The sequence below is a fragment of the Odocoileus virginianus genome, chromosome 32 (assembly GCF_023699985.2).
Source record: "Odocoileus virginianus isolate 20LAN1187 ecotype Illinois chromosome 32, Ovbor_1.2, whole genome shotgun sequence".
In the NCBI taxonomy this organism is placed as follows: Eukaryota; Metazoa; Chordata; class Mammalia; order Artiodactyla; family Cervidae; genus Odocoileus; species Odocoileus virginianus.
In genome coordinates, this window is record NC_069705.1 from 12,589,854 (window position 1) to 13,166,569 (window position 576,716).

Consider the following 576,716-nt stretch of genomic DNA (forward strand, 5'->3'; position numbering starts at 1 on the left):
ATTGCTATGCCTTTAAGATTGCACTTAAGAAATGAAGACTCTGCTACTGATGAACTTTTTTTTTTTTTTCCAGTTCAGATGAATTTTTTAACATGCCAGTGATTTCATTAGAAAAATAGCTTCACTTTGTACACATCTCTGTAACTTACCTCTGGGCACTCAAATATTCTGGAAAAAAATTATACTTTATAATGAGATTGAAAAATGTTTCATTTAAAAAATTTGCTCTCTTCAAGAAGCATGCATGTGAGAAAGTAAGAACTTCATTTTTTAAGTGTACAGAGCGACACTCATGAACGTGTGTGCGTGTGTGTGCCTAATGCTTCTAATGCTTCTGAAAATAACAAATCATGTTGCAATTTTATCTTTTAAGGGCCTAAAAGCATCCATTCCAGTTAATGATTCAACCCTACCTTCCACTTTGACAAGCAGGGGTTTATTTCACACCCCCAGCTACATCCACAGCAACGGTCAAACACACTGGTCAAGACTTATTAGGCCTCAGTTCAGGCAGCTAGTCAATGACAAAACCAGGCCTAAAGTCAAAGATGAAGATGGTTTTACCTCCAGAGGACACTCACTCCACAGAAGAAGCTGTTTCTGAGATAAGAATCTTCTTGTTGACTTAATACATCCATCACTTTGGAAATGCTACACTGTCTCTCAAGATGTTTCCAAGAAGCTATTTTAGTCACCAAATCTTTACCTTTCACCTTCTATAATTTTCATTTTTGGTTTAACTCCTCTCCGTAAATTTTCATGGAATAGGCGAGATAGTAGATGAATCAATTTTAAGGAAAGCTTTCTTTTGAGGAAGTAAGATTTAATCCATATTCTATTTACATCTCTGAGCTATTGAAACCCACCCTTTAAAAAAGACATTGCACTTTTTTCCTTCACTCTGGTGTTCCCCATTTTCTTCTAAGTGGACAGAGCACAGAAGATGATCCACTGTGGCAGGGATTTTAGCCTAACAGAATGCCCATTCTATTTTTGGTGAGCATATGTTTTTAGGAATTATTTGTTTTTTTTTAATTATATATTTTATAAACAATGTACTTGTATTTAAAACCTAGACAGAAACTTCCAGTTTTGTTTTTTGTTGTATTTGTTGGTTTACTTCTGAAGTGGAAGTCTTGCCATGGGCTTCTAATGCACCTCCAGTCCTAACCATTGCCCCAGTAAAGTGAGGAGGCTGTTCTGGCGTTTGAGATTCTACCAGCTTTGACACATTATGAATCTTTAATTCTGTAAACCCAGATTAGTCCTCTAATAGACTGTAAACATCTTTCCCTAGTCCACTCTCTGACCTCATTTCCCATATGGATTCTTTTTCAAAATGAACAAGAAACTCATACAACTCAATATCAAAGAAACCCAAACAACCCAATTAAAAATGGGCAGAGAATCTGAATAGATTTTTTTTCCCAAAAAAAGACTTACAGATGGCCAACAGACACATGAAAAGATGCTCAACATCACTAATCACCAGGAAAATGCAAATCAAAACGACAATGAGATACCACCTCACACCTCTCAGAATGGCTATCATCAAAAAGAAATTGCAACCGACTTCCAGGGCAGTCCAATGGTTAAGACTTGACCTTCCAATACAGGGGGTACAGGTTCGATTCCTGCTCTGGGAGCTAAGATCCAACATGCCTCACAGCCAAATAACCTAAACAGAAGCAATGTTGTAACAAATTCAATTAAAACGTTTAAAGATGGCCCACATAAAAATATCTTTAAAAAAAAGAAGTAGCAAGGATAAAAGGAAACCCTCATGCACTCTTGGTGGGGATGCAGATTGGTTCAGTCATTATGGAAAACTGTATGGAGATTTCTCAAAAAATTGAAAATAGAACTATCATATGGTCCAGTGATTCCGCTCCTAGGTATTGATCCAAAGAAAACACACTGCATCAAAAAGATACACACAAGCCTACATTCATTATTTACAGTAGCCACAATATGGAGGCAACCTAAGTGCTCATCAGTAGATGAATGGATAAAGAGGAAGTGGTGAGGGAGATGAGAAATAGGTGAGGGAAATTAAGAGGTACAAACTTCTAGATGCAGAATACAATAAATGAGCCACAGGTACAAAATGTACAAAATAAAAAAATTAACAAGAAGTAAGAAGCATCATTTCTGAGTGATTTTTTTATTGAAAGGGTATCTCCTTTAATAAGTTAATTTGGAAAACAATTTTATTTCTTTTCAGGTCTCATGGAATTACTTTTCTTCATAGAGGAAATATGGTTACCTAAGCTATAATCTCTGAATCCAGAACCTTGTTCCCTGGGCAATTTGATTAGAAAGATGATGTTTTGGCAGAGAGGCCATCTCTTCCTATCTCTCTGCCTGGTCTCCCATCCCTTCTCACTAATTTGCTTTCTCTGCAGACTTATACTTCATTTTGGGTATTTACGAACCGTATACATGGCTCAAATACATGGGGTAAGCAGGTTTACTTGGGTGAACTGCTAGGTTCAAAGCAAAGAATTTCCACAATATCTTTAAATTTCTGATTTTTGATTTCTGGTTATTGTACTAGACATTTGGAGAGTGGTCTTCATAAATCCCAGTACAAGTAGAATGACAGAAGTGTTGAGACATGAGCCTTCCCTGTTTGGCCAGTAGATGGAAGTGTTTCATAAGGAAATAGGCAAAAGCAGGGTTTTTTTTGTTTGTTTGTTTTTGTTTGTTTGTTTGTTTGTTTTAATTGGTTGGTTCTGGTTTTGTTGTTTTTAAGAGGATGGACAAAGATGCGGACAAAGGTCCACCTAGTCAAAGCTGTGGTTTTTCCAGTGGTCATGTATGGATGTGAGAGTTGGACCATAAAGAAAGCTGAGCACCGAAGAATCGATGCTTTTGAACTGTGGTGTTGGAGAAGACTCTTGAGAGTCCCTTGGACTGCAAGGAGATCCAACCAGTCAATCCTAAAGGAAATCAGTCTTGAATATTCATTGGAAGGACTGATGCTGAAGCTGAAACTCCAATACTTTGGCCACCTGATGTGAAGAGCTGACTCATTGGGAAAGACCCTGATACTGGGAAAGACTGAAGGCAGGAGAAGGGGATGACAGAGGATAAGATGGTTGGATAGCATCACTGACTCAATGGACACGAGTTTGAACAAACTCTGGGAGTTGGTGATGGACAGGGAAGCCCGACGTGCTACAGTCCATGGGGTCACAAAGAGTCAGACATGACTGAGTGGCTGAACGGAAGATGGAAGACGCATCCCAGAAAAGAAGTAGAAAGGAGAAATGAAAAACAGAAGCTCAGAGACAAATTCTATAAAATACAGAGCTTCTAAACTGACTAAAAACCCATTTTCTGTTGAGGTTTTCTCTATCCTCTGTGACTGTCCCTTTTGAAAGAATAGAAGGATAAATTAAACAGTTCATAACTCTGGAATTGTTTTTTTTTTTTTTTTTTAATACAATCTCTATGGATTCTCAAAAATCTGAAAAAAACCTTTTCAGGAGAGTGTACAATGCAATCAGCCTCTCCAGCAATCAGGCCAGCAGAACATGGAGCTGGTGACTTCACTGGAATGCTTAATGCCCACCAGCAAGAGCGGTGTGAGAGTAACAGGGAGGCCTGTGTTGGCAGCTCCAACCAACGATTCTGGCTGGGGTTCCAGTGAAGGAATCATGAAGCCATCACTTTGTCCTTCCTCTCACCTGCTCCTGTTAGAACTACTGGTCTACCATGGACAAGCTAAGGTGGATTGTCCCAGCAGCTGGTTGCATGAGTTCTCTGGTACTATGTGAGTGTGTTTCCAGTATCCCAATCAGTGACTGTGTGTTCGACTTCCTAGGCAAACTCATATCCAACTTGGAAATGAGATGAAAAATGGAGTTGTCACCAACAGCAGAGGAGATGAAAGCCATCTCCTGTATCAGCTCCCACTGAATTGGTGCACTCACCCACACACCCCTCTCCAAATACCCCAGTCTCCTTGTGAGTTTCAGCAGGAGATGAAAGGACTGGATTTTTAGCTCCATCTTTGTTTTGGAGAAACAATCCAACAGTTTTCCAAGTATGTCAGGAGAGAAATGAAAGCTCTATAGATAAAAAAATAACTTCTAGAAACCAAATTGCTTTTCATCTACATATTTTTAAAGAAAACCCCACAAATAACAAGCATGCATGAGGCAACTGAAATGCTCTGAGACTGGTTGACATCTTCTAAAACAGAGCTCAGCTTATTCGCCCAGCTCTATTATTTCTCTCATCAAACGGTAATGTTGCCCTCGTTATTAGTATTTCTGACTTTTTTCATCAGCATTGTGATTTTAATTGCATTTGTCTAAAAACTGCCTCTATAAGCAATGCCCTTGATATAGAGTTTCAATGTAACTGCTGCATTAATACACTTATTTTCTTCTTGTAGTATGTCCTTGAAGTAAGGGCTTTTTAAAATATAATATGCAAAAACTATGTAGATAAGCATTGAGGTATAAGAATTATTGAGCATTAAATCTATTTATCCCCAAGTTCTTTTTTTTTTTAATGAGAAAATCGAGATCGAGGCAGAGGAATATATTCTTCAATTTATGAAAGCAAAGTTACCACCCCACCCCCCCCCCCCCCCCCCCCCCCCCCCGCCCCGCGCCATCCAAATGCACAGCATTTTGGAAGGAAAGAGATAAACCTACAAGGGTTAGTCATCATCAAGCTCCAATGGGCAGTTTCTTTGGTAAGATCTTTGGGCCTCCTATTTTAAAACATCTTTTGATCTCACTTCTAAGAAGCATTGAACTTGTTTGGGGGGTGAAGCAGGAGAATGCTATAGAAGAGCAAAGGATCGCAACCTTTCTAGCCAGGACAGACAGGGAAAGGAGAAAGCACTTTGCTGGCAAGGTATTATTCGCTGGTTGAGAAAGCCAAACTCCATGGAGCAGCCACCGCTGGGCAAGCTCCCTGGCCCCCCCTCATTTACACTGTCTATAACCACTAGTGCCAAGAGCTGGGGCCAGATGCCCCTGCATGTAACAGTCAGCCCTCCGTATCTGCAGATGTGCAACTTGGCAGATTCGAAGGGCCGACCATTCCATGTCATTTTATATGAGACTTGAGCATCCGGGGCTTTGGTGTGAGTGGTCCTAGAACCAACTTTCTGGGGACACCAGAGACCACCGTACTCACCAAAGCAAAGGTGTGTGTGTGTGTGTGTGTGTGTGTGTATTAGTCACTCAGTCATGCCTGACTCTTTGTGACCTTATGGGCTATAGCCTGCCCGGCTCTTCTGTCCATGGGATTCTCCAGGCAAGAATACTGGAGTGGAGTGGTTTGCCATTCCCTTCTGCAGGGGATCTTCCTGACCTAGGGATCAAACCCTTGTCTCCTGCATTGCAGGCAGACTTTTACCATCTGAACCACCAGGGAAGACCACAAAGCAACGGTAGCTCTTTGGAAATCTTGCCATTACGGAGTAACAGCGACTAATTTTTGCCTTCAAGGCCCTCTCACCCTTACTCCCCACCTCCCCTTTTTAAAAAGGGTTAGGGTTTTGTGTGTGTGTGTGTGTGTGTGTGTGTGTCTGTGTGTGTGTCTGTGTCTGTGTGTTTTCCACCTTGGAGCACAGGTGAATGAGCCCTTCTAAAGTCACACCTTTGCAGTTACTGCTCAGAGCAGGGGAAGAAATGGTGTCCTGAGAAACGGTGGATAAAACAAAGCCTGTGTTTCTCCCTTCGTTTGTCAGTGCTGCCTTGGCTCAGCTCAAGGGAGCTGGAGAGAGAGGATGTTTGGGGCCTTACACAGGAATCTCATGAGTTTGGGAACGGGTTGCTCTGGATACCTTTCCCCTCTGGATTTTCAGGAGTCAGACAAACTGAATTTAGGTCTGCAAAGTTAATCCTTGCCCTGAGGCACCATCCTTGGATTAATAAATCTAATGAAAGAACCAAAATAGTAAATCATTTTACTGCATTTCCACCCAAAATGGTTTCTTCTGCTTGGACCTTTCTTGCTGCAAACACTATCTTATGAGTGATCTCAACCGCAGATAATCCAGATCTCCCCCAGAAATTAAGAAATAGGGGAATCTTGCTTTCTGGGCTTCCCTTGGCTCAGTTGCCAAAGAGTCTGCCTGCAATGCAGGAAACATGGGTTCAGTCCCTGGGTCAGGAAGATCCCCTGGAGAAGGAAATGGGAGCCCACTCCAGGATTATTGGCTGAGAATCACATGGACAGAGGAGACTAGTAGCTACAGTCTATGGGGTCGCAAAGAGTTGGACATGACTGAGCGACTAATACTTCTTTATAAGAATCATTAATGAGATGATACAAAACAAAGCATCAGGGGTTGCCAGAGGGGAAAGATGGGAAGGAGGGATAGACTGGGAGTTTGGGATTGACAACGATTTTGTTAATTATTCAAAGTAATTGCACCCTTTATACATTTGCTAATTGTTTCCTATTTTAGAATGCATATTTGGCTACCACACTGTGTGCTGTATGATCCATTGTAAACTACTGATACCAGTATTTTCAAGCTTAAGAAGAAATGAGTTCAGTATCTTCTCACCCCATTAAAATCTAAACATTCAAAGTACATGAAGAGAAATAACATGAGTGAGTCTCCCTTGTGACTCAGCTGGTAAAGAGTCTGCCTGCAATGCAGGAGACCAGGGTTTGATCCCTGGATCTGGAAGATCCCCTGGAGAAGGAAATGGAAGCCCACTCCAGTATTCTTGTCTGGGAAATCCCCAGAGGAGCCTGGCAGACTACAGTCTGTGGGGTCGCAAAGAGTTGGTCACGACTGAGCGAATTCGCTTTCTTTCAGCTTCTTCATTTGAACTAGTTTCATCCATCCATCCAAACATCGTTTCATCAAATAGATATTTCTCTGTTCTCTATGCTTTTCCTTCTCCTGATGTTACACTAATATTGGGGATACTAGAATAAACAAGAACAAAAACAAACCAAAGGAGAGAAAAGTAGACGAAATTCAGCAAGTCTCCCCTAGAAAGACAGGAGTGCCATAGGAAAGATGGCCCAGGGCTCTTCCTTGGCTTTGAGAGTCCTCCCTAATCCTTTCTGCAGCTGAAGAATAAGTTTCTGGGAGCCCTTTTGGTTTCCAGACTTTTTTTCTAAACCTGCCACACATTGGTTGCTATTCTTTCTCATCCTAAGTCCCTCACCAGCTTCTGGACTGAGGCAGCAGTTGGCAATGGGGATGCCCAGAATCTAGTACCCCAGCCTGGCCAAATCACACTCTGATAATCATATCATTAACCTTGTTATTGAGTGCAGGGATGGGGATGAGCCAGGTCAGCTTCCCTGAGTGCTGAGGCTCCCTACTTTGAAAAACATGCATTTCTATCTAACAGGCAATCTGTCAGTTGCCTTCTAATAAAAATCAGTTGCTCCTAGAATAATCATTAAACTGACAGCATGTGAGAGCTGGACTTCTCAGCTTCAGTGCTGCCTGGCTGAATCAAGCACAGGGAATGGAAACAACCGCAACACATCACGCACATCCTTTAGAAACGCACTAGTTGCAGGAGAATCACAGCCTCTGCAGATGCTGGCTCTTTCCCCCTGGCGAGTCCAGAGGTTCTTTGTGGCCAGGGGCCAGTGCCCTGGACCCCAAGTGATGGCTTTGAGTCCTGACTTTGCCACCTAAGCGCTAGGGCAAAAAAAGTCTCCTGGGAGACACAATACCTACCTCCAAAATGTCTGTCTCATGGATTGCGTGAGAGTTAAGTTAGCTGCTATGAGAAAAAGCACCTTGTGAATTTAAAGAATTAAACCCTCAGTGTGACGACAGTTTGGACACTCGATAATCACAAGCTGTCAGGGTTCCATATTAAACACTCTATGCAAATGGTCTCACTAAATCATCACAACAGGGCCTGGTAGGTATCAATTCCCCTACTTTAGAGATGGGAGATTTGAAGTCCAGAGAAATTCAACACTTCACCCAGGTCCCTGAGCTAACAAGTGGTGATGATGATTCAAAGCCCAGTTCACAGTTCAGCTGACTCCAGAATTCTCATTGACGGGGTTTAGGACAGGTCACCCCAAAATATGGCAACTCAGCATATTAAATATCTTAAGGAATTCTTTTTTTTTTTTTTTTTTAATGGGCAGAAGCAGTTTTTTAAACTGCCTTGTCATCCTTCCCTGAAACAGGTCATAAAGCTCGCCTGTAAAAAGTAACTCTCCCTATGCAGGGCAGGACAAAGACATTCTTATCACCAGAGACAGGATATTTAGGGCCAGAAAGGCTGTATAAGTGGACCTTGCTAAAGTCACCCTTATCTTTCTAGTTACTTCTTCTCCATGAATCATCCCTGGCCCAAATCCCCTTGTGTCTTTTCCATTCTTCACAAATTCACTATTTCTTGGACAAAATGGCTTTTGGATCTGGTGACTTCCTCTGTTTCCCTTCTTCGGTGATCGCCTTCACCCACATGTAAACATTCAGTTCTCTTTGTATGCTCTTCTCTGACTGTCTTGGTCAAATTGGTTTCCAGACCAAGCCAGGGACCCTAAGAGGACGGAAGGAAATTTTTTTCCTGCTACATCACTGTTTTCTCCTCCACCTCAAGAGGATTGAGGGAACTTTGTCCCCTTCTGAATCACTGTTCAGCAATGCTACCTGACAGTTGGCCTGTTATAGACAGACTGCTGCCTTTATCTTGGGGGGTGGGGGGTGCAGATAAAACCCTTGGCTTCTGAAGCTGCTTCCCTGCAGAGAGGTTAAACCTCCTTCCTCCTCTTGGCCCTCCTCTTGGCCCTCGTGATTCATTACAAAGGGGCACTTGATACTAATTAAGGCTCTTTAATGGCCTTATAGAGCTATCCTGATTGCCTCCTGCGCTCTGATTTGGAAATCTTGTTGTTTCTTAGGGGAGCTCTTCAGACTAAGGAGGAAAGAAGTGGGCAGGAGTTGGAGGCAAAGAGAGGAGGGTACACTGTGGGATGAGGCCAGTCCCCACACCTAATTAGCAGCATTTTGCAGCCACACGGAGCAGAGCTCTTCTAAGGAGAAGTCACAGTAAGATGCTGTGATGCTTTAAGATGATGTGATGGCATGACCATCTCCTGGGAGACAGGAAAGAGAGGATTCTGGGTGACTGACCCTGGTCCTGTAGAAATACTTTGATTTGAGGTCTCAACCCTGGAAACTGTTCGTAACAGGGAAAGAGCTCTGATACACTGAAATGCAAGGGGCAGCAGGGGATATAACCTATCAAACATCATCTGCCATTGAGTATTTGAAGTGTGTAGCTGGAATTATATATCATTTCTTTTAAGGTACATGATACTTGTTTAGGGTAGGGTTGGCAGTAGGCATTTACTTCTTGCATATTTGTTTCATTTTGATTAAAAAAAAAATCAGCAAGCTGAGATTTCCAGATCTTCTTTGGCTCCTCCACTGCATTTTGCAGAATCTGTTCACACTTTAAAAGATGGGTTTGGTGGAGGAGATGGCTGTGCAGAAAAGGCAGAGACACAAAAAGCAGAGGGAAGCTATGAAGAAGCTTTCAGTGCTTAATTAGAACCTCAGGTGTGCAGCCCTAAAGAGGGTCATGAGACCAGAAGATTTTTCATGGAGGAGATAGTAATAAGGAGCAGGTAGAGTTCAGAGGATTAAGGAAATAGAGAAAATCATTTCAGTTGAGAAAAGGTCATGAAATTCAAGAATGGACATACATGCAGAGAGGAGGGGGAGCAGAAACATTGTAAGTGGACTCAGACCACTTGGCAAGTTTGGTTCTTGGGTCTGTTTGCATATTAGTCACCTGAGATGCTTTAAAGTCGATGAATGTCCACTCCCTACCGATCTTTTAGTCCATCAGCAGACGAATGGATGAGGAAGCTGTGGTACATATACACCATGGAATATTACTCAGCCATTAAAAAGAATTCAGTTGAATCAGTTCTAATGAGATGGATGAAACTGGAGCCCATTATACAGAGCGAAGTAAGCCAGAAAGATAAAGACCGTTACAGTATACTAACACATATATATGGAATTTAGAAGGATGGTAATGATAACCCTATATGCAAAACAGAAAAAGAGACTCAGATGTATAGAACAGACTTGTGGACTCTGTGGGAGAAGGCGAGGATGGGATGTTTCAAGAGAACAGCATCGAAACATGTATATTATCTAGGGTGAAACAGATCACCAGCCCAGGTTGGATGCATGAGACAAGTGCTCGGGCCTGATGCACTGGGAAGACCCAGAGGGATCGGGTGGAGAGGGAGGTGGGAGGGGGGACTGGGATGGGGAATACATGTAAATCCATGGCTAATTCATTTCAATGTATGACAAAAACCACTGCAATGTTGTAAGGTGATTAGCCTCCAACTAATAAAAATAAATGGAAAAAAAACAAGAAATTTATCTGCAAATCTCATTTATCTTTTATAGAATCTAGCACTGAAATTTGGAGAAAGCAATGGCAACCCACTCCAGTACTCTTGCCTGGAAAATCCCATGGACGGAGGAGCCTGGTAGGCTGCAGTTCTTGGGGTCGCTAGGAGTCGGACATGACTAAGCGGCTTCACTTTCACTTTTCTCTTTCATGCATTGGAGAAGGAAATGGCAACCCACTCCAGTGGTCTTGCCTGGAGAATCCCAACAGAAGAGCCTGGTGGGCTGCCATCCATGGGGTCGCACAGAGTCGGACACAACTGAAGTGACTTAGGAGCAGCAGCAGCAGCACTGAAATTAAGAGGAGACACAGTTTAAAGGAAAAAAAGAAAACAAAAACATGCTTTCATGCTTTGAGATCTAAAGGTCAGTGCTTCTATCTGATCAGGTCTATGATCTTAATGACAAGGTAAAGAGCATCCTTGAGTAAACTGGGTGTCATCTAGGACTATTATATAGGAGACATTGGAAAATCTCAATTTTCCAACTGAGATTGGAAATAGATCTCAACAGATCTCTATAGATCTCAAAGACACTGGCCTCTATGTAAGCTGTTTGGAAATAGAATAAGGTGTGTGTGTGTGTGTGTGTGTGTGTGTGTGTGTGTGCGCGCGCGCGCGCTTTTTCACATCAGACTCTTTGTGACCCTGTGGACTGTAGCCTGCCAGGCTCCTCTGTCCATGAGATTCTCCAGGCAAGAATACTGGAGTGGGTTACCATATCCTTCTCCGGGGGATCTTCCCAACCCAGGGATTGAACCCAGTCTCCTGTATCTCTTGCACTGGCAGGCGGATTCTTTACCACTAGTGCCACCGATGGAAATGGAATAAAATATATAATAATAAAGACTATAAAGTATCTTTCTGGAAATCAAGAACCACAAGACAATAAAACAATGGCTTCTTGACTTTTGTGCATAACATTTAAGATTTCGACTATTTGGGAATATATAGCTTCATTAGTAATTTTGCAGACCTTATGAATTTGAACTTGATGTTCTAGAATTGGCTAGGATACTGAGTCTCTTGGTAGGTAAGCTTAACAGATGCTCTATATATAAATCTTGACTCTGTTGTCTGCCTGGCCCTGTGTATTCACTACAGTTCATGATTAAAGTTAAAAATAAAGCAACACCAAAAAAAGCTACACTTTTAGATCTTTTGAAAAATGACCTTGAGAGAAAGTCAACAACTAAGTTTGGGATAAAAGTTAAGGTGCTCAAACGTTATGTTTCTCAGCCAGAAAATAATGTTAAGGACTCAAATAGTGAGTTCAACTCAGAACTATAATGTACTCTACAGAGAGACAAGAGTAAGCAATCAGTGATAACTATCTCAGCAATTGCTTCCACCAGGATTAATTTTAATATCTGTATAAAAGGCATTAGTACTGAATTTACAGAATCAGTCATTGTCTAAGGGGGTTACTTAAAATTTTACATTATATTTCATAATATTTTATGGAGAGAATGATAGATAATGGTGGTATTTTCAAATGTGTGGATTTAAGAAGGTCTTGGGACATTTCCCATTGGAATGTGTATTTCTTTAAGTATTGATGATATGGTCCAGATAAGAAGAACAAAAGAATCTAGAGAAGAGAGGATGCAAAGCAGTTTAAAAAAAACATTCCCTGAATGCTGTCAGATATGGATCTGGAGATAACAGTCTGAAGGACCACAGTCTTAATAGGTTGATAAGGGTAATGCGGATGAAAAGACAGAAATGTGCTGATGCAGGTAGGAGGCTGGAAACTCCTAAAAATGCATGACATGAGTTAGGAAATTTATGTGAGCAAACTCCAGGAGCTATGAATGGGGAGTTTCCAAGACCAGGGCTAGAATTCCAGTCCAGTCCATTCCTAACTCTGTGACTTTGAAGAAATCCTTTATTCTCTTTGATCTGTAACTTCTTTTCCAATTGGTTGTGACCCACAGCATGTGGAATCTAGTTCCCTGACCAGGGATCGAACCCTTGCCCACTGTAGCAGAAGCCAGAGCCTTAACCACTGGACCACCAGGAAAGTCCCTTAATTTCTCATTTTGAACCTACATTTCTTTATGCGTAAAATGACTGCAGGGGCCTGGGTGATATCCGAGATATAGTTCAGTGATTTTATGGCTTATATATAATCATACTATACACAGGTATGCATCTATTTTTCTCCTTCTACTGTACATTACACAGTGAATATTTTCCATGTCACTGAAATTACTCTAAAATATTGTTTCAAAGACTGTGTAACATGCAATCTATTAATTAGCCATTTCCTAGGTATTTGGGTTTTCAATGTTTTTTATTATAAAAATGCTACCATGCATATCTTTGTAAATATTTGTCCCCTGCTGTAGTGACTTCCTTGGAGTGAGTCTTAAAAGTAAAATTACTATGTCAAGGAATATGAGCCTTTTCTTAGATGTTTGATATTTATTGTCAAATCTCTTCTTGGAAAGCTCTTATCATTTTTATTCCCTCTGGAACTCCTGGGTCTTCTCTTTTCCACCTACATTGCTGTATTTCACATTTTCTGTGTGTCGGTTCAGGTGATAATTTCATGTATCTTATCATTTTAATTTTTATTTCTTCTTTCATTTTTAAATGGAATGTTTATACACGTACATTTATAAGTCATGGTTCTTCATGCAGGGCAGAAAAATATTTTTTCTCAACCTTCTTAGGGTCCCTGGCTGGGTCTGAAAATTAAACTGACAAAGACAGTCAGAGAAAAGCAGACACTTCTTATTGAATTTTTACATGCACAAGGGAGTCTTCACAAGAGAATGAAGACCAGAAGAAGGGACCAGAGCAGGAAGCTTTTATGACTTTTAGACAAAGAATCGATGCATTTGCAAAGAATTGACAAGACAAAGGGTTTGGACTAGAGGTAGTAAACAGTGAAGAAGTAACTAGGAAAATAAGGGCTTAACAAAGGTTTGTCTGCAGAGTCCACTGGTGACATATCTCTGCTAATAAAAATCTATTTCCAGAAAGGAGAGTTTGTATTCTTCCTTCAGGTGAAAAAAGGAGAGCTTTTTCTGTGTTTACTGTTTCTTAATTGCCTTCAGCTCAAAATCATTTTTAGGTCAAAGAGGCATATTTTGGGGGTGACATATTCTGGTTTCCTACATTCACTAGTAAATTATCTGTTGATATTCACTGACCCTTTTTTTCCCCCAATGGAAAGACAGTGCTTTGTTTCAGTATTAAGAATATTTTTTATGTTAGTGATAATTATTGTCTTTGTCTCTTCTGTTGGTAATCCATAGGTGTCTTGGTCTCACCTATCACTGATGACAAATTTTCTGCAAATTTTAATGTTCAGAGCCTCAAGCAGTTCTGGGGCCCCCCTCACCATATTATTCTTTAGGAACCTGGTAAGGGAAGGGGAGGAACACCCGTAAGGATCAGATATCCATACCTTTTCTTGATGGCTGCTCCTTCTGTCTCCAAGTCCCTGACAATCAGCCTGAAGCTTTTCACCATACTCCTGAACCAACGTGGGGGCTCTTCTCTCTGGTCAGTCTGATAGGTTCCTCTACATTTTACCCTGCTCCTTGGAAGAGGTTACCCACTCCAGGGTAGTGAGATTCCCCAACTATCCAGCAGGCTGGGGTCCCCCTTCTCAGACAGCACAGGTGTGCTGTGGGGGCCAGGCCAACTTCAGACTTTTCTTAGAAGCCATCTCCCTACTGATCTCGAGGTTCTGACACTTTCTTTCAGCAGACATACTCACACAATTTTCCCCTTTCTGTCCAGTCTACCTGCCAGATCTGCAGACACATTGGAATGTGTCCAATAGTCATGTTCCTCTTTCAGACTGGCTCCCAGAGCCCTCCGATGCAAGGCAGGTTGCAGCATCCCTTTCCTCTTGAAGCATCTCCTGGCAGTTGGGTAGCTTGTCTGCAGGTAGAGGCTATTTCCTCCCAGAGCAGTGAAGGAAGTGCTACAACCTGATATCAGGAGGACTCACAGTATCTGTTAGACCCCTACCCAAATACTGCTACGTGGCATGCCAATGCTTCTCCCAAGTTTGTTACTGATTTAAAAAAAATTTTTTTGTGATGTGGACCATTTTTAAAATCTTTATTGAATTCGTTACAATGTTGTTTCTGTTTTCCATTTTGCATTTTGGGCCGCAAGGTATGTGCAATCTTAGCTTTCCCACCAGGCACCCCCTGCACTGGAAGATGAAGTCTTAACCACTGGACCACCAGGAAAGTTCCATTACTGATGTTTTCCAAGTACAGAGGTTCATATTTTTATATAAACAAATTTAGAATCTTTCTCCCTTCATGATCTGTTCCGCTTTCATTCTACATTGAAAATGCCCCCAAGTCTGAAATCTGTTGTTCATCTGGAAAAGATTTTCAATGAAAAGCTTAAGAGGGAAAAAGTAATAACTTGCCCATTTACTGCAGGCTTCTTTGGGGGCTCAGTGGTAAAGAATCAGCCTGCAATGCAGGGGGTGCTGGTTTGACCCCTGGGTCAGGAAGATCCCCTGGAGGAGGGCATGGCAACCCACTTTATTATTCTTGCCTGAAGAATCCCATGGATAGAGGAACCTTGCAAGATACAGTCCATGGGGTCGCAAAGAATCCGGCATGACTGAACCTACTAAGCATGTAGCTCATCATTTATTGCAAAATTTATCAGTTCACAGTGATAAAAATTGATTAATTTGCCAGAACTATCAGGCATATGCATCCAAGTGACAGAGAGAAAAAAATCATGAAATAGACTATATGTAAGAATGCAATGAGTAATACAGAAAACACTGCATGTGAGTGAGAAGGAATCCTATTATTCTATGAATAGTATGGAAAATTGGCTACTTAGGTAAAACACCAGGTAGAACTATGAAGTACATGTATAGCTATTTTAACCCAACTTCAGGTAGGCAATTTTACTTAAGGTGTCAGATACTGCTTTGGGTATTGAGGACACAACTGTGAAATAAATAGACCAAAACTCTGATTTATTCTAGCCAGAGAAATATATTTCAAGTGAATGAAAAAATAAGTTAATAAACAGTTTTACAATATAAATGCTACAAAGGAAATGAATATGGTGAAGAATTAGAGAAGAAGTCGGGTGGGGAGGAGGCAGAATGACTCGTGATGAGGTGGTCCTAGAAAGCGTCTCTAAGAAGATGGAGTCTGAGCAGAGGCCACAGGAAGCATGTCTTCAGTGAAGGAATGAGAAACAGCAAGATGTCTGCAGGTGACGGCGGCTGGAGGGGCGGCCCCTCTAGTCTGTGCTGATGGTCCGAGTGTCAGAGGGGCTGGGATATTATGAGAAAATCAAGGAGAGATGTGGAAGCGGCAGAGAGGAGAAACACACCGCCTCACTGTCCTGCAGTCCTGGGCAGGAGAGGGAGATGAAAGGCCTCCCCTTGAAAAACAACTTGGCAGAAATGGAGTTCCTTGGAGAAAGATGGTTTTCAATAAAGGTAAAGCTATGAAGCTGGGAAAGATTGAAGGCAGGAGGAGAAGGGGACAGCAGAGGATGAGATGGTTGGATGGCATCACTGACTCAATGGACATGGGTTTGGGTAAACTCTGGGAGGTGGTGATGGTCAGGGAGGCCTTGCTGCGGTCCATGGGGTCACAAAGAGTCAGATACGACTGAGCGACTGGACTGAACTGAACTGAACTGAAAGCCATGAAGAGTTAGAAGAAGATTTACTTTTCCCAGAAAAGGAAATCCAAGGTGCACAGTAGAAGCTTTGTAGGGGCAGGAAGGTGCGGGGAACATACGGGATGATGAGATGGTCCAAACAGGAAGAGGACGGCAGTGGAGACAGCAGTAAAGAGATGAGAGCACAGATGGTACTTAAGTAGGTCTGGAAGCAGGGCATTGTGGGATTATCTCTAATCCTCCCCTAGAGGAAACGTAAAAGTGTTAGTAATTCAGTCATGTCTTTGAGGCCCCATGGACTATAGCCTGCCAGGCTCCTCTGTCCATGGAATTCTCCAGACAAGAATACTGGAGTGGGTAGCCATTCTCTTCTCCAGGGGATCTTGCCAACCCAGGGATTGAAGCCAGGTCTCCTACATTGCAAGCAGAGTCTTCACCATCTGATCCACCAGGGAGAGGAAGGGGAATGCTTATTTCTACTTATAGTCCCAAGAAATTAACCAAATGAAGTGGAGTGATGGTTCTCTATAACTCCAGATGATATTTGTATAATTTGTGTAACAGTCTTGAGTGGGGCTCAGACTGAGGCATGAGGAGCAGGTTTTAAGATTCTCCCTGAGAGTGAGAAGCAAGGTGTCGGTCTCTGGGTGCTTATTTCTTCAATCATTTTCTTTTCTAATGGTCAGTCATGGATACAGGGATGACTTCATAAGCTAGAGTTATAGTCACTGATAGCAGAAGTCTGAGGTGGAACTGTCCAACAAAGAAACAAATGCATCAGTTGTTGGTTCTACTAAAGAGTAGTTAGCCAGGCTATGAGCTGTAATAATTTGGAAAAGAATTTTAAACCCTAGGAAATGTCACTGGGTATTTGTCAACACTGCTGAAAATCATGTGTCAGCTTTAGTTGCAAGAAACAGAAAATGACCCTTACAAAAAGAAAATGAAAAAAAAAAAAAAACCAACAACAACAAAAAAAGAAAATGAATTTATATTAGAATATTAGCTACTCACAGTAGCTTGAATAGCTGAGCATGCTGGACCAGTAAACTTGTGGACCATGTAGTCAAAGCAATAGAAAACAAAAACAACACACAAATCTGGTCTGTTGGGAAACCAACATCATGGCCAATTGTAATTGGCAAAATGGAGCCCCAACGAAGTCTGCATCCCAGTCCCCAGAAACTATAACTAGAATACTTTATGTGGCAAAAGGGGCTTTGTGGATGTAGTTCTGATAATGGACCCTAAAATAAAGAGGCTACCCTGTTTCATCCAGGTTCATCCAGTCTCATCATATAAGCCTTAAAACAGAGAACTTTTCTGACCAGAGGCAGGAGAGATATGGCAGGGGGAGAGGTCAAATTCCAAGCAGGAGTAAGACTCTGCACCACTGCTGATTTGAAGATGGAGCCAGAAACACGAGGGGAAGTGCAGGTGGCCTTAGGGAGCTGAGAGAGGGTCCCCTGTGACAGCTAGCTAAAATGTGGGGAGCTCAACCGACTACTACAGAGAACTGAATTCTGCCAACACTCTGAATGAGCCTTAGAAGTGGATCAACAATCAAACCCAAGACAAGGCAACTGCTTCAACCTGCACTTCAGCGAACACTTTGGGCTTCAGACAGTTTACTACTTACATAAACAGCACATGGAACATAAACAGCACATAAACAGCACATGGAAGATCAACCAAAGGCTCTGGTACCACACACCAGAAAGGACGACATTCAGCAAAAGGGTCCAGGTGACTATAATGCAAACTGTGGAATATATCATTGCTAAGGTGCCAATTCAAGGCTACAGCTTAGCAGTTTTATATCCTATAACTATTCTGATGGAGGAAAGGAGCATGGAAGAAAGTCCCATAGCTCATCATAACCTGGGAGGTGATGAGGAAATGTCTTACAGGAAGATTAGGTGCAGGGGAAGATGATCTCGCAGAAGTTTCCTGCGAGGCTCCCAAGCTTTCCTGCTCTGGGGAGATCACAGGCACCCTGCCGAGGCTGAGAAGAGCTGCGCTTCGAGCCTTCACCTGCTTGGTCTATGCGGAAACCTGCAGGATCAGCAAAGTGCATGGCAGAGCCATTCCTGAACATGGATTCTGTCTCAGAGTCTCCAGATAAGAGCTCGGGCAGGCCACCACCTTGACTGTTTTTTCTTATTAGACCCAGACTGGAGAAATCAGTCATGTCATCCTAAACTTCTGACCTACAGAACTGAAAGAGAATACATTTCCATTGTTTTAAGGTGCTAAGTGTTACTCTCTCAGGCACGTCTGATTCTTTGCAAACCCATGGACTGTAGCCTGCCAGGCTCCTCTGTCCATGGAATTCTCCAGGCAAGAATACTAGAGTGGGATGCCATTTCCTTCTCCAGGGGATCTTCCCCACCCAGGAGTCAAACCTGGGTCTCCTGTATTGCAGGCAGTTTCTTTGCCATCTGAACCACCCGGGAAGGTTCCAAGGTGCTAAAACGGCTGCCATTTGTTACACAGCATTGGAACACATATGGGCTTCCCTTGTAGCTCTGCTGGTGAAGAATCTGCCTGCAATGCGGGAGACCTGGTTTCCATCCCTGGGTTGGGAAGGTCCCCTGGAGAAGGGAAAGGCTACCCACTCCAGTATTCTGGCCTGGAGAATTCCATGGACCATATAGTCCATGGGGTCTCAAAGAGATGGACACGACTGAGCAACTTTCACTCACTCAGAACACATATGAGCTCTATTCACCAGGACAGTCAGGGACTTAACTGAACACTGTTGCTGGCATTTCAGGTGATGGTGCTCTTGGAAAATGGATGCACCCCACATCTACTTTCAGAGAACTTCCTCCTGCCTTGATTTTTTGCTTTACCAGGTCCTTCTTCAAGGTCCAGTGGTTGCTTGGTATTGGGTGTGCAGTCACGTGCCCATGTGCTGACTACAGAGGGGGCTTGAAAGGGAGTGCCTGAGCCTTTGGGGTGGAATTAGTCTCTGCTTCTCTTCCACTCATAATGTGAGAAATCCCCCAAATAGTGAAATGAGATTCAAATTATCAACAGGAAGAAAGTGTTGTTATTGTTAATTATCACTCTTTTGTTGTCCAATACTGAGATCGCAGGCTCCTATGGTTTCCAGATTTCGCTATTTCAGAATAGTGCTTCCACTAAGAGACTCAAGAATAGTCCCATTGAATCTGAAGCTGTAACACACCTGGCTACCCTGAGCTTTCCCAGCAACTGACTAAATCAAAATAAATGTCTGTGATATGGGAATATCGATCAAGAACATGGGTGTTGATTAATCCATTGTGCTACTGCATAAGATGAAATTTGTGAGATGGTTATTATGTGTGTAAAACTAAGAGGGGATCCTTTCACTTTGATCTCTTGGATCCTGCACCTGTGGCTTCAGGAAGAAAAAGCTCCATTTCTGGTTGTTGGTGTGGAGTGAATTCCAGTTCTAAGCACAACACCACTGTCTTGTTGGGTGTTTTCCCTTAGTTAACAGAGAGTCTTCACGAAGCACTCAACTGACTTCAACAGAGTTAGCTGCTCCTAGATGATGGATTGGAGGGTAAGATCAGTAAATCCTAAGGGATTCTTTCACTGTAAACTGAATCCACTGAAAAGTGAGTTTCTTGGAATATTACTCTCTTTTCTAAAATTTATTTGAAGTGCTTCAACTTCGCAGTGTGGGGTGTGTGTGCATATATAAATTAACATTGATCTAGAGTGCAGGAATGGCTGCATAGCATGTGAAGTATGTTAGTTGCTAACTTATGTTTCAGAATATATCAGAATGGGTTGGTTAGAATCTGAAAACCTTACTGTATAGTTCACGCTCTGCTACAGTAAGTGCCTCACATATCAGTCTGATTTGGCACTAGAGGGTTTATTAATTAACATAAAGAATATTAAATTATGTCATTGGAGAAATGAATAGTGTCAATATATGTCAGGCAGAAAGATTTGAACAGAAAAAAATCTATGCTTGTTTGATTAACACTCTGACAATCCCAGCAGGCTTGGGCAGTACCCTAGATTTCAAACTCTCCTCATTCCCGAGTTCCCCACTTTACAGAGAATTCTTGGCTCTAATAAAACTAGGAACATAGCTGTTTCTGCCATCAGAATACTTGTTGGGGCTGGATGAGCCTTTAGTGCAGGTGACTTGCAGAGTGCGTAGAGAGGAGAGAGTGGAAAGGGTGGAGAGTGGGGCTTCCCTTGACTTGCAAGACCACATTATCCAGATATCTTAAAACCTGCTCACCAATCAATATTGGTACTTGTGGTAATATTACAGCAATATCGATGGTACTTTTGGTAGCATCAACATGGCACTTAGGTATGGTTTTTGCTTTCTTTAAAGCACAATATCTGGCAATGATATTGCAGAGAAAAAAAAATGGCTCCAACCATCACTGATCACTGGAGGCAACCAATATCCACCCAAAAGAACCTAACAACTCTGAAGAGCTGATTAACCTAGGTCAGCCTTAATAAAAGTACCATTAGGGTGAGTAATGCATTCTAGTAGGGCCATAGCGGTGATAGTGGTAGGTATATGGTGGCCAAGGATCAAACTTTTCTGGCTATCCCCTGGGTCGTTTCACTGATATACAGGAATGAGTTGGCCTAGGTCAACCCGGTCTCCTTGTGGAGAGTCCTGCTGCCAAACGTCTCAGAAGAGGTCATTTGTCACCTCCAGTGCCATCCTCCGTAAGATGCTGAATGCCTGACCCAACCTACTAAGAACCACCACATCCTTGGGACGCCAAATGAAGCTGTGTTGTCTTTGAGTCTTCCAAGGGCCGGAGCCATGTGGTAACTTGAGGAGTAGCAGAAAGAATGACCATCTTCCTGACTCTGTGTTGATGTTCTCATCTGGGCGCTCTTTGGGCTGAGGGTCTCACAAGATCTTTCAAGGAAAGAACCCTTTTATCCTGTGGCTTTTAGCACTCTTCTCCATGAGAACTGAAAACCCACCGCTCAGGAAACACTGAGAGTGGGCCATTGTTCCAAGACTGTTTTATACCCAATGTCTCTGCGTAACATGACTTCCTCAAGCCAAACAATCATTCTGTGTATATAAACTCACGCAAATAGACACTGAAAGGAAGTAAGTGCTCAGGCTTGAGGTTATATGTGGGGAGAGCGGTACTGTGGAATCCCATATCAGCCTGTCTTTAGGATGAGGTCATTTTACAGTAATGCACACCAAGGTGAAAACATTATGTTTTGTGAAGATTAGTCATTATTCAATCTAGTGTGATTTCCTTGTTGTGTCTAAGTCTTCTGATACTTGCAATACTTCAGGACATTTATTATACCTTATTTTTTATTTTATTATTTTGCCACGCTAAGCAGCTCTCAGGATCTTAGTTCCCTGACCAGGGATTAAAGCCAGGCGGTTGGCAGTGAAAGGGGTGTCCTAACCATTGCGCTGGCTGGGAGGTCCCTGAACACTTATTGCAAAGTCAACTCCTGCAAAGGCAACATTGCATCTGCAGACAACCTAAGGTAGCTCATAGGGTTGTCTTGTTCAAGCCCAGAGAAATATCCAGTAGGGTCCAAGGTCAGTGTTTTTAAGCTTTAAAAAATAAGTTGCTAACCTTTTTAAATAGATAAATTTCACTTTAAAATATCTGGATTTCTAGATACATTTGAAAAACAAAACCTGCACCCTCAGTCTCAGATGGCAAACAGGCTATGACTTTTAGAAAGGGCATTGGTCTCCAGGTTTTTTATACTTTCCACCTGCCCACTTCATTCTATACGTTTTTGTTTGTATTCTGTGCTTCAGAATCCCACTTAGATGGTGCATTTATATGGAAGAACCCAGACAAATGCTATAGAAATCAATTTACCAAAAGCTCTACAAATACCCTATGACTCTTGACCATAATTTCCTATTGTCCAGTGGGTTCCAAAAATCTGGTCATGGAGCAGCACTTTGATGGCTGCAGGGAAACTAACTGGAGTTTTCTGAATTTAGATGATCAGGCTCCTGCCCTCAGAGATGTCCATTTTGTTTTAAAACATCTAGAGTAATTCTGTTGCACAAGTGTGTTGGGAACCATTGGTTTCCTCCAGTTGTTCTGACTCTGGAGGGAGGGAGGGTGAGATGGGAGGGGCATGGAAGCCCATTGATTACTGCAGCTTGACTGTCTGACAGGTCCAGGAATATTGATACATTGAATTAAATTTACTGGCATTCAGTTCAGTTCAGTTCAGTTCAGTTGCTCAGCTGTGTCTGACTCTTTGCAACCCCATGGACTCCCTGGCACGCTAGGCCTCCCTGTCCATCACCAGCTCCCGGAGTTTACTCAAACTCATGTCCATTGAGTCGGTGATGCCATCCAACCATCTCATCCTCTGTCGTCCCCTTCTCCTCCTGCCTTCAGCCTTTCCCAGCATCAGGGTCTTTTCCAATGAGTCAGTTCTTTGCATCAGGTGGCCAAAGTATTGGAGTTTCAACTTCAACATCAGTCCTTCCAATGAATATTCAGGACTGATTTCCTTTATTAGTAATTTTATTTTGATCTGTTGGAGGAGTCCATTGAATGGAAAGATGAAGATCTAAAAGAAACATGGCTGAAGTCAAAATTACAGAAGCAATAGCAGCTCAGATGTCTGTATTCTAGGTCTCCTCTGTTTTCTTCAATATGCTCTCTGATAACATAAGTACTTTGGCCTCTTGGTTTCCCCAGACTTCTTGTACATTTTCAAAACCCTCAGCAGGGTGATAAGCAATTGAGTGATTACTGGGTTTGAAATTTCTATAATTTTACCTCTTCTATTTTTCCTTTAAGCTCCTCTGTCCATAGACATTTCTTGAGTATTTCCATAGGTATTTCTTGAGGTCTTTGCACAGTATCAAGATGGAATACTGACATTCTGATGGTAGGTCAAGTAAATATTTCTTATCTAAATGTTGATATTGATCAATTTTTTTCAGGTTTTTCTAAGTACTTTTTCTAAGTATTACCAGCTGAGCCACAAGGGAAGTCCAAGAACACTGGAGTGGGTAGCCTATCCCTTCTCCAGTGGATCTTCCCGACCCAGGAATTGAACTGGGGTCTCCTGCATTGCAGGCAGATTCTTTACCAACTGAGCTATCAGGGAAGCCCAAATTTTGATATTAGTCAATTTTTTCACATTTTTCTAAGTATTTTTCACTGGATATTGTTCCACAAGTATTTCCTGATATACATATTTTTTCTACTCAGATGAAAGATATAAGGAGGATGGAGAAAAAGAAATTAGAAGCTTCCGATTAGAGTCCAGGATGTCTGTGGTTTCAGGAACTTGATCAAAGCCTTTACAAAAAAAAAAAATCATCTCACTTACACCTCCATCATTAAAAAGTAAAGCATCACTGTCCTATAGACACAGGGGAATAATAGTGTTTGGGTATGTGGGCTTAGTCAAATGAAAAGTTGCTCAGTTAGACTGAGGACCTATCCTTTGATAGAAGCCAGATGCTGCTTCTGAACTAATGGCATATGAACTAACATGCATATGAACAAATGGCAAATGAAGAAATTTCTCCTGAATTGTACTGTGTTCTTTTATCTGTATGAATGGGGCTCCCCTGGTGGCTCAGCTGGTAAAGAATCTACCTGCAATGTGGGAGACCTGGGTTCGATCCCTGGGTTAGGAAGATCCCCTGGAGAAGGGAATGGCAACCCAATCCAGTGTTCTTGCCCGGAGAATTCCATGGACAGAGGAGCCTGGAGGGCTACAGGCCATGGGGTCGCAAAGAGTTGGACACGACTGAGCGACTAACACACACACACACACACACACACACACACACACACACACACGACTGATCAATTAACACACACACACACAACTGATTAACACACACACACACACATCTGTATGAGTATTTCAAATCTCAAGCTTGATAAAACAGAAGGAATGCAACACAACTTTTGGGCCTGTGCTGAATGCTACCAATGCTGCGGCAACCTTGGTTAAATATAATACAGGATGGAGGACTTCCATGAAAAAAGTGTCCATAAGTTCAGGTCCTCTCTTCTTCCTTCCTGCCTAGTTCTCCCTCTTCTTTTTCTTATTCCTCCCCCTCATTCCTTGCATCACTTATGTTTCTCTCTGCCGTACATCACCCCAAATAGAGTAATTTAAAACAAAGAGCATTTATTTAGCTAACGCTTCTGTGCATCAGCACTTCTGTTTTCAGTTTGGTTAGGTAATGCGTCTGTGGCCAGCTTCCAATCGACAAGGAGCTCAGACCTGAGGCTTCGCCGACAACAGCAAGTATCTGTTAATACACAGCAGGCCAGCCTGTGTCTGAGAGACACAGCAGGCGTTGCGAGGGTCTCGAGAGGGAAAAGAGGCATATGCAGGGCGTGTGGAGGAGGCTCAGACCCAGCACAGCAACATTCCTGCCACGTCCTCCAATCAAAGCAAGAGCAGCCCAGATGCAGACTGAGGAAGAGGTTCTGCCTCTTGCAGGAAGTCCTGTAAAGTCACATCGCAAAGAGGCATAGATAAAGGTCAGAGTGAAGGATTATAGCACTTTCTGTAATCTATCATCTTCCTCTTGCAGGTCCCATGAGTCTCTTGGTGACTTACAATTACTGCAGTATCTGTGCGTGGGGGTGTGTGTGAGTGTGTGTGTGTGTGTGTGTGTGTGTGTGTGTGTGCGCGATCAGTCACACAGTCATATCCAAGTCTTTGCGATCCCATTTACTGTAGCCTAGGTGGATTCTTTACCACTGAGCCACCTGGGAAGTCTGTGTAGGTGTTATAAGGAGTGACAAAAGGAAGAAAACATATTGTTGCTATATTCAAGTTCCTAATAATCTACTGGGGAGATAAACATCTGCCTCATCTGAGATCTACAGAGGCATGCATCCCTGGTTTATAACCATCAAACACACATGTACTGGGGAGACATGCATGAGAGGCTATTGGAAGTGGGGAGCATTTGAACCACAGTCAAATTTGTTCAGCTACTTCAGCTCCCTGTCTATTTCAACCATAGTCTAAGCTCTTTTGAGGGGTTTCCAAAACCCTCTTTAATCGTGCTCCACTCAACTGAGACAACCTTTTGAATTCTAAGAATTTTAAACATATTTGAAAGCAAGGAGAACAGTATAACCACCCTCCACATACTCACCACCTAAATCAAGCAGTGGTCAATATTTTGCCATATTCTATCATATATACACCCCACATAATCATACATACACAGATATATGTATAATATTTAAAAATAAAATTCATATATACATTTTAAAAATCAGACATTTTCAGCTGAGAGAAATTTATAGTTTTAAGTGCTTATATTAAAAAAGAACAAGTGTCACAAATGAACAGCCTAACTTTATACCTTAAAGAGCTAGGAAAAAAAAAAAAAACTAAAAGCTAGAGGGAAGAACATAATAAAGATTAGAGTAGAGGCAAATAAAATAGAGAATAGCAAAGCAATAGAGAAAATCAATAAAACTAAGATCCTTGTTTCTCCTTCAAAAAGATCACAGAATTGATCATCTTTAGCTAGATTAACTTAGCAAAAAAAGAGAAAAGTCTCCAAGAAGTAAAACCAGAAACAGAAGTGGGGACATTACTACTGACTTTACAGATATAAAAATAATCTTAAGGGACTACTATGAAGAAATGCATGCCAACAAATTTGATAACTTGCAAGAAATGCATAAATTCCTAGATGCATACAACCTACTAAGTCTATATCATCAAGAATTAGAACATCTCAATAGACCAATAAGGAATGTGGAGATTTTATTGGTAATTTTAAAAAATCCCTGACAACAACAAAAATAGTTCTGGGTCAGATGACTTCATTAGTGAATTTTATCAAATGTTTAAAACAACAGAATCTCAGATTCTTCCAAAAAGTTGAAGGGGAAGATATACTTCCTAATTCATTCTATGAGGCCAGAATTATCCTGAATCCAAAGCAAAGAAAACTATAATATATACCAATATTGCTAATGAATATTGGTGGAAATATTCCTTCTAAAATACAAGCAAACTGAATCCATGTTAAAAAAAAATACCCACAATTAACAAACATTTATACCTGGAAGGCACGATTGGCTCAATATACAAATATTGACTGATGTAAAACACTACATGAACAGAAAGGAAAAAAATCTTTATTTAAACTGATGTAGGAAAAAAAAAACCTTGCATTTGACAAAATTTGAACATTTGAAAAAATTTAACACATTTTCATGATAAAGTCACTTAACTAACTAGGAATTCAAAGAAACTACCTTAACATGATAAAAGTCATATATGAAAAATTCACAGCTAACATCAAACTTAGCATCATACTTAATGGTGAAAGATGCAAAGTTTTTCTGCTTCAGCATTGAAACAAGTATACTATCAAGGGTGAAACAGATCACCAGCCCAGTTTGGATGCATGAGACAAGTGCTCAGGGCTGGTGCACTGGGAAGACCCAAAGGGATGGGATGGGGAGGGAGGTGAGAGGGGGGATCGGGATGGGGAATACATGTAAATCCATGGCTGATTCATATCAATGTATGACAAAAACCACTACAATATTGTAAAGTAATTAGCCTTTAACTAATAAAAATAAATGAAAAAAAAAGATTATTGAGACATGAGGTTAAATAATAAGTGATATAATGGGTAATCCCTTGCCATCTAATTTTATACAAATTTACATTTGGTGTTTGTTTAGATTATTTTATAGTGCTATATAAATATTCAAGATCTTACAAAGAAAAAAAAAAGAATAAGACAAAAAGGCCCACTTTTGCCACTTGTATTTAACATAGGGTTGGACGTTCTAGCCAGAGAAACTGGGTAAGAAAAATAAAGAAAATAAAGCTATCCAAATTGAAAAGGAAAAAGCAAAATATCTTAGTTTACCAATCATACAATCTTTAATCTAGATTAAAGATTTGTAAATCCATGGCTAATTCATTTCAATGTATGACAAAAACCACTGCAATGATGTAAAGTAATTAGCCTCCAACTAATAAAAATAAATGGAAAAAAAATAAAAATAAAAAAAATTTTAAAAAAAGATTGTATCTTAAAACAAATAATAATTGTATTAAATGTTTATAAGTAGTTTATATTTGTATTCAATAGTTTATATGTAGAAGACACTAAAGATTTTTTAAAAACCTGTTAGAAACAATAGACTAATTCAGTGAAGTTGCATACTACAAAGTCAACATGCAATAAGTATTTGCATTTCTACATGAGAACAATGAATAACCCAAAAAGGAAATTAAGTGAACAATTACACTTTCATGAGCATCTCAAAGGATAACCCAATAAACTTAAGCAAAGTGTTAAAAGACTTGTACATTGAAAGCTATAAACCACTGCTGAAAGAAATCAAAGAAAACCCAAAGAAATGGAAAGACATTCTCTGTTCAGGGATTAGAAGGCTTTGTATTGCTAAGATGACAATACTACCCAAAGCTATCTACAGAGTCAAGGCAATCTCTATAAATATCCCAACAGTTTCTTACAGTAGAATCCAGTAGGTCCTTGTTGATTATTTCATATATAGTAGTTTGTATATGTTAAGCCCAAATTTCTAAATTACAGATATAGAAAAATCTACCCTAAAATTTACAAGAATTTTTAAGGGACCCTGAATATCCAAACAACATGGAAAAAAAGCATGATTGGCAGTCTCATCTTTGAAAGTGACACTGTGAGTCACTCAGTCATGTCCAACTTTTTTTGACCCCATGGACTGTAGCCCACCAGACTCCTCTATGCATGGAATAATGCCTATCAATAAATAAGTGGATAAATAAAATATGGTTATATATACATATATATATATATATATATATATATATATATATATATATAATGGAATGCTATTTAACCTGAAACAAGAAGGAAATTTTGATACACACCATAACATAGATAATACATTTAATGACATTATACTAAGTGAAATAAACAAGCTACAAAAAAGCAAATATTGTATAATTCCACACATATGAAGTTTCTAAAATAGTCACATTCTTTTTAATTGAATTTTATTTTATACTGGAGCATAGTTGATTTAAATATTGTGTTAGTTTCAGGTGTATATCAAAGTGATTTAGTTATACATATACATATATCAATTCTTTGGCGTTCAGCTTTCTTCACTCTCACATCCATACATGACCACTGGGAAAACCATAGCCTTGACCAGACGGACTTTGTTGGCAAAGTAATGTCTCTGCTTTTTAATATGCTATCTAGGTTGGTCATAACTTTCCTTCCAAGGAGTAAGCATCTTTTAATTTCATGGCTGCAATCACCATCTGCAGTGATTTTGGAGCCCAAAAAAATAAAGTCTGACACTGTTTCCCCTGTTTCCCCATCTATTTCCCATGAAGTGATGGGACCAGATGCCATGATCTTAGTTTTCTGAATGTCGAGCTTTAAGCCAACTTTTTCACTCTCCTCTTTCACTTTCATCAAGAGGCTTTTTAGTTCCTCTTCACTTTCTGCCATAACGGTGGTGTCATTTGCATATCTGAGGTTATTGATATTTCTCCCGGCAATCTTGATTCCAGCTTGTGTTTCTTCCAGCCCAGCATTTCTCATGATGTACTCTGCATCTGAGTTAAATAAGCAGGGTGACAATATACAGCCTTGTATATTTTCCTATTTGGAACCAGTCTGTTGTTCCATGTCCAGTTCTAACTGTTGCTTCCTGGCCTGCATACAGGTTTCTCAAGAGGCAGGTCAGGTGGTCTGGTATGCCCATCTCTTTCAGAATTTTCCAGTTTATTGTGATCCACACAGTCAAAGGCTTTTGAACTGTGGTGTTGGTGAAGACTCTTGAGAGTCCCTTGGACTGCAAGGAGATCCAACCAGTCCATCCTGAATGAGATCAGTCTTTGGTGTTCACTGGAAGGACTGATGCTGAAGCTGAAACTCCAATACTTTGGCCACCTCATGCGAAGAGTTGACTCATTGGAAGAGACCCTGATGCTGGGAGGGATTGGGGGCAGGAGGAGAAGGGGACGACAGAGGATGAGATGGCTGGATGGCATCACCGACTCGATGGACATGGGTTTGAGTAAACTCCGGGAGTTGGTGATGGACAGGGAGGCCTGGCATGCTGTGATTCATGGGGTCGAAAAGAGTCAGACACGACTGAGTAACTGAACTGAAATGAACTGAACTGATGCACATATCTCTATTCTTTTGCAGATTCTTTTCCTGTAGAGGTTATTACAGAATACTGAGTAGAGTTTCCTATGCTATATGGCGGTGGTGGTAGTGGTGGTTCAGTCGCTCAGTCGTGTCTGACTCTTGCAGCCCCATGGCTCCTGTAGCCCACCAGGCTCCTCTGTCCTGGGATTCTCCAGGCCAGAATACTGGAGTGGGTGCCATTTCCTTCTCCAGCTATGTGGTAGGCTTTGTTGATTCTTTTATATATAGTAGTTTTTGCCTGAAGAATCCTAGGGACGGCGGAGCCTGGTGGGCTGCCATCTATGGGGTTGCACAGAGTCAGACACGACTGAAGTGACTTAGCAGCAGCAGCAGCATTATGTTAATCCCAAACTCCTAATTTTTCCATACCAACCTCCATGTTTCCTCTTTGGTAATCGTAGGTTTGTTTTTTGAGGTCTGTGAGTATGTTTCTATTATACAAATACGCTATTTTATATCAGCTTTTTAAGATTGCATATATTAGTGACATCATATGATATTTTTCTTTCTCTGTCTGACTTAACTTCACTACAGACAGTGGGCGGTATGGTTGCTCCCAGGGTCTTGCAGAGGGGAGGACTGGGAAGTCAGAGTTTGGTGGGTACCAGTTTCAGTGTGGGACAATGAAAACGAGTTCTAGTGATGGATAGCGGTAAAGGTTGTTGAATAATATTGATTGTGCTTAAGGCCACTGAACTGTGTGCTTAGAAATGGTTAAAACAGTTTTATGTTCTGTATATTTTATAACAATTTTAACAAAATAAGTTGTTGGTGCTGCTGAGTATTTTATGTTGCATCACATCAAGAAGCACACAATGACAAGCTGACCTGTTATGCATGGTGGAGACAAACCATTGCTCCATCGTGAGGGGATATTTTCCCCTTTACAAGTGGGACTTAACCTGAGTGGCAGTGTTTTCAGCGAGTCACTTTTCACTTAATGATTTTGGCATTCATCAATGATCCTTGACTGACTCGAGCTAGTCCGTGGCAGTGTTTTTCTCCCTGTCATTTCATCTATAATCATTAGCTTATTCTCTTTCATAATGAGATATTGTTTCCCCATCAATTAGGGCCATTTGGTGACATTTTATAGTCAGAAAAACAAAAAAGTATAAATGCCTAACTAATTCTTTCTTATTAATTTACTTTTAAAGTAAGAATTTAGTATAACTGTCATTTCCAATGAAAGCCTTTTTCACATGTGTGTAATTTCAACTTCAAATGTCAACCCGCAGTGTTTTATATATACATATATACATATGTAGACACAAACACACACTCCCCTGGAGGTTCAGCTGGTGAAGAGTCCGCCTGCAGTGCAGGAGACCTGGGTTTGGTCCCCGAGTTGGGAAGATCCCCTGGAGAAAGAAATGGCAACCCACTCCAGCATTCTTGCCTGGAGAATTCCATGGATCAGCCTGGTGGGCTACAGTCCATGGGGTCACAAAGAGTCAGACACGACTAAACGACTAACTTTCACTTTTTCACACACACATGGGCTTCCCTGATGGCTCAAGTGGTATAGAATCCACCTGCGATATGGGCGATTCTGGGTTTGATCCCTGGTTTGGGAAGATCCCCTGGAGAAGGGCATGGCAACCCACTCCAGTATTCTCAGCTGGAGAATCCCTGTGGACAGAGGAGCCTGGAGAGCTGCAGTCGTTGGGTCGCAGAGTCGGACACGACTGAGCGACTAGGTGCACACACATGTATTTCAGAAATTGTATATTCACAACATGCTACAATGAAACACATTTATTATTATTATTTTGCTCACATTGTTTCAAGTTTGAACAGTAGAATCTCTTTCAACTAGGTCCTGGGTCCTTTTGACAGAATTCCATTAGTCTTTGAATGCCTTTTTGTTTTCTGGTATGAAAAGATGTGCCAATACCTTTTCCTTGCCCTAGCAGATCTGGAGACAGTCATTTTCAGGAAAGAACATTGTCTCCTTTAGTGGAGAATGGTATTGAGAAAACAAACTTTGGATACAAGTGGTGCTCAATATTACTTGGATATTACTGATCATCAGCCCTTTCATGAATGCCTTAAGTTTTCAAAAAAATCTTGCATCTATCTATACAATTTTCATTTCAAGTATGACATAAGAAAAGAGTTACTTAATTTCTTGAATGTTAGATCTGTGTCTCTTTCCCCATACACTGAAGTCATGATACATAAAAAATAATATGGAAATGACTATTTGTAGCATAATACAATATTCACAAGAAAGTTTCAAAATAAAATAAATATTATTACTGAAATAAAATTACTGAATAAGCTTTAAGATTTCCTTGTACTTCTTTTTAAAATAAGTTGATCAATTTCTTTTAAATTGTGGTAAGAACATTTAACATGAACTCTATCCTCTTGGCGAGTTTTTCAGCGTGTAATGTAGCACTGTTAATTATAGACACAATGTTACAATGATTCTGCTGTGACACCGCTTAGTAACCTCACACAGACTCACTTTAGCCATGAAGTATTCCAAGTCTTCTCCGGAAATCTCCAGCCTTTCCCCTGTTACTTAGAGTGCCGGTCATTGAACACATACTTATGAACCGTAGGACATCATTCCTCTGTGACTCAGGGCAGCCCTTGCTTTCCAACAGCCTGTTCTGCCGGGTAACCCATGGAAAGAAGGGCTCGTGGGTATCGCCTGCCATCCCCTGTTGCTTCTGTTCTTAGGAATCTGGCATTGGAATCCACATGATTGATTTCTACCTTAAAACATCTCACCGTTGTGAATCCTAAAGATTTTCTGAGCTCCAGGTTATCAAACTCTTCTGTTCTTCTGCAGCTAATGGACACAGCAATTCTCATGAATCCTCACTGAGCCCAATCTGCCTAGTTCTGGGAAGAGAAGAAATCTTTAAAGTGATTGGATCTTACTGGTTCAGTAACACTTGAGCACATAGGCACGGATCTCAACCAAACAATGATTCAAACATTGCTTAACTTGCTGAAATAGCGTTTCAAATTTGAAAAAGGAACCGCATTTGGATTATTCCAAATGACTTCTATGATTCAATATCATGGAATCCTTGACTTGTTAAACTCTGTATTTTAGGATACATGAATTATGTTCTTTTAAATATTTATTTCACTTTAAACTTTAAGTGAAGAATATCTTAAAGCAAATTCTTCTTTTTTCTTTTTTTCTCGGAAAAGGTGGTATGTATTGATATTTTAAACTAAGAATTTGTTGTTCTGCCATGAGTGGAGGCTCCTAACTCTTCTTATCAAGTTGTAATCTCAATTATATGTGTAACTTAAAAACATTGAACTTCCAAAAACAGAGAGTAGAATGGTGAGCCCCGACAACTTGAGGTGTTGGAGAAATGGGGAAATATGGGTCAAAGGGTACAAACTTTCAGTTAAAAGATGAAAATATCCAGGGATCTAGGGTACAGTGTGGTGACCATAGCTAACAATAGTGCTTTGTCTACCAATACAATAACAATACTACTTCACAGACTGTTGCTATGAGAGTAGAACTTTAATGTTCTCACTGTAACATAATGGAAACAATAAGAAAATGGAAATTACACGAACTAACCTTGTTAACTAACCTTATTGCTGTAAACATTTGACAATTGATACATGTATCAAATCATCACCTTGTACAGATTAAATTCACACAATGTCATTATGTCAATTATACCTCAATAAAGCTAGAAAAAAGAATTCAGGAAACTTCAGGAAGATGTAAACACAATAACTAATTTGGTCAATATTAAGGGACACTGCATGATAAATGCTTATAACTCAATTAAAGACAGTGTGATCTCCAAGTTCTGAGTATTATTTCTTTAATAAAAAAGCAATCATTCAGTTCAGTCCTGGAACTCAACCCACTATCAAGAAAATAGAAGAATTCACTCTGGGTAGGGTAGGAAAATTCCCCTGGAGAAGAGAATGGCAACCCACTCCAGTATTCTTGCCTGTAGAATTCCATGGACAGAGGAGCCTGGTGTGATACAGTCCATGGGGTCACAAAGAGTTAGACACGACTGAGTGATTAACACTTTGGACTTCTCAGGAGGTGCTAGTGGTAAAGAACCTGTCTGCCAGTGCAAGAGACAAAAGAGACCCAGGTTCGAACCCTGGGTCAGGAAGACCCCCTGGAGGAGGGCATGGCAGCCCACTCCAGTATTGCCTGGAGAATCCCATGGACAGATGAGCCTGTGGGCCACAGTCCAGGGGATCGCAAAGAGTCAGACATGACGGAAGCAACTTAGCACACATTCACAGGAGCTGCCCATGTTCTGAAGAACAGAAAATCTGTATACACTGGATGTGTTGATTCTGTCTGCTTGGTTACTCTACAAATCTGATCAAAATCCAAATGAATTCTGAGTCTGGACAAGAAGCATGCCACAACAAAGATGAAAGATCCTGCAACTAAGACCTGGTGCAGCCAAATAAATTTTTTTTTTATTTTATTTTAAATGCCAGGTGACAGGAAAACTCAGAACTGGCTTCTAGTTTGGCATCTGTTCTGGATTATGATTTCTTCCAGATTGGGCAGTATTCTGGATAAACCCCAAGTCCCATTTTATGCAAGAATCTAAGCTCCTACCTTGGTCTTCCAGGTCCTTTGTTTCACAGCTGAGTCAGGAGACCAATGTGGAGGATTAAATCCATTCAAAGCTTGTGCAGAGACTATTTTCATTTTCCCCTGCTGCATTTTTCAAAAGAGCATAAGACCTATTAAGAGAGATTTATATTCTGTCAAGCTTTATTTGAGAGAATGATATTCAACATTCCAAACCATTTTTGCTAACATATCTGAAGAGAAAGAATTTTTCCCTTTTAACATAGTGAACTCATTCTTTGGTTTAAAATCTTATGATGAGGTCACAGACATCTGATGAAATCTTAGACCAAATTAAGCAAAGGAAAGAACCATTTCTTAAACAGGATTATCGATAGTGTTGTGATTGAATATGTATTATTTTACTATTTCAAACTTTACTGCATGCATCTTCTGTACCACATAAATTTTCTTCCCACTCACCCAATCTTGAATTACAACATGGGACAAAAAACACATCTCCTGGAAGCCAGGAGGCTGAAGTTCCATCTAAAGATTGTTGCTGTTGTTATTTAGTCTCTAAGCTGTGTCTGACTCTTTTGTGACCCCAGGGCTGTAGCCCGCCAGTGTCCTCTGTCCATGGGATTTTCCAGGCAAGAATACTAGAGCAGGTTGCCATCTCCTTCTCCAGGGGATCTTCCTGACCCAGGGATCAAACCTGCGTCTCCTGCATTGGCAGGAAGTTTCTTTACCACTGAGCCACCTGGGAAACCCCCCAGCTAAAGATATTTCTCCTAATTATAAAAGCATCTTCTTCCCATCTTCAGCCCCTGACCTCTCACGTGCCTAGAGAATCTAGCAGAGCTTCCGAGGAAACAATATGACCATGGCCCATGCTTTCCTTCAAGTTAGAAGGACAACCAGGAAACTGTTGGCAGCTGGGGAACTCCTAACTCCTCCCTGCTGGGGAAGCAGCTTCATCTGGGCAGAAGTCTCTGGAGAGTGACAAAGTGCTAACCGCCCTATCTCTTTTCTTCAAGACATTTTATTCATCAGTAAGTGCTTTTGGATGAAGAGATTCCTTTCTTGGTTCTTCTTGTTAAATGTAACATCTCTCATAAGAATTAATTACAGTGACTCAATACTAGGCAAGTGACTAATGAATAACTTTGGCCACCTGCCACAAAGAACTGACTCACTGGAAAAGACCCCATGCTGGAAAAGACTGAAGGCAGGAGGAGAAGGGGACGACAGAGGATGAGATGGTTGGCTGGCATCACCGACCCAGTGGACGTGAGTTTGAACAAGCTCCAGGAGTTTGTGATGGACAGGGTGGCCTGGAGTGCTGCAGTCCACGGGGTCGCAAAGTTGGACGCGACTGAGCTGAACTGAGCTAATGAATTATAAAACTATTTTCTGGGAAATTATAGAATGGAGAAAAAGGGAAAATTAGAGTGACGGACTCTGATTGGAGGAATCTGCTTCACCATGTCAGAAGTGCCTTGGCTCAGGCGACCGACTCACCTTGCTGATAGTATCAGCAAGCAGAGATGAGGCAGTCAGAGGAGGGAGAGATGGAAACTTTCCAAAGACAAATCGGGCAGTTGCTTCGCCCTCCATGGGGTTGTGCACAGTAGTCATGGGATGTAAATATAGAGTGGGGTGCAGGATGGCTTTTTCTTACCACCCCAAAATCAGGGTGAGAAGACATCAGCCTAGGGGAGGAAAGGGCCCTTTAACTTAGTTTTCCTCTGGGGTTAGAGGAAATTGCCATTTTTGTTTAAAAAATCCCATGGATAATTTTCTCCTATTTCACCACGGTGGGCATTTTCAGTGGCTTGAATTGAAAAGCCATGAACAGTGATGAGAGGAACATCACATTTCAGAAAATCGTGGTAAGAGATGAAAGAAACACGGGGACTGGCCACTCAGGTGGACAAAAGGGTGTGTGTCAGTGATACGATGACGCCGGGGGACCCTGGAGCTGCCTCTCCTGCATCTCTGCTCTTCTCTAGCACTGGCCTGGCTGCACTTTGCCTCATTTTTTTTTTAAATTGTTTTTTATTGGAGCGTAGTTGTTTTACAGTGTTCTGTGAGATTCTACTGTACAGCAAAGTGAGTCAGCTCTGCATACACATGCATTCCCTCCCTCTTGGATTTCCTTCCCATTCAAGTCACAACAGTGCATGAAGTAGAGTTCCCTGTACTAGAAAGTGTGTTCTCATTAGTTACCCACTTTATACATAGTATCAATACTGTATATGTGTCAATCCCAATCTCTCAATTCATCACAGCTTATTTATCCCCCCTGGTGTCCACACACAAGTTTCCTATGTCTGCGTCAATATTTCTGCTTTGCAAACACGATTGTCTATGCCATTTTCCTAGATTCCATGTATAAGTGTTAACATGTGATATCTGTTTTTCTCTTTCTGACTTACTTCTCTCTGCATGACACTCACTTCCTTTTGTGCCTACTGCATCCGTGACCTGGACAAGTAGCATGGTTTTCTGTAGTTAGAAGGTGCAGGTCTGTCCAAGCCTTGACTGTGATGCATTCCTCACGTGTAACCTTAAGGGAATGTCTTTACCTCTTTGAGAGATGATACCACATGACTACCACTCATTGCTGGAGACATTAGGATCCTATCACCTGAATAGTGTTTTCTCATTGACAAAGCCTCTTCAAAGGGTATTTCTTTCCTTTCTGCCCTTGTTCCCCCAAACTGAGGTATAATGAAACGTTCTCTGAATTTATCTTTCACAAAAGCTCTGTTACATTAAAATCTATGAGTCCGGTAAATACAAGCAATGGAACTAAAATGGTATATTTTACTCCACTGGTGCTTTATATTTTTTCTGTGATTGATGGATTGATTGATGCATTTTTGCTTTCAAATAAACAAAACTTTTCCTATTGCACACCCCTGGCTTTATTGTGCTTTGCCTTGAAGATTTAATAAAATTGTGCCTTTCAGCATTTGTTTTGGAGCTTCCATCCTGATATTGCACTGGTGTGGGTGATGCAAAGAAAGCAAAACAAAGCCTGTTAACCTTGTTCAAAATTGTTACAATATCAGTTTCTTCTTAGAATAGATACACTGCTCTGCTTGATCAGTTGTCCAAGAAAACTTTCCCCTACCCTGCAGCTTTCAGCAGTGAGAAGTTAGGAGATTTAGGCTCAGGGAATGAAACCACATTGACATCAACCACAGTAGCCTGAAGCTGATGAGAATTTGCCTCTCAAATATTCAGAGCAATGGGCTGGATGTGAAGGAAAAAAAAAAACAACCAGATATTTTCTCAGGGAATGGGACAAATTACCCCTTGGATCTAAAATAACACCCATTCATGTGAACCAGAATTATAAAGCAGAACTTCCCAACCAGCCCTAGGGCGATGGTGAGCGAAACTTTCAGTGTTAATTTCCAATAATTCTCAGCATGTACGTATCTTAGAATTCTTGAAGTACACTTAATGCATTTGAATTTGCATTTTCCTCCTAAGCAAATTATCACTATTTACCAATATGTATGGCATTGTGAAATAAGAATTAGGTCAGCCTCTTTCACACTTTGGGATCTAACATGGTAGTAATGCTTGTTAGACATTGCTAATTCCGTCCCCCCCAATATCTGGTCTCCTCTTCTTTAAATGGGGACCTCTGACTTTTATTGAGCACATTACAGCCAAGAATAAAGGACTCTCTTCCCAACCTTCTTTACCAGCTAGCCATGGCAAAGGGATGAATCTTTACCAGGAAGATGAATGTGGGAATGTGTCGAACTGTGGAAAGGCTGCTTGAAAAGCAGTCTCAGCTGAGAGAGGACCCCTCTGTGCTCTTCGGTCATTTCTCCTCCTCACTTGTCACAGTCATGCTCATTGCAAGGTGACCCTGGGGGAAAAAAACACAGTCTGAAGATGGTAAGATAAAAAGTCAGGAGCCCCAAGTCCTCCCCACGTATCAAGCTCTTCCACAGCCCTAAGCTTCTTTCTCAGGACCTTCTCTACTCAAGTCAGACATTTCTCTCTTATGGAAGCCACTGGTTGCTTTGTCTGCTCTAGGAAGGTAAATCTTAAACTTTAAATATAAAGTATGTCAATAACAATGCTGTGGAGGGTCATGTTGGAGCCTGAAATAAGAGGAAATTCAGTAAAACTGATCTTGTCTTTATTTAAAAGTTCTACCTTTTGTTTACATGGATTTCTTGGCCTATACTTTGATTTGTTTAAATACTACATTGGGATTGCTGCTTCTTGGAAGATAAATTAGACAATTTTCCCTATTCCTCCTAAGTACAACTAAGACTTTTGCATTATATATATATATGCATATATATATATATATATATATATATATGTAAACCATGGCCTTTGGATTATACTGATGTGTTCATGCAAGTTCATCAACTGTAAAAAATGCACCACTGGTGGGGGATACGGATGAGGAGGGAAGCCATACGTGTGTCAGGACAAGGAAATTATGGGAAATCTCTGTACTTTGTTTAATTTTTCTGTGAACTGAAAACTGCCCTAAAAAAATAGTCAACTTTAAAAGAATTTAATAGAACTGAAAGGAGAAATAGCAAAAGACCAAATCATACGTGGAAAAGTCAAGACCCTTGTCTTAATAATTTATAAAATGATTGGACAGAAAATTAGCATGAATACAGAAAAATTCAGTATGATCAATGATCAGGATATAATCCATTTTCATAGGAAAGAAACCACACTGGGGCCATACATCCAACCTCAAATTTAAAGAAAATTTAATTCAGATTGACTTAATTGTTGACTCAATTGACTGTGTTGACTGACTACAAATGAATTATATATTACCCCTTAGTAATATTTATTAAAATCAATATATTTAGTTTTCCTCACTCTTCAAAGTCTTTACAAAGACAAAAAAAAAAAATGTCAAGGACATATCTTTTAGGACCAATGCAAAAATTAACCAATTAGCAAATATTACTTAAGAAAAATGTTGCATTAATTGTATTGTGTGCACGACATGCTAGGCAATGTATACATGTTAAACATTAAAAATTTTTTAAATAAATCATCACAGAGGAAAATTTCCACTTAAGGTAGTACGTTCCTAGTTAGTACATTCACTATCGTGTGTCATAATAACTGACTCTAAACAGCTGATGCAGATAGAAGATGTGAACTTTGAATGATCTCAGTATTCTAGACCCTTACCAGACCTTACTGGGTTTCTCTGGTGGCACAGATGGCAAAGAATCTGTGTGCAATGCAGGGGACCTGGGTTTGATCTCTGGGTTGGAAAGATCCCCTGGAGAAGGGAACGGCTACCCATTCCAGTATTCTTGCCTGGTGAATTCCATGGACAGAGGAGCCTGGCAGGCTACAGTCTATGGGGTCACAAAGAGTTGGACACGACTGAGCAACTAACATTACTGGACCTAACTGAAGACATTGTCCAAAAAAGTGAACAATGAGGCTTATTTCAACTAATCATCCTGGATCCATGGACTCATTCTATCTATAAATCTAGTCTTCAGTTAACAATTAACTAGCAGAACCACCATTAACTCTGACTTTCCAACACTTAAAATCCCTTGATTTCTTTTTCTAACCAACGAATAAATGAATTTCTTCATTGCTGTATGTTCCCTTGTTGGCAAGTTAATAGACTCTGATTTGCAACTTAGAAAAAAGATAAATTTATTTTTCTTCCCTTCTTTGGTAACTGGATAAATCAAGACCTGCGTATTCTGAGCCCAAAGTTCTTGTATTTATCCTGTACTGCCTGAGTGCCCACCACTTCCATGGACTATGCATAATTCACACATTTAAGAAATCCAGCCCTGATCCCTTAAGAGGCCATTGATCTGTTGAAGTAAATAGAGATGAAAATAATAACATGAAAATATTTCAAGAAAGCAAAAAAAATGCAATTGCTTAAGAGTGGAAGATACCAAAAGCCCTGGGGTCTTAAAGGGAGAAGAAGCAGAGTGAAGAAAGACCCTGGGCAGGAACGTAGAAAATATGCAAGTAACACCAAGATCACTAATGCTCCTGTATCAGAAGCTGATCAAGCTGAACAGGAAGTTATAGGGTCAGGTGTGGCTGAAGTTAGCACTAGGAATTTGTATTTCATTCTCCAATCTGATACACCAGGGGAATGTGCCCTATTCATCTCAATAATAGAAGATGACACAACAGTGGTCCTTCAAAAAGGGATGAAATGGGAAGAAAGTGAAGTTTCTCAGCTATGTCCAACTCTTTGCGATCCCATGGGCTGTAGCCCACCAGGCTCTTGCATCCATGGGATTCTCCCGGCAAGAGTACTGGAATGAGTTGCCATTTCCTTCTCCAGGGGATCTTCCCGACCAAGGGATCAAACCCAGGTCTCCCGCATTGTAGGCAGAAGCTTTACCATCTGAGCCTATGAAGTCCTATGAAAGGGAGTCCTATGAAATGGGAGAGGAGGTTAAAAATTGACCACAGACTCACTGCTATAAGCCATGGGGATTTGCTGGATACCTTTGAACCAGGAATGACATATAATGACAGTGATGTTTTATGAGATTAGAAAGAAAAGGAGCAGAGGGCAAAAGGAAGAGGGATGAAAAAACTGATTGCACATTTTAATCAAATCCAAAATTTGTTCTGAGTTGCTTATATCAGTCAAAGAATTAGAGGATGGAATTAGAACTGCTAAAGCGATCTGAAAGAAGTCCTCTGATGGAACGTGACTTCTGTGATACAGACCTGGGTGAGTTATTCACAGCTCTGTCTGCAGAGCCTGGGTCAGTGCCTGGCACGCCATAAATATGCAGCAAATAGTTTTAAAATAAATGAAAGTTAAATGATTGAATTAAAACAACACTGGGGAACTTCTGGGTTGGGTTTGTAATATGAGAATTTGGCAAATCAAGAAAGTTTACATTATCCTATACTGGGTTTTCTTTGAGACTTGTGTCTGCAGATATTCGAGTGGGGACCTAAATTTGAGAAAATAAGAGTCTTTTAATTTTTAAGTTGAGTTTCTTACCCTGATTTTGAGGTTTTATTTCATTACAGAGAGTTTGGAAGTGTTTCAGCAACTAAAACTAATACTTTCAGCAAAAGCTAGGTTTTTGCATCATCAGATAGTTATTGTTTTTAAACTGAGAGAATTTGCTCAGAAATAAAAGTCATTTAATAGTTAGGATCTGACCCCGGATCAGACCAGCAAGATCTGGATAACTACTGACCTAAAACCTTTTCCTTTCATAGAAGGCTCACCTAAGTTCACTGTATTCCACCTTGCATGCAGAACCATCTGGGAACTCTTCAAAGACCTATGTCTGCAGCTGCCCTCGGATATCCAGGTATCATGTGGTCTGGAAGTGGGGGCTGAGACATTAGTATTTTTTGCAAGCTATTGGGTGATTCTGATATGCAGACATTACAGAGGACGGCTCCCCTGGTAACTTTCTCTCTCCCACCCACTGTACCCCATGCTTCATTCCCCTCTAAAGTCACCACGCCCGTTCACGTTTCTATACCATAACTCACACTGCCCCTGTCACTCTTACTTCATCTGATGAATACCTGTTTATTGTCTTTGTGACTCAGATTAGATCCATTTATGACTTCTACTCTGCTCTCATGGCCAGCTCTGGCATCATCCGTGCCTCTCTATCTGATGTTGCCACAGCTCTCAGCTGACTTATATACAGTTGTCCATTTAATATCCCCCGCACCCCGCACCGGGTTATGAACTCACTCAGGACAAGAAAGTAGTTCATTTCTGGAAGTATCCTGATCACTTGCCACTTGGCAAATAATTAATACATATGTATTTGATGGAACCAAAATCATTTGAGAATATAATAGACAGTAATGTCCAGATTATGTTAAAGTCCCATCCAAAGTTTCTTTCTTTCTTTTTTTTAAAGCATGCTTTGTGTATTTTGTGTAGCAGGACATAGAACTGAAAGCTGAGGGTCCTATTTTCTGGTCTGGACAGTCCTTAGGTTTCCCTGAATTTTAGTTTCCTCACCTTTGAAGTGAGAGAATGGTTTCAAATAAATTCTATATTCTCATTAATTTTTAAATCAATTCATAGCTTATAGAATATAAAATTAGGAAATAGCCTAATGGGGTGGTAAGAAAACATACTACTTTCTGCTTGTAAGCTATTTATATGCTAAGTGCACATTCACCTCCTGAAATCATATCTTCATGGACTGGAACACTCTCTGGAGCACAGAAAATCAAGAAATGTGCTGCTCTGTCAACCTTGAATAACCATCACTTAATGGATGCTTACCAAACATCAGGAAATTCACAGCTGGGATGGTACTGTAGGTGTCTACTTTATTTATCAATCATTTGTCTTCAAGCTACAATAGTATTAACATACGCTGTGTTCATGCTAATAGTATTTGTTGGACAAGCAACATGGATTTATCCTTCATTACCCTAAAAAGACGAATGTTAAGTGAAGTGACTTTCAGAGGATCACACTGTTTATTCTAAGAGAACTCATGAGTCCTTACTCAAGAACAGAGAATTCCCAGTAGGAGAATAATATTATGTAGCATTTACTGAGCACCTTCTATGTACCTTACATTGTACTTTACTTGTTCTCTCATAATTTTATACTCATTAACATGGCAAGGTAGATTTTTTTAAATTTTATAAATTTTATTGTTTTAAATTCATTAAAAATTTTATAATGAAAAAAATTTAAACATGTAAAATAACAGTTTAGTGTAGTAAACACCCATGTACCTATCACCGAGATTTAATACTTTGTCAATGTTTTTCCTTTATCTGTTTTTTCTAGGTTTTTAAAACTAGAGATATTATGACAGTTTACCCTAAATTCTCTAGTATCCTCTCAAAAAAATAAGCATCGTTCCTGAAACAATCATTCACAATACCACTACAGCGCCAAAATATTGAAACACCGCCTTCATATCATCTAACATTAATTTCACAGTGTATTCATGTTCCCAGTAGTACTCAGAATGTGTGGTATTAAAAAAAATGCATATTGTCCGAAGTAGCTCTGGGCTGGGCAGAGAACTGGGCTGGGCTGGAGGGGAGGAGGGGATGGTAAGCACAGGAGCCAAGTGCGTGCTCACACCCTTCTGCCCCACTTTGGGGGGAGGCTAGTCTGAAACAGGACGCCCCTTTGAGTCACCAGCCTGCACGATTACCCCCACTCCCGTGTGCAACCTGGCACAGGAGAGACACTCAGCGCACACACCAGGCCAAGCCAGTCCTGACAGGGATATCCCGATGGGATGCTTCTGAAAGCCTGCAGAGAGCTAAGGCCACACACTGGTGCAGATGAAATGCTAGAACTTCGTGGAGCACAGTGGAGGGCGTGATCAAAATGCCCAGGCAGATGAGCATGCTAGAGGAAGCCCAGATGCATTCTAGAGGGTCTGAAGGCCACTACAGTTGCCAGTGTGATAAGGAATCCACTGGAGAACTGAGCAAACGTATCATGGGAGCGCTGAGTGGTACTGCCTCCTGAAGCCCAGGGAAGAAGAGCAGGCGAGTTATACAACTGGGCCCCTTGATATCAGTGGGTTAAGATCTGATCTTATATATAAGATCTGATATATAAGGTGGCTGCTCTTAACAGTAAAGTCAAGTGGGCACAGTTATTGTAATGAGTGTCAAGATATGAGCAGTAGCTGAGAGTCCTGGGCTGCAGGAAGCTATGAAACGGTTACCAGGATACAGTATTCTTGGGGGCAAGAGAGACAGGCAGCCACCAAGGACAAGACTTACTTCATACAACAATAAGTCGGGAATAAATGCCCAGGAGGCTGAGGAAAGCTACCCCATATGATACCAAATGGTCAGCATTCTTGCTTAGTTTCCAGACACGAGCCAGTTCTCGGGCCCAGAATCCATCTAACGAAGAAGAGGTGAGTCAAAATGAAGAAGGATTCTGCAACACTCTGGCAAGAACATATGAATTTCCCAACCCTCCCTAGAACCTACCATCATTTTCTCAGGTAAATGTACGCTGAGGAAAGACATATAGTACGTAGGCCTTTCAAGAACTGTTAGATACCAGGTTCATGCTGACAGTGATATTCTGAGATACAAAGTTATCTGGTGCTCCATTAAAGTGGGATATATGGGGTTCTCATAATACATGGAATCTTGATCTAGGCCGGGCTCAAAGTGGATCTACAAGGTTCTCATCGTGGTTAAGAGCAGGATTCCCAAGCGGGAACATGCTGGCTTCAGATCCTGAAGAGCTCTAACGGGCACCGAGCTTCCCCTTTAGTGACAGAGGTCCCAGAGGCAAACTGTTTTCTACTTTGGAGAGAATTTCCTACCATAACCCCGACCACTAGATCCGTAATAACATGACTAATAGAGGAGGCCTTAGTGTTCATAGGGTTTATCTTTCATCCTCTGAAGCACGTTCTTACCAAGACTTCCAATGTCATTGCCCTGTTTTGGCTCACTTTGATCAATTAGCATTATGCCAATAAGATGGACCAATGTAATATTCTGTGAAAAGGCCAGATAGTCCAGGGCCTTTTGGAATGGAGGGTGAAAGAGATGACAGGTGACAGTGGAAATCTATTCTGTGGACAGTCAGTACCAGTTGAGCCAGACCTGCTTCTGAACTTCCTTCTAATAGGAAAAATAATGCATTTGCCAGATCAATAGCATGGATGCTCTCTGGACATGATCACTGGCCATATCTGGGAAGGAAGCAAATTCTTGGAAGTTCCCTGAGGTCAAGAGGTGGGCATCTGTGAGCAACCAGGGCTAGTGCTCCCCTTCAGCTGCTGACCGGTGATGGTCCTGATGAGGAGCTCCGAGTGGGGACCACTGTAGCCATGCTGTGTGCTTAGACACTTGGTCATGTCTGACTCTTTGCGACTGCTTGGACTGTAGCCCGCCAGGCTCCTCTGTCCATGGGGATTCTCCAGGCAAGAATACTGGAGTGGGTTGCCATGCCCTCCTCCAGGGGACCTTCCCTACCCCAGGGATCGAATCTAGGTCGCCCACATTGCAGGTGGATTCTTTACCGACTGAGCCACCATGGAAGCCCAGGAATACTGGAGTGGGTAGCCTATCCCTTCTCCAGGGGATCTTCCCCATCCTGGAATCAAACCAGGGTCTCCTGCACTGCAGGTGATTCTTAACCTGCTGAGATACCACTGTAGCTATAACAGTAACTAATCCCCACCGTCTAAGTGAGAATAACTTATGCAAGTTATGTAAAACCCAGAAAGCAATATTAAGATTTTAATACTACATTTAGTTGCTGGATTGGAGAAGAAATCTAAATCTATTAAGTAAAACTGATTTTTTGGAAAGTTCTGTTGTTTCTATCAGTAACTTTTCCTCAGTCAAGTGTATCAGAGTGTTTAGCAAGACTGTCTTCATATTTTTTTCCAGTCGTTTTACACTCTTGGTGTGTGTATTTTAAGTTAATTCGACCCTGTCACTTGAAGAGGGTTCTCACTTGGATCAGAATCAATATATAGATGTGAGGAGCCTTGTCCATACACGGAATGCTGACCCTTTCCAGCAGGGGAGGAGACTATTACCAACGAGGATTCCACACAGAGGACCTGGCCGACTTTTGTAGGCAGAAGCAGCAGAAACCTAAATTAAGGCTTGTCTGTAACAGTGTTCCAGCCTGGACTAAATGCAATAATACACATATTGATTGACCTCGCTCCTCTAGCCTTGCAGTTTGTAGATGAGAACAATTTTATTTCTTTGCTTCTGCCTTCTATAGTGCAGACAATTTCCTTTGGCCCTTGGGGGACATTTCTAAGAGGAAGAACAGCTTATCTTAAATCTTAAGATAGACTTTGCCTTGGTGAATGAAGAATAAAATTATACTTTGCCCATTTCCCCCACATGCTTGGGATTTAAATGTTGGAGAAACAACTCATTTTCCCTAGGTCTCAGTTTCACTCTTTTTAAATGAGGAAGTTGAACCCATGATAATTGTGTACACTTCCATCTCTGGAATTGCTCCTGAGGTCCTGAGATCACCTTTCTGTGCTGATACTACCTGAAAATCAATTTTCACTCCCATTGGCCAATGCATACCATATTCAATGGTGTTTGAAACAAAATCATATTATTATTTTATAAAAGTAATACACGATTTTCAGGAGTAAGCCTCTCTCTGAATCCAAACACTTAAAAGTAACAGTTAAAACACAAAATTACCAGTTGAAACTAGGAACAAGGGAAGTGAAGTTCCTTTTCCCAAACTCACTTTTCCTTTGTGAAAGGAAACTGGAAAATGCTACTGCTGACAGTTCCATGAGGCTACATCTCTAGCGAGAGGATGAAAGGGCATGGATATAGATTTAAGACCAAATCTGAAAACAGCCACCCACGGGTTCAGTACAAGATCTATGATGTCTTGAGATCACCAATGAAAGACTAAGTTCTGAGCTGGGAGCTTGGAAGAAACTGAGCAAAGACAGATATTGCCAGCTAGGGAGTGGGCATAAGTGAAAAGTAAAAGGCAGATATTCTTCCCTCTATGTGTAGCCACAAACCACAATTCCAAACACAAACACACAACTCACACTAAGAAAAAATGCAAAATTCCAATAATCAGAACATAAATGTTCTTTAGATAATATTAAATAAATAAAACATCCTGAAAAACTGTTATAAAATAATCATATACTCTAGGAGTTAAATGCACAGCAACTATTAACGGGAGGAAAGAAACAGGCATAAAATAAGAACAGGTAGAAAATGAGAAATGTAATTATTGAAATAGATTTTTAAAAAATATTTAAACCCTAGACTGAACACAGGCATAAAACTAGCTAACTGAGAGTTAGTACTAAGGAGATTATGTAGAATATGTAGAGAGATTTGATTAAAATGTAATTAGAGTGTGTTCAAGTTCTTCCCTTTCAGAAGTTAGTTGTTGTTGTTAGTCACTCAGTCATGTCCGAGACTTTGTTACCCCAAGGACTATAGCCTGCAGGTTCCTCTGTCGATGAGATTCTCCAGGCAAGAATACTGGAGTGGGTTTCCATTTCCTTCTCCATCAGAACTGAGATACAGGTACTCAATAATTTAAGACTTTGTTAAGAAATGTATAGTTAATTGCTCAGTCATGTCTCTTTGTGACCCTATGGACTGTAGCCCACGAGGCTCCTCTTCCATGGGGATTCTCCGAACAGAAATACTGGAGTGGGATGCCATGCCCTCCTCCAGGGGATCTTCCCAACCCAGGGATCAAATCCAGGTCTCCCGCATTACAGGTGGATTCTTTACCAGCTGAGCCACCACGGAAGCCCTAGAATACTGGAGTGGGTAGCTTATCCCTTCTCCAGGGGGCCTTCCTGACCCAGGAATCGAACCGGGGTCTCCTGTATTGTAGGTGGATTCTTTACCAGCTGAGCTACCAGGGAAGCCCATATTTTATAATTATAAATATTTATTATAGAAAATTTGGAAAAGAAAGTAATGGATGAAGATAGAAATGAAACTCTCATATAACATTGTCAGCCAGAGAGACAAAAAAAGTCAACATTTGATATAAATCCCTAATATATATGTAATTTACTCCTATATTATTTAATCCTTTCATTTATATATATGGATGTATATAAAGGAATTGGGGCTTTCCTGGTGACTTGGTGGTAATGAATCCACCTGCAATGCAAGAGCTGCAGGAGACTCAAGTTCGATCCCTGGGTTGGGAAGACCCTCTGGAGAAGGGAATGACAACCCACTCCAGTATTCTTGCTTGGAGAATCCCATGGACAGAGGAGCCTGGTGGGCTACAGTCCATAGGGCTGCAGATGATACAAATGAGCAACTCTGTAAAAGTCAGGCCATACCTCTGAGGAAATCATGTATATAAAGTATTAAAAGATAATTAATAAAGTCTCCCATGTCCACTTGAAATGCTAGAGTTCACCTCAAGAAGCTCTGTTATTATCCCATAAGTCTTGAAAGTTCCTAGTACATATATTATTGTCAATGCATACCTTCAAACTCACCTAAACTTATGTGCTATACTAGGTTTGTAAGAAATATGAGTCCTGTCTTTGAGCAGTTTAATATAAAGAATAAATCTGAAGTAGATTTATCCAGAACCTCACCACTAGTACGTCTACACCTAGGGGGAAAAAAAATAGGCATAAGTTAGTTTTTATGAGCCTTGTGGCCAAAAATTCATTTTATGTTTCATCCAAAAGAGATGATAAACAATCTTGTCAACAAGTTAGGACTTGTTAGCACTTCAGGAACTTTACGTAAACTCTGATTATAAAATGTTGGCAAAGTTTTAAAAAAGTATTCATTCCAAGAAGCATTTGGCTTGTTACTAATAAACAGATTGGCTTTCCAATATAGGGTACAAATACGAGAGTTGATTAACTGCTGCCTGTTTCTCTTCTCACCTAAACTTTCCCCCCATAGTCAGATTACCATGGAAGTCATAATAAAATTTGTAGCTGGGTGTTTCATTCACATTTCAGTATTATTTTGTTACTATTCAAGCCAGTGAAGAGAAAACAAATTTACATCATGATAAGAGCTCGGGCAGATGCTATCCATAATGTTAACTACTTGTCATACATGGAGATGTATTTTTCTCTCCCATGGGAACAGGATTTCTCATTTCTCCTAACCATAGAGCAGTAACATTTATTGTCTCTCAGCAAAAACTACAAGGCATTCATTGGAATGATGTCTCTTCTCAGAATAGAGTTTTACAGCTTATAGCTTCTCTCACTGGTTTTCTCTCTGCCTTTAGAATATGTGACAGAGATTCTCTCTGGCAAGGAGTCTGGATAGTGAAGAGAGGTTAAATCATGCAGCTACAATCTCCTCTGTCCTGTCACAGACCACAGGGACCCCATATCAAAACGCTGAGTACCCTTAATAGAATTCCCTGGTGAGCAGGGGGGATAAGATGCTAACCCTGCCAGAGGCCAAGGGACACAACACACACACACACACACACACACACACACACAAAACACTGGCAGATGGAATTTTATCAGTCAACCCTAGTAGAATCCACATACTTGAATTCTGTTTCTCAAAGTCAAGTTTAAATCCAGATAACAGTTTTGAGAAGGCAATGGCAATCCACTCCAGTACTCTTGCCTGGAAAACCCCAGGGGCAGAGGAGCCTGGTAGGCTGCAGTCCATGGGGTCCCGAAGAGTCGGAGATGACTGAGCGACTTCACTTTCCCTTTTCACCTTCATGCATTGGAGAAGGAAATGGCATCCCACTCCAGTGTTCTTGCCTGGAGAATCCCAGGGACGGCGGAGTCTGGTGGGCTGCCGTCTATGGGGTCGCACAGAGTTGGACATGACTGAAGTGACTTAGCAGCAGCAGCGGTTTTGAGCACATCCAGGAAGTATTCCCGCTGACAACTGGGAGCTCTCATCCTATACTCTCCATGCTAATTCCCCTCAGTGACAAGTGAGAGACAAGAAAGCTTTAGAAGAAGTTACTAAAATACTTTTAAGCAGGTAATGGGGATGAGTATCACAGTTCTGCAATTTTTGGTAGCAATGTTGACAAATTTACCTCTCAGTCAGTCAGTCAGTTAAGTCGCTCAGTCATGTCTGAATCTTTGCCACCCCATGGACTGCAGCATGCCAACCTTCCCTGTCCACCACCAACTCTTGGAGATTGCTCAAACTCATGTCTATCGAGTCAGTGATGTCATCTAACCATCTCATCCTCTGTCATCCCCTTCTTTCACCTTCAATCTTTCACAGCATCAGAGGGTCTTTTCCAATGAGTCAGTTCTGGCCACATCAGGTGGCCAGAGTGTTGGAGTTTAAGCTTCAGCATCAGTCCTTCCAATGAATATTCAGGACTTATTTCCTTTAGGATGGACTGGTTGGATCTCCTTGCAGTCCAAGGGACTCTCAGGAGTCTTCTCCAACCCCAGTTCAAAAGCATCAATTCTTCGGTGCTCAGCTTTCTTTATAGTCCAACTCTCACATCCGTATATGGCTACTGGAAAAAACATAGCTTTGACTAGATGGACCTTTGTGGGCAAAGTAATGTCTTTGCTTTTTAATATGCTATCTAGGCATGTCATAGCTTTTCTTCCAAGGAGCAAGTGTCTTTTAATTTCATGGCTACAGTCATCATCTGCAGTGATTTTGAAGCCCCCCAAAATAAAGTTTATCACTGTTTCCACTGTTTCCCCATCTATTGGCCATGAAGTGATGGGGCCAGATGCCAAGATATTAGTTTTCTGAATGTTTAGTTTTAAACCAACTTTTTCACTCTCCTCTTTCACTTTCATCAAGAGGCTCTTTAGTTCTTCTTCACTTTCTGTCATAATGGTGGTGTCATCTGCATATCTGAGGTTATTGATATATCTCCCGGCTATCTTGATTCCAGCTTGTGCTTTACCCAGCCTGACATTTTGCATGATGTATTCTGCATATAAGTTAAATAAGCAGGGTAACAGTATACAGCCTTCATGTACTCCTTTCCCGATATGGAACCAATCTGTTGTTCCATGTCCAATTCTAACTGTTGCTTCTTGACCTGCAAACAGATTTCTCAGGAGGCAGGTCAGGTGGCCTGGTATTCCCATCTCTTTCAGAATTTTCCACAGTTTGTTGTGATCTACACAAAGGCTTTGGCTTAGTCAATAAAGCAAAAGTAGATGTTTTTCTGGAACTCTCTTGCTTTTTCGATGATCCAGCAGATGTTGGAAATTTCATCTCTTGTTCCTCTTCCTTTTCTAAATCCAGCTTGAACACCTGGAAGTTCATGGTTCATGTGCTGCTGAAGCCTGGCGTGGAGAATTTGAGCATTTCTTGGCTAGTGTGTGAGATGAGTGCAAATGTGCAGTCGTTTGAACATTCTCTGGCATTGCCTTTCTTTGGGATTAGCATGAAAACTGACCTTTTCCAGTTCTGTGACCACTGCTGAGTTCTGCATTTTTTTGTAGTAATATTGACAGATTCACCTCCCAAGTTTTGCAATCAAGTGAACTGATTGGTTACATATATATCATTGATGGTGTAGCACAGTTGCCTGTTCCTGAAATGTGAACTGTCAAGCACTTTGGAAGGGCAGAAAGATAATTGAGCTAGAAATTTGGAATCTTATATTTGGTTCTGCCTCAACCATTCATGGGTTTCTCTGGTGGCTCAGATGGTAAAGGATCTGCCTGCAATGCAGGAGACCAAGGTTTGACCCCTGGTTGGAAAGATTCCCTGGAGAAGGGAATGGCTACCCACTCCAGTATTCTTACCTGGAGAATTCCATGGACAGAGGAGCCTGGGGCAAATGGCCTTGGATAAGCCATACAGCTTCTCTGGAATCTTGTTTTCTTATCTGCAAAATATAAGGGTCTAGCATACTTTGCTCATTTGAGCTATAATTTGTAGATTCTGTGACTTAAATGCCTGATATATGTGTAGTAATGAAACTAAACCTCAGTCTGTGACTCAAACCCACATGGCCGGGACTCAAGCCAGGCTAAAACTTCAGTCTTCCAACTGAGTTCACACTTGGTCTCTGGACTTAATGAGGCTCAAGTTCTTGATGTCTCATCACAGAAGGAATTCAGTGAGAGACAAAGTGATAGGTCAGAATTAGATTTGTTTAGAGAGAAACACACTCCACAGACAGTGGACCAGCTTAGAAGGAGAGAGCAGGCTTGAAATATCGCCTGGTTAGCATTTATGGGCTGGGTAAAATTTCATAGACTAATGAGTGGGAAGATTATTCCAATCATTTCAGGGAACGGGTGGGGATTTCTAGGAACTGGGCTGCCACCCACTTTTTGGCCTCTGATGGTTGGCCTGAAACTCTCATGGTGCTGGTGGGTATGGCATTTAGCTCTGTGCTGTGTTATGATGAGCTTATATTTAGGCTCAAGGTGTAGCAGAAGTCACCTTATCCACCATCTTAACCTGTTTGGTTCTAATTAGTTTAAGTCATGTCCTCAGGCTTTGTCATTCTTTTAAAGTTAGTGTCTTTCCCTCTTCCCTGCACCTGCACTGCAGGAGACCTGGGTTCGATCCCCGGAGTTGGAAAGATCCCCTGGAGGAGGACAAGGCAACCCAATCCAGTATTCTTGCCTGGAGAATCCTCATGGACAGAGGTTCCTGGCCAGCTACAGTCCATGGGGTTGCAAAGAGTCAGACAGCCCTTCCCTCCTGTTTCAGAAGTAGCATGGAATAGGAGAGCATGAAAGAAAAGGAACACAGACCTGAGAGGTAGCTTATCTCAGTTATCTTCAAATCCTGGTTGCCCTACATGTTAGTGAGATGGATGCAGTACCTTAACCTCGTTGAACACACTTCTTCATTTGTAGAGAGGAAATAACAATGCATACCCCCAGGTATTGTTAGTATTGAATATAAAACATAAATAAGGAAAAGCCTTGACCATATACTGGCACAGAATATGCAGACTAAAAATGGCAATTTTATTGCTTTTGGTATCTGTTTTTCACATACAAATTTGAGAACCATTCATTTACGTAAGACAAAAGAATTCTGGGATTTAAATGATAAATTCTGGGCTTAATCCTGCTGTGTGGATGACAATAAAAAAGACAATATACCAAAACTTGTGGAAGGAAAAGATGTTCTTCAGAGTGTAATTCATAGTATATATTATAGTTATATTTTTTAACAGGATAAAAATTAATTGTATGAAAGTTAAAAGTTTGATAAACCTAAAGAAAGTAGAAAAAATGAAAGTCAAGGTAAGAGTAGAAATTAATGAATTAGGAAATAAATATATAATAGAGTAGGCAAAATTTTCTTAAATAGGACCAAAATATATTATTCATAAAATAGCTGATTTATACAAGAAAACCTATTAAAAACTAAGACTTTATTTGTCAAATATATATTTAAAAATAATAAGACATTTGCAGTACATAATTTCATCAAAAGATAAACATCCAGGATATATAAAGATGCTAGACAAATCAATAAGAAAGTTCAATAGAAGAAAACAGGCAATAGTCTTGAAGAGATGACTCACAAAAGAGTTATCCATTTGGCCAATAAATATATCTAAAAACACCTGGACTGGTTCAAAATTTTGAAAGGAATGCATCAAGGTTGTATATTGTCACCCTGCTTATTTAAATTATACGCAAAGTACATCATGTAAAATGCCAGGCTGGATGAATCACAAGCTGGAATAAAGATTTCTGGGAGAAATATCAACAAACGCAGTACGTAGATGATACCCCTCGAATGGCAAAAAGAGAAGAGGAAATAAGGAGCCCTTTGATGAGGGTAAAAGAGGAGAGTGAAAACCTAACTGAAAACTCAAATTCAAAAAACTAAAATCATGGCATCCAGTCCCATCACTTCATGGCAAGTAGATGGGGAAAAGGGGGAAATAGTGACAGATTGTATTTTCTTGGGTGTCAAGATCACTGTGGACTGTGACTGCAGCCACAGAATTAAAAGACCCTTGCTCCTTGGAAGGAAAGCTGTGACAAACCTAGAAAGCATAATAGCATAATAAAAAGCAGAGACACCATTGTGCTGACAAAGGTTTTTGTCAAAGCTACGGTTTTTCCAGTAGTCATTTAAGGGTGAGAGAGTTGGACCATAAAGCAGGCTGAGCGCCAAAGAATTGATGCTTTCAAATTGTGGTGCTGGAGAAGATTCTTGAGTCTCTTGGACAGCAAAGAGATTAAACGTAAAGGAAATCAATCCTGAATATTCATTGGAAGGACTGATACTGAAGCTGAAGCTCCAATACTTTTGCCACCTGATGCAAAGAGCCAACTCATTGGAAAAGACCCTGATGCTGGGAAAGATTGAGGGCAAGAGGAGAAGGGGGTGACTAAGGATTGAGATGGTTGGATGGCATCACCAACTCAATGGATATGAGTCTGAGCAAACTCTGGGAGATGGTGAAGGACAGGGAAGCCTGGCTGCAGCAGTCCATGGGGTTGCAAAGAGTCACACAAAATTTAGGGACTGAACAACAACAAAAACACTCAACTTCATAAGTCATTATGAACATGCAAATTAAACTACAGAGAAGCACCATAGCATACTTACCATAATTGCTAAAACGAACAGTTTAAGTGTTGGCAAGAAAGTGGAACAATTAACACTCTCACTTCTGGGGGAACTGTAAACTGGAACAATCATTTTAGGAATCTGTTTAGCAATGCCTCCTAAAGCTGAGTATATGCATACCATAGGACCCAACATCTTCATCTCTAGTTCCATACCCAGGAGATTCACATCACACATGTCCATAGTAGCACTGTTTGTAACAGCCTCAAACTACAAAAAATCTCAATGTCTATCAGCAGTAAGACAGATAAATAAATGGTGGTATATTTTGAATATGAGACAAGTAGAGTGAACAGTCGTCACACATACAACATGTATGAATCTCACACATGCGATGTTGAGTGAAGGAAGCTAGTTACAACAACAACGAAAATACTATATGGTTCTGTTTATATGAAGTTCAAGAGGAAGTAAAAGTAATCTGTGATACTAGTGTCAGAATAATGGTTAATTGGTGGAAAAGTATTTTCTGAGGAAGATTCTTGGGTGAAGGTAGGTTTTTAATTTTTGGATCTGGGTGATAGTCACATAAAATATTCAATTTGTGAAATTCACCCAGATATGATGATGGGTGGATATTTTCGTACCCTTGTCATATTTCAATAAAAGGTTTACTTATAAAAATACTGGCCCTGGGACTTTCCAGCTTTTTGTTCTTTTGAAAATCAGTTTTAGTCTATATCTTACTTCTCTATCTCTAAAATAGATTTGAATGAATAACTATTTCACAGCATGTAAAATAGAATTTTGTCTCTTTTTCTCTTTAAAGCACACCATGGCCGATTAGTCAACGTGTTTTAGGTTCTGTGGATGCAATGATGAACCAGACAGTTCTCCCACCTGCAATAAACTTGCATTTTGCTTGATTATGTGTAGATAAGAGGACAAGGATCACATTTGATCCAACCTGAACTCAACCTTCTCTTTTAACTTCCACACAAAGAATTGCTAAGAAAGTGGCAAAAAGCAATCAAATTCAATTTTGATAAAGGAAAAAATGACATGAATTTCACCTTTTTCCCCACTTTGTCCCCTCACTGTGATTCAGAGAGTATGCATAAGGTAGCTGGGGAAAAGCTGAAAGCAAGAGATCTTGTGGTTACATAATGAAGATGAAAGTTATCAGGGTAGTGTATTTAAAAAGCTTGATGATACTGATGGCACTGGTGTTCTTCAAGCCAAACCTTTGTAGAATTTTAGTATCCTCTTTGTGTTTCAGTCCACTATTCAGCTTGAATCTAACTCTCAAATGCAGTCACTTGCACATACTCACTTAAGCTTACAGCCACCTTCCTTGTGACTTTCCTGGCCAGTTCCCAGCACTTTCAACAAATGCCTTTACTTGCCCATGGCTTGAACCTAAAAAGGCTTCAACCTTTAGCTTGAACCTGAAGAGAAACTGGTAAATTGTTAAATTTCCAAGGCCACCTCTTACAGGGTTTGGAAGATCTCAACAGGAATCTCTATGACATGATGTGAACTGCCCAGCAATATTAGAGCACCATAGTGCATGCATAAAGAAGTGAAGAGAAAACAATCGCTTCTTTAATACCTGGACAATTGACACCACTGACAAAGCATGTGGATTGTCTTTATCCTGAGAGTTGGGCTAGCTTCTTTTCCAGCTCCCCAAGAAACAGTGAATATTCAGAAACTTCTGAGTCCCAGTCAGCATTCAGGGTGGGTGAAAGGGGAGAGGCTTGGGGGAGATAAGTTATTGAGCTCAATCGTGCTAAACTACTGGGGCTCATTGCTGCTGCTGCTGCTAAGTCACTCAGTCGTGTCCGACTCTTAGTGACCCCATGGACTGCAGCCCACCAGGCTCCTCCATCCATGGGATTTTCCAGGCAAGAGTACTGGAGTGGGGTGCCATTGCCTTCTCTGATTGTGGCTCATTAGGAATTATCAAAAGCCTTTCTTGGCAGAATTAATTTAACTTTACACTGAAGAAATTGTGTTTTTCTAAAACAACTCTCACATCGGTTAAATGCACACATGAGAAAGTGTCCTTTGGTCAGGGTTAGTGTTAAGGCTTCGCCCTAGGCTTTGTCAGTGCTGCCATGGCTGAGCACTAACATAAAAAGGCAATTGCTGCAGAAAGTAGAAAGTGATCACTGCAGATTTTACTTAAAGCCAGTGACGACTGTGCAACACCCTTCTTGAAACAATGAAAGTAATAGGAGTAAGATCTTAGCATGCATTGAATGCCTACGATGTGTCAGATGCTGTTCTAAGTTTTCAAGTCTGAAATCACATTTTCTTCACAATATGCCTATGTTACATACTTTTCCTAAAAGCTCAGAACTACCCTGGTAGTCCAGTAGTTAAGACTTTGCCTTCCAATGCAAGGGGTTTGGGTTCAACCCCTGGACTAAGATGCCACATGCCTTGCTGCTGAAAGTCCAAAACGTAAACCAGAAGCAATATTGTAACAAATTCAATAACAACTTTAAAAATGGCCTGCCCCCCAAAAAAGTCTTTTTTTTTAAAAAAAAAAGCTTTCTTATAATTTACATACAATACACTGCACATACTTCAAGGGTACACGTTAATAAGTTTTGACATATGTATACACCCTTGAAACCGTCATCATGATCAAGATGAAAGAACATGGATCACTCCAAAAGTTCTCTCATGCTCTTTAGCAATTTCTTCTTCCTATATTTCCACATTCATATCTCTTTCCAACCACTGATCTGCTTCTGTCCCCCATAGGTCAACTTGAAGTTTCCAGAATTTCACACAAATTAAATCGTATAGTTGTCTGGGGGAATCTGGCTCATTTCACTTAGCATAAATATTCTGGGATTCATCCATGTGGTTTGTGTGGAGCCCATTCCTTTTTATCACTGAGTAGTACTTCGTTGTATGTATAAACAAATTTTATACTTGCAACTGTTGATGGATATTTGAGCCGTGCAATTATTGGTTGTTACAAATGCAGCTGCTATAAACATTTGTATACTAATATTTTTATACATTTTAGTTTTATTGTGTAATAGCTAGTAGTCAAATATTTGAGCCCTATGGTTTGCTTACCATTTAAAAAAACTGCTAAACTCTTTTACAAAGTGGTTGTACAATTTCAATGATAGAATTTTGCTTTGCAACCGTGCATGAGAGTTCCAGTTACTCTACAAAGCTGTCAATGCTTGTTACTGTCTGTTCTTTTTTCATTTCAACCGTTCTAATATGTGTGCTGTATGTGTTGCAGTAGTTCTTTGTTGCTTTAATTTGCATTTCCCTCATGACTAGTGATGTCAGCTGTCTTTTTAATGTGCTTATTTGCCATCTGTTTATCTTCGGTGAACTGTCTGCTCAGATCTTTGACCCACTTTTGGTGGTTATTTGTGTATTTGTAGAGTGCATAGTAACATACAAAGAAAGCTCTGGAAAAGAAGCAAACGTACTTAGTTGTGAACAGTATCAGCAATACTGAGTGCCGACTTCCTTTATTCAGTTAACATAGTACTACTTTACCCCTTTTTTCTCCAGATGCATTTGATAGACTTCATGGTACATGTGACAGTATTACTTTGGTCTTTTCTTGAGATGAGTTTAAGTCTAGGACCTTAACTGTGAAAAAACGTTGACTGTAGGGAAAACCTTCTGTTGAACAGGACTGGCTTTCCTGAAAGTTCAACTGGTAAAGAATCCTCCTGCAAGGCAGGAGACCCCGGGTTGATTCCTAGGTTGGGAAGATCCTCTGGAGAAGGGATAGGCTACCCAGTTCAGTATTCTTGGACTTCCACGGTGGCTCAGCTGGTAAAGAATCCCTCTGCCATGCTGGACACCGGGGTTTGATCCCTGGGTTGAGAAGATTCCCTGGAAAAGGAAAAGGCTACCCACTCCAGTATTCTGGCCTGGAGAATTCCATATAGTCCATGGGGTCACAAAGAGTTGGACACGAATGAGTGACTTTCACTTTCACTTTTAAGTTTGAATATTGGTTCTTTTCCAGCCTAGTTGAGTCACTGTGGGCAAATCCCTTATGTCTGAGTCTTAGTTGCTTCTATCTGGACAACTGGGGGTCAGTGTGGGGTGATGGCACTCCCTTTGCAGAGCTGCCAAGAGTATCAAAAGGAGCTAAGCAAAAAGAAGCATCCAGGACCGTATTAAACTTGTGTTGTTTGCAATTTCTTTGTCTTTTTCTTCCCCCTCTGTATCTTCAGCGGGAGACAAGCAGAGATGTGTACAGGGCCCGAGAAAAGAAACACATGATATACTTCAGGGAATTCTTTTAAATACTTTTAAAGTAAGTGCCTTTATAATTAGAAGAGTGAAAAAATTTCTGTCACCTAGAACCATAGATGTCAGTGAGCAAAAGGTACATTGCACTATGCGCCAGACTATATAAATCAGCCTAGGGAATACATAAGATGAAGAATCTTATTTCAAGTATCTGAAGCCTCACTAGGGACACAGATGATATCCCCATAATTCTTTTCTTTTATTATTTCAACTTATATGAAATGTTTACTTGGAAACAGAAGACCTCCTCTGGCTAATGCTGAATGATGTTGATGTTTTTATGAAAAAAGGAGATGATATTGCTTGCTACAGCTAAGTGGGCGGTAGACTGGGAAACTGGGATTTGACGATCTTCAATAGTACTAAGTATTTTTAATACATTTAAACCTGACCCAAAGTCCCTGTGGTCAACTGTGTTATTTGTTCATAAGTAATTATACATTTCTTAAGCCTAATTTCCCTTGATTAGAATACCCTTCTGCATAGTGTTTTCTAATGGTAAATATGTCATTTTAAGTCTCCAATACTTCAATGCTGCCTGAGTGAACAACAATTCAATTCAATTCTGACACTAATAACCCAAGAATTAGTGTAGGTCCCATGGGTTAAGGGCTCAGTTCCACAAAACTGCCCCCGCTTCAAAGTCAGTTGTAAATGGGGCCCCCAGGTGACCCACACTTCTGCCTACTGACTACCAATTCAGGGGCTCCAACAATCCCCTTGATCAGGTTCAATAATTCGCTAGCATGATTCACAGGACTCAGAAAACCACTTCACTTATGTTACTGGCCTATTAGAAAGGATACACGGTGCAGAGTACTAACCCAATCAAAAAAGATACTATATGACCCTGCAATCCCACTCCTGGGCATATATTCAGAAAAAAATTATGGTCGGAAATGATAAATGCACCCCAATGCTCATTGCAGTACTGTTTACAATAGCCAAGACATGGAAGCAACCTAACTGTCCATCGATAGAGGACTGGATAAAGAAGATGTGGTACATATATACGATGGAATATTACTCAATCATTAAAAGAATGAAATAATGCCATTTGAAGTCACATGGGTGGCCTTAGAGATTGTCATACTGAGTGAAGTAAATCAGACAGAGAAGGAGAAATATTGTATATCCTTGTATGTGGAATCTAAAAAGACATTATACAAATAAACTTATTTACAAAACAGAAACAGACTCACAGCCTTAGAGAACAAACTTATGGTTGCTGGGTGGAGGATGGGGGGAGGGATAGTTAGGGAGTTTTAGGATGACATGTATATGCTGCTATATTTCAAATGGATATCTAACAAGGACAGGGAACTCTGCTCCATGTTATGTGGATATCAATATATATTTCTCCAAAGAAGACATACAGCTGGCCAAAAACATATGAAAAGATGCTCTATTAGAGAAATATAAATCAAAACTGCATTCCGACCTCATACCAGTCAGAATGGCCATGATAAAAAAAAAAAACCTATAAACAATAAATGCTGGCAGAAGGATGGAGAAAAGGGAACCCTCCTACACTGTTGGAAGGAATGTAAATTGGAGCAGCCACTATGGAAAACAGTACATAAGTTCCTTAAAAAACTAAAGATAGAGCTTCTATATTGCCTAGCAATCAGGGCATATACCCAGAGAAAACCATAATTTGAAAAGACACATGCACCCCAATGTTCATTGCAACACTATTGACAACAGCCAAGACATGGAAGCAACCTAAGTGTCCATCAGCAGATGAATGGCAAAGAAGACATGGTACATATATACAGTGGAATATTACTCAGCCATAAACAGAACAAACCAATGACATTTATAGCAACATGGGTAGACCTAGAGATTGTCATACTGAGTGAAGTAACTCAGACCCAGAAAGACACATATCCCAGGATATTCCTTATATGTAGAACCTAAGGGGGGGAAAGGGCACAAAAGAACTTATTTATAAAATGAAAAGTAGAGTCAAAGATATAGAAAACAAACATGATTCCCAGGGGATAAGACAGGGAGGGATAAACTGGGAGACTGGGGTTGACATATACACACTATTGTATGTAAAAGAGATAACTCTTAAGAACCTGCTGTAGACCGCAGGGGACTCTGCTCAATTCCCTCTACTGGCCTGTACGGGAAAAGAATCTTAAAAAAACAAGAGTGGATCTATGTATCTGTGCACCTTGATTCATTTTGCTATACATCTGAAGCGAACACAACACAGCAAATCAACTATACTCCAATAAAATATTTTTTTAAAAGATTGACCTAAGAAGTAAAAAATAAATAAATAAAGGATACAATTCAAGAGCAGCCAAATGGTAGAGATGGGTAGGGCAAGGTGGGAGGGTTAAGTGCAGGGCTTCTGTGCCTTCTCCAGGCATAGCATCCCAGCATATCGACATTACACCAAACCTGAAGTTCCTTGAATCCATAAGAGGGGTTTTTATGGAGGTTTTACAAGAGATTAAATCGTCTGACATCTTTGACGGAACTCAACTGGCCTCCTTTTCTCCCTCCCTGGGGGCAGAGTGGGCTGAAAGTTCTTATGCTACATTCACATGGCTGGTTTTTCTAGTGACCCATCCTCCTCCTAAAGCTACCTAGGACCTCCTTTCCTATGATTCACTTCATTAGCACACGAAAACAGAAAACCCCAATAAAATCCAAGAGCTTGGGGAGTTGTATACCTAGGTCCATAGACTTTGGGTTTGGTTATCTGACTCAAGTGTAACAATGAAATGTGGTCAGCTGTGACAGTGTGCAAGTTCCAAGTGAAGGATTTAAGAGGAATTCCACGGTTTAGCTCATCCTCTTGAATTTCTGCCCTCTGTCACAGAACAGTGCACCCTAGACGGTGTCTGCCCCTTGAGCCTGATTCCCAGAGAAAGGACCAGTAAGTAGAATGGACCTGAACCCAAACTGTAATGTGGAGCCAAGTCACTTCAAGTCCAGTTGGACCCAGCAGAGCAATACTCAATCCACAGAGCCATGAGGAGGAAAGACTTGTTTGTGTTATAAACTGCTGAGACCTGGAGTCTGCCACAGTTGACAAATGTATACATCAACATGCATTACTTCATGCTTATCCTTCGCTTACTGTTGGATTTTAAACACAGTTGTACATGTTTGAAATAAATCATGTTTCACTGAATTCAGAATTGCCATCCATTTAGATTTTTCTTTGCATTTTGGGATTTAAGCTGAACTTTATAAGGTTTCATTGTCACTTGCTCCTATGGATTCAGGCTTTCTTAAACCCACAAAGACCTGGAAATTAAAGGAATAAATAAGTAGGTTACCTGTGGGGCAAAATCCAATGCAAGTGTTGAAAACTCCAGTGTCTGAAAAATATATTCCTTGAGCCTCTCAGTCCAAATGCCACTGGCTTCCTCCATCCCCAGTTGATGGCACATTACGTTCAGGACTTATCAAAAATGCAGCCAGTCTGCAATTCAAACCCGCTCACACAGAGGCAAGGTTCCCAGTGGGAGATGCCTCGCAGAACTGAGTTATCTCTTGACTAAGAAAGGCTAGTTAGGAATGACAGCTCTAAGAAGGAAAATGGGTTCGGGGGTGAAATGCATGCTGAACAAATACAGATGAGAAAGAGGCAAGAAGAAAAAGGAGGGGGAAAAAAAGAAAAAAACCCTGAAAAAAAAAATCTAAAATCTGCCCTGAAGAAATTCAACTTTGTTTGCATGTGCGCTGTGAAACGCTTCAAAGCCTAAAGAATCAAAGCAGAGAAGGTGTTAGCCTACAGTGAGAGATGAATACGTCGCTCGCACTGCCTTGGTGCTAGGCAGGCACTGGATTGGACTAAAGAAGGAGTGAGAATTAACTAGAGCTCCTTCTGAAAGCCTTCCTTGGTGTTGCCTGTTTGGGCCTTTGTGGGTTTGATTTCTCCATGTTCTTGGTGTTTTTCCAGTTACCAGGCTGCTGCAAACTCAGGTCTTGAAAGCAAATCTGACTCTGTAAGTCTACAGGAAAATGAGTGCAGCAACGTTTATCCCTTTGATTCATAATGCTGTTTGCCATGGATCTGTTTTGTCCTACAATCCAAAGACTCATAACAGTTCGTGAACAGCCCATAATATCAAGAACACAGAATAAGTTTCCCTTCTGAATCATTTGTGATTTTGGTTTTGGCAAACTCGTTTGGGGATCCCTGGGTCCAGACCTTCCTGTTGTGGGAAGGGCTGCTTGTTTTTAAGACTAAGTGCAAAACTATTGATAAACTCAGAAGATGTTGGTTGACAAAACAGCCCAATATCAATATACTCAGCCTTAAAGTCTTCTCTTTGAACAACTCATTATGTCCTTTATTGTAATGCAACATTTTAGCCTATTGTATACTTATTTGTCTCTGTGGGCATATGGCAAATTTAAATTTTCAACCAGTTTTTACCTGAGCCATCAATATTAATTTTTTCCCCCAATATTGGGTGGGTGACTGAAATGATTGCTGGAACTTGTCAGGTTAAGATGGATTGACTTCCATTTTGCATCTACTAGAAGTAACAGAGTTGTGATTGGGGTGGAGAGACTTCCTATTTTGCTGTCGTTTGTCTTTCTGAATAAGTTTTTTAAAATGCTTCAAGAGAGCTAAGAGTTCTTATCATTGGTATTGCATCTATGCATTAGAGACAAGTCTTTAACTATACGGGATAAATGAAAGGAGCTTCCTTCTTAAAGGTGGAGACTCTGTGAGTAGACAGTTCATCACTGTAACCCTGGGATCCTGCTTGTCCTTCAGTTTCAAGTTTCTTCCTTTAGAAATAGGATTTACTGGAAGCAGAGTCCAGGAAAGTGTGGATCTTGCTGAAAGCACGCTCTTCGTAAACACCATCTGTCCACGGACAACCTAGGCGAACCAGCACCCTATAAAGTAGGCCCTTCGTTTACACGCACTCTAAGTTCTTAGAGGTTATTTCCGTTGAACTTCCTAAATCAAACTCAGGCATAGGTGTATACCATGGGTAAGTGTTGGCCTGTCTTCAGAGGAGCAGAATATATTAACAGATTTTCATACCATATGACATTTTCCAAACTCAAGAGAAGAATAATTGTGGAAAAGCGGCCCCTTTGCTACCGTGCAGCCAAAAGAGAAGAGATGAAAAGAAAGCAGTCCCTGGGCGCTACCAAACTCCGCTTCCGGCCTCTTTCTCCCGTGGCAAGCATAGATCATTAACATTGGTAATGTCCTCACTAAATCTGCTTGGAGAAAGCGACAAGTCTCGTTTGTTACTGACAGGAAGCTGGCTGGGAGTACGTTTAAAAGGCATTGCTCTTGCTCCTGGGCCCTCTGAGTTGCTGTGCGTTGTCTGTCAGCTAGGCCTGGTATTTGGTTAAAGACTATCTGTGGTTTCATCCATCTCCTCGGAGGCCTCCTGGAGGAAAGACCGGCTGCTACTGCTCCCTTCTTCGTTCTTCAGTTCCAGAAACAGCCTCCGCCAGCCAGCTGGAGGTGACTTCAAGTTCGGAACCTGAGGAGGGAGTCCTTAACCCAGTAATTGCTGTGGATAATCAACAGCACTCAGTCTGGCAGATAATTGCGGCAGATCTGGGTAGGTTTAAACATGTGGATGTGGCAAGGATACTGGTTTTCATGAGCCAGAAAACATAGTTGGGGGTCCCTTTTAATAAACTTTAGAGCGATTTTAAATTAAGTAAGGTAGAGTTTAAAAACCATGATGCAGGGGCTTCCTGGGTGGCTCAGTGGTAAAGATTCTGCCTGCCAATGCAGGAAACATGGGTTCGATCCTTGGTCTGGGAAGATCCCACACGCAGCACAGCAGCTAAGTCCGTGAGCCACAACTACTGAGCCTGGGCTCCAGAGCCCGGGGCTGCAACTGCTGAGCCCACGTACCACGACTACTCAAGACTGCAAGGAGAGAAGCTACCGCTCCCCGGAACCAGAGAAAAGCCTGGGCAGCAACGGAGGCCCAACAAAGCCAAAAATAAACATAAAATTATTTTAAAAAGAAGTGATGCAAATGGAATCTCTCAGGAATGGAGATGAGTGTGCCTCGTGAAAGAAAAGCTTCATCATGACCTACGACCTAAAATTACAGTGAATTTTATGTGGATGATGATCACCTGATCCCAATGCCAACGAAATCCAGAGCTATGGATTTTAAGTATGACATGAAATATTTAGACTCCACACTGGGAAGGCTTCCTCTATGATGCAGATGTTTAGCTTACAGAAGAAGCTACAGTGGAAACTGTATCAGGAATAAACTAGCTATTTACCCCACACTACATGCCTCACTTTTAGTTAGAATGAATGGTGCTGAGTCTTTGAAAGCCATTCATGGCCTTTGAGAATTGAAAGTGAGTTCCCCAAAATGTTAGAAAAACAACTATCTACTGTGATAGATGTGGGTCACATTTAATGCAAAATTCATGTTCTGTGATTTTACTCTTATTGTTCTTTTATTTAATGTCAGGAGTTTCTTCATTTAGTTTTAGAAGTGTAGTCTTCCAAAAGCATGTGCACCACAGGAATGGAATATATATACCAATAATCATCTACCCCCTGCTAATCTACCAGGTACCTTGCTAAGCCTTGTGCATACAAGATTTCATTTGATCTCCTAAACCTGTGAGATATTTATATCTTTGCCTCAATTTTAGATAAGGAAACTGAAGTTCTAGATTTGGTATTTCAATAACTTAATAATAAAACAAGTAGAAGATCATGTAGGAAAATTGTAGCCACATAAAAGTAGAGTCTGGTGAAAGATCATGTGGGACATGATGTGGAAATGGCTACAAGGTATTCATTGTTCACTCTAAATATCAAGGACACCCAGAGAAATTAAGAATTGTCCCCATCATTTTTTTAAAGTATCTTTGATATTAATTTCTCATTTAAATGCTTTCTTCTCTGCAACCACCCTCTATGTCTTTTCAGTCTTCTAACTTTATTGAGGCTTTCAATGGCTAAGTCAAAGATCTCTCTTGGTAAATATCACACTGCACTTGAAAATATATGGGTTGCTTTCAAATATCTTTCAATATTGATTTCTAACATAACTGCACAGTAATAAGAGAACAGACTCTGTATGATTTCAATATCTTTAGACCATGAAATTTCTGCACCTGGTCTTGTATCTCTGGATATGTTCCAGTGTCTCCTAGTTTATAGTCTATGGGAACTTGAATAGAATTTGTATCCTACTGTTGTGGGAAAATTGCATAAATCTTAATTATGTCAAATTGGCTCATAATGCTTTTCAGGTATACTATATTCTTCTACTTCTCTGTACTTTCCTTCTATTAATTTCTGAGAGCTTGATGATTGCAGCCATGAAAAGACGCTTACTCCTTGGAAGGAAAGTTATGACCAACCTAGATGCATATTAAAAAGCAGAGACATTACTTTGCCAACAAAGGTCCGTCTAGTCAAGGCTATGGTTTTTCCAGTGGTCATGTATGGATGTGAGAGTTGGACTGTGAAGAAGGCTGAGCACCAAAAAATTGATGCTTTTGAACTGTGGGTGTTGGAGAAGACTCTTTGACAGTCCCTTGGACTGCAAGGAGATCCAACCAGTCCATCCTAAAGGAGATAAGTCCTGGGTGTTCATTGGAAGGACTGATGTTGAAGCTGAAGCTCCAATACTTTGGCCACCTGATGTGAAGAGATGACTCATTTGAAAAGACCCTGATGCTGGGAAAGATTGAAGGCAGGAGGAGAAGGGGATGACAGAGGATGAGATGGTTAGACGGCATCACCGACTCAATGGACATGGGTTTGGGTGGACTCTGGCAGTTAGTGATGGACAGGGAGGCCTGGTGTGCTGCGGTTCATGGGGTCGCAAAGAGTCGGACATGACTGAGCAACGGAACTGAACTGAACTGATATCGAAACTCTAACTAAAATTCTTAATTTATCTACTTAAAACAAACAATTATGATACATAGTGGAACTATATGTAACTTTGTTCTGTACTTTCCAAGTCTCCTATAAATGTGTTATCATTTTTCATAATCAAAAAAATACAAATAAATACAAAAAAAAAAACAAAAGAAGAAATGGTCCCCATCATTGAGATTGAGTACAGTGGAACAGCTTGGGGGAGGGTCTGTCCCCAGTGGGGTAACCGTCGTGTTGCGCTAGGTCAGGATTGTGGATGGGAGGACATCACGTCAATTCCAGGGGAGAAGCTACACTGATGGGAGGGAAGAGCTTAGCCCTGAGGGAAGGAAGAGAGCCTGATGTTGGTGCAATGGTGAGCAGCACAATGTGGCTGGCACACAGATGGCATCAGTTTGATGAAGGGGAGTGGTGAGTAAGGGAAAACAGGTGTCTAACTGGCAAGAAATGAGGTTGAAAAGTCAGGTTGGAGATGCTTAAGCAGTCTAGTATGTAGCTACATTGCTCCCAATCCCCCTAGAAGAGCATGCCTTTATGTATTCTTTTTTTTAACGTTATTTTTTACTGGGGTATGGTTGCTTTTCAATGCTATGTTAGTTTCTGCTGTAAACAGTGTGAATCGGCTATATATATACATACATCTCCTCCCTCTTAGCTTTCCCTCCCACCCTCCATCCCACCCATCCTGGTCATCTCAGAGCACTGAGCTGAGCTCCCTGTGCTACACAGAAGCTTTCCACAAGCTATCTGTTTTACACATGGCAGTATATCTCGTGTGTGTGTGTGTGTCTTTAGCAATGCGATCTTCCCTTTCAGCTCCAAGCTTGCCCAACCAGAGTCTTCCTTTCATCATGAAGTGGGTCCACAAACCTTTGCTTCTGTTGAGGACAGAAGCTCACTGGTTGTGTAAGACCGAAGGATGGGTTGACCTACTTCCCACACTGGACAAATCACTTCTGGGCTCCAGGACACTGGTTAGTCTTCCCCCTTACAGCTTTATCTTCTCAGTTCTCGCTTGATGTCTAGGAGCATATACATATTGCCACTGGGGCCACCAGTAGTCTATACTGTGTCTGTGTACTTTGGAAAAAAGCTGAGCTTCCTCCCTCCAACACCTGCCCTGCTGCTCTCCTGTTACCACTGACAGCCCCATTGATACCTGGTTTGAGATTCAAAGGTGCTATTGTACCAGGAATCCCCCTACATCCAGGTAGATGCCATCACTTGCAGGGCACAAGGTTAACATATTGGATTACAATCCTCTTTGCTTGGCATGACATAGTCCCCCCCAGATTTCAAGGTGAGGATGTAATCGCATTTTTGTAGTCCTAAGCTCCAATTTCCATATAAACAGCATAATTTGATAAATCACACTGTTACAGGATATAGCTAGTTCTGCCACTGCAAGTTCTAGAACAGACTTGAAATCATCGTCAACACTTAGTAACATAGAAGGGAAGGTCTTGTGATGGTATAGATGGTCTCTCAGATCCTCCTGACCCAGAAATTCTGCCTGTGCTTATAACTGTTAACAGATGAGCGGCCTGTTCCCATTGATTGAAGGTCTGTGAGTATGTGAAGATGGGTGTGAACAGTGCTTGAAGCAGATGGGAAGAACAGATTTCTTAATGGTAATTGGTCCCTTGGATATTAGGCCTCACTTTACACCTCATTTTTGGAGGTCAGTACATCAGTATTAAAAAAAGGAGAGAGATTTTTCAGATATGAATTATTTTGTAGCCTCATATTGCCAGCTTTCAGTTGACTATCTTCATACCCTACTTCGTCTCCTGACATCAAACATACAGAGGCAGAGAATTCAGAGATCTGGATTAAAGTCTCAGATATGCCACTCACTAACTGTGCAATCTCCTGGAGGAGGGCATGGCGACCCACTCCAGTATTCTTGTCTAGAGAATCCCATGGACAGAAGAGCCTTGTGAGCTATGGTCCATAGGGTCGCAAAGAGTCAGACACGACTGAAGTGACTTAGCACACACACACGTATATGCAAGTCAGATACACTGCTTTTCTGGATCTCAAAAAATATATATGAAAAATAAACATAATTGAGAAAAATGCCCCCAGTGCCCTGTTCCTATTTCCTACCACATCATGAGGACGGGCATCAGCCCCCCTCCCACTTGCCAAAGGCATCATCCTACAGCAGACTGGACCCCGAGGCCACTCATAAATCCGCCTTCTTTCTCCTCTTCTGCTAGGAAAGCTAGCAAGCTGGTGCTCTGGCCACTCAGCCCTTTTCCCAGCAAGTGACACGTCCAGCAGCAAAAAGGAAGCTCTGCCTTAAACAGCTAATTAAATTGTTCGTTCTTTGCTCTGATTTAAAACTAAAACTAAGAATCAGTTATAGACCTTGGGAGGTTCTAATGGAGCCTCGTCCAAATCGCAGGCTCCTTCATCTGTTACACATTCGCTTTCACACATTGCGAGCTCTTTAGACAGCAAGATGCTCCCCATCCTGTGGCTTTACTCCGCAGAATGCCCATCACTCAGGTTGCTACATACTCAACACTGGTTCCATCACCTAGGCATCCTTTTGGGCACACTTTGCATGCTCAGTATTCTGCTACAGATCGTCCCCATCACTTCAGTTAAGTTAGCTGATGCTTATTTTAGAGAAAAAGTATAAATGTAGGTACACAATATAGCGAGTGTATTTACGTTCATGGGACACATTTCTGTGACTGTGCATATTAATGACAACATTATTCAAGTGGTTCTTGTACAGATGGGGACACAGACTGTATACAAGTCATTTAAAGTTCATTTGGGTGGAAAATATTTCGATAAACTTAAAGTGGAATCCTGGTAAATGCAACATGGATTCTTAAATTATTCTAGTATTTACTTTCTGACTTTTGTAGCTTGAACACAAAAATTGAGGTATAAATTGCTAAGCAAGAGAAGTTAAGCTAAAGTCACCTTCAGTTTGCATGGACCAGAATCAGCGTTAGGCTCTCATTACCTTAGGCTTTTGTAAGTGATGTAATAAGGGTGAGAGTGGGGTGAGAGGTCACAAGCAGAAGCCAGTACGAGCTTCCTCTTCTCCACTAGGGAGCCTGGAGTCTGTACTGGACTATGAGGGCATGGGATGCTCCAATATCCAGACCAGAAGCTTTAACGTTTCTTTCTTTTTTTTTTCCACGTTAAAATTGTAAAGTGATTATTCACCAAATAAATAAATACATAAATTTTTAAAAATCTTGCTATTTGTTTAAAAAGTTAAGTATTATTGAACCATTACTTTCCTGTACATTTCTGTCCTTTAAGTATGTGCATAAATAAAATTTAAATTAGCAATATTTATTCATCTTAATACATCAAAGTACTATATGTATAGATTTTTTAATTTAGATCTGTATACACTCAAATGGGGCTTCCCAGGTGGCACCAGTGGTAAAGAACCCACCTGCCAAGGCAGGAGACCTAAGAGATGCTGGGAGGTTGAAAGTTTACCCATCCTGGGACTCAATTACTGGACCCTGAGAGCAAGGAGAGCAAAGAGGCTAATTCAATGGTTCTTTTACTCTTAACCTAGACTTTTTAAAATTCTTCCTAATGGAAGAAGGGTATGTCCTAGTGTTTACACAGAGCTGAAGCCTGCTGATGGGGTCAGGCCAAGGACTGAGCTGTCACTCCTCAGCTTGAATCCTTGGGGCGGCATCCTAGTAATTCATGTCAGATTGTTTCCCATGAACTAAATACCTTGAGACATCAATAGGTATGAATTTAAGGGACTTTGAAAAAAATGTATGATTCACAATGAAACAAGCTTCAAGCATAGAACCAGTGACTATTCTAAACTCAATGCCTTTTGAAAGCTATCTTCAGTCAATAGCCCTTAAAACACTAGTTGTATTCAAGCTGCTTCTTTTTGCTATTGTTGTTAATGGGAAAATAGTTGTTTTACAATGTTGGGTTAATTTCTGCTGTACAATGAAGTGAATCATCCATATTTATACATATATCCTCTCCCTCTTGGGTCTCCCTCCCACCCAACCCCCTAACCTACCATCTAGGTCATCACAGAGCATGGAGCTGAGCTTCCCGTGCATTATAGCAGGTGTATATATGGGTGTCCCTAGTGGCTCAGAAGCTAAGAATTTGCCTGCCAATGCAGGAGGCATGGGTTTGATCCCTGGGTTGGGAAGATGCCCTGGAGAAGGAAATGGCAACCCGTTCCAGTATTTCTTGCCTGAGAAATCCCATGGACAAAGAAGTCTGAGAGGCTAAAGCCCATGGGGTCACAAAAGAGTAGGACACGACTTAGCAACTAAACAGCAACAGAATGTAAAATCATCAATCCCAGTCTTGCAGTTCCTCCCACCCTCCCCATCACCGCACATCCACACGTCTGTTCTTTACATCTGTGTCTCTATTCCTTCCCTGAAAATAGGTTTGTTTGTACCATTTTTCTAGATTCCACATATATGTGTTAATATACAATATTTGTTTTCCTCTATCTGATTTACTTCACTCTGTATGACAGACTATAGGTCCATCCACATCTCTATGAATGACCCAGCTTCATCCCTCCTTACGGGTGAGTAATATTCCATTGTACATATGTACAACATCTTCTTTATCCATTTATCTGTCGATGGACATTTAGGTGGCTTCCATGCCCTGTCTTCTTAAAATGAAGAAGCAATTAGTTCTGACTGCACTTTGAACAGAAAACAAGCTGGGCTAAGATAGTTAGAAAGAATGGAACTGCACATCTTGTGTTGTGCCCATTCTTCCCAGATATGTAATTAAAAGTTACAAAACAACAATACCAAGATTTAAAGTAAAAACTAAGTTCAATTTTAAAAACGTTCATTTTTCCCTCCAAAGATCTCTCATTAATGCTTTTCTTAGGAAATAACATCATTACATTTAAGACTTTTCAAACACCTTTCTGGTGCTCCTGCTTTGCAGAGGGCCCTACACATGTGTTTTCTCTGTCAGGTGGGAACCTATGACTGAACACAGCAGGATACCTCCCAAGAGTGGCAGCATCTCTCTTGTACTCTTTATTACTTTTTGGTGACCAGTTTAAAGTCTTTTTTATTGAATTTGTTACAATATTGCTTCTCTTTTATGTCTTGGTTCTTGGCCATAAGGCATGTGGGATCTTAACTCCCCGACCAGGGATCAAACCCACACCCCTGCACTGGAATGTGAAGGCTTAACCACTGGGCCACCAGAGAAGCCTACTCTCTTGTACTCACGGAGGGGAAAAAGAATGAAGGCTCAGAGTCAGCAATCGCTGGGGGGCAAGAGCATGGATTTGCACACCCAGAGAGAAAAAGGTTAATCAGGTACTGAGTGTTGGTTTCCCTGTATCTCTGAGTAAGAAAACCAGGGAGAGCTTCTCCAGGGTTCTGTGGTTACACCATCACGAGGCAGTGCTTCCAAAGGTAACTGATGAGCTCCGTAGCATCTCCTCCTGCAAAGATGTTGACAATGAAAGAACAAAATGTATTTCTGCTCAGCTATTAAGTATGAAGAATCAGCAAGTCTGAGATGAACACAAATGATAATATACATCAAGTCCTTCATGGAAACAAATATCAAAGATCAAATCTGGCAGCCTGGTCTTTTGCCTCCCTTAGTGTTCCTGACTGTGGCAGCAGGCTGGCTGGAAAAGACCTCCCAGCACCTGGTTGAGGGTGGAGTCAGCATACATTTCTAATTCCTTTCTTTAGTTGCAAGACCAAAAGTTACAATGGTTCATTTTTGCTGGGATTCTAGGGGGCGAGAGACCCTGGAGATGAATGGGGGTAAGACTGTCCATGAGGCATGAAAAGGACGTAAAGAAGAAAAAGCAGAGTAAAAATACAAATAATAAAACATAAACTATGAAAACACAGAAAAATAGTAGCAGAATAATAAAAGAGAAAGAAAAAGAAGAGAACCAGTTATTGGCTGAATTGTTTCCCCTAAAATCCATATGTTGAAATCTTAACCCTCGTGCATCAGAATGTAACTGTATTTGGAGATAGGTACTTAAAGTGATGATTAAGGTAAAATGAGGTCATATGGATGGGTCCTAATCCAACATACCTTAAATTTTTATAAGAATATTAGATTAAGACACAGACTCACAAAATGGGAAGACCTTTTGAAGATACAAGGAGAAGGCAGCCATCTACAGCCAAGAAAAGAGGCCTCAGAAGCGACCATTTTTGCTGACACCTTAGTCTCAAATTTCTAGCCTCTGTGATTGAGAGAAAATAAATTTCTGTTGTTGAAGCCACACAGATTGTCAGACCCAGAAGATAAGTAAAATCCTCCAAGGATAAACAGAAAGAATAGAGAAAAGTTGCAGATAGCTAGAAATCCACAAGAATATAAGAGAGAAATAAACAAATAATAGGATGCAAGTAATAAAGATGGGACGAGAGTGCAGAGGGGGAGTGAGAGGATACGGTGGCATTTTTTGCTGAAATTCTAGGGAACGGACGAAAAGAGACCTGGAAGGCTAGCAGGCACAGAATAAACTAATACAACCAGAGAAAGCACACAGGAGGCTTCATGAGTGCACGATGGAGGCAACATGGGAACGTTTAGCTGAACTTCTTCACTTTGTGAAACACCAACTCCAGGAAAGCCTTACAGTTAGTTCTTGCCAGGAAACTTAAGAATGCTTGAGGAAATAATAGACTCATGAGATAATCTTGATTATATATTGTTGCTGTTGTTTAGTTGCTAAGTTGTGTCCAACTCTTTGCGACCCCATGGACTGAAGCTTGCCAGGCTCCTTTGTCCATGGGATTTTCCAGACAACATTATGGGAGTGGGTTGTCATTTCTTTCTCCAGGGGATCTTCCTAACCCAGGGACTGAACTTGCGTCTCCTGCATTGCAAGCACAATCTTTACCACCAGGGAAGCCCTAAAAGTAGAAGAGTCCCGTGTCCCCAAGATCTTCGTGGAAGTGAAAGTGCTGTTCGCTCAGTCATATCCAACTCTTTGTGACCCCATGAACTGTAGCCCGCCAGGCTCCTCTGTTCATGGAATTCTCTAGGCAGAGTGGGTAGTCATTCTTAGATCCAGGGAATCTTCCTGACCCAAGGATCAAATCCAGGTCTGCTGTAATGCAGGCAGATTCTTTACTGTCTGAGCTGCTTTGGAAGTCCTCATATAAGAAGAATTTCAAATAATAAAGGGGAACTATCACGGCTCTTTATTTCTAAAAGAACTGATTGATACAAAAATTGAGCAGGTAATTAAGACTTCTGTTAATGATGTCGTTAACTGGGCTCATTTTCTGGCCTATTTTCTGGTCCTTCAAAAGTGTTTCTAGTGGTTTGCCCAATAATATGTCACAGAAACTATGGAATAATGCCTGATATGGAGAGGCTTATAAGTCAAGTGCTGAGAAGGGAAAAAATGTGTTACAGATTTTTTGCAGATGTTCTCAGATCAAATTATGGTGTTGAAAAATTGTATAGTATGTTCAATAGAGCATCCAAGATGAAAAGACAGTTCAGTGGCTTTGTAATCTGGATAAAAAAAGAATCATGGAGCTGTGCTTATGTAGGGTGTAATTCACAAGTTCAGAACTGTCAATGGTGGAGGTAATGGTGAGGAAGCATTTGACTTTTTGAATAACTTTCACATAAATTTACATATAAAAACCTGGATAATAGATGTGCCAGATTTCTTATTTTCTATATCTACTGAATGAACACTTAGGTTTTATATTTTATTTATATTTATCAACCAGTACATGTTCTATACACATGAAATGCTGAGAACGTGGGGTATATGGAAGAAATTATCCTAAGAATCACAGAATATCAGAGTGCGGAACAGAATCAGGTTTCATGTAGTTTAGGTATTTTCATTTATATTCCCATAAAACTGAGGTTCTGAGATATTAGTGGTTTGAACCAAGTCAGTGCTGGAGACAATGGTGGATCAAAACTAGGAGACAAATATTGCAACTCCCAGATTTGTGGACGTTTGAGATCTTTGTAAAAAGATGCTAAATGTCCCAATCAGCATTTTTGTAACTGCTTTGAAAAGAAAATAACCCCTTTTAGACTCTTTCCCTGATAAGAAAGTATGTTTAGATATAAATCTGGGACATTACAGGATATACCAAAAGTGTTACAAGTCTTTATTTGGGGCTAGCATTCCCTCACTTGTTCAGCAAATCCTTCAGTTCAGTTCAGTTCAGTTCAGTCACTCAGTCATGTCCAACTCTTTGCGACCCCATGAATCACAGCATGCCAGGCCTCCCTGTCCATCACCAACTCCCAGAGTTTACTCAAACTCATGTCCATTGAGTTGGTGATGCCATCCAGCCATCTCATCCTCTGTCATCCCCTTCTCCTCCTGCCCTCAGTCTTTCCCAGCATCAGGGTCTTTTCCAATGAGTCAGCTCTTCACATGACGTAGCCAAAGTACTGGAGTTTCAGCTTCAGCATCAGTCCTTCTAATGAACACCCAGGACTGATCTCCTTCAGGATGGACTGGTTGGATCTCCTTGCAGTCCAAGGGACTCTCAAGAGTCTTCTCCAACACCACAGTTCAAAAGCATCAATTTTTCAGCACTCAGCTTTCTTCACAGTCCAACTCTCACATCCAGACATGACCACTGGAAAAAACATAGCCTTGACTAGACGGACCTTTGTTGGCAAAGTAATGTCTCTGCTTTTTAATATGCATCTAGGTTGGTCATAACTTTCCTTCCAAGGAGTAAGCATCTTTTAATTTCATGGCTGTAATCACCATCTGCAGTGATTTTGGATCCCCCAAAAATAAAGTCTGACACTGCTTCCACTGTTTCCCCATCTATTTCCCATGAAGTGATGGGACCAGATGCCGTGATCTTAGTTTTCTGAATGTTGAGTTTTAAGCTAACTTTTTCACTCTCCTCTTTCACTTTCATCAAGTGGTTTTTTAGTTCCTCTTCACTTTCTGCCATAAGGGTGGTGTCATCTGCATATCTGAGGTTATTGATATTTCTCCCAGCAATCTTGATTCCAGCTTGTGCCTCTTCCAGCCCAGCGTTTCTCATGATGTACTCTGCATATAAGTTAAATAAGCAGGGTGACAATATACAGCCTTGACGTGCTCCTTTTCCTATTTGGAACCAGTCTGTTGTTCCATGTCCAGTTCTAACTGTTGCTTCCTGACCTGCATATACGTTTCTCAAGAGGCAGGTCAGGTGGTCTGGTATTCCCATCTCTTTACTAAGCATCTATTATGGATCTTGGAGAAGGAAATGGCAACTCACTGCAGTATTCTTGCCTGGAGAATTCCATGGACGGAGGAGCCTGGTGGGCTACAGTTCATGGAGTCGCAAAGAGTCGGACATGACTGAATGACTAACACACACACTATGGATAAAGCACTGTCCTGTGAACTATAGGGACAGCAGTGAGCAAAAGTCTGTCCTTAGGTTATTCATATTTTCATTGGGGAGACAAGAAAAACAAGACAATATACAGAACATCAGATGTTAACAGCACTGTTGTTGACAAGAATGAATTGGGAAGAGACAGAGAGTTCAGGGGAGGGTCAAAAGGATCCAATCAGGGCAAGCCTCACAGAGAAAGTAATGGTGTGCAAAGATTTGAAAGGGGAGAGGAAGTATGAGCCTTTCTACTAAAGTGAGCAGTTCTGTGGAGCCATGGAGTTAGATATTCCCAGATTTTTATCATTTCAGAAGATCAAGACAAGTGGCTAGTATTTATTACATTAAGGAGGAAATAAGGGTAAATGATACTTGTCCTTTTCACTGTGTAAGGTGAGAATATTCTCAGGGGCCAAATGATCTTTTCAGATTCCCCTGACATATATAATCTGGTTTGGCAAACTGGATACATTTCATGAAATGGCTGGTTGAAGATGGTGAAAGGACGCCTTTGCTGAATTCAATCAATGACTAGTTTTCTTTCATGGCAGTTTTTAATCTGTGGATGCAGTATGATTGTTTGGGTTAAGAAATATAAATTGGGATAGTGCTTTCTGACAAAAGTGTGATGGATTTATTCACTGTGCCACAGCCAGAAGCATAACCCTTCTGCAGAAATGAACACTTTAGCATTTCTAGGTCACAGGACACTGCGAACTCCACCCTCTGAAGATGATACTTCAGACCTCTTTAGTATAAATGCAAATCTTACCAAAGAGTGGCATGTCAGCAGGGTTTGAAATGATTCTTTTCCTTAAAAAGCAAACCTAACAATTTATCTTTCCTAAACATTCAATTTTTCTGCTGTTAACCTTTACAACGGCTTGATATGTGAAAAAAAAATTGAGAACCCACTGCAGATACATATGAAAAGAAAACAGAGTCTCTTCTTGACACTTCCCTGGCAGTCCAGTGGTTAAGACTCTGTGCTCTCAAAGCAGGGGGCCTGGGTTCAACCCCTCTTCAGGGAACTGGATCCCACACACCACAACTAAGAGTTTGCATGCTAGAACTAAAGATAGCATATGCCACAACTAAGACCCAGTGCAGCCAAATAAAGACTTTTTTCAAAAAAGAATCTCTTATATATATATATATATATATATATATATATAGACACTCCTTGGTTTCTGTATGTTACAATGAATTAACGTATGATTCAGTTTACATATATCCAGTTTCCCTATCAGTTATTAAATACTCAGCTGTTGAAGATACTGCAGCTGTCTTCACTACTGAAATGATACACACAAACCTATTAGAATTTTCAGGGACCCTTCACGGGCTCTATTCAGAATGGGGACAGGTTAGGCATACGTCATGAAGTCAAAACAGGGAGTGAAGCTGGGCGATGGGCAGATGCAAATGCTTTTAAGCACCTGAAGTATGAGAGCACTCTTGTTTTTGGAGACACCAGTTTTTGTAAGTTTCTGTAAGTTCTTGTTTTTGTAAGACCCAGTGAGACTTACACTCAGAAAGTTTTCTTTCAGATAACAATGCAGCGACCCAGCTTTGTAAGCATTTTCTCTACTTACTTAAGAGAACTTCAGTTTCAAATCCAGAGGAGTCTTGTATAGAGAGAGTGTAGGGTAGCCTGCTCTGACATCAGACAAAGGGATTCAAATCTTACCTCTCCTCCTTACTTCTAGGACTTTGACCTGTCTAACCGCTTGTCTTCCTCTGTTTCCCTTTGGGATTATTGTAAATTTAAGTGACATAACAGATAAAATTTCTTTGAACAGTATTTGGTACAGTGGAAAAACTCATGCTTATTAGGTATCATTACTATGCCTCAGTGGCCTCCTGGAATGAAAAAGTGGAAATTGGAAATACAGGACCAGACTCTAAATTGTTGCTTAATACTAATCCTGGTGTGATATAAAGCATGAACTTTATAGACCTGGATTCTAAGGAACTCCAGCTTTCCGTAAATTGTGTGACACTTTTTAGTACACCGTTTGAAGTAAGGGCGCCCATGCCTTTCTTAGAGGCATGACAAAGTGACAAGGATTAAATGCCAATACTCAGTGAGGAATGGCATTCCTCGTATGTACCTTATGGATGTTTAATATCATAGCAGATTTTTATTGAATATAGTTATGATATCAAGAGTCAATTCATATCCTTATTTCATATCAAGATCTGTAAAATATTTGTAAGGCATAAAAAATACATGGGATTTGTTAGCAGCAAAGACCCTGGAAATAATCTAGTTCAATCTTTTTATTTTATAAGCAAATGAACTGAAACTAAGAAAAGGCAGGTGGGCTGTTTTCTGAAGCCATAGTTAGTTTGTAGAAGATGTAAGACCACGCGTCTGTGACTACATATCAGAGCTATTACAGGTTTATCTCAGCTAAATTCCTAGCAAGCTTTATTGCAATTACCTGTCCTTGAATCTGGGCTTCCCCGGTGGCTCAAATGGTAAAGAATCTGCCTACAATGCAGGGAACCCAGGTTTGATCCCTGGGTCTGGAAGTTCCCCTAGAGAAAGGAATAGCAATCAGCTCCAGTATTCCTGCCTGGAGAATCCCATGAACAGAGGAGCCTGGCGGGCTATAATTTTGGGGTTGCAAAGAGTCGGACATGACTGAGTGACTAAGCACACACATCATTGAATCTAGATAGTGAAGATCTTGTACTTTAAATTGCAAACATTTCCACACCACTTCATTTCTTCAACTCCAGTGGCTATAGATTTATAGATTTAAGAATATTAGGTTTGCTTTGGGACAGATATTTTTTGTTTTCAGGCAAACACTTTAGTGATACACCTCCAGGTGTCCCTTGCTGGGTTGGGGTGAGGATAGAGTAAAGGAGGGGCTTCCTTGGTGGTGCTAGTGGTAAAGAACCTGCCTACCAATGCAGGAGATGTAAGAGTCACAGGTTCAATCCCTGGGTCGGGAAGACCCCCTGGAGGAGGGCATGGCAACCCACTCCAGTACTCGTGCCTGGAAATCCCATGGACAGAGAAGCTTGGCGGGCTATGGTCAATGGGGTCACAAAGAGTCGGACACAACTGAAGTGACTTAGCATGCATGCATGGAGTAAAGGAGACATTCAAAAGGACATGACAGATTGAGAGCACTTGGAAAATGAAATACTGACTAGTGTCCATCTTCCCTGTGGCAGGGGAATCGAGGATCAATGTCTCACTCATTATATGGCAAATATCATGAGATTTTAAACATATCTTAGAGTTAAGTATGATCATCACTCTATTTCCAAAGCCAAGAAGACAGAATGGGTTATAAATTGCAGCCTGAAGAATCTGAATTGAGTACATGGATCCTGGCACTGAAATAGTCATGAGATGTAATAATATATCCCGTCCATCCACTGGCTATATAGTTTCTATGGCATCTGCTTGATTACTTAAATAATGTTTGCCTCTGATACCAGTAACTTCTCAGTTCAATAAACTCAGTGAAAGAAAAAAAGAGACAAGATTAGTTTGCTTAACAATTCCCACCACCCCTCCTCCCCAGAGAACTTATTTAAAATTTCTCACTCAGTAGACAGTGGTATATTTTCATCGAAATAGTTTTTGAATGGGAATCAAAATTCCTGGTGTGAATGTTAGTTTACACTCTATGATTTGGGAATCTATATATCTTGAAGATTCTTTAGTGAACCTAAAGAATCTTCAAGATTTATTTGCCACATATATATATATATATGGCCATATATATATTTGTGTATTTGAACCAGTGGATATTGTACAGCATGGTCAATATTAAAAATACTGGCATATTTTTCCTATATTCTCAGTTTAACAACATAGAGATAAGCCAAGCATACCACAGTCATATTATTGAGAAAAACTGTCTTATACATTCACTTAACAAAAATTTTTCAAATGCTTACTGTGTGTCAAGCACTGTGTAATGTCCTGTATTAAGTGACAGGTATATTTACAAAGTATTTTTTATCAAAAGAGGGAGGAATGAATTACTCAGCCATTCAATTTTTATGAAATATGTAAACAAATATTTTCTGTGTATTGGTTTTCCTCTGTCCTGCTTCAAGATAGAAAAAGAAATTGGACAAAGCTCTAAAGTTACTTCCAGGGTTCATGTCCTCGGTTCATTTTGGTCCTGATTATTACCTGACATAAGGTTAATCAAGCTTCTTTTCAGATGAGTACATAGGCTAGATACCAGGAATAAAGTCCTCATCAGAAAAATTTATCAAGTCATAGAATCATTGTTTGTGGAAAACATTTGAAGTCCCATTTTTGGAGTCCTTTAAAAAGAAAAATGGACAAGATGATGTTGCCTTATTGCAAATAACTTAGGCTTTGACTTTGTCTGGTTCTTTGTTCTGTAAAGAGCCTAGTGCATTTTGGGGGGCTTAATAAATGTTGAATTATAAGTTAACATTCTTACATAGCCTCTGGGGATGGACTCTCCATCTTAATAAGACTTTTCCAACTCTCATTTTCATGATTTGCTGCGGTGCAGGTAACAGTCATGAATTCAATGAGATCCATAAATGCAAAGTATTTTGTAGTCTCAATATGTCAAAGATAAGATTTCATTGAAAGTAGCTCTAGAATGAACACTATTGAGTACTTCTAAAATGTGGATCGAAGGACGATCTATAGAATTTCATATAGGGTGAGCATCATATAAAGTGCTAACCCAGGTTAATTTTCAGCTGAGATTGATTGGGAAATAAGATGAAACAGAAATGAGAAAAAAGATCATTATCCTCCCAAATGAAAGGTACTGGAGGATTTATGGTGACACAAAAGCAGAAAATACCAGGACCAGTGAGTTAGGTAAAAGTTCAGTATATATCAAACTGGTCATTTTGGTACTAATACATTTCTGAAAATAATCCTGCTTTAGACAACATATGAAAGAGCATAGTGCATGTATATGGTGGTGAGACGTGAGGTACGTGTGTGGGGTGGGGGGGAGTGAGGATTCAGAGAAATTGAAGTAGAGGTGAGGTTAACGCATCTTTTGGATTAATGCAGTCATAATGTAACTGATGCAAAGAAAGAGTAGGCCATAAATTGTTTCAAGAGAATCAGGGGGCAATAGAGGTCCTGGGCAGACTCTCTGAATAATAGTTTCAGAGCATCTGCTGTGCAATATGGTTAAACCTTTTGAAGCCCCCTTGTATGACTCACTTGTCACTTGGCTTGAGGAAGAGATGACAGATCTGCCAGGAATATTCAGGAAGACTCCCCCCTCCCCGCCCGGGAGAGGAAGAAGCCAGCTGTTCTTGTTGTATTGATATTTTAACAAATGCAGGGATCACAGTCTTCTGCATGTGCCTGGGATTTTAATATTTCATACATAACATGTTGAGGGAAAATACTGCCCAAGCACCTAGGAAGGTGCTCTGAAGAGACAGGATGAAATCCGGCAGACGGATTTAATCAGTACAGAAGTATTTCAAAGAAATATCTCGTTTCAATATTGTATATTGATGAATACATGCGGCATCTAAAAAATGGCACAGACGAACCTATTTCCAAGTCAGGAATAGAGATGCAGACGTAGAGAAAGGATATGTGGACGGGGGGAGAGGAGGGAGTGACAAATTGGGAGAATGAGATTGAGCTAAACACACCACCAGGGGTAAAATAGCCAGTTGGTGAGAAGCTGCCGTATCACACGGGGAGTTCAGCTTCGTGCGGTGTGATGACCTAGAGGGGTGGGATCCTGGGGTGGACGAGAGGTCCCAGAGTGGGCGGATGGAGGTATACACGGAGCTGATTCGCTCTATTGTACACAGAAACTAACAAAACATTGTCAAGCAATTATATCCCAATAAAAGGAGAAATACATTACTTTATTTCCTGTGATATCTTTCATTGTCTTTTCTTTAAGTTGCCCTTCATCTCATGAAATTAATTCAGAAACCTGACCTTCCTTCTCAACCTGTGGAAGAGTAAGATTGCTAAGGCCCCACTTGTAAGAAACTGCAGGGTTTGGAGGAGCGGCGATGGCACCTCAGCCACTCTCCTTCAACCCACCCACACCCCACAGGCACAGCCACCAGTCCGCGCCCGCCCCGCCCCCGGCCTACACGCACCCAAACGCTTCCCCGGTGGCTCAGATGGCAGAGAATCCCTGGGTCAGGAAGATCCCCTGGGGAAGGGAATGGCAACCTACTCCAGGATTCTTGCCTGGAGAATCCCATGGACAGAGGACACTAGCAGGTTAGAGTCCCCGGGGTCACAAAGAGTCAGACACAACTGAGCAACTAATACTTACTGGACCTAACTGAAGACATTGTCCAAAAAGTGAAAAATGAGGTTTATTTCAGCTAATCATGCTGGATGCATGGACTCATTCTATTCTAGTTAACAGTTAATGATCACAGCCACCATTAACTCTGAGTTTCCAACACTTAAACCCCTTGATTTCTTTTTCTATCCAATGAATAAATCAATTTCTTCATTGTTGTATGTTCCCTTGTTGGCAGGTTCATAGACTCTGATTTGTAACTTAAAAAAAAAAAAAGATGTATTTGCTTTCCTTTCCTTCTTTGGTAACTGGATAAACCAAGGTTTGTCAGATTCTAGGGCTTTCCTGGTGGCTCAGCTGGTAAAGAATCTGTCTGCAATGTGAGAGACCTGGGTTCAATAGCGCGCACACACACACATACACACAGACAAACACAAACCATCATTTCTACAAGTGAGCCATTTACATGCAAAGGTGCCCAAAGACCCATGGGGTTGCCTTAGAACTCATCTAAGCACTGCTTTTTCAGCATCTCTATTTTCCAATCAATTCAAGGAGACATTTTTTAAAAATGATGCCTGTTTATATCACTAATTCCCCTTAATGGATCACAGCCTTGTCATGGCAAAGGGGCTTGCATAACTCAGTGAAGCTATGAGCCATGCCATGCGGACTGGTCAAGGTGGAGAGTTCTGACAAAATGTGATCCACCGGAGGAGGCAATGGCAAACCACCCCAATATTCTTGCCTTGAGAATCCCAGGAACAGTATGAAAAAGCAGAAAGATATGACACTGGAAGATGAGCCCCCAGGTTGAAAGGTGTTCAATATGCTACTGGGGAAGAGCAGAGGGCAATTACTAATAGCTTCATAAAGAAGGAAGCAGATGGGCCTAAGCAGAAATGATGCTTATTTGTGGATGTGTCCGGCGGTGAACGTCAAGTTCGATGCTGTAAAAAACAGTATTACACAGGAGTCTGGAACGGTAGGTCCGTGAATCAAGGGGTTCCCTGGAAGGAAACCTATAATGACCTAGTGTTAGTTGCTGAGTCGTGTCCTACTCTTTGTGACCCCATGGACTGTAGCCCACCAGGCTTCTCTGCACATGGAATTCTCCAGGCAACAATACTGGAGTGGGTGGCTATTTCCTTCTCCAGGCGATCTTCCCAACGCAGGGATCAAACTCGGGTCTCCTGCGTTGCAGGCAGATTCTTCACTGTCTGAGTCACTGGCGACGTCCATGACAAGCCCAGACAGCATATTAAAAAGCAAAGATCATTTTGCCGACAAAGGTCCATATAGTCAAGGTCATGGTTTTTCCAGTACTCATGTACGGAGGTGAGTGCTGAACCATAAAAAAGGCTGAACACCAGAGAACTGATGCTTTCAAACTGTGGTGCTGGAGAAGACTCTTGAGAGTCCTTTGGACAGCAGGAGATGAAACCAGAAAATCCTAAAGGAAATCAACCCTGAATATTTACTGGAAAGACTGATGCTGACGCTGAGGCTCCAATACTTTGGCCACCTGATGCAAAGAGCTGACTCATTAGAAAAGACTCTGATGCTGGTAAAATTGAAGGCAAAAGGAGAAGAGGGCAGCAGAGGATGAGATGGTTAGATAGCAAGTCTCAATGGACATCAACCTGAGCAAACTCCAGGAGACAGTGAAGGATAGTGGAGCCTGGCATGCTTCTGTCCATGGAATCACCAGGAGTCAGACACAACTGAACGACTCAACAACAACAACAACAACAAATATCACCAATTTCCTTTAAAAACTTGGTGTCTACTCAATGCCTTTAGTCACTGTGATATGGGTGTAAAATTCAGACCGTTCTACCAGTCTTTCCTCTTCACTCTGCACTACTCTCCATGAACCTTATGACTGGTTTCATGAGTTGGCTTGCCATTCCTGAATATGCCAGATTTTCCTGTCAATTCTTGTCCCAGGATTGCTGCATTCTACCTCTTTTCTCTGTCAGATTTAATCCCAGTCGTCTGCTTTTCATGGCTTAGTTCAATAGTCATCTTTCATCTCTTCTGGGAAGTCTCCCTGAAAAGTAAACTGAGTGGTTCGCTTCTGAATCCTTGGGATCTAACATAGCTCTTGCTAATGGAAGATATTCGTTGAGTAGTTATTGATTGAGCATGGTTCCCATCCCCAAATGAGCTTATATGTGGGAGTCTCTGTTACTTTTCAGGTTTACCCCTTTAAACATTTATTCTCCCACATGAGTTCCAGACATGCAGTTTAAAAACAGCCTGGTTTTGCAACTCTATGGTCAATTCCAAAACTCCTTAATTCATGCATAACTTGTCTTATATGGCTTAAAGGCTCACACTCCTAAGATGTTAAATGATCCCTTTCATGCTGGAACCAAATTCCCCACTGTTTGCCTGTTATTATTTTCTTCTTTTCACACATCTCAAATGCCAACTGTCTTGAGTCTCTAATCTAAGATCTGTTCCCCTTTATTCTCTAGAGGCAATTCATTTGTTCATTAAAAGGGGGATTCTTCACTAAAAGCCAACTACAGTACTAAATGCTAGGGATATAGCAGGTTTCTGACTTCTTTAAGTTTGAGTCTAGGTAAGGGATAGAAAAGCTAAAGAGACAAAGGCAATACAATGGGATAAATGTTCATTTACAAAAAGGAAGGATGGCTATGGGAGCACATGGGTGGGAAATTCAGCGAGGCTTATGGAAATAGTACGTACTTCTTGCAGGAAGCAATATGTACATTGAGAGTGGAAGACTAAGTCATGGTTAGTTAAGTAAAGAACTGGAAAAAACCACTATAGCTAAAGGCAAGAGTAACACATGAGAAGGCCATAGAACAAAGAACATATGTAATTCACATTTTGACAAAACACAAAGAGATAAGGCTTTAGAGCTAAGCTGGAATAATCATCTACACTATCTTATCCTCCATATTAAAGGAGTTTGAATACATCAAAGGAAAAATGAGAATCAATTAAAAAGTGATAAAGCACAGATCTAATTAAATGTGTGTTTTAGAAAGATCAATGTGCCTGAAGTATGCAAAATGAGTAGAATGCACAACTAAACGCTGCGAGACCAGCTAGTCAGTCACATGGGCCATTTCAATGACAGGTGAGGGTGGGTAAAACTTAGAACTTGAAGCAGAGAAGAAAAGTAACAGAAAGATATGAGAAATACTTAGGCGTCAACATGATGCCACCTGATTGATTATATATGAGGGAGGAGAAAAGGGAAGGGGAAGCTGAAGATTCTGGAATCAATGATGATGATCATGTTACAAGCATGGGCAACTATGGGAGGGTGGCAGTGGTGATGACACTAAAAAATGTAAAACTAGGTTATAGGAAAGATGATAAAATAGACTTTGGAGATTTTGAAATTGAGGTGCCTATGGGCAGTAGAGATGAAGACCTGTGAGCTACCACTCAGGATAGCAAGAAACATTTAAGAGGCATTAGCACCATAACTGAAATCATAGAAGGAGATTATTTCACTGAAGACAGAACATGGAGACCAGAGGCAGGAACAAGAAGACTCAGTTCAGTTCGGTCAGTTCAGTTGCTCAGTTGTGTCCGCCTCTTTGCGACCCCATGAACCACAGCATGCCAGGCCTCCCTGTCCATCACCAACTCCCGGAGTTTACCCAAACTCATGTCTATTGAGTCGGTGATGCCATCCAGCCATCTCATCCTCTGTCGTCCCCTTCTCCTCCTGCCCCCAATCCCTCCCAGCATCAGAGTCTTTTCCAATGAGTCAGCTCTTCGCATGAGGTGGCCAAAGTATTGGAGTTTCAGCTTCAGCATCAGTCCTTCCAAGGAACACCCAGGACTGATTTCCTTTAGGATGGACTGGTTGCATCTCCTTGCAGTCCAAGGGACTCTCAAGAGTCTTCTCCAACACCACAGTTCAAAAGCATCAATTCTTCTTCACTCAGCTTTCATTACAGTCCAAATCTCACATCCATACACGACCACTGGAAAAAACATAGCCTTGACTAGACAAACCTCTGTTGGCAAAGTAATGTCTCTGCTTTTTAATGTGCTATCTAGGTTGGTCATAACTTTCCTTCCAAGGAGTAATCGTCTTTTAATTTCATGGCCGCAATCACCATCTGCAGTGATTTTGGAGCCCCCCAGAAATAAAGTCTGACACTGCTTCCACTGTTTCCCCATCTATTTCCCATGAAGTGATGGGACCAGATGCCATGATGTTAGTTTTCTGAAAGTTGAGCTTTAAGTCGACTTTTTCACTCTCCTCTTTCACTTTCATCAAGGGACTTTTTAGTTCCTCTTCATTTTCTGCCATAAGGGTGGTGTCATCTGCATATCTGAGGTTATTGATATTTCTCCTGGCAATCTTGATTCCAGCTTGTGCTTCTTCCAGCCCAGCGTTTCTCATCATGTACTCTGCATATAAGTTCAATAAGCAGGATGACAATATACAGCCTTGACGCACTCCTTTTCCTATTTGGAACTGGCCTGTTTGTCCATGTCCAGTTCTAACTGTTGCTTCCTGACCTGCATATAAGTTTTTCAAGAGGCTAGGACAACACTGATGGGATGGGAGAAAAACAAGGAATCATCAAAGAAGGTGAGCAAAGTGCAGAAGGAAAACCAGAAGCATTTGAGACCATAGCATCTAATGGGTCAGCACAGTTTCAAGAAGGAAGTGGTATCAAATGCTGCTGAGATATCAAGAGAGATGCATGTATGCATGTTCAGTCATGTCTGACTCTTTGCAACCCTACAGACTGTAGCCCTCAGACTCCTCTGTCCATGGGATTTTCCAGGCAAGAATACTGGAGTGAGTTGCCTTTCTTCCTCCAAGAGATCTTCCTGACCCAGGGACATAACTCATGTCTCCTGCATTGCAGGTGGATTCTTTACCACTGAGCCATTGGGAAAGACCATCAAGACAGACAAGGACTGAAAACTGTTCGCTTCATTTAATTACGAGGAGGGCTTTGGTTTTAGTGGGGTTTCCTAGGTGGCTCAGTGGTAAAGAATTCGCCTGCCAATGCAAGAGACACGGAAGATGCAGGTTCAATTTCTGGGTCGGGAGACTCCCCTGGAAGAGGAAATGGCAACCCACGCCAGTATTCTTACCTGGGAAATCCCAGGGACAGAGGAGTCTGGCGGGCTACAGTCCATGGGGTCGCGAAGAGTCAGACACAATTGAGCACTGAGCACATTGGCTTCAGTGGAGCGATGAGAATGGAAGTCAGGTGAGAATGGGTTAACTTGTGAACGGAGGAAGAGGAAGTGAAGACAGTGAGGAGCAAATCTTTTTTTTTTTTTTCCTTTCTCTTTTTTTGAGTGTGGCTGTTAAGAAAAAGATAGAAAGCAGTTGTTGGCTTTCATGAGTTTTCTGGTTCAGGGACCCATCCAAGTTTCGACCACTGTAATACTTTCCCCTGAACATTCTTCCCATTTTTGTAGCTATTTAAATCAATAGATTAAAAAAAAAAAAAACCCACCAGTGCATCCAGTCTAAGGAGGATGGAGGTTAAGAAGGATTGGAGGAAGGATTGGAGGAAGGAGGAAGTCTAAGGAAGGATTGGAGGTTTCCACGTAAAGCCCTAAAGACACTATTTCAAATGTGTTCAAGCGTCTTTTTAGTAATACAACTGTTTTCTTAGAAATCTCATGAATAATTCTAGTATATTAAAAATAGATTAACTCCGAGCTGCTCTGATTTAAGTGAGTATGGAGAGCCTGGAGCCCTACACTCAGTTCCCTCACCTGGTTTTCCAAGGTGGCCCCTCGTGGGCATTTCTAAAGAATCCTACCAATCCAGAGAACTCACGTTTAGAATCACTCCCTCATTCAGAGGTTACTTGGACTGAAGGAGACTGCACGTAAGTCTCTTTGTTCTGAAGTTTTTCTCACATGCTTCTCTTGGACGGTTACTGAGAAATGTCACTGCTGTCAACGCATCTCTTGGGACAGAACTAAATACCAGATTCTGAAGTTAACAAAGACCACAGCAAAATACGAATTCAGCCAAACAGCATTTAAATGGCACCTTAGAATAAAAAATAATATCTTGATAAGCAGCTCCTTTTCTTCCCATATTCCTCTGCTCTGTTCTGTCTCTCCCGGTTGTGACTCTGTAGAAACTTGCAAAGCCAGGGCAGAAGTGAGAGAATGCAGAAGCCCAGGGACACTGCCTCCCAGCTTCTCCAAGGATGCCCAAATGTGTCAGCAGAAGAAATCTGAATGGTGTCCCTGCTCTGACAAAAGTATAAGCTATGTGAAGTCTTATAGAAATGACAGCCACATAAATAATACAAAATAACAGATATTTGTGTGGCACAGAATGTATGAAAGAGCTTCTCAAAGTGGATGGGGTATTCAGGATCGCTTTCTGTGTGTAACTGCTGGATGGCAGCAGAGAAAAATCAATCTACTGATCAATCTACTGGGTGAATGAGTGCAGCCCTGAATACACAGACAGGGAGTAAAAAACCACCTTGTACTGGAATAATAGCATACATGATGTCCTTAAATAGCTTATACTCTTCCCAACAAACACGGAAAAGCCCAGAAAGAAAACGAGGAAAAATACATCACATGACCCTTTAGCAACTCTTCAGTTGAAGATAGGGCTTCCCAGGGGCGCTAGTGCTAAAGAACCCACCTGCCAAAGCAGGTAGACATAAGAGACGTGGGTTCCATTCCTGGGTTGGGAAGATCCCCTGGAGGAGGGCATGGCAAGCCACTTCGGTATTCTTGCCTGGAGAATCCCAAGGACAGAAGAGCCTGCTGGGCTACGGTCCATGGGGTCACATGGGGTCAGACACGCCTGAAGCAACTTAGTATGCAGTTGAAAATGTTGCTATCTTCATCTTACAGAGGAGAAAACTGAGGTACAAAGAAATTGATTGGCATGTCCCATGTCACAGAGCTGTAAAAAGAGAAGCTAGGGTTTTTCCCACATAATTTTCAAAATGGTTTCATTATGACAGTAGGTTTCAAAACCAACTTTCTTCAAAGATGTGACCCAGTATTTATCTTGACAGGAACACAGGGCTGCCTTTCCTTACACTTAATCTTCACAGTAAGCTCTATAACTAGTACTTTTCAGGGCTCCCTTGTATTTGTTGATCAAAATTTGGGTCACCTTAAGAGTTCCCTTTTTTATCATGGAATTTCTTCTAGCGAGCAGAAAGACTAAGGGGACAGCCCCAAGGAGCTAATCAGAAGAGCGCCCTTAGGGACGGCACTGTGGTCCAGCGGTTACGACGCTGCCTTCCGGGGCTAAGGGTGCAGGTTTGATTCCAGGTTTGGGAGCTAAGACTCCACATGCCTCCCAGCCAAAAAAACCCAAAGCATAAGACAAAAACAGTATTTTAAGAAATTCAATAAAGACTTAAAAAACGGTCCACATCCCCCTAAAAAAGTATTGAAAAGAAAAAACAAAGACTGCTGTCAACACATCCAACTTAAAGTGCAAAATTCCAAAGTCATTGCCTGTTTCTACCGTTAGAACATTTAAAAATCCTTGGCTTTTCAGCTTTTGTCCCATTTGGAAATGCAAAGGTCCTTCAGTGAATTCAGCTAATTCATCTTCTGTTTAGATATCAGTAATCTGTAACCTTTTCTTGGGAACCATAGCAGAATTATCCACGACCGAGAACAATGCCTCCCTTCCTTGCAGAGGTAATAGATGGGAGGTTTGGAAGGGAGCTGCCCTATTACTAACTGAGAAACAAAACACAGCTGAGACTCACACGTGAGCCACCCATTAAGACACCTGGCCTTGTTACCATGGCAAACTTAGGGTGACCTCCCGACTTTTCCACATATTTCCCCTCAGCTGCTTTTTGATTACTCCTCTGAAAAAGCCTTCTCAATAACCATTTTATCCGGATTTTGTTAGGGTGAAAATGTTGGCAGTTAGCTTCTCATGTACTAAATGTCTCAGGAATGCTTCTGGTCCTCAGTGATCTCTTGAGGGAAGATTTATGTTATTACCTCAGCGGCTCTAACTGCTGTCCAAGGTTCTGATACACACTTGCCGGAAAGTTAGGAATGTCAAAGAAAACACCTCAGGAAATTCTGCCCTGATGACCAGTCAGCTGAGATTAACTGTTTTCATCTAAGTTTCTTCTCTTGCAGTATATTTCTATTTTGTATTTTACTTGAGTTGTGATTGAGACAAGCTGTCCTAACAAGGAGGACCTCTTTCTTCAAGTGACTCTCAGCAGCAGTGATTTGGTAACATCTGGAAACATTTTTAGTTGCCAAAAATGGAGATGGGAGGGACCTGCAGGAGTCCTACTGGGATACTGCTAAAGGTTCCAAAAGGCACAAGACAGAGCCCCACAACAAGGTGTTATGCCGGCAAAAATGCTAATTTTGCTAAGGTTGAGAAACTTCGCTTTAAATAAATCTTCAGAAAATGGGACATTACTATTCTTTTTCTACTACGGTAAGGAAGCTGGGTTCTAATGTCAGACCAAAAAAAAAAAAAAAAAAAAAAAAACTTCTAAAGAAAGGAGAATTGTAGTTAAAAGTTGAAGCTTTGAGCCAGACAGACATGGATTCCACTCCCAGATCTGCTACCTAGCTGTGTGATCTTAAATAAGTTATGCAACCTCGCTACGAGGCAGTCTTCTCAGGTGTAAAATTAGCAGTGGTACCACTTCATTGGATTACTATGAAGAACCTGTAAACGCACACAGAATGCTTTGGCACAGGTGCTACTAAACACAAGCATGTGTTAGCTATTTAAAATGATGACTGTTACTCTCCAGTGAGACTTTTATCAACTCTCACTTCAATACACTCAGACCAGACAGAACTAACTCTTGGCATAAAAGCAACCCAGAAGCATAAACTTAAGGACACCCTTCAGTCTATTTTCTAGTATTAACTATTGCTTAGCTCACTATTGCTGCCATAAGCTCCTTCTTTTGCAAAAAAAAAAAAAAAAAAAAAAGAATATGAGGATGAAAGTGGCATGATCAACATGACTAGTTGCAAATATTTATTTACTCATTCATTCATCACGTCTGACTAGGCTTGTGGCAGAAGGAAAATCTGGATGAGTAGACTGGAGATGAAGGTGAGACAAAGATAGCTAAGACCTTATCAAATAAAAGACTCATGGGACTGATTTAGAATGGAAGAACTAAGGCACGGACATAGAGGAGCTTGACATAAAGCAGAAAATGATAAAGTGCCGGGGAGACGAGCCCAAAGTGCAGAGAGCTTTACAGCAGTTCCAAGGAGAAGAGACCACCTCCAGGTGGAGAAAATTTTGGCTATCAATTTCTTGAGTAGCAAACACCCTTTATTTTCTATCAATCCTTCTCTTTCTCCAAGCTTAAAGGAATTTTTAAAATTCTAAACCAAGTGATTAATTAAAATGATTTCTGGTATCCTCCCTCTTTCTTTCAGCTTTGGTGGTCATTAATCATCACCATTCCTTGCTTTTAATAGCATTAACTTTGTGTGTTACTATATTATTTTGGTTGTCTCTTAGAAACTCAATTGTGTCAGCATACAACAATGCTGACAATAGGTTCAGAAATGTAAATTAACCCTGATTCACCCCATCTCTGAAAGAGAGCTTCCGAGTCTTTCAGAAGAATGCTTCCCATCATTGAATGTGAAGTCTGTCTGGATTTTTTCACAGTGTTTTCAACAGGAGGCCAGATTATTTGGTCCAAGAGAAACATGTATTTGAGTAATAGTGGACCATTTTCCTACTTAAATAGGCTTTAAGAGCCTCAGACCAAAGGGCAAAAACATCCATCAGGGAATACCACAAGGGTCTTGAATTCAGTAACATAATTTATGTTGAAAAATATCACACATTTTAAGCCCCCTTTCAAAATAAAGTGGCAAGTCTCTTGTTCAAGATGGTGATTTGGCCATTCTCAATTCCCTCAAAATTCTTATGAAAACTTGGAGAAAGAAGAAAAGACACAGTTTTGATTGATCCCCAGTCAGGGAACTAGATTCCAGGTGATACAGCTAAGAGTTTGCATGCCGCAACTAAAGATCTTATGCTGCAACTAAGACCCAGTAAAGCCAAGTAAGTAAATAAAATAGTAAAAAACAAAAGAAAAAGGACTTCCCTGGTGGTCCAGTGGATAACAGTCCATGCTCCCAATGCCGGAGGCCCAGGTTTGATTCCTGATCAGGGAACTAGATCATGCATACTTCAACTAAGACCTACTGCAGCCAAATAAATACATAAAATATTCTTTTAAAAGACATAACATAGGCTTCCCAGGTGGAGCTAGTGGTAAAGAACCCGCCTGCCAATGCACAGATACCAAATCAATGACTGTGACAGTACATATTTTCCCAACACTTGGAAGGTCTATGGTGACATAAAGAGACTTACCATTGATGATAAAGGCTGATACACACATGAATGAGAACGAATATTCTTTCTTGAAGAACTTTAAGGCAGCACTTTGTTCCTCCTGCGTTGTTTGAATAAGAGCCCCAAGATCTGCGACAAGAGAAAACTTTCAGGCTACCTCATACAGGATGTTTGTTTTAAAACAGAAAGGTAGGAAGTAGAAGGGGCCACTGGTAGAACACTGAGTTTGAGGAGTTACAATTCCAACAATGAATTGTGGGGTGGACAGATAGGAGGAGCCTTGCTGAAGGCGGGGGACAACACCTACTCATGTAGCCCCAGTCTCCTCACGTATTTCATCTCTTCTGCACGGTAAAGTAGACTGAAGCCAGAGGACGGTGGCTCTGATCAGTCCTGCTGTGCCTGTGGAGAGGATATATTGGAGTCATAAGATACAGGCTAGCTTGGTGGTGGTGGTGTTTAGTCACAAAGTTGTGTCCAGCTCTGCGAGCCCATGGACTGTGGCCCACCAGGGTCCTCTGTCCATGGAATTCTCCAGGCAAGAACACTGGAGTGGGTTGCCATTTCCTTCTCCAGGGGATCCTCCCGACCCAGGGATCAAGCCCAGTTTTCCTGCATTGCAGGTGAACTCTGTACTGTTGAGCCTCCGGAGAAGCCCATATAAGCTAGTAGCTGGGCATTTTAATTTGTCTTCCCCTGAAAAGGGAGTTCCAGTCATATTCAAGAGTACATGTGCTAGATGTTGTATTTAATATGTCCATTCATTATATGCATGCTATAAAATGAATTGCAGACTTTTGGATCAGTTGAGAAAAGCTGACTTCTTCCCTTCACACACAAAGGACCTTTCTCCCAAGTGGATTCCTCATAACCAGGGAAATGGGCCAGGAAACCACATCTAAGATTAAAAATCAGCAACAGTGACTCGACCTCACTGTCAAATCTCAGTCCAGACCTGGAAAGCCCTGGTGTGACGTCTAGGGCTCCGTGGACACAAAGCCTTTCCTCCAGTATGACTGTGACAGCAACAAGGTCAGACCTTTGGGTTTCCTGGAGGTAAACGACACCAAAGCGTGGGCTGAATTGAGCCAAATGCTGGGAGAAGCAGGAAGAGAGCTCAGGATGGTCCTGCTTGTCATCAAACTGGACAAAAAGGAGATGAGGGGTCCTCCCACCCTGAAGGTCAGGCTGTGTTGTCAGCGTGAAGCCGAGCAATGCTCTGGTGCATCCTTGCACTTCAGCCTCATTGGACGGACAGCCCTCCTTGACACCATGAGCATAACCTGGACAGTCATCGATCCTGGAGCCACAGGGATCAAGGAGGAGTGGGGGCACAACCAGAAACTGGCAGAGTATTTCAGGAAGATCTCAACGGGAGGCTGCAGTTATTGGCTTAGGGAATTCCTAGAACACTGGGAGAACATGCTGCTCCCAGAGCCCACAGAGCCAATAATAATGGCCCCAGATATTGGCCAGTCTGCATCCATCCGATTGGTTACTTGGATCGTCCTATTGATCATCACCCAGTTAGTTCTAACTGCGTCATTGTCATGAATCTTATGAAGAAATCAGGGACCACAGCAGCTATTGCATCATCTGGATGTTTCTCCCTGGACTATGAGAAGGTACAACGTTAAACCAACTCTGGGTGGCAAAAACTGACCCTTGATGACAGTCTGGCTGTTGATCTATTATACTACCTTCTACTTAGAGTGGGATTTAATAAGAAGCTAAAGAAGCTCATGCTTAAGAATTCCTTCACTTTCCCCGACTGTTAATGGACACTTAAGATGTATTGACTTGGTCATTTTGAGGATTTGTGAAAGTCAAATATTTGCTCACAATCAGTTAAGATTTCCAGTTCTATTCTTTCCATCAGACCTCCCTTCATGTAGGGTGGAATTGGGGGGGTGGGGGTTGGCATTTTAAAAATTCTGTTAAAAAGATAATGCATTAGGGATATACTTATGTGATTTAATGAGACATAATTTATGTGTTCACAATCACTTGCATGTATAGTTAAGTTACCACATGCTTTTATGGGCTGAATGTGTTCTTAATTCATGTAATAAAATCCTCACCTCCAAGAAGAAAACGAAAACAAAAAAGCAAAAAAAAAGTGGCCTTTCTTCTGATAAAGGCAGTTCTCCTTTATCACTGCTTTAGGTCTCCTCCACTTCTGTATCTCCTTGTTTCTTGTTCACTGGGACGTTTCTCAGCCCAGCCGGGAGAATACTACCCATTCTTTCCTTCCTTCCTTAATTGGGCTATTTTTCTCTCTAGCCGAGAAGGTGGCCACCAATAGTGAACTTAGCATTTCCTCCGTTGTAAGACAGGAACAGTAGTAGGGCTGTGTTTACAATAATTGGACTGGTCAGAGGACAATTTTGAGCACTGCCTGTGATGATGCAGGCAAAGTACTTACTTCAGTGCCCCCCATACACAAACACCTCATAACCAGAAAATCTAGAAAATTCTATGACCCAAACAGTCTAATTTGGGACCAGGTCACACACATGGCCCCACCAAAAGAGGCCTGGCTTGCATCTAGTGAGAAAGGAAGCAGTCCAGGTGCAAGGACAATGTGGCAGTAGGTGGGAGGTCACTGCCTGGACCACTGCTTACAGGTGTTACGTTCCACTTGACCATGTCCCTCTTGTTCAGCTATCAACCATCCTGTTCTTGCAATAGAGGAAACTGAGCTCACTACTCTCATTCCGAAATGAAAGCAGAAGGGACTTCCCTGGGGGTCCAGTGGCTAAGACTCCATGCTCCACTGGGGGCCTGGCTTCAGCCCCTGATGCAGGAACTAGATCATACATGCCACAGCTGAGACCTGACACAGACAAATAAATAAAAAAGAAAAAAGGAAACCACAGTAGAAACTATAGCCACATGAGCCACAAGAATATTAGTTACCCGATCACTGGGAATTTGGAATTGATTCTGTAGCAATCTGAGAATTGGTGAACCAGCTGAACAGGGTCTTCCTTGACCCTGAAATGACCTTCTAATTGAGAGAATTTCTCTATCTGCTGCTGTGGAAGATGTTGCTTTGGTACGTAAATGTATAATCTCTATCTTATCATATTACCAGAGAGCTGTATCAGGGCAATATTACCTGCTCTAAACCTCAGTAGTTTAACACATAGAAGGTCATTTCTCTTTCATTTTGGGTTCAAAACAGGTGTTCTTAGTTGATGGGTAACTCCCTTCCCAGTTGCTGTTGAGAAACCCAGGCTCCTTCCATTTTGAGCAAGTGGCTTCCGTGCATGTCTACATCAATCCAGAGGATGGGGAAAGAGCAGAGAGTCTTTGACAGACCAGGCGTCAGACAGCAGACACTACTTCTGCTCAAACTTCCTTTGATAGAACTTAGCCACATGACCACACCTAACAAGGTCCCACATGCTGCAAAGCAATGAAGCCCCTGCAAGTCCCCACATGACTAGAGATAAGCCCCTGCTCGCCAGAACTAGAGATAATCTCAGCACAGCAATGAAGAACCAGCTCAGGGAAAAAAAGAAGTAAATAAATAAAATTATCTTTTAAAAGTCCACATTATTCACTAGAGAGTCAAACATGGAATGCCAGAGGGAGTTGTGCCAATGTCCATCTTGCTCCCAATGGCTCCAAAAATGAGAGAGAACAAAATAAGGTCAAAGGATTGTAGAGCATTGAGAAATCCAAACACCCCACTGATCTTTCAGGGTAGAAATCTAAGAAAGCCTCACAGGGCTTTCTCTTTCCTCTCACACTTCATCTCCTACTTCTTCCTGTGCTACCCACTCCTTTCTGGCCACTCTGGCTGCCTTGCTCCTTTTCCAACAATGCAACATTTTTATTTTTCTGTCTGAAAGACTGACTTTATTTTGCATGCTAAGGCACTTCAGTTGTGTCTGATGCTCTTTGCGACTCTATGGACTGCAGCCACCAGGCTCTTCTGTCCATGGGATTCTCCAGGCAAGAAGACTGGAGTGGGTTGCAATGCCCTCCTCCAGGGGATCTTCCCAACCCAGGAATCGTACCCAAATCTCTTACATCTCCTGCATTAGCAGGTGGCTTCTTTACCACGAGCATCGCCTGGGAAGCCCATCATAACATACACTCCTCCCTTTTCTGCCAGAGTTATGTCTAAAGCCAATCAATTTCCCCATGCCAGTTTGCTGGTAGTATCTAACTGTTCTGCTACTCCCTTTAGAGCGTCTCTGGAATAGTTAACAAACCTCTGTGGGTTATAGTAGATATAGTTTATCCAATCTACATTTTTGTTAATGGTAGACCACCTGAATGATACCAACTCACAACCTGCTGCTATTTGGTTTCTAGCCTTGAATTCATTAGGAATTCTTCTAGGGATCCTAATAGAATTTATATATATATAGGTATATATATGGATCAGGCTTTATTTTAGTCTTTGTTTAAAATCCACCATCTCACAGCATTTGTTCCTAGTCACTTTTATACATAATATTAACCTTTATGACACTCCATTCTTTAACGTGCTTTATTTATCATGACCTGAAAATATTATTAATTTATATTATATATATATATATATATATGACATAAATAATACAAATAAACCCACCAAAATGCCAACTGTATGAGGGCAGGCATCTTGCCTGGTGTCATCAGGGGCTTAGTCTAGTCATAGTCCCTGCAGCATGTTTATTACTAATACCAGTTTCTTCTTTCTCATTCATATGTGCATGCACCATGGTTAAATTAATATTCCTAAAGACAAGTTGCAATCACATGACCTACTTTGTTCAATACGTTAAGCTGTAGCTGACTGCATACAGAATGAAGTCCAAATTCCTCACAATGGGGAACTGATGGAGTCCTAGCCTAGCTTTTATATTATGTCTCACCATTCCTCTACTATTCATTTCAAGCAAACTGGACTTTGCAATGTGTTCAAAAGATATGCGTATTCAATATCCGCATTTCCATGTTTTCAAAATTTTATCCAGCTTGTCTCAAATCATTCCCTCTTCATGACAAAATTTCCAATTCTCTCTGGTTGAATATGACTCTGCATCCTTAAAGAACTTAACATGCAAGTCTTTTTTCCCCCACTGAGCAACTTGCGGGATCCAAGTTCCTTGACCAGGGATCAAACCCACACCCACTGCAGTTGAAGCACAAGAGTCCTAACTACTGGACCACCAGGGAAGTCCTCTGGGGGTGACTCTTTTATTGCACCTACCTTGTCTTTTTTCTCCTTCGTTCCACGGCAAGGCTGAGACCGTGTCTGACTCATCTCCATGTTGCCCCAGCAGAGTGCCTGACATCTGACTGACATTCATTTACGGAGCACCTGTTGATTGCAGACAGACTTGGTGAGTGCTGGATCACAAATAAACTAACTATCTGGAAGAGAAACTATTATTAACTCCACTGTACAGAAAGGGCTAGGTAACATGTCCAAGGTCACAGTGATAGAGCTAGAATTCCAACTCAATTCTTTTTCCAGGTTATCTGTATAGCAACAGCGTACACAGGCATGTGATCTGAAAGATTGCAGTGAACCTTACTCATAATAAAGCCACAGAATCTGGAGGATACAACATCTGGTTATTTTGGCTGAGAATTTTTGGATTTCTATTATTCTTTCCTCGTGACTGGTTCCAAGTGTTTATTTCTGAGTCTGACACATCTCTGGGCTGTTTTATCCTTTTGATGGAAATGATGTACTATACAGATTTACAAGAGTGTTCTGAAAAATATGAATTCTATATTGCTGCTCAATTGCGTCACCTGGTATTTTAAGCCAGTCAACACTATGTATTCAAAACAATCAAGGGACCAGGGAACAATTAGTTAGGAGCCTTGACAGCCAGAGAGTAAATTACATTTATGAGCATACTCTGGAGCCATCACAGAAAGCTCTTTAATGAGAACATGGGCTATTTGTTCTCATTCATTAAACCATATCTATATGGACGCGGTTGTTGGTTTGAACAACCCCCAGCTTTTGTTTTTAAGGTCAGAGTGGAGATTCCACACACTGTCATCTGGACCACTTGCAAGAGTCGCTGAAATGTATCAATGTTTCATGGATGTGGAATCCACACTTGAGTTTTGAAAGCACATTAGTTAGTGGTAAATAACCCACCTGCCAATGCAGCTAGATGTAAGAGACATGGGGTTTCAATCCCTGGATTGGGAAGATCCCCTGGAGAAGGGCATGGCAACCCACTCCAGTATTCTTGCCTGGAGAATCCCACGGACAGAGGAGCCTGGCAGGTTACAGTCTACGAGGACACAAAAGAGTTGGACACAACTGAAGCGACTCAGCATGTAACACTTTTTTATTAGATATTTGGCCACATGGTACAATTGAAAGTATATAAAACTTGAATTTAAGAGTCTAGATCTTCTTCTCATTTTACTTTGTTAGTGTAAAAAATAGAGGATAGTAGATTAGATAAAGTTTGCCCCACTTAAAAATTCCAATTGCGTGCTGCCCACATATTGATGTAAAGATGCAAAATGTTATGGCTTTGATAAGACAGTATAGTTTAGAGATGATCCTTTTATATGGTTTCTGAGGCTTCAAGAGGAGATATTAAAATAAAATATGTGAAACAATCTCTGGTTTTATATTTAGGAGAGAAAGTGAATTTGATGTTATTGGTCAAAACCTAGCTCCAGAGTTCATTTAAGAGGGTGAATTAAGGTCAACTGGGCTTTCTTGGTGGCTCAGATGGTAAGGAATCCGTCTGCAATGCAGTAGACCTGGGTTCAATCTTTGGGTCGGGAAGATCCCCTGGAGAAGGGAAGGGCAACCCACTTCAGTATTCTTGACTATAAAATTCCATGAACAGAGAAGCCTGGCAGACTACAGCCCATGGGGTTGCAAAGAGTTGGACATGACTGAGAGACTAATACTTAAGGTCAATCCATGTAATTCTGTTCTTTATATTATGCTCTAATACTGGCAACAAATATGTATAGCACCTCTGGATATGGAGAAATAAAGAGTAGTGTGTTTCCTCAATTACTATAAAGTATTCAGACTACAGAGTATATCATTAGAATATGTTCAATTAGAAGTAAATGAAAATCCAACTTAAACTGTTGTAAAAACAGAGGAATTCATTTAAAATGTTGTATACCTTCTTCCTGAACAATTTTTAAGAAATATGTATGGGTACCTACATATACATATATATATATATATATATGCATGTGTATGCATGCATACTTATATACATACAAATATATGATTTAGATATGTTGTATGATTTAATAGATATGTAGAATAACATAAAAATGGATTTTAACCTTTTTAATCACTTAATGTATTTTGGAGTAGAACTCATTAGGGTATATGAAACTATCTCAATCATTTTAACCATAATACAGTAGTCTATTTTTAACCAGTCCTTATACATATGAGCATTTAAATTCTTTCCACAAACTTGCTAAAGGACAACCTGCCTAGTGACTTATTATTTGCCCCCCAACACAAAGAGTCTTCCCAGTCCAGGCCACTTGGTCAGCATACCTCTCACTTGTTCCACCTGGCCAGGATTTTGCATGAACAAGTCTTCATATCTTTGCCAGAAATACCCAGAACTGCAACTGTTGGGTCTTAGGATAGTTGCATGTTTGGTATTTTAAGATACTGCTAAACTATTTTCCAAAATGACTATATTATTTTACACTTCCACTAGTAGTGTGTAAGTGATTTAGTCTCTATGCATTTGTATTAGCACTTTGTATTCCCCGTATATATGATTTTTTAGCTATTCTTGCAAATGTGTAGGGATATTTCATTGGGGTTTTAATTTGTTTAACTTGCACTTACATTTAATATTATTTTAATTTACATTTATTTACAAGGTTCATGATGAACATCTTTTCATGTGCTTATTTGTCATCTGTATATCCTTTTAGGTGAAATGTCCCTTCATATCTTTTGCCCATTTTCTGAATGGATTGGTTGTTCTGGATACTTGTTCTTTGTCAGCTCCACGGTTGGCAAATATTTTATCCTTGTCTATTTTTTTTCCATTTTCTTTTCTGTTTTTTTTTCTTGTCCATATCTACAAACAAGTGTTACTGGGGCTTTGATACAAATCATATTGAACTGATAGATCCATTTGGGTGAATTTCCTTTGTTGAATCTTCCTAACCATGCAAATGACATGTCTCTCTACATTTTAAAAATTCTTTGGTTTCATTTATCAGAATTTTATAACGTCCAGTATACAGATTCTATACCTATTTTACTCAGTATATATCTAAGTGATTTGAACTTTTTTTTGTCATGATTGTCAGTTCAGTTCAGTTCAGTCGCAGTTATGTCCAACTCTTTGCAACCCCATGGACTGCAGCACACCAGGCTTCCCTGTCCATCACCAACTACTACAGCCTACTCAAACTCAAGTCCATTGGATTGGTGATGCCGTCCAATCATCTTATCCTCTGTCATCCCCTTCTCCTACCTTCAATCTTTCCCAGCATCAGGGCCTTTTCCAATTAGTCAGTTCTTCACATCAGGTAGCCAAAATATTGGAGTTTCAGCTTCAGCATCAGTCCTTCCAATGAACATTCAGGACTGATTTCCCTTAGGATGGACTGGTTGGATCTCCTTGTTGTCCAAGGGACTCTCAAGAGTCTTCTCTGACACAAGGCATCAATTCTTCGGTGCTCAGCTTTCTTTACAGTCCAACTCTCAGATCCATACATGACCACTGGAAAAACCACAGCCTTGACTAGATGGATCTTTATTGGCAAAGTAATGTCTCTGCTTTTTAATATGCTGTCTAGGTTGGTCATAATTTTTCTTCCAAGGAGCAAGTGTCTTTCAATTTCATGGCTACAGTCACCATCTGTAGTGATTTTGGAGCCCCCAAAATTAAAGTCTCTCACTGTTTCCATTGTTTCCCCTTCTATTTGCCATGAAGTGATAGAACCAGATGCCATGGTCTTAGTTTTCTGAAAGTTGAGTTTTAAAGCAACTTTTTCACTCTCCTCTTTCACTTTCATCAAGAGGCTCTTTAGTTTTCTGCCATAAGGGTGATGTTGTCTGCCTATCTGAGATTATTGATATTCCTCCCAGAAATCTTGATTCCAGTCTGTGCTTCATCTAGCCCGCATTTTGCATGATGTACTCTGCATATAAGTTAAATAAGCAGGATGACAATATACAGCCTTTATGTACTCCTTTCCCGATTTGGAACCAGTCTGTTGTTCCATGTCCATTTCTAACTGTTGCTTCCTGTCATGATTATAAACAGTGTTAATGATTTTAATTTAGGTTTCCTTGTGTAAATTGTCAGTACATAGATATGATTATTGTTTGTTGATCTAGAATGCTGTGACATGGCTGATTCTATTACTTCTAGAAGCATTCTGTTTTCTACATATATGATAATGTCATTTGGCAATGGGAGCAGTTTGATTTTTTTTTTTTTTCCTTTCAATCAGCATGCTGCTGCTGCTAAGCCACTTCAGTTGTGTCCGACTCTGTGCGACCCCATAGACAGAAGCCCACCAGGCTCCCCCGTCCCTGGGATTCTCCAGGCAAGAACACTGAAGTGGGTTGCCATTTCCTTCTCCAACGCATGAAAGTGAAAAGCGAAGGGGAAGTCGCTCAGTCGTGTCCGACTCTTAGCAATCCCATGGACTGCAGCCCACCAGGCTCCTCTGTCCATGGGATTTCCCAGGCAAGAGTACTGGAGTGGGGTGCCATTGCCTTCTCCTCCAATCAGCATACCTTTCGTTTATTTCTCTTGCCTACAGGGGCAAGTAAAACTTCTAGTATTATGTTGAATCAGAGTAACAGCAGGCCTCCTGCCTCGTTCCTGATCTCAGGAAGACAGCCCTCCGTGTCTCACATTTACTGTCACCATTAAGTCGCTGCATTTAAATAAGTGTCTCTGCTCCAGCTTCCAAAGAGACCTTTATCTCCATGACAGTTGTTTTTTCTTCCTTATATCTTCCCCTCGTTCTACCAGCTCACTTTTCTTCTCACAGTTGTTCTTTGCTTAAAATATCCCTGAATGCTGGCATTTCTGCTTTCATCAGGTATATTTGAAAGGCAATTATTATGGCATTTTCCTGACAGGTCAGTGGTTCAGACTTCATCTTCCAATGCAAGGGGGTGCAGGTTCAATCCCTGGTCAAGGAGCTAAGATTCCCACATGCCTCATGGCCAGAAAACCAAAGCATAAAACAGGAACAATATTGTAAGAAATTCAATAAAGGCTTTAAAAATGGCCCACATTTAAAAAAAAATCTTAAAAAAGGCAATTGTTTCATCAATTTTTTGGTTATTAATCATTCAATGGTTACTAGTTTTAATGGTTTTTAATCTACTTTTATATAGAAATCCTCTGAAGTGAATGCTCCCTGACACTTATCTTTATCTTAGTTTGACATCTTTATAAGTTTTTTAGTTTCTACTATGTCATATTTTATTTTTATAATTTTTAAATTTTGTTTTGTTTTTAAACAATACCTCACTGTATGGTATAGATATGTCTTGATTAACTGTGTGTTGGGATCATTTTCTTAGTTATTTTATGTTTGAATGAGGTGTGTTTTCCATCCCAGCTGAAGTATTTCAGGTGTGGAGGAGTTTGGCCCCCATTCTAAGACAGGGGCAATTTTCCTTGATTTCCAGAAGTCCTCAGGGACACAGTTTTATCCGTGAAATGTTTATCTTGCCTTTTCCCGCCCAACAGAGATCAGCAGCTGCAGGACTGCTCCAAATTCTTATTTTACCCTCCCTACTCCAGGTTACCTGCAAATAGCCTGCTATAAACCTGGCTTGTATGTGTGGTCCACCTCCCCCACTTTCCCCAGTGCGGAAATGAGATAAAAATGAAAGATGGAAGCTTCTACCTTCCAGCCTATTTTTCCCCAGCATAAGATTGTTGAGCTTTCTCTTTAACATATGGCATCTACTTTGGAAAACTGAGCTCTGCACTGGTGTCTAGACTTCTTCCCACACCTCCACGGGATTCCTCCTGCCTGTCTTAATGTGCAAAAATCAACTAATTTATAGCAATATTGCATTCCTGTTCTTACCCTTCTCACTTGTGGACTAGTCCTGAGAAGAGAGGGCAAAAATATCTTATTCTGTCATCTTTTGAGCCAGAAATCCATGAAATCATGTTCAAACCATAAGAATAATGCTGGTATTGAAGGGTTTTACTGGGCAAAGACCCTGGGGCTAGGGAGATCTGACAGTCACTATCTTGAGTATCTGATGTTCATCTGAAATGAACATCCAGATTCTCATTGTTGGGATTCAAGGTGCGTGATCCTGGGAAGCATGTCCCTACACTGCCTCAGTTTCCATAAGGGGAGCGATCAGTGCCTCCCCAAACCAAACCTTCTCTCCTGGTATTCTAGGATTCCAGATTCAGAGGAGTTTCCCATTGGCTCTGGGTGATCAATCCCACAGAAAATTACAAACTTGTGCCAAAATTTTGTGTATTAATTTCTTGAGGCTGCTATAACAAATCACCATAAACCAGGTGGCTTAAAAACAACAGGGATGTATTGTCTCACAGTTCTGGAGGCCGGAAGTCTGAGATCATCACCACTGGGCTAGAACCAGGATGCAGGCAGCACAGTGCACCCTCCAGAGACTCTGGAGGAGAATCTATTCTGTACCTCCTCCAGCCTCTGGTGACTGTCAGCATTTCTCAGTTGTGGTTGCATCACTCCAGTCTCTGCTTCCATCTTCACAGCACCTTCTCTTCCATGTGTCTAATCTTCCTCTGCTTCTCTCTCTTACAAGGACCCTTGTGACTGTATTTAGGGTCCACACAGCTAAGCCAAGGTGATTTCCCAGCTTTGAGATCCTTAATTACAGCTGCAAACTCTTCTTTCCAATAAGGTAGCATTTACGGGTTCCAGGAATCAGGACCCAATATCTTTTTTTCAGTAGATAGCAGGCTTAATTACTCATGAGGCTTGCCATCTACTGCCTCAAGACAGTGGATCTCATCTCCAGACAGTAGATCTTCATTATCAGAATCTTAAAAGTTTGTATCAAAGACTTAACTGGATTCAGTCATGTGTGTGCATGGCTTGTCGCTCAGTCATGTCTAACTCCGTGTGACTCTTGTCTAGTGCAGTCCAGCTGTGTCCAGCGCTGGCATTTCTGCTTTCATCAGGTGTTTTTAAAAGGCAATTGTTTTGGCATTTTCCTGGTGGTTCAGGATCTTCCTGACTCAGGGATAGAACCCATGTCTCTGACATCTCCTGCATTGGCAGGCAGGCTCTTTACCACTAGTGCCACCTAGGAAGCCCAGATTCAGTCATACATGTGGCCTGGATATTCTCAACACCACATGTCTATCTCCAGGCCATGTAGAACCCGATACCTTTGGGGGCCATTTTTAGCCAACCACACTACGACAAATCCATTTATAAAATCCCAGCAGTTGACACGTCATTCCATACACTCTTCAGACTGGCACTCATTTGTCTATATCTATAAATGGATCCCGCGATGGCTTTCAACTAAAAGCACTGCTGGTTTTAATAGAGATGTATAACATTACATGAGCTAAAATGGAAAAAGAAACTTTAGACACAACAAACAATCTTTCTCCTGTGACCTTTATCCATTAAGATGTAGTTCTTATCAGAGCTGGTCTATAGGAAAGTAGAAACAAACACAAATGAGCTGATCCATCAAGAAACAGATGTGTGGGATACTTGTTGAGAATCATCCACAGTCAAAGCCCTGAGTCTAGGAGACAAACCATTACAACCAGCAGAAGCAATTAGGTAGCTGAAAGGATTGTTACTTACAGTAAGACAGTTCCCTCTAGCTTCTAAGTTATCAAAGTTGAAGTTAAGAACAACAGAAAGTACAGGAAAAAATGAAACTGGCCCAATGACTCAAATGAATGAGTATACTTTAAATTGAAAATTATCATCAAATCCAAAAAATTAACTCACTGAACATAAGCAAAATGTAACTGTAGGATGTTTTCCTTCTCCAAAAAAGCATGCAGAGGTCATAGACATGAATTCCCATTCACTAAATGAGTGTGTAACTTCACGTCTTTGAGAAGTCCTTTCCTTATCTAATGTGGCATGGGTTTGGGGAGATACAGTTACAGTGAGACTATTGAAGGGCTTCTTTGGTAGCTTAGTGGTAAAGAATCCACCTGCAATGCAGGAACCACAGGAGACTTGTGTTCGATCCCTGGATCAAGAAGATTCACCAGAGGAGGGCATACCAACCAACTCCAGTATTCTTGCCTGGAGAATCCCATGGACAGAGGAGCCCAGCAGGCTCCATAGAGTCCATAGAGTCAGAAAGAGTCAGACATGACTGAAGCGACTTAGCAGGAAGGCAGGAAGAGGCAGTTGGAAACATGATCTCTTGCAATCCTTAAAGCTGTAACAGTGATGACACTGTTATATTATGTCTTCAATCTTGCTTGCTCAAGAGTATGAACATTTGGGTTTTAGGAGGTCAATAAGAACAGAATATTGCAATTGGGAATAACCTGAGAGAGGACAATTGGATTAATTATAGCTTTTAATTCTGCAATTGGTTAAAGTCTGGGGCTAATTGAGGTCAATAAAATGGGTTCAATTCGTCTAAGGGCCAGATGACTTTGCTTAGTTTTGGGGCAAGAGGCTGCTATACTGGGTTTCCATCAGCCACCTCACTAATGTGAATCATTGGTCCTAGAAGAGAAAAAAATAAAATCAGAGTCTGTGCCATATGTAAACAAACAGGTCAACATCATTATAGAGTTCAACATTTACAGAATCTTAGGGGTTAATGGAGTCCTGTGGCCTTCGCAAAGTAGAAATGAGTATCACTATTATGATATTTAAAAATACAGTACTTTCTATTGTTAACTTCTGGGTTCCCTTTCTCTGAATGGGAAATTTCTTAGTTTTGGATGATACAAGAATTAGAATTTGATGAGAAAGATAGAATCACTAGGACTGATATGAAGTAGGTGATTGAGTCTGCTCTGATGACATTGTGGGAGCTGGTTAAAGAGTTCATATAAGGCCGTTATTTCTACATCTGCAGCTGGGCCTGAAATCAGCATGGCTGACAACTGTGAAGGAGAGATGATGCCATATGGATAAAACGAGATAAACAGGAACCCCCAAGGTGAGCTGCAGCCTCTGAGGACAAAGTGGAAACTGTGTCTGCTTCTTTCCGCCTCCGGATCCCCAGCTTCACTGATGCAAGTGATCTTCAGAAAGAGCCAGGGTCCTTCTCCATAGAGTTGCACACGAACCTGGCCAGGATTTGGAACAATTGAAGGAGAAGGTCTGGCAGGTGCTGAGGAAGCTGGGGGCTCAGCCCTGGTCACATGGTCAACAAGGTGAGCCAGCAGATCAGCAGCATCAGGTGGGGATTGCACCCCCTCACCTAATGCCCTGTGCCAACCCTGAGCGTGTAAAAAAGTAGTTGCTTCTCCAAGCCTGCCTTCTCCCTAACTTCCTGCAAAATGTCACTTGTGACCTGTGCTTACCCAGAAAGATACAAAGGTGGGGGTTCTGGGAAACATGGTTCTGGCTTAGCTAAGTTGAAAGCACAAATCCATCATAGATGGAAAGATTATAAAGAGTTTTGTGTATAAGCTGTTTGTCACTTTCATGTATGGATACATGCATATGTATATTCTAAATTTGCATATGTATGTAGATACACATATACACACAAAGAGTCTCTTGCTTCAAAAATAATTTTGTTATTTTCTTCCAAGTGTCTGGATGTTGAGTCTCTCTCAGCTGGGGCAGATGGGTAATGGGTGTCTTTCTTTGATTTGTATAAAACAGAGATCGGCAAACTATAGATTGTAGATTCAATATGGACCATTGCTTGCTTTTGTAAAAAAACATTTTCTTGAAACGCAGCCACTTTCATGTATTATGTATCATTGATGGTAGTTTCCCACTACAATGGCAGAGCCGGGTACTTACAGAGACCATGCAGCCTTCAAAGGCTAAAATGTTCACCATCTCTCTATTTACTGCCAACATCTGCTGCCCCTGGTATAAAGCTCTACCTTAGGCTGTCCTTTCGTCTGGTACAGCTCAAAACTGTCTTCAGACAGCTCCCAACACTGCATTCTGGTGCTCAGAGATGGGTATCAAAAAACATCCTCTTACCACTAATAGCTCATTCATCAGACTGTTTTGCCACAATTCTGAAAACTCCATGTGGAGATTAAGGTAAGCTTCTGGAAGTCATGTAATAAAAGTGCCAATATACCACCAGGGTTTACACATTCACATGAAAAGCAATTGGTGTGATTCCATTCAACAAATTCATTACATTCACTTAGTGAACAAGCTTGGAGAAATAAAGCAAAAGAGGAAGTTGGGGCTGGATGTTCAGGATGCTAACTAGTTAGTTCAAATCTCATCAGTTCAGTCTGTGTTGGACAGATTTCCCTGGTCCCTTAAAAAAAGATCAATGGATGCCTGAGCCTGGTGGCCAACTTATGAGAGAAGTGGATAGGGAGACAATCTCAACTTGCCCATGTCATCATTTTGCTAAGGACCAACCTCTTAAGAAGACAGACTGCTTGCTCTCCCAGGGCATGTCAGTTACAGCAATCAGTCCCGGAAGACTCAGAGTTTTAAAAGAACACTTCCAGCTTAAATCAGAGCGGTTAAGTCAGGATGTCTGCACTCCGTTGATGGCTGCATGTCCATGTATTTGACAGGTGACTCTTGACTCCATCAAGTCTGTGTTGTAACTGAGGCTCCAACTCTCTGGGGGTTTTGGGTAGTTCAGCCAGAAAATCAACAGCCGCTCATTTTTGCTTTTCTAATAAAGCTCTAGCACTGGCATCTTCCTGGACTTCTCCTTTTTCATCTCTTACTGTGGTTGCAGCATGGTTCCTTACTTAGATGCCTGATTTTCTTTCTGTAAATGGAAAACTTTATTAATAAGACACAGGTGAAATCTCAGGAGGGTTTCCTCTTGGGAGGTGACTTTCAACTCAGTATGAAGCTAAAAACATGGTAAATAATGGTTATTTTCCAAGGTCTCCTGGGCTTGGAAAGTGGACAAAAATGAGACTGAAGGGAGAGGTCTGGAGGTAACTATTGCAGAGGCTATTTAGCATCATTGCACAACTTATTAAATACTTAAAGTCACTTTACAAGCAAGAATGAATGTTTGTTCTCTTTGATCTGTGGGGCTCTCCATGTGTATTTTGAGGCTGCAGTAATGATGCCACTTGCCCAAGTTTTCCCAATCAGCTGGAACTCTTTGACCTTAATCCTTGCTCTTCATGCTCGCCGATGTCCTTTTACAAATGCTGTGATTCCGTCTTAGAAACACAGTCGAAAAATGCCCAAAGCACATGAGAGAATCTGCATAGCTTGTAACAGTGGAAGCTCACAGTTTCCAAGGGAATGAAATGCCAGAAAGTCACTAAGCTTTCAAGAATGCAGCACTTAATCCAAATAATCCAAAAGCAATCTACTTGGCAATCTAATTATATTTCCTTAGGAGAAAACGGCAATAGTGTTTGTTTACATTTAATTGCCTCCCTTTAATATGTTTGTGTTGTACTCATTTCTGACTCTGTTCACAATCTAAAGGTCCCTTGTAATATTTGACTTAGCCTCCCAGACAAACCCAGAGGATTACATTTGGATTCAAACATAAAATAGGACAAGAAAGCTCTTATTTTGTGTATGTCAGAGCTGATGTCAGTTTCGAGAAACAATCACTTTTCTGATACAGGTAGAAAGGAAAACTACATATTCAAATTGACTCATCTGTTTTGCTCTCATGTACTGAAGCTTTGGTAACACAGAGAAAACTCTATGCCCCTCTCTCTTTCTCTCATTATGTGCTTAATGGTGAGGATGGAAGACACCAAGAAAATGACTCATCTTCAGCCATAAGCAACAGAGCAACACCTCTCTAAGGAGTGGAAATGTTCTGATGGGAATTTCATTCCCTGAGAGCCATGACAGCATTCTTTATACTGAATTGGAAATGCCACATTTGCATATTTCCCTGAATGTTTTCAGAGATCTCGGAGGAGCTGGTGAAGGTTGAGGCCAAAAGTCACTTCTGACTCTCTGGCATGGGAAATCATGCCATACACTTGGATTCAAAGCATCTTGCTGGTTTGTAGAAATGCAGACACTGCTTTTGGTCCCAGCAAGTGTTTCTCCTCTCTTGATCTCTAGCATCACAACGGAATGTCAGTCCTCACTCCAACTGCTTCATTTTTTCCCCTGCTCTTTTTTTTGGCTTGGAATTGTCCCCCAGGACTGCCCTCTCTTCTCCAAGATACAGATGCTGCTACCCCCAGACAGACAGAGGCAAAGCTGCCTTATTGATAAAATCCTACTTGATAAAATATTGCTCAAATGTCACCTCCCCTTGGAATTTAATCCCAATATCACTCCTGACTCTGGAACCATGACATTTTGACATCAACCAACATAAATGCTATAGTAGGATAGCCCTCATGACACTATGAGCCCTTCCCATGTAGGGTCATATTTTTTCTGGTCTCTCTAGCTTCCTAATACAGTGCAGAGCATGTTGCAAACACTCCATAATATCTTTTGAATGAATGAACAGAGACCAATATTCTGCTCTGCAGTGAAAAACTAGACTCTGCCACATTTAGGAAAGGAGAGCATTGTTCAAAGTTGCTTCATCTCTTTTTTAGTTTCCATGGCTCTGAAAAGTAAAAGAGATACACAGAAGCTTTTCTTAAGATTTCCATCTCCCTGCCTGCATTGTCCATATGCTCTTATATGTTGTCTGCTTTATCCATGAGGGCCCTTAGCGTAGTAATCACAGTTGTTTTAAATCCCTAGCCTGGTAATTCCAACATCTACTCCATGTCTGGTTCTTCTGCTGATTCTGTCTCTTCAAGTGGTGTTTTTTGCCCTTTGGGATAGCTTGTCTTTTTTTTTTTTTTTTTTGAGTGCTGGACATGATGTACCAGGTAAATGGTAAATGAATGGCTGTAAATAGGCCTTTATTTCTTGATGAAAGTGAAAGAGGAGAGTGAAAGAGTTGGCTTAAAGCTCAAATTCAGAAAACTAAGAGCATGGCATCTGGTCCCATAACTTCATGGGAAATAGATGGGGAAACAGTGGAAACAGTGTCAGACTTTATCTTTTTGGGCTCCAAAATCACTGCAGATAGTGATTGCAACCATGAAATTAAAAGATGCTTACTCCTTGGAAGAAAAGTTATGACCAACCTAGACAGCATATTAAAAAGCAGAGATATTACTTTGCCAACAAAGGTCCGTCTAGTCAAGGCTATGGTTTTTCCAGTGGTCATGTATGGATGTGAGAGTTGGACTGTGAAGAAAGCTGAGCCCCCTAAAATTGATGCTTTTGAACTGTGGTGTTGGAGAATACTCTTGAGAGTCCCTTGGACTGCAAGGAGATCCAACCAGTCCATCCTAAAGGAGATCAGTCCTGGGTGTTCATTGGAAGGACTGATGCTGAAGCTGAAACTCCAATACTTTGGCCACCTTATGAGAAGAGTTGACTCATTGGAAAAGACCCTAATGCTGGGAGGGATTGGAGGCAGGAGGAGAAGGGGATTACAGGGGATGAGATGGCTGGATGGCATCACCGACTCAATGGACATGAATTTGAGTAGACTCCGGGAGTTGGTGATGGACAGGGAGGCCTGGCGTGCTGCGATTCATGGGGTCGCAAAGAGTCGGACACGGCTGAGAGACTGGACTAACTGACTGACTAATGTGGTGGTGAGGTATGGGGGAGGGGAAGTGCTCTCTGGTCTTGTGATTAGGTCTCAGCCTCTAAGCGAGTCTGTGCCTCCAGCCTGTGAACTTCACAAGTGTTTCTCAGGTGTTTCTTCTCCCCACTGTGTGGGGTAGGATGGTTAGTGTGGGCTAGAGTTGTCTATTTCCCTTCTCCCACGTGGAAGCCTAGAACAGGCTGGTAGCGGTTATTTCCCTTCCCCAGGTCAGTTAGGCTCTAATAATACCCCAGTAAGTTTATTACCTAGCTTCCCAAGGGCAGGTCTTGTTAAGAAGAACAGGGATTTCCTGGTGTTCTAGTGGCTAAAACTCTGTGCTTCCAATGCAGGAGGCATGGGTTTGACCCCTGGATGGGGAACTAAGATCCCACTGCATATCCAAAAAGTAAAAATTTTTAAAAATTAAGTGTACAATTTAAAGGAAAAGAAACAAACAAACCCAGAGTGCTGTGACATATTTCAGAACCATAGGGGTTTTGTTTTGTTTTGTTTGTTTTTTTTCCTGGATATTGACTATAGGAATCTGGTCAAGTCTGGAGATAAATCTCATGGTGTTGTGAGGGTAGTACCTATGACTGCATCCCCCTGGAATTTTTCATTCTCAGAGTTGTCCACACTGCTGCTGCTAAGTCACTTCAGTCGTGTCCGACTCTGCGACCCCACAGACGTCAGCCCACCAGGCTCCCCCGTCCCTGGGGTTCTCCAGGCAAGAGTACTGGAGTGGGCTGCCATTGCCTTCTCCTGTCCACACTGAGCCTCTGGGAATTCAGCTATTGCAGTTTAGGTTTTCCAGTCATGAAAAAACTTTAGTGGTTTCTGCAGGGGAATCTCTGTTCCAGTGAGTTGTGACATCCCGTATTTGCCTGTCTTCAGTCTTGGGGGACAGTGGTTTGCCCTGTGTTCCCCTCTCTCCGTGGATCCAAGAAGAGTTGCTGATTTTTTAAATCCCTTCAGATTTTTACTTGTTAGGAGGCAATGGTGACTTACAAGCTCTCTCCATTCAGAACCAGAAACTGTCAAGTCCTACTACTTCTTGAGGCATCATTTTCTCACTAATGTGGAGAAGCAGTTTTCTAAACCATGAGTTGAGCTGCGCTGTTCCACATGGAAAGTGCAATCACTCACCAGGAGATCACAGGTGTCCGAAGCCGAGAACAAGGAGGCCAGTGCCACAGGCCACTTGCTTCCAAGACGGAGATTCTGTGCTGCTCCTGGAAGGCTGGAAACCCTCACTCCTGCAGTAAAGGTCGGTGGTTCCACAGAATTCATGAGAGAGGCATTGATAGCATGAAGGGGCTTTTGACTTTTCCATCCTGGCTCTTGGATTTGCCAACTTGGAGCCTTCTCTTCAAAGGCTGCAAACTAAACTCCAGATGATGGTGTTAAAGATCGGAGTCTATTTGTGCTGGAAACCTCCCTCATTGGCAGGGCTCTCTTTTGCCTGGTGCAGTATCTGGAAGTCTTGAGCACAGGCTGTCAGAGTTCTGGCAAGTTCTAGAGAGCTTGTCTGGAGTTGCTCGAGACGGGGAGAGTGAAGAGAAGTACATGAAGACAGTAAGGCCGGGAAACTGTTCAACCCTCTGGCATTATCTTCATGCCTTTTCAAAGAGCTGGGGAACTCACCTAGCATTTGTTCAGCAGATCGGTGTCACCCAAAACTCACCATCTTCTCCACTTTGAGACAAAAGGCGTCTCCCTTTATAGCTTGCTCTGACAATTTTCTGTCAGACATTTGCAAAGTGAGTCAGACACGCAGACAGGAGTCTTTGATGGAACAAGGGTGACATTTCAAAGCAAGAAGGATGAGAAGATACCTAACCACACTCTAGAAATAAGCACCTTTGAAAAGGTACGGTGGAAATTTCTGAGCATCAGCCTGGTATTTTATCATGTGGTGCCATCCACTGAGTCCTTTCATGTAGCTCAACATGAGTTAAATTATGTAGAAGTTGCAAATGTCATATCACAGAAAGGTGAATTTCAAACTCCTTATTTTACAGCTCCAAATTAGTGTGGACACTTGCCATCAAGAAGGACATTCGTTTCACTTGAGTTCTTGGCACAAATATTGCTCTTTTATGAACACATTGCAGTTGGAAAAATAATGTTCCCCACAGGTAGAAGGAAAGGATTGCTTTTACATTCTCAATAACTAAATGAATATGTATTTTTGATGGCTGCTTTAGAAATTCCTTCCTTGATGGGTGTCAGGAGCTATAGTTACCACTATTTGAAACTAGGTTTTGAGTACCAAGAAATAGCTCACTGCTTCTATAATACAGAATTGCGGAGGAGAGTAAGACACTGTTAGTGGCTAGATTGATGGTTTGAGAGGCATGTGGTAGTGTGATTGGACTGGATGAGGGCAGAACCAACCCTTTGGCTGTTTTCTTCTCGCTGGAGTGTAATTCTCAAAATGGGAGCCCACGTGGTGTTGGCATATGCCTTCTGAAGTGTCTTGGTTGCTGAAGCATTGTTATACCATCTATTTGCCTGACTTGAATTCACACACAACTGAACAGACCTTTCCCTGTTCATTTCTTCTCAAAGAGAGGTTGAAAGTTTCTTGATTTCAGCTCTGGGTTAAATCAAACACATAATCTTTGGACATTTCCTCAACTTCCCCAGGACTCAATTCTTTAACCAGCAAAATGGGGGAAAGTGAATTAACCTACACATGCCATCATGGAACTCCTCTGCTCATATATCTGCCCTCTTGGAGTTAAAGCTGAAGGTTTGATAATTGTCCACAAGTCCTCGCAGGCTTAAAGTATCCGATTTGAAACCACAACTCCTCTTTATTCCCCGCTCTCATCCTCTGCCTTTCTTGACTTATTTTTCTCCATACTTAACACATCTGACATACTACATACTGTACATTTTATTTATTTATATACATACACACCTACACACAGATAGAAAAAATCCCAGGAGCATACAGGTTTTTACTTTATTATTAACTGTTGTATCTTTGGGCCAAGAACACTGCTTGGCATACAGTAGATGCTCCATAAATATTTTGAATGAATATATGGCCAACATTTTTATGGAGTTTGGTGGTTTCTTATTTAATTCTTACTCTACAAGGGAAAGATCTTTTTAATCCCTATTTTACAGATGAAGACAATAAGATTTAAAAGCATTCACATGTCTAGGGCTTAAGGCCCCATACCTAGTATGTAGTCAGCTAGGATACACCCTCCATCTCTTTTTTGAATCCAGTTCCATTTTCATTGTGTTACATTATTCTGCCTCTTCTACCTTAAAAAACTGCTGTGTGAATTTAATTTAGAATTATCTGAAGTCTTTAAAAACTGTAATGTCCCATTTTAGTGAAAGGCATACTAGGCATGATTTTTGTATCTTTGTTTTTTGATGAGAACACAAGCCATGGCTGTTTATTAGAATCCATTTATTTTTCATCCACATAGATTTTTGACAAGCATTGCTCAAATATACCCTTCATGTCCACTGACTCACTGGGAGGAGCAACGCAAAACACTGTGATATGAGAGAAGGGAGAAGATGCTGGTGGGTGGGAAGAAAAGACGAGGACCCCTATGATAATAAAGGCAGTGTCTTCCTTTTTTGCCTTGAAGCAGTACCAGTTGTTATCCTCAATGGTTTCCATCAACTTCCTTGCATCAGCCTCTGGGTTTGTTGTGTATCACTCCCTGAGCATCACTAAGAGCAAGCACCACACACCACGGTACCCGGCAGTACCTGCGTGTGTGCACACACTCAGTCGTGTCTGATTCTTTGCAATCCTGTGGACCGTAGCTCACCAGGCTCCTCTGTCCATGGCATTTTCCAGGCAAAATATGGGAGTGGGTTGCCATTTCCTACTCCAGTGGGTCTTCTTTATCCAGGGACTGAACTTTCATCTCTTGCATCCCCTGAATTGGCAGGCAGATTCTTTAACCACTGCACCATCTGGGAAGTGCCAACAGTGCCCATGGAGGGAACCAAAGCTACCTAGCACTCACCATTCTACTTTCTTTCTGTCTTTTAAAATATTCCTTTTTCTGCCACACCTCAGCCACAGGTAACCACTATTCTACTCTCTATTACTAAGAATCTGTTTTTATTTTAAATTTGACATATAAATGAAGTCATACTTTTTGTCTTTCTGTGTCTGGCTTATTTCACTTGGCATAATGTCCTCCAGGTTCATCGATGCTGTTGCAAATGGCAGGATTTTCTTCCTTCTTTGAAACTGAATATTTCCCTTTGTGATACACCCATCTATCGATCTCTATCTGTCTATATACTCAGTCACGTCCGACTCTTTGCAACCCCACAGACTCTAGCTCGCCAGGCTCCTCTTTCCATGGAATCTTCCAGGCAAGAACACTGGAGTGGGTTGCCATTTCTTACTCATACATATGTATAGTGAATATATATATACATATATATTCACTAATCTATCAGTGGGTTCTTAGATTATTTTCCTATATTGACTACTGTGAATAATGTTGACAAGAACATGGGAGTGTAAGTATCTCTTCTAGTAATGATTTTATCTTCTTTGGATATATACCCAGAAGCAAGCCTGCTGAATCATAGGGTAGTTCTATATTGAAGCTTTTGAAAAAGCTACATGTTTTTCACAGCACTGCCTGCACCAATTTACAGATAAATGATCGAACGAGTAAATGAATGAATGAACTGATTAAAATATGAAAACAATATTTTAAGCAAATATATTTTTCTAAATTCCTTAAACTTTATGACTTTATGACATTAGAAAAACTTCTATCTGTAAAACATGAGTCCTTGTCAAACTGTAAATAAAGCATTTTCCAATGGCTGAAGGAATTCTATATTAAATTATTGAAAAGTGAAAAACCTAAGAATACTTCGGTAAAAAAATTCAATAAATAATTAACACAGTTGGGGCATCTTAATCAGCTTTTTTTTTTTAATCTGGGTTTTCATAAACCAAAATTAAATTAACACACATGTGATTCAAGATCCCATATCTTTTTTTGTTAGTTAGGAAGTTCAGGTTTACAAAGAAGGAGGGATCATATTTCCCTGTAAACATTTAGGAAGTGAAAGCTGTCAATAGCAAACTAAAATATTCAGTAGGGAAAATAGCCAAAATGTCACATGGGTAAGGAATAACTTTCAATGCTCCTATCAAAGGGCCTCTTCAAGTTATGTATTGATCCTAACACAAAGAAAATATGCCTAGAAACTTAATTTGACATTTATAATCAATAGCACTCAGATGTCACTGGAGCAGAGGGTAGAAAAAAGATGACTTTAAAATTAAAGTCATGAATTTATAATTACAATAATGAATAGAAGTAATTTATTCAATTAATGTTTCCAGAGTCTAAAGAAAATCAGCCTGCCACAACACATTGCTGGAGGAATGGAGAGGCAGGATCTTGGTTCTTAGGGATTAATCTTTATTTACCCATCTATGCCTTCCTTCTTATCCTATTATATGGGCTTTCTGCTTTGCTTTCTGAAGTGTGGTCATATTCTCTGCCCCCCTCCCCCAACAAACTAACTATTGTACATTAACCTAGTACAAAGATTGAATCAGGGGCTTCCCTGGTGGTCCATTGATTAAGAATCTGCCTTGCCACGCAGGGGATGCTGGTTCAATCCCTGGTTGGGGAAGATCCCACCTGCCTCAGGGCAACTAAGGCCCATGTACACAACTACTGAGTGTGTGCGCTGCAACTACTGAAGCCCACGTGCCTACAGCCGCTGCTCCACCACAAGAGAAGCCACCCCAAAGAGAAGCCTGTGAACCTCAACTAGAGAGTAGAGAAAGCCCACACACAGTGACGAAGACCCAGTGCAGCCCAAAATAAATAAATAAATATTGTTTTTAAAAAAGATTGAGCCATTACAGGACTTAACTTCGACAAGAATAAATCCTTGCCTATGTGCAATACCCCATCTTTGTCCAACAGTCTTAAAGAATCTACAGATTTCTGTTTTGGTGGAGAAATATTTTGGTGGAGGAATACAGAATAGATGCTTAAGAATCTGCCCTGAGTGAATAAATCATCCAGGAGTCATTGGCATCAGCAGTGTCTACTGGGAATGACAAATATGTTATTCAAACAGAAAGACTATGACTGCACAGGTTCTACTGTGCTCTTTCTCAACTTGATGAGTTCTTCCTTTTCTCCTGGCCACACTTCCTTTCTTTGTAACACCATTTCTTTGATGATTTATCTGGTCTCAGAGCTTTAAATGCCATCCTCTTGCTGGGGTGCAGAGTTACACCTCTGGCCATGAATTCTACTTCTAATTTTTAATGTTTCTGTCCTGGCTACCCAACACATATATTCTGATATTGGAACAGGTACCTCACACTTGACACATCTCCCATCAAAGTTTGTGATTTCCTTTACTCCAAAGATGCTCTTCTCCCAGTCTTTGGTATCTCAGCTAGTGGCAAATTCATCCTTAAGGCAGAACCATCCTGGACTCCTCTCTTTTATCATGCAATATACAGCAAAGCCTTGTCATCAAATAGGTACAGAATCTGGTTAATGCTTGCATTTCTTCTCTATTCTCTGCCTGAAACCATCATCTTCCACTTGTGTTATTGCAATGACTTCCTGATGGATCCCCCTGCCTCTGCCCTACCCAACACCTGATCCTCACCCACAGTCTGTTCTCAATGTATCAGGCACAGTTGTCTTTTCAAAACTCAGGTAGGACCATGTCCTTCCTTACTCTAAACCCTGAGACTTCCCCCACATCCCACTCAGCATAAAAGTTAAACTTTACCACGGCTGTAGGGGGCCCGTGGGAACTGGCTCACCTGCAACTTTACTCACCTCACCTCCTTCATCTCTCCTTGTTGGTCATTCTTTCTGGCCTCACTAGTCTCCTTGAAGCTTCTTAAACCTAGCAAGTATATCCTCACCTCAGAATGTCTGACTGTGCTGTGTCCTCTAACAAGCATTCTCTGCTTACAGACAATATGACTGGCCTTTGAACAACATAGGTTCGGATTGCATGAGCCCCCTTCTTCAGCAGGAGGACCAACTGTAATGTTATATGTGGATTTTGGACATTGGCACCTCCATTTGTTCAAGGATCAACCATAATTTGATTTCATTGCTTCGTTCCTTCAGCTTTCAGCTCAGGTGTCATTAAATCAGTAATGCCTGACCTGACAGCCCTACATAAAGTACAGTTTTCACCCACCTCCGCCTCTGAGTTATTGTCATGTCTGACTCTTTGTGACCCCATGGACTGTAGCCCACAAGGCTTCCTCTGTCTATGGGATTTTCCAGGTAAGAATGCTGCAGTATGATGCCATTTCCTTCTTCCAGGCTCTTCCCTATCCAGGGATGGACCCTGCACAAGCCTGGGGTTGCCTGCATTGCAGGAGGATTCTTCACCACTGCACCACCCTACCCTATGTGTTTCTTTGTAGCTTTGATCGCCACCTGACCTACTCTTTACTGGCCTGTGCTGTTTACTGCTGCCAGCTTCACACCGGAATGTAAGCTGCATGAGGGCAGAGAATTTCTGCTTTTGTTGCTTTTGGTTTTGTTTCTTTTTATTTTTTCTCAGCTGTATTCTCAGTGTGTAAGACAATGCTTCAATAAGTATTTTGGGTGACTTAAGTGAATTATACTCATCATCCATTCCAAAACATTAAAGAGCAAGACTGCATCTGCCATTCTGAGACCAAGTCTCTGGATTACTCAGCCCTCTCTTGGTCATCACTTCAATAATGTGGGACAATTATGCTCTGGTCTCCACCTTTGGGTTTTCATTTACTAATATATTATCAATGAATTCAACTTAGTTTTTTTCATAGTTGCTCTAAGACATGTTACTGAAAGATTACTGTATGAAATAGCATGTGTTTGCACATAGATAATAGGACTGTTTAAATTCTCAAGTCTCTTTTAGCTATATTGGCTCAAGTTTGGTTTTTTAAAATAATAAAACAAAACTGCAGATCTTAGATATTCTAGAAAATATATCCCCATTTAAAAAAGTGTTTATCAGGCACGCCTGCTGACACTGTTGGTAAAGGACCAGTAGAACCTGGTAGCTCTAGTTGGTATCTGCTTCCAGGAAAGCAATAAGTGTAGAAATGTGTGGTGTCCTCTTGGGCTTAACACTGTGCCCAGCACCATGCCAACAGGTTTACTGACAGGTAGTTTCAAGCAGAGGACACCTGTCCCTTTTGGTCATCAGCCACTTTGGTCTTGCTCCATCCAGGATGCTAAGGAGATTGGACAGTACTGTGTATTGGGTCTTCTCTAATGATGTAGGAAAACACAGAGACATATATAGGAAGCAGACACCTGCTCATGTGTATGGAACCGACTTCAGGGCAGACTTCGAGTCCTCAACGCTACTAAGAACCCATTTCAACGTAGAAAGAGTTCCAGTTCCTAAAATTAATACTTGTTAGCTCTAGACCAAAGGAATATTCTCTGGAAGGAATCAGGATAGAAGGTGAATCAGATTCTTTTGAAAGATTCAGAGAATCTTGCCTTTTACTTGAGTGGCTTTACAACTAAATTTTTCTTTCTATGTTCATCTCAGTTAAAGAAATCTTCAATAGTCTCTGCTCAAGCTGGAATGGACCAGGAAGATCTAAGCATGTTCTATGTTCTGTATCTTCCTTTCTGACATCACTAAAATTTTTTTGTAACTTTTATATACAGGTCAAATATGCCTTGTCCATAAGGTTTTCCCTATCACCTTTATATGAAAATTAGTCTTTTGTTCCATTAGGCTTTCATAATTCCCATAACACACTTTATATACCTACATATATAATATTTAATATGTTAGCTATTTAATATGCATATGTTTATATCTGAATCTGCACGGCTGCAGTCATTAGGGACCAATCATTCCTTCACGGCCCATCCTGTGGATAAGTCTGTTCCCTTGACTCCTTGAACAGGGACTCTCCATTTCTACTTTAATCACTTCTATCACTTCCATTACTGTTGCCATCTCCAAAGCAGCCTGGCTTTTTCAGGTAGATTTGGCTTTCTGCTGACAACAGCTTGAACCAGGCAGAAATACCTTCTCCAGGACTTAAGCTATAGCAGGCTTTTTTTGGGCTCATTTGTTAAAAAAAAAAAAAAAATCCTGGTCTAACAATGGGACAGTGATGACCTACAAAAGGAATTTTTTGTTGACAATTGAGGGAGAAAATGTGCTGTAATTACCAGGAGTTTGAGGGAGACTTAGATGGTGGAGATGATGTTTTTAAATGATTAAGGGATTTGTTTTAAAAAACCGTCTTTCCTTTTTCAGGATTTGGAGTAGTTTAACTGCAATAAATATGCAATTTTCTGGAACAACGTCTCAGGAAACAGCTATTGGGGCTTAAATCCCAAATGCCGTCCTTTTCAGGTGGATGCCTCGGCTCTGTGTCCCACTGACCTGGGACACACCTTCTCCCAACATTTCCCACACTTTGTTGCAATTAGCTGTTCAACATGTACCTTCAATGCCAGACTGTGAGCTAAACAGGTCTAGTAATCAAGGTTGTTGTGTCAATCATTCTATTCCCAGGGCCAGCAATTATTTGCAGAATGGATAAACAGTGGATGTGGTAACAGTTTGGGAAATCATTAGGTTCTTTTAAATATGGCTGCTCACCAAGACACAGGGTCCTGGAGTGAAATGCTATCAAAGTTAGCCTCCAGGGTCCTGGAGTGAAATGCTATCAAAGTTAGCCTCTCTTCTTCTCTACAAGGTGAGCATTTAAAGTGGTATAGTTTAAAACCTTGTTTTAGGACTTTCATGGATGTATTTAGGGAACAAAATAGTTTATCTGAAATGATGTCCAGAACTAAAATCATAGAGAATGGAGGCTGAGAAACAGAATCTAGGGAGCAGTGCAGATGAGGATAATTATAAAAACACTTAACAGATGTTAATTACCTACTTTTATATTAGTGCTCTCTAAAAAATATGAAAGGATATAATATATATGTATATATGCATTTATGTACATATAATGCTGATATAAGTCATGTGTTTGGAAAGCTCAATAATTCAACAAAACAGTAAATTATTGATGAATAGATTGTATTGCTTGGAATAACAGCAAACAGGTTGATGTTGATAAAGTGAATACCTGGAATTATTGCTCTCTACGGTGTGAGCTGATTAAACAAATATTGATTGAGTACTTAGTAGGGTAACCATAATAATAAATGATTTATATCTATTAATTGATTTGATCTTCTCAGACATTCAATTAAGTATTTTTTATTTTCCTTTGATAGATGAAGAAATTAAAGGTCAATTACACTGAGTAATTTGCAAGCAATTATATAACCTGTAATTGGCAGACCTGGGATTAGAATTCAGTTGTGATTTATCCAACATCTATGTATTTTTTTTATTGCATCATAATGGATAGGGAAAAGAGAAGAGCCAGAGCATGTATAAAAGACCTCTGGGTCTTTATACATGTCTGAGGAGTAGAAAACTATTTAACGCAGTATGTGATGAAGGGAGGGGGCAGTAAGTAACTACTGCTGTAGTTAACTGCAGTTAAGTACGGTAGGGAAGAGAAGTTTGGAGAAATACCTGGAAGCACCCATAAGGGGTGCCCTGATTCTAAGTAAGGAAGGGGTGTTCTCTGACTTGCTCTGTAGACAGGTGACTTTGCCAGCAGTGTGGATGCCAGGAGGCTGGTGAGGAAACAAGAGAGGCGAACACTCTGGCGGTGCTGAATGCTGTCACTCTTCATGTGACATGTCTGATTCTTTGCAACCCCATGGACCGTAGCCCACAGTGGAAATCACCACATCCAGATGATGAGACACAGGATACGCTACTGGCCTTCAGAATGCCTCTGGAAGAATCCTGGGTTTGGATAAGCTATGACTCATTTTAATTTCCCTCAATTTGAAGACTGTGACTTTGAGGAAGAGAGAAGACTTAGGGGAACTGAATAACTTTGGATATAAGCCAGTTTGGAAAGCAAATTGTTTTCCAAACCATAATAAATATACCAATGCATATGTTCTTGGCAAGGAAAAAGAATACTTTAAAAATCACCTAATTGATATAAGGACACAGTGTCATTGTACAAAGCACACAGGACAAACAAAAATCTCCCTTCCAGGATCACAATGTGGCTGCAAGATGCAGTCCTTCTTGATGGTCCTTCCCAAGTGTCAGCAGACCTCAAAGCTTCCTGCTCAACTGTTCATCCCACTCCCCGCCCCCCTAATGCCTGGCTCTTCGTAGACTTGCTTACTATTCTCTATGAAGGAAGATTCCTCTCTGCCTAGCCTTTAAGATGCTGGCAGATCTCATGACCTGCCAACTCTCTTTATTGCAACTGTCCTTCTCCCCTTATTGCCATAGTCTTTTCAAGTAAAAACCCTTTTGACTTAAGCCTGAATTCATTTTTCATTTGACTCAGGAAATAATAATAATAAAAAAGAGTCAATGAAAAATAGGAAATCATATGATAGAACAATATTCGACTATAAAAATAACAACAGTAATTGTATACAGACTAGATATATCAATTAAAAAGCAAAGACTAAGATTTAATTAAAAACTAAACAAAAAAAGATCTGCTGACAGGAGACATACTTAAAATAAGAGGAAAACAGTTAAAAAGGAAGGGATATAAAGTGATATCTCAAACAAAAACAAACCAAAGAAAATCAATAGATTTTTTTTATAGGATCTGATTAAACAGCCTTTAAGACAAAAGCAGTATAATGTTCAAAGAGGACACGATGCTCTTACACTCAGTATTCTACAACAGCTTCATATACAATATGCACCTTACAGTATGGCCTCTGCACATATCAAGGATTAACTGGATGGCATGTTAAGAGAAATCAATAACTGCTACTGAGAATTTTTACACCTCTTTCAGAAATTAGGTGATTAAACAGGGAGGAAAAGTGGAGATTTTGAAAACTAAAAGAATATTAATAAATAATAATACACACTCAATGAAAATAGTATTTTTAAGTATACACAAACATTGACCCCCCCCCCAAAATTGGTCTCATATTGACATAAAGGATGTCTCAAGAAATTTCAAAGAAATACAATACAAAAAAGTATTATTCTTGTAAAATCCATTATGTTTGGAAACTAAATAATTACTGAGCTATTTCTCAAATTAATAGAAGAAATATTAATGAAAACTAAGATGTATTCAGAATAAGTGATAATTCATGGATTAAAAGACAAATTTTTCCAGCATAGCTAAATCAGTGCTTAAAGAGAAATGCAGAGTTTTACATAAATTTATCAAGAAAGAAGAAAAATGGAAGATAAATGAACTTAGCACTCAGTTCAGGAAGTTAGGCAGAAAAAAGTAAATCCAAAGGTATAAAGAGTAAGAAACATGAACATAATTAACATAAGAGAATATTCAATGAAATTTAGATAATATATGAATATTAACGTTAATATACAAAGATTAACAAAAAACTTCTGCCAAGGTAAACCAAAACAAGCAAACAAAAACAAAACTACAGAGTGGGGATATGCAAATAAATAAGAGAATGAGAAGGTAGAAGTAGCTAGCTACAAAACAGAAATGTCAAGAGAGATCATAACTCTATAGATTTTTTTTAATGTATTATGAATTATCATAACTAATGAGTTTGAAATCCAGACGAAATGGATAGATTCTTTAAAACTGCGTAAAATGTTAAAAGTATCAGGAACAAGAAATATTACTGGGGTCCATGCCTAGGACAGTGTGAGCAAGTGAATAAGCCTCTATCTTCCTGGCATCTGATTAGCTTGTTGAGTAGGGTAACAAATGAATGGGTGAATAAATGACACTCAGATGTCCCCTGTGGCACCGAAGGAAAGGACAGGGACCACTGCAGAGCCCTGTGTTGATGCTGACAACATGCAGGGTGGGATTGAGATGGCTGAGATGGGCACGGGCAAGCAAAAGGGGTCGGGACATTCTACTCAGGAGGAAGAATGATGCAGGCAGCCAGGAAGGCAAACAGCTCCAAAATTTAAGACCTTCATGAAAAATAGACTTTGAGAAGAGAAAATTGTTCATGCAAACCAAAAAAAAAAAAAAATTCTTTTTATGAACTGCTTTCATTTTGAGATAACAAAAGTAAGCTTTTCCTTTTTGCCTTTTCATGCATTGCATCCTAAAGCCAATTTCCAAGATATTTCAGGATTGGCATTACTAAGAGCAAGGCAGCTTCTGTTGGGTTAACACTGAAAAGCCTGAGGGAACTCAATAAACAAGAAAGGAGAGATAAGAAAGGCTCCTTTCTCCTTCCCATTGCTGAATGACAACTGGCTCTAAGACTGAGTGGGAAAGAAAGACACTGGCGTGGCAACATATTTCAGGAAATTGTTTAAAGGGCTTAATACAATAAATCTCAGATCAAATTAAGGGAGAACAGTTTCGTGGCATGGTCATGGTGTTAATAAGGACTTCCCAGTCGGAGCCATTTCAAGGTGCTTAGCTCAAGTCAAGAGCCATGGTACGCCCTGGAGGCACGAGTCCCTGGGTCTGCGCCAGTTCCCAGGGCGCACAGCTGGCCTGGATCGCCAAGGAGCTGCACAAGCGCCAAAAAGCATGATTTCATAAGAAAAATACAGCTTTTCCTCATCCCAGGTGTTTAAGCTTTGGAGACTTTGCTTTGGCTATTAACATAGTTACTCAACGCCCCCAGGGAAGGCCAGCTCTAAACTGGTCCATGTCTGGGCTGGTTCCTGGTACCTGCTGTCTCATGCTAACTTAGTCTCCTGAAGCTGTTGCTCTTTTCTCTCCCACAACCAAAATGCTCTTTGGGGCTATTTTCTTAATTCCCCAGCTTCACAGAAGTCTTGGAATTCAGTTCTGTTATCTTTAGCATCTGCCCTCCCCCCCACAACCCCCATGCCAACTTCTCTCCAGGTATTACATGAAAAACCCTTTTAAATTTCCTTAATATGATGGCTTCAGAGGAGAGATGTGTGAGGTTAAAGGCTACAGGCTGGAAAAGAAAGTGTCTAAGATGTGAAAGTTGCTCTAATCCCTAACTCAGAAGAGACAAATTACCACTGCTCTATGCTCCGTGCCTCGTCTCTCAGCCATGACTGATCTCGTTTTTGTAGGAAAATTAGCACTCTGTCTGGGAAGTTTGCTTGACTGAATGTTACTTCCTCTTGATCCTGTAAAATCCTGAATCCTTCTTGTCCCACTTGAACTCTATTCAGACATATCCTTAGTTATTCCACCTGGGCCAACTTCTAGCACATTCTATTCTCCAGAAGAAGGCAACTTTTCTACTATACCTTACAGGAGATTTACCTTTGCCTTCAGAACCTCTAATGTGGCTGACATTAGGTCAAACGTTCTTCTAAAACCTATAGATAGAATAAATATTTGAAGCAAATATAATAGGTAGTTGCTTTACCCTTAATACAGAAAAACTGGGCAAAAATTGAGACTGTCACTAAGAAGAAAAAATATATAATACAAAAATGTACAAAGTACAAATGAGGTAATGGAAATATCTGACATATTTATGACTCTCCAGTAATCACAGAAATGCACATGAAAATGCTGAGATTAACTTTATGACCTATAAGTGAACAAACAGTAAAATAAATGGTGTTAATTTACTATTTATTTATTAATTTATTATTAGTGATGGAGGGTGCTGTGAAATGGTTGGGCTTCCCCAGCAGATCAGCAGTAAAACATCTGCCTGCAATGTACAAGCTGCAGGAGAGGCGGGTTTGATCCCTGCGTCGGGAAGATCCCCTGGAGGAGGGCACGGCACCCGCTCCAGTGTTCTTGCCTGGAAAATCCCGTGGACAGAGGAGCCTGGGGGGCTACAGTCCATAGGATCACCAAGAGTCATACACAACTGAAGCGACTTAGCATGCAGGCATGAAATGCTTAATTTGATAGACGATGTGAATATAAGTTACACAAATGTCTTAGGAAGTTAGTTAGTACTGCATCTTGGCAACATTTAATATATTTATCTTTTTAAGTCATTTCCCCCCTTCTAAGAGTTCTTACTAAGGAAATAATTGAAATATTGGGAAAAAACCTGATGCATAAGCATGTTTATTTATAAAATAAAAAAAATTAGAATAAATGTCAATGAACAATAAAATAGTTAAATTAATTATGGCTCCTCTATAGAAAATTGAATATTAGTCAACAGATGAATATTATGTTTATAAAGAATATTAGTTATGTGAGAAATTACAACATTAAGTGAAAAAGCAGACAGAATGATATATAAAGTAAAATCTCAAATATCCTGCTCTATATCTCTGAGGCTTCCATCTAGCTGGTATTTCCTCCATAGAGCTTGTTTATTCCACCTGCTTAAGTACAGAGAGTTGATTTGTTCCTCTATGAAAGGAACATATTTAGTTTTAGTCCTGTCCCTAATTTCTCAAGTAGGGATACAGGGTCTCAGTAATACAGATTTTTAACAGTAAAGCTTCAATAGCAATCAGTCATCACTCAGTCAATCAACAAATGTCTACTGATCACAAGCAATATGTGTCAAATATCAATTGTGTGTGTGCGTGCTAAGTCGCTTCAGTCGTGGCCGACGTTTTGCGAACCTATGCAACCCTGTAGCCCACCAGGTTCCTCTGCCCATGGGATTCTCCAGACAAGAATACTGGAGTGGTTGCCGTTTCCTCCTCCAGGGGAGCTTTCTGAGCCAGGGATGGAACCTGCATCTCTTATGTTTCCTCCATTGGCAGGTGGCTTCTTTACCACCAGCGCTACCTGGGAAGAGCAATTCAGCAGCAAGGGAAACACTGGGACAGAGAAAGAGAGGGAGAGATGTCCTGCTTTAAGGAACTTGGGCAGGTATCTGTGCTATGTCTGTGACAGAGGTGGAGGGGATAATGCACCTAAGAGAATGTTGTGAATCTAGAAGTTCTATGCAGAAGACAGAAGGCAAGAGCAATAATGAGATAGATATGGGAGTGGCTGAGTGGCTTTGGGCTGGATTTGCTGGGAGAGGCCTCTTTGAGCAGGTGATATTTAGATTTGAGATCAGAATAACGAGCAGAGGAAAGAACAAATGCAAAGTCCTTGGGACGGCATACGAGAGAGAGAAAGGAGGTTCGTGCAGCTGATGAGCAAAAGGGGTATTGGAGGCAGACAGAACTGGAGAACACAAGAGGAAAAGTTCACGGACCATAATAGAAAGGTTTTTCTCTAAGTCTGTGAGTCTGACAAACGTATGGTTCCCAGTGGGGAGAGGGGAAGAGAGAGTGAGTTTAGGATCAACATGGACACACTGCTATATTTAAAATAAATAAGCACATGGAACTCTGCTCAGCGCAGTGTGGCCACCTGGATGAGAGTGGAGTCTGGGGAGAACGGATGCCTGCATACGTATGGCTGAGTCGCTCTGCTGTGCGCCTGGAACCATCACAACAGTGTTAGTCGGCTATACAAGACAAAGGTTCTTCTGTTGTTGTTTTTGTATAATTGGAGGCTTTTGAAGGGTTCGTAGCAGTGGGGAGATGTGATCTGAGTTATTCTTAAAATGAACCTGAGGATGTCATGGCAAATGGACTGGAGGCAGCAGGAACAGAAGCAGGAAGACCTGAGAGGAGGCTGTGACAGTCATTCATGCCAGAGACAACAGGCATTTGAATTAGGAGCATGACACTGGAGATCGTGAAATGATGTCAGATTCAGAATGTATTTCAAAGCTCACCTTATGGCACTTGGGACTCACTGATGAATTACATGTAGAAGACGATGAAATGAAAGGACTCTGGACTTTCGGACTGAGTAACTAACTTGCCAATGCACTGTGGACAGATGCAATCAGATAAGTTCCGGCTTTTGTTAGAATCCAATAAAGGGGGAGAATTTGATGCAGAAGAGAAGAGGGTGATTTTAGGAATGAAGCCCTTAATAAGACATCCTGGGGATAAAAACCAGAGTTTAGGTGAAATCAATTGTCTAAAACGTTAGCAAGTGCACGCCTTTCGTTGAAAACATCTCCAATGGAAATGGTGAAAAGGTGAGACAACTCTCATCCGTTGATGTAATTTCCCTACCAAGTCTATGGTGAGCTTACCAGCAGAGAGTATGCGGTATGTGGAGAGGAAGGGGAGACTCAGGGAGAAGAGTGCACAAAGTAATTACCTGAGAGTGTAGAGAATGAATTTAACCAGAAAAGTGAGGCAATGTGACGGTCAGTCTGTGTTTCAGAATCGTAACCAGAATTTTGAAAATGGTTCTGTCATTTTTAACTTTGGCAAAATTCAGTGGACCATACGTGAGAGAATCAATTCCTAGGCAGGTTGATAAGAAGTCCAGGGTTACCAGGGAGGAAAAGGGGGTCTGGAATTCTCAAAGAGAAGGAAAGGACAAACAGAAAACGTGTTTTCTTTAAGCCCAGAACCGATGATTGCACAACAAACTCAGTTTAAACTTCCAGCTTGAGGACAGTTTCTCCTTCCCGAAAACCTTCTGGCTAATCTTGTTATCTTAAAATGTACATTATGGGAGTGGGTCTAGTTAAGATCTTTACAACCTTGAGACATTCTTTTGATTTATCATAACAACTAATTTAAAAAGTATATAACTCCCTTGCTAAGACTAGGAATGGGGACACTCTCCGTCCCCCTTCTGATGTCTATGTCGGAAGCTTTCTATGTCCCTTTTCACTTTAATAAAACTCGGCTACACAAAAGCTCTTGGGTGATCAGGCCTGGTCCCTGGCCCTGAAGCCAAATCTTCTACTTCAGAGATCACGAATCCCACATCATTCACCGTAAGCTATCATGTGCACGTATAAAATAAACACATGTAAGGATTTAAATGAGGATAAAGTTTTGTGAGACAAGTAGAATTGAAGGGAACAGAATATGCAGGGTCTGAGGGGGCAGGATTAGAGAGTTAAAGTCTTTACTATGAATTCTAGACTGGGTACAGAAGAAAGAGCAGAAAATAAAGAGAGTGATGGAACGTAAAAATGTGGCGAGATCAATAGACGGAAGACCTCATTGAGAGCATAAAATCCCTGGAGTGGGAGGACTAGAGTGAGTGAGTTGGAAGGAAGGACAAGATTGACTTTTAAATCAAGATTTTAGTGGAATGTAGTCATTAATGATTGCTCTAGGAGTGGGTATCTTAGATGAGGGTAGATGAAAATTTAACACTAATGAGTTCAAGAAACAAGAGATCTTCTACACATATTTTAGTCTTTGAGAATTAACACTGGAAGTGTGGTTGTTAGGAAGATAGTGAATAAGACTGAAATTCTAAATTAAGGAAGGAGTGTGACTAGGAGATCTGTCAATGAAAGTAAGAAGAGTGGCATGAGACGGTGAAATCTGAGAACATGTACAATAATGGATTTGGGAGAAGAACGTAGGAAAAGCAGTTTGGAAGCCTCTATGGGGAAGCAACGGGGTCATACCCCAATCCTACACCTTGAGGTATGTAGGTCTTGGGGAATAAAAAGCAATCCACAGCTGGGATGCTACAGATGAAATGACATTGTTGGGACAAGTCAGTTTCAGTTAGAGCAAAGATAAGAAAGCAACATGTAGAGAACGCAGTTTGAGAATGTATGTGGTAACTTCATAACAATTCCTAATTATAAAAGGTGCAGTAGAAGAGCTTGGGAAGGCAAGGAAGGATGAAAGGTTAGGGGTCATACATAAGAATGAGGATGCACAAATGTGAAACTGCAGGCTGAGGCTTGGAATTCCACAGATGCCTAAGGATTGGGATGCTGATGCCATTGGCCCTAGATGCCACAGTGTTCAAGCACTGGACACAGTCTTGTTCCTGTTCCATCTGAGGACACAGTACTTTCAATACATATCACTTTAAACAGCTCTCACCAGGAAGCTCTTTTCCTAAATATGACTTGCTCCTCCACTGTTTTGTGTGAGGGAATTAATCCAGGCTGGACAGGGCATCAGAAATGCCAAAGCAAGTCATGAAAGTAGCCAGTATAACAAGTCAGCGTAGACTATTGCATGGGGAATGAAACCCCAAAACTGACAAGGTTGAAAAAGTAAGTAAGAACCAGGAACAATACAACCAGAGTGAGGTTCCCAATAATAATAAGGCTAGTATCAGTATTTATTGAGGGGTTACTGTGGACACGCATGTCACCTGTATTCATTCATTCATTCTTCACACAAGCTTCCAAGGTAGATACTTAACCACAGTTTACAGGTTTGAAAACAGAAGTTAAGAACGGTAAGAATTGGTAAAAGGCATCCAGCTAGGAAGTACCAAAGTTAAGAAGGAAATGCAGAGCCTGGATCCAGAGCCCACTGTCTATTCCATGCTTCTGGGTCACAGCTCCAGGTATGCCCAAGGACAAGCCAGGATCTGGGAAATCATTTCCACTTTCCAGTGATTTCTCATTGAATTGGTCTATAATTGGCGTAACTGGTTCTGACCTCTAAATACCTCTTATTCTGCTCACTGTTTTCCATCCCACTGCTACCACTCTGCCCCAAGCCCCTTTTCACCAGGATTACAGCAATACTTCCCAAAAGGGCTCCCTCTATCTTGCCTTGGCCTCTTAGTGGAGCTGGAGAGACCTTTCAAAAGAACAGTCATATTACATCACTTCCGTACTAGAAACCTGACGACCATTTTCCCTTGCCCTTGACATAGAACAACTGCATGGTGAAGCTGAGAGGCTCTCCATGGCTTCACTCTTGCTAACCTCTACAGCTTTCTTTCTTCTCTATCCCATACAAAGTATGTTTCGGCTGTACTAGACTTCTTTCTTTAATTATTCAAAAGACACAACAAGTTACTCAAAAGATATGTGTTCTTTGGCATTTGGGCTGTTTCTTAGACATTTCTTCTGCCTACAACACCCAGCCCACCTTTTTCCCCCTCCCCCATCTGTTGAGATGTTTTCAGTTTTCAGCAACTGAAAATCCAGCCAACAATGGCTACACCAAAGAGCTATGTCGAGTATCCTAGTAAGAATCCCTAATCTAGATGGTTCCAGAGTTCAAAGAACCAGCCTCTTTCTGGCTTTCCATCCTGCCATTTTACAGCATTGCCTGTTACCTTTAAGCTTATCATCTACAGGTCCACGATGGTGGGTGTGGATTGTGATGAATTCACCGAGACGGCACTCAAATCCCTTCAATGAAAGCACCTGCTGACCCAGTTCTTGTGAGAGCTGTGAGCAGACAGCCTTGAGGTGTCAGTTTCTTTGGGGATTGGCTCAGAGCAGAGAACCAAACTGCATGAGTTACAGACGTTCCTGGGGTAGCTTACACACAACGCGATGTACTGTGTATAATGGCCTGGCCGTCTTGTCCCAACGGGGAACAGTACTGAGAGCTTTTCTAGTGCCTGCGGAGCTCTCAGTTGGCTCCAGGTATTATATTTCAACGTCTTATTCTATCCAATCCAGCTTCTGCTCCCTTTCTTTTACAGGTGTGTTCCCAAGGGCATTCCCAAACATCCTGCATGCTAACCTCTATCTGAGAAAATACTTCTAATCGGCAATAATTGGTATCTGGGTGATCAGGAACAGCAACCAATAAGATGGCATTTCTGAGCGGGGTCTCTTGCTGCTGGCTAGCAAGGAAGATCCCATCAGGGATGGTCAGTGGATCACAAATAGTCCCTATAGAAAATGGGGATCCAAATGCTTCACCTTTCACCAGTGATGAATTGGGTTGGTATATCAAAGGAAGAGAATGTACCAGCTGTGTAATTTATCAGGTCTTTAAGAAATATGAAACAGTAACTATAAGAGCAATATAACTAGATGGTTAAATTGAGCTCTGGAAAAAGGATAATGCAAATTTGAGGACAATTAATAGCCAATTGAAAACTATAGGTGAAAATCAGAGGGCCTTGCTGGAAACATACAAAGAATATCTCATCTCCCACAAAGGCAGGGCAGAGAAAGCTGTGACGAGCCCTAGACTTGATCTTCAGAGTAACAGGGCTCCAAAAAGCTTAAACTTCCAACTAAAGCAGGTCTTTCTGAGATTCAGGAACTGACAGGCCACAGACTCCAAACTTTACATATTCTGCATTAGTAGCAGTTTACATCTCTTATTTAGATTTTACAGCTGAAAATCTTTTGCTTTCTTCTGAGAATCTGTCATCTCCCCAGGACATGTGCAGTTTGGGGATCACCCGAGGTTTTAGGGAGCTGTTGTAAGCAGAATCAGGGCAACCTCTCTGTAGCTTACAGGATTACATGAGGGACCTCCCCTCTCTACTGTTAGCCACCTCTGAGACTGAGGTTTTCTGCTTGATTTCTTTTTTTTTAATTTATGTTTTTAAGATTAATTTTTATTGGGAGTACAGTTGCTTTCACTGCCCAGTGGCTCAGACGGTAAAGAATCTGCCTGCAATGCAGGAGACCTGGGTTCTACCCCAGGGTCAGGAAGATCCCCTGGAGAAGGGAATGGCCACCCAGTCCAGCGTTCCTGCCTGGGGAAGAGCCTGCTGGGCTACAGTCCCTGGGGTTGCAAAAAGTTGGGCGTGGTTGCTTTACAAGTTTGTGTTAGTTTCGACTCTATGGCAGTAAAATCAGTCACATGTACACACGTGCCCCCTCCCTTCTGGACTCACCTCCCACTTAGGTGACCACAGCGCATGATTTCTAATGGTCCAGCTGTGTTCTCTGGGTCAGTTCAGCCCAGTTCAGTTGCTCAGTCATGTCCGACTCTTTGCAACCCCATGGACTGCAGCACGCCAGGCTTCCCTGTCCATCACCAACTCCCAGAGTTTACTCAAACTCATGTCCCTCGAGTTGGTGATGCCATCCAGCCATCTCATCCTCTGTCGTCCCCTTCTCCTCCTGCCTTCAATCTTTCCCAGCATCAGAGTCTTTTCTAATGAACTGGCTCTTCACATCATGTGGCCAACGTATTGGAGTTTCAGCTTCAGCATCAGTCCTTCCAGTGAATATTCAGGACTGATTTCCTTTAGGATGGCTCTCTGGGTACCATCTGTGAAATCAAGGACCTCGCCCAGTGAGATTTCCTTCTTTCAAGGTTGACTCTCCTCAGGCTTCTCCCTACCTTTGGCATCTCTTCAGGGGTCTTACACAGTTGTTTTAGATATTTTGTGCAGAGCTTGCAGCTGCTTTCTGCGGGATGGCTTGTTTCATACAAGCTACTCATGAATTACTAAAAGGAGAACTCTCATTATTAGGATTTCTGAACAAGGAAGGAGTAGAAGATGACTGCTACACCACTCACCCACCATCAAATAACACCACGTTGCCTTGCTCACTTCTACAGTTTTGAATTTTAGCTTAAACACCTCAAACTACAGATGCTCTGTCTTCCTCCTCTGGAAGAGGTTAGCCCTATACATCTCTGTTCTGCAGTCCTACCACTTACTCCCTGTGCCTTCATTATCCCAACACCCATCACGGTTTATGGAAATCACATGTTTAATGTCTTTTTCTCTGGATAGGCTGTCCATTTTCGAAGGACAGCAAATATGTGTCCCATGTTAATTGCTGTATTCCAGGTTCTATCATGTGATAGATAAATGAGAAAGATAAATGAATAAACAGTGGATAAATCCAGACAGATAGGGGACTTCCCTTGTGGTCCAGTGGTTAAGATTTTGCTTCTAATGAAGGGGATGCAGGTTCGATCCCTTATCATTGAACTAGGATCCCACATGCCACTAGGCAATTGAGCCTGAGTGCTGCAACTAGAGCAAAGCCCTCCAGCTCTGCAGCAAAAGATCCTCCTGTCACAGTGACGATCCCACCTGCCATAACTAGGGCCCGACACAGTCATAAATAAGTAAATATTTCATAAAAAATTTAGATAGATAGGAAAAGTCATATAGTTTAAAATTAGAACAGAAAAAGCGAAAAGGTTCTGAAAAATCTTGAACTCTGATTGATGTTGCCTCAACCTACTGAAGAATATACAATTAGTGGTCAACTCTTGAATGTCTCTCTCATCTTCTAACCCAGGAGAACCTGATACAACCTCATGACAAAGCCCATCTCAGTTGAGACCAGAGTTTAAAAGTGCAGGGGTAGGTGCCACTGAGAATGTTTCCTGTATTTACTCTAAGCAATTTGCACCTTCTGTTTTGCCAGAGGGAAGCCAGGAATCCCTTGAAAAGAAAGAGCCCAAAGGCCTTGGAGCTAGGTTGCATTATCTGATTAATTATCCCCCTGTCCTGGCTGAAGAGTCAACCCAATTAGCCTTCCATAACCTAAAGATTCTACACAGACATTAGGATGTTCATGCTTTGAGTATTGCAGGTACATGCATTTTGTGCCTCAGTTTTTGTTCATAGAGTTGGGGGTTGGTAAATATATACATTTTGCAATACATGCTGAAACACTGAAAGATGAATATTGAGAAGTAAAAACACTTCAGTCAGCACCTATAATCTGCCAAGGCAATTAATCAAACACATACTTTGTCAACTTACTTTTGTTCTGTTATGTTTTATGACTCTATTATTATTTTATCAACACAATAAAAGGAATTAATCTTCATTGCATGGAAAATGTTTGGGAGGCAGAGAAAAGGGACTTAGCTGTCAGTCTCGATCCTGTGGTTAAAATCAATCATTGGGACAGACTGAATTATTTTTAACTGTGATGTATTCATTAAGCCTTATTGGAGACACTTTAATGCATTATAGGATTTCCTACATTATCAGAATACAGATTGCCCCTGGCTTGAATTTGTTCAATGACTCAGTTGCCCTTACATTATCTGCCTTCTCTAATAGGAAATGGAAGCTTTCAGAAATTGATGAAAGAATAGCAGTCACATCTTTACCCACAGGCTTACAAGTCCCTTGAGATAGAAAGGCACAAATGTAAACCCAGAAGAATTTCTTAAATCTAGAAATAACTGTTTAATACTAGAAGGGACGCAAAGTTTCTCAGGAGGACGCTTACCCACGATAAGACTTCATTGGTTTCTACAACAGAAGGTTCCTTGGCCAAGGGTTGGTTTTTCTATATTCAGTGTAATTCGGGATGACTGGCAGAAACAGTCACACAAGTAATACTCACCAATGGGTTAACTTATTGAGCATCGGTTATGGCATGAACAATAAAAGGGGAACTGTGGGGGTAGAAAGAATTAAGACGTGTAGTTCCTATTGGCAATGCACTTTAATCTAGTTGGGGAGATTTGTAAGAGAATAAACTAAAAATTGTTTGAATCAGTATAAAAAGAGTCCAGCAGATTGGCAAGGACATATGCTTCATTCATGAAGTGCAGGAGAAGACAAGTTGGGACACAGTGTGGACTTGAGCGGTCCTGCAGATCCAGGAGGCAGGTTAATTGTGTCACATGTGCCTTGGAGTGAAGAGGGAAATGGCTGCTGTCTTAATGAGAATCTTGCAGAAATGTTTGTTTGTAAGTGGTTTCACACATTTTCTTCTCTCTGATTTGGCTGTCAATGAAAAACATACCAGGATAAACCTATGTGAAAAAATCTTAGTTTCAAAACATGTGAGATTTCCTTTAAACTGTCTCTCCAAAATGACTCTATTTGGTCCTGCAAAAAAGCCTGGAACCATCCGTCAGGTCCCTGTGTGTCCTCAGACCAATTATTTTACCTCTTTGAGACTCAGTTTTCTCATCTGCATAAGAAAGCACAGAACTAGATCATCTTGATGATTCTTTACTACTCATGTCTAATGTTATGAACAGTTTTTCATTTTCTTTGGGAGGAAAACAGGGATCAGAAAACCCAGCTGATCTCATTGCTCTGACTTGTTGGTCCATCTCTGCCTTCCTGGTTGGTGTGCTTGCCCCGTTTTGCTTGGCTTGGGAAATTCCCCATTGCTTCTACAAGAGAGTGGAAAGGTGTAGGGAAGTAGCTTGTTCTGTTCTAGTTAGTTATTCAATCCTAAATAATTAATGCCATTCCTGTACTCCATCACCTTGAAGTTGTTGGATGGCCGAGGAGTATTAATAAAGGATAAGTTTCATGAGGTCTAAAGAAAAGACTGTAAAACCTTTCTTAGGGTCAGCCAAGCAGAAGGTGGAAGGAAACAGGGTTAGGAGAAATGAAGGAGGGACAGGAAATACATGTTTCATCCAGTCTCGAAATTCTCCAGTAGGTAAAGAAGGAGAAATATTATAACTGAGAATTCTCCACACAGAATTAAGCCAGTGATAAATTAATATCTTTGAGGAAAAATCAATAACAACAAGGTTTGTATTGAGCTGAAAAATCTCATTATAAAATAGAAGCATTTGAGCTGTGTTTATATCCCTTAAAATTAACCCTCTGCAGAAAAGAGCCATTTGAAAGTGGCAGGAAGTGCAGATCATCTCCCATGGAGAGCTTCTTCTATAAATTACCTCTGCAAGGACCAGGGAGGCGCTGGTTCTGTGATCCAAAACATAAAAATACACTGATGACCCAATGTAGCGAGATTTTCAAAATTAAAGGCAGGCCCTGTCTCCTCCAAGAATGGAGTCTGTGAAGGGCTGGCTACCACCATTGCATTTAGCTATTTGATAGGTATTCTAGATCAGGAGAGAATGCCATAAAAACCCATGTGGTGTGGACGGCAGAGGCTGGCACCATGTCTCCAAGATGCCAGACAAACATATTTTTAAAAGTCATTTTTAGAAAGTGAATTAATTATACATACATATATATATATATATAAAATGAAACTGATTACCATCTATGCTGAATTTCACCAAAGTGCATGCTTCTTTGAGTGTGATGTGTACACAGAACAGCCTCTGCACACACCTCTGAAACTCTGGAAATGGAATACTCTCTCATTCCAAGAGTTGTTATTGATATTTATAGATCAATAAAGGCAAAAATTAATCAAACACTAATTATGTGTCAGATACCGTGTTATGTGCTTTACATACATTATTATAGTAAATCCTTACAACCCAATGACACAGCCACAATTATTACTTCCACTTCAGAATCAGGAATCTAGGTCTAAGTTACCTTCCTCAAGGTCACATGCCCAATAAAAGAGTGGAACCCACCTCTGTCTGGCTAAGGACCTGGCCTCTTAAACACCATCATACATTCTGCACCAAGAATATGAATAAGGATCAAGTTAACAGTGAAGTTTAAGATCCAGTCTTCACTGTAACACAGTAATAGGACTATGGATGTTGGTGAAGGGAGAGACACGTAGCATGATGGAATGAAATGGAGCACTCAGAAATAGTCCTAGACAAAAATGCCTAGCTTATTTTCAACAAAGGGGCAAAAGCAACTCAGTGGAGGAAAGATGAAGTTTTCAGCAAATGGTGCAGGGGAAAGGTGGAGTTTCTGGGCAAAAACAAGGAAAACGAAATACCACCTAAATCTCACACTGCAGACAAAGATGAACCCAAAACAGATTTTGGACTTGAATAAAAACCACAAAACTCAGATAAATACCATATTCTAATGCATATATACGGAATCTAGAAAAATGGTACTGAAGAATTTATCTACAGGGCAACAATGGAGAAACAGATATAGAGAATAGACATATGGACCCGAGGAGAGGGGAGGAGAGGGTGAGATGTATGGAAAGAAACTTACATTACCATATGTAAATCAGATAGCCAAGGGGAATCTGCTGTATTGCTCAGGAAACTCAAACAGGGGAACTGTATCAACCTAGAGGGGTGGATGGGGAGGTAGACGGGAGGGAGGTTCAAGAGAGAGGGGATATATGTACACCTATGGCTGATTCATGTTGAGGTTTGACAGAAAACAGCACAATTCTGTAAAGCAATTATCCTTCAATAAAAAAAAATAAATTAAAAAACCCCCACAAAACTCTAAAATTTGGGGGGAAAGATGATAGAATCTTCAGGAGCTATCATTAAGCAAATAATTCTTAGATTTGACCCAAAAAGCATGGTCTGTAAAAAGAAAAATTGATAATTGGGCTTCATCAAAAGTTGAAACTTTTCCTTTGTAAAACAGCCCATTAAGAGGATAAAAATACAAGCTATAGTCTAGGACAACATACTTGCATACAAAATATCCAGCAATGGATGGTATCTAGAATATGTGAAGATCTCCCAAATAACAACAGCAAAAAGCAAACAATCTTATTAGAATATGGGCAAAAGACATGAGCAGGCATTTCAGCAAAGAGGCAAATAAGCATAAGAAAAGTTGCTAAACATTATTAGCCATGAGCAAAATCTAATCTAAAACCATAATACGATATTGCTACACACTTATTAGAATGGGTAAAATAAAAATACTGAAAATACTAAATGCTGGTGAGTATGAAAAAAAAACTGGATCACTGTGCAGAATATAAAATGATACAGTTGCTTTAGAAAACCGCTTGGCAATTTCTTAAAAAACCTAAACATGCAACTATAATAACAACACAGCAGCTGCATTACTGGGCATTCATCATCCCAGAGAAATGAAAACTTACGTTCACATGAAAACCTATATGGAAATGTTTATGACAGCTTTATTCTTAATATCCCCCAAATGAAGTAATCCAAATGTTCTTCAACAAATTAATAAATGGTAATATATCCATACCATGAAATACTACTCAACAATAAAAAGGAACAAACTATTGACACACAAGACCACCTGGATCAGACTCCAGAGAATTATGCGGAATGAAAAACCAGTCCTAAAGTTTACATTCCATTTACAAAACATTCTTGAAATGATAAAGTTATGAAAATGGCAAACAACAGTGCCTGCTGCAGGTTAAGAAGAGGGTGATGAAGGAGGAAAGCCTACGTGGCTACGGAAGAACAAAACGAAGGATCCCTGTGTTGGAAATGTTCTGTATATTAGAGAGTGAATGTCAACATTCTGGTGGTGATATTGTACTATGACTTTGTGGGGTTTTAAATTATTTTATTTTATTCATTCTTCTTGGCCTCACAGCATGTGGGATCTTAGTTCCCTGACTAGGGATCAAACCCATACCTCTTGCATTGACAGCTTGAAGTCCTGACCACTGGATCACCAGGGAAGTCTGATTTTGGAAGCTGTTCACACTGGAAGAAACTAGGTAAAAGGTCTATAGATATTATTTGTATTATTTTTTCAATTGCCTGTGAATCTAAAATTATCTCAAAATAGAAAGTTAACTGAAAAAAGAAAAGAATTCCCAACTAATATCATGTGCTTCCTGATAGGATGTGCTATGAAGGCTACAACTTCATATCTGTGATATTTTTGCCCCCAAAATGCCTAATCCAAATTTAATCATAAGGAAATCTCAAGGAAAACCAAATTGAGAGATATTTCACAAATAATCAGACAGTACTTTTCAAAAACATCAGAGTAGTCTTGCCTAGAGAATCCCATGGACAGAGGAGCCTGGTAGGCTATGATCCACGAGGTTGCAAAGAGTCAGAAATGACTGAAGCAATTTAGCACACAAGCATTAAAGGTAAAAAACAAAACAAAACTGAGGATTATTCCAGATTAAGGTACACTAAGGACAACGGCATACAATGTGGTATTCTAGATTAGATCCTGGACTGGAAACAAAGGATATTAATGGAAAATTGGTGAAGTTCGCAGGTTTATAGATTAGCTCAAACTATTATTTCCATTTTAATTTCCTTATTTGGGTAATTGAACTGTGATTTGGGAGAATTTGAGTGAAGGTGATACAAACATTTGTATACAATTTCTTCTAATTTTTGTAAAGTCTAAAGTTATTCAAGAAAGTAAAAGCATAAAGAATTTTAAACATATTTAACTTATAAATTAATGTTGGATAAATGTATGAGAAAAAGACTGGTTCTTTTTTATTGCTTAGTGAAATCAAATGCCTAAAATCTGAAACATTCCCCTCCAAATGGCAGCCAAACCTCTGTCTCCAGCCCAGACAGGGAGTCACCCTGGAGCGTCCAACTGCTGGGTTGCAACCAGGGAATGGAAGGTTGTTTTTGTGCATGATACAAAATCGTATGCTTCAAGAGAACTGAGTTATGCAGGCTCAGAAGAAGGTAAGATTTTAAGGCTGAGAATAATTCTAATGTGTATCCTCTCAAACCCATTTGAGTTCTTTTCTTTCAAAGGAAAACTTCCAGCTCTGAGTGGGTTGTTGCTGTGACATGAGCAGGCAGTGGCTGGTTCATACATCTTGGCCTGACAGCAGGAGAATCGTAGCCCCTCAACCTGTCATCTCCACCTTCTGGTTTCATTTATTTTTCCACTCTTCCTCTCTGTTCTGGGCTAAGAGCAGCTACAGCAATGCAGTCTCTAGCAGCAGTCAAAGCGGCATAAATATTAGTGATAATTGTACGGTACAGTAATTGCAAATAGCGGTGATTAATTCTTACAATAATAGCTGTCCTAAGAACAATTGATTTCCCTTCCAGTCATGCCCAAGTTTCCCACGAGAAAGCTTTAAAATGGTTTTATTATTAGTTTAAGCTTTGGGGAGAGAAAGGAAGTAGAGAAGAATGGTGATTACTTTGGTTTTGTTGGCACTGATTCTTGGTTAGTGGGCACAGGAAAGACATCCATGGTGTTGCAGGAAGCACTGTCTTGCCTCCCTTACCAGAAAATCAACTCCACTCTGAACGTGGAGGGGGCCGCTGCAACTCACTGGATGTGGATCACACAGTCACAGCCAAGAATTTGCTTAAAACTATGATGACACAGCACAGGAAATGCAAAGACAAATTCTTACTCAGGTAATAACTCTCTCTTGCCTAAGTCTTATCCAACACTATGTGATTTATTTTTGAAATCTTCCTGATATAGCTATCTAAGCATTATTACCTTCATTTAATGTATGCTAACAGAAATATGAAGCAGTAAATTGCTTCTTTCAGACCACTGAAGAAGTCCATGATGGACTCAGAATTTAAGATGAAACAGCCACGGCTCCCATTTTTATGATCAAATCAGGAAATTAAACCAAAATTTCAGGGCTAGTTTCCCTCAGAGATTACCCCCTCATCACTCTTCTTTTTGGTTAAGCCCACATGTAAATGAACACCAGACAAAATTTATCACTATATGCTTACTGTTCAACTAAAACCAATCATTTTACAGTATATCAATATTCAAATTTCTCTTAGTGATTAAAATTTATTTTATTTCAGTTACTCTCCAAACTAGGGGAAAACTATTTCTAAATTTACTAATTAGGATCTGATTTCCTTTCATATGAGTACATTATTTGATTTCAGGGTGGTATATACTTGCATGCATAAAATAAGCAGTAGCAATAAAGCTTTGAATGTTCAGCATCTAGTTGACATTTCAGGTCCTTACATCCACTTTCACATATTTGTCCTTCAGAATAGGCATGCACTCAGAAATTAATTAGCAGTTTTCTCGTCTTTTCCAGATTTTACTATAACTCCAAACTTCATAAATTCAAGCCCTCCCCTCAGCTCATTCTGGTGTCCTTAGCACCAAGTAGAGTGCCTGATATAGTACCAACTGTAGGTGATCAATAAATATTTGTTGCATGAATAGATAGATGGTTTACATCCTTATTATCTCCATTTATTTCATAGCTCCTGCTACTAACTGTTTGAGAGCTGTAGTAATCTTTTCTGACTACATTCCCTCAGCAGGCAGGGATTTAAAATGTATCAGTCAGCTACTGCTGCATAACAAATTACCCCCCCAAACCTTCCACTTAAAAACAATGAAGAGGGCTTCCCTTGAGTCTCAGTGGTTAAGAATCTGCCTGCCAATGCAAGAGACATGGGTTTGATCCCTGATCTGGGAGGATCCCGAATTCTGTGGGGCAACTGGACCCCTGCAGCACAAATACTGAGTCTGCTCTATAGCCTAGGAACCGCAACTCCCGAAGCCCAGGCGCCCTGCAGTCCACTCCGCACAACGAGAGAAGCCACCGGAACGAGCAGCCTGTGCAGCACACGAGAGAGGAGCCCCTGCTCACAGCAGCCAGAGGAAAGCCTAGACAGTAACAAAGACCCAGCACAGTCCAAGATAAATAGATACACAATTCCTGAAGGTTAGGAATCTGGGCTGCCACGCCTCAGGATTTCTCAATGAATTTCAGTTACGCTGTTGACCAACATTATAAGCTCAACTGGAATCAGATAACCTAATTTCAAGCTCACTTTCAAGCTCACTTCAACCTACTCTCCACCTGCCTGTGGTTGAGAGTTCAGCTTCTTGCCAGGCAGGCTTGTTCCAGTGTTGTTTACAGCCTGTTCCCCCAAAGTAAGTTATCTGAAAAAGAGAGGGGGACCATGTAAGTAACAGAACACACAGAATTGAAACTGTAATTTTTTAGTATCTAATCTTAGAATGACAAATCATCATTTTACTGGCTGCAAAACCCAATCCTGGTACAAGAAGGTGTAAATATCAGGAGGCAGGGATGAGTGAGACCCAGCTTGGAGTTTGGCTACCATAAAGGCTTTGCAAGATTTTATATATCACCTTCTCGATCAAGCATATATATCATGTAGCAATTAACAAATTAGTTTAGATGAGGAGGAAAATTTTCTAAGTGAAAGAGGACAGAGTCATCTTGGACATGAGAACCTCTGTAGTGGGAATTATGCTAAGCTCATCTCACAAGATTCTTAGGCTCATCCTTAATATAAAAGCGCTGGAAGAGAAGTGAGAGATGGGAGGCCAGGGAAAAAAAAAGATGACCAAACGAGAGAGGCGACAAATGTCTATTCGCTTGTTGCTTGCATAAGTAATAATGGGAACTCTTCAATTTCCCAAATTTTAACCTCTTATGAGCAGGGAAATCCTGCATTTCTGACCAAAAGTTGAAAAGGGTAGCTTAACAGTATGAACCAGAGTACAGAAATGGTTGATAAATTAGTAGGATGACTGTATAATTTATTGTCTGAACTAAGACACTATTTAGAGCAAAAAGAAGGGCTATTAATAACGATGCCACAGCAATCAGCATAAATTGAGACTGTCTAGGACAATCTTGGACACATGCTCACCCTATAAATTAGAGCCATTTATTTTGGGCTATTTTTACTGTGAGGAGCCTGGAATAGTGAGTTTGGTAAACAGTCCCTTGAAAATTACCTTTTATGCTTTCCAGAATACCTAACCCAGAAAAAAGAATTAAGAAGGAAGCAGGCAGCACTGTGTACTATTGCTTGACAAAGGACAACTTCTTGGGGAAGGGCTGATTTGTAAGGATGTTGTCTAAGAATTCACGTCCCTCCCAAGGAAATCACCAGTCATGAGGGATTCGAACAAATCTTTTACTGCAGTTTTCCTCATATCAGCTGCAGATAGACAGTCTGTTCAATTTTGCAAAATTTCCTTTCATATGCATCTAATTAAAGTATCTGTTGAGTCCATCATGTTGTATTCAAGTTAATTGAATAGGAAAAAAATTTTAATGGTCCCCTATTAGATTTTCCTGGTTAATGTCACCACCATCTATTGATATTTTTTAATTAGAGATTTTTGTTAATGGATTTGCACAAATTAAAATCTGCCTAATAACTGGTGCTCCTCTGGTAGTTCTCAGGACACTTGCTGAGATTTTGGGGGAGTCTGCATTTTCAATGACAGATTCTATAGAATTCTAAGATGAGATTAGAATTCCTGCTGATAAACTTCATTATGCCATGGATTTTTTTTTCCCTCCTCTGAAAAGTAAGATTTCTAGAGAGGATTTTTAGGGAGACAAGTGTATAAATAGGAACACTCATTTGCACCCAAATATAGATTAAGTAAACTTATGCCTAAGTTTTTCCTGGTGGTTCAGCAGTAAAGAATCTGCCTGCAACATGGAAGACTCAGGTTCAATCCCTGGTCCAGAAAGAGCCTCTGGAGAAGGAAATGGCAACCCACTCCAGTATTTTTGCCTGGGAAGTCCCATGGACTGAGGAGCCTCATGGGCTAGAGTCCATGGGGTCACAGATTTGGACACGACTTAGCAACTGAACCACCAACCGAGCCCCCAGCCCCACCGCCAGTGTTCTATAGCCCAGTGTAGCTGCTGCAGTCCTAGGTAGAGTTGTGCCCCTGGTTTTTAGGCTCTGCCCTAATGGGAAGACAGTCACTCAGTCTAGCATAAATTTTTCGTATGGCTATAAATAGAAGAAATAACTGTATCCAAGGTGATTACATTATAATTCACTCTCCGATTGCCTTTTCCAAGAAGTCAGAACAGTTGTCCAAGGGCGTTGGATTAATCTTAGAAAAGCGACTTTTTCTTTTTTTTTTTTTTAATTTTTAAAGAGAAATGTTCAGTCCTAGACTTGATGCAACAAGGTCCTGTTCCTGATGGTCTGAGAGAGCTTAAAGTCAAAAAGGGGGCTGCGAAATAGTCTTACTGTAACTTGTTTCTTCCTAGAACATCACTTAAAATTCATTCTGAACTTGAGCCTGCCGTAGGACAAAGAGAAGCCTGAGGGAAGCTTTAGGGCAAAAGAGAAACTGTTCAGGGTCAGCGTCTGGTCCTGGAGGAAGGTAAAGATAAGGCAAGAGAGCAAGGGAAAGAGAAACCCTCACCCTCACAGGCTGCTGGGTAGTGGAGGTGCTCCTCCTATTATTCCTTTTAAAAGTGGAAGAAAAGTCCTCCAAAGTTCCTCATCTTCACAGGATCAGATGACAGGAGAATCATCACAGGTAACAGTTAACCCACCACCCAGGTAGCCTTTCAGTTGTCACACAGTCAAGTCTTTACAGACTCAACTCTATCTTACTGCCAGGCAAGGAGCAGGGGTCAATCCAGTCCCTTTCATCCCTTTGAATTGTTTCCAAGGAATAAAATCAGGAATTCACCAAAGACAATAACAAAGCCCACCTGGCTCCACATCGCCCACAAGAATAAAAATCCTTCCATCTACATCTTTCAAGCTCTGCACACCCCATCTCTTCACCCAAATCCCATCCATCCTTCCATTTCCTAGAGCTCCATAAAATCTCTCCTGAAGACTGCCACTAAAGTTCATCTCATCTCTTCTTTATCTGAATACTGTAGTCCACAACATGCAGAGTAAAATTTAGTGCTTAATTATACATCACTTTGCATTATCCTTTAACTGTTTCATGTAAGTAAAAGAGAGATAATATATTTTTGCAGTTATCTCCCACATTTAATAATACTGACCTCCCCACCAATTTCCCATTCTCCTGACATACTCGCTGTCCTTCTTGCTTTCCAGACAACATCGATTAGAATTGTTCCAAGAGAAATTCACATAATATTCAATATTTTTATATGGCTTACTGCATATAAGCACTTAAGCAAATATATAATCTGCACAGCAACCCTGTGAGGTAGTAATATCACTTTGTTTCCTTTCCCTGATCAAAAAGGAGACATTACATAACTTACCCAAGGGCACAAGTGTAGTGAAGTGATAGAGCAAAGATCCAAATTCAGGGGTTTTGCTTCAGATTATGTACTCTTAACCCCTTCATCATACAATGAGAAAGATTTTATTAACTGCTGATATCCAGATTGGATTCTGCAGCAAGTTAAAGTTCTAACCTTCAGGCTAATAGGTGAGAGTAAACCATGAACCAAACCCAAAGGATCCAACCACAAGGTGGTTTCATAGTATAGCGGGGAAAAGCCCTTTGGCCAACAATGGTGGGAACATGGTTTATTTCTCTAAGTAGAAGGATCTTAGATAAAGTAGGGATTCTGAGTCTCTCCCTTTCAACTAGAGGAGTGATGAGGAGAAACAAACAAAGATGCTAATGACCTTGTTCCTGTATCAATTCAACCAGGAGCAAGAGAACAATAAGCAACATCCATAAAGAGTGGGGAGAGCAAGGCTGACTCATGTCCAAGGCTATATCTTAGCGTTTTCCACGGACTTAGGAAAGTAAAAGTCTTTATCTCAGAGCCACGACCGGTATAATGTGGGAAGAGTGGTATGGGGGTAGTAGAAGTTGGGTAACAGCAGATACTGAAACCACCTTGGGGGGGGTCCCTATGGATTCATCATGGTGAACAAGTGACAATGAAGCCCTGTATGCTCTGATGGGCGATGGAGAGGTTGAGGGCAGTGGTGGATCACAAAAGACTTGGTTTGGGAAAAGGGACAGCATTGTGCAGAGACCAGTGGTGATGTGTCCAGCTAACTGTGGAGACCTGATGAAACCACCCACCCCTCACTGGGACTAGACCAGAAGGCAGAACAACCTGGCCACACCACCCAGGGGCTGGGGGTGATCTAGAGGAAGCCAGGTAGATCCAAGGACCCCTCTTCTTACCCAAACTTCCATACAAATGCACCGACCAAGCCCGCCTATTATATCCAAATACCATTTGGCAGTGGTGGAGGAGGCAGTGAAATACAAAAGTCTGAGTAATTGCTCTAAGCTGCTGAGTTACCCACAACCACTATCACACCAGTGAGGCTTAAGAGGGGAACTTTGAAGAGAACAAAAGTGTAAGCTGGAGGAGGACTCTTGAGGTCAGAAAAGCTTGCAGTATTATTATCCAAGTTTAAGTTGCCTCTACTACCCACTGGGAAGGGGGTTTGCCACAAAAATCCGATGATTTGGAGAAAATATCAAGATGATTTCCTTTGCACATCCGACGATGATCTCTGAGCAGATGTCAAACCTCATTACATGGCTACACAACTTGCTATTTTCTCCTAAGTGAAGCCCCTTCAGATTAGGAAATGGCATATCCTTTTGTATTTCTTGTTGGCTCAGCTCATAAGTGGGCACAGCAAGCGCCCAGAAGTATTTGTTGACACACTGCCCCAGCGCGAAGGGAATGAATCTCTCCTGTACTTTCTCCAAGCCAATTAAAAGAAAGAAAATAATACACATGTGTGATTTTGGGGGGCAACAATTTTCTTTCCTCAAATCTAAATGCCTCCTTGGTAAGTGTTGGTTTGGGAATCTAATCTGGCTTCCTCTGCCTGTATTATAACCCAGGGAGTAGCTCCAAAAACCAGACAAGCCAATTAGTAGTGCATCTAATTTTTGTAATTTTCAAAACCCTCCATCACAATGAGGTGATTACAGGAAAATTAACCTCGAGCAGTTGAAATTATTCAGTGTGGAGTTCAGCCAGGGACAGGAAACCAAGTTGACTTAGGAAGAAAAGCATGGCTTCTCCTTTCAAATGACTTATCTAAAAAGTCAGCCAAAATGTGGAAACCTTGTTATTCCACTGACTTGTTAATTCCTTTGGCAACAAGACAGCTGAGGGCAGGCTGACGTGAAAGAGGCAATAGAGTGGAATCAATTTGGAAGGCTTAGTTTTCACCCAGTGGCCTTGGGTGAATGAACATGCAGGACATAAAATAGAACAGAATCCAAGAAAGGAAGAGAAAGACTTCTAAAACAATGCCTAGAACGGACGGGTCGGTGATCAAAGGCTTTAAAGAGTGGATGGAGGTTTGAAAAACGTTTGTGTCAGGCAACATAATAGGTATATTCTTAAGAGTTGAGGTTGAATAGATTTCTTTTTAAATAAATCAAATCTTACGTTCAATGCTGCAAGTGAAATCACTCGGAATGGTCATGTTTTAATGAGGAAAAAAATAACTTTTGATAAATTGGTTTTGCAAATCTGTGACACATTGTGTTCTTCTCTTTTTCTTATTGTTATTCATCCATTCCTTCACTTTTGGCTATGCGGAGTTTTCACTGCCGCATGGACTTTCTCTAGTTGCGGTGAGCGGGGGCCTGCTCTCCAGCTGCGGGATGCAGGCTTCTCACTGTGGTGGTTTCTCTTTTGGGGGAGCACAGGTGCACAGGTTTCAGTAGTTGCGGCTCCCAGGCTCTAGAGCCTGGGGTCAGTAGGTGTGGTGCAAGGGCTTCGGGGCTCCGAGGCATGTGGGATCTTCCTGGATCAGTGTTGGAACCCATGTCTCCTGCATTGGCAGGCAGATTCTTTACCACTGAGCCACCAAGGAAGTCCCCTTCTCTTTTTTTGTTTTAAACGCAGCCCATGCAGTGACCTGATTTTTTTCCCTCAGGAAGTAGAACCCAGTGAGGACCTTTCTACACTTCATACACTAGACCCATTCAGCAAAACCCCTCTGACAACTCCTTCCTTGAGACAGGCATCCAGGGAGCATCCTTCCCTTGCTAGAAGCCTGCAACACATCTAGGTTAGAGTGTAAGGAAACTGCCTTGTCTATGAACACAATCCAAAGTCCTAGGTTGTATTTTGTCAGTTAAAAAAAAAATGTTGCCTGCCACATCAGTAAACAAAAGATGCTGAGGCCACTAAGCCATTCCATTACAGCCTCCCCAGTGTCAGCGAACCCTGAGGGAAGTCAGGGTAGAAACAGGGTGCCCGCCACCAAGCCTTCCGTCACCCTCACTGATGGACCCTGAGGAGACCCAGCGTGAGAAAGTGCAGGACACCCGCCCTGGGTGTCTGAGGTGTGCATCAAGGCAGCCCAGAATCCTGTCTCTTCCACTACACAGAAAAGCACTAAATTTATTGAGATGTCTGGTTTTCTTCAACTAACAATAATATTTTCAAGATCCAACTACCTTGGTCTCTGTTACAAAACTGCCATATATCCTGGCTCCTCCCCTACTTCCTTGGAATAGTCCCTCAGAGCTACCTGAAAGGCTGCATCGTGGGCTTAAGTCCTCAGCTTTGTTCACTAAATAAAACTTAATCCTCAAATTTTAGGCTGTGCATTCTTTTTCTCCAGTCAACTTTTCCTTCAGCAAGTAAATCTGGTTAGAAGAAGAGAATTTAGCAGGGTCCTCCATGTATTCACCGAGTTGATAGAAACCAAACTTCTGTTTACTTGGTATTAAAGGCCCTGATGATTCTCAGGTAAAGAATCTGCCTACCAAGCAGGAGTCTTGGACTCAGTCCCTCGGTCGGGAAGATCCCCTGGAGGAGGAAATGGCAATCCACTCAAGTATTCTTGCCTGGAGAATCCCATGGACAGAGGAGCCTGGTGGTTACAGTCTATGGGGTCACAAAAGAGACAGACATGACTTAGCAACTAAACAACAAAGGTCCTGATAGGATATTGACATTCTTATTGGGATTACTGTTGGATCCTCTCTCTAGAATGTAAACTCAGTACCACTTAAGTCCCGTCAATGAGACCTAAGAGCTAATTATTGTTTCTTTAGCAGTAACCAATAATGATTGACTGGAGTCCTTGCAAAAGCAAGAAAGGAAAGATTTCTCAGAGGATGAACACCCACCTACCCAGCCCATGGTCATGTGTGGACAGAAGAGCTGGGCAAACTCAGAGTATTCAGAGTTTTTCTCTAGAACCTGTCAGGCAGAACACTAAATGGAACAGAGCTTGCTTCTTACACTTGAACGTGAATCACCTAAGGATTGTGTTAAAAATGCAGATTCTGCTCTGGAAGGTCTGGAGCGGGGCCAGGATTTTGCATTCCTAACAAGCTTTAAGGTAATTTTGATGCTGGGGGCCCAGGGTCCAAACACTCTGAAAATTGGGCACTAGATAACATGACACTTAATTTGGAATCCATGCTGAAACTTGTAGAGGTCAAGCTCTTTGTCTTTTCCCCTTTCTTTCCTTATTGCTATCTGTGTAAGCACCATAAATGTCAGCTAAAGAGCACACAGGCTGCAAACAGTTGTGGCTATGGGAGTGGGGGCGGGGGCTATGGGAATAGAAATGGAACTCTTTTTTTTTTTTTTTTTTTGCATCAAATGAACATTACCCTTTACATGGAACAAAACAAGGAAGAATTCTGTGCTCCTACTCTTGGGCTCCATTGACTGAAGGATCTGATGTTCAGAGAAGGAACTGAACTTTCACAAGCCCACTGAGAAAAAGCTGCTGGGATGGGCATTAATCAGAAGGCTACAGGAGGATAATTCTAAGTGACTTTCCTTGAAAACAGTAGCGAATAATCAACAGTTTTCCTTCTGCCTCTGTTTAAAGGCTCCTAAACTACTTCGAATAGTTTATGCCACAAACTCTCATACTACTAAATAATAAAGTGGAAGACAAAACTATCAAGCTATAGGCACTGCCTACACCCATGTTGTGAAATGTGAAGATCAATGTGCAAAACGACCAGCTCAGCCGGTAAGGTCAATAGCCAAGCTATGAATGAACACAGAGGTCTGCCCTCTGACAGGGTCGGGCTTAGAGTCCTTTCCTGAAGCGGCGTGCTCCAGTGCTCAGTTGTGTCCAACTGTCTTCCACCCCATGCACTGTCGCCTGCCAGGCTCCTCTGTTCATGGGATTTTCCAGGCAAGAATACTGAAAAATCTTTTCATTTCCTCCTCCAAGGGATCTTTCTGACCCAGGGATCAAACCCAAGTGTCTTGCATCTCCAGTATTGGCAAGCAGATTCTTTACCACTGAGCCATCTCGAGAGCCCTTTCTGGGGCATTACAATATAAACATTCTCACGAAAACTGCAATCCTTGGTGACGGGTGAATTGGAGAGTAGATTGAGATAGGTCTTGTACTTACTGAATTGTCCTTTTCACAAAAAATATAGAACTAGAATGGGCCCCAGAAGGGTACATGTTGTGAACTATTGTTGGTTATCTGCTCTTACTGAAAATTAAAAGACAGAATGAAAACAGTATGAAGTAAATGCAGATTGAACTCAGAATTATCCAGAAATAAACTCCATTCCACAAATTGGAATATTACGTACTAAGATCAGATGACCCTGCCTTATGTATGCAAACTTAGTTTAAATTAGAGACAACAAAATGCCAGAAGCATGGTTAGGAATGTGTGTGCCTTTAAAACCTACAGCTTTATATTTCAGAAAATAATTCTAATAGCAACTAGAGAGACAAACCACAACAGGGATAGATATGTCTACTCATTCAGTGATGTGGAAATCACGGGAAAAAAAGTAAAGTGAAATCAGTAAAAAACCTGCAACATGGAAAAAAAGGAAAGCAAAGCACTCAAAGTATATCAAATATCAAAGTAGAGAAAGAGAATATGTATAATATATATTTTAAGGCAGAACAGAAAATAAATTTTAAAATATATCACTTTGCACTCAAAAATTTCAAAGAAAATGGTCAGGCTCCATATACTAAGAGATTAGAGGAAAAAGAGTGAAATAGAAGATTAATGTTTAATATGAGAACAACATATTAAAAAGTAAAACTTAAAGATAATTTTTTAAAAATATAAAATTATAATCACAGATTTAATATCAGTGTTGAAGATCATATTTGAATCTAACAGAAATTAAGTTAGTGTTATGCAGGGCAAACTTGAAAATACTTCAGAATTTATTGAAAGAGAAAAGAGATAAAAATGAAAACCTGATGATATATATGGAAGAGAAAGAATGGTGATCTAATGTAGAGATAATTGATGTTTCTGAGAAAGAGGACAAGTCAAACAGAAGCAATAATTTAAAATATGATAGAGAAAATCCTTCCCAGATTGAACGAAGTCATAATCCTGCAGATTAAAAACATCCCTAAGTACATGTGGTAATATATGTAGACGACTAGCTTCCACATAAAAGTTGTTGAAATTTTTAACTTTAAAGCATAAAAAGAGATGGCTACAAGATTTCTTCTGGTTATTTTTGTTTGAGGAAAAAACCTACTTCAAAATTTAAAACAATACCTATTTCATTTGCTCACGGACTCTGAGCATTAAGCATTTGGAAGGGGCTCAGTGTGGATGACATGGAAACAATACACCTGAAAATTAAGGATATGGTTTTGTTCTGGCTTTTGCAACAGAGAGAATGTTCACTAACGAGGACAATCATAGAGAAAATGCAGGGGGATCTGGCGCTTCACAAAAGGGTAAACAGGGGAAGCATTCATGAGCTACATGGGAGTCATGAGGAAAGATGGAGTAGGTCTGATCTTGGAAACTGTGAGGGCAGGGTGGGCCTTTCCAGTTAGCTGCTTCCTGCCATAGCAAGTGTGAAAGGCTTTCTCAATGAGCACTGCCTTCTGGAAACTCCAGGCTCAGTGAAGTTCAACACTGTCAATGACTTAATCTCTGCTCCCAGGGCATCTGGAAATTGAGCAAAGACAACCTGATGGCTAGGGGTGACGCTGTGCCTGGAATCACCTGACGGTTTCTTTATTCACACATCTGGTGCCTTGCCTGGATATCCAAGGGCCGGGATGAAAAATTAAAGTCTATCCTAACTTGGCTTCCCCTCCTGGTGTCCTCAAGATGATAGCACTTGTTTCCTTGCAGTTCAGGGTTCCAAGTGTGCATTTTCCAAGCCAACTAGACAGAGATTGGATTTCCTTTTGTGACCTAGTCTTGGCAGTCAGATTTTAACACTCCTAAAAGACTGCAGGGGTGTAAGCAGGCAAGCCTGCTTGTCAAGCCTGACAAAGTTCCTGGTGAGAGGAAAGAGATGTCTGACTTTCAACTGATAAGAGTGTTGAAGTGTCTGTGGCCTTTTAAAAAATAGCCAAAACCAACACTTTGACTATAAATTATTTGCATCCTGCTGCATGAAAAATAAACTCACTCCCACTCCTAAGATTCCCAGAGTGTGAGTAAGTGAAAGTAGCTCAATCGTGTCCAACTCTTTGCAACCCCATGGACTGTAGCCCACGCGGCTCTCCTCTGTCCATGGGATTCTCCAGGGAAGAATACTGGAGTGGGTTGCCATTCCCTTCTCCAGGGGAGATTCCCAGAGTCTTATCCAGTTGCAGCAGCAACTCAAAGTCTAGGAGTTGCTAGACTGGGTCCAGGTGCTGATGAAGTTCCTCAGGTGTGGGTCTTCAAATAAGGGTCATGTCCTTCTGGAGGTGGGTGAGCACAAGAGCCTAGTTACCTCTGACTTGCCCATGAACAAGCCATAGTGGGACAGGCATAAGATAATAGATAAAATAGTCACATTCAAAAACAGATAAATGGAAGGCACATAGAAGTCACTGTTCCATAGCAAATCTGAAACTGAACTGTATATGTGTTGCTGGTTCCCTGATTAGGGCTCTGTCTTATTCCTTTGGTATTGTTTATCTTAGGGTTCTTCAGAAATACAGAACCAATGGCATGAAGATAGAGATAGATGGAGGGATTTTATATATATATATATATATATATATATAGAGAGAGAGAGAGAGAGATAGGAGGTAGATATGTGTGTGTGTATACATATATATATATGTAGGTATATGCATCTATACACACCAACCTATCTATCTGTAGAGAAAGATCTATTCTAAGCAATTCATTTACGTAACTGTAGGGTTATCAAATCTGAAATCCACAGGACAGGTGGGCATACTGGAGACCCAGGGAAGAGTTGACAGTGCAGTTCAAGCCCAAAAGGAGATTGGAGGCAGATTCCACTTTTTAATTTTTTTTGGAAGAACTCACTCTTTTCTCCTAAGATGGTCAACTGATTGGATGAGACCCATCACATATGGAGGCTAATTTACCTTAAAGTCTACTGGTTTGCATGTTAATCACATCCAGAAAGTACTTTCACAACAACATCTAGACTGGTGTTTGACTTTAAAGTATACACCATAGCCCAGGAAAATTGACACAGAAAATTAGCTATCACATTGTTCTTCCTGGCTCTTGGCCTCACCCTGTAAGTTGTTCTTCCTTTTCCAAAAAAACCCGACTTTGCCAAAGGATAATGTTTTCCCCGGGAGTCCAAAGGTCTCTGTACTGTCTCTTGTCTCTCTATATTTTATACTATTTGTACTGTTTCTGTCTCTTTTGGGTAAGATTTTTGCCTCCTCTTCCTCATCCTACAGAAACTGTCTTAAACATGTGTTTTGTGCAATTCTAAATGTGTTATTTGAATTGATTCATTTCATCTTCACAATAGCCCTGTGAGATGGGTATCAACCTTTTCTTCTGTTCAGGGAAGAAAATAAAGTCAATGAAGAGTAAGCTTATACAAAATCACATATCCTTACTCAGCAGAGCTGGGATTCTCAGCAAGTATTCTGTCCACACACTTGCAGCTATGCACAGCACTTGTCACATATAAGCAGATGCTTCCTGAACTTCTTGCAATGAACTAACTCATTCTCTCTCAATCAACACTGACAGGGCACTAATATTTTGAAATAACTTATTAAAATTAATGAATATGTTGGAAGCAATCATCCTGGTTGTGAAAAACAGACAGCTGTCAACTTTAGTTAGATCTTTTGGAAATGTCAGGAAAGAGCAAGCCTGGTGAACTAATAGATTATCACTACAGGGTGAAGCCAGGGGGAGGGATGGAACAAAGAATCTGGCCCCAATAACCTAGTGACTAATTGTGTAGAGTCTGATCAAGAAGCGAAGTTAGACCTTTCTATTTTAGTATTTCTCTCTGTTCTTTGAAGAGAGAAGAAAAGATATGTCGGCTGTAATAGTGATCATATGTTGTTTAATTACTGTGCTTCTCACATCCAAATACTTGGCCATTCTCCTGAATTTTCAATAAGTGGCAAAATAAGTGAAGGAAGGAGAAAGCAGTGGGACGTCATTTAAGAAGGCTTTCTAGTTTGGGGTCTTGTTTTATTTTTTCTCTTCCACTGTATCCTTTGATTCCTCTATTGTGTATTTTCCTATTCTCTTTACCCTCTTGAAAAAAAAAAAAAAAGAAAACTGTGTGGGAAAAAAAGGAACTTCCCTGGTGGCTCAAATGGTAAAGAATCTGTCCACAATGTAGGAGAGCCAGGTTTGATCCCTGGGTTAGGCAGATCCCCTGGAGAAGGGAATGGCTTACCCACTCCAGTATACTTGCCTGGAGAATTCCAGAAATAGAGGCTACAGTCCATGGGGTTGCAAAGAGTCAGATATCACCCAGCGACTAACACCATGTGAGGGAAAAAAAAAAAAAAAAAAAACACCTCTTTATGTATGCATTCTTCTCTCTTTTTTTCTTCCCCCCAAGAAGTTGACACTTGAAAGTCAATAAGTCAAGAAAGAGATAAAAGACATGTATTTGAGGGAGGTGACCACTCCACAGTGTAAAAGGCTGAAGGCCTCCAAAACCTGTCCCAGATTCTAGAGGGCATTCTCTCAGGCCACCCCCTGCCCTGCCTGAAACCAGAGCAGATGCCTCTGCCGGTCAGCCATCTGTCTGGACATGTGCAAGGGCGTCCTGTGGTCTTTATGTGCGATCTAACTGCCGGCTTCAGTAGTGTGGCTGGCTGGGTGTATAAAAATCTAGTGTTCAGTAGGGGTCTGCCATCACTCATTGCTCTTCTGCGTCTTCCTGTTCCTCTTCCCTGAGACGGGATTCAGAGTGTGCACGCTGTATGTACCTGCCTCAGAACTAAAATTCAGATGCTGGAATTAGGGGCAGGGGAAGTCAGAGAACAAGAAATATACCATAGATCAAAACTACTGGGAAAAGCACACAAGGTGCAAGCCTGAAACAGGGCCCACAAGCAAGCACGTCTCTCAGGAGGCACCTGGGAATACCCGTGAAGTCTTCCCTTTTCCTCAGCAATGCCCCTTTTGCCCTTTACTTGACCTAGACCTTGAGCCAGAAGGTATCTGGTGATATTCCCTGGGGACCTCTTCTGAGGCCCCCCCCCCCCCCGCCTCATTTCAAAATATGTGGAATGAGTTACCCAGGAACACTTGGTAAAGAGCAATTGAACGCCACCCTGCAATCTTGTGCTTAATTATCTTGTTAGGTACACACTGCAGCTCATTGCATCTAAATGCAAATTTGTATGTCTGAGATTTTTATTGGATTTGTTAAGCCTAATGATTGCTAGTTTATACGCAAAGGGGTTGGGGCTGGTGAACTGTAGGAACCCACCTGGGCAGTAAAGAGACGAAAAGTCCTTGATTCATTTAAAGCAGGCCTCCTTCCCCCATGGTCTCTCTGTTCTTGAATTCTGATTTCTTTTTTTGTGTGCTATTGGGCTCATTTGCTGATAAGGAAGATGAAGGTAAATAGCGTTTTGAAGAGCAGAGTGCAATAAAGCAAGAACACGGCAGGACAAGGCAACTTGCCCCCAAGACTTGAGTCTGGAGTCTGGATGCTGATCACTGTATCAGTGATTTTCAAACACTGGACAATATCTTACAGAGTTACACACACACACACATATGTATATTATATACATAGACTTTTATAAATCTATACTTTCCTTTGGGCTTCTCAGGGGGCACTAGAGGTAAAGAACCTGCCCTTGCCAATGCAGGAGACGTAAGAGCCACAGGTTCTATCCCTGGGTCAGGAAGATCTCTGGAGGAGGGCACGGCAGCCCACTGCAGTCTTCTTGCCCGGAGAATCCCATGGACAGAGGAGCCTGGCGGGCTCTGGTCCACAGGGTCGCACAGAGCCATGCAGGACTGAAGCAACTTAGCATGCACACATGCATATTTTCCTTTATTGTTGTACTTTATTTTTTATTCTAGTGTGCTCTATTCTATTCCATTAAAAAATATTTAAATGCTGGTTGCAACCCAGTTGAAGGATTTCACAACCCCAAAACAAATCTTGATTCTTACTTTGAAAAGGAAAAAAAAGAAAAGAAAATTGCATTAGATGTGGCTCCTGCTCACAGTGTTTCTAAGCTTTATTAAATCCCCAGATGAATGATGGAAACAGTGTTCCTGAACAATGCCACCAGCCCAAGGTGCGAATTATAAAGGGTCAGCCTAAAATCAGGTAAGCAGGGGGCGGAGGGGAGGCACATGTGTGCAGTGGGAATTTGCTAAAGATGGCATGGCTGGCAGCAGAATGAATCCCCTGGCGGGTTGGCATTACTGCATTTCAAACAATGCCAGATTCCAAGGGCATTTTACATTCACAAATATGTGTAGGCTCTGCCTGAATGGCTCTTGGACACTACCCCCTCTCCATCACCCCTGCTCAGGCTGTTAGACCACAGGGGTCTTGTGAGGGGAGATGACTTCATGTTCAATGCCACCCATGGCTATCATTTTTCTCACTGCCTTCCCCACTGAGTTTGGGGTCAGTCACCTTTCATCCTTTTATGGTAGACAGGTCTGTTTTACAAACTCTGACTTGCCAACCAATAAGCATCCTTTGTCAACATTGCCCTCAGATCATCTGGAGCCCCAACTATTAATGCCAAATGTTCTATCTTAGCTAAAATATTAGGTTGGTACAAAAGTACTTGTGGTTTCTGCACTGTTGAAATTTGACACTGGAATACATTCTAAATAGATGTGGTTATGTTATACATCATTTTAATGTGCCTTTCTCACTTTATGTTTTTTTGCTAATGACATTACTTGCTGTTTAGTTTATATTTATTTTAGTCTATGGAGATGATGTCAGACCAAAAGCAAATTTGAATGATTTCTTATTTGAGTTCAAAATGGGACATAAAGCAGCAGAAACAACTCGCAACATCAACAACGCATTTGACTCAGGAACTGCTAACAAAAGTACAGCGCAGTGGTGGTTCAAGAAGTTTTGCAGAGGAGACGAGAGACTTGAAGATGAGGAGTGCGGTGGCTGGCCATCAGAAGTTGACAACGACCAACCGAAAGCAATCATCAAAGCTGATCCTCTTAAAACTACATGAGAAGTTGTTCAACCTCGACCATTCTACAGTTGTTTGGCACTTGAAGCAAATAGGAAAGATGAAAAGGCCCAATTAAGTGGGTGCCTCATGAGCTGGCCACAAATAAAAAAAATTGTCATTTTGAAGGGTCGTCTGCTCTTATTCTATGCAACAACAACAAACCATTTCTTGGCTGGACTATGACATGCGACGAAAAGTGGATTTTATATGACAGCTGGTGACAACCAGCTCAGTGGTTGGACCAAGAAGAAGCTCCAAAGCACTTCCCAAAGCCAAACTTGCACCAAAAGAAAGGTCATAGTCATTGTTTGGTGGTCTGCTGCCCGTCTGACCCACTACAGCTTTCTGAATCCCAGTGAAACCATTACAACTGAGAAATATGCTCAGCAAATCAATGGGACCCACTGAGAATTGCAAAGCCTGCAGCCAGCATTGGTCAATAGAAAGGGCTCAGTTCTTCTCAATGACACAGCCTGGCCACATGTCGCACAAGCAATGCTTCAAAAGTTGAACAAACCAGGCAACAAAGTTTTGCCATATTCACCTGACCTCTCACCAACTGACTACCACTTCTTCAAGCATCTCGACAACTTTTTGCAGGGAAAACACTTCCACAACCAGCGGGAGGCAGAGAATGTTTTCCAAGAGTTCGTGGAATCCTGAAGCACAGATATTTATGCTACAGGAACAAAAAAACTTATTTCTCATTGGAAAAAATGTGTTGATTGTAATCGTTCCTATTTTGGTTAATAAAGATGTGTTTGAGCCTAGCTATGATGCTGAAGCTGAAACTCCAATACTTTGGCCACCTCATGCAACATTGGAAAAGACCCTGATGCTGGGAGGGATTGGGGGCAGGAGGAGAAGGGCACGACAGAGGATGAGAAGCCTGGATGGCATCACCAACTCGATGGGCATGAGTCTGAGTAAACTCCGGGAGTTTGTGATGGACAGGGAGGCCTGGCGTGCTGTGATTCATGGGGTCGCAAAAAGTCGGACACGACTGAGTGAACGGAACTGAATGATTTAAAATTCACAGTCCAAAACCACAATTACTTCTGCACCAAGCTAATAGAGTACAGGGAAATTATAAACTTCTGGAGAGAAAGGAAGGGATGGGAGATGAGGGAGGAAGGGTGGAAAAAACATTCATTGAATGCCTTCTCTTTTAGACATAATGTCAGAGGTATTATTTTATTTAATACTAACAAGCCCCATTAAAAAGATGGTCATTGATCCTACTATGTGAAAATGATCTTCAAGAAGGTTGAGCTGGAATTTCCAAAGTCATATAGCTAGTGGGTGTTGTGGATTATAATATAGGTCTGCCCATTATTCACAATAGCTAAGGTATGGAAACAATCTATGTGTCCATCAATAAGTGAATAAAGAAGATGCAAGATACAGAATTATATATGTATATAATTCTAATTTTTTCAGCCATGAGAATGAAGGAAATCCTTCCATTTACAAGATCTTGGATGGACCTTGAGGGCATGATGCATAGTGATATAAGTCAGATGGAGAAAGACAAATACTGTATGATATCAGTTATGTACAGAATCTAAACAGAGAAACAAAGAGTGGTGATCACCAGGGGTTGGGGTGGGGAAGATGGGAACATATTGGCCAAAGGGTGCAGAATCCCAATTTTAAGATGAGTAAGTTTAGGGATATAATGTACAGCAGGTGATTATAGCCATTAATATTGTATAGCTAATATACTTGCCTGTTGCTAACAGAAGATCATAAATGGTCTCACCACAAAAAAGAAATAGTAACTAGGTCATGGGATGGAGACAGTATCCAGTACAAAGGTGGTAACGATTTTGAAACTTAGAAAAGTATCAACTCGACACAGTGAACACCTTAAATTTACACACACTGTTACCTGTCAATTATACTCAATAACAATGGGAAAAAATTTTAAAAATGTCTCCTCTCATCCCCACCCCCACCACCAAAAAAAAAAACAAACCAATTCTGCCAAGGTCTCCAGAGCATGTTCTTCCTAATATGCACAGGGACCTTCTATTTTCACTCTGAACCACAGGGACGTGGTTCAGTTAGAACGTCAACAAAGAAAACCCACTCTCAATATGGTGCTTCCATATTCACCATTCAGAAACTCTAAGGAGACATGTGAGATGGAATGATAGTCAAGTTAGAGATCATGAGATTGAGTTCCTGAGTCACTTGATGCATTGGACAAGATCTTCCCTTTGCAACTGAAGTGGAGAAAATAAAAAGAGAAGAGAAGGGAAGGCAAGTAGCAGGCAGGGTTGTAAAAAAGAGAAACTTCATTAGATATTCTCCTGCTACATGAGATAGGTGCTTTCAGACAGCGAGAGTTATTGTGAAAAAGGTTTGATTCAAAACCAAGGTAAGCAGCTCCTTTGCCCTCTTTCTGTTTGTTCGCCACTGTTTTCCTTAGACTTAATCATAAAGATGAGGTTAGGCAACATCAGTTCAGTTCAGTTGCTCAGTTATGTCCAACTCTTTGCAACCCCATGAAGCTCAGCATGCCAGGCCTCCCTGTCCATCACCAACTGCTGGAGTCTACCCAAACTCATGTCCACTGAGTCAGTGATGCCATCCAACCACCTCATCCTCCATCGTCCCCTTCTCCTCCTGCTTGAAGGCAGGAGGCAACATTAACTTAGCTCCTGATTGCTGCTTTTCTAAATATACACAACACCTTACCTGACCTGTTGATTCCTCTCCTGGATTAGGAGAAAGATGAAGAATTAAGCAGTTAAAGAATGACTGACTCTTGACCCCTTGTCTCCCCTTAGTAAATTTACAGGTGTACCCCACAGGCTCAGGCTGACCACGGGGGCAAGACAGCATCCCAAGGAAGAAGAAAAGGAAAAGTCAGCAGACCTGCACATAATGGAAAAATGATGAAGGATCTGACCTCCTGCCTTAATAATTCACTGAGATTGTTACTCCTTTTTCCCTTAAAAAACTGTCACATCTGAGCAGAATCCTTGGAATTGGTCTCTGAACAGGAGTCCACCTTCTCCCCAGATTGCCAGCTCTTCTGCATAAAGCACATTTCTTCTGCCAAAGCTTTCTCTCTGATTTATCGGCTGTTGAACAGCAAACAGCCGAACCTGTGTTTGGTTACACCAACTGTTAGCTTCTCTTTCTTCTCTGTGATCACGATTCACTGTGTGCATTTGGACTCTGGTCCTGATGGCTTCAAACGTGACTGCTTTGCAGAGGAGGCTCAACCTGCAGAAGTTTTCCATCATATCAAGTTGATGTTTTTATGACCGTGACTTAATGTTTTTGTGTAAGGAAGTTACCTGTTTATAATGGAAAACAAGGAGAAACAGATTTTATTGTGGTTGGGGAAATGCTCCCTGGAAGAGGGGCCTTCTGCCAGGTGCTAATTACTTTCCTATTGTCTTTTGGCTTCATGCTTTCCACACCAGGGAGAGGAAGAGATGGGAGGGGGAGAGCTGGGGGGTGGGGGTGGGGTTCTGGTGGAAGATAATTGAACAAGGTGAAAATGAATGCTCATTAAATTCCAGAATACAGGAGGACTCATTTCATATGATAGGGCTGTAAATATAACTTTTAATGAAGTTATGACATGGTTGCCAATAAAAGTCATTTACTCTGCAGTATTACAGTTAATTATACACAGCTGGAGCCATTTATGGCCTGTCCCTTGTTGACTCTGCTTTCCCTGTGTACTAACCCTTCCAGCACAGACCAACCAGGAACCAGGCAGTTTTAAACCTGATGACACCACGGAATAAATGTCCCAGAGGGCCAGCTGTAGGAGGACACTCTCATCTGCCCGACCCCTCGGTACACCCTCCCTTCCAGGAGCACACTGGAGGAGGCATGCAGATAGAAAAAGAAGGAGAAAGAAGTATGGTTTTATTTTTCCCTTTTTCTTTGAAAAAAAAAAATACACACCATCCTTGATTTGTGGGAAAATTTATAGACATAACAATGTTTTATGACCAATTTTAAGAGCATTCTAAACACCTTTTGCCAAAAGCAAAAATGTTGTTGTTGCTGTTTCGTTTCTAAGTCACGTACGACTCTTTTCCACTTCATGCACTGTAGCCCCGCTAGGCTCCTCTGTCCACAGGATTTCCTAGGCAAGACTACCCGAGTGGGTTGCCATTCCCTCCCCCAGGGATCAAGCTTGTGTCTCCTGCTTTGGCAGGCAGATTCTTTACCAGTCAGCCACCTGGGAAGCCCTGTGACAAAAACACTTGAATAAAATAATCATGAAAAAAGTAGACTTGACATATTGTCTTTAGCAGCCTAACCCTGTTTGACAAAGAGGCTGCCCCTTAGCATGGCTGGAAGAGATTCCCCATTCTGAAAACCCTGCACTCTGAGATGGATCGATAAGGAAAGGAACCTGCAGCACAACAGCAGTTACTAGGTTACTGAGCAGTTACTAAGGCCTCTCGTTGGTTACAGCAAAGCCAGAAAGGTAGCCTATCTAAGAGCCCTGCTTCCTGCTTATGCCATAAAGCTTATGCCCATTTTTAAAAATTATTTATTAAAGGGATTTCAATGAAAGATGCAGCTCTCCATCTTTATTCTGGGGGCCTGGAGGTTCTGAAAGCACATGTACTGCCTTGTATTACTCTTTATTATGGGGTGGGAGTAGGGGACTTTACTCAGTAACCAAAATTGGCATAGGGTTTTAGTTTCGACATCTGTTAACAGTTTTCTTTCCATGAGGATTCAGCTGTTGGAGTCAGGGAAATACAGCACTCAGTACATGGACTTCACAAGCATCTTCACTGGGCCCACTCTTTTTGGCTCTGAGAGTCACCATGGGCAGTCATGGCAGAATCTTGCTGAGTCTGTTTCTAGATTATTTCTGGTTCACAACTGCGTGGCTGTCTGGTTTATTTCTGATTCATGACCGGTCTAAATTATTTCTGTCATTAATTAATGGCCATCTGGCTTCTTTCCACCAGTGTTAAGTGCGAAGAGTTGTGTGTCTGCAGGATTTCATGAAATTCCCATTGACTCAAGCCTCCCTCTGTCTCTCAACCCAGGGTCAAGGGAGCAGCTCTTTTATAAAACAACAGGCCAGTTTCAACCTGATGGGTTGAAAAAATTAGCCAGTGCCAAATTATACTTTATTGATCTTTGCTTGGGGAGGTGAAGGGAAGTGGGGCAACTCTAGTCCTCAAACTGCTTGCCTGGGTTCATCTTCCCTGAAGGGGCAGCTTGCACACAATCCCCCTTATATTGGCTTTGGCATAATGGCTGACTTTTATGATGCTATCAGCTTTCCGTTTGTGTGTCTATAGGTAAGAAAGCCCTCTTGACAGAGGGGAAAAAAATGACAATGAGTGATCTCTTTATAATTATAGCCCCTTTCCATTTGTGGTCAGATTATTTTAAGGCGGCATGCTTGGGCCTTCGTTGACCATGGGAATCTGTCCAGTTTCCACACTGTGTGAATATCCAAGACATACACACATATCTACCATTAAAAGGGAGAAAGCATATGCAAATATTTAAGGAAACTAGAACAGTTTGGCTGGCTTGGAGGGCAAAGGGCTGGCGTGGCTTTCATTTCAGCTGTGTAGACACACCTGGAAGAGTGATGGAGTGGGTCACAGATGGCATTGGCCTGGCCTGTCTGGGGCCCACAGACCTCTCCTTAACGAGCCCCTGACATCCTGAGAAGTCAATGGGTTCTGTACAATTAGGCCTGTTCTTGCTTTTCCCTCGAAATGATCAGGAGCAATACCTTCGAAGGGTAAACTCTGAAATCCTAACCTTAGTAACTTGGTTTCCAGGCAAAAAGGCGTGTTCCCTATCAAGAAAGGACACACCAAACTTTCTCAAACTTTGTTTAAGATTCTTTGAATGTGTAATTTGAAATACTTTCTAAGCACATCTCTGATATTCCTTTGTCTAACTCTGGAGGAGATTAACCAATCATAGTATCTTGAATTTCAAAGGGAAAAGGAAGAAATCAAACTTTTTTTTTTTTTTTAGTTTTCTTGAAATTCCTTTAAACAACAACTGGCATTCATTGTGGTGTTTATGATAAGAAATCAAACTTTTAATGCTTTAAATGTGCTGGCCTTTTAAGAAAAAATTCTCTACCAGCTCGTAAAAAATCAAGCTGTGCTGGCAATGGCAGATTGCTAGATAAGAAACAAAGAAATGCAAAAGGCATCAGCTGGCAACAAATACTCATAAAAATGCACTAATAAAAGATTCTGATAAACATTTGATACATGGCAAATAAAAGCTTTATTATAAGGTATTGGTTTATGTAATATACATATTAATCAAGGTAAATCCTTTGATAAAAAAAGATAGGTTTGATAATTTGGATTTAAAAATTTAGTAATGTGTCTTCTCACATTTTACCACAATGAGGTATAAAATATAAATTTTAATACTTATGTAAGATTAGATTACAAATATTAAACTTACATTTTATGGAGAGCCATTTTATTTTACATATCCTAAATTTCCAAGGGAGTGAGATAGAATATTATTGTCTCCACACTATTTAAGTTTATGAGAATGTACTCATATATATTTAACTGAGTGAATTTATAATAATTAATGTCTTTTTAAAGACTGTTTTCTGTGAACTTTAGACAATACTGTGAATCATCTGGGATTGTTTCCTCTACTTGCGTGGAGTAAAACTGTAAATGTCACCTCTCTAATGAAATATCCTTATCTATAAACAACAAATTTGACCTTTGTAAAACTCCAATTAAGATGATGAGTTCAATGTGGTAGAGTCATTCTCTGATGAGGTTAATACATCTGGAAGCTAAAGTTAAAGGCTTTAAATTTGTCACCTAAATATATATTTGTGTAAAGGCCTATTGATGTTATTAAACAAAAAAAAAGGTTATAAATGATAAACTAATGGAAAATTAATCTTGGTGTCATCAGCCTGATGTTAACACTCGGTAATAAAACTTCTGTGTGATCTGCTGAGAGGAACCTCCTCACAGTATATCCTGTATTATGCATGTGTCTTTTTAAATTTTTTTAAAATTTTACTTATAATGTTTCTTGTTCCTTTAATGCATGTGTCTTTTTGATGAATTTTATCGAAGTATAATTGCATTTTTAAGAAGGACCCATTTGAAGTATACGGTTTGATGAGTTTTGATCAGTGTATACATTTGTATAACCACAATCACATTCAAATTAGCACATTTCCACCCTCCCCAAAGGTTCTCATGCCCCTTTGTAGTAATTCTCCCCACCGTATTGGATCTTGGATCAGTTGGAGTAATTGATGTCAATTGGAGTAATTGATAATTGACTCCATCACTATTAAGTTTCTTTGATCTTCTTTATAGATTCATATCCTTGGGTTTATATGACACATAGTCTTTTGTGTCTGGCTTCTGTTGCACAGCAGAAAGATTTCAAGATTCATTTACCTTTTTGAGTGTACCAGTACATTTTTTATGTCACTAAGCAGTAGTAGTATTTCATTTTACAGTATTTCTGTATCCATCCACCTGTTGATGGCATTTAGATTGGGAGGGTGCTATTTCAAATAAAACTGCTATGAATATTTACATGCAAATATTCTGATGAACATATATTCTTATTTTTCTACAAAGAGGATTCCAGGTCTTAAGGTAGGAAAATGTTTAAACAGTTAAGAAACTGCTAAACACAATACCCAAATAATTTCTGAATCATTTTTAAAATAAAAGTTTCTCATTTCCAAATAAGTTACCACTCCTTTTAACTAATAGGGTATTTCTTCTAGATTTAAAAATATTATCTCTCTGATTAATAAATTAAACAACATACTGATCATTTCTTATAACATATGACCACTTCTGGAAGTCATACTGATTGTCTTCTGACAACTCTTGTTTATATTGCTTTCCCCCAATTTAGGTCCTAAATGAATAACACCACCATCAAAACACCCTTTGCATGTAAACTATCACTTCCCCAAGGACCTCTGGGTGCCCCATGCTCTGCTTTCTCACCTCATCAGAGAAGATACGAGAAAGAATTAGGTCTGTTTGTAATTACAATATTTTTAATTAGTTCAGCACTATATTGATAGTCATTTCTCAGGTGGCACAGTGGTAAAGAATTCATCTGCCAATGCCGGAGACGCAAGAGACGTGGGTTCAATGCCTGGGTCAGGGAGATCCCCTGGAGTAAGAAATGGCAACCTGCTCCAGTCTTCTTGCCTGGAAAATTCCATGAATAGAGGAGCCTGGGGGACTACAGTCCAGGGGGCATAAACAGTTGGACACGACTGAACACATGTGTGCGTGTGCAAGCATACACGCGCGCATGCACACACACACACACACACATATTGACAGTTGCCTGATTTTTATCAAGATCAAAATACAGGAAGAGCTACCCAATCAAAGAGACGCTCCATCTTACCTAGGTGAATTATATGTGGGAAAAATGATATTAATATAAATATGTTTCCCAGCCCCTGTTTACCTCATGGTGATGAAGATTCATATGCAGAGATATGCATGGGAATCTTAAGAGGTCTTATCTCTGAGTAGGAAGCCTTTATCAGCTGATGACCACTATAACATACCCTACTGATGAGTCAGGACTCAGGCTACGTCAGTGCCACAGCCATCGCCAAGGCCATGCTCCTCTCAGCAGGAGAGCCACTGTAAGGCATCATGAAGCAGTCCCGTGTTATCGTCCAACAGGGGGTTCTACCCTCTCTCTCACTTTCATATTGTTGGTTATTGAAATAAATTAACCAAGACCATTCAGTCTTAGTATCAACAGACAGTTCCTGGCTTTTCTGTCACAGGTGCCTAAACGGCTCTGCTAAACAGTCAGCTCAGAAATGGACTCTTATGGAAGAAACATCAAAAGAATCATAGCTGCTGCAAATCTGTGTACTCGGGATTCTTGTTACTGATCCCAGAGGGTATGGGATGCTCCTGACGCTGCGGGACACAGATTCTTTTGTACAGAATCCCAGGGCGGCAATGGGGACCACCATCTCGCTCTCTGTTCACTGCGTGCTGAGCCACTGAGCCAGCTTCTCTGGTGCAGGATGGGAGGTTGCTTTAAGGAACAAGAAAGACATTTCCTGAATCCTTCCAGCAAAGATTCCGTAGCTCAATTTTAGTATTACTCTTATCCACTCTTATATCAGCCTTTCTAACCTGATTAAGGAAACTGCTTGAGACAGCATCAACATAGGTTTTGGTAAACAGAAGATCTGATGAAGGAGTAGAACAGCGTGGAAGGGAAAAAAAAAAAATAAACAAAGGCTACCTGGGATAAATATAAATATAGACTCAGGAATGCATTTAATTACAACCAGCTGTATGGACATTTCTGTCCTACTAGAGTCCGTCCTTCGCTAATGGACTGAGAGGCATGGAAATCAAGACTCTTAGGCTTCCAGACTCGGACAGGGGACTCCCTCTCAACAGGGGCCACTCTGCAGTTATAGAAAGCAGTGGTGGCTTTATCGAGGAACCCATGGTCGCTTTCCTTGGGGCAAGTCTCCAGGCCCTTTTATCATAAAGTCCTGGCCACCTCCACCAAGATTTTCAGAAGAAACAGAAATGTACCGAATCCTTTAACTTAGAAGCTGGGTCACTTGTTCACAGCGCTATAATACACCATGTGGGAGGCAAAGATTTCACCGTTCTACTCAGTAAACAAGAAGAGAAGGAGGCCTCCCTGCCTCCGCTTTTACCACTCTTGTGCACACAGATTCTCTATGTGCTTTCATTCCCCAAATAGAGTACGACCTGCATCTTTTTGTGACCTGCCAAAACCCACCAGCACGTCTTAGAGGCAAAGTGCCTGGAAGGTGAGTTCCCCAGAGGGCAGCCTTTCATCAGTGACTCTGCCGGGTGCCCCAGGGCCTGACCAGGACAATCCTGAGATGTGACCTCCGTTGACCCCAGAGCATCCCTGCAGGGTTGAGCCAGGCTCCATGGGGGACTTTGGTTGATATTTCTCCCTTGGGATGCCTCCTTCTCTTCCTGGTCCCTTTCTCCATCTCATCCATTTTTCCTAGGAATACTTCTCCAGAAGTCACATTCATGCTCCCCAGTGCCTCAGGTCTTGGCGAATAACCCATCCTAAGACAGCTCATCCCCCCACCCCCGCTTTACCTTGTCTCCTCAGGGTTCGCAGAATCTCCTCTCAAAGCCTCATCTGCCAGGCCCACCATCCCATGCCTGTTCCTCTTGACACGAGGAAGAGGTTCAGCTTCTCTCCTGTATCTTGAGAGGCAGGTACCACCTGTTCAGCTGGATGTTCCTGGAAGGCCTCAGGAACAGTTTCAGACGATAAAGAATGGGCTCTGGAACTCATTAGGGGGAAGCAGGCTCTCCACCAGCTAGAGGTGCAGTGGATACTGAATCACCCCAGCAGGTCCTGAAAGGGAAGTGCACCTCAGCAAAGTCTACCTTCCTTCCCTGCTTCTTCTCCTGCCCCCTCCTCCCCACCCACCTTCCCCTCCTCCTCCCCTTTCCTCCTTCTCTTCTTCATTTATGATGTTAAGTAAGAAAACATAGTCTAGTTTATCTGAGAAAACAGTTTCTTTTTTAACCATGTGTTTAATCTTGCTCCTAGAGAGAAATAAATGAAAATATGGCATCATTGACCTAAAGAATCCTATAATGTTTACCAGAGTTTGGGTCCTATGACACGAATCACCACTTTTCCTGCCCTGCCTTACCCGTGGTGTTAGTGTCACCACATACCCACTAAACCCACAGTTTTGGGGAGGGGATTGGAGGAGGAGATGGCAACCCACTCCAGCATTCTTGCCTGGGAAATCCCATGGACAGAAGAGCCTGGAGGGCTACAGTCCATAGACAGTTCATGGGAAAGAACTGGACATGACTAAGCCACTGGGCCTGATTTTTAAAAAATACTTTCTCAGCCTCCATGGAAACTGGTCATGGCCAAGGGACGCAGTTCTGGCTCCAGGGATGTAAGCAGAAATCATAAGATATGACTTCAAAGACAGATTGAAGGAGCAGCCCCAGCTTGCAGTGTCCTCGTGATTCTTGCCATTCCTTCCTTCATACCTGGAACCAGGTACATTTGGAGCAGCGACTATGCAGCCATCAAGTGTCCATAAAAAAGAGTGAGTAGAATTTCAGGAACCTCACATCTAACTAAGTCCTAATGATTCATTGATCTGGTACTTGCTAGCACACCTCCACCTGACTTTGTGGGAAAAATAAAATCCCTAGTTGTTTTAAGCTGCTTTTTGATATTCTTTTGTGTATGATTCTTGTTATTCACAATTGAACATAAATCTCTTGTTGATAACAGCCATAAGATATTTGTCCAAGATTTGAACTGGGAATGCAGAGTCTAAAGATTCTATAATCCAGCTTTATCTCTGTCCAGTGTTTAGACACACCATTCATTTCTCTGTGCCTTATTTTATCTATAAAAGAGACGACACTAACATCATCTCAGCTAAACTGGAAAAACAGGATGCTGCCTCTGCGGTAAGACAGCAGAGCCTTTAAGCTCTTTTGGCAAAACCACCTCCCCATACCCAGCGGCAGACTGATTTCTGTGTTCCATCCAAATCTTCTTTAACAATGGCATCATGTAAGGGGGAAGTAATGGGGTTTTACACATGGACCATTATTCCTTTGTGTAAAATCAGCTTTGTTTTAATTGGGTTATTATTGGAGGGAAGGAAAGAGCAAAAGCAGGATGTAAAGACAGAGCCATAGAGCAGCAAGGCTGTATTAAAATAAGTTTTATCCTCCACACATTGTTCCTCCATCCAACATTTTCCTTCCTTTCTAATTTCCCCCAAATGGCAGAGGCCGAGGTATTCATTTATCAAGCCCATCCATTCTGTCTCTCCTGACCATTTTTGCGTATGTCTGTGGGCTTGGCTTCTTACCATGGATACCCAGTGTCTGGCAGCTGGGTGATGCGTGTGACCCCAAGGATCAGACAAGGACACATCTTCCCACCAGTTGTTGACCATGGGGCCAATGGAAAGGCTAATGGTTTAAAGTTCTCAGGGTGTTCTTTCCACGGCAGAGCTGGAGTCAATTATTCCACGGCTGCAGCTCTCTGCAGGGGAGCTCCGTTCCTCAACGCAGGGAGCTTGAGACGCCGTCTGCTCTGAGGAGCTTGGATTAGTCCATCTGTTTCTGGTTTTCAAAAACCTGAGGTGAAGAAAATAAATAACAGGGAAAACAAAAATGAAAAATGCCCCTGGTTCCTGAATTGCAGAAAGTCTGCATGTGCTCCCAAATCGAGCGCTCCATCCAGATGCGCCAAACCCTGCTGGATTTCCTGGCTGGAAAGAGAAAAGAAATATCCAGATTTTGCCTTTGAAGATTTCTCCATCTTTAGAAAGACAGCTCACCCCTCCCATTACATAAAAAGTGACATTTCCCATTACTTTGGCGAAGAAACAAATGTGGCACTCAACATATAAAACCATATCCTCCCAATCATTTGCTTTTTAAAAACTATTCACAAGTTTTTAACTGAAGCCTATGTGAGTCTGTGTTTTCCATAAGAAGGAAGATACAGCCAAGGAATCAGAGACGTACACCTAGAAATCATATAACCACAGCCTCCAAGTGTTTACAATTAAATATGGAAGATGGTTTAGCTTTAGTGGCCTTAGATTTAGAAGGCAAAATTCAGACCACTAGGAAGAAATGATAGAAAAGGGGGTTTCAGAGCTTAAGACCATTTTAATCAATGATCTGTTGGGTTTTAAGTGAACTGCCTAGGTTAACAGCGGGGACCACACGTGTTGGAAATGAAATCAGAAACAGAGGTTCCCAGACAGGGGCTGCAGTGTAGAGGATGTCCGAGAGTGAAGATTACACATGTCCACTTGCCCTACAGCTCACTGCAACTTAAAAAATATATATATTTTTGGAGTTGATTTACAATGTTGGGTTAGTTTCTGCTATTCAGCAAAGTGAATCAATTATACACACATCCACCCTGTCTTAGATTCTTCTCCCACATGGGTAATTACACAGTATTGAGTTCCCTGTGCTACACAGTAGGTCCTCATTAGTTACCCGTTAATATACGTGGTGCTGTTTTATTGCTAAGTTGTGTCTGACTCTTCCATGTCTATAGTCATGGGACTGTAGCCTGCCAGGCTCCGCTGTCTATGGGATTTCCCAGGCAAGAATACTGGAGTGCATTGCCATTTCCTTCTCCAGAGGACCTTCCCGACCCAGGGATTGAGTCTGTCTCCTACACTGGCAGGTAGATTCTTTACTGCTCAGCTACCAGGGAAGGCATTTTATATACAGTAGTGTATATATGTCAATTCCAATCTCCCAATTTATCCTTTCCACCATTTTCCCCCAATAACCATAAAATCTTGTTTTTTATATCTATGACTCTATTTCTGTTTTGTAAATAAGTTTATTTGTACCATCTTTTATTTTATTTTTTTTCTTTTCATTTATTTTTATTAGTTGGAGGCTAATTACTTTACATCATTGCAGTGGTTTTTGTCATACATTGAAATGAATTAGCCATGGATTTACATGTATTCCCCATCCCGATCCCCCCTCCCACCTCCCTCTCCACCCGATCCCTCTGGGTCTTCCCAGTGCACCAGGCCCGAGCAACTGTCTCATGCACCCAACCTGGGCTGGTGATCTGTTTCACCCTAGATAATATACATGTTTTGATGCTGTTCTCTTGAAACATCCCACCCTCGCCTTCTCCCAGAGTCCACAAGTCTGTTCTATACATCTGAGTCTCTTCTTCTGTTTTGCGTATAGGGTTATCGTTACCATCTTTCTAAATTCCATATATATGTGTTAGTATACTGTAATGGTCTTTATCTTTCTGGCTTACTTCGCTCTGTATAATGGGCTCCAGTTTCATCCATCTCATTAGAACTGATTCAAATGATTTCTTTTTAATGGCTGAGTAATATTCCATGGTGTATATGTACCACAGCTTCCTCATCCATTTGTCTGCTGATGGGCATCTGGGTTGCTTCCATGTCCTGGCTATTATAAACAGTGCTGCGATGAACACTGGGGTGCATGTGTCTCTTTCAGATCTGGTTTCCTCGGTGTGTATGCCCAGAAGTGGGATTGCTGGGTCATATGGCAGTTCTATTTCCAGCTTTTTAAGAAATCTCCACACTGTTTTCCATAGTGGCTGTACTAATTTGCATTCCCACCAACAGTGTAAGAGGGTTCCCTTTTCTCCACACCCTCTCCAGCATTTATTGCTTGTAGACTTTTGGATAGCAGCCATCCTGACTGGCGTGTAATGGTACCTCATTGTGGTTTTGATTTGCATTTCTCTGATAATGAGTGATGTTGAGCATCTTTTCATGTGTTTTTGTGCCATCTGTATGTCTTCCTTGGAGAAATGTCTGTTTAGTTCTTTGGCCCATTTTTTGATTGGGTCATTTATTTTTCTGGAGTTGAGCTGGAGGAGTTGCTTGTGTATTTTTGAGATTAATCCTTTGTCTGTTGCTTCATTTGCTATTATTTTCTCCCAATCTGAGGGCTGTGTTTTCACCTTGCTTATAGTTTCCTTTGTTGTGCAAAAGCTTTTAACTTTCATTAGGTCCCATTTGTTTATTTTTGCTTTTGTTTCTAAAACTCTGGGATGTGGGTCATAGAGGATCCTGCTGTGATTTAGGTCAGAGAGTGTTTTGCCTATGTTCTCCTCTAGGAGTTTTATAGTTTCTGGTCTTACATTTAGATCTTTAATCCATTTTGAGTTTATTTTTGTGTATGGTGTTAGAAAGTGTTCTAGTTTCATTCTTTTACAGGTGGTTGACCAGTTTTCCCAGCACCACTTGTTAAAGAGGTTGTCTTTTTTCCATTGTATATCCTTGCCTCCTTTGTCGAAGATAAGGTGACCATAGGTTCATGGATTTATCTCTGGGCTTTCTATTCTGTTCCATTGATCTATATTTCTGTCTTTGTGCCAATACCATACTGTCTTGATGACTGTGGCTTTGTAGTATAGTCTGAAGTCAGGCAGGTTGATTCCTCCAGTTCCATTCTTCTTTCTCAAGGTTACTTTGGCTATTTGAGGTTTTTTGTATTTCCATACAAATTGTGAAATTATTTGTTCTAGTTCTGTGAAAAATACCGTTGGTAGCTTGATAGGGATTGCATTGAATCTATAGATTGCTTTGGGTAGTATAGCCATTTTGACAATATTGATTCTTCTAATCCATGAACACGGTATATTTCTCCATCTGTTTGTCCTCTTTGATTTCTTTCATCAGTGTTTTATAGTTTCCTATGTATAGGTCTTTTGTTTCTTTAGGTAGATATACTCCTAAGTATTTTATTCTTTTTGTTGCAATGGTGAATGGTATTGTTTCCTTAATTTCTCTTTCTGTTTTCTCATTGTTAGTGTATAGGAATGCAAGAGATTTCTGTGTGTTAATTTTATATCCTGCAACTTGACTGTATTCATTGATTAGCTCTAGTAATTTTCTGGTAGAGTCTTTAGGGTTTTTTATGTAGAGGATCATGTCATCTGCAAACAGAGAGAGTTTCACTTCTTCTTTTCCTATCTGGATTCCTTTTACTTCTTTTTCTGCCCTGATTGCTGTGGCCAACACTTCCAAAACTATGTTGAATAGTAGTGGTGAGAGTGGGCACCCTTGTCTTGTTCCTGATTTCAGGGGAAATGCTTTCAATTTTTCACCATTGATGGTGATGCTTGCTGTGGGTTTGTCATATATAGCTTTTATTATGTTGAGTTATGTTCCTTCTATTCCTGCTTTCTGGAGAGTTTTAATCATAAATGGATGTTGAATTTTGTCAAAGGCTTTTTCTGCATCTATTGAGATAATCATATGGTTTTTATCTTTCAATTTGTTAATGTGGTGTATTACATTGATTGATTTGTGGATATTAAAGAATCCTTGCATTCCTGGGATAAAGCCCACTTGGTCATGGTGTATGATTTTTTTAATATGTTGTTGGATTCTGTTTGCTAGAATTTTGTTAAGAATTTTTTGCATCTATGTTCATCAGTGATATTGGCCTGTAGTTTTCTTTTTTTGTGGCATCTTTGTCTGGTTTTGGAATTAGGGTGATGATGGCCTCATAGAATGAGTTTGGAAGTTTACCTTCTTCTGCAATTTTCTGGAAGAGTTCGAGTAAGATAGGTGTTAGTTCTTCTCTAAATTTTTGGTAGAATTCAGCTGTGAAGCCATCTGGTCCTGGGCTTTTGTTTGCTGGAAGATTTCTGATTACAGTTTCGATTTCCTTGCTTGTGATGGGTTTGTTAAGATCTTCTATTTCTTCCTGGTTCAGTTTTGGAAAGTTATACTTCTCTAAGAACTTGTCCATTTCTTCCAAGTTGTTTTAAAAAAAAAAAAAAATCAATGTTTACATTGAAAAAAAAAAAAAAACTAGAGAAGGAAGAAATGAAGAACCCCAGGGTTAGTAGAAGGAAAGAAATCTTAAAAATTAGGGCAGAAATAAATGCAAAAGAAACTAAAGAGACCATAGCAAAAATCAACAAAGCTAAAAGCTGGTTTTTTGAAAAAATAAACAAAATTGACAAACCATTAGCAAGACTCATTAAGAAACAAAGGGAGAAGAACCAAATTAACAAAATTAGAAACGAAAATGGAGAGATCACAACAGACAACACTGAAATACAAAGGATCATAAGAGACTACTACCAGCAGCTCTATGCCAACAAAATGGACAACTTGGAAGAAATGGACAAGTTCTTAGAGAAGTATAATTTGTACCATCTTTTAAAGACTCCACAAATAAGTGGTAATCATACAATATTTGTCTTTCTCTGACTTTACTTCACTCAGTGTGACAATCTCTAGGTTCGCCCATGTTGCTTCAATTTTTTATTCTCATATTTCTCTGAAAATTATTTGGCCAATGGTCATGAACTATTGGAGAAGGCAATGGCAACCCACTCCAGTACTCTTGCCTGGACAATCCCAAGGATGGAGGAGCCTGGTGGGCTACAGTCCATGGGGTCGCTGAGAGTCAGACACGACTGAGCAACTTCATTTCACTTTTCACTTTCATGCATTGGAGAAGGCAAATGGCAATCCACTCCAGTGTTCTTGCCTGGAGAATTCCAGGGACGGGGGAACCTGGTGGGTTGCCGTATATGGGGTCGCACAGAGTCAGACACGACTGAAGTGACTTAGCAGCAGCAGCAGGAGCAGCATGAACTATTAAGCAGATGCTATTTGTTTTTATAGTTATTTTCCACCAAGAGCCAAGGCTATGGCAGCTTTTATTTCTTTTTTTTTTTTGCTTCTCCCTTTATTGGTGGGAAGATTTTTTTTCTACGCTTACCTTTCCACTAAAGTCTTTCACCTTAATCTCAACTGTGAAGTCCTTTGGCATGCAGAGTAACATGGAAACACATGCCTCAAATTATGATATAAGCATTTGAGGAGTGGGTGGGGACAAGTATTCTCTTCTTTTGGGTGGGAACAATTTCTCTTCTGTCACTAACTAGACCTTGAATTGGCCAAACACAGATTCTTGCTACTATTGTCATGGCTGGATATGTTTTTCTAGAAGGATATGGCATTTCAATATATTTTATAGCTCTATCAGCATCAAAATAGCTATATTGCTTAGAACTTTATTATTACAGAAAGGGATTTTGGAATATAGTGAGTTAATTTTGACTTTTTCTATAATTCTCAGATTTTGGTTTCCAGATCAATATTCCCTTTGTTGAAGCTACTGCCTGGGTGAGTCTAAGTCTCCATAATGAAGACCTTACTAATAACTGCTCCATGACTGAACCACACCGACTCTGAATGGTCAACTCCATCTTACCCCCAGCCAAGATGCCCTACCCACTCCTCTCTGAGTGATTGAGCTTTAGCCTACTCACAAGGAAGGTGCCCAAGCTAGGAAATTTCCCTATCACCTTTTATCCTTGCCTTCATCTGACACAGGAACTGAAAGACTGCCTTTTGCTGACACATATGATTAATGGTCAGGAGGCTCTCAGGGCAAGGAAAACTGTGTTCCCTTCAGTGCTAATCCTTTTCTTAGCTGGTAGTCATGATCTGTTTTTAGCTTTGGCCCCTTTAAGTCCCCTGTATCCCTTTAAGTAGTGCAGAGCACAGCTTTGAATGCCTCTGGACTGTCTTCTCCCCCAACCCCATCCTGCCTGTAAGTTCCCCACAATAAATTTCATAATTGCACTTTATGGAGTTACCCACTTCATCTTTCAGTCTTAAGATTCCCTTCTCAGATCGAAGGAGATTATTCAGTATCTCCGCCACTCAACTGCCTCATCTAGGCAAATTCATGTGTCTGAATTTATTTCCTCTCTTATTTAATTTGCATGTCTTCTAGTTTTTTTTAATTTCAAATGAAACCGTTTATTTTCTACTAGTATTTTAAAATTCTAATCTGCCCCAGGAGAAATGTTTTGGCCAAAATTTATCTTCTCGTGATTTCTAAACTTGAAAAGAAATATATTGTTGTGGGAAGGACAACACCAGGCTGGACATTAAAGAAACCAGGGTTCTATTTCTCTTCTGTCACTAACTAGATCTTGAATTGGCCACTTCATCTTATTAGATTTCAATTTCCTGATGGGTGACAGGAAAGGATTGGGCCAGATCACCTCAGAGGGAGGTCTACTCTGGAAGGGGAACTCAGAGAATTCCAGATTCACACTTTTTACCTTAGAAACTATCCTTTATTTTGGAGAAGTTAGATATAAGGGGATCTATTCTCTCCAGTGGCTCAGATGGTAAAGAATCTGCCAATGCCAGTGCAGGAGACCTGGGTCTGATTCCTGGGTCAGGAATATCCTCCTCCTGGAGGAGGACATGGCAACCCACTCCAGTATTCCTGCCTGGAGAATTCCACGGACAGAGGAGCCTGGCGGGCAAAGAACCTCGGGTCGCAGAGTCAGACATGACTGAGGGACTAACACTCTCCCTTTCTTCCTCCATCAGACCTAAAATCCTTTCTATGCTACTCCAGGACACATTCCTATGTGGCATATGTGTCATTTCCATCTTTTCAAGAGGTAGTTGAAAAAAATTTAAGGTCTTGAGTCTTTTAGGATTCACTTCCACCTGCTTCACCAATTCATCTCCCTCTTCTATCCCAAACACACCTACTTTCTAGCCTCACTGAATTACTCAGAGGATTGTCAGGTACCGAGGCTCTGGCGCTTTGGAGGACTATGGCAATACCATCTGTGAGAAGCCAATCTCAGATGGCTTCCTGAGCAACCAAAGTCGCCAGGAAGGGCAGAGTAGAAAAAAAACAAGGCTCTCAGAAATCCTGGACATGAGGAAATTTTGTGGGAGGTTTGATATTATATGGGTGGTGGGAACTAGATCTATTGATATTTGAGTTTTCATCATAGTAGTAGTCCTTAGAAATCCTGGGGGTGGGGGGGGGGACCTTAGGCTACTTTACCTCAGCTTACTTTAGTAATAGAACTGTCTATAAATCCAGGACAGAGCTCAAACCTGTATAATTCATACTGTATTAGACTTTAAGCTATTTTGAATTTATCTTTGCATTATTCCACCCCCAGCCCACACCCCGACAACCCACTACCATAAACAGCTCAGATCCTTGACAGAACACACATTTAGAAATATACATTAAATAAGCCTTACTCATAGTATGAAATCACAAAGTAAATTTAATTAATCTTTTAATGTTCATTTTAATTTAGCCAAAAGGGCAGCCCCCGACCCTCCCCCCGCCAAAAAAAATGTGTAATGGCATAAAATCTTTTTCTTGTCCAGGAAATACAAAGTCTGACATTCATATTTTCAAATCATAGAGTTGCATAGTCCAAAAACTGGTTTGGTTGCTTTGGAAATTAGGCCTTTCACTCTGATAGAAAAACCAATAATTCAACCCATCTAGGACTCCTGGATGGGACTTCTTCCCTCCTCTCCTAGTCAGGGTCTGTCTCAGGCAGAAAGTCTGTAGCCTGGAAAAGGAGGCAGCAATAGAATCTTTTCTCTTCCACCCTCACCTCCTCTGACCCACCATCTGTTGCTTTCTGGTAGAGCTGGGATGGAGGGTTGGGACAAGAGCCAGGGCTAGCCTTTTAGATTTCCTGGCAGCACTCAGACATCACTGACTGCAGAGACTCATATTAAGCTCTCAGAGAGGTTTGGGTCAATCACTTTTCTCCTGATTGAAGTGCAGGAGAGGGGTCTTCCTAACCCTGGAGATGGGGGCTAAGTGGGAAACAATAAACCACCGGTTGTCTCCAAATACCCTCTTCCCCAAGCCTGTCTTCTGCTGACCCTTCCTATACCTGCATGTTAGTGAAGAGCTGCAGTCAGGGAGCTGTCCTGTGCCATCCATGACGTTCCAGTTCTACAGGGCAGTCTGTCTCGGAATTCACTTTGATATCTGATATTTTCACCAAAGAATCTCAAATGAAACACTCGTGTTATTGACAATAGCCTATTACAGAAAATCAGAGGACATTTGTAGAGCAGGAAGCAATGGTACTTATAGATTTCATCCTCGGGAGATACGGTCACTCAAGTGGAGAAATCAAGACTGTTTCTTGACCCAAAAGAAAGTCAACCTTTCCTCTCTTCCATTCCTTCTCCCTTTGTTCACTATTATCTGCTTATGCATCTAAATTGAATTTTGCGGTTATACTGCTCCATCCAACTTTAAGTTTGCTTTGAGAACAAATGGACAAACGTCCCAACGCACCCATTCCTGGGGAGGGTGGAGGAGCCCTGACTGTTGGGGACACAGAACTTGCCTGTTCTAAAGAACTGTGAGATTTGTCCTATTTCCCCAGAGCCTGCTAATATGGAGACTTTTATAGTGGCAATAAAGGGTATGAAACTACCTCAGAGTCCGCTAGCACTTCTCTTAATTCACTTCTAACCTGCTGGCAAGAGGGGCTTTTTCCATCCTTTAATTGCTAATGAATTCTATAATCTCAAAGTCTTATTTCTCTGGTTTAGAATCTCTAGTCTCCCTAATGACAAGAGCCTTCCTGTCATTCATTATAAGCCCTGTGTTTTTCTTCCTTGCTTAGACTTGATAAGGTGCACCATAGTATAAAACTTGCCATTTTTTTCCCACTTAGAGTCTTTTTTTTTTTTTTTTCCTATTTTTGGCCACACTGCATGGCATGAGGGTTCCTAGTTCCCCTACCAGGGATCAAACCACTGCAGTGGAAAGATAGTGTCTTAACCACTGGACCACCAAGGAAGTCCCTAGAGTTAACTCTTAATTTCCTTTCAGATTTCTTCTTCTTGTCTCTGCAGAATCAATAGAAATCTAGAATAAATGAAAAGAACAGGATCTGGAAATGTGTAAGCAGATTTTCGGACGTGGGGCAAACTGAGGATGAAGTTTGAGGATGTAATAATATCTCATTTCCCAGAGAAATACTATCCTTTTTCTTTCTTATTGAGTGAAAAAAGTTTTGTCTGAGCCCAGAGAAGAGAAAGTCCAATGAAGTGAAAGGAGAAAGAATCAGAATACCAATGCATTCAAATTAAATAAATGCTGGAGAGGGTAGTAATGTAAATTACTAAACACCATTGGTGGTAATGGAAATTGGTGTAGGGCCACTATGGAAAACAATATGGAGGTCCCTTAAAAAAAAAACAAAACACTAAAAATAGAACTACAGCATGATCCTACAATTCCATTCCTGGGCATATATCCAGAGAAAACTCTAATTTGAAAAGATATATGCACCCCAGTGTTCACAGCACACTATTTACAATAACCAAGATGTGGAAACAACCTAAATGTTCATTGACAAATGAGTGAACAAAGAAGATGTGGTGTGTATATATATATATATGAATGATGAAATACTGAGCTATGCTGTGCTGAGTTGCTCAGTTGTGTCCAACTCTTTTCAGGTCTATGGACTGCAGCCTGCCAGGCTCCTCTGTGCATGGGAATTCTCTAGGCCAGAATACTGGAGTGGGTTGCCATGCCCTCCTCCAGGGGAATCTTCCTAACCCAGGGCTCGAACCCAGGTCTCTGGCATTGCAGGCAGATTCTTTACCATCTGAGCCACCAGGGAAACCCAAGCATACTAGAGTGGGTAGCCTGTCCCTTCTCCAGGGGATCTTCTCAACCCAGGAATCAAAGCGAGGTCTCCTGCATTGAGGGTGAATTCTTTACCAGATGAGCTACCTGGGAAGCCCCAATGGAACGCTACTCAGCCATAACAAAAAAAAAAAAAAAAAAAAAGAATGAAATAACGCCATTTGCCACAATATGGACCGACCTAGAGTAAGGAAAGCATGTCAGACAAAGACAAATATCAAATGATGTCACTTACATGTGCACTCTAAAAATGATACAAATGAACTTACATAAATAGACTCACAGGCATAAAAAACAAAATGACAGTTACCAAAGGGAATAGTGGAACAGAGGGATAAATTAGGAGTTTGGGATGAATGGATACATGCTACTATCTATAAAATAAACAACAGAGACCTACTGTATATCACAGGGAACTATACTCAATATTTTGTAACAGCTCCTAATGGAAAAGAATCTTAAAGATTAGTAGAGCACATACAGTAGTTCATTTGAATTCACCAGTTTTTATTTATTCACATGTCCATCTATTTGGCCAGCATGAATTAGCCACCTTTGCTATGCTAGAAATTTTTCTAGACATGGTCAGACTTTCCTGGAGGATATCATCTCAGTGAAGACCCCATGCTCTCTTCCGTAACGAACACACAGGGCTTCAGGGGTCATCTGCAGAGTTCCCAGTCCCGTTGCCTGACCAGAGAACTCACTATCTTCAGAAAAGATGAAGAAAACCCCTCACCGCTATATGTGTCACAAAGGCATTTCTCTGCTTTAAAAACATGCTATTGCCATACTTTACTGAGGGAGAGGGCATATGATAAGGGGCACCTTGATAACAATAAAATACATTTGTTTCCCAAGTTTATAAATTATAACTTTTTTTTTAAGTACTGCAACAAATATAAATTCAGATAGCCAGTTAACAGCATAGCAGTCCATTCAGAGATTCTTTAATGCTAGTTGTGTGTAAGAATTGCCCAGGAAAGTTAAACAATTGAGAAGTTTAGGCAGGTCCTATCTATGAAAATTCTGATGCTCTAAGTATGCAGTGAGGCTTAAGTTAGGAGGGGTTTTAAGGCCCTTAAATAATCCTAATGGCAAACTTCCCTGCTGGTCCAATGGTTAAGAATCTGCCTGCCAATGCCGGGGACACCGGTTAGGTCCCCAGTCTAGGAAGATCCCATATGCTGGGGAGCAACCAAGCCCATGAGCCACAACTAATGACCCTGCATTCCCCTAGAGCCCAAGCTCCCCAGCAAGAGAATCCGCCACAAAGACAAGCCTGTGCATCACAGGAAAGAGTAGCCCCTGCTCATCACAACTAGAGAAAGCCGGTGCAAAGCATCAAAGACCCAGTGCAGCCAAAAATACACAAACAGTAAAAAGAACAACATTAAAAAGAAACAATAATCCTAACAGGTCATCCGAGGGAAGAGCTGCCAGAACCTTTATTGATGAGCCCCCCCCCACCCCACCCCGCCGCCAAATGTTCTTCTAGGAGATATCTCACTGTGAGTAGGAAGGAAGAAAATGGTTGTTCACATTTTGGGTCATAGCTGAGAAGGGTTTTACACGGAAAAAACTATTCATTGTCAGTTAAAATGTTTCGTTTTCTTCTCTGTGCCGTTCTGTTGGAGATGAAAGTGCTTTCTAACACTGGCAGATTTTGACAGCCAGAGAAGTCACATGCCAACCATACTTAGGTGTCTTTTCTCTCAAGTGACTATTGCATTTACCTTAATATTCTGAGACATTCAAACAGTGCTGCCCTCAGAAAAGACTCTAAGAATAGCTTGTCATCTTCCTGTTCTCCTTGACATTTTTCTGATCTGCACATTCTACCTCTAATGTCCTCTAGGTAGCCAGAAGAGACTTGAGGAAAGCACGCATGCGTGCACGCACACACACACACACACACAGACACACACACACACAGACACACACACACACACACACACACACAGGCCTTTCCAACTAGAATGATGGACCAACTTACTCTTTTGTCCAATTTAGTTTTGATTGCTATGATGATTGTATATTTTTAGAATTCAGCTTTTTTTCTGGGCTTCAGAGAATTTTAAATTCCTAGATTGCTCATACAACCAAGATCAATTCCCTCCATCTCTTCCTTTAATGAAGCTTGATGTCCTTTAATTCAATTCTGCTGGTTTCTTCGGGTGAGAGAAACAAGCAGGTCTGGGACATGACATTTCTCTTTATGAATGAGACAGAAAAATGATTCATGAAAGTGTACATTTTTTTTTAAGGGAGAAGAAAAAAGAAGTTTATCCAACAAGATCACCACAGGAATTTTTAGCCACAATCCTTGTAAATTCAAGAATTTACCTGGTTTGTCTTCACCTTCCTATGACTGGGGTTCAGGGCATCAGGGACTTTTTAAAATTCAAAGCACAATTTCCAAAACCTTAAAGGTATGGCTCTCATACAAATGTATATGGACCTGTTTCAAGAACTTTACTCAGCTTACTCATGAACAAGGAGACCAGTAATGAGGCAAAGGCTGGTTTAAAGAGCATCTGGAGTTTTACAAACATTTTGAAGCAACGACAGAACAAGAGTGATAAATTAAATGCGAGCCTGACTGATGTCCCACAGGCAAACCTGCATAGCAGTTATCTTTTCTACCTGAGAGAAACCAACTGCATTTTTACTGGGCTCAAATTTATAAGTTACCACAAATTTTACTGGGCTTCCAGGTGGCTCAGACGATAAAGAATCTGCCTACAATTCAGGAGACCCAGGTTCAATCCCTGACTTGGGAAGATTTGCGGGGGGAGGGCCTGGCAACCCACCGCAGCATACTTGCCCAGAGAATTCCATAGACAGAGGGTCTGACGGGCGACAGTCCACAGGGTCGCAAAGAGTCAGACACGACTGAGCGACTAACACCTTCACTTTTCACATATTTTATTAAATTTTTATTCAACAATAAACAATGATTCAAACCAAGTATATTCCCCGAGAATAAGTGATCCTTGTGTGTGCCTTTCAAGCAGTGCCTCCGTGTAACACTGGAAGAACATGCTGCACACCTTTTTACTCAATTCCTGTGCTTTACATAATTTTCCTTATAATTTAGCGGTGGCAACAGTTTCAAAGCAGCGAGACCTTGAGATAGCTGAGGCCAACTTTCAGGTGATGGTAATGGGTCCATGGTTCTTCCCCCCCAAGGTCACTGCTGTGTATGTGCACACAAGCGTACACGTGATGTACGACACATGACAAGTCTGGCACTGCATAGGCAACGCGAAAACTTTTAAATCGCTTTTGAAAAAATGAATTTGCTTTTCAGAAAACTTAAACCAACCTGATCCTTCGAAGCAACTTTATTAATTTTCCTTTCCTACTGTCTTCTTCATTGGAAAGGGCTTCTTTGTACATTTTCTAAAGAAGCAGCGACATTTGAATCTACTTGGAATTGTTCTGTGGAACTGTTCATGGAATGCATGCCACTAGCCTTCACAAAGGACTTTTACACAGGTGCTTAGAAATCTAGAAAATAAGGAATGGCCTTTCCCAGATGAACATCAAGAATCGGGGCTTTCTTCAAGATTGCTGCAGTTTTAAGTATAAATTTAGATTTAAGTTCCTTTTATTGATGCCGGTTAAGTTCCTTGAGAGGGTTTCTGGAACATAAAAGAGAAAACCTAGCTTTCATGTTTTCCATCATCTTGAGGAATGAGTATCACAGTTACGTCTTCCATTTCCATTTTGTTTCCTTGCTTTCATCTTGAAAGTTTCCTGATCCTCGGAGAGCTCCTTAAAGATTCTTCTCTTATACTGAGAGGATCATAATGATGTAAAGGATCACCCTGACTACATGCACATGTTAATAAGCCTTGGAAACAGTTCAAAAAGAGCTCATAGACTTAGAATTTATTTTCCACTATAGAATATTCAGAATGGAAAGCCAAACCTTTTGGAACTGGATCAGACCTGCTCCTTCATCCCGCCAGTCTGTGGGCACATGATAACATCTCTGGGTGGCATTGCAATTTTCTCCAATTTGCTAACGAAGACTAATTATCCAAATAATTCAGCCGACTCTCTGCTCTTGACCACTGCAAATCTCCCTGCTGTTCCTTAAAGCTCTGTTTGTTCCCCATTTCTTCTCTTGTTTTAAACCCCTCACTGTTTTGAGTGCCTTTTATTTAAAGAGAAATTGGATACCTACTGTGTAAATTTCTGCAGGGAGTCTTTTAATGTAGACTGTAGCAATTTTCTCTAGGAATATGCTAATAATTACAACGGCTAAGGATTTGGACTTTGTTATCTATGGAGGAGGAATTGTGTGAGAAAATGGGGGGAAAACAATCTCAACTCTCTAGCACTGCTGAAAAGAAAACAAGAAAGAATAAAATAATAAAGGAGAAAGGAAAACAAAGTTATTTGTTCAAATGTGGGCTGGATATAGACAGATGCTTAGAAGTAGCGACTGTGACCACTGGTCTTTGTGCAGGCTCTTAGGAAAAGGCACCCATGAAGGGAGAATGGTGAACTTTGGTCCCTAAGGGCCTCTGTAGTCATGGCAACAGAACATCCCCTGGTGATCCCCTGGAGTCAAAATGGGATGTACTAGAGTCCTGTCTGTCTCCTCTGCTGGAGGTACGGGTGTCTGAACAGCAATTTCACAATCCTGAATCGCTGGTTAAAATTAGTTTGAGAGTTTTGGCTTTTTCTTTTTTGTCTTTGTTTAAAAGACAACTTTTTGAAATAAACTGCATAGTTGTAATTCAGAGAAAAGTTTCTGGGAAATAAATATGGTTATTTTAGAACCCAACTTGCACTGAAGTGATGGTACTATACATTCACACAGAGTTTGATCAACAGCCAGGTCCTATCCAAAGGTTATTTGTGAAGTGGATTATTTAAGGTGACCTAAGGTTTTCTACTTTTAATACCAAGCACCTTTTGGTGGTCACAGACTAACTTGGTCTGACCCTTTATCACAAAGTTCTGAACACCCAGTCACTCTGTAAGCTTGTTTCAACCAAAATGAAGGGAAAAAAAGATTACTTTTTAGAATTTCTATAGGAGAAATGAGGCAAAAAAAAAATTATTTCCACATACTGATGTCAAAATAAAAGCACTGGAAATGAGAAAGAATTTGCCCATGATGGAACCAAAATAAGTCCTAAGATTCTTAAATTCTTTGCTAATTTTTATAGGTTAGACTTCTGAAACTCTGGTTTTTATGACTGCTTTAAGGGTTTCTTCTTGGACAAAAGTGTTAAGAAGTTATGCAAATGAAAAAGGATCATGAATTCACTTTAATAAAAATCAATACCTAGCAGTACTTTAGGAGTTTCACAGAAGGGAAAAACAACCAAATAATGTTAATAATGGCAATGTTACTACTAATAATATAAGTAACATTTACTGAACAATGTTTATGGGTGCATTTAATGATTCCATAGGAATTATCTCATCCATTTTTTTCTACTTGAATGATGAAGAAACACAAAGAACTTAAGGATCTTCCCCAAAGTCACATAGGTTATAATTGGTAGAGTCAAAATTTAAACCTAGGCCATCTGACAGTAGTGTTTGTGTTTCTAATCACCCCACTACACTCTACTGTGCTTCTACACTATAATTTAAAACACATATACAAGATTTGTGTACTCTAGAATAATGAAATATTTGTAAGTTACTTAAAAATCTACTAACTGTATCACTAGAATGACCAACCCCCACCCTTGCTGAGCTCCTATGTATCAGCTACATCCCTGGGCACTGTGTATATATTATCTCCACTTCTTACCACAAATCTGCAATGAAAGGAATATTATCCCCATATTTTATATGAATAAATGAAGCCTAGAGATATTTTCATCATCTGCCCAGGTTATAGTTAAGCCACAGGCTTAACTAGAGAGTGAGCTCAAATGTGGGTTTTGCAAAGCATCTGTTTTTTTCCAACGATACTGGGCTGGTTTCTCCAAGTTGTTTTTAGGTGTAGTTTCAGTTTTACCAAAACGGACTAGACACCAAATCTCTCTTCCTAATCCCTGGCCTTACTTTCTTACTAAAGTTATTAATGAGATCATAGTATTAGAAGTACTGTCTCCAGAAAACCTGAATAAACCACACTATTTACCTGAAGGGAAGATGATGGTTTATCTTTCTAAACTGAGTGACCATCATTAGCTGATTAACTTGGTTTTCACTCTTTAACACTTGAACGAATTAAAAATGAATGAATGAATGGGTAAACACTAAGACAACTGCAATCAAAAAATTGTGACTCACCATCCAATACAATAAGAATGAAGTCACTGATCACTGCAGTCGCTGACTTTCAACACCTCCTGGAAGGAGTTCAGGGTGGAGATCAGGAATGAGGCACTCTCTGCTCTGGGAAAAACCAGCAGAACAGGCTCTAAGATAATTAATTATTTTCAGGAGAAGATTTTATGAGCCTGGTTTCCTGTATCTTCTCATACACAGAAAAGCACTAAAATTATTAACACAGACATCTGCTCCTTGGGACTAGCAGCAACCTTCTGCTAAAATGTGTGTCTGAGTGCATGCATCCCTTTCACCAAAATCACATACATACTGACCTTCCCGCTCCACCTCTTCCGAGCAGTTTCTCAGAGCTATCTGATGGGCTGTCTCCCAGGCTATAGTCCTCATTTTGCCCCAAATAAAATTTAACTCACAACTCTCACGCTGTGTACTTTTTTTCCCCAGTTAACACAACCTACCATCTACTGAACATCTAGTAGTTAGTAGGCACTGTGCAATAGCATTTTAATACTTTCCATGAAGGTTGTGTAGTAAAGTGATGATTTTATTATTAGTTCAATATTTAAGGATGAGGATCTGAAGCTTAGATTAAATTAATGGATCACTCAGAGTTTCAGCCAGTGAATGAGCTTGTTGGAAATAGAGCCCAAGGACCTATGGCTCCAAAGTTTGAACTGTTCAATCTATGTTTAAAATTTCTCTTTTAAAAATTTTTAGATATGTTTTAGATACAAAAGAATATTTTAGAAATATCTGTAAGGAATATAGAACAACTGTTTAAGTGAGTACCCAAATATTCATGACCCAGATTTATAAACAAAATATTACCTTAAACTTCCCTGAGTGACTTATCCCTACCCCCGCTTTCTACCTTAGAGAGTTTCTTTATGGTTTCATATTTGTTAATAGTCCTAAGTAATTCACTATTTAGATATACATGCTTTGCACCTTTAAGTTGAATGAAACCCTTTTTATTTTGCTTGCTCTCTTTGCTTAACATCATAACTAAGACTCATCTATAACACTGAATAAAGCTGTGTTTAATTTCTTTTCACTGTTGTATAAAATTCTATATTGTATCTGCCATACTTTTTAAAAATTTAATTATAGCTGACTTGCAATAGAATATTATTCAGTTATAAAAAAAAGAAATACTTCTATTAGTAGCAACATGGGTGGACCTAGAAATGATCATACTAAGTAAAGTAAGTCAAAGAAAGATAAACAAAAAATGATGTCACTTGTATGTGGAATCTTAAAAAATGATACAAATCAACTTATCTACATAATAGAAACAACCTCACAGAAATAGAAAACAAACTCACAGTTACCAAGGAGAAAGTGGAGGGAGAGGGATAAATACCCTTTCTACTTGTGATGAATGTTAGTGTGTTTTTCCCTTCCCACCCTTCCTTCCTCCCTTCCTTTCTTTCTCTATTATAAGGAGTGCTGACAAGAATACATTATACACATCTCCCAGGGTATATCTGAGAAGGTCACAACACCATAAGCTTTACATTGTTGGTCTGTGAGATAATACCATATTATTCTCCTAAGATGATGGAGCAATTTCTACTACAATTTATTCTGAATAACACTGCACAATTATTCATCTTCCCCTACATCCTCACCAACATATGATATCATTATATTTCAGTCTTTACTAATATGATCAGTATAAAATGGTACCTTATTGTGAGTTGATAAGGTTGAGTATCTTTTTAGGTATTTTATTTGCATTTTTTTCTGTGAACTGCCTATCCATTTTTTATTTTTGCCATGTTTTTCTATAGGGTAATTCACATTTTTCTTATGTTTGTAGGTCGGTATATTTTGGCCATCAAACATCACAAATTTAATCTATTAAAAATAATTCTACCAGCTTACATAGGGATTTCACTTATTTATGTGGACTTTCAATGAATTGAAATTCTAAATTTTAATATACTCATATTTGTCAATCTTTCCCTTCATTCTTTGTACACAAAGGCAATCTTCCTTAATCTTAAGTAATGAAAAGATTTTGCTCAAAGTTTTGCCTTTTGCATTTAATATTTAACCCAGCTAGAGTTGATATTTGCTTAAAGCATTATAAACCTAGTTTCCAAATATGTGCAGTTGTGTTCCTGGATTCTCCTCTAATTTTCCAGTTCTTCCATTTTTGTGACAATATTGTGTTGTCTTAATTTTTACAGTTTATGGTAATACTTGATATCTGGGAAGCCAAATCCAATTACTTTGCACTTCTTAAGCAATGTCTCACTATTCTTACACCTTTGATCTTCCCCATAAATTTTAAAATAAGCTTGTTAAATTCCCCAAAGTCTGTTGGTATTTTGACTAGAGTTGAATCAAATCACTAGAGCAATTTGGTGAGAATTTACATCGTTAAGATAGTGTCTTTTCCTTGTTAATTTACAGACTGTGTATGTGGTATGGTTCCTATTTATTTAAGTTTCTGAAAACATTTTCTTCAATATAATTTTCTCCATACAAATTTTTTACATGTATTGCTTGATTAATTCCTTTAAAATTTTTACATGTATTGCTTGATTAATTCCTTGGTACTTTACTTTTTGTTTGAAGCCAATATGAAAGCTATCTTTGAATAACAACATTTTATAAATGTTTTTGAGCATGTGTCAAATTGCAATTGATTTCTTATCCTTTTAAAAATAAGTTTAATTTTTTAGGAGATTTAGAGTTATAGAAAACTTTGTAAGATAGTACAAAAAGTTTTCATACATCTTACACCCAGTTTCCCATATTTCTAAATTCTTATATTAGTATAAGGCATCTGTTGTATATATTCCACCTATATTGGCATACTATTAACTCAAGTAATATTGTATTCAAATTTCCTTACTTTTACCTAATTTCTTTGTCTGTTCCAGGATCCCAATAGGACATCATATTGCATTTGGTACCAACTCTTCTTAGGCTTTAATTGGCTCAAACCGTTTTTAAAAGATTGCTTGACTTGATGACCTGGACAATTTTCAAGAGCACTGGTTAGGATTTTTTAGAGCCTTCTATTGGAATTTGTCTGATATTTTTCTCATGATTATAGTTTTTTGAGAGGGAGACCACAGAAGTAGTATGTCATTTTTCTTTCATCTTATCAAGGGTACATAGTATAGGTATGTAATCTATAAATATATTGAATCACCATGCTATACACCTGAAACTAATATAATACTGTAAGTCAACTGTACTGCAATTTAAGAATTCATGGCACAGAAGTTAACCCCGGGGGCCTGAATGAGGTAGTGTTTGTCAGATTTCACCACTGTAGAGTTTTTCTCTATCCCCTGACCATACTGTAACCTTTAGAAAGAAGACCCCACCCCTGCCTAAGGAGTGGGGAGTGAGTCATGTTCTACCTTCTCGAGGGCCAGATAGCCACACAAGTTAATAGGAATACTTCTGTACATAAGACTCTGCCTTCTCCCACATTTATTTATTCACTTATTTATCTAAGCATGGACTCATGAATATTTAATTTAAATTTTGTGCTGTAATCTAGTACTACTTTATATTGTTGCTAAAATTGTTCCATCTTTAGCCATCAGGAGCTCTTTCAGTTGGCTCCTGTGTTCCATTGTAGATAAACTAGCACTGTGGGCTTTTTTTTTTCCTGACCACTGCCTTTACAATCAATTTTTTAAAATATATTGACCTTACAGCAATTCAAATAATTTCCTTTTTCCTGCAACCATGTTATCTGCAAATAATGACAGGTTGTCTTCCATTCAACTTACTACAATTCTTATACCTTTTACTTATTTCTTTTGCCTTGCTGCATTAACTAGGACCTTTCATATGATGCTGATCTGAAGGTATAATAGAGAATGCATTTGACTTGTTTTGGATAGTACAGGAGATAAGTTCAGTATTTCACCACTGAGGTGGATGTTTGACGTTTTTTTGTTTTCTTTTCAGGATGTTTTTGTTCTTTTTTCTCTTACTTTATTTATCAAGGTAAAGTATCCTTCCAGCTCAAACTTGCTGTCTTGTTTGTTTGCCCTAAAAAGAGTCTAAAAAAGAATTAAAATGCAATCATTTATGTTGGAGGTGATCTCAGGAAACACCATTAAGAGAGTGCTTAGTGAATCAGGAAAAAGAAGGAAACCAATAAAAGGAGCTTTATAAAGGCAGTTATCTTCCAGGAATCAGTGCAAAACGTATTCCTTTAGTTTTTCAGAGGGACAGATGAGAAAGCTGCGAGCCTTTGGTTGAGGGCTGCCAGGGAGAGGGTAGGGTACTGATTCTCTGGCACTTCCTGCCTAACTGGCTTGTAATTTTCCTTTTGTTTATTGCCTTTCTCAGATTTTTAGTTTCAATACTATTGTTGTTCAGTCCCTCAGTTGTATCCAACTCTCTGTGACGCTATGAATTGTAACACACCAGGCTTCCCTGTCCTTCACCATCTTCCAGAAGTTGCTCAAACTCATGTCCATTGAGTCAGTGATGCCATCCAAACATCTCATCCTCTGTCAGCCCCTTCTCCTTCTATCATTTCCAGCATCAGTGTCTTTTTCAATGAGTTGGCTCATTGAATCAGGTGGTCAAAGTACTGGAGCTTCAGCTTTAGCATCAGTCCTTCCAATGAATATTTGGGGTTGATCTCCTTTAGGATGGACTGGTTGGATCTCCTTGTAGTCCAAGGGACTCTAAAGAGTCTTCTCCGAGAAGTAAGTCAGAAAGTTAAAGATCATTACAGTATACTAACACATATATATGGAATTTAGAAAGATGGTAACGATAACCCTATATGCAAAAAAAAGAAAAAGAGACTCAGATGTATAGAACAGACTTGTGGACTCTGTGGGAGAAGGCGAGGGTGGGATGTTTCAAGAGAACAGCATCGAAACATGTATATCTAGGGTGAAACAGATCACCAGCCCAGGTTGGATGCATGAGACAAGTGCTCAGGCCTGGTGCACTGGGAAGACCCAGAGGGATGGGGTGGAGAGGGAGGTGGGAAGGGGTACCGGGATGGGGAATACATGTAAATCCATGGCTAATTCATTTCAATGTATGACAAAAACCACTGCAATGTTGTAAAGTAATTAGCCTCCAACTAATAAAAATAAATGGAAAAAAAAAATAAAGAGTCTTCTCCAACACCACAGTTCAAAAGCATCAGTTCTTTGATGCTCAACCTTCTTTATGATCCAACTCTCACATCCATACACGACCACTGGAAAAACCATAGCTTTGACTAGATGGACCTCTGTTGGCAAATGAATATCTCTGCTTTTTAATATGCTACACAAGTAGCATTTTAAAGCTACTTGTGTCATAGCTTTTCTTCCAAGAAGCAAGCATCTTTTAATTTGAAGGCTGCAGTCACTGTCCACAGTGATTTTGGAGCCAAAGAAAAGAAAGTCTGTTTCCACTGCTTCCCCATCTATTTGCCATGATGTGATGGGACCAGATGCCATGATCTTAGTTTTATGAATATTGAGTTTTAAGGCAACTGCAACTCTCATATTTTGAGATCTGATTTAGTCTAAGTTCATGTTCTTTCTTCCACATTGGTATTTTTCATATGTCCTGAAGAAGACGGTATGTATAATTACAGTGTGTTAGCCTGGAGTGAGGATGTTTGTGATGGGAAACTCTAGGTAGAACTAGGGTCAACATAGGTGTCAGCCCTTACAACACTGATGTTCAGGAATAAGAGAACAGATATAGGTGTTAAATATTTTAGATACCAGTTTTATCCTCAACAACTTGGTTTTACCTAGAGTCCTCTCCCCTCACATACCTAAATTATGTTAAACATCTTTCAAATCTTTGAGAAACAGCTTTATTTCTCCACTTTGCCCAATCTCAAAACATGACCTCAATCCCTCTAAATATTAGAGTATTTTTATAGTTGTCTGGTGTAGGAAAAACTGTAGACAAATCATGTGGAGCTATACCAGAAACTTTTAGAAGCCAGTATGCATCATCCTGGGGTTTTGCATCACATCACCTGCTCAGTATCTCTACAGTAAGCAGCACCATTTATTTTATTCTGTTTTTATTGGAGTATAGTTGCTTTACAATGTTGTGTGAGTTTCTCCTGTACGGCAAAGTGAATCAGTTATACATATATCCCTTCTTTTTTGGGTTTCCTGCCCATTTAGGTCATCAAAGGGCATTGAGTAGAGTTTCCTGAGCTAAACAGTAGGCTCTCATTAGTCATCTGTTTATATATAGCAGTGTATAAAGACATATATCAATTCCAATCTCTCAGCTCATCCCACTCCCCTTCCCCCTTAGTTTCCATGTGTCTGTTCTCTATGTCAGTGTCTCCATCTGAGCAGTACCATTTAGAATGCTACATATATATATATATGTATATATACACATATGTATATAATTTTAGTGTGTATATATATATGTATATATGTATATGTTTTAATATATGTATATATACACACATGTATATAATTTTAGTATCTATTTATATATTATATATATGTGTACATATATATATTCTATAAAAATCTCAGACATGTTACAAAGACAATTCTGTAAGTCAGGATATGAGGCACATATATTCTGTTGTCCAACTTCGGATTCATAATTATTTTGCTCAATTTAATAGTTTTTTAGATTAAAAATTCTAAATGGACTTTGTTTTAGATCACAAGCATACCTAAATCAAACTAAACTATGACCTTTACAAAAGTGAATGCTTTTTGAAATCAAATACAGAGCCTTTTGGATTGCCCATTTCTCTTCTGAAGTCTGTTGTGGACTTGAATCTCTGAGATAGAGCCCCCAGCTCTTAACCCCCCATTTGAGTTGAAATGTTGACCTTTCTCTACTTATTGATGCATCCTGCAGGGGTATCTATGTGAATGTTTTCCTAGCGCTTCTTGTAATCTTCTCTCTTAGACCCTTTCATCTCATTTAATTTTACCAACTCATCTGGATCTATGTCCCAGAGCCAGGCTGACCCTGGACACATTTGTGAAAATACCTGAAGTTACTCTTCTTTTTTTTAATTTGTCCTATTCCTCCATCCTCTTCCTTCTTGTCTCTTCTCTTTCCTGATATCCTTTTCCAGTGCCTGTGAGTTGAGATACTTTCCCCTCACCTCCATCAAATGTTACAGTTTCAAGATGTTTTTCATAAATGACTAGTTACTTCATTTATATACCACTCTTTCCCTGCATTTGAAATTTCTGAAAATCAAAGCTTTAAACTAAAGCTATGCAGAGATGCATGTATTCTATCCTGTGATTTAAGGTTCTTTGAAGTATGTATCTTAGGTTCACTGAGGTTGCAGCTTAAATTGTTACCCATTTGGCTCCTTGACCCAAGCCTGCATGCAAAGATCCTTACAAACTGAAACACCCATGATAGACTAACCCAAAGCCCCAGACTTCACTAAACACAGGCTGCTGTTCCATGGAAAACGATCTGATAGTCAGATAAATATTTCTTTATTTTGTACAATTGAAAGTAAATTTCCTTTGCTAATATTTCTAAGTTAAAAACCAAGACCCAGACCAACTAGGGAAAACAGTATCACACAGTCCAAGGGCTTTGTATTTCATAGAAGTAAGGGTACTATTTTTACCTGGCAGCCTTGCTGCAACTCTCAGATACACAGAGAAGTCTTTGAAGTTTTAGGGCATCTAAGAATCAACTCAAGAGCTTGTTTAAAACGCTAATTTCTGCTCATTTCTCTATACCTTCATTAATATTTGGCAATGCATGATTGGGTCTCTAGAATCTGTAATTACAGCAAAATGAGCAGGAGACAGGCTCTCCAAGAATTGTCTGATATTTTATAAACAGTGTGATATATATAGCAAGCTAGACTTTATCCTGATTTCATTCATCCTCTAGCTGTTCTGGGCTGTGTGTCGCTGAATGGATGGACAGGACCCCCGGGCACTGTTCCCCTAAGAATGTCATGGCAACAGCTCTGTCCTCTGCTGAAGAGATGAGAGGGGGGCCTGTGGGAGAAGTTGGCCTGATCTATCTGTCTCACTGTTCCCTTTCAACCCCAGCTGGAGTGTACTACAACCCACTTCCAACATCCATCACTCAGAGTCAGTGCAGACCCACTAGTTAAGAGCTCTGTCCTCCAGAAGACTGTCCTCACTTCAAATGCCAACCACAAGTGGAGCTCCCAGGCCCCTAGTGCTTCTGATTGACTGGATATCAACTCAAGGGTCTTACAGCCACCTCAGGTTTGATATTTCCCTAGAATGACTCACAGAACTTATAAAAAGCACTATACTTTACTATTACAGTTTTATTATAAAGGATACATAGTAGGTGAGGTCTGGGAGGGTCCAGGACACAGACCTTTTGTGATGTTGTCATTTATAACAAGAAATATATATTTGGGACTTCCCTGAAGGTCCACTAACTAGGACTCCGTGCTCTCATTGCAGGGAGCTCAGATTTGATCCCTAGTAGGCACTGGAAAAGGAAATGGCAACCCACTCCAGTGTTCTTGCCTGGAGAATCCCAGGGACGGGGGAACCTGATGGGCTGCTGTCTATGGGGTCACAGAGTCGGACACGACTGAAGTGACTTAGCAGCAGCAGTAGGAGAACTAGGACATCCCCGGTGGCTCAGACGGTAAAGGGTCTGCCTACAATGCGGGAGACCCGGGTTCAATCCCTGGGTCGGGAAGATCTCTTGGAGAAGGAAATGGCAACCCACTCCAGTATTCTTGCCTGGAAAATCCCATGGACAGCGAAGCCTGGTGGGCTATAGTCAGTCCGTGGGGTCGCAAAGAGTCGGACACGACTGAGCGACTTCACTTTCACTTTCAGGAGAACTAGATCCCACATGCCACAACTAAGACCCAGCACAGCCAGATAAATAAGAAATATTAAAAAATATAAATATATGTTTTATATACATATATATATGTATATATGTTTGGTCTTCATATTGTTTCTAGCACAGAGCCCCTAAAACCATTGGAACTGCTGAAATGAGAATAACAATAAAGGTGTCTTCCATTATATTAATAACGTGACTTTTGGAAAGGACATAAGGATGAAGGTTGGTTGCTAGGAGGACCAACCATGTGATTAGGGAGTAGGAATATTCAGTCTAGGCCCTGATTTGTGGGGAGGGGAGAAGGACTGGAGGTTGAATCAATCACCAAAGTCCATAATTTGGTCTTGACAATGTAATAAATTCACCATAAAGCCATAAAAGGATAAGATTTGAAGGTCTTATGGATTGGTAGACATGTGAAGATGTGGTGAGAGTGATGGTACTGGAGGCAGCAAGGATGTTCTGTGCCCCTTCCCACATACTTTGCCTTATGTAGCTCTTCCAGCTGATAAGATCCTTTTATAAGAAGCTGGTTATCTAGCAATTAAAACATTTTCCTTAGTTCTATGAGCTGTTCTACCAAGTTAAACTGGAGGAGGGAGTCATGGGATACTGTGCTTTATCATCAACTGGTCAAAAGCACACGGAACAATCTGAATTTGCTTTCAATTAGCATTGGAAATGGAGGGAAATCTTGTGGGACTGAGTCCTTAACCTGTGGAATCTGATGTTATTTTTAGATAGCATCAGAATTGAGTTGAATTGAAGTACACAGCTGGCATGGGGTTTCCTTGATGGCTCAGACAATAAAAATCTGCATGCAATGCGGGAAACCCAGATTTGATCCCTGGGTCTGGAATATACGCTGGAGAGGAAATGGCTTCCCATTCCAGTATTCTTGCCTGGAGAATCCCACAGTCAGAGGAATCCATGGGGTCGCAAACAGTCAGACATGACTGAGCAGCTAACACTTAACACAGCTGGCGTAGCAGAACTGCTTAGAGCAGGAAAAAAACACATTTTGGAATTAGAATCTGAATTGTTACCATCTATGTCCTCTCCCTGTGGAATCAAGGGCACGTCACCCTCCCAACACATCAACGTGTTCACCAGTCAGGAAGCTCCACTGAGCTTCAGTGTCCAGAGATTTTATTGGAATTTCATTATGTAGTCATGATGGATTAAATCATTGACTGTGTGGTTGAACTCAATTTTTATTAATGGCTCTCCTCTCCTCCCTGGAGGTAAGGTTGTCCCAAAGTTCCAACCCTCTGAACAGTGGTTGGTTTTGCTGGTGACCAGCTTCCATCCTGACACTATCTAGAGGCCACTGCGTGTCACCATGAGAATAATGAAGATACTCTGAGCATTCTGGAAATTCTAAGGGATTTCAAAGCTCCATTCCAGGAACTATGGACTGAGATCAGATCTATTTGTTTTTTTCAGAGTCGTGAAAAGTAACGATGAGTGCATGTGGGTGTGTGCCTCAGTGCATACTGTGCATCCTGTTGGTTTCTGGTAACAGACAAACAAGATTGACGGGAAGAAAGCTGAAGAGTCCTCATGGGTACCAAACACCTAAGGTGAAAATTGTAAGAGCTTTCTGACAAGCCTCCTAACAAATACACCCTTTCTCTAAAGGCTTGGAGAATTCTTACAAGAATCCTGCTTCAGCTTCCCATTGTTCTCTTTCTTTTTTTTCCCTTTTGGCAATTTCTTCAGTACCATAATTGGTTGGAAGGGACTGAAAAACTCTATGAGCCCATTAGGATCTTAATCACCTGTTCAAGATGAGAGAATTCAGTGAGGAACAACAACATCTAATCCTTTGAGGGGGACTAATTGAAATTTCTCTTTGGAATTCATGACCAAGCAGGTTCTGTGAGGCCTTCGAACAATGCTTGAGCCCATATTCAGACAGCTGCAGAGCTGATGGGCTTAGGGATACGGTATGAGATAGAAAGGCTGCCCTGTGATAGAATGAGAAGCTCAAGTCCAGTTCAGTGCTTTTCTTTTCTCCTAAGCAGAGGTCTGTGTACTATGCATTTTTTAGAATAAAATGAACTATATAAATGCAGAGAAACATTATCATAATTAGTTTTGGCACAGAAATATTTTTAGCTAATGTTATTTTAATAAGAGCTGCTGTCAAGGGGGAAAAGGCAAATCACTTAAAGCAAAAGTGTGTTCTGATGTTCTCTGATTTAATGTTCTCCGCCTATGCTGCTGGATATTCCTGAGTCTCTTAAGCAGCCTTTAGGGGAGCAACCCTATTTTTCAGTCTCAGGAATAATACTGGGCAACTCTCTTTCAGACACTGTGCTTAAAATTGCAAGGAAGCGGGGAAGATAGGATAATTTCTGTCCTCTAGGAACTTACAGTTTAGGGGTCTAGAAATCCAGACTGGTCAAACAATGTATTTCACCAAATGACATTTGGATGCACGTAAATTATATGATGTACTCATAAAAAGCTGTGCTATGCTTAGTCCCTCAGTCAGGTCCGATTCTTTGCGACCCTATGGACTGCAGCCCTCCAGGCTCCTCTGTTCGTGGGGTTTCTCCAGGCAAGAATACTGGAGAGGGTTGCCATGCCCTCCTCCAGGCGATCTTCCCAACCCAGGAATCAAACCCAGGTCTCCAGCATTGCAGGCGGATTCTCTACTATCTGAGCCACCAGGGAAGGCCTCATAAAAAGCAGAGCTTAGATAATTCCAAAGAGACACGGAAACACTACTTCCTGGAAAGGTAGACTTGAGGAGGTCTACGAAGGATGCATAGAATCAAAATCAGGTTACAGAGGAAAGGGCATTCCAAACCAAGGAAAGAGCCTGAACAAAGGCATGGAATCCTGAAAATGCATAAAACAAAACATAAATATCATGAAGTTTTGCCCTCTAAATTAATCTAATAAAGTTACATCCTTATAAAGAACTCTGCAGAGAAATTTTCTGGGCTTAAATACTTTCTTTTCATACTCCATCTTAAAAAAAAAATAAATTAACAGTGGTTCTCAGAATGTGGTCCCTAGAATGTCAGCATCAGTATCAGCTGGGAGCACTTAGAAATCCTAGCACTGCTCCACAGAATCTCTGGGGGGTGGATCCAGCAAAGGGTTTTCACACACACACACTCTACATGATTCTGACAGTGCTAAGGTTGAGAACCACAGGTCACAACGCAGTAACTGTTTTCCTTCTTCCTGGTCAATTCTTCTCACTTGATCACAAGGCGTTTAAAATTCTTTCTCCTCTTCTTAAGTTTCCTATTCCTACAATTCTTTGTTTCAGCAGATGACTAACTACGCAGGCAAGGCTAGGGTGAAATAATATCAGGAATAACTCGTTCAGCTTTTCTCAGTATTCACAATTAGATCACCTCTTAGGACTCCTTTCATGAGTTCCCTTGTATTTCCCTAAGGGAGTGCCCCTGCTTCTCTTCAAGCCTGATGGCCCCTTTCATCATGTCTGGGAGTTCATTCCTTCTGCAAAACCTCCCAGACTTGGCGGGATCAGTTGTCTTCTCTCCCCTGCATGTTCCATCTCCCCTTCCTTACCGGCCCGATTCTCTGTTTATGAATGTGGTCAACCTCCCAAGAAACAAATAATACCAAAAAAAAAAAAAAAAGCAACAACTTCAATAGTCTTTCTTTGGCTCTATCTTCCTAAAAACTCTCACTCTCTTTCAGCTTGCGATTATCAAAGTTCTTGAACTCGGGAAAACAAAGTTGATGCCTACTGGTTCTAATTCTACTTGACATGATTATAGTTTTTGATTGAACACTTCCTGCATTTAAATTTCATCCTCCATTAAGGAGAGAATAGCCCCTGCTCACTGCAACTAGGGAAAAAACCCTGCCCAGCAATGAAGACCCAGCACAGCCAAAAATAAATGAAAGACAAATAAATAAAATTATTTTTTAAAAAGCATCTGTTATAGTATCTTGCAGCTTTTGTTTCCTCTGATCATAAAGATTAGGAAAACCCTGATTTTTTTTTAAACAGAATAAACAGAACCCCCCCCTAGTTCAGTACAGTAAAGAATGAATAGATAAGCTCGCTTAAACCATCACTTGACTCAATGAGGGTGATTTTTGTGTTTCCAGTCCATGCAGACTTTTCTGGGCTGCTGCATTTCTTCTCTGCTGTTTGTCCCCTCGGCACCCCGTGAAGCAGCTGCTTATCTGATTCCTTCTGCTGAGAAAATACACTGCACATTCTGCCTTGCATGTGCTGCCTTGAATTATCTTTCCATTTTACCACTTGCTGAAAAAAAAACTGCATCTCAGCAGTGCCCCAAGTCCCCTGGGAAAGACATCCATCAACACAGACCTGCTTCTCCCCTTAGGTGCCTGTCCGTTTTGGTGCCTCTTATTAAGCCTCATAGGTTCCTATTCATCAAAATCATGCCAAGGAAGCCTTGAATTCTTACCAAGGTGCGTGTTCAGCAGAATGCCAAGGAAGAGCTGAGATACACAGAGAGAAAGCATTCAAAGAGTGTGCAAATTAGGCTACCTATTTTTATTCAAAAGACCCAAAAATGCAAAGGCATGGATCAGAGTTTTAAATAAAGCCCGTTCCTGACTTATTAAAAGTGCCTTGCCTATCCTCCTCTGTCATTAACTGTCCAAGGAACCAGGGAAGTGAGTGACCAAGATATAAGATTATGCATATCCTAAGGGTTCTGACTCGGTAAGAAAGGATGCATGGACTTTGGTTTATGCATCTATCTACCTCTCTCCAGAGAACTAATATTTTTCAAATAAACATGAATGGGGGTGGCTCAGACGGTAAAGAAGCTGCCTGAAAGTGGAAGAACTGGGTTCGATCCCTGGGTTGGGAAGATCGCCTGGAGGAGGGCATGGCAACCCACTCCAGTATTCTCGCCGTGAGAATCCCATGGACAAAGGAGCCTAGCAGGCTACTGTCCATGGGGTGGCAAAGAGTCAGACACGACTGAAAGACTAAGTGCATGGAAATGTGTCACCTGTCATGTTAAAGAAAAGGAGGAGAAAAGGACATTGAGATGAGGACCTTGACCTAAGTCTACCATAGAAATCACTTTGGATTTGAGTATGTGTCCAATGTAATAGATTAGCTGGGAACTGAACTGTAATTAGGTTGGGGAGATATTAATGATTATACTATTTTTAGAAGACATAATTATCTGGTGATGAGGACATGTAACTACAACTCCAGTGTGGCTAGAGGGGTTTGTGCTCATTGACGGGACCCAGTGCTCCTCCTGAGGGGAAACGTAATAAATACACTGTTAAAGAAAAAGGGTACAGAAGCATGGGGTCCCCTTCCAGGAGCTGTGTGTGTTTCATCTCTTTGCAGAATGCACTGACCCTGAATTGAAGGCTCAGTTGAGTGAAGGAAGCAGAGTTGTGTCCCAGGGCAAATAAGCCTAATTCAGGTAAGCATTTGCAAACTCCAAAAGTCACTGGGCTTGATGGTTGGTATACACAATAGATTTTGTCTAAAGAGGATGAGTGGTGAGAGACTCCAAGCCAGAAGGACTGAGGTTCTCCAAGGAACAAAGGAACTGAGAGAGGAAGAGACTTCCAAGTGGAATAAAAGAGGCGTGCAATCTCACTCTCCTTCTGGGCAAAGGTTGAAGATGCCCTTCATAACGAATACCCTCTTTGTTCATAGGACGTTGTGTTGATCAGTGGGTGGCAAACACTGGCAGTGGTGCCCAGGCTTTCCTTTTTGATTAACCCAGTAAGAGAAGCCTAGGGAACATACCTGCAGACTATGTTGGCACAGGGGATTCTCCAGGGAGACCAGCTGGCACATAAGAGACGCAAACCTATTAGAGGCTTTCTTTCTTTCTTTCATTTTTATCCTATCTCAACATAGCTGGTTTGCCTAGAATTTGTTTCCTGGCTAGTGTGGTTTTGAGATGATACTTCCTCCATTATGTTCTTATAAATAGCTTTGGACATTGGCAGCTCATGAAACTAGTTCCAGCCACAGGAGAATCATCATAGATGGCCTCTGCCTGGATCCAGCTGATTTTCTCAGTGCACTCATTGGGGTTATACTCTCTGGAAATATACATTCTGTAATGACTGAGGTTCCTCAGAAGTGAATGCATTGTAGTAATTTGCCAAGAAAGGGGCTATGAGATGAATTTGAGATTATAAAATGGAGTCAAATAGAAAAGGATGAGAAGAAATTGTTTGGTGACACTCATATGGGTTTAATGGATAACTGAACGTGAATATGTATCCTCCCTACCCAGAACACAGTCCATGTTCCGAGATTATTTTGCTCCGTTGTAAAGGTACTTGTGGATTTAAAATTCCTAAACTTTCATCATATTTCACTTAATAAGATGGGTGAGAAAAAAAAGAAAATCATTGGAAAAAAGGCCTTGAAAGCTAGGAAAATAGTCTCTGGGAATAAGCTTCCTTTATATTTCTTTCAGTTTTGCTACTGGGCAGTTACCTAAGAAGAGCTGCAACTGAGGGAGCCTTGGGCTGGATGTGTGTCAGAGGATCCGTGATTCAATTCAGGTTTTGTGTTCAAATTTTCCCCTCACCTGTTTTCTCACTAGCTTCAAAGAACAGTCAACAAAAGTCCTGTAAGTAGTGCTTTTCAAAATAAGGTGAACATGGGCATAAACTTGGCTCTCTCTTTGGGCAGAGTCTGCAGATTTTTTACACCTTTGCTGTTATTCAGTCACTAAGTCATGTCCAGTTCTTTGAGACCCCATGGACTGCAGCCCCCCAAGTTCACCTGTCCTCCACTATCTCCGGGGTTTGCTCAAATTCATGTCCATTGAGTCAGTGATGCTATCTAACCATCTCATCCTCTGTTGCCCTGTTCTCCTTTTGCCTTCAGTCTTCCCCAGCATCCAGGTCTTTTCAGTGAGTCGGCTCTTTGCATCAGGAGGCCAAAGTATTGGAGTTTCAGCTTCAACATCAGTCCTCCAATGAATATTTAGGGTTGATTTCCTTTAGGATCAACTGGTTTGGTCCCCTTGTAGTCCAAGGGATTGTCAAGAGTCTATGGCAGCACCACAATTCAAAGGCATCGATTCTTTATACCTAATACCTTCTTTTTATTTGTAAATGTTACCTGTACTCCAGGTTAAAAAAAAAATTGCTATCTGAGAACTGGAGGTCATTCTGCTTTCTGGCATTCACCCTATTCCTGCCTGTATGATCAGGCCATTCAAGATGGCTGCCCTCTTGCTCTCTGTACATTCCATGCTAGACCAGTCCCTGCTTCCTCTTAATTTTAGGGCCTAATGAGTAACTACCTACATGCTTGCTCCCGGCCCCAGGTGCTGATTTCCCTGGTAACTGATGAGGCACCCTGATGTCAATTCCCACGTAAACAGTAGCCGGCTTTTTCCCCGAAGTGGAGAAGAACGCAGCCATGTCCCGTCTGCTGTCTCCTGTACATGGGGACCTTTTGCTCCACATGTGTAAGATTCTCCCGTTTCTGTCAGTTTCCAGGCTTCTTATTCATCTCACATCTGGGCAACCACAGGTTTGCAGGTTTGAGAGGCGCAGCCCAACACCATCAAATGGCCTTTCATTCTAAATGTTTTTTACATTATCAGCCACATGCGTAGACTAGAAATCAGGAAGCCCTAACTAACCAGCCACATGAACCTGCCTTCTCAGAGCTTCTGCCTTATCTTCTCTTCATTGCAGAGGTTCATCCCTTATGTTTTAAATTATCCCAGCGCTTCCAACCAGCTCGAAACTTATTATCTCATGTTTCTGTGTAATCTAATTGCAGAAGTTTTTCATGTCGGATGTTCTCTAAGAGAAGAAGTGCTAGAAATTAAAGAGGAATAATAGAACACTTACTTTATAGATGGAGCCATTTTCATAAAGGAGATTATAATATAGATTTTCCATTTCAGTCTACAGACTTTTCATAAGGGTGACTGAGCAAGGATTTTTCACTCCCAGTCTCTTCCACTGTGTCTTTTTTGAAGAACCTTGTTTTAAGACAACCCTATAAGTCACTGGAAGAAGGTGTGAAGTTTTCTTATTCTATGTGGATTTGTTGTTCTGGTTGATGTGTGTATGTATGTATGTGTGTGTGTATTTAATCCATTTGCAGATGGAGTCATTTAACATACTGCTGCTTATCTAAGTGATAATCTTTCTCTGGGGGATTTGCAAGGCTTGGAAACCGAGGACTGGCTTTTCAAAGAGGTATTTTATCAAAAGGTTCATACAGGCATAGACACACAAAGGTCTGATGCAAATCCTGTCAGCTGCCTTTCAGCAAGCTCCCTTGCACATTCATATACACTCATGCCAACTCCAGAGAGAACCCTGCTCCCAGGGGTCAGAATTAATTCCGAGAATACTGATTTTTAATTGGTCATTCAGTATGCAGCCCAGCAATGGAGTGAGTATCTGGGCCGGAGGGACGTACCACCTTCCCAGCCCCTGCTGGTTGGCAGCACACTAGAAGCAAGGAGAAAAAAGAAACTAAAGAGAAGAAACAGCAGGGGTTCTGGATTTCCAAATCCGATCAGGTTCCAAGATCCTGTGTTTTGATACAGAGCCTCAGGAGGCTAATAGATGCTGTATTCTCAGTCTGATTTGTGAGATTTTTCCGTTTACTTGCTTCTGCTTTGGGTTTTGGCTTTTCATTGTAGACATTTTTGCTCTTCTCTGAAAAAACTAAAGAAGAAAACTTCCAGAAACTTAACACTGAGGCTTGAGATCAAATGAAAGGCAGAAATTAGCAGTAACTGCAGATCTGAAAATGTGATTTTTAACTTAGAAAAATACAACTAAGTAGGGGAACATTTCTGCTTTTCCCTGAACTACCTGATATCAACTTCTAAATTATACCCCTCTCACTTGAAAATGGATATTTATTTAAATAGTGTTTATTTCACATCAAATTATACATGCGTGTATTTCAAGGATTCAACCTAGTTTCTTTCTAAAAGGTTTGTTACAAAAAACTGTATTCTGCCTTCCCCTTTTGTCAGTCCCCCTAAAGTAGCAACTTTCAGCTCCTCAAGTGATGTTCTCTGAATTTACTTACACATCTCTAGAAAACATGTATATATTCCTGCTTAATTTTTTGGTTATAGATATTATCAATTAACTCCCCTCTATGAAAGATTAGCTCTCTTTTACCACCTCCTCACCCCAAGTACATAAATACATGATAGCCTTCCAGTTCACACATTTTCCCAATACACTTGTATTATAATTCTGGGTACAGTATTCAGTGTTTGTATTATGACTGGGTAAACATTCTCTACAGCTGAACCATGATTAATTTTCTTTTCCTTCACACCATGTTTTCCTTTCCTACAGTTAATAATTACCTTTTCCCACCCTTTTGCTTAGCTTCCTTTTTTTTTTTAAATTAAAAATGATCCTGAGCCTCACATCTAGTAGTAAAGCTCTATAGATGTTCAACACTTTCAGTATCCTATCAATTTCATATTTTTGAAGAAATCTCTCTTGGAGTTTTCTTATATGCCCTTATGTAATTGATATAGAACTGTCATTTGGACACTTCTCTGTGCTGTTATGCTAGTTGTTTCATCTGCTTCTCTTTGAACTGGATTTCCCATTTTCCTGTATTCCATGTTTTCTTCCTTTTTTGGTCATTTGCATAATGGAATATATTTTCCAGTGACTTCCTTGAGAAAGAGTATATTGGAGGTAAATATTCAAAGACATTTTATTTTCAAGCCATAAAAATGACTTTTTTCAACCTTCACATTTAGTTGCTAGCTTATTTCAGTATAGAATTTAAGAATGAGAATTATATGAAAGCTTGGGAATTCATTTTTTTAAAAGCAGAACAATACTTGGATGTAATAGTCAGCTTGTGCTAAGGTAGGCTGCAGCAACAAACAAGCCTTCTAAAACCTCATTCATTTACAACAACGGTAGTTTCTGTCTCACTCAGTTTTTATGCTATTATCTGTAATCATCTCTAATTAGGCTCCATGGGCCTTCTCACTTCAAGATCTAGGAGGAGGCAGAAGTTCCTATCTGAACCATTCCTTTCCTGACAAGGGAAACAGTAAGAGTGCTGGCGGTAGGCTATCAGCCTTAAAACTTCTGCTCAAATGTCACTCGCTACAGAAAGTCCATAGAATGGGGAATTACGTTTCTAACACAGAGCGATATTACAAGTTATGTGACAACTGGAGGGAATCTGATATCCTCTTATAGGAAAGGGAATAGACGATTAGAAAATATATAAAAACCGAACACAGAATGTTAATGTCAGGGTAACAACTATACCTGCCTTCACAGAGGATTTATTATAGCTTTTTTAAAGAGTAATAACGTGGGTGTGTGCTGCTGCTGCCATAGCGCTTCCATCGTGTCCGACTGTTTGACCCCATAGACAGCAGCCAACCAGGCTCCTCCGTCCATGGGATTCTCCAGGCGAGAGTACTGGAGTGGGTCGCCATTGCCTTCTCCAACAACATGGGTGTGTAAGACCTCCTATTCAGTATATTCAACATATTCATCTGTATTTCACTCACTGTTGTATGGTTAGAACCATGTTGATGTCTGTTCTCACCTGGTCTTAAAACTATGTTTTCAAACTTAAAATGGATGGTAGAATACACTTGGTATAAACTATTGATTAGGTATGAATTTCTAAATTGTAAACCTTGGTTCTCTCATTTAAAATTTCTAAATTACATGTTGAAGTTTAGATCACTCATATGTAAAAGAGGGATACTGACAGTTGGTTCACCATAATGTTTTGAGAGTTAAAGGCCATTATATATATATATATATAATTTTTTTTAATAGCCAAGTGGGTGACATATCAAGTACTCTCTTCATACTGGTTATGTGAATTTCTTCAGATTATGAATCAACAGAAGCTCAACCTTGTAGACAGAGTAAAAACTAAATATACATTAGTCCCCAAAGTCACTTAATAGAGATGCTATTATCATTATCAGTAGGCTGAGATAATACATTCTTACTTAGAGTCAGCACTCTCATTGTTAACCCACTTAAACGCAAATTCCCAGAAAATCTGAATCAAAGATTGACTTAAAAGAAAGCCAGCAACCTAAATGTCCATCAATAGATGAATGGATAAAGAAGATGTGATCTTTGTGTGTGTGTTACTCAGCCATGAAAAGAATGAAATAATGCCATTTGCAGCAACATGGATCGACCTAGAGATCATCATACTAAGAGAAGTAAACCAGACAAGGACAAATATCATATGATCTCACTTATGTGGAATCTAAAAAACTGATACAAATGACCTTACTTACAACACAGAAACAGACTCACAGATATAGAAAATAAACTTATGGCTACTGAAGGGGAAACGTGAGGAGGGATAAATCAGAAGTTTGGGATTAAAATATAAACACTACTATATGGTAGCTCACATGGTAAAGAATCTGCCTGCAATGCAGGAGAGCTGGGTTCAGTCTCTGGGTCAGGAAGATCCTCTGGAGAAAGCAATGACGACCCACTCCAGTATTCTTGTCTGGAGAATTCCATGGACAGAGGAGCCTGGTGGGTGATAGTTCATGGGGTTGCAAAGAATCGGACATGACTGAGCAACTAACACTTTGACTTCTCATATATAAGACAGATAATTAACAAGGACCTGCTGCATAACACAGCAAACTATACTCAATATCTTGTAATAACTTATAATGGACGAGAATGTTACAAAAGAGTGTGTGTGTGTGTGTGTGTGTGTGTGTGTGTGTGTTTGTATACATATATATACATATATATATATATATGTAAAAGACCCTGATTCTGAGAAAGATTGAGGGCAAGAGGAACAGTGGGTGACAGGATGAGATGGATGCATGGCATCACTGACTCAATGGACAAGAACTTGAGCAAACTCTGGGAACTAGTGAAAGGCAGGGAACCTGACGTGCTGCAGTTCATGGCACCACAAAGAGTTGAACGTGATTTAGTGACTAAACAATAGAACAATAACTGAATCACTAATACCACACTGTAATTCAACTATATTTCAATACAAGCTTTAGAAAGAAAGCCAAGGAGTGCTATATTATCTTCAACCTACTTTTTATTCCTTTTTACGAACATGGACACCTACTGTTTATGAACGGGGGCTCATGTATATGGGTGTGGCTGTCTTATCACTGGGAATAGACTGAGAAAGTTTTCACCTGCACAGAACACCCCATCCTGGCCTCCAGCCAATTATACATTTGGTCCCACTGCACAATTTGAGGACGCTTCCAGGGCAATGGAGGCAGTTTGTTTAAATCAATCTGAGACACAAGATGGTAATTTTCAAATTACTCCCATCATGGAATGTAAAGTTTGATTTTATGCTTGAAATCTGTACAGGTCTGAAAAACTTTACTGCTTTTGTGGAACTTTTTCCTCCAACAACTCTGATCTTAGAAAACTCCAGCTTTGACCTCTGAACATCCTTTGGGGTTATTGGAAAAGAAGCCTCTTGCTTAGTGCAGATTGCCATGTTGGTAATATCAAAGGTAAATCATAGCTGATCCTACACTAACGGCTGTTGCTGCCCCTCAGTAGTTTCCCCAGGAGAACTGTATTTCCTGGGTGGGAATGATGAAGTTGTTATTTACAGTTCACAAGCTTCATAAGGCACCGACCACAGATCTAAACTCTATTCCTTGATACATGAGTGCCATTTTCTTTCTCTCTCATTCTTTCTCTGTCACTTTTTTTCTTCATATGGAATTCATATTGGTCTCTATCTTCCTTTCTGACATTTGTCTCTGTGTTTGAAATGACAGTAAATAATACAGAACTTAATAGCTTGTGTAAATACCATACCCAAGTCAGGATCAAAAATCCGTTACCTTCAACATTTTTCTTTCTAATAGAAACCTAGACTCACAGTTCTTGGGGGGAAAATTATGTTGGTAAAACCTAAAAATAGATTAGCTCTTGATAAATGATTCTTCAAAGCCTAGGATGTTATTATTACTTAATCTAAAATGCTTTAGACAAATATTTGTTCCTCAGGGTGTGAATGGGAGGGCAGTCAATTGGCCCTAAAGGACTGTGGATTTTAGTTTTCGTTTTCGTTTCCTAGGGCAGCCATCACAATGACACAAACTGGTCAGCTTAAAACAAACAAACAAAAAAAATGCATTCTTTCACAGTTCTGGAGGCCAGAAGTCTGAAAGCAAGGTGGTGACAGAGTTGTGCTTCCTCCAGTGGCTTTAGGGAAGATTCCTCTCTTGCCTCTTCCAGGTTCCGGGTTATTGGGGTTCCTTGGCTTGTGGCCACATCTCTCCATCTTTATGTTTGCCTTCTTCTCTGCCTCCCTGAGAATTCCTCCTGTCTCTCTCTTATGAAGATACATGCTATTACATTTAGGACCCAGCAGGTCCCATCATTGCAGGGCAAATAGATGGGGAAACAGTGGAAACAGTGGCAGACTTTATTTTTCTGGGATTCAAAATCACTGCAGATGGTGACTGCAGCCATGAAATTAAGACACTTACTCCTTGGAAGGAAAGTTATGACCAACCTAGACAGCATATTAAAAAGCAGAGACGGTACTTTGCCAACAAAGGTCCATCTAGTCAAGGCTATGGTTTTTCCAGTAGCCATGTATAGATGTGAGAGTTGGACTATAAAGAAAACTAAGCACCAAAGAATTGATGCTGTCTGTGGTGTTGGGGAAGACTCTTGGGAGTCCCTTGGACTGCAAGGAGATCCAACCAGTCCATCCTAAAGGAGATCAGTCCTGAATATTCATTGGAAGAACTGATGTTAAAGCTGAAACTCCAGTACTTGGCCACCTGATGTGAAGAACTGACTCATTTGAAAAGACGCTGATGCTGGGAAACATTGAAGGTGGGATAAGAAGGAGACGACAGAGGATGAAATGGTTGGATGGCATCACCAACGCAATGGACATGAGTTTGAGTAAACTCCAGGAGTTGGTGATGGACAGGGAGGCCTGGCGTGCTGCAGTCCATGGAGTCGCAAAGAGTTGGACATGACTGAGCGACTGGACTGAACTGAACTGAAACTGAACCCAGGTAGCTCAGTGGTAAAGAATCCATGTGCCAATGCAGGAGATGCTGGAGACTAAGGTTCAGTTCCTGGGTCAGGAAAAGCACCTGGAGGAGGAAATGGCAATCCACTCCAGTATTCTTGCCTGGGAAAATCCCACGGACAGAGCAGCCTGGCAAGGTACAGTCCATGGGGTCACAAAGAGTTGGAAATAATTGAGCACACACACACATACACACAGAGATAATCCACAGAGCTTATCCTCTCCAGATCTATAACTTAATCACATCATGTGCCCTATATATGATATCATTACAGTTTCCTGGAATTTGATGTGGGTATCTTCTGAAAAGCCACTGTTGAACCCTCCACAGTTCTTCTTCTAACTGCCAACAGTTATAAAATCAAGTGAGAATTTTCCTTTGAGGGACTGAACTCTGGAGAACTCTTCCCAATGAGTTTACAACATTCTCTGTTGGGAGATTTCTTTCACCCAAGTTCAGTCTGAGATCATTGGTCCTCACTCTCCCCCTGGCTCCCTCTCACTTGTTTTCACATGTGGACACGTGGGGATTTTCCTAATGCACTGTCTCCTGTTTTACAGTCAATGGTATATCAATGGCCTTTATTTTAAACACACACAGATTTGAGGCCATCGCAGATTTAAGACTGGAGCCAGCACAGGATTTGACGTGCAACGGTGGATTACTGTCTCTCCTGGTATCTCCCAGTGAAGTTTCCTTTCTGCATTTTGTTGCTGAGGGCTTCACTGACTTCCACTGGGGCTTACGGGCTTTTAAGCAAATGATCATGCTTCTCTGGGAGCTAACTGGTATCTGATTCCAGTTTTGCAATCTGGTGTCCATATTCAGGGGTGAGCAAGTGGAACGCCCATTAGCAGGTATAACAGGAAATAGAGAAGGGTAACACCCCTGCCCTCTTTTCCATCACAAGACTTGGAACAATCAGAACAATTGGGATAAGTGTCTGCACATCCTAATAATCTCCGTACCTGCATAACTTTCCCAAACACCAAGTCCAGGACTAGACTGAGTTTTCTGAGTGCCTGCCTGCATTGAGCTTGGCTTATGACTGTCAGTTATTGTCCTGAGAATAACCACATCTGTCGCTTTCTCCTCAATTCATAACAGCTTCCCACTTACTTGTCCTCTGCCAGACTCAGCCTCTCTTTACTCCGAAGCACAGAATGAATTCTTTGTACCCTGATGCACTTCTAAGAATAAGCCTGACAGGGATCTAACACCAACTGCCTAAAACAAAACTGTGATCTCCGGCTGATTCACTCTGAAATGGATCAGGGTGAAAATAAAGCTCTGAGCCTAGTTTAATGCTGTATGTAACAACTTCTGTGGCTACCTCCATCCCCTCTATTGGCTGTGCCTTGGTCACAAGGGAGCTTACAGAATGCATATGGATGGAGTATCACGTATCCTGGAAAAATGATTCAAACTTCATGCCTTATATACGGCCACTCAGTAGCATCTCTTCCCAGCAACAAGCCTCCCCATCTACATCACCAGGCAAAGAAAACCTTGGGTGGCTTGCAGCTGATATAGTCAAAGTCCATCTCTAAAAAGCCTATTTTATAAAATTAGGAGGAAAGATAGAAGAAAGAAAGAGTACCTGAAATGAGGGTGTCTATTTCCTAGGACTGTCATAATAAACTACCACAAACTGGGTGGCTTAAGACAACAGAAATTTATTCTCACATTTCTGGAGGCTAAAAGCCTAAAATCGAATATTGGCAGGAATGTTCTCCCTCTGGATATTCTGGGAGAGAATCCGAAGTTGCCTTTTCCAGCTTGTGGAGGCTGCTGGTGTTTCTTGGCTGTGGCAGCATATTTCCAACATGCGTTCATCTTCACTTGTATTTCTTCTCCGTGTTTGTGTTTTCTTTTTTTTCTCCTGTAAGGTCACTGGACTTAGGATCTGCCCTAAGCCAGGATGATCTCATCTGAAGATTCTTAAGTTAATGACTTAATTGCATCTGCAAAAATCCTTTTTTTCTAAATAAGATGTCATTCATAGGTTCCAGATAGACCTATCTTTTTTAGGGGGTGGGGCAGAGATGAGGGGGGTCACCAGTCAACCCACTACAACAACTATATGATTGGCTCTGACTTCTCACAGGGTTCTCTTAAACCCCAGGCACTAGTATGTTCAAGTAATGACTTGAAAAAGCTATCACCTGCAAAGGAAATGCATTTCTGTCTCATGATGTGTTGTGAGCTAGATTCAGATATGGTGGATGACTATGAAAGACAATATAAAGACAGATGATCATATGAAATGTGGATCCCCTTTATTGCCTTTGAATTTTAAAGCCCAAGTTTCAGCATTTAATACTTCTCCAGCCATACACCCATCGCTGACCCATGTGCATTTTCCTCTGACATCAAAGAGAGGGACCATATTTCTTTGTTAAAGGTGGTAGTTTTTCTGTGGACTTCGATTTTGTTGCCATGAACACAGTTCTGTGAGAACAGTATTTCCAGAAAGAACACATTACTAGACTTACAGGTGGTGCTTAAACACACACCTCCCTATGACTTCCAAATTGCATGGAAATGTTTCTAGCAAATCTCTCAGCTATTGCATGTTGTGCTGTGCCGGGCTGCGTGGCTTGGTCATATCCGACTCTGTGACCCCATGGACTCTAGCCTGCCAGGCTTCTCTGTCTTTGGAATTTCCCAGGCGAGAATGCTGGAGTGGCTTGCCATTTCCCACTCCAGGGGATCGTCCCAATGCAGGGATCGAACGTGCGTCTCCTGTGTCTCCTGCTCTGGCAGGCAGGTTCTTTACCACTGTGCCACCGTTCCCGTCAGCACCTACTGGTCAACACAATGAGTAACCATAGTTTTACTTTGTAGAATCTGTTTTTACATTTTGCACCTTTAAAAAAACATGCTGCCATATGATGTCTGTGAAATAGTGTAGGTGTGGGATTTATAGTCTTGGTTGTGTAAATAAACTCTTCTTTGGAAAATGCCAGATGCTCTTCTAAGAAATGAATAACTTATTTGACCATCAGCTTTGGGATTAATTAAAAAATATATGACAGCATCTTATCCCAAAGACAAAATTATCATTCCCATCTTAAACCTTGTCAGACCTAATGGCTCCTTTCCCATCTTATATATCAGGGATTCAGTCTGTCTTCACACAGGACATTTGGACACTGTTTCTCAAATTTTAATGTGCATACAAATCAATGGGGGACCTTGTTAAAATGCAGATTTGGATTGAGTGAGCCTGACAGGAGGTCTGAGATTGGGCATTTCTAACAAGTTCCCAGGTGATGCCCACGGTGCTGGTCTGTGGACCACAATTTGACTAGGAAGATTTTAGGATGCCTCATGTAATAAAAGCAATAAAAAGATGGTGTTTAGGGAAAAATGCATGGTTTGGGAAATAATTTATTATGTTCAGCTCTAGAATCTTGGAAAACAGAAAGTTTATGATCTATGGGTGCAATCTGAACCCCATAATTGTGAAGACAACCTTTTCCATGTAATTACTTGCTCTTGCCTCCTCTGCATCCATATTTCCATAATGGGACTTTCCCTGCCTCATTTCACAAATTCCTGGAGAGAATGATAATTATAGGGTTGACTTCCTACCAAAAGTCACTGTTCCCAGGGATAGTACCTGCCCCAGGATGAATATACATGCCTCTCTGGATGAATATATAGATTTTCAAAAAAGAAATCACTTTTATCTGCTGAGAATTTTAAGTTGGAGGGATGTGTCTCTGAGACTATTTGTAAAAAGAAAGCCAAGAGGTAAAAGTAAGCAGAACCCACAGTATTTTCATGCCTGGATGACACATAACTGAAGCCCACTCTTCTTAGTATGTAAGGTTATAAATGTCCTAAGATATTTTCAGTTGTGTTTTTTCCCGCTTGCAACTGAAAGCATTTTGATTAATACATTTGCAGAGATTTAGACCAATTGGTCCACTTGGGTTCTTCAGAAAGCAGGATCTGAGGCAAAAGTCTTTCTAGCGCTTCATCAGGAGACTCAACCCGGGGGAGGAGGAGTGAGGATTTAGGAGATTAAGGTCAGGAAGAAAAACAAAGTGAAGGTGTAATACCAAGCTGACCTCTGCTTGGTATCAAGATCATCCGATCATTGAATCCCAGTGGGATCTTTGGCTGAGAGGTTGGAACTCAGTATCTCAGGAGAGTCTGCCTTGTGGGGGAAGAGGCTGGATATATCTGCTCTTCTTCATCTCTCTTGGGCTTCCCTGGGGGCTCAGTTGGTAAAGAATTAGCCTGCAATGAGGGTGACCTGGGTTCGATCCCTGGGTTGGAAAGATCCCCGGAGAAGGGAACGGCCACCCACTCCAGTATTCTGTCCTGAGAATTTCACGGGCAGAGGAGCCTGGCAGGCTACGGTTCATGGGGTTACAAAGAGTCTTCATCTCTTTGGGTAAAGGCTGGCCCCGTGGTGTTTTAACTCACCTATACTCCAGGTAGTGTATGGTGAACTCTCAGTCCCTCGACATTTCAAGCCTCAGCAACAACGGAGCCTCTCGGCAAGGACTGAAAGGGGAGACCCTTTGCACTGTCGTCACGTGAAGTTGGCCGGGCACTGCAATGTCAGTGGTCCCAGAGCAAGTTCCTGGAGACAGGTGAGCACAGAAGGTCTGAGTTGGTGCGTTCTGATGTGTCCTTCTAAATCTGTATGCTCTCCTGTGCATCTTGGTGACTACAAGTCACCTGCCCAAAAAGCTCCCCTGGGCGATACTTCATGCAGTGTAAAAGTGTAGTTTTCCACTGAAGACCTTTGGTTGAAGGGCTTCTGGTAATACTGGGTGTATTAGCTTCCGAGAGCTGCTGTCACAAAGCACCACTAAATAGGAGGCTTACAACAACAGACATTTATTTTCATATTTCCAGAGGCTGGAAGTGCAAACTCAAGGTGTCAGCAGGGCAGCGCCCTACCTCACCTCTTCTAGCTTCTGGCAGTTCCTGACTTGCCTCAGCTTGTAGCTTCTGCCTCCATCCTCATGCGGTCTTCTGTGTCTCTGTCTTCATGATTTTCTAGTTCAAGTTCCTCATTCCATTTCAGCATACTTCTGATCCCTTCCAAGCTCCTTGTGTACGTATTAAAGTAGCAACTCATATCCCAGAACAAGCAGTAGGAGGCATTAATATAAAATGCAAATATATTCTAATGTGTCCTAAGGGTGCTCATTCAGTAATTTCATCTATCCTGGGGGTCCCTGTTCTGCCAGAAGAAATAAAGTACCAACCACTGTTCAGATTCAATAGGTAATTGAAAATCCCAGCTGAAACCATCAGGCCTCCCTCTTACAGAATCCAGGAGCTGGAAGTACCACTGAGGATCAGACCTATTTTCACTAAAATCTGCATCATCAGTTCACTAAAAACAAGGTAAACATCAAAATTACATTGATTATATAAGGCAAATACAGACAGCACAAAATCAACCCTAATCATATCCTGATTAAAAAAGGAACTGTAGTGAAATATAAAAATACAAAAATTAAAAAAGGATAATTCTTAAGATATGTATCAGACTGATAAGGGAGGTTTGAGACTTTCACTGCAGATCTTTTCAGACCAGTGGTGCAATCATATGACTGGCTCCATGTTAGCATCTAGGTGTCATTTTTTAAGTTCCTAATGAATGAGTGAATAAATGAGTGTGTATCTTATTCAGACCCTTTTATTATAAACTTTCCACTCAAGTGTGTCTGAAATTCCCTTAACGGGAATCTTAACTACTCTTTCTTCATTTAGGGAGCAGGCTGAAAATTCATGGGAAAGTTGCCCCAATAGCTTAAATTTACACTCAGATGCAAATAACACATCAAAGTCTTTTCTGAAAGTGTGTGTTAATTGTGTGGTGAACTGGAAACTCATAAGGAATCTAGAGAGAGTACAGAGAGCAGAGGTTACCTTGCTGCTGCTGCTAAGTCACTTCAGTCGTGTCTGACTCTGTGCGACCCCATAGACGGCAGCCCACCAGGCTCCCCCATCCCTGGGATTCTCCAGGCAAGAACACTGGAGTGGGTTGCCATTTCCTTCTCCAAAGCATGAAAGTGAAAAGTGAAAGTAAAGTCGCTCAGTCGTGTCCAACTCTTGGCGACCTCATGGACTGCAGCCTACCAGGCTCCTCTGTCCATGGGATTCTCCAGGCAAGAGTACTGGAGTGGGGTGCCATTGCCTTCTCCCAGAGGTTTCCTTAAGCCTACATATTTACATGGTATAATTTCCATCTAAGGCCCAACTTCAAACCCTCTCATCCTTCAAGAATAGAGCTGTAGCTTAACTCTCTACCATCAAACAGTCTTATATCCTAACAGCCCTGGAGTAAGTGGAAGAAGTAGAATTCTTGAGACTCACTCTGAACCAAAGTTCAGTGATGGAATAAGAAAAAAAATCTAAGAGGATAGTGGTGATGTATCTTCCAATCCCCAAAACATACAAATCCCAATATTACAACAGAGTTTAAACTCCTTTCAAGTGAATTCAGCTGCTTCCACTGCCCACATTCCATGTTGTTTTGATAGTTGCTCCTTCAGCAAAGGGACAGAAGTCAGCATGGTTGCAGAACTCAGGCCAGGGCTGTCAGATATAGTTTTTCAGCTTCATGACTTTTGTCCAAGAGATTGAATATACTCAAACAGTACTGGTTAGAAGAAGTATTTATTGTACCAAGGTCAGTGATGAAAGGAAGAAGGGATGAAAGACTAGAAAAGTAAGAATCAGTGAAATCCCACTTATCTGGAAAGACTTTGAACTTAAATCATTTTAACTGGTATTCTAATTGGCTATCATGTTTTAGAGAATATAAATTCAATTGTCAAATGAGTGCTACTAACTATACCTTATAGAGAAGGAAATTTTAAGTTTATCTTACATACCACATCTTTGATTTCAAGAAAAACTTAAAATTTCCTTCCCTAGGAGGCACAAGTCAGTAGCACTCATGTGTTACTTATAAAGAGAACTTTGAATATTAGAACTTTGAATAAAAAGAAATCAAATAATGCTATTTGCAGCTACATGGATGGACTTAGAGATTATCATACTAAGTGAAGTAAGTCAGACAGAGAAAGACAAATATCATGACATAACTTGTATGTGGAATTTAAAATAAAACACAAATGAACATATCTATGAAACAGAAACAGACTCACAAACAGAGCAGATTTGTTGCTAAGGGAGAGGGAGTGGGGGAGGGACGACGTGGGATTTGGGATTTATTGTTGTTGTTGTCTAGTCACTGAGTCATGTCCAACTCTTGGTGACCCCGTGGACTGTAGCCCGCCCGGATCCTCTGTCCACAGGATTTCTCAGGCAGGAACACTGGAGTGGGTTGCCACTGCCTCCTTCAGGGGATCTTCCCGACCCAGGGATCGAGGGTCTCCTGCTTGGCGGGTGGATTCTTTACCACGGAGCCACCTGGGAAGCCTGGGAATTTGGGATCAGCAGATGCAAACAGTACATTTAGGATGGATAAACAACAAGGTCCTACTGTATGGCACAGGGAACTATATTTGGTATCCTGAAATAAACCATAATGGAAAAGAATCTGAAAGAGAAACTGAATCACTTCGTTGTACATCAGAAACTACCACAACATTGTAAGTCAACTATCCTTGAATAAAAAGTTGTTTTAAAAGAGGTTTTCTTCATATCTGAGTCACAGCACCAAAAAAATAAAATAAAATAAAATAAATAAAAAAAAGAGGTTTTCTTTAAATCAAATGTTTTAATTTGCGCAATGGCAGACCCCAGCTTGTCCCCTCTCACAGGAATCTCTGCGAGTTCCCTGAAATGGGGATGTTATTGCCTTAACGCCTATCCCACTTTGTATTGCTCCGATCACCTCCACTGACTCTCTCAACCTGGCCTTCACTGACCCCCAAAACACTTCTTCTCTCAGCCTCTACTGCCTAGAGTACTTCAAGGTTTCACCAGCATTCAAATTACGCGGGTCCAAGTTTTGGGTGGGACCTCCCTTCTCTTTCTCTCAGTCTTCTTCTTCCTCTTTCTCTCAGGAGAAGACAGCAATGTATGATTATACATGTAAGCTATCAGACTTTCGATCACAAAATTTTGGTGTTGACACCTACCATGAGAAAGCTTTGTTTAAGTGGTAGACTCCTTGCCCCGCCTGCAGACATCCTGATTCATGTGGTCCACTGCCAGAGCTCTCAGAAATCATCCCGATACACATATGTGCGGCTTTGTTCAATACTTCAACGTATTCATTTGCTTTGTTTCTTGTTACCCTCCCCGCCTTTTCTTCTCATCTTTAGTCCATAGCCCCCCCTCTTGTAATCTCAAGGAGGAATGTGGCAGGGAAAGCAGACAAAAACATAAGTTTTCTCACTGCTGATGTTTCCAAAAGCCTTATTTCCTAGACCAGAGGGATTTGAGATGATCATCCTCTTTTTTGGCCACCCTGCCAGGTATCATGTGAGGCCCAAGGGAGAAATAACTGCAGGAAGAATCTAGGTGCACAGACACAGAAAGTTTTGCCAAGAATTTCCAAGTCTGCTGGTGTGTAGAGAACACAGTAGACTCACCAGAACTGGAGGGTCCAAGGGTCCTGGGGTGACAACGTGTCCAGACATCCCTCTGTCCTGTCCCTCTGTCCAAGTGCCTGGGTGCTTCAGCCCACCACCTAGAGGAATGAAAAGAAAAAGCAAAACAAACAGGATTTAATTAAACTTAAAAGCCTTTTCACAGCAAAGAAAATCATAAACAAAACAAAAAGAAAATCCCCAGAATGGGAGAAAACATTTGCATATGAAGCCACTGACAAGAGATTAATCTCTAAAATATACAAACAGCTTATGCAGATCAATATTAAAAAAAAAAAAGAAATGGGCACAAGACTTAAATTGACATTTTTTCCCAAAAAGATATATGGATGGTCAAACAACACATGAAAATGTGCTCAACATCACAAAGTAACAGAAAAATCCAAATCAAAACTACAATAAAGTGTTGCCTACACCAGTCTGAATGGCCATCATCAAAAAATCTGCAAACAATAAATGCTAGAGAGGGTGTGGAAATAGGGAACCCTCCTATACTACTGGCGGGAATGTAAATTGGTACAGCCATGATGGAGAACAGTATGGAGGCTCCTTAAGAACTAAAATAGAGTTCTCATATTACCCAGCAATCTCACTCCTAGGTACACAGCCAGAGAAAGCCATGATTTGAAAGGATGCATATACCCCAGGGTTCACTGCAGCACTATTTACAATAGCCAGGACATGGAAGCAACCTAAATGTCCAATAACCGAGAAAAATGTGGTACATATACAGTGGAATATTAGTCAGCCATAAAAAGTAACAAAATAAGTCATTTGCGACACCATGGAAGAACCTAGAGATTGCCACACAGAGTAAAATCAGAAGAGAAAGACAAATATCATATAATATTGCTTATATGTGAAATCTAGAAAAATGGTACAGATGAACCTACTTGCAAAGCAGAAATACAGACACAGATGTAGAAGACAAATTTATGGTTACTAAGAGGGGGCAGGGCTGGTAGGATGAACTGGGAGGCTGGAATTGACATATACACACTGCTACATATGAAACAGATAACTAATGAAAACCTACTGCATAGCACAGTAAACTTAATGCTCCATGGGGACCTAAATGGAAAGGAAACCTAAAAAAGAGTGGATACCTGTATAGAGTATAACTGATTCACTCTGCTGTACTATAGAAACTAAGTACAGCATTGTAAAGCAACTATACCTCAATAAAAATTAATTTAAAAAAAATTTTTAAGATATGTCTTTCATTAGTCATTCTCCAGGAGTGATAATAACTAACAACAACATCACACTTTTATATTCTAGGCATGGTTCTCAACATTTTAAATAAAATAATTCATTCCTTGCAACAACCCTGTGAGGAAGGGTATTATGAACCCCATTTTATAGCTGAGGGAGAGAGAGAACTTAAATAAGTTCTCACAGAGAACTTAAATAACTTGTCCAAAGCCACACCACAAGCCACCAAGCTGGGAGCTATGGGACCTGTCTTAGTCTGTTGGCTGCTAAAACAAAACACCCTAAACTGGGCAGATGGATTAAACAACAGACATTTACTTCTCACAGTTCTGGAAGTGGGGAAGCCCAAGATCAAGGTTTGGGCTGATTAAGCTCCTGGTGACAGTTCTTTTCCTGGAGTGCAGACCATGGTGGTCTTCTTGCTGAGTCCTCACGTGCAGATTATGCAAGCTCTGGCTTCTCTTCATCTTCTTGGAACACCAGTTCCAGCTGTGGGCTACACCCTCATGGCCTCGTGTGAACCTCATTACCACCCAAAGACCTCAACTCCTAATACCATCACCTTGAGTGTTAGGGTTTCAACATGCTAATTTTGGGGAAAGGACACAAATGTTAAGTCAAAAACTGGAGCCCATGACCTGAGTCAGAAGACTGCTGTTTAAATCAAATCCATGCAATTCTGGGACACCTGAGCTCCTGAACTGAAATGCATGCTTCTTCCACCAGAAAGCACAGGGACACAGCACCCTAGAGCAGCACCTTACAAACTGCCCAGAATAAACTGCAAGCACTGCACACACTGAACCGTCAGTGGCTGTCATCCAAGGGCTGAGGAGCCATCATTTTAGCCATATTTCTCTTAAGGAATTTCCCTGGACCTGGGCTCCCTCCATCCATGCTCAGTTCAGTCGCTCAGTCGTGTCCTACTCTTTGGGATCCCATGAATCACAGCACGCCAGGCCTCCCTGTCCATCACCAACTCCCAGAGTTTACTCAGACTCATGCCCATTGAGTCAGTGATGCCATCCAGCCATCTCATCCTCTGTCGTCCCCTTCTCCTCCTGCCCCCAATCCCCTCCCAGCACCAGGGTCTTTTCCAATGAGTCAACTCTTCGCATAAGGTGGCCAAAGTATTGGAGTTTCAGCTTCAACATCAGTCCTTCCAGTGAACACCCAGGATGGATCTCCTTTAGGATGGACTGGTTGGATCTCCTTGCAGTCAAAGGGACTCTCAAGAGTCTTCTCCAACACCACAGTTCAAAAGCATCAGTTTTTTGGGGCTCAGCTTTCTTCCCAGTCCAACTCTCACATCCATACATGACCACTGGAAAAACCATAGCCTTGACCAGATGGACCTTTGTTGGCAAAGTAATGTCTCTGCTTTCTAATATGCTATCTAGGTTGGTCATAACTTTCCTTCCAAGGAGTGTCTTTTAATTTCATGGCTCCAGTCACCATCTGCAGTGATTTTGGGGCCCCCCAAAACAAAGTCTGACACTGTTTCCACTGTCTCCCCATCTATTTCCCATGAGGTGATGGGACCAGATGCCATGATCTTAGTTTTCTGAAAGTCCCGGGTTAAACGCCACTGAGTAAAAAACACAAGGCATTGTGGATCCTCCAGAGGCTTCACATCTCATTTTAGACAATTGGAGGGCGGGGACAGGAGGCGGGGCCAAGGACAGGAGATGAGGAAGCTAGAAAAGGAAGAGCAATGTGCAGGCGGCCCCAGGACCCTGAAGAGAGAGCCTACGTGGAGGGGAGGCGCGCGGGCACCATTTCATGCTGGGCAGCCGGGCAGTTTGAAGCCAAATAAGGCAGGATGTGCCTCTTTCATCTCAGGTGTTGCTTATTAAAAAAAAAACCTCTTCCCACCTTTTGCATTGCATCTCATCTATCCTCCTGCCAGAGCCCAGAGCTGTCTGACCAGGAAAGCAGATATCAAAGGAGGGCTCAGAGCAGAGGCAAGGAAGCCCGGGGGCAGGCAAGCTCAGTGTGGATGCAGAATCCGGGGCAGGGCGTATCCCACGGGCCCTGGGCGCGGCAGCCGATTTCCTGCCCTGTGAGGTCCACGCAGGACTTATAAGGCAGAGCAGCAAGCGCCTGGCATTTATGAAGCACTGCATGTGGCAAATTATTTACCTTAAACTTACAAATGAGGCAGAGTAGATACATTCAAGGTAACCCCCATAAAGAACTTCCCAGGTGGCTCAGTTGTAAAGAAAACGCCTGCCAATGCAGGAGATACAGGTTACATCCCTGGGTGGGGACGATCCCCTGGAGAAGGAAATGGCAACCCATTCAAGTATTCTTGCCTGAAGAATCCCATCGACAGAGGAGCCTGGCCATGCTACAGTCCATGGGATCACAAAACAGACACAACTGAGCGACTAAACAACCACAGACGCCCATAGTAAGGCATCTCTGTGTTCCTCCAAAACAGGAGCAAAGTATTAATTTGTGGTTACTCTGTGCCTCTCGCCCTTATCGCCGCCCAAATCTGAACCCCTTCCCTAGACCCCTCCCGAGCCCAAGGGAAGTCTGTTGATGACTGCCTCCCCTTGGGCTCCGTAAGAAGGATTTTCCCTTAGTTCATTGACTGTTTCTTTGCTTCAAAATGAACATAAAATATATAATTTGGAGAAAGAATGGTTAACAGAAGAGTGGAGTGGTTACTCAGATTTAATTTGGAAACAACAAAGAACCATAGCAGGGAAAAATTTTGGTAGGTGAAGAAGACGTGAATGGGTGAAGAAGAATGATAATAGGAGCAGTTTGGTCTAGGATTTGGGGATGGATTTTAGTATTTTTGGAGTAAAGCAGCTGTCGCCTACACCTTATGTGAGACATGGCTAAGAGGGAGAGATTAGTTTAAGTATTTGTGGTTTATGAAAGAGACCCTCCTTTAGAGCTTTCAGAAAGATTTCATCATAAATTTAATTTGCTTTTCAATTAATTCCTTCAAATTCAAGCTATCGGGATCCGACTCTGTGCCAAAGCTGCTTCAAAACAAGAGGAGGCGAGCCCAAGTGGGTTACATCTGAATGAGAGAGAAAGACAAGGAGAACCCTAGCGAGGCCCTGAAATTATCCACAGGTTGGGGTCAGTTTTATCCACGCAGCAGCCCAAAGCAGAGCCATACCCCATGGAAGCGCATCATACCAGGACATCCTTATCCGTGTGTGATGGCTGCTGGAAGGTCCGGAGCCTCTCTGGGAGGGCTCCAGGGGGGAGTGGAGGAGGAGAAATCCAGCTGCTTCTCACGGCCGGCTCTTCTCTGCATCACTGCACTGTCGGGATCTTTCCCTGGACGTATAGGGTAGGGTCCTTCCAGCGGGGTCTACATCCCCTCTACTTCCTGAGGGTTAGGAATCTGTCTGGTGCTGAGGCTGTTCGGAGAGCCCTGTTGTTTACAACAACATTCCAGAGAGCTTGGTTTGTTTTAACGGCATCTTTTCCATCCTCAATCTAGAGGTCTGTCATAGCAAGCTCCCATAAATTACTGCCAGCGCTCCCGTTTTACCACCTCCAGCCTTTCAGCTGTGATACAGGGCCCATCAATCTTGTCAGGACCATCTCCCCACACTGGGTGCTCGGCTGCCTCGCCAGACTCCTCCGCCTTTTGCATCATCTCCTCTGCTTCCTCTGACTCGGAGTGGCTCAGCCAGAATGAAAGGGGGCTGCAGTGGGGTTTAATCAAACTCTGGGCGGGGGGACGAGGAGGGAGCTGAAGATGAATGGGATTTGGGACCCAGAGTTAAGGGAGGGGAGGATGGAGAAGAAACAGTCCAGCAACAATTAAGTCTCTGAGGAGCTAAATATTTCAGAACCTAGAATTGGCTAGAGAGAGTTGCCCGGGTGTCTGAGTGTGTGTGTGTGTGTGTGTGTGTGTGTGTGTGTGTGTGTGTGTATGTACTTTCTGCTGATACATAGACCTCAGCAGGTTCCAGCAGCTCAAAGGAGAAAACTTGTTCATTATTGATTTTCCTCCATGTTTGATTAGAATTAGAAGTGGAGGAAGGAGGGAGAGAGAAACTCTAAGCCCTGGGTATATTTTGACATTTGCAATAAATCAAGATCTTAATAGTTTTTTAAAAAGGGAGGGTTTATATCTAATGTTTTTCCTCCTATATCAACTCAGCGTTCATCCTTCATGTTTTTCTCATTACAAGAACTGAGTACCAGACCTAGAAAAATGGGAAATCCCACCAGATGCAAAATGAAATAGATACATACATTAATAAGTAATCTATAATAAAGATAAACAAACACAGCTGCTTTCAGCAGAAGACACTTATGGTTCTGGTGTCCCTTTGGCCTGGCTGCTCTTCCCTGGGTGAGCTGAGCCTGAAGACCTGACATAATCCCGTCTACCTTGCTCTGGTTTTCCAGTCAAAACATGAGCTTTTCTCCTCCCTGACTTTACTGCATCTTTGCAATAAAGAAAGGAGAGGAACAAAGAAGAGGCAAGTCAATGAATCAACTTCCCCTGAACTGTGTGCAGCCTTTGCAAGTTTATATGGTGACCCACTCCAGTATCCTTGCCTGGAGAATCCCACAGACAGAGGAGCTTGGTGGGTTACAGTCCATGGGGTTGCAGGGAACCCAAGTCAACTGAGTGACTAACACTTTCACGTTGCAGGTCTAAATTAGCCATCAGTCAAAGCTGAAGTAGGATGAAGGGAGACAGGATAAATCAGGGGAGGCGGGATGAGGAAAGTTTGGGGAAATGTGTCCCTTTCCTCTGCCACATGTCTTGTGTGAGTTCTGTACACCACTGCCTCGTTTCATCAGACATGATAGGCCATGGCTGAACCTCTCAGGCCCTTTTTCTATTGAACTGGATCCTAAAACTTCCCGAAACTGGAGACTGTAGTACTACCTTCAAGCTCCCTCTTTTTTCCCCACTTCAATCTTGCTTCCCCTTCACACCTCTTACTATTCCTAATTCCCCAGTCCCTCTCCCTCTTCTTTAGGAGCTCACTGCTGCTGCTGAGTCACTTCAGTCGTGTCCGACTCTCAGTGACCCCATGGACTGCAGCCTACAGGGCTCCTCCGCCCATGGGATTTTCCAGGCAAGAGTACTGGAGTGGGGTAGGCGTTCACTAGGTTTGTACAAAAGCCCAGTCTGCAGTGCCCTAGGACTTCCTGACTCCTCTCTAAATTCTACACACCTCACTTCAGAGCTTCCCCCTCCTCTGCAAATCTACAAGCCTCCGCTTTCTCTGCCCCATTGATCACCTTAGCTCTGGGGATGCCTTTCTACTCTTCTCTGGGTATTGTCACTTAGATACCCTGTGATGGAGAACACTCGGCACACTTCTGCTAACAGTGCAATTTTTCTTTAGCTCAAAGTCTCAGATAGATCTCTGATTCTTCTTTTATTTCTTCACTCCCCCCGCCATCATCAAACTCTATGAATATTCTGTGCAAGGTCTAGAATCACCTTCTGCCTTTCTAGTTTCATTGCCATTGCCCTCAACACTCAGCTCCTCTGCCTCTTGCTTAGAGATATAGGCATAGCTATAGATATAGGTATACAGAAACCTATACAGATATAGGTATAGATACAGATATAGATCTTTCATATAGATATAGATATGATTTCCTGGCTATTTATCTAAACTCTGGTCCCTTCTTACTTCTATCCACTCTGATAAGCTGTTATACACATTGACTTTCCTCTACTTCCCTATCCCCTTTCCCAAAATGAGAAACCGTCTTGTTTATAGAAACTCCCAAAGTAATAGTGTAATAGGAAAGACCAAATGTGACTCCATACTGGATCCATTTCTTTAACCTTTGTGTTCTATTGCTTTTGCTTCTAGTTAAGAATGTTGCCTATTAGCCTGAAACATACAGGACAGCCCATTCTCAAGGCTCTGACCTTTAAGGGTATAACACTTTTCAATTCATGTAGAGATAAAAAGTTGGAGAACAGAGAACAACATTTTTCTTGTTGGAGGTTTATAGGCGCATCATGACCTGACCTACGTGGACAACAGCAGAACAAAGGATTCCGACACCAAGAAGTTTGCAGCAGCCAGCCACGCCCCTCCTTCACCTTGCCTTTAAAAATGCTTTGCTGGAACCTTTCAGGGAGTTCAAGGTTTTCTGGGACACGGGCCACCCACGCTCCTCGTAGGGCCCTGTAATAAACCTTTCTTTTCTTCAAACTCAACATTTCAGTGTTACTTGATCTCACTGGCTTCAGGCACACAAACTTGCATTTGGTAACAATAAGAGACAACGCCTGGTCTTTCACAATAGTTGCTTGAAAAACTGAGCATCTGTATCTCTTTTTGGCCCCTTGGAAGCTACAGCATAGGCACGTGACCTGAGTCTGGATAAAAGTATGGCCCTCCCAGGGAATCTGATTCTTGAAGGAGCAACAAAAAGACCCCGGAGGAATTAAAGGTAATTTTCAGCAGACGAAGCAGAGTTGAGCAGTGTGGCAGAAGTGATCAGTAGTGGCACAGCCAATGTGGAGTGAAGATGACCCCACAAAACACCCAGCGCTGCTTCCTGACCAGGATGACCTGGGATGAGGCCTTAGCCGTATTTTCAGTTGCCTAGCCTCTCTGGAATCCTGCCCATTTTCCAGTTTAATCTTTCATGCTTCCTATCTATTCTGTGTGGTACCCAACAACTTTTCAGCAAGTTTCTTTCTTAAGTTATCCAGATGTAATAGCCATGTTTTCTAGTTTTTTTGTTTGATGCTGGAACCTTAAGGACCTGATGACCCTGTAGAGACTGTGCCTCCCAGGGCACATCTGTGAGCACAACTTTCATATGCAAACCAGCCAACCCAGAGCTCATAGGAACAACCACCTTGCACTCTGGGCCCTGTGCCCCTGTCCTAATCACTCCAGGACTAGGTACTAGTCAACTAGAGACAGCGCTAACGTCCCAAAGCCAACTGAAATTATTTAAACTAACCAACCCTAACCCTGCGTACACTGCCTTGTCTGTTCCATCCCATGAAAACCGCAGTCAAGACTCTAGTTCACATTTTCTCTTCACTTTCTTTGCCTCCTGACCCAGCATGGTGCTTCCCTAGGTGGGGTTCCATGTGACATGATGTTTTTAGGAGCCTGTAAGTAAAAATTCTTCCTCCTTCTTAGGAATCATTTTCACATCTATGTGTCCCACCATATCTGATTAAAATAAATCCTATGTAGCTTTAAAAGACCTGATGGGGTTCTGATGTTCAAAACCAAGGACCCCAAATGGTAGAATTTCTGTCTTATCAGAGTTTGGGGGTGATTAGGAATATGCAGCTACTAAAACTAACTTAAGGGGTTTTAGTAAATAATAGCAAAAGACAATCTCATAAATAAAAACGTTGAGGAAATAAAAATAGCCTCATAAGATTCAGACCATAAAAGTTGGGGTCTAAGACTCTCCCTATGATCTATCAGAGTTCTGATGGCCTTTCTTCTCTGTTCTAAAGCACCAAGCTGCTCCTCTATCATTTTCTTTCTGATTATAGGCTTCCTTTGATTAATTGTCAGCATGTGGAGGGCCCCAAACTGATGCAAGTTGATATTTCTGTTCAAACACTCACCATGATGTAACTCAGTGCTCAACGAACTACAGCCCACAGGCCAAATCCTGCCTGGCACCTGTTTACAAAAATGAAGCTTTATTATAATAGCCAATCCCATTCCTATATATTAATATTAATGGTATCTATGGCTGCATGCATGCTATGATGCCAGTTAAGTAGCTGTGACAGAGAACAGATGGCTGACAAAACCAAAATACTCTCTGGTCCTTTACAGGAAAATCTTGCTAACCATTCTACTGACATAACTGATTCAATCTCTCTGCTACCTGACTCCAAACTGCAGATAAAACAATAGACAGACTCAGCTCTGGTAAGATTTTTTACCCCTGCTCCAAACACCTAAGAAAAAGTGGATGCAATATTTTGTCATTTATAGAAATGCCTTTCTGAGTTTGTGGTGAAGGGACAAATCTCTAAGAAAAAGAAGTGGAAGGAAAACGAATGAATTGTTTCTCATTGTTTTCTTAAAGGTATACAAGATAAACCCATCACTTTTATATTTACTATACTCTTCAAGGGCATAGGCTAGTTCCCAATCTCTCATCAAAATAATTATAAAAAATAATGCTATGTAGCTTTTGAAATGATTCCCATTCTGTTGATCTGATCTTATGTGAAAGTGAAGCTCATTTGCCTCCCGTCTGTGATAAATGAAGAACAGACATCGCGTATTTGGGGCTCAATAACTGGAATAAAGAAGAGAGGAGGAGATGGGCTGCTCAGGGTGCTGGAAGCAGGATGGACGCCCCCACCTCTGGAAAGCAGCAACAAGGTCTAGCACTCAGTGCTCAAAGGTACATGGTGACTAGCATCTTGTTTGAGCAAGAGTTAGTATCTAAGAAAATCCGAGAAAAAATCCTGTGCCCGCTATTAAAGGGAAAGACCAAGTATATCTATCTGTCTCCTGAAATGATCCAACTCACTGAACTCACAGGAGTCAGAGCGTATGTGTAAAGCAGGGTCCTAATTCTCACAAGACAGGACCAGCAGTGGCTAAGCAGCCAGGCACACCGAGGTTCAAGGAGAGTCAAATGAGAGACTATAGTCCTAGGAGGAAACCAGGGTGGAAAAAAAAGTGTGGAACAGAGAGTCGAGGGGAATTTTTAATAGGCTGGTATTTGGTCGGTAAGCCTGTGCCCAGTAATCAATCATTCCTGTTATCTGGATACCTGGTTGGATGAAAACAGGGCTAATTCCCTTTCTGCCAGCCAGTTGAGCTGAGCCTTTGTACTTAGGCCCAGCCGGATCAGCTGTGAAATGGAAGGTTGCTGAACCTGCAGATGACAGGAATCAATGGCTCCAGCTGAGATGGGCTGGTGAATGCAAAGTATTATGTTCTTTACTTGTTTTCGACCATTCTACAGCATGAGATTTTCAAAGCATACAGACTAGTCTCCATCTTATCAATATCAGCCATTATGTTCATTCCCACCTAAAAACGATGCTTCTGCTAATTCACTTGCCTCTAATGCCTATTCCTTCATTGTTACCACAGAACAAAGCAAGCACTGACATTCTACTGTGTACAGGCTCTTATCCAAGATGCTAGGTAGCACTGAAGTGTGAGGTTTAATGTAGGAGTTGAGAAATGTCCCAAAGTGACCAAATTTCTTCATAATACGGAATCCTTCTAATGCGGATCATCCTTCTTGAAGGCTTTCAGAAATGCAAATTATCCACTAGTTATTTACATCAGGATTATTTCTTTTGTAAGTAACAGAAATCCAAATCAAGTTGACTTAAGCAAAACAAAATAAAGAAATATAAATATGAAGGTGAATGTGATAATAAAGAAGAAAAGAAATGACTAATTTAACTGAATTTTCCATGGATAAGCTCAGAAATGGGCTGTTTATAGGCATGTTCTCAAGGGCTCAATGGATATTGTATTTTGTTCTCTCTTTTTCTCTCTGTCTCGTTTCCAATTCTTGTCTCTACTTCCTTTTATGTTAATTTCCCTCTTCAGTGGGCTCCTCTTAACTTGGTGGCAAAGATGACAGCAGACAGCTCCAGGTTTACATCTTGCTGACTTTGCAATCCTACTGGGACGCTTCCCAGTAACCCTAACAAAGTGCTCAGAATGACTTGCATTAGCTCAGCTAGGCTCATGTTCGCAACTCTGAATTAATTTTAAGACAACTAAGTTTTGTCCAGGAAGAAATTCTTCAAAAATTCTTCAAAACCTGTAACTTGGGTTTGGGAGTGGAGGTTAGGCATTGGTGATAGCATCTCTTTATTAGAAGGAGCCAACAGGCATCTGATAGATTTGATTTATATTCTTACCAAGAGACTCAGAACTAGAGACCAGAGATCATGACTTGAAGGGCTTTATACAATTCCCAAGACTTCATGATATTCCATATTCGATTACATGTTCCTCCCTGGTAATCAGTGGCATTAAGGCCCTTAAAACAAAGTGAGCTGTGTTCTAGTCTTCTGAGGAAGCATGGAAGGAGACTCAGGTGTGGAGCAAACAGCAACAAGTAGCAAAGTGGGCAGCAAAGGAGAAGGACGTGAGTGCAGATAAGACAGAGTGGCCTTAATAAAGACGTGGTCTTGGATCTCAAGTCATAAGGTCCAACCATTAGCTGGAAATGCCACTGTGGGGTGACCCCCTACTGCTTATTATGAAATGACAAGACTGAACCATGCATGTCCATCAGAGGTGTCCATCCAGAGCTGTGCCCTCTGGGGCTAAGTGAATAACTGGGCATTGGACAAAGGCCTTATTACCATACGACCTCATACCTTGGGATTCGTTGTGTGGGTGTCTACACAAGCCCTGGGTCACCTCTGCTCCTTCCTCTGTCCATATCATTGCCAATGTCATCATGCTACTTTAAAGCAAACATCACCTTGAACAAATGAAATGTGTGGTGTCTTGGCTTTCTCAAATCTGAAGAGCTACAAAATTGTTATAAACAAGTCCTATCCAGGAAGCTGAGAGTGGAAGTCAGGAGCAATATATCAGAATTTAGGCTGAGACTGAGATGAGGGCGGCAGGGAGAGGTGAGCTAACACGGCGCAGAGGCAGACCACAGGTTTTCAGACTTGACCATCTCCCAAGTGGTCCCATTATCTTGTCCTCTTTATCAAAGGGAATTCTGCCTTCAAATGCCAGATCATTTCATCTTTGCTCTTGCTAATTCTTCCAGCCATTCCACCACAAGTTCACATACCTAAATCCTACGCATTTTGCAACAAATATCATGTGATTATCACTCATATGTAGAATCTAAAGAAATGACACAAATGAATGTACTTATAGAATAGAAATAGACCCACAGACAGAGAAAACAAACTTATGGTTACCAAAGGGGAAAGAGGGGGAGCATAAATTAGGAGTATGGGATTAACAGATACGCATTGCTATGTATAAAGTAGATAACCAACAAGGACCTACTGCATAGCACAGGGAACTATATTTAATATCTTGTAATAACTTATAATGGAAAACATTCTGAAAAGAATATATACTAATATTCTGAAAAAAGAATATACATTATATATATATACATATATATATATATGTACAACTGAATCACTGCTGTACACCAGAGACATTGCAAATCAACTATACTTCAATTTTTTAAAAAAATAATTACTGGACTAGTATTTCAGCAAGGAGTAACTTCTTGCCACAACTGAGATTAGAAAGACAATGCTCTTCTTTAAAAAATGAGAGATTAATGAAAATAATAACGATATAATTCATATGTAAAAATACCCTACCCATCTTTCAGATGGAAGCGAGATCCCTTCCAGGTCATGGACGTATGGCATTTGAATTGGGTTTTAAGGTCCCGTGATGTCTAACCTATACTGCTAATATAGATACCCTCCATGAAATGTTTTATTTTGTAGTTTTGTATGCTCAAGTGTGTTATTGTCTTACAAATTAACAGCTCTTGGAGGAAAAAGATCCATGGTTGATTCATGGTTCTTTCCTCTTAGACCCCTCCCTTATTCAAAGTGGGCAGATTTATTGAGTCAGCAATTAATAGAGATTGGTTTTATATTCTTTCTGATCATTATTTTCTTCTTGGAAGCTCCTTCATCAAATTCACAGTTCTGTGTACCTCGTTCCTCTCCTGAGGTGACTGTCTTGCATCCAGCCTCCTGCTCTGAGTCTCCCTGGATTCAGGTAACATACTTTGCTATTTTCCTGCTTCCAGATTTCATAAGGAGGTCAAGCTCAGCACTAATGCATGCTGAGAGAGAGAAGCAACAATACGTTGGCCACAGGGGGCTATGCTGGTGGTAACAGAGTCCTGCTCATGAAGTTGGATAGGTGAACTGATTGTATGTATCACCCACAGCAAGGCACAGAATGCAGTAAGCTTAGGTGAGGTTCAGCTTTCTGTCCTTCAGTCTTACAGAGAAGATATGGAGCTGAACGAATCAAAACAGAGGTCTGTCTATTGACAAAGAGAAATAACTTCATAAATTACTCTGTGACTCATGATGGTGGTGGTCAGGGTGGAAGAAGAGGATGAATTCCTCAGTAATGATTGTATGATGTCAATTAAAAATGCTCCTTATTCTCTCATTAACATAAGTGTGCCTTGCATCCAACATGGATTATAAAGTATCAGAGGACAGAACCATGTGTTCAGACACCCGTGCCCCTACACACATCACATGCCCTTTCCTAAACCCGGAGCAGGGCATTGAACTAGGCGTTGAGCAAGTGATTGAATGAATAATGAAATATTTTTCTCTAGCCAGATCCCCTTCTGGTATCCAGCATGGAGCTGGCAACAGACCTGCTGGAGGGTATGTTCTGGTTCTGTCTTCCTTCTAATTATGTAACCCTAAGCAAATTGCTTAATAATCAGTATTGCTGTTTTCTCATCTGTAAAAGGGGGATTGTAAGTGCCATTAGAGGTTTTAGTGAGGATTAAACAGTGAAATGATATATATCAGCTAGCCCTAGAATGTAGCATTCTTTAGCACAGACCCTGGCTCAGAGGAAATGTTCAGTAAATGGTTAGCCATTATGATTCAGTCTGCATTTTGACATTATTTGGAACTCTTTAATTTTGGCAATGATCAGCGCCTTTGCAATGTGTGACTTATGAGTCAAAGCATTGATGGGGAAAATAGTGGATCTGTATTAACAAGCACAGAGATCCCTAGAGACGGACTGTACTTACATTTTACAGATTTCTAACTTTTGTAATTTAGAGACATCTGGGAAACAGGGAATTTCAACGGAGGTGTTTGCTCTTTCCTATCAAAAGTAATTCTAAAGTGTTCATTCTTCTTCCTCTTCTGTTTTGAGATGGTTGTGCTATTTACTACATCCCTCTCGAAGAACCGTTTTCTCTCAGCTTCAACTTGACTTACAATTACTTCTTTTTTGATCAAAGAACATGACTGGTGGGGGAAGCAAAGCCTTTTACAGCGAACCTTCATGAATATGTTCTCATCACACATCTCAGAGACCATTTGCATCAGTTAAGACACAATGAACATAAAAGGAGGGCCTGGCCAGCAGTCCTCACCACCCTGGTTGGTGCTGTCTGTGATGGCACCCTAGCCCAGCACTCCATCTGAAATACTTCTTTTTATTGAGCCATCCACCCAATATGCATAGTATTATGGATCAAGGTTATTTCTCATAGACTTTGTTTTTCAGTGGTAGTCACAGCTGTGATTTAAAAAAATTTGACTGATTTATTCTTAGTTTTTGTTCTACATTTCCTCTGGAGTCAATTCAATATGAAAAGGGGGGGCAGATACAAAATCCACAAACCCCTGCATAGTGGAATTCATCAGAGCTTGATTCTGTCTCTAGGGAGCATCTATTCCTAAAGGAAAAGTCCTGCCAGGTGTCATGTACCCCCCAGCCAGGCAGGCTGTAGACTTGGGCACCAACTAGGCAACACCCATCTGATGGGCTTCTGGAGCTCAGAGACTTCAAAGAATGAAACACCTCCTCCTAACTTGCCCCAGGGCCATACATTCCAAATCCTGACCACTCTTTTCCATTAAAGCATTGAATACTTCTGCGGAAACATAAAAAGCCATTGTCACATCAAACCTACTCCAGGGAGACCTCCCTGACTCTCCCCAGAATAATTAATTCTGCCTCTTGAGGGGCCTCTTGACTCTCATAAGTCCACACCCTTTCACCCAGGAGGACAAAATCACTGCACTCTATAGAGTGTCCCTGGGCCCCTTTCGAGAGCAACTTTTGTACTAGCAGATAATTAATTTCATTAATCTTTTCCCTTTGGTCTAGCACTTACTAGTTTACCCCAGAAAAGCTGAATCACCAGATATCCAGGTAACATTTTCTTGAATATACAAATTAAAACAACTCATCAACCCCATTTACTAGCCATTTCCTATGATTTTCCATCCCAGATAGAACTAAGAAAGTTCAGAATTAATTTAAAAGAATCTTGGTGGCTTATCTGCTGCCTTCCCAAGAGAACTCCACATGAAAAATCAGGCAATAACATCTTGGTTTGAATTAAGTTTCCTATATTATAGTAGTTCATTGATATGTACCCCACTCCTTTGAAACCAGTGTGCACAATATAATTGATGGATTTGTAACATTTCCACCAACCGTGGCTCGTGGTATTGAATGGCTCTTGATTCTTAGAAGGTGTAGAGGGAAAAGGAAGGAGACATAATGTTTGGAGGTTCCATCAGAGTCTTTGGGAAGCGTGTATGTTTTGAAATAGCCCCCTTGATGATTCTGATATGACTTCACTCTACTTAGATTTATGTGCTTGAGAATCCAACCACAGCCCGCTTCCCTCTATCTCCTAGCTTCTAGATGCCTCTGGCATATAACAGATGTACCACACGTAAGTTAACCTGTGACACTACCACTAGCAAAGGTCAGAAGGAAAAGTTCCAAGAGAAGCGCAGGGATATACTTATTGAAGACAGAAAAGACAATTGAAGGAGATGTGTTTATCCCAGGATGCACCCCAGGAGAGGGAGAGCTGACTCAGGGCAGTGTGGCTTCAGCAGGAGGGAACCTGGAGCCGGAGAAAACTGACTAAAACCAAGAGTGCCTGAGTAGAATACAGAAGACTATGCTTCCCTATTTGACATTTGCTTAGTTCCAAGCATGCATGTGTTTCTGCTTTTTTTCCCCTTTCCCCAAGACCCATCACATGCTTAGATGGTTCTTCTTCCCAGAATAACCCATACATGACTGAGACCAGGGCACAGGCTGCTATTTCAGTTAAAGACACAGTTCATGTGGAAACAGTATTGGGAAGGTCTTTCTACTTCCTTAGTTAGACTTCTAAACATGTTCAATATTCTTCCACATCAGCAATTTTCCTTCCTTATGCCTGTTTCCTTCTAACTAGTACTATAATTCCATCTACTCTTCATACTTTGCCAGCTCTTTAGCTTTTTTTCTTTTAATTGAAGTATAATTGCTTTAGAATGTTGTGTTAGTTTCTGCTGCACAACAAACTAAATCAGCTATTTGTATACATATATCTCCCCCCTCTTGAACCTCCTCCCCACAACATCCCACCCCTCCCGGTCATCACAGAGCACTGGCCTGAGTTCCCTGAACAATATAGCAGCTTCCCACCAGCTATCTGTCTTACGCATGGTAGTGTGTATATGTCAATGCTGCTGTCTCGATTCATCCCACCCAGCTAAAATTCTTGAAAGAACGATCTGAACTGATTTTACCAACTTATTCTTGCCTCAGCCCATCACACTCTGGATTTTGCCACCACTGTGAGGAGAGAGCGGTTTGCTGAGGATCTGCAGGAACATTCAGTCTAGAGAGAGCTTACCATCTCTTGCAGCTTGTCTTTAATACAGCTTCTCCTTGGACTTGCTCCTGCCTCTCGAGGCACTGGGCTCAATCTCATTCAGTCAATCTCCTCATTCCCCCCGAACATGAAATATCAATCTTTTCTACAAGCCTATCCTTGACACTCTCTCTTCCCAGTACATGTTCTACTGGGTTCAAGCCAAATGGTCCTTAAAATCTGATCCCATTCAAACTGTCTAGGAGCATTTCGGTCCATGCCAAACGGTTTCGGTTTTTGTTCAGTCACTACGCTGTGTCTAACGTTTAGTGAGTCCCTGGACTGCAGCATGCCGCACTCCTCTGCCCTCCACTGTCTCCCAGAGTTTGCTCGAATTAATGTCCACTGAGTTGGTGATGCTTCCTAACCATCTTATCTGCTTCTTTTGCTACAACTTTTCCCAGAATCAGGGTCTTTTCCAATGAGTCGGCTCTTCGCATCAGGTGGTCAAAGTACTGGAGCTTCAGCTTCCGCATCAGTCCTTCCAATGAAAATTCAGGGTTGATTTCCTTTAGGGTTGACTGGTTTGATTTCCTTGCTGTCTAAGGGACTCTCAAGAGTCTTCTCCAGGACTACAATTCAAAAACATCCATTCTTCAGTGCTCAGCCTTCTTTATTGTCTAACTCTCATATCCATACATAACTACTAGAAAAACCAAAGTTTTGACTATTAGCACCTTTGTCAGTGAAGTGATGTCTCTGCTTTTTAATACACTATCTAAGTTTGTTATAGTTTTCCTCCCAAGGAGCAAGTGTCTTTTAATTTCATTGCTGCAGTTACCATCCACAGTGATTTTGGAGCCCAAGAGAATAAAATCTGTCACTGTTTCCATTTCTTCCCCTTCTATTTGCCATGAAGTGATGGGACCAGATGCCATGATCTTAGTTTTTTTTTTTAATGTTGAGTTTTAAACCAGCTCTCTCCTTTAGGATTGGCTGCTTTGCACAGGACCAAATATCAAGGATTTTTATTATGGAACAAATGACTTCATGCATGTTCTGGATCAGACCATACATGACCAAATAGTCTCCCTGCTTTTCTTCACTTTCTATCTCTCTGTCCTCCCCCAGCTCCCAGGTCTAGCCAGTCAGCACGCTTTGTAATCAGCCAGGGAGACCTGTTAATGGTTCCATCCTGGAAGCAGACAGTGGATCTTAATTAAGCAGACAGTGGATCTTAATTCTTTGGAATGGATCATCAACAGATAAACAGACTTCACATTTGATAATGTTTATCACTTATCACAGTACGACTTCAATGCATTTTTATGTTAAAAACACCCCTTGTCCAACATGGGGAAGGCTTAAAAAATGAAAGAATTTACAGTTCTTGGCAGTGTAATGTATAATTTCCTAGCATAGTTCCTGATGCAGAGAAAATGTTTAAAAATGATTCACTATTTTAATTAACTCTGCATTTTGACATTTGGGGAGCTATTTACATTTGGCAGTGATCAGTGTCTTTTCATTGTATGGGCTTTGTATTTGAAAGACCAATTCAGCATTTATTGGTATTTATTGGAAGAAGGAGAGGATACCGAATCCTATCACACACATTTCCAGTGACTAATAAGAGTGCTTACACCTGGAGGTACTGCAAAATCTCCATCTCAGTACATGCAACACAGAATTATCTTACCTCTTCCCAAACCTGGTGCTGCTCACCTGCATTGTTCTCTGCCACTACCCAGAGTAGAGGGCATCCTAACCCATACCCGGTCGCCATCATTCACATATCTATTTGGTCACCAACTCCTTTCTATGTCCAAAAGAGTTTGACTCTTCTCTCTCCCACTATGATTGATTTAATCATGCCCTCTAAATGTAGCTGATACTGATTGCTGCCATCCCAGAGCTCAAAAATTAGACTCCATAAATGTGAAGAAAGAATGAGTGAAATTGTGTACCATCATTCAAGCATCTCCCAATCTTAGCTGCGAGCACACAGTTTTCTGGTAAAGGAAAAAATATATGTTCAGTAGTTAAAAGTGTCAGGGTGCCGATTCAGGAGGTCAGGAAACACAGCTTCATTAATTTTTTTGATAACTCAGTTAAACTTGTATTTGAGCTCCCATTCTATTAATATAGGAGAAACCTGATTTCAGTTAATCTAGGATTTTCTTGAAAACCTGGTTGTTTGGGGTGGGGGGCAGAAGATGGGGGAGGAGTGGTTCATTTATGCTGTCCTGTTCTAGGTTGTCCATTCCCTCTGGAGGTCTCTATCTAGGTACCTGCCATCTCCAGAGATGTCCTCAACTCTTTGTCTGTAGAGTTCATTGCTACTCCAGGTGCAAAGTTTATTAAGGTCCTCATACCATCAGCTATTTCTGTGACAATCACTGGGGTCATAATGTTGCTCCTGAACCAAGCCAGGACACAGGAACACCCTGTATAATTGTTTGAGGCCCCTTAAACTAACAGCAGCATTTTTTTTTTTCTCTTTTGTTTTATTGCCATATACACAGTGGTGGCTCAGACAGTAAGGAATCTCCTGCAATGCAGGAGATCCAGGTTCGATCTCTAGGTCAGGAAGATCCCCTGGAGAAGGAAGTGGAAATCCACTCTAGTATTCTTGCCTGGGAAATCCCATGGGCAGAGAAGCCTGGCCGTCTACAGACCATGAGGTCGGACATGACTGAATGACTGAGCACACATATATACAGTACCGAGAACAGTGCCTGTTACAGGGTAGGCGCTCAGTAGATGGAGTCGCTGAATAAAGTTCACTCTCCCTCTGATTTCTTAAACACAGTGGGGATTCTACCTTCCACTCTCAAGGGTCATCCAGGTGTGGGGAAGAGGGCTGCCTCTACCTTCTCTCATCTAGAATTCGTAAGTCAATCTATTGTCCTCTCCAAAGACCTTTGTGACCTCTCTCCAGGGACTGTTTACCTAGATGATGGAAGGAGAGCCTAGCTATTCCTCCTCAGATGGTTTCCCAACTCTCTTTTTTTCAAGTCCTCTGCTTTTTCCTCCAGAGGGGTGAATTCCTGAAAATCAAAAGCCAGACATCAATTCCTTTCTTCCTACGTCTGCTGTTCGTCATCCCATCTCTGAGGCATTAAATGAAGGCTACTCTTGCTGACTGAAAGCAGAAAGAACAAGGAATATAATGGAAAAGGATAAAAACAACATGGTAGTATTCTGAACTATCATCCCACCAATATTAGAATAATGTATAATAAATATTTTAAGTGAGTAAGTGAAAGTCACTAAGTCAGACACAACTTCGCAACCCCATGGACTATACGGTCCATGGAATTCTCCAGGCCAGAATACTGGAGTGGGTAGCCTTTCCCTTCTCCAGGGGATCTTCCCAACCCAGGGATCGAACCCAGGTCTAAGTATTCATAACATTGCTGTTATAAACACTGGTGGGCATGCATCTTTTTGAATTGGTTTTTTCTGGATACATGCCCAGCAGTGGGATTGCTGGATCATGTGGTAGTTGTACTTTAAGGTTTTTTTAAGGAACCTCCCTATTGTTCACCATCGTGGCTTCACCAGTTTACATTCTCACCGATAGGACATGGAGTCCCACGGGCTGTGATTTAACAGGAAGCCTTGTTAGGCAGGATGCACAGAAGAAGAAAGTTGGATTGTCACCCTCCCTTTTTCAGAGGGTAATCATTTCCTTGATTCATTTTTGGGTTTTCGTGTTTGTTCATATATTTCTGAGCTACAAATTCTCTGAAAGCTCTAAGATTTTCTATCAACACATTCATCACCCACTCCTAACCTCCAACCCACCAAGGGATCTCCTAGGTGTCACATTTCCTGGGTTTTGTTGTCTGTTTTAAACAGATGCTGGAATATTTATGCCAACAGGACCTCAATTAGAAAGTCTTAAACCACAAAGGTTTGGAAGAGAGGAGAATCCTTAGCAGCTACACAAAACATTAAGTGGGTATAAGTAAATTAAGACATACCCTACTGCCTCTAAAAGGGTTGTTGCTGTTTGTTCAATCACTGAGTCAGGTCTGAATCTTTGTGACCCCATGGACTGCAGCATGCCAGGCTTCCCTGCCCTTCACGATTTCCTGGAGTTTGCTCAAACTCATGTCCATTGAGGCAGTGATGTCATCCAACCATCTCATCCTCTGTTGCCTGCTTCTTCTCCTGCCCTCAATCTTTCCCAGCATCAGGGTTTTTTCCAATGAGTAGGCTCTTTGCATCAGGTGGCCAAAGTTATTGGAGTTTTAGCTCAGCTTCAGCATCAGTCCTTCTAATGAATATTCAGGACTGATTTCCTTTAGGATTGATTGGTTGGATCTCCTTGCAGTCCAAGGGACTCTCAAGAGTCTTCTTCAACACCACAGTTCAAAGCATCAATTCTTCAGTGCTCGGCCTTTTTTATGGTCCAACTCTCATCTCCAAATGTGACTACTGGAAAAACCAAAGCTTTGACTATACAAACCTTTGTTGGCAAAGTAATGTCTCTGCTTTTTAATATGCTGTCTAGGTTGGTCATAGCTTTTCTTCCAGGGAGCAAGCATCTTTAAATTTTGTGGCTTCAGTTCACTGTGTGCAGTGATTTTGGAGCCCAAGAAAATATATTCTGTCACTGTTTCCACTTTTCCCCCTTCTGTTTGCTATGAGGTGATGGGATCAGATGCCATGGTCTTCATTTTTCTTGAATTTTGAGTTTTAAACTGCTAACCTTCAAAGTTTATTGTGAAAGAGAAACACTGATGTCCTAGGAATAAGGTCCTGTCAGCTCAGACATGCAGCTGATTCTTAAAAAGACATTTCACGATACATTTTTAAAATTTAAAAATATATCTTCAAGAATTGAAATACTTGTTTTAAAAGTTTGCTTTGTTATGTCGCTTTCTCTGTGAGAATCTCAAACACTCTGACAGCAAAGTAAACATGAGCACACAGAGTCAAGTAGTGAGGGAGATGGATCCTTAGAGGATTTAATAAAGCAAGCAAACAAACAAACAAACGAAACACTGCCAGGACCTTTCCTTCTCACTCCTGCCCCTCTAGGAAGGCACTTGTCACCTTGCACCCATGGCTAGAACACCCCAACTGCTTTCTGTGTCTGTAATCAAGACACCTTCAAATCTGCTTGATACTCTCCATGTCCCTTGACAGATCTTCCTAAATTCCCTTGTAAATGTTACATCTCTGCTTTCCTTCCACTGTTCCCCTTTGGAAACATTATTCCTGCTCCTGCACTAGCAGTGCCTGTCGTTCTAGATCTATCTGGTTCAAGAAGGGGTGACCATACAAATTGGTCGGCCCCGCCCTGTTCTGGTTTATGTCTGTGTCGCCCTCACTTTCCTCCCAAAGCTGCCTTAGTTTGGAGAGTAAACTCTACTCCGCTGACTATTCCTGCACATTCTGGTGTGGCCCATGCCGTCACCATCTCTCCCACGCTAGCCCTTCTCGCAGTGCTGCTCACGCTGGGTCTTTTTTATGGAAAGCGCCTCTGCATCCCCCTACCCATTCCTCAAGATTCAGCTTGTGCGTCTCCTCCTCCAAAAGACCTTCATCAGCGCTCGCGCCACACTGTGCTCTTCTGTCTATGAATCTTTACCACTGCTCAGTACCATTCATCTTGACACTTCATCATTTACTACTTTGCATTCTTAATTGGCAAGAATCAAGAAAGAAAAAAACAAATGTCAGGTTATACATTTTCTAGGATAACTCAAATATTTTTTTCTTCCAACATTTTATTTTGAAAAATTTCACACCCCAGTGAGAAGGTCAATGGACTGTATGATAAAAATATGCATATGCTTCACCTGGAATTGCTAATTGTTAGTATTTTACCACATGTGATTTCTCACTCTCTTATTCTATCACTGTCTATCTCTGTGCATGTCTGTGTGGATTTTTTTTTTTTTTTTGCAGCTCTACTTTAAGAAAGACTGTAAACCTCATGGTCATTTACTCTTCAATCTCCATCATATATGCTCCAGAATAAAGCCATTTTCCAATAAAATCACAATATTAACACGTCTAATAAAATTAACAGTCATTCCATAATATCATTAAACGTAGAGATTCGGTTTTACCCAATTGTGCCTAGAATGACCTTTATAGGTATGGTTCCTGTAACTGTTGTAACCAATTAACACAAGCTTAAGTGTCCTAAAAACACAAATTTATTGCCCCATAATCCAGAGGTCAGAAGTCCAAAATGGGTTTCACCCTTTAAAATTAAGATGTTAGCAGGACTGGGTTCCTTTCTGAAGACTCTGGGGGAACATCCACTTTTAAAATCTTTTTCAATTCAAGAGGTGCCCAGATTCCTTGACTTTTGACCCTCTTTCATCTTCAAAGAAAGCAATGGCCTTTCTTACATCACCTCACTTTGACAAAACCCCTCTGCTTTTTTATTATAAAACCTTTTATTTTGAGATAAGTATAGACTCGCATGGGGTTCTAAGAAATGATACAGTGCTCCTTAGTTTCCCCCGATGGCAGCAACATGCAAAATTCTGGCGTAATATCCCCACCAGAAGATGACATTGCCACCACTGAGATACAGAAGATTTCATGGATAAACAAAGTGTGGTACATACATACCATGGAATATTACTCAGTCATAAAAAAGGAACAAGATAATGCCATTTGCAGCAACATGGATATACTTTAGAGCTTGTCATACTGAGTGAAATAAGTCAGACAAAGACAAACATCATATGATACTGCTTATATGTGGAATCTAAAACATGGTACAAATGAACTTGTTTACAAAACAGAGACTGAGTCACAGACACAGAAGACAATCTCCTGGTTACCAAGGAGGAGAGAGGGTGGAGGGGGTGAGATTAGGAGACTGATATTGACATATACATACTACCATATATAAAAGATAACTAATAAGAACCTGCTGCAAAGGACAGGGAACTTTATTCAGTGCCCTGTTAAGGACCTATATGGGAAAAGAATCTATAAAAGAGCAGATATATGCATAACTGATTTACTCTGCCATATCACAGAAACTAACACAACTTTGTAAATCAACTATACACCATTAAAAAATTAATAAAAAAAAGATACAGAGCATTCCATCACGGCTGGATGCCTCCTATTCCTCTTAAGAGACCCGTGGATGCAGTGGACACCTTAATTCCTGCTTCCTTACTAACAGGTTCGGGAAATTAGGACATGGATTTCTTTGAAGGGTCCTTTTTCCGGCCAGGACAATCAGTTTCATCCCCCAGTCTGATTTCCAATACAGTTTTACCACAAATCCCCACCCCACCACCACACCATCTTCAATAAACATACTTTTTTTAGACAGTGAGTTTTATGAAGAGACCTGATCAGTCGTCTTGTAAGGTGGCCCATTATTCTGCCCATGTATCAGTAAATTTTTAATCATTAGATTCAGGTTAAGCATTTTTAATAAGAAAACATCATCTGTTACAGTTCGTATTTTTATTGCATCACATCACCACTCTCAGTAATGCTAAGTTTGGTTTCTTAGTGGTTCCAGTGGACCACCATCACTCTACCATGAAGACATAATTTTCCATGAATTAGTAAGTAATTCGGAGAGTGACACCTGGAGACTGTACAAATATGTGTTTTCTCCACACTACTATGCATAATGGCTACAACTTCCATTAATGGTTCTTCTATAAATGAATTTATTAAGTTGGAAGTTTAAAAACCGTGATGTCCTAATTCTATAATGCCTTCTGCCATGATTATCTGGCACTTTTCTACAATGGAGAACATTCATTCATCTTTTCTCTTCCCTAATTGTTAAGTTCTTAAATATTTGATGATGATGACAAATGCATTATAATTCATTACCAATGGTGTGAGTTTTTTTAATTGTCAAGTTATCCTCTATATAACCACAGTGAGCCCTTCCGATGAGCTGCTGTGTTCCCTTGATACAATTCAACACCTTTTGGAAACCTCCTTGCTTTCTGGAACAATGGAAAGATGCCCAGACCTTTTCTTCAAATTGTGCCTAGAATTGGTTATTTCTCCTAGAAGCCCTATATTATTTTAGATGAAATCGGCATTTGGAAACTAAGACCTGATCACTAGGGATACTCATTGCTCTGCTGTGGGAGTCACCCAATTAATAACTTTCCTACTACTGGTAGCTCAGTACTAGTTTGCAACCTAACTGATGAATGACTAAATGAATAAACAGCAACCAATAAGCTAGAACACACCAGTATGCTTTGAATATGTAAATTATTGTTCAAATTATAGGCGTTTTCTGCAAAGATTCTATAAGGTTTAAAGAACCTTAAAGTCTTGTGGATTAATTTAATTAAGCAAGGGAGAGGAGGAAAAAAAAAAACTCAGTCAAAATTATTGAAGGGAAAGAGAAGAGGAGAAAGCAAACATTTTGATAGCTTTATGAGACCAGAGAGACTTGAGTTTGGCTATGGATTCCAAGTCTGCTGTGAAAGAATTGGACTTATTCCTACTGATGCATTCTGTGTTAACTTTTTCACAAAACACCTGAGTTCTTCACCAGTTGAGCTGAGAGGGTGATGACAAGAAAAGACAGAAGGAAGCATACGGCATCCTGATACTGTGATTGGGTTAGCCTCAGTCTTGGACTTTAAGAAAGGAACCGGAAAGAGCCTAATGGAAGGTATACACATCAGATCTACATCACTGTGAGATTTCTTTACATTTCATCTTTTGAGCTGATATTTTCTATCCTATTCATTTCCAAGCAATTACTCTTTGTTAGAAATGCCATCCTGAAACAAAGTGAGACATATTTAACTTTCCATGAAAACCACGACTGCCTTGTTTCTTAGTCTATGAAGGTGTTGCTTACTGGAAACGATTGTCATTAGGGGGAGTTTTGAGCTGAGAGTCAATTTATAGAAAATGGAATAAAGCGTCCAACAAGCTGAGATTTATTAGGTGCACTGCCCTGTACTATAGACCATCAATTTTCTCTCTTTTCTTAAGTATAATTGAAAGGGAATGTTTTTACAATTTATTTTTAAATAGAACCTGTTCCTACTAATGCTAACAAAAATGCAACAGAGCTACAAAACAAACAGCAACAACAAAAAAAAAAAGTATTCAGTTGGCTCTGGTTTAAATAAATAGATGTATGCTCATTATAGCACCCTAAACGCCAGAAGGAGCGTTTCAATGAAGTAAAATTAAACTTTATAAAAGAATTTTGGACTGCAGCCAAGGCAAAATAGAGAATGTATGAGTATAACATACTTCTCAGAAAAACATCAAGTTTTTGGGAGAGAGCACCACAGAAGGTCCATTTGACACTATGCAGATGCCCCAGTGCCAGGGGATTGCACAGATCCAGTAAGTAAAGGGCTTTCAAATGATAGGACCTATGTTTTATTTATATTTGTATTTCATTTTCCTCCACAAAGGTTGGCACCCAGAAGACACTCAATATTTTTGAATGAATGAATAAATGTATTAAAATAAGGCATTGATAATATAAAAATAATTTTCCAAATTCAACTAATTATGTTAGAATCCATATTGCATATTAGCTGTAACAGAAAACCATTTTTAATTGTTCAGGCTTTTATCTTCCTTTTTAATGCAGAACAAAGCATGTCTTCATTTCAGTAATTAATTTCACCAATATAATAACTCAGCTGCTTCACTGAGTTTGATGACACAGGAACAACCCAGCTTTGACTTTGTGCAATGAAAAAGTGCACTACTTTTCACTGAAAAGAAACTTCAAATGCATGGACTATGGCCCTGAGAGGAAAGAAAATCTTTCTAATAGAAAATGCAAAAAACACAAATATTGAATAAAGGGGTACTTTGTTTTGATGGTTAAACCTATACCTAAGCTGTGTGAACATATGGTAGCCTCGTAATACAAACTTCCTCAGGGTAACTAAACAACGGGGATGAACCTGAATTAAGCAGTATTCTCCAGAAACTGAGCCTTAATTAATTAAAGGATTCAGTAAGCCAAACATTTCATGGTTCCAATGTCATGTTCTGGTGCCATCGCCATGAACACAGGAATCTTAGACATTGGTGGTCATTTTCAGTTAAGAACAATGTTAAATTCTGAGGCTGTACTTACGTGCTGCAAAAACAGCTATTGGTTGCAATTCACTTGAACTCTGAACAGGAAGTTTGGACCACACCTGTTACAACAAGGACCTGAGCACCTGGTATTCATGAACATTGTTAAAGACTGAGTTTCTGCTTAGTTTAGAAGGTCAGGACTTCCCTGATGGTCCAGTGGTTGAGAGTCCTCCGGCCAATGCAGGGGTCACAGGTTCGATCCCTGGTCCGGGAATATCCCACATGCCGCCGAGTGGCTGGGCCCATGCTCCACGACTACTGAGCCTGTACCCTAGGGCCTGGGAGCCCAGTTACTGAGGCCACGTGCTTCAACTGCTGAAACCCGCACGCTGTAGAGCCTGTGCTCCACAACAGGAAAGACCACTGCAACCAGAAGCCCACACACCACAACTAGAGAGCAGCCCCACACATAGTAACGAAGACCCACCGCAGCCAAAATAAATAAATAGATAAAAATTTTAAAAAGCAAAATCAAAGGTCAGAGTTAGCTGGCGCCATCTCACGTGTGTGCATGTGTACGTGCCTGTGATGTGAATGAGAGGAAGTCATTAAATACACAAGCGCAAGAGGCATTGAGAGAATGACAGGAAGACTTGGCTCCTCCAACCTGGCAGGAAGAGGTAAGTGATGGTCGAGAGCTGTGGATGAGCTTTTCCCTTCTGCCCTCCGAAAGGTACTGCGCATTGCTAGTTGGCTGAAACTCCCAAGGTTTTCATTTTCACATTCTATTTGTCATTGTATTTGCACAGTACAGTTAACAGGGAACTATCACAGAAAACTAGCCAATCTGATCACATGGACCACAGCCTTGTCTAACTCAATGAAACTAAGCCATGCCATGTGGAGGCCACTCAAGACGGACGGGTCATGGTGGAGAGGTCTGACAGAATGTGGTCCACTGGAGAAGGGAATGGCAAACCATGTCAGTATTCTTGCCTTGAGAACCCCATGAACAGTATGAAAAGGCAAAATGATAGGACACTGAAAGAGGAACTCCCCAGGTCGGTAGGTGCCCAATATGCTACTGGAGATCAGTGGAGAAATAACTCTAGAAAGAATGAAGGGATGGAGCCAAAGCAAAAACAATACCCAGTTGTGGATGTAACTGGTGATAGAAGCAAGGTGTGATGCTGTAAAGAGCAATATTGCATAGGAACCTGGAATGTTAGGTCCATGAATCAAGGCAAATTAGAAGTGGTCAAACAAGAGATGGCAAGAGTAAACGTCGACATTCTAGGAATCAGCAAACTAAAATGGGTGAATTTAACTCAGATGACCATTATATCTACTACTGTGGGCAGGAATCCCTTAGAAGAAATGGAGTAGCCATCATGGTCAACAAAAGAGACCGAAATGCAGTACTTGGATGCAATCTCAAAAACGACAGAATGATCTCTGTTCGTTTCCAAGGCAAACCATTCAATATCACGGTAATCCAAGCCTATGCCCCAACTGGTAATGCTGAAGAAGCTGAAGTTGAATGGTTCTATGAAGACCTAGAAGACCCTTTAGAACTAACACCCAAAAAATATGTCCTTTTCATTATAGGGGACTGGAATGCAAAAGCAGGAAGTCAAGAAACACCTGGAGTAACAGGCAAATTTGGCCTTGGAGTACGGAATGAAGCAGGACAAAGGCTAGTAGAGCTTTGCCAAGAGAAAGCACTGGTCATAGCAAACACCCTCTTCAACAACACAAGAGAAGACTCTACACATGGACATCACCAGATGGTCAACACCGAAATCAAATTGATTATATTCTTTGCAGCCAAAGATGGAGAAGCTCTATAGAAGCAAAAACAAGACTGGGAGCTGACTGTGGCTCAGATCATGAACTTCTTATTGCCAAATTCAGACTTAAATTGAAGAAAGTAGGGAAAACCACTAGAACATTCAGGTATGACCTAAATCAAATCCCTTATGACTATACAGTGGAAGTGAGAAATAGATTTAAGGGACTAGATCTGATAGAGTGCCTGATAAGCAATGGACAGAGGGTCGTGACATTGTACAGGAGACAGGGATCAAGACCATCCCCATGGAAAAGAAATGTAAAAAAGCAAAATGGCTGTCTGAGGAGGCTTTACAAATAGCTGTGAAAAGAAGAGAAGCAAAAAGCAATGGAGAAAAGGAAAAATATTCCCATTTGAATGCAGAGTTCCAAAGAACAGCAAGAAGAGATGAGAAAGCCTTCTTCAGGAATCAATGCAAAGAAATAGAGGAAAACAACAGAATGGGAAAGACTAGAGGTCTCTTCAAGTAAGTTAGAGATACCAAGGGAACATTTCATGTAAAGATGGGCTTGGTAAAGGATAGAAATGGTATGGACCTCACAGAAGCAGAAGATATTAAGAAGAGGTGGCAAGAATACACAGAAGAACTATACAAAAAAGATCTTCATGACCCAGATAATCATGATGGTGTGATCACTCACCTAGAACCAGACATCCTGGAATGTGAAGTCAAGTGGGCCTTAGAAAGCATCACTATGAACAAAGCTAGTGGAGGTGATGGAATTCCAGTTGAGCTATTTCAAATCCTGAAAGATGATGCTGTGAAAGTGCTGCACTCAATATGCCAGCAAATTTGGAAAACTCAGCAGTGGCCACAGGACTGGAAAAGGTCAGTTTTCATTCCAATCCCAAAGAAAGGCAATGCCAAAGAATGCTCAAACTATTGCACAATTGCATTCATCTCACATGCTAGTAAAGTAATGCTCAAAATTCTCCAAACCAGGCTTCAGCAATACGTGAACCATGAACTTCCAGATGTTCAAGTTGGTTTTAGAAAAGACAGAGGAACCAGAGATCAAATTGCCAACATCTGCTGGATGATTGAAAAATCAAGAGAGTTCCAGAAAAACATCTACTTCTGCTTTATTGACTATGCCAAAGCCTTTGACTGTGTGGATCACAATATACTGTGGAAAATTCTGAAAGAGATGGGAATACCAGACCACCTGACCTACCCCTTGAGAAATCTATATGCAGGTCAGGAAGCAACAGTTAGAACTGTACATGGAACAACAGACTGGTTCCAAATAGGAAAAGGAGTATGTCAAGGCTGTATATTGTCACCCTGCTTATTTAACTTATATGCAGAGTACATCCTGAGAAATGCTGGGCTGGAATAAGCACAAGCTGGAATCAAGATTGCCAGGAGAAATATCAATAATCTCAGATCTGCAGATAACACCACCCTTGTGGCAAAGAGTGAAAAGGAACTACGAAGCCTCTTGATGAAAGTGAAGGAGGAGAGTGAAAAAGTTGGCTTAAAGCTCAACATTCAGAAACTAAGATCATGGCATCTAGTCCCATCACTTTATGGGAAATAGATGGGGAAACAGTGGAAACAGTGGCAGACTTTATTTTTGGGGGCTCCAAAATCACTGCAGATGGTGACTGTAGCCATGAAATTAAAAGCGCTTACTCCTTGGAAGAAAAGTTATGACCAACCTAGATAGCATATTAAAAAGCAGAGACATTACTTTGCCAACAAAGGTCCATCTGGTCAAGGCTATGGTTTTTCCAGTGGTCATGTATGGATGTGAGAGTTGGACTATGAAGAAAGCTGAGCGCCAAAGAATTGATGCTTTTGAACTGTGGTGTTGGAGAAGACTCCTGAGAGTCCCTTGGACTGCAAGGAGATCCAACCAGTCCATCCTAAAGATCAGTCCTGGGTGTTCATTGAAAGGACTGATGTTGAAGCTGAAACTCCAATACTTTGGCCACCTCATGTGAAGAGTTGACTCACTGGAAAAGACCCTCATGCTGGGAGGGATTGGGGGCAGGAGGAGAAGGGAACGACAGAGGATGAGATGGCTGGATGGCATCACCGACTTGATGGACATGAGTTTGAGTAAACTCCTGAAGTTGGTGATGGACAGGGAGGCCTGGCGTGCTGCGATTCATGGGGTCACAAAGAGTTGGACACGACTGAGTGTCTGAACTGAACTGATTTATTCATCAGGATAAAGGGCACTCTTGTCTATAGGCAAAGCACGCTATCTATACTCAAATGATTGGTACCCGTCCTTCAGATCTGTTATGAGCACTGTGCAGGAGGTGGGCTCAAAACATCTTTTAAATAACGAACTTGAAGGTGGCAACCTGGGCCACATTAGTCTTTCTAAACATGACTGGCCTTTTCAATTTCCATTTCTTACAAATGGAAAACAATATGCCAATGACAGGCTGACTGATGTTTCTCCAAGTGCTGCAGATAGCGTTTGCTTCTTTCGAGAGAGCAGTCAGCAGATTTGGCAAGCGCTGGCGTCAGGTTTAACTCAATGCGGGGAGAGTGTTTTTGTTGATTAGGAGGCCTGAAGCAGAGCCAGCAAGAGGTGATTAAATTAAAAACATTTTTTAAGCAAGGAGAAGCAGCATTTGTCTTCTGGAGGGATGCATTATCGACCCATCCCTGATTGGTATGGAGAGGGCGTGGAAGGAATCGTAAATTGTGATCTGTCCACACCTTCATTTCTAAATGTGCTAGACCCATGACAAGGCTTTGCAATTCTTTTCTCTAGATTTGTTCCTCTGTGAGCTCATTCTGGGATCCCAACCTGGGGCGTTAGACATACAGAGACATAATTACCAAAAGCAGGGAAATCTCTAGTCCAATTGCCTTTTACTTGTGACTCAGTTGGTTTCGAAAGCTCACTCTTAAATCAAAACTACAAGGAAGTATCATCTCACATGAATCAGAACGGCCATAATCAAAAAACCTATAAACAACAAATGTTGGAGAGAGTATGGAGAAACGGGAACACTTTGCACTGTTGGTGGGAAAGTAAACTGATACAGCCACTACAGAGAACAGTATAGGGATTCCTTAAAAAACTAGGAATAAAACTACCATAACCTAGCAATGCCACTGCTGGGCATATACCCTGAGAAAACCACAATTCAAAAAGCCACATGCACTCCGATGTTCATTGTAGCACTATAAACAACAGCCAGGACATGGAAGCAACCTAGATGTCCATCAACAGATGAATGGATAAAGAAGTTGTGGTACATGTATACAATGGAATATTACTCAGCCATAAAAATGAATGAAATTGAGTCTGTTGTAGTGAGGTGGATGAACCTAGAGCCTGTTATGCAGAGTGAAGTAAGTCAGAAAGAGAAAATCAAATATCACATAGTCATACATATATATGGAACCTAGAAAAATGATACTGATAAACTTTTCTGCAGGGAAGAAATGGAGATGCAGACATAAAGAACAAACTTGTGGACATAGCCGGGAAGGAGAAGGGTGGGGCAAATTGCTAAAGTAGTGTTGACATATATACACTACCATGTGTAAACCAGATAGCTAGCTTGAAGCTGCTATATAACACAGGGAGCCCAGCCTGGTGTTCTGTGATGACCTAGAGTGGTGGGATTGGAGAAGTTGGGAGGAAGGTTCAACACGGAGGGGATATATAAATATTTATATATATTTACATGCATATTCATACACATAAATATATATGCATTTATATACATATTCATACACACATATATATTTATATACATATTCATACACATGTATATAGTTATGACTGATTCATGTTGTACAGGAGAAACCAACACAATATTGCAAAGCAATTATCTTCCAATTAAAATGAAATATATATATATATACATATATATATATATATATATACACTGTAAGATTAAAACCTTATAAATGCACTGTTACCACTATAATATTATAAAGTAATTAGCCTCCAACTAATAAAAATAAATGGAAAAAAAAAAGAGAGAAGAAAAAACTCACTGTTTCTTTTTGGCTTGGTAACCTAGGTGTTCAGCCAGACTGTCAGATGTCTTTACATTTGCTGGAATCCACACAGGATCCATACTCCATTCTTAGAAGAACCATGTCTACATTTCAACACTATTTGACTTCACATTATTCTCAAGAAAGTAATATCATATATAAAGTTGTCTGTGTGCATGCTCAGTTGTGTCTGACTCTTTGTGACCTCAAGGACTATAGCCCAGCCAGGCTCATCTGTCTGTGGAATTCTTCTAGCAAGAGCGCTGGAGTGGGTTGCCATTTCCTTCTCCAGGGGATCTTCCTGACCCAGGGGTAGAATCTGCATCTCCTGCATTAGCAGACGGATTCTTCACCACTGTGCCACCTGGGAAGCCACGTAAAGGTGGGGTCTGGTTATTCACGTGGTGTGAATAGTTCCTTCTCACCCTATAGGTCTCTGCTTAAGTCATGCCCGCCTCTTCTGTAACCATTTATTGTCATTTATGTGTTTACTTTCCTATGCCTATATCCACATCTACAAGGTCAGTGCCATAAGGTAAAGTGGTGAGAAGCCTGCGGGATGGCTCTCAGTAGCCCCCACACCTGGTGTTCACACGCTGTGCAGTCCCTTCCACGGCGCACCAGGGCTGGTCTCTGCGGACAACAGGATGCAGAAGGAAGGCGTGGCATGTCACTTCCAACACAAGGTCGTGAAAGCCTGGCTTCTGACACAGGCTTACCTCCCCTGCCCTCCTGACCCCTCTCTCTCTCCTTCTCTCTCACTGCCCTGGACTGGGAAGCCCTATGGAGAGGTCCGGGTGGCAAAGAACTGAACCACCTGCTGCCAGCCATGTGGTCCCTCCAGGCGACTGCAACCCTGGCAACAACTTGACCCACGAAAGGCCCTAAATTGGAATGACTCAGATAAACTGCTCCTGGGTTTCTTACTCTTAGAAATTGTGTGAGATAATAAATATTTGTTTTAAACTGCTAAGTTCTGGAGTAATATGAACCACAATAGATAACTAATACAGGGAAGATCAGTGGTTCATTGTATGCTCCAATTTCACAAATATCTCAGTTAACTGCCTTCAAATAGTGGTTTATAATTGCTGACTCATTGGAAAAAGACCATGTTGCTGGGAAAGATTGAAGGCAAAAGAAGGGGGTGGCAGAGAATGAGATGGTCAGATAGCATTACCAACTCAATGGACATGAATTTGCACAAACTCCAGGAGATAGTGAGGGACAGAGGAGCCTGGCGTGCTGCAGTCCATGGGGTCCAAAGAGTTGGAAACAGCTTAGTGATGAACAACAAAAGCTGTTAAACAAAAGGACCCAGACAGCTATAAACTTTGCCCAGCCATGTTCTATAAGGAGGCTTTGCTCAGGGATAAATAGAAGCCTCTTGACTGAAGTTGTTGGTAGAAAACTCTACTTCTAAATAAACTGGAACTTTTACTTTAAGACCTTAGTAGTGACAAGAAGCTCAGTTAATAAAACCTGAGGCTGTACCAGAGTACAAAAGTCATGCGCTGTGCTCAGCAGTTGACACGAACACAGACATTTACAAAATGCAGCATAAAAAGTCACAGGTTTGATTTTGTGATGCCTCCCGATGTATTCTCCTCAGGGTGTGGTGGGGGTGGGTGCTGGGGGCAGGTATGATGAAGGGAAGTGTCTTTCCTGACTTGGTTGGTCTTCGAGGTTTGGAGTCTCTGGGCTGGCTTCTCTTATTCTCTCCTTCCCGCGCCCCACCTCTCTCTCTCTCTCTCTCTGACTTTTCTACTCTGACTTTGTCTCTGCTCCTTTAGAGTGATGCATTTTTTAAAGGGTTTTAAAGGCTCACTTTGGTGACCCTTGCTGTTGGTAGCAAGCAGTGATATCCAGCCTGTGTCGAATCTGGAAAAGTTTCTTTGGTGTCCGGAAATGTATTTACTGATTATATACTTAGGTCAGATTAACTACATAAAGCCTGTTGACGCAAAACTTGTTTTGTGAAGATTCTGCAGTAGCTACAACTTTACAGTGCAGTTAAAGCAGCCCTAAGGAGGAAGTGGACAGATTCATGTACTCAAATAACAAAGATGGCCTGGTCTTTCAGTTCATTACTAAGAAGATGAAGGCAAAGAAGTTTAATGACAGCTAAGGAAGAACATCAATGGAATTGCGAATATGGCACAGTTTCAGTCTTTTCATCTTTTAGTTTAAAAAACACTAGATATTTCTCTGTTTTTTTATAGAGTATCTGAAATTTTTAATATTCCTTTACACTGATTAAAAATCACCTTGGTCACATCTAGTTTTGATTATCCAACCATATTTCTAGCAATACTATTAAATATCTTCTCCTGAAAGTAATTCTCCTTCTGTCTTTACACCCAATGAAGTATTTTGTACTTGAAGTATGAGTTGCTCAGTCATATCGGACTTTTTATGACCCCATGGACTAGAATAGCAGCCAGGCTCCTCTGTTTATGAAATTCTCCAAGCAAGAATACTGGAGTGGGTTGCCATTCCCTTCTCTGGGGGATCTTCCTGACCTAGGGATGAAACTGAGGTCTCCTATGCTGACGGCAGTTTCTTTACCATCTGAGCCACCTTATTTAGGTATTTAGCAAATATTTGAAAACTTTAATTGTACCCAGCTATGGCTGTTCAATTTATAAATATTCTCCTCCCTGGCCCCCACCCCCACCATTACAGGCAAATAAACCACACCGATTTTAATCAAGTTACAATTTCCTAAACCAGTAACTGTTCCCAACATCTACCAATCGATCTACTGCTTCATTCAAAATGCACTTGAAGACTTTATTAAACTTTCATCAACTTCAATGACTGTCTCCTCCATTGTTTATCGGTTTATATTTATACTCGAATGTCTGTTCACAGCAGCTCTTCATTATTTGTTTCCCAAGTGTAAATCTTCTCTTGGCATCTAATTTGTAAGTGTCTTTTGAGAAGGCAGCATACTTTGTGCCTTTTTGACGTTCCTTATAGCACCTTAGCCAATGCAAGGCATCATGTTTTAAAGTATATAATCATCAATCAGTTATACTTAATCTGATCTTCAATTAGAGAATGCGACAGAGAAAAGGAGAACTGCTATTCTCACGAAGTCATAAATAGAGGCAGCTGAACTAACACCATGTGTGGCTAGGAAAGCAATAAGGGTCTATCGGCCACTTAGTCACCAAATGTCATGCCTCTACTCCTCTGCCTTGCCTTCCCACATTTTCATGAGATGCAGGAACTGATTTGTCTTTTTCTTTCTTCCTAAAAAAGACTTTCCTGATAGCTTAGTTGGTAAAGAATCTGCCTGCAATGCAGGAGACCCCAGTTTGATTCCTGGGCCAGGAAGATCCACTAGAGGAGGGATAGACCACCCACTCCAGTATCCTTGAGCTTCTCCTGTGGCTCAGCTGATAAAGAATCTGCCTGCAATGCCATAAACCTGGATTCGATCCCTGGGTTGGGAAGATCCCCTGGAGAAGGGAAAGGCTACCCACTCCAGCAGTCCTGCCTGAAAAGAAAGTCCCTTCAGTAAATAGTGTTGAGTGAACTGGACAGATACATGCAAAAGAATAAAACTGGACTACTTTCTTTTACCATATGCAAAAAATAAACTCAAAATGGGTTAAAGACTCACATGTAAAACCTAAAACTGTAAAACTCCTAAAAGAAAACATAGGAAGTAAATTCTCTGAAAGCCATCTCAGCACTATTTTTTTGGATACATCTCTTGAAGGAAGAAAAACAAAAGGCAAAAAGAAACAAACGGGCTACTTGAATTAAACAGCTTTCGCACAGTGAAGGAAAGCATCAGCAACATGAAAAGGCCACTGATCGAATGGAGAAGATATCTGCAAACAATGAACTACATAAGGAGCTCATACCAAAAATACACACAGAACTCATACATCTTAATATTAAAAAAAAACAAGCAACCTTACTGAAAATGGGCAGAAGATCTGAATAGACTTTTTTTTTTTTTTTAAAGAAGACATTCGGAAGGCCAACAGGCACATGAAAAGATGCTCAACATCACCAATCCTCAGGGAAATGCAAATCAAAACCACAATGAGATATCATCTCACATATGTCTGAATGGCTATTATCATAAAAACAGCAAGTAACAAATGTTGGTGAGGATGTGAAGAAAAGGGAACCCTCATGCATAGTGGTGGGAATGTAAACTGATTCAACCACCATGGGAACAGTATGGAGGTCCCTGAAAACATTTTAAATAGTACTATAATACCATCTAATGTGGGCTCCACAGGTGGTGCAGTGGAAATGAATTCCCCTGCCAATGGAGAAGATGCAAGCAATGCAGGTTCGATCCCTGAGTTGGGAAGATACCCTGGAGACAGAAACATTCACCTTCTCCAATATTCTTGCCTGGGAAATCCCATGGACAGAGGAGCCTGGTGGGCTCACAAAAGAGTCACAGAAAGATCACAAGTACGACTGAGCACAGTTGTGTTCTAAGACGTGTCCTATTCTTTTTCGACCCCATGGACTGTAGCCTGCCAGGCTTCTATGTCCACGGGATTTCCCAGGCAAGAATACTGGAGAGGGGTGCAATTTCCTTCTCCAGGGGATCTTCTCAATCCAGGGATAAGACCCACATCTCCTATATTGGCAAGAGGATTCTTTTTACTGAGCTACTACCATACCATCCAGCAACTCCACTGCTGGGTACTTATCCAAAGCGAACAAAGACATTAGTTGGTAAAGATATCAGTTCAGTTCAGTCACTCAGTCGTGTCCAACTCTTTGCAACCCCATGGATTGCTGCACGCCAGGCCTCACCAACTCCCAGAGATTGCTCAAACCCATGTCCATTGAGTCGGTGATGCCATCCAGCCATCTCATCCTCTGTCGTTCCCTTCTCCTCCAGCCCTCAATCTTTCCCAGCATCAGGGTCTTTTCAAATGAGTCAGCTCTTCGCATCAGGTGGCCAAAGTACTGGACTTTCAGCTTCAGCATCAGTCCTTACAATGAACACCCAGGACTGATCTCCCCCAGGACTAACTGGTTGGATCTCCATGCAGTCCAAGGGACTCTCAGGAGTCTTCTCCAACACCACAGTTCAAAAGCATCAGTTTTTCGGTGCTCAGCTTTCTTTCTCACATCCATACATGACCACTGGAAAAACCATAGCTTTGACTAGATGGACCTTTGTAAACATATATGCACTCTTTTTTTCAGTGCAACATTATTTACAACAGCTAAGTAATGGAATCAACTTAAATGTCCATCAACAGATGAACAGACAAAGATGAACGGATATGTGTGCGTATATATATATATCCCACATCTTTGGATACATGTATATACATATATACAATGGATTATTATTACTCAGCCATAAAAATAACAGAATTTTGCCATTTGCTACAACATGGATAGATACAGAGGATATTATACTTAGTGAAAAAAGTCAGATAAAGAAAGAAAAATACTATATGATTTCACTTTTATGTGGAATATAAAAAGCAAATCAAACAACTAAACAAAAAACAGAGTCACAGATACATAAAACAAGCAGGTGGTTGCCAGAGGGGAGAGCAGTAAGGGGAGGAGAGAAATGGGTGAGGGAGATTAAGGTACAAACTTTCAGCTACAAAATAAATGAGTCATGTGTATAAAATGTACAGCGTTGGGAATTTAGTCAATAGCTAGCCTTGCATGGTGACAAATGGTAACTAGATTTATCTTGGCTATAATTTTGAAATGTATAGAAATATTGAATCACCATGTTGTATACCAGGAACTAACACAGTGTTGTAGGTCAATTATACTTCAAAAACAAGCTCATAGAAAAAGAGGAGGAGATCAAATTTGTGGTTACCAGAGATGAGGGGTGAGGGAGGAGGATTGGAAGGCAATCAAAAGATCACACATTTCAAGTTACTGGATAAAAAAATATTAGGGATACAATGTGCAGCATAATATATTTAACACCACTGTATGTTATATAAAGTTGTTAAGAGAGCAGTTCCTGAGAGTCCTCATCATAAGGAACAAGTCATGGCTTTCTATTTCTTTAATTTTGAATCTATAGGAAATGATGAGTGTTAAGTTGTAGTAATCAAAAAACAAAAACAGAAGCAAAACAAAAGAAGCCCTTCCTCAATTCTTGTTTCTCCAGGTTCTTCCCCTAAAAGTTAAAAAAAATATTTCTTCTTTGCTGCCTCCTTAAAAATATGACACATTGACCTGTTTATTGAAAGTTTTAGCTCTAATCTTTAAGAGTAAATAAAGGAAAGAAGACGGTAATAAATATACTATCTATACCTAGGATGTGAGATGTTTTTTATCTCACAAATGTCACGAGTCCTGTGTTTATGAACTACTGTTTCTGGTTTCTCAGCTTAGATCCATCTGGAAGCCAGATGAATTTCTGTATGCTAGGGCAGAATCACATCAAATCTTCATCTCCCTAGCTTCTCACACATCTTCAGAAGACTTCAGTCCTCTCGGTTTTCCAACACTTTCCTACACAAAGGATTCTTTCTCTAAGTGGATAGGTCTGAGAGGGTAAATACTGTGTCACTTCAAAATTCTGCTCGTCTGCAGCTAGTTGTTTGTGCATTTGAGAATGTCCTGAGAAGCAGATTCTGACTTTAGTTAACGTCCTTGCCTGGGCAGAAATGCCTGCTTTGCTGGGCATGGCTCCTGTGTACACATCAACCTCAGCCCGTGACCTGCACCACCCAACTGAAGATTCATTTCCTCACTGGATTGTGTGGTATGCTACTTTAATCACACTTTTTTTTGCCAGCATGATCAAATTCACATTTTCTGACTCCCATTATTGCATTTGCCCTGCCAAATCCACTTTTGGAGTAACCTACCCACCTACTCTCCCTGCTGCTCCATATATGGGTTATGCTAAGGTAAGAAAGAAAGAAAACTATTGTACAGACTAGAGTCCCTATATTTTATGAGGGAACCTTCTGCTCCACCCTCAGCTAAATTTTTGGTCATATATGAAAACCCTATTATATGTGCTAGAATAGATCTCTCTTGAATAGTAACAGTGGTGGCTGAAAACCTTTTTTTTTTAATTCCACTTAATTTATCTCCTTTTCCTTCACTCCTACCTTTCTTAGAAGTTTCAATGTTTTTGTAAGTAATAAATAAGAAACTGTGTATCAAGACCTTAGCATGGTGCCTAACAGAACAAGTATTTAATCAAGGTTAACTAATTAACTACTGTTATTATTAAATAATTAGAAAATGCAGCAAGTAGGAAATAAAATTACACAGAATACCACTATCTAGAGGTATTTAATTATTCAGCAGTTCTTATTTTAACAGACACAGTAATTTAGATTAATACTATTTCCTCCAAAATATAAATAATAATTTAGCAATTATTTATCTAAAGTTAAACAGAAAGTTTACTAGAAACATTAAGCATTAACATTTAATTCATTTTAATATCATGTTTCTTAATGAGGTTAAGTTTTACACCTATCAGTAAAACTGAATATTCTAAAAAATCAAAGCCCGAAAAAGATGCTATTTTTCCAATTTTTTATGATAAAAGATATAAACATGGATAAAAGTTGAAAGAATGGCCCTATAAAACCCACATACTCACAATATAGATGCAACAAATATTAATATCTCATAGTTGTTCAGTTCTCCAGGTTAGTGTGTTTGCTGAAGGTTTAAGGCATTCTTCAGATATGACATTTAGGAATATTTCAGCATGAAACTCCTAAAAATAAGTATATTTTCACACATAATCATTATTTTATTATCATATGCACACTATGCTAGGTTGCTTCAGTCATATCCGACCCTTTGCGACCCCTGGACTATACCCCACCAGGCTCCTCTGTCCGTGGAACTCTCCAGGCAAGAATACTGGAATGGGTTGCCATTTCCTCATCTAGGGGATCTTCCCAACTCAGGAATCAAACCCACGTCTCATATCTCCTGCACTGGCAGGCGGGTTCTTCACCACTAGCACCACCTTAGCTGTCCTTAGCTGTTTTTGTTCTTTGTTTGAACAACCAGCCCAGGTTGGGTGCATGAGACAAGTGCTCGGGCCTGGTGCACTGGGAAGACCCAGAGGGATCCGGTGGAGAGGGAGTTGGGAGGGGGGACCGGGATGGGGAATACATGTAAATCCATGGCTAATTCATTTCAATGTATGACAAAAACACTGCAATGATGTAAAGTAATTAGCCTCCAACTAATAAAAATAAATGAAAAAAAAAAAAAAGATCCAGTCAAGCTCTCTCTGTTGCATTTTGTTGCTATATCTCTTCAATTTGTTTTATTCTATAATAATCCTCCTATTTCCCTCTCCCATCATTGACTTTTTTGAGGAGAATAGGTCAATTTACTTTCAAAATACCTCACATTCTTTTTTGGGTTTAATTGTTTGCTTTTGATTGTACTTAACCTGTTTACCCAGCTCTTGAAAATACTCTATGTTAAAAATTAGATCTGAAAGCTTAGATTCAGGTTAAACTTTTTTTTTTTGACAAGAATCATTTACGAGTGATCCTGTGAACTTCATAAAACACTACATTAGAAGACACACCGTACTAGATTGCCTCACTATTTGTAATGCTCAGCTTTGTTGATGAAAGCTAGAACTCTTCATTGTGAAGTCAATTTTTATTAATATTCAATTAGCAAATAGTCTGTGGGGTAATTAATACCCTTGCATCCAAGGTGTTATTCAGCAATCTTTGAATGAAATTTAGACATTCTTGCCTGAATCAATTATTTCTATGTGTGTTGTAAAATAGTGATTTAAAAAAATATATTTATTTTATTATTTCTACATTTGTAGTCTAGCCATCTTCTATAGAAAAGAAGACTTCATCCATTAACGAGATATTTCTTAAATAGGAAATCTAAATGCTTAACGCTTTCCCTTTTAGTCCTAAATTTAAAAATAAGTTGATGACGTGATACTTATATTTACTGGGAACAGATAAACTTGATTTTCACCTTTTCATAATGTTCATGGGGTTCCGAAGGTAAGAATACTGAAGTGGTTTGCCATTCCCTTCTCCAGTGGACCACGTTTTGTCTGAACTCTCCACCATGACCTGTCCGTCTTGGGTGGCCCTACATGGCGTGGCTCATAGTTTCATTGAGTTAAACAAGGCTGTGATCCATTTGATTAGTTTTCTATGATTGTGGTTTTCATTCTGTCTGCCCTCTGATGGACAAGGATAAGAGGCTTATGGAAGTTTCCTCTCAGGAGAGATTGACTGTAAGGGAAACTAGGTCTTGTTCTGATGAAACAAGGAATCAGGAAATCAGTCCTGAATATTCATTGGAAGAACTGATGCTGAAGCTGAAACTCCAGGACTTTGGCCACCTTATGCAAAGAATTGACTCATTGGAAAAGACCCTGATGTTGGGAAAGATTTAAGGCGAGTGGAGAAGGGAATGACAGAGGATGAGATGGTTGGATGGCATCACCAACTTGATGGACATGAGTTTGAGCGATCTCCGGGAGTCGGTGATGGACAGGGAAGCCTGGTATGCCACAGTCCATGGGGTCACAAAGAGTTGGACTTAACTGAGCAACTGAACTGAACTGAAGCTTGTTTTGTTTTTCCTCTATCACTCTCCCTTTTCTTTATATCACTACTATTCCACTGATTTCTTTTATTTAATGACTTGTTACTTCTTTTATTCTATAGACTTGTATAAACTGTCCCAGAACTGGCCAATGGCAGTTTATCCAAGCCAGATCCTGTGTTTTTTGTACGTGCTCTTCTTAGTCTTTGAGAACTTACTTGCTTTCTGGGCCATAAGATGTTCTTTATACTCTTTCTGCCCCAGACCTGAAATCAACCATCCTGATAGCATAGGAGAAAATATCTGAAAATTTTATGTCTGATAAGGGACATGTATCTGTAATATATATTCTTACAACTCAATAATAAAAGAAAAAAATTCACTTAAAACTTGAAAAAAGATTTAAATAGGTATATTTACAAAGAAGATATACAAATTGAGGGAAAACATTCAATCCTTAAATATGAAGTTCACTGGTTTTGTCTTATGCTTTTAGTTTTAGTTTTTAGAAGGAAATCACAGCCCACTCCAGTATTCTTGCCTGGAAAATTCCATGGATGATGGAACCCAGTAGGCTATAGTACATGGGGTCGCAGATAGTTGGACACAACTTCACTTTCACTTTATAAGTAGACAAACTTCAGTTCTATACTTATTTGATTGAGTCCTTTTTTCATGCATGAGTGTTGAATTTTTGTCAGTGCTTTTTATTTCAGAGTATATTATGTGATTTTTGTCCTTTGTTTTATTAATTTAATCTATTATACTGTTTGATTCTAACACATTAAACCAAGCTTGCATTCCCAGAGTAAATTTTATTTACTGTTGGTGTATAACTTTTCTCACATGTTGCTAGATTTGATTTGCCTTCAATAGCCAGTCTTAGAAGACCTCTATTGCATTGAAATCCATAATGTTTCAAGTTCAAAGAATGATAATAAGTGTCATTGATGAAATAAAGGCTGGAAAGATGACAGGAAAGATCTGAGTGGGGTCAGTAAGTGGGGGATCACTTTCGTCCCATATTTTAGCAGCAAGAGATGAGAGATGATGTCAAAAAAGGTAAAGGACGTGATGATAATCATGGTGATGGTTACAAGATAAGCAGGGTGGTGAGAGTCAGGGTGTCAGGAGACCAGGGGCTTGTCAGCCTGAGCAGAGTCCAGGGATTCCCCCTTCACTCTTGTCAGTGGTGTGGTGGAGGGTCAGGGAGCTTCTTTTTACATGTTTTGATTCTGTTCACTCTTTGAACCATTTCTTATTTTTGCTATTAATTTATTTCCAGGCATTCATCCTAACAAAATGGAGTATGAAATAAAACCAAGCAATTTATTCCAGATCCAGGAGAAAAAAGAAAAAAAAAGCAGAGATACAGTTTACACTGAAAAAGTCTACCTGTTTTTTTGTCTACATAAAGCCATATAGTCCTATGAAAATTCATAATATATTTTAAATCGTGGCAATTTAAAGCTAAATTTGATCCATCAATTAAATGGTGATGCTGCTGAGGCCACAGAACTGTGACTGAAAAGGTATCATCTTATCAAGGACAAAAGAGAAGGAAGAAGGTGGTGTCTCAGAGAACTGGTACAGAGAGACCTGAGGTATGGGCTTACTGGGAGTGTACACTATCACGTAGCCAACCCAATCCACATGCCCATGATCAAGTTTAGCTCTTCCAGAACATCACTCAGACTTCCATCTAGTGACTTCCTTCAGTGTCAACCTCCCACTGATAGTCAATATAATCTTGATTTTCCAAGATACCAATGTTGGCCATAAATCTCGTTTGGATATAAAATTTCTAAGGAATTCCCTTCCCTATTGGAATGTAATCTCCTTAGATGGAAGAAGTGTTCTTAAGAGAAGTTAAGCCAGAGGTGAGCAGGACAGGGGAGGATCTGACACTCCAACATGCTGACCGGTGTGGGTTAAGCATCAGTGGATCAGGGTTCCATATGCCGGGAGGAAGCACATGCAGACAGATGGCTGCCCTCCTCAGAAGATCTGGGGGCAGTCATGAGGTTCTGACGCTGGGCAGATACTTGCAGCCCGGCAGATGAAGCTGTCCCTTAATTACAGAGGCGCCCTTAGGGAGCCCTAGGCAGAGGACACGCAGGTTCATTGAAAGGAGCACCCCAGCCAGGGATCAGGGACCATTCATGGACTCAGGTGTGAGGCAGACTTTAGAACTGTGAAAACTAATTAGCAAGGCTCTGAGTCCTGTGTGTGTGGGACCTTGGTGACTGTGTCAGTGAAAAAGGCAAACATGGAAGCCAGGTGTATTTCCAGATCGCGATCTGGTCCCAAGGCAAGCAGTTAGTTACAAAAAAAGAGCTTGCTACAGAAAAGTATTCACAGACAGGAAGAGTTGGTGTTGATGCAACTGACCTACTAGTGTTCACCAAAGTCCTGCTGGCTGTGGGTATCCAGGGTCTGGGGTGGAGCTGAACCCAAACTTGAAGGTTGAGTCCAAGCTGAGGAAGGAAGATGTGTAGAACCAGGTGGTATACAAATCATTCACACAGGACTTACCAAGACCTCCCAATTATAACTGATATTCAAGAGTCTTGCACTCCAGCATTGCTCACAAAAGCCAAGATACAGCAATAACCAAAATATCTGTGTGTGGATGAACAGATAAAGAAATTGCAGTGTATACAGACAAAGGAATATTATTTGGCTTTGAAAAGAAGAGATCCTGCCACTTTTAACAACATGAATGAACCCGGATGACATTATGTTAAGTGAAATAAGTCCATTGTTTATTTTTATAATTGTTATTATTTTTCCATTCTCCAACTTTATTTACTAGTATGCTGTCTGTGAGAAGCTGGGAGAAGGACCTGAGGACCATCACCATGCTGCATAAGCCCCAGGGAATGTCAAGTCTCCCCCATCCCAAAATTACAGAAATAAAAAAATGTGTGATTTCACTTACATATGTAATCTAAAAATACTGAATACGTAGACATAGAGAATAGAACACTGGTTACCAGTGGTGGGGAGGTGGAGGACATTGGAAAGTGTTGGTCAAAGGGTACAAAATGTCAGTTATATTAGAGGAATACGCTCTAGAGATCTAATGTACAGCATGATGAATGTAGCTAACAATACTGTATCATACAGTGAAAAAATTGCTAAAAGAATGCTGCTGCTGCTAAGTCACTTCAGTCGTGTCTGACTCTGTGTGACTCCATAGACAGCAGCACACCAGGCTCCCCTGTCCCTGGGATTCTCCAGGTAAGAACACTGGAGTGGGTTGCCATTTCCTTCTCTAATGCATGAAAGTGAAAAGTGAGAGTGAAGTCGCTCAGTCGTGTCTGACTCTTAACAACCCCACAGACTGCAGTCTACCAGGCTCCTCCATTCATGGGATTTTCCAGGCAAGAGTACTGGAGTGGGTTGCCATTGCCTTCTCCAGCTGAAAGAATAGATCTTGGAAAAAAACAAAATGGCAAGTATGTGAGAAGATGGATATGGTAATTAGCTTGAAAGCAGTAATCATTTCACTGTGTATATTGATATCAAAACACCATGTTGTACATCTTAAATATATGCACTTTTTATTTTTAAAAAATCTTAAAAGAGTCTTCACATTTCCAAATAAAAGGGCTCAGTATTGTTAAAATAATAATAGTAATAGTAACAAAAGCATCAGCTGTAATCCATAAGTTAAAGTGCTAATCTCATTTAATACTTGGTAATGTTACATTCTTATTCTGGATGAAGAACCTCAATACCAAAGAAATTTTAAAAGTTACCCTAGATCTTTGAGCTACTAAGAACTATCTTGAGAAGACAGCTTCAAATCCATTTGAACTTCTTCTAAACTCTGTTTTCTTTTCATATAGACCCAGCAATCCATGCACGTGTGTGCTTGCCCTATTTACCATTGCTGAGATATGTGGTCATCATATCTGCAGGAGTTCAAAGCCTCTGACTTAAAGCACATCTCAATAAAATCTGTGTCATTGAATTTGCATATTTGAACATGAAGAAGATGGATGCAAAGATCAGAAGGCTTTAGCTAACTTATGTGCAATGTTGCTAACTCAGAATGTGTCCCTGGACAAATCCTTTTTATATTCTGTACCTCTGTTTCATTTCTTATTAGATGAATAATGAATATCCTTATCTCACTGGAATATTATAAGAATAAATGAAGTGCTGTGGCTTTGGAATGGCTATTGGCTTCTCTGGCCAGAGACCATGGGGAAAATGCCAATTTAAATAATTTTATTTTTCCTTTTTCTCCATCGGGAGGTGTTGTGCGGATAAGTGTGTGGGTTGATATTTTAAGCATATTTTAAAACGACTACAGTAATATAAGTAAAGCAACTTAAACATCTGGAAAGAAAAGTGCTATGTCCACCTGGGGATGATAATGATGCTGGTAGTGATGAGGAAGAATTTTAATAACAATAAATCTGAGTGAATCTTGCTAACCTGCTCACAGAAAATAGCAGCTCAAGGACATAAAGTTCTCCCAAAGGTTAGTTTGAGTAGCTAGTTTTACAAGTAGATTGTTCATGGCTTTCTTGATCCCATATTTTAGACAAAACATAGATGGACCAATACCATCTCTTGCTTCCTGACCTGGAAAAATATTCATGCCAATTGTAGGGATTAAGAGTAACTTAAACTAGTTGTCATGAAACATGTTTAGTTTCAGAAGAACTCTACTTCCCATTCACATATGTGCACTTTCTTTTTCTTAGCATAATGTGAAGTGTAGCTTGAATACATAAAAAGAAAGTCACACTGTTTGGTTGTGGTTTTTTTTTTTAAATACAGTCATGCTTGATTTCATTCCACCTAAGTAAGTACAATCCAGGCAGATGCTATAAAACTGAAATCTTGAAGTCTAGTAGATTTTTATTCATGAACATACAAGCAGCTGTCAGAAGTAAAGTCTTTGAGCATTTTGTGATAGAGATGTATAGCAAAACCAAGGAAGCTCTGGGGCAGCCTTATGGAAGCCTGACGTTACAGAAACCTCAGGAAAGGGCAATCAGGGCACTGACCCAAAGCTGTGGGCAGCAGAACAGAAAGAATGAGGCCTCACCTCTGTAGTCCTGTCTTGGAGAACTATAGGAAGTATTTGCTAATGAGAGCTACCTGCTCATACAAAGTTTGCTAGCCTTTCCACGGGAGCTGGCCCTCCTCAGTATCTCTTAGTAGAAATCCACAGCATCACAAAGTTAACCATGCGTTGTGAGATGCACAATTCCCCCAAAAGCAAAGCATCACCTCCTTCTTGAGAAAGAGTCTCCTTATCTATGAAAGATGGAGGCTGTGAGCGGCATTCTCCCTCCTTGAATGGAGCTTTGGTCTGATGTACTAATGAATGAGTGTGATGTGTGTGGAGTTTTCTCCTTGTTTTTTGCTGGGGCCAAGATGGGAATGGTGATGGAGGTAATGGATGTGAGACCATTTTTAGACCTTACCTAGGATATTTGTAATCCTGGGTATATTTGTAATATAGCCTTTATGTACCTAGATGAAATGTCCTAGTCCTTGAAAATTTTGAATGTTCAAGTATGATGCCAAAACAACTTTGGGAAGATCTTCAGCTCCCCCTGAGTTGTCTTCTGCCCTTGCTCATCCAAATATGCATGACCCACAGCACATGGCATCAGTTTGCGTAGATTCAGAAGGCATGTTTTTTGCTCCAGTGATGACTAGAAAGGCTTTTTCTTGGCTCAAAACACAATGATTTTCTTCCTCTGGTCAGAGGGAAGCACATATCTCACCAGTGGTCTCCACACTGTTTTGATGCCAGGCTCTACCAATAAATGTTAGGAATGTAGCCCCAACAGTTGTATGACTATTTTGTCATACATCATGTACATGTACTACTGTACTACTGTGATGCATACTATAAAAATCTACTGAAAATGAAACATTTAAAGGGATAGAGGCTTCTCCGGTGGTCTAGTGGTTAAGGCTCCACTTTCCAGTGCAGGGTGTGCGGGTTCAATTCCTGGTTCAAGGAACTAAGACCTCATTTGTCACAAGGTGCAGCCAAAAAAGTAAGAAAAAAAATTAAATAAAAGAATAAAATAAGTTGAATTTAAAATTTAAAAAATTATCTAGTAAGTTAATTAATAAGACAAAACCCACTGTGTTCTCATGAATATATTATTGATGGTGTTTTAAACCAGCAGAAATCTGACTGAAGGTGGTGGACATAATTATATCATTTTGTCTTTAATTTTTAATATAGATGATAAAAAGCTCATTCTAAGGTTAAAAGTGCTAACTCCTCTATTTTCTTGACATTTTCTCGTGTTGCATTTTTGTTCCATATTTTCTCTGTCCATAATTTGCAGAAATTGTACTAAGCCACCTGTGATGATTGGGTTAGTTAAATTTGGGTAATGCAATAAAAAATGAAGGTATCACACATATTTGGGTTTCCTTGGTGGCTCAGACTGTAGAGAATCTGTCTGCAATATAGGAGACCCAGGTTCGATCCCTGGGCAGAAAAGATGCCCTGGAGAAGGGAATGGCAACCCACTCCAGTATTCTTGCCTGGAGAATTTCATGGACAGAGGAGCCTGGTGGACTATAGTCCACAGGGTCGAAAAGAGTCGGACACAACAGAGCAACTAACACTTCACTAACACTTCACTTCACACGTATATACGCTGTGCTAACACAATAGCTAAACACAAACAGACTAGAAAGATTGCCACTTTCAATCCTACTACACTCTCTCCCCTGTCCCTCCAGACATCTGCTCTCCTTATTGGAAATGTGAAAGTAGGGCACAGATGTCAACTCATAAACTAATTAGAAGATTAATTTTGTTGTTATTTTTAGGCAAAAATAAACATAAGTAGAAGTTTTAGTATTTTATTTCAGCATCCCAAACGGTCATCTTACACACTTAGTATTCCCATTCCCCACTTTGGAGATCTGTACATAGATTTATTTAACAGAGGACATCAGGTCGATTTCTCAATTTTTTTTTTAACTCTGCTGGTAAAACCAGGTTAAGACCAGTGAGTTTGGGTGAGAGGGGATGGAGCAATGTAGTGAAGAAAAGACAAACCTTTGGCAACCTCCTAGGGGTATAATAGAGAGGGTATCCAGTTTTCTGACTGCCCTTGGCATAATGACCTCTTCCCTCCACAGTCCCTGTGCTTAAAAGGAAACAACTAAGCCATTTAATGCCTTTTATGTTTCCTCCTTTAACAAAAAGAAAAAGAAACAAACTTTGAGCCTAGTCAGTAAAGAAAGGTCAAGTGAAACGGCCATGGTACATTTTGTTCTGGGGAGTCTTTTTTTCCCCTCCATACTGAGCAGCGTAAAGGACCTGGTTCTGACCGCCACACAGTGGTTTCTTAATTGAGTCTTCCATCTTCACAGAACCAGATGAGAGAGTCACTTAAAAGAGAATAAATTCAAAACCATGTGCAGTTTCAGAACAAATTGTCCAAGCCACCGAAAAGCAGAGCTCTTTGAAACCCTGCTGCTGCTTCTGCCACATCAGGTCCTGTCCAATTCCAGCCAAAGAAGAGTGTTTAAAGTGGAGATCCTTGTAATGAAGTGACATTTGACTGCTCACAGTGAATTACAGAGCCTCTCACAGGAGAGTCGTATTCGCGACTGCATTTTCTCAACTCTGTTCAACAGAGAAAACACCATGTGAAGGGTCAGGAAGTCTCACTTATATTTCTGGGGATCACCTGGTGAGACAGAATGGAGGCTGGTCCATTCCAGGATGTCAATGGAGGCCTGATCATGGAAGACAATTAGTGACAAAGGTTAAAAGCAGTGCCAGGTAATAAAAGAAGTGTGTTGAGATTTAGACCTGTTATTAAGTTGGAAGGTGAATGAACAAGGGGCTTTACTGAGATACTCAAAGGTCAGGGAGGCCTAGAGATGCCAAGGTACCCAGAGCAAAGAAAGATGGTGATGCGACATTTGGAGGAGAAGCTGAAAATTCAGAACAGAATTAACTATTGCACTGTAAGGCTCTTCCTCTTAAAATAATCCTATTAAACTTACATCTGAAAACAGAAAATAATTATATTGAAAATCAATGAAATCTAAACATAAAAACATAACAAAGTTCTTGGTATAACATACTCTAAACGGTTATCATGTGATTCAGATAACCGTGGTAGATTCTTACGTAAGCAGCAGCAATAGCAGTGAAATGGAAAGCTAAGATCCATACAGCCAATTACCACATTAAGCAGAATGATTATCTGTTCAGTTCAGTCCAGTCCCTCAGTCGTGTCTGACTCTTTGCAACCCCCTGAACCACAGCACGCCAGGCCTCTCTGTCCATCACCAACTCCTGGAGGCCACCCAAACCCATGTCCATTGAGTCAGTGATGCCATCCAGCCATCTCATCCTCTGTCATCCCCTTCTCCTCCTGCCCTCAACCTTTCCCAGCATCAGGGTCTTTTCCAATGAGTCAGCTCTATCTATCAGGTGGCCAGAGTGTTGGAGTTTCAGCTTCAACATCAGTCCTTCCAATGAACACCCAGGACTGATCTCCTTTAGGATGGACTGGTTGGATCTCCTTGCAGTCCAAAGGACTCCCAAGAGTCTTCCCCAATACCACAGAAAGCATCAATTCTTTGGTGCTCAGTTTTCTTTATAGTCCAACTCTCACATCTATACATGGCTACTGGAAAAACCATAGCCTTGACTAGACGGACCTTTGTTGACTAAGTAATGCCTCTGCTTTTTAATATGCTGTCTAGGTTGGTCATAACTTTCCTTCCAAGGAGTAAGCGTTTTTTAATTTCATGGCTGCAATCACCATCTGCAGTGATTTTGGAGCCCAGAAAAATAAAGTCTGACACTTTCCACTGTTTCCCCATCTATTTTCCATGAAGTGATGGGACCGGATGCCATGATCTTAGTTTTCTGAATGTTGAGCTTTAAGCCAACTTTTTCACTCTCCTCTTTCACTTTATCAAGAGGCTCTTTAGTTCTTCTTTACTTTCTGCCATAAGGGTGGTATCATCTGCATCTGGTGTCATCTGAGGTTATTGATATTTCTTCCAGCAATCTTAATTCCAGCTTGTGCTTCCTCCAGCCCAATGTTTCTGGCAAGCATAAAAATATCATTGATTCAGCAGTTATAAAACTTGTACGTGGGACTTTCCTGGAGGTCCAGTGGTTAAGACTTCACCTTTCAATGCAGGGGGTGTGAGTTCAATCCCTGGTTGGGGAGCAAAGATCCCATATTCCTCGTGGTCAAAGAAACCAAAATATAAAACAGAAGAAATATTGTAACAAATTCAATAAAGGCTTTAAAATGGTCCACCTCAAAAAAATAAATTGAGTAGCCCTAGGTGAATTTGGCCCTTGATTTACTTATCAGTAAAATGAGAGCATTTGTAGACTTATGCTTTCTTTTATTACTATAAAAGTGCTGGAGAAGACTCTTGAGTGTCCCTTGGACAGCAAGGAGATCAAGCTAGTGAATCCTAAAGGAAATCAACCCTAAATATTCATTGGAAGGACTGATATTGAAGCCAAAATATCAGTGCTTTGGCCCCTTGATGTTAAGAGTCAACTCATTGGAAAAGACCCTGGTGCTGGGAAAGATTGAGGGCGGGAGGAGAAGGGGATGACAAAGGATGAGATGGTTGGATGGCATCACTGACTCATGGATATGAGTTCTGAGCAAACTCCAGGAAGTGGTGAAGGACAGGAAAGCCTGGCATGCTTCAGTCCTTGGGGTCACAAAGAGTTATACACAACTTAGCGACTGAACAACAACAAAATCATCCAGTCTGTTGTACTTTGTTACGGCAGCCCTAACAAATTAATATAATATGTTATAAATATCTTTTGGAGAAAGGAATGGCAACCCCCTCCAGTATTCTTGCCTGGAGAACTGCATGGACAGAGGAGCCTGGTGGGCTACAGTCCATGGGGTCACACATATTGGCACATATAGATCTATTTTATATTTTAAAAGTTCTATAATATTCCATCTTATAGATATGATATAATTGACTTTATAATATGAGAAAATACTGGTTATAATTTGCCTTTACTTTTAGTGACCAAGTCCTCAAATCTCTAGAGAAACAAAACACCATGGAGCCTCAAGATTTTTATACACAATAACCAGCACAGAATAAAATGTTAACAGAGGTAGCAGAAGAGAGGACCAAATGCATAAAAACTGAGATTAAAACATGCAGACAAAAGATTTCTATTTCTGATCATGAAGTGTGACTACTACAGCATAGTCTTTAAAGTCTTAAACAACTTGAAAATTGAAGAAAAAATTAGAAAAAACTTTTCAAACACTCAATAAAAGCAGCAAAGGCCTATGATGTGAAAAACAATGGAGACAATGAAGCATGCCTTACAATTGCCCTATCTTTTTTCTTGAAATCAGCCTCTGGTCTGTGATGAAGGAAGGAGGACTCAGAGCTCAGGAGTGTCATTGAATAGAAGAGACAGGTAATGAATTCAGGAAGGCTCAAAAAGCTAGAATTTGCCCTTCAGAGCTTCACAGAGGAGGGAGTTAAGCTGAGAAAGAGCTCCTCAAATCTGTAAAAGAGACACCTTGAGTCACTTGTTGAATGCAATCTCTTTTCTCTGGGGGAAAACTCCAAGAATCCAGGCAAATAACAACATTAGGAAAAGCAAATTACTGAGAACTGCACCAGTCAAACAATTTCCCAGGCTTATGCATACCTGAGAATCTCCAGAGTTTCACCACCAGCCAAAGTAGAGAACCTCCTTTGGGAACACAGGTATTCAGTAAAGATTTTAGAAAAGTAAAACATAACTGATAGGACTTATATAACTCTCAAGGAACCAATACTCTAAAAGTTCTCTTTCAGAAATAAGTATAATAAAATATAAACCAGATTCTTTCACATAACACTAAACTTAGTTCAGTTCAATTCAGTCGCTCATTTGTGTCCAGGTCTTTGCAATCCCATGGACTGCAACATGCCAGGCTTCCCTGTCCATCACCAGCTCCCAGAGCTTACTCAAACTCAAGTCTGTTGAGTCGGTGATGCCATCCAACCATCTCATCCTTTGTCATCCCCTTCTCCTCCTGCCTTCAATATTTCCCAGCATCTGGGTCTTTTCTAGTGAACCAGTTCTTCACATCAGGTGGCCAAAGTATTGGAGCTTTAGCTTCACTATCTGTCCTTCCAATGAATACTCAGGACTGATTTCCTCTTATATATCCCTCTCTATATATATACACAGATATATATGATTGAAATAAACTTTAAGACTTAAATAAATGAAGGGTCATACCATGTTCATGGATAAGAAGACTCAATATGGTAAAGATCTGAATTCTATTTTGATCTAAAGTTTCAAAACAATAGCTTCAACATCCTAATTTTTTTAAGTAAAAATTAACAAGCTAATTCTAAAATGCATATAAAAGTATAATGGCCCAAAAATATCCAAAATAATTTTAAAGATGCCACGAAGTTTGAAACTTTCTTAATATGATTAAAAACTTCATTTATATAAATTTTAAAAATACATCTACTTATGAAATATTGAAACCTTTCTACTGAGGTTAGCAATGAAACAAGCAGTCATGCTATCACCATTTCTATTCAATATTACACTGGAAGTTCTAAAGGCAGAGAAATAAAGCAAAAAAATTACAATGTAGTGTTGATATCCTAATTAAACAGAATAAGGAAATAGAGTGAAAGCCTAGAATAGACCCACATATACATTATCCCTTAATATGTAATTATGTGATGTATAAACGTGATGAACAAAGAATAATCTTTCCAATAAAAGTTATTAGATCAATTGGATAATCATGGAAGTAATTAATCACACTTTTATTCAAGGTAGATCATAGATCTAATGTAAAATGATAAAAGATTCTACAAAATAACAAAGAATGTTACCCTCATGGCCTTTGAGTAAGCAATAAAGCTTTCAAATAGGATATAAAAGAATTGAACATAAAGCATAACTTTGATAGTTTAACTTATTAAAATTCAGAACTCTTGTTCATTAAAAAAATGACTACAAAGAAAGTAAAAAGCCTTACAATAAGGTCTTACAAGCCTTACAATAAGGGAATGCAATATAGACACACATACATGTACACACACTAAAAAAAAGAAAAAAAACAGACATTTTACGCCATCAAATGTATTAATTTTACACTTCATTGTACTTAGTTGAATGTCCTGATTAAGAAGACTCCACTGCCTTGAACATTATCAAACACATAATCAATGCTCATAGAACTATCTTTTGTATAAATTACATATCTAGTTTTATTTTTCCTTATAACTAAACTATTGTTTCAACACCATTTTTTCAACAATTTCATCTTCTTTTTTTACTAAGCAATATTGTTATCATATGCTCCCTTCCCATATGTATTAGAAACCCTTTGTGGACTTAAAAAAAAAAAATTACACCTTTTGTTACTGCCCCACACCTTTAAAAATGCAAGTGACATTGAAATAATCCAGTTACATTTCAGGACTTATTTTTACATTCTCAAGTAGGCTATGCCTCTATATTTTCTGTTAAATCAATGCTGTGATTCATGTGGGGAAATGTTTACAAAAAAGAAAATACTGGGGAGTTTTGTTCACAACTTAAGCTATTCTATAAGTGAGTTTAAAATTTTTCCAAACTTATACCCTAATCTCTCCTTTAATAAACTAATCTCAAGGACCTCTGGAAAGGTTATTTTGTTAGGTACATAAAGAATCCACCTGCAATGCAGGAGACCCTGGTTCGATTCCTAGGTTGGAAAGATCCCCTGGAGGAGGGCATGGCACCCATTTCAGTATTTTTGCCTGGAGAATCTCATGGGCAGAGGAGCCTGGCAGGCTGCAGTCCCTGGGGTCACAAAAAGTCAGACATGATTGAGTGACTAAACACACACACTCATATATATTTATTTATTTATATATGCTTAAATAACTTTTTAGTCATAGAAGTGTGCAGCATCCAATCAATAAAAGCTCAGCTTTTAACAATGGAAATGGGGAGTGAGGTCAGGGGTATTGAATGCTTTTCATTCCGCTAAGTAAAAAAAAAAAAAAGTACATAACAAAACATTTCAGTAAAGCTCACCTGACCTTCCAATTGAATCACAGAATGAACAAACATAAATCAAGGCTGACAAGGTTGAGTCTCTCTCCTCAAGAGCTTTGAAAATAATAATATATCATCCCATAACAACATAACATCCATCCTCCCCACGTTATTTCTCATTTTATTGGCAAAAAGAACCTCTCTTGAAAAACAAACCTTCATTATACTAGATGAATGTAACTTTTATGCCAGAAAAAAAGAGTATCAGATTCCTATTAAAGGGAAGATGGTTTTATACAAGGACTTGCCAGAAAAAGAGATGAATTATGTTGAAGCTCCCTGTGCTCCTTTAATGAAAATTCTAGTATGGAGCCAGATGTTTTATTGGGGAAAGGAATCAAGAGAAACATATTTTAGTGAAACATAGAGAGTTGAGTCCTGCCACTCAACTGAATATTGAAGCTGAAATTACAGTGATTCACAAATGCACATGATTGCCTGGAATATTTATCTTTTTCCCAAAAAAGAGGCATTTTCTTTCTTCCTTTGTAAAATAAAAATCGGACTTGTGAGAATTTAGATCTTGTCCTTGTGGCAGAAACAACTAATACTAGTAATTCTCCTAATATGCGTTCTCGTCCCTTTTTCTTAACAGAATTGTAATCTTATTTAGGATGGCACAAAGTCAGCTTAAAGCAAAGAGAAAAGAAATACACATACAAACAGCGTCTGTCCCTTGAAACAGGAAGTGCTCATGTGATACCATGCGACCCAGTGCTCATGTAACCATGGTTAAAGTGCAGGTAGAAGTCACAGGAAAGTACTCTTAGAAAAGCTCTTTATGGGGACAACATATGGCATGAACCTCTTACCTCCTTCCTCCCTGCCCTCCTCCCTCCCTCTGTCATCCCTATCTTCTTTCCTCTGTATCTATCTAGCTAGCTATCCATCCATCTACAGATCTCTCCTTCTACTTTCTTCTTCACAGGATGAGTACACAAGGCATGATGCTGGAAGTATCTGTGATTCTACTTCCTTGATTTTTAGCCATCTTTCTTGAAAGTGAGCTATCCTGATAAGAGGCCTGGGAATGTCTTCTCTACTTCTGGTGTGAACTTCTATTGCCTTTGTATTTTTTAGGCTGTTTTGACAAGTAGTTGTTCTCAGAGAAGGCTGATATACACTGAGTCTTCAGCTGCTATCAAAGTGATAACAGCTTGCTCTGAAGCTTCTGCTTTCTAGGGTTTCCAGATTGTAAAGCTACTAGTTGGAGCTTGCCACATGTGGAAAAGGAGGCATTCATGTGAAAGCATCTCTAAATATATTCAAATTGCTGCAGCTTCTATAGTTTAGAATTATACATACACAGTCTACAAGGAAAGGGGAATGGGGGATGGTGGCCATGCTCTGGGTTTAGTTTGCTGTTTGGAGCTGGACAAGCCACTCAGCCTTCATTTCTCCTCCTATAAAATGGAAACTTGTAGAAGCAGGTACACTTCTTTTCCAAGTAGTGGAAGCATACACTAGACAAAATGTAGTCACATGATAAACAGTGAGAGATATTTAATGAGTCTCTAGGCTATCTTTAGTTCTAGTCTAGCCCTTGGGTTTTAAAAAGTTTCATCAATGTAAATTCTTCCAAGAAAAGTTTACATGAATCATTCAAGACTCATTACTGACATTTGTGTTCTCTTTTCTTTCTTGAAGTGAGCCTAGCATAAATTACATTCATTTGAAATGTTTATAATTTTTAATCTTTTTTCCTGAAACATAAGTTTCAGAATGCGAACAAAGATATCGGTGCCACTATCCTCAGTTCCCTCTGTCTCCAACTGTTTTGCACGTGTCTCCTTGGTAGACTAAACACATCAAATGTGAAGTGGATACTGGAGGTTTAGACAAACACATGCAATGCATGTGTGCTCAGACATGCACACACACTCACCCTTTTTGTTTTTATCAAGAAGTATTAAAATAATCAAACTGTTCAGAGGTACTCTTTTGAGAATGCCAAACGTGGTAGAGTTATTGATCTGACAGTATGTATGAGGTTACTATTCTAAGCTCTGAAGATAAAGTAGTAATTGAACCATAGTCCCTTCTGTTATAGAGCTTACATTCTAGGTGGTAGAAAAAAGTAAATAAATACTAATAGAAGGTGGCAAAAACATCCATAAAGACAGCAACACAGAATAAGAAGGTAGAGAACAAAGTGCTATTTTAGGTAGCAGGGTCCTGGAAACCTTTCCTTTGAGATGACGTCTGAGCAGAGACTTCACTGAAGTCAGAAAGTGAGCCATGTGAACTTGGATAGCCAGGGACACAATGTCTCAGGAAAAGGGAACAGAAGGTGAGAAAGCAGGCATTTCTTAAAAAATTTAATAAGGTTTACAGGACTGGATGAGTGAATGATGAAGAGTGGTAGGAAACAAAGTCAAATACTAACAAGAGGAAGGTCTCAGAGGGCCGCGTTGACCACAGTAAAAGCTTCATGTTATGTTGAAACTGGAACCATCCGAGAACATAGGCACCCAGTGTGTGCCATAAAATAACAGATATTACGAATTAGAAGTAAACTACATGTATTATATTACCTCATTTTTCTGATCCTTAATCTGTAACATCTCTGCTGAGATGTCAAGGAAATCGCCCCCGCCAAGATTTTCCATTAGATTCTTATATGTTATTTTTTGTCAAAATACTATTTCCCGTCTGCAAACAAAATCTGTTTTCCTCAACCCTTCACCATTACGTTTCCAGTGTATTCACAGTACAAGTATTTTTTCTAACAAAAACCATTCATGTATTTTCCCCCTGGTAAATCTCTAAAATATTTAGATACTGGGTCTTGACCTGACATAGGATTGAATCTTCTGATTATTCTCCTCAGGTCTGTTTTTATCCTTGTGTAAGTTTGGTGACCAGAACCAAATGCAATATTCATTTCTATCCATCTTTATTTATTGCTATTATTCACATTAGTTCAAGGCAGTTTATTTCCCAACATTTGAAATAATGTCATGCTTTCTCCTTGAGTAAACCTATTTTTCTTACATCAGTTGGCTTCAACTTGATGGCTCATGAGAAGTTTGGCAGGTTGGCATTTGGTTCCTCCGCTTTAAGTCAGCAGCAAGCAACCTTTGAGCTGGAGTCAAACAGCACCTACAGCAATTAGAAGGTCTTACTATTTTCCAACATAGGGCACTCTTTTTATTATTTTTCTTCCCCTCCTCATTGTTTTCCTTTCATTTTCCTTTTCTTTTTTTTTTTTTTTTATTATAGCCACCACTTTCACTTTATTTCTTTTCTTATATCCTTCCATTTACTTCTCATCTTGGAACTCTGATGAAAGTAATTCATACTCAGGAACACTTACAGATATTTCCTGGTCTTATTAGAGACCAGAACTATATTCCAAGTATGCAGAAAAGCTGACATTCAATTGAATTACATACTTGCCATGGCTCTAAGAAGGAATCTTTATATCTAAAATTCCACTTGTAGAGATTCTTCTTTCGGCTTAAATCTCAAGGTAACACAACAGTCACATCGTTGAACTGAAAAGAATCAGAGATTTTACTCAGTGTCAAACTTAACTAATAATTTCCAAGGATACAATCAGGAGATACAGGCAGAGCGAAGATAGGTCTGAGATGCTTCACATAATTCCTCTGTCCTTCCCCATTTGGATGCACCCAGTTTGTGTCAAGATCTGAGAAGTCTCCAGCCCAAATGTAATTTCTAAGGTCTTTAATAAACATGTGTGTGTGTGTGTGTGTGTGTGTGTGTGTGTGTGTGGTTCATCATTACACAAAATTAGCTGTTTCAAGCGTGAAGTCTTTCCATTTTTGTCTTCTATAACTACAAAGTTGGGCTTCCCAAGTAGCTCTGTGGTAATGAATCCATCTGCGAATGCAGGAGACGTGGTTCGATTCCTGGGTTGGAAAGATCCCCTGGAGAAGGAAATGGCAACCCATTTCAGGATTCTTGCCTGGGAAATCTCAGGGAGAGAGGAGCCTGACAGGCTGTAGTCCATAGGGTACAAAAGAGTCAGACACGACTTAGCAACTGGACAACAACAACTGCTACAAAGTTGATGATATTTTCCAGAAGGTCATGCTGCCCAAATTCAGTTATTTTTTAATCATAATTTTTTTTTTGCTTTTCCCCCCACATTTATTGAGAAATAATTGACTATTATTTTCTACTCATCTGATCCTTGGGTTTGGAGGAATAAAATATACAAACCTGCACATTTAATTTTATGAATAAATGGCAGTATCATAAATAGCATAAAATGCACTTTATAAAAGTGTATTGAAAACAAAAGAAGCCTGTCTGTTAATTTAATGGTATGGTTTTCATTAATTGGGATCACAGGGATGACAAATTCAAGTTACTGCATAGTGTAACTGAAGTTAAGCCCTCTCTCTGGTTTCACGCAGCCACTCCCACCTTACCCATCTTCCTCTCCCGTCTGTCCTCTGCATCTGTGACTCTGTTTGTTGTCATGTTTTCTCACTCGTTTTGTTTTCTAGATTCCACATATAAGTGAAATCACACATTTGTACTTTACTGTCTGACTTATTTCATTTAGCATAATACCCTGTAGATCTAGTCACACTGTCACAAATGTTGAGATTTCAGTCATTTTATGTCTGAGTAATGGCTCATTGTGTACTTACACCACATCTTCCTTATCTGTTCATAAGGCTGCTTCCATATCTTGGCCACTGTGAATATTCTGGAACAAACTAGGGGTGTGCATGTATCTTTTCAAATTAGTATTTTACTTTCTTCAGGAAAATATCCAGAAGTGGACTTGCTAGATCATATGTATCTATCTTTTTAATTTTTTGAGGAATCTCCAAACTGCACCAGTTTGGATCGCCAACTCCAGTGCATGAAGGTTCCGTCCTCTCTACATCCTCACCACTTGTTATTTGTTATCTTTTGATAATAGCCATTCTGACAGATGGGAGGTGATAATCATTGTGATTTTGATTTGTATTTCCCTAATGATTAGTGACGTTGAAACTTTTTTCACATGTCTGTTTGCCATCTGTATGTTTTCCTTGGGAAAATGTCTATTTCAGGTTCTTTGCTATTTTTTAACCGAGTTGTTCTCTGTTCTTCTAGAACCCAATAATGTGAATGGTACTACGCTTGAGGTTGTTCTAGAGGTCTCTTAAGATGTTTTCATTTTTCTAAATTCTTTTTTTTTTCCTCTTTTCTGTTCAGCTTGAATCATTCTCACTAGTCTATCTTTCAGTTTGCTGACCCATTCTTCTTATCATCTAATGTACTGTTGATCAAGTGTATTTTTTATTTCAATTACTGTATTCTTCAACACAACTGTGGTTTCTAACTCCTTGTTAAACTTCTCACTCTGCTCATCCATTCAATTCCCAAGTTCATGAGCTTCTTTATGATCATCAGTTTGAAGTGTTTATCAAGTGGATTGATTATCTCCCCTTTGTTTAGTTCTTCCTCTGGAATTTTACCATGTTCCTTCATTCGGAACATATTATTTTGTCACCTCATTTTGCCTAAATCTCTCTCCTGTTTTTACTTCCATGTATTAGGCAGGCTGTCTGCATTTCACCATCTTGGAGAAGTGGCCTGATGTAAGAGCTTTCCTATGGGGCCCAGCAGCACACTCCCCTCTGCTCACCAGAGCTGTATGCTCTGGGTCTTCCCCACTACGGGCTGCATGGGCCTTCCCGTTGTGGCAGGGCTGATGACAGTGGGCGCACTGGTAGGTGCGGCTGGTCTTCAAACTGTCTGGCTGTCAGGCCCTGCTGCGTGCAGAAGCTGCTGGCCATTGGTGAGTGGGACTGGCTCCTGGCATCGCTGAATCTTTGGCCTGGGAAGTCCTGGGCCTGGTAGTCTCCCATGGGTGGGCTGGGTGGTACCGGGGTGGCTGGTGGCAGGGCTTACAGAATCCCAATGTACTCGTGGGCCAAGCCTGGTTGTGGCATCACTGGCAGTATGGCCTGGGGTGTCTCAAGGCAGTTGGCTTTGGGACCCAGGAGATCCTGAAGCTGGTGCAGGCCAGTGGTGGGCCGGGCCTAGTCCCAGGCCAGTTGGTTACAAGGAACAGGGGGTTAGGGGCTGGTGTTGACCTCCTGATGAGCAGGGCCAGGTTCTGGATCCACTGGGGGGCAGTGCTGGGTCCCAGGACAACTGGCTGACTGTTCAGAAGGGAATTCAGCTAAAGCTGGCCCACCGATGGGCATGACTGGATCCCCATGTGACTGGATGCTTGGCCTGTGGGTTCCTGGCATTGGTATCAATTGATTAGTTGACGAGTAAGCCCCCAGCACTAACAGGCTAGAAGAAGGACTCTAAAATGACAACAATCAGCCATCATGTTGTGGTACAGCCAGGTCCCAACGTCTCAATTCAGACACCATCGGTATTAGCAAAGCAATATAAATTTTTTTTTTAATTGAAAAGCAGATACAAACTGGATTTCAAAGATGACTGCAATTTAGTCAATCTTCTATTTCTTACAGAAGTAAAGTGTACACTCACCATGCAATTAATATTTCTAGATATCACTCTTATCTGTTCTATTCAGTGTAAATTGACTTATTCATTTCTCTGTTCCAAACAAATTTATCAGATTTCAGTTCTCAGAATTTGGTAATTTCTCAACCAAGTGTCTTTCCACATACTTTTCATTTAAAGTGTAGCTAATTTTATTAGGTGTAAATTGGAATTTATTGCTTTAAGTAATATTTGAGAAAACCATTGAGTTCTTCAATCTACTGGAGGCATACCCTTCTACTCCCTCTTCCGCCTGGATTGATTTTAGTACACACAGTATTCAATTCAATTCAGTTCAGTCGCTCAGTTGTGTCTGACTCTTTGTGACCCCATGGACTGCAGCATTCTAGGCTTTGCTGTCAGTCACCAGCTACTGGAGCTTGCTCAAACTCATGTCCATTGAGTTGGTGATGCCATCCAACCATCTCACCCTCTGTCATCCCCTACTCCTTCTGCCTTCAATCTTTCCCAACATCAGAGTCTTTTCAAATGAGCCAGTTCTTTGCATTATGTGGCCAAAGAATTGGAGTTTCAGCTTCAGCATCAGTCTTCCCAATGAATATTCAGGACTGATTTCCTTTAGGAAATCAGTTTGAATGGTTTGATCTCCTTGCAGTCCAAGGGACTCTCAAGAGTCTTCACCAACACCACAGTTCAAAAGCATCATTTCTTCGGCACTCAGCTTTCTTTATAGTCCAACTCTCACATCCATACATGACTACTGGAAAATCCACAGCTTTGACTAGATGGATCTTTGTTGGCGAAGTAATGTCTCTGCTTTGTAATATGCTGTCTAGGTTGGTCATAGCTTTTCTTCCAAGGAGCAAGTGTCTTTTAATTTCATGGCTGCAGTCACCATCTGCAGTGATTTTGGAGCCCCCTAAAATAAAGTCTTTCACTGTTTCCATTGTTTCCGCATATATTTTCCATGAGGTAATGGGACCAGATGCCATGATCTTAGTTTTCTGAATGTTGAGTTTTAAGCCAACTTTTTCACTGTCCTCTTTCACTTTCATCAAGAGGCTCTTTTGTTCTTCACTTTCAGCCATAAGTGTGGTGCCATCTGCATATCTCAGGTTATTGACATTTCGCCCAGCAGTCTTGATTCCAGCTTGTGCTTCAGATAGCCTGGCATTTCACATGATGTACTCTGTGTATAAGTTAAATAAGCAGGGTGACAATATACAGCCTTGACGGACTCCTTTCCTAATATGGAACCAGTCTGCTATTCCATGTTCAGTTCTAACTGTTGCTTCCTGACCTGCACACAGATTTCTCAGGAGGTACTTCAGGTCTGGTATTCCCATCTCTTGAAGAATTTTCCACAGTTTGTTGCGATCCACACTGTCAAAGGCTTGGGCATAGTCAATAAAGCATAGTACAAAATGAAGCAGGGCAAAGGTTAACGGAGTTTTGCCATGAGAATGCACTGGTCATAGCAAACACCCTCTTCCAAAAACACAAGAGAAGACTCTACACATGGACATCACCAGATGGTCAATTCTGAAATCATTATATTCTTTGCAGCCAAAGATGGAGAAGCTCTATACAGTCAGCAAAAACAAGACTGGGAGCTGACTGTGGCTCAGATCAGATCATGAACTTCTTATTGCCAAATTCAGACTTAAACTGAAGAAAGTAGGGAAAGCCACTCAACCATTCAGGTATGACCTAAATCAAATCCCTTACGATTATACAGTGGAAGTGACAAATAGATTGAATTGATTAGATCTGATAGACAGAGTACCTGAAGAACTCTGGATGGAGGTTCATGACATTGTACAGGAGGTGGTGATCAAAATCATCTCTAAGAAAAAGAAATGCAAAAGACAAAATAGTTGTCTGATGAGACCTTACAAACACCTGAGAACAGAAGAGACATGAAAGGCAACGGAGAAAAGGAAAGATATTCCCATCTGAATGCAGAGTTCCAAAGAATAGCCAGGAGAGATAAGAAAGCCTTCCTCAGGGATCAGTGCAAAGAAACAGAGGGAAACAATAGAATGAGAAAGACTAGAGATGACTTCAAGAAAATTAGAGATAACAAGGGAACATTTCATGCAAAGATGGGTACAATGAAGGACAGAAACAGTATGGACCTAATAGAAGCAGTAGATATTAAGAAGATGTGGCAAGAATACACATAAGAACTATAATGAAAAGATCTTCATTACCCAGATAACCACGATGGTGTGATCACTCACCTAGAGCCAGACATTGTGGAATGCAAGTCAAGTGGGCCTTAGGAAGCATCACTATGAACAAATCTAGTGGAGGTGATGGAATTCCAGTTGAGTTATTTCAAAACCTAAAAGATGATGCTGTGAAAGTGGTGCACACAATATGCCGGCAAATTTGGAAAACTCAGCAGTGGCCACTTGGTTGGTAAAGGTCAGCTTTCATTCCAATCCCAAAGAAACGCAATGCCAAAGACTGTTCAAATTACCGCACAATTGCACTCATCTCACAGGCTAGTAAAGTAATGCTCAAAATTCTCCAAACCAGGCTTCAACAGTACGTGAACTGTGAACTTCCCAAAGTTCAAGCTGGATTTAGAAAAGGCAGAGGAAACAAATCAAATTACCAACATTTGTTGGATCATCGAAAAAGCAAGAGAGTTCCAGAAAAACATCTACTTCATTTTTACTGACTACACCAAAGCCTTTGACAAACAGTCATTTACAAGACTAACATGAATTTTTTAATCTGACAGCAGAAAGAATTTGCATATATAAGTTTAGGTGATAAACATATTTGATCCCGTTAGTCTTTTTGATGAAACATGTTATCTATTTTCTAAGATCTACTGATTAACTAGGACCAATGAACTAGAAACCAAATACTAAATAGCAAATATGGATTGACTACTGCATAGCATGGGTAGTATTTACCAGAGATATTGTGAGCACAGTAATCCCAGATGGTGAGAAATCTTTAATACTTAGTCGATTTTATTCAGCTGCATAACTTTTCAGGCATGTGGCAGTTATTTTGTAATTATTTTACTTCTGAATTATTGAAAACCTTGATTTAGAGGGCTTTCTTCCTTCCCGAGGACTGCTACTGTCTCCTCTTCCTCATCAGCAATCAGCGAGGATAGAACGTAGAATAACTCTTCCATTACTTGGCTTTTAAAGAGTCTACAGTTCAAAGTTGTCGGTTTAAAATTTTTCATGAAAGTAGGACAATTAAGATGATGCCGTAATGTTTTTTCATAAATGATCATTTTCAGCAAATGGCTAAGATTAAAAATCTAAAACTAAACTAAAATCTTACAGTATGTAATTACCTGTGAATATAAAATTTGTAGAAAAACATATTATCCAAATGTGTGTGTGTGTCTTATAGAAAAGAACACTGGGGGAAAAAAAGCTGTATTTTCTTAAGAACACAACTTGCCGAAAAAGGAATATTAGGAATGTAATTGGAAAAAGCTCAAAGTTCATATTCTACCCGACACCATTCAATCTAAATAAGTCAATGTGTACAGTGTGGCAAATTAAGCAAATGACAAAGAGTAATTTTCTATGAAATAGGGGACTATTAACAAACAGAATATGCCATCAGCGTTAAGGTTCCAGAAACACTATTTGAAGTAATTTACAGGTTGGCCAATGATTACATTTTTCATTCTCATTTGTACTCAGAGGATTATTTTTTAATTAAAACAATACACAGAGCCCAATTCAGTTTGACATATTAGTAGACGAAAATAAAAGTTGGCCAGGTTGTTTCTCTTTGCTCAGTTTGTTTGGACTGTCTGCCCCTTCTTTCGCACTTTTTCATGAAATCTGAGCTACAGGAGATTTACTGTGTTAACAGTGTGCAGTGTAAAGGAGAAAAGCAGAAAGGTGTTGTATCTGTTTACCTGGATTTTTATACCTCTGAGGAATTTTGTTATTTTCACCTAAATTGATGTAAGAGTTGTATATATACTGCTTGTGCCTAAAACCAGCTTGGCCATTTTATTTATCTGGAAAACAAAGCCAAATGTTCCCTTGTCTCACATACTGTGAAGTTATGTTCCTATAAGATAGTTTTTTTTATTCATCAAATGTCAAATCCTACCAAGTATCAGACAATCCAGACCATCTTCCAGGCACTGGGGATAAAATAATGGAAAAAATAGACAAAGATCTCTGCCCTTGGGTAGCTTACATTCCAGTTGGGGAAATAAACAAGGAGCAAATCGAATTAGTGAATTGTATATAATGTTAGGTGCGTTTGTAGAAAAAAACTAAAAAGGAAGGGGGAAAAGCTAAAAGGAGAAATGCAATTTTACATAACAGGTTAATAGCAGGCTTGTAACTTATCAGAAGATAAAATCATGTCATCTTTTGGCTCCTGTTGCTGTTTAGAATGTTCTTTCAGTCTGTGTGTATGTGTGTGCACGCTCAGTTATGTCCGACTCTTTGCGACCCTGTGGACTATAACCCGCCAGACCCCTCTGTCCATGGAATTTTCCAGGCAAAAATACTGGAGTGGGTAGCCACTGCCTTCTCCAGGGGATCTCCCAATCCGGGGGTCAAACACACGTCTCCTGTATCTCCTGCAGTGGCAGGCAGGCTCTCTCCCACTGGGCCACCTGGGAAGCCCGTTCTTTCAGTCTAATTTTGTCCTAACTGATACAAATGTGTTTACAACTGCTGTAGATGGTATGAATCACACTCCACAACAACACGCAGGGCTGTGAACGGCTACAACTCACTTCAAAAATGAATTTTCCACATGGTCAGAAATTTGCTATTCAGTTTCCATGATTGGGGTTTTCTTGACTCCCAAGGACTGGATAAGAACTTGCTCAATCTCTAGCCCAAGTGTATCTTGAAGACACTCAGCATACTGGTTACTACCAGCTCTTACCCTCACTGTCTATGCACCTTTTCACTTTGAAGGGCATTTCAGTGCTGAGAGGAGAAGTCGTGCCAATATTTTTGTTCTTGGGACCTGCCTCAAACCCCATCCATCTCCTCAAGGGGAGCTCTCCCTAGCCTCTAACTTTCTGTCACTTCTCCACAGTCTCTCACCTCTCAGGGGTTCCAACCCACCGCACACTCATGGAAGCTCTTACTCCCGAGAAGAAAAGGCATGGAAGGAGTTGCTGACACCTGCCAGCTATATTCCTTCTCTCCTCCCACAACGTACTTCTTTACACTCTTATGTAAAAGGTCATGGGTGCTTCCTGATGAATTATCCCTGTGTGGATTAACTCAAATTAAGGACCCCAGTTAGCCCTGGGGTGCAGTAATGAATTTACATCTCCTTGGATTATCACAGAACAGAGGCAGGTTGGACAGGAGACTATCAGCTTATTTGATGGTTGTGGAAATGAGGTAAATAGACAGAGGGTAAGCTGAGAGACGGAGCCAGAACCAAAACCCACATCTTCTAGGTTTATCATTCAAACTCTTAATCACTGCACAAAGAGATAAAGAAATATTCGATCATACAAAGCATATTCACCAGTCCGAATTTCTTTGACTTTTTTTTCCATTTGTATGTTTGCCTTTCTTTCCTTCTGGATGTAAGTTATTTCTGAACTTTTCAATGTGATCTCCTAGGTCACCTTAGAGGCACCTATGGCTAAATAGCTCTACATTTTTAAACATTACAGAACAGTAATCCCTCTCCTGTTCCACTGAACTTTCGCATGTACCTTAGCACCTTTTCTTCCATGATTTTCCCATACATGACATGCCCCTTCATGTAAAGAAACTATATTTGTTTCTTCCAAGCAGAGACAAATTAATGATCACATTCCCCTGTACCAGCATTTCCCAAACTATGTTCTATGGATAACATTGCTCTTCAATAAAAAATAGGTTCTCTGATAAAGTGAAAGTGAAAGTCGCTCAATCACGTCCGACTCTTTGCAACCCCATGGACTATACAGTCCATGAAATTTTCCAGGCCAGAATACTGGAGAGGGTAGCTTTTCCCTTCTCCAAGGGATCTTCCCAACTCAGGGATCAAACCCAGGTCTCCCACATGGCAGGCAGATTCTTTACCAGCTGAACCACAAGGGGAGCCCAAGAATACTGGAGTTGGGTAGCCTATGCCTTCTCCAGGAGATCTTCCTGACCCAGGAATTGAACTGGGGTTTCCTGCATTGCAGGAGGATTCTTTACCAACTAAACTATCAGTGAAGCCCCTGATACTAGAGTCCAAAGAATATAGTTTGATAGGAGCCATCGTGGACTTCTCAGTAAGACGTTTGTTGTTACCTACCCAAGAATCCTGATCATAACTTAATGTTGAGAGGCCACCTTTTATACACATCATGTAATTTGGTCCTTTATGGATCAAATGAGGAAACTTAAGCTTAAAGACATTAAGTGGGTTTCTGAATCCAGCAGTATGACAGATTAGGCATACTGAAGGAACTGTCTACTTAAAATAGCTAAACTTACAGATAAATTGAGTTTAAAATATAGTATTGAGTTGACACAAAATAAGATATCCACCGAACCCTGGGAGGTAAGCCAATGTCAACATAGGTTTTGATATGAATGTTTCTAGCAACACTCTAGAGACCTTAAAGCTTCTTTGGATGATTTTGTTGGTTCCAACACAGGTATGAAATTCGATAGAAAAATTCTTGAATAAAGCTGGGAAAGCAAAGAGCCCTATCCTCAACCTTAGCATTAAAAAATAATAAAGCCTCACGCAAAAAGAGACAGAAAGGTTAAGTCGCCATTTGGATTCTTCAGTGCTGGACAGAGAGATTAGAATTAAGTCCTGAGGAGTCATGTTTATATGATAAGCCTCACACAGGATTGCAGTCTGAAACTATGGTTAGCATTGTCATTGTTGTTGTTTAGTTGCTAAGTTGTGTCTGACACTTTTGCAACCCCATGGACTGTAACCCATTAGGCTCCTCTGTCCATGGAATTCTCCAGACAAGAATACTGTAGTGGGTTGCCATTTCCTTCTCCAGGGGATCTTCCTGACCCAAGTATCCTGCATTGCAGGTAGACTCTTGACCTCTGAGCCACCAGGAAAGTCCCATGGTTACCATTATGGTTTGAAAAACTTCAAATATAGAACTTTGGTTAAAGTGGTCTCAGTTGGTAATCATTATAGTTGTTGGCAGAAACAAATGCAAATTCTCTTTGGAGGAACTCAAAGTTCGTTCAGGCTTAGAACAGAGTTCCAAGTAAAACGGCATTTTACAGTGCTAAATCATAAAACAGGTCACAATAAAAGTCATCATGAAGAGGATCCAGCAGAAATAAGGTGCGGTATGTACAAAATAACACATGCTTTGGATGGTGGACATGGAGGAGAAATCCAGAGTACAGTCAATAGACTGAAAATATGAAGGGAGATAGAGACAAAAAAAAAAAGCAACAGAAGTTCTAAAATACTTGTATCATAGTTCACAGGAAGACAACAAAATGGAGAAGGAATATCTAAAGATAAAATGCTTGAAATTTTCCATACTGTTGGAAAAACACCAGAATTGAGATCTAAATGCTAGTGTCTTAGATCTAAATGCTGCTGTCTTTCAAAAACTCTGGCATATTCCAAGCCAGGTGAATAAAAAGAAATCAAACCTTGACACATTAAAGTGAAGCAGAAAAGTACCAAATAAAACCAGAAAATTCTAAAAAAAAAATTATGGAAATAAAAAAGACCAATTATCTAACACCCTGAAGAACACCTATCAACTGTCTTTTAGCTCCCTTTTAGCCTTCAGACAGTATGAGAGAAACGAAAGTCAATCTACAGTTTCTAAGTACTAAGTGAAACATCTTTCAAGAGGAAATACGAAATAACAATTTTGAAACACATGCCAAAGTGAAAGAAAGTGCTTTAAACAGATGAACCCAAGTAGAAGGTCGCTATTTAATAAATGAATGGTGAACAAAGGTAATGATAAATATCTAGACACAACTCAACACATATGGACTGAATTATTATAATAATGCCTACTTTGTGTGTAGAGAGGAAGAGTTTCTAAAGAAAGAATCAGACATGACCGAATCAACTTAGCACAAACGCACGCATCCCTCTGCATAGCAATAAGCACACCCAGCATCCAAATTTAGTATTATTTTAATATCATTTTTCACTGGCAGGCAGTTTCTTTACCACTAGCACCACCTGGGAAGCCCATCAGAGAGACACCAACAGTTGAAGATGGTAGGCTCTCTTCCTGTAACAACGAGGCAATAAACCAAACCATCTTTGACTCCAGGTGTACCATGGGAGATCATAGCATAGCTCAAGAGATTTTAGAAGAATTTATAATAAGATTTGGTCATGTTGAGTGTCTGAGGGAGAGTTTAAGGATTTGATTTGCTCAGGACTGAGTATTCTTAGGAAGCAGGAAAACTCTGTGAATATGTATCTTAATGAATTTTATCTAAGAGGCAGGAGAAATGAAATGGGGCTAAATCCGTAATGAGTACAGAAGCAGGAGTTACTAACGTTAATCAGACAAGAGAATTACTTGTGTTGTTTTTTTTTTTTTTCTGGTTTGGACAATGCTTTTGTTTGTGCTGCAACGTGATTAACAGAGTTCTTGTTTGTGTCTTTTCCATCATAGTCACATCTAGACCTTATATGATGTTCATGTTCTCTAGAACTGTTTATGTTTCACAGGAGAACACTGTAACCCAGTGGTGAGTCCAGGCCAGCTCATAGAAACACCAAGGCCCATCTCATTGCCCAGCCAGCTTTGGATATAAGGGAATGCTTTTCTCTATTTTTTCAACAATAACTGTAAATTGACTAAATTTACTAAGTAAAAGACAAAGTTTATTAAATTCATCTCAAATTTTATATTGTTTATAAGAGAATTAAAGCACATGAATGCAGATGATTTAAACCCAAATGATGGAACATAAATACCAAGTAAATACTAGTCAGAAAGGGAAAATGTGAAATATATTAAAATTTGACAAAATAGACTTTAAAACCATTATTAGAGAAAAGCAATTCATAGTATAATAATAAAAAGTTCAATTTATCTTAAGGGCATCACAGTTCTAAATACTTATTTATTTAATTCCATAGCATCACATATGTAAAACAAAAATTGAAAGATAAAGGGAAAATATAAAAATCCACAATCCTGGTAGGAAATTTTTAAATAGTATCGTTGGAAATATTCAAATATTTACCAAACCGAATAGAATACTATCATAAATTACTATGTGGCTATCACCCAGCTTTCTGCTGAAGTTTACTGCATATGTGTACCTCTTTTGGGGGACTTATCTGTTTATACTCTTTGTAAGTTATCCAATGTGCTATTACATCTCCCTAATACTCATTTCACTTTTTGCACACATGTAAAGCAGTTTAGACAGAATTAACTATCCAAGGGGATTAACAGAAGCCAGTTAAAGCAATTCCATCCCTCATGCGACAATAATTGATTCAGGTGACACAGATATAAACCAATCAGTATTTGTTAGTCTCCTGTGCAGAGAGGATTAATTCACAGATATTTTAGTCAGTACAAAGCTCAGGACTTTTGTATAAAGACAGGTTGAGTAAAGAATCGGGTCACCCCAGATACTCTTGGCAATCATTGAACCCATGAGAAGAGCTAACCCAAGGTCTGGGGTCATGAAAAATGAGAAGAAAAGTAGTCAGAGCCTAGTAAAATTGGATCAGGGGAGAATTTATGTTGAACTTCTCATTGTTTAACCCAGTTTGGGTCCGTTGTTTTGTTTGCAATGCCAAAAATGATAAAAGCAGTTACTCTTTTTCTTCCTGTTTGGAAAGCTTTTTAAAATGTATTTGTTTGGCTGTGTAAAGTTGTCTGCCTACCTTGATGTTAATTCTGTAATATATGCTACAATGCATTTTTTAAGTTTGCCATTTATCTTTTAACCTAGTCTATGGAATTTTTCTTTTCACATATGAGAGTCAGATCCATGATTTGGGGGTCAAAAAGGTTCACAATTTCCAAAATCCTCAGTAAAAAGAAGAATAATTATAAAATTAATTTAAAACGTGAAAGTAAATATTTCAGATGAGAAAAGAAATTGCAACAGACTACAAATATAGAACAGATGATAAATACTATAAGTATCCCAAACTTCTGATGATTTTGTCATTATCAGAGATTTTGTAACACTTTCTATAGAGAGGATAAAAGTTAATATAGTCATTTCTATAGTTTGATTACCATTTATACTTTATTATTATTAAAATGGATATATATAAAACTTGAGACTTTACCCACAAATGTACTCAAATGTTTGCAGCATTGTTACAAATTTTGGGGGCTCTACAAGCATAGGAATAGTGATAAAATTTTACTTCACTGAATTCCCAAGGGAAAATTTTTTTTAAATGTGTGTTGTATTCATAAATATAATACGCATTAATAAATACATCTCCAACCTGGAGAGAACTTCCATTTTTGACTAACCATTGAGAAAAAGCAAATCCTCTATAAATTTTTTGTATCTGCCATGTGGAAGAATTAATAAATAAATATAACATATAGAAAAAAATACATAGCTGCTTACTCGTTAATTTCAAAGATGTTTTACTTTCACCCACATAGTTTATTGTAAATCACCTAAATATATGCAACTAAATCTAAATTGAGTGTATTCCCTCACTCGACACTTCTCTACGTGTGTAGAAGTGTTAGTTCGTTAGCGGTAACCAATCCTTTGCGACCTCATGGACTCTGTAGCCCGCCAGGCTCCTCTGGCCATGGGATTCTCCAGGCAAGAATACTGGAGTGGGTTGCCATGCCCTCCTCCAGGGGACCTTACCGACCCAGGGATTGAATCTGGGCCTCCTGCATTGCAGGCAGATTCTCTTACCGTCTGAGCCACCAGGAAAGCCCCAACACTTCTTTAGCCAAACCCCCAAAATCGTTCCTGGCCAATCCAGTGCCTCCTGACACAGAAGCAAATGTAACAGAGAAAGCTGAAGCAGAGGGAGATGGTGATAGAAAACGAAGACTGTCAAACTTATCCCACAGAGGGTCACAGAATAAATGCTCTAGGGTCTAAGGACTATAAGATCCCTATCACAACTGTTCCACTGTCATTGTAGCAGCAAGCATCCATACATAACAGGAAAAGGAACGAATGTGGTTGTGTTCTACTAAATTTCATTCGTGAAGACAGTGGGTTGGATTTGTCCACCTCTGATCTAAACCAGCTGAAGTGAAAATATCATGTCAGTGTACATTCACAATAAATGTAAGACCATTTGAGCATATTTAAGACCCTTGTCTTATTAAAGATTGAAGGAGGGAGGAGAAGCAGATGACAGAGGATGAGATGGTTGGATGGCATCACCGACTCGATGGACATGACTTTGAGTAAACTCCAGGAGTTGGTGATGGACAGGGAGGCCTGGCGTGCTGCAGCCCATGGGGTCACAAAGAGTCAGACACGATTGAGCAACTTTCATTTTCACTTTTCTGGCCCTTAAAAGAGTGCAAGTTAGCACAGTATTAAAATTTAATAATCATCAGCATCAAAAGAAGTCTGTCTAATCACAAAATATTTGCTTCTCTTGTGTGATTTTTCCTTTCTATGACTTGTTTTAGGCCTTCCCTATACAGAGACATATAGTTTTCTATCGTTTCTTTTGAATCTTTAGAATTGTTTCCTTTTTATGTTTATGTCCTTAATCTTTATGAAATTTATTGTTTTGAATGGTGTGATATATGAATCTATTTTTATAGCATTTTAAATTTTCTTAGGAACATTTATAGAATAATTTTCTCCCCACTGATCTGAAGTGCCACTTTTATCATGATATTGAATATTGAACTATGATTTTTCTTGCTCCTTTTATTAATATCTAACTCCTTCAGTAAATTTAATATTTCTCCATAAGGAATAAAGACATAATACATTTTGTTAATTTCGGCATACTGTGTTATCTTTGCAGCTTCAGTGAGTATTATTTCTTTTCTACTATTTTGAATTAGTTGTTGCAGGAATATACCAACCTATTGGTTTTTGTGTGTTGATTATGTATCAGTCCACATATTATCTAATATGTGTCAGTTCTTTTGAAGTTTCAAGGTAGATAATTATATTGTCTGTAATAAATTTTAACCTACTCTGGCCTACATTTTAATTTTCTTTCTTGTTTTAGAATTAGGGTTATCCTAGCTTGTAAAATGAGTTGGGTAGTAATCCATCCTTTTATATTTTTTGGAATAATTGTAAAACTTGGAATGATCTGTTCCTCTGTTCTTTGATATTATGCAGAATTCTTCTGTAAATTATGAATGTTTGGTGCCTTTTGAAAGGTAGATCTTTCACTACCATTTAAATTTATCTGAAAGACATGATCTAAGAATAAAAAGACTGACTATACCAACTAGTGAAAGTGAAGTCTAATATTCTTATATATTGCAATATTTGCTGTTTGCATATAGCCATGTTTCTATTTTTGCTGTTGTTTTCCTTTGTTATTCTTTTTGTTTTTCTTGTGAATATTTTTCAAGTATTTATTAGTCTTTTTTTAAAAAAAATAGCTGTTTCTACTGATATAGTCTCACTGCTATTTGCTTAACTTTTGCTTTTACATTCCTTCTTTGAGTTTGTTTCAATAAGCTTTTGCAAACTAAAGGTTATTACATATTTATTCGACCTTTTCATTAAAAAATCATTGAATGGTATGCATTTTCTTTAGAGTATTGCTCATTCTACAATTTTACATTCCTTGTCCACTTCCAAGTATTTTGCTAATTTCTACTTACTGCTCAATACTTAAATCATGTAAAATAGGGTTTTAAATATTTTAAATAATAAAAATTTTAGGATATCTTTTGTGGATGAATTCTATTTATGATGTGTACTCTATGTGATACCAATACTTTAGAAGTGGTCGAGACTCCCTTTCTTCCCAAGATGTGCTCAAGGTTTTCGAGTATCCCATGTGTTCCTGAAAATGTGTTCTGTCCTTGCCAAGGTTGGTAGACATCATATCAGTAATGGTACAACCACCAACATACGTAAGTATCCACTCCTCCTTGGTGCACTGAAAGTTTCTATTTCCCTGCCCCCTTTGACTCAGCCATGGCCCTGTTGCTTGCTTGAGAGAATAGAATGTGAGTGGAAGTGGCATGTGTTACTCCTCGTGGAAGCAAGAATCAGCCAGGGGTGCCATTTCCTGTGCTGTCCTTTGTAGCTGCTGTCTCCGGAGCTTCACTTTGAGATGGTAGCATGAAAAGAAGGTGCAGCCTCTCCCAGCCGGATCCCTGAAGTCTGACTCTACAGAGCAGGGCTCCCCTGCTGAGTCACTAGGGCACTGAGATTCTGTGAAAAATAGCCTTTCTTTTTTAAGCCTTGAGATTTGAGGATTATTTGTTAGTATAATGTTCCATCAGTCAACTGCAGCCAATTTATACTGTCAAAACAACCTCATAACTGTGATGGCTCATAGCAACAATGACTTTATGTTTATGTGATATAACCCATGGTGGGCTTTAGATTTTGCTCTAGGACCCAGGATAAAGGAGCACGGCCTCTCACACACTCTTGATGCTATGGCAGAGGGAACCACAGAGATGCTGCGGCACATGATGCTTCTTAAAGCTTGTGCCTAGAAGTGGATCATGTCACCTGCACTAACATTGCTTAAGCCAAAGGATACACTGTGTAGCCAAGCTTGGTATCAATGATGTAGAAAGAATTAAACTTTTATTAGGGTGCTCCTCACAGGGAAGAGCTAAAAGGGAATGCAGTGCATATTTTGACAATAATAAACTCTAACATAAAAAGCATACCCTAGTCCAATATACCTCATTTTCTATTTCTGTTTGATATGTCCATTTGTGACAGAAGTGTTTTAAAGTCATACAGTTTAATTGTGGGACTACATCTTCTTGTCATTGCATTAATTTTCTTTTATCCATTTCAAAGAAATGTTGCAAAGGCACACTTGCTTCATAACCATTAATATTACATCTTCTTGATAAGTTATTATGTTCATAGTCAGGAAATTTTTTATTTTTCCTTTTTTCAAGATTTTCAACTTAAATTTGTCTTCTCTGATAACACTACTGCACATGATTAATTTTTATTATTTTCACCATAATACTATTTAAAAAATTGAGGGCAAGATTCTGAAGCCAGAATTTGTCTTTGTCTTGGTTCAAAACCTGGCTCTGCCACTTACTACCTGGGTGAGTATAAGTAAGGTGACTAACCCCTCTGTGCCTTAATTTCCCTGTCTGTAAAACAAAAATAAAAATAGGTATACTTCCTGGCATTGTTGTAAGGACTGGAATTATGTCTGGCATGAGTCTAAATGAGTATTTACAGGTTTTTCTTAGTTGATCATCTAGTGTCTTTTATAAAGTAAACAAAGGCAGGATTTGGATTGCTTTGCTTTTATTACAGACCAAAAATTTCAGTTGCTGCTGCTGCTAAGTAACTTCAGTCATGTCTGACTCTGTGCAACCCCATAGACGGCAGCCCACCAGGCTCCCCCATCCCTGGGATTCTCCAGGCAAGAACACTGGAATGGATTGCCATTTCCTTCTCCAATGCATGAAAGTGAAAAGTGAACGTGAAGTCGCTCAGTCGTGTCCGACTTTTAGCGACCCCATGGACCACAGCGTATCAGGCTCCTCTGTCCACGGGATTTTCCAGGCAAGAGTACTGGAGTGGGGTGCCATTGCCTTCTCCCGAAAATTTCAGTAGATTAGCTTAAATTAGTCACAGTTACTGTGATTACTAATATTTCTGGACTAATTCTTTTTGTTGTTTCTTAAGACTTTACTTATTATGAGTCCCCTTGTTTTCTTTCTTCTGCCTTTTATTGGATATATTAGATTTCTTTTATTTCACTATTTTTTCTATACTGTTTTAAAACTTATTTTATTTCTATTGTTCTAAAAAGTATTTTTAATACAGCACAACTACTTCCATTGACATTTTCCTAAAAAATTTGTTTTAATTAATGTCTCTATACGTCCATGTCTAGTCTCTACCTCGCTTCCAATGTTGATCCAATTTACAATCTTTGTCCTAGATTGTAAAAGTAAATCATTTCTTTAACCAAGCAATACAATTAAAATTGTAACATTTATCTATGTTCTTACTTTCACTTTTGCCTGCCATTCTATTCACTTAAAATTATTTTTTTGTTGTTGTTGTTATTAGAACACGCTACTCTCAACTTTATGAAACTTTCCTAAAGACACCTCCATGTTTAGTTATTAGCCTTTAGTGATTCTTCAATCCAATTCCATCTCTAGCCAATCTCATGGGCTTCCTCACAGCTTCTTTTGCTCTTAAATTCCCCCTTCTATGTTTGACCATGAATATGTATTCACTTAAAACTTTTTACCATCATTTAAAAAGTCTTATAAAAGGAGAAAACTCCCCTGTTTTCCCTACTCCATTTAGAAATCACAATTATAATCAAAGACTATTTTAAGAGTATATGGTGACAAATGATGGATGGATTTGAAGGCAACTGATCCCTGACTGAGAAACATTAATTATAAATATGTTTACTTTAATTCATGAGCTAACAATTCTTTATTTCAAAATTTTCATGATTATGTTTTCTGAATGCTAATAGTACTATGAATAGTATGAAACATCTAGATTTTATGAATCTTTAGCAATTAACCAAGTCATAGAAATGACCATAGTTAAGTTTAATTTCTTAACAAATACCTTAACAATCACTTATTTGCCTTATCACAAGCAATCTTAGAAGATGTGGGGCAATTTAGAAACAAAAGAAACATTAGCTACGACAGATTCAAGAGCTAATGGAATGGTATGTGAACAAAACAGTTCTGCTGCATTCTGAATTTATCTCACATTATCTACCATAAAAATCAGTATCATGGTCCCAGCTTAACTTTACAAGTTCAAATACATTGATATGTGTACTCCCCTGACCTTGTCCACACACTGATGTGTTCACATCTTAGCTCATGTAATTAAGAATTTCATATATGGGATTTTCTACCATTTCTGATCATTTAAATCCTGCAAGTGGTTTAAAACTCCATTACAAGAAGACATAATCAATGAAGCCATTTGGATTTCCTCAACAGTTGATACAGTCTTATTTTTCAAGGACATTGTTTCTTTGATGATCTTTATTCCTCTTTGTTTAAAGATATATGATCTTTATTCCTCTTTGTTTAAAGATATAACTCTGTGTGGTTGTATTTCCGTGTTTTACACACACACACACACACACACACACCCCACCAGCACATTATATACTTCCGAGGAGCTTAAACAATGTTTAACTCAGCTTCAGTAGCCCCTTTGGGGATTAGCATAGTATCTTGCTTTTTAACATAAAACTATCAGTACATTTACAAATAGAATTGTATTTGATTATATTTCTTACTGGTACACCATTGAATAAGTCTACAAATTTAACTACTGAATCTGGTATGACTGACAGGCTATTATTTCCTTTGATTTTTTAATGAAAAACTGGATTCTGTTTCAGGCCGCGCTAGTCTACCATTAGCCAAATTTCCTACAGATGCCGCTGTTGGGATTGGAGTCACCATCTTATAAATAATGACCTCAACATCAACCTCCTGAAATTAACCCCTATATAAAGATGCATAATAAATGGAAAGCATCAGAGAAAGCTCACTGCAAGAATTTATCTTTGGCAAAGGGAGAAAGGATGCTGGGAGGACGGTCCCACAGAAATGCTTTAATTTGTTGATGAGTGCTAACTACAATTTACAGTCTCCGAACATTTGGTAAAACCCGTTTATTTTGCTGATTAGCCATTTCAATGTGTGTTTAGGGAAAAGAAACTCCGTTTAATTCTGAAGTTCTATTCAACCAGGAGTGTGATCTGTCAGGATGATTCTAAGCTAAACTGTCAATTCTTGGTCTCTTGCTGTTTAGGATGCCTTGGTTCCCCTGTGGGTGGCCCAAGTGAGGGGATAATTCATTTACACCCAGGCAGAACTGCATTGATAGAGAATATTATAGCCCAAAGAAATTTAGAGACAAACTAATCCAATCCTCTGACCTTGCTTTGTCATTTCTGAAATGAGGAATTTAGAGGCTTCCCTGGTGGTCCAGTGGCTGAGACTCTGTGCTCCCAGCGCAGGGGCCTGGTTCAATCCCTGGTCATGGAACTAAATTCCCGCTACAACTGAAAGGGCCTGCATGTTGCAATTTAAAAATCCTTTATGCCCAAATTAAGATCAAAGATTCTGCATGCCACAAGTGAAGACCAGGTGCAGCCACTCAAATAAATAACAAAAAAATTAAAATGAGAAATCTTAAATTAAAAGTCATGAAAAGCATGTATTATGGACAGGGAAGCCCGGTATGCTGCAGTCCATGGGGTCGCAAAGAGTTGGATACGACTGAGCGACTGAACTGGACTGAAGAACTTCTAGAGTCAAAGCAAAATTTCCAAGTGATCTCTCTTACAGTTGGTTAATTGCAAAACAAGTAAATCACCAAAAGTAGTTGTACAACCTGAATTTCTCCAGGTCTTACAAGATGAGCCACCTGTTTCAATGGCTGTAGCTTTTGCTTGCCTGTGCAGGATATCCAGTGCTCTTCTAGATTTTATTCAGTTATTTCTGGAAGTCTTCCAGTCTATAGGAGTTCTTAAACATTCATTCTGTTGTATTGGTCCTGCCCTGCCCCAGGATCCCTGGATGATGTCTCATTGAAAATTCTTCAGTGCACCTCCCACTTCCACTGTATGCATCGTCCACGAGAACTGAGTTCCATCAGCACTAAGTGTGCTATCTCCCAAGCTCACAAATCCAAAATCTTCCCAAGTGTCAGCTGGTATCCTCAAGGCGCTGCAGTGATGCTCTGTGCCAAAAGAAGCATGAAGCATCCTTCTCTACTCTCTGTCACCATGCCCTGCTCCAGGGGATCTTCCCAACCCAGGGATCGAACCCAGGTCTCCCACATTGCAGATTCTTTACCAGCTGATCCAGCAGGAAGCCCTCAGTCAACACATTTCATTAAGAATAAGGCAGTGCTGTATCAGCTGAAATAGCAGAATAACCAACAAATAATAAAGTAAATAATGCAGACATTTACTAGAGTCCTTAGTGCAAAGTCTGGCTCATCCTATCCTTTAGCTCTTCTTCACCCAGTAGACAGTGTCTCCTCTGCTGGTCACAACACGGCTGTGTGAGCACCAAGTTCCACCTTATCATATGAGGTTAATCAGGAATAATCATGAATAACTTTAAAGTAAGCAAAATGAATACTGCATGTCCTGCATCGTGCACACATCTTAATTATACCTTAACGCATCTCAAGAAGAAAGAAAGGCATACGGGCTGGTCACTCCTCAGATACACTTTTCTTCTTATAAAAGAAAGTATAGCTAGACTTTGCTTCAAATGCTCTCTCTAAGAAAGAGGGCATCTTCGAGTTCTACAGTAGGAAGCTAGTGAGAAAGATGGGGGATGAGCATGGCTTGTGCTTGCCCAGCTCACTGAGTTCTTTAGAAGACTCCTTGGGTTACTGTTGGACACCCTGCTTTACAAATTAGCAGACTATGTCTTTGGAGCCCGATGCTGTCGGAAAAACGTCTTGGACAGAACTTGTTCTATTCTCTAAAAACTGTTCCCTCTTAGACATGTGTGTATTCCCTGAATTGTGTTCCAAAAACACACCCTGCAGACAAACTCCTGGTAAGTTTGCCACCTTCAGTTTACCATCCGTGTCTAATCTTGCTGAGAGGTGGTAGTGGGGTCCTGAAACCAGTGAGAAGGGGAGTAACATCTACCCAGAGGAAGCTCCACCATGTGCCAAGAACAGTAGCTAAGAGGAAGTGAGTAACCCAGAATTTGCTTCCAACCGTAACAGCTGAGCAGTGACTAGCATGAAATGGAAAGCCCTGAAAGAGGAACAGAAATATCTGGTTTCCAGAGCCAAATTTGCCCAACTAGAATTTAACCTCTGAGTCTCATTTTCCTCATCTGAAAAATGTGCTGACTTATATAAAAACTGTGACCTTACAGTTCAACATGGCTTGATTCTATAACATTTAATTTATCCTTGGACCAGTCATCCTTTCATATGGAGTGGAAGAAAGTTGACCATTAAGCTAAATAAGAAGTGTGGAGAAACTGCCAAATGTAAGGCTGTTATATTTTTCTTAGCAAGAGTTCCACAATCTACCCAAACTAAAACTGTGATATATCAAGGTGTATTACAAAGAATACTGGGCAAGGCCTTTGCCAATAACTAGCTGTACAACATCAGTAAGTTATTTACTTTGTCTAAGCCTCTAGCCCAGAGAGGTTAGACTTAATGCCTATGTTCTCCTCTAGCCCTAAAATATTATGATATAGGATGGACTTCTTTATTACTCTCCTGTCTCCACTGAACTCTTGACAAGGACTTAATGTTAAAAATAACTCTTCTCTCCACTGTAATTTAAAGAGATAAACAGAGTTTGTAACAATAAGACCAAAGCAAAGAAGACCAAAAAACACGAGGCTGAGTGCATTACATTTGCCTTTATCAGGGAAGGGCATCCTTGAAGATCTTAATACTTGATTTCTAAATTAACAGCTCACTGTTTCTTATGGGTCAGTTCAAGCAATTTCAAAATTATTTTTTTAACAAAGGAATTTAAAACAATAATATCAGAACTAAAGTTACATATAATATCTTAATACACAGAAAAAACACATATAGAAGAAAGCAATGGATATCTTGTAATTATAATGCCAATGGAATAAAGCCAGACTCCAAAGAAGAAACCTGTATGATTTCATTTATATGATGTCCTAAAACAAACAAAAGCCATTTCTTTCTTTCTTTTTTTTTTAATAAGTTGTATTTTCTTTTTTGGCAGTATTCAAACTTCCCAAACCAGGAATCAAACCCACTTCCCCCATAGTGGAAGCGTGGAGTCTTAACAACTGGATCTCCAAGGAAGTCCCACAAAAGTAATTTCTGATATATATTAGTCAGAATAGTAGGTGAGGGTCATGACTGGAGGAAGATAGGAGCAGAAGTATCTATATTCTGGGGCTCTTTTAATTCTTGATCAGTACACACACTTAGGCTCATTTCATGAAAAATACATAAAGCCAAACACCTATGATTAGTGCTCTTTTCTGGGTGTCTATTATACTTCAATAAAAATATTTTATATGGGTAAGTACTTACATTGATCTGAGTGATCAAGTACTTATATTGTTCAAAAGTGAACAAGAGTGTTCATTTTCATCTATTTAATTACCATTTAATCATAAATGAATTCATCATTAATGATTAAATCATCATTTATTATTAATCCAGACATAGGTAATTAATAATCCCCAACAATTTTTTCTGAAAAAGTCCTGGGGTATATTATTACATGCAAGTTTTTAAATTGACTGAGTGCTGGGATTATGGACAGTGTCCATTTTCTTGTTTATAATTTTCAACATTTTCAACCTCAAAGATGTATTAATTCTATAGTCATAAAAATAATTTTATGTAAAAGAAAATAAGTTAACAAAGAATAATTGTGAGAGGAGAGATTTTCTTTTATTAGAAAGTCTTCACATATGGTAGACAGATGGCAGGGAGCTACTGAGACCAATTTATTTTTCAAGGTGAAAATTACATATTGTTGATACCATCTTTTCTTTTTGTAGCGATGGGATATTAACAGAAAATGTGAAGATGTAAGTAAGACCGTGGCATTTTTTGATGCTCGCTGTTTTTGCCCAACCTTAGAGGGCCACACAAGAAACTTTTGCAGATTCACAGCAACTAGTTACCACTCCAATGCACCGGTGTGCATGGGTGAGGAATTCCCGCTCTTGGTCTGGCTGGTACAACTTGTTCACTGAGTTGGCACCTAATACGTACAGTACTAGAGAAATAGCGACGTCTTATTCTCTTATCAGTTTACAGGAGTCCAAGATGCTAACACTTAAAATTACATTGGACCACCTGTGGTTGGTGTTAAAACATTTTACAACATAGTTATTCAGATATCTAAATGTAGATGGAGAAGGTAAGTTGTTTATGAAAAAGCTACTATGAATTATCAGTATTAGCCTTTTGGCATTCCTTCTCACTTCCCTCCAACATTTCTCCCCTTTCTTCGATTTCTTCTTCCCTCCCTCCCTCCTCTCTCCCTCCTCTATTTCTTTCCTCATCCCTTCCTTCCCTGACCCATCCTCGCTGTCTCCCTCCCCCTCTCTCTGCCCCTTCCTTCCTCCCTCTCTTTCTCTCCTACCCTCTTCCCTTTCTTTTCCCCAACCTTCCACTGGAGTTTGTAGATCACAAACCTGTGATCAGCCCCTTGGTCCACATGAACAAGAGTCAAGTGTACTAACTAATGTTATCCAGGGATAGTTTGTGCTGGAAACAAATCGCAAATAAAAGTAATAATTAGAATAGCTATGGCCATTATGATTTCAATGTCACAACTCAGTTTTGCAGTGTGCTAAGTATCCAGAACTGTCACATTTTCAGAGAACACAATTGCACATATTAAGATTTAGAATTCTTTTACTCACTATGGAAAATAGGCCATTTCTGTACATTATGCAAATAAACACATCCATACATATCCAGAATATTAGAGTGTCTAAGAAGCCCACTACACTAAGTGAAAGAATGTGGGCATGGAAAGAAGAGTAATTTTTTTTAAATTTTTAATTGAGATATAATCAGTATATATCACTATATTAGTTTCAGGCATACAACATAATGATCTGATATTTGTATATATTGCAAAATGCTCCAGGTCTCTGCTAACATGGATTTCTAATAGATTTTAGCATCTCCGTGAAACCCTTCGGGTAATCCCATGCTTGTATTAAAAGTGTGGCTGAGATGTTTAGAGTAAGACACAGTGAAGTCCAAGTTCAAAGTCAGGTCAGAAGAGAGGTGAGGTGGAGAGTGTGGTCCACCTCTATATACTGAAAATGGAAACAGGAACGACGCACCAGGCGGCGCAGATGAAGTCTGTATTTTACTGAAATGGGTGTGTGTGTGCAGGAGCTTGAGTTTTCTAGAAATCATACTATACATTAATCTATGTGAGGTGTGCGACCATAATTCAGTATTGACAGCAGCTTTAATTCTCCAGCCCTTTGACTTCCTCTCTGTAATCACATCAAATAGAAACCAAACAATTACACACAGATGTGTTAGGTCTGGGAGCCATAACTCTGATTTGACATTTAGAGGATCTTCTCATAAAAACTTAGGCACTGAAATTATGACTGTGGCAGGAGAGAAAGATAGATTTAGGAAAAGAAGCTCCTCTTCTCAGGAAGAGTTTCTGACACATAGAGAATATTCAATAAGTGCCCACTGCCGTCAGGGTACCACTGTCCCCCTCACCCACCTTCGCTGAAGCCTGACCCTGTGGGTGCACATTGAATTCTGCCTGAGCTTTGAGAATTCACATTCTTAATGGAATTGGCCATTTATTTTGCCTGAGAGGATCCCTAATTACTGGTTTGAATCCTGACTGTCCGGACTGTTGTCAGCTCTGAGTTGGGGATGCATGAAGGAATGTGGAGGTTGGGCCCTGACTTTAGCTACTTAGTGAGTCTTCTGTGAGTGTGTAACAACCTCAAGTTCTCATTAAAATGAATGCATCAGGATGCTAGTGGAAAGTGTGGCTGAATCCTCCTGTCTAATTGGCATGGGTGATCTGTGACTCAGTAATATGACTGGCTTCAAGAAAAGTAAGGAGGCTCCAGGAGCTCTTTTTGTGAAGAAATATTACCTTGTTCAGGAAAAGTACCCAGTGTGAAATTCATTAGCAAGCATGTGCGCCTGGGAAGTAGAAATGAGGAAAAGTGGTCAGGAAGAAGGGCTCACTAGTTCCCATGGAAACAAACAGAGCAACCTGCCCAGCTGATTTGGTTCTGTAATTTTAAGGAATTTCTTTCTTAACTGGGCTCCACAATTTCCTGGGAGGGAGGTCCAGATTGGATTTATGTACATTATGGGCTTTTCTATTTCTTGAAAGAATAAAGCTAGCTGAGCAGAGCAGAAGTAAAGATTAAGTGTTTGCTGAAGCATTGGGGGTAAAGTATAAATCTATCATTCCATGGGGAGCAATAATTTCTTATTGTATGAAAAGCTAAAGTGAAGAGTGAAATGAGATACTGAACTTTAAAAATCCTGTATCTTCCTACGTTTCACTTCCCCATTCTGGTCACCTGCACTCCACATCCTTCCTAATCTTACAGAGGTAACTAGCATTGCAGCCCTTGATAGCATATGATTGAGCCGAAAGCTGTCACTGGTTATTATCTCTGATCATTTTCCTCCAATTGAGTAAATCTTTTTCCATTCTTCCTCTACTTTTTCAAAATTTTACCTTATTACCATCATCATATTTTTAAAGCACATACCATGTAAAAATATCCAAATACCAAGAAGGATTATAAGATCAAGGTACCATGTCCCCTATTTTTCTCAGAATCCTTCTCCTTAGAGCTGGCCATTTGCATACTGTGTATTCTTCCAACACTTTTTAACTATTTGATCCTATGCATATGTGCATACAGAATTACAACATGCACGTTCTTGTGCACACACTCATACACACATATCTATATGGAATAATAAGTATTTAGGTCAGGGGTTCTTTGAAAATATATAAAATATAAATATTCTGCTCTTCACAAAACTTCCAATTTTTTCATTTTGAAAGCTTATGAATTCATGGTTTTCGATTTTCAGTTCAGTTCAGTTCAGTCGCTCAGTCGTGTCCAACTCTTTGCGACCCCGTGGACTGCAGCGTGCCAGGTCTCCCTGCCCATCACCTGCTCCAGGAGTTTACTCAAACCCATGTCCATCGAGTCGGTGATGCCATCCAGCCATCTCATCCTCTGTCGTCCCCTTTGCCTCCAATCTTCAATCTTTCCAGCATCAGGGTCTTTTCTAGTGAGTCAGTTCTTCGCATCAGGTGGCCAAAGTTTTGAAGTTTCAGCTTCAGCATCAGCCCTTCCAATGAATATTCAGAAATGATTTCCTTTAGGATGGACTGGTTAGATCTCTTTGCAGTCCAAAGGACTCTCAAGAGTCTTCTCCAACACCACAGTTCAAAGGCATCAATTCTTTTGCACTCAGCTTCCTTTATCGTCCAACTCTCACATCCATACGTGACCACTGGAAAAACCATAGCTTTGACTAGATGGGCCTTTGCTGGCAAAGTAACGTCTCTGCTTTTTAAAATGCTGTCTATGTTGGTCATAACCTTTCTCACAAGGAACAAGCATCTTTTAATTTCATGGTTGCAGTCACCATCTGCAGTGATTTTGGAGTCCAAAAAATAAAGTCTGTCACTGTTTACACTGTTTCCCCATCTATTTCCCATGAAGTGATGGGACCGGATGCGATGATCTTTGTTTTCTGAATGTTGAGCTTTAAGCCAACTTTTTCACTTTTCTCTTTCACTTTCATCAAGAGGCTCTTTAGTTCTTCACTTTCTGCCATAACGGTGGTGTCATCTGCATATCTGAGGTTATTGATATTTCTCCTGGCAATCTTGATTCCAGCTTGTGCTTCATCCAGTCCAATGTTTCTCATGATGTACTCTGCATATAAGTTAAATGAGCAGGGTGACAATATACAGCCTTGACGAACTCCTTTCCCTATTTGGAACCAGTCTGTTGTTCCATGTCCAGTTCTAACTGTTGCTTCCTGACCTGCATACAGATTTCTCAAGAGGCAGGTCAGGTGGTCTGGTATTCCCATCTCTTTCAGAATTTTCCACAGTTTGTGATGATCCACACAGTCAAAGGCTTTGGAATAGTCAAAGCAGAAGTAGATGTTTTTCTGGAACTCTCTTGCTTTTTTGATGACCCATCAGACGTTGGCAATTTGATCTCTGGTTCCTCTGCCTTTTCTAAATCCAGCTTGAACATCTGGAAGTTCACAGTTCACATACTATTGAAGCCTGGCTTGGAGAATTTTGAGCAATACTTTACTAGCGTGTGAGATGAGTGCAATTGTGCAGTAGTTTGAGCATTCTTTAGCATTGCCTTTCCTTGGGATTGGAGTGAAAGCTGACCTTTTCTAGTCCTGTGGTCACTGCTGAGTTTTCCAAATTTGCTGGCATATTGAGTGTCGCACTTTCAAAGCATTATCTTTTAGGATTTGAAATAGCTCAAGTGGGAAAAAAAAAAAAAAAAAAGAAAGAGCTCAACTGGAATTCCATCACCTCTACTAGCTTTGTTAGTAGTGAGGCTTCCTAAGGCCCACTTGACTTAATCAATGTATTATCTATTATGATCCTTTATTTTGATGCTTAAACTTGTCCTCATTTGTCCACCAAGAGTCTCTTCAGGCCTATTTCTACATCCTGTTGACATGTATTAGTTATTTTTTGAGCACTTCCTTACTTTTTTGCACAAGAGGGTAATATAAGTTCATTTTGCATGCTCCCTGTTCAAGCTCTGGAATCAGTCAACTCTCCAAGGAACACTAGTTGTAATTTTATTGGAAAAATGATATTTAAATAATACCAAATTTAGGGGTTAGATGTGCTTATTGCTATCCATAGGTATATGTATATGTATATATGTATGTGTGCATGTAATGTGTATATACACACATTTCCATTAATATGGAACAAGCCAGTAGAGTTGATGGAATTCCAACTGAGCTATGTCATTTCCTAAAAGATGATGCTGTTAAAGGGCTGCACTCAATATACCAGCAAATTGGGAAATCAACAGTGGCAACAGGACTGGAAAAGATCAGTTTTCATTCCAATCTCAAAGAAAGGCAATGTCCAAGAATGTTCAGGCTACCACACAATTGTGCTCATTTCACATGCTAGCAAGGTAATAATGCTCAAAATCCTTCAAGCTAGTCTTCAACGGTACATGAACCAAGAACTTCCAGATATACAACCTGGATTTAGAAAAGGCAGAGAAACCAGAAACCAAATTGCCAACATCTATTGGATCATAGAGAAAGAAGGGAATTCCAGAAAAACATCAACTTCCGCTTCATTGAGCATGCTAAATCCTTTGACTATGTGGATCACAACAAACTGTGGAAATTCTTAAATAGGCAGAAATACCAGACCACCTTACCTGCCTCCTGAGAAACCTGTGTGCAGGTCAAGAAGCAACAGTTAGAACTGGACATCAAAGAAAAGACTGGTTCAGTATTGGAAAGGAGTGCGTCAAGGCTGTATATTGTCAACCTGCTATTTAACTTACATGCAGACTACATGATGCAAAATTCCAGGCTGGATGAAGCACAAGCTGGAATCAAGACTGCCAGGAAAAATATCTACACAACAGATATGCAGATGATAATCACCCTTATGGCAGAAAGTGAAGAGGAACTAAAGAGTCTCTTGATGAAGGTGAAAGAAGAGACTGAAAAGCCGGCTTAAAACTCAACATTCAAAAAACTAGGATCATGGCATCCAGTCCCATCATCTCATAGCAAAAAGATGGGGAAACAGTGACAGACTTAATTTTCTTGGGCTCCAAAATCACTGCATATTTGATTACATTTCTCTCATACTTTCTATATTTTCTCCCAACTTTGAAAATTTTCTTCCAATTTATCTTTCATATCAACAATAATGAATTGATTGATCTCTAATTATGTCTGCTTTACTCTGGATAGATATTTGTATTTCTCATTGAACTTTGGGCTTTTATTAAACTTTCTGATAATAAAAGAAATATATTATTCTCATTGTGAAGAACCTGGACAACATGCAAAAAAGACTAAGCTAAATATAATATTTAGCACACATTTAAGAGTTAACTTTTTGTTAAGAATTTTTATTAATGTAAGCACTCATACATTTTATTGAGTTGATTAATGTTTTTACAAAGTAGAATTCTGCAAGCCAATATTTTTAGGCTTATTTTTCCACTTAGCAATGTAACACTGTCATTCTTTTTCATAAATAAACACATTGTTATTCTCATTGTAATTTTTAATAGCTACATATCAAACTTTTGCTTAGATGCAATGATTTGGTTTTTTTACTTCCTATTAAAAGACATTAAGATTGCTTCCATTTTTCTTTGTATTGCACACATGATGACTAATTTCCTAATAAATCATTTTAAAGGCTTATTAAATGTTTTCCTTAAAATATTTGTATATATATATTTCTATACAGGAAAGGTTAGGCCAATTTATGTTCTTATTGGTGATGTCTTTTTTCCCATGTCCTTTTTTAATTTCTCCAATCAGTTGCGGGTGACGGGATGCAATTTATTCTTATTTCAATGTGAACTTTTCAACTATAAGGATTAACATTCTTTTCCAATATTATGTTATCCATATTGATTCTGTTGTGAATTGCTTCTTCATACTATCTACTCATTTTTCATCAAACTGTCTTTATTAAATTCTTTAATTATTAAACCTAGGCATTTTCTTTGCAACCAGTAAAACAATTTATTCAACATATGCAAATATGTACAAATTATGAAATTTTTTCTTTCTCCTCTCATCTACACTCTTCTCTCCCAACCCAGGGTGTTAATGATCAGAGGTGTGCTTTTCCACAGCCTCCCATGCATTACACACACATAAAATCTGTATAAGGATGTCTGTTCACCAAAACTGGCTTCTGTTACACAAGTGACTCTTCCACTTGATTCACTTTTAATCATGAAGATTTCAAGCACACAGAACAATATAAATTGGTAAAATACACACTATCTAAACACTATCTCCCATAATTTAAAAGTAGTAACTTTTGGCAGATTTATTTTCAAGTTTCACATAGACAATACTAAAGATACAGTTGGTATCTAAGCTAGTCCTATTAGATACGTGTATAACAACCTTCTTTAAATGCTTCATCATTTAACAAACACTCCACTGGCTTTCCTATATTTTTTTAAAGATCAATTTCTCAAGGCATAAAAATACTTTGCACAGCTTTTATTAATATTGTGTCATGCTTTATGCCTTATAGATTGCTAGTTCATTTAGTTGTCTATGTAAATTTAATTTATGATGAAATAGTGAAAAAATGCTGATGCTGAAGATAAGAGAATATTTTAGACAATTTTACCAGTGCTGCCATAAAAGATTTGACTATGACGCTGTAATATACTAAGTACACCTGAACACTGACCAGTGAAGAATGACTAATGTGAGGCACTTCCCTGGTGGTCCAGTGGTTAGGACTCTGCCCTTCTACTGCAGGAGGAATGGGATTAATCCTTGGTCACTGAACTAAGATCCCACATGCCTTGCATGCAGCCAAAGAAGAAAAATTACTTAAGTGAGACATTGGAAAAACCTACAAAATTCCTGATGACTTCAAGGGAGGCAAAAAGAAAAGAGAGGAAAAAAAAAGTCCAGTGGTCTATTTTTCAGGAAACCAAAAAGGCATAAGATCCTCAAAATTAGATCCTAGAAAATTTACCAAGTTCAGTCCTCAGAAAATATTATCCAAAACATCAATGTGCAAATGAAGAAAGAGCTGGACGTTTATCATACTGACTTCTAAGGAATACATTTCATGGTACTAACACTATCTTTTCCATAAGGATGATCGCCTAGCAGAGTATGTCTGGAAGGCTACAAATGTTTTACATTAATTAAATCTTTCCTGGCGCTGAGTGTTAGGAGATAGACATGGTTTAGGATGACAAAGCCATCCTGTGGGTAGCAAGAGTAGAAGTCTGTGACAGAAAAGAGTTTTAGCACCATGAGCTTATTACTCAGTGCCTAAAATCCCAACCCTGCAGTTGCCCACTTGGCTTACATTAAGTCTTAGCAGATAACTAGTGTCTCTTATTAAAACACAAACATGTGATTTTGGAATTTCAACACATAGACATTTTAAACCCCCAAAGAAGAATGGAAGCCACAGCAGAGAACATTTGAATGGCAGAAGGAAAGAGGGAAAACCAGAGGTTAAGGAACCAGAGGGAAAGACTGGACCAAGGCAGTGTTTTGAAGTTCATGTTGCAAGAGTTTGAACACGGCAAGATGGTAAGCTCTCTGCTGGAATAAATGGAGATCTGTGCTTGCCTAGACAGTTGCAAATCTCATCCTTGCCCCTGGTGATTCTGATAGGAGCACCCTCTTGAGGGCTGTTCATACCACTGATGCCCTATGGAGCATCAGGAGACCAACAACAGCAGCCAGTTCTACTCAAGACAGACAGGGCAAGACAAGCTGAGCACAGCAAGAGGGAACATCAGGAAGGAAGTCATTCTCAGACTGAGGCTTGTTCCCTTCATCCTGTCCTCAGAGCTGTTGCATAAATTTCCCGAGAAAGCTACACGGCACTCGAAAAGTCTTATAAGCTCTGCTGTGAAGAGTCCCAAGGAAGCAACACTGAGAGGATGAAACTGAACTTCCCAGCTGCCGAGGGACCTGAGGATTTCGTCCTAGATATAAGGAAGCTGCTCCCTAAGAAATGAGGTGAACCCAGAACAGCCTATAGGAGTTCGGAAGGGTAGATGTCAGGGTTTTGGGAAAAGTGTCACTGCTGCTGACAGCAAAGGCTGCTGCCTCTGCTGCTACTGGGATTTCTGTCATCAGAAAACCGCCTGAGCAGCCCACTCAGGAACACGCGAAGCCTAACTCAAATTCATTTATTTATTCAATGAAAGTGCATCCAGCATGTGTTCCATCACAGGCACTGTGCTCTGCGCTACCCAAGTGCTGAATCTACCATGAAGAGAAGAGACACTGCCCCTACCTTCAAAGAGATTGAAGTTAAAAGAGGATGAGATGACAAGAGTAAACTGTGATATAAACTGTCATAAATCTTATAATAAGGTAAGTAGGTGCTAGGAGAGTAAATAGTAACAGAACCTTAGGAGAAAATTTCTTTTAAACTTTTAAACTTTTTGCCTAAAGCAAAAAGGTGGGTGGCATGTCTTTTCAATGTCCCACTGGAATATCGTTTAACATGGATTATACAGTTATTTCAGGGAATGTGCCTGTTTGACTTCGCTATTTACTACTGGGAGCTCAGACTTCATGAAGTTACATGTTAACTCATAGATTTCTGTCTGGAAGAGATGCTACCCATCAGATTTTATTGTGCCACAGGACTTGAACCACTTTATTTTAACCAATTGTGTCTCTAATTCAGCAAATTTATTTTAAAATGCCTTATCTAGTGGACTATATACCCTGTTTCTCAAAATGCTCTTTGAAACAGGTTAGCAGCTTATCATTGTTGGATAATTGGATGAAATCTCTGATGCATGTTCAGTCCCTAATAGCTCAGTTGGTAAAGAATACTCCTGCAATGCAGGAGACCCTGGTTCGATTCCTGGGTCAGGAAGATCCCCTGGAGAAGGGATAGGCTACCCACTCCAGTATTCTTGGGCTTCTCTTGTGGCTCAGCTAGTAAAGAATCCACCTGCAATGTGGGAGACCTGGGTTTGATCCCTGTGTTGTAAAGATCCCCTGGAGAAGGTAAAGGCTACACACTCCAGTATTCTGGTTTGGAGAATTCCATGGAGTCCATGGGGTCGCAAAGAGTCGGACATGACTGAGCAACTTTCACTTTCAGTTTATAAGAGTATGAGAATTATGTTTCTAACTTTTTGAAAACTGATTATTTGGCAACAATAGGAACCATTTCTGGGAGAATGAGTAGATTACCTAGCTTCAGCTGCTATTTTGTTATAGCAAAATACTGCAACAGACATTGATTTATAATAGTTCCTATAGGTTAAGAACTCCCAAGATCAAGGTGCTGGCGTACTCACTTCCTAGTGAAGCTTTCTTCCTGGCTTTCAAATGAGCATCTTCCCACTCTAGCCTTTCATGGTGAGAGTGACTAATTCGTGATAGGATACTAATCCCATCACAGGGACCCCACCTCCATGACTTCATGAAAGTGGAAAACACTGACCCTCCAAATATCATCACATTAGGGGCTGGGACTCCAACATATGAATCTGATGGATCAGTAACATTCACTCCATAACAATGGGGCTTGGGATTTAGCAGACAAGATTTGCAGGCTGCACTCGTGAAGGACGCAGCAGCTGATGGAAACTGACCTAATATGGAAATGGAATCATGCGGTCCAAAGGGCTGTGGAGTCAAGCGGACTGAAATTGGAATGCTGTGTTCAGGACATACTAGCTGTTAATAGCAGTTCAGACACTCAGTTTCCTGGTCAGTTAAATTGAGCCTTCCTACTCATCTGGTGACAATGCTTTGGGAATTTCCAAAGAAATGAAAACTGGATGCTTAGATCTACCCTCTCAGATTCCGGCTCTCTCATCATTGACCTTCTAGATTGTTTAAGAATTAATAACCTCTTCCATACAAATTATATACACATTTTCACCAAAATATGTAATTATGGAAGTCCAGAAATTTGAACCTCAAGGCAGCTCTAGAGATGCTGAATTTCATCTCAGGTTTCAAGTGTTCAAGACATGGTAGGGCCTAAGGAAAAGGACTATACAAATAGATTTTCATCTCACTAACTCAAGCTCAATTCAGTATTTGTGACAATTCTGCTAACGATCAGCATTGTGTTTACCTTTACTCAGCAAAACCTACTTAACAACGTGGTGGAAATTTTAGGAAGGATTTTTAATATGTTTAAGAAATCAAACGCTATTTATGCACCTACCTTAATTACAGTTGAAATATACAGCAAATTATGTAAAAATAAAATGTTCTTATCTAGTCTTTAAAGTTGGTCCCTGAGGGCTATTTACTAAGCTATACTTCATCACTTTCAAATATGTGAAGTCGGTTAAATAAACTTAATGTAAATGAACATTGCTAAAAGTAGTCTATAGTTTAGATTTTTTGCTAATTTAAATCAACCTCTCCTATTAGTCTAAATTGGCTTTCAGAGTAAACACAGTTTTATGTCATTCTACAGCACACATAAACACCCACTCCATGGCGCATTCTGAGGATAAATACGTAATGATGTTTTAAGGCAGTTTAAAGGAATGTGGCCAGGACACAAGATCATTACAGGTGATTTTTAATAAATTTGCTTTTAAAAATTTGGATCTCTTCTGCTCACCATCTTCCTCCTCTACATATATTTACATCTCCTCATGGAGGCAGATAACTACACTGCTTATTGTCACCATCATTGCTCAGCCTTATTCTCACCTAAAATATGCTTCTAGATGCCAACATTAGTGTTTCTGGCTAGAAGGAAAAATGTCTTGTTCCCTAGCTTGGGGTATAAATAATAGAAATAACTAAGATTTGTCAAGCTTTTAGAATGTGGCATTTAAATGTCAAGCATTTAGAACCCTGACTATTCATTGGAAGGACTGATGCTAAAGATGAAGCTCCAATACTGTGGTTACCTGAGGGAAAGAGCCCACTCATTGGAAAAGACCCTGATATTGGGAAAGATTGAAGGCAGGAGGAGATGGGGACAACAGAGGATGAGATGGTTGGATGGCATCACCAACTCAATGGACATGAGTTTGAGTAAGCTCCAAGAGATGAAGGACAGGGAAGCCTGGCGTGCTGCAGCCCATGGGGTTGCAAAGACTCGGACACAACTGAGCAACTGAACAACAGCAAATATAATGTGGCAGGCTCTCTTTCAAGACTTTGATAGGAATAAACTGACTTAATTCATGCAACCCCATGAAGCCATCCCTATTATTACATCAGCTTCATGGATAAAGTAACAGAACATTTAGCTGAGTCACTCAAGATCATATGGATAGTAATGACAGAGTCAGGCTTAACCCAGGATATTGAACCTAAGAATCTGCACATGTATCTACTACCTTCACTTCTCTTTCACATATTAAACATCTATGCTATCCAAACCTTGACACTTTTCCTTATAAAAAGGACCATAATGGTTAATTTTATGTGTCACCTGAACTGGACTACAAGGTGCCTAGATATCTGATTAAATGCTATTCAGGGTGTGTCTGTGAGGATGATTCTGGATGAGACTGAAAATTGCATCAGAAGGCTGAGTAAAGCAGACTGCCTTCGCCCATGTAGGGGACCTCATCCCATCCATGGCAAGTCTGAAAAGTATAGAAGGCTGAGCAAAGAGAAAATTCATTCTCTTTGCCTGACAGGCTTTGAATGGGGACATCAGTGTTTTTCTGCCTTCAGACTCAAACTCACACCCTTAGCTCTACTGATCCTCAAGCATTTGAATGCAGATCTTGGGACATTTCAGTCTCTATAATCACATGAGCCAATTCCTTATCTATCTGCAGAACTATCTATCACTATACCTATCTATCATCTATCTCCTATCTTTATATCTATACCTTTATATATCTATATCTATATTGATCCTATAGGCTCTATTGCTTGGAGAACCCTGACCAATATAGGAACTCATGACACATGAGACTTCCCCTAACCAGTTTTACATTTCCCCCTATATTCTGTATTAGGATACGGAGTATCCTACCAAGATGTGAAGCATACTCATATCTATGAACAACTTGTGAATGGCAGTCATTTTCAAATAAATGAATATAAGATATGGTATAAAGAAAGCTGAGCACCGAAGAATTGATGCCTTGGAACTGTGGTGTTGGAGAAGACTCTTGAGAGTCCCTTGGACTGCAAGGAGATCCAACCAGTCCATCCTAAAGGAAATCAGTCCTGAATATTCATTGGAAAAACTGATGCTGAAGCTGAAACTCCAATACTCTGGCTACCTGATGCGAACAGCTGACTCATTGGAAAAGACCCTGATGCTGGGAAAGATTGAAGGCAGGTGGAGAAGGGGATGGCAGAGGATGAGATGGTTGGATGGCATCACTGACTCAATGGACATGAGTTTGAGTAAACTCTGTGAGTTGGTGATGGACAGGGAGCCTTGGCGTGCTGCAGTCCATGGGGTCACAAAGAGTCGGACACGACTGAGCAACTGAACTGAACTGAGATCTCCTTACATAAGTATCTCTTGACTGTACCAATTTTATACATTTAATCATTTTATTAAAGACATAATAATAGAAAAGAACTGAGATCTTGGAACTAGACACTTGTTTCTCTGAGATATCGATCAGCTAGGAAAACAGACCAACTTAAGGAATATCAGTACAGTATAAATACCCATTACTTATCACCCTACTGTTAATGGAGTAATATAGGCCACATTTCAGTTCCCCCAATTGCTGTGAGGTAATTCTTCGCCTGGATATAAATCTAATTTACATAAAATCAACTCATATTTTTGTCTCCTGTCCCCAACTTCGTGTATGCATGTACACAAAGCATGTATGTGTAGTGAATATTTATTATTCAAAGCTTAATATCTTCTAAAGTATTTTAGGCTTAATAATGATTGTACATCATCAAGATGAACAACAGATACAGTAAAGAAGGAAAAAACATAAACATTTAGAACCAGTCAAACATGGGCTGGAATCTTAGCTCTACTACTTGTCAGCTAAAGAAAATTAGGATGGCCACTTAAACTCTGCCAGTAATCAGAGAAATAAAAACTAAAGTGTCATAACAAAAAAAGCATTGTTTACAAGACTAATATGAAGTTTTTAATTTGACAACATGAATTCTTGGCAAAGTTGTAAAATAGTAAAAAATAAAAACTCATACACTTGTAGGAAAACAGTATGAACACACACATACTCCATAAGACAAAAACTTAACTGCTAGCTCTACATGTGGGATAATAACTTGTAGTTGTGTACCAGAAGATAGTAGCAAAAAACTGGAGACAAATCAGATGTCCACAAACAAGAGTATGAACAAATAAACAGTTAAGTATCTATATAATGATATATTACTGAGCACACACATAAGGAGCTAGAAATACACACATAATTATGTATACATTTCAATAACTAAATCTTAAGAATATAAAAAGGAATGAAAAAAGCAAGTCCCAGAAGAATACATGCATTAAATACTATTTGTGTAAAGTTTAAAAATTTGTCAGACTCTTCTATTAACTATAACTATTACATTAACTATATTAAGGAGGAGTTCATATATAGTTTATATATGTATATATGTAATATATTTGATATATTTCTATATATTTATAGTAATTTTAAATAAATATTTTATGTATAATACACATTTTCTCTACATAAATATATGTGATGTGTTATAAAAAATTTAAGATAGCTGTATCACAGAGTGGGAAGTGTTGTTGGCAAGTTTCATTTTTTATCTGGATGTTACATTTGTTATATTATTCATTTCATTTTTTAAAATTGAAGTGCAGTTGCTCTACAATATTATAAGTTACCAATGTATAATAATGTGATTCACAATTTTTAAAGATCATCCTCCATTTATAGTTAATATAAAATATTTGCTCTATTACCCATGTTACATGATACATCCTTGTAGCTTATTTTATATCTAATAGTTTGTACCTCTTACTCCTCTCCCTCATTATTCATTTCTTACTATGTTTATCTTCTTGTGTGTACATGACAATTATTAATTTTAGTAAAAAAATGATTAATAAAATAAAAATATTTTAGTCAAAGAATTTATAATTATATATCTGAGAGACATATCTGAGAATACCAAGATCTCTGTTATAGAAACAATCCCTAATCAAGGAATTCAACAGTTCTAAGCTCAGGCTCCAACAATGGTACCAACTAGTGCTCTGTGATATTTGACAAAAAACACCCTGGTCTCTCTGGGTTTAACTTCAAATGCAAGACTGGAGGAAGGGCTGCCCCATGATTGAAAGGCTCTGTAGACTAGATGAGCTTTAAACTTACTTCCAGCTCTAACACTGAGTAGTACCATGAACTCAGTCTTCAAGAAATTCTGGAGAATCTCCCAATCTGTCCTCAGTTCTCCGCAATACATTTTTTGGTGAAAGAGTTTCAAGTGTTGCAGGAGTTTATGAAAACAAATATCATCCATACAGGACATGCCAACAACAATGTTTATTTATGTTTCTTCCTATTCTGTGATCTATTAAATATAGGACCAGTGATCATGAAAGATATTTCCTTAGCAAGGATGGATTTCTAGATACATTCTCTTATATTTTAGAAATAAATAGGAAACTATTTCACATAGGGTCACTGACAAAGAATAAAAAAACATATAAGCTAGCTACTAAATTTCTACCACGTGACATACATATTATAAAATATTAACCCATACTACAAAATGGCAAAGTAAAGGTTTATTAAATAAAAGCTTTAAAATATAGTTTCTAGTCTATAATGTGGCTGGCAGACCATGAGGACAAAAACAGAAAAATGAAAGGGTAATTAGAAGAAAATGAATCAACAAAGAGAAGCAAATAGTTTGCACAGGAAGATGTTAAATGTCAAAATAGCATGGAAAAGATAGAGAAGATACATACGTAGGACACATTCACAAACATAAATATATAACAGTCTATCTCCTGTCTCCTCAGGTCTATCTTGAACACTCTGAGAAGCTGTTCAGCACAACCTAAAAAATAACTCTAAAGTATCAAATCCACCCCAGCCAGTTTCTCTCCTCCCTCCACCCTTACCGATTTTGCATCTGATCTTCAGTTTTCTTCCAAGCTTCAAGTCTTCTTATTTCTTTCCTTTGTAGCGCTTCAAAGATGATAGAAATAACCTCGGTTCACATTTTTAAGAGTATGTAATCATGCCTGTGGAATGCTATTGAAAGTTTGTCGTTTTTCCCCTATATTAATAAACAAAAAGAGATTCCTCCCTCACCATGATCCATAGGGTTTCACGAATAATGATCTAAGATAGGGATCTGTTGTTGTATTAAGCCTTTCACAGACTTGTGTAAGGAAAGAAAAATTATAATTAATCTCTTTGCCAGTCTCAAAATTCGAAACTAAGTAAAGCTTCTCTTTAGGAGACTGCAAACTGAAAACTTGGAATTCATGACTTGGCTTCTGCTCTTGCAAATGAGTAAAATTACAAAAATCAAAAAGAGAGTCTATTTTTCAATAGAGCCTGCAGCAGGTTAGTTACCAGTGTCAGACTCTCATGATTTGGAGGCAAGGGGAACTGAGATTCTAGTGCACAGTTGTGGAATACTACCAGGATATTCTCATCAAGCCCGGCAGGAGATGCATCATTTGGAAAAATCTGGGTTCTACATCAAGCAACCTAATAGACCCGACTCCAAGTCAATTACTTTTATTCCCATTGGCTCCTTTTTTTTAGCATAAAAACTCAGTCACTAGAATTTGATTTTGCAGTTTGAGATCTTCTGGGTCTTTACATCAAACACATTTTTGAAAACTACACAGATCTAGCAAACAATGTACAGCTCGGTCTCAGTTTTAGAGATTGTCCATTCCTCTCACCAGAAGGGGGCAGCAGTGGGTCTGCAAAGATGGAAAGATCCTTCAAGGCTGGTTTCATGGCAGAGGTGGGAAGCAGACCCAGGTCAACCAGTTCAGAGGTCCACCTCAGCCCCACTGCTCCCATACAATATGATACTGTTGGGGGCTAAAGGTGGGCTGCCCAAAATATGTCACAATGGCATATACGTTATTTTGAATTAAGGTTATTTAAGAAATGGCCCATACAAGAGGGACACTCTGACCCTCCCTCCTGTCTCCCTGAAGACAAGAAAGAAATCTCTCATGCACTCTGTATCTAGAGGTAGAAGGACACTCTTGCCACCAAAGATATGGAATTCAGGCCAAGAAGTCTATTTAAATAAAGCTTGTTACTTCTTTCATTTACTATCCCAAGCCCAGGTTCTGTTTAGATTCTTCACTAATTGAGCACACAAAGCCTAAGTTTCTCTGTCCTGTCAGTTCCTTGAAAATATATTGGCTTTTGTTTGTTTGTTTGTTTCCTTTGGCCTAAAAAGTATAAAGGCTGCCTGCTTTGACTACTTCTTAGGTCTTACTTCTATGAGATCACCATGTGCAAAAATTAAGATCTGGATTTTTTTCTCCTGTTAACCTGTTTTGCATCCGTTTTATGATTCATCTAGCCACAAGAATTCAAGAGAAGTAAAGGGGGAAAGCGCCTCCCCCACTACCATATCTTAGAAACTATTTCCTCATGTTCGGTCTGTAAAGTGCCCTTTCTTCAAATTCAGCAGCAGAAAAGAACACAATGGATTCAAACTGTGGCTGAGAGGGGAAGGCAGAGAGGCTGTGGTTCTGGCTCCATTAGAGTAGATTATGGACAGCACCTCCAGACTCTCTAAAGGGAGAGACATTCAGCTGGAGCCCAGGGCTGGGGCGGGGGGGGGGGGGGGGGGGGGGGTGGGCATCCTTACTAATTAGCATGCTGCTCCCATGCAAAGTAAAGATTAAATGGCTGAACTTCATATATCAGTTCCTAGTCAAACTCCATTTTGCTGCACTTCAGGAAAAGATGAGGTACGCCCTCTGATCCAATAGGTGGAAAAGGAACCAATCATTTGACATTCAAAAATTAGTTAACAAGAGAACAATGTTAAGGGGGACAGTTATCAGAATTTGGGATTTGTTCAACTCAACTTTACCCATACAGATAAACATGCATTGAGCACATATATGTTCTATACCAGGCCCTGTGCTACCTATTGGGGGCATAAATGAAAAAAAAAATTTTTTAAAGATATTACCTCTGCTTCGAGGAGACTTATAGTCTAATGGGAATAAAAGAGTCCTAAAACAGCATCACTATCGAATAAGGCAAGTAAAATGGGCTTCCTAGTTAGTGAAGTGGTAAAGAATACACCTGCCAAGCAGGAAATGCGGTTTCAATCCCTGTGTTGGGAAGATCCCCTGGAGAAGGAAATGGCAACCTCCTCCAGTATTCTGCCTGGAAAATCCCATGGACAGAGGAGCTTGATGGGCTATACAGTCCATGGGTTCACAAAGAGCTGCACAGGACTTGGCTACTAAGCACAGAATAAGGTAAGTAAAGAACCAGAGGTGTGAGGAGAGCGCGTAAGTGATGCACTTATTGGCTTGTTGTTGCTTAGTTCACTAGGTCATGTCCAGCTCTTTTGTGACCCCCTGGACTGCCAGGCTCTTTTGTCCATGGAATTCTCCAGGCAAGCATACTGGAATGGGTAGCCATCCAGACCTTATCCTTATCTTTCCTGTGATTCACACCTTGTGTTTGAACATTAGCTGAGAGACATTCTTTAGTTCTTGGCTTTTTTAATGTTTCTTTTTTCTTAGAAACATCTTCAGCAATGTGGAAGACTTAAACTAACATGGACCTCTGTTATAGGTCCAAACACATAGTTATCCTGGACCTGTAAAAAATCAGAAGCATATACAGTCAGGTTTTAAAGATGGCAAAAATCACTTTCTCAGAACTAGAGAATTCATAACCAAGGCAGTATTCTACAGGCTGACTCAGTGGTGATCTAGAGGGTAATAGACCTAGCTTTAGACCTGAGCACTTTAGTTCTGATTTAACATCCATCTAGGAAAAACAGCACTTTCCTCAGAGACTGCATGAGAAGAAAGCCGAAACTGAGAACAATGCACCAACTGAAGTCTCTTGAAGGCTCATCTTCTCAAAGACAAGGGGGTAGAAAAACTCCACTCACTGCCATGGACAATAAGAAAACATATCATTCTCCAGGGCCTCTCAGAGGTAAGAAAAATTTCTCATGAAAATCAAAACCCCAACACTGCAGCATGAACAGATGTGAAGCCTTAATTAATACCCCTCATGCTACAGGTATCCCAATCTGACAAATTAAGATATAAACTGAATTCAAAACAGCAAATTGCTGCTCTGTGGTAAAAAATCAAGCCACAGCACTCCACTTGGAAATCTAAAAAGTCACAGTGCACAGATCTCCCACAAAAAAGTCAACGCCCACTGAATATGAGCTCATAATAAAACATTTTATTTTCTTGAGGAAATGTCCTACCTTGCCTGTGACTTGACATATAAAAATCACCAGGTATACTAGAACAACCTAGAAGAGACTATAAGTTTATTTAAAAATATTAAAGGGCAAGGAGAAAAAATTTAAAATCGCAGTAAAAACAGGAGGTTATGGAAAAAAAAGGGAGACTTTCAAAAGAAGAAAATAAAACTAATAATGAAAATAAATGTAATGACTCAATGGATGAATTTTAAAAAAACATTTGATAGAGTATTAATAACCAGAAGGGAGGAAGAATGAAAATTGCTGATAACTCAGACCAGAGGAAAAATATATTAAAAATAGAAAACTGAGATTAAGAGACATGAAGGATAAAATAAGGATTTTAGCATATACATCTTTAAGATTTTAGACATTTAAAAAAGAGAGAAAATGAAGGAAATACAATATTTAAAGAAATAAAAATTGAAAACTTTCAAGAATGGAAGATACACATAGAATTTCAGATTGATGAAACTCAAGAATTTCTGAGTCAAAAACCCTATAGAAGAGCAAAGAAAATAAAAAAGGACATAAAAGCAACCAAAAGGGAAAAGCTAATTACCTACAAAAGAAGAACACATTTGACTAGCAGTAGTTCTCTTCCCAGCACAGTAGAACTAAGAAGATAATGAAATGATATCCTCAATGTGCTAGAAGAAATAACTGTCTATGTAGAAATGCAGTATTGCAATTGTCTATATCCAGCTCAACTGTCATTTGTTGTTGAGTCATTAAGTCATGTTCAACTCTTGGCGACCCCATGGGCTGCAGCACACCAGGCTTCCCTGTCCGTCACCACCTCTCGGAGTTTGCTCAAACCCATGTCCTTTGAGTCAGTGATGCCATCCAAGCATCTCATCCTCTGCCTCCCCTTGTCCTCTTGCCCTCAGTCTTTCCCAGCATCTTTTCCAATGAGTCAGTTCTTGGCATCAGGTAGCCCAAGGATCGGAGCTTCAGCTCCAGCATCAGTCCTTCCAGTGAATATTTAGGGTGCATTTCCTTTCAGATTGACTAGTTTGATCTCCGTGCAGACCAAGGGACTCTCAAGAGTCTTCTCCAGCACTGCAATTCAAAAACATCAATTCTTTGGCACTCACCTTCCTTATGGTCCAACTTTCACATCCGTACATGACTGGAAAAAACAATAGCTTTGACTCTATGACCTCTGTCTGCAAAGTGATGTCTCTGCTTTTTAATAAGCTGTCATTTGGGGCTTTCCCAGGTGGTGCCATTGGTAAAGAACCCGCCTGCCAGTGCACGAGACATAAGAGATGCAGGTTCAATCCCTGGGTCGGGAAGATCCATTGGAGAAGGAAATGGCAACCCATTCCAGTATTCTTGCCTGGAGAATCCCATGGACAGAGGAGCCTAGCAGGCTACAAAGTCCATGAGGTCGCAAAGAGTTGGACATGACTGAAGTAACTTAGCATCCAGAACAATAAAGACAAATTTCAAACTGCTTTCTTCTTTCTATAAAACAAAGAGTAAGAGAATCTTCCTCTACAGACTTTCATTAAATGATCTTCTAAAGAATGCATGAGGTAAAAAGAAAATTAAATCCCAAAGCTTAACTAGAACTAATAATAAGCAAATAAGTTGATAAAATTAGTAAATATACTGAGGTAGGTAAACAATCATTAATTGCAAAAAAAGAAAATAATACTATTGTAACATTAAGAATAAATTTAGAGAATAGAAATAGTGGATAACAGTGGCATGGAATTGGAAATGGCATGTTTGAAATTAAAGTGTTTTTGTCTCCCTGTATGATTCCAGTAGAAAATAGAACTGTTGGTTAAAATTATACACTTGTAGGTCATATAAGCATTTTAAAGATAAGGGCTGAGTGAACAGAAAGAGAATAATTTTCCAGTCCAGAGAAAGGAGATATAGGTACATTACATTTCTACAGATGCTATAATACATCACCACAAACTTGATAGCTAAGAACAATGGAAGTTTATTCTCTCGCAGTCTGGGAGGCCAGATCTCAACACACTTCACTGGACTGAATCACTTTGAAAGGGCTGCCCTTTCTCTGGAGGATCAGTGGAAAACTGATCCTTGCCTCTTCTAGTTACTGGCATTCCTTGGCTTGTAGCCACATCACTCCAATTTCTGCCTCCATCTTTGCATCACCGTCTCCTATGTGTGTATGTCTAATCTCCCTCTGCTTCTCTTTCTCATATTTTTTTAATTTTTTTAGGCCATACAGTGAGGACATGTGAAGTGCCAACTAGGGATGGAATTCACTCCCGCTTCACTGTGAGTGTGGAATCTTAACCACTGGACCACCAGGGAAGTCCTGCTTCTCTCTCTTAAGGCCACTTGTGATGGAATTTAGAGTCTATCCAGATCTTCCAGGATGATATCCCTATATCAATACCCTTAACTTAAGCACATCTGGAAACACCCTTTTTCCAAATAAGATAACATTCACAGGTTCCATGGATTAGTAGGGACAGCTCTTGGGGGCTACTATTCATTCCACTACACAGAAATAGTGGTGATACAGTCTAGCAAAAAACAAACCAACTAAACAAATAGGAAAAAAAAAATGGAAAGAAAGGTAATGAGAGCAATAGAGCCAAAAACTGTCTTCTGATCACTTTAAATATTTATTGCTCATTTCATTTCCTCAACTTGACTTTTACTCTAAACCTAGACTGGAGTAATGGAAAGCACTAGAAAAAGAGTCAGTATACTATGATCAATCAATGAAAGCCAGCCCCCAACCTGCTTTTGCAAGTAAAGTTTTATTGGAACAGTCATGTCTATTCACTACATATTTTCTATGGCTGATTTTACATTACAACAGCAGAGCTGAGTAGTCGCAACGGAGATGACCTGGCCTGCAAAGCCAAAAATATTTACTCTCTCTGGTCCTTTCCAGAAAAGTCTGCCACACCGTAATTTAAATAATCTTTTCCAAGAGGAAATAGGGGAGAAGCAAATTGGATGGATTTGTTGATTGAGTGAGTGAGTGTGTGTGTGTGTGTGTGTGTGTGTGTGTGTATATGTGATATGCACATTTTGAATCAAGGTCATTAACAGTCTGATACTGTCAATGGAACTGAAGTTCTCTGAAAACCGACAAGTGAAGGAAAAAAATTTTGCTTCCTTGGATTTGGAAATTTGGATTCAGGATTTCCTCCAACCCTGCAGAATGTTCTTAGAAGGAAATTTTGCAATTAAATGCTGAGCACACTGAACTGGAGGGATAAGAAACAGTAAATAATGCTAACAATTTTATGAAAAGTATATGCAACCTGTATTTTACTCTTAATGGGATGCACAGTTTGGCCTCATTTTATTTTTACTTCTATTGTAAGCAGCCTCAAATCATTTTGGTGGAAGTAGAGGTGGTATAAATAAATAACCATCCATGGACAGCACAAAAGAAAATGAAAATGTGGAGAAGAAAATAAATATTATAAGTAGCTATATTTTAAGGGGAAGGTCAGGCTTTGCATTAGGTAGTATTTATAAGGTATTTGTGGAGTGCCTTTAAATGCCATGAAAATGTCAATGACGGTCACAGCTCTTGAAAACAATAGTGTCAGAATGAGCTAATTTAGTTATTCCAGTGCTTGGCTTTCCCTTCTGTGTCAGAAACAGGAATGCCTGTTCCTCAAGCTCGTGTCAGGCTCAGAGATCACAGTCCTCTCTGGGCCCAGGGTAGCACTGACAGCTTCCACTGACATGCTGGCCCAACAGGCAGGATGGGCTCTCTGAATTTACAGTAGGCATGGCTAAATATTTAGGAATCTAATGTGCTGGGCTTCTTTGGCTTTTCCTGCCAATTCCATTAAAAAAAAGAAGAAGAAGAAGACAGAAATTTCTATTCTATGTAAAGTCCCCATATTATTTAAATGGATTACTTATCTGAGTTGCCTTGAAAATAAATCGAGGAGACCATCTCTCTCTCTCTCTCTGCTTTGAGACAGATTTTCTTTACAAAGAGAGCTGACAAGACAAGCAGGATGAGGCCACCCCAGTCCATCCTCAGCTCATTATACTTGGTCTTTTGCCTCGTCTAGCTGTCCTGGAGATTCTCTGCAGAGGACAGAAGTCTCCCAGGATGGTGTCAGTAAGAAGCCCGTGGAGGAGTGGGGGGCAAGTCACCTCTGGACTCCCCAAAGAACACCAGAAAACACATTGAGGAAGCAAACCTGGGTTGATCTGGCTCGCTGCAGTCGGGGAGGATACAGCCCTGGCAGTGCCTAAGCAGTGTCTTAGAAGAGGGAGTTCAGGGGAAGACATTTGAAGGGTGTTGTCATTAAAGGAAAGGAGCTGGTTGGATTCAAATTTTTTTTTTCCTTACATGATGCTTTAAGATTGGTGAACAGACACCTTGAGGTGTCAGTCTTAAAGCCAATCTTGATAAGGAAATTCTTTGTCGGATAAGTGAGCTGTTTGTCCAAGAGAACAATTTATTTATCCTGATAGAAGAGTTATTTACCCACATGAGCAAACTGTTTGCTCCCATAAATTGATTTGTAGAAATTCCTTGAAGCAAACAGTGAAATTTTGTATTGCTTTAGAGCCTAATCTTTCTGAGTCAGAGTTGTCAGGTTGACACAGGTGGCTTCCATTTAGTTCTATAGTCGCATGGATTCAGAAGAATCCCCATTCTTAAAGTTTTTATCCTAAGACACGACACAGATTAACAGGCTAAGGTCATTCCTTAGGGGTTCAAACTCGTTCACTGCATCTCCAAATATATTCTCCTGAATGAGTGTATAAAGCTCACCATTGTTTGTGGAACTTTGCTGGCCTCTCCTCTCGTCTGCCCACATTCAAGTTTTTACCTGTTTGTTTTATTATCGGTACTCGCCCAGCTTCCAATAGTATTGATCGAAGTTTTCTTAAGGATCTGATAATTGAAGGGAAAATATTTTGTCTCCTTGAAACTGAAAATAAGGACTCAGAATTTCTTTCAAATCTATGTCCTGCTTGCCTAGACAAAAGGTTTTCAGTGAGATGCTAAACACATTTGATTAGAAGAAGAATGGGCAGTAAAGACTGACAAAGGCATGCCTACAACAGTGAAACCTTTACTGAATCCCTACACCAGGTGTCCAGTTTCAAGAAAACAGAGAACAAATCAGAAACTTGGATGGGTGACCATGATTTCAGAACCTGATTCTGCTCAGGGACACCTGATGATTTGTGTAGCTTTGTTTCAGCTCTTCCATAGGGGCTGGTCATCCCTGTAATGCAATTTAAGTGCTGGCCCTTGAATATTATCAAGTCCATATAGAAACAAAACCCTTTACCAGAGGAGAATTCTCATGTGACTACCGTGCAGAGATTTCTGGTCTTAAGATCACACTTCTTAATAATAATGATAGTCAAAATTAGACATGATTTGCCATGATGATTTGTTCTGTGATTAGAAAAGATGGTACCTTTCCCCACCTCTCCTGTTCTCCTTGATACACTTGATGTCCTTGTTCGCCACAAGCTGCTATTGATCCTGAATTACTTATTTATCAGCCTACAGTAAAGTCCCAATATGGCTCTTGAGCTTGGGTCCATACTAATCTTTTGTCATTGGAAAGACTAGCATGTTCTGTGTATATATTCCTCTGAGACTTGTCTTAAAGTTCAAGATCAAACATACCATTTGAACTGGACACAAAGCTGATCAGGGAGCTGCCCTCCTGTTTCTCATCCCCCCATTTTACTTTTTTTTTTTTTTTGACCACGCCGTGTAGCATGAAGAATCTTAGTTCCCCAAGCAGGAATCAAACCATGCCCCTTGCATTGGAAGCATGGAGTCTTAGCCACTGGACACCAGGAAAGTCCTACCCTCTTCTACTTTGAACATTATTTTTTATCTATCAATAATTAAGCTTCTTATCTTGACTCCCATTTTTACTGAGTCCACGTAGGTTTTTTTTTTTTTTTAGCTTTTTGATGTTTTCAGTTCCAGACTGTCAAACCAATTCTGACTCAGCACATATACAGAGGACACTGCTAGCAAGTGTCACCAAGATTTGTGTCCCACAACCATGCAGAGGAGACTGCCTGTCTCTCTGCCATGGCCGAGTATCCAAGCCACCACCCTAAAGACTTAAAGCACCCAGCTTCTGGTCTACACAGAGAGAAATCAGATACCAGCATGAGGTCTAGACAAAGTCAACATGGGGGTTTGAAGAGAAGAAATTACATTTCTCTACTGGACTTTCCCCCTTTAATGGCATTTTGCTTGTTTGCTTTGTTTTATTGGTCATCAGCACTTCCTAACAACTCCTGGAGTATTAAATCTGGAGCTTGCCCTCCTGCTACGGATGTGAAGGTGGTTCTTCAAGGCTTCTTGTCCAAAACTCCCTCTCAAGGCTCCTTCACTCAAGCTGTGGCTCATCACACTTTCATTAGGGACTGATTTCTTAGGGGAAGGATAGAAATCTTGGCGCTTACTCAAGCTACTGGGGAAATTCTGGAGCTGCTACTGCTGGGAGACCACCTGAAGCCTCCTTGTTCCTATCTCTTTCAAGCTTGATTCTGGGGCCCCCTTTCAATCTCACATATCCCACCTTGCCTTTCCTATGGATCCCCCTTTTTTAGAAAATTAGCTAGAATCTGTTCCTCTCACCTGCAAGTAAAGCACCTTCTTACCTTTTGCTCTCTTCAAGAGGCTGTGTATCACAAAGTTATATTCTGGTGCCATCCAGCTGGTGACAGCCAGGCTGGCCCATGCCCTGCCCTGGTTAATTGCAATAGAACACACAGTTAGTCACAGTTTCCTACATAAAGATCAAGAAAGGAGCACACATAAAGGAAAAATATTTTCTCTTAAATTGTATACGACCTCTGGCTTCCTTTTGATCACAAGAACAAATGACTTCCTCTACTCATAGGATAAGCCAAGTCTGCAATGAGACCATTTCTAAAAACAGTGACTCACAATCAGTTTTGGCTTGAAGCTAGCTGTTTAGAAACATACTCCTTTTTTAAGTTTATGTTCCTGACTGTGTGTGTGTGTGTGTGTGTGTGTGTGTGTGTGTGTGTGAGGAGGGTGGGGAGGGCCTGCCACATGGAAGCACAAATCTCAGTTCATTACACCCTTCTCCCAAGAGAGTGCTGCTTCATTGCACTTTCTTTTGCTTCTAAACTGGTTTTAGAATCTCCTGACTTCCTTATCTAGTCATTCCTTTGCAGTAACAATCAAATGGTAATCTGAACAGTACTGAGGTGAAGATTTCCCAAGAGCCTCGCATTTGGAGATTCCTCATGTGAAGGGCAATGGCCTTCGTGGCCAGGGCAAGTCTATTTGTGTCCAATGGTTCTTATTTACCCCTCCCTTTCCTCCTGGATTTTTCAATCAGGTGAAATCCTATGAATGTGAATAGTAGAGGCTGTTTTACAGAGGAAAAGAAATCATAAAAGCTTAGCAATGAGAAGGGTTCCCATTTATTCTGTCATAATAATGGCAGTAATATAGAATATATGTTGGGACTTCCCTGGTGGTCCAGTGGTTAAGAATCTGCTTCCCAATGCAGGGGACATGGGTTAGAATGCTGGTGGGGGGATTAAGTTACCACATTCCATGGGGCAGCTAAGCCTGTGCACCAAACTAGAGAAGCTCATAGGCTGCAATTAAGACCTCATGCAGTCAAATTAAAAAATATTTTTAAAAAAGAATACATGTGGACTGGTGATGATTCAATAATCTACTTATATGAAGCATCACAATGTATGATCTGTATGTATGATCTGTATGATCACAGTGTATGATATGTGTGTATATATATATATACACACATGTAAACTAAACATATAGATCTTACTTTATGTCTTATAATATCCTTATTAGATAGTATGCATGTAACTAATAGTATTAACCCCAACTGAGAAATAAATAAACTTGATGTTCCCAGAGTTTAAGTCACTAACTCAGTCACAAGTAAGTGATGGAAGGAGTCTCTAGACTCTTATTAATTAAAGGATGCCTGTGAACCACAGACTCTTGGGTCCCCACCCAAGAGCTGCTGAATCAGAGTCTGTATTTTTAAAGGCCCCAGGTGATTCTTTTGCACAACAGAGTGTAAGGATCCCTGCTTCGGATCAAGCCTCCATTACATGTCATAGAAGGCTGTCATTTTTACCACTAGCCACCTCTTTCTTTCTTAATGCTGCTCATCAGAATCATTTTCTAAGAGGCTGGCCAGTAGAGGGAAGAATCACAAAGTTTGGGACCTCAGTTTATTCCTGGCTTGTCCCCAGTCTGAGGGGTCATTTTCTGCTTTTTCCATTATTATCACAACTGGAAAACAAAAGTTAGCATAGTTGTAACAAAGGCAGACAACAGGAAAGGAGCAGAAAGGATGCTCAGTCGATCATTTCTTGTTCATTCTAATTTGAAGAGCTGCTCCAAAAAGCATAAACCATTAGGACTGAATTTTGAGGAGACTGAGGAGAGCTACAGATGGAGTCATTTTGCTGTCTGTGGCTAATATCACCTACCAGGAACATAGACATGATTTTCCTTCATTTGTCTCAGGACCCTGGTACATTCTGTCTGTTGTCAAATTTTCACGATGAAAAATAACATGGTTTCAGAATACGAAAATTATATCTCTCACTGGGAGACCCAGGCTGGCAGCACCATATATTCAGGCCGGGCCTCTGCAAAGATAAACTGGCCCCAAAACCTGGAGGATGAATTCTGTCCTGCCCACTCCTTGCCCTGCCTCATCTGCTCATCTTGAGTTTCAGAGGGTTTAGGTCTTGCCCTTCAGAGGGTTATGTCCCAAACCAAAGAAAAGTAAACTGGGAGGATGGATCAGTTGCTCTTGTTCTGATCACACTTACGGCTTGAAATTAACCAACGTCTGGTCCATAATCTAATCGAAGCTCAGAGTGCTGCAATGCTTTTAAAGTTTGGTAACCTATACGCTCCAACTCAAACCAAATAATATCTACTCAATAAGGCTATTTGACTTCCCAAATTTTACTTTATTTCCAGATATGCATTCATCCAATAGATCTTCTTTGCCTGATGAAAATTTTTCATTTTAAATCAAAATATTGTTGCTGCTTTCTTTGTTTTTATTATATTCCAGGAAGTTAAAAGACATTGTTCTCAAATAGGATGCGAAAGAACCAAATGGCTGCAAATCGGGTCAAGGGCACATGTTTCTTTAGCAGGCATCACAAAACCTTTTCCCCAAACATAAGCACTTTCAAAATCTTCATGTAGGTTTTTCTATATGCTTGGGTCAGCTTATTGAACATGTGGAAATGAATTTGGGAAGGACACATATGATTCTGAGAATTATGTCCAGTGAAAACATGGATCTAACAGGCTAGAAGAGAGAGGAAAAAGACCTCATCAATGGGAACTTCCCTGGTGGTCCAGTGGTTAAGACGGCACCTTCCAATGCTGGGGGTTAGGCTTCGATCCCTGGTTAGGAAGCTAAGACCCCACATGCCTTGTGGGCAAAACACCATAACAAAAAGCAAAAACAATATTGCCATAAATTTTACAAAGCCTTTAAAAATGGTCCACATCGAAAAAAATCTTTAAAAATAAAAACTTCATCACTGGATGGGAGAATTAAGTCAAATACCTTCAAACTGAGAGGAAGATCTCTCCAGACTTGCTTCCCCATGTCTATCTACTTAGAGGGCCACATTGTTGACTACACAGGGTACTCTTTCGACCAACAGATATTTACAAAGCATCACTAACAGGCCATGGACTCTGCTGGTCACCAGGTAGAAAGCTAGGTGGGCAAGGTCTTGCTCTCTTGGCTCACACTTTCTAGTGCCTTGTTTACTATGATGGCAGAGGAAAGAAATAACCTGGAAGAACAATAAGACTAACATCTTCCATAATAAGACTAACGGAAAAGGATGTGGGCGATACTAATTTTTGTGATACATTCACTGGAACTGGTTGAGCCGTCAGTTTTCCTGCTCTAAAGATGCCAGCATGTTCCATGATGTCAGAATGCTTTAAGAGATGCTGAAAGTCAGGGTCTCTGTCTTCCCCGTATCCCTAGTGATCACAGGGATATCACAATTATTGAAAGAGTGTTCAGTCACTAAGTCATGTGCAACTCTTTTCAATCCCACGAACTGCAGCAAAGCAGGCTCCCCTGTCCCTCACTGTCTCCCAGAGTTTGCTCAAACTCATGTCCATTGAGTCAGTGATGCCATCCAACCATCTTATCCACTGTCCTCCCCTTTTCTTGCCCTCAACCTTTCCCAGCATCAGGGTCTTTTCCAATGGCCAGAGTATTGGAGCTTCAGCTTCAGCATCAATTCTTCCAGTGAATATTCAGGACTGGTTTCCCTTAGGATTGACTGTTTTGATCTTGCAGCCTAAGGTACTTGAAAGAATGCCAGTTCCCAGAAACCTATTTCATTGATTTACTAAAACCTACGTTCTTCACAGCAAAATATAAGGGAGCAGTGAGCGACAAGCTTCTAGAGTTCATGTTTTGCCCACCAACTTGATTCTCCCCAGGTATCCTCTTCAAGTGGAATGGGTTCTCACATTTATTCTGTCTTCCACGGAAAAGCTGTATTAGCAGGCACCCACAATGGCTGTCATCTGTCAGCAGTTACTACCTACCATTAAAGCTAAAGGGAATGTTAATGAAAAATATTACAGCACGCTTTGTAAAATTCACAAGCCGTTTTAACATTACCTCCTGCCGAGCTGAATATAGAGGTTTGCCTAATCACAAAATGTTACCTCTCACATCATTTCCTCTAGCCTTGTTACCAGCTACCCAGTATCCATCCAACTTGCAACAAGAAACCCCACGCTCAGTGACTCGATGCAGAATTCAGTCACGTTTTGCCAGAGGTTATTCTGCAAGACTCTCTTGTGTTTTGTCTTTCCATGTTCTAAAAAGAACGTGGATTGGAGGTTGCAGACCACCATTCTCCCCGAGCAGATAGCTTTATGTGGACTCAGAGAAACATTGCCCTTTCTGATGGGGCTTTAGGGAAACTGAAACAATGCTCTTCAATAAATAGGCTGTGTCTGCCCGGGCTGGCAGCGACTGCTTCAGAAAGTGTACACAGGCAATATGCTACTGTGTATTCCCCATGGGCACTCAGCACTCAGGCTCACAGCTCCAAATCTGTCATCTTTCTATTCTGCTCTTGCCAAATTCCTATTCTCCCTGGCCAGGGACATAAGACATAAGCTTCTTCTCCAGTCTCTGGGGTCCATGCTCCCTCAAGCCTTGTGAATGTTCACTTTCAAGAGGGAGGATTCTGTGGGAGTAATTCCTCGTGGTTTAAGAAGTGAATTGCATCCCAGGGCCTACAAAGGTATGTGGTTCTAAATGAAAAAAAAAAAAAAAAAGGATCTTGGATGAAAGGGTTAAGGCACTCAGTCATGCCCAACTCTTTGCAATCCCATTGACTATACAGCCTACCAGTCTCCTCTGTCCATGGAATTCTCCAGGCAAGAATAGTGGAGTAGGTTGCCATTCCCTTCTCCAGGGGATCTTCCAGACCCAGATATCAAACCTGGATCTCCTTCGTTGTGGGCAGGTTCTTTACCATCTGAGCCACAAGGAAAGCCCATGTTGGGTGAACTTATTATAATCAATAAATGGCAGACTCCGTGATCTTCCTGAGCTCTTAGTCACCTTAGTATCTCCCCACCGTGACTGTCCTCTGAATGACAGAAATGATCACGATACTGAGGACAGAGACCCAAGGAGGTGAGGTGGCCTGCCTGGGTCCACACAGCTAGTTACATGCCAGGTTCAGAGCGTGTGCTTCCTGCTCTCCACGTACCCAACCTGATCTGAGTTGTAAAGAGAAGATTTCAGAGAGGAGGAGAACTGTGTGCTAAGTATTGAGGGTAAATATCTACAAGTTATAACAAAGAAAATCTGAGAAAAAGCAAAACCACTCACATGAAGGCAAACATGTGCTAAAAGGTAGCTTTCTAAGAACCTCAGGAAGCTTGGAAATGTAAAACATGGAGTGCAGGCAAGAGGATGGCTGTGAACAAGGCTGAAGAAGTCTTTGAGGCTAGAGATGGAGGGACACCCTAGTGCCACTAAGGAGTTTCTACTCATTTCATGGGTAATAAGGACTTGCTAACTTTTGTCTGTACATCCCAGGATCCCGTCCCTCAGCACTTTTTAAGTGAAAGATAAAAACATTTACCAAAAATAAAGAGTAAATATGGTGACTACTTCTCACTGTTTTTAAACTGAATCCATTTCCTTCTCCAGGGGATCTTCCCAACCCAGGGATTGAACCCGGGTCTCCTGCCTTGCAGGCAGACGTTTTAACCTCTGAGCTACCAGGGAAGCCCCACATGCCTTGAGGCAACCAGTTAATAATTAAGAAGAAATGGAGCATTTTAAAGCCTGCTCTTGAATATCACTGTATTGCTAAAAGCAGCATTTCATGTGAACTGAGAACATTTGGGCTGGCTTGGACAAAGTTTTCCAAGGGGATGGAGTTAGTCCCAGATCCACCCAGTCACCTGAAAGTAGCTTCAACTGCCTTGTGTCGTAAACTCCTGATGTCTCCTCACTGCAGGGGTATCAGTGGGTACCCAGGAATGCAGGCAGTTTAGAAATGATCCCCCTTTATAAATATTTTCAGCCTACCCCCTTTTCATGAATGACTGGATAAGCCATCTGTCTTTTCCGTGGTGCTAGATGAAGCCAGGCCCTATGACTTCCAGCAGATGGAGGCCTGTGCTTAGTCACTGGATGAGGCCTGATCTTAGTCACTGGATGAGGCCAGTTCTTGAACCAGACCCTGGCACCATACAAGGGGCAGAAACAGGTAAATGCCCCCAGCAGGTGAGCCTGATTTGAGAAAACTTTAAGACCAGACAGTCATTCCAAAGGAAGGAATGTTTGTTGGAGGAATCCAGAGAGTGGAAGAAAAAGAGGTGACTCAGAGCTAATATTACTGTCAGCAGATTCGTGAACAGGCAGCAGGTACCCAGTCAGGAGGTTGGGGTCTGGACCACCCCGAGTCATCCAGCAGTGAGTGGTGGGAAGCCGGAAGGTCCTCAACCTGAAGGCAGCTGAGACAAGAGGATGATCAGAAGTGTGTGCCCGAAAGGGGGAATCTACTGTACAGAGATGTCCAAAATGCCCCATGCAGTTAAACCCAAATAAGTCAGAAAATATCTACTAAGCCTCTAAAGTAGGAGAATTAGATGGACTCTGGGTAAAAGCAGGATCATATGGAATCTCTTATCCTTTAGATGATATTAGCCGATTTGGAAAGGCAAGCTATCAATAGCAAAAAAATATTAAACCACAACACAAAAATATCATTTATTAAGGCAAAGTACTTAAGATATGTTACAAGCTAGGACATGATTAAATGGTTCTCTTTTGAATCCAAATGGCATTTTCAGACTGAAGCAATAATCTGTTTATTAAAAAAAATTTATTGCTAATATTAACTAGGAGAAATGACCACTGGATTCTGAAGGTGTTCGGTTTACATTACTACATTACATAACTTGCCATCTATCCTGTAACATTTTTTTTAATAAATCAGATATCTTGGAATGCATGTAGCAACTCTTCTTAATTCCTCCTTCCTCTCACAATTACTTTTGTCCAGGGTTTTTCTGAAGTAGATCACAGTGAGAATTTCTCATCTGTCTGACCAACGCCCAGGACTGGCTACAGACAGGTGGCACTTGGGCTTCCGCAGCCTGGCTTAGTCAGGGCTGTTTCCCGCCAGGCTTACTGCAAGGCTCACTTTGCTTGTGTATCCATGACAACAGCCCAGCCTGGGGGATAGTCCATTAGTTATCCGGTTGCTGTATTTTCATAATGCCCAGGGAGTTATGTGAATGACTACCCCATCTGCTTGATTACAACGGCTTCTTCTAAGCTTAGATATCTTCCTTATTTCTGAGATAAGTGGGTCTGTACTGTATCATGTCAATGGACTAGTCTTCCTCACCAGTGCACTAGCTGTTTTCACCAGGCACTTTCATGAGAATGAAATGGCTGCCCTTCCGATGGACAACTTAGCAAGTAGGAATTTTCTTCCTAGCTTCATTCTTCCCTCCCTTTCTCAAGGCTCTAAAGAGAAATTGAGCTAATAGCCCTACTTGTTAATAGCTCTAACTGGTAACTGCTTGTTAATGTGTCAAGTTCTCAGTTACACAATTAAACTGCAGTAAACACATGGGCAATGGATATGGAGGAAGCACCTAATTTCCTTCCCATTTTCCTCTCCATATAGTTATGATAAAACATCTTATTTTGTGAATATTGCATTTTAATGAATTTTATTATGCAGAATCCCTTTTTGAGAGGTTTTTTAAAATCATTCTTTTAATTACCAAGATCAGCTTGAAGCGAAGGACTTGAAAAGCTTTGCCAAAGTAGGGGAAAAAAACAGTATTCTAGAAAAAGCCACAGTAAAGTGTTTTGACTTAATTTTTCTTCTGTTAAACTCATGGCAGTATTATGCTGGCATTACTTGAAAGATGGTAATCTTTCAAGTCACAACTTTAAGAATCACTAAAAAATTGGCTAATTAATGGCATTGTACAATCCACTGAGAACACTTAAAGTCCCAAGTGAAGCGGGAAAAAGATTTGAGTGATTCTGATAAGCTCCCAAAGATAAGTCCTTATCTGAAAAAATGTGATGGAATCAGCATAGAGCGAAATGTCATAATTATCCAGGGCCATTACTTCATCTAAACCATTTTTCCAGTACTGAACTTGAATAAAACTAATTCAGTTTGAAGAGGTCACTTTCTGATCTCTCCAATAAGATATCTTAGAAGTTTGCAGGTGACTATCATTCCTGGAATAAAAATTAGGAGGATCTCAACTTCTAAATACTAAATTTGGGATCAGAAAACATTTCCTTAATATTTGTCATATTGTTAAAATGTTCAGGCAAGGAGGCTCTCTCTTCATTAACATTCATTTCTTTATATCAGAACATATTTATACTGGGACCAGCTCACTCACTGGGAAACTTTTGTCAATCAGGCCTAATAGAGAACATTTCCCCGAAGATGTATTATTCACTTTGTCCTTGCAGCAAGAAAACAAATGAGAATCCAGAGATGCCTAATTGATTGCTTCATTATTAAGTTTAAGGGGAAATACTTTGAGTCACATTCTCATAATGTTTATGTAATTTTCTGACTTCATGACAATTTCCCTGAAAGGCAAATGTTCAAGATAATAGATCATCAACCCTCTCTTGTTTTGTATCATTGTGACAAATATCTTACCAGTCTCCTGCACAGCACCAAGTTGTGGATTTGAAAGTTATTTTGAGTATTGCTTGAAGTAATCAGCATGTGCTGGATTTAAGTGATTATTGTAACAATAACTGTCCTTTTATTTTGTATGAACAATTAGCACTAAGAGGCTTCATCAGACTCTGCCACTTAGTAGTCGTGTGACCCTAGAAAAATCACTTAATCTCCCTGGATTTGGTCATTCTCATCTAGGCAACAATGTGGGTGGCCATGATGGTAATGGAGGAGGTACATGCCTCAAAGAAGAGGCCCCCCCAAAAGAGGTCCCACTAATGGTGGGATAGTAGAGCAGAGTTGTGAGGAAATATGGGATGGGGGGGGTGGTAAATAAACATCTGAGTCAGTAGGAAACGCAGAGGCTTTTGGAATGGACTGAAGAATGAGGACTCTGACTGTCAATGTCTTTGGATGTGGTTTCAGTCCCTGTGTGTTCCAAGTACTAAGCTCCATCCAAACACATAGCAGCTCCCTGAACAGAATTCTAAAGAAGCAATGAGGTGGGATCCAAACTGTTGTGAAAAGTCCAAGAAAAGCCAGAGACTAAGAGGCGATCAGACAGCAGAGACGTTGCTGCTTTTGATGTTGCCCTTTGGCCTTTGCCTACAGGCTGAAAAAGAGGGAGAATTTGGAAGGAGAATGGGAAACATCTGTAGCATTCTGAGCAACTCAAGATGTAGAACTCAGTTCTCTGATTCATGGCAGACAAAACAACACCGGGAGGGGGCAGTGGGAGGGGGCGGTGGGAACACTGTGCAATCCAAAACAGCACCTGCTGAGCGCCTGGGAGTCCTGGTTACTGTCTGAACGGGCGACGGGGCTGAACCAAATTGTGATTCGGGCATCAGTCTGACCCTTCCTAGTCGTCTGCAATGAGCATCCAACCCCAAACCTCTCTGTAACGAGTGGAGACCGTCCTCACAGGCTACCCAGGGCTCTCATTTCTAAACCTCACTGATGAGAGAAGTAGTTTGTTTCTTTGGTTTTGATACTCTGTTCTGGAAAAACCGATATCTGAGGAGTACAAAAGATATCTTGATATTTCTATGGTCACACTCTATCACAGTTTCTCCTATCTTTTGTCCCAAGTTCCACCTCAAAATCCAATCTGCCCATCTCTTCTTCAGATTGCTTCCTGTGGTTTAGCCCCATGGTATATGGTGTCTGGTCTCTGGGGACCAGTGTCTGGACCTGTTTTCTGAGTGGAACGTTCAAGCTCTGTGTCTTAACTAACCGCTTGCACCTGGTCAACCTTGCTTTTGTTGAATGAAGCCACCAATTTAACAACCCCATCTATTTCACTGAGCAAATGTTTAATGCTTTCCTAGAAGCCATCCCTAACACTGACGATGGAATTTAGAAGTTAGATGGGAGAAATGTCCAGACCTACACCACACACTTCTTATTTTTACTTTTCATTTTATCTCATTAATTTTTCTGGTCAGCAGTTTCCAACTACAGGTCAAAATTCTTTAAATCAAACACTTCTTCTTTCTGCAATCCCTCTCCAGAAACACAACTGATCCACCCTCTGCACCACATTCACTCCTAGAGTCGGCAGTCCTAGGACATTCACTGAGGAACCCTGATACAGACAGCACTGAGGCTGGTGGTCGCAGATGGAAACAGGAGTGGGGAGACCAGGAAGCAGGAACCAGGTCTTATGTGAGAATCGGCAGATAGGAGACTCTAGGCACAGAGTGTCTGGGCAGGACTTTAGCTATCCAGGTGAGAATAATCTAGGAAACAGGAGAATTAAACAGAAACATCAAAATCTGTGTGTCTAGTACAGTCAGACAGTCATCTCCATTTTCAAACATTTGTTGAATGATGGTCTATTTGGTGTCAAGCACTGTGAACACAGATGAAGACAGGAATAGTATTTCTAAGTTCAATATCCAGATTACTGAGAATTAGCCGAAGTGTATAGAGCAGAAATGAGGGGTCAGACTGACTGACCATGCAGCCTCTTCACCTTCTCCTGAACCCAGTGAAGGGTAAACTGCCATCTAACCCCATGCTCTGGGCTAACAGGGGAACAAGCAGATGTTCTGATGGTCACCAGAGCTGGCATGCTTATAACTCGACTAGTTTGTAAATTAACTGTATTTCGACAGACAATTTCTTGTTGCTTCCCTGGCATCCATACCCTTTCAAACTTTCTCAAAGCTTCCCGTTTGTTGGTCCACATGATCACATGAGATTCAGTTCTCCCATCAGTTGATGCATATGAGGAAAAACACACCTAACTGAAGCTATTCAAAGCCTCCACCCACTTGGCCCAGTGATTGGTTCAGGAGTGGGCATGTGACCCAGGCCTGTCTTGTTAGGATGAACCTGGGGGACTTTGCCCAGAATACTGAGCTGAAAGGCTCATGTAAGCGAGGAGGCGTGGCAGGCCAAAGTTGCTGGCAGCCACGGTGGGAGCACAAAAAGAAAGCCATGTGCAACTGACTCCAGAAGAGTCAGGGAAGACGAAGTAGAACAAAAGTCTCCAGGATATACTTCCCTGGGTTTATCTGGAGTTTTAGCCAATTTATGACCCCAGGTTGTATCTGCTTGGGAAATACTTCAGTAACAATGGAAAATACATCCACAGTGATATGGAATTATTGCTTTTTTATTAGCAAGGAATTTTAATTTTTTTAATTGGAGTATAATTACAATGCTGTGTTGGTTTCCACTGGACAACAACATGAATCAGATGTATGTATGCATGTATCACCCCCATCCCACTCATCTAGGCCATCACAGAGCACCACGCTGGGCTCCCTGTGCTATGCTCAAAGCTTCCCACAAGCTAGCTATCTCACACATGGTACTGTTCTTATATCAGAGCCACTTTCCCAATTCACCACACGCTCTCCTTCCCCAACTCCGTGTCCACAAGTCCATCTTGGGTGCCACTGCTTCCCCGTCCCCTTTGTTACCTTTGTCTCCCATGTTTTTCTCATTTCCCTCATATTAAAGACACCAGGGAAACCACAATTCCTTTTTTTTTTTTTTTTGCAAAGTCACCTCTCCTTTCCTCTCCCCATAGCCATCATAGTTTTCTCTTCCCAGATTTGTCAGAGAATTACTCCTAATTTTCCTTAGGCATCTTATCCTCAGGGATCCTCTAATCTCCACTAGACCTAGAGCATTATCCAATGAATACCTGTATGTAACTGCACCCCTGAGGTGGTTAAAATGACACATTGTTATTCTTTGATATAAATTCATAAGACACTTGTTACATAACCAGGAGAATTTTACCTCAAGAACTGACACTCTCACTGGTTTAAGGCCATGCTAGGAAGCCAGGATAATAAATTACAGCTTGTCGATGTTGTTCAGTCACTAAGCCATGCCTTAGTGCGTGACTTTGTCTTTGCAACCCCATGAACTGCAGCACACCAGGATCCTCTGTCTTTCACTCTCCCTTGGAGAGATAAATCACAGCTACAAAGTTTCAACTATGCAAGGTGAACTAATCCTAGAGACCCACTATACAGCATAGATACTACAGTTATTAGTACCACATTGAATACTTAAAAGTTTGCTAAGAAGGTAAATCTTATATTAAGCGTTCTTACCACACATGCACAAATAAGAAGAAATAAAGGTGGAAGAATACTTTTGAAGGTGATGAATACATTTATGGCATAGACTGTAATGATAATTTCATGCATGCATGTTTATCCCCAAACTCAACGAGCTGCATATGTCAAATACATACAACTTTTTGTCTATCAAGCATATCTCAAGATAGTTAAAATAATAAAACACAACCATCTGACTTCCAAGTCTAGACTTCTATTTTCTGCTGTTGGCTATGAAACGAAAGCTTCTAGCCACTCATGCTGGAAGAACTCCACGTCGGGCACCTGCTGTGACTGCCTCTTCTCTTAGCTGGCTGATACTTCCCCCCTGCTCCAGGAAGAGTCAAGGAGATCCACTCAGTGTCTAAAGATGAGGAAGACATCATGTCTGGCCACAAAGAGTGAGCGAGGCAAGTCAGCTGAAGGGAAGTTCCAGGGTCTTCCTGACTCTCGGTGAAACTGGTGCCTGCCCTTTTCCAAACGTGCCGTCTGCACTGATCCCTGTAGGTGCCCTGAGGAAGCCTGAAGCGGCAGCTCCTTCCATCACCACATACACTGTCCTCTTCTCACACACGGACTGATTTGCTATTTCAGAGTTGGTTTTGAGTGCTGGACCATTGTCGGTAATCACTGATTTTTTTCTATCTTGGAAAAAGGAGCTGCAAGGCATTGCCTTGCAAAGAAAAAAAGGGAATTTGGGAGAGAGAAAAATCACATACGTATGAAGGATTCCAAATAGATTCGTTTCCAAAAGTTTGTGTTTTAATCCAATCAAACACTTGAGCAACCTGCATAGTGCCTCTGCCTTTAAAGGAATTTAGCTCAGTTTTACAACAGACAAACACCATTCTGAAGCTTAACTTAATGTGGAAATGCCTTTAGATTTGGTCACGAGGAGTGGAAAAGAATCACGGCAAGTGGCAAAATGTGAGTCTTTCTGGTTGCTGTTTCTTTATTTTCGTGCCTGAACTTTTCCACGTGGCCTGGGTTTTGTACAGACTTCAATTCTGAATAAGCTTAGTCACATCTTTCATCTATGAAATCTCCAATTATATTAATATTCGTGGCTCCCCCAGTTTAAATCTCTGCCCCCAAAATTGGAGGATTAGCTGTGAAGTTAGGAATTGGAATTCATAGCACAGATATGTGAAACTCGGTTCCGTTCACCACTGTCCCCATTGAAATAGCCAACTGTTATCTGGAACAGCCCCAGTTCCTTTCAAAGTCAACCTTGATTAAACCGAGTCATTTATGAATTTACGCCTTGCTGCAGACAATCAGGAAAACTCATCCTCCCCTCTTGAATTAATCCAGATGACTAAATACCACTGACATCTCCTAACCTGCTTTCCTAAGAAAGATCTTTCATGCCCTGGAGTTGAAGCTGCTCAAATTTGAAAGTTACATATTATCTTATATACTAAATAACGCTGAGTTCTATACTTTTTGCCCTCGAGAGTCAATATGTTTTGAATGAATTAATAACTCTGAACATGTGCATGAATAACTCTGAACAACATTCTGAATATGTCTGGGAGGTTAACTCACTTTTAACTAGAGCTTAATGCTAAAAAGAGGCACATTCAATATCAGTCTTAGTTTATCTGCTTCCTCTTGTCCACACCGGGAACCCAAGCCCACAGTCATACCTATCGCCACTTTGGCATAAAGGAGAAGGGACAAGAATGTGCGGAGGTGGGAAGTGGAAGAACACTGTTGCTCCAGAGAGAGAAGCATTCAAGAGAGCTTTCCTGATGGATAATGTATCTCCTGCATCACCTGAACATCTAGGAAGAAAGCATCAGCAACTTGCAAGACTTTCATTTTTCCAATCATTCTTCTGGATACATCCAAAGTCACTGCAGAATCTTTCATCCCACATTTCTTCGGGAAGCACTTATTGGGAAGACATTCTACACAGAGCTCAGTCCAGAATAAGAAGGTGCCACTAGAGGCTGGGGGGGAAGGTGGCTGTTGAAAGGATTTTCTGTTCTCGTTAAAGGGAAAGAATAGAAGCAGGTGCAAAATAATTGCCCTTTTCTTCACACCGTGCTTTACTGGTGAATAAAAATTTATACATATATGAATTATTATATTTATCTTGTGGTGAAGGGACAGGCACTGTCACTCTACTTTAGAGATGAGGACAACACGGCTGGGCATTTAAGGGAATTACTTGTGGTACACTTCATTATTAGCTACATTTCTCACCATTTCCTGTAGCAATCTGCTTTGATACATGACTTTACCTTGCTCTAACAGAGTAGAGACTGGGACTTCCCTAGTAGTCCAGCGGTTAAGACTCTGTGCTCCAATGCAGGGAACGCAGGTTCAATCCCCCAGTTGGGGAACTAAGATTCCACATGCCAAGCAGAGCAAGTAGAGTAGCCAAAAGATTTTTTTTTTTTAAGGAGTGGAGATTATTTACACCCCTTGAGTCTGACTTTGTCTTTATTACTTGCCAACTGAACAAGAGGGAAGCAATGGTATCCCAATTTTATGTCTCAGCCTCAAAAGGTCTTGACTCCAAACCACTTAGATTCCATTATGTCAGATGGCCTACTGCATATACCATGTGAGGCTAGAAAGCTTTTCATTTCTGAGGCTAAGGAACTATCTTTGAGTAAGCTATGCCTTGCCAAGCTAGTTTGACTTCTCTCTCATTATTTTCTAATGTATTTGCTGCTACAGACAAGTCAGAGTCCTTCCCACCTGCCATTCATGCATCTTATCTTTAGAGAAATACACCCTCAGCCTAACGGCAACTTCACCCTCTCTGCTCAACCAAATCTACTTCTTAAAAGATGTTACTGAAATGTGGCTGATTTACAATGTTGTGTTCATCTCTGCTATACAACAAAGTGTTTCACACACACCCCCCCATATAAATGTATGTGTGTTATATATATATCATTTTCCATATTCTTTCCCATTGTGGTTTATGACAGGATACTGAGTACAGTTTTCTGTGCTACACAGTTGGACCTTGTTGTCAAGTCTTCTACTTGCTTAACACCCACTTCTACTGCTGCATCCATTTATGACGTCTTTCGCAGTTCCCTCTTCTCTGCTCACCTGCAGGTCACATTTACACGTGGTCTCAGTCCCTGCAATTACCCCTTTAATCCTTGCTCTTGATGACTTTGTGTTCTGCCTCCATAGCTCAGTGTAACAGCTTCCCATAGGACCAAGACCTCTGCTTCCCTAATGCACCTATGAACAAGCAGGCTAGTGACTAAATAAAAAATAAACTCGTAGCATCTAAGCTATACCATAAGGAGGTTAAATTCACATAGCATCTTTTTTTTTTTTTTACTGCTTGTATACTTGCTTCACATCTCTAGACGGCTAAGAAGAAAATACAAAGATTCTGTGACATTACCTTGGGCTCATATCATCTGAAATATTACTGGAAAAGAAGAAATAAGTATAAAGTGTGAGAGAAGAATGCTTTCTGTCTCCACCAGGTGTCTCCTCAGGTTCAGCCATTTTCAACAGCGTCCTTGTAAGAGATGAGGACGGAGCTAAATCAAAGCAGGTGCCATGCAGAGAAAGCCCACCACCGGCGAGGACTGCGGGGCTTGTTACAAACTGGAGCAAAGGCAGCAAAGATATACCTTCAAAAGCTTCTTCCCTCTGTGTGTGCAACGTGGGCAAAACCATCTCAAAGAACCTACCTTTTGAAAAGATAGCTCATGGATCATTACTTATAAAGGATTACCAGCTCTTCTTTGAAAATGTAATTTCCACCTCAGGAAAAACTTAATTTCCATGCATATTACACTCCTTGCCATTGGTACATAGGTGGCTTATTAGTAGATTTTTGGTATCCTTAAAGATTTGTCTACTAGAACTTGAACGAAAACCAAATCAGCAAAAATAATTGAGTGTTTGCTCTGCTGTTCTTTCCACCTTTCTAATCGCTGCATCAGAGCCATAGGCATTGATGTACCTTGCCCCAAACAGTCAACCTGAAGAAGTTTGTTATAACCACAAGTAATTACCTTGTGGATCCAATACACTGGAGGTTTTCTCAAGATGCACCCTGGGCTAGATCATGAGGGCTAGATAGTCCATGGAGGAGAAGATGAATCTACCAGCTTGGGTACAAAAAGACACAGGCTTTCAGCTATAAGCAGACCTTGGAAGTATCGTGGGTTTGGCTCTAAGCCACAAAACAAGGTAAATATGGACGAAAATCGATTCACACAAATGTTTCGGTTTCTCAGCGTACATAAAAGTTATGTTTACACTGTAATGTCTATTAAGCGTACAATAGCATTATGTCCAGAAAACAATGTGCATACTTTAATTTTAAAATATTTTATTGCTCAACTATGCTAACCATCATCTGAGCTTTCTGTGAGTCATCATAGTAACATTAAAAATCACTGATCATAGGTCATCATGACCAATAATAACAAAAAAGTTGGAAACATAACATGACACAGTGACACTAAATGAGCAAATGCTGTTGCAAAGTCCCCACAGGCCTTCAATTTGTAAAAAAAAAAAAAAAAAAAAAAATCTGTGAAGCACAATAAAATGAGGCCTGCCTGTATACATATAACTTACACAATAACTAGGCCCTCCTGGCAAGGAATTTTTCTTTTTTATACAGTAGTCCCCCTTTCTCCCTGATTTCCTTTTCCCCACCACCAACTGTAGTCCAAAGATAAGACGTGGAATGTTCCAGAAATAAAAAAGAAATCCATGAGTTTTAAATGGCATGCCATTCATTCTGAGTAGAGTGAAGAAATCTCACACCATCTCACTTTGTCCCACCAAGGATGTGACTCATCCCATTGTCCAGCCCCATATTCTCTTAGTACCCATCCTGGTTATCGGATCTGGATCAGCTGTCGTGGTATCACAGGGTATCAAGGAACCCTTATTGTACATCACAATGGCCCCAAAGTGCAAGAAAAGTGATGTTGGCAATGCAGATAAGCCAAAGAGAAGTCATAAAGTTCTTGACCTGATAAAAAAAGAAAAAAAAGGAGGTGGGAGGGGGGATCGGGATGGGGAATACATGTAAATCCATGGCTGATTCATGTCAATGTATGACAAAAACCACTACACTATTGTAAAGTAATTAGCCTCCAACTAATAAAAATAAATGAAAAAGAAAAAAGTTACCAAGCTCTATGGTAAGAACAAATCTTATATCCATCAAATTGTGAAGAGGGAATAAGTCTGCTGCATCTCAAGCTGCAGGAGTTACGGCCACAGTGTTTGTAAGTGCTTAATGAAGATGGAAAATGCATTAACTTTGTACCATAAGATATTTTAAGAAAGAGACCACATTCACATAATGTTTATTATGGTATATTGTATAACTGCTCTCTTATTCTTATTATTGCTAATCTCTTACTGTGCTTGACTTATGCATTAAACTTTATCACAGGTATGTATATATCAGAGGAAACATAGTATATATAGGGTTCAGTACTGTCCACAGTTTCAGAAATCCAGTGGGGTCTTGGAACGTATCTCCCCATTGATGAGTGGCAACTACTCTATAGAATGTGTAGTATGTCACTGCTTCTTTCTATTTCTTTTTAGAGTTTGTTTTCAATATTTATTTTTACAGATTTCTTATGGGTGTGTGTGTAGGGGGATGTTATATATGCCCACATACACGTATAAGCACCATCTAGGAAAGAGATCAACTACTGCTTTGTCCTGGGCACCACATCTTCTGGGGATGGTCTTGCCTGATGAGAGCAAAGGAGAAAGCATATACCGTCACCAAGTTCCTGTTCCCCCAGAAATCCAGAGAATCTAGCAATTTACACTGATACTCTGCCTATGACCTAACATCAGTCAGATCAGATAGGAGACCCAGTTTGGTGGAATCATGGTGTTATGGGTTAAACTTTGTTCCAACCAGTAAAATGTGTTGAAATTCTAAGCCTAGTATCTCAGAATGTGATCTTATTTATTTTTTTTTTTAAATAGGGCTTTTACAAATAACGTTAAATTAGGTCATTAGTGGGATCCGAACCCAATATGACTGGTGTCCTTATAAAAATGATCGATGTGGACAGAGACAGACACAGAGAGAAGACCAAGTCAACAGAAGGCAGAGATCAGGGTAATGTGTCTGCAGGGCAAGGAACTCCAAAGATTCCCAGAAAACCACCGGAAGCTGGAAGGAGGCATGGAGCAGATTCCCATCACAGCCCCTAGGAGACAGCAACCCGACTGACGTTACCTTGACCTCAGACTTCTGACGTCCAGGACTGGGGGGGGGGGGGGGTGGTGCAGAGAAAATGCTATGTTGTTTAAGCAGTAGGCTGCAGTATTTTGTTACAACAACCCTAGAAAACTAAGAGAGGAGCAGGGAACAGGGATTCTGTGCTTCTAACCTCCTGATTGATGAAAGAAGTTTGAACCTTGTTAAGAACTTTTGTTTAACTTCTGGTGGAGTAGAATAGTAGAAAGAGATGAGGTGGAAAAGGCATTCCTGGTTAAGAGCCATGCTGCTCTAGTAATAGGGATTAATTAATTAGATATTCCGACTCCACCACAGTCATGGTAATCCCTGTCCTGCTGTAGAGTTTTCAGTAATGTATTAGTTAATGTGTTGAATCAGCTTCCTGTCAGACACACAGTTCGGAACATAAATGCTTGATATTTCCTAATTTTATAGGATAACATTTAATCCATTACGATCCTGGTGTATTTATCACTATCTGGTCTATTCATCCTCTATTAAGCCTATCTAGTCATTAAATCCCAAGGACATGCTTTGGTTTAGAGTTATCACTGTTAAGATTACACAAAACTCAAAGTAAAATAAAAACCTCTATTTTCATTTTTCCTGCCTTTTACTGTACAACGTTGAGAATTGAGGGCATTTTTATGTAGCTGAGAAGAATTAGAATCAAACAGACACCACTGCAAAGTCTATTTCACACGTACACTTCCCCCAGCCCTGAGGAAAGCCTGCAGTGAGATCTCGGGTTATAATGAGCCTGGACACCAGCATTCCTATCTTTTATTACCAATTTCTAGCTCTATTGCCAACATCTCTCTTGGATGTTTTCACAGTGTGGTAAGATAGGGAATGAAATATTGTTACAAACATCCAGTAATAACACTGACCATTCATGGATCTGGTCTTGCAACTATATTATCCAGCCAGAAAGGTTTAAATGTTCAGGAGGGAGTGAGTAAACAGCTCAATATGATCAAGAACATCCAGAAGGAAATACTTATTACCAGTTAACCTGCTCTGCTCTCTGTGTAAGCACTCTCTGCAGTGAACACAGCTCCACTCAGGTGTCCATTCGGCCCAGTTTAATTCAGCATCTATTATGTGACCACCACATACAGCATTGTGGTTTATACAACGTTTCTCATGTTTTCTCTAGTTCCTTCGCTTACTTTTAAGACAAAGAGTACTGCCAAATTGCCTGCCTGGTCAGATTTCTTTTTTATTATAAATGGCTCCCAAAGTAAAAGAGGAAACCCAATTTTCCTTGGATGAATGATTTGGTGTCATTTTTCCGGGGACCTGGGGCCCAGTAATTTGGAAATGGTAACCCCATTAAATATATGGGAGTTTTAGGTTCCAAGGAAGCTGCACCATGGCCAAGTGATAGACACCCTTGATTATGATACTCTCCAGAGAAGAGAATTTGATATGACTATATAAGAAGGCTACATGATTATGTCAAGGCTGTATATTGCCACCATACATGTTTAACTTATATACAGAGTACATCATGCCAAATGCCAGGCTGAATGAAGCACAAGCTGGAATCAAGACTGCCAGGAGAAATATCAAAAACCTCAGTTTCGCAGATGACACCACCCCTATGGCAGAAAGGAAAGAACTAAAGAGTCTACTGATGAAAGTGAAAGAGGAAAGTGAAAAAGTTGGCTTAAAACTCAACACTGGGAAGACCCAGAGGGATTGGGTGGAGAGGGAGGTGGGAGGGGGGACTGGGATGGGGAATACATGTAAATCCATGGCTAATTCATATCAATGTATAACAAAAACTACTGTAATGATGTAAAGTAATTAGCCTCCAACTAATAAAAATTAAAAAAATAAAAAATAAAAAAAAAAAAAACTCAACATTCAGAAAACTAAGATCATGGCATCTGGTCCCATCACTTCATGGCAAATAGATGGGGAAACAATGGAAACAGTGACAGACTTTACTTTGGGGGGCTCCAAAATCACTGCAGATGGTGGCTGCTGCCATGAAATTAAAAGATGCTTACTCCTTGGAAGAAAAGTCATGACCAACCTAGACAGCATATTAAAAAGCAGAGACATGACTTTGCCAACAAAGGTCTGTCTAGTCAAAGCTATGATTTTTCCAGTATTCACATGTGGATGAGAGAATTGAACTATAAAGAAAGCTGAGCACCGAAGAATTGATGCTTTTGGACTGTGGTGTGGGAGAAGACTCGTGAGAGTCCCTTGGACTGCAAGGAGATCAAACAAGTCATCCTTATAGGAAATCAGTCCTGAATAATCATTGGAAGGACTGGTGTTGAAGATAAAGCTCCAATACTTTGGCCACCTAATGCAAAGAACTGACTCCTTGGAAAAAGACCCTGATGCTGGGAAAGACTGAAGGCAGGAGGAGAAGGGGATGACAGAGGATGAGGTAGTTGGATGGCATCACTGACTTGAAGGATGTGAGTTTGAGCAAGCTCCGGGAGTTGGTGATGGACAGAGAAGCCTGGTGTGCTGCAAGTCCATGGGGTCACAAAGAATTGGACAGGACTGAGCGACTGGACTGGACTGGACTGGACACAAGAATGCATGCTTTCAGGTGTGCTCAGTCGCTCAGTCCTGTCCAACTCTTTGCAACCCCATGGACTATAGCCCACCAGGCTCCTCTGTCCATGAGATTTTCCAGGCAAGAATACTGGAGTGGGTTCCATTTCCTCCCCAGGGGATCTTCCCAGCCCAGGGATTGAACCTGAGACTCCTCTGTCTCCTGTATCAGCAGGTGGATTCTTTACTATTGAACCACAAGAAGGCATATCACTGCAATGTGAGCTGTGATCAAATTCAAGTATGGACCTCTGAGGGAGACACAGGGAGGGAATTGTGGTCACCTTCAACTCCCAGGAACTGGTTCAAAAAGAGACATTATCAAGATTTCCTGAATGAATAGCAGTGGGAGCGCATCACCACCACTGCATAATCACACCTGGATAGTGAGGATTTTCCACCTTCAGCACCTATTGTCTGTTTTATTCTTCCTCACTCAGAGGCAGAGGGAAATTTTTATATCAACAAATCTCAAGTCCTGAACTGCTGAGATTTGATTCTATTGGGTTTGTCATGTGCCAGCGTGGAGAAACATGGAGGGTGGAATTATATTTGAGAGTGCTATACTGTGGACAGTAAGACAGCCTTACCAAAAATATCCAACAGAGAGGAGCAGCTTCCAATCTTCCCCCAAGCTATGCCTCACACATCTCCCTCAGTGATGTGAGAAGTAAAAATGTTTGCAGGCCATTGTAGTCCAGCCCATGGCAGATGGGGTGGGGGTGGCGGGGGCCAGGGTCTAGGGGGGTGGTGATGGACAAGCCCTTAGAAGTATAGCACACTACGGACAGAAAGAAGTCATCCCCAGGATAGCAGACTGAGCACATAGAGGAAAAAGCTTCAGCTATCAGTGTTGCCTGGATCATTAGAAACAGCAGTAGCTGTAGATACAGAAGTAGTTGATGTTGTGTGCATTAGGAGAAACTGCAGAGAAAGACCTCTGTGAAAATGGTCCAAAAGCCTCCATACAAGAAAACCATTATTTCAGCGCAGGCAAGTTTAGGGCACAGAGGAGAACCCTCAGAGAGCCCAAGGAGGTGAGGATGATTTAAAACAAAGGAGGCTCAAAAACAACAGATCCCACTGTATAGCACAGGGAACTAACTACATTCAGTATTCTGGCATAAACCATAATGGAAAGGAATCTTAAAAAGAATGTCAATATATGTATAACTGAATCACACTGCTATATGGAAGAAATTAACCCAACATTGTACATCAACTATATTTCATCTTTAAAAATTATAAACATATATAAATAAAACAAAGGAGTGTCCAAGTAATCCCAGAGCATAAATTCCATTTCTCTCTAAGTGAGGCAGGATTGGATACTAACTCTGGAAACACAAGCATGCCATTTGCAGATGTAATTGTATGTTTATTCTTTAGTTTACTTTATAATTAATAGTTCACTCCACAGGAGGAATGGGTCATTCTTAAACAATCCTTGCCTACTTATGATGATATCCCCAATAAAAGATCCTCCTTAGTCAGTAGAAGATTTTCTCTTTTCTTGGTTGCCTCCAATTGACAATGGCAGTCAGAATTGCTGTTTCCAGGTAAGCAAAACAAGGTTTTAAAAAACACCTCTTGGAGAACACTGACTTACTAAAGGAGCGATTCTCACTGTTTGGCTTCACAAGTTCTAAAGCTGGCTGGGCCTTAATTGCTATTTGGATGGCTAGCAATGCAAAATACTGAGAAAAACAGCACCTGCCTATAAAAACAAATTCTGGTTTTGAAGCTCTCAGTAACAGAACTAGCATAGTCAGTGGTAAAATCTAGTTGTTTTCTTTGAAGTTGTGACAAATACTAAATGTACACTTTATAGTCATTTTTCCCTCAGGGGAAAATGACTGCCATGGGCTCCCTGCTGACAAAGCTTATCATTAATTCATTTGCCTTCTTTAACAATAAAAACATATTTTCCCTAGACGGAAGTGAATTTGTGACATTATAACTCAATCACCAACTAGGAGAATTTGCCTTCCGCATCAGTTGAAAAACATTCAAAATGTTTCGAGGATCTTCACAATATAAAATGTGTGTTTTATATTCCCATTTTTAACCCTGCAAACGTAGTTCCTTTCATTCTTGAAGTCTAGTCTGCTCTAGACACTTCTTTTAATCAAATAAATCTACCCTTATCCTTATAAAGTTGGCATAGGTAACATAACTTAAATTTGTACAAGTGAATAAATCAGAGACATAATCAAGAACCAACTGGAAGTCCAACTAACTCCCATATTTTCTGGAAATTCTTCCATTTATTACTTTTTTTCTTATTTGTAAGGGTTCACAACCCAGAATGAGTACAGTTGGTCTTAGGATATTTTTTTAGAAAAGAATATATCCTTAGTTGGTAAATAGCCAAGACACTAATGGGGAAACATTTTTTAAAACGTGCTCCTTTCATAATGGTCATTTAATTTTGAGGACAAAAATCAGTTGTTACATAATTAAATCAGTTGTTTGTCAGAAGATTATTTTGGAGGCTCTGTGTAAGTAACTCTAACTATCATACTAGTTTTTACAAGTGACACAAGTATCCAATGCATACTGAGGTTGGAAAACCATAGGTCTTTGTGCTGCAGTGATATAATATGATGATGTTGTGACTCCAGTACCAAAGAAAGTAAAAGTGTCAGTCACTCAGTTGTGTCCAACTCTTTGCAACCCGAAGGACTGCAGCCCACCAGGCTCCTCTGTCCATGGGATTCTCCCAGCAAGAATACTGGAGTGGGTAGCCATTCCTTCTCCAGAGGATCTTCCCAACCCAGGGATCAAATTCAGGTCTCCTGCATTGCAGGTGAATTCTTTATCATCTGAACCTCTAAACGAAAACAAAACCCATCACACAGCAAAACATCCTCTGGGGCTCTAACACAAATTGCGTCTCCTCAGTCCAATTTAACTTAAGTGTCACGAAGCATCACAGGACGCCCGGGCCTTGCTCCACTGACATTCACGTCCTCAGAAATAACTCAGCACTGGGCGCCAAACTTCACTGCACACTGGAATCACCTGAACAGTTCTTAATGCCGACATCAAGGTCATATCCACCTTAATTAAATCAGAATGTCTCAGGGTAGGAGACAGACTTCAGTAGTTTTTAAAGTTCTCCAGGTGATTCCAATGTGCAACTTTTGCAAATCACTGAGCTACAGGAAATAAAGGTGAAAAGACCGTCAAAAATGTCACTAAATATGTGGGCAATAGCAGTCACATTATGACAGGATAAACGCAAGTATTGCCTCTCAATACCTGATCTGAAATCCTTGGGGATGAAAGTATCTTACTATCCAGAATTTTTCAGATTTCATAAGTTACACAGTACATATAACATGGAGGGCTTCCCAAGTGGCCCAGTGGTAAAGAATCTACCTGCCAATGCAGGAAGACACAGTAGACTCGGGTTTGATCGCTGGATCGGGAAGATCCCCAGGAGAAGAAAATGGCAACACACTCCAGTATTCTTGCTTGGGAAATCCCATGAACAGTGAGCCTGGCGGACTACAGTCCATGAGGTCTCAAATAGTCGGACATGACTCTGTGACTGAGCACACACACACATATAATATGTAAATCGGTGATCAGGGTGTGGGAACAGAGCATCCTGTAACCACAAAACTAGTATTTCTGCAGGAAAACACATTAAGTGAGAAAAATCAAAACTTGATAAAATCACATCTACTAAAGTCAAGTTTGGCCAACAACAAATGAATTTGCCCTTATTTATAAAACCACTTTTGATTTTCAGGATATTTGGAATTTCACAATCATTGATAACAGCATGTGGATCTACACTGAGTCAAGTCTTCATCAAACCAAATTTAGTAACATAATCCATTCATGGTCATCAATAGACAGTGGCCCCTGTGAAGCTGACAGTATTCATACTGCTTAGACCACCCTCTCATCTCAGTCTAAATCTGGTTCCCTTACCTCTGAAGGCAAGAGCTAATCTGTTTTCCAAAATTTTAATTAATTATTGTATGAGTTTATACACACACACACGTGTGTGTGTGTGTGTGTGTGTGTGTGTGTGTGTGTGTGTGTGAGTACAATTAAAATGCCAACCCTTGGGACTTATACCTTAAAGAATCAACCAGCTCCATTCCATAAGAGAAAAAGTAATCATAGATTCCCAGGTGTGACTTTTCAAGGCTATCAAACACAAACTTTCCAATCACTGGTACCACCCTGCTATTTGGTATCTGTAAACCACAGCTGTGGTTCAACTGCTTATAGAGTCAAGCAGGCTGTCTCATCACATCTAAAACAGACCATGCTGAGTCAGTTATTAAAAATGGCCTATAGGCTTTCTGTCCTGGGGGAGAGTTGTTCACTGTTATTAATCAGTTTAGGAGGAAACTCATAGATTTTTTCCTGGGGAAAGATGTGCATGGTCAATGAGAACAGGATCAACCTAAAGATTGAAGCTTTTAGTCCAGAGGTACCTAGGAAAAAATATAGCCTCACAGAATTAAGTAGAAGGGCCAAGCTGGTCATACAGATTGGATGCCACTCAGCCAGTGGAGGACACCTCCTAAGGAGGCTCTACAGGGATCTGGTAGGATAGTTAGATGAGCTGTCAGAATTATGTAGGGCTAGAAGAACCAACATCATGAACTGTTTTCTCAAGACTTGCTTCAAGGATTCATTGAGAAATAATCAGCTCACCTGATGCCCTGGGTTTCAGCCCACCTCCATCTCCACAGAGGCAACAAGCCCAAGAACCAGACTTCTCTTTCTAGCATTGTCCCAAACAGCCAGATACACGGCTTTTTACACTAAGAGAACTACTAAGGAAGAATTTCATTTGAAAAACACAGTTCAGTTTCAGGAATTCTCAGATGATCTTTCACTTGTTGCTAGTCACCTGCCCCTAACTCACCATAACATTCAGTACAAATATCATGATTATTCTGATGTCCTGTGCCCCATTTCTGCCTCAGGAAATGAACACAGTTGACCAAACAAGATGAATCAACAATATATGAATTCCCTCAGCCTCCTCCCCAACATCTACAGGTAAATCTGCATCCACACCCACTTTCCCATTTCCTTCCTTTGTCAATTGGGGAAAATGCACAACCTAAAAGTTGAGAATTGTGTTCTATTTGGTGGACTTGCTAAGGACTTAAGCCCAGGAGGCAGTCTCTCAGAAAGCTCTGAGGGATTGCTCCTAAAAGGTAAGGGAGGAGTCAGGACACATGGGAAGTTTGGGGACAAAAACCAGGCGTCGGAATATCAAAAAATGACTGTTTGTCAAAGAAAAACCAAACCTGTCAAGGTAATGAATTTAGCACTTCTCTACATATGGGAAGATCCAAGCATCTGGGCTTACTGAAATCACTTCTCTGACGTGCACCTTAACTATCGAGGGCCAGCATCCTGCTTGTCTCCATCCTGAATCCTCCCAGGGTGCGGAGTACAGGGCAGGTGGCCACAGTGGCTGACGGTAAAGGCCACCACATCTGTTGTTTACTGATGTGACAGGCAACATTTTTCAGCCAAAATTCCCTTTCCAAGATCCTATCACTTCTCTCCGAGTTCAGGCACTTTTCTCCTTCTAATCCCCACCCCCTGCCACCGATGTCTCTACTTCAGAAACATGCTCAAACCTTTCCCCCCTCAAAAACACCACAAAAAGGGGATATGACCTGAAGTGTGCTGTGTCTTCACTTTCCACGCTTTTACAGCTTAGCTTCTTGAAAAGGGTGAGTGGGAGGTGAGGAAATAAAACACTTAACGGGGCTTCCTCTCCCACTTGTAGACTGAAAACGTTCTTTTCAGCGTCAATCATCCTAGCAGCTAAATTTGATGGACAACTTTCAGCCACTTCCTAGCTCACCTCTCTGCAATGTGGTATTTTTTTGTTGTCGTTGTTTGTTTTTAATTCCTCCTGAACTGGCCTTGGCCTCTGGAGACACCACGGTCTCTTTTTCTCAGGTCTCTAGGTACGACCCTCCTTCTCAGTTTTCCTAATGAGCTCTTCTCCCATCTGCCAGTGAAATGATTGTGATCCCGTGGTTCTGTCAGCGATTTCAACTACATCCTTAACGCCATCCAAATCCCTCCTCTTCTCTCCAGTCCTACTGACATGCACTTAGTGCAGAACCTCATCATTTCCATTTTGGGTTTCAGCAGCAGCCTCCTAACTGCTTCTCCCATCGTTCTGCTGGTGGGGCTTCACTCCCCAGCCCTTTGATGGCAAATACAGAACACATCATCCACATTTCTCCACCACAGTGCCCTTGACAGCCACAGTCCCTTTTAACAATGGAGAAAAATCTTGTTTCTCTTGGAAGCTGAATCTTCCCCAGACTTCCACTTATACTAAGTCCTCAAAACACCTTACATTTCATAGACATTAAATGGAGAAGTCAGATACATATATATGTATGTGTATATATGAAGTGATGCAGTGATAAGAAGAATGTTTTTCTGGAAGTTTTCCCTGGAATAACAGCCATACCTGGGTACATAATTATGGCCTTCTTCCAGATTAGCCTGAATAGTCTCAGAATCTTCCTCAACACAGTGCCAATGAATGGTCAGTTGGAAACCATTTGTCATCCTGGCTTCGAATATTCTCCACTATGCTACAGTGTGGTCCTTCTAAAAGAAACGAATGTAAGGCTGTCATCACTCTGCTGAAAAAGTTCCAATCGGTCTCCTTTGCCTAGAGGATACAGTCTACGTTTTCACCCTGACAGAAGTGCTCCCCGGGTCTGGCCTTGCCTATTCGCTCAATCTTCCCTCTCACAGTCACTCATCACTTACAATTGCCAAGAGCTCTGAGTGTTCCTTTGTTTGTGTAAGATGTTTAATAACTGAATCTGGTGACTACAGTTCACAATACTGTACTGTATACTTGGAAGATGCTAAGAGATTAGCTCTTGAACGTTCTCACCACAAAAACAGCAACGAAAACAGGGTAATTACGTGCATTGATAGATGTGTTAACTAACCTTCTGGTAGTAATAATTTTACAATAAATACATGTATCAAATCACCACATGGTACGCCTAAAACTTACATAATTTTATATAACAATTATATCTCAATAAAGCTAGGCATACAGATGTAAGGGTAGATGAAGTCAACAAAGAAAAGATCACTTAAAAAGAGACAAAAAACTGAAAAAAAAATCTAGCAGAAAACTAGATTTCTCTGGAAGACCAGAGACAGAATGGGAGAGGAAAATACTCATCAGAAAAGCTAGTAAAATGCCACAGAGATAAATGAAAGAGTAAAAGAAAAAAAAAGAAGTGTGTGCTTGTTCTGTGTCTGTCTGCACTTAAAATGCTGGCAGAAGGTGGTGAGTCAGGGAGAAAGTACATGTGAGGCCAGGAAGGTGATCAGTAATTTCAAATACCACAGATTGGAGGGGCATGAATGAGAATCCAGTAGAAGCTACTCAATGTAGTGACTATATTGACATAACTTAAAGTAGGTGTTTTAGCTAAAGAGTGTGGATGAAAATCAGATTATAAAGGATTAGGGACTGATTAGGTAGCAAGGAAGTAAAATAAAATGGAGGAAATGGAGGAGAGAGGGTCTCTTTCTCCTCACAGGTCAGTGAGTTTCCTGAAGGCTGAGGCTGTCATCAAGTACATACATGACTTGTGTGTAGAGTTCGTGGATAAATGCAATTTATGAAATATCCAGCTCTGTAAAGCCCACGAGCCAACACTGATCGTTGCTGTGAAGCTGAAAGCATGAGTGCCTCTGACTGACCTTTATCAAAGTCTGCCCTGGGGACCAGGTGGACATCTCTTGCTCCAATGGATGGTCAGTTTTCATATGGAAGCAATCAGACTTCAGAGTCAATGGCCTTTGACTTGAAAGCAATTTAATACATTTGAATGATCCAAGAACAGACCTCTATTGGAGAATTATGTGAATGAGAGAGCATTTAAACTAATTTTCTTCAACATATTTCTGTTTTTTCTCTGTGCTGAGCTAGAAACAATATGAAGCTTGTCTCGTTTTTGAACCCTATCCCTCTGAAAGCTGTCTATGCTGTCTTCATAATTTCAATTACACCCTGTTTTAATTTGTCCTTCCTTCCTGTGCTACTTCATTCAGAACCTCTTTACTTTTTACCTCAACTGATTTAAGAGCCTTTTTGAGGCTAACAAAGTCTAGGTTTTGTTTTGATCCCAATATAGATTATTTTCTGGGTAAAAAAGCAAATAAAGCCAATAATATAAAATTTTTTAATTGTTCTTTATTACCACCTAAAGAAAATCTCACCTGACTTTCAAGACTCATTAATCATGTGCTCATTTTCAGTTTTATCTCGGATCCCTTCTCTCTGTACTATTCCGCAAACATACCACTGGGTCCCATTCATACCAGAGACTTCTGCTCTTTGACTTATTCACATAGTTTCCCTCTGTTTCCTTCCTTTTGGGTATGCCTCAACTCTTTTTCTTTACATTACGGGCAAGGCAGTCCACTCCATGGAGTCATTTTTGCTCAACTACTTTCCTTTTTTCATATATGAATGTTCACAGTCCTCCATGCCTTTATGGTGACATGTCTCATATTCTGTCTGTTACAGCTATTTGCATATATCTCAATCTAGTGGAAACCCCAGGTCTTCACACAATTCTTAGCCTATTTTCATCCACATTGCAATTATCCAATAAATAATGAATGAATGAATAAGTGAGTATAAAGATGCAAGAATAAACTGAAGTTAAAAACCAATTTTTGGAAATTTGCTAAGTAGTCATTTTCGTTTTTATTAAGGCAGAGTTGATTTATAATTCATATAAGTTTCAGGTGTATGACACAGTGACTCACAATTTTTAAAGGTTATACTCCATTTATAGTTACTATAAAATTTTGGCTATAATCCCTGTGCTGTATAGTATCTCCTTGTAACGTATTTTAGACATAGTATTTTACTTCTTGGGGGCTTCCCTGGTAGCTCAGCTGGTGTAGAATCTGCCTGCAATGCAGGAAACCCCAGTTTGATTCCTGGGTCAGGAAAATCTGCTGAAGAAGGGAACTGGCTACCCACTTCAGGATTCTGGCCTGGAGAATTCCATGGACTAAATAGTCCACGGGGTCACAAAAGTCTGACATCACTGAATGACTTTCACATGGATATATTTTACTTCTTAATGCGCTGCTCCTGTCTTGTCCCTCTCCTCTTCTTTCTCCCCACTGGTAAACACTACTTTGTTTTCTAAATCCATCAGTCTGTTTCTTTCTTTGTTATATCCACTAGTTTGTTTAATTTTTTAGATTCCACATATAAGTGATATTATACAGTATTTGTCTCTGACACTTTTTTGCCAAGCAGTGAAATTCTTTAAAATATATGGACTTATAAAGTGGGTAAAAATAGGCAAACAAAATAACATAGCATGTCTTAAATTTTGCATTTAGTATTAGATCTGGATAACCAAAGTCTCTTTCTCATATTTGACAGAATTGAGATAGCAAGCAACTGTAACAACTAACAAGGTTAAAGGATTGGGAAGTCTGAGCTCAAGCTAAACTTTACTACCCAGATTCATGTTTTTAATGTTTGTTTCACTGTTCAGGCCAAAGGACTGGCAACCTTAGGTTGGCAGTGTTTCAACAAGCATTCTTAATGCACATCATTTAAAAGCAGTTTCAGCAAATATCTGCATTTCTTCTTAGTATATATTTTCCATAAAGTACCTAAATATAATCACCCACTAAGTCCTTAAAAATATATTAGAAGTGAGACTTGGAGTAGAATGTAGAATGGGGCTAACTTGGATTAAGACCAGGTCAATCAATTCGCTGAAATATGTTAATGAGGCCAGGGTTATATATTCCACCTCCACATTGACCAGTTGGCTGGACTCCATTCACATTCCAAAGACTAAACCCCAGTCCTTAGTCAAAGGAGAGGGTGAAGCTGCATCAGTACAAATGTATCCTCATTCTTGGAAAATAAACCAAAGTACTTTTAAAAGATGTTCAGAATAGCCATGCAGTTATTAAAACACAGTTCATTAAATTTGGGGCAGGTTTGAAGATGAAAGATTGGAGAAATCTTGGAGCGGAAAAATTTAAAAAAAAAAAAAAAAAAAAAGACTTTTCTACAGGGGAACAGGGAGCAAGATAGCTATGTCCCAAAAGGAAGCTTGGGAGTTGAGTTGGGTAGGGATGGTTCAAAGGAGTTTAACAGAAAGAGAAAAAATATTTTGAGGGAGATCTATAAAAGGCTGAGGAGTATGAAAAGCTAGAGGAGAATTTTGTAAATCCTGCTCTGGCCCCTTTCTCAATTTAATGTATCATTGCAGGCTTGTCATACTAACTTATTGCATTTTTTTGAGGGAGGAACAGGAACATTATCAAAGGGTTTACTCTCCAGATAGTTGCGCTACTGAAAAACAATTGAGTGCAAAACACCATTGCTTGCAGGATGCTCTGAAGCGTACATTTCCTTTTTTTCCCCTTTTTTAATTTACCAAGAATTTTCTCCCCAAGGCAAATGATGCGGGTTGCAGTTAAAAGTACACAATTAGAGGTTGGGCACTAGACAAGCAGTCAGAAAATGTTACTGGAATTTGAACTTTTCCCAAGCAAATAACCATGCTTGTCTATAAAACTGCTTCAAGTGAGGGAAAAAAGGACATTGATTGAGGCAAAGAAATCCACTGTTAAATGTTCAAGTCTCCTCGGTGTGCGGCACATTTCAAAGTAACTAATGCTTCCAAATTACTTTATCCTGGGTATGTATCCACTTCCTGTCTCTCCCTGCACCATATATGTTTATAATGACATATTGATTTCTAGTCCAGCTTGAAATGGAACAGAAGGAACCCCTCCACTGAAGAGGCAGGGGAGGCATTTCTCCTGAGTCAGCTCACCCTGCACACATTCTCAATGCACCTTCTGTCCACAGGGTGATTGTTCCTTGGACCACGTGGAGGAAAGAGATTGAGGAAGAGGGGCCGGGGGAGGGACCAGAAAAGAAGCGGGACCTTTCTCATTTCAGAGGTGAATTGAGTTCCAGGCCCGGGTTAGTAGTTGTCTATCAAATTCTGTCCAAATTCTTTCCAAAGTCAAACACTCTAAATCTAACAACCTTGACAACTCAGGATATACATTTTAAACTGCAGAGCTCAGCTCAGCGTTCTATCTCTGCATTGCCAGCTGCTGCCAGAATTATTATCCTGTCATGTTTCATGGAGTGGCCCATGAATAAGATACTGACCAAGCAAACAGAAGACCTCAGAGAGTTTCCATTCTAATTTTAGAAAACCTCCTCAATTCTGAAAAATTAGGGGTGAATAAATTGCATAGTAAAATATGGTAGCAACAAACAACATGAAATTATACAGAAAATATTAGGCTTATAGAGGCCAAACTAAAATGCATACAAAAGCCAAAATTATGGCTATTTGAAAGGCAAATACAGTTTTATTACTTTCAGTTGTGTACAGTAACTTTGCTAGCTGCATACAGTAACTTTGTTTTCAGTTAGGATGAGCAGTTCTATTATAATAAAGAGATGAGATGAATTTGTTCTAATAACCTTCAGTTCTCACAGAAATAAAATGGCATGTCTTTAAAATGCATTTTGATATGAAGTAAGATAAGGAGATAGGATTCATGTGGTTATTACTAAATGTTGAGACCTGTGTTTGATTTTATATATATATATGTGTGTGTGTGTGTGTGTGTGTGTGTGTGTGTGTGTGTGTATACACATAACCTCCTTTAACTTAATTCCAAAGAGTATTTAACATCTCCTTTTTACAGATGAGAAAACTGAGATTTGGGCAGGGTAAGTAACATGGTCAAGTTTCTACAACTAGTGAGTGACAGGACCCAAATTTGAATTCAGTTTTGAGCTGCTGATTCCCAAGGAGCTGATTAAATATACCAAAGAATGTATTTGTTTCTATTACTAAAATACATCATAGAAGATGTTACCAAATAAAGAAGACTGACTTAGCAGATAAGTGAAATTAAAAAGTTTGTTTTATATGTACAGATAATGTACATAAATGTTTTACAGAAGTTTATATAGCCTTAAATTTATTCCACTATTGACACTAATCCTTAAAAATTTTTGAAATATTTTTAGAATGCCTCTTCAGAATTTCCTTTAGAGCCATGATGAAATTAACTAATGACATATTTACTGAGCACCTTCTAGGTCTCAGTCACAAAGGTGGGGGAAAAGAAAAATATATGAAAAATGCAGTAATACAATTCTTGCTCCCTAGTAATTTGAAACTAACTGGGTCAAGAGAATATCTAGTTTCATCTACTGCATCCTGGCTGAAACACTGGCTCTTATTACCTCATGGTAAACCCAGGCCAAAAGTAGCCTGAATTCCCACCTTAGTTACCAAATTTAGATTTCATTTTTTGAGGATAACTTTTCTTTATTTAGAAATGAGAAAAATCATTCAGGACAATCATATCTGAGAATTTTCAAAACACCTTCTCACAATCTCTGCTGAAAATTTAAAAATCGGAGTCAAAAACATGTAACTATCCAGTAATGGATTTTGAATGAACGACCAGAGTTGCTGGTGATGTCTGGGAATGCCTTTGCCAGAGGATCAGACTTCATAGGAGGTGCAGCCCTTTCCCGAAATACAAACTCTTCCAGTCACTGCAGGCCAAGCTAAGGCAAGTTCACTGTTGGTAACTATTAAGCAAATTATATTTCCTCAGGACCAGCCTCACTTTTCTTATGAGCACAGGAAGAAAAAGAGACCTTTCAAATCAGCCTTTTCTTTATCCACAGCACCTTTTAAGCAACTGTCTGCTAACTATTTCCTCTGACTTTAGTTAATCCAATTCAGCAAATGCACATTTTTTTATGAGCCAAAAATCTAGAGACATTTAGTAATTATCTAGTTGTTTATTAAGACAGAAATCCATTGTGAAGAATTCAGTAATTCAGGCACACAGGTGGAGTTTGAAGCCCGAAACATTCAACTGGGCTCTCTGAAACTATGTATAAGCACAATATCTCTTTGTTTGGTACTGTAAATCAGCGGCAAAATGAAGAGTTCCAAGGTATAGTGTAGATAAAAAGGACACAAAAATGATTCTGCATCTTCGTTTTTCCTCTCAAGGCTTTCAAATTCTGATTATTAATCTGTTGTGAGAAGTTTCTGTGCTTCTTGCCAGTCATCTTGCAAGCAGCTACTTGGGAAAATTCGCTCTTTCTAAATCTAACCTTTCAATAGATAAATATTCTACAGGCTCAGAAATCAACAAAACCAAAAAAACACATTGCTTTCCACTATTCCAGAAAACAAATATCAATAGTATTTTATAGATAGAAGACCATTCAGGCAGCTACTCTTCGGTGACTTCAAACCACCCACTCACACAACTCCCAGGGCAAGGAGAGAAAGTAACATTTTATTGCTGATTTCCATGGTGCATTGTTGTCAAGATTTGCAGATAGAGCTCCAGTAAGCCAAGCTCATTCCTGGGCTTGGAGTTGAAGAAAGAGGAGCCGGAGGTGAGGCAGGAGGAAAAGTTGGAAAAATAATGAAGTAAAACGCTTCTACCTCTCGGCTATTAACTTAAGACAAGAACTAAACCAAATATAAATGAAGTCCTACTGCTGTCTTTCCTCGTCTTCTATACCTATCCCTCCTTCATTGTAAGCTCTGAGCTGCCTGCACCGCCCCCCCCCCCACACCTCTCCCCCTCCCCCACCACTTCCCTCTCTCTTTTACTCAAATCTTTCACCCTCACAGCCTCCTTGGGGATTTAAAGTGTGCACTGAGCAAGCGACTTAAGGGCTCACCTTTGTTCTCTCTTGGAGAAGGAAATGGCAACCCACTCCAGTATTCTAGCCTGGAGAATCCCATGGACAGAAGAACCTGGCGAGCTATAGTCCATGGGGTCGCAAGAGACGGGCACGACTTAGTAACTCCGTTCTTCTTCTTTTGCTCTGTCTGGGCAGCCTCCTGGCAGAGGGAAGGGATGCTATTCTCAGAGGCCTGACTGGTGGGGAGCAGGAGCCTTCCTGGAGGGGAGGGCAGACTGTGAAAGATGTTAAGTGAGCTTTACTCTTCTCCAAACTAAAGCACATCCTTATTTTTGTATAGCCATGGATTTTTGTGATCTGACCATTTTTATAAGCTCACTGTAGTAATCCTAGCTTCCCTGGTGGCTCAGCTGGTAGAGAATCTGCCTGCAATGTGGGAGAACTGGGTTCGATCCCTGGATTGGGAAGATCCCCTGGAGAAGGGAACTGTCTACCCACTCCAGTATTCCGGCCTGGATAATTCCATGGACTGTATAGTCCATGGGGTCACCAAGAGTCTGACACAACTGAGCGATTTCCATAGTAATTCTAATATTTTTTTTAAATTAATCATGATTCCAAACTGGTTAACTACCCTGATGAATATACTTCACTCTCTCTCTCTCTCTCTCTCTCTCTCTCTCTCTCTCTCTCTGTCACACACACACACACCAGAATAAGGCATTAATCAGTCTCTTCATACTTGTTAATGAATCTGAATATCATTCAAGTAGCATCTGCTACTCAGCTGAATCAAAAAAGTAGGGCATTTTTGAGGGTAAAGTCTTGAAATTTTGACTTGCTGGACTCCGTGATGTTTGCATTATCTTTCAGTGTCCACAGAGTCATACAACCAAAGGATCATTTGAACAATCACAGGTTTTCCTTGACAATACTTTTCAGCTTCTGGTTGAAGTATCCAAAGGGATTTGAAACATTGCCTCCAATTGCACCTTGAGTGACTCCAAACATCAGAATCATCTTCCATCTACTGATGTGAATCTCTCCTCTCAGAGTCCCATTCTTTGTCCCATATGGACCTTGGTTACCATGTAATTTAACTGCTCTACTGGGAATATTTTTGGCAAATGTCACAAATTTTTTAAACAGTTACCACTTTTTATATCATTCAGAAGGAAGAGATAGGAAAAAGCTGCCCACTTGCTGCTTGATGTGTAGTTTTATGCTTTTATGTTCTGAAGTAAGTTTCTATTAAGGACACACAACACACCCACACACATGGATAGAGTGTAGGGTTTCCCCAGAAGGGAGCATATTCAGATGGCCAACTTCCATGAAGTGAATCAGTGCCTGGGGGGGAGAAAAGATTTATGACACAACCTAGGGAGTTTTCTCAGATCCTGATCCCGCTGAGACTAGTCTGTCAGAAACGGAGAAACACTCAAACATACTTGTGGGTGGTGGGGAGCCCTGGGACATGGCAGTCCTCAAGCTGGGCAAGCAGGCTGGCCTGTGATCAGCTGGAGAGGATCCCTTCAGAGACTCAAAGGGGTAGCCTTTGGGGTTCTAACAGCTCCATCCTGTCATCAGCTGAAATGTTTTCTGCATTAGAATCTTCTCTCATCTTCAACTGTCCTTTACTGTCTTGGTGAGTGTACAATCTAGAATGAGAGCTGAATTCCCAAGGCCTGTGTATGAAAGGCAGAAACCTTTAAAGCCAAGGTTCTCAGACAAGGCAAGCCATTCGTGTCCCTCCAGGGGACACTCAGAAATGTGTTCAGACATTCTTATTGTTATAATTCGAGGTGCTAGTGGGGTGTAATGGGTAAAGGCCAGTGATGATGGTAGACATCCTACAACACACAGGGACAGCCCCCCTCAAAACAAAGAATTATCTGGCCCCAAATGGCAATGGCGTTGAGGCTAAGAAACCCTCCTCTAAGGTTAGGTCTGCTGCCTGCAACCTGTAGGAGCTGCAGACTGTTGCTGTTGTTTTAGTGGTGTCCAACACTTTTGCGACCCCAGGGACTGTAGACCATCAGGCTCCTCTCTCCATGGGGGTCTTTTCAGGTAAGAATACTGGAGTGGGTTGCCATTTCCTTCTCCCAGTGGATCTTCTGGACCCAGGGATCGAACCCACATCTCCTGCATTGGCAGGTGGATTCTTTACCACTGAGCCCCCAGGGAAGCCTGTGCAGACAGTGGGCCATGGGTAAAGTCCAGACTGGCCACCTGGAGCCAAGTAACATAAATGGCTGGAGGCAAGGCTGGGACCTCAGCAGAAGCGATGACCTTCCCTGTGTGACCTTCCCTGTGGACACAGTGGAATAGAGGTCAACATGAAAGGGAGCTCCAGGTCCTGTTATCAGTCCCATGATCCTGAGAAGTACTAAGTTCCACCAGTGTGCCCCTCCAGACAGAAAAACGATTCCCAGCTTCCGTAGAGTTCCGCACCACTCTGAAGCAGGCAGCCTTGGCTTGGACGTTGCTGCCTCTGTCTTGATTAGCTGCAGCTTTTAAGACAAAAGTCAGCACCTCACTGTCCAGAGCCCAGCTGTTACTATCACCCTGCACAAATGCAACACATGAGCTTCTGCAACGCTTCAGTGTATGGCATTACAGTCTCTAACCAGGAAGTGTTTCCTTCTTCCCTTCTTCAGCCTGATCTAGAGATTTGTTGAGTTGTTCCTCAGGATTTTTAATCCTTTTCATCTGAAAGATCTGATTCCTAGGCTGATTTTTAACTTCCATTTTGCTGAGCCTTTGATTCCAAGCCAGTGTATGTGTCTATATATTTTCTGTTATCTCAGCACAGTAGGTATTTGCCAGGATGAAAACAGTAACAATAGCTTTCTTCAGTGCTCTAAGATTGATTCTCAAGTGCCCCTGCACCATTTAGCATGCTGCATCATTTCTCCAACCTGCATTACAGCTACTGATCTATTTGTTAACAGGGCTATTTGTTAACAGGGTTAGTCACTCAGTTGTGTCTGACTCTTTGCAACCCCATGGACTATAGCCCACCAGGCTGCTCTGAACATGGAATTCTCCAGGCAAGAATACTGGAGTGGGTAGCCATTCGCTTCCCCAGGGGATCTTCCCGGCCCAGTGATCAAAGCCAGGTCTCCTGCACTGTAGGCAGATTATTCACCATCTAAGCCATCAGAGAAGCCCAAAACAGGGCTATGCCAAAGACAAACTAACATGTGATAAATACTATCATGGAGCTCCCTAGTGCCTCAGTAAAGAACCCACTTCCAACACAGGAGGCACAGGTTCAATCCCATGGTCAGGAGGATCCCCTGGAGAAGGAAAGGGAAACCGACTCTAGTATTATTGCCTGGAAAATCCCATGGATGAAGAGTCTGGTGGGCTATAGTCTATGAGGTCGCAAAAGGGTCAGACGTGACTTGATGACTATACAACCATAGCAACAAATATTATTACAATGTTTAGAATATATTTTTGCAACAGCACTGAAATGTCATAAGCAATTTGCTTTGTTTCTAAAACAGATGCCTTTTCTATAACCATGTAATTATTCAATATATATGTATCCTGTCTTTTGTAATTCTTCAGTTTTCTTAATAAGAACTCAATTTAAAAATTTTACCTATGTTGTTCATGTCAACAATTATGTTTATATAACTCTGCCATCCAATTTTTGAAATCTCCTAGGGTCATAGAACACCATCATCGTTAACCAGAATGGGCTGACTGTCCCCTCCATACCTGAAATTCAGAGGGAGATTCAGATACAAAAGCCATATAAAACCCACCATTATTTGAATTTAGGGAAATTATAACGTAGTTTAAAACAAATCCAGATTCCTCATTTCCCAACAGTGAATACTGCAACTTTTTGAGATAAGATCCACTTTTGATTCATGTTTTCAAACTGTGACTTCTAAAAGATCTTCTTGAAAAGCAGGAAAAATGAAGATGCTGAGTCTGAATCTTCCTGTCAAGCTTTACAAGTCATCCTGAGAACTCTTTAAGAGCCGGTAACCCATAAATCACCCCCCTTTCTTCTAGTATGGTCTGTTGATTTGGTGAGCTCAGCCTCTATGATGCAATTTGAAATAAAAGAAACAAAGAGAATACGGAAGAGTGATTTATTAGGAATGTATTCTATTCCATGCTAATGTCAATATAAATGCAAAATAAAAAGCCTTGAAAAGATTGTGTTATTCTTCAGAATTTCACTAATCCTGTCACAAGTAACAGAGGGCTAGCCCATCTTCCCACCCACCCCCACTCCCCCCTTCAGTCATCGTTCATTTTAAATAGTCTTAATGGCTCTGGGAGTATTCATGAATTCCAGTTGCTTCACTCTCCTAATCATGTTGTTGGCTTAAAATTCACATTTAATTAACCTCTTCACCCAAGGCATAAATCAATAATAAAACTCCAAATGCTTACCATACCAATAGTAATTTTCATTTGGAGGGAAACTGTTGAAAATTAGACATTAGAACGCCTGCAGAAAAGCAGAGAACCAGTGGTGTGGAGCAAAAAGGAGCTAACACATAAAATGTGATAATGAAAGCCCCAGATTTGAGAGAGAATATCCACTTATTCAGATTTCAGAGATGAATGTGTTTAAGAGGGGTTCACACAATAATGTTTTATCTAGAAAAATGAAAGGCACTCTAACACATATAGGATATAGGAGTCATGCAGCACTCAAGTTCTTAGGATAGGAAATGACCAAAGAAGAGGGAAAGGAAGAAAGGTTTGATACGCTTGGTTCAAATTCCAGCACCAACATTTTAACCATATGACTTTCATGACATATTTTAACATCTGTACATGTCAATATCCTTATCTGTGAAATGGAAATATTGACATCTACATCAGAGAATTATCCTAAGGATTAACTAAGATTAAATAGAAGAACTTTCACATGGGTATGTGTGTGTGTGTGTGTAATTATGAGCACACACGCACACATACAATAAAGCAGAGAGAGCCTGACCTTCTAAATGCCACTGACCATTAACTGCAAAGGAGCACTGGAAACCAGTGTTCTACTCAGCCATAAAAAGGAATGAAACAATGTCATTTGCATCAACATGAACTGACCTACAGACTATCATACTGAGGTAAGACAGAATAAGAAAGACAAATATCATATAATATCACTTGTATGTGGAACCTAAAATATGACACAAATGAACATACCTATGAAATAGCAACTGGAGAAGGAAATGGCAATCCACTCCGGTATTCTTGCCTGGGAAATTCCATGGACAGAGGAACCTGGTGGGCTACAGTCCATGGAGTTGCAAAGAGTCAGACACAACTTAGTGACTAATCCACCACCACCATGAGACAGAAACAGCCTCACAGACAAACAGACCTGTGGCTGCCAAGGGGGATGGAGAGGAATGGATCGGGAGTTTGGGGTTTAGTGGATGCAAAGTGCGCCATACAGAATGGACTGACAGCACAGTGCTACTATACAGCACAGGGAACTATATTCAACATACTGTGATAAAACATAATGGAAAAGAGTATAAAAAAGAATGTATACATAACTGAATCGCTTTGCTATAGAGCAGAAATTCTCACACTGTAAATCAGCTGTACTTCAATTTTTAAAAATCAGGTGTTCTTTCCTGGAATTTTTAACCAAAAAGAGGGTTAGTTTCAACCCCTCTCCACTAAAGATGCTTTTAAATGTAAGCCAACAATCTATGCTGTCTGACATGAAGGTAAGTGATTATAAATCAAATATATGCACAAGCACACACACAGAGAGACACAGACGTTGAGACAGACTGCTTCATGGTATTTAAGTCAAGGGTCACTGCCCGATTCCAGAAAACTAGTTGTATCCATGTCCCACTTGTGTTTGACTGAATGACCTCTCCTTGTCATTGTCATTTTCACCATTTTATTGAGATGTAAGCTACATATCCTAATACAGACCCGTTTTAAATATACAATCCAATAATCTTTGGTAAACTTTTAGAGCTATGCAACCATCAACATTACTCAATTTAGACTATTTCTATCACTCTGAAAAAGGTTTCTCGTGATGACTGAAGGTCAATCTTCATTCCTATTTAAGTGTCAAACAACCGCTGATCTGTTTTCTGTCTCTACAGTTTGGCTTTTTTGTTACAAAGATTATACAAATAGAATCTTACAATCTCTAGTCTTTTGAGTCTGGCTTCTTTGAATCACTATAATGTTCTTCAGCTTCTTTCATGTAGAGGCATGTATCAATAGTTCGCTGTTATAATTGCTAAATAATATTCTACTATAGTCCATAGGGTTGCACAGAGTTGGACAAGACTGAAGCAAGATAGCACACACACACATATGAATATATCACATTTTGTTTATTCTTGCACCTGGTAATAAACATTTGGATTGTTTCCAGTTCAGAGTACTACAAGTAATACTGCTAAAAACGTTTCACAGAAATCTTTGCATGGACAAGTTTTCACTTATTCTATTTATCTATTTATGCATTTTTGGCTGCATTGAATCTTTGTTGCTGTACACAGCTTTTCTCTAGTTGTAGCGAGTGATGGCTTTTCTGACTGTGGAACACAGGTTCTAGAGTGCAAGGGCTTCAATAATTCTGGTGTAGAGGCTACGCTGCCCTGCGGCATGCGGGATCTTCCCAGACCCGGGATTCAACCCGTGTCCCCTGTATCGGCGGGCAGATTCTTTACTACCAGACCACTAGGCAAGTCCAGGTTTTCACATAATTTCTGTTGGGTAGGACTTGGAGGAGAATTACTAGGTTGTGTTGTGAATTTATGTTTCAATGTTTAAGAAACAAACCTGTTTCCAAAGTGAGTCTATTACTTTACATCTTTGTCAACAATGTTTGGCCACAATCTAGACAGTGCTTGATATTGTCAAACTTTATTATAGCCATTCTGTTGGGAACACATGTAGGGGTACTTCACCACGGTTTTAATTAGCATTTCCCTAGTGAGGAATGATGCCGAGTTTCTTTTATTTATGCTTATTAGTCATTCATGTATCTCTTTGGAGAAGTGTCTATTCAAAAATTTTGCCCATAGTTTTAATTGGGCTGTTGGTCTTTTACTAGATTAGAATAAGAGTACACTGCAGATTCTAAACAGAAGTCCTTTATTAGATATATAATTTGCAAATGTTTTCTTAGACTTTGAGGTTTGTTTTTCCATTATTATAATGGCTTCTTTTGAAAGGCAAGAGATTTTTATTTTGATGAAGCCCAGCCTATCAACTGTTTCCTTTGGATCGTGTTTGTAATGTCACATTCAAAAAATCCTTGCCTAATCCAAAGTGTCAGATATTTCCTCCTTTGTTTTTGCCTAAAAATCTCATAGTTTAGCTTTCACATGTAGGTGTATGATCCACTTTAATTGATTTTTTTTGTGGTAAATCTAAGTTCATTTCATGTTTGTGTATGTGTATACATGTACATACATATACATGTACATGAAGCTACAATTTCTATCAAAAAAATTGCTGGAATTTTGATAGGGATTGTGTTGAGTCTATAGATCAATTTGAAGGGAATTGCCATCTTAAAAATATAGAGTCATCCGATACATACAATGACGGTTACTTCATTTTCATTTTGTCAATGTTTGTTTGAACTGGGTTTCTGTCACTTAAAACTAAAGATTTCTTTATACACCATTGTCTCCCTTTCTCTTTTCAAGTGCTTCTGGGCACTAATTTCTAGACAAAACTATCTATGATCACATAAATGATCTCTGATTTGTAATGACTTGAAGTGAAGGAAAATCAGGATGTGGAGAGAATGAAATAGAACCCAGCTCCTGTTTTAGCAAAAGAGATGGAACCCAGACCACGTGAGATGCTAAAACTCTGATTTCTGCATCACTGCCAGGTGAGTGGGAAAAAAATCACTATATAAGCCGATTATTGTACACCATGATTTCCCTCTTTCAGGAACATTTAGCTTATAAATGCCCGCACTTAAAGGTAACAGAACACATTTATAAAAGTGGGTTCTAAACAAAGCAGTAGAGAATTACACAGTGATAGTCATAACTTCTTTAATCTGGATACACATTTCTATGAAGGTCTTTTCTTGAAGAACCACATTTAAAAAAATAATCTCCTTGATAAGTCACCCTGCACAGAACTTTTCTAAAATTATCAAGAGCCCTGAGATATTTTTGCACAAACTGCTATTAAACCAGAACTCCCATGCCTCGCTTCCCTTTCCATTTGCATCTGAACAATTAATTTAATTGAGCCTAATGCTGGCATTGATATTAACTGGTATAATTTCCACTTCTTATTTTTATTGCAATAGGATACTCTTGAATACTGATTCCACTGTTCAACTTCTTGCTATTTCCCTTAAATTTGCATAATTTTCACATGAAATAACCATTTTTTTTCTTTTTGTATCTTCACTCCATTTTAATAATGGAGTGTGTTGGTGTGGGGGGTGGGAGGGGAAGAGTATTCCATTCGACAAACAGGTCTCCAAACACCAGTTGTGTGTCCTACAACTCAACTCAGTTCTGACACAGTCTTCCCAGTGATAACATCAAATTCCACAGGTGAAGGACTCGGTCCCACAGAATACTGCAAGCCCAGGTTGTTACCTGTGCTTCTGATCTACTGGTCGTAAATCAGAGGTTTTCAAGACTTCCTCCTCGGGTCCAATTAACTTATTAGTGTGGCTCATGGAACTCCAGAAACCTGTTTACTGACGACTGCATGGGTACTCAGTCGCTCAGTCATGTCTGACTCTTTGCGACCCAGTGGACTCCTGTAGCCAACCAGGTGCCTCTGTCCATGAAATTTTCCAGGCAGGAATACTGGAAGGGGATGCCATTTCCTACTCCAGGGGATCTTCCCAGGAAACAAACCTGAGTCTCTGGCATCTCCTGCCTTGGCAAGCAGATTCTTTACCACTGAGCCACCTAGGAAGCCCTTTACTAACTGGATTACTGGTTTATTACAAAGGATCTGAATCAACAGTCAGATGAAAAAGACACATTGGGAGAGGTTCCAAAGGAGCTTCTGTCATTGTGGAGTGTGGGTCCTTGCGTGGAAGGATGTGGAAGCACTCTGCTTCCCTAAACTGGAAGAGCTCTGAACCTCTTCCTTTTGGGTTTTTAATGGAGGCTACATAACATTAGCATGACTAATTAAATCATTAGTCACTGATGACTGATTCATCCTCTAGCCCATCTCCTCTCCCTGGAGATCAGGGGGAAGAGAAATATTCCACCCCTCTAGTCAAGGTTGGTTTCCCTGGCAACCAGTCCCCATCCTTAGGTGCTTTCCGAAAGTCAGCCCATCAACATAAACCCAGTTATGGTGGAAAGGAGCTTGTTATGAGTGACAAGTAACACATTTCACATTTATGACTCTGAAGTTTTTTCAAGAACTGAGGACAAAGGACCAAATGTTATTTTTTTAAAAAGCTGCTCCAATTGTTCTTGTCACTCAGGAAATTCCAAGTGTTCGGGAACTGTGAGTCAGAAACTGTGGACAAAGACCAAATACATGAGAAATATATATATATATATATATATATATATATATATTCTTATGAATCACAATATCACACTGACAACCAACAGAAAATTACTAGGTGTTCCAATAAGTAGGAAAATATGATTCAGTAGAAAAATCAATCAATATAAACTGATTTAGAAATGACAGGTAATAAATTTAGTAGGTGCAGATATTAAAAGCTATCATAAATATGCTGAACATATTCAAGAATAGAACATGTGGATATGATTGGGAAAGACATAAATACCACAAAACAGAAAGGCCCAAATTAAACTTCTGGAGATGGGAAACACAATATTCGAAGTGAAAAATACACTGAGTAGGATTAATAGCAGATCATATACTTGATGTATTTTATGACAGATTCAATAATATAGAAGAAAAGATGGGTAAACCTGAAGACATAGCAATAGAAACAGTACAAAATGGAACACAGAGGGAAAAGAAAATAGTGCTAAACAATGAAAAGGCATCAATGGCTATGGGACAATGCCAGAACATTTAACATACGTGTAATATGATTTCGGGGGGGGGGGGGCAGATAAAGATATTTACATTAAAAAATGTTAAAAAATTCCAAATTTGATTAAAAAAAACATAAATTCACAGATCCAAAAAACTCCATAAATTCCATGAGGAATAAACATACAGAAAATAACATCAGAGCATATCATAATGAAATTGTCAAAACCAGTAATAAAAAGAGAAATGTTAAAAACAGAGGAGAAAATATATATCACATATAAAGTTTAAGATGGGCTCCCCCAGTGGCTCAGCAGTAAAAAATCTGACAGCATTGCAGGCACCACAGGAGCTTCAGGTTTGATCCCCGGGTTGGGAAGATCCCCTGGAGGAGGGCATGGCAACCCACTCCAGTATTCTTGCCTGGAGAATCCATGAACAGAGGAGCCTGGCGGGCTACAGTCCATAGGGCCACAAAGAGTTGGACACTACTCAAGCAACTTAGCACACATGTGCATAAAGTTTAAGAAGTAAGAATAATGACATACTGCCCATAAGAAACTATTCAAGCCAAGGGAAATGGAGGAAATTTTAAAATATTTTTTTAAGGAAAAATAAACCTGTCAACCTAGAGCTTTATATCTAGTGAATATGTTTTTTGAAAATGAAAATGAACCATTTTGAGTTGATTTACAATGTTGTATTAGTTTTAGGAGTACAGCAAAGTGATATATAGATATATGAAAGTTTACATATATATTTTTTTTCACATTCTTTCCTGTTATGTTATTATAAGGTATCGAATATAGTTTCCTGTACTTCCTTGGTGTTTATCTATTTCATATATAATAGTGTGTCTAAGTTAACCCCAGTGCCTAATTTATCCTTCCCTTTGTAAACCAACTATACTTAAATAAATAGAAAAGAAAAAAATTAATTGAAAAAAATCACATATAGTATCACCCCATCAGAACATACTAAAAAGAAGAAAATGAAATACTTTCAGACACATAAAAGCTTAGAAATGTAGTTATTAACAGAGTTCCTCTGAAATGTTAAGGAAAATTTTCAGATGGAATCATATACACAAAGCAATGCAGATTGCCATTAACAGAAATGAGCTGCATAATACATTTTTCTCATTTTAAAATACTCTTAAAAGAAAACTGTCTGCTTTGGGCAGGCATAATTGAAATATACTGTTGTAAGTTGACAAAACGTGAAATGCAGGACAATAGCATAAAGTAAAGAAGAGGGAAAGGACAACCCATTTAAAGATTCTCATGCTATTTGTAAAGTGCTACAGCATTATTAGAGGATGGGCTGTATTGAGAGGGAGAAGCTCCTCTGCCAACTTAGGCCCAGTGGTTGGGAACCTACAAATCAACTGATGACAGAGAAGAAAGACAAGGTTTATCTGCGCATACATGTGGGATCATTGGGATGAAACGTGCTGTTAAACAGGCAGAGGCCGGGGTTCTCTGCCAACGTCACAGGGCAAAGGGAAGACAGAGAAAGGGATTCCATTGGAAAGTGGCTCAGGAAAGACAAAGCGAAGATATGAGAGTTTGGGATAATGTTTGTTTATAAAATATCTCATCCCAGTGCAAGTGGCTGAATGCCTACCTGCCTATGAAGAACCCTTGGAGAAAGGATTTATGACAACTTCATTAGCTGAAGTCTCTGCTTTTAGTCGAAGGCAATCTCAAAAAAGACTTCTTTCTTGCATTTACTATTTTTCAAATATAGTCCCTTTAGCCATGATTAAGTTAAAAATGCAACTTGTAAATCACGAAGCAACAATGGAAAAACAGAACAAAATAGTATAGCTAATAAGACAATAGTGGAAATAAAATGAAACCACACAAAATACTCAAGTTTCCAACAGAAGGCAGAATAGAATGAAAAGGAGCAAAGAACAATAGGACAAATAGAAACAAATAGCAATATGATAGTTATGAAAAAGCATGAATCATAAAATATTATAAATTAAACATCAAATTTTTTTAATCCATTTTGGAAGACATTGTTAAAAGAATTTAGAAGCAAACCACAGACTAGAAGAAAATATTTACAGAACATTTATCTGACCAAGGACTTGTATTCCAAATGCACAAAGAAACTTTTACAACTCAGTAATAAGATAAACTAAACGCCTCAAATTTTAAAGTGGGCAATGATTTGAATAGACCTGTTACCAATGAAGGTATACAAATGACAGAAAACACCAAAAAAGTTCATCCTCACTCCTCATTAGGGAAATGAAAGTTTACTCAAAATGTAAAGCAATGAAAGTAAAACACAGGTTAAGTACCCTGCACACTGTTTCAGTTCAGTTCAGTCGCTCAGTCGTGTCCAACTCTCTGCGACCCCATGAATCGCAGCATGCCAGGCCTCCCTGTCCATCACAAACTCCCGGAGTTTATTCAAACTCATGTCCTTCGAGTCATGTCATTCAGCCATCTCATCCTCTGTCGTCCCCTTCTCCTCCTGCCCCCAGTCCCTCCCAGCATCAGGGTCTTTTCCAATGAGTCAAGTCTTCACATCAGGTGGCCAAAGTATTGGAGTTTCAGCTTCAAAGCATCAGTCCTTCCAATGAACACCCAGGACTGATCTCTTTTAGGATGGACTGCTTGGATCTCCTTGCAGTCCATGGGATTCTCAACAGTCTTCTCCAACACCACAGTTCAAAAGCATCAATTCTTTAGCACTCAGCTTTCTTAACACTGTTTAGAATGGCTAAATACCAGTGAGATTTAAGGAGTACAGTAACTTGAATTCTCACATGTTGCTGAAGGGGATGCAAAATGGCAGAGCCATTTTGGACAACAGTTGACAGTTTCTTATAAATTTTAGAAATTTAAGCATACTCATACCATTGAACACAACAATCACATTCTAATGAAGTTAATCAAAGAAATGAAAACATATGTATATCCTTATAGACTTGTTTGTTCATTAGTAACTTTAAAAAAACTCCAAATGTCTATCACTGTTGTGTGGACAAAGTAATTGTGGTATATCCATACAATGAAATACATAATAAGTAATAAAAAATAAAAAACTACTAACACATTCAGCAACATGAATGAATCTCAGAAAGCATCATTCTAAATGAAAGAAGACGCGAGAGAGAATTTACATACTTCATGATTCTATTTAAATGACATGCTAGAAAAGCTAACATTTTGTTATAGAAAACAGATCCCTGGTTGCTAGAGTGATGAGCGTTGTGGTAGAAGCAGTTGACTACACAGGGCACCCTTTTTTAAAGGAATGGAACTCTTCTTTATCTTGCTGGGAATTTAAGCTTATAAGTCTAAAAGAGTTATCAAACTTACCATACAGCATTCTTAAAATCACTGCAGATGGTGACTGCAGCCATGAAATTAAAAAACGCTCGCTTCTTGGAAGAAAAGCTATGACCAACCTGGACAGCATATTAAAAAGCAGAGGCTTTACTTTGCCGACAAAGGTCCATCTAGTCAAAGCTATGATTTTTCCAGTAGTCATGTATGAATGTTAGAGTTGGACTATAAGGAAAGCTGAGCGCCAAATAATTGATGCTTTTGAATTGTGGTGTTGGAGAAGACTCTTGAGAGTCCCTTGGTCTGCAAGGAGATCCAACCAGTTCATCCTAAAGGAAATCAGTCCTGAATATTCATGGGAAGGCTGATGCTGAAACTAAAGCTCCAATACTTTGTGACCTGATGTGAAGAGCCAACTCATTGGAAAAGACCCTGGTGCTGCGAAAGACTGAGGGCAAGAGGAGAAGGGGGCAGCAAAGGATGAGATGTTGGATGGCATCACTATCCCTGGACATGAATTTGAGCAAGCTCCGAGAGTTGGTGAGGGACAGGGAAGCCTGGCATGTTGCAGTCCATGGGGTCACAAAGAGTCGGACAGAACTGAGTGACTGAATTGAACTGAACTCAACACTGGTGATTTTTATGGTATGTAAATTCTACCTTCATAAAACTAATTTTTTTTTAAGTTATGAAAATCAAACATTCCTTACATTCCAGGCCTTGTGCTAGATATCAGAGCAAAAAATCCATCATCCCTTCTTTTGTAGTCTATTTGAAGAGATATAGAACAATTTTAGTAACTGCAACATAGTGTAATATATGATGTAACTGGTGAATATACAGGGTAATAAAGGAACAGAACATTAAAGATTCAGGAAAAATTATCAAATGAAGGGCTAAAGATAAAGCAGAGAACATATTCATATTTCAGCAACCTATGAAGTTCACATGTTCCACCAATAGTTATTATTTAAAGTAAAAGAAATCAATATATCAGTATTTTGAAATTCAGTAAACAAGATGGACATATTTAAATTTAAACTCTTAAAAGAATGCTCTAGTTTCTGTGCGCCCCTTCCTTGTACTCTTACATTCTTACTGGGACTTCACATTTGTAAAATACAACACAGTTATATTAAGCCACATAAAACTTAATTTACCACACAGTGAATTTTTACATATAACATATATTTTCATAACTACCAGCTAGATCAAAATTGAGAACATTTTTTATCCCTTTTCTTTTTGGAAGGCCCTTGATAGCTGGTTGATTATTTATTGGTATTTTCAAATTTGAGATAGAGGGCAATGCTGTCACTCCATGAGAAAACTATAGGAGAAGATCAAAATTGTCATTGTTACTTATAGTAACTGTTCAGGGTGATCAATTCTGACTGTCAGCTTCATTATGAAGCCAGCTAATTTAGGTAACATTTGTAAAGCACTCCCAGGGCGAAGCATGTCTTTCTAAGAGAGGAAAATATCAATATTCTGCCCTTGGGAAAGGTATTGGAATTTTACAATTATTTCACTGCAGGTAGGATATTTTAATTTTAAGTGGGAGCCCTGAATAGGTTGGGTCCCTAATAGTGAGTCTTCTCTGTGCTTTTGTGCAAGAAAAAAATATCTTTATGAATTGACCTTAGGATGCACTTTAGTCTATTCAATAATCTATGGTTATCCACTTGAAATAATAATTAACACTAATGAAATTGATAATTAGGAGCCATTCTCATTTTTAATTAGACATACACGTATTCTAATTAACCACTTTCGGACCCTGTCTTGAAGTTGAAGGTCTTTCCTTCCCTGACAGACGGTGAGGACAACTCAGGAAGAGAACAACGACATCCTCACTGAATCAGACTCTGAGTCTCGTTGTCCTCTGTTACTGTTTCTTGTCTGTGTGGTAGTTGGAGAGAAAAGTCCCTCGCAAGAAAAATGAGATCCATTTTTGGAAAGAGGGATGCAGAGGTCTGAGCCCATCCTCACTGTCTCATTTGGCATCTCACACTTATCAGTTCTAATGTTCCACCTTCAGACTTTATGCAGGAATTTTCTGCAACTAGACCTTACCACAAATAGTCTCTGTTCTTAATCCCAAACTGGCAGTGAAAGAGAGCTGTGTATGCCCTAAGGACAGAGGGAGTGAAGAAGCAGGACTCCGGAAAGGTAGACAAGGAATGAGACATGAATGCTCTTAGCTTCAGGTTTTTCCCTTCCCTAGTCCCCCTGAAGGCAAAGTGGTTTGAGATTCTTTGTCTTTCTTAATCTTGCCCTATTAATGGGACATAGATGGTGTGTTTGCTGACATACTGTTTCATCGAGGCAGCATTTTAAAGGATGCTTTCTAGAATCTATCCTAACTAAATGGATTGAGTAATGAGAATTACAAGTCCTTTTCAGCTTTAGGAGAACAGTGCTTCTGAACTGCCTGGCCTTATGCCTTTCCCCAGATCACCTTGTGTGGGTAATCACCCATTCTATCTCCAGACAACGCAAGCCTTGCTCTGGAGGCTGGCCTGTCTCAGCATCTGGATGGCAGGCAGGTGACATTGAGGAGGTCACGTCCTCCACAATGGGAGCACAGCTTGTTTAACTAGTTCTTATTCTGAAAACTGGTTCAGCTGGTAAAGATTCTGCATGCAATACTGGAGGCCTGGGTTCGAGCACTCGGTTGGGAAGATCCCCTGGAGAGGGGAGGGCTAGTTCAGCTCAGTTCAGGTCAGTCACTCAGTCGTGGCCGACTCTTTGTGACCCCATGGACTGCAGCACGCCACTCTTCCCTGCCCATCCTCACCTCCCAGAGCTTACTCAAACTCATGTCCATCGAGGCAGTGATGCCATCCAACCATCTCATCCTCTGTCAGCCCCTCCTCCTCCTGACTTTAATCTTTCCCGGCATCAGGGTCTTTTCTAGTGAGTTAGTTCTTCACATCAGGTGGCCAAAGTACTGGAGTTTCAGCTTCAGCATCAGTCCTTCCAATGAACACCCAGGACTGATCTCCTTTAGGATGGACTGGTGGGATCTCCTTGCAGTCCAAGGGACTCTCAACAGTCTTCTCCAACACCACAGTTCAAAAGCATCCATTCTTCAGTGCTCAGATTTCTTTATAGTCCAACTCTCACATCCATACATGACTACTAGAAAAACCATAGCTTTGACTAGACAGACCTTTCTTGCCAAAGTCATGTCTCTGCTTTCTAATATGCTGTCTAGGTTGGTCATAGTTTTCCTTCCAAGGAATAAGCAAGCGTCTTTTAATTTCATGGCTACAGTCACCATCTGAAGTGATTTTGGAGCCCCCAAAAATAAGGTCTCTCACTGTTTCCATTGTTTCCCCATCTATTTGCCATGAAATGATGGGACTGGATGCCATGAAATGATGGGGCTGGATGTCATGATCTTACTTTTCTGAATGTTGAGTTTTAAGCCAGCTTTTTCACTCTCCTCTTTCACTTTCATCAAGAGGCTCTTTAGTTCTCTTTCTGCCATAAGAGTGGTGTCATATGCATATCTGAGGTTATTGATATTTCTTGCAGCAATCTTGATTCCAGCTTGTGCTTCATCCAGCCTGGCAATCCTCATGATGTACTCCACATATACGTTGAATAAGCAGAATGACAATATACGGCCTTGACATACTCTTTTCCCAATTTGGAACCACTCTGTTGTTCCATGTCTAGTTCTAATTGCTGCTTCTTGGCCTGCATACAGATTTCTCAGGAGGCAGGTCTGGTGGTCTGGTACTCCCATCTCTTGAAGAATTTTCCACAGTTTGTTGTGATCCACAAAGTCAAAGGCTTTGGTGTAGTCAATAAAAAAGAAGTAGATTTTTCTCTGGAACTCTCTTGCTTTTTCAATGATCCAATGGATGTTGGCAATTTAATCTCTGGTTCCTCTGCCTTTTCTAAAACCAGCTTGAGCATCTGGAATTTCTCAGTTCACACACTGCTGAAGACTGGCTTGGAGAATTTTTAGCTTTATTTTGATAGTATGTGAGATGAGTGCAATTGTGCAGTAGTTTGAACATTCTTTGGGATTGCCCTTCTTTGGGACTGGAATGAAAACTGACCTTTTCCAGCCCTGTGGCCACTGCTGAGTTTTCCAAATTTTCAGGCATTTGAGTGCAGCACTTTCACAGCCTCGTCTTTTAGGACTTGTGATCATTCCACTGGAATCTGTCACCTTCGCTAGCTTTGTTTGTAGTGATGTTTCCTAAGGCCCTCTTGACTTTGCATCCCAAGATATCTGGCTGTAGGTGAGTGACCACACCATGTGATCATGGGTCATGAAGATCATTTTTGTATAGTTCTCCTATGTATTCTTGCCACCTCTTCTTAATATCTTCTGCTTCTGTTAGGTCCATACCATTTCTCTCCTTTATTGAGCCCATCTTTGCATGAGATGTCCCCTTGGTATCTCTGATTTTCTTGAAGAGATCTCTAGTCTTTCCCATTCTATTGTTTCCCTCTATTTCTTTCCACTTATCACTGAGGAAGGCTTTCTTATCTCTCCTTGCTATTTGGTACTCTGCATTCAAATCGGTTTATCTTTCCATTTCTCCTTTGCCTTTAGCCTCTCTTCTTGTCTCAGCTATTTGTAAAGTCTCCTCAGACAACCATTTTGCCTTTTTGTATTTCTTTATCTTGGGGATGGTCTTGATCATTGCCTCCTGTAGAATGTCATGAACCTCCGTCCATAGTTTTTCAGGCACTAAAAACTATGATCTAAAACTTAGATCTAAAAGATCAGGCACTAAAAACTTAGATCTATCAGATCTAAGCCCTTGAATCTATTTGGTCACTTCCACTGTGTAATCATAAGGGATTTGATTTAGATCTTACCTGGATGGTCTAATGGTTTTCCCTACCTTCTTCAATTTAAGTCTGAATTTGGGAATAAGGAGTTCATGATCTGAGCCACAGTCAGCTCCTGCTCTTGTTTTTGCTGCCTGTATAGAGCTCCTCATCTTTGGCTGCAACGAATATAATCAGTCTGATTATACTGACCATCTGATTATATTGACCATCTGGTGATGTCCATGTGTAGAGTCTTCTCTTGTGTTGTTGGAAGAGGGTGTTTGCTATGACCAGTGCATTTTGGCAAAACTCTGTTAGCCTTTGCCCTGCTTCATTTTGTACTCCAAGGCCAAATTTGCCTGTTACTCCAGGCATCTCTTTAAAGGCTAGCAGATGATGATTGCAGCCATGAAATTAAAAGGTGCTTACTCCTTGGAAGGAAAGTTATGACCAACCTAGACAGCATATTAAAAAGCAGAGACATTACTTTGTCAACAAAGGTCCGTCTAGTCAAGGCTATGGTTTTTCGAGTAGTCATGTATGGATGTGAGAGTTGGACTATAAAGAAAGCTAAGCGCTGAAGAATTGATGCTTTTGAACTGTGGTGCTGTAGAAGACTCTTAAGAGTCCCTTGGACTGCAAGGAGATCCAACCAGTCCATCCTAAAGGAGATCAGTCCTGGGTGTTCATTGGAAGGACTGATGTTGAAGCTGAAACTCCAGTACTTTGGCCACATGATGCAAAGAACTGACTCACATGAAAAGACCCTGAGGCTGGGAAAGATTGAGGGCAGGAGGAGAAGGGGATGACAGAGGATGAGATGGTTGGATGGCATCACTGACTCAATGGACATGGGTTTGGGTGAGCTCCGGGAGTTGGTGATGGACAGGGAGGCCTGGCATGCTGTGGTTCATGGGGTCACAAAGAGTTGGACACGACTGAGTGACTGAACTGAACTGAACTGAACTTCAGTCTGGAGAATTCCATGGACCGTACAGTCCATGGGGTCACAAAGAGTCGGACATGACTGAGTGACTTTCACTTTCACTTTATTCTGAAAACATCTTTGGGCAACCTACCCTCTTCTCCTTAGTGGCTGGGGAAACTGAGGCATGGGATAGGCTAGTCTTGTGCCCTAGAGTTTCAGCAGCTTTCTTAATTCAAGCTGACTGTCCGAACCCAAAGGCTCCCCTGCCACTAGGACTCCAGCAGGCTGGTTCCCAGAGTCCCAGCTTTCCGGTATCTCTGCCTCACTAACTGGAAGATGATGGGCTCAGGATCCAGTCCCAAGGACAAAGTCTCCACTGACAAATGTCCTAATCTCTAGCCATCCCCACTGCAAGAGGCAGGCTTCTGATGCACATCTTTAGACTGACACAGATTTCCTGCTCTCATTTGCAAACAAAATAAAAGGCCAAGGCTTTCTGCCCAGTCCACTCATTTAAGGATCTAACAGCCCCCCTTCCTGGAGAAGGAAATGGCAACCCACTCCAGTATTCTTGCCAGGAGAATCCCATGGACAGAGGAGCCTGGCGGGCTACAGTCCATGGGGTCACAAAGAGTCGGTCACGACTGAGCGACTAACACACACATACAACAGTTTCCTAAGCATCATCATTGCAAGACAGGATTTCAAAGCACCCTGGAGCTTCAGCATGGAAGGAGACTGCGTAACCATGTCTGGAGGCTTTAATTTTTTTCATGGAGTATTTATTTGGAATACTTGGAGTAAACATTTTATTGGTGATAGTTTTAGATTTGTAGGAAAGTCGCAAAGATAGTACAGACAGCCCCGGTACAGCCTCCCCACATACATCCCTGTGGTACAGTTGTCAAAACCGAGGACCAAATACTAACGTGGGAGATAGTGAAGGACAGGGAAGCCTGGCATGTGGCAGTCCCTGGGGTCTCAAAGAGCTGGGCACAACTTAGTGAGTGAAGAGCACCACTAATGCACGAACTAAGCCCCAGGTGTTCCCTTGTGGCCCAGCTGGTGAAGAATCTGCCTGCAATGTGCAAGACATGGGTTCAGTCCCTGGAATGGGAAGATCCCCTGGAGAAGGGAAACGCTACCCACTCCAGTATTCTGGCCTGAGAATTCCACAGACTGTATAGTCCATGGGGTAGCGAAGAGTCAGACACAACTGAGCAACTTTCAGGTTTTACTTCAATTTTGCCTGTTTTTCCATTAATGTCTTTTTTTTTTTTTCCTGTTCCAGGATCTAATACTGAAAGCTTTTGAAATCGGTCCTCTTCCCAGTTCACATGAGGCCCATCTAGAATTCATCTTCAGATGTCAGTATTCTCTGTCCAGTCATTCTTTGCGTCACCTTGTATCTTAACAGAAACAGGAATTACACTCTATGCTCCATGTTCCTTGTCTTGTTCCTCCTAGCAGCTAACACACCTCCTGACACTTACTGATCTGAGTTAAACCAAAAGACCAGAGAAGGGTGATGGGGTTTTGAAAGTCCTCTATTCAGTTTTTCCAAGGACATAACGGATGTTAAGCCAGTGTTCTTTCCTTCCTTCTTCCTTTCTTTATTTCTTCTAAGTGAAAACATTTAGGTCACATTTATCTGAACTAAAAAGTAGCTGAATTTCCCCTAGAATCAACTGAATGTTTCTACAGCACCCACATTGAAACAGGGAAAAGGCCTTGATGATCAATGCCCTTGACAAGCCCTTCCCGCACCCGAAGGGTCACTCTCAGGCTGCAGCCTTTAAGCAAAGTCCTTCAGACATCAAGGAATGTCAGTCGGGGCCAAAGTTCTTGGTCTGGGAAGTCACAATACATCGTCATAGATTCAGTTTGCAAAGCCCTTCTTGCTAAGACTAGCTTGCCAAGTATGCAGCTCAGGTAATGTCTCTTTAAAGCTTATATAAGCAGCGACATTTCATTGCTCTTTTTTTTTTTAAACCTCTGAACCTTAAGTTTTTCTCCTTTCTCACCAACGTCAGTTCACAGCAGCTCGGTTTATTGATGCATGTAAAAGGAGGAAGGCAATTATTTCTGAGAGGAGCCAAACCTGTGTTCACAGGGCGGGGAGGAAACTGTGATGAAGATTTTCGTATACTTAATTCACTTATTCATTGAGCACAGGAAAGGGCGAGAGGCAGGAGGAAATTAAATTATAGAGCGTGTTTGTTTTTTTTTCTCCTTTTTTATGTCCACTGCTTGGGAGAATTATTACAGGTCTAGTCTGTTGCACAGCTACACGGACAAAACATCCAGTTGAAACTGTCACTTAGAATTTGATAGGGAACTATTTTATTCTGGTTTGAGTTTAGGTTTTTGTATGGTTTCCCAGGAAACCTTCATAATTTCAGATCCCACTCACAGGAATTTAAAAGGAAGTATACGTTGGGTTGGAGTTTAATGGACACTCCTATGAAAGCATGTTTTTTCTTAGTCAATTAACACTGAACAGAGACTCATGGACAAAGGTTTAACCTTGTCAATAAGTACAGCGGCTTTCAAATAGGAACAGGATTCAAATCATCATGAAACAAGGAAATGTTTTGGTTTTCCGCTAACTGCTCTCAACTCTCCTCTGCTGACCTCTCACCCCCTTTTTTGAAGAAGAAAAGGTTTTCTTAGTGAAAATAGAGGCTGATTTCATAATCTCCAATTATGTTTGGTTATAATATAACTATACTTCTCTTTTAAAAAACCATTATTGTCATAGCTGATTCAAAGTACCCATCCCCCCCCCCGCCCCAGCAGGCGGATGAACTGATGGGACCAGTGACTCGCTGAGGGGTGTCCGCTCTCTTATAGCCTCCCACTTCCCAGTGCCTGCCCCCATCACCCACCAGAGCCCCCATGTCTCCCCAAGCACCCGCTCCCCCACCTGCTGGCTACTCCTTCCCCAGTGCGGGGTAGTGCCAAGTCAGCCAGGGGATGAACAGACATCAAAGCATCAACAGAACAGCCTCCCCTTGGGCAGAGCCTTGGGCTATAAAGACATACCTTTGTGGACTCCCTCCCTTGGCTTCTCTCCATAAGAGGTATATTCATTTAAAAGTACTTATATAAAGACTTAGCTTTCAGTTCACATGTTCATTAGAACTTCGAAAAATGGCAAGCACTTCAATAAGATAAAGAGAAAAGAAAAAAAAAGATCGTATCATCAAGTTAAAAGGTTTCAGTTTTGTTATTTATTAATCTGCCATATCTCCTTCATTTGTAAGTACCTGAATAGTTTTTGAGGAGGAAAAAGTGGATACATATTTTTTAAAATGTCTATGAAATAAACTAAAGAGTTGTTGCTAATACCTAGATAAGACATTAGCCTAAAGCCATTAGCTATTTTTTTTGTCTTTATTAACTGTAGGAAGGTAGGGAGATTAAACTCACATAAATATATGAATGTAAATCAATGATGATGATGATAACCCTTTCTTTATAGAATATGATTGATTTCATCTTACTCTCTCTCCTACATACCCTGAAAAGACAGAAGTATAATCATCCACGGGGCCTCTCTCGGGACAACCTGGATGTTCTACCCTCTTTTCTCCAAAGGAATTTTGATCTCAGAGGGAAGTCAGAGAACTCCTCTGTCCTCTTACTTCTTGTGCTGTCTTTCCCCATTTCCCCCCTCACCAAAAAGTTCTATTTCCCTCTTGCTATGCCCAGACCTCTAGTTCTGTCATATTATCATTTTCCCTAATGGTAGCCCTTTAAAAAATATTTATTTACTTCCCTGGGACTATAGTCTTCATGATCTAGCTTTAATGGTGGGGAAATAATAACAGAAGAAAGAAAAGCATGAATTGGTAACTGATAAAGTATTTCCAAAATATTATTCTCCCTATAGGAACATTTGGGCATACACTTATGGTTACAGTGATGGTCAAGATTTAATTTTTCTTTAACCCTGTGCTATTAGCATCAATGTCATTTATGATGTCTTTACTAAGTTAGGACAAGGGTCTGATACTCATAGCCTATAAGCTTAAGAGTCATACCAATGATAGGTGTATTTTGCTGCTTTATCTGGGAGCCATCCTGCTATGTAAATCAACATTTTCTAATCTTTATTCCACTTAAAAGGTGATAAAGATGCCCATTCAGCACGCACACAGAGCCACAGGTACACTCTCAGAACTACTATAAGACACTGTATTGCTAAAGAGCTGGGAAGGTAGTTGGTACCCTGGGCATAAACTTGCATGATGTTTGAGGAGAGTTTACTTGGCAGTATTGGAGTAACCCCATGAAATGCCGCCTATGGGAAAGAAAAACAAAAGTTGCTGGGTAAAGTATGCTGTTACAAAATTAGTGTTATGTTTCTAATAGAATTATCTCCAACTGGTTATCAAAGTCTTCTAAGTTTACCACATGTAAACGAGAACTGAATATATTACTATAGATCTCAAAAGTTCTCAGCCCTAATTTGCTTCCTATGAACTTCAATAAATGGCATTTTGCTGCTGATGGGCAGGCTTTAGAAGGGAATTGAAACTGCATTTATATTCCTAACTACATATAGTTTTTCTCCATAAAGAAAAGCCCCATCCTCTTTGATCAAGCTGTCCGCTCTGGGAGGGCAACACATGGAGAATTAATAAAAGAAGATAGAGGTTCTTTGAGTAATTTGAGCAAATCACATCTGAGGACACAGCCATAATAGAATACCTCTATATCTGTAGGGGTATTTGTTTTTAAAATACCAGATTTTTAAAACCCAGATTTTAATCATCAGTGTAGTCTCAACTAGAGCAGTTTGATGATATCCTTTAAAAATAAGTTTTTCTAAGACACCAATATTTCTTATAGTCTAATCTCAGAGATTAAAAACTCAGCTTTTTAAAGTAAGGTAAAAAGAAACTTTCCTCACAACAGCAGAGATGTATAAAAGCGATCTCAACTCTCTGGACCTTAGTCTCCTGAAAGGTAAAATGCAGCAAAGAGAGAAGTGAGGTCTCAGTTTTTAGCATGTCACATAAAGGAAGAGAGACAGATTTTGAACTCCATTCCTTCTGACCTATTTCTTTCAATGGGCTAAGTGAGGACAGGACTTAATTGAAAACAACGGCCTGATATGCATGTGCTTTGAAGATTTCTCTCCTATTTCTGCTCTTCCCTTGAAGATGAAAGAGTTTTGCCAAAAACTGAAGTAGTCTCATGAGACCAGCTCCATACAAATGCCTGGGGGAAGGAATAACAGTTATGACTTGGCATGATCTCAGTCCAGGTGGGAGGTCAACTTAAATGAATTTGAGTTTCCTAATATTAAATAACAGAACTTTTCACTCCATTCAAAGACTCCAGAGAGAACAAATGTGTGGACACCAAGGAAGAAAAGGAGTGGGGATGAACCAGGAGATTGGTTGAAATATATATTCACTATCATACCATATATCAATATAAAATAGACAACAAAGGAGAACCTACTGAACAGCACAGGGAACTCTACTGAGTGCCGTGTGGTGACCTGAATGGGAAGGAAATTCAAAAATGAGGGAAATTGTGTGTGTGTGTGTATATATATATATACACACACACACACACACACACATATATATAGTGCTGATTCACTTTGTTGTGCAGCAGAAACTGACACAGCAGTGTAAAGAAACTATACTCCAATAAAAATTAATCTTAAAAAAAAAGACTCCATTCTGTTGCTATGGACTTACCTATTCTGTACATTTCATGTAAATGGAATCATCTAATATGTTATCTTTTCTGACATCTTACATCTTAATTGTTTTGAAAGTTCTTCCATGTTAGGGCATGCACTAGTCCATTGTTCCTTTCTATGATTCAGTCATATTCTTCTGCATGGACATACCACAGTTTATCTGTTCGGCCATTTACAGACATTTGTGTTGTTTCTAAATGTTGTGTTTTGGCTATTGAAAATGATACTGCTGTGAACATGCATATGAAAAAATAAGAGACTCCAGAGAGAGGGATTCTTTTCTGAGAGAAACCTTCCCTTGGCAGGGAACTGACAGTGACCCAGTGTGATGAGCCTGAACACTAAGGAAGACCCTGGGGACGGCCCCCACACAGGGTCTGTGAGATGCTCCGAGAACACACGAGGTGTGTTTTGGGGAAACCTGGGTTCAGACTGACCTGACTGCTTCCAGTAGACTTGCTGGAGGAGTCTTTTTGTTTTTTGGGTTTTCTGAGCCTCGCTTTTCTAGTCAGTAAAATGAAGAGATGTGCATGCTTAGTCACTTAGTCGTGTCTGACTCTTTTCAATCCCATGGACTGTAGCCCACCAGGCTTCTCTGTCCATGGGGCTTTTCCAGGCAAGAATACTGGAGTGGGTGGACATGCCTTCCTCCAGGGGATCTTCCCAACCCAGGGATGGAACCCAGGTCTGCTATGTGGTAGGCGGATTCTTCACCATCTGAGCTAGCAGGGAAGCCTAAGATGAAGAGGCAGGTGATCACTGAGATTGTCCTTCTATTCTTACGACCCTTTAAGGGCTCATCTTTAGAAACCCAGCTGCTGCTTTAACACTTTCTTTGACTAACACAAACAATTTCTGGAAATCAAGTGAGGACATCAGGCAGGCTGGGTTCTCAAGCAGGAAAAAGGATGAAAACTCCATCCTTTAAAAGTCTCAGTTGAAGTAAAACTTTTCTGGCTAACTCATTAGAGCACAAAACAATCAGAATACACACACGCATGCAAAACAAGCAAATACAAATACTTTGGGACAAGGTGAGTTTGAAGAATTTAAAAGGTTGACTTTTAAGGTATTTTCAAATTGATCCAATTTTATTATGTTTTAGAACATACAACAATTTGGATTAGAGGGGCAAAGTGAAAATCTTTGAAGTTTAAGTAATTCACAGCAACAAACTGAAATTAAGATTAGTAATACAAGTTTCAAAAGCATTTTATACTCTTTACAGAAGTTTATTCTTTTAAATAGTTTTTGGAGCTTTTGATACCATTTAATAAACATATATATAAATGTTTTAAAGCAAATACAAAACATAAGGTAATATGAAGTAAATTAGAGCTAGATTTATTCCATTTGCCAGCAATTCTGCATCAGCTTAGTATGATTTAACAAATTTGCCAAAGAAAAGTATTAACTCAAAACAAAACAAAAAATTTGATTACAGGAAATCTCAGGATAGAAAGAGTAATCAAATAATAGAATATGTACCTTAAACATCGTTTTTATCTTTTCAACATAATATAGTATTGCTTTCAAAATCAGTTGGGAAATGCTTCCCTTTTTCCTCCTTTTCTTGCCCTCAAGCGCCTGCTTCACTGGACATAATATTTCAATTTCTCTGACAGGTCTGCCAAATATGGTTGCTGCGCTAAGATTTTGCCTTTTGCCAACCAGGTGGTGATGACTTTAACAATATCAGTTCAGTTCAGTCAGTCGTTGAGTCATGTCTGACTCTTTGTGACCCCATGGACTGCAGCACGCCAGTCTTCCCTGCCCATCACAAACTCCTGGAGCTTACTCAAACTCACATTCATCGAGTCAGTGATGCCATCCAACCATCTCATCCTCTATTACCCCCTTCTCCTCCTGCCTTCAATCTTTGCCAGCATCAAGGTCTTTTCCACTGAGTCAGCTCCTTGCATCAGGTGGCCAAAGTATTGGAGCTTCAGCTTCAGCATCAGTCCTTCCAATGAACATTCAGGACTGACTTCCTTTAGGATGGACTGGTTTGAGCTCCTTGCTGTCCAAGGGACTCTCCAGAGTCGTCTCCAACACCGCAGTTCAAAAACATCAGTTCTTCAGTGCTCAGCTTATCCTTGCATTTAAAAAGATCATATCTCTAGCAAGGCCCCTGATGGTTCCTCACTCATCCACACAACACTTCAGGAGAGAAGAGGGGGTTTGACTAATAATGTCCTGACTAGAGAGAGTAGAGACCCATGTGGATAAAGATGGTGGGGAAAGACAGCACAATGGAACGTCATGAAGCAAAGCCACCATAGAGTCAGAAATGCTGACATATTTCCAAAGTCAAAGTTATATTCTAGGGAACTTCCTAGTGGTCCAGTTGTTAGAACTCGGTACTTTCACTGCAGGGGTCAGGTTCAGTCCCTGGTCTGGGAACTAAGATACCACAGCCATGTGATACGGCCAAAAAAAGAAAAAATATGAAAAAAATAATAAATATATTGCCTCTAAAATCCCCAGAATCATTTAGGAATATAAAGGGAGATTCATACTGTATCATTTTTTATTTGTTATTCGAGTTTTCTTGAAGGTGTCTAAAAAGCCCTTTGCCCTTCTTGAATTCTTGCCTTTAAGGAAGCAGGCTGATTCCTTTCTGGGACCACAGACATAGCCTCATTTAATCCCTAAAGTAAATAACCCTGGCACCAGGACTTGCAGAAAATTCACAGCTTACAAAGGACAGTTTTTTGGGCTGAGCTACTTAAGTACCAAGGCATGGGCAACAACAATGAAAAAATTTGCTCACTTTTTGACACTGCAAATTAGTAAGAATTATAGAGTATTGATGAGCACCTATTGTCATGCAAAGATTTTAATAGACATACATGTGGGTGTATCAGTTCAGTTCAGTCGCTCAGTTGTGTCCGACTCTTTGCAACCCCATGGACTGCAGCACGCCAGGCCTCCCTGTCCATCACCAACTCCCGGAGTTTATTCAAACTCACGTCCATTGAGTTGGTGATGCCATCCAACCATCTCATCCTCTGTCGTCCCCTTCTCCTCCTGCCCTCAATCTTTCCCAGCATCAGGGTCTTTTCCAATGAGTCAACTCTTCGCATCAAGTGGCCAAAGTATTGGAGTTTCAGCTTCAACATCAGTCCTTCCAATGAACACCCAGGACTGATCTCCTTTAGGATGAACTGGTTGGATCTCCTTGGGTGTATGCATATTCATTTTAAAATTTGCACTTATTTGTTTTTGGATTTCTTATGAATTAAAAGACTTTTTAAAAAAAAAAAGAAAAAAAGACTGGTTTTCATTCCTGAATGAAGATTTCTTTCTACTTGTTTATCAGGGAAGAGAAAGTCACGATCTTCTTTTTTCCATGTTATCAACGTGTATTGAGAATTCTGTGTTGGGAGCTAGGAAAGTAGGTGTGGGTGGAAAGGGACATAAGGAGGGCTCAGTACCCTCTATAGTAAACTAGGCTACTACAAGCAGGTTTCTTCTGGCCCAAACTCACAAAAGAAATAATACTTCAACCCCCAGGTATAAAATCATAGAACAACAACAAAAACCTATTACATAGCACCAAATCCAACTGTGCCATTTTTCCATGTAAAGAAGTGTTTTATTTTAGATAGTGTTGTATTTACAGAAAAGATTCAATAATAGTCTATAGAGTTTCCCTATACCCTGCACTTAACCTTACCCTATTGTTAACATCTTACTATAGTCCATTTTCACAAATAATGAACCAATACTCATTTCTTCACTAACTTCCTTTTTATTTAAATTGCATTAATGTTTCTCTAACCTCCTTCTTTTGTTCCAAGATCCCACCTAATATATCACATTATCTTTATATATGTTGCCTCATGCTCTTCTTGATTATGACAGTTTCTCCTTTTTCATGACCCTGATAGTTTCGAGGAATACTGGCTAAGGTATTTTGTAGTATGTCTCTCAATTTGGGTTTTTCTCGAGAGGTTTTGGAAGACAACAAGGTAAAGTGCCCTCACATCACATCATATCAAGGGTACCAACATGACTTGATGTTGGTACCAACATGACTCATCCATGATAATCTTAACCTTGATCATAACTAGTAGTGTCTGGAAGGTTTCTCCACTTGAAAGTTACATTTATGTTCCACTTTTCATAGTGTAATCTTTGGAAGCAAGTGACAAAGTGTATCCCGCACTTAAGGGGTGAGGAGTCAGGTCCCACCTCCTTGAGGAGGGAGAATTCATAAAAATCATTTAGAATTCTTCTATATGCATGATTTGTCTTTTATTCCCAATTTATTTATTCAATTATTGATTTATATCATACAAATTTATGGACAGTATAACCTTTGGGTTATGCTCTGAGTTATATTCACATACCATATTATATATTCTGTGGCTCTAATTGCTCTAGTTTTTTTGGGGTCCAGTTGACTTCTGTGGCATATCACATTTTTTAGGTCTTTCTGACTTTCTGGCACTATTTCCTACCTCAGTCCTGATATCGAAGTTTTTCTAAGTAGCACTGGCTCCTTTCATTGGAGATTGGTATTAGAAACCGTGATATGAGACTATCAAAAATTTAATTTTCTAGATTACATAACTGAAGCTCAGAGAATTTAAGGGATTTTCTCAATGTCCAAAGGTGACTAGCTGCAAAACTAACACTGGAACACCAGTATCTTCATGCCTGAGTCACTAATCTTGCCACTGACACAACTCTGCCTGTCCTCTCGTATTTCAGGACATGCAGCCTTCATGAGGATATAAATGAAAGAATATGACCTGGCTTCCTGTGGTCTAGACATTCCAAGTGTCCTGCAGTTACACACATCTTTATTTATGTGGGCTTTTGAAGCCTTCCATGAAAAATAAAATGAAAGCAAGGGAAATAGTTATCTTAATAATGACAAAGGGATAAACGAAGGGTCATTTCCCCAAGAAGAGTAAGGTTTAGATTACACAGAGTATCAGGTGTATCTTTTATGCTCAGAAAATCCACTGTGTGATATATTTGTGCACACGGCTTATCACTTCAAGACCTCCACTAGTTTGTCACACCCCTTTTAGACATGTGCCCTTAAAGCCACGCAAATCCAGCGTGTGTATACTTGTGCACAGATCTATGAAGGGCAAAAGTGCCCTTTAGGCTGGACATTTGAAATCTGTTATAAATTTTTTAAAGAGTAGTGTGTATTGTCCCCTTTGGGGGAAATATGTAGCACATTTTTTCCTATGGCCTTTGTGAGGTACACAATTTAGTACATAAAGCATTATCAAAAACTTTGACCATGTTCTTTGGTACCAGAGCACGAGCATAGAACACATCTCCTGTTATCTTATTATACACTATATATATATATATATAGCCCAATTTATATTTTCAAAGTCTGTAGATCATTTTAATATTAGTGCCTTAGGCATATTCCTTTTTTATCTATACATGATGTGTTCCCAGTAGATTCCATGCATTCAATAAAAAGTAATGCTGATAACTACTGCTACTTATTTACTAAGACTGTTCCACCATTATGGGAGATGCAAAGATCAATAAGGCCCAGATCCTATTGATAAAATGGTATCCTAACATAAATTTTACTGCTGACCTCTACAGTTCCTAGTACAATACAGTGTACACAATAGGAATTAAGGAAATAATCATTATTTAGCAAATTAATAGTCAATCCATAAACTAATGGGTTTTAGAGGTTTTCACTGACATTGTTTCAAGTAAAGTATTTACACTGAAATGGGTCAACAATGCAGCTTCTGGGTTAGAAAAGCTTTTTAATAATCATTAAATATTTGTAAACTAACAACTTGTAACTTAGTTACTAACGACTTGTAACCAGCAAGTTATTTACTAACAAATAACAAACCTTAACAGAAAACAACAGAATGGGAAAGACTAGAGATCCCTTCAAGAAAATTAGAGATACCAAGGGAACATTTCACACAAAGATGGGCTCAATAAAGGACAGAAATGGTATGAACCTAACAGAAGCAGAAGATATTAAGATGAGGTGGCAAGAATACACAGAAGAACTGTACAAAAAAGATTTCACGACCCAGATAATCATGATGGTGTTGATCACTCACCTAGAGCCAGACATCCTAGAATGTGAAGTCAAGTGGGCCTTAGAAAGCATCACTACGAACAAAGCTAGTGGATGTGATGGAATTCCAGTTGAGCTATTTCAAATCCTAAAAGATGATGCTGTGAAAGTGCTGCACTCAATATGCCAGCAAATTTGGAAAACTCAGCAGTGGCCACAGGACTGGAAAAGGTCAGTTTTCATTCTAATCCCAAAGAAAGGCAATCCCAAAGAATGCTTAAACTACCGCCCAATTGCACTCATCTCACACGCTAGTAATGCTCAAAATTCTCCAAGCCAGTATTCAGCAATATGTGAACTGTGAACTTCCAGATGTTCAAGCTGGTTTTAGAAAAGGCAGAGGAACCAGAGATCAAATTGCCAATATCTGCTCAATCATCAAAAAAGCAAGAGAGTTCCAGAAAAACATCTATTTCTGCTTTATTGACTATGCCAAAGCCTTTGACTGTGTGAATCACAATAAACTATGGAAAATTCTGAAAGAGATGGAAATACCAGACCACCTGACCTGCCTCTTGAGAAACCTGTATGCAGGTCAGGAAGCAACAATTAGAACTGGACTTGGACCAACAGACTGGTTCCAAATAGGAAAAGGAGTATGTCAAGGCTGTATATTGTCACCCTGCTTATTTAACTTATATGCAGAGTACATCATGAGAAACGCTGGGCTGGAAGAAGCACAAGCTGGAATCAAGATTGCCGGGAGAAATATCAATAACCTCAGATATGCAGATGACACCACCCTTATGGCAGAAAGTGAAGAGGAACTAAAAAGCCTCTTGATGAACATGAAAGAGGAGAGTGAAAAAGTTGGCTTAGAGCTTAACATTCAGAAAACTAAGATCATGGCATCTGGTCCCATCACCTTATGGGAAATAGATGGGGAGACAGTGGAAATAGTGTCAGACTTTATTTTTTGGGGCTCCAAAATCACTGCAGATGGTGACTGCAGCCATGAAATTAAAACACACTTATTCCTTGGAAGGAAAGTTATGACCAACCTAGATAGCATATTAAAAAGCAGAGACATTACTTTGCCAACAAAGGTCCGTCTGGTCAAGGCTATGGTTTTTCCAGTGGTCATGGATGGATGTGAGAGTTGGACTGTGAAGAAAGCTGAGCACCGAAAAATTGATGCTTTGAACTGTGGTGCTGGAGAAGACTCTTGAGAGTCCCTTGGACTGCAAGGAGATCCAACCAGTCCATCCTAAAGGAGATCAGTCCTGGGTATTCATTGGAAGGACTGATGTTGAAGCTGAAACTCCAATATTTTGACCACCTCATGCGAAGTGTTGACTCATTGGAAAAGACCTTGATGCTGGGAGGGATTGGGGGCAGGAGGAGAAGGGGACAATAGAGGATGAAATGGCTGGATGGCATCACCGACTCGATGGGCATGAGTTTGAGTAAACTCTGGGAGTTGGTGATGGACAGGGAGGCCTGGCATGCTGCAATTCATGGGGTCACAAAGAGTCGGACACGACTGAGTGACTGAACTGAACTGAACTGAACAAACCTTAACTCTGTAAACTAACAACTTTGCCCATGACTCCATGAAGACTTCCTCCCTATTTAGCTCATAAGGAAAGAAGTAGTAAGAATAGCTCTGAGGTACCATTTTCTTGAATGTTTACACTTGTTGACCATCTTGATCATTCTCAATAGTAAAGAAGGCCTAAACCACTCGAGCATTATTTTTCTCCTAAAGTGAAGTTGCTGTTGTTCAGCCGCTCAGTCATGTCTGACTCTTTGCAGCCCCATGGACTGCAGCACGCCAGGGTTCCCTGTCCTTCACCATCTCCAGAGCTTGCTCAAACTCATGTCCATTGAGTCGGTGATGCCATCCAACCATCTCATCATCTGCTTCCCCCTTCTCCTCCTGTACTGAATCTTTCCTAGCATCGGGGTCTTTTCCAGTGAATCAGCTCTTTGCATCAGGTGGCCAAAGTACTGGAGCTTCAGCTTCAGCATCAATCCTTCCAATGAATATTCAGAAATGAATTCCTTTAGGATGGACTGGTAGGATCTCCTTGCAGTCCAAGGGACTCTCAACAGTCTTCTCCAACACCACAGTTCAAAAGCATAACTTCTCTAGTACTCAGCTTTCTTTATAGTCCAACTCTCGCATCAGTATTGACTACTGGAAAAACCATAGCTTGGACTGGATGGACCTTTGTCGGCAAAGTGATATCTCTGCTTTTTAAAACTCTGTTTAGTTTTGTCATAGCTTTTCTTCCAAGCAGCAAGCGTCTTTTAATTTCATGACTTCAGTCACTGTCCATAGTGATTTTGGAGTCCAGGAAAGTAAAATTGGCCACTGTTTCAGACTATAAATACACAACTTTATTAATTATTCTAACTTATTACATGAAAAAGTATTTAACACACTTTTGAAATTCATATACATTGTTCATATTCTAAAATGTCAGGACTTTCTACATTTTATTATTTTAAATTTTATTTTTAATTGATATTTTTATGTTGTTGCAATTAACACAAATGTATGATGTTTATACCAATTACTGGTCCTGTAGCAATCAATCAATTGCTTGTATCAAATGCTGAATGCAGCAAAAGTCTCTCACTTAGCAGTTAGAATAACCACATTTTTACTTACATTTATATTAATACTTGCATGTATATAACTCATGTATATTAACTCATATCTATGTATATAATTTACTGGAACACTATCTGAAAGAAAACAGATATAGCTAAGACTTATAATAGTAAGTCATTACATTTTTGTCATTTTAAGTTTGTACTAAAGTTAATCAATATTAAAGGCAATATCTTCACAGAGCTTTTTAGATGCCAAAATAGACATATTTCATCTTTTTTCCTGATTCATGTAAATTGCATCAATGTATATCCTATCTGAAGCAATTTATCCCCTATTTCAAATGGACAAGGATTGCTATTACTTTCACAACCGTTTTTAGTCTCTCCACAACCTTTATAATGAGTAGCTGTGTTTAGAAAGTAGCAGATATATATTAGCACATGAAAGGAACTCTTCCAGCTAGTCTGCATAAACCTTCAACCATGTACCTGATAAACCTGGTTGAACTTGATATACATGCAGGCTGGTATTCAAGTAATGGACACTGCATCTTACCATTAGTCTCTCAAACTCCCTGCTTTCTACTCTTAGAGGAAGAGCAAGTTTCTCAGTGGGGAAAAAAAAAAAACCCAAATACTACAAGTGGGCATTACTTAATTTATTCTTGAATTTTGGCAAACTTTAACACTTTTCTTAATTCTTCCCCATGCTTTTTAAATATCCAAGTAAGTATCTTTTAGTTTAATTTCCTTATAAAAGTTCAAATTGGTTCTGTCTTCCTACTCTTTTTAAGAACTTCTTTGGTAGAACAACTGCATAAAAGGGGAGAAAGAGAGAGAGTGTGTGTGGAGTGTGTGTGTGTGTATGTGTGTGAGAAAGATTGTTGCTGAATCACGCAAAGACGCCGGGGTTCTTGGAATTCAGAGGAGAAGAATTCGATCCGGGTCCAGAGACGAGGCTGGAACACTCAGAGCTTTTGTGTAATAAAGTTTTATTAAAGTATAAAGGAGATAGAGAAAGATTCTGACATAGACATCAGAAGGGGGTAGAAAGAGTACCCCCTTGCTAGTATTAGCAATGGAGTTATATACTCTCCAATGAATCCACAGAATGTCTGGAGATTGTAAAGACCTCACCAGACCTACTCCCATAATTTACATTTTAAGATAACAGAATTAGTCAGGAGGTTTAATCCAGAGACTGTCCTCAGGCAGGATACATCCTTGTAAAGACCAGACCTACTCCCATAATTTATGTTTTAAGATAACAGAATTAGCCAGAGAGTTTAATCCAGAGACTGTCCTCAGGCAGGATGCATTATTGTTATATAATCTTAAGGAATATAGAGGAAAAAAATAGTAAAAAGTTTGTCCTTTCTTCCTCCTTGAGAATTCCAGACCTCTCTCCTTGGGGACCCCTAGACTTCTTTTCAATCTGCCTAGGAAATGACTCTCTCATGCGTGTGTGTGTCACATACTCTTTGAGACTCTATGGACTGGAGCCTGCCATGCTCCACTGCCCATGGAATTTTCCAGGTAGCAATACTGGAGCAGGATGCCATTTCCTCCTCCAGGGGATCTTCCTGACACAGGGATCAAACCTATGTCTCTTGTGTCTCTTGAATTGGCAGGAGGATTCTTTACAACTACATCACCTGGGAAACCCTCTATAAGAAGAGAATAAGATCCCCTAAACTTATCAAGGGCTTCCCATGTGGCACTAGTGGTAAAGAACCCGCCTGCCATATACAGGAGACACAAGAGACTCTGGTTCAATCCCTGGGTTGGGAAGATCCCTTGGAGGAGGAAGTGGTAACCCATTCCAGTATTCTTGCTTGGAGAATCCCATGGACAGAGGAGACTGGTGGGCTACAGTCCACTGGGTTGCAAAGAGTCAGACATAACTCCAGTGATGAGTCTAGGAGATAGAGATCACATGACCCCAAAGTCAAATATTCCCATCTGATACTTTCCTAAAGAAGTTTTCTAACTCTGAACTGAAAAATCAACCTAGGCCTTTGGATTTAAAAACATTAAAGTATCAGTGGGCTCAAAATGCCAGCGCTGATCATATACACCACATTTTTCTTCACTGGGTAGGTAATACAGCATCTCATTTTGATTTTGCAAAGAAAATTATGTGCAGCATGTTAGGGAATAAAATAGCCCAGCAGAAAGGACTCTGAATAGTTCATCTGACTCCATTACTTTTCTCCACTTTAGCATCTTGAAAATCCTGGGACTACCCTGGACAAGAACATCCCATGTTCCCTTCCCATCACTGCGAGTGTTGCAAGGAGGCACAGGCTTCGTGAAACTTCACAGAGAGGTCAGGTTTTTTTGTATGTATGCATACTTGTGCACATGCATGGGTTTGCCACACTTTTATTACCACTAGCCACTGGGGGGAAAAAAAAAACCTCTCTCACCTCTAGCTATCTACTTTGGTAAACTGTAAGTTTGTTTTCTGTGTCCATAAATCCATTTCCATTTTGTAAATAAGCTCATTTGTATCTTTTTAAGATCCCACATATAAGTGATGTCACATGGTTTTTGTCATTCTTTGTCTGACTTATTTCACTTAGTATGATAATCTGTGGGTCCATCTATGTTGCTGTAAATGGCATTATTTCATCCATTTTTATGGCTGAGTAATATTCCCCTGTGTACATGTACCACATCTTCTTTACCCATTCATCTGTCAGTGGACACTTAAGTTGCTTCCATATCTTGGCTATTGTAAATAGTGCTGCCATGAACCCTGAGATGCATGTATCTTTTCAAGGTAGAATCTTCTCCAGATATATGCCCAGAAGTGGAACCGCAGGATCATAGTGTAACATTTTTTTTTTAAGGAACCCCCTCTCTGTTCTCCATAGAGGCTGCATCAACTTCCTTCCCTCATTTTTTACCTTCACTCAGGTGCTGACCACAGGCTGGCGTAAATGACAGATGATGCTAACTTTCAACAGATGTCTTTCTGACCCCAAAGACAGTGGAAATGACAAATAATAACTTTGTAATTACCTTAACTTCAACCAAAGCATAAGCTGAAAAATCAGCAGATGACAGTTACAGGAACATGTGGGACCAACTCCCCCATTAAGCGTGTTTAAGAGTCCCCGGTGCTGTGAAGCTCAGGAGCCGTGCCAAGAGAGCAGGGCAGGCAGCCCACCACGCACCCAACCATCAATCTTCCCGGCCCCGTGATAAACAAACATGATTTTAGCATCTGCACACACAGCTGACGAGAAACAGGGAAACGAAGATTAAATGGGAACTAGGGCACTGTCAGAGCTTGGAGTTTTACAGCGCACTGGATCAGATAAAAGTCCTCTAATTAAAAATACATTTGAAGTGCTCTCATTCTCCTTTCTCTTAAGTTTGATGAGTCTGGTCCTTGAGGAGAAACAATAGGAAAGGCAAATACGGCAAATAGAATTCTGAACTGATGAGAGGAGGACTTGCCTTTTGCTGATGTTCTTGGTTTGAGAAGTGGGTTAGACAGTGCTTGTGAAAGGCAGTGAGCCACTGCTAACCTTGACCAACACATAGCTGTCTAGGCTTTGCACTTTGAGAGCAGAGGGACTGATGAGCGTGGAGTGATTTTTTTTTTTTTTTCAAGAATGTGGAGTCTGTTTGAACTAAGCTTTGAATAAACATCCAGTATACTTGTTTAGTGGGACTAAAAATCCTGACCATGTGTCTACTCTGAGATGGAGGTTAGCCAATCCCCAGGTAGAAACAATTCTCACTTGTAACGGTTAAGTTTATGTGTTGCCCTGATTGGGTCACGGTGTGCCGTTATTTGTTCTACCACTATTCTCAGTATTTCCATTAGGTTTAAACAGGGAAACTGAGTAAAGCAGATGGCCTTTCTAATATGAGTGAACAACATCCAATTAGCTGAAGTCCTGAATAGAACATAATGGGAAATCCTCCTGTAAGTAAGATAAATATCTTTTCTGTCTGATGACCTTCAGACTAGGACATCAGCATTTTTCTTGCCTTTGCTTAAATTGAAAGATCAGCTCCCCCTGGGTTTTGAGCCCGCTGGCCTCCAGACTGGAACTAGACCATCAGTTCTTTTGGTTCTCTGGCTTGCTGACTCACCCTGAAGATCCTGGGAGTTGCCAGTTTTCAAATCTTATGACTGATTTTCTCCCCATAATATCCTCCCACTGATACTAGTTATCCCCCTTGGAGTTCTAACAGAATTAACTCTATGAAGACAATTGTGATCACTTTCTCCAGGCTAACCATCTCCATTTGATGCAATCATTCCTCATTAGACATCCTTTGAGATCATTTCCCCTCACTGTCACTCTTCTGTAAATGTCGTACATCCCATTTAGAGTGTGGTACAGAATCTTCTTTAGGTACAGAGGTACATTATCACCTCCTGAATTCAAATGCTTTATATCCACTTATGCAACATATTTTGGCATCAGTCTTTTTGATGATTATATTTCTGACCCACATTTGCATAAATTCTTCTGCTAAAACATCTTTTTCTTTAAGCTAAGAGTCTTTTAAAGTATAGAAACTTCAGTGATAGTTTCAATTCTTAGCTATAAGCTGCTTTCCTTTGGATCGACATTTCTAGACCAAATCTTTCATCTAAGCTCCAGCACCAATTCAATCACCTCCTGGGCTGTTCACAGTCACCCTCTAGGTATAAGGGCAGGAATTAATGTTTGTTGTATTCACTGCTGTATGTCTGGTGCCTTTGGCACCCAGGAAGCAGTTTCTCTGCAAATATTTTTAAACACATAAATAATTGAATCTAAAGGGCATATGTTCAAATATAGTCTTACCCCCTTTCCTCACTTCCTATATACCCTCTCAGAAAGTGGTACCACCATCCGCACAGGTACCAAAGTCAAAAATCTGAACGTCACCCTGTATCTCTGTTCTACCTCACTTCACATATCCAATTAGATCTGAAGGAACACTGATTGATGTCTCTTCAAGAGTCTTTCAGATCGATCCTTTTGCTCTTTCTCATCATCAGTGACTTAGTGTGGGTCCTCATCTTCTCCTTATTGATGTTTTTCAATGGTCCTCTAAATAGATGGATGACTCCATTCTTGTCCACACTTTTAAAAATCCATCCAGTCTTCCTACTTCCTTCAGGGCTCTCTGAAAAATACAAACCTGTCTAAAGCACAGTACTACCTGAAGGCCTCTCCCCATGATGGCCACAGTGAAGGCCAAGTCCTCAGCAAGGCATTCATCATTCCAAGCTCCTTCTTGGTCTGAGCATTTTCTACGTTCCCGGCTTCACTCTTCTTCACTTCCCCACCCAGTGCCCTATTCCTCAGCCTTAAGGAGCAAGCACACTCTCCCCTCTGACCTATCCATGTGTTTCTTGCTTTTGTTTCTTCTCTGTATCTATACAGTTAACTACAATTCACTAAACCATTCAGGCGGTGGTTGCTGGTCATCCTCAGGCTAGGTAAGATACCCTGTCTGCACTCACAGAACACCTGTGCCAACGCTGACTGTACACAACCATAATAAAGTGTGATGGGGCCTCACTCACGCTTGATTCTAAAATTGTATGAATTTGTATCCTCAGTGCTCATCCCAGTTTTTAGGACATAGTAAGTTCTCAGTTGAATGAAGCAGGTGGCAAAGTAGAGAAAGGAAAAGGACCGAGTGGGAGGGATATATTCCGGAAAAAATTGACCCCTGTGAACAAAGACACAGGGTTCGAGACCATTGCTTGTGTCTCGGGGAGGGGGAGCTAGGCATGGAGTTCAGGAAGGGAAGTGGGGAGCAGAGGAAAGAAAGCTGTTCTTTATGAATGTCTAAGGTCGGTGAGTTGCCACTTGGCCATCCTGCTGACTCAGTGTTCTGCTTCTCGCCTTCCAGCAAGCAATAAATTATACACAAGATAACCAAATTTCTTCGGAGGGTCCCAAGTCTCACATTTTGCACTGTCTCTCCTTCATCAGCAATAACACACAAACCTGCTGAGTTCAGCACATATTATCTTGTTAGCAAGGTTTTCCCTTCACCGCTACCTCTTTGCAACTCAATCTCTCTAATGCTGACTGCTAAAATGGCTGGAGGTCCAGATGTAGAGTCAACATCTGAGTCAGGATCTCTAAAATCTGTGCCAGCATTGTGGAAATGTTCTGGGAGCTGTGATAATGGTTTATCTCCAGCACATTTACTGGAATATGCCAAAACCCTGAATAAAAATAACTCACATTTGTAGAGTACTTTCCTTGTAGCAGGTATTGTTCTAAATCTTCCACATGATTTAACTCACAAAATTCCTATGAGATACATATCCTTATTATCCCCACTTTACAGATAAAGTCATTGAGGCACAGAGAAGTTGAGAACTCTCTACAGGGTCACACAGTAGACAAGAGTGGGAATTAAGAGTTTTTTGTTGGAATTAGAATTTTTTTTTTTGAATTAGACTTTTCTAAATGATGTTCCAGAATCTATGAACTTAATGATTTTCCTATGGTTGTTCTTAAAAATAAGCAAGAAATTCAGGGCTGAAAAAGAGAATACAGCTTTTAATATTGACTTTGCGAAAAGTATATGATTTTGGTTAAGTCAGAACTCCATGAAAATTAATTTATTTTCAGTACCATGCCAAAATTTGTGTACAAGAGCAGGCTTCAAACATTTTTACTTCCACAGCCTCATATATAAATTTTAAAAATTACTGTGTCCCCTTGAACAGTTTAAAAGTATATCTAGATTTTCAATAATATGTTCACATTTGCAAAAATATTTTTTAATATTTCCTAAATATAGATTTTCATTTATTTATTTACTTTTAGATTTTTAAATTAAATGCTTGTATTATTTATTAAATATAGGCACTTCAGGTCTCTTCTGGTTACTGTTTGTATGGTACATTTTGTTCCTTTCTTAAAATTCCAATCTGTCTGTACCTCTGACTCTAAACTAAGTCTATTGTAGAGAAAATTATCATAAATCTTTTTTTATTGAAGTATAGTTGATTTACAATGTTGTTGTAGATTCAGGCATATAGTAAGTATCATTAAATCTTGTCTTTTCTTATCTAGACTGATCATTTATATGTTTGATTGAAGTCTTTAGTGCATTCATACTTAATATAATATTGATATTGTTGGATTGACATCTGTCATTTTGCAACTTGTTTTCTGTATGTTTCATGTATTTTTTTCTCTTTACCACCTCTTTTTGTGTTAAACCAACATTTTTTTCATTAACCATTTAATTACTGTTGAAATATTATTCTAAATTTTTAAATTTAACTTTCAAAGTGGCTTACACTAGACATCACAACATACATCTTCTTTAAAAATAAAAATTGTATATGTTTAAGGTGTAAAGTATGATGTATGTGTATATATATATATATATATATATATATGTAGAAGACAATGATTACTACAGTCAAGCTAAGTAATATATCCACCTTTGTACAGTTACAATTTTTTGTGTATCCTGAGGTCACCTGAGATCTACTCTCTTAGCAAATTTCCAGGATGCAATGTAATATTATAGAATAAGTCTCGTACATACCAAAGGGTTCCATTTCGAGAGTGTGTTTTTAAGTCTAATTCATTCATAAGTCCAACAAAGTCTGCCTATGTACTCAACTAACACAATTGGCTATGCAGTACTGTACTGTAATAGGTTTATAATACTTTTCACACAAATAATACATTAAAAACAAGCAAACAATAAAGAAAACATTTTTAATCTTACAGTACAGTACCTAGAAAAGTACAGTCCTAGAACACAACAGCTGGCAAACAGGCGCTGACATCAAGCGAACAGGCAAGATTCTTGTGTTACTGACTGCAGGAGAGCGAGGATGGGGAGAGGTGCAGTCCTCCTGCCCCCGGTACAGTACTGTACAGTAAGGGACACAAACGCACAACCACTTGTAGAGGATGCACACGTGTGACCACGTACACCAGACGTGAACTAACGTATGTGACTGTTCATGCGAACGCGCTCTGGAATCTTTGAACGCTCTCAGCTTGAAGGTTCGTATGCCGGGGACTTACTGTGCTCTGTTAAACACTACTACATGTTAGATCTCTAGACTTACTCACCCTACATAACTGCAGATTTGCATCCTCTGGCCAGCATCTCCCCACTTACCCCACCTTCTGATCTCAATATAGCACTATCCACTTCAGATTCTACTGACCTAATTCTGCTAAAATAGAGCTCCATTCCCCTCTTTGTGCTATTATTGTCATGTTATTGTATCTACAACTGAATGCTGTAATAATCTTATAATCATTGCTTTAAACAATCTGATGGGTATTTCTAAGAAATCAAGAGAAAACAAAAATATATGGTGGGAGTAATTTTTATTTACCCAAAATCTAAATTTCTCTACTCTTCATTCTTTCTTGTGTACTTGATTTCACACTGAGTGTCATTTCCTTGCAGCATAAAGGACACTCTTCTAGTACAGGTAGCTGTAGACTTCCCCCAGTTATTATTTATCTATGAGTGTCTTTTTTCTACATATTTCCAAAGAATAGTTTTGCTAGATAAAGTATCACTGATGGACAGTTTATGAATTTACTATCCACTAAGTGTGAGACAATTACAGCTTGGCATAGGACACCCCAAAGAAAAATCAATCAGTTCAGTACAGCCGCTCAGTCATCTACGATCAATCGTGACCCCATGCACTGCAGCACACCAAGCTTCCCTGTCCATCACCAACTCCCGGGGCTTGCTTAAACTCATGTCCATTGAGTCAGTGATGCCATCCAACCATCTCATCCTCTGTCATCCCCTTCTCTTGCCTTCAATCTTTCCCAGCATCAGAGTCTTTTCCAAGGAGTCAGTTCTTCGAATCAGGTGGCCAAAGTATTGGAGTTCCAGCTTCAGCATCAGTCCTTCTAATGAATATTTAGAACTGATTTCTTTCAGGATTGACTAGTTTGATCTCCTTGCAGTCCAAGAGACTCTCAACAGTCTTCTCCAACACCACAGTTCAAAAGCATCAATTCTTCAGTGCTCATCTTTCTTTACAATCCAACTCTCACAATCATACATGACTACTAGAAAAACCATAGCCTTGACTAGATGGACCTTTGGTGGCAAAGTAATGTCTCTTGTTTTTAATATGCTCTCTAGGTTGGTTAGAGCTTTTCTTTCCAGAAGCAAGGATCTTTTAATTTCAAGACTGCAGTCACCATCTGCAGTGATTTTGGAGCCCAAGAAAAGAAGGTCTATCACTTTCCCCATCTATTTGCCATGAAATCATAGGATCATATCATTTTTTGAATGTTGAGTTTTAAGCCAGCTTTTTCACTCTCCTCTTTCACTTTCATCAAGAGACTCTTTTGTTCCTCTTTGCTTTCTGCCATAAGGGTGGTGTCATCTGCATATCTGAGGTTATTGATATTTCTCCTGGCAGTCTTTCTCCAGCTTGTGCTTCATCCAGCCGAGCATTTTGCATGATGTACTCTGCATACAAGCTAAATAAACAGGGTGACAATAACAGCCTTGACATACTCCTTTCCCAATTTGGGACCAGTCCATAGTTCCATGTTTGGTTCTAACTGTTGCTTCTTGACCTGCATACAGATTTCTCAGGAGGCAGGTCAGGTGTCCTGGTATTCCCACCTCTTCAAGAATTTTCCACAGTTTGTTGTGATCCACACAGTCAAAGGCTTTGGCATAGTCAATAAAGCAGAAGTAGATGTTTTTCTGGAACTCTCTTGCTTTTTCGATGATGAAGCGGATGTTGGCAACTTGATCTCTAGTTCCTCTGCCTTTTCTAAATCCAGCTTGAACATCTGGAAGTTCATAGTTCATGTACTTTTGAAACCTGGCTTGGAAAATTTTGAGCATTACTTTGCTAGCATGTGAGATGAGTGCAATTGTGCAGTAGTTCGAACATTCTTTGGCATTGCCTTTATTTAGAATTAGAATGAAAACTGACCTTTTCCAGTCCTGTGGCCACTGCTGAGTTTTCCAAATTTGCTGGCATATAGTGTGCAGCACTTTAATAGCATCATCTTTTAAGATTTGAAATAGCTCAACTGGAATTCCATCACCTCCACTAGCTTTGTTCATAGTGATACTTCATAAGGCCCACTTGACTTTGCATTCCAGGATGTCTGGTTCTAGGTGAGTGATCACACCATCGTGGTTAACTGGGTCATGAAGATCTTTTCTGTATAGTTTTTCTGTGTATTCTTGCCACCTCTTCTTAATATCTTCTTCTTCTGTTAGGTCCATACCATTTCTGGCCTTTATTGTGTCCATTTTTGCATGAAATGTTCCCTTGGTATCTCTAACTTTCTTGAAGAGATATCTAGTCTTTCCCATTCTATTGTTTTCCTCTATTTCTTTACATTGATCACTGAGGAAGGCTTTCTTTTTTTTTTTTTTTTTTTTTGTAATGCCAGATGTTAATTTAATACTAAATGTTTCTTGGGTCATATGAATCCAAAATCCATTTAGCTTTTATTTAGAAATGTTTAATTTGTAAGCACTTTTGAAAAAGGCAGTTAAATAGAGCTCACCTACAAATTAACCTGAGCAATACATATGTCCCAATAGAGATCTCATAGTTTCATTTTAAAACTTAGTCATAAAACAGGCATTGCAATGCAAAACTTACCAGCTTAGAGACATCTGAGGACTTCCCTGGTGGTCCAGTAGCTAAGACTCCATGCTTCCAATGCAGGGGGCCCAGCTTCCATTCCTGGATGGGAGCCTAAATCCCACTTTCCACAACTAAGAGTCATTGCAGCCAAATAAATAATAATAAATGTTTCTTTTTTAAAAAATACATAAATAGCAGGTAGAACTGCTAGATTTACAGGCTTTTAACAGGGTTAGACTTAGAATATAGGAGAAAAATCCCCAAATTTAGAAGAATGTAGACTGTCAAATCCTGTTAGCAGCACTCAGTAAAATTTCTTTACTTCTCACATACCATCTACCCTGTCTCCTGCGCTAGCAACAAGATCCTTTCTGTGTCTCTAAACATCTATACCATATCTCTATGGCAGCCTGTGCTGATGAAAAAAAAAAAAAAAATAGGACACTTGTGAGGCTTACAAGCAGAGGGGGAGAGGGTGCCGCCCAGAGTAATTAGTGGGCTACAGTTTTATAATAAAAGGAGAAGTGGGAGGGGGAGAGTGTCCTTATCTCTTCTGCTTCCTCTTCTTGAGTTGTTGTTCAAGTCATGTCCAACTCTTTGTGACCCCATGGACTGCAGCACACCAGGCTTCCCTGTCCTCCACCATCTCCCGGAGCTTTCTCAAACTCATGTCCATTGAGTCAGTGATGCCATCCAACCATCTCATCCTCTGTGGCCCCATTCTCCTCCTGCCTTCAATCTTTCCCAGCATCAGGGGCTTTTCCAATGAGTCACTTCTTTGCATCAGGTGGCCAAAATATTGGAGCTTCAGCTTCAGTCCTTCCAATGAATATTTCAGGTTGATCTGCTTTACGTTTGGCTGATTTGATCTTACTGCAGTCCTAGGGACTCTCAAGAGTCTTCTCCAACACCATCACTCAAAAGCATCCATTCTTCAATGTTCAGCCTTCTTTATGGCCCAACTCTTACATCCATAAGTGACTACTGGAAAAACCATAGCTTTGACTAGATGGACCTTTGTAGACAAAGTAATGTCTCTGCTTTTTAATATGCTTTCTAGATTGGTCATAGTTTTTCTTCCAAGGAGCAAGTGTCTTTTAATTTCATGGCTGCAGTCACCATCTGCAGTGATTTTGGAGCCTAAGAAATGAAAATTTCTCACTGTTTCCATTGTTTCCCCATCTACTTGCCATGAAGTGATGGGACTGGATGGCATGATCTTAGTTTTTTAATGTTCAATTTTAAGCCATCTTTTTTGCTCTCCTCTTCCATTTCAGTTCCTCTTCACTTTCTGCCATAAGGGTGGTGTCATCTGCATATCTGAGCTTATTGATATTTCTCCCAGCAATCTTGATTCCAGCTTGTGCTTCATCCAACCCAGCATTTTGCATGATGTACTCTGAATGAGGAAGGCTTTCTTATCTCTCCTTGCTATTCTTTTGAACTTTGCGTTCAAATGGGTATGTCTTTCCCTTTCTCCTTTGCCTTTTGCTTTTCTTCTTTTCTCAGCTATTTGTAAGGCCTCCTCAGACAACCATTTTGCCTTTTCACATTCCTTTTTCTTGGGGATGGTCTTGATAACTGCCTCCTGTACAATGTCATGAAACTCCTTCCATAATTCTTCAAGCACTCTATCAGATCAAATCCCTTGAATCTATTTGTCACTTCCACTGTATAATCATAAGGGATTTGATTTAGGTCATACCTGAATGGTCTAGTGGTTTTCCCTACTTTCTTCAGTTTAAGTCTGAATTTGGCAATAAGGTGTTCATGATTTGAGCAACAGTCGGTTCCCAGTCTTGTGTTTGCTGACTGTAAAGAGCTTCTCCATCTTCCGCTTCAAAGAATGCTATCAATCTGATTTCAGTATTGACCATTAGGTGATGTCCAGGTGTAGATTCATCTCTTGTGTTGTTGAAAGCAGGTGTTTGCTATGACCAGTGTGTTCTTTTGGCAAAATTCTGTTAGATTTGGCCCTGCTTCATTTTGTACCCCAAGGCCAAACTTGCCTGTTACTCCAGGTATTACTTGATCTCCTACTTTTGCATTCCAGTTCCCTATGATGAAAATGACATCTTTTTTTTATATTAGTTCTAGAAGTTCTTGCAGGGCTTCATATAACTGTTCAACTTAATCTTCTTCAGCATTAGTGCTTGGGGCACAGACTTGTATTACTGTGATACTGAATGGTTTGCCTTGGAAACAAAGAGATCATTCTGTCATTTTTGAGACTGCATGCAAGTACGGCATTTTGTACTCTTTTGTTGACCGTGAGGGCTACTCCATTTCTTCTAAGGAATTCTTGCCCACAGTAGTAGATATAATGGTCATCTGAAATAAATTCATCCATTCCAGTCCATTTTACCTCACTGATTCCTAAAATGTCTATGTTCATTCTTGCCATCTGCTGTTGACCACTTCCAATTTACCTTGATTAATGGACCTAACATTCCAGGTTCCTATGCAGTATTGCTCTTTACAGCATCATACCTTACTTCCATCATCAGTCACATCCACAACTGGGCATTGTTTTTGCTTTGGCTCCGTCTCTTTATTTTTTCTGGAGTTATTTCTCCACTAATCTCCAGTATCATATTGGGTACCTACCGACCTGGGAAGTTCATCTTTCAGTGTCATAACTTTTTGCCTTATCGTACTGTTCATGGGGGTCCTAATGGTAAGAATACTGAAGTGGTTTGCCATTCCCTTCTCCAGCGGACCACATTTTGTCTGAAATCTCCACCAAGACCTGTCTTGGGTGGCCCTACACGGCATGGCTCATAGTTTCATTGAGTTTAGACAAGGCTGTGGTCCATGTGATCAGTTTGGTTAGTTTTCTGTGATTGTGGTTTTCATTCTGTCTGCCCCTCTGATGAATAAGGATAAGAGGATTATGGAAGCTTCCTAATGGGAGAGACTGGCTGCAGGGGCAACTGACTGTGGGGGAAACCAAAATATTATATCTTTCAGATATTCAGCTGCTATGAAATATCCATGGTCTATTATAGCTGAAAAATGGATTTTCTTTTTTAGAATAGGGATTCTCAGAGTTTTTCTAGTGCTAAAATGGGTCCTGACTCTTGAAGAAGAAGATAGAGCTTAACACACTTCTAGAAGTTTTTTGACAACTTTTTCTACTGAGCATCTGACTAGTGTTCTACAAACAATACATTGAAAACTGTAAATCCAGTTTGGATAAGTAAACTGAGGCACAGAAACAAATGGCGTGGGAGCCCATGGATAAAGTAATTACACAAGGAAAACAAGGGCAGGAAGACATATTTCCATCCTATGCACCCCCAGCAGCCTCATAAGGGAGACCATTTCACTGGAGAAGCAAGAGTTATGACATTTATTGATAGTCAAGGAAATACATTTTATTTATTATTGGATTGCTGTTGTTGACTACTGCTCTCTGTTTGACCACACAGCTTGATAAGATCTTGAACTTAATCTGTTATCTTCACCTTAATGCAACCACAGGCTTGACTGTTATAGTTCACACTGAAAAGAAAAAATATTTGCATTTGAAACACTCCTATTTTATAATTACATTTTGATTGCTGAGGCATTATCTGGGCATCCTGCAAAGCTCAACTAATGCAAACCTAATTCCCCTTTAATACCAATCCCAGGAGGAGTTTAACTTGAAAACAGTAAGATTTATTTTTGAGTCTGTAGATTATTTTTAAAAATTTAGTTGTTAGATTTTATGTACTGTATAAGGAAGAAAACAGATCATCAGAAAGCTTTGTTATTTCTTCTTTTCCAAAGGAGGCAGGAAAGGCACAAAGCTCCCAGTTATCAGTTAAATAGTCTGGAAGATGATGGCAGAGCAAACAGGTGCACCATTGCACAATCACACAATGCCTCGGGTAAGATATATGGGAATAGGACATATTTCTTCCATAATTGTAATTATTAGGGTGATTAACATTTATTGAACTCTTTCTATATACCATTTCTTCTGCACAACAATCCAAAGAGGTAGCTACCACTAAGTATCTTCCTTATAAAACCTGGCAAATCAAGCCAGAAAGATTAGGTAACATGTTTAAGATGCATCGCTGTGTCTTTTCTATGACTCGACATCTATGCTTTTAACCACTGTTCTATATGTGGACAACCACACAGCAGTGATTCTCTTTTAAGTGTGATCCACTTACAAGCATCATCCATATGGCCTAAGAACTAGATGGAAAGACCTTCTGAAGCAGAAACTCTGGGGATGGGACAAGCATCAGGTTTTCACCAACCCTCCAGTTGATGCTGAGTTTCTCTAAAACTTACGAACCATTTCCATGCAGCATGATACTCACTTAATGTGTTTTTGGTTGAGGTGTATTTTAAAAGACACTATAAAGGATTTTTTTTATTACACATTACAGACCCATCATTCAAATAGCCAAGGTCAATCTTCAGAGCACATTATAGCAGACACCTTAAATTTTATTTATAAAATCAGTCTAACATATTGTTTTGCTCCTGTCTGTCTTCTTTCCTACCTCATCAAGTATTCCCAGGGCCCCTGCACTTGTATGAGTGACTGACTCTGCTGCTTTGGGAAAAGACAATCCTACTTCCCTTCATGCTTTCTGAGCCCCAGTGTCCTCATGAGTCTATCCCACCCATTTAGGAGTCATCAGTGTCCAGCACAGCCTCTGGCACATCACAGACAGTTAATAACCATTAATGAAATCATTTGTTAAACTGCTATAAACTCTGGAGCAGATTTTCAGTGATTATTCTAGGGATGTTTCTGAGCGTGGATTTGTAATACTTGCTGACTAAATATTTGGGTACAACAAAGAGTCTATCAAAGCTGGATATCATTGTATTTCCATAACATATACACTAGCAATGTGGTCATTTGTCTTCAAAGATGGATTCTCCAGTGAACCACGCTGAACTAATTTTTGAGTTTTTTTATTTTCATTTTTTCATGTTTATTTTGTTTAATGGAGTATAGTTACTTTACACTGCTGGGTCCATTTCTGCTGTACATCAAAGTGATTCAGCTCTATGTATATATATGTTCCCTCTGTTTTGGATCTCCTTCCCATTTAAGTCACCACAGAGAACCTATTACAACTCTACAGAGCACCTAGTATAGTTCCCTGTGCTATACAGTAAGTTCTCATTAGTTATCCATTTTATACACAGTATCAATAACATATATGTGTCAATCCCCACCTCCCAGTTCATCCCTCCACCCCCCTGCTCCCCTTGGTATCCACATGCTTGTTCCCTATGTCTGTGTCTCTATTTCTGCTTTGCAAATAAGATCATCTGTACCATTTTTCTAGATTCCACATATATGCATTAATATACAATATAATTTTGAAACTGAATCATTTGAGAATGGAGTTTCTGCCTTGGTTTCTTGAAATATGTATTCAAGGGAAAACCAGACACCACACAAAGAGTCTATACTGAGACCTTTGTGCTATAAGGGAATCCAAAGTAGCTAGTCAAATGGAGAGGCTCTGTGGATAGATAGAAAGGTCCAGTCAACCCCTAACTGTCCTGGGCCTTCTAGATGAGGCACAAGACTTGGGAGTGGAAAGCTATCACGGACATCCAGCCTAATGAGCCTTCAGCTGGGATACATCTGCCATCTGACTACAACCATATGGATGACCTCAGACAAGAAGAGCCCACATAAGCACAGCCACTCACAAAACGGTAAGCAACAATAATGCATTGTTGTTTTAAGTCACTACATCTTGAGGCAGTTTGTTATATAGCAAGCACTAATTGTAACAATAGGTCAGGGTTTAAAAGTATGGCATATGCTGAACATATGTCATGGCGCCTAAAGGTAATACAATCAGCTAAGGGAGATGGGTAAAATCTATGTATAATTCATTTCCTTTTCTTAGCTTTAGTAACACATTACTGTTGCTTAAATGTGGACTCTAAGTGCTCTTATTATGAGTATAAAAACTAAATTTGCATAGAAGGCAAGGTGGCATATTGCATATTTCAGTGGAGTTAGAAATTTCATTAACAGTACAAGGAGTATTTTTATGAGTATCCATGAAAGGAAAAAAAGGATAAAATTTGTATCCTGTTTAAAATTTTATAACTTGAGTTACACTGTACATTAAGTAGATCAGTTCCCAATACAACCTAAGAAAAGTGACTAAACGTTGACTGGTACTGCTTCCAGAAAGCTGTGAAGATTTGTATCATGTGAATCAGCCTCTTCATGAAATCAGACACACACATAATCCACCATCCACACTGGGACCTTCCCTGAGATACTCCGTAAGCCCACCTGGTTGATTTTATTTAGCTTAACATTTGTCAAATTCCTAACCCTGAACAATTTTTATTTTACAATTAATTTTTTTCATCCGTGTTGTTATACATGACAGAATGTCCTTCCTTTCACAAGGCTGGACAGTATTTCTATGATAGACTGATAGATATACATGTACCTATACAAAGTGCATGTATCTCATCAAGGTCCTGATTCCAGTGGCTTTGACTATAACTGGAAGAAGACTTGCTGGATCATGTGGTGGACATAGTTTTAATACTCTGAGAAGCCTCGACATTCTTCTATGGGGGCTGCACCAACCTGCATCCCAACAACAGTGCCTTTTCAGAACAGGTTCCCTTTTCTCCAGTTTTGCTAACACTTGCTATCTTTTGCCTTGTTGCTTACAGCCATTATGACAGGTAGGAGGTGACACCTCATGGTTTTGACTTGCATCACTTTCCAGATATTTAGTGATGTCCATCATGTTTTCACATACCTATTGTCTATTTGTAGGTCTTCTTTAGACAAATGTCTAGTCAGTGCCTCTGACCATTTTTCAATCAGATTGATTTTTTTTTGCTGCTGAATTGTACTAATTCTTTATATATTTTGAATATTAACTCCTCATCAGATAAACTATTTCAATTTGAAAACATTTCTCTCATTCCATAGGTTGCCTTTTTATTTTATGGATTTTTTTTTTTTTTTTTTTTTTTTTTTTGCTGTGAGATGTTTTTAGTTTGATATAGTTCTGGTGGTTAATTTTTGCTTTTGTTGCCTGTACTTTTTGTTGCATTATCGAAAAAAAGTTGCTGCCAAGACTAATATTAAGGAGATTTAGCCCCATGTTTTCATCTTGAAATTTTACATGTTCAGTTCTTATGTTTAAGTCTTTAACCCATTTTGAGTTAATTTCTGTGAGTGGTGTAAAGTAGGTGTCAAATTTCCTTGTTGGGTGCTTACTTAGTTTTCTCAGCACTATTTAAGTTAAGAACTATCCTTTCCTCATTAAGTATGGTAGGTTCCACTGTCAAACATTCACTGACTGTATTTTAGGGTTATGTCTGAACTCTCAAGTGTGTTCCATTGGTCTCTTTGTTTTTATGCCAGGACCATATTATTTTGATTACTATAGCTTTTCCTATTTTCCATAATGCTATCCTCTTGTTCCTGTTCTATATTATTTGTGAATCTACTGTAGGTGTTTGTTTTGTCGTTACTGTGAGGCTTACATAAAACACTAAACATAATGCACTATTTACACTGATAATTTACCTTTGCACACAAAAACTACCCTTTTACTCCTTTTTTATGTTTCCAATGCCACAATTTACATATTTTGTTGAAATTGTGTATCCATTAACAAATTATTGTAGTATAGCTGTTTTTTAGTATTTTGTCTTTAACCTTTATACTACAGTTAAGTAGTTAATAGACAACCATATTTCAGCATTATTAGTTGCCAAGTCTGAATCTGACCATATGATTAACTTTATTAGTATGTTGTATATTTTCATGTGTTTTCACGTTACTAGTTAGCATCCTTTCATGTCAGCTTAAAGAATTCTTTTCAGCATTTCTTATAAGACAGGCTTAGTGGTGGTAAACTCCTCAGGCTTCATTTGTTAGGAAAAGTCTTTATTTCACCTTCGTTTCTGAAAGACAGCATTTTCTTTGTTGGATAAAGTATTCTTGTTGGCATTTTATTTCCTTCATCGCTTTGAATTTATCATCCTGTTCTTTGCTGGACCACAAGATCTGTGGTCCAGCTGATCTGTACAAATCCACTTTAGTGGTTTGAGAATCTCCTTTTTCTCTTGCCACTTTTAAAATTCTGTCTTTGTTTTAGAAAGTTTCATTTTAGTGGATCTTGGAAAAGTTAGTTTGGGATTGAAATTTTTTGGTACTGATTAGTTTTATGAAGTTAGACTTCCAAATATATCCCCAGGTTTGAGAAGTTTTCAGTCCTTAAATAAGCTTTCTGTCTCCTTTCCCCTTTCCTGTCCTTCTGGGACTCCAGTGTGCACACATCACTTTCTCTTGATGTCATTCCACCAGTCCCATGGGCTTTCTTCATTCCTCTTCATTCTTTTTGCTCCTCTGATTAATTTCAGTTGCTTTGTCTTCTCAGTTGTACTCTTCTCCTCTGTTTGGACAAATCTGCTATTAAAAATTTCTATTGAATTTTTTAGTCCAGTTGTATTCTCTGTCTCCAAAAAATTCATCTTTGATTCTTTTTAATGTTTTCTGTATCTTTGTTGAGCTTCTCAATTTTATCTCATATGTTTTTCCTATTACTGTTAAGAAGTTTCTCTGTATTCTCCTGCAGCTCGCTGAGCAATTGTTGTGAATTCCTTGTCCCCCAAGAAATTCTTGGACCTCCATTTCCTCAGGGCCAGTTACTAGAGATTTACTATATTCCCTTTGGTAAAGGAATATTGTAAATTCTTCATGATTCCTTTAGCCTTGAAAAGGTATTTGTGCATTTGGGGAGGCAGTCATTTCTTCCAGACTTTACAGATGAACTGCAGTAAGGGAAGGCTTTCACTCAAGGTTGGGGACACGCTGGAGCTTACTGGGTCCCTGAGTCTAGCACCACAGGGCACTTAGTGTGGAGGCAGGTGGTGGCTCTGGGTGGGGGCCGGGGCGTATGATGTCTCTTCCACTCAGGCTGTTGCGGCTCACAGCATCAACAACTGTGTGGTCCTTGGTAAGCAGCAAGATGGGGTGGGAGGGTAGCAGTGGTTGCAAGGCCTGCTGGGGTCCTCAGTGGCACCCTCGGGTCGACCTGCTAGAGACCAGGGCAGGCAGCAGTGGGGGCCAGAGCAAGCGGTGTGCACACACTCGGCAGCGGGGCCAGCTGCAGATGACCGTGTAGTGGCCGGGGCTGGCTGCACACGACAGAGTGGCGTGGGCCAGGGCAGGCAGGACGGACTGGGACCAGCCACAGGCTCGCTGGCAGGTCTGGGAGCCCCGACCGTCAGCCTGCTCTCCTGGAGCTGCCCAAATCTCTCCTTTGGCAGGCACACTGCCATGGGCGTGTGATGACAGGGGCAGGCACAAGCACATCTGGAGAGGCTGGCCGTAGGTGAGCACAGTGGTGCGGGCCAGTGAGAGAAGACAGGGTCTGATCCGAGCCACAGGCAGAGGCTCCGCTGTGGACGGGCTCTTCGACGGTTACGCCATCTCCCCTGGCGTGCGTGTAGCGGCGGAGGCTGGTTCCGTGCCTGTGGTCAGCTGGAGCTCACCCTGAGCATGTGCATGGCAGTGGGGACAGCGGCAGGGGTCTAGGCTGCTGCCCTGTATTCAGGCAGACATGGATGGCTGAGCTGGCGATCGTTCCTGAGTTCTGGCAGACGTGGGAGTGAGCTGGCAGTAGTGACTATGGATACCCATGGAGCGCAAGCTGGTGAAAACGGCAGGGACTCCAAGGAGGCTGTACTGGCCTTTTAGTTGCTTTGGAGACAAAATCTGCTGGGTTTGCCTGCAGAGCAGACCACTGGGAAGGCAACTTCTCTTGCTACATGGCTGCTCTTGGTAGCCCAGGTGTTCTTTCCTGCTCCTGCATCTCTGTAACATCTCAGCTTCGCAGCCTGGTTCAGGTGAAACCAAATCAGAACCTTAGTTCGGAGCCTCAAAAGGGTGGGAACGCTCCTGGCTCTTCTCAATGTTCCTCTCTGGGTGAGGGAAACTCTTTGTAGCTGAGAAGTTGCAGTTTGGAACTGAACAATGCTGACTTGGGGTTGGAGCAGGGGGTGGGGATGATACAAACAAAATGCAGCTATTGCCTTCTCTCCTTGCATAGTTGTTCTCAGGTTTTTGATCCATTGTGTTGGCAAAATCACTTAAGCAGAGTCCAGACCACTCCCAAGACTGTTTTTGTTCATGGATAGCTATCTAATTGCTGATCTTCACTGAGGGGGAAAACGTAGGGGTCTTCAATGTTGCTATTTTGATGACCTCCAGAAAAGGTCATTTCTTAACTTCCTTTTGTATCCCTGATAGTACCTGGATTAATATATTAGAAATTATTTAAGAGGTGTTTATCAAAATGAAGGCATGGGATAATTGCATGGCTGGAAAGATACCTTATTTTGTTTTCCAGACTGAGATACATACAGCATAGCTGATACATTTTAATTGCTTTATCTTCAACCTCTGATTTGTCTGCTGTAGTCTACACTCTATTCTCCAATTCTATTCAGTCCATACAATGGACTGACTTCTTCGCAAACAAGCTCTGAGTTAAAATCCATGATAGGACCGTGATCACTGCCAGGCCCACCACTCTCAGCTCACCTTTTGGCTTGACGTAAGTAACAGACACTCAACACCCCAGGCTTCCCCAGTGGCTCAGCAGTAAAGAAACTGCCTGCCAACGTAGGATGTGCAGGAAGATCCCCTGGAGAATGGAAGGGCTACCCACTCCCGTATTTTTGGAAATACTAAGATCACGGCATCTGGTCCCATCACTTCATGGCAAATAGATGGGGAAACAGTGATGTACTTTATTTTGGGGGGCTCCATAATCACTGCAGATGGTGACTGCAGCCATGAATTAAAAGATGCTTGCTCCTTGGAAGAAAAGCTATGACCAACCTAGACAGCTTATTAAAAAGCAGAGACATTACTTTCCTGACAAAGGTCCATCTAGTCAAAGCTATGATTTTTCCAGTAGTCAAGTATGGATGTGAAAGTTGGACTATAAAAAAAGCTGAGCGCCAGAGAATTGATGCTTTTGAACCGTGGTGTTGGAGAAGACTGTTGAGAGTCCCTTGGACTGCAAGGAGATCCAACCAGTCCATCCTAAAGGAAATCAGTCCTGAATATTCATTGCAAAGACTGATGTTGAAGCTGAAACTCCAATACTTTGACCACCTGATGTGAAGAGCTGACTCACTGGAAAAGACCCTGATGTTGGGAAAGATTGAGGGTGGGAGGAGAAGGGAATGACAGAGGATGAGATGGTTGGATGGCATCACCGACTCAATGGACATGAGTTTGAGCAAGCTCCAGGAGTTGGTGATGGATGGGAAAGCTTGGCATGCTGCCGTAAAGAGTCAGATATGACTGTGTGACTGAACTAAACTGAACCCACTCCAGTATTCTTGCCTGGAGAAGTCTGTAAACAGAGGAACCTGGCTGGCTACAGTTCATGGGGTCGAAAAGAGTCGGACATGACTGAGCGATAAACAACAACAACAACAACAACTCGATCCCCCAGTGTTTTATCTGTGGTGAAGTCTTCCCTTAAAGGAAAATACTGGGGAAACAATGAACAAAGTCATGTATAAGTATAAACCTTCATAAAATATTGAATCAGCATAAAAGGTGACCAGTGAGTCAAGCACTTGACACTTATTTACATGCTTAAAGTCTTACCATAATGTTTAACTTTAAACTAATGGAGAAGATGTTTTGTGACATCTTCTAAATTATTTCTAGAACTTTGCTTCTCGGTCTATAGAAGAATGTTTATCTTATTTATCTGAATACGAATGTTTATCTGTTCATTATTTGGAGACTTTGGTGTACATGGTGCTGACAAGCCCATCAGCTAAAATGGGACACAGCGCAGATTTTTGCTCTCCATACCACAGATATCACTCAACCACACCAGGAGATTCACCACCACTAAATATCAACACTTTAACACATAAAACTCTGAAACAGGAAACCTCTCAGGGGGTCTTCAACTATCTCAGCAAGTTCTACTAATAGATTTCATACTGTGAGTGACTCACTCACACACACACACACACACACACACACACACACACACTCTCTCTCTCTCTCTCTCATACATTGCTTTCCACAGTAGACCTAGAAAATATAATTTAAAAAAAGAGGAGAGCCCAGCTGGCAGTGAAGTCTCCTTCTTCACTCTTTAAATACTTTAAGCTTCTTCTACTCCCCTTCATGTAAGCACCTCATTATTAATCCCTCTTTCCTCTCCTCTAGACTTATTTTCACAAATATCCTCAAGAACTCGGGAAAAAAAGAAAGTAAGGACAAAAGTCCCCTTTATTATAAGGTAGGAGACTTCCAATATCTGGAAAATTGTGGGCCATTCTCCACTGAGCCTGTTGATGAGAAAGAGAGGGAGGCATCAGGGATGCGATGAAACATAGCACGTTTGACGAGGAACTGAAACCTTGGGGACTGAGAGCTGCCTTAGTCTGCCTGAGCTGCTATAGCAAAATGCAATAGACCAGGTGGCTTAAACAGAGACATTTATTTCTCACAGCCTTGGATGCTGCAAGGTCCAAGACTAAGGTGCCTGGTGAGAATCCTCTTCCTGATTTGCTGTCAGGTGGCAGAGAGATATCATCTCCGTCATGTCTCCTCCTACAAGGGCACTAATCCCATTTATGAGGACTCCACCCTCATGACCCAACTACTTCCTAAGGTTCCAAATACCTTCACACTGAGGGCTAGAGCTTCAATATATGAGCGGGGGTGGTGGGGGGCACAAACATTCAGTCTACAGCAGTGGCTTCAGAAGAAGTGGCCAGCAAGGAAATAGGGACACCAAGGAAGGAGTATAGCAGAGCAAGGGATATATTTTGCTGTGAAGAATGGGATCCCAGTTTAAAAGCTCTCAAAAATATGGAATTCTATATTCATTCTACTTGACTTGTTTCCTCTCTCCACTCCACCCTCCTCTTCAGAACTGATGTTTTAACGTATATGTACAAAATTCTCACAGTAAATATTGGCAGTTCTGCCTAAGACTATTAAAGTTATGTTATAGTGGTAACAATGCTACTGAAAAAATTAAGTCAGCACTTTCTCATTTCCATATGAGTTCCAGTGAAGCCACACATCTGTGCAGCTGCTTGAAATATCTGTTTCTGTTTTTTCAAACCAGTTAGCCTTAATTCTTTCACAGAAAATCACTAGTTGGAGATGTGAATGGCAAAGAAATACTAACCTTAGCACCCTTACATTTCAAATTTTTAGCCTACAGAAATTACTTCCATCTGGTAAATGAATATGTGCAGCTCAGACATCCAGATACAAGAAGCACTTGCGTCCCATTGGCAGTTAATACAGGGACCTGAGTCCTTCTCCACAGTTCTATCACCCCTCTTATTTCATCTCAGCAAGCCCGGGAGCCTACCCCTCCCATCTCAGATGTCACTGATTCATGAACACCTTTCTTCCTCTTCAAATCAGATATGCTCTCTCCCTCCTGCAATTCCATCACCTGTGGCATCTATTGCACCCCACCTTAGATTATTCTTATGAGTCTTCATCCGAGCTCTCTTCAGAAATGCTCTGCTCTCTGAGGGCAAGGATGATAGCTTGTTAATCTGTGCACCATCCTTAGATTTGCATATATAATGGATTACGTGATAGACACTGCAGTATGCCCTTTAGCATATTATCTCAATCCTTCAGACACCACAGTAGTTGTTGGTGGTACCACAGCTACCACAACAGCTACCACAGTAGCTATTGGTACCCTAACCATGTGTCCTTGGGTCTAGGAATTGTGAGGTTCCTGGGACTTCTAGCTGCCAGGGCCAACATCTCTTTGCCAAGAAGCTTATTCTGGAGTCCATTCTGCCCAAGGGCATCATGGGAGAAAGTGCTGGAGAATTATGGTTTATTTCCAACACCCTCTCTCTGACAGCCCTCCGTCATGACTTAGGGTGTTGGTGTATCAATGGCCCAGTTGCCTTCCACCAGCTGTGGAATCACTCTGAGCCAAGTGTTTTGCCCATGCTCCCTAGTTCACAAGATTTTAGACTTGAGGGAGCCACAAAATTCCCTGCAGGGTTTATTGGACCAGACTGCATGGTTTCCAATTCAGCAGGTCTGGAGTGGGACCTGAGAATCCACATTTCTAACCAGTGTTCGAGTAACTCTGGCCAACCTTGAACCATAATTTGGGAATCAGTCGCTGCTCCAGGTATCACAGTGATGACTTACTTTGTGGTCTGTTCTTCACTGCTTGCTTTCTCTTTCCTTTCCCCACCTTGTTCCCTAACCAGTGTTTCTGGGATCACCTTGAAAGTCAACTATCTTTTCTCAGTCCACATTTGGGGGTCTGCTCCCAGGGAAGCAGAAAAAGAGACAACCAAGATCTATATAATTATTCTTGCCAGGATACACATGAGAACCTCCTTACTTAGAGAGATTAGCCTACTTGTTTCAGGTTACACAAATGGAAAAGTCCAGCCATTGACCACAAACGATACTGTCTCCATGGCATAAGGCTTTCCCCATATAAAGTGCTCTATAAACATTACTAGAATTAAATTAAATTTTGTTGCTCAACTATCTCACAAATATTAGGATCAGAACCCACTTACTGTCTGGAAGTCTCAAAGGTATCACTATGAGTATCTCAAGTTTTATGGCAGAGCCATGCATCTGGAAAGGTGAGCAGATTTGTTTAAGCAAGTCCCCCAGCATCTGAAGAGTTAGGACTGACTTAGCTCTGCATTGACCCTGTAAGTCTCTTGATGCAACTGAGGTCTGATGTTTTACTCTGAAAATTCAAATGCTAGCCTGGAGAAGTTTACAGCTGCTTGACAGCTGGAGTCCAGAAATCCTAATGCCCCCCTCTGGAGATAATTAGACCCACTGTCTGCTGTCACTGCTGCACTTTGATTCTCCTTTTTATATTAGTCAAGAACCCAAATTCATCTCTCTCCAGGATGTATCATTTTGGCTCAGCTCACCACTCTTAAAGAATTTGTTATATTTTCCCTTCCTCTTTTTATGGATGATGGGAATTTTTTCCCCACACAGAACAAAACATATGTTGTAGATTTTGAGTGGTCTTATGATTCAATCACATCAGTCTTTAAACAACCTTGTCAAAAATTTAGAGGTGGTTGAATACTTAAAGCTCAAAACCAGACATGACTCTGGCCTCATAGATCAGTCAATCATGGAGCATCAGGCCCTTGAGAGAATTGTACATAACAGAAAAATAATATGTAATTGCGTGAACAATTCACTTTATTAGTTTCCTTGGGTTTAAGCTTTTACCATCTATTGTAGCTCTGATAGCAAAAGAAGGAAAAAAGGCAAAACTTTGAAATTTTCATAACTTATTCTGTTATTCTGTAGAAGGGACTTTGAATTGAATTGTATGATCAGCTTTAAAAAAAGAAACAAGGAAATACTTAAAGTAAATGTTCGAGTTTATTCATTTTTAATTAATTTCAGTGATTGTAAAACAAGTCAGATTTCTAGCTTGGGAGTTACAATACCCAGAACAAAAGCAAAAAAAACTGAAAGAGAAAAAGAAAGGAGTTGCACATATTCCCTGTGAAATGTCACTACCACCTCTGCCATGAGAAGAGTTAGTTTCAGTCAACGGTTTAGAGTCCATGAACAGAGGAACCTGGCAGGCTTCAGTTCACAGGGTCGCAAAGAGTCAGACATGACTTAGCAACTAAACAACAAGAACAAGAATTGGAGTCCTTAAAGACAGTCCTTTGGAACAACCTCACTGAATACAAGATGCCTCTGTATCAGTACTGACTTAAAGCCATTTGTAAAAAAATAAGACAAGTATTTTGAAGCAACTGAGTATTTTTTCTAAGTGTCTAGTGTCCACAAAATCACTATCAGTAAAAAATAATAATAGCAAATATTTACATAGTGTCTGTTTTCAGAGCTAGCTTCATAAGTATGTGGTCAGCTCAGTCTCACAGGCTCTCACCCTCAAGACAGGAAACACCAAATGGGGTTTATTATTTCCCAGTTGCCATCTGAAATTCTTTCTAATCTTATCTTTGAATCTCTTGGACAGTGGAGGATGTGCCGGAGGCTTGGAGTCCCAGCCCATGGGTAATGTCTCCTCCTCTGCCCCCCAGGTATCTAGGACATGGATTCAGACACCCCAGCCACCCACTCTCCCATCTCAGGCTGCTGGTCACCCTGGTAGCCTCCCTCTCCAGTTCCTGCCCAGTGACCACTGCCACCCTCTGTCCCCAGGAGGGTCCTAGGTCGTAGATGCAGGGAAGGTTGAGCTCTAATCTCTAAAACTATAAACATGTGACATATGGTACCTGGGATTATGTTATGCTACATGACAAGAGGGATTCTGAGAGATAATCAAGGTTACTAAGCAAAGTCACTCTAAAGAGGGGTTATTTGATGACCCAATCAAAAAATAGGCCAAAGAACTAAACAGACATTTCTCCAAGGAAGACATACAGATGGCTAACAAACACATGAAAAGATGCTCAACATCACTCATTATCAGAGAAAAGCAAATCAAAACCACAATGAGGTACCATTACACGCCAGTCAGGATGGCTGCTATCCAAAAGTCTACAAGCAATAAATGCTGGAGAGGGTGTGGAGAAAAGGGAACCCTCTTACACTGTTGGTGGGAATGCAAACTAGTACAGCCGCTATGGAAAACAGTGTGGAGATTTCTTAAAAAACTGGAAATAGAACTGCCATATGACCCAGCAATCCCACTTCTGGGCATACACACCAAAGAAACCAGATCTGAAAGAGACACGTGCACCCCAATGTTCATCGCAGCACTGTTTATCATAGTCAGGACATGGAAGCAACCTAGATGCCCATCAGCAGACGAATGGATGAGGAAGCTGTGGTACATATACACCATTGAATATTACTCAGCCATTAAAAAGAATTCATTTGAATCAGTTCTACTGAGATGGATGAAAATGGAGCCCATTATACAGAGTGAAGTAAGCCAGAAAGATAAAGACCATTACAGTATACTAACACATATATATGGAATTTAGAAAGATGGTAACGATAACCCTATATGCAAAACAGAAAAAGAGACACAGATGTATAGAACAGACTTGTGGACTCAGTGGGAGAAGGCGAGGGTGGGATATTTCAAGAGAACAGCATCGAAACATGTATATTATCTAGGGTGAAACAGAGCACCAGCCCAGGTTGGATGCATGAGACAAGTGCTCAGACCTGGTGCACTGGGAAGACCCAGAGGGATCGGGCGGAGAGGGAGGTGGGAGGGGGATCAGGATGGGGAACACATGTAAATCCATGGCTGATTCATGTCAATGTATGACAGGACCCACTACAATATTGTAAAGTAATTAGCCTCCAACTAATTTAAAAAAATAAATAAATAAAGAGGAGTTATTTGAGTGTGTCCAACACTAATCACATGGGACTTGTAAAAGCAATGAGTTTTCTACAGTTTGGAACAGAAGGAGAATTTAGATATTCAAGGTGTAAGAAGGACCTGGTGTATCATTGCTGCATAGAAGATAAAGCACGACTTGAAGGAATGAAAGTAGGGGCTGCAGGGTGGGAGTTCTGGGAACAAAGAGAGCTGAAGAATTGATGCTTTGAACTGTGGTGTTGGAGAAGACTCTTGAGAGTCCCTTGGACTGCAAGGAGATCTAACCAGTCCATCCTAAAGGAAATCAGTCCTGAATATTCATTGGAAGGACTGATGTTGAAGCTGAAACTCCGATACTCTGGCCACCTGATGTGAAGAACTGACTCATTTGAAAAGAGCCTGATGCTGGGAAAGATTGAGGGCAGGAAGAGAAGAGGATGACAGAGGATGAGATGGTTGGATGGCATCACTGACTCAGTGGACATGAGTTTGAGTAAACTCTGGGAGTTGGTGATGGACAGGGAGGTCTGGCGTGCTGCGGTTCTTGGGGTTGCAAAGAGTCAGACACGACTGAGCGACTGAACTGAACTGAACTGAACAAACAGTATTGGTCTGTGAAATAATATATGACCAGGCTTAAAGAGTTTATGAATGATAACATTTATAGTTATATTAAATACAGATTTAGAAAAGGCAGAGGAACCAGAGATCAAATTGCCTACATCCACTGGATCACAGAAAAAGCAAGAGAATTCCAGAAAAATCTACTTCTGTTTTATTGATAATGCCAAAGCTTTTGATGGTGTAGATCACAACAAACTGTGGAAACTTCTTAAAGAGATGGGAATACCAGACCACCTGTCCTGCCTCCTGAGAAATCTGTATGCAGGTCAAGAAGCAACAGTTAGACCTGGGCATGAAACAACAGACTAGTTCCAAATTGGGAAAGGAGTCCGTCAAGGCTATATATTGTCACCCTGCTTATTTAACTTATATGCAGAGTACATCATGAGAAACGCTGGGCTGGATGAACCACGAGCTGGAATCAAGATTGCTGGGAGAAATACCAGTAACCTCAGATATGCAGATGACACCACCCTTATGGCAGAAAGTGAAGAACTAAAAAGCCTCTTGAAAGTGAAACAGGAGAGTGAAAAAGTTGGCTTAAAACTCAACATTCAAAAAACTAAGATCATGGCATCTGGTCCCATCACTTCATGGCAAACAGATGGGGAAACAATGGAAACAGTGAAAGACTTAATTTTCTTGGGCTCCAAACTCACTGCAGATGGTGACTGCAGCCACGAAATTAGAAGATGCTTGCTCCTGGGAAGAAAAGCTATGACCAACCCAGACAGCATATTAAACAGCAGAGACATTACTTTGCTAACAAAGGTCCATCTAGTCAAAGCTATGGTCTTTTCCAGTAGTCATGTATGGATGTGAGAGTTGGACCATAAAGAAAGCTGAACGCCAAAGAATTGATGCTTTTGAACTGTGGTGTTGGAGAAGACTCTTGAGAGTCCCTTGGACTGCATGGAGATCCAACCAGTCCATCCTAAAGGAGATCAGTCCTGGGTGTTCATTGGAAGGACTGATGCTGAGGCTGAAGCTCCAATGCTTTGGCCACTTGATTCAAGGTGCCAACTCATTGGGATAGACCCTGATGCTGGGAACGATTGAAGGAAGGAGGAGAAGGAGATGACAGAGGATGAAATGGTTGGATGGTATCACCAGCTCAAAGAGCATGAGTTTGAGCAAGCTCCAGGAGTTGGTGAGGGACAGGGAAGCCTGGCATGCTGCAGTCCATGGTGTTAGAAAGAGTTAGATACAGCTGAGCAACTGAACTGAACTGACCTAAATACAGATAATCAAATATGCAATAAAACATAAGACAACTGAGTGTTCTACAACTAATTCCTGACTCCATTCATGCCAAGCCCATATTTTGTGCAGGATGCTATAAAACTTAAGAGGAACATTACAATTTTCTACCTCTCTGAGGGTCATACTTAATCCATATAAGTGTCAGAGAAAGAAAGAGCAAGAGAGAGCAAAACTGGTGGAGAAGGTGTATCACATTCCCTTGTCTCTGCTTCTTATCTTAATCTGGACATTGTGTCTTTTTGATGAAAATTATTTTACTCTGAAGTCAAACACGGGTCCTTAACTTCCAGCTTCTATGAGCCACATACTGGTGAGTAGACAGCACAGGGAAAGAGGAAAGAGGCTTTGTTCTGGACCCATTTGATGTACAGCTCGAACTCGGGCTTGGACCAATCAAAGCGGCACCAGTCTCCAGCTCATCTTTATGCCCCTTATAACTCAGCCCTCTGCACATCAACCATTCCTCCCTGGACCTCCTTAATGCAAGACCCTCCAAAGACTGACTTCTGAAATGTTCAAAGAAAACCTTTCATCTATTCCTCTGAACCCTATTAGCCACTCACCATCCCAAAAGCAGATGTTCATCTCTGTGTGGTAGAGAATAACCATCACACCATTAGAATTCAACTTTCAAACTCCTCTCCTGAAGCATCTGAGTTGTCCAGAAAAAAACCACTACATCAACAATCCACTCTGAATAAATGAAATTTAAGTCAAGACCCATATTATCATTTTACAATTAATTCTCACTGGAGGAACATCCTTTTTTGTGTGTGTGTGTGTGTCACTCAGCCAGGAGACTCTTAAACACAGCTTGCTACCAACCATTATTTATGCTCCTCTTCTGAGCAGCACCTAATAACTGCTAATTAAGTCTTTTGTAGCCTGACTCTGAACTAATTAGGGTTAATTGAGCCTGCTTGTACCTTTGCTATACTAGCTCTTTTCCTGATAATCAGGATTTGGGAGCACATTGAATATTTAGTTAGTGAGCTTAGATTTCCTTCCACTGGGCGCTCTGCTGCAGGCCTCCGTCATCTGTTAATGGGCAACAATGAACCAGTCTCTGCTTTATCTGTACCTTGTTTTATGTTGTGTGTGTGTTTAAACAGTCAAGGAATGCAAGAGAAGAAGGACAAGCAACAAGGTTGGTGTCATGTTATTTCCGCTTTGATTTTTAGTCATTTAAGAGACTCACTCACGGACATATCTTCTCAGAGGGGGACAGTGGAGTTTCTGAGGTTCTGTGCTTGCGGTCCATAAATAAGATGGTTTTTCTTCCTACTCCTATTCATTTTTAGATGGTCATATCTTTTTTTTTTTTTTAATTTTTATTAGTTGGAGGCTAATTACTTTACATCATTACAGTAGTTTTTGTTATACATTGATATGAATTAGCCCTGGATTTACATGTATTCCCCATCCCAGTCCCCCCTCCCACCTCCCTCTCCACCCGATCCCTCTGGGTCTTCCCAGTGCACCAGGCCCGAGCACTTGTCTCATGTACCCAACCTGAGCTGGTTATCCGTTTCACCCTAGATAATATACATGTTTCAATGCTGTTCTCCTGAAACATCCCACCCTCTCCTTCTCCCAGAGTCCACAAGTCTGTTCCATACATCTGAGTCTCTTTTTCTGTTTTGCATATAGGGTTATCGTTACCATCTTTCTAAAGTCCATATATATGTGTTAGTATATTGTAATGGTCTTTATCTTTCTGGCTTACTTCACTCTGTATAATGGGCTCCATTTTCATCCATCTCATTAGAACTGATTCAAATGAATTCTTTTTAATGGCTGAGTAGTATTCCATGGTGTATATGTACCACAGCTTCCTCATCCATTCGTCTGCTGATGGGCATCTGGGTTGCTTCCATGTCCTGGCTATTATAAACAGTGCTGCGATGAACATTGGGGTGCACGTGTCTCTTTCAGATCTGGTTTCCTTGGTGTGTATGCCCAGAAGTGGGATTGCTGGGTCATATGGCAGTTCTATTTCCAGCTTTTTAAGAAATCTCCACACTGTTTTCCATAGTGGCTGTACTAATTTGCATTCCCACCAACAGTGTAAGAGGGTTCCCTTTTCTCCACACCCTCTCCAGCATTTATTGCTTGTAGACTAGATGGTCATATCTTTGAACTGATTTAGGATTGTGGTAGGCCTGTCATTGAGGAGCCTGGTTCTGTATTATTACTGTTATTACTTATTATCATGTTAGCATGATTATTTGATTTGTATTAATAGCCTCTATAAGAATCATTTCACAACCTTTCAGACCACTGAAAACCCAAATTTCAATAAATGTTTTGATCATTTAGCTTGGAATTCCTCTCAGTTTTTTAGTCATATCCATCATAAAAAAACAATTCTATAGAAAAACAAATTTTAATTTGTTTTCATGGCCATTCTTCCAAGGAAATTAAGTTGAACAATAAAAACTGAAAGATAATTCTAACACGAATTAACAACTTTTTTAATATAACTGAGCTGACTGGCTATTCAACACTTTCTTTTTGTGTGTTGGCTGCTGAGCCATAATTTAAAGCAAATAATTTGGGCACAACAAAGACTAAACTAGAGTTTCTTTCATGACCCTCAGATGGGGAGGTAGACAGAGGTCATCCTCGAAGCAAAGAGCCCATCTTGTGTTTCTTTCAGATCTAATATATAATAAAAAATTAGTTTATTAGTAAAATATTAGTGAATGAATGAGTCTTAATAAGGCAGTAAGTGACACAGCTACCTTCTCTATCTTTCTGTATATGGACAGTCTCGATGTTTATGTTATGCAGTCCCTTAATTCCTTATGTTTCTTAGGTCGGCAGGTGAGAAGACTTTGGTAACCATTACTTTAATCTCTCTCTTTACAGATGATAAAGCTAAGGATAACAAAGGTCAAGTAACGGACCCAAGTTCGCCCACAACTGTTGCGTTGTTGCTTAGTCCGTCAGTCACGTCTGACTCCTTGTGACCTGCTGGACTGTAGCCCACCGGGCTCCTATGTCCACGGGGTTTCCCAGGCAAGACTACTGTGGTGGGTTGCCGTTTCCTTCCCCAGGGGAGCTTCTCGGCCCCGGGATAGAGCCCACGTCTCCGGCACTGCAGGCAGATTTTTTACTGCCGAGCCACCTGGGAAGCCCTTGCTCACAAATAATGCTAAAGCTGAAATCCAAACTCAGGGGCGAGGTCGACCTCCTGGAAGTGGGTTTCATTGTGAACGGAAATTCTAAGAATTGATACTGTGTCTGGCCATCTGTTGGAAGCTCCTTTACCTTCAAAAATATGACCAAGCCAGTTACAGAGCCTCAATTCTAAACCTCCATTTCTGCACTGAAGTACATAAAGTATCCTGCAGCAGCGGCCCATTTAGCATCAGGGCTATTTTAATTTACGTAAATTTGCATTAAATATAAATTTGCATAAATTAAAAGTATCATTTACATAAATGTCCAAAGAAAAGTCTTATTACAAAGCTTGCAATTCAGAATTGAAAGCTCCCTTTGAAAAATATAATAACTAATGATCTATATATAGATGTGCCAATATGTGTAAAGGTTCAAAGAAAGTTATATATAAGGGGGAATATATATAAACTCTATAAGCAAAGACTATGGATAATTTGGTTGCTTTTTAATTTAATCCAAAATTAATTGATAAAAGTACTATTTAATATATATTTCCGTTGAGCTCTCAAAAACCTTGTTTCAGTGGCTTTAAACCAATGATTATTTTACATGCATTAAAAATATACTTCCAACAATTGGCTGTTCATTGAAATAATATCTAATTACTGCAGTAGGTAGGGGAAATAATAGAATCCATAATTGTGGCCCAAAAAACTGCAGTTTAAAGCATGCATGCTGCTGTTAAGATTTATGATCACACTAATCAAGTTGATGTCAGGGTTTATTTCATAATGGGAATTTTATGATTCAGGAAAACAGCTCTGATGGCTGAGAACAAGTGAAATGGATTGTTCGAAGTGCTGTTCCAGAGAACGGTATGATCATGTATTTCCCAGGGAATTCCTCCATTTCTTCTCCTCACAGCTCCTTGCATTCTAGGGTGATTAATACCATGGGCAATTCTTGATTTTTCTGGTATGATTACTATAACAGGCAATTCTGAGAGGAAGGGGAATGCATAATATTGATAATTAGAATTAATCAAACTATAAAAGGATTCATTACTAGCTCTTGTTTCATCTACACTGAGCCATTGTGTCCACTGTGGCCTAAATTAACTTACAGAGACTCTCTAGAGGTGATGGCAGAGAGGTCAGTGCCACTGACAGAGCCTTCAGTACTCACAGTTTCCAAGGGAAGGAGACAGGCCACGTTACGCTGGTCTATGTGGGGAAGCCCCCTGGCTGGCTAGGAGGCAGAAGGAATAACACAGTGTGGCCAGAGCTTTACTTCCTGGGAAGGAACAGATGCGGCAGGCAAGTTTGAGTAAGTTTAGGACTGGACAGTTCAAATCATTTCAGCAGGCTCTGGGCTACAGGGGTGGTGTCCAGGTACCTGGCACCCAGTTCTCGCTGATTTATGGCAGGGAAGTATTGACCAGGTACATGAGAGTTAAATGAAGGAGGTGGTAGGGCTGTGTGGTAGGCTGTGTAGGCGTTCAATTGGCTGGTTTGCATTTGAAAGTTGTGCTGACCCAAGAATCATCTTCTCTCCTGGAATTAGGTACCTCTGGGAGGGAAAATCTCTCCCCAGCCAAGGTACCAAGATGTCAAAGCATTATAAAATAACACAAAACAAAAATACATGATTAATTCAACCATCCCTAAAGCTTTCTCTCTACTCTTCTTGGTCTGTTTAATTTCAAGGGGAAAGCCTGATCGAGGGAGGAACTTTTAAACTGAAATGAGGAAAAATCAGGGTTTTATTGGGTGTCCTACACAAAAAATGATTGCTTTCGCATTGGACTATGTGTGAATGTGTTGCCCACAGTTACAGAAAACATTAGAGAACTAGTTACATGTAGTGTGAACATCACACAGATGTGTGACCATTTGCTAGGGGCTTCCCAGGCACTCAGTGGTAGAGAATCCGCCTTCCAGTGCGGGAGATGCAGCTCCATCCCCGGGTCAGGAACATCTGCTGCAGGAGGAAATGACAACCCACTCCAGTATTCGTGCCTGGAAAATCCCGTGGACAGAGGAGACTGGCGGGCAACAGTCCATGGGGTCACTCAAAGGTGGACACAAGTGAGCACACATGCAAAGGTGTTGCGGGTTTACACGCAAAACACTAGTTGATAAATCTTCTGTACAATCTTCTTTCCCTTCAGAAGCACAGCCACAAACACACACAAATGTATATTAGACGTCAGAAGAATTCAGAAATCCTAAATGTAAATAAGTCCTAGATTTAATAAATGAAAATAGGATGCATTAACTCTAGATTATTTTCCTGAGACCCTGACCTCTGCCTTTGAGGGACTGAATTCACATCCTCACATTTCAGGATCTAAGTATCTATTTTGTTTTCCTTTCTTCTTCTCTTCCTACCTACCTCTTTTGCTTTCTATCTCCTTTTAACAAACTCAGTTGAGTTCAAATTGCACATTAAGCTGGCTAAGTGTTGGTGATACAAAGATGAAAAGACATGTCAGTATCCTAAAAGAGCTGAGGTACTAGCAGAACAACACTGCTGAAGTGTGAATGTTTACTGGACACTCTTGGAGCTATTTTAAGAAGAGTATTTGAAACAGAAAACTGGAGCAGGGAGACCTAAGTGTGTTGAGGAGTCAGCGAGACACTCAGAGGAAGAAACTCAAGCTGAGAAGGGACTGTCAACGGGAAAAAATTGCACAACTTAAAAGTTGAGGATTGTGTTTTATTCGGCAGACTTTCCTGAGCTTCAAGCCCAGGAAACAGCCTCTCAGAGAGTTCTGAGGGACTGCTCCAAAGAGGTAAGGGAGGAGGCAGGATAAAATAAAGGATTTTTTGCAGCAAAGACCAGGTATTCAGAACACCAGAAGTTACTGTTAATGAAAATTGGACACATCAAGTTAAAGAATTTAGTGCTTTCCTAAGTATGGGAAGATGCAAGAGTCTTGGCTCACTGAAACCATTCCTTTGATATGCATCTCAGTTATTTAGGGCAAGTGTTCTGTGCTTTCTCATCCCGAGTCTCTTCAGGGTGCACAGTTGGGGCGGCTGTGATGTGATGGTCTGATGGCTGCAGCAGCCTTTATTTATATGGTAGGCAACGTTTTTCATTCACAGGACCCAACAGTTGAAAGGTAAACAAAGGAAGCAGACATTCTAAGAACTCTGAGACTATGTGCTCAGTGGTGAAAGGAAATCCTGTGGCTTTAGGGAACTGGACATAGATGAAACTGACTGAAGGCTAGACAGTGATGGGAAGTGGAAAATATAAGTAAAAAATAAAGCAAAGGCCAGATCATGAAGGATCATGTTTTATGTCAGGCTATAAAGTTTAGATTTCATCCCCTCCATTCATAAATATCAGTTGAGACCTAGTCTCAGACAACACTTCAAGTATTGAGAATATGGCAGTAAACAGGACATCTAAAGTCCTCACATTATAGTGCAAACACATACAAAAGTGTATAAAATTGTGTCAGATGGTGACACCTGTAAGGGAAAGCATGGAGATGTGAGTGCCGTGTTAAACAGGGTGATCGAGGGAACTCTCCAAAGCACAAATCTTTAAACAAGGGTTTAATGAGGAAGTCGTCTTTAAGAGACCTGACGTGAGAGGAAAACCACAGGAAAGCTCTTGGTAGAGCCAGGGGTGAGGCTGGGATATTTGGGACAATGAGGAAAGGCCACAAGGCATGAGGTGTGAGGGAAGGAGTGGATGGCGGGAGGAAGGCTGGAGAAGTGGGCAGCTCCCTCCTGTGTAACCATCTAGGTGAGAAGCGAAACTGAAACCCACTCTGTGCTGGGAAGGTTTTGAGAGTTACGACAAGTAACATACTACAGTTTATGTTTGAAAAAGAGAGGTCTGGTGTTTTATATCTTACTTGGATGGTAGTTTCATAAATACATATATTTATCTAAACTCATCAAAAGAGATACAGTATCTATGTGTTTTATCATATGTGAAGTATGCCTCAAAAATATGTTTAAAAGAAATGCAAACTAGTACAGCCACTATGGAGAACAGTGTGGAGATTTCTAAAAAAACTGGAAATAGAACTGCCATATGACCCAGCAATCCCACTTCTGGGCATACACACTAAGGAAACCAGATCTGAAAGAGACACGTGCACTCCAATGTTCATCGCAGCACTGTTTATAATAGCCAGGACATGGAAGCAACCTAGATGCCCATCAGCAGACGAATGGATAAGGAAGCTATGGTACATATACACTGTGGAATATTACTCAGCCATTAAAAAGAACTCATTTGAATCAGTTCTAATGAGATGGATGAAAATGGAGCCCATTATACAGAGTGAAGTAAGCCAGAAAGTATACTAACACATATATATGGAATTTAAAAAGATGGTAACGATAACCCTATATGCAAAACAGAAAAAGAGACACAGATGTACAGAACAGACTTTTAGACTCTGTGGGAGAAGGCGAGGGTGGGATGTTCTGAGAGAATAGCATTGAAACAAGTATACTATCAAGGGTGAAACAGATCACCAGCCCAGGTTGGATGCATGAGACAAGTGCTCGGACCTGGTGCACTGGGAAGACCCAGAGGGATGGGGTGGGGAGGGAGGCAGGAGGGGGGATCGGGATGGGGAATACATGTAAATCCATGGCTGATTCATGTCAATGTATGGCAAAAACCACTACAATATTGTAAAGTAATTAGCCTCCAACTAATAAAAATAAATGGGAAAAAAAAAAGATCATCTGTAGAGATTCATGTAGAGCTAGGTAGTGGAGGCAGAGCTGGGTGGCCAAACCTTTTTCATGGCGGTCAGTTGAGTCATTGAAAGCTGGTGAGAAGCAGCATCAGATGTGTGTTTTTGAAACATAACTTGATACTTGTCTGCGGAATGGACTGGAGAACCTGAGAACAGGAAACCTGATTAGAAACACACTGTCGCTGTAGCCCAGGCAGGACATGATGAGGGCCAGGGTGCAGACAAGAACAAGGAAATCATTAATGTAGTCAGGAGGTAGAATTGCCATAATTTGACCAGTTGCATGAAGGGACTAAGAGGGAAAAGACTCTAACACGAATGATTCTCATGTTTCTGACTTTGGAGCTCAAGGGGAATATGACACATTCATTGAGACAGAAGTTGTGAAAGAAGGAAATTATTTTGGCTGTGGGGTGGGTGTGGTGACATTCCATTGGTACGTGTTTAACTTTGGGATGTTTGTGTAACACAGAAGTTGAAATGACCAGCATGCAGTTATAAATAGAGGTCTAAGAACTGCCAGTAGCCTGGCTTATAAATTAAAATGTATGAGTTGTTAATGAATGAATATTGGTTAAAACTCTGAGGATGGATATGTGAATGCCTTGAGAGAATCCTGAATCACAGACTACAGACTTCAAAATGTGAAAGTGATTTTTTAGTGTGAAAGGATCATTTACTTGTCCATAGCCCATACCATTTAAACACGTCTGTACCAAGCACAGATGTGCTTGGTGGTAAGCTAGGCATTGTGGTTGACAAAAAACTGGAATTTACATAGGATATTTCTCTTAATGGAGACAAATGCATAAAAGTCACTGGAACCATCACATCCTTTAAAATATCAAATCTTCACCTCATTTCACAGAGGAATCACCATTTACTGCATGCCAAGTATTTGCCTGGAGTGAGGTGAATTTCAGTTATCCAGGTGGGTGTAATCTAAATGCAAGGACCAATTTAAGAGCAGAGACTTTTCTCTGGCTAGTAGCAGAAGAGGACATCAGAGAGATGTGGTCCATCTGGCCTGGAAAACTGCAAACGGCCCTCTCATGAACTGCCCATGGGGACCACACGGCAAGGAACTGCAGGCAGCTTCCAGTTGCTGAGAACAGTTCCGGCCAAAAGCTAGCAGGAAAATGAGGGCCTCGTGCTACTTCCGTAAAAAAATGAATTCTGTCCATAGCCTGTGAGCTTTGAAGATCTTGAGTGCCAGATGAAAACTGTAGTCCTTGGCCAGCACAGTCCTGTGAAACCATTAGCAGGGACGCCAACCCCTCAGTGCCTGGATTTCTGATCTACAGAAACTGGAGCGTAACAAATGGGTGTTAAATTGGTGGCAATGTGTTAGATACAGCAGAACGTTAATACATGCATATACCCAATAATTCTCCATGCTGAACTCCAAGGGTTGAAGCAACACACCCTGGCCCCCAATGCTACCCAGCGGAGCAGCAAAGACTACAACCCAGGGGGTGAGCCTGACTCTCCCCAACATTCCCCACAGTCCTTGCAAAGAAACACTGCATCAGCCGTAAGGTAAGCTGTACCCCAGGGCAGAACCACCGCTCAGCATCCTCATCGTAAAGCTATGTTTCACCTCTGAGCTCTGCTACCCTCTGCTCCGAGCTACAACATGGAGCCAGCCTCCTCTTCAGCACCCGTCTGACTCGAGCGAGAGGGGTAAACACTCTTCTCTTGTACCAATTAATCTTTGACCACTGAGACTGCCTAACAGAGGTAGGCAGGGTGAAATTGACTCTTGTTTTGTAGGACTGAGCTGAGACCCCTGATTTATTTCACCTTGTTTGTGAAACAGCAGCTAATGACTGGTTCACTACCCACCTGGACTAAATTCAGGAGAATCACCGGAGAAGACAGCAGGGCCGGAGCCAGCCCACTTCTGTCTTGGCTGTAATTCCTCTTCCCTCAGGTTCAAAAGGCCTGGGGAGCCAGAGAAACATTTACTGTGCTCCTATTAAAAGGTGTTAATGTCTTAATGACTGTGCACAAGCAGGTTTATATTTCAGTGCTTCCTATACCCCAGATAAACCCAATAAATACTTCCATCATGCCAGTAACAATGCAATACTAAGAATCTCTGGTCCTGAAATTCCTGATGCATGAGGAATGAATACAGCAACATCTTATGGAAATATTGTAAAGATCATACATGATAATGGACAGGAAAGTGCACTAAAAACTAGGGTGAGAGTAGGCTCAAGGCAGTTGTCTATAAAAAGCAAAAAAAAAATCTAAGTATTTGAAACTATAAGAACATAGAAACTGTGGAAGATGAATGGTCAGAAGTTTATTCTATTTCCTATGCATTAAATCTCTCTCTCTCTTTTTTTCCACTGAAATGAGATGTTCCATTTTAACATCTTTAATCCATCCTAACATCATCTTGAGAAACTCAGTTTACATGTTTCACTACTTTTGGCCACCTGATGCAAAGAGCCAAGTTACTGGAAAAGAACCTGATGCTGGGAAAGATTGAAGCAAAAGGAGAAGAGGGAGGCAGAGGATGAGATGGTTAGATAGCATCACTAACTCAATGGACTTGAATCTGAGCAAACTCCAGAAGATACTGGAGGACAGGGAAGCCTGGAGTGCCGCAGTCCATGGGGTCTCAAAGAGTCAGACAGAACTTGGCCACTGAACAACAAATTCTCAATTATATCCAGTCCCATGCTCCTAATCTCTTACAGAAAAAGGTCGTGTCAATTACAGCTGCTGAGCCCGCACCTTTCTTACAGCTGAATTGTCCTGCCTGGTATAAATGGAGTTATATTGCTACCAGCTCTACCAGAACCATACACTAGGCTATAGAGAACTGCCACATGAGATGCTGAAATTGGTAGGGGAGAGAAATGGAATTTTTCAGCTCCTTAAAGGGGAATTATCCTCAATGGAGAATGAGAAAGAAAGAAGAAAAATTACAGAGGGAGTGTTACAGAGTTACTTACAACACATTTTTATGCAATGGACAACAGCAAGCAATTTGTCAGCATTGAGCAGCATTATGGTTTTCCAGAGCTATGAAAAGGTTATGCAAACAGTAACCCAAAAGGAATAGAAATACATTAGAATTTATAGGCCTAAATTGCTCACTATGTAAATGAAGCCTTCAAATATATATGGTTTATGGAAATTAATGTCTTATATTTATTACCCAGCTCCAAGATTAAAATTGGAACCACACTGATTAGGTAACATTACAAATCAATTCCCATAGAGAGAAATAATAATAATACATCAAAGTACAAATGCTCTGATTAAACAAGTTGATATATAAGAAGAAAAACATATGTGTGCTTTTCTTGACTGCTGTTTCTGAATGCTAGTTAGTTTTCTCCCCATTCTTCCCAAAACAATGGGCTGAAAGTAAACAGACAAGTTGGTTATGACACTTGCTATTTCAGTCAACACACAAGAAGGAAAGGAGAGAGAGAGAAAGAGCTGGGCTCTTTTCCTGCAAGTTAAATAGCAAATCATGCGAAGCCTGTATTGCTAAATGCGGCAACACTTCAAGTGCTACAATCAATGTAGCATTTAGACAAAGAGAAGACTGGGAAGCAGCAGTGCATTACTGGACCATTCTTTACTTCAAGTCTCTCCAATTCCTTTAGCCCTTCCAGACAGGACAGGAGAGTTATAAAGTATTGATAGAAGAAGAACATAAAAGGATTGACACATTCAATATTTAATTCAGTCAGATACACTAATGACCTGTGAAAACTATTAGAATCCAGGTTGTCCAAAAGCAATCGAACAGTTTATTCTTCAGTAGGGAAAAAAAAAAGATTTTATTTTAAAAGTGACAGAATGAAAAAAAAATTTAAATCTCAGTGCACTTCACAGTGCCATGGGAGAAAGGAGAAATTTCTAAAAATTCGTTTTCAAGGCTTTCCATGGGAGGCTGTGCTGTGCTTAGCCACTCAGTCTTGGCCAAACACAGAAGGATCACCAGAAGCTCCTCTTGTCCACAGGGATTCTCCAGACAAGAATACTGGAGTTGGTTGCCATGCCTCCTCCAGGGGATCTTCCCAGGAATTGAACCAGGGTCTTCCACATTGCAGGTGGATTCTTTACCATCTGAGTTACCAGGGAAGTCCACAAAAACTGGAGTGGGTAGCTTATCCCTTGTCCAGAGGAACTTCCCAACCCAGGAATCGAACCGGGGTGTCCAGCATCGCAGGCAGATTCTTTACCAGCTGAGCTACCCAGAAAGCCCCATGAGAGGTTATGTGAGCACAATGCTTGCAGAAGTACTATTTATCTAAATGATTTGGGAATAGGTTTCCTTTTATGAATAGGTAAACTGTCCCTGTTAGAGAAAGGACCAATAGATAAAACACACGCTAAAACAGACAAATATTTTAATTGACAATAGTGATTTTCTTCATCATTTTGCTTGGGCTCAGATCTACCCCAAATATCTCATTTATAAAACAAATCATAGTTGCTCACAAGCTAGTGGTTGGAGAAGTTTTTCCACTTCATTAAAGAAGGATGTGGCCTTGCCTGGTGGCTCAGGCAGTAAAGAATCTGTCTTCAATGCAGGAGACCCGGGTTCAATCCCTGGGTTGAGAAGATCCCCTGGAGAAGGGAATGGCCTGGAGAATTCTAGGGACAGAGGAGCTTGGCGGGCTACAGTGCATGGCATCATAAAGAGTTGGACATGACTGAGCAATTCATACGTATATGAATCACTTTTCTGTACTCCTGAAACTAACACAATATCATAAATCAACCATAGTTCAGTTTTTTAAATTAATTTTAAAAAGGAAAGCAGCATGAAAGGAAAAGGGCCTTTCTTACGAAAGGAACACTGAAAACCAAGACACAAAAGGGGAAGGCATATATGTTAAGTTGCTTTTCAGTTGGCTGGAGCATAAGGGACATAAAGGAAACACATGGGAAGAAACATTTTAATTTTAACAGCCATGTAAGGGTTACATGGGAGATTTCAAATATTTGGTGTGTAAGAACTTAATTTTATTATTAATTAGAAAATATGAAAGATTTTGGAACCAGAGATCACCAAGTTGAAGATAATCTTTGGGAAGAGTAATTTTGCAGCTATGGATGAGATGGTGAGGCTTAGAGGACAAGGAGAGAGAGAATGAAATGGGACCAGAGAGAAAGTAATTACAACAGTTCCTGAAATACTGTGCTGATCTCAACTAGGTCCACAGGTAGATAAAGAAGGGATCCTTATCATTGCCTCCAGGGAGGTGGTGGCTGGGCCAAAAACAGTCACCCTACATCTTCACTTTTCTTTTCAATAGCCTAGCCCTAGAGAATACCTTATAGTTTGCAGCAAGGAAATGGGATGGGCTAGCAGGGTGTGTAAGAAGAAGCAAGAAGCAGAGAGATACTTCTCCAGACTAAGGTGTTCCCCCAGACTATTCGGAAGAGGGACAAAAGTCTGTCTGTGGCTCACAGAGCTGTGGGACCCGGGTCCCCAGAGAGGGCTGGCAGCAAAGTCCAAGACAACCACTTAGGCACCAGTGTCTCCAGCCTCCTAAGAGTCTTTCCTCCCGTGCGTGGAGGGAAGGACCTAACAGCGCCATGCAAACAGGGAAGAGATCTCTCTCACCACATAGATACCTAATAATTGGAGGCTCCCTCCAGCATCCCTTCATTACAGATGCCTCGGAATTGTGTATGGCGTGACCCATGGGAGCAGGATGAGCGAAATCCCAGGCATACTAACCTTGAATTTCTTATCAATACATCAGGGACAGGACTCAAGCCAGATATTAAATTGGTTCAAAGAAAATTAAAAGTGTTCAATTTCTTATCCACCTGGATTTGTGAACTGAAACTCATATACTCTAAATGTCTACATATTTTTGTATTCTGGGCATATGCATAGCACATGCTAAGCAGGCTATACTCAATAAACAGGTGTGCATAAATCTAAGTGAATGAAATTTAAGATAAATCAAATTTGCAGATACATTTGCCCTACAGTATGTAATAACAGAAATGTTTGTATGTATTTTTACTACTGATAATTGCCTACTTTTTTCTCCAAATATCTGGCTTGTCTTGAAAATCAAATTACCAAACTGCATACAAATAAAATCCTTTTGGCTCATCTGAAAGTTCCTGAATTTGTTTTCTTTTTTTAACTCAAAGTAAGCCTAATACTTTAGTTCATCAATTTTAAATCCAAGGAGATAATAATTGGTGGTATTTACTTTTTAACTGTGGTAAAATAGAACAATCCTGCAAAAATGAAATTTAATTATGGCTTTAATAGCAACAAATATCTAGTTTAAGATTACACCATCAGGACTGAGCACATTTGCTGGAAGAACCTACCCCCAAATTTGTGTTTATTTATTTTACCTATCAGAGTCAACCCACATATTCATTCCTATGCACTAGAAAGGAATAGAAACAACTCAAGTGTCTGTTGGGGCAAGAATGCATAAAGAAGAATACACATGGAATGCTATTCAGTCATGAGAAAGAAGGAACTCCTGCCATTTGTGACAACGTAGATGAACTGAAAGACTTCGTGCTACTAGGTCATGGAAGAACCTAGCTGTCCATCAGCAGACGAATGGAAGAGGAAGTTGTGTACATATACACAAGGGAATATTACTCAGCTATAAAAAAGAACATATCTGAGTCAGCTCTAACGAGGTGGATGAAACTGAAGCCTATTACACAGAAGTCAGTCAGAAAGAGAAATACCAATACAGTATATTAACTGATACGTATGGAATTTAGAAAGACGGTAACAATGGCCCTATATGCAAGACAGCAAAAGAGACACAGATGTAAAGAACAGACTTTTGGACTCTGTGGGAGAAGGCGAGGGTGGGATGATTTGAGAGAATAGCACTGAAGCATGTATATTACCATATGTGAAAGAGATGACCAACACAAGTTTGATGTATGGAGCAGGACACTCAAAGCGGGTGCTCTGGGACAACCCGGAGGGATGGGGTGGGGAGGACGGTGGGAGGGGGGCTCAGGATGGGGGACACTTGTGCACCCATGGCTGATTCATGTCCGTGTAAGTGAAATAAGCCAGAGAGGGAAAGACAAATACTGTATTAGGAGAACAGATTTCAGGCACACTAATCACCAAAATGTGGCAATTATGTGAGGAGATGATATATTAATAAACTTCATAATAATCACAGATATATATATATATATGCCACATTATCATGTGGTACACTTGAAATATATATATATATATTTACATATATATATTTAATAAATAGAATTATTCAAAAGTTTCTTTCCCTATACAACAAGGATAACAAATGGGAAGAAGGGAGGGATGGAGGGAGAGACAGAGGAAAAAGGAAGTTAAAAATAATAATAATAATATCAACAAACAGCACACACACAAAAAAACCAGTTCACAAAAAAGGGATTTATAAATGGTTCATAAAGACATGAAATGAGCTTCAGCATTATCAGTAAGCAGGAGAATTAAAAATAAAATGATAAGATACCACTTTTCTTCAAGTAAACAGGCAGGACAGTGTAATGCTACATGCAGAGACATCAGAGTGGTTCTTCCTGAGTCTGAATTCCAGCTTCATAGCTGATTAGCCTCCAAATCCTGCACAAATTACTTAGCCTCTCCCGGTCTATTTTCTCATTTGTATAATGGAGATCGTAACTACTTCACAAGGTTGTCATGGCCATTAAATTAGTTAGTATGTGTAATGTGCGTAAAACAGTACCTAATCAATAGTTAATGCTCTTAACATGTTTGGAAAGAAATAAAACTCATGTCAGGAAGGGCATGGAGAAATGAATCATTCTTCAGTTATTTTCTGAACACCTCCTATGTGCTGGCCCCTATCAGGGTGCTCAGGATACAGGGCAGAATTCTCTTAGGAAGTACGCTTTCTACTGGATGGAAAGAGAGGAAAACATGCACATAAAAATAAGTAACCTAGCTAGACCATTTCAAGTCCAGTGTATTAATATTCCTGTGGGGAAATTGAGGCATGTTGACATGAAAGAGAGTGATGGAGGAGAGGTGGGGGTCAGGAAACGTGCCTTAGGGAGGTCACATTTCAGTTAAGATCCACGGGATACAAAGGAAGCAGCTTAACCTCACATAGAGGGAAAGCAGTGCAAGTGATGAAACAGCAAGCGTCTTTCAGATTCTTCTGAGAGTTTCTTGGGCTGCTTTCCTGACTGTAGCCTGTTAAGAAGGCCATTCAGCACTTATCTGTCATACTATTCATACCCTATGACTCCAGGTCTGTATTCCACTGAAACACTGCACAAAAATACATGGATAGAGAGGTTCTTAATAGAACAAAATCAGAAACAACACATCAATGGAAAGACAAGTTGTGATATGTCTGTAATATGCAATACTCTTCAGCAGCAGAAAAAGTACAAGAACACTGACTTAAATCAGAAACCACTCAGCTTCGGAAAGAAAAAGGATTAGAAGAATCTATTCCTATAGGAAGCAGGCTGACAAAAGTTCAGAACTCTAGGTGCCTGCAGCTTAGGGAACTGAAATGCTAGCCATTGCATGATCTCAACAATCGTGGCAGAAAGTAAGAGAAAAATGTACTGAATGAGCACTTAAGTGCCCAGAATCTATCAGAACCCCAGGAACCCCAAAACTCAAAAAAGTTCCTTTTTTTTGTCCACAAAAGCTCCTTTCAACAGGGAATTGCCCAGATGGCCCACTGGGAAGTTAGTTAAGGGTTGGGCATGTGTTCAGGGTTCCATGAGCAAAAGTGGGCACAAAATACTCACGGGAGATGCCCAGAGGCACTAACGCTAGCATACTCAGTTGCTCTGTCGTGTCCGACTCTTTGTGGCCCCACAGACTGTAGCCCACCAGGCTCCTCTGTCCATAGGACTCTCCAGGCAAGAATACTGGAAGGGGATGCCATTACCTACTCCAGTTGAGGCTAGAGGAATAACCAAATCCCTTTCAGTGGGAAAAGCCAAGATTCAAATACTAAAAATCCCAGCTGAAATTCCACAATGAGGGTAAGGTCAAAATTGTAGTAAACGTGACAAAGCTGGCTGATTACAGTTGCAATGACCAAAAAATTCATGAAGGTGGCCCAGACCAGTTTAAATTGCCATGAACTGAGCCAATCTCACCATACAGGAAGTTGAAGCCTAATGAGATTGCCTCAAAAACAACAAATGGGGTGGTTGAGCCTACAGCTGAAGTTTCCCTTCATTATGAGATAAACCAAGGAAGAAGGGGAGGTCACCCAAGAATGATAGAATTCACTTCCCTTATTCCACCTTCAGTCCAGCGTGTGACTATATTCCTACAGCCCCCTCAGGTGAACTCAAGGCCATGAAGCACATGTACATCTTCCTCCTCCCTGCTAGAGCCCCTGCTCCATCGTCCCCTGAAAGCACACAGCTCACGCTGTGATCACATAGGGAGTCTTAGAGGAAGCAGGCTGTGTGCTGTGTGCGCCACGTCACTTCAGCCGTGTCTGACTCTTTGCAACCCTATGAACCACAACCCACCAGGCTACTCCATCCATGGGATTCTCCAGGCAAGAATACTGGAGCGGGCTGCCATGTCCTTCTCCAGGGAATCCTCCCAACCCAGGGATCAAACATGACTCTTAGACCTCCTGCATTGGCAGGCAGGATCCTATCACTTAGCGCCACCTGCCAAGCCCCTTGCAAAAACTCCAAGCACAGCTTTCTACTATAACCCAATCAAGAAGTCATCATCAGGGCCTGACTTGCCAGAAAGGAATTTTTCAATGAGTATGGAACTATGTCCAGGTCTCCCATGGGTGAAGGTTAGGAGACAGTGCTTCAACAACTTCATTAAGCAGACACATGCCAGTGAAAGAACTCTGGGAAATGGAAGAGGAGAAAGCGCATCCATCAAGTCCTTGACAGGGTGATGGAAAGAAGTCAAGGTCTTGTCAGTCGAATTCCATACTGACTTTCTTAGCAGAAGATTAGCATGCTCCTGGAGGCATCAGCTAAGAATGTCCACCCCCCCCCCCCCAACCCGAGCCTGTTATGAGGTGGGGAGTGCTCGCTTCGGCATCACATATACTGTTATGAGGTGGGGATACATACACTTTGCACTGGGTAAAAAACCACGGAGAGGAAATTGTCTGCCCCCTGCCAAAAGTCGGCCAAAGCTTCCTGCTGGCCTTTTGTCACAGGGTGAAGTTGTGCAGTCTTGGTTCCCTTTGACTTATCTTGTGTACAGTCTTAGAAGCCCACACTCTCATCCCCCAATGTGGTGGATTTCTAAGTCGTAGACCAGCTCTTGGAAGCATCTGCCAGCCGATCAATATGCTGAGAAGCTCTGCAAAACAGGCAATAGCCATCACAGCATGTCCAATTTCTCTGTTTTCCCTTTTACATCTGTTAAAGGTCAGAGACTATATTTATCACAACCAAATAGACCTGGATATTGAAAACATATCTTCGCCGGTATATTGTTTTGAAGTGGGGGTGGGGTGTGGGAAGGCTTCCTTCTGGTTTCTGAAAAGTTCACATTAAATGAAAGCACATTGCACTTTCATATGCTTCTTTCTATCAAAAGATTCCAAAGTACTTAAACAACTTTAATTAAGTTCTCCAGCATCTCTCAGGAACAAATCAATATTTTTCATACTCCTTGTTACAGGCTAGGGAAATAAAACCCAGCACTACCAACACCCTCCCTGAGCTCACATTTAACATTCTTTCCTTGAAATACAGAAAATTCCTCTTGAATATATTTAATTATGATGAAGTAAAATTTTCCTCCTAATGTACAAGTCTCTCCTCTGTTGGGGACAAGGAGAAAATAAAAGGAAGCCCCAAATAAGAATCTGAGAATATGTGATTTTTTTGGAGGCCTGGATATTAAAAGCGGCTTCCCTGGTGGCTCAGTTGGTAAAGAATCTGCCTACAATGCAGGCAACCTAGGTTTGATCCCTGGGTCGGGAAGATCCCTTGGAGAAGGAAATGGCAACCACTCTAGTATTCTTGCCTGGAGAATTCCATGGACAGAGGAGCCTGGTGGGCTACAGTCCATGGGGTCACAAAGAGTCTAACACGACTGACTGACTAACTTTTCACTTTGGACATTAAAAGCAAAAAGAAAATATATTTTCATCTCTCAGGCAATATAGGAGAAAATCTCATTTTTTTTCAGCCTGGAAACAAAAGAAATACAGACATATTTTCAGAGCCCTAAAAAATAAAAAATATTCTAGATTTGCAAAAGCATCTGAATCAACTCTTCACCTCAAAAGTGTCACCAGCATGATCCAGAAACTGTTCTGTAAACAGACTTGTGGCTGACAAGAGGGAGAGGGGGTGGGGGAAGGAGGGGGTGGGGGAAGGAGTGGGTGGGGACTTCTGAGTTAGCAGATAGTTTGTATCCTCTATTATATATAAAATGGATAAATAAGGAGCTACAATATAACACAGGGAACTATATTCAATATCCTGTGATAAACCATAATGGAACAGAATATGAAACATATATATGTATAACTGGATCACTTTGCTGTACAACAGAAATTAGCACAACATTGTAAATCAACTATACTTCAATAAAATAATTTAAAAAAGAAAGGAAACTGTTCTCTATAAACTTGTGGAAGACTGTGGTGGGTACTATCTTTTCCTTACATTCTCTTTGTAGGATAATCAGGTTTCTCTTTAATTTCTTTCGATTAAAGACTGACATTCTCCACACTCAAATCGTTTAACTGTCCGCTGGGGAGAGACTGGGCTCCTGCAGCAACCGGTGGGTGTTGGGCTGTCCACAGGATGACAGGAGGACAGGAAAAGGCTGGTCTGCCCTCCCAGAGGTGACACCATGGGAAACTGGGAAAAAAACAATCTAAGAGAAAAAAAGGCAAGTTAACTACTCACATTTGTGCACCTGGGGGCTGCTGTTTGTAGGGAACAAATTGCTATAATAATAGCTACACTTCCACCCTTTCCTGGGTTCACCTTGGAGATGGTTTTAAGCTCCTAAGATGAGAGGCTTTTTCTATTAAAGTGAAAACTTTGAGTGCCTACAAGTCTCCCTTAATGGCGTTTGGAAAGAGAGGCCTGCATTTCCTGCCCTGGGAAGCTCCGAGTCCGAGAGCATCTCAGCTGAGCTGCTTCTAGACTTGTATTCAAGCAGCAACTTCACTGCCCAATGCAGGAGCCGCCAACTCCCCACGCACAGCATGAAGCAAAGGGCAGTGACAGCCTCTGCTGCTATTGCTGCTAAGCCACTTCAGTCGTGTCCGACTCTGTGCAACCCCGTCCCTGGGATTCTCCAGGCAAGAACACTGGAGTGGGCTGCCATTTCCTTCTCCAATGCATAAAAGTGAAAAGTGAAAGTGAAGTCGCTCAGTCATGTCTGACTCTTCTTGACCCCATGGACCGCAGCCCACCAGGCTCCTCCGTCCATGGGATTTCCCAGGCAAGAGTACTGGAGTGGGGTGCCATTGCCTTCTCCGATGACAGCCTCTAGGCAAGATAAATTGGCCTTTCAGGCCTCTAGCCATTTTGCTCCTTAGTAATCTCTTCTCAGACCCTTTATGCCAAAATCCTTGAAAGTAGTTTTGGTGGATCTTGCTGATCAGGAGAGTGTTGCCATTTTTCCTCTCTGTTTCCATGCATTTCCAGGGAAAATAACCTTCCCAGAAAGAGGATTGGTTTTTGATCCAGGGAACACATATGTAATAGGATGAGTTGATAGAAAGGTCCAACCAATGGCAACATCTTTCCCTATCATCACCTCCAAGATAAAGAAATCAACATTGTGTTTCTAAAGATTCATTTAGGAAGACCTCACATAGGATAATCATACACCCTGGTTTATGCCTCTTTTCCTGGTGTGGTTTTTATTCATGCTCTCTTTTACCTTTGGAGGTGTCCTGGTTTAGAGAAGGATGAAATATGTAAAGTCTGGGAAGGAAACAGTTGTGCATGTATGCTCAGTTATGCCTGACTCTTTTAGACCCATGGACTGTAGCCCTCTAGGCTCCTCTGTCCATGGAATTCTCAGACAAGAATGCTGGAGTGAGTTGCCATTTCCTTCTCTAGTGGATCTTCCTGACCCAGGGAACGAACCCACGTCTCTTGTGTCTTCTGAACTGGCAGACAGATTATTCACCACTGCACGACCTGAGAAGCAGAAGGAAAGAGAGTTGTGGCCAATTCCTTCACTGAACCCTGGGCCTCCCTGGTGTGTCTTCTGGGGTTGGATTCCAGATGCTAAAGACCTGAGCTACATCATGATCCCTGCACCCCAGCCGGCAGCATAACACATCTGCCTATGGTGCATGGATCATGTGGCCTTGAGATGTGTGCATATCAGAGCCGACCACAAGAAAAGCTAGAGAGCATTTCTTCAGTTGACAGACACTCACCTAAGCTACCTTTCTCCAAAATTATTACTGAGTTTGATTTCTTTCCCCCAAGCATGACTAGCGTGGGCATAAACTCAGAACTAATTTGATTTAGAAAAATTAAACAATGCAGCATTTCTTACAGCTAGGTGCAGAGAGAGAAATTCAGGCCTGCCCTGCAAGCACCTAGGAAATTCTGTTTGCATCACTAAAGTAACTGGTACACATGTGGGAGCTGAGTCTAGGACCAACCGGTTGAATCGGGAGGTTTTATCCCCTTCAGTGAGCACATGAGGTCAGAGTTCTCAGTGGCCTGGATTCCCTAAGGGCTGAGTGTGCCCAGTGGGAAGGAGTGGAGGGAATTGCTCACAGAGGTGCTATTAGAGCATTCATTTATTCAGTGGATTCCACGGCTACTTATAAATAAGCACCACTAACTCTTCCATGGCTGTGTTATTATAACTTCCTCTCTTGCCTATCGACTCCATAGGCTATGCCCAGCTCTGTGGTACAAGTACACATTATTTCACCTGTGGGATAAATATTTAAGCAGGAGAGGCTTTTAGTTGAGGTAAAACAGGACATCACTACAGACACGGAGCCAGGGATTCATATCTGAGACAAAAACACTGAAACACAGGAACAACTGAAGTCACAATAATTAAAAGAAAACAAGTATTCAGGATTAAAAGATCAAAGAGGGCCATGGTGGGAAATTTGTTGTTGCTGAGTTGCTAAGTTGTGTCTGACTCTTTGCGACCCCATGGACTGCAGTGCACCAGGCTTCCCTGTCCTTCACTATCTCCAGGAGTTTGCTCAAATTCACATCCATTGAATCAGTGATGCTATCTAACCATCTCATCCTCTGCTACCCCCTTCTCCTTTTGCTTCAATCTTTGCCAGCATCAGGGTTTTTTCTAATGAGTCAGCTCTTCACATCAGGTGGTCAAAATATTAGAGCTTCAGCTTCATCATCAGCCCTTCCAATGAATACTCAGGATTGATTTCTTTAGGATTGACTTATTTGATCTCCTTGCAGTCCAAGGGACTCTCAAGAGTCTTCTCTAGCACCACAGTTCGACAGCATCAATTTTTTGGTGCTCAGCCTTCTTTGTAATCCAACTCTCAGATCCTTACATGACTACTGGAAAAACCATAGCTTTTACTATATGACCTTTCAGGAGATTTAGGAGATTACAGATTTAAATATTAAGCTATTTAGTTAATTAATCATTGCTCCACCTATTTCTCAAAGGAACATAAGAATTTTAAGGTGTAAGCAGAGTAGGATAATTAAGGAGGCAGACTGAGAGAATGCATACCCACCTCATATATGATGTTTCATATATGCTAACAGTAAGGAAGCAGGTGGGGTGTGGCTACTGTATGTGACTTCAGGACTTGATACGTTAAAAAAGGTCTCAAGGAAGGATTCCTTGGAGGAACACAGTTGTGCAAATTAGGATATTGGAAGGCTTAAGTTAAGCCAAGGTTTATGAGTAAATGAACCTATGAAAGATTTTAATGTCCTAACTGCTATTTCCCACTGGAGCATCCAAAATGAGAGTGCATAATAATTTGAAGTCATGAATGACAATGAGCCATAAGTTATCCACAGACAGTGGAGACAACTGGAATTCCCGGGGCATCATGGGCTGCTGGTCCTAAACAGCTTTGAGATGGGATGGGATCTGGGATGGACTTTGAAGTGTGGTAGGAGATGGGTGGAGGAGCAATGAACCTCAAGCTCATTCCCATGCTCACCTCTAGCCATCATGACCAACAGCAACTAACGCTAATGTGCTTTTTATCCAAACGGGTATTCCGCTGGGTACCTCTGAGTGACTATATAATAATAATAACAGTACTAATCACTATCAGAATTAGCCACAGTCTAGACCTTGAAAGGACACAATGATAAGCATCTACACCCGGATAGGTCCTCCCATTTGTGGTGAGAGCCTTCAGAATTAGTCCTGGGTGACTGCCCAGGAGAAAATTGAATAAGTCCACTATCTCATTTACGTTGGCCACCAAGGAGCTATCAAGTGAAGGTGACCTTCCTCCATGATCAACTTTGACTAGACCCAAACTAATGACCTTGCAGCAGAAGGCATATCTACAGACTAGCTTCTCTCTGACAGGTACAGGGTTGACTTAAGCCTTGCAGCTGTTGCATTAAAGAATTATTTGTGCTGCTACTGAAATCCCCCCAGCTGCCCCCTTCCCAAAATAATTATCAGTTACAGCACAGATATTAAAATGGCACCTTAAAAATTAAAATACAATTCTTTAAAAAAAAAAGACCATATAAATGTAGAATTATTTGCTATATATGTTTCAAATTACCAAGAGACCTTATTTTATTTCTGTCACAGCAGAAAGTGCTTCATCAGGAGGAATCCATGTGGAGAGCCAACCACGTCCTAGTTATTTTGTATTTAATATGCTTGAGATGTTTAATTATTTTTGATTAATTCACCATTAAACTGCCCAAAGATGTGGATATGTTTTGCACTGAGAGGCTTGTCAGCATGTGAGCTACACAGACACAGACTTAACGGAATCGACAGAAAAGCCCAGCATTGAGTGAGGGTCAAAACAGATGCAGATTCAAACCTTGGCTCTATGCCAGTTATGTCAATGTTGGCAGCAAACATCCCTGAACTGTGGTTTCACCATTTATAAAATGAATCTGACTTCACAGGGTATCATGAGAACTAAATAAGAAAAATGAATGTAAAGCATTTTTGGACTTATGACTCATTTGGTATAAAAAACTTTATGCAGTAAGTCCCTTACATACAAATGAGTTCCATTCCGAAAGCACATTCGTAAGTCCAATTTGTAAGTCTAACGAAGTCGGTCTAAGTACCCAAAGAACGGCTATAGAGTATCATATTATAATAGGTTTATAATGTGTTCACATCTTCGAAAGTTCCTAACTTGCAGGGTCATCTGTAGGAGACTTACTGTAAACACAAATCTCAGTTAAACAGAGCTGGGGGACCAGAAGGGAGAGCTCACAGGCCCTGCAAAGAGAGCTGAGCTAGACAGGAAAAGGAAAGACACCTCTTCTTTCCAGGCAAGGACTCAGCCACTGACAAACCATGGACTCTGTATATACTGGAGCCGTCCCCTTCAGCTTCCTTTCCCCCTCTATTAAAATGTTCTCCTTCCTTTGCTATGCAGGGATTTGCATGTGGCTCCCCAAGGTTGCAGACATCGAACTGTAATTTTCCACTGATCCCAAATAAACCCAATTTTACAGGCAGTCTATTTATTTTAGGTCAACACTAGGCAAGCACTCAGTAAAAGGTAATTATTACTATTCTGTAGGAATGCTAACCATCTACTATGCACAAAAGTAAAACACACATCATCATTGGCTTGCTTTGCCTGACAGTAGTAGGCAGATTTCTAGGAATGAGCCCCAGTCCCAACTCAGATAAATCTGAAAGAAATGAAGCTGGGGAGAGATTTCACCATTGCATCTTAGCCCGCATTTTGTCTTGTCTCTTCCCAGCACCCCCAAAGAACACTGAATTTCAAACAGGTGTCCTTAGTACACACTGAGCACTCTGGCACCCCATCTATTTCCCATACAGCCTAAGTAGACTACTGGCACCGCTACAACCTTCATGGTAGCTTCTTCTAACACTTATTGAGGGACCCCTGACCCTCAATTGGAGAAGTTAAAAGGTGGAGCAACTCCCAGAAAGTCAGAGAGAGAAAGGAGCTTGGAGGTCATGTAGTACCCTCTTTTATAAACAGGAAAACTGAGCCCTGAAAGATTAAATAACTTGCTCGAGGCCATATGATTAGATAGAGACAGAAGCAGAAAACAGACTCAAAAGACTCCCAACTCCACTTTACTGTCCTCACCAGATTTCCTCAGCTGCTGTGGCTCACTAATGTGTTTCAATCTGGCAACTTCTTAAATGAGAGGAACTACTTAAAATTTCTTGCGGGGACATCTTGGAGGGGCGGGGTGGTGGTAACTGAGACAGTAGAATAGGAATTAGAGCAAAGAAATCTTTATCTTTGCTGCCAGTGTGTAAGTGTCTCCAGGAAGAAGAGAAAAGAGATTACAATTATTAAGTCTTCACATTCTTCAGGCTGCACCAATCTAGGTCTAAAACCTGCGGAAAGGAAGTGTCCTGTCCCTCCATAATGGTAAACCCAGGTGCCCTCAAAAATCCCACACCCTAAAGCAGTTTTGGACATCTGATAGGGATATCTCACTCTACCATATGAACATCTTCACTGTTGTGATGGCCATCATTTTCCTCTTCTCTTTAGTTTTTTTTTTATTTTTTATTTTTTATTATTATTATTTTTCTGGCTGCACCATGCGGCATACAGGATCATAGTTTCCCTGACCAGGGATCAAACCTGTGCTCCCTGCAATGGAAATGCAGAGTCTTAACCACTAACCTCCCAGGGAATTCCCTCTTCCTTAGGTACTGGAAACGTTCTTTTACAACCACTAGCTTAGCTAACTAGAGAAGGCAATGGCACCCCACTCCAGTACGCTTGCCTGGAAAATCCCACGAACGGAGGAGCCTGGTAGGCTGCAGTCCATGGGGTCGCTAGGAGTCGGACACGACTGAGCGACTTCACTTTCCCTTTTCACTTTCATGCATTGGAGAAGGCAATGGCAACCCACTCCAGTGTTCTTGCCTGGAGAATCCCAGGGACGGGGGAGCCTGGTGGGCTACTGATGAGGTCACACAGGGTCGGACATGACTGAAGCAACTTAGCAGGAGGAGCAGCAGCAGTAGCAGCTTAGCTAACATGATGCAGACTGTGAAGCCAGCACAGCATGACATCTTTCTGATGTTTCCACGTAAGATGGGTGTGCCTTACCAATCAAGCTGCTATGTTTTTTTTTTACATCACATCATGCTCCAGTAGAAATCCAGAAAGAGGAAATGCTGTTCATTTGCACAAGGACTTAGTCACAACAAAGCAGGTCTTCTCCTCTCAGAATTGATCCAGTGAAACTAGGCTTTCCTTTGTTCACTGCAGTCCATCTCCTGAGGCTCAGAAACGGATAGACAGTGAATGGTCCTGAAATCACACCTGTCCTCCGACACTCCCATAGTGTCTTTAAACAAAAATAGTCATTGAAGCACCTCCCTTGCCTCGGAATGTGTTATCATTGCCCTGCCCCAACCCTGTTGCCAAAGTTTGGACAGAAATTGAAAGTGAAAGTTGCTCAGTCATGTCCAACTCTTTGCGACCCCATGGACTATACAGTCCATGGAATTCTCCAGGCCAGTATACTGGGGTGGGTAGCCTTTCCCTTCCCCAGGGGATCTTCCCAACCCAGGCATCGAACCCAGGTCTCACACATTGCAGGCGGATTCTTTACCAGCTGTCACCAGGGAAGCCCAGTGAAAGTGAAAGTCGCTCAGTTGTGTCCAACTCTTTGTGTCTGTCTTCAGCCAGAAAGGTCTGGGACCTCCCTGGTGGTCCAGTGGCTGAGTCCATGCTCCCAAGGCTCGGGGCCCAGGTTTGATTCCTGGTCAGGGACCTAACTCCTGTATGCCATGTCACACACACGCACGCACACACACACACAGTCCTGCAGCAGGACTGCCCCATAAGACATATCCAAACGCTAACCTGAATGTTCAGGCTCATGTTTACACAAACTTTAACTCAAGTGATCTTTTTTTTAAAAAAGAAAAAAAACTGGGTTTCTACTATTATTTTTTTTTCTTTTACTATTATTTTAAAATTGAAGTATAGTTGATTTTCAATGTTGTGTTAGTTTCAGGTATATGGCAAAATGATTCAATTATTCATACATATATATCTATTTTTTTTATAATGTTGTTCCTTATAGGTTATTACAAAATATTGAGCATGGTTCTCTAATTCTCATGATTTTTACAAAACTGTTACAAGTAGGAAGTATTGCTTCTCTGTGCCAGATGCCAGCTCAAAGTCCCAGAACCAGTCTTGGGAATTAGAGCTAGGAGTTGACCCTCTGTCTGAGGTCACAGGGGCTTCCCAGGTGGGGCAGAGGTAAAGAATCCACCTGCCAATGCAGAAGATGTAAGAGATGCAGATTCAATCCTTGGGTGGGAAGGTCCCCAGGAGTAGGGCATGGCAACCCATTCCAGTATTCTTGCCTGGAGACCCCAATGGACAGAGGAGCCTGGTGGGTTATAGTCCATAGGATTGCCAAGAGTCAGACACGACTGAAATGAGCATCCAAGCTGAGCTCATGCTCCTGGCACCGGGTTTCCCACAAAACTTGGGAAAGACCCCATTTTCCACCTCCAAGCACAGTCCTCTACTCTGCACCAGTCAGTTCTGCCCAGTCTCCTTTCCCAGCTTTCTTATTTAAGATGTTTTGTGTGTGATTTTTTTTTCATATTCTTTCTGTGGATGAACTCACTGTGGTATTTTATCCTACCCCCAGGTACCTCTGTGACCTACCTGAGTCACTTTAGAATCTCTAATGTGCTCTTACAATCCAGTAACTGATGTCTACAGGCTGGCTTATTACGTGTTAAAGATAAGCACTTTTCAAAGAAAAACACAAGCACACCATATTTCTGATTAAAACTAATGGTGGATTAGGTACAAGGAAGGAACGCTCTTAGATATCCTGACAGTGACTAATAGAAGTTTGCATGTTTATGTATCTTCTACTGAATTACATATGCTGTACTGCAGACACAGATGGAAAACAATGTAATTTATCTCTTATTTTCTTTAATGCTTTGACCCATAAAAATAGGTCAATCATGAAAAGGCCTTCTTGAAATGACAACCTCGCAATCAAACTTCCATACAGACACTCAAATGTAATTCAGCATCCAAAGGGAAAAACAGACCCTTCAACTCTGATTTAGCCTGAAGTCACTACAGACACTCAAATATGCTTGTCCAGAAAATCCCAGGGACAGAGGAGCCTGGCAGGCCACAGTCCATGGGGCTGCCAAGAGACAGACATGACTGAGTACTCATTCATGACCTGCAGACTTGTCCACCATACTGGGAGGACCCTCGTATATTTTCCACAAGCACAGGCTATCAATTATCATGAAAACTGCATGCAAGACAGTTCCTGACAAGTCAACCTCTCAATATTTGAACTTCAGGAATAGAGCGTCCAAAAATTGATGCCATTATGGATGATCCCTCTGGACAACAGATACTTGTGAAAGACAATAGCAGCTACCACTTGTCTTCTATGCTCCCCATCAGAAAAATGCCAGGTTTCTCAACATCCTGGAAGAGGCGATAGCCTAGATTAATTTAGTTGCTACCTCCTTGCGTACCTTGGGGCACGTAAGACATCATAAACTGTCCTCACAGGGGTCAGAGACCCCGAGTGCCAAGTGGGAGGGGAAGCTTGAACTGAGGCACGTGTCCCTGACTCATTTGTCATGCCTGTTACACAACTGCTCACCTTGACCTTCAATCACTAGGGAAATAATATATTTTTTTAGGGTTCTGATATTTTATTTAAAAATTTTCTTTCTGAGCTTCCTAACCTCTCACCAGAATCGTTAAGCACTTCGTCAGTGTCACCACTTTTTACTACCTGGTGGAGTTATTTATTTATAAGGCCTTATTTATAAAAATTACTGTGATTTTATTATGATGAAGTGGAAAGAATTCATGGAAAGCATTTGAAAAATACTGAAAGGATAGAATAGAAATGTGTAATCATTCACAATTTAACCACACCTCAGTATATTCCTCAGAGTTTTCTAAAGTGGTTTCTTTTCTTTATTTCTTTCTTTTTGTTTTTTGGCCATGCTGCATGGCTTGCAGGATCCTAGTTTCCAGAACAGGGATTGAACCTAGGCCCTTGGCACTGAAAGCACAGAATCCTAACTATTGGACCACCAGGGAATTTCAGATCACTAGGGAAATGATATCCGCAGCAATGGCAGGTACACCCATCCAAAGTGCTTTTTGAAACATTAGTTAATTTAACCCTTACTGTATTATTTCATTGTGTCTCCTCTGATTTTCCTATCTTCTTCTGCAGCACAAGCCTTAAGTACACATCACTCAACTCTGTTTCACCTAAAAAGATAAACATCTACCTCCTGACCTCAATCAAGCTTTGTTCTCCTTTGCTGACATTCTTCCTGTTCCAGTTTTGCTAACATTTTTTTTTTTTTTTTGGTTCTAGATATAAATTGTCCAAAAGAATGGCCATTAAGTTTTTACTATGTAATTTTCTTACACACTTTAAGTACTTACACATTTCTTACACACTTCAAGTACTCACATTTCTTACACATTCTTACACATTTCAAGTACTCAGTCGTGAAACAGCCACATGTTTGCTGATGGCTACTGTAGAGAATAATGCAGATCGAGAAAGAGAGGATCCCCTGGAGAAGGGAATGGCAACCCACTCCAGTATTCTTGCCTGGAGAATTCTATGGACAGAGAAGTCTGGTGCGCTACCGTCCATGTGGTCGCAAAGAGTCAGACATGACTGAGTGACTTTTACACACACACATACAGAACATTTCCATCAACTCAGAAAGTTTTATTGAACAATGTTCCTCTACAGGGAAGGTCCAGTTTTTGTTGAGGTGGTGCTTGTTTTGTTTTCCCAATCTATCACAGATTCTTTTTGATCTGTACTCTATTCAGAAATTTCTCTTCAGGCTACAGTGGGATGACAGGAATGATATTTACTCTTCGGTCTTAAACAACTAGAACACTGGAAAAACACATGAAATATATTTTGAGATATTAGGCACTGGAAAAGAGGCAGAACAGAAGCTGACCTCTGAAAAATACAAAATGAAGTGACGTGAGTTCTATGACTGACCCAACTTATGCCCAGCGGCAGTTTCTAAGCCTACACTAAAAGAAATGATACAGAAATTTCTTCAGATGAAAGGAAAATAATATTAGATATAAATTTGGATCTACTCAAAGAAACAGAGCTCCAGAAATATAGGTTAATATAAAAATAAAATCCTCAAAACTTTAAATCTCTTTGAAAGGTAACTGACCACTTAAATGAAAATAACAATAGATCATGGGATTTATATATGTGTATATTAAAACATAGAGCACATAGAAGTTCACAATTTTAAGGTTTTTTATTATACATGAAGTGGCATAATTTTACTTGAAAATAGACTGTGATAAGTTCAAGATATATATTGCAAACACTAGAGCAACCACTAAAAATAAATAGAGATATAGCAAATAAGACCAGAAAAAGGAAATAAGAAAGATAATAGTAGAAAGTCAATGAAATAGAAAACACAGGGACAATAATGATATCAATTAAACCATAAGTTGTTTTTTTAAGAAACTGAAAACAAGAGCCAGACAAACCAAGAAAAAAGGGATAAGATGAATAATCAAAAATAAGTATACAAGAGAGAGACCATCAATAAGATCCCCAAAATATTCAAAATATGTTTTATAAAATATAGTAAGGGACTCATAATAACTTTATGAAAAAACAGACATAATTGATGATGAGTGTCAGAGGAGAAGGGGACAAAAGAGAATGAGATGGTTGTAGGGCGTCACTGACTCGATGAACATGAGTTTGAGCAAGCTCTGTCAGATGGTGATGGACAGGAAAGCCTGGCGTGCTGCAGTCCATGGGGTCACAAAGAGTCAGACATGCCTGAGTGACAGAACTGAACTGAACTGAAAATTCTGAAAAATCAGTTCAGTTCAGCTCAGTTCAGTCGCTCAGTCGTATCTGACTCTTTGCAACCCCATGAACTGCAGCACGCCAGTCCTCCCTGTCCATCACCAACTCCTGGAGTTTACTCAAACTCATGTCCACTGAGTTGGTGATGCCATCCAACGATCTCATCCTCTATTGTCCCCTTCTCCTCCCACCTTCAATCTTTCCCAGCATCAGGGTCTATTCAGATGAGTCAGCTCTTTGCATCAGGCGGGCAAAGTATTGGAGTTTCAGTTTCAGCATCAGTCCTTCCAATGAATATTCAGGACTGATCTCCTTTAGGATGGACTGGTTGACTCTCCTTGCAGTCCAAGGGACTCTCAAGAGTCTTCTCCAACACCATAGTTCAAAAGCATCAATTCTTCAGTGCTCAGCTTACTTTATAATCCAACTCTCACATCCATACATGACTACTAGAAAAACCATAGCTTTGACTAGATGGACCTTTGTTGGCAAAGTAATGTCTCTGCTTTTTAATATGCTGTCTAGGTTGGTCATAACTTTTCTTCCAAGGAACAAGTGTCTCTTAAAAATCACAAACTGCTAAAGCTCATGAAATAAGAAATATGAATAGTCTTAGTCTTAAAAGCTAAAATCATAAGCTGAAAAATTCCACAGAGAAAACTCCAGACTCTAAATTGTAATTAACATTTAAGGAAAAAAATAATACCAATTACACCAAAACTCTTCCAGAACACAGAAGAAAATAAACACTCCACAACTGATTTTATGAGGCATGAAGTACATCAATTTCAAAAAAAAGGCAAAGATATACAATAAGAGAAACTACAAACCAATATCCCTCACAAACATAGATGCAAAAATTCATGACATACTTTTGGCAAATGAAATCCAGAAATATCTGCATCATCACCATCCAGGGTTAATCCCAGGAATGCAAAGTTGTTTTGATATTTGAAAACCAGCCAAGCAACTCACTATGTTGACAATCAAAAAAGAACAACCACGTGATGATTTCAAGGAAAAGCACTGGACAAAATTCAATATCCATTCACAATAATATTTCTCAGTAAACCTGGAATAGGAGGAAATGTCCTCAATCTGATTATGGCCATCTATGGTAAAAGCCATAGCTAACATAATTACTGGTGAAAGGTTGAATGCTTTCTCTCTAGATGGAGACTGAGGCAAGAATATTCCATCTTATCATCAGTTTTATTCAACATTATCCTTGAGGTCTCAGTGAAAAGAGAAAGAAACACAAAAGACACACAGATTGAAAAGGAAGAAATAAAACTTTCTTTATTTGCCAATGACGTGACTGAGTACAAAGAATTCCAATGAATCTACCAAAAAGAAACTAGAGAAGATAAGTGATTTTATCAATTTTGTAGGATAAAAGGTCAATGTACAAAATACATTGTGTGCTCTATGCAGTGAAATAAGTGTATTGATCACATACTTTGCTGGTGCAGCAATGTCAAATTATTATAAACGTTTCTATCACTTATTCTCAAATTTTATACTTCTCTCATCATGGATTGGCAACAAAAAGTTCATGAACTGGGACCAGCCCACAGACCACTATCCATATGACACTCAGACATTTATTAATTAAGAGAAACTTCCATACATGTACCACATATATGTCATACACCGTGCTGAACACAGTCTCCCACATGAACAAGGGTCGATTCCTAGGACCAGATCTCCAGTATAATAAGCAACATAAGACCAGTACACACATAATCATTATTTTTAAGAATATGTTTACAGCCATAAGTGATACGAAGTGGTTTGCATTTGAAGAATGGCAGAAAGGAAATGAAAGAGTTGTTCTGATCACAAAAATCTTAATAGTTGAAGATGTATTTGAATTTGCCATAGACAAGTGACAACAGAGAAACCCAAACCCGCCCACATAACAGTGAGCTTGCAGTGAGACCCTGATGCCTCCTGTTTGTTTCTAGGAAATGGCTTTCTACAAAAGCTTCTGGGATTTGGAGGGGTAAAGAACAGACATTAAATCCCCCACTTCTAACATCCTCCCAATACTCCAAACCCACTGATACTTCTGATTTTCCAATCAGTTTGATATTCATGGCTAAAAGCCTAAGTAATGTTTTTATACAGATTGTGACCCGTGTACCTAGAATCATAGGGTGTTAGAAAGGGAAGATCCTTAGAGATAAGATGACAACATTTTGCAAATATGGCAACAGGAGATGGACATTTTTTCCTAGGCCACATGGGTTTGCAGGAATCGGGAGATGTTAGATGCAGCTCTGACGCTAAGTCCAGGGCTCTTTGCCTTATGCCATGTTGCCTGTCCAGACACCAGAGGAAGGAACACCGTCAAATATAGCTGATGTCGCTGGACACAATTAACAGACCCAACTGAGTGATGCCCGTAACAGACTGACAGCTGTAACCTAAACACAGGGGCATATCTGGACATGAACGAAGGGCTGAGGACAAGTTCCCTAGGTATCTACATATATGAGCTTAGAAGAAGCCTTCTGGCGGGGGCGGGGAATGACCAAAGGAAGAGAACAGTGGAGGTATATTCAATATTCATCCATGTTCAACCATCACTGAAAGGAGCAAAATCCCAGGATCACTAAGACAATCCAGTTCTTATTAACTGGCGCTCACAACCCCAGAAAAGTAAAAGCTACAAGATGAATGTCAGGAGAATATCTGAGTGACACTGAGAGTAGTATTGTCCATGAGCATGACATCGGCTAGACAGACAGTGATGGGACAACCTTCACAGCTGATCCCTTGGCTCCATCAACATCAGGGGTACCTATAGTTTTAACATAAATACCACGAAATAAGGATCCGATTACCATATCCAACCAGCAAATGGGTGCCAAAGCACAATAAAACGAACTGAAAAATAATCCCAGGAACCTTCAACAGATACACAGTAGCATATCCCTATTTAAATAGAAAAATCAAGTCTGAATATAGGATAGATTTTCTTTTAATGGACTTTGGAAATTCCCATTGTCTCGGAGCTCATTTTCACCATCTCCTCTCCCCTTTTTGTGGACCCAGAATATCACACCGCTTTACTTCCCGGTTCACATATCGAAACTGACCTTTTTTAAATTAAAGCTGTTTTTCTTTTTTAGAGTAGTGCTTCTTACATGTTAGTATGCACTGGAATCACATGAAGCTCACATTAAGTTGAACCAGGTTGCTGTGATCAGCCACACAGTCTCAGACGCAGTGTGTCTGGGGTGGGCTCTAAGTACTGGCAGTTCCAACAGATCTCCAGATGCTGGAAGCTGTGGCTGATGCTTCCGGGTTGGGATACCAGACTTGGCAGAGAACCACTGTTTCACAGCTCTCCTCAACCTCCAACCTCTCGACACAGCTTTTCACATTATGAAACCTGATAACAGCATACAGCTCTGATGTCTGCCTCCCCCCCTATAATCCAGGCAAGGCGCTGAATGAGGGTTCAATAAGTATTTGTTGTATAAGTAAACCAACAGATGAATGAATCACCAAGTTGGGAATGAATGAATAAATGAATAAAAGCATTTGCTTTTTTGTTTTCTTCAAAACCACTTAGAGTAACCCTAAACACAACGAAATGAATCACAGAAACACAACCAAGATGACTCTATCCCAGAACAAAGAGATTGTTCTAAAGATAAATTTCCATTATGCCTTCCAAACCATAGAGAGCACATTCCCAGCACATCTCAGATGTTCACATTTTCTTCACCTCCAGGTTTTAAAAGTTTAAACACAGTGTACCAGTCTCAGACTATCTATACTCATAATCAACAAATTATTTTATTATTTTAAATCCAAACATCTATAAATCTTTAAAACAATCACACCCTTCTACTTTAAAGAGGTAAATTGAACAAACGCACGTATGTCTTCTCCCTCCTGGAATCCACTAAGTCATAAACCCACAATGACAAAGAGCTGGAGGTCAAAGATTATTCAGAAGATGGAAAATAGTGACTGAGAGGTGGCTGTCTTCATACAGCAGTGAAATGTGGATCCTGGGTGATTAGAAAAATAAAGCAACAAGCAGCAAGCAGACCCATGTGGGGAACACAAGCACAGCTCAGGAACTGGAGAACACCTTGAGTGACAATGGCGGGAAGTGAGGTTAAAACAGCTGGATTAATTGAAAGTCAAATAATGTAAACTTTGACATCCTGACATCCTTGCCAACATGATGCTAACAATTCATATCTAAGATCTCACCACTATTATAAAAAATACCAAGTCAAATAGGAAAAGGAACCAAATGGAAAGCAAAATTGTTTTTTAAGGTATATAATAGTCTTTAGAGAGATAGAGACAACTTTGCACAAAATAAACCAAATACACTGTAATAATGATAGTTTAAAAGTTCTTTTAGAACTGACTTACTTTTGGAGTAACTTGCAAGGGAAACTGTTCCACTGCAGAGATGGTGGTTTTGAAGAATCAAGTCAGGAGCAGCTGAGTCCATCCATGTCTTCCCCAGACAGTGACACCCTGTGGAAACATACACACGTCAGTCAAGGGATGTATGGCTGTACCATCCACACTGATCTCCAGCCTGCAAGACCAAATCATGTGATAGACCTTCAATTTAGGAAACACTGTATCTATACTCAGTGCTAGGTAGGAGTTGCCAAAAAGACATGCTCACTGTAACGTATAAAGGCATCAGTGACTCTGAAGGCAAATATGGAACATCTCTATATGATAATCATGAGAAAGGGATCATATTCCCTATTTCCAAAAATAAGAGAAAGAACCTAAAGGTAGACGGCCATGTGACTATAAACAATCGAAAGAAGGTAATATACTAGGATTTATGCCATCCACATTTGGTTGCCCTAACCCTAAACCCCATCTGGAATCATCAGTTTAGACAGTCTCCTAAGGTTGCTCGGAAGCACGAGGCAGCTGAATGAGTCCTCTAAGTGTTGAGCTCACTTCTACCCCTGAGATCTGTATTCCTGCTTCTCCCCTCCCTGTTCCCCAGGCCTCTGTTTCCATCAGTTTGAATCCTGCCCATCAATCAGTGCTTAGTTCAAGCAACTTTTCCTTCAAGAAATGTTCCTCTAATTACTATCCAACGATTTCTCCTTGTCTTCAGTGTACAAATTCACTCTTCTTACTAAGACATTCAAGGCCCTCATGGTCAGATCTTGGCTTTCCTATTCAACCTAATTCTTCACCACTACTTTCCCCACCCTGGGCACTCTATCCTCCAGGCCTAGGGCAACATGCTGCTTCCTCAGACCTATGTGCTTTTGCATAACTGCTCTTTCTCCCCTTAACTCCTTTTTTTTTTTTTTTTTTTTTTGGTTGTGCTATATGGTGTGAAGGAAATGGGATCTTAGTTTCCTGACCAGGGATTGAACCTGTAGACCCTGTAGTGGATGCATAGAGTCTTAACCACTGGACTGCCAGGGAAGTCCCTAATTCCTCTCATCCTTCACGTGGAGTTCAGGTCATCTATACCCCTCATCTGGCTTGGCTGCCCCACCTACATACTACCATCACTTGCCTTTAAAAGAAACTCATTTTTATCCACAAATAACCACTATTAATTGAACACCTATGATATTGAAGACACTGAAATTAACTGTGGTACTTGTTTTCCTTATTTTAATCACTACAAAAATGTATGTGGTATGTACTGTTACCCCTATTTTCCAGAAGAAGAAAGCAAGGCTCAGAGGGGTTTAGAAATGTGCCTAGGGAACTTCCCTGGTGGTCTAGTGGTTAAGACTTTGCCTTCCAATGAAGGGGTAATGGATTCAACCTCTGGTTGGGGAGTTAAGAGCCCACATGCCTCAAGGCCAAAAAACCAGAGCGTAAAACAGAAACAATACTGAAGCAAATTCAATAAAGACTTCAAAAATAGTCCACATTAAAAATGTTAGAGAAAAAAAAAATAAACGTGTCTAGACTTATTGGTAGTACATTGAAAAACCAAGATTTGAACATAGTTGATTTTACATTTTACCTGTGTACTTAACATTCTTAATTGTTCTTATAAATGACTGCATGACTGCAAACTCCATAAAAGGCAAGATCCATAATAAGTGTCATAGTCTTCCATTTCCATCACACAGCATAGGTCCTGGCTGATAATAATTACTCAATAAATATTTGCTAAAAAATGATCTGTGTGTTTAATGTTTTCTGCATTGTCTGTGTGCTCTGTGAGGATGAAGACAGTATATCAGTCATCTTTGTGGTTGTTGTTCTAGTCACTAAGTCATGCCTGACCCTTTTGTGACTCCATGGACTGTAGTCTGCCAGGCTCCTCTGTCCATAGGATTTCCCAAGCAAGAATACTGGAGTGGGTTGCCATTTCTTTCTCCAGGGGACTCTTCCCAATCCAGGATCGAGCCCGCATCTCCTGAGTCTCCTGCATTAGCAGGCTATTCTTTACCACTGAGCCACCTGGGAAGCCCCCTATTTTATATATGGTATTTTATAGATTTTATAGATTTTTTTATTTTATATAGTAGTGTGTTAATCCCAAACTCCTAGTTTATCCCTCCTCCCCTTTTCCCTTTGATACCAGCACAGTGTTTGTTGAAAGAATGAATGCACTATAATTCTCTCTGAATATGTGTGTGTGTGTGTGTGTGTGTGTGTGTATTCACACACACAATTTTGATAGCTCTGGTAGAGTCTTGGGATCACACCCTGCTTGTTTTGAACATGTATTATTATCCAAAGGAATCTCACACCTTTAAAAGTCAAGAGCTGTGTCTTCCAGTTCAGGTTCTCTCTACATTGGTTAGCAAAACACTTGGCACATATTTGATGATTAAATATACTGTTTTTGTTGCTTCTCAAGAAAAAAAAGGTGATGAATCTTTTCTGTGAATTGTACAAAAAGCTTAGATACCATTTGCTTGAATCGCTCTGTTTTATCCCTTCAAGTGAAACATGAGTTTGGCTGTGGAGAGTTGAAAGCCATCCGACATGGACTGGCCTAAATGATACATTGGCACCCAGGGAAATCCTGCCAGGTTTGAGGGCTCTGTGGTTTCCGGTGATGAGAGCGACCCTGAAAAAGCCATACCTGTTCCACAAAGCCAGTGGGGACCAGGATATGAGTGAATGAAGAGCATTAACATTTTAACTATGGAAATTAGAGGTTTCGGCATCCCTGGGAAAAAAACGATGTGGCCTTTTAGAGACTGCGGGATCTGCTGCCAAACGTCTTTCCCCTTGAAACAAAAACTATGTTCAAGTCTCGATAATTACCACTGAGCTGTGCCAACCCCAGAAATCCTTCCCAACAAGTAGCTCCACTGGGAGTTGAAATTTACATTTATAATCATTTACCTTCCCCCAAAGTGTTAGTTTTCAGGACTAAACTTCACACATGTAACCTTGGGATTAGACCTGCTTTAGACCTGAATCTGGACCTATCTGTGTCAAGCAAGGAAACATATAAGAGAAAGACAGCTCCCCTCCCCTTTTTAAGAGGATATTTGGAGGGGAAATATGAAAAGAATTAAACAGCTGAAATATCAGAAGTATGATTGCCTTTGTAGTACCATGTGATCTGTTTTCCTGGAACTTTGCAATCCCACAAATGAGCAGGCTGTTTTTCATCTGATCTCCAGAGGACTCTCCAGACTCAAGAGAGACACAGTTCTCAAATCCATCTGGTCCCCTTTGCTTATCTGAGCAGAATCAAACACACAGAGGCCCAAATATTTGGCCAAACAACAGAAGTAGCCAGGCAACAGATACTCAAAAAAAAACAAAAAAATCTGAAAAAAGATTAAATCACATGCCTTTTCTTCTGATAAAGACACAGTCCTTAGTCACTGAAAATATTCATCAATATTATTCATATGTGATTAATTCACAATAAGTCCCAGTTTTCTGTTTTTGATCCCTTCAGTTTAAGAATTCAGAATCATTAGCAAACTGTGCATCAGGGCCTTATGTTTTGATTTCTTTTTCTCCCTGGAAAAATTAATGTGAGTTCCCGGTTGATTTCTCCATCTTTCTCCCAGAAAAGATACCAAAAAAGGTAAGATTAACAATGGAGATATCTTGACGGTAGTGTGAATGGTGGGTGGGGTGGGCACTGGCAGGTAGATGGTGGGGCAGGTGGGGTGGGGTGGTCAGAACTCATTTCTGTCTCCCTGTTGGGCTACATGACAGTGAGGAAAAAATTTACTCATCCCTCCCTCCTCTTTAAGAGTGACAAGGGTAATATATTACTGCCAAATCTTGTGAAAACATTAGGAAACACCATTCCAGCTGTTTGAGTCAATGAGAAAAGCCATGAGTCTTGTCAAGTCCTTTTGCTATTTCACAGCATAAGGCTGTCACTTCATTAATTAGAGGAGCGTGTTGCCACGCGACACCAGTGCGCACACTCTCCATCACAGATCTTTGTCAATTTGGGTAATAAAACAGCAATTGAGTCATCTCCCCCTCCCACTCCCGCACATTAGTAACTGTTTTATGATGGAATTTCAGTTTCCTGGTGCACTTGATTAGTCAGTTTGGAGGGGAGGGGGGGACTTTCATAGATACAGTAGGAGTCTAATTAAAAGGCAGACTGCAAAGAAACCAACAGTTCAGACACAGTTCAAAGAAAACAAGTTCCAGGGACTACATGATAAGATTAAACATTCTAGGTAATACATTTCTTAGATGAATCTTAGGCTAAAGGGGAAAGAATAGGCTCACCCTGGGGTCATGGGGAGCGGGCAACACTAGACATGGGGAAAGTGCTTGGAGGAGGGAACACACTGGTAACAGTTGTGGATTCTTGGGAGAGTGCTTCCTGACTGTGACCAGGAACCCACTATGAGGTGCGACCAGGAACCCACAGCGGTGTGGGTGGGCAGCCTGGGAAAAGAAAGCGCCACCACCATCAACTCCTGGTGAAAGGGGTCTCTTGTGCCCACAGCCTGACCTGATCTGGTGCTGTTAGCAGACACTGTTTTCTGCTCAGACTTTGGGCTCTTTCAGTCTTTTGGAATTAAGTTCTGAAAACAATTGCATTTTTCTTCTAAATGCCTTACATCTGATAAACTGTTTATATTTCAGAAAATTCTGCTGGTGGTAGGAATTCTGGATCTCACCGTTTTCTCCTGGCATCTGTCCGAGGAGATGATTCTGTCACAAATGTGGGGCACTGGGGTTTTTCTTGGAGCTTCCCTGGCGGCTCAGACGGGAAAGAAGCCAACGCAGGAGACCAGGGTTCCATCTGTGGGTTGGGAAGATCCCCTGGAGAAGAGAATGGCAACCCACTCCAGTATTCTTGCCTGGAGAATTCCACAGACAGAGGATTTTCTCTAAACAGAACTGCTTTTGGGGGGAGGGGGGATTTAAAGGCTTGGTGGGGGAGATTTAAAAAAAATTGTGTTCTGTCTACACAATTTCATAACAGTTCTGTTTTCTGTCTACCACTTCTCCCCCATATTTCACCTGCCACAGCCCCCTCCTTCCAACACTGGCAGTGATGCTGGTGGCTCTGAGAGCTTCGTGAGCACCCCGAGTATAGCACCCGGTGATAATCTTTCTGGCGTCCATTGGCAACAAGAAGCCTGATACCACTTCCTTTCTCGCTGTGAAGAGACTCTGGCCTAGGGGCGGGGCTAGCACAGGAACCGTTAAGGTGCAGCCGTTAAGGCGGGGCCACCAGAGTGGCCGTTAGGGCGGGGCCATTAGCAGTAGGCTCAGCCAATGGTTGGTCAGCATCACAGTGATTGCCCGCCCCTTCCTCATCCTCTGTATAAAAGAAACCAGAACTCTGACTGGGGAAAGCTGTTTCTTTCAGGCATTAGTCCCCTGACTTCTCAGGCTGATGGCTTTCTGATTAGTCGTTTTTCCTGCCCCAGGAACTTGCCTCCCGATGTACTGGTCTTTTGTGTGGTGAGCAGAAGTCCTCAACAACTCTGTCAGAAGTGACCCGACATTCCTCCTGTGGAGTGGAATCTCAGGTATAAAGAGGGGAGGGCATTAAGAAATTTTAACTTCTAGCTATAAATAAAACAAGAGAAAAAAAAAAAAATTGGCTCTCTCTCTGGGCCCAAATACCTGGTGAAGAGCAGCAGGATGAAATAGGAAGCACATTTTGCCCAAATCCTGGAGAAATGGTCTCTGGCTAGCCCATTTCTATCCACCACAAGTATTCCTTTGAATCAATCAATCAACTGAGTGATTTAAGGCAACCGTTTTCTCTCTGCTTCAATTCTTTTCATTCATAACTTTCCACCTCAGCACCCCTTACTCTCTCTGTTATGCCTTGTCCTCTTCCCTAACCCTCCCCTTCCCCTACCCACCAATGTGATTTTGACAAGTTGCTTTAGGGCAGCCATCCCCAACCTTTCTGGCACCAGGGAACAGTTTCATGGAAGGCAATTTTTCCACAGACCCGAGTGGAGGGGATGGTTTTGTTGGGATGATTCAAGTGCACTACATTTACTGTGCACTTTATTTCTATTATTACTTCAGCTCCACCTCAGATCATCATGTATTAGATCCCTGAGGTTGGGAAGCCCTGTCCTAGGGCCCTGACAGCTGCTTCAGAAAAAAAGGGGCTGAGGCTTATACTTTAACCAGGAAACTATACAAACTAGAGCCTTACTCAGAGAAGGCAATGGCAACCCACTCCAGTACTCTTGCCTGGAAACTCCCATGGATGGAGGAGCCTGGTAGGCTGCAGTCCATGGGGTCACGAAGAGTTGGACACGACTGAACGACTTCACTTTCACTTTTCACTTTCATGCATTGGAGAAGGCAATGGCAACCCACTCCTGTGTTATTGCCTGGAGAATCCCAGGGACAGCGGAGCCTGGTGGGCTGCCGTCTGTGGGGTCACACAGAGTTGGACACGACTGAAGCGACTTAGCAGCAGCAGCAACAGAGCCTTATTAATAAAGTAATCAGGGAAGCCATAAGGTAGTATCATCACATTCTTAAATGGAAATGTAAATTATATATTGCCATAAGACTAAAACTCTGAAAAAACAGAGAGAGAGAAGATGAGTCTAAGAAAAGAGCATTATAATAGCTAGGTTAAAAGAAAAGGTCACATAATTCAAGCAGCTATTTAAAAAATAATCAGAGAATCTTTTTAATCATCAGAGTTGGATGAAGTCTACAGTCCATATTAATATCAAATTCTGTGATCCCCTGAATAGGAAGTAGATAATTTTGGCTAATCTCTGTGTAACAATGATAAAGAAAGACACAATCTATAGTTTTCTTGGGAAAGAGCTTATTTATCTGGGCAACAGTGCATTTTCACTTAAGTGCTTCTCTTATCCTTACACTCTTCTCCCTGAGAGGTTGTGCAGAGTAATTAAGTGCAGCTCATAAGTGTTCTTGTTGTATATGATTTAAAAGAACCTCATGTGTGCCGAATTAGATTAGTTATAATCCTCGGGTCATGATAATCTTCAGTGATCCCACACATGACATTAATTAATTTATTTCATTTACGAACTTGAGTAATAAACATTCAAGAGTGTCCCATGCAACCCAATAAAGTAAAACTCTGACAGTAGCTTTTATCTATATGCTCCCCCCAATCCTGCTCTCCTGCCTCTCCTATCTCAAATATAATCCCAGCTTTTGTACTAATTATTCCCTTTAATATTTAATGGTTTTAGAAATACATATGTATGTTTAACAATATATTACATAGTTTCACTTGTTTTTTTAATTTTGTAGAAGAATATTAGGCTGTGTACAATCTTTTGGGATTTGATATTTTTTCATTTCCATTAGATTCATTCATATTTTAGTTACTACATGGGGTTGATTCAGTACATGTGTGCGTGCTAAGTCATTTCAGTCATGTCCAACTCTGCATCCCTATGGACTATGGCCTGCCAGACTCCTCTGTCCATGTGATTCTCCAGGCAAGAATACTGGAGTGGATTGCCATGCCCTTCCCCAGGGGATCTTCCCAACCCAGAGATTGAACCCACATCTTTTATGTCTCCTGCATTAACAAGCAGGTTCTTTACCACTAGCACCACCTGGGAAGCCCCTCATTCAGTTCACTGCTCTGTGATTCATTGCTTGAATATGCCATGATTTAATTACTATAGCTCTTAAGGCTGCTCTCAGATTTTTACTATTATGAACTATGATGATGTGAAAGTTTTTATTTATGTCATATTGATCTTATGCAACTATTTCTCTTGGGTATACACCAAAAAGTTGAATTGCTCATTTATTAAATGTGTAAGTGTTCAGCTTTCCAAGACAATACCTTATTTTCCCAATGTTATACCAATTTACACTATCAGCAGTTTACAGGCAATCTTATTGATCTGCATACTCAATACTTGGTATCTTTAGACATGTAAAATTTTAATCAATGAAATCAGCAAAATGTGTTATGTCATTATGGTCTTATTTTGCACTTCCTTCCTCACTGATGAAGCTGATTATCACAGAATATGGTTACTGGTCATGAATCTTTTCTTCTGTGAAATGCCTGTTTTCCCATTTTAACATTGTAAAAGCTCTTTATCCACTAAGGAGATAGTGACTCTCTTTTGTCAATTGCATGTATGACAATATGCTCTTTTCCTATTTATAGCTCTTTTTTTACACTTTCATCAAGCTATCTTTTGATTACCAGAAGTTCTCATTTTAAAATTGATCTGTCTTTTCCTTTATGGTTAGTAGTTTTGATATCCTGTGGAATAAAATGTTTCCTACCCCTGTATCACCTCTATTATCTAAGAAAATTTTACCATTTAATATTTGAGTCTTCAAAGCATCTGAGGTTGTTTGTTTGATATGGTGACAAACATATATTCAACTTCCTAGCCAGTGGAATAATAACATAAAAAGAAGTAAGGTATAAGACTAGGTTTGAGAGGAAGGAAAAAACTGTTCTTATTTACATACAATATGATTGTTCACATGGAAAATCCTAAAGAATCAAAATTATTATAAAAATATATTATAAAATATAATTATTATAATAAGAGAATTAAACAGTTTTAAAAGTGCAAAATATAAAATTCTATTGTATTTCTATGTCCTCCATGGTAAGTCGCTTCAGTCATGTCTGACTCTTTGCAAACTTATGGACTGTAGCCCGCCAGGTTCCTCTGTCCATGGGATTCTCCAGGTAAGAATACTGGAATGGGTCACCATGCCCTTCTGCAAGGGATCTTCCTGACCCAGGGATCAAACCTGGGTCTTATGTCTCCTGCATTGGCAGGAAGGTTCTTTTCCACTAGCACCACCTGGAAAATCCCTGTATTTCTATATAGTAGCAAATAATAAGAAAATGTAATTTTTTAAATAAAGATATTAACATAGCAAGTAACACTGTAAAATATTTAGGAATAAATCTAACCAAAGGTGTATAAGGCCTAAGAGCAAAAAAATAATCACAAAATTCCACTGAGGCAGTCCAGTGTCTAAGACTCTGTGCTCCCAATGCAGAGGGCTCAAGTTCCATCCTTGGTCAGGGACCTAGACCCCACATACTGCAACTGAGACCTGGTGCAGCCAAATAATTTAAAAAAAAAACTATTAACAAATTAAAATTCCACTGAGAAACATTCAAGAAAGACTTGTAGACATCATGTTTGTGATAGAAACATACAAAGAAGTCAATTCATCCCAAATTGCTTATAGACTCAATGCAACTCCAATCAAAGACTTAACCAGACTTGGAATGAGGCTGATTTTTAAACTTCTATGGGAGTATAAAAAGTCAACAATAATCAGGACATGTCTAAAGACAGCCAAGAAAGAGTTTATCTCAGCATATATCAGGATTTATGATAAAACTTCAATAGTTAAGACAAGAGTGTATTAAAGCAAAAGTAAACAAACTCACAAATGTTAAGATTGGAAAACCCATAAAAAGACCAACACACATGTAATTTTGAAAGATCATACAAGTAGCATAGCAGATCAATGTCAAAAGGGAGATTATTATTAAAATGAAACTAGAAAAATTGCTACAATGTAAGTCGAAAGTAGTTTATATAATCAATGGTATTTATTAAAGTAATATTTCAAAGCTCTCAGACTTATCTTCATCAATAACAGGTACCTGGAAATCTTTCTTATTTAAATGACTCTGAGTGTATAAGGGGTCTATATGAAGATCTCTAAGGGACACGCCTGGATAACAACAGATAGTCCTTAATTCCCTTTAAAAGAAGGATGGGGCTGATTAACTGGAAGCTTTTGGATGGTTGAGAGGGAGAAGCAATATGAGACCAAAGGTGAACTTCATGATACAAAAAGGAAAAGCTAAGTCTAATTCCACCCATCCTCTTTCTAGGCCACTCCCCCTCATAGTTCAGTTCAGTTCAGTTCAGTCGCTCAGTCGCGTCCGACTCTTTGTGACCCCATGAATCACAGCATACCAGGCCTCCCTGTCCATCACAAACTCCCGGAGTTTACTCAGATTCATGCCCATCCAGTCGGTGATGCCATCCAGCCATCTCATCCTCTGTCATCCCCTCCTCCTCCTGCCCCCAATCCCTCCCAGCATCAGGGTCTTTTCCAATGAGTCAACTCTTCGTATGAGGTGGCCAAAGTATTGGAGTTTCAGCTTCAGCATCAGTCCTTCCAATGAACACCCAGGGCTTATCTCCTTCAGGATGGACTGGTTGGATCTCCTTGCAGTCCAAGGGACTCTCAGGAGTCTTCTCCAACACCACAGTTCAAAAGCATCAATTTTTCGGCACTCAGCTTTCTTCACAGTCCAACTCTCACATCCATCCATGACCACTGGAAAAACCATAGCCTTGACCAGACGGACCTTTGTTGGCAAAGTAATGTCTCTGCTTTTTAATATACTGTCTAGGTTGGTCATAACTTTCCTTCCAAGGAGTAAGCATCTTTTAATTTCATGGCTGCAGTCACCATCTGCAGTGATTTTGGAGCCCCCAAAAATTAAGTCTGACACTGTTTCCACTGTCTCCCCATCTATTTCCCATGAGGTGATGGGACCAGATGCCATGATCTTAGTTTTCTGAATGTTGAGCTTTAAGCCAACTTTTTCTTTTTTTTTAAAGGAAATATTGATAAGTTTAATATATCGAATATTAAAGATCTGTTCATGAAAGATAATCTTTTTTTTCATTTATTTTTATTAGTTGGAGGCTAATTACTTTACAATATTGTAGTGGGTTTTGTCATACATTGACATGAATCAGCCATGGAGTTGCATGTATTCCCCATCCCGATCCCCCCTCCCACCTCCCTCTCCACCCAATTCCTCTGGGTCTTCCCAGTGCACCAGGCCCGAGCACTTGTCTCATACATCCAACCTGGGCTGGTGATCTGTTTCACCCTAGATAATATACATGTTTCGATGCTGTTCTCTTGAAACATCCCACCCTCGCCTTCTCCCACAGAGTCCAAAAGTCTGTTCTGTACATCTGTGTCTCTTTTTCTGTTTTTTAAGCCAACTTTTTCACTCTCCTCTTTCACTTTCATCAAGAGGCTCTTTAGTTCCTCTTCACTTTCTACCATAAGGGTGGTGTCATCTGCATATCTGAGGTTATTTTTATTTCTCCTGGCAATCTTGATTCCAGCTAGTGCTTCTTCCAGCCCAGCGTTTCTCATGATGTACTCTGCATATAAGTTAAGTAAGCAGGGTGACAATATACAGCCTTGACGTACTCCTTTTCCTATTTGGAACCAGTGTGTCGTTCCATGTCCAGTTCTAACTGTTGCTTCCCGACCTGCATACAGGTTTCTCAAGAGGCAGGTCAGGTGGTCTGGTATTCCCATCTCCTTCAGAATTTTCCACAGTTTATTGTGATCCACACAGTTGAAGGCTTTGGCGTAGTCAATAAAGCAGAAATAATACTCACCTTTTCTTCTCAAAAAAAAAAAAAAATGTCAACTAGTTTTAAAGGATTCAAAAGTATTAACTTACCCAAAGTATTTGTATGTTTTGGTCTGCTTTTGCTTCACAATGGTTAACAAAGTCAGGACTCATTTGCTTGGGTCCACATTTCAATCCATTTTCAAAAAACAAAAACAAAACACACATTTATCACTCACATATGTGTTTACCTCTTTACCCTTGAACCTTAACCCTCTGTAGTCTCAACACCTGGGAGCCTGAGCACATTAATTCATTTCAGCCCATAAATGCTACTGTGTAGAAATTTACATGTTGTCTATGGAGGCATCCACTTAACCTTCACCAACCTTAACCTTATTCCTTCATCTACTTTGCTGATATTTATTTAAGGGTCACTTCCAGGCCTCTTGGACAGTACTCAGTAGTAATAAGTACTCACAAAGTGTTTCTTTTCTCACAACATATTACCTGAATTCTTTTCATTCTTGCTACCCTCTACCCTACTTCCCAATATGTTACCAATATTCTCTGCCTTTAGCTAAACACAATCTTTCTTATTGGATGACTCAAATTCTCCTCTCAAATATAAGGCTGCTGTCACTGCACAACTACCTGACTCTTTGTGTCAGCTGTAACTTTAATTTCTCTTTGTTCCCATTCAAGTTCTCAGGAAAAATTTTATCTCTTTCCCTAGAATCAGGGCCAAAGAATCTTACCCTAGCACTAATTTAAGTGGCTAGTTTTCCCAATAATCTTATTCATTATTTGATGGCAGGAATGAGTCACACAGTGCTATTGTAAGCCTTTTCAGAAAATGTATAGGTGTAGAGAAACAAAGCATGTATATTAAATAATTAAAGAACAGTCCAGTTTAGCATTAAACTGGAAAAAGGTGAATTCATGCCACATCTCTGCCTTTTCAAATATACCCTATGTTTCAGTTGCCTCGCTGAAGTCTACAATATTATGGAAAATTTCTTAGTTCACAATTTGGATTAGAGTTTTGTTTGCTGAGGAAAAAAAAACAAGTATTCCAAACTTGGACAGGAACTTAGAATGGACTTGTTATTTGGAATTCTTCTTCCCATGTTGGACTGCCTGTAGCCAATAATCTCTCTCACTCATTTGACACTTACAGATCCATTAAAGACCATTCACAACAGGCTGTAGAATATATGGCTTGTCTCCCCTACTAACTTCTTGAGAACATCTCTTCTACCCTTCAAAGTATTCTCTGTAACAGTGCAGGTCCTGGAGAAAGCAAATGGTACATTCAAACTGGGGTAATTTAGTAAAGGGGATATTTACATCCCCTAAGGGATAGTGCAGTATTCAGAGATTACTAATTGTAGTGTTTATTCCTTGACTAGTCCTAAAAGGCAAAAATGCAGAGCAGTCATCATAAGTCAGAAGAAGAGGAAGCTTTTTGGTGCATCTTGGCTGATCTTTCTTCAAGGGGAGAATGTAGGTTTCGGGCCCCTCTAAGGAGAGGAGGGCACAGCAACCCACTCCAGCATTCTTGCCTGGAGAATCCCATGGACAGAGGAGCCTGGCGGGCTATAGTCCATGAGATTTCCCAGGCAAGAATACTGGAGTGGGTTGCCATTTCCTTCTCCAGGAGATCTTCTGAACCCAGGGATCAAACCTGGGTCTCCTGCACTGTAGGTGGATTCTTTACCAACTGAGTCACCCTATCCACCTGCCAATGCAGGAGATGCAGGAGACTCAGGATTGATCCCTGGATCAGGAAGATCCCCTGGAGTAGGAAATGGCAACCCACTCCAGTATGTGTGCCAGGTAAATCTCAAATACAGAGGAGCCTGGGGGGCTACAGTCTATGGGGGTCACAAAGAGTCAGACACAACTGAGTGACTGAGCACACATGCATGCAGAGAGAGTAGGAGAGGAGTCAGCACCCTGCCTACATTTGCTTCACCTCCTTCCCTCTGGTTCCTGACAGAGCTCAGGAACTGAAACTGGGAAAATGTAGAGGGGAAATAAAGCAAAGACAAATGCAAAAGCAAAAGAGAGCCCATAGCTGAAACCCTACAGAAAGCCTCCTAAGGAAGAAATCAAAGTAGAGAGCAGAGAACAGGTCTTCAGGGACAAAAGAAAGACACAGAGCACATCCTGGGGTAACTTCCTTACAAAATGGAGCAAACCAAAATGGAATTAAATCAGAAATAAATGACAGAAAGTTACCTGGAAAATGGGTTGTTTGTTAATCAAACAAGGAATCAAGGAATTAGAAAGTATCTGTCCCTGAGTCAAAAGATAACACAATATATCAAAATCTGTGGGGTTCATACAAAACAGTACTTACAGGGAAATTAATAGCTTCACAGCTATTTCCAACAGCAAAAGAGAAGCCCCAGCAAGATGGTAGGAGGGGCGAATTCACGTTTAGAATCAAACCCCTTACCCATCAGAGATGCTCAGTGGGCTCAAACCAACCTTGTGAGCACTAGGACCCAGAGACCCCACAGAGACAGCCAGAACTGTGCTTGAGTGTCTCCTGCGAAGGTACAGTTCAGCAGTGGCCTGCCGCAGGGGGAGGGTCTCTGGGTGCAGCAGACCTGGGTATGGCATAAGCCCTCTTGGAGGAGGTCGCCATTAACCCCACCACAGAGCTGCCAGAACTTACACAGGACTGGGAAAACAGACTCTTGGAGGGCACAAACATAACCTTGTATACACCAGGACCCAGGAGAAAGGAGCAATTACCCCACGAGAGACTGACCCAGACTTGCATATGAGTGTCCAGGAGTCTCTGGCAGAGGTGTGGGTCGACAGTGGCCTGCTGAAGGGTCAGGGGCACTGACTACTGCACTGCACGGGACCTTTTGAAGGATGTCACCATTATCTTCATTACCTCCACCATAGTCTGGCCTCAGGTCAAACAACAGAGAGGGAACACAGCCCCACCCATCAACAGAAAATTGAATAAGAGATTTACTGAGCATGACCCTGCCCATCAGAACAAGACCCAGCTTAACCCTCAGTCAGTCTCTCCCATCTGGAAGCGTCTATAAGCCTCTTATCCTTATCCATCAGAGGACAGACAGAATGAAAAACACAATCACAGAAAACTAACCAAACTAATCACATGGACCACAGCTTTGTTTAATTCAACAAAACCATGAGCCATGCCATGTAGGGCCACCCAAGATGGATGGGTCATGGTGGAGAGTTATGACAAAACGTGGTCCAGGCAAACCACTTCAGAAGGGCATGGCAAACCACTTCAGTATTCCTGCCTTGAGAACCCCATGAACAACATAAGAAGGCAAAAAGACAGGACACTGAAAGATGAACTTCCCAGGTTGGTAGGCGCCCAGTATGCTATGGGAGATCATTGGAGAAATAACTCCAGAAAGAATGAACAGACAGAGCCAAAGCAAAAACAACACCAGTTGTGGATGTGCCTGGTGATGGAAGCAAAGTCTGATGCTATAAAGAGCAATATTGCATAGGAACCTCAAATGTTAGGTCCATGAACCAAGGCAAATTGGAAGTGGTCAAACAGGAGATGGCAAGAGTGAATATAGACATTTTCAGGATCAGTGAACTGAAAGGAACTGAAATGGGTGAATTTAACACAGATGACCATTATATCTACTATTGTGGGCAAGATCCCTTAAAAGAAATGGATTAGCCATCATTGTAAACAAAGAGTATGAAATGCAGTACTTGGATGCAATCTCAAAAACGACAGAATTATCTCTGTTCATTTCCAAGGCAAACCATTCAGTATCACAGTAGTCCAACTCTATGCCCCAACCAGTAATGCTGAAGAAGTTGAAGTTGAACAGTTCTATGAAGACCTAACAACCTTCTAGAAATAACACCCCAAAAAGATGTCCTTTTCATTATAGGGGACTGGAATGAAAAAGTAAAAGTCAAGAGGTACCTGGAAAAACAAGCAAATTTGGCCTTGGAGTACAAAATGAAACAAGGCAAAGGCTAACAGAATTTTGCCAAGAAAACACATAGGTTATAGCAAACACCCACTTGCAACAACACATGGACATCACCAGATGGTCACTACTTAAATCAGATTGATTATATTCTTTGCAGCTGAAAGCTCTCTACAGTCAGCAAAAACAAGACTGGGAGCTGACTGCGGCTCAAATCATGAACTCCTTATTGCCAAATTGAGACTTAAATTGAGGAAAGTAGGCAAAACCACTAGACCATTCAAGTATGACCTAAATCAAATCCCTTATGATTATACAGTGGATGTGACAAGTGGATGTGATTCAAGGGATAAGATTTGACAGAGTGACTGAAGAACTATGGACAGAGGTTTGTGACATTGTACAGGAGGCAGTGATCAAAACCATCCCTGACAAAAGAAATGCAAAAAGGCAAAATTGTTGTCTGAGGAGGCCTTACAAATAGCTGTGAAAATAAGAGAAGCTAAAGTCTAAGGAGAAAAGGAAAGATATACCCATTTGAATGCAGAGTACCAAATAGCAAGGAGAGATAAGAAAGCCTCCCTCAGTGATGAATGCAAAAAAAAACTAAATAAATAAATAAAGGAAAATAATAGAATGGGAAAGACTAGAGATCTCTTCAAGAAAATTAGGGATCCAAGGCAACATTTCATGCAAAGATGGGCACAATAAAGGACAGAAATGGTATGGACAGAAGTAGAAGATATTAAGAAGAGGTGGCAAGAATAGACAAAATTATACAAAAAAGATCTTTGTGACCCAGATAACCATGCTGGTGTGATCACACACCTAGAGCCAGACATCCTGGAATATGAAGTCAAGTAGGCCTTAGGAAGCATCACTTGAACAAAGCTAGTGGAGGTGACGGAATTCCAGTTGAGCTATTTCAAATACTAAAGATGATGCTGTGAAAGTGCTACACTCAATATGCCAGCAAATTTGGAAAACTCAGCAGTGGCCACAGGACTGGAAAATGTCAGTTTTCATTCCAATCCCTAAGAAAGGAAATGCCAAGGAATGTTCAAACTACCACACAATTGCACTCATCTCACACACTAGCAAAGTAATGGTCAAAATTCTTCAAGCCAGGCTTCAATAATACATGAACCGAGAACTTCAAGCTGGATTTAGAAAAGGCAAAGGAACCAGAGGTCAAATTGCCTACATCTGTTGAATCATCGAAAAAGCAAGAGAGTTCCAGAAAAACATCTACTTCTGCTTTATTGGCTATGCCAAAGCCTGTTACTGTGTGGATCACAACAAGCTGTGGAAAATTCTGAAAGAGATGGGCATACCAGACCACCTGCCTGCCTCTTGAGAAACCTGTATGCAGGTCATTAAGCAGCAGTTAGAACTGGACATGGACCAACAGACTGGTTCCAAATAGGAAAGAAGTACGCCAAGGCTGTATTTTGTCACCCTGTTTATTTTACTTACATGCAGAGTACATCATGAGAAACGCCAGGCTGGATGAAACAAAAGCTGGAATCAAGGTTGGCAGGAGAAATAAAAATAACCTCAGATATGCAGATAACACCACCCTTATGGCAGAAAGAGAAGAACTAAAGAGCCTCTTGATGAAAGTGAAAGAGGAGAGTGAAAAAGTTGACTTAAAACTCAACATTCAGAAAACTAAGATCATGGCATCTGGTCCCATCACTTCATGGCAAACAGATAGGGAAACAATAGAAACAGTGAGAGACTTTATCTTCTTGGGCTGCAAAATCACTGCAGATGGTGACTGCAGCCATGAACTTAAAAGATGCTTCCTCCTTGGAAGAAAAGTTATGACCAACCTAGACAGCATATTAAAAAACAAAGGCATTACTTTGCCAACAAAGATCCATCTAGTCAAAGCTATGGTTTTTTCAGTAGTCGTGTATGGATGTGAGATTTGGACTATAAAAAAAGCTGGGTGCTGAAGAATTGATGCTTTTAAATGTGGTGCTTGAGAAGACTCTTGAGAGTACCTTGGACTGCAAGGAGATCCAACCAGTCAATCCTAAAGGAAATCAGTCCTGAATATTCATTGGAAGGTCTGATGGTGAAGCCAAAACTCCAATACTTTGGACACCTGATGCAAAGAACTGACTTCTTAGAAAAGACCCTGATGCTGGGAAAGATTGAAGGTGGGAGGAGAAGCGGACGACAGAGAATGAGATGGTTGGATGGCATCACCAACTCGACGGACATGAGTTTGAGTAAACTCCGGGAGTTGGTGCTAGACAGGGAAGCCTGGCATGCTGCAGTCCATGGGGTCGCAAAGAGTTGGACACGACTGAGCAACTGAGCTGAACAGCTGTTTCAGGAAAGAAGAAATGCTTCAACCTAAGGTCTCAGCTTCCACAATTATAAAAATATTGAAAACAGCAAATTAAACCTAAAGAAAGTGGAAGAAAGGAAATAATAAAGGTCTGAACAAAAACCAGTGTAACACAATACAGCAGAATATTAGAGAAAAAAGCATGAAACTAAAAGCTGCTTATGTAAGAAGATCCATAAACATGATTAACTTCGAGCCAAATTGATCAGAAAAAAGAGAAAAGATACAAGTTGTCAATATCTGTAATGAGAAAGCTGACATTACTACAGATTATTCAGATATTTAGAGGATACTAAGAGAATATGATAAATAATATGCCAATTATTCTGACAATTTAGGTGAAATAGCAAATGCCTGGGAAGCTATAAACCAGAAAAGTTGACTGAAGAAGAAATGAATAATTTCAATAACTCTGTAGCTGTCAAACAAATTGCTTAAAAATTTTCTCACATACTAAACTCCAGACCCAAATAGCTTCACTTAGGAATTCTCTCAAATTTTTAAGAAATAGGTAATACTAGTTCTACATAAAAGTTTTCAAAAAAAATTTAAAGGAAAAATAGTTTATAATTATAAGAAAAAAACAAAACTGCCTACCAATAGCTTTCATAAACTCAAAGTAAAAACTGCTTAACAAAATTTAAGCAAATCCAATTCAAGACATTAAAAAGATAATGCATTTATGTCCAAATGGGGTTTATTTCAGGAATACAAGTTTGCTTTAACATTTGAAAAATGAATCGACGTGTTCACCATATTAAAATTTGAAGAGTAAAATTAAGCAGCATGCAATTATCACAATAGGTGAATGAAAAGCATTTAACAAAATCCAACACATCCTGAAGATAAAAATCTATGAGGAAGCTAATGATAGAACCTGAAAAAGGCCATCTACAAAAAGCCACAGGTAACATCATGCTTAGTGGTGAAGGACCGAATTCTTTTCCTCTAAATTCAGAAACAAGGAAGGACTTAAAGAAACCTCAGATAACTGATCCTCATGCAGACCCCTGATCGTGAAGGAAGCACTCAAACATTCCATTTAGGTGTTTTTCAGGATAGATCACCTTGCTTAGGTACACAGTCAGATTCAAAACACCTTTGAAACCTGTGAAACTGTGACTCATGTGTTTTAAAATTTGTCCTAATTCTTGCTCCCCGATTTCATCATATCCTTGACTTAGTTTCCTGTCCTGGCCACTTTATTCACTCTCTGTATTATAGAAACTAACCATGGGCCCCACTTAACCCCGAGTACTGCCTATTTCTGTGCTTGTGGTACAGCAGGGGAAAGGCTGGCCACAGCGGTGCAGAGCCACGGTCACCATCTTTCTCCCCGCAGGACTTCGCCCAGCGCGTAGTGAAAACCCCTCTTTGAAAGGCTCTCACCACCTCCACTCTGCCCAAGGAGCGTTAATTCTCCAGCTCTATCTTACTTCACCCGGGGGAAGCAGCAGACATATTTGATTGCTCCTTACTTATCTTTTTGCTTCTCCGACAGCCGACCTTTTCATTTGTTTTTCTCCCACACGGCTGCTCCTCTCCTGTCTCCTCTGCTGGGTCTTCCTCGTCTTCCTGACTGCTTCATGATGCCATGCTCTCTGTCTCTGTGCTCTCCTCTGAGCAGTCTCCCTGTATAACGCCTTCCATTCCTGTCGCTCTGAAGGTCCTCTCCATCACCAGCCCGCACCTGACTCCTCAGCTCCTGGTGCAAACATCAGCTTCCTACTTGATACCTCCCCACCTGGTTGCTCCTAGGAATCTCACATTTAACATACCACGTCTGAAATAGACTTTTATATTTTCATCCCTCATCTCTACCCTACCTGCTATTCCTCTAGTCACTGCCATCTCATTATTAAACAGCAACAATGAGTCCAGTCAGGCCCACACCCAGGACTCAGCCGGGACACTTCTCCTTTCCTCACACTCAACACAGAACCCACCAGCTCGGGCTCTTGGTTCCCGCTTCACTACATACTCTGAATCTTAGCGCCTCACTCCACACCACCTGCTACTACTCCAGGTATAGCCAGCATCACCTCTCCTAGACTGCATTCCCCCTTCCACTCCTGTCCGCTTAAAATCAATTCGCCTTCACTGTAGCAACGAAAGGTGATCCCACTCCAGTTCAAACTTAATACCACTCAGAACAAACTCCACAGACTCTACTGTTAGCCATCCTGGGATCCACAGGGCTCCGCATGATCCACCCTTCCCAGCTCACACTTTAACCCCTACCCCCTGCTCTTCCCTCACTTTGTTCTGTTAACACCCGTGTCTCTTCTTCTGCTCACTGAATACACCAAGCCTATTCCTGCCTTTGATGATCTGAATCTGTCACTTCCTCTGCCAGGAATACTTTTTCCCCAGACACTCGCACGGCTCCTCCTGCAATTCAGTGACATCCCTGTTCAGACTCGCTTGCTCTGAGAGGCTTTCCCTGACCATGTGATTGAAAAGAGCTCCTCTTTCTCCTGTTGTCACTTTTTATTTCCATATCCTGCTTTATTTTACCCTAAAGCACCTAAATCACATCCAACTGTGTATTTATTTGCTTAAGTCTTCACAATAGTCTCCCTAACTAGAAATTGAAGTTCCATAAGGGCAGAGCCCTTCCTGTTCGTTCATCCCTGTATACCCAGTACCCAGAACAAAGTCTGGCCTGTAGTAGGCGCTCAGTAAATATCTGTTCCAAGGATGAAATACTGAGGACAATATTGTATCAGATCAATATATACCATTAAATCCTAACCCTGCTTTGAAATTAGTTATTCCCTTTTTTTATACAACATTTTGTTAATTACACTCTATAAGGAAAGAAAAAAAGAAACAATTTCAGTAAAACAAAAGAATTCCAAGGCAAGTTCAGATTTAAATATTAAAAGCATCAATCATAATAAGGCTCCATGTTTCAATAAACTTAATGGTGTTCTTAGTACTTTCTTATAAACTATCCCGTTCAATCCTTATAACACTCCTTTATTAGTGTCTCCACTTTGCACATGGGAAAATGAAAATGCGGCAGAGCTGCAGGACTTGAGTAAGTGCACACTGCTAAGAAATGACAGAGACAGAATTAGGAGCTCTATTTACCAGACGGTTACTCACGACTTGTTCACTAAATCACGCAACTCCCAAAACCAACCTGAATCCTTCCCACTCTGATGGTGCCAGGTCCAGTGAAAAAGAAGCACATCTGAAAATGACTTCCCATGGCTCACATTATGAAAACGTATATGCTCAGCTTCGCTCTGAGACTACAATTCCAGTAACGAGGCAGGGGCTACAACATGGGGGTCAAGCAGAGTAGACCCGCAGGGAGGCGGCATGCATAGACCCCATGTGTTACGAAGAAGGGTGGGTGGGTCAAGGGCAGATGATTTAACACAGAAGCACAGCTGTAAGGGTGGAGCTCATGGGCCACATCCAGTCTGAGTATTAGTGGTTTTAGTTTGTTTTTGTTTTGTACTAGTGTGGGGCACATTGTTTTTTACTTGACATTCGTTTTCTTCCCCCCATTGGGGTGTAGTTGCTTTACAATGTTGTGTTAGTTTCTGCAACACAGCAAAGTGAATCAGCCACATGTGTACATAAATAAGTCACATTCAAAGGACTTCACAGAGAAGTCTGAGTTTCTCAGCTTCCTTTTAAAAACTGCAAGACAGAAAGGCAGCTAGTTTACCATGTAAAATCATGACACACTTTTAGTGTGGAAGAGCAGTTGTGGGTTTAAACTGGGGCTAGTACTTTCTATTTGCCACACCTCCCACTATCTTCTCACCAACTACACCTTTCTACTTTGCTCATTTACACTGTTTACCTGGCCTCTATAGGTATTTGAGTATATAACCTCAGATTTAGGAATTTCGAGCTACATGAAGCAAGTATGATGAACCTGGTGATCATGGATGAGATGAGGTTGTATGAATGGGCTGTAGAAACCCCAGTTCCCAAACAGAATATCTTGTGTTTGTGGTGAAGAAGATCATCTTTGAAAAAAAGTGTGTTCATAATAATGTATCACAGCTAAGCTAGGTCGGTGGCTGAAAGACCTGGTGGGGTTGACTCTGCAATACAACTCTCTGTCTTGATGTGTGATCCGAGGGCACTTATTATGAATCGCTTCCCCCTAGGTGTCTTACCTAACAGTCTTTTGTAAAGTCTTGGAAGATCTTCAGAGGTCCAGTTCAACACCTTTTTTAGGAAGGATGAAACACACTATCCAAAATACAGATCAACTATTCCTGTTGGCATGTAGAGCGGAGCCATAGGAAATAGGGAACAAGAGAGGGAAGAGGGGAAACCATCAGAAATTTTTAGCAAAGAGGGCAATCTTGTGAACATCCCCTGTGTTACTTAGGATCGCATTGGACATTGAGTGTTGTGAAAAGAGAGAATGGTACTTGCAGATGGAGGAGATTTCTACTCTACTCTCCACAAGAGAAAATAAGACAAGAACTTTTTCTCACTGCCTTCCTCAAAGAAGAGGAGTCACTTATGTAATGGGTGTATTTAGAAGACCGAGGGCATACTAACTTCACCCTTCCTGCAGAGACAATGTATCTTGGTGTGTTTGCCACCATGGGATGAATTTATAAATTCAGACTCTGCCTTCAACAGGCAAAGCCTTTCCTTCTGGGGGCGGGGGGAGCAGTTAAATTCAGGGATGAGTAACAGGATGTCCTTGCTGATGTTGTTGTTCAGTTGCTAAGCCATGTCCAACTCTTTGTGACCCCATGGATTGCAGCACACCAGGCTTCTCTGTCTCTGCCATCTTCTAGAATTTGCTCAAATTCATGCCCACCGAGTCAGTGATGCCATCTAACCATCTCCTACAGTTCATGGGGTTGCAAAAGAGTTGGGCATGACTTACCAACTGAACAACAGGATGTCCACACATCTAAAACTACTCCCTCCAATAAGCAATATTACCATTTTTATCTCTGTTTGTGTACTGCTTTATGTTTCAATGCCTTACAAATTCAGGAAAGGATAAAAAAGAGTCATTTGTAAGGAAGATAGGTAATGATACTGAAAAAGAAGTGAGGGAACTGAAAAGTAGTTTTCTTTCTCTGCCTTGTGTCTAAAGTCTCCCTTGGGTAACCAGAAGGTTTTCCAACAGATGGGCTCTTGGATGAGTTGACATTTAATTTCTCTTTGAACCCTGAGGTTCTGTAATTGTGTTATAAGATGTACTACTGGTAACTGGTAAGTTTTCCAGCTCTATAATGTACAGTGAAAAGAGATGGGATCCATGACCACATGAATACATGAAGAGAAACAAACAACTAATTGTTAAGACTCATGGAATCTATAAGCTTGAAAGGAACATACAGAACCATTTAATACTCCGCCTGTTGACGGTGTGCCCTTTCAATCCCCAAGTAGTAAGCACTCTATTCATACTTTAAAAAATTCCATGATTGGAAGTCTAAGAACATTCATTTCGAATGGCTGACTCTCATACTACCAGCTATAAGTATGTAGATTTTTAGCATCATGTCAAGAAAAAAAAATAGGCTTCCCAGCAGAAAGGGTAATGAGTCAGTGGGAAAGAATCTGCCTACCAATGCAGAAGACGTGGGTTCAATCCCTGGGTTGGGAAGACCCCCCCTGGAGAAGGAAATGGCAACCCACTCCAGTATTTTTTCCTGGACAATCCCATGGACATAGGAGCTTGGTGGGTGACAGCCCATGGGGCACAAAAGAGTCAGACATGACTCAGTGACTGAACAACAACAGGAGAAAAACAGTCATATAAAAGAATACATGGAATTCCCATAATGTGCCAAACACTGCACAGTACAAAATCAAAGTCTATGAAGTCAAGAATTTCACAAGTTAAGAGATAAATAAATTTCATTTATAGTACATACAAAATTGCAGTTGCTAGGAAATTTCAGAAGTGAAAGTAGTCTGATCAAGGGTATAAATGAAATTTCTGAAGTGGAATTTTCACATCTTCTTTGTTATGCATCTTGTATTTCCTCTTAGAAACACTTTCTCAGCTTTATTTTTTAAAGACTTTTCATAATTGCAGGTTCTCTTTCCATTTCAATCAATAATTTAATTTGAAGAAACTAAATCAATTTAAATTTAATTTTCTTTCTTTTTTTTTTTTACAACTAAAACTTAAAGAATTGGTAAGCCTTATTGAAACGTTATGACTAACTATTGAGTTAATGAACTTCACAGATCTCCACGGACCTGAACACAGCACTCCACTGCAGTAGCCCAGTCCAAAGTCATAACTGCAAAGTGTAATCACTTGTATTACCTTTACGATCTTAAATCTGAATACCTAGCCTCTTATCAAGGGCTTCCCAGGTGGCTCAGTGGTAAAGAATCTGCCTGCTGATGCAGGAGACACAGGTTTGATCCCTGGGTCAAGAAGATCCCCTGGAGGAGGAAATGGCAAGCCACTCCAGTATTCTTGCCTGGAAACTCTCATGGACAGAGGAGCCTGGCAAGCTGTAGTCCATGGGGTCACAGAAGAGTCAGACACAACCGAGTGAGCACGCACACACCTTATCATGTCAACCCTTTCAGCTCTTGCTTTCTTCACCTGCATTATACCTGATCTTGGCCTCCTTGGAGGGGCTGGAGTCCCCAGGAAGTAATCAGTCTACCTGCTTCCCTACCCTCCTTTCCTGGTCAGATACCAAAGGTCCATCCTCTCAGTCACAACTTCCTCATCCCTTTCCTCTTCTACTCTCTTCCCAAAAACCTTGGATCTTGGCATTCCAGCCTCCTAATTTCTCTGTTCCTACATGAGGGCTGCACAATGATACTGGAGACGATGCCACTATTTGTAGGTCGGTGGCACTAAACATTCATGCCTCAATTGTCAGCCAATCTTTTTCTTTGTTAGAAATTGTCATTATCTCTTTGTTAAAAAAGCCTTTATTTTGTGTCTTCTTTAGTGTTCTCTCTCCCAATGCCTTCAACAGCTATTCCATTTTATTTTTTTAGCTATGCCATTTTAATAAAAATAATTTTATCAAGTAAAGTCTGGCATAAAATACTATGAAAAAAAGAAACACCACAACTAGTCCCTTTCTTCACAAACCACCATTTTTAATGGGCTGATGTATTCTTTTAGGTCTTCCCCAGCACCACTGAATACAATTATTTTATTCATGTAGTATATGCAATTTTGCCTCCTGCTTTTCTAAAAATGCTTAATCATAAGCAATTTGCCTTGTTATTGTACTACTGAGGCATCATTTGAAATGACTTCACAGTTTAAAGAAGCTGTACCATGGTCTTACCGTTGAGTTTCTTGAAAGGGTAGACGTCACCTACTACATTACATTACTTAATCATATATCACTTACTGCATGATGTAGAACGATGGAGTTAAACCTTGTTATTTCATGAAGTGTACTTGAGCAAAAGTCACCAATGAGCTCACACCATTGATACGGCATCAATAAGTAGCACCATATCATAGCATTAAAAGGCATAAATCAAACAGAAATATATTTCTTACTCCAGATACAGTCTTAACACAGTTCAGGGGCAGCATGGCAGAGTTGCTTCATGAAGTCTCTGGGGACACAGGCTTCCTGGATGCAGGCTCTGCCAGCAGGACCCCGTTCACAGGACCGTCCTGTGGTCCAAGATGGCTGCTCCATCTCCAGGAACCAGGTCTCCATTTCAAAGAACTCAAAACATCTCAAGTTTACATCTGAGTTTAGTTTTTTCCTACAAATATGTTTTTCCTCATGTAGTTTCCATCTTGGTTATTTCTACCATAATGCTAATGAAATCTGAACAGAGGGCCATTCTCAAATGTTCACTTTTGCACTGTTTCTCAGCAAATCAGTCTTCACTATGTTTCTACAAATCTGTGTCTTCCTCTACTTACTCAGAATTGCGGTCTTGGGAAATAATTGTGATTTTTATTCTGATTTTAGGATCTCCCTTTCCTAAACCATATGGCATACCACCCAAATGATCTGTTGTTCATGCTACTTTTTTTGTTTAAAATCTTTCAATGACGACAGTTCACCTTCAGAATAAAGTCCAAACTTATTAGCCTTGTTTAAATGTCAGTTGAGGAACTTGCCTGGAGGTCCATTGTTTAAGACTGTGCTTCCACTGCAGAGGGTGCAGGTTCAATCTGTGGTCAGGGAACTAAGATCCCACATGCTGTGTGGCATGGCCAAATAAAGACATCTTAAATAAATAAATAAAAGCTAGCAATTTAAAAAATTCTTTAAAAGAATAAAATGTCACTTGAAATCAAGTATCTCTTGAACTATCCAACCCCATTCCCCATCTGTACTTTGACTAATACCCAATATGTCTGTCCCAATGGCTACCAAGCTTCTTCAGAGCACACTCATTATTATATGGGGACATGTTCTACTCATTTATATTGTTTCCCATGCCCAAAGTCCTTTATGCACATTTACCCACCTATCTTACTCATGCTTAACCTTTAAAATGCATTAAAAACCATCTTGCTGGAGCTTCCTTGACTCAACTTCCTTCAACCAAAAAACTGGGGCACTTACTTTTCTGTACTCAGTGTCCTAGGTATAAATTCACAGTCATACTTGTTACATCATATCAGTTATACATCTGAGTTCTTTGAATGAGTGACTGCCGATCTGGACTGTGACCTAAAGTATGGCACATAGAGACTGGCTTCATTTAAAGAGCCCTTACCTCCTTTTTCATTTCTCAGTGCCAAATTCCTGATCTCAATAGGTAGGGTGCATCACCAAGTAGGTGTACTATTTATAATAATACTTTTAAAAGATTTGTAACTATTAAAAGACAACACGATGATTTGTGTTAAAAATAAGCTACTGTATAAAATAACCTAGTGTTTATTCTGAAATGAGATCTCATATAAACATATTTCTACTCTATAATTACTTACAAGAAACAATTAAGGTTTTAACATCAAATTCTCGTTCCTTTTCCCTAAAAAGGGCTACAAAAGCAGTTTTTGTCCAGGGTGGGCACTTCTGTGTGACATGCATTATTCTTGTCTCACATAACCTGCTCTGCTTGGAAGTTTTTACATCTTATTTCAGGGTCCTTATTAACTAATCACCCAGAGTTCTTGGTTGTTCCTAAATAATCCTAGAAATAGCTTTCAGCCTCCAGGACAACTTACTACAGTCTCAGGTGAGAGACACTGCTCTACCTGCAGAATCAGAATTTTTAGTTTGGACCTTTGCAATTTTTCATCAACTCTACTTTCTTTTATGTACTGTGATGTTGGGAAAAGCTTTTGAGCTTCTTTTAGAGATCTATTTCCATACCTACTAGGAGTGGGAACTGAAAATTGATCTCCCCCCTATTCACAGTCCATGAAATTTCCTGCATTCCATCATAAAAATAGTGACTCAGAACATTACTTTTTAATCACTTCTTTCCCAGTTCAGTGGTTTCCAAATGCCTTTGTGTGGATGGACTAAATCAAAATTGCCTGGAAAGTATATTAAAATTACAGATTCCTAGGCTATGATCCAATCATTGAGAGAATTTCCAGAACTGAGGCCCTTTAATATGTGTTTTAAACAGGAATAAAGGCAATTCTTATTCCAAACCAGTTTGGGAATTTGTAAGACCACAATGACTATCTCATAGCTAAAATCAGCAGGTACTATTTTGTGAATAAAAACAAACAGTGAGTGAGTGACATTCATAAACATTAAAAGGATTCATAAACATTAAAAAGCTCTTTTGAGCTTTCCAAAATCTTTTCTCCAGACAAGTGAAAAACTATCATCTGTCTGAAAAAGTAAGGCAGCCTATACTTACACATATAGGTAGAATCCAGTACATACTGGCAGGCCAGCACTTATACAATGATAACCAGAAAAAGTCATAGACATTACCAAACCCCACATGTTAAGGGATCAGAGAGCTGTGAAAGTAATGAGGATCTAAAACTCTGAGAGATGGACTATTTCCAAGGTGACCTGTTCATATTTCTTCCTGGGATAGCACTTGCTAAGACACTCTTTGGGAGGAATGAAAAATCAGTACAATTTTGGAGAGATTGTGTTGTGGTCTAAATTAGGGAATTAAAAGGAACAAAAATGCCTGATCAGTTTTCCCTCTGAAACACTTGCTAAATTCTGGTGTTGTGAGGATGGCTTCCCTGGTGAATTCTTCCAAACATTTAAGGAATAAATTATACCAAATTGTACAAACTCTTCCAGAAAAAGTAAAAAAGAGCGAATACTCTACCTCTATTAATAAGGCTAACATAATGTTGATTCCAAAAATTTTTTAAGAATATTACACAAAAGAAAAATTACAAATCAGTATCTCACATAATTATGGATACAAAAATCATTAACAAATACTAGCAATTTAAATTAAACCCATTGCTATATAAATAAATCTTTAAAAGACAATACACCATGGCCAACTTGTGTATTCTAATTCAAGTTTGTTTTAAAGTTCAAAAAGTAATCTATTTAATTTACTGCATTAACAGAAAAAAATGAGATAATCATAGGATCATCCAGATAAATGAAGGGAGAAAAACTCACAAAATTAAAAATCTACCATGATTTTTTTAAAAACTGAATATACATAATATGGGCTCTTCTCTGCATGTACATTTAAATTAAAAGTTGAATAAAACTTAAGTGACTCAAGAACTTTAAGCTAAAAGTCATTCCAAAACTCTGTGTATAGAGGACTGAGTGTTGGGAGCATTTGTAAATGTTTAAATACCTATGAAATGAATGAATAACTTCGTAGTCGATTAGACAATCAGAAATTTATGGAAAACATTCTGTACAAATGATGGATATCAAAATGAAGTGATTAAAATCTCCACTCCAGTGGCTCACAATATACAAGATTATGAACCCATAATAATAGAATTATTAAAAAGGTCTGATATTATAAATGCTAGGTGATATACACAAACATATTACTAAAGAATAATATCCAACTGGAAGTTGGAAGAAAGAAATCCCATAGGAGGTAGTACTGAAGCAGACCCTGAAAGCTAAGTAAGATTTCATCTGCTGAAGACGAAGCCAAGGTAAGGTAGTATTCCAAGGCTGTTTGTTTCAATTCTCATTTTCTCTTTATATTCAAAGAGATGATAGTCCATAAAATGACACGTTGTTTTTGCTTCAATTTCCTTCTCGATCAGGTGATTCCAACTCCCCTCCTCCATCACAATATCATTTTGTTGTTGTTAGAATGTCTCTCATTCTAGTCTCATTTTTTGTGCTTATCTCAGAATTGTATTTTTTGTCATTAAACTCCATCTTAGTATTTTCAAGGTTATTTTTACTTTTTCTCTTATCATTCAGATTCTTAGCACTCGTTGCAATTTATACCCAGGCTATATGGTGGTATAAACCAACTATAGCATGATCAATTTCATATTTTTAACATTCTCAGTGATTAGCCATGTAGCAGTTGACTGAGTTGAAAGTGTAAAGATTCTGTAATATTGATCACAGTTAAGAGTCAAAATGGATCATATATAAAGGTTTATCTATTTTGATTGTTAGCTTTGGTGTTAAGTGTAATCACAATTAAATGATAAATTAGAGAAATATACTTTGCAGTATTTGAGACAAAGTTCATTCTTTATGAATTTCCTACATGCTGGGATGTTTCTTTATTGATAATGATGAGAGATATTTATGGCTATCCCAGAGTTATTTGCCCTCAAATCCATTTTATGTGCCTCCTCTGCTTTACCCTGTATTGCAGAAAAATGCAGAAAGCCTATTTCCAGCTGCTTTTTTTTATCAGCAGGCGGTCCTGGTAAAAGATTGAAGCATGGTAAGAAGAGAATACCAGGTCCCCTCGACCTCTTTCTCCTTCAAGCAGCATCTTTAGGTGCAGCTGCAAGTGACATCAGAGAGATGACTGAATAAGACACGCTTCACGGTGGTCCCTCTCAACAACTGAACACCATCCATGGACAAAAGTGCCTTTATGGGGGCTTGTGGGACCCAACATGTTATGTTTAGGGATCCAGGAAGAGTCTCATCCACTCATATGTCAGGTAAAAGGCACAGAGACCTCAGTTCCAGCTGAGGACCCTGAAGTGGCCCATGAACTGGCTCTAGCCCCTCACAGCTGCAGCTGGGAGCCCTCTGAGGACACTAAATTTAAATAGTCACCTATGGATAAAAAACCTTTATTGAGTCCTGGAGTCCAGGAGAAATAGTCCAGCATGTCACTGGAGCAAAAATAAAATCCAAACTTGGACTCAAAGAAGAAGGTAAAAGGAACAGCTGGACTTCAAACTGCATAACCTCTGCCTCAAGGCAGCAGAGTTCAGGACCAAGACGGTCCTTCTACTGACATCTCCTGTGGAGGAAAGTCAGAAAGCATCTCATCAGTGTCTAGCTTCCCCAGCTGTGTGGATACAAAATCAATATGTAAAACTCAGCTGCATTTCTATACACTATAATAATAAACTATCAGAAAGATAAATTAATGAAATAGTATAAAAAGAATATATTTAACCAAGAATAAATGTAACCAAGCAGGTGCAGGTGGATTTGCACACTGCAAGACTTTGATAAAAGAAACTGAAGAAAACACAAATATATGGTAATATATTCTGTGATTATGGACTGGAAGAATTAAATTGTTAAAATGCCCACACTAAAAAATCTGTATACAGATTCAATGCAATCCTTATCAAAATTCAAATGTCATTTTTTACAGAAATAGAAAAAAAAATCCTAAAATTTGTTTGGAAACCCCTGAATAGCCAAAAAACCCTGAAACATAGAAAAAGCTAAGTTATCACACTTTCTGATTTCAAGGTATATTGCAAAGCTGCAATAATCAAAGCAGTATGGTACTGGCATAAAAACAGACATATAGTCCAATGGAACAAAAGCCACAGCCCAGAAATAAACCCTCATATATATGCTCATATAATATATGACAAGGGAGCCAAGAATACCAAATGTGGAAAAGACAGTCTTTTTAATAAATGGTATTGCACAAACTGGATAACCATATGCAGAAGAATTCAACTGGACTCTTCTCTTATACCACTCACAAAAACTAACTGTAAATGAATTGAAAACTTAAACATAAGACCTGAAACAATAAAACTCCTAGAAGAAAACATTAAGAAAATGCCTTTTTTCACCAACAAATAAAGGAGGCATAACAAGTGTTGATGAGGATGTGGAGAAATGACAACCTTCTGCACTGTGGGTGGGAATGTAAATTGGTGCAGCTACTATGAAAAACAGTATGGAGGTTCCTCAGGAAAAAAAAAAAAATTAAATAGAACTACCACATAATGGGTATTTATCCAGAGCTAATGAAATCAGAATTTCAAAAAGATATCTACATCCCCAGGTTTATGGCAGCATTATTCACAATAGCCAGCATATGGAAATAACCTAGGTGAGTGGATAAAGAAGATGTGATATACACCTATATCTTTATCTTTATATCTATATAGATATAGAGAGATACCATATAAAAATATAATATTAATCAGCCAAAGAAACAAGGAAATTTTGCCATTTGTGAAAATATTAATGAAATTTGAGGGCATTACACTAACTGAAGGAAGTAAAACACTGAAAAACAAGTGCTGTATGACCTCACTTATATGTGAGGAAACTATAAAAGGTGAATTCATAGAAACATATAGTAGAATGGTGATTTCCAGGGGCTAGAGATTGGGAGAAAGGAGGAGATATTTGCCAAAAGGTACAAACTTCCAGTTATAAGATGAAAAAGTTCTAGGAGTCTAAATATACAGCCTGGTGTCTATACTTAATAATACTGTATTAGATATTTGGAACTTTCTAAGAAAGCCGATCTTAAATGTTCTCAGCATTTATAAATGGCAATTATATGATGTGATGGAAGTGTTAACTAACCCTATTGTGGTCATCATTTCACATTATATAAGTATATCAGATCATCACATTACACCTATCTTTGTGCAATGTTATATGTAAATTATATCTCAATAGAACTGGGAAAATAAAAGGAGCTTCATTTCCTTTCATTGTTCTAACTTCTACTTAACTTACACTCTTCATGGTTGTGGCTACTGCTAGAACCTCCCGATTCCTTGCTTCAATAATGACAGCTTCTACTTCTGCCCCACATTTTGTCCTTCTGAACAGCTTCCTGCCAGTTTTTGTCTTTTCAGTTCTTCTATGATTTTTGCTGTTGTTCAGTTGCTAGGTTGTGTCTGACTCATTTCGATCCCATGGAATGCAGCATGCCAGGTTCCTCTGTTCTGCAGTATCTCTCAAAGTTTGCTCAAATTCATGTTCATTGAGTCAGTGATGCTATCTAACCTTCTCATCCTCTGCAGTCCCCTTTAGAGACATGCAAGCAGAGGCCTTAGTCAGTCAAGCAAATCACTCTAGGTCATTCCCATATTAATACTAAGTTTGGAGTTTGGAACCTATGGTTCAGTTCAGTTCAGTCTCTCAGTTGTGTCTGACTCTTTGTGACCCCAAGAACTGCACGGGGAACAAAGAGAATGTGCCAGCCCTCCCTGTCCATCACCAACTTCTGGAGATCACTCAAACTCATGTCCATCTAGTCAGTGATGACATCCAACCATGCCACCCTCTGTTATCCCCTTCTCCTTCTGTCTTCAGTCTTTCCCAGGATCAGGGTCTTTTCCAAGGAGTCAGTTCTTCACATCAGGTGGCCAAAGTATTGGAGCTTCAGCTTCAGCATCAGCCCTTCCAATGAATATTCAAGACTGATTTCCTTTAGGATGGACTGGTTGGATCTCCTTGCAGTCCAAGCGACTCTCAAGAGCCTTCTCCAATACCACAGTTCAAAAGCATCAATTCTCTGGCGCTCAGCTTTCTTTATGGTCCAAATCTCACATCCATACATGACTATTGGAAAAACCATAGCTTTGACTAGATGGACCTTTGTCAGAAAAGTAATGTCTCTGCTTTTTAATATGCTGTCTATGTTTGTCACAGTTTTCCTTCTTCATGGCTGCAGTCACCATCTGCAGTGATTTTGGAGCCCAAGAAAATAGTCTCACTGTTTCCATTATTTCCCCATCTATTTGCCATGAAGTGATGGAACCAGATGCCACAATCTTCGTTTTTTTAATGTTGAGTTTTAAGCCAGCATTTTCACTCTCCTCTTTCACTTTCATCAAGAGGCTCTTTATTTCCTCTTTGCTTTCTGCAATTAAAATGGTATCATCTGCATATCTGAGGTTGTTGCTATTTCTCCTGCATTCTTGATTCCAGCTTGTGCTTCAACCAGCCCAGCATTTCACATGATGTACTATGCATAGAAGTTAAATAAGCATGGTGACAATAAATATACAGCCTTGACGTACTCCTCTCCCAATTTGGAAACATCTGTTGTTCCATGTCTGTTTCTAACTGTTGCCTCTTGACCTGCATACAGGTTTCTCAAAACACAGATAAGGTAGTCTGGTATTCCTATCTCTTTAAGAATTTTCCAGTTTGCTGTGGAAAGTCAAAGGCTTTAGCATAGTCAATGAAGCAGAAGTAGATGTTTTTCTGGAATTCCTTTGCTTTCTCTTTGATCCAACAGATGTTCGCAATTTGATCTCCCCTCTGCCTATTTCAAACCCAGCTTGTACATTTGAATTTCTCAGTTCACATACTGCTGATACCTGGTTTGAAGGATTTTGAGCATAACCTTACTAGCATACAAAACAAGTGCCAGTATGGTAGTTTGAACATCCTTTGGCATTGCCCTTCTTTGGGATTGGAATGAAAATCTTTTCCAGACCTGTGACCACTGCTGAGTTTTCCAAATTTGCTGAAATATTGAGTGCAGCACTTTAACAGCATCATCCTTTAAGATTGTAAAAACTCAGCTAGAATTCCCATCACCTCCACTAGCTCTGTTTGTAATAATGCTTCCTAAGGTGATTGCAGTCATGAACTTAAAAGATGCTTACTCCTTGGAAGGAAAGTTATGACCAACCTAGATAGCATATTTAAAAGCAGAGACATTACTTTGCCAACAAAGGTTCATCTAGTCAAGGCTGTGGTTTTTCCAGTAGTCATATATGGATGTGAGAGTTGGATGGTGAAGAAAGCTGAGTGCCAAAGAATTGATACTTTTGAACTGTGATGTTGGAGAAGACTCTTGAGAGTCCCTTGGACTGCAAGGAGATCCAACCAGTCCATCCTAAAGGAGATCAGTCCTGTGTGTTCATTGGAAGGACTGATGCTGAAGCTGAAGCTCCAATACTTTGGCCACCTCATGCAAAGAGTTGACTCACTGGAAAAGACCCTAATGCTGGGAAGGATTGGGGGAGGGAGGAGAAAGGGACGACAGAGGATGAGATGGCTGGATGGCATCACTGACTCAATGGACATGGGTTTGGGTAGACTCCGGGAGTTGGTGATGGACAGGGAGGCCTGGCATGCTGCGATTCATGGGGTCACAAAGAGTCAGACACGACTGAGCGACTGAACTGAACTGGACTGAACTGAAGACCCTCTTGACCTCACACTCCAGGATATCCAGCTCTAGGTGAGTGACCACACCATCATGGTTATCTGGGTCATCAAGATCCTTTTTTTTTTTTTGTAATAATTCTGTGTATCTTGCCACCTGTTAATCTCTTTTACTTCTTATAGGTCCTTACCATTTCTGTCCTTTTTAGTACCCATCCTTGCATGAAGTGTTCCTTTGATATTTCCAATTTTCTTGACTAGATCTCTAGGCTTTCCCTTTCTGTTGTTTTCCTCTGTTTTTTTTTGTACTGTTTACTTAAGAAAGCTCTCTTATCTCTCCCTGCTATTTTTTGGAACTCTGCATTCAGATGGGTATATCTTTACCTTTCTCCCTCGCTTTTCACTTCTCTTCTTTTCTCAGCTATTTGTAAAGCCTCCTCAGACAACCACTTTGCCTTCTTGCATTTCTTTTTCTTTGGGATGATTTTGGCCACCATCTCCCGTACAGTGTTATGAACCTCCATCCATAGTTCTTCAGGCACTCTGTCTATCAGATATAATCCCCTGAATCTATTTGTCATCTCTACTGTATAATCATAAGGGATTTGATTTAGGCCATACCTGAATGGCCCAGTGGTTTTTCCCTACTTTCTTCAATTTAAGTCTGAGTTTTGCAATAAGGAGCTCATGATCTGAGTCACAGTCAGCTCCAAGTCTTGTCTTTGTGCATTGTATAGAGCTTCTTCATCTTTGGCTGCAAATATAATAAATCTGACTTGGGTACTGACCATCTGGTGATGTCTATGTATACAAGATATCCTTGATGTCCTGTGCTGTTAGAAGAGGGTGTTTGGTATGACCAGCATGTTCTCTTAACAAAACTCTGTTAGCCTTTGCCCTGCTTCATTTTGTACTCCAAGGCCAAACCTGCCTGTTATTCTCTGTATCTCTTGACTTCATACTTTTGCATTCTAGTCCCCCGTGATGAAAAGGACATCTCTTTTTGGTGGTATCATATACATAGCCAATTAACTGCATTTAAGTTTATCTCCTCTAAATCCCTAAAATACTGTTTGATAAATTGATCCCAACTACTGTAACTATTCATGTTTCAAATTAAAAATTGACAAGCTTATTTTACTTGCACAAGTGTAGGTTGATTATTTCATTAATGTCACAAGGAGTAGGAGGGCAACACTCTTATTTGACATAGTCAACAGATCGTGACTCTGGAAATTACTCTGTTAGTTAAATTAGCCAGAGAAGCTCAAGACTGCTTAGCATGCACTAGTATGTCATCATGTATATCTACCAAACTCATAACAAGATGGAGAAAAACATGCCATATCACTTCCCTTTAATGGATACAAAAAATAACAGATACAAAAAGGTATCACAACAAGGTATCAAATTCACAAACTCTCATGGTCTAAGGAAGCTTAAAGTGATCACCTTGAACAGGATTTTCAATGCAGGGATGCTGTTTTGGCATTTAATCTAAAACATGCTGAGAATTCTCATACTGGTATTTTATAAGAGCATAAACTGAGACCCAAAAAGGTGAGAAGGCCTGTCTGTGGCCAAAACATTGGCTCAAAACCCTTGTAACTCTTGTCTTCATACCCCCATCAAAGACTTCATACCCCCACCCCAAGACTTCAAAACTACTCTTTTATTTACCTCCAATATCCTTTTTGTTATCCTAAAACCAAAGAGAATTAAGTTACTGTTGTGATCATTCACATTAGATTTTAATTTTATGATGGCAAAATCCTTGTTTTATGTGATTTATAATCCTTGCAAATCCTAGAACAAGGCTTTCAATTTCAGTCAATGCATAGATATTAATTTTCTACTATATTCAAGACAACATGTTTTGTACTTCTATAGCTAACCAAGATTTAAATCAGATTTCATGCTATATGGCTTCCCAAGTGGCACAATGATAAAAAAATCTGCCTGCCAAAGCAGGAGACAAGAGTTCAGTCCCTGAGTTGGGAAGATCCCCTGGAGAAGTAAATGACAACCTGCTCCAGTGTTCTGGCCAGGGAAATCCCATGGACAGAGGAGACTGGTGGGCTATAGTCCATGGGGTCACAAAGAGTCGGACATAACTGAGTGCATGCGTGCACACATACACACACACACACAAATGCACAGACACCCTACTATATGTTGCATTAAGCTATATGAATAGATAAACTGGACTAATAGATTAAATAGATATAAGCATTCCCTCTAATCATGTCACTTAACAAACATATTTTGAGCACCAACAAAATAGGCACTATTTTGTGTACTGATGATAGAGCAGTGAATAAGATAGACATGGTCCATGCCTTCCTGGAGCTTTTAAATTAGTGGAGGAATAAGACATAAATAAACTGCAAATAATTTCAGCCTGTAACATATACTGTGAATTACAGAAATGTATTTGATGTTATTATAAAGGATAAAGTGTTGTAGGAATATTGTGTACAGTTTTACACAACACAACCTTAGGAGGAACCATCGGTGTCAGAGCAGAGCAGATTTGTATATTTATTGCAAAAATTTCCCGGCAGATGGCAGTAAAATGTCTTTTTCTAGTAAACTGGTATATTAGATCATTTTCTCACAATGTAAGTAAACAGCCTTAAGGAAGGAGTGCTTTTTGCCAGTTTGGTCAAAGACACCGTGTGGATGAGTCGAGGCCCTCCAAAGGGGAGGTGACTTTGAAAAGAAAGTCAGATAAGACCACTTTGATGAAGTGACATTTAAGTTGAGGATAAAGAAGAGCCAGGCATTTGGAGAATAAGAACACTCCAGGAAGGAGGAAAAACATGTGCTTGACATTATTCATTCTTATTTTGGGCTTGTTTGTTTTGACACTCCATACTTACAATTAAAAATCATGAAGCTCTTTGTAGGCAAGCACCATTTTCATTATCAGAGTTTGTGTTTTCCATGGTTTGTTTTTCCAATGGTGATGACCTTGCCTCCTTGCTCTCTCCTGCAAGCCCGCATTTCCAGAGCTTTCGACTGAGATTGGGATCGTAATCTCTGGCCACATAACCTGGCTGACTGACCTCTTATGAACCCTGGGCAGAGAAAAATAGCTGTTGCAAAAAATTAAGTCCTTTTCATGACAATTACTACCATTTGTTGAGCATTGAACTAAAAACAAGGCAATATATTAAATTGGCACTGTTAAGGAAAACTACCACAGCTATAAATCCATTTCTTCCATTTTCCTTCCTTCCAGATACCAGCTATTTTGTCTTTTAACTATAAAACAGAGTTAAAATAACTATAACTTAATATTATTATGATAATAATAACTGCTAATATTTGTAGAGTGTTTATTAAATGCCAAGTACTATGCCAACAGTTTTACTAACTTTAGCTCATTTAATACCCAGGTGGCACTAGTGGTAAAAAAAAAAAAAAACCCACCTGCCAACGCAAGAGACATAAGAGATGCAGGTTTGATCCCTGAGTCGGGAAGATCCCCTGTAGGAAGGCATAGCAATCCACTCCATTATTCCTGCCTGGAGAATCCCATGAACAAAGGAGCTTGGCAGGCTATAGTCCATAGGATCGCAGAATTGGACATGACTGAACCAACTTACACACACATGCTAAGGGCTTTATTAACTTTAGCTCATTTAAATCTTAAAACATAGACTACATAATATTTTACCCAATTTACAGAAGAATCTGAGGCTTATCCTATCTCAGATTTGTTCAGTTGGAACTTTCCCCAAGTATCCTGACTCTAGAACTCATGCTGTTAATTCATGGTCTGTAGAGAGACTTTAATAAGGTTTGTTATTACCAAAGGTTTGTTATTCCCTGGTAGCTCAGACAGTAACGAATCTGCCTGCAATGCAGGAGACCTGGGTTCAATCCCTGGGTCAGAAAGATCCCCTGGAGAAGGGAACAGCTACCCACCACAGTCTTCTGGGGGGAGAATTCCATGGACAGAGGAGCCTGTAGCCATGGCTCCAGTCCAGGGGGTTGCAAAGAGTCAGACACGACTGAGTGACTTTCATTTTCATTACTGGAGGTGGAATAGCATAGTGTAAAGAGTACACATTCAGTAAGTGTACATTCCTACCTCCCTTGCAGCTCTAATAAATAACACTGAGAAAAAATATTCCAGCTCACCAAGGTCTGCACATCAAACAGGTCAACCTAACTCAGCCATCACGGGACTTCCATTTTGCTGGATACATCACAGGTTTTCTGACCTCCCCTATTTCAGAAAGAAGTCATCACCTTCCCCAGTGTACTTCTTAGGCACCTTTCATTCTCCCAAAAATATGTGGTTTCAAGGAGAAGGAGATACAAAGCATGCTTAAAATTGTCTTCATTCATCCAGATCCTCTCTCCCAAGAGGCTCCTACTGGTGTCCCCTAGCTGACAGAAGCAAATGGCTAACAATACCAACTATCAAGAAAATACTTGTTATAAAAGAGGTGTTCCTCTCATATATTGCAGGAATCTTTTAAAATATTTAAAGTGTTGTGTGGCAGACTTTTGCAGAAACCAGCAATTCTGAAGTACAAAGAAAACCCACATCATGATACTAATTTGCTAAAAAGACAATCTAAAGCCAAGAGACTATTTAGACTTGTCATTTTATTAAACATCATAAACTGCCATGTTATAGGCACAGTGGAACGAATAAACCATTAATACAGCATCATGCAATAGCCAAGAGCAGAATAGGAACCAGCTTTGATCAAGAGCAGGTGTGAGCACAAAGCAGAAAGCAAATTGTTCAATCAATTAATGGGAACAGAGTTAAACACTTTTGTCTATCCGTAGGTTATAAATCATGCATCCCAGTGGGAAAGGCTTTAATAATTCCATAACAAAGCTCAGTGATTCTAAACACTCTGCAGTAAATCTTTTATCAGACTCAGCCTAGCATCTCTGATCCAAGAGTCAATTTTCACTTTCAGCCCAAATCAGTGCCCAGAAAAGAAGATTTCAGTGAAAAGGACTTGTGAGCAAACTTCCAAATACCAGATCTGGATAAATAACCACAAGTTCAGTGGCTTATGTGAACTGTTGAAACATGTAGAGCCAAGCTGGAAGATGTGAGGCGAGGCATTTGGGGTAGAACTAAGTAATTCAGAGAAGCCAGGGAAAATTAAGAGTCACTCAAGGAATCAGGCATCCAGATATTCTCAGTTTTAAAAATTAATACCTGCAGATGTGTATCCTTTTTTTTTTTGCCCTAGACAAATGTGCCCTCCAGTCTTCAAAGATGGCTCCCTAAAGCTGAAAACTCCCTCCCCTATAGAAGCTAAAATCCACAACAAGCACTCTAAAAAGGCCCCAGTTCACACTTGGAAGTTTGGAAATTAAAAAATCACAAACCAAGCCACAACCTACTTAGATCACCTGAGAATAGTCTCCTCTTCTTCTCTGGACTTCGTGATTTCCACCCAGCCCTCCACTTCTACCATAACCTCAGTGGGCTTTCTGGATTCCTGACAAGAGAGCCAGCTTCCACACAAATCCTGGGACTAATCTTCACCCCCAATGAGGGACATAAAAGAAAAGCTGAAATATGGCAATAATTCACTAGTTCAACCTCAAGGTTAGTCTCACTATCAGGTCTTTTTGTTCTCGATAATAAGGTTCCCAATAACCAAATTCTTGCCATGTTCCTCACTTACAGTGATTAAATTGGTGCCTTGGACTCTTGAATGCCAGTGACTGGATTTTGTCCCTGAACCTTAATTTCCCCAGTATGTGTTCTGAATCTCTACACATGCCACAGCTTATTGGCTTTATCTATTTATTACTCTGTATTATCTTGACCTGCCTTGATTTTCCCTTCTCACACCAACAAATCTCTCAGCTTTAGAGTTAAATCCCTGTTCTTTGTTTCCTTCCAAATATGTATCGTCTATTTAGGTAAGAAAGAGAAAATAAGTCTCTGACCTTAAGAGTAGCTGTAGGATCCACATCAAAATTCTCAATTTGAATAAAATCTAGATTCAGTCCTTGGATCTTCCCGATCTCTGGGTCCTATTCTACTCCACAAAACCGAAGGAGCCTAAGGCTAAGACCCTAAAAGGACACTAAATATATTACTTAAAGGTGATAAGCCCATAGTCTTCACTGATAGCCACTCCCTATGATTCCATATTGCTAACTGATTTGTCTAGATCTGATTTCCTTTTTTGTCTATTTTGCATAATCAGATTGGACAATATCATAATTAGTTTATATACAAGTTAATGTCTGCATTAAAGAAAAGTGTTTGGTAATTTTGCGAATAGATATATAAACTCAATCCCTAACAAGGATAGTTCTTTATTTCAACAAGAATACTTAGCCTTAGATTGTGTTCTGCTGTGTCCTTTGTTAAATGAGGTTTTCCACACAGGTATCTGAAAGGTAAAGACTCAGTCATCCAGCCTGTACCATCTAGCTCATTTTTTATTAATGACATGTTAATTTACAATTAAAATAAGAATTCTATTCCTACAGTATTGAAGTATTAACATAATCTGTTTTTTTTAAATTTCTCTTTCTTGCTGAGAACTTGCTTATCAGTGTTTCTCAAACTTTATTGTGTTTTAGTCGCTGAGTTGTGTCCAAGTCTTTGCGACTCCATGGCGTACAGCCCTGCCAGGCTCCTCTGTCCATGGGAATTCCCAGGCAAGAATACTGGAGTGGGTTGCCATTCCCTTCTCCAGGGGATCTTCCCGACCCAGGGACTGAACCCATATCTCCTGCATTGGCAGGTTGATTCTGTATCCACCTGAGCCACCAGTAAAAAGCTTATGTTTTCCTAAGGAAACTCTCAAACCAAAATTGGCCCAATTACTCACCCTTCCTCTTTTTTTTTCTCTTTCCTTCCTCTCTCCACACCCACTCACCCACACCCACACACACACATACACACAAACATATTTATTAAATCCTATCCAGTTTTAAACAGAAAATAAAGTTGAAAAACAGCAATAACAACAACAAAAACACCAAGAAATTCTTCTATGTTTCTGTACTTTTGGCAGTGATGGATGAGACATCCAAAACTGCAGACCTCAACCCTGAGAACAAACACTGTGAAGATCAAACCACAAAAATAACAACACAGTTTAATGAGAATCAAATATTATTCATCAGATCATTAATAGTTACCTTTGAGAATTACAGATTTTACCAATTAGCAACTTCTGGACAAACACATTATTTATTCATAGAAATGGATTTGATTTTCTTCACCAAACCAACAGCTGCCTTATTCAGTGACCTTAGAAATGATAAACCTGGGACTAGCCTGGGCCCTGGAGTGGGTTTGTAAAATGGTCTGTTTATTTCTAGAAAATAAACTAAATTTTTGATCATAAAACCTTTAATGGGGTTGAATCTGAGTTCCTAGAGTCAATAATTCTATAATACTGTACAAGATATTTAACTTCTCTGTGTCTTGGCATTTCCATATGTTTAGATGCTATTAACAATACTAACGGCTCTATAAATTTGACCAGACTTTTGTGATTTTTTTTAAGTATATTCTATTGTGGTTAAAAAAAAAAATTGACCATGTTAGCTTTTTTTAATTGTACAGATATGTGGCAATAAGCACGTTCACACTGTTGTGCAACCATCAGCACCATCCATCTCCAGAAACTTTTCATCTTCCCAAACTGAAACTCTGTCCTCAAAAACAAGAACTCCCCTCTGTGCCCCAGCCCATCCCTAGAAACCACCATTCTACTCTATCTGAATAAATATGACTACTCTAGGAACCTCATATAAGAGGACCATATAATATCTTTCCTTTTGTGACTGGACTTGTTTCACTTGGCTAGTGTGTCAAGGCTCAGTCATGCTGTAGCATGTGTCAAAATTTCCTTCCTTTTAAAGTTTGAATCATATTCCATTGTATATTATATACTCTATTTTATTCATCCATTCATCTGTTCACAAACACTTAGCTGGATTCCACCTTTTGGCCATTGTAAATTAGGTTGCTGAGAACATGGGTGTACAAATATCTATTCAAGTTCCTGTTTTCACCTTTTTTGATATATCCAGAATGGGGATTGCTGACTTTTATAATAATTCTATATTTAATTTTTTGAGACATTACCATACCGTTTTCTTTTGTGTGTGAGTTTTAATACTTGGAAAAGAGCTCTGAAACTTCTATTCTTTATAAACAAAATAAATAAGTTAGGTGACAGCATAGATGATATTTTTCAATAATGTTTGAGAATTTCTTCTTTGGAATTTTCCTCTCATCTCAAACTCAACATCTCTGAGCCTCACTTTTGTCCCTAGACAGTGAGGGTCACAATACAGATTTTGCAGGTGTGTGGTGAAATTTAAAGGTATTAACATGAAAGTCACTCAGTTGTGTCTGATTCTTTGTGACTGCATAGACTGTACAGTCCATGGAATTCTTCAGGCCAGAATACTGGAGTGGGTAGCTGTTCCCTTCTCTAGGGGATCTTCCCAGCCCAGGGATCGAACCCAGGTCTCCCACATTGGAGGCAGACCCTTTACCAGCTGAGCGCCAGGGAAGCCCAAATAGTATTAATAGTAGACTGATCTACACACACTGTTGTTAAAGGTTCAACACTGTCAAACCGTGGCAGTTTCATACACTTCAGCCTAGTACATTTGTTGATATTCATTTGCCCTTCCAGACCCACTCTACAAATTCTGACAGACTCTATTCTGTGTCCTAAAAGACAGAGCTATGCAAACAGCTGTATTGCTATCTGGCCTTCAATTGATTCAAATGGGACAAGCAATAGATCACACGGCAGGAGAAGGGTGTGGTTGGGAAATTCATTCCCCAGCATCCTCGCTCCCAGATTACGGTTTGGCCAGCAATTACATTCCTCCAATGAATTCCATCGCTCTTCTCAGGTAGCCTTCTCCTACAGGACCAGCTATAGCTTCAGCTACACTCACACTGTAAGCCCCTTCAAGTCTAGGTACGCTAATAGCTCTCTGAGATTGGCAGTCCCAGAGTACCCTACCATTTTTCATTAGTTTCTCTTAAACACATCCTCATCTAAGTCGTTCCTTTATTAAACTCTCCTGGGTTACCCTATGTAGGCATGCCATCTCTTTCCTACAGGGACTCAAACTGATATCATACACAGCATTGTTAAATATACTGCCTTGCTTTTAATAAATGCTCAAAAAAATGATAGTAATTGTCATGAAAATCATTTCCTTTTTTTTCCTATTATGAATTCTTTCTGTCTTTGGTTAATCATACTACTTATCTCAAGTCAAAATTGCTCATATGCTAGTGGGATGATCAATAAATCATCTTTGTGAAGATCATATATAAGGTAAGGTCTTCCTTCAAGGAGACCTATTGGGTTCTCCAAGCAGCCACATGCTAGAAAACAAAAGACAGGTATCCAGTTCCTTACATCCTAAATCCTATCTTTGTTCCATGTCGAGTATGTTGAAATAACTTGAAAATAATTGACTTGAGAAGCTAAGCAACCCAAAAGTTACTCTGGGTTTCTACTCAATAAAACCATTTTATCTCCTGCTGAAGATGAACTGTCCCTTACCCAACAGGTGTCAAGATGTAGAGGACCCTAACCACAGTGCTAGTTTAGACAGAAGACAGATGGCAAAGATGGATTTACTATGAACTCATGAATCTCATACTGCAGGGAACCTCACTTGTATGAGCTCCTTTCAAGACCCTGGCAGGAGCCCAAGAAATCTATGCACAAGGTCACTTGTGTTTGTAAATTTGCAAAAGTAAGAAAAACATCTCTTTCCACTGCAACTTCCCCTCTATCATATTTTCTCTTAGAATGGAGTAGAAATGGAGTGACTGGGCATTCATTAGTTTTAGTGGGATTTATTTAAGCTGTTTATAAGTATTTCTCAGTAAAGTTAATATACTGTTATTTATTCCATTAAAAATGGCTTTGGGGATTCTATTTCTGGCCAGTGTGCTGACTCAACCATCACTGTGGCATTAAGATGCAAAAATAGAGGCTGTATCACAATATGAAAGTGTCTTACAACACCTGGCACAGAAATCTGTGAGTAGTGAAGGAAAAACAAGATTTGCAAATATGTAGCTAGAAGCTCATCTATATAAAAATTCTTTCAATCATCTGACATGCAAAATCACAAGCAGGGAATTTAGCTCCCATCATTTCTAGTCAAACAGGAATGTAATCAATAATGCAACAAATAAAAATTATAAAAGCTCCATACATTTTAATTTTTGCGTGGTTATCATGCAGCATAAAATTTACCTGAATTCTTTTTATTGTAGAACACAAAACTATAGGAATACCAAATATCCATTTATCTCTAATAGCTCATAAAAGGAAGAAAATTTAATAGAGGTTTTTAAATTTTACATTTATTGCTGGGTCTTATGGTAAGAGTAGGTTGAGTTTTGTAAGAAACCATCAAACTGTCTTCCAAACTGGCTGTGCTATCCTGCATTCCCAGAAACACTGAATCAGAGTTTCCATTCCTCCACAGCCTCATGAGCAATATTGTGTTGCCAGTGTTTTGGATTTTGATTATTCTAATAGGTGTGTACATAATCTCATTGCTGTTAAGATGGCAAGTGACTAATGATACATAATGTATATCTTCTTTGGTGACGTACCTGCTAAGGTCATTAGTCCATTTGAGTTTTAAGAGGTTTTTGTATATTACAGATAACAATCCTTTATGTCTTTAGCAAATACTTTCTCCCAGTGTATGGCTTGTCTTCTGATTCTCTTGATTGAGCACATTTTCAATCTCATATATTATCATTTCCATCTCTAAAAGTTTGATTTGATTTTTGTAATTTTTAAACATACTTAAAGCATAAACTTGAAAGTAGAGCTTCTTAAAAATACAGAAGACAATTACAATAATTGGTTTGATGTCCCCTTGTATTAGTTCTATCATCAATGTGATTTCTAGATGTTTTAATGGAACAATTTTTACTTTAATTATGTGTCATATTTTTCTGTTTGTTTTCATGCCTGTTAATTTATTATTCAATATCAGACTTTGTAAGTCTTGCCTTACTGAGTACTAGACATATTTCTTTTACAATAAATAATTTAAGCTTTATTCAGAGATGTATTTAAAACAGTTTGATTTGGGTGGGTTCTAGAACTAAATTTGCACCACTGCTTAGGAAAGACCCTTCTGAGTACTCTATTTATGACCCATGAACCATGAAGTTTTCCTCCAAGGGAAGACCCCCTCCCTGGAGGAGGGCATGGCAACCCACTCCAGCATTCTTGCCTGGAGAATTCCCATGGACAAAGGCACCATGGGGATCTACAGTCCTCAGGGTCACACAGAGTTGGACACGACTGAAGCAATTTAGCACACACATGAAGCTTTCCACTTTGGTGCAAATGAAACTATTCCCGACCCTGACCGAGTTATGGGGACTACTTCCTCTAAACCTGGAGGCATTTGTTTCACTGATATTAAACACCTTCTGACATGCATGATGAAGTGATCAGATGTCAGCTGAAGAGCAGGAGGAGATCCTCTGTAGATCTCCAGACTTGTTCTCTCTGATTCTTTCTCCTCTCTGCTCCTCTGCCCTGTAATCTCTGCCTCCTCACCCTCGGTGGGCTCCTGTTTCTCTCATTTAGCCAGAGAAACAGAGAGCCACCTCCTGGGCCTCCCCCATCCGCACAGAACCTGTCTCCAGGCGACCAGTAGGGACCACTATAAAGCTCATTTCATTTGTTTCCTCAATTCTCAGGGATCATAGTCCTTTATGATGTGATATTTTGTGCTTCAAAATCTATATATTTTGCCTGTTCTTTGTTGTTTCAGCAGAGAAGGCAAATTGAGGCACTATTACTTCATTTTGGAGAGGAACTACTTGGGACCAGCAGCAAGTCCTTAGACCTTCACTAAACTATGCCAAGGTACAAGAAAGAAGAAAATACTGCCTCACAGGGTCGAGTACAGATTCTTTCACTGGTCTCCCAACTGGCCCACAGACACTACACTTTCTTGTCCCTACTGTCAGGGAAAGCTCAGCTTACTTTCCTTGTAGCCTCTGCCTTCTCACCATGCAGTAAGTTTATACCATCTAGTTGCTAATTTTTAAAGCTTTTATAGGTGTGAGCCATTATTCTCTGAATCCCTCAGATTTCAGGGGACAGATGTTGATTTCTCTGAGAGCTTTTCGTGAGCTCCCCTTCCACGACCTGAAGAACTCTGAGAACTCTCTAAGGATATACTCTTTGCCTATTTCCAATCTTCCAATGAATTAATAGCCTTATTTTATAAAAGTTGGAGATAATTAATAAGCTAGTAGTCATGAAACAGTCTTCCAAACTTTTAGTATATCTTGCATAGGTTATCTGACAGCTATTGTTCTCAGCTTTTTGAGGCCAAACAACTAGAAAGTAGGAAAAGTCTCTTTGGCTAACCTGTTTCATATACAATATCTTATGCATAAGACTTGTTAGCATGTAGTCAAAGTGCTATGACAAACCTAGATATATTAAAAAGCAAAGACATCACTTTGCTGACAAAGATCTGTATCGTCTAAGCTATGATTTTTCCAATAGTCATGTACAGATGTGAATTTGACCATAAAGAAGGCTGAGTGCCAAGGAATTGATGCTTTTGAATTGTGGTGCTGGAAGAGACTCTTGATAGTCCCTTGGACTGAAAGGAGATCAAACCAGTCAACCCCAAACGAAAATCAACCCTGAATATTCATTGGAAGGACTGATGCTGAAGCTGGAGCTCCAATACTTTGGCTACCTTATGTGAAGACCTTATGTGACTCATCAGAAAAGACCCTGATTCAGGGAAAGATTGAAGGTAAAAGGAGGAGGGGGCGACAGAGGATGAGATGGTTAGATAGCATCACCAACTCAATACATGAATCTGAGCAAACTCCAGGAGACAGTGAAGGAGAAGGGAGCCTGACATGCTGTAGTCCAAGAGTCAGACTGAACAACAACAATCAAAACACATAGAAATACTGCCTGACAAATAATGTACTTCCAGTAAATATTTGGTGAACAAGTAAATGAGCAATCAAAGGGAATGTCACCAGGTTTGCTAGCATATTATAAAACCTGCAGGGTTTACAGATGTTAAAACACTCATAGAAAGGAATAGTAAATTATCAACGATTTCAAAAAATTCTTAAATGCAACCAAATGATGTGACTTTTTCCACACAGCAGACTTCACATCAGCACCAATAGATTCTCAAAGCCAATAGAACACTATCTCCAAGAAATATTTTGCCAAGGAAACAAAGTTGCTTTCAATCTGAAATTTTGTACAAGAGTGGGAAACAAAGTAAAAATATTTTCTGACAAACAAAAGAATTGAGATAATCTATAGATTACAAACAACAGTAAAAGAACTTTGAAAACCTATTCCATTTCATAGGAAAGAAAATGGAATCAGGAAAATAGGCAAGGGGATATAAAAAGTAAATGTGAAAAAGAATTTTTTTTTAGCATGTTTTTGGTTTGGTTTGTATGCTGCTGATGATTTTTAGTCACTTCAGTCGTGTCTGACTCTGTGCAACCCTATGGACTGCAGCCTGCCAGGATCCTTTGTCCACATGCCCCTCTGTCCATGGGATTCTCCAGGCAAGCATACTGGAGTGGGTTGCCATGCCCTCCTCCAGGGGATCTTCCCGACCCAGGGATTGAACCCATGTCTCCTTCATTGCAGGCAGATTCTTTACCACCAAGCCACCAAGTCAGTAGAATTTAAATATGGACTGCCTACTCACAAAACTACTAATGATGCAATTTATTGTTTAAAAATGAGATGAAACTAAAATAGAAGCAATAGCATAGGGAATGGAAGTATGTCAGAGTTAAAAAATCCCAAAGCTAATATGCCATTCTACAAAAGGATAGAGATGTTGGCTAACTAGAATTTAGGGGAAATTTTTAAATTTGTTTTAAAATGTTTAAGAGTAACCACTAGGAATAGAAACAAGTTACATAGCTTCAAGTAAAAGTTAAGAGGAAAAAAGAAAAACAAGAAAATCTTTAAAAATTGTTTTAAAATAGGAAAAATAAGATGTTTCTAATAAGTCCAAATAAGATAGTGAGATGGGTTTCCCAGGTGGTGCTAGTAGAAAAGAAACTGTCTGCAAATGCATGATACAAAAGAGATGCAGGTCTGATCCCTGAGTTGGGAAGACCCCCTGGAGGAGGGCATGGCAACCCACTCCAATATTCTTGCCTGGAGAATCCTGTGGACAGAGGAGCCTGGTGGGCTACAGTCTATAGGGACATAAAGAGTCGGACACGACTGAAGTGACTTAGCATGCATGCACACAAGACAGTGAGAAAAAGCAGCCTCTGAGATCCAGAAACTGACCTGACAATTACAAGGAGACCTGAGAGTTTTTACAAGTAAACCGGTCACTCAAAGCTGGGCTATGCCATTCTCCTGCTGGACATAAATCATCTTACAGAACAGCAACTTCAGACCAAGCTGCTGTGAGACAATGATTTTAAAAAAAGAGCCGAAACGAGAACACGATCACATGGTCTAAACGGACATACTGTCACAGAAACATCCACGAAATACTGAGCATCCCCCTCTCCTGGCTAATATGAGTGAATGCTGCTTTTTTCTCTTGACAGTCACAGCTTTTGTCTCTCTCTCACCAGCCCTCCTTCTAGCTAAGATTTGCTAAGATACTCAGTTATTGAACTGTCCCTATTTTCTGATAGCATTCAATTCACAACAAACCTCCTTTTTCTCAGACCTTCCCACAAACCACCTAATCAAAGCCCCAGTCTAATAGCAGGTCCTTTACAACAGCCTCTTTCTGACTCCCCTCTTCCTTGCCCCCATGGTATGCAATCTCCCATGATTCAGTGGCTTGTAAGCCCCGTGAGGACTGATGTGGGCATTGCTGGGTCTTTGGCTGGAGAACACTGACACCTACAAACAGAATAAAATTTAATGATATTATAGTGCACTCTTCTCATCAGTTTGTTCCTAGATCTAAGAACAAAAAGCACCATTTTAATTTTATTATGGCTGTAGGTATCAGTGTTCTCCAGCCAAAGGCCCCAGGAATGTACACATCAGTCAATACTGAGTTTACAGTCGCCTCACATAGGTCAGAATGGCCATCATAAAAAATCCACAAATAAATGCTGGAGAGGATGGAGAGAAGTGGGAACCCTCTCGCACTGTTGGTGGTACTGTAAAGTGAAACAGTCAATATGCAGAACAGTATGGAGGTTTCTTAAAAAACTAAAATCAGAGCTCCCATATGATGAGCCATCCCACTACTGGGCCTCCACCCTGAGAAAGCCGAATTCAGACACATGCACCCCAGCATCCTGCAGCGCTACCCACAACAGCCAGGACCCAGAAGCAGCCTAGATGTATGACCACTGACAGACGGAGGGAAAAAGAAGACGTAGCACACTAGTATCTACTTTGAAGGTTCAATTCTCTGGTAGTTTTTCTTCATCTCTTTCTAGTATTAAGAATGAAATGATTGACTAATTCATTTTTAAAATTTTGTTCGTTTACTTGTTTTTTGGCTGCACTGGGTCTTCGCTGCTGCATGCAGACTTTATCCAGCGGCAGCAAGCGCACGCTCCCCTCTGGCTGGGGTGCCCCGGGGTCTCACTGTGGCGGCTCTCTCGTTGTGGAGCACAGGCTCTAGGGTGCGTGGGCTTCAGCAGTTGTGTGTGGGCTTCCACAGGTGTGGCCCGCAGGCTCTAGAAGGCGAGTTTTAGTAGCTGTGGCACGTGGGCTGAGTTGCCCTGAGGCATGTGGAATCTTCCCGGAACAGGAACTGAACCCATGTCCCCTGCACTGGCAAGTGGATGCTTAACCAAGGGACACCCAAGGAAGTCCTGACTAACGCAGTTTCAATAGGCATTTCAGAATATGTATATATCTCTGAGCACAGATTTGACCGTATACTATTCATGATCATACAAACATAAAGCTCTTCTTGTCCTCAGTTCCTAAATACTCTGAGGCTGCAATGATCATACTTTAGTTATTTAGGAGATCTGACTTTTTTCCAGTCAGTAAAGCTTTGTCTCTTTAATTTTTTGTGCTCGATTTCTATTTTTAGAATATGATAGTGATAGCATCTTACCTATATATTAACTGAAAAGTTCTTGTTTTTCTCATGTATCATTTTAAATAATTTTCCATGAATAATTTATAAGGTTATATATTCTCCAGAAGATAGAAATATATACATGTATACTTAATACATGTTCTCAATATATATTTCTCAATATACATGCATCTTTATGAATAAGATTTTCTGTATACACTAAACTCCAAAGTGCAAGGACTGTATTTCTTTTATACGATTGCATCATTAAAACCTGGCACAATCCCAAACATATTAAGAAATAGGAAATAATTATTCTCATTTATTCTTTTTCTCTAAATGATCTCTCAAAAACTAAAAGATGTGTTAAAAATCCCTCACTACTATACTTATATTGACTATTCCTTGCATATTTAAAGGCATTTATTGGATATATTTACATTTGACCTTATTTGGCATATCAAGATTTAGAACTATTATATCTTCATGAGGGAGTTTTCCATCAAAATAAAATCAGCATCTGTCCACATTGCTTTTGGAATTGATTCTATTTTGATTATATCCAGCAGTTCTGGAGTTATTTTCCTTCGTATTGCCTGATATATCTTTGTCCCAATTTTTAACTAATTGAAATTCTCTTATAGTTGTACTTCTTATAAAAACTATATAAATGCTGTGTTTTGGTTGTTTTAACTAATATGAGCCTTTGGCCTCTAAAAGGCGAAATATCCTAAATATTTCCCATGCTTTTAGTTTTTATGCTTCCTTTTATTATATGGTATTTAATAAATATCTTTTATTTGCTTTTACTATTTTGCTAATAAGTTAGGAAATATATGTCATATTTTAAGAGTATGTACTCTCAGATATCAAGAATCATATACTTTCTCAACTCACTGGTGTAACAAAGGACATAATTTATTGCTTCCTGTTTATAAATATTAGAAAAGCAGCATTTTCTTACTCTTCCTGCACCCTCTCCACCAATTGCCCACCTCTCAATCAACATCTGTTAAATTCCAGTGTTGTGTGATTCTTTTTGGTCAACTCTCATCTCTTATTTTGGAGTCTCTTTTTATGAATATTCTTCAGCATATAAACCACCGACTTAATGAAATTTACTTTTATATCCAATGATGAATAATTTTTGGAAGCATGTTTTCGTCTGCAGCTTAAATTCTCATTTGTATTTCAAATGATTTTTATGGACTTCATCTTGTTTGTTTTCCTTCTTCTGTTTCTTCATTGCTGCCATCCTTCTTGAGGAAAGACAGATCCATTCACCTAAGCCAGAGAGTACATTGTGGTTGGTTCTCATTATTCATGGCTTCCTGACTCCTCCTCTCAAACCACAAGCAGGAAAGCTAAACAAGACCCAATTGCCAATGTGTTATTCAGCCTTTCATTGAGAGTGGCTGGCCTGAACAGTCTTTTCTATTTGGCTTGATTACCTTTCTACTAGGAACAGAGTTTAATCTGTACAATCTGAAGCAATCTGTGGTTCTTCACTTATCAAAAATGATAAGTGAAAAAATTCAGCTCTCTGAATATCATTCTGCAACTTGCAGCCTTAAAAACTTGAAACGTAACTTGTAACACATCATGCCCTTCCCACCACAGACATAAATTATGTCTCATATAGAACAGTGTTTGGCAGAATAATTGCAAAAGACGAGGAGCACCCCTGCTCAACAGAAGCTGGTTTTCTTCCTTTTGAAAATGGAAGACCACTCCTCCCTGAGGTGCAGGTACACAGGATGTGATGGATTAAACACGTGAACAACTTTTCCTCCATGTGGTTCATCATCCTGCCTTAGGACTTCATCTGATCTGTGATGCATGGAAATTCCCCATTAAATATGGCATATCCTAGGGTCTAGGACCAGACCATGAGTCTGTAGTGTTGAAAACATGCACTTTTTTCCTCAATGATAACAGAAGGACTGCTGCTGAAGCTGAAGCTCCAATACTCTGGCCTCCTGATGTGAAGAGCCGACTCACTGCTGGGAAAGATTGAGGGCAAGATGATGCGGATGCTGGGAAAGATTGAGGGCAAGAGGAAAAGGGGATGACAGAAGATGAGATGTTTGGATGGCATCACTGACTCAATGGACATGAGTCTGAGCAAACTCTGGGAGACACTGAAGGACAGGGAAGCCTGGTGTGCTGCAGGTCATGAGGTTGCAAAGAGTTAGACATGACTTAGCAACTTAACAACAACAGTGTAGTATAGTGTTAGTTGCTCAGTTGTGTCCAACTCTTTGCAACATCCTGCCAGGCTCCTCCATCCATGGGATTTTCCAGGCAAGAATACTGGAGTGGGTGGCCATTTCTTTCTCCAGAGGATCTTTCCGACCCAGGGATTGAACCTGGGTCTCCCGCATTGCAGGCAGACTATTTACCATCTGAGCCACCTGCAAAGTTATTTGAGACAAATTCTTAACTTTGCTGCATACAGTGGTGTAAGAGGCCGAGTCAAGCAAATGCATCTATTTGTACGGATTCTATTTGCAGTAGTAGTATGTCTTCCTCCTAGAGAAATGGGCCTGTATCCACAATCATAAGTGATCAAGTGTTGCCTCAGCAGAAGATATAAAAGAGAGGCTCACTGTTCAACTAAAACTCTTGTTGCAAGCTGATTCCTGTTACTTCACTTCCCTTTCACCTCCCCAGTGTTTTTCCATGTCTATCTGTAACAACATTCATTCATTCACTTGTTCCACAAATGTTATTTCCCTTGCTCTGAGGTAGGCACTGGAGATATACTGTGGATAATACAAGAATAGTCCTTGCTCTCATAGAACATATAGTCTAATGAGAAGAAAGCCAGTAAACAGGAAATAAACAGATAATGAAATACTTATTAAAAAGTTATGTTATGATGAAGAGTGAGCCAAGGTAATGAATGCACAAGGGAGTACTTTAAATAAGGCAGCAGCAGACTCCTTTTCCTTTTAAGTTGAGAACAATGATAAGCAGCCAGTTTTGTGAAGTTGTGTAAGGATGACAATCTGTGTTCTGGGCAGAATTGTAAGTGGGAAGCACCAGAAGCATAAATAAGGAGAGTGATTAGAGGATACATGGATTCATCACATGAGATTTGGAGAGGTTCTGGCATAAACTAGAACATACAGATTTTGAAGGTAAAGAATATGGGATAAATTCTAAAGCCACTGAAGGATTTTTGAGAGTTACCTGATATTTTAAGTGGGGAATAATGTGATACATTTTAAAAACCTGATTCTGGAACAGGAAATGGAGAAGATGTAGAAAAAGACTAGAAGCAATAAGACCATTTTCACAATTACAATCTCCACCCAGAACGGGACACATTTCAGTCCAAAGGTTAAGACTCCTCACTTCCAAGGTGAGGGGTGCAGGTTCCATCCCTGGTCGGGGAACTAAGATCCCACATGCCTGGTAGCATAGCCAAAACAAACAAACAAACAAAAGGAAGGAAACACATTTGAAATAAATTTCAGATGTAGAGTCAATATGGCTTATCATTCATTTGGAGATAGGATACTGAGTACAGACACAATAAGGGATGCTTTTACGGATCTTGCTTGAGCAACTGTAGCAGGAAGACTAAAGAAGAATGGTCACAGGTGAGTTTCTAGTTAATAAAACAATTCCAGGCTTTACCAGCTCATCTTTGATTAACTTGGAGCAACTAAGTCCCAATTCTCCTCCGCAAAAAAAAAAAAAAAAAAAGGTATAACGCCAAAGACTAAACCAATCAGATTTTCTCCTGGCTACCTGCTTGGCAGAGTCTGAGATTCTGACTTTTCTAGCCACTCTCTGGAGGTCAGATGCCCATCTGGGTAACAACGCAGCAGTGCTCACAAAAGGTCAGTTTTGTTCAGTGTCTGGAATAGCTTCACCTGCATATAGTCACTTATTGTACATCTGCTGCTATGAATCCTCTCATCGAGTTTATGAAGACTCACTATGTTTTAGTGATAAGGATCTTAAGTTGTCACTTTTGCTTCAAAACTGTAAAAACTGGGTGGTACACAGACTGAGAGAGAAAGGCATTATTTCTCAGGGATAGAATCCCTGCAACAAAATGCTGCAGAACAGGAAAAGAGCCTGGCTTGGAAGCCATTTTTGGTATGATTGTTTAAAAAACGTTTTTTACACTGAATTACATTACATTGTCATTAATGCTATGCCTGGGATTTTGAACCACCACTGGTCTAGCTAGCTGACACTGACATGTCTTCCTATAACTATGTCTGACAACCCACAGCCCACTAGCCCATCAGCTTACAGTAATATTTATGGACACCTTTGAACTCAATCACATAGCAAGTAAGACACACAGAAGAAGGAAAAGCAATGGCAACTCTTAAATAACACTGGTCTTATTTTTCCATTTTTTGTAGGAATGAAGTTAAGGGTTAAATGAACATTAAAGGAGAAAAAAAAAATGCCTGCTATTTGGGAAGTGTGAACTGGGTGGTACAGTTGAAGAAAAAAACTCAAGAAACATCACACAGTACAGAATTTTCTCTCCCCAAAATGAAGCGTCATTTCAGGTTTCCACCTACATATGTCAATTTAATTATAAAACAGATTTTTATAAATCAGAAGCAATAATGGGGTGCTGGGTGAGTGGGTGTGTGTGTGTGTGCATGCATGTGTAATTTTTAAATATTCACTGTGCAGATTTTACACTCCAGAGAATTAATCAAACTGTCAGGCCGAAAACCAAAAACTGAAAAGCACACACAGTGGTATGCCATGGTAACTTAGCAACCAGAGCTAAAGAGGTTAAGACAGAAATTGCTGTCATTTTCTTATATTTAAGAATTTCTACCTGACTGTCTCCCCACTCTCGCCCACCTCCCAAACACACATTCGGATTCCTCCAGGTGGTTGTTCACTGAATCAAATCTTTTATATATTTTAATGATCTTGTGTTTGACAAATTCTATTTGTAGAGGACACAAGGAATCACCTACTGAGTACAGAATTTCAGAGCATCTGTGGATACTTCACTGATCAAAAGTGCAAGTCTTTTGTGCACAACACAGGTGCTACCAACTGGACTGATCATTTCCCATGAGGCTGTGAAACGCACACACATCACGTGCAATCCCTGTCCATAGGTAAGGTGCTCGAGGGACGTGGCCAGTGCCATGACAGCTCTGTCTGGCTCTAAGCGGTCATTCTGCTGCCAGGGGGGCAGTTCTGCAGCGGCCCCTGAACGCGCAGCACTGCAGGGCCTTCAGAGAGCAGGATCTCTGCTGGCAAGGGAATTCCGTCTCAAAACACACAAAGGTGCTCTTGATTGTGAGATCTGACCAAAGAGCGGAAATTAAGGAGGAGGGAAAGGCATTACTCTGGTACTTCAAATGCAGATCTATTTAACACTTTGCATAATGCCCCAATGGCCTTGAATGAATGATGAAAGAGAGTGGACGGCATATCTGATCCCTCCAACCTCATCAATGCTGGCCTGTCTACTGAGTACTCTTTACACCAGGTTCTCACATCAAGGAAAAGGACCTTACTTGAGGATAGCAGTGGCAAAGGTGAAGTACCACCAACTACATCATTCTCCTTCTCCAGTGCTGCCCTAGGACAAGTTGCTGATGAAATCGTATGTTTTCTCTAAGACAGATACGGCTGGTGATAGATTGAAGACTTTCTAATCCATCTTGACAGTTGCATGATTGTGCTGTATTTTTGGAGAGCCTTCCTAAAAAAAAGTCAGAATCTAAGGTACTGTGTGAATAAGAAGAATGTGATTATGCTAATCATAGAGGGTCCATTTATGACTTGATACTTAGTTCTCCGGCTTCCCAGGTGGTGCTAGAGGTCAAGAATGCGTCTGCCAATGCACAAGATGTAAGAGATACAGGTTTGATCCTTGGGTTGGGAAGATGCCCTGGAGGAGGGCATGGCAACCCACTCCAGCATTCTTGCCTGGAGAATCCCATGGACAGAAGAGGCTTGTGGGCTATGGTCCCTAGAGCTGCAAACAGTCAGACACGACTGGAGTAACTTAGCGTGCACTCAGTTCTGTTTTTCTGGCCCTGAACCTGTCCACCCAAGACAAGTGCGCCAGGCCCCTGGCCCATCTTTCACAAGAGTATTAAACTCAGAAGTGAGGCTTGAATATTGATTGGTTTATGTACCCTTAAGAAGAGCAAGAACTTAGTTATTGGTTCACTGTTATATATTAAGTAAGAAGACACAGTTAAATAATTCTAAAAATAAAAATATTGTGAGGCCAGAATTTACTTGAAATAACAAGGCTATTTAACGTATAATTTATTGCTTGCTGTTATTCTGCTATATGATAGTTCTCGTGGTTCATGAAGGCATTAATAATACTTCCCAATTTTTTTCCTCATTTCCTGTGTGAGCGGGTCTATTAGCTTTATGGAAGCCATATATATATATGAGCAGAGATGGGTAGGTATAAATATATCAAAGCAGAAGAATAGCTGTGGGGCTTCTTCGTTTCCTCCTACATGATCTGTGCTTTTCTTTCGAGGGGATGTGCATTACTTCCTGAGCCTCAGAAGTCACTGGCTATGGATCCTAGTGCTTGTTTCTGACCCAATGATCATCATACTAGGTTTTACTACCCCCAAGTGAGACAGTTTTGTTTCTTTTCCTCTTTTGGTGAGACTATTTTACAACACATTTTTCTCTGTGTGTGGTCTTTATGTATTCATTCCTGTAAGGAGTATTAATTGAGATCCTTTGGGGCCAGTTTGCAGTCTCAGAAACAGATCAGTTTCCTTACCCGGAGCTGAAAGAAGACGGGGTAAGGCATTCCACACAAACCCAAGACCATGCCTTCTCGGGTCTGCCTGCTCCACTCTTGGTCAAAGGGCACAGCAGTCGTATTTCTTGTCCTCTAAGTCAATAAGGTCCAAAGAAAGCACGCACAGCTCCTCCACTGTGGAAGATGATCACCTGGAGTATGGGAAGAAAATATGAGAACTTCCCTTAAAAGTTCTTTTATGTGGGGAAAGGAAAGAAATTATGTAGAGAATCACATTAGCTCATTCTCACTTTTTTTCATGCTTTCAAAGGGATCAGATGGTGTATGAAGTGCCCAGAAGAAACAGGAGGAGCCTGCCATGCAGATGGTTCCACGGTAGCATTCCCTTTGCTTTCAGTGTCACAGTACTGTGCAGTCTGCATTTGCCCACTTAATTTACTCCATAAGGATTTATGCATGATATCATGTAGTTTTAACTAAACTATCCCTTAAAAGGGCTTCCCTGGTAGCTCAGCTGGTAAAGAATCTACCTGCAATGCAGGAGACCCCAGTTCAATGCCTGACTCGGGAAGATCCGCTGGAGAAGGGATAAGCTACCCAGTCCAGTATTCCTGGGCTGCCCTGGCGGCTCAGCTGGTAAAGAATCCTCCTGCAATGCAACAGCCTTGGGTTCAATCCTTGGGTTGATCCCCTGGAGAAGGGAACTGGCTCCCCACTCCAGTATTCTGGCCTGGAGAATTCCATGGACTCTATAGTCCACAGGGTCACAAAGAGTTGGACACAACTGAGCAACTTTCACTTTCATCCCTTAGAAATATACAACTGGAGGGACTTCCCTTGTGGTCCAGTGGTTAAGAATCCGCCTTCTAATACAGGGACTGGGTCACAAAACTAAGATCCCACCTGCCCCAGGGCCACTGAGTCCACATACTGCAATGAATAACCTGCATGCTGCAACTGAGATCCCAATGCAGCCAAATAAAAATAAAACATTTTTTTAAAATTCCCTATTCTTAAAAAAGTATATACAACTTGCTTAATATACTCCTGAGTGAAAACACTGCTGACTAAAGACAATACTGTAAGTATAAGGGAACAACAAAAATTGATGGATTTGACATTCTGTCTTTTTTACATATTCTCGTTGTAAATTTTACAAGGGGAAAACAATCGAATGCAATGAGGGCTCCCAAAAAGTTCCCAAAATTTCTTAGAAATTACTAAAAAAGCTTTTAAAATATGGATTTATATCCACTATCAATGGATGTCATTAACTGTGCTTCTTAATGAATTCCAACTTGAGTGAATTAGGTTCCTTATTAATACATACATTAATGCCTATATATATGCACATGCATATAATTTATGAATAAATATGTATACACTTATCATGGTGCATAGTCAAAAAACTGTATTCACAGGGGTCCATGATCAAAAAGTTTGCATGCTACAACTGCAAGCAATGATATTGTAGTTCCTTTTCTGTGTCTAGTGATCACTCGAGGTACACTGGTGGCTTGATGGTAAAGAATCTATGGGTTGAGAAGATCCCCTGGAGAAGGAAATGGCAACCTACGCCAGTCCATGGGATCAAAAGAGCCGGACGTGACTTTGCAACTAAACCACCGCCACCAGCAGGTACACTGGCGCAGGGGACTGAACCACCTTGGCTAATCTGTCTCTTGCATCAGTACTGATCTGTTTGACACTTTGTTCACAGGTCTTCTCCTGACCTAGAATGGATTATATTTCAAACCATGAGGAAACCTCTTGATTTTAATGAAAAGAACTGTTTCACTAATGCCATACAAAACCGCCTCCTGCTAAATCTACAATGTATCTTTTCTCTAGTCTTTTCCTAGTTTTGCCTGAAAAGGCTGTCAGCCATTGTCCTTAAACATGACTGGGTCATACTTCCCTACAACAAATACTTATTAATGACCTGCCACAGTCTCCTCCGTGTCACACTGCACAAGGGCCATCCCTCAAATAAGCACATTCAAGCAGCCGGCATTCTCGGGGCGTCCCCCAAATCACCTGTTGAACCACAAACATCTCACAAAGGGTCACCCCTGTCCGCACAGAGGGGACACAATGCCTCTTTCCCAAAAGCCCATTTCTTCGGTCTCCTAGCTGTCGCATAAACTGCTGGTCCCAACCTCCTAGGAATCTTCCCCGTGAAATCTGAATTCGGTCCCCGGAACAGAAGAGCAGGCAGAGACAGAAGAAAGAAGCAGCCGCTCGGATAGGTGGGCGGCAGGTTTACTCAGCAAGGGAACTTAAGTACGCGGCTTGTTTGGGTACCGCCAGACAGGTTTCCGCACCCTCCGGCCAGAGTCTCTTAAGTGTCTTTAGAGGCTTCAGCGGGGTTCAGTCACGTCCACCATCCTGACGGACCCACAACACGTTGGTCTTTGATGACTGCCTCCTAAAAAATGGCTCCCACTGTGGGAATGGAGGGCAGACGGTAAATTTCAAGGAAGGGGAGGAGCCAAGAGACCTCCGATTGCCAGGATCCAGCTCGCAGGTCAACCTGCGGTCATGTCCCGTCAATAACCCGCCCCGCCGCTAGGGTTTCTCATCATTGGTGCTGATACTGGTATTGCTGGCTTTGTTGTGGGGCTGTTCTGTGCGTGGCAGGATGTTGAGCAGCATCCCTGGCCCCCACCCACTAGATGCCAGTAGGAAGCCCTCCCTTCCCAACGAAAACTGTCACCAGACATAGCCAAGTCTGTTTTGGAGGGCAAGATCACTCCCACTTGAGAACAGGCTGTGTCAGGGCTCCATGGTAAAATAACAGTTTGTTATGGTAGAAAATATTAGGCAGGGAAGATTTAAATAGGGCTGTCTGTGAGAGTCGCTCTGAGGAGGAGGTTTTCAAGCTGACACATGAAGAATCGGAAGAAGCCAGTCTTCTGATGCAGGTGGGGAAGAGCGTTCTAGGTTGCAGGAATGGCAAGTGGAAAGGCCCTGAATCAGGAGCTTCCTGGACCCCAGAAAAGGACACAAGATTGGAGGCGCTCCTGTTAGTGGTGAGGAGGAAGGTTGGAGACATTGGCCAAGGCTAGATTACACAGGATCTCACGGACCACTGAGAAGATCAGTTCTGGGAAAGATCCTAATTATCAGCTATTCCATAGGCTTAAAAGGAAGCTGCCATGCCTAGCTTTGTATAGCATTGAAGGAACTGATGGTGTTGAAAGTCACAGATGAAATAATCTCTCTAATAAGAATTTTGATGTTGGAGCCTGAGGGCAGTGTAGTGAGACACAAGTACAAACACACAGGTAGAATTTAGTTTATGGAGTGGAGGGTTGGTTTCTGCAATAAATAGACTATTAGTTAACTTAGTGAATATTCAGAATATTCAGGTACTGTTGCTAGAAATGAAAAGTTGGTGAGGGCAGAAAACTGAGATGTAATTTCTACAACTCAAAATTTGTATTTGCTAATTTCTCTAAGAAAATTCTTGAGAAATTAATCTGCTGGGTTCTAATTTGCACAAGTAACTTTGTGCATCCCCAGATCTCTAACTTGACCTGCTTTTTGGGGGGAAGGTACTTGCTTGGCAGCTTCAAATATTTGAATTTCAGTTTCTTAATCTGTAAAATGCTGGGCTCTTTAAGGCATGTTGAATATCTAAAATGCTCCAATTCTCTGATCTTTTGCCCCCTCATAGTAAATATAATTTAATTTTGTGAAATCTTCGTGACTATGTAGAATAGTTAGAATTTTTCTCTTTGTTCTCGCTTTATGGATTACTTGGATTTGAGTTTGAGATGATCTACAATCCCAGCCTCACTTTCATAACTCAATTTCTTTGTCAAAACCTGAGGTGAAACTGGCAGTTGCTTTTGGTCCATCGTTCAGCCAAAGATGTATCCAAGAACAATTTGCTGAAAAGAAATAAGAAACTTTCTCGTCTGCCAAACTTCCTCTTGCCTGCTGCTCTTGACAGATATTTACACAGAAAAAAAATCTATAAACACAGATTTTAAAAAACAACACTTGCTTCTGTTCAAGTTCCCATCATATGCGACCTGATTTTTCAGTCTTCTGTGAAGTCTGGACCCTGGTTTCCCAGTGAGAGCCAAAGCAAACTGCTTTCAGGAGTCTCCATCTCTGTTTGCAAACCCTGCCCTATTTGCCCATTAGGCAGACATCTGGCTTGGGGACCCAGCACAGCTTCCTCCTGGAACCTCAGTCTGAGATAGGGGCCAAGCTGTACCCTGTCAGAATGCATCTGAAGATGCAGAGGTCACTGTCCGGTGGGATACATGGACTTGTTTCTGACACCAGAAATAAACAGAAAACAGTTGGGGACAATGGGTGGCCTGAGGCTAATACTGTTTCCTGAAAAGGAGGGTAAAGGGTTCTGTGATCTACCGGCTGCCCTTGGAAAAGCTATTACAAGGGGAGCGATTCTGTGGTGGGGGGAGGGGGGTGTGGAGTGTGTGTGGGGGGGTGGTTAGACTGGATGTGAGTAAGTAATTAATATCTGCTGTCATCTGCTAACTATCATCAAATCATTCTCCAATAATTCCTCTGCTCTTTCAAGTCCTTCCTTCCTTACCTTTCTTTTTAAAGAGCAACTTTTGCAAGAAACGACCATGTTTTACCAGTCTATATTCCTATCACTAATATCTGCTCTTTGCTATAGTTATTTATTGATGCTACCACCTGACATTTTGGACAAAAATAATGCTTTCAGATGGAGAAAGAAATGGTACCCCATTCCAGTATTTTTGCCTGGGAAATCCCATGGACAGAGAAGCCTGGCTACAGTCCATGGGGTCACAAAAAAGTTCGACACGACTTAGCAACTAAAGAACAACAATACTTTCAGAGACAAATTAAAAATTTTTGTAAGGTGCTTCTATACTCTGAAAAAAAAAATTCTGAAGATCTCCTTATGCTATCTGCAGCTGGTAATGTCCTTGATCATTTCAACACTCTAAGAAAAATACTACTTTGTATTAGTTCATTACTGCTGTCTGATAGATCATCCCACAATACAGTGGTTTAAAACAACACTCCTTTATTTAGTTCACAGTCCCGCGGGTTGAAAATGTAAGCCTTTTCATCTCCTGGTCTCCTGGCGGGCCTCCCTGTGCAGTCGAATGCTTGTCAGCTAGACAGTGCTGCTACTGGGGTTGTCTGGCTGTTGGATGGAGTGATGCTGGTGACTGAATTATGTGTCTGTTGTCTTCCAGAAGGCTTGCCCGGGCATGTTTACATGTAGTTGCAAGAGTCCAAGAAAGCAAACAGGGGCCTTGATTCAGAACTGCTGTGATAATGTCAACCTAAAGCAAATCAGAGGCAGAGGCTCAATTCACCATGTGGAGAATTAAACTCATGGTTTGATAGGACCATGGCAAAGTGAAGGTGTCACTCGATCAGTCGTGTCCAACTCTTTGTGACCCCGTGATCTGTAGCCCACCAGGCTCCTCTGTCCATGGAGTTCTCCAGGCAAGAATATTGGAATGGTTTGCCATGCCCTTCTCCAAGGGATCTTCTCCATCCAGAGACCAAACCCGAGTCTCCTGCATTTCATGCAGATTCTTTACCAGCTGAGCCACCAGAGAAGCCCTGGACGACCACAGCAAAGCTACCTCCCCGATGCTGTTGATACAGAGGGGCATTTTTGCCCAGCTACCTCACTGCTCAGTACTACATAAGACACACAGAGTACCTTGCATACCTTGTCGCCAATTTTTACAAGGACCCAGTAAATTAAATATCATTTTAGAGTTGGGGAAAAAAAAGCACAGTTTAAAGAGACTAAGTAGCTTGCCCAAGATCATACATAATAAACGAACCTACTCTGAGTTGGTCCAAGATATGTAGAACCTCAAATCTTTACTTTTTTATTCCTATTTGATATGTTTTTTCAGTTTTCACAGTTAACAAATTCTGTCAAATTCTGTTCTCAAATTCTAGTATCTCTGATCCCTCGTCTCTTTTCAAAATCTCATTTAACTGTGGTACCGCAACCATACAATTTATTCCAGTGTTCTCTTATTTAAAAAGAAATTTGAGAGTTGCTGGAGTTGGTAATAACTGAAACTAAACACTTTAGTCTTAAGTAAAACCTAAATAGTCTTTTATACTATGAATTTATTTCATACTGAAAATAATTCTTGGCTATTATCTAAGCTTCATGAATATACCAGAGTCTGGAGGTGGTGGGAGTGAAGGGTCCAAAAGATAAGTAGATATAATTAGGAGGATGGGAACAAAGAGATAGTGAATATTCTAGAATAGATGTGCAATTTTAGTGCTTCCTCATATCTTGACTCTGCCTTGGATGAGTGCCTTGCACATGGTAGAGTGTCCTGGAAATCAGAACACTTGAAACCTGAGGTCCCTGGCACAACTAACTGTTTGAAGTTGGTGCATCACTTTATTGTCTAGAGCTCAATTTCTCCAAAGAGTGTAAAGAGTTGTAAGCAGCTTTGGGTATAAACTACTCCTACATTCTGACCCGTGGCCTTCGGACACCTGGAGGAAGGGACTTCTAGGGCTGCAATTCAACCAGCCTGCCTTGCTGGGCTCTGCTTGCCAAAATCAAATGCAATCTTTTCCAAACTTTTCAGAGTCAGGCTTTCACAAAAATATGAGCGTTCCACATGACTTCCAAAAGGCATGCCTTTTCCTAATTCTCATAAATTTCCGATTTGTTTAGCCTCTGCACCATCCTTAATGATCTCTGCTCACTGTCTCTAGTATCTCACTCCCGGTACATGGTTTATGTTCTCCTCTTGAACTGTGGATTCATGTAATTACCACTTCCTTCTAATTGAGTACAAGCACATGTGACAGCAGCCATGCTTCATCCTCATAAAAGCATCACTTAATGTTCACTAATTGTTAGTGACGTCCTCCCCTCTTCTCCCTGATGTCTGAGATCAACTCCCCTTCGGAAGGAACAAGTCAAGAGAAGGGCTGATGGGGATGTTTAGGAAAACATTGGTTGGGCAACTTCTGCCCTCAGCCTGGGGAGAAATACTCTTGCCTTGGCGCCTTTTCTGGCTTCTATCATCAGAGCAGTAAGACCTTAACATTCCAAATGAAGGTGTGAGTGGGGGACAAGATCATGAAGAGCATCCCAAGGCACAAAGAATCCTCATTTCCAGCAGATGCTCAGGTTTGGCTCCAGACTGGGGTCCCATATAGTGCTTAGGACCAGAAAATCAGTTTTTCATTAGAAGACTCACTTGCTGTCTCTGCATCCTATACAAATCTCACTCAGGAATCCATGACAACAGCAGATGCCTACATGATTCATGGCATCAGATGCTGGTCAGTTTGGACTAAGAAATAAGTTTTTAAAGAGCATTATGAACTCTGCTTGGGTCAGGTCTTACTGTTGTGACCGTGATTTAGTCACTCAGTCATGTGCAACTCTCTGTGACCCCATGGACTATACCCACCAGGCTCCCCTGTCCACAGGATTTCCCAGGCAAAAATACTGGAGTGGGTTGCCGTTTCCTTCTCCAGGGGATCTTCCCAACCCAGGGATCAAACCTGGGTCTCCTGCATTGCAGACAGTCTCCTGCGTTGCAGGCAGATTCTTTACCTACTGAGTCACCTGGGACAATTCCTGCTAATAGTACACTTTGCCACATCCATGAGCTGAGCATTTCCGTTTCTGAATTTGCTTTAACCATTTCAAGTGACTTTTTCTAAATTGGCTATGCACTATTAAAATAGCAGTACAGAGTTGGTATTCTAGTCCTGAGTTTTGTGGTTAAATTTCTTTTTCCAAATCAAATGTTTACTTTTTAAATAATAAGGATAATATTAGCTGTTAATGTATAATTCTGCTGGGACTCCATAATAAAATATCATAGAATATGTGGTTAAGCCACAGAAATCTATTTTCTTTCAGTTTTGGAGGCTAGAAGTCCAAGATCAAGATGTCAGCAGGTTTGGTTTCTTCCGAGGCCCCTCTCCACAGATGGCAGATAGTCATCTTCTCACTGTGTCCTCACGTGATCCTTGTGAGCAAGTGGTCCTGGTCTCTCTCTGGTCCTAACCTTGTCATGTTGGATGAAGGATCACCTTAAAGACCTCATTTTAACTTAATCACCACTTAAAACACCTTCTTCCCAAATACAGTTAAGCCCCCTACATACGAAACTTCACGTTGTAAGCTTTCAAACGTGTACATGCATTTGCATGTCCAATCATGTAAGTTAGTTCACACATCACGTGTGCATCCTCCACCGGCAGCTGTGCTTTTGTGTACTTCCCTGCACAGTACTGGATAGAGTACAGTAGTGCAGTATCTGTGTTTCAAGCCGAGGATGTCCAGAAGCAAACATAGAAACAGCAGTGTACAGCCAGTTGTGTTAGCCAGCTGGGTACCTTGGCTAACTTTGAAAAAATTGGACTTACCTTCTCAGAACAGAACTCATTCGGATACAGAGGAATTACTATACAATTGTATCTTAGTACAGGGGGCTAGGGCTCCAGTATGTAAGTCTGCTACTGCTAAGTCACTTCAGTCGTGTCCGACTCTGTGCGACCCCATCCCTGGGATTCTCCAGGCAAGAACACTGGAATGGGTTGCCATTTCCTTCTCCAATGCATAAAAGTGAAAAGTGAAAGTGAAGTCGCTCAGCCATGTCCGACTCTTCGCGACCCCATGGACTGCAGCCAACCAGGCTCCTCCGTCCATGGGATTTTTCAGGCAAGAGTACTGGAGTGGGGTGCCATTGCCTTCTCCAAAGTATGTAAGTCTAGGCAGACACAGTTCAGGCTGTTTACAGTTCCCAGCCTTTACTTCTGCCAGACATGATTCTACTTGCTTTACGTAAGTTAAGTCCACAGTTTCTCCACTTCAGCAATAGTGATGTTTTGGTCTTGATAATTCTTTGTGGGGGTTGGACAGGAGACTTCCCTGAGCATTGTAGGATGTTTAGAATCATCCGCTGCTGATGTCAGTATCAACCATTAGATGCCAGTAGCATCTGCTTACCTTGTCCTTTGTAGTGATCACCGAAAACATATCCAAACATCATCAAATCCTCCCTGGGAGACAAAATGGTCACGACTGAGCACCATGTGTTAAATCTAAATTATATACAACAATCCAAATTAATGTTTAATATCCCCACTTCATAAAGAAAGATGCTAAGATCAAAGTAAGAATCACTGGTCAAGGTCACAGAGATGAAGTGACAAAGCCTGGGTTTGAACCCTAGTTATTTTTTCCATAACATTAATCTATTCATAGTGTCTACCCTCCTCCTCTCTAGCCTTCAACTTTCAACCATTTTTAACCCAGTTAACTCAAGGTGTGAAACACAGGACTCAAAATCACCAGCAATTAACCGTGTGAGAAGACCTTTCTATGTCTTTAGGAAAATCCAAATTGTAAATTCTTGTGCCTTTCCCAAATACTGAGCTATCAGTGTTTCAGATTGTCAGCTTGACATAGTACCAACATTATCATCCAGAATGGTCATGGGGACTTCCCTGGCCTTCCAGGGATTAAGACTTCAGGCTTCCAATGTAGGGGGCACAGGGTCGATCACTGGTCAGGGAACTAAAATCCCACATACCAGGTGGACCTGCCAAAAAAACTCTTTTTAAATTAAAGTATCATTTGATCAAAGCTATTTTTAAAAAATAAAAAGATAAAATGATCATGGATCACTGAGAACTGGATTAGAGGATATAGCTCAAGAACAACAGATGATAAGACTTAGCCTAATCCAACCATCCATCTACCTCTAAAATGTAGGACAGCCTAATATTAAAGAAAAATTTTAAAGAAGCCAGAGAGTTTAGGATATTGGCCATCGACTATGCAAAGATATAAGTATAGAATTAAGGTTTAATGTAGGACAGCCTAATATTAAAGAAAAATTTTAAAGAAGCCAGAGAGTTTAGGATATTGGCCATCGACTATGCAAAGATATAAGTATAGAATTAAGGTTTAAGTTCTGCCTTGTGAGAAATTAAGGATGAAAAATGCTTGGGCAGTGCACCCCAGAGAATGTGACAGCTTCAGAGTAATGCTTGTCTTTTCTTTAAAGCCATAGGTTCATCAAATATTCCTGAACTTCGAATAGCTTCCAGCAAGGAGAGAAAACTAAATGATTGTGCGAGTGTGTATGCTGAAGGGTTCTGGGAGAGCTTCATTCCGAACTCTCAAGAGGTAATCTTTACTTCCCCACCTTGAAGCACAAGACTTGATTAACTTTATCTTAGCATACCAATAAATGTTGTATTGGCCATAAAAACAGTCAGCTATAGTATAAATCCAACTCCAGTATTTAATTCCTTGACCTTCCATGTCAGATTCTTACAAGCAAGCTACAACGTGCCCTGTGAAGTGTCTCCTTTTTATTGGCTCTAAATTTACTATCTGATCACTTTGTAGCTCCTACACTCATCACACCATGAGACAACATAAAATGACCTGTTCCAGAGACCTTCATATTTTGGAACATCTTTATCTATCCGGCTCTGACTATTCCCTCTGCTCCAACTCTTCCATATGGTAATGAATCTCCTGGGGAAGGCATCATTTTTTAAAATACAAATTTGAAGCAAATAAGAGAAAAACCTTCATGCCAATTGAGACTGATACCAAGCTGAATCCTCTGGTATAAATGTTCTGCTTTATCTGTTAGTTTATTACAAAATAATGTTTACTTTAAAATATTTCTAATCTCCAACTGTTTATACTATAGTTTCTTAAGGGTGCTCTCCAAAACTGAATTTTGAAGACAGATCTCTAAATAAATAAATCTTTATAGGCACTGCCAATAGAGGCATTGTTTATTTATAAGGGTGTATTTTATTTTATTGAATCATAGTTGATTTACAATGTTGTGTTAGTTTTGGGTGTACAGCAAAGTGATTCTTGCTAGAAAACAAGAGTTTTAGATTTTTCTCCTGAGTATATATATCTGAATTATATGTATATATATATGTATATTCTGATATACACATATGTATATATATTTATGTATATATATCTGGTATATCAGATATATATTATATATCTGAATTATATGTACATATATATTCTTTTTCAGATTCTTTTCCCTTATAGGTTATTGCAAAATATGAAGTATAGTTCCCTGTGCCATACGAGTGCATTTTACTGATTTGTTTATTTGATTTTGGCCGCACTGGGTCTTCGTTGCTGCACGGGGCTATGCTCTCGTTGGGATGGACGGGTTTCTCACTGTGATAACTTCCCTTGCTTCAGAGCACGGGCTCCGGGAAGCACAGGCCTCAGTAGCTGCAGCTCGGACGCTCCAGAGTGTACGCTCAGTGACTGGCCATCAGCTTAGTTGCCCAGAGGCATGTGGGATCTTCCCGGACCAGGGATCGAACCCACGTCCCCTCCATTGGCAGGCAGCTTCTTAACCACAGGACCCCCAGAGAAACGCCTGTGAGGGTGAGTTTTAAATACTCCATGAAAACTACCTAGCCCCATTCCTTTGCCTCTTGAAAATATTCCTCCTTTTTTATTGTTTTGACACTTCAATTTCTATTTTATTATAGGCTTTGTTTTGTTTTTTTTTAATTATCAGTTTACCAAGGAAAGATGATAGACTGTTCTCCCTGGCCTGGAAGCATCTGTGCCCATGAGTCGTAACCAGAGTCTCTCAAAATCATTGTTGAAAATTTTTCTGAACCTTAGCCCTTGATTTGTCTCCCTGCAGAGATGCAGGTCCTCTGATATGCTATGAGTCTCAGAGTAACTTTTACCAATGACAGCTGTCATATCTCAGGTATGTCAGGGCTGTAAAGTAATATTAAAAACCACCAGTCTACTGAAGAACATGTATTCTGGGTTGAGTGGGGGTTGTTAGAAAACAGAGTCTTAGATTTTTCCCCTGAGTATCTCATCCTCTTTGTGTACACACGCTATTCCCTCATCTGGGAAGTCCTTTTCGACTTTTCTGATTCACCTTTAAGTGCCTGGCTCAGCCGTCTTCATTCTGGGATGCCGGCTCCAGGCTACCAAGCATTTGTACCAGCTTCTGTGTTCTCCTCAAACCTTGAAGTTAACTTCTGATGCCTTGCACAAAATCCTTGCAAAGTTTGCCCTTCCTCTTCCTAGACTTCCAGGTCTTGAAAGTTAGGGGTGATAGAGATCACATCTTTACATCTTGAGTACAAAAAAGCCTGCCTGCCTTACAGTGAGGGATCAATATAGGCCACTGAATGGATGAAAACTGATGCTTCAGGGAGAGGACAGGCTGAGTTGGAAGGAATTGAGAAATGGATTGTAGGGAGAAGTGTGAACAACACAAAGACCGCCTAGGGGCCCTTTAACACAGTGAGGACGAAGACCAAAAAACCAAAGATGAATCTTCTCTACCTCACAAATCTGTCCCTAGCCAGTTAGAAATGAACAGCAAGCAGAAAAAGCATCACTTTAAGTGTGAAGGTGTCAAGGTTGCTTCTTTAGCTCCCAGTGTCCAGCAGTCCATTCCTCCTAATTTGGGGTGAGAGGGTAGATGGTAAGATTGCACCCCACCTGTAAGTACTGATAATTTTCTTGCTCCAGCCTCAACACGGCGAGCCAAAGGAGATGGCGCTGGTGATGGGTTAAAAATAATAGAGATGCTCTGAAAGTATGATGAAAGCTTCAGGGTAAATATTATTTTAACATCAGAGGCTGCAGCAATAAGACTAAATCCTAGACAGTATGAAAAAATAATGAGAAAGATTTGAGAGTGTTGTTGTTTCTAATAATAATAAAAAAGGAAGAATGTTATCATTTAAGTCCATCAAAACTGAAGCAGCCTGACAGACACCATAAAAAGCAGAGTTTCAGGAGCAGATGGAGACTGCCTTCACTTTGCACACGGTGACTGGGGGAAACGTCTCTCGTCCTTTACCTTTATATCAGAAAATTAGCGCGAGAGCAGGGCCCGTCGCTCTGCAGCAAAAGAGAGAGAGAGAGAGGGAGAGAAGGCCTGATTCCTTAAATCTCACCTGACTTTGCAGATAATCACTTGCCCAGATGCCCAAGGTAAGTGGAAATTGAAATGGTCCTCACCAATGGTAAAAACAAGCTGGTTCCTTCTGAAAAACACCTAAAAGATATATGTGAACTCTCTCCCTGTGGCTTGCTACCCTGTTCCTCATCTGAATACCCTACTTTCATTCTTTGAGTGCCAGGGTTCTTCAAAAGCCGGTGAAAAGGAAACACAGAGTTGGCCAAGCCACACATTAGGAGCAGATTCTGTTTGGAGAAAGCCGTGGGTAAAATTACACACACCTGCATGAGCCCTGAAATTGGAAAGCAGGTGAGCGACCATCGGGAGGAAAGAGTCCATTTTGGGGGAAGCGCAGGGAACACAGAAACCCAGAGAAAGTGAGAAACACAGTGTGACCCACAGGTTCCAGGGCTCCCGTCATGGGTTCTCTGAACTTTCCCGGCAGCGAGTCAGTACTGGGATGAAAATAGCAAAAGGTGGGGGGTGGGGGGTCTTTTTCCCCTTTCACCTGCTAGAGCTCCTATCTACAAAAATCACAGAACTGGGCAAACACCTTGCTAGAGTTTGTATTAAATTGTTATCACAAAACCTAAAACAGGAATGACAGACTATGGCACTGAGGTGTCCCCATCAGAACTCAAATTCCCAGATATGGTCAAAGCTCATTTTTTGCTTCTCTGTTATCTGGCTGTTTCTGAACTCCTCTAGAGAGAAGCTGTGACTTTTTGAGTGACTTGGTGGAATAATAGAAATAAATGGAATTTATGAACATGCCCTCTCTTCATGGGATGTTCCCTATGTTGAGGAATTGAACAAACTAAATCTAAAATTGGGGCAAGGAGTGATTACTGTCAAGAGTGAATAGTCCAATGTAAAGAGCACGCAAATGGTGGCATGCTCTGTGATTCATTACTGATTGTGGCAGAAACTGCCATGTGCTTGCCGAAACTGGCCTCATTTCCCTGTTGGGCACAAAATAGACTACATTTACCATATTCTTTTGCTGCTTAAAGTGGCCATATTACTGAGCACTGGCCCACAGAATCATGGAATGTGAGTCAGAGTGATATTTGTCATTTCCATGCCTGGCCCATAAAAATGAACTTTCTCTTTCCCTATCTACTAGCCAAATGAAGGAGACACAGTGCAGATCGCCTGGAGAAGGGTGCAACCACACGACGGAAGGATGCTGGGTCCCTGCAGGGCCTCTCCCTGATGGCAGATGTGTCCAGTGAACTCTGTGTGAGTGTGAACGTTTTATTTGTTGAGCTACCTGCATGTAGGCAGTCTATTAGCACAGATTGCTTCATTTACCCTAATCAGAGTACGTGCTTATAGGATGACCTTCAGGGCTTCAGTTTCTTCATCTTTAAAAAAGGGCTATTATCCTTCCGTTTGGGCTTCCCAGGTGGCTCACTGGTAAAGAATCTGCCTGCCAATGCAGGAGACACAAGAGACCCTGGTTTGATTCCTGGTTGAGGAAGATCACATGCAGGATGGCATGGCAACCCCCTCCAGTATTCTTGTCTGGAGAATTCCATGCAAGGAGCCTGGTGGGCTACAGCCCATGGGGTCAGAAAGAGTGGCAGGTAACTTATCAACTAAACAACAACAACCACAAAATTGTTACATTTGACATTCTTTTCTGTCACTTAGTTACATCCTAAGGCTTCATCTCAAGACCAAGAGAAATCTATTCAGAGCTCCATATGCTGTTACTGATAAGCACCGTCAGGACCAAGAATATACAAACAAGTGGAACTGTATTTCTTCTCAAACATTTTGTTTCTGTGTAGATCTAAAGAGTGAGAGTAAAGACAGTAACAAAGCTAGTGAGAAAGCAACTTTTCCTAAGTTATTGTTTATGTGTGTGCATTTGTGTGTTTATTCAGAGATACAAGTTAATAGATTTTTTTGGTAACCAGATGCAAAATGTTAGGCACCTTGTTTGGAAAAAGAAAAGAATGTGTGGACTCTACCTTACCTGGTCTTGTTCATGAAAATGGTCGCATTTGGACACATAAGCAGCCAGAGGGTTTCATATAGTTAGAACATGCACTTAACTAAATACTACCTGAATTGGTCAGCTGGTCAATTCTGGTTGAACAAAAGCAATAGAAAGCAAAATAGAATTTGTTTTAAGAAAAGGCAATCAATCACCCTTTCATTTTCCCCTTAAGAGCACTTAAAACATGATATAACTTGGATTTACTTCTTGTTTACCTAAAGAAACGTTTGCATCATTATCCGGAGGCAGTCCTATGAAATATCCAGGAGCCATGTATTTTAAAACACCTGTAAAATGACCCAATGCAGCTCTGTCAGGCCCATGGTACATGAAACACAAAATAAAAATAAAAACAATTTCCAGCTTTTTCTTTTCCCTAACAAGCAGGAAAACCTATTTTAATACCTGAATATTCAGCTGTAATGTGTGTAATTTTGTAGTCCCGCCATAAAGAATATTTTTCCTCCTTGTACAAAGACATAACAGATGCAATTAGAGGATATTATATTGTCATATGCATCAGAGGAATAGAGTTGGTATTAAACCTTTCACATGGCACTCAGGCACGAAGGCATCAGAAAAGGAAATGGCATCACTCAGAACCCCTTTCACCTTTCAACCCCGGGGGGCCTCATTATATCTGGGGGAAGGCGTTTGTAAAAGTCAAATGCAGAATGGGCTGTAGATTGGTGGGGAAAGGAAGAAGGCTCACATGTCAGAAGCAGCACCCTCTCAAGGACTGAGTGAAGTGCTAATTTTACATGCTTTGTTGATCTCAGATACTGCGGGGATAGGATGGGGAGAGGTTTGATAGATGAGACAGCCCATTTAAGATCTCAGACAAGGATAGGTGATGGTGTTGAATAACAATGACCAGAGAATACTTCATGCACCATCACTCGCAAATCCTGATTACAGACAAGACACCTACAAATGACTCTGAGATTTGAAGGTACCTCCGTCCATGTTTGATCAGCAACTTGGAGCAGCCTCTGCAGGGTCATCAACTGCCAATCTTCATTGTATTAATATTCTAGGTTTCATATTCATTCAGATGAAAAAGTAATGAAACTTCAAAACAATGTAATCGTATTATGGTATGTCTAAACCTACCTTCTAAGACACCCCCTGTGCTCTGGATAATGCTTTGTGTCATTCAGCAAGACGTTTTTTCTTGCTGCATTAGATTTTGTAAAAGGCCGGAGAAATAATGATGTCTATGCAACTTTTCTGAAGGATGCTTCTCAACTCCTGAAATATATTTTTCTTGCATAGAACTTTCTTCTCTATACATGGGAAGAGAAGCTGATTTGAAGGGAAATTGAATTTGTTTCATTTTGAACTAGCCCATATCCAAACAATGTATTTTTAAATTCTTGAGCACCTACTAAACACCAGATATTTTTACACATGCTATTTATGCATTTAATAAATATCTGGGGACTTCAGCAGTGGTCCAGTGGTTAAGACTTCACTTTCCAATGCAGCAGGTACAGGTTCAATCCCTGGTCAAGGAGTTAAAATCCCACTTGCCTTGAAGCCAAAAACCAAAACATAAACCAGCAACAATATTATAACAATTTCAATAAAGACTTTAAAAATGATCCACATCAAAAAATCTTTTTAAAAAATGATATAGCTATAAACAAGTCAGATAAGCTTGCTTTCTTCATGGACCTTTCCTTCTATTTGTGGGAGGCAAAAAATGAACAAGAAGCAAATAAAGACAAACGGAGACTGTAAGACATACTACACTGGAAACAAACTGAGTATGCCAAAGATTTATTGAATATCTATCATGTGCAAAACTATGAATGATGAACATCACTGTGTGCTTTCAGAACATGGGAATGAATAACAAAATCATCATCCTCTCCTTAAGAGGCATACAAAAGCGTAGGGAAATGCAAATCACCAATCACTTTGTTCATGTCAAAGTATTTTACATATTGTCATTTCTGTGGTTTGTGAGAACTGGACCTTAAAGAAGGCTGAGTACCAAAGAATTGATGCTTTTGAATTGTGGTACTTGGAGAAAACTCTTGAGAGTCCCTTGGACTGCAAGAAGATCAATCCATTCAATCCTAAAAGAAATCAACCCTAAATACTCATTGGAAGGACTGTTGCTGAAGCTGAAGCTCCAGTACTTTGGCCACCTGATGTGAAAAGTTGACTGACTAGAAAAGACCCTGATGCTGGGAAAGATTGAGGGCAGGAGGAGAAGGGGGCAGCCGAGGATGAGATGGCTAGATACCATCACTGACTTAATGGACATGAATCTGAGCAAACTCCAGGAGATAGTGAAGGACAAGGGAGCCTGGTGTGCTGTAGTGCATGGGGTCATAAAGAGTTGGACATGACTTAGAGACAGAACAATAAAAACAAACTCTAAGCTCAATTCCTTATATTCTCCTCCACAAAAAGTTCATATATGAGAATGTGGTAATAAACAATAGCTAAATTTGAAAAGAGTTGCATGAAAATCTGAATTTAAATCCAAGAGAGGAATTAATTGAATTTAAATCTAAGAATCCAGTCAATGACCTGAATTTAAATCCAGGAGAGGCACTTCCTAGAAAGTTTCATAAAGAAATAATTTTGTAATGTCAATGTGTAATGGGGGACAGTAACATAAATTTCTCATGTGTCCCCAAATTTACTAAGTTGCCCATCTAACAATCAAAAGTGGTGATTTACCTGATTTTGTAAGAAAGGACAGAAGTTAAGCAGGTTGTGGAGACACACACACATTGTCACACACACACCTGGCCTGGAATCTAAGCAGCTGTGGAGGGTCCAGGGGAAGATAGACCAGGCCCAGCCTCCGCTTCATGCCAAGAAGGCAGGCCAGGAGATCAGCAATGTGTGTAAGCTACAAAGTGGTTGCCGCTTCTCTTCTGCCTTCCAAACCTCCCAAGAATCTCCCTCCCTTGTGGCCCATCCTAACAAGAAATACACAAGAAAGCAAATTCTGGAAAAGGTGGTTCGGTCTAGCCAAGTTGACACAGCACCAAACCATCGCAGGCATTGTGCTACTTGTGGGCATACTGAGAAGATTCAGACCATCCTTCCTATCTTGGCATACCTGACAATTTTCATATCACATGGTGAGTTTTACAGTCAAGGCATACACTTGGGCTTCAAGGCCTATAGAAGCTTTTCTCCCAGCGTGGGAAGCCATAGAAAACTTCTTAAACCAAATCTTAAACGATATGTATGAAATAGGGACACAAAGAACGATAAGAACAGAGTCTCAGGAAAAGAAAGCATCACAGTTAAAGACTCACAGGGAATATGTGAGTCGGGGTTCATTACAGGATGCTATGCCAAACAGCAAAATCTCAACACAGGTTCTGTTTCACTCACATGTATGTTCAGTGCACTTGGCTACATCTCTCCCAGTTTTCTTCATTTCAAGCCCCAGGCTGAAAAAGCAACCCTCACCTAAGACATCCCTGTCATCAGGGAGAAGTAAGGGAACAGATAGGTACATGACACAGTGATTCTTAAAGCTACTTGTGAAAATTACAGAATTCATTTTCTCTCCTATTTCCTGGGCACATTTCAAATAAGTAAAACATCGGTGTCCTGATCACAAATATTTACTTTTTTCTCCTTTTGTATGCTAATTTCACTCATTCTCCCTCTTTCCCAGGGAGACAACCCTTCACTTGAGCGTGGTTGGAACTTAAAATTTCTTCTAAACAAAACCAGAGAAAACACACAAAGGTGTTGGGATATCACTCTGGTGATTCCGTTAAGTCATATGGCACAGATGAGGAATTTTACAGATGCAATTAACACCCCTAATTAGTTGACTTCAAGTTAATTAAGAAGAAGATTATTCTGGGTGAGCCTGACTTTTCAGGTGAGCCATTAAATGAGGCTCTAAAGATCAGGTGCGGGAGAAGCCTGGGGAATGGTCTCTTGCTGGCCATTGAGAAGCCAGAAGCCTCGTGATGACATTCCGATCAGCCAATGAGTTTTGCAGGGGGAGTGGCCATAGGCTAATTTAGCATGTAAGGACCGTCTTCCTACAAACAGGAGGACATGCATTCTGCTAATCACCATAGCACTAAGAAGAGGCCTCAAGCTGCTTGTAGGATGCAGGCCTTTGACTGAGCCCTTGATTGGAGCCCTGTGGCATCCTGAGCAGAGGATGGGAGACCCAGACTCCTTACTGGTGGAAACAGAGAAACATAAGTTTCACAGCAGTAGAAAATATTGGTAATGTACCACATTTAGTATATCATGTTAAGAGGCTAAAGTGGTTTTCTAAACCTAATATAAGATTCCGTTTTTATTTGTTTTGAAAAATATTTACGTGGCATGCAGGATCTTTAGTTGTGGTGTGAGAACTCTTGTTTGCAGCTTGCAAAATCTATTAATAGTTCTGGAGCCTGGGATCTAACTCTGCCCTCTGCATTGTGGGTGTGGAGTCTTAGTCACCAGACCACCAGGGAAGTCCCCTAAGGTTCTTTTTTTTTTTTTTAAGATTTCAAATATTTCTTTTTGCCTTAAACTTGTATTCACTTACACTAAATGCTTTCTAAGTTAAGACTCTAAGGGGCCAGAAGCAAGCTGTTTTGTAGATGGCTATAGAGCAATGGAACTCATCTCGGTCATAATTCTCATCACTTCTCTTGAGCCAACTTGTCTGCTGTGGAGAAACAAAGGGAACAGGTGTGTCCAGTCAGAGGGACTGGATTTGCTGACAGTCAGCCCTTCAGGAAAGGAAGCTGGGCAAGGAGCCGGTGGGGTAAAAGACTAAGTGAAGTTTGTTGAGGATGCTGAGAATGATAAGAAAGGGGTAGAAAGGGAAACAAATGGAGAGGAGACAGTAAGCTTCATGGCTGCTTGAGAGACCCTGAATTCATGATGGCGTCTGCTATTTACCCTCTTTGAACCAGCATGGTAGAGCCTGCCTAGGAGCAGGCCGTGACCCTGCAGTGTCCTTCACATTGAGTCCTGCCCTGGCAAAATGATTCACAGTAACACTCAGCCATTTCAGGACACCCAATAGGCCTGTCTAAAACCTTCTATTTTCTGTCGTGTCTATGGGCTCCATTACAAGTGAGCAGGAAGAGGCTTAAAATCTGTTGGCTACAACAAAAATTAATGGCTGTGCAGGAGGAAAGCATTAATGGTGAAATGGAAAGAAGTGTAAAAGCATTTAGTAATGTATGAATTCACATCACTTCTACTTACATAAAACACATTTAACATTTCAGTTCTGTTCTAAAGGCTCGCATTAGAGCCAGAATACAAAACTTTATGAAATTGCTAAGTGTTTCAGACTAAATGATGAGTAATACTTTGGGACATGGTGAAAGATTTGTTAAACACACCACGGAGCAGTTTAAAGTGTGCGATGATTCAATAAGGTACAGGAGATACGGTGGGAGCCTTAGATTTATTATTTATGGAATCACTCGAGCTGTGGCTATGCAGTGATTTTTCAATGGTAGGTATATATTCTTGACTGCTATGGCTCATGGTTATGGATAGAGGGAAGGTGGAGCTGATTATCAATTTAAGATGGAGAAACATATCTTTACTGAACTCAAAATGATCTACCTGAGAAAAGACAAATATCAGGACAATGGCCAGTATGAACTTTTCACCAGTGTGTAATTTGACAGTAATTTGTATATTTAAGATACTACCCTTAAAATACAATCCATTCATTCATTCAAAAAATGTTTTATAATTACATATATATCCTTTATTCAGAGTGGTCTAGACACATCTTTCATTCAGTCAAAGAGATACATTAATCTCTTTCATTCTCCATTTATAAAGCTATTTGACTAATTACAATATATAGTGGTTTTGTCAAAAGACCTTTACCTATGTGAGAATTCAATTAGGTAGGATACGCAGAATTAATCACTAATACTTTTACAGTCTGCAGCCATTTCCTTAGCAAGAATAGTCAGAAAGGGCATGTAGTTGGCCGGTAAGTTAAAGATACTTCTGTGACTTGTCTGCAGTATATAAAATGAGGAAGCTCATTGTTTATAAATGTATGTTTGGACTGTACAAAAATAGATGTCAGACTCCATACTTTGTAAAGCTCCATCAAATATTTTAAACCTAACTAGATAAGTAGTTCAAAAATTAGTAAAAATAATATTCTCTTATGCCAGAATAGAGAAAACTTATAATCAGTAAGAATCTATGTTAGTCACTCAGTAATGGCCAATGCTTTGTGATCCCATCAGCCTCCTCTGTCCCTGGGATTTCCCAGGCAAGAATACTGGAGTGAGTTGCCATTCCCTTCTTCAGGGAATCTTCCCGACCCAGGGATCGAACCAGGGTCTCCTGTATTGCAGGCAGATTCTTTCCCATCCAGGGAAGCCCTAAGAGTTTGGTAAGAACCATGAATCCGGAGGAAATTATGCCAAGACTGAAAGAGGCCAAAAGTTAATTGCGGAGATGACCCAGGGAGTGCCAGTCCTGCCTCTGAGACCACTGATTCTCAAACACTCGGGGTGGTGGGGGGGGAAGGGCATCCTTATCACCCTCAGCAAGAAGGCATTTGAAAAACTTTCAAACCAGAGAATACATTTTTCCTTACACTCCATCTAAACTCATATATATTATGTACTATCTCCATGTACAACTTCTCAATCTACCTTTATAATATTTTGTCATAAAAAAGATGATTTAAAAAAAAACTTTCCAGCTCCCAGTTCCCTCAGAATAAAAAAAAGAAAAAAAAAATCCCTATCTTTTTAGACTTCAGGCTTTTCTAGGAACTATTATTTTCCCTACCATCTAATCATCGCTCTTGTTTTCGCCTCTGGACTCCATCCAATTTCCAGACATTAAATTGGTGCAATGTTCTGTTAAGGTCTTGGCCAACTTTGAATAGCATCTCAGTTTCTGTGTCTTATTAAAACTTCAGAGTCACTGACAATGAGTCCTTTACATGCTCAAGGTCAGTATAGGCTGGCTTAGCCCTTTTCAAACCTGAATAATGCACGTGAGAACTTTGTCTATGGTCACTGACTAAGGAAGCTGCTATGGGTTCTTAGAGAAACTCAGGCTCTCTAGGTATCACTGACATTGTTAGCTCATCGGCAAAGGGCTTTAAGCAGTGTTTATTTATAGACTCTTCTTCAATGAAGTGACATGAGGCTCCCAAATACTGTTCAAATCACTGCATGATGAACTGCAGGTTAGATGATCTTCTGGCACTTATGATATTAACTCCCAAGAATCACTTTGGACATGTGTATCTTCTTTCTCAAAACTGTGGATAAATCAAATAATGGTTGTTTGACTTCACAGGATTTAGAGCTGATCCACAATAGGATTCTGTGCCTTGTCGATATAGTCATCAGCTGAAATTTTCTCTGGTAAAATAGTTAAGCTGCCCCGAAATAACATTCACGGGAGTATACATTCACAGCCACAAGGGGAAAAGAGATCTCAATTATAGGCCTTCTACATTTGTTTTTACTTCTCCCTGATGGTCATCTGCATGCATTGCATATTGCTGGAATTTTTTTTTTTTAATCACAAGATGTTTACATTTCTTTTAAGATGTTCTGACAATAGATCTGGAAAGAATCCTTGATTCAAATGTTGTACAAGTATTAAATGTTTTAAAGGGGTGTTTACAGATGGGATTTGCATCTGAGCTGTTATCCCCAAACAAGTTCTCAGCTGCAAGAGGCCACTTAAGTGCAGTTAATTCATTAGAACAAGAGCTTGAGTTAAATACATTAGTGATGAACTGTTCATCTGTAATAAGGCTGACTCATGCTGGTAATTTCTTGCATGGTGATTATTCAACATGTGCTCTAGAGTCCTGGCTGAAGGAGAGGGAAACCATGAGAAATACAGCTTGTCTTTTAGTATCTGGGTTTGAGAATGTTCCCACCATGGCGCTAACCTAATTTGAGCATGGCGGTGCTACATCTCATAGGCAGGCCATGGTTAGAACAGGCTAAGCTCACTTCCCATTACATCAGGCCACTCAGGGAAGGCCGGAGATGCAGAAATTTAAAGAACGATATGAAAGGATGGTGAAGTCATTTTAAAAGTCCCATGCCTTCAATGCCGGGCTTTAGAATGATCTCTTGACCACAAAGGGAGCCTGTCTTAGGGCTGGTGGCTCACCAGCAGTCCCTTGTTCCCTGAACAAATGAATCAATTTGGCAGTAGCTCTTCCTCTCCCCAGACGAGACATTGCTCTAATTGCCTATTTCCTCCTTCCTGGCTTGGAGTGAAATACCTCCCCATCACTTCCCTTATGAAATCAAAGCACGTGTCAGCATCTTGAGGCCTGGAACAAATGTTCCCACTTGTCCTGCCCGCCCCACCCCACACGCCTTCCACCCTGGTGGAAGGATTCAGGCCTCTCTCCCCTTATCTCATGCCTTATCTGGAGACAGAATTTCCAGGGTCAGGCCTCCGAATTTCGTTATTTTTTGTTTAGGTACTGCATCTGTAAGAGGCAAACTTCTCAGGTAGAGTGTGAAAAATTGAGATTGGGATTGACATGTATATACTATTGATACTATTATAAAATAGACAGTTATGGGAATACACTGTAAACACAGGGGACTCTACTTAATGCATGGTGGTGTCCTCAATGGAAGGGAAATCCGAAAGGCAGGAGATATATGTAAATGCATGACTGATTCATTTTGCTACACAGTAAAAGACAACACAACATTTTAAAGCAACTGTACTGTAATATAAATTAATTTTTAAAAAGTTGGAAAAACCCCTCAAGCTTCTAAAGTAATCATCAATAACCTCAACAGAGATACATTTTTGTTTTAAAAATAATAATTAAAAAAAGCCCTGTGATTATACCTGTAAAATCAGTGCTTTCTTTGCTAGTGGATTCATAAGGCTCTCTAAATCTCTCTCAGAGAGATTGTCTCTAAAGTCTCTAATCAGACTTTTAGAAATATATGCATTATAGGATCCCTATAATCAGTTGGCTAACATTGCACTACCTAAAGTTAATCTCTAGTTTTAAGAAAATCCTATCATTTCTCCTAAAATTTACCTTTAAGAAAACACTATGTAAGATATATTCAAGACTACTTCTTAATATTCCTGAATATTAAGGACTTGAACAGAATAACCAAAATAAATTAAAACGTGGTTTGAAGGAATCAGTGTTATTTTGTGGAGTATAGTCAAGACTGAGTACTTAAACATGATCTTCGATCCATGTTAAAAATAATATATATACTGAAGCTCTACCTCCTAACCTACAAAAGTGTGATTTGGGGTGGCTAATACCTGGGAATCTTTGTTTTTTAAGCCCTCCAGTTAACCATTTTATTTGTTCCCATCTCTTAGGATATAGATTGCTTTTATCTCTTTCGTTCACTGTTAAATCTGAAGTGTCCTGACCAGTGACTGACATACATTGGTTGTTCAGTATTTAGTAGTTGAATGAATAAACTCTCGTCCAGAGCCAGGTTTGGAAACTATTGGATCAGTGGATGAAACTTTGAAGCCAGAGAGTACTTGATTTGAATCCCAGGTCTGACAACGATTACCTGTGTGATCGTGGGCTAGTCTTCAATATTGTGAGGTTCAAGTTCCTCATTCTAAAACGGGAATCTTAAGTTCTAAAGTAAATATTTGTTGACTCAGGGAGTGAAACTCCCAGGTCAGTATAAGGACTGGGAACAGTGTGTGTTACAGACAATGCCTCACTTAATAAAAGGCTACCTTTCGTGTTATTTGGATGTGGAGGTAGAGAGGATTGGACAGTCAGAGGTCATTTTTATGTTGACATGAGGAAGCTCATGGGAAGACAAACTGGACAGAATGAAGTTAATCATTTGTTCATGTGTGTGCTTAGTCATGTCTGACTCTTTGTGACCCCATGTACTGTGTAGCCTGTCAGTCTCCTCTGTCCATGGGAGTTCCCAGGCAAGAATACTGGAGTGGGTTGTCACTTCTTCTCTAGGGGAACATTCCGACCCAGGGGCTGACTCCGCATCTTCCATTGGTGGGTGGATTCTTACCACTGAACTACCTGGGAAGCTCAAAGAGGTTACCAGCTGGCCCTAAACTCAGGCTGCTGTGTCTGATAACCGCCCTCGAACGCAGCAATCCCCATCTCCTTTGGCACTTGGGACCAGTTTCATGGGAGACATTTTTTTTCCTGAACCAAGGGTTGAGGGGATGATTTCAGGGTGATTCAAGTGCATTACATTTATTGGGCAATTTATTTCGATTATTATCACATCAGCTCTACCTCGGATTACCAGGCATTAGATCCCTGACGTAAAGAACCAAATAATCAGGCTCTCTCTAGTGGAAGGAATGTAGTGTAAAGTCACCGGAAGTAAAAAAGGAGGCTAACCAGTCTCACTGGTGGTGCAATAGGGTCTCACGGAGACTCGGGATTTTCAGACACCCCTGGGGCCCCAGGATCCGCACAGTCTAACCATCCATTTTTGCCCAACTCCGTACGCTGCTCCGCTTTCACTCCACTGTGCCCAAGTGCTTTTCTAAAGAATGCAACATTCCTCTTTCTACTCTTTCCAAATCTGTGCCTTTCTTTTAGCATATTACAGTCTTCCTGCATGTCTCAGATATAACTGATAAAATTCGATCTTCTCTTAGAAAATGCTGTCATTGTCTAGATAGACCAGCCCTACTGAGTAGACTTTTCGTATCTGGCCACCTCACAGACTGCTGGAGATGATCTCTCGTGGCAGGATTTCAACCCAGCACATAACCCTTGGTGGTTCATGTGGCAGCGTCAAGTGGCTCAAAGTTAAACAACATATGTGGGAGCAGGTCCCTTCGGTCATTTTGCCAAGGAGATCTGAGGTTATCATTTTGTTCTCACGGCTCAGAGATTGTATTAAACAGCTGTCTATGCAACTCCAAGCGCCTGTCAGCCTACTGGTCCCTTCAGAACAGTTTCTAGTGAGGAAATACACTTTATATCCTTATAAATAACCATTTATGACAATCCTAAACTTTACGAACCTTACAAAGTAGTCATCTGGTAAGATATTTTAGATCATATCACACTATCCATTTATTAAGTTCTTAAACATAAAAAAAAAAAAACCCTCTTTCCTATCATAGTCACATTGTTGTACATGTATTAAGCTTATGGATAACACACACTTAACTGGAATGTTCAGAGGGAGACGATATACAGGCACCTGCCTTGGTCAGTGGTCTGTAAGCAGAGGGTAAAGAGGATATGAATTCCTTAGGGTATGTTGTCTCTCTGACTGTTTCAGCCTCACCCTTCAAGGACAAACTGTTAGCAGCTTCCTAGGAAAGAAGGGGCTGAAACCAAAAGCAGGGCAAGTAAAAGTAAACTTCTTAGAACCCAGGCTAGAAATTAAACACATTAAAAATTTATCTTTTATGGCTTTAGTTATAGACTATAACACAGGTGGGAATGAAGAAACTTTCTCCTTCTCAGTGTGATGAGTACTGGAACAAAATAAAATGATGACTATGACAGCAGCATATGGGGTATGGTGGAGAATGAGGCCTCCTGCCACCATGAGAGGAAAGTCAGATGAAAAAATAAGAAACGGTATCATTCATGAGCCATGTAATCCTGTCCCCTCCCACACACTCACATACCCCTGAAGCAGAATTCAGAGGTCAAGTTTCCAGGGATCCTTCTAGAGGGTAATGAGTCTCATCTTGGTTATCTGTTGCTGTGTATTTGCCCTAAAACTTTGTGACATAAAACAGCAAACATTTATTAGTCCACAGTTTCTGCAGATCATGAATTTGAGTGGTTCTGGCTCAAGGTCTCTCATGAGGCAGAACTGGAAATGTCCCTTGGGGCTCCAGCCATCTGAAATCTTGACTAGAGCTGGGTGACCTGCTTCCAAGCTCACTCAGTGATATTTGCCTGGAGGCCTCAGTTCTCACTTCATAAAGCTGCTTGAGTGTCCTTATGTATGGCAGTTGCCTTTCCCCAGGCAAGCAATCCAAGAGAGAGAAAAAGGAGAAAACCACAATGCCTTTTATATCCTCACCATGGAAGTCCTGCTCTGTCACTCACACCTAACTCGATTCATTTGAAGTGAGTCGCCAAGTCCAGCCACCCCCAAGGGGGAAGAGTATTAAGCTCTACCTCTTAAAGAGAGGCATCCTAAGAATCTATAGACATGTTTTAAAACCGCCACTCTTTGTACTCTGGCCATAACTTGTGTATTATTTGTCCCACATGCAGAATACATTTACCAATCCCCCTCCCAAGAACCCCAATGGAGTGTTAGCTTAAAATCCAAGATGATGTCATAGAAATGAGATTGAGGCAGAAAGGCAGGTTCGCAGATACCATGCTGTAAGTATAGATCCAGGAGTACAGTTCCTTTGGACTGAAGACCTGCAAACTAATGAAACCAGCTGTCACTCTCTCCCCATGTGCTCAGTCATTCAGCTGCGTCTGATGCTTTGTGACCCCATGAACTCTAGGTTCCTCTGTTCATGGGATTCTCCAGGCAAAAATACTGGAGTGGGTTGCCATTTCCTACTCCAGGGGATCTTCCCAACCCAGGGATCAAATCCACATCTCTTGCATTTCCTGCATTGGCAGGGGGATTCTTTACCACTTCCCACCCTTTGACCAATACTCAATTATGGGATAGACACAGGATCACTCCTATAGACATGGAAGATACCCAGGAGTCACTGGTCCACACCATTCTGAAATCCAGTCTAGCAGAGGTTGGCAATTTCTTGACTGGGACTCAAAGCCTGGGAATAATTCTCCACGGTTCTTGGCCCCAGGAGTCATAGAGAAGTATTGTTTTTGCCTTCTAAGTTGTCTTTCCTTTTTAATAAAAGGCAACATGTGTTTATAGCTGAGTAGCTTTCTGAGTCTGATTCCTGTCAGTTGAATTAGGGGGTGGGGAGGTGTTCAAAGATCTCTTTTTATTTAGCACTATCTCTGTCTTAGTCCAGGCTGACAACGTTTCTGCTGATGTAATTCTTTAAAATTTGTGGGTCTCCTGTGAATGTTTTTGGGCTCCAATTCGTTAGATAAATCTACACCTATAAATTGAGATAAACTCTTCTCTATCTAGGGCTTCTGCTGAGGGACAAAGCCCTTAAGGTTCTTAGAAGTCATATTATTTGATTGAGGGGAGTTATGAGATATACGGGTCTGCGGGGGGCCCTTTTTTCTGACTAAATGGTATTCTGAGGCAGCACCATTGATCCTCCTGAAATCTTAATAAGAGATTTTATAGCCACATCCTCAGCTTCAACATCAGACCTGGCAGAGTTCTTGGCTTCGTATTTATACAGAAGCTATTTCTTCATTTTAGCATCTTTCACCATCTGGAGAGGCTGGGAAGTTTTTAAGCCAAAACTGTAGCTTCTTTTGGTTTGGCAGACCTTGCATAAATTTATGTCTCTCCTCTCACATTTTACTCTAAGTAGAAAGATAGCAAGTAGCACCTTCAATATTCCCTCTAGAAATTGCTTTCACTTGTTCACTCAGTTTGTTAAGTCATTTTCTACTTTCCGTGTTATTGTTGGTGACAGTGTCGCTAACCTCCCTAACACTGCTTAACAAGGATCCTTCCTTTCAGTTTCCAAAAAGATACTTTTTGGAAGATACTTGCTTTCCTTTGAGCCTCTTTGACAGTCTCAATTTCTACAATTGTCTGTTTAAGGTGCATAAGTGTTCATGAACATCCTTTCAAAGTTTTTTCTAACTTCTGGACTTTGTTGCAAAGTCACTTCACATTTTTGGGCATTTATGATCACAGCTCACTTCCAGGTACTAAAACCTGTGTTTGTTATCTATTTCACCATAACATGTTATCCCAAATCTTAATAAACACTCATTATCTCACAGTTTCTGTGAATGGTAAATTCAGGAATGGAATTAGCTTTGTGATTCTCACTCATGGTATCTCATGAGACAGCTCCTTCCTTCCAGGAGGAAGCCACAATATTTAACATCTTAATTGACATCACAGGCTTTCACTTCTCTCACATAGGCAAGAAACAAGTCATTAAGTGCAGCCTCCCCCCCCACCTCACTCAAGAGGAAGGGTATTAAGCCCCATATTTTGAAGGAGAATATATCAAAGAATTGCTCATCATATCTTTAAACCACCAGAAGCTGGAAACTGTTTTATAATTGATATTGAAACTATATTGTACCCCTAGGGAGACATGGCATAGGAAAATGATGACTACATTAACATAATCAGAATTTGCCAAGGCTTTCAGCTGCCACTAAGCTCTACATAGCTGAATCTAATGAACAAATCTCAGTCTTTATCTTACTTAACCTTTCAGTGACCTTGGGCATTGTGGATTGCTCTCCTTACTCCTTCAGTTTCTTCTTTGGGCTTGCAGGACATCATACCCCCTGCATTTCTTCCTTCCTATATCTAGCTCCTTGCTTTCAACCTCATGCACCCCTTCCTCTTCATCTCACCAACCTCATAACATTGGAGGCCTAGAGTTCTTGCCTTGTAGCTCTTTTTTTTTTTTTTAATCCACTCCGTGCTTTGGAAACATGCAACTCCAAGTCTTAAAATACAATATGCAAACCCCTCATGCAACCCCTCAACTCTAGACTCATACACAACCCATCTGCATTCAGTATCTGACAAGAATCATCTACTCAACTTGCGCTAAACAGAGCTTCTGGATCTTCTACCTCAAATGTACTCTCTTCGCAACCTTCTCCATTTCATGGCAACTCCACCTTTCTGGTCGCTCAGAACGCGTTCTCATTCATATTCTCTCTCCCTCCCCTTTCCTCATTTCCTTCCTCCTTCTTCCTACATTCTTAATCTGTTGGCAAAATGTGGGTGTGCTGCAAGCCTGGCGTGCTGCAGTTCCTAGGATCGCAAAGAGTCAGACCCGACTTAGTGACTGAACAACAACAGTAGCCTACAAACTACATTCAGAATTTGACCACTTTTTACAAACTTCACAGCTACTGCCGTGAGTCAAGCCACCCCTTGCTGTCTCCTAGGTGCTCGAAGCTGCTAACTACACAGCTGTGGTTTCCCTCCACTCCTGCCCTCTGAAGTCTCTTCTCAGCACATCATCCAGAGAAATACTGTCAAACAGAAACAAGATCATAACATTCTTGCATTTTAACCCTCCAATGACTCCTTATCTCATCTCCCATTGAGTAAAAGCCAGCGCCTTAAAATGACCCCATGAGCCTACACCAGTCTATCTCATCTGCTAGAGTTCTCCCTTTTGTCATTTTGCTTCTGCCACATACCCTGCCAAATCTTGCTCCCTCATGCCAGGCAGGATTTTACCCCAGGGCCTGACTCCCCTGCCTCAATATTCTGTGCTTAGATTTGCCGTAGGATTTGCTCTCTCACCACCTTCAGATCTTACTCAGATATCAATCTAAGTGAGACCTACCCTAACTGTGCCTTCACAACAGTCCCAGGTCATCTTTTCTGCTTTATTTTCTCCATAGCACTTATCTAACAAACCACTCGTTTTACTTACTTTTGTGGAGTGTGAGGTAGAAGGGAAGTGATTTTTTTGTTGCTTTATTCATTGTATTATTAGCTTTTGCCACATAGGCATCATTCAGTGTTTGTTTGTTTTTTTTAACAAATAAATGAGCTGTGCATGATTTTCTTCATCCTCATCTTCATGGCATTCTTCTATTTTATTGCCTCAGACCATCTAAATCCTGAGTTAACTGCACTTACCTGATCAAGACTAGTCTCCTCCAGGAGCCTTTCCTCACTAATCAAAACTTACATTGACCTTCCTCATTTTTACTTTCCTCAGCACTCCTGGTCACAGCCCATGTTACATCACTGTGTGTTTGTTTGTGTGTTCTATTTTTCTCCATCTTGCTCATATATTTGTGTCATTTCTGTGTAAATAGATCCTTGAGAACCCATATTCTTTCCTCTTTTGGAACCATTCTTTTGCCCCTTTGTAATTATGCAACATGTACTTTATAAATCTCTGCTTTGGAAACAACTGCGAACCCGGATGACCTCCCTAACCCTGCACAGCTGATGGAAGATGCTACATCAGGACAACACAATGTTTTGGTAAAATGCATACAATCATTTTCAATTTATTCAGTAATAACTTCCAGGTAAAACCAGCTGAGCTTACACAAGCAACTCTGTTCTGATACTCACATACTTATTACATTCTCTTTAGGAAATAGAATCCACTTTTCTACATGGACTGGAAATCCTTAGATGTTAAAAAAAAAAGTTTTTAAAGCTCCACTGAGATTTAGCTTCTTGCCATGATGCTCTAAATTATTTCAGTGTTGTGTAAGGCGTTATAAAACACTGTGATTTATATGCTCCTGAGCAAGTGCCTCTTAAAATGCTCACCAATTAGTTCATTTCAGAACCTGCTTCTGATATCCCTGAAGGTAACTGATAAAAATTCCTTCCTATGTACCCTGAGTATAAAACAATATCAAAATTAGTTGTGTCAGCTAAATATTGTCTTCAGAGCAGCTCTGAGTTTTCTGATATTTTGGAATGTTAGGTTCATCAAGTGATTGTATGAAGAATTATGCACATAGATTTTCCATCTGTGAATTTTACATAATCCTCTTTTTTAAAATTAACCTTCTTATAATAGCATGACTCAGATTTTGCTTAGGATTGGGATAGATTGAAACTATCTTAATCAGCTCATTTTCATCTCTCTCACCTTAACTTTGATACCATTATCGTTGCTTTAGTAGCAATCAGTCTTAGATTAATATACTCCTGAACACAAAATGTCTAAATACTGAGTTATGAATATTAGAGCTTGTGACTAACTCTTCTTGGAGTAAAAAAGTTAGTATATAAAATGAAAGCAAAAGGTTTCTTGACTGCATTCATATGTGGAATTAGGACTGTCATTTAATCATCTGATTCTAATTCAGAGTTCATTAACCTCTTTTATTGAGCTTATTCATAAATAAACTCAACTAGATATTCTTTTTCCCATAAAGAAATTAATTAAAGAGACACATTAATATGTTACTTTATGTTGAAACATTTATTAATTTAGTGTTTTAAATAATTTGGGTGAATATATGAAGCCATTACGAAAAATACTGAACCTCTATATCACCTTAATGTTACTGTAAGTTCCTGGTATTGACCCATACATAGAGTTGGAATCTGTTACTACTATTTTTATCAGAGTCATTACTAAAGCACCATCTTAAAAGCTTACTTTTTTTTTAATGGGGGTTGTTTGTTTTGTGGGGTGTTTTTTAATTGAAGTGTCGTTGATTTACAATGTTGTGTTAATGCCTGCTACACAGCAAAATGGTCCAGTTATACATACATATATATATTCATTTTAAAATATTCTTTTCCATTGCAGTTTATCTCAGGACATTGGGTATGGTTCCCTGTGCAGCACAGTACGTCCTTGTCTCCTGTGTCTCCTGCATTGCAGGTGGATTCTTACCTGCCTGGCCATCAGGGACGGCACCGTACATGAGAGCTGACATCTACTAACCCCAGGCCCCGCCCATCCCTCCCCCAGCCTCCTTCCCCTTGGCAGCCACAAGTCTGCCCTCTATGTCCATGACTCTGCTTCTGTTTCTAGATAGGGTAATTTGTGTCATGTATAAGTGGTCACATATAAGTGTCACATATATGTGTCACATATAAGTGGTATTGGGGCTTCCCTGGTGATTCAGATGGTAAAGAATCTGCCTGCAATGCAGGAGGCCCGGGTTCAGTTCCAGGCTCGGGAAGATCCCCTGGAGAATGGAGTGGCTACCAACTCCAAAATTCTTGCCAGGAGAATTCCTTAGATGGAGGAGCCTGGCAGGCTACAGTCCATGGCGTCACCAAGAGTTGGACATGACTGAGTGATACACACATGAGTGGTATCATACAGCATTTGCCTTTCTCTTTCTGACCTACTCCACTTAGTAGGATACTCTCTAGTTGCAGTCCTGTCGTTGCAGAGGACACTGTTTCATGCTTTTTTGTGGCTGAGTAGTATTCCATTGTTTATATACACCACATTGCCTTTATCCATTCATCTATTTGTGGACATTTAGGTTCTTTCCATGTCTTGGCTATTGGGAATAATGCTGTTATGAACAGAGGACTATATGTATCTTTCTGAAATACATTTTTGTCTGGATATATGCTCAGGAGTCGGATTGCTGCATAGTATGCTAACCTTATTTTTAGTCTTCTGAGTAACCTCCATACTGTTTTACGTAGTGACTGGACCAGTTTACATTCCCACAAACAGTGTAGGAAGGTTCCCTTTTCTCCACGCCCTCACCAGCATTTGTTTTTTGTAGACTTTTTAATGATGGGCATTCTGACTGGTGTAAAGTGGTAATTCACTGTAATTTGGATTTGAACTTCTCTAATAATTAGCAATGCTGAGTATCTTTTCATGTGCCTATTCGCCATCTGTATTTCTTCTTTGGAGCAAAGTTTGCTAGGTCTTCTCCCCATTTTTCAATTGGGTTGTTTGGTCTCTTTCCTTGTTGAATTGTATGAGCTACTTGAATATTGGAAATTTAGCCTTTGTCAGTCAGATCATTTGCAAATATTTTCTCCCATTCTGTAGGCTTTTCATTTTGCTTATGATTTCCTTTGTTGTGTAAAAGCCTACAAGTTTGATTAGTTTCCATTTGTTTTTATTTTTATTTCTATTGCCTTGGAAGACTACCCTAAGAAAACATGGTACAAGTTATGTCAGAGAATGTTTTGCCTATGATCTCTTCTAGTTTTATGGTCTCATGTCTTATGTTTAAATCTTTAAGCCATTTTGAGTTTATTTTTGTGCATGATGTGAAAGTGTTAGTGGCTCAGTCATGTATGACTTTTTGTGACCCCTTGGACTATAGCCTCCAAGGCTCCTCTGTCTCTGGAATTCTTCAGGCAAGATTACTGGAGAGGTTTGCCATTTGCTTCTCCAGGGGATCTTCCTGACCCAGGGATCGAACCTGGGTCTCCTGCACTGCCAGCAGATTCTTTACCGAGGTGTGTTCTCGCTTCGTTGATTTACAGCTGTCCAACTTTCCCAACACCACCTGATGAAGAGACTATCCTTTTCCCATTGTATATTCTTTAAAGACTAACTGTTAAGCCAGGGATTTACCACATGTAGCTACACATGTATCATACACATGTAGACAATCTTAGAACCAAACAGACCTTAGAGATTGTCTAGTCCATGGCTTTATGGTGTTTATGCCACTCACCATACCTGAGAAGCACACTGACCATCAACAGAAACTCACCATGGTAGGGTATTAGTTGCATTTACTGTCTGAAAATAGCACACACCTATTATATTACAGTTCATACATCAGAGCCTGAAATGAGTCTCACAGAACTAAAAATCAAGATGTTGACAGTACTGCATTTCTCCTGGAGACTCCAGGGGGAGAATCTGTTCCTTCTTCCAGCTTCTAGAGGCTACCCAGCCTGCATTCCTGGGCTGCTAGTAATGACAACCATTGGGCCTCCCCTTTTTCTGACTGTGACATTCTTGCTTCCCTCTTGTAAAGACCCTAAGTTTACATTGGCTCACCTAGATAACCCAAGATAATCTGCCCATTTAAAAATCCTAACCTTAATCGTATCTGTGAAATCCCTTTTTCAACATTAGCTAACATTTCCAATCATTTCAGGGATCAGGAATTAGATACTTTTTTAGGAAGGAAGAGATTATTCTGCCCACTAATGATAATGTTCTCCAGCAAGAGAGGGGAGAGCCTAGTAGCACATGCTATTTGAAAAACCAGCAGTATTGCACTATGGTTAAGACTATGAACTCTGGTGCCAGATGACCTGACTTCAGGTCTCTCTCTGTCTTGCCACTCAGTAGATATCATATCTTAAGCAAATGATTGAAATTCTCTATTTTTTACTCTATAAAACCAAGTTGACAATAGTAAACAGTAAACTGTTTTTTTTTCAAACTAGATGAATTTACATATGCAAATGCACTTAGAAAAATTCCCGACACACAGTTAATGTCCAGTAAACATTGACTTTTATCAAGTGCTCTCATGGTCTTAAAGGATTCATCCAACCCAAGCTTCTTTTACAAACAAAGAAATTAAGTCCCAAAGAACTTACCTGATTTATGCAATGTAGCAGCATTAGATTTTTAAAACTTGTCACATTAAGGTTATTTTGTATTGTTGAAGCAGCAGCTGATAAGATCTGTTTTCAGTGGTGTCAGAATGTTAAAAGTACCTATTTTCTGGGATGGGGAATACATGTAAATCCATGGCTGATTCATGTCAACGTATGGCAAAAACCACTACAATATTGTGAAGTAATTAGCCTCCAACTAATAAAAATAAATGGAAAAAAAAGAAGAAAAAAGTACCTATTTTCTTATTACTAATAATTCTTGATTAACCTGATGATATTATCAATAACACACTTCACTTTGCTCTAGTAATGGAGTCCTATGAACATACCTCTCTCAAATTTTTGTAGCTTAATAGGGGTTATATTACCTCCTGTAAAGGACAAGACATTTTGACAAACTCAAGAATTGAGAAACCTCAAGTCCTCGCATTTCACATGATGAGCTTGTCTTTGACTTTTCATATCTAGGTACTAGTGTGTGTGTGTGTGCGCGCTCACGCGCGCTTAGTCACTCAGTCATGTCCGACTCTGTGACCCCATAGATTGTAGCTCGCCAGGCTCCTCTGTCCCTAGAATTCTGCAGGCCAGAATACTGAACTGGGTAGCCTTTCCCTTCTCCAGGGGATCTTCCCAACCCAGTGATTGAACCCAGGTCTCCTGCATTTCTGGTGGACTCCTTACCATCTGAGCCACCAAGGAAGCCCCTAGATACTAGTATATATTTTTATTAAAATATTTACATGATTTTAAACCTCTACTCAAAATGTCTCTGAAATGTACTTATAGTTTTGACATTATCATTCTCTTAATTCTGCAACACAATTAGCCATTCACACATTAAACTTACTACTAGAATATCCAAGTTAAATAATCATTCAAGATGATGAATTTTGATTATTTTCATTATGTAGAAATTTTCATTGGTTCTTAATTTTAAAATATGTTTGAGAATCCTTCCAACCTGGGATTAGAATTCTGAGAGTAAATGTGTTATCTTTCTTAGTTATGATCCTTCCACCTCTATCAGGCTTGAAATGAATTTTTTTTTAAAATCTCTTTTTACTGATGTGTTAAGGATAAAGTCCAATGAGGAAGCTATTTTATGTGAAGAATTACTAAGTCAAGGGCATGTTATTTTATCTTTTGGATGAAATAGGATTTTTCTACTAAATTTACAGTCTCTCTTTTCCCCCCTTAACTAACAAATTGAATAGAGTCATGAAATTTAAGAGCTGGAAAGAAACAGAGATTATTTGGTCAAAAGCTTTCATTTTGTAGATGATGAAGAGTACAGGGGATGGAAAGAAAATTGAGCAAGTTAATTTTAGGCATCTGAAAAAATTCAACAGAATTATTATTATTATTATTATTTTTTGGCTCTAAGCCCAAGACATTTCATTTGCTTGTGAATAAAACATTTTCATTCACTCTAAGCTCTCACTGCTCTGTTCTCCTGAAGGAGTCAAATAAGTGTTAAATATCAGAAAGGCCTTGATGGTACTGTACCCTTTTTCTAAATGACTTGTACTGTTGTTTTGCTGCCAGCCAAAGCTGGCCTTGCACTTGTAACAGATTTTCAGTGACTGTTCTACAAGAAATGTTTATATATTCCTAAATTACTGTGCTTATTCAGTTGTCAAGCATCAAGTTTGCATTTTTATCCTTTTAATATTATTCTTTGAAAAAAAAAAATCAGCTCTGAAAGAAAAAGTGTAAGCCTTTCCTAGAGTCTATAACCAACTCTGTTTTCTCCCCCCTGAGTGAGCTTGATCAGTTACTAAAATGCTAAGTTTGACTTTCCTTCTTAAAATGAGGTCGGTAACACAAACAAAATGGGGTAACTGTAGATGGAAGGTAGGCAGCAGATGTAACTGTTAGTTGTCATCCCTAGTAGTTCTAATGGCCACTTGGATAGGACCTTGTTGCTGGGAAAGATTGAAGGCAGGAGGAGAAGGGGGCAACAGAGGATGAGATGGCTGGATGGCATCATCTATTCAATGTACATGAATTTGAGCAAACTCCAGGAGATAGTAAAGCACAGAGAAGCCTGGCATGCTGCAGTCCATGGAGTCTCAAAGAGTCAGACACAACTGAGCAACTGAACAACAACAAGATATATTTACTGTGGAATGACCCTTCTCCATAAACCCACTGCCCAGTGACCAACCTAGACAGCATATTAAAAAGCAGAGACATTACTTTGCCAACAAATGTCCATATAGTCAAGGCTATGGTTTTTCCAGTGGTCATGTATGGATGTGAGAGTCGGACTATAAAGAAAGTCAAGCACCAAAGAATTGGGGCTTTTGAACTGTGGAGTTGGAGAAGACTGTCGAGGGTCCCTTGGACTGCAAGGAGATCTAACCAGTCCATCCTAAAGGAAATCAGTCCTGAATATTCATTGGAAAGATTGATGCTGAAGATGAAACTCCAATACTTTGGCCACCTGATGTGAAGAACTAACTCCTTGGAAAAGACCCTGATGCTGCAAAAGATTGAAGGCGGGAGGAGAAGGGGACAACAGAGGATGAGATGATTGGATGGCATCACCAACGCGATGGACTTGAGTTTGAGTTAACTCCAGGAGCTGGTGATGGACAGGGAGGCCTGGCGTGCTGCGGTTCATGGGGTCGCAAAGAGTCGGACACGACTGAGCGGGTGAACTGAACTGAACAGTCCCCCATCCAGTACTCCTCCCTGACTGAGTACCCGTGCTCTCCTGACACTCCAGGAAGTGACTGGCTGTGAAATCACAGAATTTAATAGTCCTTTCACTCTTTTTGTCCCTTTCTATTTTTATTTTAATTTTTATTGACGTATAGTTGGTTATTTCTGTCCTTCTTTGTCAGGTCTTCACACACTTGTCAATTTCAGTGAGGCTTTACTTGACATCGGTTTTAACTGTGCAATTCCCACCCCCTGAAAATGTGTCTACCTCCATCATTTATTTTTCTCCATAGTACCTGTCACTACCTAGCATGTTTTATATATGTACTTGTTTTGCACCTTGTTTCCTCCCATGAGAATACATAAGCTCCAATGACGATGGGGATCTTTGTTGTCGGTTTGTTCGCTCTTGTATTCCAGAAATTAACATAGTGCTTGGTATATAATCACTATTCCATTATACTGTTGATAGCTGATTATGGGCAACTTTTTAAAAAAAAACTGTGATCTGTCAGAGACTATAAAGTTTACATATACTGTCCTGCTTCTTCCTCAACCATGATTTTACTCATTCAACATTCATTCAACATATGTTTCTGAGTGCCTTCTATGTTCTATGAATGCTCTTTGACAGATAACCCCACACAGATTGCAGAATAATTATAAATTGAGCCAAGTGTTTTGTAGGAAAGAAGTTAGAGTTAGAGAACACTTAACAAAGAAACTGGACATAACTTGAGGTAGAGAAAACTTAATTAAAGAAATGTCATTTGATCTGAGATCAGAAGGATCAGTACAGAGAGGGATCTTCAGGTGCAGGAAACAGTACATGCAAAAGTCCCACGATGGGAAGAGCACAGAATTAAAAGGAGCCCTTGGTAGTTGAAGTGTAACAGAAATGATGAAATGAATAATGGTGTAAGAAGAGCCCAGAGAGGTTTGCAGGTGCCTTTCAGACCATTTTAAGTGTTTGGCTTTTTTAGCCTAAGAGCAATGGAGAAGCCGTTAAAGACATTTCAGCATGAGAATGCCCTCACCAGGTTTGTGTTTCTAGGAAATCTGAATATGATAAAGGATGAAAGGTGAGCTAGAAAGGATACACAGAGACTATTGTAAGAGTTAGGATCTCCATGTGGGAATTTCTCAGGACATTTGTTTTTTCTGAATCCCAAGAATAATCAGTCAAGAGTTCAGAAAAACAGGAAAAAGTAACATAATCCTACTGATAGAATTAAAGCTCCATGATCCACCTAGGGACTGCTGAGTTGAAGAAATGCACTGACATCAAGTGATAAAGCCAGTGCAGGAAATGCTGACAGGGACAGGCAGAGTGGAAGGAACTGAGACAGGAAAACATAGGAGAGGAGTGGTCAGGATCTAATCCACCGTTCTTGGCTTGTAGCTCTTGTCACATTGCAAACATGTATCTGTGGCCCTGTGTGCTGAAAAGAGGGAGTTGTTCTTACAAATAAAAAGTTAATACATTTATTCATACAGTATACTGCATGCAAATCCTATATCTGATGTTCTGAAAAAATAACAAGTTTTGGATGCAAAATCCTTAACTTGGCAATTTTGACATATGATTATTCCAAGTAGTAGTATTAAGCTTGCTAGGAGGTCTAAAGTCATGTTATTTTAACACTTTGCAATAAATTATTCACTAGTGTTTTCTAGTGTTTGAAGTTTACTATGGGTTACAGTTCAGTGTAAACACTCTAACAGAGCCTGTGTAAAGAGAAGAGGATATTGTTGTAGGTATTTCAGTACAAAATTAGAAACTAAAGCCTGAACTAGCAAAAACAATATGGATTTCATGGCAAAACCAAAACTGGGGCAAGCAACAGAATATTGATTAAAGAAAATTAGGTCATATGAAGTAACAAGTACCTTAATTCCCACCTTAAAATTCTTCTGAGCAAACTCTTAAAAATTTGATTACCAGTGAACAATGTAAGAAAATTTTCTACATCTGCAATATTTGTCATGAGGCTAGTAGGGCAATTAATGCTTTTGTTACTTGTAAATTTCACTTTAAGAATAACTTAATTATTTCATATTTCAATTTCTAAATGATTTTTATTTGGCATTTAGTTTGTAATAATATTCCCTTTATTTAATGTTTTCTGTTACTAAATGTCTTTTTATCAAATAGAGATGAATTTTATATATTATTGAAAGGTAGGATCTTATCACTTTCTGCTTTATTTATTTATTTATTATGCTTTATTTCTGCTTTATTGATTATGCCAAAGCCTTTGACTGTGTAGATCACAATAAACTGTGGAAAATTCTGAAAGAGATGGGCATACCAGACCACCTGCCTGCCTCTTGAGAAACCTGTATGCAGGTCAGGAAGCAACAGTTAGAACTGGACATGGAACAATAGACTGGTTCCAAATAGGAAAAGGAGTACATCAAGGCTGCATATTGTCACCCTGCTTATTTAACTTATATGCAGAGTACATCATGAGAAATGCTGGGCTGGAGGCAGCACAAGCTGGAATTAAGATTGCCAAGAGAAATATCAATAACCTGAGATATACAGATGACAGCACCCTTACGGCAGAAAGTGAAGAAGAACTAAAGAGCTTCTTGATGAAAGTGACAGAGGAGAGTGAAAAAGTTGACTTAAAGCTCAACTTTCAGAAAACTAAGATCATGGCATCTGGTCCCATCACTTCATGGCAGATAGATGGGGAAACAGTGGAAACAGTGGCTGACTTTATTTTGCTGGGCTCCAAAATCACTGCAGATGGTGATTGCAGCAATGAAATTAAAAAATGCTTACTCCTTAGAAGGAAAGTTATGACCAATCTAGACAGCATATTAAAGAGCAGAGACATTACTTTGCCAACAAAGGTCCGTCTAGTCAAGGCTATGGTTTTTCCAGTGGTCATGTATGGATGTGAGAGTTGGACTATAAAGAAAGCTGAGTGCCGAAGAATTGATGCTTTTGAACTGTGGTGTTGGAGAAAACTTGAGAGTCCTTTGAACTGCAAGGAGATCCAACCAGTCCATCCTAAAGGAAATCAGTCCTGGGTGTTCATTGGAAGGACTGATGTTGAAGCTGAAACTCCAATACTTTGGCCACTTGATGAGAAGAGCTGACTCATTGGAAAAGACCCTGATGCTGGGAAAGATTGAGGGCAGGAGGAGAAGGGGACAACAGAGGATGAGATGGTTGGATGGCATCATCGACTTGATGGACATGGGTTTCGGTGGACTCTGGGAGTTGATGATGGACAGGAAGGCCTGGCGTGCTGTGATTCATGGAGTCGCAAAGAGTCGGACACGAAACTGACTGAGGATCTTGTCACAATACATTGGCTTATAAAAATTATAAAGCATGCATTTATTATTACTTTTTGTAGGAAATCTCTGAAACTTAGTACAGTCCTATCAAAGAAAAATGATACATGCTTTATTATAACTATTCATTACTTTTAAGTAGATGTGAATGTTATTAAAATATATTATTACAACTTCCTTACCAAAAAACACATAAATTGTTATGAAAAATAAAGAGTAATTGACTTCAAGATTTCCAAAGAATTCTGAAGAATTCTAATTTCTCATTCCTAAATCCTGAAGTTTAATATCTGTCAGGAATTTTAAAACACTAGCAAAAGTACAACAAAGTGAAGTTAGTATCTTGAACTGTAGTGGTAGCAATGACGAGGGAAAGAAATAGACAAATCTAAGAAATATCCAGAAAATAAAGGTCATAGGAGCTATAGTTTAACTGGATTGGGGAATGAGGTTAAGTAGTATCATGAGTAACTTCTATGTTTCTGATTTTTGTGTTGATGGGTGCCATTTATAAAGACAACACTAGAAGAAGACCAATGAATCTATCGGCTGAGTTATGCTTCAAAAGCAAGCATTTTCCACTTATTAATGATGTAGATAACAGAGGTTCTAAGATAGAAAATAGTCTATTGGTCACCTGGAGTTGGAGGTAGGGATTCCGGTTAAGTGGAAACAGGAAATAACTGCTGATTTATATGGAGTTTGTTTTGGAGGTATTGAAAATGTTCTGAAAGTATATTGTGACAGTTGCAGATATACTCGTTTGTTTATATACTGTTTACATACTGTCTTTGGCTGCTGCAAGAGCTGAATTGTTTAGTTGTGATAGAAACCATAAAGCTTAACAAAGCCAAAATTCTTTTCTATTTGGCCCTTTGCAGAAAAAGTTTGCCAAACCCAGTCTAGGCCACTGTGGTAGCCCCTGCACAAAATGAGATGAACTGTCAGATTATGAACTTAATAGTTCTTTCTGCGTTGCCTGGAGGGATTCTGTGGTGGCTAAGATGGTAAAACGTTTGCCTGCAGTGCAGTAACCTGAAGTTTGATCCGTGGGTTGGGAAGATCTCCTGGAGAAGGGAATGACAACCCACTCCAGTATTCTTGCCTAGAGAATTCCATGGACAAAGGAGCCTGGCAGCTGTAGTCCGTGGGGTCGCAAAAGAGTTGGACATGTCTGAGGGTTGCATGGGCAACGAGCTAGCTGGGTCTGAGGGTTCCCCGTCTCTTCAAAACTGGGGGCTGCACCCAAACTAGGTTCTCATGAGACTGGTGTCTCTGTAACATTCCCTGGGCAGCTGGCCATCCTAGATAACTCCCGTGAACCAATGGCACCCCAAATCCAAATGGCCTATTGCTCCACAGCTTGTGTAGCCCCACTGACAAGACTGTTCCTTCATGTCTGCCCTAGAAAGAGAGGAATTGTTTGGGTATGCTCTCTTTACTGAGACCCACTACACTCTGGCATTTAGTCACCTCTTCGTGACGTGATGAGAGAGTGGAGGCTTTGTGCCTTTTTTCTGACTATCTTGGCCCTGTAAATTTTAATTTTCTTCAATACAGCCCATTCCTTAACTACCATCCTCCCAGCCAAAAAAAATTACAATATACCAGAAAGATGATCCTCAGCAAAAAGGCAACCCACACCAGTATTCTTGCCTGGAAAATCCCATGGACAGAGAAGCCTGGCGGGCTATAGTCCATGGGGTCAGAAAGAACCAGTATGACTGAACCACTGAACCACCACCGTCAGGACTAAAGAGAAGATCAGGAGTGTAATTGCAGACATGTTGAGTTTGTGTGTGTTTGTGTGCACATGCTCAGTCATGTTCGACTCTTTGCCATCCCATGGCCTGTAGGCCTTCAGGCTTCTCTGTCCATGGAATTTTCTAGGCAAGAATACTGGAGTGGGTACTAAAATATCTAATTGTTAAATTGGCGCTTGGTTTGTGAGACTGAAAACTCAGAAAAGTTCTGGCCTAAAGATAGGTCAGGTAGTCAATGATAAATATGTGCTTACTTAAATTAATGGACATGGAAGAGATTGAAAAAGTAGACATCATCTATCAATATCCTATAATGTCACACACACAGACACACATGTCACATTCTCTCATGACTTCTCACCTGAGCTATCTGGAATTATAACTATTAAGAGAAATTGATAGACTGTCAAACTCTCCTAGGTGTCTTAGAAATACTGAACATAACTAGAAAGCTGTTGGTATTTCATGTCTGTCAAACTTTATTTGAAAGGCCACCTGGTCAATGAAACCACTGATATTACATCTGTTCACTCTTCTTTTCAAATTCCATAGCACTTTATTTAGATATTTTTAATAATAAATTTCATACTCCATCACTAAATGTGTTTATATGCTTGCTTTATCTTTCCTACTATACCATAAGTCTCTTGAGTTAAGGTTTGTGTTTTAATCTTATTTATAGCCATCAACACATTCTACATGACAGTGTAAAACAGAACAAAAAAGTATATACTTGAACTTCTTTTCCCCAAATTAACTATTAACTCTGTAAGGACGGGTACTATGCCATTTATTTTTGTGTTTTCCTTTCTGCCTACCATAATGAATTCTATTGAATACATAATTGGCATTGATAAATGTATTGGTGGATGAATTAATTTGGAGACAAATTAAGACTTTCCTTTTTCAGAGATTATTTGTGTTGCTTCCAGATGAAAATATGTTTATAGAAACACCTGATACATTCCTTTCACTTTTCAAACAATTCAAAACAAAGCTACTAGCTACTATCAGCACAGAATCAAAAATGAACTAGACTTCTCTATCTCTGAAGTATCAGGCAAATGTTATTGTTTTGCCATATACTTTACTTTTTATTAAGTATTCTTTGTCAGTGAAATCCCATATTCAAAGTTTTATAACAATGCTCATGTCATTAGTTCGCACAGATTAAATTTTTAAAGTTGAATATGCTTATGTATTACATACACTTGTGCACATATGTCACATATAATATCATTATTTAAGGCATCACAAGTGACTTAATTTGTAAATACTTTAAATTATGACAAAATACTAGTCACATAGATTCAACATGATTATAATGTAATGTATTTATATAACATTTAATATTTATATAATCTGATTTATTATAATTATATAATAACTGATTTATATAATCAGTTCAAGACTATAAAAATATGAGAAGATAAATGCTCAAGTAAAACAACTCGCCTTGTAAGAATTGTTAAAGTATCAATTTAACTGTGATACCAAAATGTTATACAAAATGGCATAAAATATAAGAATAAAAAATCTGTAGAAAACTAATAGATATGTACAAAATCTAAGCCAAATAGTTAAGGCTAGGACACTACATTTTATTTGTATATTTTACAGAATTTTGAAATAAAGCCAAAGTCTAGACACCCAGTGGTATGGTCTTAAAGATTTAAAACAAATTCAGATCTTTCCCTGTGACTCGGTGGATAAGAATCCACCTGCCAATGAGGGAGACATGATTCCATCCCTGATCTGGGAAGATCCCACATGCCATGGACAAAACCCATGTGCCACAGCTGAGCCTGTGCTCTAGAGCCCGAGAGCCACAACTGCTAAGCCCGTGTGCTACAGCTACTGAAGCCTGTGCATGCTAGAGCCTGTGCTCTGAGCAAGAGTGAAAGTGAAAGTGTCTCAGTCATGTCCGGTGCTTTGTGACCCCATGGACTATGCGGTCCATGGAATTCTCCAGGCCAGAATGCTGGAGTGGGTAGCCATTTCCTCCTCCAGGGGATCTTCCCAACCCAGGGATCGAACCCAGGGTCTCCAGCATTGCAGGAGGATTCTTTACCAGCTGAGCCTCCACAATTAGAAGCCCATATACCTCAGCTAGAGAGTAGCCCCTGCTTGCTGCAACCAGAGAAAAGCCTGTGCAGCAACGAAAACCCAGTATAGTAAAAAACTAAACACATAAAGTTAAAACTAACTCAGCTAACTTGTAATCGTTGCATAGTCTGCCAGGCTTCTTGAGAAACTAGAAATCATTTCCACCATAATATCCTCCTAAGGCACACTTCCTTTTTGATTGGCACTGCTTCACTCATACTTTATATTAATAAATGCAATATAAATAAATATTTATGAATTAATATATAAACTTACATTTATATAAATAAAATGTTTAAAATATACAAATAAAATATATTACAAATAAATGTGTATAAGTAGACAGAGCCACCCAGAACAAGCTTTCCATTGTAAATTCAACCCTGTTGGGTAATGAATCACAGGGAGATGGGATTGAATCGGAAAATATTGAAACAAATCAATGGAACAAAGTTCTTACAACTCTGAATTGTGATTCGGCTTTCTTTTTGAAATCATGATTCAGTGAAATACTGTAAATATTTTTTGCTGCTAAGTCACTTCGGTCGTGTCCGAGTCTGTGCGATCCCATAGACGGCAGCCCACCAGACTCCCCCGTCCCTGGGATGCTCCAGGCAAGAACACTGGAGTGGGTTGCCATTTCCTTCTCCAATGCATGAAAGTGAAAAGTGAAAGTAAAGTCGCTCAATCGTGTCTGACTCTTAGCGACCCCATGGACTGCAGCCCACCATGCTCCTCCATCCATGGGATTTTCCAGGCAAGAGTACTGGAGTGGCGTGCCATTGCCTTCTCCGGTAAATATTTTTTGAGTACCTACTATATGCCTGTTACTCTTCTGTGGTACAAAAACTAAAGAAAGAATAAAATTTTTGCCCTCAAGGAATTTGGACCCTCATTCCATAGTAAAAGCCAAATTTTTTATTGCTACTAGATTTAAAAAAATTTTTTATAGTTGGTTCTCATTAGTTATCTGTTTTATACATAGCACTGTGTGTATGTCGGTCCCACCCTGCCAATCCATCTCACCTCCCCCTTGCCCCCTTCATATCCATATGTTTGTTATCTGCGTCTGTGTCTCTATTTCTGTGTTGGAATGAATTCATCCGTACCACTTTTCACCAATTATTTTGAGAGTTGATTTCTTTTCACTGAAGGCCTTAACATTCAAGTTCTCATTACTTACGAAAGACCAGCCCCTCACCTCCCCCTTGGATGGCGGGTTGATGGTAGATCTGTGCACTGCATTTTACTAAGCAAGACAGGTAAATGCTGGCGCTTCCATTTGGGAAGTAGACAGTCTGAGGTGAGGCTGTCATCCTGAAATATGCAGAAATAACCAACTGTCATCCTGATCCCAACAACAGATTAGCTCCGTCAACTTTAATCACCTCAACTTTCGCCCAGTGGGGGAAGAAAAATGCCTCACTCCTCTCTTTTTACATATAAGCCACTCAGGCTGATATATCCTGAATGTGTTAGCAGGGCCGTCCAGGTCCCCCGAGACATCTGGTCACATATAATGAACTGTAATGGAGCTCGCTGCTAAACTAAGGCTGATAATCCCAGCCCTTGAGGTTTTTCCTGCAGTGAAGCATAGACTCATCCCCAATCAGATCCCAGCTCAGCATCTGATGCTGAAGCAGTATCATCTCCAATTAGCAACCATGTCTGAAGAGAACCACAACCACTCACCTAGTCATGCCTATTTGCATTCATGAAACAGATGGAGCACACACATGCACACACATTATTCCTGAGTCAAAGCAGAGACCCACAGAGTTTGAACAAGTCAATAAATACTATGAAGTTGATCTTGGCAATGGATGCTCTTGCTATCAGAAAGGCAGGGTTTAGGCGGAGAGTGTAAGACATTAGCGCCTTATGCGTTTTGTAGATACCTTTTAAGAAATGGTTCCTCTCTGTTCCACCTCCATCACCTGATCATCAGATCCCCCACCCCCAGCCTTCTACCAGCACCTACAGATATCACAAAGATAAATCTTTTAACAGTGACCATATTTTATTAGCAGGAAGCTGCCAAGGGAGGTTGCAGTCAAGGTCAGAAGTACTGAGTAGGATCCTAAGCTTCTTCCTTGACTACTGGATGAACTTGAAGAAGAAAAACAACATCGCTGAGCTTCAGTTTTTTCATCTATGAAATGGCTAATAACAATACCTAATTGGAGAAATCCCCAAAATGGGTATAGAATCAAAGAAAGTTTTCATAGAAAATAGACAGCTGCAGCCAGGTCCCCATGAACTGGCATTGTCATAATGAGTGTTACAAAGACTCATTCTCCATCTCCATCTTGCAGCCTCAGTGACAAAGAGAAGGACAGAAGGACAATCTTCCCAGTGAAACTACATATTAGCCATGCCCACAGAGATGAGGGCATAACTTCTGAAAGCCTGTATTTCATTTAAGTTGAAACTATAACTACCACGGGGCACTGGGATTCTCTGACCAGTCCACCATCTCCCTGAAGACAGAGTCTTTCAGAAGTTGGATTATTATTCAAAGGATGCTTTCTGAAGATACAGTATATTTAATTATCTAAAATGTAGAGATTTAAGTGCATACACTCAAATCCACGAACCTAGCCTCATACCAAGCATATAGTTGCCCTCAAAATTGGATTGGTCAAGTTCCCGGGCTGGACACTGTTTAGTGGTCATGGACAAAGGAGGCCTGAAAAATGCTCCTTTACCTAGACTTCTATTGTTGGTGGCAATCCCTTCACAATTGGTATATTCTTTCCTTAGGAAATTCAATCAGGTTGACATTTAAAGTGCAATCAGATGTTTCTACCTAGAAACATTCTTGACCCTGAGTGGAGATTTTGCAGACCTTTGCTTTGATTGTATGCTGATTTTAAAGATACACCTCAGAGGAATATATTATTTCCAAGTTTTGTATACTTTTGTGGGATTTAGGATAGGGGAAAGAGTTGGAAACTAGATGTACAGAATCTCATTGACCTATTTTGAAGATTTAATGAAACGTATGAAGCTGTTGTGAGCTTCTATGTGCTTTCTATAATGAAAGCTTTAGAAATATAACTGTAGAAATAAAACAATGATGCTGTTGTAGTGTGTAGGCATTTACTCTTTGGTTAAAGAAGCATGTGTAGTGTAGTAGGTTGTTACTAATTTTGTTTGTTTAATTGGAGATGACCTGCCAATGTTTAAAGTATACAATGTGGTCAATTTTGACCTTTGTATAAATCCCTGAAATAATTATCACGTCAAGATAATGAGCACATACCCACAACACACAGCTTCCTTTCCCTTTATCCCTTCCTGTCTTGCTTTCCCCCAAGCAAGTATGGGAGGATGGCAATCACTGTAGATTAGTTTGAAGTTTCTAGAATTTTATATAAATAGAATAATACTATATATATTCTTTGGCTCCTTTCAGCATAATTACTTTTGAGACGCATCCATGTTTTGTGGTTATCAGTAGGTCTTTTTTTATCACTTACCATTTCATTATATGTAGATACCACAGTTTATCCAGTTACATGTTAATGGACATCAGAATTATGTCCAGTTTTTTTGTCTATTATGAATAAAGTTGCTATCAACATATACTTTCATTTGTCTTAGGGAAGTAATTAGGAGTGGAATGGCTGAATTAATGATAAGTATATGCCTACCTTTCTGAAGAAAATACCCAACTTTTCCAAAGTGGCTATCCTGTTTCACATTACCACCAGTGATGTATAGTAATTTCTAACCCTTCCACATTATTGCCAGCATTTGCTGTAGCCAGTCTATGCTTTTAGCCATTCTAGGAGTGAAATATCATTGTGGTTCTAATTTGCATGTCCCCAAACACTGTTAAGTTTTCATAAGATTATTCACCAGCTCTATGTGGTCTTTGAAACATTTGTTCATATCTTTCCCCTATTCTATAACCAGGTTTATGTTATTAAGAGTTCTTTATGCATTATATTTTGGATACAGATCCTTCATCAAATGTGGTTTGCAAATATTTCTACCAGTTTGTGGCTTGTCTTTGCATTCTGTAAACAATAGCTTTCACAGTGCAGAAGCTTAAATTCTGATGCACTTCAGCATAAAAACTATAGTATAAAGTGTCAGTTTCTCAGTTGGGTCCAACTCTTTGCGACCCCTGGGCTGTAGCCCGCCAGGCTCCTCTGTCCATGGAATTCTCCAGGCAAGAATACTGGAGTGGGTAGCCCCCCATCTCCAGGGGATCTTCCCAACCCAGGGATTGAACCGGGTCTCCTGCATTGAAGGCAGATAATTTACTGCCACCAGGCCAGCCCTGTATTTAAAGTCAAGTTAATAAATTGTATATAAACAATCCATTATATAAACTTACTATTTTATGAATCAGGCTTTGGTATCATATCTGAAAAATATTTGCCTAGCCCTAGGTCATAGAATTTTCCCTCTGTTTTCTTCTAAAAATTCTGTCATTTAGGTATTATATCTAGATTTATGATTCATTTTTAGTTACTTTTGTACACAATGTGAAGTATGATTCAGTGTTCTCCATTATCTTTCTTTCTTCCTTTTCTTCTTTCTTTCAAATAGATATCAGTAGTGTCAGCATTATGTGTTGAAAATAGTTTCTCTGCTGGATTATTTGTGTGCCTTCTCTGGGGACTCAGACGGTAAAGAATCTGCCTGGAATACACAGGTTCAAATCCAGGGTTGGGAAGATCCCCTGGAAAAGGAAGTGGCAACCCACTTCAATATTTCGTCTGCAGAATCCCATGGTCAGGGGAGTCTGGTGGGCTACAATCCATGGGGTCATGAAGAGTCAGACATGACTGAGTGACTAACACTTAAACTTGTTGAAAATTAGCTATCCTTAAATGTGCAGGTCTATTTTACAAATGTCTATTCTGTTGTATTGTTATGTGTCTATCTTTACACCAACATCACTTTTTTATGATTACCATAGGTTTACAATAAGTCTTAAAATCATGCAGTATTAATTTTCCACCTTTATTTTCTCTCAAGTTATTCTGGCAACTCTAAATCTTTTGCAATTCCGTATGAACTTTAGAGTCCAGAAATTTTCTTCTGTGATTTGTGACTTAACTCTGCTTTGATAAAAGTGCACAATTTGTTTGACTTGAATTATTTTAAATTTGTTGAGATTTGTTTTATTGACCAGCTTATGGTTTACATTGATAAATGTTTTCTGGACACTGGAACAATATATGTTGATGTGATATAGTTGTGCATGGAGTTATTCAAATCTACATCTCTATGGATTTTTTTTTTTGTCTACTTGGCTGGTAATTTATCAGAAGAGGTATTAAAATATCCCACTGTAATTGTGAATTCTTCTCTTTCTCCTTAAGCTTGTGTCAGGTTTTGCTTTGCATATTTTGGAGCTAAGTTATTCAATGAATAAACATTTAAGACTATATCTTCTTGAGAAATGACATCTTTATTATTATGAAATAAACTTTGTCCTTGGAAGTATTGTATGCTCTGAAATTTTCTTGCTTTGTATAAGTGTGGCCACTCCAGTTTTTTTTTTTATTACTATTTAAATGGTAAATTTTTTTTCTATCCTTTGTTATTTGTGTCTTTATATTTGAAGTGCATTTCTTCTAGACAGCATGAAGTTGGATCTTGCATTTTTAAATTCTATGTGATAATCTCTGCCCTTTAATTTGACCACTTACATTTAATGTGATTTTATGTATGAGTTTAAAACTAGTATCTTGCTTTTTGTTTTTTCCTTATCCCCTCTGTTCTTCGTTTCTCTTTTTCCTTTTGTTTCTGTCTCCTTTTGGATTTTTTTTTCATTTTATCTCCATTGCATTGTTGGCTTATTATAAATCATTTTTAGTGATTTTATAGGGTTTATGGTATATGTTATTCATTTCAGCTTTATTGTGGTTTAACTGACATATAAAATTGTAAGATATTTAAAGTGTACATCATGGTGATTTGACATACATATATACTGGGAAAGGATTCCTTCCATCTGATTAATTAGTACATCAAGCACATCACACTTTTTTGTTTGTTTTTTGGTGAGAACATTTAAGTTCTACTCTCTTAGCAAGTTTCATTTATTCATTACAATGTTATCACTTTTAGTCACCATTCTCTGCATTAGATCCTCAGGCCTTGTTCGTATCATAGATGAACTTCTGTCCTCTTACCAACCTCTCCTGTCTCCTAACCACTCCCTCCCCAACCTCCTGCAACCACTCTTCTGCTCCACTTCTATGAGTTTGGCTTTTTAAACATATATAAGTGATACCATGCAGTATTTGTCATCCTCTATCTGGATTATTTCACTTAGCCTAATGCCCTCAAGATCATCCACATGGCTGCAAATGGTAGGATGTCCTTATTTCTCCTGGCTCAATAATATTTCACTTGTATATATACCACATTTCCTTTATCCATTCATCCATGGACAGACAGGTTGCTTTCATATCTTGGTTATGGTGAATAATGCTTCAGTGAACATGGAAGTGTAGATATCTCTTCAATATACTGCTTTCATTTCATTTTGATATATACCCAAGAGTGAGACTCCTAGACCATGTGGTAATTATATTTTTTAATCTTTTGAGGAACTTCCATACTGTTTTTTATTACTGCTGCACCAATTTACATTCCCATCACTGGTGTGTAAGTGTTCACCTTTTTCCACATCCTCACTAACACTTTTGAGTTCCTGACTTTTTGAAAGTAGCCACTCTAATAGGTGTGAGGTAATATCTCATTGTAGTTTTTATTTGCATTTCCCTCATGATTAGATGTTGAGCACCTTCTCATGCCTGTTGACCATCGTTATGTCTTCTTTGGGAAAATGGTTATTCTGGTACTTGCCCATTTTAAAAAAATCAGTTTGGGGATTTTTGTTATTGAGTTGTATGAATTGTTTATATATTGTGGATTTTAATCCCTTACCAGATATATGATTCATTGATTCACTGTTGTCTCACGCTGTTTGCAAGTGAATATCTTTATTATTTTGTATGTAACAGCTTTTTACTCTGATTTGTTTTATAATTTTATCTTTCTCACTGGTTTTTGCTGTTAATAGTCTGGGTATAGTTTTATTCTTGTTTCTTTTCTGGGCATTAATTAAGCTTCTTGGATTTACAAGTCTATAGCTTTTATAAAATCTTGAAAATTTTATTCATTATTCAATCATTTCTTCTTTGCTTATCCACCAACCCACCTGTTTCTCTTTAGGGAACTTTTATTACTGACTATTATGCTGCCTGAAGTTGTCTCACAGCTAACTGATGCTCTGTTTATTTTTTATTTTATTGTTCTCTTTTCTGTGTTTCAATGTTAATATATTCTATCACTATGTATTTACTAACATTTCCTTCTGTAATGTCTAATTGGCCACTAATCCTATCTTACATATTTTTTATCTTATGCATTAAAGTTTTCAGTCTTTGGAAATCCATTACAGGACTTAAATGTATTTTCCATGACTCTACTGAACTGTTTGAACATATGGAATAAAATTATAATGACTGTTTTAATGTTCTGTTTTGTTAATTCTAACATTTGTGTTTGCATGGGGTTGGTTTTTATTTTTATCTCTTTATATTTTCCTGCTTCTTTGCATGCCTTAAATTTTTATCAGAAGCCAGACATCATATATTTTGTATGCTGAATGTTTTTGTATTTCTACAAATATTTTAAAGCTTTGTTCTAAAATGCATTTAATATCCTTCAATTGGTGTGATACTTTCAGTCTTGATTTTAAGATTTATAAGGCTAAGAGCGGTGCTTAGTATAGGGAAATTTATGCTCCATGACTGAGGCTAGACCCATGTATTTTCCTCACTGCCCCAGGGATTATGAAGATGTTTTCCAAACTGGCTTCTGAAAGTAAGCATTATTTCTGGTTATGTTTGAGATTCTATTATCTCTAATCATTTCAGGTGGGTCTTTCCCCAAACTTAAGTAGTTTTGTCAAACAAATTTTTCTTAGTATTCCACTGAATACTTGAGATGAACCCTTTACAGCTCTTTGAAATTATTTTTCTGTGCAGTTTTCACCTCTCTGGAACTCTGTCCTGTGGACCCTAGTTGCTTTGGCCTCCCCAGCAGGTCTCTTTCCTCAACTCAGGGATTTTCCCAGGCTCCATCTGGATTCTTCCTATAGCACCTTGGCCTGGAAACCTTTTCCAAGCAATGATCTCAGGCAATTGTAATGTTCATCTCATCATATATTTTTGTTCATTTCCTGACTGATTCAGGCAGGAGGGTAAACCTGGTTCCTGTAGCTCCATCTTGGCCAGAAGCAGAAATCTTTGGCATGTGGCCTTTTTAGTAATATATATTTATTTTATTCTTCATAGTCAAAAAAATAGTTCAGAAAACGAAGTTGAGGTTTTTTTCCTGCTGCATATACAACTTTAAGTTTTGTCCATGGCTTGAACTTTCCTAAGAGTCCTGTCTCTCTTTACCAGCATAAATGGCTCTAGGATCAATGTCTATGTGGCTCATATGGTAAAGAATCTGCTTGCCAATGCAGGAGACACCGGTTCGATTCTTGGATCAGGAAGATCCTCTGGAGAAGGAAATGGATACCCACTCCAGTGTTCTTGCCTGGAAGTTCATGGACAGAGGAGCCTGGCAGGTTGCAGTCCACAGGGTCACAAAGAGTCGGACATGACTGAACGACTAACATTTCACTTTCTCATATACTAGGCCAACACTTAGGAAATTCAGATATTCTCTCTTGGTGCATTTTCAGATTACTTAAGTAACTCCATCATAAGTAGTGGTGGAATATATTGTGAATATATTGTTTGAGTTAGGTGTCACTGTTGAAATGTCAGTAATTCTTAAGGTGCTTTCTTTTCTATTTTCTTAAAAGTAAAATACATTTTCAGTCAGCCTAGTTTCATAGAAAGAGGACTAAGCTTTAGAAAGCATTAGCCAATCCTTTCCCTGCCTTCTCTCAGTCACAGAAGTTTGTTGTGGCAGCAAACCTTAGTATGACATAAGATGAGCATGCACAGAAGATAAGTAAGGTTGCAATTAGACAACTCATTCTTTCAACTTTTGAGCGGGCAAGAAGAAACCACTGTTTCGCTGAGAAAATTAATTCTTGGGCCTGCTGAATGTAAGACATTCATGGAAACTGCATAGATCTTATCAGAACCTGATGTTAGCTGTTTTCCTAGAAGTTGTTTATAATCAATATGAATCTCTCAACTCTCTCTGGGGAAACATGTAACTTCTACATGCATAGTATTTTTATATATATTCTTTTAACTTTAAATATAACCCTGACATCTAGCAGATGAGGTAAGGGGATCTTGGAAAAGCTAAGGAACTATTCCAAAGTCACATAGCTGGAAAGTGACAGTATTCAGATTGGATCCTGAAGCCCAGTTTGGCTTCAAATTTCTTAGTCTTTCTAATGAATCATGCCGCCTCCAAGATAAACATAACTTTGGTTCAAATCAGATTTTCACTGTTTCATTTCTATTATTGGGAAGAGGCATGAAACTTTCAGCCAGCATATGTGCTTTGTACTAAATAATTACAACTTTTCTTATTATGATTGATTAAAGCTCAAATATCATCTGATAGTGATTTTTAAAAATTTTTGACTGTTTACTCTGTCTGTGAACCTTATGAAAAACAGAGGTTGTCATGACTTTATGACCCCAAAGCATGCCATTCAAAAAACCACTGCCATTTAATTTTGATAGAATCCCCAGCAATAGACGAAGCAAAGTCTTGTCCACGTGAGTGATTGTATGATATAATTTTTCAGGCTGGAGATAAGAATATTTTCAATAATTTCAAAAGTTAATCAAATGTCAAATCTGGGAAAGTAGGAAAAGATAGATATTCAATATAGCATTGTAACAGGATTTCATAAACTAACAGAGCATTATATATGTCCTTTTAATGTCTGTTCTCTTTTCTAAAGCAACCAAATCATATGGATGGAAAGAAAGTATAAAAACCCAGATTCAACTCTAACAGTGCTTTTAAGGAGGTATATGACCTTGGAAAGTCATTCACCTAGTTGGATCCTTCATTTTAATCAGGAAAATTAGGATAAGAGAGATTTCAACATTATTATTCTGGTCTTTTAAGGTAAAATAAAAATCTCTCAGTGCATGAATCCAGGAAATCAAGCTTGATGACATCACATTCTTCAATAGATACAAAGCAAGCCCTTTATATAGAAAACTTATTTGGTTCCTACATGAGGGTAATTTTCAACTGATTGTCAGAAATACTAATATGTAGAGTTTTCTTACTCCCTATTTTGTGGTCAGGTTATCCAAGAGCATCTAAGCATAATAATCAGATGCTTGAGTCAGTAATAACAAAGCAGAGGGAGCAATGAGGGTATCAAGTATGTATGACTCAATTACGAAAAAATTTCACTCTGGACTTGCCCAATTCTAAGTCACTGTAGCATTCTGATACATTCCTGTAGCATTTCTTACTTTCCTGTATGCCTTCAAATACCCTGATATTCACAATTTCCATGGCCAAGAAGGGTTCACAGCACGTACATAATCTTGGTCCTTACATCAAATATCCACTACATAAACACCAGACATGCATATGACAAACACATGGTGAAATTTTCTATCTTCAAAATGCCTCTGCCAAATACTGGCTGGTCTCTGTTCTCTACCCATTATTTTAGCAAGAGCCTGGGAACACAAGCTAACAAACGTGCCAAAAACAAAACAAAAAACTCTAATAGAAGGCCATCTAAAAAACCACCAAGGAAATAAATTCCAAAAGGAGCGTACTGTCACTGAAAACAAAATAAAAACAGTACAGCATTCAGCAACCTCTTCCAAGAACAGGCAAATCACTTCCAATATTTATTCGTAAACATCATTCTTTAGTTCTATTTAAGCCTCTATTGAACAGCTACTACGTGAAAGATACTGTACTCTTTGTAACATAAAGCAAACTAGGGTCTGAGATCCTAAGTAATTTACCATCTAAGAAGACAGGCAGATAGTTACATGCGTTATAAATCAAAACAAAATGTGATGGAGAAAAAAAATTACAAAAAGTATACTTAGCATATGATAAATTTACAGACATAATAAAGAATTTGAGTCAGAGTCACAGAATAATGACTCAATATGTCAGTGGTTTGGAACAATAAGAATACATTGTAATTACCTGAGGAGCTTTTTGGAATTATCAGTACCTGGGCCTAACACTTCTATAACCCAATAGAAAATAAGAAATCTTCAAAAGATCCAAAAGGCCTAAAATCAACAGGACTAAGATCATCTACTTGGGTCCCTAAAGTCAACTGCATAATTAATTACATCACAGATGAGACATAGATTAGCAAATGCTAGAGAATCACTGTTGAACTCATTTGGAGTCAACAAAAGGCTGAGGCTTCTGAAGAAACTGTGAAATCATAATCTAATAGAACTATGTGTGCATGCTAAGTCACTCAGTCTTGTCCAACTCTCTGTGGTCCCAGAGACTGCTGCCCACCGGGTTCCTCTGTCCATGGAATTCTCCAAGCAAGAAAACTGGAGTGGGTTTTCATTTCCTTCTCCAGGGGATCTTCCCAACACAGGGATCAAACCCGAGACTCCTATGTCTCCTGCATCAGCAGATGGATTCTTTACCACTAGTGACACGGGGGAGCCGTAAAATCTAACATAAAATCTAAAATTACTGATAACATAATCTCACTTTCTGTCTTGTCGGACTAAACCAGGACCAAGGCCTCTGCCCATTCCCTCACTCTTGAAAAGAGATACAGATACGTGTAAGAGAAACAATGTACATTAACCAAGGGTATAAAAAGTTGTGTACCCAATTTAAATAGAGAGTATTGAAGAAACTGGAGTAGAAATGTCAGAGTTAGGGTTCTTTTGCCTGAAAGTAACAGAACACTCAACCAAAAGGGGCTTAAAGAATTGTCACACAAAAACCACTACAATATTGTAAAGTAATTAGCCTCCAACTAATAAAAATACATGAAAAAAAAAAAGAATTGTCACAGACTGAATGTTTGTATCCCCCAAATTCACATGTTGGAGTCCTAACCGTCCGCCCCCCACCTTTCCCCAATGTGATGGTCCTTGGAGTTGGGCCTTTGGGAAGTAATCACATTTGGACGAGATCATAAGGATGGAGGCTTCATGATGGAATTGGTGTCCTTGCAAGAAAAGGAAGAGACCAGAGCTCACTTGTTCTCTCTTCACCACATTACAGAAACAGCGAGAGGTGTCATCTGCAAATTAGGAAGAGGAACCTCACCAGAGCCAAACCTTGCTGGCCCCCCAGTTTCATATTTCCAGCCTCCAGAACTATGTGATGATGAGTTTTTATGGTTGAGCCACACTGTCTGTGGTATTTTTTTTTTAATAGCAGACCAGGCTGACTAAAACAATGATATGACATGTTATTATCTCCTAAACCAAGAAGTCTAGAAGTTGGTGCTTCAAGTATCAGTTCAGATCTTAAATGATATTATCAAAGGCCTAAATTCATCCTATCATTCTGCTCCATTATCCTCAGCTTTCTGCCTTTTATTCTATGGTTTGACCCCTCAAGGTTGCAAGATGGCTATGTTATCTCTTTCCAAACTGATGTCCAAATCAAAATAACTTTCTCTTCGTTTGCTTTTTTTTTTTAACTGAGAAAAAATAACAGAATACCCTGTATTGTGCCATTGTTAGAATGGGCCTAGATAACTACCTAGGAATAATCTGTGGTAAGAGAATAAAGCAACCCGTGATAAGCTTGGAAAAATCATGATTTGTTTCCAGAAACTGAGAAATTCTTGAATATGATGCACTCCAATATGTAAATAACACTGGGGGAAATGATTGTTGAGCCAGTAAATTGAAGTATTTTTTGTGATGTTACAGAGAAGAAGGGCCCAATAATTGTCTTCCAACATTTTAGTGAAATACACTGTAAGACAGGTGTTGGCCTTATTTAGTATAGATTCAAAAGATAGAACTAAGATCAATGGGAGAAACCCATAGAGAGAAAGATATTTTTCATACATCTGAGGAAACTCACCCAAATATTTGGATTTGCTATCCTCAGCAGTACATAAGGATGAAGAAATTCAGTTCAAGCACTGAAGGAAAAAAAAAACAAACAAGTGCTCAGTTGTGTCCAACTCTTTGGAACTCTGTGGACTGTAGCCTGCCAGGTTCCTCTGTCCATGGGATTTTTTTCAGGCAAGAATACTGCAGTGGGTTGCTACAAACACTGAAAGATTTGTTAATTCAAAAGGCCTTTGAGATGACTTTAAACCTAAACTTCCAGAAATGAATCTAACAGAAGTATTTTTAATATGTGCATATGCCACTGAGCACATGAGAACTAAAAAGGTAAAGGAAATTCTTCCTTTTTAAAAATAATTTTATTTATTTGTTTCTGGCATGTTGGATCTTCCCTGCGACACAAGCTTTTCTCTAGTTGCAGCAAGTGGGGGACCGCTCTCTGGCTGTGTGCACGGGCTTCTCACTGCAGCGGCTTCTTTTGTTGTGGAGCACAGGCTCTAGGGCTCCAGTCTGCAGTAGTTGGGGTTCCCGGACTCTAGAGCGCAGGCTCAGCAGTTGTAGTGCGTGGGCTTAATTGCTGCTCAGCATGCGGCATCCTCTTGGACCAGGGACCAAACCTGTGTCTCCTGCATTGGCAGGCAGACTTTTCACCACTGAGCCACCAGGGAAACCCAGAAGTTCTTCCTTTTAAAAAATGCTTTGCATTAATTCTCTCTTGCCACTATAATATGTTCTCACAAGTCTAGTGGTTTAACACAGTACAAACTTATTTTCTTACAGCTTTGAAGGCCAGAAACCTAAAATGGGTCAGCAGGAATGTGTTCTTTCTGGCAATTCTAGAGGGGAATCTATTTCCTTGCCTTTTCCAGATTCTAGAATCTCATGGGTCCACATCACTCTGACCACTGCTTTCATCATCACATCTCCTTTTTTCTCTCTGCTTCCATCCAAAAGGTGTCTCCGACTCTGACTGTCCTTCCTCCCTCTTATTAAAACCCTTGTGAATACCTTGGACTCATCAGATTATCCAGCTAATTGCCTCATTTCAAGATATTTAGTCACATCTGCAAAATTTCTCTTGCTATGTAAGGTGGCATAGTCACAGGTTCATAAAATTAGGACATTTAGAAACCCAATATTCAATTTCTCATACACTTCAAATAATTTTCATTTGCTCTGTTTAGAATAGCCTAAAAATTCCTAATTTCACCCAAGAAAACAATCATATTAAAGCCACCCTTCTTGTTTTACATTGATATTTTACATTGATGTTCAGGAATAGAATTAACATTTGATGAGATTTTCTGTAATATGGATGCACTATAACATCACTGGTTACAAAATAAACATTGACTCTAGAGAAACTGTATTTCTGAAATAATTATCTATTACTGTATCTTTTAAGCATGTTTTCCTCCTTTGGGCCACACTAACTAAAATACTAAATTTCAAAAAAAAGTGTGTTCCATGAGTGGTTTTAGGAAGAAGCTATTTCAAGTGTCTATGCTATTATCTTGAACCATAGAAAATTGCTATTTTCCTGGGGCAAACACAATTGAAGACAACAAATTCCATACAGTTCAACTTTAATATTATAATTTTTCCCTAAGTTTCTTCTATAGTATTTTACTATGAAATACTGCAAACATACAGAAAAAAGAAGATTATAGTATACATGTATGCCAAGATACACACAGAAATCCATGTAGCCACAACTAATATTACTGAGTATTGTATCAATAATGTAGTATATTTCCTTTTGAATTTTTTCAATAACTAGAATGATGCAGTTGTACACTTTTCCCAATCCTGGCCTCTCTGGAGGAGCTACAGGAAATATTCATTAGGATTTTATAGCTTCCTAACCGTATATAAGTTTATCTTTCTTCAATGAAAGCAAGATTGGTTTATAGTTTCTTTTTGTCCATTGTGCATCAGTTTTTTTCATGAAAAATATCTTTCATATGCTGGTTTAGTCAGATTCCATTCAAATTACTGAATAGCCTTAGAGCATTCTATTATCTGTGATGGAGGGAAGGAGCAAAGATAATCCTGAAGGCTGCCCAAAAGTGATCTGATTGAATATTCATACTGATCCAAACCATTCAGCTATCTTTTGTCAAGTAGTCTCAAAAACTCTGAAAGAAAGATTAAGATTAGAATGGGGGGGAAAAAAAAAAAAAGGAATGAGAACAGCATTTTCAGAAAAGTAGATGATAAAATAGATGTCAAATCATTAATTTGTTCTATTTTCTCTCTCTTGACTTTGTGTTTATATAAATTCTTTCTTTTTTTATCCCTCTTGTCTGCTCAATATTCTACACACATTTGTGAGATTATCTGCCCTTCCTGTTCATGCCGTTTGGGGCCTTGACTTTAGGATACACAATACTTTCTCAATGCAAATGGAAAAATCAATCATGAATATTAACAGAAAGCATTCATGGTGCTCTCAAAGAAGTCAAGCAGTGGGAGTTTACCTGAGGGGTCCCCCCTGACCTCTGGGATCTAATGCCTAATGATCTGAGGTGATGCTGATAAAATAATAGCAATAAAGTGTCCAATAAATGTAGTGCTCTTGAATAACCCCCCAACCACCCCCCATCCATGGAAAAACTGTCTTCCACAAAACTGGTCCCTGGTGCCAAAAATGTTGGGGACCGCTGGTTACCTGATTTTATCCAGAATAGAGTTGTTCATATACAAATATATGCCTGCATGTATAAGTACAGCTATAGAATCAGAGGTAGAATTTTTTAAATAAAAGTTTATTGGACTGTAGGAAATATCTACCCCTCAGGAAGGAATAGTTCAAATATCCTTTTCAATCTCTAATTTTGATTAAGTTCACATCATTGCCTCATGTCTGTGTGCAGGTAGCCATTTCATCCTGAATTATTCCGGCAGCCTTCAAAATTTAGTGGAGGATGGTGAGTTTCTGCTGGAAATGGATGAAAAATTGAAGTTCCCAATGAAGCATATTCTAATTGGAGTTTAAAAGTCTGCAGACTTTTCTTTGGCATGTGAAATCTACAAACTTCTGTTTCTTGTGCAAAGCTTTCCTTGCCGTGAACCTAGAGATTATCATACTGAATAAAGTAAGCTAGACAGAGAAAGACAAAATATATGATACTGTTTACATGTAGAATCTAAAAATTAAAAAATATTACAAATGAGCTTAATATTAAAAAAAAAAACACAAACAGACCCACAGACGTAGAAATCAAACTTATGGCTACCAAAGGAGAAAGGGAGAGGATAAATTAGGAGTTTGGAATTAACAATACATGCTACTATATATAAAAAATATAACCAACAAGGACCTACCATATAGCACAAGGAACTATATTCAATGTTTTGTGATAACCTATAAAAGAATCTGAAGAAGTATGTGTGTGTGTATATATATATATATATATATATATATACATTATACATTTATATATTTCTGAAAAAAATCTGAAAAAGTATACTTTTATAAGTGTATATCTGAATCACTTTACTGTACACCTGAAATTAATACAACTTTGCAAATCAGCTAAACTTCAATTTAAAAAAAAAACCTAACTTTCCTTGCCAAGGAACCTCTACATTTCAATTGTGATAAAGAGCTTCAGAGATCAGAAACTAAGAGAATTGGCTTTTGTAGTATAGACAAATAAGAGTATTTGGTAATTTGTGTTTTAATATCCACTTTTTAGCTAGATTTGGGGGAAAAAACAGTGATAGTTGCTTCTGATGCAAAAACGCCATTTACTTCCACTGAGATGATTTGAAAACTGCCAAACTAGTTGTCACCAAACTTTTCAATGTAATTTGTCATCAGCACTGGAGCAAAGATGATTGCAGCCTTCCACACTCTTAAGATTATATATGTGGGTGTGTTTAAATGCATACAGTTCTAATAGAACTGTACACTGGTATATATAGGTAAGCTTTCATTTGGCAAGTAGTTTGATATAGGACCAGACTTTCTGATTGAG

The 576,716-nt window shown here is 40.2% G+C and overlaps 1 protein-coding gene and 2 long non-coding RNA genes across 4 annotated transcripts; 1 reads left to right on the plus strand and 2 right to left on the minus strand.

Annotated features, from left to right (window-relative positions):
* Window positions 1–31,965: 31,965 nt before the first annotated feature.
* On the minus strand, window positions 31,966–37,656 carry LOC139032565 (uncharacterized). Its single transcript, XR_011485093.1, has 3 exons — window positions 37,531–37,656; window positions 33,819–33,946; window positions 31,966–32,089 (listed from the first exon to the last, which is right to left on the minus strand). It is a non-coding gene; the product is annotated as an uncharacterized lncRNA (long non-coding RNA).
* Window positions 37,657–81,344: 43,688 nt separating this feature from the next.
* LOC139032556 (retinoic acid early transcript 1E-like) lies at window positions 81,345–93,488 on the plus strand. Its single transcript, XM_070459719.1, has 3 exons — window positions 81,345–81,476; window positions 88,754–88,864; window positions 92,916–93,488. Exons 1-3 carry the CDS (start codon window positions 81,345–81,347, stop codon window positions 93,486–93,488), a joined length of 816 nt encoding a protein of 271 aa, XP_070315820.1.
* Window positions 93,489–216,694: 123,206 nt separating this feature from the next.
* Window positions 216,695–463,101, minus strand: LOC139032581 (uncharacterized). 2 transcript variants are annotated; one of them, XR_011485113.1, is made up of 4 exons: window positions 462,912–463,101; window positions 462,566–462,710; window positions 457,866–457,973; window positions 216,695–216,784 (listed from the first exon to the last, which is right to left on the minus strand). It is a non-coding gene; the product is annotated as an uncharacterized lncRNA (long non-coding RNA). The 2 variants fall into 2 exon arrangements; XR_011485112.1 differs by lacking the exon at window positions 216,695–216,784 and adding an exon at window positions 406,660–406,826.
* Window positions 463,102–576,716: the final 113,615 nt, after the last annotated feature.

What these genes read in the sequence shown, in the direction of transcription:
- LOC139032556 (XM_070459719.1), top strand. Translation starts at nt 81,345, where the DNA reads ATGGCACCTCAGCCACTCTCCTTCAACCCACCCACACCCCACAGGCAC. An exon ending in AGATGGCAGAGAATCCCTGG is followed by an intron (nt 81,477 to 88,753) that starts GTCAGGAAGATC and finishes AATTTCTTCTAG; the next exon opens with CGAGCAGAAAGACTAAGGGG. An exon ending in TTCCGGGGCTAAGGGTGCAG is followed by an intron (nt 88,865 to 92,915) that starts GTTTGATTCCAG and finishes TGTGACGTCTAG; the next exon opens with GGCTCCGTGGACACAAAGCC.